The sequence below is a fragment of the Apis cerana genome, linkage group LG2 (assembly GCF_029169275.1).
Source record: "Apis cerana isolate GH-2021 linkage group LG2, AcerK_1.0, whole genome shotgun sequence".
NCBI lineage: Eukaryota > Metazoa > Arthropoda > Insecta > Hymenoptera > Apidae > Apis > Apis cerana.
In genome coordinates, this window is record NC_083853.1 from 2,910,522 (window position 1) to 3,386,988 (window position 476,467).

The 476,467-nt window shown below is 30.2% G+C and overlaps 4 protein-coding genes across 12 annotated transcripts; 2 read left to right on the forward strand and 2 right to left on the reverse strand.

Annotated features, from left to right (window-relative positions):
- The first annotated feature begins 6,747 nt into the window (after nucleotides 1-6,747).
- Nucleotides 6,748-14,767, forward strand: LOC107995211 (dTTP/UTP pyrophosphatase). 5 transcript variants are annotated; one of them, XM_062072146.1, is made up of 4 exons: nucleotides 6,748-6,771; nucleotides 13,986-14,224; nucleotides 14,290-14,436; nucleotides 14,523-14,767. In XM_062072146.1, exons 2-4 carry the CDS (start codon nucleotides 14,013-14,015, stop codon nucleotides 14,659-14,661), a joined length of 498 nt encoding a protein of 165 aa, XP_061928130.1. In that variant the 5' UTR covers nucleotides 6,748-6,771; nucleotides 13,986-14,012; the 3' UTR covers nucleotides 14,662-14,767. The 5 variants fall into 5 exon arrangements, with proteins under 5 accessions (XP_061928130.1, XP_016908059.1, XP_016908058.1 ...); XM_017052570.3 differs by lacking the exon at nucleotides 6,748-6,771 and adding an exon at nucleotides 7,869-8,489; XM_017052569.3 differs by lacking the exon at nucleotides 6,748-6,771 and adding an exon at nucleotides 12,263-13,679.
- A 436-nt stretch (nucleotides 14,768-15,203) lies between these two features.
- On the forward strand, nucleotides 15,204-18,150 carry LOC107995201 (mitochondrial fission 1 protein). The gene is made up of 4 exons (XM_017052558.3): nucleotides 15,204-15,465; nucleotides 15,921-16,130; nucleotides 16,260-16,365; nucleotides 17,445-18,150. Exons 1-4 carry the CDS (start codon nucleotides 15,421-15,423, stop codon nucleotides 17,534-17,536), a joined length of 453 nt encoding a protein of 150 aa, XP_016908047.1. The 5' UTR covers nucleotides 15,204-15,420; the 3' UTR covers nucleotides 17,537-18,150.
- A 256-nt stretch (nucleotides 18,151-18,406) lies between these two features.
- LOC133665752 (uncharacterized) lies at nucleotides 18,407-31,231 on the reverse strand. Its single transcript, XM_062072153.1, has one exon. The coding sequence runs from the start codon at nucleotides 31,229-31,231 to the stop codon at nucleotides 30,722-30,724; it is 510 nt and encodes a 169-aa protein (XP_061928137.1). The 3' UTR covers nucleotides 18,407-30,721.
- On the reverse strand, nucleotides 18,407-457,727 carry LOC107992647 (insulin-like growth factor-binding protein complex acid labile subunit). 5 transcript variants are annotated; one of them, XM_062072148.1, is made up of 6 exons: nucleotides 457,028-457,727; nucleotides 351,998-352,060; nucleotides 169,549-169,632; nucleotides 145,727-145,810; nucleotides 90,744-90,809; nucleotides 18,407-33,007 (listed from the first exon to the last, which is right to left on the reverse strand). In XM_062072148.1, the coding sequence occupies exons 1-6, from the start codon at nucleotides 457,118-457,120 to the stop codon at nucleotides 31,343-31,345; spliced, it is 2,055 nt and encodes a 684-aa protein (XP_061928132.1). In that variant the 5' UTR covers nucleotides 457,121-457,727; the 3' UTR covers nucleotides 18,407-31,342. The 5 variants fall into 5 exon arrangements, with proteins under 5 accessions (XP_061928132.1, XP_061928135.1, XP_061928133.1 ...); XM_062072151.1 differs by lacking the exons at nucleotides 351,998-352,060; nucleotides 457,028-457,727 and adding exons at nucleotides 191,097-191,140; nucleotides 237,597-239,365; XM_062072149.1 differs by lacking the exon at nucleotides 169,549-169,632 and having other exon boundaries at nucleotides 457,028-457,724.
- Between the last annotated feature and the right edge of the window lie 18,740 nt (nucleotides 457,728-476,467).

The window sequence follows — 476,467 nt, forward strand, 5'->3', positions numbered from 1 at the left end:
ATATACCTTTTTTGATTACAAATTATTTCAATTAATTATATTCGTAAATAACGTCAATGTGAATTAATGTGCATGAACAATTTTTAAAAAGATCTAGAAAAAATTAATTTATCAAAGTATTTTGTTATTTTTTTACAATTGATATTTAACATTTCCTCTTGAAACATTTCGAGCAAGCGGTATCGATATCAAATTCCCAAAGCACAAAGCGGTCAATGCCATCGAAATCGAATTTTGGGAGAAACTTAAGCAAATTTGCCAGGATTTTCCATGATATTGGAATATTAGCGTTCTAATGCATTGATGTTCTGCTTAACCCTGACATTTCCGATGTAAGTTGCAATCGGCGATAATGCATCAACGACTATTTACACGTAATTTTCATAAATTCACCAATAATTTTCTTTCTTACCTCATCGGGTAAATGTAAAAATGATTAGAAATAATTATGATAATTTATGATAACTGTTCTTATAAATTACCACATTACCACATTTTTATTGTTTTTATTGCAAGTTTAAATATATAAAAATAAAAGTTATATTAATCTTCTAATTTTATGAAAAAAAATCGAATTATATCATCGTTCATCTAAAAAGATATTAAAAATGAATGAATCAATTAGAAAAAAATTAGATTAAAATTAAATGAAGAAAGTTCTATGAAGATAAAAGTTCTAAAAGTCGTGTAGGAATTATCAAGTTATCTTAAATCGAAATCCTCGCACGTTATCGAGAGAAGTAGTAATTTCGCATATCTCGTGCATCGATTTCATTCTTCTCTTATTCCATCCGTTTACAGCCTTGAACAAAGCGGGTAATCTGCAAAACGCTTCTTCGGTTTCTCGTTACGTGATGGATTTGATCTCGTAATGATCAACCGTTGCAGAATCAACTGTAAGACGAATCCAACGCAAAAAGGTGTAACAGATTTTTCTTTTCTTTCTTTTTTTTTTTTTTATTACTCTTCGTTTCCTGCGAGCGAATATTGGCGAATAGCTGGATGCCGAGAGAAAGGTATATTGTTCCTCGTGGACATGGAAATTAATGGTTCGACCATCGATTCACCACTTAATTATTGGAATTTGCACGAATCCGGGCATAATGAATAGAATTGTTGGATACACGTGTCTGACATGAATTTCGGCTGCGAAATGAACCGAATTCTTAACGAGAAATTCGTTTCGAAGGCGTATGCTTTTTCGTTTGTGCAATTGTTTACTTTATTTGCATAGAAATGAAACGTGGGACGGAACATGAAGAATGATGTAAATGTACGTGTTCAAAGTTGTTTAATAATATTATGCGTATAGTTCTTAAGGATACCTGTACAAAACTGGGACATGGCATTACTTTCGTAATTATAATTTCGAGTGTATATATACGTGTGTGTGTGTGTGTGTGTGTATGTGCATCGATTCGTTCAATAAAAAATTCATCGCAAGATGCACACGATTATTAAATTTATGTCGATTTTTATATAATTTTTTCGAAAAGCATGATTAAATTTTCGATTATTTCGAAGAAATGCCAAAATTATCATCGGCATATGTATTTTTCAGCGATGAATTGTATTATTCGTCACTCTATTAAAACGTTAATTAATTGAGAGAGATATTTTATTTTATTATTATTATTAATAACTTTTTATATAGTATTTAAAAAAAAATTACAAATTTGGTTACGGTATTATAAGTAGCCATTGATATTATATCTACTATATCAAATTGTGTGTTAAGACAAAAGATTTCCTTGCGAGAAGATCAGAACCGCGAAGAAAAGAATAATAAAATTAAAAGACAATAAAAATAATAGTGATGATGAAAGTAATAATAATAGAAATAATACAAATATTCATGTTTATTACCAAGATTTTATGTTGCATCCAAATTAAACAAAAGATGAGGTACAATGCTTTAAGTGGATTCGCGTGGATTATACTAGTTAGGAATCTGAAGAATTGGATTCTATTGTTATAAATGTTAGAGCCTATACCAGCTATAGTCGAAACATATTTAAAATTACTATTTAATAAAAAGACTCTTTTTATAAATTCTAATTTCCTTTTTTTTTTATTTTATTAATTCTCATACTAATACGATGTAGGTTAAATCTAATACAAATATATTCTTTTTCAATGTATTTTGTATTTTTTTTTTTAGAAAATTTTTTACTTTTCACGATCAATAGATTTTGTTTAAATTAAATCAGAAGAAGATCACTTGTAATAGATAATAATATTTAATTAAAATATTGATTATTAAAATAATTAAAATAATTAAAATTGATAAACAATTGATTTTATTTTATATTATTCCAATCACGTTACTTAATCTAGAAATTCACTAGAAATTCAGGGAGGAGTAAAATTTTATTTTGATTATAGCATTTTGATTATATTGGCGATCAATTGCAGTGGAAAGGATATATTCTGATACGAGATTAATTAACTTCTCTATTGTGTCGTTAATAATCATTGACAATTATTGTACACCATGAATCATTGTTCATTGTCAATGATTAGAGAATCGATTCTCGCGACAAATGCACGGTTCATTTCTCTCTGATTCTGATATCTCTTCTCTCGATGTGTAAAACGTTTTATCTCTGTACAGGTAAAGCATCTCTGTACGAGTAACGTTAAACGTATCCAGACATCGTCAACAATTGCAATATATGAAAAATATTGTAATACGCATTTTCAAAATTCTTCGAGTATAGTGTGAAAGACTTTGCTAAGACTTTAGCAAATATGTATCTTTAGCAATTACTTTTGCCAACTCTTGTTACTCTTTGTACATCAATTACCGTTTTATAATATTTATACAGCGTATAACTTTATCATATTTACTTTACTACTACCGTTACTATATTATATATTATAAAATATAATCAAGTTTTATTAATATATAAAGTTAAAAGACAAACTTGGAGAAAGCTATAAAATAATGATATTTATTATATATGCTAATTTAAGTATTTATTAATTATTTTTTTAATCCTTCCCACGAAAAGATTTAAAGAAATCTACAAAGATATCGAAACTTAAAAGATCAATAGGATCCTTCAGATTGATTTTTTAAAATTTGATATTGTAAAAAAAAAAGTTACAACGAAATATTCAATTTTATCAAACTCAACTTATCTAAGAATTAATATTTCCATAATGACAAAGTTCATTTCTTTGTTTTTTGTGAATTAATTACAAATCTTTTATAAACTGTAGACATATCAAACCTCTCAAATTTTTTTTTTTAATTTTCAAATAATTTTCAAATTTTCTTTAAAAATAAAATTCACACACACACATACACACAGCATTATTTAAAATCGATGACGAAATGAATAATATTTTTCATTCTTCTTCGCTTTTTAAAAGAAATGTTATAATTATTATCGTATTTTGATTACAATTAAGACAACAATCACTTTCATTTATTGTCAAATACATAGATGTAAAATAGATGTAAAATATAGATGTACGTTTCACCGATATTTCACACACTTGTTTTCGTTGCATAGGTTTATTCTTTTAAATGAAAATTCTACGATCATTGCATGAGATCGAAATGGGAGCATCGAATATATAAATGAAATCGATCAATTCGTCATCGAAATATTCGTATGAAATCATCGGGAGATGTTTTCGGTGAAACTCATTCGTGACATTATTGCGAATATATCCTATATCCTACTATTAATCTTTGACTTCGAGTATTCTCAGCCTTTCTCGCAGTATTCCACGGTCATACCGACATTTACACCGTGTCATTCATGTGACGGGACATCTACGCCATGGAATAGATGCACGATCCCTCGGAAGACAATCCATGCTTCCACGAATCAAGGAAAATGCATGTGTTTATAATAAATGTAACAAGTTCAAAACTATTCAAACGATGCCAGACTATTAAATCATATTATAACTACGTTTTTTCGTGTGAAAATTATGAGAAGAGGAGACTAGAAAGAATTTATAGATAATATAGGTATAGATATTATAATGAAAAATAAGTGTTAGATTATAAATAATCTAATTTTTTGGTATATATACATTATAAATAAGTATAAAGGAGTGATTGTTAGTAATTTTCATATTTTTTAAACATTTTTACATTGTATTATATATACGTTAAGTTTTATTTTCTATATACATAGTTATTTATTAAATTATTTCTTAAATCTTAAGCGATTTAATTATTGCACTAGAAAAGCTTATAAGTAAGAAAATCGTGCAATTGCAGTATCGTTTCAATGTTCTTTGATTAATGTTCTTTCGATGTTCTTTGATTGATCTAGTGCAAAAATTTGAAATACAATATCAGAAACGTGAATGTATCCTTTAATAATTTATAAAAGATTATATTTTAAATATTTTAAATAGTCTCGTTTCATCAAGTACAAATTTAAATTTCTTATAATTTAATAAATAATTCCATTTTTAAAATTTTTGTTATATATCAATGTTTACATTTGTTTTGATATCTAAAATTGATTCTCTAAAAATCATTTAATATACAAAGATGTCCTATCAATGATACAATCGATTAGAAAATAATTTTAAAAAAAATTTATTTGTTTTAACCTTCGTTTTCGAGTAAATTGAAATTTAAAAATTTTTCAAATACATGCGAAATTGGCTAATTCTCGATTGGATTCAAATAGAAGATTATTTTACATGAAAAGTGTATAATCAAATTTCATTTTAAGGCTCTATTTTTTAAAAAATCGAGATTGAATATATCCATATAGAGAATATATCAATGAATTTTTAAACTCGATTTTTTTAAAAATTAATTTTTAAATTAAAAAAATCTTCTATATTTTTTGCTTATTTTCACACACAGAATAATCTATCAATAATTATATCAATAATTCTTCTATATTCAATTAGGAATTAATCAATTTTATATATATTTAAAATATTTACTTGAAATTTATTTTGAAATGAAAAAGCCTTAAATGAAAAAAATTTGTATTTTTCTTTTTAATTTATTTTTACATATAAAATAATTTTTTGATTGATCATTAGTTATATAATATCTAATATATTAAATTATTTCTTTTAATCATTATCTATTTTATTTTATTACTGTTTACATTAATTTTATAAATTAACGCTAAAATCAAATATAATAATTTTATTCTATTTATTCTATAATTTTTCTTGAAAAAAATTTTATAAATATTAAACAATCTTTTAATCCTTAAATAAAATATATTTCATTTATTTCAAAATACGAAAATAATTTAAATTCATTTTAAAATAAAAGTTTCTTCATTCGAATGATCTTTTTATCTTAATAAAATATGTTCAATTATTCAAAAATATATTAATTATTGACACTGTTCATCTCTAAGTGAAATTTATCATACAGCGATCTAATACTTAACATTATATTTTCTATTTTCCATTTCATTATCGTGTCGGTATTCCATTGTATTCAAGTATGACTCACAGAAAAACCGCATTACCTATGGGGTGACCTAATAGAATCGTAGGACATTTTTCTTGGATGGTTAGAAGGAATGAATGGGAACGAGGGGTAGGCAGTGTATCTCTTTCTCTTTGAAGATTGAAATGTCAGTGTTTTCAGTCGTTTGCGGTGGTCGGCCGCTGCTTTGAAACTAGTCGAACCGCAATTCCGTTTCGCGTCAGCCGAGCTTCTTCTTTCTTTTTAATGACAACTGAAAGGTCAGAAAAATGTTCGTTATTGCGACAGAAGGTGTGTCAAGTAGATACTCGAATGCACCTCCAGTGTTCGAACTATCTATCAAAAACATCAGCAGCGAGAATTACTTTGTTTGTCTCTTTAATTTTTACATTTTATGAGGAGATGTTATACATGAGAAGGTATAATATGAAATTAATCATGAAGATAATGAAATTAGTGAGAAAATATTAGAAAAAAAATAAAGAGATAAAAAAGAGGAAAAAGAAAATAGAATATCACCGATGATGAAACTCAGCTAGAAAGAAGAAGAAGAAGAAGAAGAAAAAGCTATTAACATGGATAAATGTAAATACATAAATGAGAAAAGATTCCTTTATCTAACAAACCTGGAAAGATTAAGTTACCGAATATGATGAAAAACTGGCTGATGAGATATATTGCATAGAAGAAGAAACGGTGACAAATTTATATATGTTTATATAAGTAATTTTGAATATTTTTGCTTTTTTTCAATAATTCTTATTGCTTCAACAATAACAACAGATTATTGCAAATTGAATAAATTAAAGTTGCCTGACTTCGATCATCATCAATCTACTTAGTCTCTTCCGTCAGAGTTGGATTCTAACAATTAAAGTTTCCAGTGAATAACATCTAATTGAAAGTCATAATATCTTTCCTCATGTTGCATCATTTAAAAAGAGAGAAGTAAATTAATTTAATACATTTCATATAATAAGATTATGAAATGCATATAAAAATATTCCATATATGTGTAAATACAAATTTCTGAATAAAAATTCAAATTTTTTTTTACGTTTCAAATTAACTTTATGCTATTTCGTAAATATTTTTTGATATTACATTATATACATCATTAGAGTTATAAAATTAGAAAACTACTATTCACATGGTGACTGCATCGCATCCATTACTTCGAGATATTTTAATCAATCTCTTATATTCGAAAAGTGTAATTTACATTCCATTTCCATTTCAAAGTATCGATCAGACGCAATTGCTTGGCTGAGACTGTACACGCAAGTATGGATCATGCAACTCGTCCGTGAAGTCAGCTGTGGTGATGAGACGATCAGGTAAGTTACATAGAAATAGATATATCATATAAATTATCTATTATTACAAATATTGATATATTGAAAAGAGTTAATAATGAAAAATAATTACGTACTTCTCTTGAATAAAAATTAAAAGTTAATAAAACTAGTTAAAAAAATTTAATATATTAAAAAATTGAAATGAAAAATAATAGATAATTGTATAATTGTTTTTATGAAAAATTTTTTGTTTCATAATAAATTTAATTTCATATTTTACTTTATACATTATATTTGATAAAATCAAAAGATTAATTTATTTGAATTTATTATATATTTTTTATTTTTAAAAAAAAGTATGAAATAATCATTATATCACTTATTTATATTATTTAATAATCAATTGAGTTGAAATCAATAATTAAACTAAATAAAATTTATTTATAATCACATTATATATATAATATTTATAATTTAATTTAGTTCATTATTATTATTTAAAGAAAAAAAAAGGAGAGAACTATTAATAATTTTAAATGCACAATGAAATATAACTTATATTAATATATAATATATATATATAATAATACATAAACACATATAATAATAAATATTGTATATAAGTATTATTATATATATATATATATATATTAATTAATTAATATAATAATATAATATAAAGATATTACATAAATTTTAATCTATAGCTTATACTTTGCAGAGTACTTGAAGTGTTGAAGTAATTTTTTTCATTTTTGATATTTTGTGAAAATTTTCCTTAAAGATTAATATGCAGATTTCTATTTTTCTACGCATATTTTAAAGATGATATACAAAATTTTAGTCTACAAATTTTCATACTCTATAAAACTATTTAATATTTACAGAAAAAATTTTTTTTAAAACATTGTTTTTAACAATTTAATTGCATATTTATTCAGAATACAAACAATTATCAAATTTTTATTCTAATAATTTTTGTATATACATAAATTTAAAATATTATAACAAAATTAAAAAAATAAATAAAACACTTTGTCAATCATTCTAAATAGATATTATCGAAATTTCTTTTATTAAAGGAACTATAACTTACAATTAAAAACTAAAAAACTAAAAATATAATATATCTTATACAATATAACTTAGAATCTATAATTTCAATTTGAAATCGGATATGAAAACAAAAGAGAATACAATTGCATCTATTCTAGCGATAAGATTTCATTATCCGTAAAGAAAAAAGAAAGAAAAAGAAAAAAAAGAAAAAGATTACTATATTCCGGGATCAAGTTCCGTTTGAGTACGCCCCTGTTCAACGTATTAGTTGTAATGCTAAACGCAGACACCTCGAGGCATGATGTTAGCGCCCTCTAGAAACGACTACGTGCTATAGTGTCATAATGCGCGTCCTTTGAAGCCACTTTTCGAGTTGCGTAATCACATTTAATAACGACAGCTTGGCGATTACTGCTCGCCTCTCGGCTCGCCGGCCACGATTTTACTTGATTTTACCATACAAAGCCTTAAGGGATGCCGACGAGGTGTATTTTCACGACTTTAACGTCGAATTATTGCAAATTCCTGCGAGAAAGCACATTGCAAAACGTGCTCTGATCAATGATAATAATTCAAGGACGGGATGAACACCGAACAAATTCACAGTGGCGATTAAATGGAGATACAATTACGATTTTTCCATCCTGTTCTTACGCCATGGAATGACCGATGAAATTTTGATGAAACTTTCTTTTGAGGTAACGATTAAGTTTCTTTTTTTTCTTCTTCTTTTATATAATATAATCAGCTTTGTCCATTGGTATTATGATGGTCTTCATGGTTTGTTATTTATTTCCATTATTATTATTTGTTTGTTAATTACGATTATGATGATCTTCATGGTTTGTTATTTATTTCCATTATTATTATTTATTTGTTAATTACGATATTTTATTTTTGCGAAAATTATTTCGAGCTCTCTCTTGCTCAATTGAATTGATGTTACTAGCACAATTTTACAAGTCACAGTTTTACACAGTTTTACAAGTCACAGTTTCACAGTGTTACAAGTTAACAGTGTTAATAAAGTCTCTTGCATAACGATAACAAGTTCGGTAATAAACCGAATAAAGTTCTAGAAATGAAATTTACAAATTATAACTGATTATTCTGTTCATTTGAAAACTGTTTATGCAATGAAAGTATAAGGTATAATTTATTATACTTGTCAATTTGTTAATATTAGTAAATTGAATTCAAGATTTTCATTTTATCGAAGTCGGAGAAAGATTATTTGATTATTTATTTATTATATCATGTTATATCATTATCTAATATAAATAATATATCTATATTGATAAAATTTGGTATAAGCAGATACTGAATGACTAGTAATTTATATTAAATAAAATTATTATCTTAATTTGAAGTTCAAACAGTATCAATGTCAGTTCAACAGTAAATGTTTTTAATAAATTAAAAATAGATAAATTAAAAATAGTAAGAAAGATCGATTCAATATACAACTTGGATTTACATTAAATTATTATGAAAAATATATTTAAGAATTAAAATAAATAATTATATAATAAATATATGAATCAAAGTCTTAAAATAATATTATTATTTAATAATAAATATTATTTAATAAATTATAAAAATAAATAAACGAACAAAATACATTAGATTTCATAGTCTCACCATCGATAATTTATTTTATCTTTTAATTTTTTCAAGATTAATATAAATATAATTTTTAGAAGATAAAATTATTACAATTTTTGATTGATTTATTATGATATAAAATCTTATTAGAAATGGGATTAGAAATCCTATATACTTTTTATACCATTATAATACTTATGCTTTCATTACTGAAAGAAAAATGTATTTCGAAAGTGTTAAGGAAGTCTTTTGAAGATAAATCTTTCAATAACTTTACAATATAAATAAATGAAACTGTCTAAACGTGAATAAATAAAATTAAAAAAAGGCAATAAAACCACGTAATGTTGCAATAGATGTGTCTAATTTTGCGAAAAACCACATTTATAGTCATTACATATATTAAATTTGTATCACAATTAACAGCATTCGACAGTCAATACATAATATTGTTATGTAATGTCCAATGCAGAAGCAAAGTGCAACATCCTTAATTACTCAACATGTTTGGTCACTTGCATCATTTTTATGATATCCACTTAACGTTTCATCGCATACATAGAAATAGAAGTTGACCTATACCATTCATTTTACTTATTAGTTAATTCACCAATTTCACCACATTTAATACACTTTGCAAATAAGAATTAAAGAATTGCAAGAATTTCTCGTTTTTTTTTCAATTGTTAATTTTCAAAGATCACGTTAATTTATATATCTATTTAATTAATTTTTTATCCCAAGATTCTTATCAAAAAATTTGAATTATTTTCTTTTATTGAATTAATTTTCTTTTAACCTTGATGTACGATAAAAATCACGATATGGATAAAAAAAATTCAAATTCATGAGAGATAAGAAATATATGTCAAATCAATGAAAATAGATAGATGAAGTAATAAGATGTATCGTATTTATTAATATAATTTATGTCTTTCTTCGCGATCATTATTTTTGTAATGCTTAATATTTATAATATTTTACAATAATATAGAAATTGTACAATATATAATATATTATTATACAATAATAATAGAAATATAAGAATATGAAAAATTTGTATTATAGTTTCTTATTTTTTCTGTCCTTTTTTTTTCAAATAATATTTTATTTTTTATTATTAATTTTTTATTCTATTTTTCTTTTTTCTTCTTTGAATGTTTCATACTTGATTAATTATAACTATTTTTAACATGGAAGAAAATAAATAATTTGCACTAAATCTTACAAGATTATACGAAGATTGCATTTTTTTTCTTTTTTTTTTTTTGGAAGAATGCTTTCTGCACACTCAAGATCTTTGTTTCCATTTATGATTCCGTAAAAGCATGAAGTAACAATAGCATACATCATCATACCTTTATCCTGGCATTCTGTCTATGAATATTCTTTAATAACTAGTTTTTAATATCCTGCTCGTCATAGCCTTTGATTATGTAGATTTTCAGATAACCCGTGTTATTTTCATGAAATCATCTTCGAGAATTCCGGGTAATTTGCATTTTCAACTGTAACCAATATATTTCCAATTCTTTTGAACTATTATTAACACAACCTTTAATACAATAAAATAAAATAATTTTGTCATTCGAATCTTATATACATATGTTTTATTCTTTTCAGAAAATAAATCATATTCAATTAATTTATATTGTTTAATTATAATTTAATAGCAATTCTAAATAAAATTATCTACGTTTATATAATTTATTTGTATAATATTATTTACAGTATGTAATAGAAACTATAATATTTTATATTACTATTTCAAATATAATTAATTAAATTATATTTAATAAAATATAATAAACAAATAAAATGAAAAACTAGATGTTTATAATTAATAAAACAATGAAATTGATTTTACATAGATGAATAAGTATAAAATAATTAATTGCAAATATATTAAAGAGTTTTATTGATTATTGATTCTTACTGATTATTAAAAATATTTAGATTGTAAACAAATAATATTAAAATATGTATTTAAAATTATACATTTTAAAATTATAAGTAAAAATAAAAATTTTTATTTAATAAATTTAATGATAAAAATATGAATTTTAAAAATAATATTTTATTTATAATTTTTAATTTAATGTAGCATTTTTAGACATCAGAATCTTATTTTACTAAAAACATATTATATGTAATAATCAATTTCATAAAATTTTTAACATATCAATAATATAAATGATATATTAATAATTTATATTCATCAATATAATTAATGAAAGTAAATTCTAATTAATTATTAAACGGATGATTAATAAACTCTAAAAATCATATAAAGTGAATCATTAATATATATAAATAATATCATTCTGTTATTTCATTTTATTTCTAACATAAATCTAAAAAATGAAGATATATTATTATCATAAGTTTTTTATAAAATTATTTATTATTATATTTAATATAATACTTTTTGAATATATAACTTTTAAATAAAACAAGCAAACAAATAAAAAATATATTTAAATTTTAAATTTTATTTATTTTAAAATTTTATATTTTTTATATTTTTTGTATCTATTTAAATAATCAAATAAAACATTATTTGTTATAAAATAATAACAATAGTAATTTGTCAAAAGAAATATTAATATTATTTTTAATTATTTTTTAATGAATTCAATATCTTAAATATATTAACTAGAGGTTTGTTTTTTTAACAATATCAAAGATTATTTTCAATGATATCAAATATCATTATCATTTTTGACGATATCAATCAAGAAAAAAAAGATTTTTTTTAATATTAATTATTATTATTTATTAATTATTATAATTAAATTATTTTTTGGAATAAACAAAGTTTATAAAAAATACATCATTATCAAGGATTCATTTCTCTTTATACAGATTATACAAAGAAACAAGATCATCATAAGCCTCATATTGTATTTTACCTCCACTTGAGAAATCGTTTTAAATTAATTAATGAAATTGATAAGATGTTGCATCATAAAACAATGCGAAATATGACGAAAAAATGCAGCGAAATCTTTGTTCAGTTGGAAGGCTACAGCGTAAAGATGGGTCAACCTTTCGCCTTACGATTATGTAAGATCTCGGACTGACTGACCTTTAGGTTCGTTCATGGCATGCGGCATTTACGTAATTTACCGATTACGATGTATTAGAATCTTCTGTGCCTAGAAAATAGTTCTCCTCCCCGCTCTAATATTTTTAAGCTACGTTATATATTTGTCCTATCTCCCTTTTACTTATTTTTTTCTTCGAATCATTTTTTTTGTCATCTTTCAATTATTTATCTTAACTTCTTAATGAATCTATTAATATAAAAATTATTTCAATCGTTCAAAAATTTTTTCAAAAATTTTATTGATAGTAGAAATCTAATTTACAAATTGGATAAATAATTTTTAAAGTATGTTTCATAATAGTAAAATGTAAGAATGATGTAAATTATCGATAAATACTTTACACGTGTTATCATAATTAACTTTTAAACATTTTTAATCGATATTAATTTAGAAATAGCAATTCAAAATAATTGTGAAAATATGTGTTAGATATCGCATTGTTTGTATTAATAAAATGATTTCAATTTTATATAATATATATTCAATTTTTTATGCATATTTATTTATTCATTTAAATGTATATTTGGCTAAAAATATTTTTATTTAATTTTTACTAATAGAAATTTAAGTTTTCAATTGCAAGATATAATTTGTATAATTTTTTATATGGATAACCTATTTAGAAAAATATACTTTCCTTTTTTTTTAATATATGTATTTCTTTGGAGATTATTTAATGAAAAGATAAAATAATTAAAATTGTTCTATTATAATAATAAGTAAAATATTTTTTTAATTAAAAACATAAAAACTCTCTTATTATATTCCACTTATTCATATTTCTTTAACAGAAGATCTCATAACTGGCGACATCTGGAAATATTGGATTTAGTATGTAATAATAACGTAACATGTTACTTACGTATTTTCTTCTCTTTTCATCTCCTTGATAATAATAATATAATTTATTTTTTTTCTTGAAAATATAAGGGAATTAAAAGATATAATATAAATTAAAAATTTATATTATTAAATTAAAGATTTATATATAAATTGTAGATTTATATATAAATTTAATACTAAATTCTTTTAAACTTTTTATATTTTTAATTATTTTATTAATATATTTTAGAAAAAAAAATAATGTTAGAACAAACAATACAAGCTTTAACAACAAGTAGAGTTATATTAGCTAGTGCATCTCCTAGACGATATGAAATAATGAAACAATTGGTAATTTTTTTATAATATTCAGAAATATATTATATAAATTTAGATAAAATTTTTATACACATAAAAAATGAAAAGTGAAATAATAACCTATACAAAAAATAAATTGTTCAAAAGCTTTTATTTATTAAAATAATGTAGCTAATTCATGATATATGATTTATTATAATGATATATTTTATATAAATTTTGTTTATATAATAATGTTAACTTGAAATACTATATTTAAATAATATTATATATTCTAATTTTTCATACATAATAATAGATTTTGAATGAAAATTTATTTTATGTTTATTTATATAATAGGGTATAAATGTAGAAATAGTGCCATCAATGTACGATGAAAATTTAGATAGATCAATATATAAAAATTATGGAGAATATGTACAAGATTTAGCAAAATATAAAGTACAAGATGTATATAATAGATTACAAGATGTTATACCACCTTTTTTAATAATTGGTGCTGATACTATAGTAACAATGGGTAATATTATTTATGGAAAACCAAAGAACAAACATCATGCTTTTGAAATATTATCGAGGTGAAATAATTATTTTAGATAGAAATAATTTTAATATTAGTTTGATTTAATTGAGAAAATTTTAGTTTAGCAAATAAAGAACACATAGTTTATACTGGAGTATGTTTAAAAACATCAAAAAAAGAAGTAAATTTTTATGAATCTACAAAAGTAAAATTTGGTGATATATCAGAAGAACAAATATGGACATATATAAAATCAGGAGAACCTCTGTGAGTATAAAATATTTGATTTTTTTGATTCTAAGTATAATAACTTTTTAAAATATGAAAATATTTAAAGATGTTTTTTATTAAAGAGATAAAGCTGGAGGATACGGTGTACAAGGTCTTGGTGGTTGTTTAATTGAAAAAATAGATGGTGATTTTTATACAGTAATGGGCATGCCATTATATTCATTGACAAAACAGTTGAATGAAATGTTCAATAATAATTAACCAATAATTAATAAGCAAAATATAGTTAAATAAATTAAAACTTAACTTATTTTGTAAATAAATTTATTTGTAAATAAATTAAGAAAATAAAAGATAATTTATAATTTATATCCCTTTTCATATATATATATATATATATATATATATATATATATAAAACATATAAAACATATATATATATATATATGTTAATTTATACAAAATTTTTTTAAATTTATATGTAAATTATATTTTTATTTATTTTTGTGTTTCATGTAACTAATAGAATATAGAAAATAAAATTAATTAAAATTTATATATATTAAAATATCTTTATTATCAATATATATATATGTGTAATTAAACTTTTTCTTTATTATATTTATTTTGTTTTATTTTAAAATCAAATATATATTTGATTATTTCGATTATTAAGCAAAGAATTATATTTTAAAATATAGAGATAATGAAATGATTTTGATTTATATTAGTTATATTTTCAAATTTTCTTTTAATTAAAAAAAATAAATTTATACATATGCTAACGTAAGGTCATTTAAATCATATATATATAATGGCGCGATATTGTTCTTACCAGTAAATAGCGAATGGAAGTAGAAGCATTACATACCTATGTGCACTTACTTGTTTCTTTACCTTTGACAGCTCGATTGCCGGAACGAAGTTGGTAGTTTTGTAATGAGTTCTTTGCTTTCAAGGTAGAATTTAGGAAAGGATAAATTATTTTTTCGTAGTATTCTTGAGAATTTATATTAAAAGATGGAGGACGTTCTCGAAGAGGTTGTTTCTTCTGATGATTTAAAGGTATTTTTTTTTTTTTTTATAAAAAATCATTCTTATTCATTAGGTTATTAGCACTTTATTTATATATATTAAGCATGCGAATAATAAATATTTTATATACAATATTAAATATTTTTTGATAGCAAGTTTTGTACTTTGGAAATAAAGATTTTATTACTTTTTGTATTGAATAGGTTCAAAATATTTTAGAGGTTATGTAGTTTAATTTGTTTTTTGTACCGGTTGTTATTTTTCTTTTGATATATATTTTTTTAATTATAATAGGCTATTTAAGAAAATTTTCGAATTAAAATATAATTTTAATGTAAATATTTTTTTGCGAAGTTTATAATAAGTTTATATTTTAAATTCTGATTGAAAATGATGACATAATTCAGAGGTTAATTACTATTGCATTTGTAGAAATGTTGCATCATATGTTGTTATATTAAATATGGATTATTTATTTGTTTCAGAAATTTGAACGTATATATAATGAGCAATTACGTTCATCAGTAATAACACAAAAAGCTCAATTTGAATATGCATGGTGTCTTGTTAGAAGCAAATATCCTGCAGATATCAGAAAAGGAATAATGTTATTGGAAGATTTATATTGCAATCATAGTGATAGCGAAAAACGGGATTGTCTTTATTATTTAGCTATTGGAAATGCTAGAATAAAGGTATAGATTTTAGAACCTATTGAATTAAAAATAAATATAGCATCACATTTTAATTTATCTACTTTAATATTACATTATTATTTACTTAATATTATATTACACCTAATTTAGTATTTTTTTTATTTATAGGAATATACAAAAGCTTTAGCGTATGTCAGATCGTTTCTTCAGGTTGAACCTGGAAATCAACAAGTACAGCATCTGGAAACATTGATCAAGAAAAAAATGGAAAAAGGTTCTTTTTTTATAAATTATTTTTTATTGATTTAAATAATAAATTTTTTATTTTTTTATTTTTAAGGCTTTTTACAATTAACATTTAGTTATTTAATCTTATTGAATATTAAGTAATGTAATATATATATAATAAGTATGTGCTATAAATTATTATTTTAATTAATAATATAAATATTATAAATAATGATATAATATTATAAAGCTCTTATAATATTATAAAGTCTGAAATAAATATAATCATTGTATTAAATTTAATATTAAAAAATATTTGCACATACATATATATTACATAATATAAGAATTATATTTTATCCATTTTTTATCTAAATATTAACTATTATTTTAATATTATTTCTTATAATTATGAGTTTTTATATATGAACAAATTTTAAATAACATTAAATATTAAATATTTTATATCTAAAAATTGTAAATATTTTTTCATAGATATTAATATGAAACAATTTTTTTTATACAATTTTATTGTTTATCAAAATTATTCTTTTGTTTTTTTTTATATTAATATAATTACATAAATATTATATTTTTATGTAATATTTTTATGAAATATAATATTTTAAAAGTTTATTTCATGAACTAAAAGTTGTTATAAGTTGGTTGAAACTTATTTATTATAACTAACTTAAATTTGTGTTAGATGAAATGAAGCAGAAATACAATAAGATGTATATTTTACACTATTCTATTTTATCTCTATTTCATTTTATCTCCATATATAATATAAACTAAATTGTTTATAATTTAGTAAATAAATCTTAATTTTTTTATAGAGCAATTTTTGTGTTTATTTTGGTTTCGAAAATTGATTTTCCAGAAATATCTCACGAATATATAAATAATCTATATAATCAAATTATATTTTTTATTTTGTGTATATTTTACTTGCTTAATAAAAATATTATTATAAAACAAATTTTTTCAATGCCTTTATAGTATTACATTTATATTTTTTTTTATTTCGATTTTATTCGTATTTTATAACACAAATTTAATAACTTAAAAAGATAAAAAAGTTCTTCTGATTAATTTGAAAATTATATTTTTTTTTTTTTACAGAAGGACTTTATGGTATGGCCATTGCAGGAGGAGTTATTATTGGTCTTGCAAGTATTCTCGGCCTCAGCATTGCTATGGTCAAAAGAAACTAATTATTTCATGTGAAAAAATCTGTAACTATTGTGTGATGTGAAATAGTTGCTTTGTACAACGTGTTATATATAATTTATTGATTGAAATATCCAAAGATTTCATTAAAAAAAGAAAAAAAAAGAAAAAGAAAAAAAAGAAATAGTCATTTTGTGAAAATTAAGTAAACCGCGATGCGATTCGTAATGTAGAATCTCAAATTTGTTTTTACAAGAAAGATAAACAAGTCATACGTACTAAATATCATTTTTGTCGATATGTGTATTATTTTCCAGATTTTCGTAAAATCATTTGTACTTGTGTATTATAAAATCATATGTAATCTTTTTTTAAAGTGTGAAAAATAATTTTTTAATAATAATATGTTACATTAATTTTTGAAAGACATTCCGAATGTTTCGTGTTTTGCTATTTAGTTGTTTGCATTATAGTGCTTCGAATTTTTATATAAATCTGCATATATTTTAAAACATATATTTATTCCAAAACCTCAGTGCACATAAACATAACTTTTGTATATAAAAGTAAAACTATTGTATTATTATATTTATGTCTATTGTTACTTAAATCTTTCGTGAAATAAATATCAGTATTACGATTACTGATTTGTATTCCATAACATTATTTGAATGCGTTTGCCACTTGTTACTTTATAAAATGTTACATTTTTTTGTAAAAAAAAATGTAACAATAATTTAATATATCCCTCTTCTATTCATTATATATTTATGGATATAAACAAAAAAATATTATAAATTTATCATCAATCAATTTAATTTCTTAAATATATTTTATTAATTCAACATATCAAAATTATTTGAGGACACAAGTAGAAGGAAAAATTTATTCGAGATAAAAAAATACATTGCTCGTCTTTTTGTATATAGATTTATTGATGATTTCTTAATATCCGTTGATAAAGTTGTTTATGTACAAAATAACGCTGGAATATTCCTATATTATTATTATAATTAGTGACCTATGTTATGGCCCAGGGACTCGCTAAAACCACTGTTTCCCTGCTCGGTTTCACGAGTCTGCGCGTTCGCTTAGCCTTTACGCCAAAATACGGAGCGCCGCTACTATTTTTTTCGAATATTTTCATGTTTCCCTCGGTTTCCTCGCTGTTTTATTTCTTTCCATATATATATTTACATACTCGATTCATCGGTAAATCGACATTGTTGTTTTCAATCTACCACAAAAGTATTGAAGAGGAAGCCGCTGGAATCGGATATTCGTTCACGTTTTTTATTATACATTTTAATAGAGATTTAATAAGTGGGAGAAAATTGTATCGTATAGGCTTTGAATAATTTTTCATACGTACTATTTTCGGAAGTGTATTTACATACGGAGTCGAGAGGACTCTGGTTGCCGCCCACGGTAGAACGTTAATTCCTTGAATACATATAAATGTGTATACAGAAGTTCAATTATAATCAGGACATTAAATAAATTATATAACATTCTATATGGAAAACATTGTTTTGTTAATCATTAAATATGTTGTCAGTTTCCATTTAGAATTTTTACATTATTATTTAATTATTTATGTAGCGAAAAACATAATTCTGAGATTTATATGTTTGAAACGTTAATTTTAATTTTCTAACTAAAAAAAGAAATAATGTAATTTATTTTTTTTTTACTAAAAAAAATATATATATTATTATATTATATTGTAACAACGATATGTAACGTTGTCTAATTTTGAATATATTTGAATCAAAATATCAATTTACAAAATTTTAACCCTACTATGATCCTTAAATCGTTATACCTTGTTTTTAAAAAAGAGATTTTTTAATGTTTTAATATTTTTAAACACTTTAATATAAAATTCAATCGAGAAATCCTTCATATAATAACAATTTTTTTTTATCCTTCTTATACTTCAGATATTTTTTAAAAAATACATGTTTTTTGAAAGTACAATTTGATCGAAAATAATCTAAAAACGTAATAGAATTACATAAACAAATAGTATTTTTTTTAAATAAATGTTATATATATAGATGGGTTACAAGTGGCAGTGTATAAACGATCAAGATGATCAATTGCGAACGAGTGAAATATACATGCGTCAAGTGAGAACACATAAAGATTAAACGTGCTATCCGTGGGTTACATTAATGGTATATACTCGAAACGTAGCCTTCGATCAATTTCGATAAGGAAACTGTCGAAGACAAGCGTTATATTTCGAGGGCGCCTCGATGCTCGTTTACTTAGCATAGGAATTAATTATTCGAGTAAAATTAGCAGCTTGAAAATACTTTTAAGCAATTTTTTTTTAAGGATGCATATTGCTTTCTCAATAAGGCTCCGCTATGCTTTACACGAATGTACAGTGTGTCCGCGTGTGTCTCGTTTGTCGGCTGATCCTCTGACTTAAAATACTTTTTCTCGCCTCTTCCTTCCCACGCTGACAGCTTCGTGAAGCCTCGTGAGTCCTTTTAGTCATTTTTTTTTCTTTTTTTTTTCTATTTTTGTTTTTAAATTGCAAACGATTTAGAGTGTACGAGGTCGAAGAATTGGGATGGACACCGAAGTCAGCCGCTACTGCATAGAAAGACTAGCGAGAGTTCTTCCTTGTTTCGTTAAATATAAAATTAACGAATATATTCGAAAATTATTTATCAATGTTTACTCAAAATAAATATATAAATATATATAAATAAATATCATCGAAATTTATCGTTTCATTTATTTAAAAGTTAAGAAAAGAATTTAGAATTTAGATCGATTAATCTTCTAATAATGGTTAATATAAAAGATACCAAAGATGGATACTTCAAAATTTCTAATTCATTTGGAAATTGCTTAGATCAATCTTAAGTTATACATAGAATTGAAAATTAGTAACAATTCTCAATATGAAGGATTAAAATTCAATTCTATTACATTTAAACCATAAATTATAACGCAAATGTGATTCAATATCAGAATCCAAGGATTAAAGAACCAGTTAGAACTCGAGCTTGTCTCTCATACGCGAAAGGAACGTGAATGAATCGTGTGCATAGATACAAGTTTTCGCGCCATGCGATTCGACGCGACAGTAATGGATACGTCGTACGATATAAACATAAATTGATCTGGTAAAAATAAAACGATAGGCCTTATAATCTATCTGCATTAAATTTTGTACAATAATTTTAATATTTGTAACACGATTAATTTACTTGATCTCTTTTACTGTCCGCATACATCATCCCCCCATCGAATCGTCATTTTTTCGTGTTTTTATTGTTTTTTTTTCTTCTTTTTTTCGATAAATATCGATCGATAATACAACACGATGCAATTTAGGTTTACGTAAATTTTTTTCTCTTTTTCACTCAGTACGACATCGTTATATCGTAAAATATACAATTTTATTCGCCCATCTCATAATGATAGAATAGTAATATACTATTTTTTTTTTCCTTCATTTTTCTTCGAACTATCTATGAGACACTTGATCCGACATATACAATATTATTTAATTACAATCGGACATTCTACATAGAGTTCCTTCACCGCATTCATAGATTCGTGGAAAGCACAAGTGAACACAGTGTCACTGGGGAATTAGACGCTGATTCCTTGTGTTTTCTTTTTACACTTTCTCTTATTTCTTTACGCCTGCAAACTTTTACATCGCTTAAAAAATAATATCTGATATTATAGCGCTAGCTTATCGCTACATTAATTTCTGAATTATTCGGATTCGATCCCGAGTATCTCGTCGGATTACATAGGATATAAGCAGTTCTTCCATACGGTACAAACGTTAGGGACATTTTTATCGTTTCTTCTAACGCGTGTTGAATAAGTGTGCGGAATCTAGAAATTCGAACTGAAAAAAATTTGGTTTTTCAAATGTTTGGGATCATAAGACTCGATTTAGATTAGAAGATTAGATTAAAGTATGAATCGGGAATAATCGGATTTGATCGATTAAAAGTTATAATAATAGGATCTCGAAATTTCGAAGATCCCGCGCAATACGAGACTATTATGGATCCCACTCGATCTTAGCCGAAGTTTACCGATCTGTCCCGAGCTTAAAATCTCAGGATCTCGTACAAATTATCTTTGTTGTGAAAAAAAATTTCGTGAATTTTCATTGGTGAATTTTTAGTATAATCGATTATAATATTATCCATTTAATCGATACAATAAAATTATATTGATCATTCTTGTATTTCAATATACATAGAAGGAAATATTAAAGGATTAATATCAGTATATATTGTAAATATGAGATAATGAACTCGATATGCAAAGAAGTATAAATATTATTCTTTTAAAATGATAGAAACATGTTTAATATTAATTATAAAAAGATACAAATATACGTTCACTATTTATGATTCGGATTCAAATTGTCATACAATTTTTTATAATATTCAAATGCATTTAAAGGCACAAATTAAAAATTACAAAACAAATTTTGAAAAATCTCTTTCATGATACATGTAAAATACCTATATAATATAATATAGAATTATAATATAGAAATAGATTTTGTACGAAAACTATCAGATAATCAAGAAAATTCTCTTTTTTGATAGTTTCGTTCTTTTAATGGTAAAAATATATCGTTATATGATAATGTTTGGAATGGTTATATCACATTCTTTTATAAAACAGCAAATAATCATTAAAAATTAAAAAATAATGAATTTAGAATTATTTAGAATTATATGTGTATTGTAAAAAGTCTAAACAAGATTGATGTATAACATTTTTTTAAATTTTTTTGTTCAATTTTTTATTCTTTTGATTTTTATTTTTAGATTATTATATAAGTACATTTATCAAATTTAAACGATTATCTTTCATGTTGAAAATAAATTTTTATTTCTTGTGGTATTTATTTTCTAATTAAATAAAATAGAAATAGAATTATTTTTCTTACATTTTTTACATATATTTCTTTTCTTGATTATCCCATATTTTCTCGCAAATAATATTAGTAATGTCGATTTTAGTACCAAACTACGTTATCATTTTTCAATTTCAGCCTTTGAGCAGCAACTCAAAAATTTGTGCGAGTACTTTGAAAAGCGTTCAATATTTAACAATATTTAACAATATTAAATACACTGTATGCTTATGATAAATCGCTTTCTATACATTAACATGTTACATTTATTAACGTCTTCACGAAGCGATTCTTTTGTCGATTCGAATGCAAATTACTTTCGATTGCCTATTTTTTATATTCAATTTTTTTGTTATCTAAGCGATAACGAATGAGAAACATCTCGAATTTCTGATTTTGTAAAAAGTCGCATACTTTTGTTGAACTACACGCAGACAGTGATTTGATTTCGCGAATTCTTAAAGTATTTTTAAAACGCTGCGAAACGATTAATATAAATATTCTTGTGAACACAGAAGGTGTCGATATATTTTAATCGTGTCAAAATGGAAACCACTTAGCAGTATATATAATTCTATGTTTCAATTTATAAGAAGACATTGTTAAGTGATAGTCAAATAAGATCAAAGATAAATTAAATATTTGTTCTATTGCATAAGAAATCAATCATATAAATAATATTTATTTAAAAATTGAATCTTGAATATTTTATTATCATAGAAAATTCTAGAATATTAATTATTTTAAAATAAATAAGAGATTCTGTATAATAATTATATATCTCATGACTATAATAATAAAATAAAGAATATCCTTATATTTATTTTTAGAAATAAAATGATTTAATTGAAACATTATGTTTAGTACTGAGTCAATATTCAAGAAAAATTTATTTATTTGACAATAGACTTTAAAAGTAAAAAAAAAAAAAAAAAAAAGTAAAATAAAATAAAATTTTGGAAATATTCAAAAATATCAACACTATTATATTTCATACTCAAATTTTCAAAAAAAAGTTAATGTATTTTCTTAAAATTAAATCTATTGTGTTGTAGGAAAAATACTGTTTTTCATTAAAGTTTAATGAAAAAATAAACTTTGCAGAATTCTCTAAATTTAAGTATTATCTTTTTTTCGAAAATAAATTTTAATCTTTTTTTTTTCTACCGCTATAACAATGTCTACTTTTTGTGTATATGAAAAGACGATCTCGATTCGTATAGAATTCATTATGCGTATTTATTTATATTAAATGTTCAGAAATGTAACATTCTCAACGCGAATTGCATATAAATTCAAAAAAAAAAAAAGAATTCTTTCAAAATATCGTTTGCATAATAGATATCTGCTAATAATTTATTATACGTATTAGTGGATATCGCTAGATGCATTTTGTTGTACAAACTATTTTGCAGCTTGGATTATTTTGTTTTTAATTAATTTAAATCATTTCTTGGTATATTGCATGATAATTTTCCTTATAATAATAACAATCGTTATATTTTTTAAGATGTAATAATATTTGATCACTGTCAAATTGAAGTAAGATATATTCTTTAAATACATTTGATTAAATACATTTTAAAAATTTAAATAAACGTTAATAGCTTATGTAATAATATTTAAAAGAAAAAGTTTAAAAATGCTAATTAATATTATAACAATGAAAATTCAGATTAAAAATAAATAAAAGGATACATAAAAGAAAATATAGATAAAATGAAAGATCTTCAGCCAGAATATATTTTGTAAAATTTTAATTTTTTCTCTCTTTCTTTTAATTTTATTTATTGCAATGTAAAATGAAATGTATGTAAATTTTATAAACTATAAAATTTATTTTATATTATTTATTTTTGTATTATTTTTAAATAATAGAAAATATTCGTAATATATTTAATAAAATTTATATTGATATAAAAAATTGTTTAATTAATTTTGCAATTTTGTTAAAAGTCAAAATAAATAAATACTACGTATAATTAAACAAAATGTATATTTAAATTAATAAATAACACATATATTATTTTTCTCTTGAAGAGAACTGAAAATTCTAACTCATTTATTATTTTTTTAAAAATAATATTTTCAAAGAGGAAAAGAATATATCAAATGTGTTAATTTAACTATTATTAAAAATATTATTGAAACTTTAATAAATATTCCACTGACATATTTATGAAAAATATTAATTTTTCAAATTTAATTGTATCTTGAAAATTGAAAGATCTTATGAAAATGCTTGAATAGAGTGAAATTTTTTTTCACAAAATCATTTATTTAGCTTGCACATTTTTAAAAAAAAATTGATATTTTTAGTATAAGTGATGGAAAAAAAAAATTTTTTTACGCTTTAATAATGTTTAATAATTATTTTTAAGAATATTTATTTTTGGAAATCGAAAAAAAAATCATAATTAATTGTTAATTCTTTAATTTTATTATTATTTATCTTTTATTTAATCAAAAATTCAATTGTTTATTAAATTAATATAATTTAGAAATATTTTGTTTAAAGAACAATTTTAATCATAAAGTTTATAATTTTGACATAATGATAAATAACATAATATATAGATTTTTATAGTAAATATGCATTGCAATAAATATTATTTAAAAAAGGAAGAAAGAAAATAGATAATTTTAAATAATGATTAAAGATATATTGAATTTCTGTCATGAATGTTTTAATTTTTCTACTTGCACATCTTAATACCCTAATAATTCTTTATAAATTTGCTTACATCATAAGAAAAAGAAAAAAATATTTATTTTACAGAGCATATTATTTCTTTTATAATATGAAATGAAATAATAAAAATAAAGATACTACCTAAAAATCACATATAATCAAATATCAAAGAAATCACAATGCATTATAGTAAATTTCAAGGAAAAAATGGGAAAACCATAATTTTTAGAGTAATCCAAACAAGACATAATCCATTTAGAATCAGAATTCTCCAATTCTATACTGAGAAACGAAAATTTTCCCATTTTTTTTTCTTTTTTCAAAATAATAATTTTAAAACTTATTTAGAATCGAAACTCATCTAGAAACCTGGGCTGGAAATTCATCTTTTCCATGCTCAGAATCAGCATACGGATAAATCGAATCAAGATATAATCAACCGGGGTGACCATGGAATTCCATAGAGTACATTCAGATGGAAAATTAATCTCGTCAACAATCTTATTATCTATTCTATTTTATATTATTTTAAGAATCAAAAATTGAATATCGATTTTCAAATATAATAATAATAATAAGAATTATTGATTTGAACTTTTTGAAACAAATTATTTAAATATTTTAAACAATTCAAATATTCAAATGTATCAAATAAATTGAATTTCTTTAAATTCATTGAAAAAGATACATATCATATATCTATTTTAATTCCTTTTACGTGCGTAAAATAAATATATGTATAAAAATTCGCATAAAATCCACAATCATCAATTTTATCGTTTCATAGTTTGTAACCTTTCTTCTCTCGATATCCTGTATAACAATTGAATGAGAAAAAAATTTTTTGGAAACTTGAGCTGCAAAAAAGAATATCGAGTATCGTGAAGCCATTGTCCATACCGTTGGCCAGTCGATCGAAAGAGAGATATTGTTCCCGTTGGTTGAAACAGGATTTTTATGGGTATCGAGAAACGAATTTAAGGCGTCTCACTGTTATTTTTTTATAACGAGCTACCAGAGCTATGAATCCGCTTTTTCTCTTTTTCCAACGTTGATTCTGAAGATCGAAAGTATCTCTGATGCTGTTCTATAGGGATATTGATAGATAAAACTATTTTTATCGTATATCGTTACAGTCGTATAATCTCTAATAATTAATGAATATCGAAACGGCGATGAACTCGAGGCGAGGCAATACCCGTAAATTTGGTTACCCGAATAGTTTTCTTACTTCTTGAGGAGATACATATGTATCTAGAAAGTTCAGAAGTTAATCAGTGTAAATCGTATTCTATTGAAAAAATGATTTATATAATTCAAAAATCTTTTTATTGTTCAAATTTTCGATTAACAAATCAATTCAAGAATTTCAACATCGATTTAATCGATTTAATTGATTCGCCAAGCGAAGATTTAAAGAAATTTTTGAATCGTAAGCTTTCAAACAACATGATTTTACATTGATTGGCTTCTGAACCTTTCATCTAACTTTTCGATCGCGTGAAAAATATATATACACATCTTACAATCAAGGGAATCGTAAGCAATATAAACGTTATTTACAATCTCGAGATATAAGTCCAAAAAGTTCTTTTCGTTTTTTTTCTCTCTCTCTCTATATAGATCTTTATTTTTCTAGAATTTTTCTAGAATTAAGATGGATCGTATTTATATATTTCAATGATATTTCGTCATTTATAAAATTTTATACATAGACGTTTTATTTCAAACATTTATATACAAATTGTATCAAAGTTCCATCTTTCTGGATTATATTCTACTTTTCCAAAATGATTTTTGATTTATTTATATTTGCGCTTTTAATGTCATTCAACACATTCGATCGAATGAACAGTATAATGGGAAAAAATAAAATCCAAAATAGTTGTATATGATGGAAAATATGGAATATTCTTCGCCTCAACCGCCATAAAATAGAAAATCTGTACATGATACGTTGCGTCATCGGTCTCGAATGTACCAAAAATTTTTGTTACGGATTTTTGTTAAGGATCATCAAATATCATACATAATAAGATATTTATAAATATCTTTATAAGATACTTATAAAGATATTTTTTTTAAAAATCAGAAGGAATCTGACTTAAAATATCAATGAAAAATCATGTTTCTCGACTCGCCAAAATCATATATGCAACGAAAAGAACTTTTGAGACAATCCAACATGTCACGGATATTTTTTTTCAACCCGCAAAAATAGCGAGTTCTGGATTCTGGAACGAGTGAACGAGAGCAGAAAGTCTGAGAAGAAAGTCGAAGAATTCTATTTACATCGAGTATCTTACAATCGTTTTTCGATTCCTGCGGCCTCGTCTCATCGCGGTCCATCATTGTTCCATATGCGTGGAACCAATAATTTTGCATCGAGATACAGAGTACTCGGATCTACGCCCGAATGGGAGGGATGAAAACGACCACCAAAACCTTTACATCTCGAAACGTACACTCTGATGAATAATAACAGAAATCTCGAACTCGAAGCTCGACCGGTATCGAATTCGTATTTGGTGCGAAACGATCGTGTACGTAAATCGTAATATATGTTTCAATGGTTTGATAAGTTTTTGCTTCTAGTCGTTTAACAGTGCGGCCTCGATGTCGTGCAATCGTGTTGAATGATATTTTTATGATTATTATCATTTTTCGCAATTTTGAGATATTTTTCCCTTTTTCTATTTCTTTGATAAAATATCGCGGCAAACTTGAAGAGCAGAAATTTGATACAGAGAAGGAGGGAGGGATTACTATCGTGGTTTTTTGATTTTGATTTGCGAAAGAAATTCGAAGGATAAATAATTTCGATTTTATGGATATTGACATTGGAAAAGATATGCACCGACGAGATACTATATAAATTTATTCCTAATTTATGATCGATTGTGATATTGTGCGAATTATTATGTCATGCGTTCGTATATTAATTTTCAAAATGAAATTTCTAAAATCGATTGTTTAGAATATATATATGTATATGAGTGTAACTCTATGTTAGATGAGACCACGTTATGATACGTATTTCGCTTTTCATAAACAAAAGCGATTTTATAGTTCGATTTTTTTTTTTAAATGCATCATCGTCTGATGCCTGGAAAACGAAGAATATTTCGGTAAACGCTCGATCACATTTATTTTACCTCTCAACTAGAAGATTGATCCTTTGTTAATTTATTCAATTGATTATAAATTGCAAATTTTATCGATTTATTTATTTTTTTTATTTCTTTGGCGATCCAATTTTTCATATTTTTCGGTCAAAATTATGTCAGCGAAAAAACAAAATTAAAGTTATGAAATTATAATTTAATTTAATAATTAAATTGATATGTTATAAAAGAAAACGTATTATTTATTTGAATAAAAAATAAAATAAAAAAGAAGGGATTTTAATTTATAATGAAATAATTTGCTACTTAAAAAAAAATAATATAAGTATTTGAAAATAATACTTAACAAAATACTAAATACTCATTTTATATAAACAAGCTTGAACGAATGAATACGAATGAAAAGCATATCTTAAATATTTAAATAAAAAATTGTATTGAGCGATGTTTTAAATATAATGAAGAACGATTTGAAAGAGAACGATATAATGTGTTGTCACCTTGAATAGTTGAAATTTAAGTTCACGATCAAATTCTAGTTTCACGGAAGTTCCTCTCCGGTCGAAGAAAGTTCGTTACACGTTTATGTTCCAGATTCCAGTGAATATTCAATTGGACGATTATTTTCGAGTTTATAAATTCCTTCGATTTTATCACGTAGATTATCGTGTAACTACACGCTATCGAACTTGAGATCGTCTTTTTTTCTTTCTTTCTTTTTTTTTTTTAAGTAATTTATTCAATGGTTTAGGTATAATTAAATGATCGACTTAATATAACGTTACACATCGTGAAGGTTCATGTGAGCATTCATTTATTATGAATCGTACTCAGAAAATAGGTGTCTCGTTACAAATTTGTAATTCCATTTTTACTCCCCTCCCTCCCATTTTTATACGATTAAATTTTAGAAAATATCTATACAATAATTTACAATTACTCGTTTACATTACTCGATCTTCTTTCGAGACAAAGAATTTATTTATCCCCAAGGGAATAAAGCATTCGATATAATTTTCCTTTAAATAATATAGAAAATACAAAGGTATTACGGATACAAATACAAAGTTTTCTAATATCACGCCAATAAATACATATACATAATAAACGTTGGGAATAAAATGACGCAACGAATCATTGAAATTCCCAATAGAGTATTCTGAATACGATTTTTTCACATCCTCAAGATTACTCGCATAAGGCGCTTGAAAATTCACCGTAATTGCAATAATAATACCCACAAACGTTCATTGTGGATCGTTCGTGAACGATAGCAATGGCGGTGGAAGCGTGTGATCGACGATCGATATTGCTCCATCTTTCTTTAAAAATGATCTTTACAAACGACATGCAAGTCCGTATAATCCGTGTAATCGAGACATAAGCTTCGCTCGAAACTTTGATCTTTCTTCCCTTTTGCCTTCTTTCCTCTTCCGGGTTTCGTCTTTCAACGATCTTCAAAGTCACCGATGTCTCTCGAACACACGATGGAAACGATCATTCCATAGCTGTCGCACGTAAAAATCGTTAGTGGAGCAACGAACACAGTTCTTATTTCCATCGGTCTTTTGACTCTTCTCCCCCCCCCCCCCCCCTCAATCCGTTCAATCCGATTCATCTTGCTTTGCGAATCTCGTTTCTTTTTCACGGTACTGCCCTTTAGTCCGCGCATTGCGCTATTGTGAAACGGATGCCCATGTCCGACGAAACGTATCGATACCTTCTCACAATTCTCATAATAATCAGAGATTTTATCCATTTCGACGGATTTCCTTCAAAGCATCATTGATCCTTAACGTTTGATCCGTATGCACGACTTGTATTCCTTATTACGTTTTCTTATTCCCATCGGGCATATTGAATCTTTGCTTTCATTAAAATAACTTCGATGTGTCTTTCTATTTATTTATTTATATATATATATATATTTATATATGTATATTTCTTCCTGTTGATCCGTAATTTCCATCGGCACGATTTTAAGTAAAGTAAACATGGAGATTTCCCATTGTGAACACCATATACATGAGGCGTATACACGACGTAATCAGAGAAATTCCTATCAATCAAAAAAAGGTTATAATTTGATTCGAAATTTGCGTGGTCGCCGATTCCAACGAAGACTGGCAGACAGATGATTGGAATGTACCAATGTTATCATCATTAACTTACTCTCGAGTTATTACAGTTCACCGTACGCCCGTCGTAATCAGTCTTCAGTTTGATTTAGCTGCGAGTTCGCCAATTCCATTCGCGATTGCACCGGCGATTGTTCATCAAATGCTTCGCACAATGCATCTTTCCCTCCTCCACCATGTCTCATTTACGCAAGCTCGCCACGAGAGAGTCGGACGTAGACGCGTGAACCGCGTCAGAGTTTCTTCTCCCCACCTCATCTTATTCGATTATTTCAGTCTTCGATTCAATTCACTCGGCCGCCGATTCGCATTATCGAAACCTTAGTTCACCTTGTCACCCGCATACATACACTTCCTTACGCCCGATACGTGCCTATCTCCATGTCCATCCCGTCGCGCATCTCCATCTCCATCTGAAGTTCTCGGTGCTTCTCGGACCGATGAGGGACGGATTGTACATCTCGATCGCGACTCCTCTCACGAGCCGACGATCTGTCCTTCTCGCGCGGAAAGTGATGGTACTGATGGGCCGCGTGGCCGTTCATGGGCAGGGTGGGGTAGGAGGATTGGCCGCAGGACGACTGGTGTCTCGAGGGTAGCGGAGGTGGCGCGTGATGGTGTCCAGGTATGCCGTTCTGAAGCCTCGAGTCGTTCTGCGTCCGTTCCGAGGTGTTGTCCGGGTCGCGGGGGGGCAGATGCGGGGGCTGGGGCGTACGGCGCAGAGAATGATTCGAATAATGCAGTCTACCACCGCCTGTGGAGGAGCAGTTATCCCCTGGGACAGTCAATGGCGCTGAGCCGTCCTCGATAGCGGCTGGACGATGGCCGGACGTCCCGGAGTTGGGCAGCGTTCCCGGGCGGCGCATTTGGCGCGCCGTCTCCCCGTCGATGTAGGTGAAGCCTTCGGCGAGAGTAGTGCTGCCATGGGGCAAGAACCAAACACCGCCGGTTCCAGGGCTCGCCGCCCGAAGTTCTAGCTACAGTTCCGTCACTGGTATAGGCTTGATACCAGCCGCTATCTGAGAGTGTTGTTGTTGTTGCTGTTGTTGCTGCTGTTGTTGTTGCAATTGTTGCTGTTGAAGATGGTGATGATGATGGTGAGGCGGGATTTGTTGCGGTTGAGCTTGATGGTGATGGTGATGGTGATGAGTGTGGGCGGATCTGACGATATACTCGTCGTCGTTCGAGAAGGTCTTTTGATACTCGTGCTCTTTGCGGGAGATGCCGCGGTTTTTCCATTTGTAGTCTTTCAACGCGTCCCCAAAGCGTCTGCGACATCTGTAGTAGCCGATCAGACATACGGCGCAGAAGAAGGCGACGCCAGCCGTGCTGAGGGTGGCCAGCAGAGCTTGCTTCCTGGGGTCGGAGAAAGCGCAACCTAATTCGTCGGGTGTCATGCCCTTTATAGGTTTTCCTTTCGATTCGGCTGGCTCCAGGCACAACACCGGGCTGGAGTTTCTTGGGACAAGAACCTCGGATAACCAGAGCAGGCTGCAATCGCAGACCAAAGGATTTTCGCTCAAGTCAAGTCGGCGAAGCTCGTTCCAGGCTACTAGAGATTCCGAGAATCCGGTGAATGCGTTGTCGCGCAGCATCAAGTGCCTTAAGTTGGGCAACCCGGCCAGGGAACCATCCTCCATTGTAGTCAGCCGTTTGTTACTATTCAACACGAGTGTTTCTAGATTTGCGTTGTCCGAGAACGCTCCTCGTTCAACGGTGGTTAATAACTTTGCCGCGGATATGTCCAGTTTCTTCAACTTGGACAGGCCTTGGAAGGCACCCGATCTCAGAATCGTGAAGAAATTTTGACCCAGAGTGAGCTCCTCGAGTCGAGGTAGAACGGCCAATTGTCTAGTCGGCACTTCTCGCAATTTGTTCCCATCCAATTCCAACGTTCGCAAAGCGTTCAAACCGCGAAAAGCGCTGTCGCTTATGTTGTCCAAACCGGCACCGGTAATATCAAGCACAGTCAATTGTTCCAATCCCCTGAACGCGTCATCTGGAAGTGACGAAAATGCGTTCCAACCTATATGCAATTCGGCTAAAGCATTTAACGGAGCCAGAGCCGGAGATGGAATAGTCTTCAATTGATTGTCATCGAGGTGTAATACTCGGAGCGTGCCCAACTTTTGAAAAGCACCCGGCTCCACTTTTGATATGCGATTTTTTCCCAAGTCCAACTCTTCCAACTTCGATAACGAGGCAAACAGGCCATTCTTCAGGTTTTCCAAGTAGTTGTCACGCAAATTGAGCACCGTCAAAGATTTCAAACCTTGGAACGTTTTCTCGGTCAATGCCGAGATCTTGTTGTGTCTTAGATGAAGTTCCACCAGTTGCTTCTGAGCATCGAAGCTCCCATTGGGAATGGTAAACAGGTGATTGCTCGACAAATCGACGTTCTTTAAGTCCCCGTAGAATTGGAATGCGGCTGCGTCGACTATTTTTATTCGATTTTCCTTTAACACTATTCGCTGGATACTTGGATTCAGGGCAATCGGTATGACATCCAAATTTGCTCCTATACAGGATACCACGAGGTTGTCGTCGTCACAGATGCAACCGTTTGGACAGATTGCGGCCGTGCCAAGAGTGAACAAACCAACCAGTATTAATAGAAACAACGTCACACCGCGTCTTCGTGCCTGAAAATAATATAAACAGCGGAATTATTAAATGAATTTTTCAATTATAGCTTTATCAAAAAAACGATAGATTATTCTGTTCTAATTAGGATATATAATTTTATTTGGTATGCAAAGAGAAAATAGGGAGGACAATTCAATAATAGAAATTTAATTTAATAGTTCAATAATCTCAAGAAATAAAATTGAAATAAAAAAAAATTGTGTCAATCAATCAATAAATTAATTCCATTATCTGAGAATTAAAAAGATAATTAAATTTTATACAATAACTTATTATATTTATATTAATTTAAATAAAATTTAATACTTATTATAAATACATAATTAAAATTATAATATTGATTTCATTCTATTACTGTTATATATATATTAACTAATTTTATTTATAATATTTAAATTTTATTTCTTATATTACAATTAAAATCTATATTTATAATATAAATCTTACCCTACTATAATTATATATATATCTATAATAAATATATACATATTTAATTGCTACTAGGTTACACGTTCACACTATAGAAACAATACAATAGCAATTCAAAGATATTTATTTAAGCGGCTTCGATTATCATTATGGACTTCCTAATTCGCAAGATCTTTTGCTTGCTTAACTTAATAGTTATACTTTATAGTATAGAAAATACTAATGAGAATCGCGATGACACTTGAAGCCGCTTAGCGGCGGTTATTATTATTAGAAGATTGATCATAATATGGTTATGATCGCAACCACCTAGTAGCGAATAGACTATAGACTATGATTAGAGACTATTCGCAATGTGTGACATGTTAGATGTAAAAATAAACAAGAAATAATTAAAAAAATTTGATTTAAGCTCCAGTAAAGCGATCGTTTCGAATATTCATATTGTTTTATAGTTATTTTTCTCTACAGAAAATTTATATAATACATAATTTTCAAAAATGTATGTCTTTGGAATAACATTTTTTTATTTTATATATTTCTGATATTTACCATTCATATTAAAGCTAAGAAATATTTTATACAATATTAAATATTACGCGAATAAATAAATATTTATTTTTATAAATCATCAATTGACAATTTATAATAATATATATAATATATTTCAGTATTTCGATGATTCAGTTTGTATAGAATATATTGAAATTGTTGCAAATTGTATAGAATTTGAACAATTTTAAATGTTAAAGGAACATTTTTGAATAACAATGTGCAATGTATGTTTACGTTGAAATCATTTTATCAATCTTTTACAAATAAAATATATAAAAATATAAAATCTACATAATAATCTTGCAATCGATCTAAAAATTTAAAGAAATTCATTTTATTGAAGAATAGCGAATTTCCAATCGTATAAATCATAAATTATCTAATTTGGAGCAGTGTCACGTAATACTTGCGTAAAACGGAAATTCGTTTCAGAAAATGGTTCTCTTCAAGAGGATGACGCGTGATAGAAACGAGTCCCAGAAGATTCATTCGAAAGCTACCTCGATTCAGTTTGCAATGAATGTTCCGTGAAATTAGGCTCGCTGTTCTATAGAGTGTTCTATTTTAATTTAATATAATATAGCTTTGAAATAAAAAAAATATTTTGAACGAAAATTTTGAAATTCAGATTGGCAAATTTTATATTTTTTTTTCTTGATATTTTTATTCTAATAAAGTTATTCTTTTATATTTCAGCCTAAAGTTCCTTTGAAAACAAGATATTTTGATAACATTAATTCAGAATAATATAACAGTAGCTTTGAAAACTTTTTATGAAACAATTTTCAAAATTGTTTTTGAGAACGAGTAAAACATTTTATAATTTTTCAAAGAAAATAAAAAAATAATTAAATACGTAGTAATTTTATCATAACAAATTTACAAATTTTATTATTCTATATAGATAAAATTATTAAAATATCGATAATATATCTCAAAAAAATTTACATTCAAAGAATATAATCCATATAATAAATCTAATATAAATTTGACACTGGATATAATAAAACTAATAATCAAATTAAAATTAATATTTTTTTAATTAAAATTTCATGTTCAATTTCGTATAATAAATAAAATATTATTATAAATACGTATAACATTTATATGCATATAAATATATGCATATATATCTTAGAAATCAAACTTCTTTTTGTACAAAGAATAAAGTATTATTTTTTATTATTAATAAAGTATTAATATATTCGTAAGAACCTTTGGAAATTAATTCTAAAAGCTAAATCAAACACAAAAGTTATACAAAGTTACACAAAAATGTTGGTTGAACCTTATTTATTAAATTATAAGCAATCTAAGTTTGCGTTTGGCGAAGTGAAACTCTAAATAAAGTAAGATAGCTCTGTCTCCGTCATTTCCTTCTGTCTCCACCTCGTTTCATCTAACGAAAACTTTAAATTGCTTATAACTCAATAACCAAGCCTCAACCAACATTTTCGCATACCAACTTTTGTGTTTGTTCTGGCTTCTAGAATCGATTCTCCAAAGAATGTTCCACGAATATATCGACACCCTGTATATCGTGAAACCTCCCCCTTCCACTTCACTTTTGCTCGGTCAAACTGTACAACTGTATATTAATCCGCAATCCACAAAAAAAAACGTGGAAAACGCGAAAATGGGCTGCTTGCTCCTAACTACATGAGGCACGATTGCAACGTGTCAGCGTATTAAAGCAAAAAAACGGGCACATCATTAGAAAAGGATTATACATTCGCGGGGTCACCGGTACACTTGACTCCATTATTCATTTCCCATTTCAACTGTATCACGAGATTCGGCCTCCGTTTAATGAATCAAGGCCCTCGAACGTGTTTCTGATATCATTTATTCGAGCATTTCTGCATATTTGCCGGCGGCACGCACGTGTTTCGTGTGCAAATCTTTGTATGGTGAATAAATTGGCGGCACGCTCTCAGATACCAAGCGTGATTAGACGACATTTTCGTGAAAATATCGCGAAGACTCTTTATGTTTGTTATCGTTGGTAACATCAAAGATATATGGTTCGCTCGTTATTTTGTTTTTGTTATTTCAATCGATGATTGATATACTAGTTATTTTTTATGGTAATTCTTATCTTTAGGAGGGGCATTACAATTTTAATCAATTTTTTGGTATCGTGAGATCTGTGTAAAACGTTAAAATAGCGAAGAGAATAAATTTCAAAAGCGATAAGACTATAATAATATTATGTGATATGTAATAAATATTCGAATAAATGAATTGATAATTAATAATTTATTTTGTTATTATAATTAAATATATTACCACTATATATCATGTTACAAAATATTTTTATAATATAAATAAATAATAAATAATAAATAATATAATAAATAAATAAATAATATTGAAGATTTTTTAATATTGAATTTTCTCTAAAAACCATATTTACCATAAAATGCTTTCAATATTTACAATTTACAATTTAATTATGTGTCATTTTCATTTGTATGTTATTCACTATTCAAAGGCTATTCAATGGTTGAGGCTGAATTCAATGATCCAACAGTAATACAATGAAACTTGTGTTGCAAATTTAATATCATATTTATCGTTATAACTTATCGAATATAATACAAAAGATATAAATATATATATAAAATAAAATATAAGAACATTTTAAATCAATTAATTTCAATATTCTATGCTTTAAAAACATGTTTTATACAATGAGGTCTGAAAAATTTGTACAATGGCTATGATATAAGAGGAACTCATTAATTTGAAATCTTTCTTCACTTAAAAACATAAAAATTTTTTAAAATATTACCCGAGTTATTATTGCATCTGTTCGCTATTAAATAGTGGCAAAATGAATTGATTCTTAAAAAAGTTCTTTCAACGATCGACTTTTCGCGTATTCTAATACAATTGACAGTTGGACGATGTTAAAGATCGAATTTAGGGATCGAAAATGGATACAAGTTTTGATTACTTTAAGACCGGTTAGCAGCTTTCTTTCTCGGCGTTAAATTCGATTTCTGCTTTACTCGGATGGTAAGGAAGAAGCCACATCGATAATGCAGCAGAGAGGTCGATACAATTATATAAACTCGAAAACGAACAAGAATGGAAAACGATATTACGCGGTGTGCACGAAAGAAACGAAAGCATTTCGAGCTTTATAAAAACTTATTGTCTAACTTATCAAACTCACGGACTTTATTTCAATCGTGTCAATTATTAAGAAAGTCGCATTACCGAAGTTGGTAATGCTAATGCGACATAGAGGTTAGGTTTAACTGCGTGAACAATGTGTTAATCAATCATAGCGACGTAATCGTAATAATGCTGACGTTTAATAGCGATAATAAGGAGGGGGCTTTTATTGCGGCTAGAAATGGGGCAATAAAAATGTACAAGGGGGCGAAACAGGGCGAGACCCTTTGCTAAAAACGGCTTTGCAGTCTGACCTAATACGAATTATAATAGGATTAGCCAGAGATAACGGTACAGTTACTCGGTATTGCGTGAGTTCACAAGCATATAATTATGATTGCGTTGAGATGCTAATGGTGTATTGTTTCGGTCAACGGAAACAACGGGTTACGTTATTATTCCAACCGTGTTTGGTTAAATTATCTTATGTTAATCCAATGAAATCATGTTTAGGGACGATTTCAATTCAGGAATTATGTCTGTCGACGATCTTCCGACGTGGATGAGGGAAAATGTCATTTCTGCCGATAGTTTAACGCTTGAAATACGGAATATCAACTATGAACGGGTTGTAAGTGACCTAATAGATTCAAAATTAATCTATTGGATCAAAAATAAAGGAAAATCGCAAGGGTTAAGCGAAACATATAATAATTATTTTATTATTTAATTTCTTGTGTTATTTTTGAATAGATATAAAAAATTTTTCAAATTTTTTGATACAAGAATAAAAGAAAAATCTTATATATGTTATTATTTAATTTAATATAAATAAAAATTTTCAATCTTTTGAAATTAAGTTGCTTTTTCAATAATGAAATAAATTTTTTTATATATATAGAATATTAATATATTACCGAAATATTTTTAATGATCGAATTATTTATTTATTTACTTATTTACTTACTTATTTATTAACTTATTTTTATTAAGTTATTAAATATAAATTATTTTGTCTTATTTTAATAATAAAAAAACCTTAATAGATATTTTTATATATCAACTTTTATATTTATTTTAATTTAAGAATTTTTAGATTCTCAAAAAATGTTTCACAAATATAATATTAACAATAAAATAAATATATTTTAACAGAAATATTATTTTTGATAAAAATAACTTTTATTCTCTAGAAAAGTTATGAATAATAAAATACACTAAAATTCCTTTTACATGATTCACACACAATAAGAGCTCATATTAAGGATTCATATTCAGATTCATATTTAAACATTCCATGAAATATTTTATGTGTATGTATGTATACATCTTAGATATTCATATACTGCGAATACAAATAAAACAATGCTTGATAATAATTCATATAACAACAATTCGGTATCTAAATTTTAAATAACTAAACATTACAAAAATTACGATCATACAAATGAAATTAACAAAATTCTGATCTAATTTTATCTTTGTGTCTTGTTTTTGTTGAAAATACTTCAACTAATTCAATCCATTAGCAATTTATGATCTTTACGGGTATACGTGTATTTGTATGATTACACATATGCTCCTAATAATATAAAATCATATAGTTAATATAATCGATAAATTATTAGAGATAACAGATCGGTAATTAATCAGAATAAAAATAATAAGTGGGAGAGAGATTGTACAAACTTGGATTGCTTATGTTACAAACAATAACAGTATTAATCCCATTGGGCGAAATTACCATAAATACAATATCGGAGTGTCATCGAGATTTTATCCTATCATCATTGTTTTTATATATATATAGATACTTTTAATCGCGCATTTCATGCAATTTATCGTCTCCGCGAGATTTATGATGCACGCTTTTATCACAGTCAGAAGTTAATGAAAAGAGCGATAAAATTTTAAAGATAATTAAGAAGTTTCCAGTGTGATTGCACTTTGGAAAGCAACGGTATACTTCATAAAATAACAATTTCTATTTAATAAAATAAAATTTACGAGAAGCATTAATTTATACAGTTTTTAACAATCTAATCTTAAAGAGAAAATATATAATTGTTAATTGTTTAAAATTTTTAAAACGATTAGTATTAGTATCGAGTAATTATATAATTAGATTTATATATATTATTACATTATGGGCAAATAGATACGTTAAATATTTAGTAAGTTTTTAATGATTTACGTGAATGATAAACGAGCACAATTTAATAATAACTTACTATTGTGATGTATCATTATCATACATTAATTTTACTTTAATTCAAATATTAATATGAGATTAATGTAATATTATTACAATTTTTAAATATCTTGTTTTTTTGTTTATTTATTTTTTTGTATTATATTTTATTTGAGTGTTTAATAAATTAGCTTTTTATTTTGTATTACATCTTTTATATATTTTATGATTATTAATCCTCATTTATTTATTATGATATTATTTATTTAGAATCTAATTTATTGTATATATCAGTTAGATTAATGTATTTGTTTATAGAGAAAAAAAAATTCCAAAAATCAAAATTATTTCAAATAAAATATCAAGTATAAAGTATATCCTACAAGAGGAACAAAAAGTTTCCAATTCATCTCTAAAATTCCAAATTTATTCAAAAAAGAAAAAAGAGATTATTACGACGACTTATCTATAAACGCAACGATTTCAATCAGATCAAAATTTCTCGAACCAATCAATTACTAATTACACTGTACTCCAAATCATTTCCGCACATCGATCACCGATCATAACACCGCCAACGACGTAATGCTGACTAATCGAGCAAATGATCCAGATCCAACAAGGAATCCAAATCCACCGTCAACTGCTCTGAGAATAAAATACCCTTGATAAACAGAAACGAAAAATCTCAGAAACACGTAACAATAATTTAAAATAATTTAAACCCAATCGTCAAGAGACAAACAAAGGAAAGGCCTGAAGCATTCCCTTTTCTTGGCGCTCGAATCGACAGGTTCTCGTCTTAATCGCGAGCCGTTATGAGCGACTAATTGCGGTCAGATAACAACCGCCGAGAACACGTCAGGCGTCTCGACTTATCGCTCGCACTAATCATACCAGAAGTGGGAGAGGAGGAGGAGGTGAAAGGGTTGGACCGAAGGGTTGGCTGCGAGCTCGGGAGAGGGATAATGTCACGCGTACCGCCGCTTTCGGGGCGAACACGTCAGATTTAACTGGATGTAATTAGCGATTACAAATTACCCTTTTGTCCATTAGCGCGGCCGCGATACGTGCGCCAGATTTGCGCTGCCGCCCCTGCAAATGGATATGCACACGGAGGTTCCTGTAACTGTTTCTCTTTCTATTTTGCATACAGACTGCACTCGTGCAACATTTTGAAGAATCGATTATATAGGAATCTAAAAATATCAGAAAAATATCATTGGTTCAAGCTCATCATCATTGGATTGTAAGGAATTTGTATCAATTTTTGTTTTAACCTCTCTTAAAATCGATAAAAGGTATTCTTATGAATATATCGATATATAGAAAGATAAAGTAGGTAAAGAGATTGAAAATGGTTTAATGGAGATGGAATGTCTTACTTTTTTAGGAAGTTTAAAATTAAATCGTTATTAAAGAAGAAAAATAAGCTTCATTTCCAAATTACATTTGATTTGTGAAATGAAATCAAAACTCGGGGCACAGTTGTTGTAAAAGGTAAGAAGATAAGTTACTACGTGGATTTCATGCAACGTAAACGTTCTCCTTCTCCTTGTAATGGGGGTAAAGTTATCTCGAAGACGCTTGTTTTCACATGGAACGGAAGTCGGAATTTCATCAAATTTAAACTTCTCGGCTTCGATATTTCAAAAGATTGCACGTGTATAAAATATCATCCATCTGCCCACATTCAAGGTCCTATCCGCCTTCAACTGTATTGCAATAAAGAGGAATTGAAACACATGTTCGCTGCTCTTTCAGCTTTTACTCGCGCGTTCTGTCCTACTTTTAAACTATTTCGCGAACGCGTTAAATGGTCACAGTTTACGGATGAGTTCGTTCGGTTTTCCCAATTTTCTGTTCATCTTTCCTGAAGGAAAAATGAACAAAAAGGAAAAAGAGAAGTATCGGATTTTAGAACAGCGGATTTTGCCTACACTCTAGTTTCTAATAAAAGTGTAGCGTGAATGTGTATTTTGCGAGTAAAAATTCTTGCTCTAAACTATTTCTTGTAACTACATTGACAGTGATTTTAATTATGTAAATTTTTATTTTTTTAAGGATGCAAGTTTAAGGATTGCTCTAGAATTATATTTATATTTTTTATTAATTTTTACAATAAGATGAAATTTCATACATTATATATATATATATATATAACATAAATGAAATCAATCATCGACAATATTTAACGATTACGATTAACTATTAAAGATTCGTGATCAAGAATTTTAAAAATTTTAATTCGATCGATGTACGATCTCAATTGAAGTGGGCACTTAATCGACGATTGGATTAACGAGTAAATTAATTACGCAATCGTCAATTGAACGTAACGATTAACCGTTAAAATTCTCTTTGTCGTGAAATTAATATTGGAGGCTGCCTTTACATCTATACCGTATCATCGATCAGCTTTAGATTTTGATCGGTATTCATTTAATAAAATACGCATCGAATAGGATCTTGATTAAAAACTCACTCGATCGATATTTTTGATCACTCACGATTAAGATTAATGTTTACGCGATAATTACTAATTGGCAATTAATTCATAAAAATATATATCCTGTTATCTCTTGAAAAAGGAAATTCTTGGAATGCGAGGAATCAAAGATTCGAAAAATAACTCGGGTTTTTTTGATATTTCGATTGGTTGAATGTAAAAAATACGTGTATCGGATATCGTCGGTTTTTTTTTTTTTAAAGATACTCCTTACAAACGAATTCCGCCAGTTTTGTTTGCATTTCATTTTTTTTCTTTTTTTTTTTGTTTTTTTCCCTCTTTCAAATTTCCCGTCCGACCGTTTAAAGCATTCTATAACATCCGGGGTATTTGCCGTGACAAGAGAAATGTCATCGAATCGACGATTTCCCGGGCATGGGATAAAAGTTTTTCAGAAAATCGGTTTATCGGGACAATTCGTTGCTATTTGTAGGTTTCCAACATCGAGTCGTGGCAGAAAACTTTCGGATATCAGCACATCAGAGTGTTTCATTGGCTTTAAGTAGGAATTGACGCGCAATGTTTCGATTCATTCATTCGATGTATGATACGATATCACACATACGATGTACAACGATGTATCTTAAATTATATTTATATTTTAATTAAAGGGAATAAAAATTTACGGATGTCAAAATTTTGAAAGAATTCGCATTATTCGATTTTCCTTGACGAAAAATGAGAATATTAAATGAACGTAGGATGTTTAAATTTTTTGGTAAAAGGGGATTTCTTTAAGTTATACCTGTAATGTAAAAGATAGATAAGATTTGAATATTGTGTATATAAATACATGTAAATTTGTAACATGTAATTTTGTATTATATACATTTTATTATAAAGAACGAAGTATATAAAGCTTCTTTTATAAAGAAATTACTGTATCGTCATTCTTGTTTTTTAGAATTTCACAGTTCACGGAGAATAACATAAGTTATGAATTTTTGATAAGATTTTCCCTGAAGACCGAAATTTCCATTTCCATTTCTTTTCTTTTGTTTTAATTTAGAACAGTATATTAATCTTTTAAGCACGGAAGATTTTTTTACTAATTATTTTTTCATTAAGTTTATCATTTAATGAATCATTTTAATGAATAATTTATAAGTTCATAAACAGTTTTTGGCTTTTTTTGAAAAAAAAACTTTTTCTTTTTTATTGGTTGTTTTAGATTTGAAATATGTGATGATATCGTTCCGTTATAGGAATGTACTAATTTTTATCGAGAGCGGATATATCTTCTTTGTCTCTCCACTTAAAGGATTAATTTAATTTAATAAAAAAGAAAAAAAATAGAATGATAGAAGCATTATATCGATTGAATCAGCCGATATTCATTGATGAATATCGGATAAGATTTTTATAACTGGATAAAAATTAATTTTCGTACAAAGATTTTGTACGTGGAATTCGTTTTTCGTTTGTTAAATCTCTTTTGTTAAAAAACTTTAGTATGACAAAAGTTTTATAACATATCAATTCTACCCTTGAAATTCGAATAATAGAATAATGTAATTAATTCAATTTTATTGTTCAAATTGATTTTTGACATCTGTATCAAATCATCCACTATAAACAATGTCCACATATTTTTAAACTTACATTTCTTTTTAAAAAAATAATTAAATAAATCTTTGATAAATTATAACTACAAATATATTACTATATATAATTATCACACTTTGATCATTCTAAACAACATTTTTTCAATATTACCATTCAATGTTCAAACTATATTCTCATCATCAATACCACGTCAACGCAATTCATCTGCCTATTTCAATTTTATCGTCACGCTTGTTCATCTTTCGTGGCTGTTCCACCTGGTTTTATTCGTTTGGAAATTAGAGTGAACAGCCCGTATCATCCGAGTTAAATAAAAATCAACGAGGATTCGCGATATAGTCGTATTACGTTTCGCCAGGCCGGTATTCATTTACACGACCGGTTTTAATAATTCGCAATCGTCTTCCTTTCACCAGAGATTTGCAAATCCTGTACACTGCAGTGGCCAGTATTTGCAATATGCAGATTTAACCCTTTAAGCCGGAAGATCGGATAGATCTGCTGCAGCAAGGTAATTGTATGATAAATCAGGCAAATGTATGCTACCATGATTGAAGTGTATCAAGTTTAACAATTCAATTTGAGTATTTATATTCTACGTATTTTTTTTTTTTTTTTGTATTTTTCGCTTTTTAATCTTTTCATAATATGCACACTGTTGAAAGTGAAATTCAAAAATTGCAGTATTGCTATATATCATATACATCATATATAACAGTTTATAATATCTTTTGATATTTTCTTAAAAAATATATTAGAAATATTATAGTATCTATTTAAAATAATTAAATAGTTAGTTAAATTAAAATATTATAGTCTCTATTTAAAATAATTTATTAATGTTATTGAATATAATATTGAAAATAAATTTATAGAAAAGACTCTTATTCAATTTTATTTCAATATTTTTTTTATAATCTAGTTAAATATATATCACGATGAATAATATTGGACAATTACTTTTTAGATCTTTGATAATATTTATAAAAATTATTTATTTTAATTACCGTGGAAAATATATCAGAAATGTTGAATTTTTTTACTGAAAATGTTAAATAAATATACAATATTTTCTTTATATTCGATTTTAAAAATTGTTGAGAAATTGTTAACAAATTTAAAGAATGTGAAAATAAAGTTTTTATTTCTTTTCTACTTTTTATAAGAACTCAGTAAATAATTTAGAGAACATAAATCTAGTTTTTATATTTTAAATTAAAACTCTTTTTCCGGAAAAATTCGTTAAACAATTTAGAGAACGTGTAATTTTACCATAAGAGAACATGTTTGATCGACCATTTTTTAAATAAAAAATTTTGAAATAAAAAATTGTTACATAATTTATATTTAATACGAATGAAAGAATAATTTATATATAATTATAAACTATATTTATGATAAAAGAAAAAAGATAAATTGATCATTACTATTTTCTTTTTAAATTAATTCAACAAAAATTGAAACATATCATCTTTAAAGAAAAATCTATGAAAAAAATATAGTTTGTATCGTTCAATACTTTTGGATGTTCATCACTGCACTGTTTCGTTTTATTTCAATTATTCAATCAAAAATATCACCAGATCGCGTTTCTAGTTTTTGGATTCATTCTTCCTAGAAGCGTAGAAACAGCTGGAATTTCATTCCTCTCATAACAACATCATGCAACATTGCACTTCTTTTTTGAATTTTATATATGAAGTTTTCAATTTCGTTCCATGACAACTTTCGAATTTGCGATTGTTACTCAACACATCACTACATAAATCATCAAATTGTAATTGATAATATCAAAATTATTAAATTTTTAACGAGATTTTTATACAGTTTTCATATGTTTTCATATGTTATATTTAAAAATTTAAAAATGATTTTTCAAGACAAATAATAACAATATTATTAATTAACAATACATATTATCGCAGTAAAAAAGAAAATTATATTAAAATTTAAAGTCTACGTTTAAAAGTAATATCGATTCATTACTATTCAGATAATGAGCTATTAAATAAGGATAAGTCTTTACATACATTATATCGCGACAAAATATTAAAAATCAAACTTTGACTTTTTATGCAAAAAACATGAGAAGAAATTAAAAATTTTGTCATTTGAAAACTCATTCAAGGAATAGTGGAAACCATGCCAATGAAGCAACTTTTTGATTTATCCCGATATCTCAATTCGTTATCGAGATATAAGGATAAGTTTTCATGGCGCGTTTAACGTAGAAATTATGAATGGTTCAATGACCTACATTTTTTCCTAGAAATATGTACTACGTTCTTCCAGGAATCGCGTCTGTCACTTGTCTGAAATTTGAGATAGATTAGTGAGACGGGATGAGAGCGAAAGGTCTAAGTAAGAAACAAGGACAGAAATATTAAATGAACAAAAATTATACTTTTCTTCACACGACGATATCTCGGGAACCGAAAGTCGTATCGGGATAAATAAAGAGGCGTTTTAAAGCTCAAAGTTCAACGTTTCTAAGGCTCGTTCATTGATTAACCGGAAGATACTATCTTCGGAGTTATAGTAGTTCTTCAAAGTTTTTTTAATTTTAATAGGGTTTAATCGAGTTTAAGATAAATGAATAAAAATTACATTTTCTTTATACGATGATATTTTGATAATCAGAAGTCATATCGAGATAAATGAAAAAGCATTTTAAAGAGCAAGGTTCCATATTTCTTATGATCGTTCATCGGTTAATCGAAAGTTACTATCTTCGGAGTTATAGCACTTTAAATTTTTTAAAATTTTAATAGGGTTTAATTGAATTTAAGATAAATGAGTAATAATTACAATTGCTTTATATAATTATATTTTGAGATTTGGAAGTCGTATATATACGATAAACGAAAAAACGTTTTAAAGGGCAAGATTCCACGTTTCCGTTTATTTTTTGATTGGAAATTATTACCTTCCGAATTATAACAGTTTAAAGTTTTTAATGGAGTTACATGAAGTTTCAAGATAAATTTTGTGATAGACACGATATAATAGATATAATAGATAAAAGAAAGTTTTCAGATTTATGTTTATGTGATCTTTCTTCATTTTTAGCTATCTTTGAAGTGTCTTCTATGTATTTCGATTACAGATTATTCGTAGTCTTGAAAAATGGATAATGTGAATTGCAATCAATCCGATGAACAATATCTTTATTTTATTTCTTAGGACAATTACTTTTCTTTCTTTCTTTTTTAAGTTTTCCGTATTTAAGTTTCAATAAAATTTCACTTTTTGAATAAAAATCATTATCTTTGAAATTATATATTAATATAATTATATAAATTATATAAAACAATTAAATTATAAAATCAAATTATTCATATAGTAAAAATTGATCTAATTCTTCCAGTTATGATTTTTCATTTAGAATTTCATATTTACACATGAAAGAATTTTTAAATAAATAAATATGTAATAATGATAAAATAATCCGTTAATAAATTTTGCAAGCATTACAATTACTTTTTGCTAAACAAATTGATTCGGTATTTATTTTGTTATTTATCTTGTATCAAAGGTACAAAGATATATATTTTTATTTATAATATATTATATAAACATATTTATATAATTGTAGCAATATTTGGTAGTAATTCGGATAATTAAACACTATTCAAATTTCGTTTGTACAAATGCAGTTCACATAAACGGTCTTTCACTGCTCTCTTGTACTCTTGAATTCTTACATATATATATATAAACAATAGAAACAATATTGCCGAATCTCTATGTTGCAAAAATTTTCAGTTTTACTTGGTTCGAATAGTTAAAAATTTCCAAAAAATATTCGAAAGAGTTAGAAATATCTGACCGTAGGAGATTACGAACAAAACGTATTTAACTTTGAAAATAAATCTGAAATCAGTTTCAGAGAGACCTGTGACATTTTCTTCTTTCGAGATATTCTTGAAAAGTTGCTAGGAGAAACAGGAGCGTGAAAATGTCAATAAAGGCTTTCGGGAGCGGTTCCTGAATTTTGTATACGCCCTGCATAAGCCTGCTGCACAGTCGTGGAATGTATACAATGCAGAAACGTTGCTCATACTCTTGACTTGGGAAACTGGCCAACAATCCCACAATTCTTGTACGAACTTCTTGCGAGCTCACGATATGTAAATTGTTGTATAAAATCAAGAGATTTCATATTCCTCGAAATTTTCGATACTATTTCATATTTTTTAATATTTCGTAAATCTTGATATATAAACCAAGAAAGTAATAATTTCTTGTTTAAAATTAAAATCAAGAATGTTTCGAGTTATCGATATGATAGTCATTTCGTAAATGTAAAAAAAAAAAGAAAAAAATTATAAATCTTAAAAATTTAATAAAGATTTAAAATGAATCATTCGAGAAAGACGTTATTTTACAAAAAATATATATCTAATCAAATTACATTCTACTCAATAAACGTGATAAATATCGCGGACATTTTAATAGATACTGTAATTAACAGTGCCATGCAATATAATTGCTAATGAAGTGTTAACCTAACCGGGTCACGAATGATATTAATACTTAAATAGATCGTGATGTAGCAATGTACTGTTAAATGATCATAACTGCTGTATGACTGTTATAATACCATTAATGCATTTTCAGTAGTTACGAACGCCTCCCTCCAATACTATTATATTAATCACTGCGCATTAATCGGACAGAAAATTTATAATTCGTGCTCAATAGAACGAAAATAATTAGTCGGTATTAATTATTGTTTCCATTGCCCAAAGAAATAACTTCATTTAAATGTATGATAATATCTTCCAATTATTAAAATACGTGATTTATTAAATTTCTATTGAATTGCTAAAACAAGAAATTGTTTGTTGAATCATTTTCGAAAATTTCAATAAAATACGAACGAATTTTAACGTAATTAATAATTTTCGGATAATTAGGAAAAATTTTAAAATAATGTAAGTTGTGATATCGTGGATAAATAATTCAAATTGAACAATAATTCATTTAATTTCATAAAAATTATTTAATTGTTACTTGAAGCAATGTTTCTTTCAAGCTAAAGATCACGATTCAATATCAAGCCGCGTTAAATTTTTATAAACCATCAAGAATTGCTCGAATTGCTTAACTAACTCCAAAGTGTTCAAACAAATCCGAGTTTAATATAATTTTACTTACTTACATAATAAATAAATACATATATACATCTATATATATTTATTTTGATTGTTTTTATATGTGATGTAATTTTAACTGTAATTTATAATTTGTAATTTACAATTTATGTGTTGTAATTTTAAGTGTTTGTTAATAACAATAGTATTTTAAATAAACAACTTACAGAATTGTATCATAAAATATAAAAGGAACGGTTATAATAATAATTCATAAAATTCTTCTATGAGTTTCAAATCAGTGAAACTTTTATTTTCATATTTAATCTTTCATTATTTTTAAATTTTGAAAGGATTTGGGGAAAAATCCTAAATTGTTTATAAAAATAAATATAATATTCAAAAAATGTTAAAAAATTTACATTTGGATTGATTTTCAAATAAGATTTTCGAAAAAAAAAAAAGAAAAAATCAATACAACTTTTTCACTCTGCAAGCACCATTTTCAATAGAAATTGGCCTAGCAAATTTAATCTAATAATCTCGTTTAGGGACACGTTCACTTTCAGCATTTATGCATAAAAGAAGGCGGTGAAACGGAGAAGAGTGATGGAAGGAATAAGCGTCCGCCACGAGGTTTCTTTAATTCAAACGGAAAACATCCGGATGAAAGCGTGTAATTCGGAAACACGGCGAACCGAGGGTGGCCACTGAATAAGCTACTGCAAATACATATAAGCTTGGATATCCGTTTTCACGCCGAAATGTGGGAGAAGATTAATGGCTCGCTAGTTTTTTGCTTAATTTTAAAACGCGATTCACCATCCTTATAAAACCGACAAAAATAATTAACTGGCGACAATTGTGACTCGTGGCTATCCACGAATGCGATTTATTTAAAAATTTTTATAAAGTTTATTCGACCTATTTCCATTTTTCTATTTTTTTTCTTCTTTTAAGATATTTTGTGATATATCGGATAATTCTTATAAAGATTATTATATAAATTTATTAATGTTTTGATAATTTTTCTTGTTGCAATTTATTCTATAAACATTTGATCTAACGTCTAAAATTTACTTGTTAAATCAAATTTTACTAATATTCTATGAATCAATTCAAGATTAATGAACTCGTTTTTTTTCGTCATCAGATATAGTGTTATGAAATAAAAAATATATTACGCTATTTAAAACATATTGGTTTTTTTTTTATAAAAAAAAACTTTTTTGGAGATTTTTAATTGATTCAAAATTGATTAATATTTGTTAGAAACATGTTTTTCTTATATAATTGGAAGTGTTTCAAAAAACATGCACATCATTTCGTCGAACATTCAAATATAAATATTATTATATATTTTTTATACAAGTACGAATATTGAGATTATTTTCATTGTTATATTTTTTGTCAATTAATTAAGAATTTATTTTAAAATAAAAAAATATACTGCATTGTTATTTTCATTTAATGTTATTATCTGTAATAATAAAAAATATTTATATAAAAACTGAATTTTTTTGAAAGAAAAAAAAATATATTTTTTCATATCTGTAAGGAATATTTAGAAATTCAATTTCTTTTTTTTAATAAAATTGAAATTAGCTATCAATATAAAATATTAAGTATTAAAATAATTATATCAAAAAATTATAGTTTACTAATTATATTTTGAGTTTTATTTCTATTTAAAATTTGATAATTTATAATTATTTATTGAAAGAATTATTTGATTTCAATATAATATAATATATTAACAAAATACAGTAATACCTCAAATATAATGATAAATAAATAAAAAAAAATTTCAAAGTATGCAAACATATCCTTATTTTTATTCTTTATATCTTTGTACTATCTTTTTTTAATTATATGAATGTAACGATATTTTTTTTTGAAGATTATGTAAAAAATAAATTAATTTGTATCTTTTATATAATTAGTCTCGTTACAAAATAATTGATCATGGAAAAGTTATGTTTTGTAATTATTTTATGGAAAAGTTATGTTTTGTAATTATTTTTATTTCGAAATAATAATAAGAAAGGCAATAGATGCATTACTCAATCACCCTCCGAGCATTCAAATTAAGTGATAATATTTGTTTTAATATATTGTTCGCTATTCTGTTTACCCTTTAAAATTTCTTTATTGAAACACATATAAAAAGAAAAATGAAATAGTTATCAGGTTTATTAATTTGTTATTCAAATCATTAAATCGATGTATAATATATGCATCGATAACAAGTGTGATAAAATACTTTTATAAAAATATAAAATTTTATAAAAAGATTTAATTATCATTAGTAACAATCGTCTCAATATAAGTATATACGTATTACGATCTTATTCTCATTAAAAAGAAATATCCTCCTCTTAAACAACACAATCGAAATTAATCCACTCGATACAATGTCAATCCAATTGTATTCCAAGCAAGCAAGAACCAATTAAAAGTTACCTGAAGGCAGTTCACTAAAAACAAAAGTCCCTAGAAAGAAACCAAACCCAATCGGTGACGATCGGTCGACGGATGGTACGTTGATTCTTTAACGATCACACACACATACACACACAGCGGATCGAGGGACAGACTCGAAATGGCGAAACGGTGTACGTGCCTTCATTTTCGTACCGCGCACGAGAATCATTACGTAATCAAAGAGCGGCTCGTGCTCGGTTAAGAGGTGGCTGTCCGTCCAGCAATCGTCGCGTTCAATCATGCACAGACTGTTATTCGCCTCTCCTCTCTCGACAATGATACAGCCGAGTTGCTCCTCGGTCACCTCCCGCCCGATTGGATAATGATATCCCAGTCTGCTTCGGAAATCAGTCGTCGGCTGATGGCATTTCGCTGTTCCCTCGTCTCCTTTTCCCGTAATGAGGTTATGAGGAATCGAAAAATAACGTATATGAGTGCTCGTCTCCGGATTTCGAAGTGAACAGTTTTTTTTTTTTAATCGTTGCCTGGTGTTCGTTTCAAAATGAATATTGGTCGGTGCTAATCGATTTTTTTTATTTATTTATTTTGTTCATTTTTGTTCTTATTGTATAGTGTAATTTATATAAAATGATACATTAGTACAAATAATGAGAAAAGGAGAGTAGGATTTACAATAGGAAATACTCCAAATACAATGGAATAATTTTTTAAATTAAAAATTTCGTATTAGAAAAATTTGGAAAGTAAAATTTGAAAATAAAAATGTGCATTATAATATGCGATGATGTTATATTTCAATTTAAATTTTCTACTTCTATAAAAATATTATAACTCACTTGGATAATATTTTTAAAAATTTTAAAAATTTTCATATTTTCATATTTCTATATGAGAACTATTTGTTTCATTCAGAGAAATGCACATTGTGAATTCTCTTTTGAATATATATATATATATTCTCATTTAATGCTTTAAACAGGTCGAGTACATTAAATTAATTCTGTACACATATATTTTGATAATTTGTTTTATTGTGTTCAAAGAAAAATAATATTAAGCCTGCTGCTATTTTCTAATAAGAAAATAAATATTAATTCATTGCATTTTAATGAAATTATTCATAATTTAATTATGGTAATGAAAAAAATAGAGCTTACTTTCTTGTTAGATCAAGTAATATGTCTGATTGTATTTTCAGCTTAATTTTTAAAATCTACAACGTAAAAACTAATTTATGTGTAATGAACTATATAGTATATATAGTTTATATTTAATCGTAAAATCATCGTGGAAGAGATAGAACATGAAAATTAATAATACGAATAAACGAATAAAATTGTTTTTTAAGTATTTAATAAATATAAATGCAGAAGAATTAAAGATTAATATAAAAAGGATTCCAAATAAGATGATAATTTCAAAGATATACAATCTCTTACGTAATTATTTTATTTTTATTAAGTAATACTCATACTAACTAGAGACACGTATCTTTCATGAATATCATTTAATTATCGATATCATATTCATCAAAAAATAAATAATATTTAATTTTCAAATTTTTCCTTTGCAAAAACATCGAGAAATTATTATTTTCTCGATATATGTAAATCAAAACCTAATCAGGATTAATTCGCAATATATCGGCCAAATATATCTATCTAAAAATTATTTAATTTTAAACGATATTCCATATTTCGATATATAATATTTCACCAAACGAATACTACGAGAATTCACGCATGTAGTAATAGCGCATAATGGGACACAAGTTAAACACATTAACTCGATTCTAATCCAAACTATAGTGATAGTACACGATTCGACAATACCAATCGAGGATTAAAGGCGGAGCGGAACTTGCTCGTTTCGTGTCGAGCAACAATCACACAACACCGTCATCTCGTGGACAATGTGTTAGGAGAATCCTTGAATTATTTCCGATTCTCTCTTCACTCGATTACTCATCGATATCCTCTCGCTAGCCAAGAAAATCGATGGTATCCGTTGTTTGCCCTTGTGCCCATTCGAGTTGAGATTCGAGTGGAGGAGGTGGACGAAAAATAATAAACAGGGGTGAAACAACAGGAACAACAACCACTCGAATCGAGTATCTGCTGTTAATCGGTCGACGGAATTCCCTCGTTAACGAGAATTATCGTTATTCGACGATTATGATAACACGCCTACTTGCGCGCCACGGTCCGTCTGTTTTCGATACTCTTTTGGTTCATTGGTTAACAATACCTCTCGTCCGGAAATCGGCCTCCATTTAATGGTATTTCCTTGTTGTTGCCCGTTTACCTTTTTTTCTTTTTACAAACGTCGAATCGATTGAAACGAACCGAATTTATGGAAATCGGTTAGCGATATGTTTAATTACGTAGGGAAACAGAGGGAAAGAGGTTAATTTATATTTTCCTACAGTCTGTTATCCTTTGAGAGATATATTGGAATGTTATTGGCCATCTCGTTTGAATAAAAAAATATTTTTTTGATGAAATGATTTTTTCTTTTTTTTCTGAAAGAAAAATATGAGGAAATGTGGAAAAAATATAAAATTAAAGTAATTGTTTTTATCCTTTGTCGTCTTAAAAAAAAAAGAATGATAAATGTAAAGATAATGATAAGATATTAGTTTTATAAAGATCACGATTTTGGAAAATGAAAATCTTTTAATTTGATGATTAATCAAGGTTTAGAATATTGCATTATATTATATATAATAATTTGGAAATAATTTTTTAAATTATTATATATTTTTTATGAATATATTTTTTTGAAAATAAATATGATTTTTAAGAAAATGATATTTTAAATTTAAATATAATATTTATTTTAATATTAAGATCTATATATTGAAGATTTATTGTTGTTGATTTTTCCTTGAAAATTATATATTATTTTTAATATAATTTTTGTTTTAATACAAAATATATTAGTAAACATTGTTTTAGAATGTTTAAAAAATTGTTTTTGTATTTCAAGATATATATTTAATTTTTATTTTAATATATCTTTTACATTTTGTAATGTTATTATATTTACTAATCAACTTAATTTGATATTAAAAAAGCTTATTTTATATAAATAGACAAAATATATTGATCTTTTAGAAATTTATTATTGTTAAAATTAGAAGTATCATTGTATATTTCATTTATTTCTTTTTAAAAAATTATGTAAATACATATTTAAAATATAATGATTGTTTTTAAAAAAAGAAAGAAAATGTGTAGAAGTAAATGTGATGCTTCTGTTATATTTCTAAAATTCTTTTGCAGCATGCATTTTATGTGTACATTTCAACTTGAAGCTGAATTTAAAAGATACAAGTCGAAATAAGAATCACAATGAGAAATGTATGTTTTTAAATATATATAGAGTTTATTTGGACAATTGTGAAGGTAAATATTCAAAAAAGGAAGTTAAAACAGAAATATATATTTCATTGTAAATGTATATGAAATGTGTTCTTCTTTAGTTGTCATAACAAGATAATGAAGTTTATTTTTCTCGTGTTTTTCTTCTCTTTAAAACATATTGAATATTTTGTATTATTCAATGCAATATTCAAGCACTTTAAAAATGAATAATATAATATATAAATACGTAAAAAATATATAAATAAATTGAAAATACAGAAATAATATAAATTGTGAAAAAACGGTGATATGTAAATCTGTGTGATAGTAGTATTTAACCTGATAAAAGTAATAAAAACGATATTCCCATAAATTTGGAATTTCAAAGTAAATGAAAATCACTTTGGATAAAACGGACCGTAAAATTGAAGCTCGTAATATTTCAAATTGAAGACGAAATGAAAAATAAAATTCAACGAATTACATTCCATTACCTAATATCTTAAGCATATTATCCTGTTATGGTTTAAGAGAAATATTTGTGTTATAATATGTAATAATTATATTAAAAAATATATTTCCTATTATCTACATTGTATAATTTTAGAATTCCATCTATTTAAAAATTCTTTGTTCAAATTATCATTTAATAACGTTTAAATTTATTTTTAATTTCAACAAAAAGAATTAGAAGTATCTAGAATATTAAGTTCATCAAAGATATAATATTTATTGCAAATAAAAATTAGTTTATTGTTAAAAGTTTGATAATAAATGATAATAATTTTTCTTGCTTGAATAAAAAATAAAAAAATTAAATATTCTAGTTCAAAACTTTTTAATATAACAGTTGTAATGTTTCGTGAGTAAAGAAATTAAAAATTTAAATTAGAATTATTGCAAGATTTTAAATGAAAAATAACAAATAATCAATGAGAAGATTCATAAAAAATTGATCAGTTTATAGATAAAATATTATATTAATTTTTTGTTAATTTCTCTTTATTGCATAAAAAAAAAGTTTCTAATGAAACACCAATAACTGAAAAATATTCAAGAAATAATTTCATAATTCAAATTGTCATTCGTGAACATATTTTCAAATTTTAATAATTTATAATTTTTTATTTTCTTGAGTAAAAAAAAAGTTTGTTATCAATTCTTGAAATTCAATCTGATATAATCAAATTAAATATGATATGATGAATAAATAAATAGAATAATCAAATATAATTGATATAATACATGTATCAAATTTTTCTTAAAATTGTCACTTATATCTTAGTAATTGTCTCTATATTAATTAAATTATTTTTAATTATTTAACAAATATTTCTTATCCGATTCATAAAAATATGTATAACTATCTTCGTAAAATAAAAAAAATAATAAATACTCGTTAAAATATTCATCGAAGAGAGCGAAGAATACTTCGAAGAGATTAAAGAGTACATGTTCCAATAAATATGCATAATAAATAATGCACGAGTATATTGTTTTTATTTCCATCTATGTATTCGTACGGATATTGAAAATCTGGATGAATCTACATGCTTCGATTCTCTTATGAACGATTGTAGAAAGAGAAAAAAAGAATCGGTAGATTAGGCGAAATCTATGGCACTCATCGAATATTTTTTGGTCGGATGACAGTTTCATTTCCCAACGATTCTTGTTTTTCAATTTCGTCATTTATATTCATCGACGATTATCATCATCAGATATCGATTTTCAGTGAGATAAAACTGCATTCCCGAACTATATTTAAATTTTCTTGTCTTCATTTCGTCGTGAGATTTAAAATTTTTCCACCACATATATTTACTATCGATTATAAAAAATTTCAAAGAATAAAGTAAAAATTAAAAATAAAAAAATAACGAGACTGCTTTATTAACAATTAAAATGAAAATATTCCTCGATAAAAGCAAATTTTCTTATATAAATAAATATAGTGAAAAAAAAAAAATTCTCAAAATTCAATCGCATAGCAATTAAATTTTACAATTAAATTTTATATAATTAATAGAAAAGAAATCTATGATATTGAAGGGCAAAATTTGAAAAAGATACTGATTTAATTACCTGTTTAAACATGAAATTAAATAAATTGAAATTCGTATATGTATCACAATAGATCACAAAATCACTTTTCATGCAAAAAACATAAGAAGAAACTAAAAATTTTGTCATCAAAACTCACTCAACAAATAGAGGAAATCATGTGAATAAACCCACTTTTTGATTTATCCTGATATCTCAATCCATTGTCAAGATATAAGGATTCAAAAGTGCGTTTAATATAGCACAGAGATTATGAATGGATCAATGACCTACATTTTTTCCTAGAAATGCGTACTACGTTCTTCCAGGAATCGCGTCTATCACTTGTCTGAAATTTGAGATAGGTTAGTGAGACAGGATGTGAATGAGAGGTCTAAGTAAGAGATAAGGACGGAAATATTAAATGAACAAAAATTATACTTTTCTTTATGCGACGATATCTCGGGAACCGAAAGTCGTATCGGGATAAATGAAGAAGCGTTTTAAAGCTTAAGGTTTCACGCCTCTAATGATCGTTTATTGATTAATCGAAAGTCACTATCTTCGGAGTTATAGCAGTTCAAAGTTTTCTTAATTTTAATAGGGTTTAATTGAATTTAAAATAAATGTAAAAATTACATTTTCTTTATATGATTATATAAAGAAATGGAAATCGTATCAGGATAAATAAAAAGCGTTTTAAAAGACAAATTCCATTCTTTTAATGATCATTCATTTTTTGATTGGAAATCATTATCTTCGGAATTATAATAGTTTAAAGTTTTTAATGGAATTACGTAAAGTTTTTGTGAGATGGATATAAGAAAGTTTTTAGATTTATGTTTATGTTATAATCTTTGTTTATTTTTTGGAACAATAGAAAAGTTTGGCTATCTATTTCTACAGCATCTTGTACATATATCGATTATATATTATTCGTAGTCTTGAACAATGGACATGTGAATTGCAATCAGTTCGACGAACAATATCTCTATTTCTCTTTTTTCTTTATTTAAGTTTCAATAAAATCGTCATATTACTTCTTGATTGCGTTATTTCTTCGACATCGAGGAATCACATTTTTCGCAGAACTTCGCAGATATTGTTCGTTATTTTAATACCAGTAATAATGTGAATTGAGGATTTGTAAATTAAATAGTGTTTATTCATGTAACATGAGTTACGAACGATGCTATAAAGAAGACAATTCACGATAAAATTTGATAAATGTGTCTGTAATTATTGCTTCAAAACAATCCTGTTAGAAAGATTATATTAAAGATAAATATCGCGAAATAAATTTTTTATTGCAAATATTTTAGAATTTGTTAGATCTTAAAAAAAAATTTTTTTAAAAATTGAATAAACGAACCTTTTAAATTTTTATTAATTTTTGAGTATATTCTGAGGAGATATATTTATCCTGAAATTCTAAGAAAGACAAATTCAAAAAAATAAAATATCTTGAAAGATATTTGAATTTTCAATATTTTTCTATTTATTTTTTATTTATTTAGAATAATTTGAAATAATTTTTTCACGAAAAATAATATAATTTTGCTTAAAAAAAGGAATAATTAGAAAATATAAATTTTATTTTTATAATTTCACTTAAATATGAAAACGGTAAATAGATAAAAATAGATAAAACATTTCAATTAATCTTATATAATTTTATTTTTTATTGCAATTTAATTATCGATTTTTAATGATTTTAATGCATTTTATACAATAAAATGAGAGATAAATTGTATCATGTCAATGATTGTTTGCTCATTGATACTGTGTAATTTAACGCTAATTACACTAATCTAATGGAAGCATAAGATGTTAACTGATTAGCTGGAGATTGTTCGAAGCCTGGTTACTGCTAATGAGGCTGGATACACCTCGTTCGAGTTACTGATTTAGCACAAATTTAGTACATGGTTAATGTACAATACGTTTAATATATATTACGCATAAGTGTGAAGCTCTTTATTTAAATTATTTTAATATAAGAAGATTCTATTTGTATTTAATGTATTTTAAAAATAAAAATATATTTTTTAAAAATAAAATTCAATAACAATAATAATAATCTTATATAATTATTTATATAAAAAAATTTCATTCATATTTTTTAATTAATATTAATAATTTACATGATAATTAAATAATATAATAATTGATAACTATTAAAGAAATGAAATTTAAAATTGATTTTTGAAAAAAATTAATTTTTATCAATTTAATACAAAGAATATAATATAAAATTGTATAAAAAATTCTATATATTTAATATATTTATAATAATGATAAATAAATTATATCATAATTAAAATTAAATTGAAACTTTTTTATTACAATAAAAATTAAATTACACTATTTAAATTTCATTTAATATTTAAATATTTAAATATTAATTATGATAATTATAATAAAATATGAATTTTTTTTGAAATATCATATTAATAAATTTTTTATGAAATAAATAAAAAAAATAAGGATAACTAAATAATTTACTATTTATATTATTCATTACTTTCGTCTCATAATTCAAATTTTAACTTTTAATTCAACTAATGATATGAAGAGAAGATGCAGAGTTATTTGCGAAATTTTTAATGGTACATCCATGCATTTACATTACTCCACTCTTCTCTAACAATGTGCAAAGTTTCTTCAGCTGACATACATTCTTCTCCATATATACCTGACTACTGGAAGTTGTTCGTGTAAATAATTTTATCCGATTACTAATTGCCAACCTACCTTCTAATTAGCTTTCGATCTTTTCCAAAGGACCATGAACGTTTCTTGTATCACATCTACGGCGTAATTTTCTCGAGAAGGGAGCAGCACTCTCGCTCGTGTTCAACTTAGAAGTTAAGCAAAAAGTTTCTTCCAGACTTGAGGCTCACCGTCAAACGCATCGATTCCAACAACTGTTAAAAAGTAATTTTTATTTTACCCCGCGGAGACTATCGACTTTATGATACGTCTGTTGGCTATAAAGGCGAAAATTCGAAACTTTGAAGGATAAATCTTGCCTTTTGTCGTCGGCAAGTTACTCAAATTCCATCAAACATTCATATTGATAATAAACGAAAAATAGTAGCTACGAGTTTTCTGGAAATCAATTGCTCGTTTCCGATGACATAATGTTTCAAGAATTTATTTATGATTTAAAGATTTATTACAAATATATTTATTTGAAAGAAATTAAGAAAATTTATTTATACCAGTAACAGAGACAGTTTTATTCTATCACTTTAAAAATGTGATTTCTTTTAATTCATAATTATGAATTTTGATTTTTTAATTTATGTAAATTCAAAATTTTTATAATATCAAAATAAATGACGTTCTTTTTCTTAAAATTAATTGAATATTAATTTAGTAAAAATTATTTATTATTTTACACGATATTATGAATGGCAATATCAAAATATAGAATCAAAATATATCAAAAACATTTATTCTATATATTCAAAATTATCTTCTATTATGACAAAGATATATTTAAAAAAACGAAAAAGATATTTCGTTACTAAAAATATTACTTCATATATAATGAAATTTGTTAAGTTATTGTTAAATTTTTTAATTTATCCAATTTTCCTTATATAAAAAAACTTCTGCAGCTGTCTGCGTTCTTTTTTTACTCCGGTGAACAAATCAATATCTTAGAACGTTAAAAAAGCTTTGCATTTACAGTGGTAACAATCGACTGACGAATCGTAACAACTTTGACCTATTTTCCCCAACTATTTACCCTCCTAGTATACCGTCTGAAACATTAATGCATCTGTTGATTGAAAACCGCGCGTCGATAGCTCGGCTCGGATTTTCGGTTTTACCGGAAGCATTCGGGTGTAATAGTTCCGGGAGCACGTGTAATTTCGCGAGATCGCCGAATTTGCTGACGTCTTTCCATAAAGCGTGATCTGAACACGATGTAACTGCTTGCGAAGAATAAAAAGGAATTTAATTTCTCGTAATAATCGAACTGGGTTTATTTCATCACTGATTTAATCAATCACTTGAGGAATATATATACATATATATACGTTTAATTTTTCTTTTTGAAATTAAAATTATTCTAAATAAAAAAAAAAGGATTAAAATTTGTTAAAGAATTCTTCACTATAAAATCTTTTAATAATTAACGAAGCACTAATAATATTTTATTTTACTTGATAATTGATAATTGTATTATATTGATATTTTATTGTATAAAAGTAAATGATTAATTGCTAATAATAGAAATATTAATGAGGTTGACGAAAAAAAAAAGTTAAAAAAAATTTTTGGATTATGAAATTCGTACGATATCATAATTTCATTACATAAATTAATTATTAATTGTAATGGATATTAATTGTAATGTATTAACGATATATATTTTATTAAGAATAAAAATTTTTTAAGACTTTTGAAAATATAAATAATTCTTCTAAAATATTGATTGAATGGATATCTAGAAGAAAAAATATATATTACATTTTATAAAATGTATATAAGAGAATAATAAAAATAATTCATTGTTAGCTGTAGCAATTAAAAGAAACAGCTGGTGTAATATAATTGAAAAATATTTTTCAAAATAGAAGAAAAACGTATATATATATATATATATGTTACACCAACTGCTTCTCTAATTGCTGTAGTAAGTAATGAATTGTTTTTACATTTTAAAAGTTAAATAAGATTATATTTCATTTTTATTTTTGCTAATATTCTATAAAAAATTAAACAATACTTTTGACACTCCTTCAAAAAAACGAACGAAATAGCAGATTAGATTAGAAAGAAAAAAATTAAATTAATAGATTAGGTATATTATTCAATCTATTGCTTCAGTAATACAAGTTTGTTTCGTTGATAGTTGTGAAAACAATAAATCAAGGAATATGGATCGAAGAAAGGGATTAAGAAACTTGGAATTCATAGTTATGGAATTGGTAAGAAAACTCGATGAGAAATATGTGAAATAAATTGTGCATATAGATTCCAGATACAAGATCTACAAATAAATTCTAAGTGATTTCAATGTTATGAAGATAGTAAGATTATACACATATAATGTGCATTACATAGATGGAGAGATAATGTCATAGAGAATAAATTAAAACGAGCTGACTTAGATATTTTATTTTTCCTAATTTGAGACTAATTTTAATGAATGATAACTTAATTTTTCGTAAGATTTATCATAATTTATGAATAAATTGAGTAAGAATTTTTACATTATTTCAGTTTATTATAATTTTTCAAAAAATTTTTTAAATTTATAAAAAAAATTAGACAAACAAAATTGCTTAATAAAGCAAATAGATAAAAAATATTACAGTGATCTTATATAATATCATTAGGCTAGATTTTGTCATATATTTACTCACATATTTAATCACATGAGATTAAGTTAGCATGAAATATAGGTTATTGCAATCCACGTAACAAAAGATGGTAAAATTGTATTATGTCTGCAGAAATTATAAACTACATTTCTATATTTATTTTGTAAAATATTATACTAAGAATACTAAGAATACTAAATACTAAGAATAATATACCAGATTATGAACAATTAAAAATTTTTATTAAATCTTCAAATATTATTTTATATATTATCAAGAATATAAAAAAAGATTCCTTATAAGAGGACATACATTATAAAAGATGTTGATGTTTGTATATATATTGTTAATGTTTATATTCGTGTTATATTTATATTTTAAATAAAACAATATATACTTAAAAATATTTTAATTTTACATTGTATAAAAAGATTGGAAAAAAATTTTTATCATAAAATTATTGATTGAAATAAAAGTAAACATTTTTCTATTTGTACAATAAATGTTATAATTAAAACTGATTATTGAATGATTTGAATTTTAGTTTTGTAATTATTGAAAATGTGTAATATGTATATTAATATATGCAAAATTATTCATTTAAGAAACATTACAAACTGGTAGTTTTACTTTCAAAATTATGATACAGTTTATAATTTATCATCATTCAAAATATTTTAGAAAACCTAACAAACATTGAATGAGAAAAACTTGCAATTAGTCAACAACTAATGATAAAACGACAAATTCCGAAAACTACGTATCCTGGTGTCCTAAATAAAAGTTGTGTACAGATTCAAGGGGATAACTTTATTTTTCAGAGCTTTCACAAAAAAATCACTCCTTTTGACTAGAGTTTAATTAACCTAATTTGCAACTTATTTCCAGGTTGCGAGGAACGCAAAGTTGTTGAAACCTTCGCAATCTCGTATAAACTTTTTGTGCAAACTGTAGATCTCGATTCTCAAAAAGAGTGAAAAAAATTTTTTTTTCTATTGGTTTTCTATTTCCCCTGTTTTTTAATTAATCGATCAAATCACGAACAATTATTTGTTACGTCGAATCAATCTGTCAAATGCACAGATGGAAAGGATCTTTTGAAACCTCGAGTTTCGAGAATTATTCGTGATCAAACATGAAATAAAGTTAAAAAAAGAAAGATATATAGAGAAACGACATGCTTTTTTTTGTATATACAAGGTGAACAAAATAATTTTGGAAAATATACAGGTATTTCGATATCATCATAAGAAAGATCTTTTTTCTTCTTGAAAGATATTTTTAATAAGAATTATCAAATTGGTAATAAAATTGCAAGATCTATGAAACTACGCATAATACGATAAATTTTAACAATTTAATTTTCCCTCGTATTAAATAATACGTACAAAAAAAAACCGATAAATGATTTATTTTCCTGAATATCATTTCATGGAAAATAACCTATTTCCATAAGTGCATTAAAAATTCCATTAAAAAAAAAAAAAAAGAATTACCTTCATCCTCATATCCGCGAAAAAATAAATGACAAAATGTATGGGAAACCATTTAATCTTTATCTAAAACGCCTTTTTTTTATTATCATTTAAAGAGAAGTGGAATGAGATATTCCAGATGATCGTGTTATTTCGTCCCTGTACCGCGATAAAAAAGAGAAATGGAAGGAGAAGCGAAGGAGGTATGCGTGCGTGCGCGCGCGCGCATATGTGTATATACACGAGTACCGGTATTTTTATAGCAATATCGTCGGCCCGTTTGTATTCTGACTGTCAGGCAACAGTCTATCGACATTTGGCCGATAGTCGAGCCAAGCGGCCGGATATGGATTCGAGGGAAATGGCACGTTGCTTCTTTTCCGATGAGAATGAAAAACAACGTCGCGAATCCGTTTTGTGCCCGCTAAAAAGCGATACATCCAACCCCTTCTCTCCTTCACCATCACTCGTTGGATCGTGGCCCGTTGTTCCAACCAATCTGGACTTCCGATTTTTTCCTTTTCCTTCCTTTTTCTCCTTTCTTCTCCGTCGCCCCTCAATTTCCTCCGTTTTATTATAATCGCGATCAAAGGGGGCGCAATTGTATTCGAATACACGCGGGCCCCGACGCAATATTCGGGACCCTTGTCACGAATCTATTGATATTCATTTATTAAAACTTTATTTTTGCTAATATTTTATATAAAAATTAAACAATACTTTTGACATTCCTTCAAAAAAAGAAAACAAACGAAATAGCAGATTAAATTAGAAAGAAAGAAATTAACAGATTAGGTATATTATTCAATCTATTGCTTCAGTAATAAGAATTTATTTCGTGTAATTCCTCTAAAGAGGAAAGGAGGATTATATTCGCTATTTTATTTTCAATAATTTGAATAAAGAAATAAATGAAATTTGTATTTTTCTTGGGGGCAGCTTTTATTAGAGAATGAAAAAAGAAAATTAAAGAGATTTAAAGAGACACTAGATATTATTCTTAGAAACAATCTTAATATTTTGATTATATTCCGAATTATCTGAATATATATAAAGATTTTGTCTAATGTGAAGTTTTCTGGTTTCAGGTTATTATATACGTGTGAGTATATTCATATAAGGCTATCAAGATTCGACAAGCTAGATATTTATATGTTCATTATACGTTGATTTCAGTTAATAAACATGTAATTAAAAATGACTCCGATTTTATACAGCTTTTGATTAAAACAAGATTAAAGGCTAATCGATTGTACCGTAAAGCTTTCTGCACTTAAGCTGGGCACTTAATGCCTTCAAAAAAGTAATCCAAAATATTTTTTCAATCAAAACAAGATCTAATACCTTCTATCTCTGTGGATTTCGAAAAAAAAGGGAGGACAAAGTTCAACTAAAATTAAATCCATTTCTCTTGTTTCAGATGACCGATTTGTTATTCAATTAAAATTTAATCTTTCTATATTTATTAAATATAAAAAGAAAATTTTTAATCTTGTTTAAATTTTAACACAAATTTTTTAAAGAATTTATATTAAATATACAATCTTGCAAATTATAAATATTCATAATTTATAAAGAAAGTTAAATAAATGTTGAATTATAAATTATGAAAATGAATGATCGATAAATAGAATGTTATGTACTTGAAAAATTTAATATCGAAAGGAAAAATGAAATGGAAGTATCTGACAAACGATTTTGAAAATGAGAACGAATAAAAAGTAAAGAAAGTAGTTATTGATTACAATCAATGAAATATCTCATTTGTAACAACTCGTTTGTAACAAACTCAACTTCGTTTTTTCAATGATTAGATGAATTTGTTAAAATCGAAATTTTATTATAATTTAGAGATTAATATTGCAATACTTACATTTCAAAGTAATTTGGAATTTGTACAAGTTCCACAAAATTTTTTCTTTCCAAAAATCAAAAACCACTAGAATCATCATTTTGAATATCTAACAATATCCAAGAAATTTTAACCAACTGGAAGGAGTTATAATAAAAGTACAACACTGTCACCAAGACTGGGAATTAATCTATCACCATAGTTTCCCAAAAGACCTATTTCGAAAGAGATAATACATACTTTTCAGAAAGAAAAATATCTACATTTTTATAGTCTCGCTAACTTTTTACACACATACACATACCTTATACAAATCGCTCTATTTACCTTTTCTAATAATAACAATTCCATGCTATTTTTACTAATCGTTTAAAAAAATATTTCCTTGTTTAAAAAAATTAGAATCGCCCACAATTTCCTATTTATCATCCATCTTAAAACGTATCGTTGATTGTCCAACGAGACGAAGTTCATACCACCGTCCAAGATCAAGCAAAATAACGCTCGAAAAAAAATTGTTGGAGGAGTTTAGTAAGGAGTAAGGATTTTTGGAGCGAAGGAAGTATCGAAAATCGGTCGGATAAGAGAGTATCGGTGGCTCACGTCGAACGAAATATGCGACGACACACGTCGCAACCCCCACTTGCTTCCGTCCTGAGGAAACGGAAGACAATAAACCGAGGAAATCCATTCCGGTTGCTTCGATCCGCGTACATAAATATCGGCGAACCGTGACTCGGGACGAAATTAAATTTCGCTTTCGTGGAAGTTGAATCACTTCGGTGGCCAGGTTGGATACACATCAATTAATCCACACTGATACTCGATATAATTCAAACTGGAATCGAGTCGTCCCAAATATCTGTCTCTCTACGACTGAATTCCGTGTATTATCAGATCCAAACATGTTTAGAATATTATTGAGATTCTTTTTCTCACTGCATTGTCAGTGTTTTCCATTCTTTTTTGTAGTATGATATCCTTTGTACAGAATAGAATTTGTTTTGTTTTCTAGATGCATAAAATGAAATACAAGTTTTAAGGGGAGAATTTTATGAAAAAAATTGTTTGATATGAGGAAATATATTATGAAATATTATACAATAATTATTCAAGATATTATGCATATTAATTCTGTAATATATAAAGATTGTGAAGATATGTGAAAATGAATTTTAATTCTTTTTAATGAAATGATATAATTTTTAAAGATATGTACGAAACTTATCAAATAATACTTTTATAATTTTATATATAAAAGAGAAAAATTAAATACGAATATTATTTATTATATTGTGCTATATTCTTTTCAATATAATAAAATACACTTTTTTAACAAATATATATTTATAAAATATAAAATAATTATATTAGTTGATCATTATTGTATTTATCTTTTTACTATATTCATTCAATTGATCAAAACAAGAATAGTATCTTAATTTTAATAATTGTATTTGTTAATAACTTATCTTTTCGCAATTTCAAAGAAAACACGATAAATATCCTATGACTTTTGAATACCATACGCGACGGTAACACGAGCTATTAAAAATAGAGAAGAGAGAGAGAGAGAGAGAGAGAGAGAGAGAGAGAGAGAGAGAGAGAGAGAGAGAGAGAGAGAGAGAGAAGGGAAAACACGATGAACACGAAAAATTCGTTAAACAAGCTAACGAGACGCCACCAAAATGATCAAATCCAGTCAACACAAACAAAGTAATTAACAAACTGAAGGGGGAAAAAGGGGATGGATAATTTCTGAAACGAACCACGAAGCTATCCCAAATATTTCTTCTCGAACTTCGTATTTTTTTCCCTCCTCGGCTTTTCTCGTTATCCTCACACTCCCTTTTTCCTTCAGCTGACAGAATGGAGGGCACTTCGCGAGAACTTGTCTCTTTGTATCTTATTATGACAAGTCGGTGCCATGCGCAAAACTCGTGTTTCTCGTCTTCCATCCATCCACCAATTTTTCTCTTGTTCTTCTTCTCTTGCAACTTTTCTTTCCTTGCTTATTACCGACTATTTTCAACGATTAAAGCTTGATTCGCAGTTGTAATCCAGAATTTGATAAGAAAAATTCTGACGTAGTTTTTTTTTTATTCATTCATTCAGAGAAGAAACAGTAACTAAAAGTTAATTTGCAATTATTGGACAAAAGATTAGAATCACTTACAATATTTTCAATATTTCGATGTTTTCAGCGAAATTTAAAAGCCTGAATACAATTTAATCGCAAATTTTACATTGATTATTAATATATTTCATATATTATGTACATAATATATAATAATTTATAATATATTATTAATACATAATATGTTATTAGTTTTACTTATATTCCGGGCAAATATCTTCATGATACGAATTATTGAACAATCGAAAATGTTTGAAGTTTACTTAAAATATTTGTCTATAAATCACCAGTTGATTGAAAGAAAAAAAACAAATTCTAAATATTTAAAAATAAAGAATATAATAAAAAGAGGCACGCTGGAGAGTATATATCAAAGCAAGGGAAGGAAACACAAATTAATCTGTGTATACAAATAATAATTAATAAAAATAATACTTTAATAGAATTTAATAGTAAAAGCTTATATACGTTTTTATAATATACACATAGGAGCGATTAATTTGTTACTAACTTAATTGCTTAGACCATTATATTATAGAATGAAGTTCTCTGATTCACAGATAAGTATACCTTTTCTATTTCCGGTTTAGTCTTTTTCAATTTTCCACATCGATGATTTTCTCCTTCCTTTGTAATCCTGGACAACGCTTAAAGGATGAAAAAGTTTTTATGTTCATTTGGTTACAACATTTCCTCGTTCCACTATTAATAAAGGGATGTAATTACGACGACAAACGCGATGACATAGTATCGACAGGCAGCATTGTTGGTCATTGTATTTATTATGCAATTAAGCTACCGAACTAGATTTATAAGTGGGACGTGGCACGATAGTGTGACGGAATTATTAGCCATGCGACTGTAATTACGATTGCTGAATAATTGTTCCAATCAGTTTTGTAATTTGATAATTTTTGAAAAAAATTCATTGAGAAAAAAATTTTTTTTTTATTGAAGTGGCTCAATGAAAGATGTAATACTATGTAGAGAAATTAAATAATTTTATCTGAAAATTTTTCAAGATGTTGTAAAGCATTTAAAAATTATTAATTTCATTACAAAATAATATTGTATGAAGATAATTTTAAATGAAAAAATATAGATAGGAATATTTCTATATAGATAGAAATATACTTTGAAATATTCAAGATATTAAATCAATATTTGATTTGTGTAATTTTATTTGAATAACATATTTTTTTTCGATGTGCAAGTGTTTAATGATTTAAATGGTATATCGATCGTGTGTATCTTCTGTAATGAAATATACGATATCTGTTAATTAGTGAATTTGAAGAATATATAAACAAGAATCATATAAAATGTGATGAATAATTGGATATCGAAAAGGATTCATAGAGAAGAAAAAGAAGAAACGTGTGAAAATAGCTTAAGGATTATTAGTTTTTATTAATAATTTTATTTGATCATATAATAAAATAAGTTTCAATTAGTAACTTTCAAAGGAAATTAAAATATAAATCTCATCGAATATGAACAATTTATAAATATATAAATATTAATATATAAATATTCACAAATTTTTTAAATCGATAAGATGTGTTAATATTCTGAATGTTTTTGATCTTTATAAGTGTGTGTTTAAAGATTATGAATAATTCATAAATAAAAATAAAGAGATATGATATTTGACCAATTATATCGTATTTTAATCTTTCTCATCGAATTTTTTGATACGTTTTAAAAAATGTGTACTACGAATGATACAGATATTAATTACGAATCATAAATTCGAATCGTTAAAAAAACGTTTAATAGTTCAATTGCGACGAAATATTCATTGAATGAAACGAAAGATGATTGAAGGATCAAAGAAAATAAGTATTCATAAATCACAGATATGGAATTTTTTCCCAATTTATCCATAGATACATATTTTAAAAGAATGGATATTTCGTTTATATATTAAATTATTAACAAACTTTTTTATTCTCAATGTTTATATTTGTCAGATTAAATTTTCGCACAATAAAAGATTGTTCGTTCATTTAATATAAAATTTTTAAAAACTTTAATAATGACATATATGCAGTTTTTATACATATAAATACTTATAAATTTATATGTAATATGTAAAACCTTGTTTAAAAAATGGAATTCCAAAGTAAAAGTATGAATTAAAGATGAAATTGATAATGAATAAGAAAAGTACCAGAGAATCGAATTTAACTTCAGAATAACTCGGAACAATATTCTATAATTCATGCATAATCTTAAAGTTTGTTCTGGAAACTATACCATTCGTAATATCACTTTGTTAAATTGGTCCCAGGATCTTCTCCTACGATAATTTAATTATTAATAATATTAATGAATCGTTCTTAAACATCTCTCTAGAATAATCGAATAACATAAAATTTACAATAAAATTTACCTTATTTGTTTCTCTAAATTATACAAATTATGAAAATTACACAAAATAAAAAGAATTTTATTTTATATTGTTAATTTTTATTGTTTTAATCTAAGTGTCCTATGATATGTTTAATGCTACTCTCTAGCGATTACTATCACATGTAGATTTTCTTTCCTTTTTCTTCTGTTTCATTCTTTTTTATTTCTGAAGAAATAGTTAATATTCTTTTTTTCGTATTTGCTTACATATTGCTAATTTTCAATATATATTTACACGATATTTATAATTATAATTAATGTAAAATAAATGTGATTATATATAATTTAGAAAGATTATTATTCAATATTATGCAATTAGAAAATAATATTTTTCATACTGATGATTTTACTGATGACTCATATAAGTTTTTTAATACAATAATAATAGAACGTCGATCACTCGAAATTTGATCATTTAAATGATATTCGAAATATAAAATAAATATTTAAATTAGTTTATTTAAGATTAATTTACTTTTTATCTATAATAAATTTCTTTCAAATACATTCTTTTAACAAATATCTATGTATAAAAATTATTCGTTTATTAATTAATTCATGATGATTATGAAATTACATTCGACGAATTTAATTTAATTCCCTCGATTATTTAATTATATATGTATAATAATAATTGAGTACTGTCTGCCACTGTCTAATATTCATTGAATTAAGAAACTATTTTATCAATTATATATCTGTAGAAAGTAGGGCGCAAGAGGTCAGAAATATAAAATGGCAGCCTGTTATTTCACGATTTGCAATTTTGTTTAATCTCTTGACCGCGATACTCGTATCTCATATTCCGGGCGTTCATTTCTCGGTCCACGTTGGTAACGTCACGCACAGAAATATATTTTCGCTTCGCTTCGGTGAAACGAGTTAACGAATCGAGAAAATGAAACTGGCCGAATATAGTGTAAGCGTTAATCGCCTGGATATTTTCGCAAAACGCATCCCCGTGTTCCGTGTTCTTTTTAGTGGGCACAATGTGCGGCAAATTAAGATATGCTCATCCACCAAAACATTTGTATGAAATTTGTAATTGTGTGACAAAGTAATATATTCTTTTGTAATGTTATAAGCACGTTAAAAATACTCTTTTCATATTTTTGCCTAAAAACGCAGCGTTCTAAATTTTAGATTAAAGTAGAATTCGGTGGTAAATAAGTTTTCTTTTTGAGATTTCTTTCTTTCTTTCTTTCTTTTTTTTTTTTTTTTTGAAAAAAAGCACGATAAGTATAACGAAATTTAATACTTATATTTTCATTTTCATCGTTAGTAATAAACATATAATTCAAAAATCTTGGGATATATTTTATCCGTAATACATGTGATTTTAATAATTATTATATACAGGTGTATTTAATTTTCGAACAAATATAATATAATTAATATTCCATTAATTTTGAATAAATGTGTATGTATAGTTGATGCGATGATTAAAAATGATTAATAAGAAAAAAGAAATAAAAAATATTATTTAGTATCCCGTTTGTGATTTTATCGTATAAAAAAATGCGCAAAAGTAGTAAGGAGGAAACGATGAATAAACGTGGTGATAAATTTTCGGGTGAAAAGGGCGGGAAGTTTGAAAGGAAGCAAAGAAACGAGAAGTGGGTGAAAAGAAAACTAGAAGATAGGTTATCGACAACTCGTCACACTCGAGGACCAAGGGGAGAACGATGATAAAACAAATGACGGGGCTCTGTAACTTCGCAGAGCGAAATATCGTTTCAACAGGCAACGAGAGGCTGTTCAATATTTCGGGAAGTTTCGTCAAGAAAGAGGAAAAATTTGGCAGATCGTCTTCACCAAAATAGTATACAGGATATCTCAAGGAGAAGTAACTTTTTTTTTTGAACAAATATATATATCTTTCGAAAAATTTTATTAAAATTGATTTAATTGTAAATTTAGAAATCATTTATATTTTAAAAATTTTAAATAATTTTTAATATATTTCTTTTACAAAGTATTATTAAAAAATAAAAAAAAATTATTACATATTAAAAATCTGATTCAAAGTTAGTTTTGAAAAATATTTAAAAAATATTTTGAAACAATATTTTTTAAAAAGATAATCATTAAAATTTGAAGCTAAAATTTAATATATATTTTGTGTTAAAATTGTTTAAAAAATATTACACGTATGATTGGATTTTTTTTATGAATCACATATTTACTACTTTTTTAAAAATAATATTAGAAAGATTTAGAAATTTTGTATCATATGTTTTATATTTAAAAACTTTACTATAATAAATCAGAAATTATACATTTAATGTACAATATTACATTATATATAAAAAGTACATACACGTTTTTAATTACAAAATAAAATTATTCAAATTGTAATAACTTTTCGGATTTTCAATATTAAGTAATAAATCAAGTAGAAATTAATAAATAAAAAAAGAATTAATAACAAATATTTATGAATAAGTATATTAATTCTATTTACAAATTATACATTAATAATTATACATTAATAACTAGGAATATTTGTACAATAAATCATATATCTCACATTAATCGATTCAAATAAATTTTTCATAGACTATCTTTAATTATTTACATAAAACAAATTATTTTTAACAATATTAAAAATCATCATTTCTTCATCTTTGATGAAAAGATAATCTGATAAAAAACTGATAATGAATTGCAACGTGCTTTGAAACATCCTCTATATCACGGTTCGCCTCTTACCAGCCGCTTGTCAAAGTGTGACAGAATATGTGACAGCAGGATTGCATTTCGCAGAGCATCTCATGGAAAGCGGAAAAACAAGAAGGAAGGAACGCTCTGTCGACGAATAGAGAATGTACATACGTTGTTTCGTGACGTCAACCAAAGCGCATGAACACTGTTTCCCTTTTTTCCCAGTTTAAAAACTTAGAGTTATTTTTTTCTTTCTTTTTTTTCACTTTTACGTTATTTATAAATATTTTATATATGTTTAACATCAAATCAGAGCTATCTAAACTCATAATTTCATGTATCAACGTTCGTTCCATTTCTCAAATCATGACCGAATTCTACTAGTTTATTAATGAAAAGTTGTCACGATAAACAAGATTGTCCGGTCTGTATGATATTTATCAAATATATTTATTCAATCCATATGATATTTAATATTTTATAAGTTATTTCTTGGTAGTTTTTTTTAAACTATTTTTGAGTCAAACGAATTATTATTTAATTATCTGAATATAAGATGAATATGTATTTAATGTATTAACATATTTGAAAAGATTAATTCTTTTTTCTATATATTGTATTTCTTTTATGAAGTGTTTTTATTATCACGTAATAAATGTTTATATTCGAAAATTATTCAATATTTTAATTATCTCTTAATTAATTACATATAATTTTGTTGCAATAAAAAAGATAAAGAAAAGAAAATAGATTTTATTTACAATTTTCTTTTTTTACAATATTTTATTTCATATTGCGAAAATTATATGAAAAATATTTTTAAAAAAGTAAATTTTTCGTGATTATATAATAAATAAAGTTCGAATTTCGTTATGCAATTTTTTTATAAAAGAATAATTTCTTCACGCATGTCTGCAACGAGATATAAATATATTATATATAAAAAATATTTTTATATATAAAAAAATTATATAATTACATAATTACATTATATTATACATAAAAATATATAAATTTTTTTAAAGGGAATTTTCGTGTACGAGATGTGTCAAAAAAAAAATATCATTAATATTAAAAACAAATTTTTTCATACAGTGACAAAAGTTATAATTATATATCTAACTATATTTAATTATCTATTATTTTATTATCTAACCAACATATTCGAGGAATATTTCAAATCCTAATTTAAACTATTTTTCATATATATATATATATATATATATATTGTTATTCAAATTATAAATGAATTTTAAACATCTTTTAATTTAACATAAAACTTATAGTTTTAAATTAAATTGAATTAAATTAATTAAATTAATTAAGTTACTAAGTTGTTAAAAAAAAAAAATAACGAAAACTGTTCAACAGAAGACTATTTAACGCATCGACTAATTATCTATACTTCACACTATAAAATCAATGAAACCAATTTCTCTCGAGGATCTAATTAAATTCCTCAATCAATCCGAAAAACATATTACGCTCCTTCCACCGAATAGTTGTTTTTTCCTCTGGCAGGAAACGTTTCAATCAACCTAAGAAGGATTACTTCCTCGATTCGAAGAGAGAAAGAGAGGAGAGGAGAGAGAGAAAAAAAGGGAGAGAAAGAAAGAGAGAGAGAGAGAGAGAGAGAAAGGGGGGGAGAGAGAGAGAGAGAGAAAGGGAAAGAGAGAAAAAGTGAAAGCTCGTATCTTTTCGCCTGTGACGAAAAAGTAGCCAGATACGGCCATAAACGGGGATACTATATCTTGATACAAGTCCTCGGAGTTGTATCAACGACCGAGAAGGATGGGGGATAAGTTATTCTCGCAACATTGGTAAAAGATACCTATCGAGGATAATAAAAATAGTAGACACTTCCCGTCTATCTAAGAAATCCCGATAAAGAATGCTCGCAACTTGTCAGACAGTCGAAATCTATCTTTCGCCTTCTTTTTTCATAGCCTATCTTTCCATTGTACTTCTTTGTTTCTTCACGCGAAATCAACATCATAACATATTCCATTGCAATTTGATAAATCTGCAAGGTTGAAAGAAGTAAGCTACTTCCAAACATTAGAGGTGGCCCAATTCCCCTCCAACGAATTTCTACAGGAGGAGAATACGTGACGTCACATTATCCCCACTGCTACTACTAGGTTAGACAAAGATATGTCACGTGACATGGGTTAATTCAGTAGTGGGGATAATATGACGTCACTTGTTCTTCTTCTATAAAAATTCATTGGAGGAGAATTGGACTACTTTTAGTGATACTGTATCTATCCTTTGATCCTTCTGTTAACTTTTTTCTCTCGTCTACAATTATAGATGATGGAAATTAACACATTAGAGTGTTAAGATAGTATTAATTGTGAAGAATTGTTAAAAAGACTATTATAAAATTCTAAAAATGTAATATGTTTAAAATTAATCAAATATATGATAATTAAAGACAATTTTTTTCAAGATTATATGAAAATCATTTAATATTTTTTAATTATTAATATTTTTTAATATATTCCATTTGTGGCAAAAATGTGTGAAAGGCAAAAAAAAAAGAATTCAAAATACAAGGAAATATAACTTGAAATAATTCATAGTTGTGAAAAAGAACATTTTATTCAAGTGGACGAGGATGGATTTCTTGTTTTTCAGGAATTTTAATTTTATTTTCTTTGAAATTTATAATAATAAAATTTAAAATAGATGAAATTGAAAAGTAGCATGAGAAAACAAAGTTTCCATAATTAACTAAACAGAGAGTAATTGCACTATTTAACAGTTAATGTAATTAGCTGAAAACTCGTGCATGCAAGCTACACGAAATTATAATTGTGCGTAACTTGTACATTATTATAATCATTGTAACATTTAGTCGGTATCAAAATTATTTTCATGAAACATATATACAGTGGAATTAATAATATTAGTAATTAAATAAAACAAAAGAAATTATTCAATTATTCAACAATAATTTCCTCTACTATTATTACAAATAACTTGTTATAATTATTATAATCATACTTCAAACATGATAAATTACATATATCAAAATCAGTTACCCCAAAATATTTTTTAAAAAATATTTTATATATTTCCAAAATATATAATAAAACTAATACTTTTATAATTATATTAAATGGATAAATAAAATTCAAATTATTATTATCATTCACTATTCGTTTATTCATTAAACAAAAAAAAATTAAATTTTCTTTATGCTAAAAAAATAATTTCTAATAATGAAAGAAGAGAATTTCATAGTAGAAAATTAAATCTCACTCTATCACTTTTTTTTATTGCGTGTATCTATATCACGTTATACATATCACTATTACGTTCATTCATTAAAAGAACTCAATCTCAAAAAAGAAATAAAGTACAAAGAGAGGGGGGGGGGAGAGAGAGAGAGAGAGAGAGAGAGAGAGAGAGAGAGAGAGAGAGAGAGAGAGAGAGAAAGAATTACATTTTTACCACCAACGATCGTCACGAAACCACGATAAAGGAAAAAGTTGAACGAGAACAAGAGAATTTTTCAAATTTCCACCGATTTCCTCACCCATCCTATTTCCGTTTGCGGGGGAAAATTCCGGCGAAGTGGAATCGTAGCGGCGTGCAAAGATCCACCCTTCGTAGCACCTTCGACAAAGCGTTTGACGAATTTCAACCGAGATTGAAACGCGCTTTATTCCTTCGATTCATCGATGCGCCATTTGGTTTATCGGCGCAGGAGTAGCGAAACGTATCAAAGGTATCGCCGCTTTGGGAGGAGCTTGACGTTTCACAGAGGAGGGAATTCGTGCCATCGAGAAGTCGGATGTTCTCTCCGTTTGATTCGCCCCCGTTTTATTCGCGTCTCTCGCGATCGATTGAAAATTAACCCTCGCGTAAGTTTCGAGGGTGGATCACGGGCCAGGGTTTGAATATCGACTTTCAATCGGTTCTCAAAGGGTCTCTTCGAGAATTAGTATTCTCGAAGAATTATTTATTAGAAAGATTTATTCGTTTGTTTGCTTATTTATTTATTTATCGACGGGAAAGATTGACGCGACGACAATATGCAAATATGCAAATAAAAGAAAGGTAATATAAATGATACGCAATATAGGTATATTACGTAAATACATATTTTATAAAATGAGTGTATAAATGGAAGAAAATGATTGATGTAGATATAATTTATGATTAGAATGTGTACAATATACATCGAAAGAAAAAAAATTAGATTTAATTACATAGATAAGTGCTGCCACGTGTAATTCTATATGTAAATTATATGTAAACTATACGTAATATTTATACTGATTATAAGTATTAATATATTTTTAAATAGACTTAGAAATTAAAACATAAAAGTTGATCGAGACTCGATTATTAAATTATTAAATTGAAATTTGTATTTTTTTTTAGATAAAATGAAAGATGATATAGAATAAAATTTTTTCATTTAAAGACTAATTTTTAAGAAAATCAAATATAAAAATTCATCGATTATGTTATTACGCAATTACTTCTTGATTGTATATATTCAATATCAATTTTATAATACCCTTTTCATTTATTTTCACCTGTGTAATAATCTCTTATCGATACTCTATTCGTATTCAATCAATTACCCAATTCCATTTATGTATTTGGAACATTTTCAAATTTCATTTACATTTGGAAACGAAGTCATGAAGCCGAGATTATGAGATAATTTTCCACATTTTTATTTCCAGCAAAATGACAAAAGATATAATATCATATGATAATATTTAAAGTAAATATAAACATTTTAATATTTATAGGATAAAATAAATTGCTATATAAAAACTCGCCGATGTTATTCTAATTCGTAATAAGTTTTATAAGAATCGCTATCTGTTTGAATATCAGCTTTCAATCGACTCTTAAAATCCCTCTTTCTTTTCGAAGATTAATAAGATAATAAAATTAAAATTACCTTTTAAAATTAAATTAAAATAAAATATACGTTAAATTCTAATTATATAATATTCAGTTCTTAGTAATAAAATATTTTTCTTTATTCCTATATTTAAGTCTATAATTTATAATTTATAATTTTTACAAAAAGTAAAAAATATTTTAAGAATCAGAATCGAGAAAATATTCAAAGATTAAAGTAAGATTTATAGTCAATGAAAAATTGTACACAAAAATTGATGATATTCAGAAAAATCTCATGATAAATAAATTAATCTAGAGAATAATTACGTTTAGATCGATGTCAAAGAGGATGAAAAATTATGAATTCTTCATTTCGAAAACTGAAATTTAATAATGAAATTGTATATAAGAATCGATAATATTTCTTGTAATAAATTGTATGAAATTTCGCGATAAATATATTAACTTGAGAATAATTTCATAGATTTTAAGGAGAAATAAAAAATCATAGAGATTATCAAAAATAATTTTCTTTATTCTTTTCCAAGAATCGAAATTAGTGATCGAGAAAAAATTCTACACAGGAATCGATAATATTGATCGAAATTTCGCGATAAATAAATTGACTTGGAACTAATTTCGTAGATCGACGACCTCGAAGAGGAAGGTGGAAAATCCTGAAATCGTCGCGACGACCAGAACTTTCAGTCGTAAGAAATCGCATCAAAGCTTTTTGCCGACCGGTTACATCGAGATTTCACTCGGAACAAATTCGTCGACTTCGGAATCTTGCGTATTCGAGTCGAAGTTCTCGGTTAAGAGCGTTAATTCCGACAGAGGGGGCGGTTCTGGATTGTTACGAGAAATAAAGACGAGGAAGTGAAAGGAGAGCGGAAGTTTTTCGTGAAAAGGCGAAAAAGTCGAGCGAGTGTCAACTCGATCGAGACGACCACGCTAAATTTAAGAGTCCCTTCTGCGAGACGGAAGATGCTTTGATAAAAACTCGACGACGACGGCGAAAGTTCGCTCCGTCGATAAAAGAGGGAGGACCCGTATTAAAATAATGTATAATTAAAACGAAGTTTCCCAGCTCGATGCTTATCCGCGACTTAAACTGAATTTAAACAGGGCGCTTGTCAAATTAAAAAAGAAAAGAAAAGAAAAGAAAAACGTCTCAATGGAACATCCCAAGGATCCTATCTCTTTTCAATTTAAAGATCTGTTGGTAAAAAAGGGCGAATGTCGAGGCGATTTATATAAACTGAAAACTGAATTTTTTTCTGGTACGGAAGATGGTCCATTTAGGTAGAATTTAAATTGATTTCGCGCTATTCTGGAGTTCTACAATAGGTTGGTCTAAGGGAAAATTGTATTTCTACTTTTAAGTGCTTGGGTGTTATTCTCATAGTTATTGGATTGGAAGGAATGTATTCGCTTTTACTGTGCGCATTTTTCGAATATTTGGAAGTAATAATAGAATAACTTTTAGTTTTGGTATTTTTAGAGAATAATTAATTATTTTTTAATTCTTCATAATGAAATTTTGGGTAGGGAAATTATTTCTGAAATATATATAATTACTGATCAGCTAGTTTAATTAAAAATGATACCTTTAATAGTTTTTTTTTATGCATAATATATTTTTTATATTATTTGCAATTTTCTATTAACAAATTTTTTGAAGATAGTATGAAAATTTATATTATATTATATTATTAATTATTATAATAATATTCACATTTTCTAGATTATTTTTTGGCAGAATGTTGAATATGATGTCAATAAATAAATGTTTGTAATCTCAATAGAATATATAATTCTTATCTCGATAATTCTTTCGATGAAATTAAAAAAAAAAATTTATTCAAAATAAAAATATGATGGTGAGTTTGAATTTTATAATATACAATAATTCTTTTTTTTCGGAATTTCTACATTTCGAAAATATTATATTCCAAAATTCAAACAGGTACAATCAGATATCGTCTGATATAAATTTAAAATATTATACCATTACACAAAAATTATGGTGGAAATAAATTGAATTCCCGTTTTATTATAATAAAATTCAATGAAATATATTTAATGTAATTGCAAACGAAATATACTGAAATTCAGCAGAAGATTCGAAAGTGACGACAAATCCACTTGACACGGATACATTGATTAAATATTCACGCGCATAGAGGATTGTGTATAAAGCGTTTAATTGATTTTGATGTTTCATAGGGGAAATGAATATATGTATATACGTATCATACACACTTGGCAGTCGATGTTACTGCGAGGACATGTGAAAAACAATGAATGCGGTTAAAAAGTTATTAATATCGTATGAAATTGGCAAAAAAAAATATATAATAGCCCCTAGAATGAGAGAAAAATAAAGAGAAGAGAGAAATAAATCACATCATTCAAAATAAATTCATTTACAATAGTTAATCAAAAAATTAGATCAAAAAATTTACAATTTTTAATATTTTTTGTAGTTTCAGTATAGCGTGCTATAAATCACGCTATATATTAATGTATTAATAAATTTTATTTCCTTCCTTTACTTAATTACAATATATGTATATTTTCCAGTCTGTATTGTTTTATCATATTTTTTATTTTTCAATAATTTTATCAAAACATTCAAAATCTCGTTTTTCAAATCAATCAACAATGATCAATCAATGACTAATGAAATGAATATATATTTAAGTGTTTTAAATAAATTTTAAACGTATTATAATATATAAATTTTTATTAATATGTGATAATTTTATTAATAATGAAAATAATGATTGCATGCTTTTTACAATTTTTATTAATATAAGATAACATATATTCAGAATATGTTTACATATATAAAAGGATACAGCATGTGAATTTTATTCAACATGAATTTTTCTCCATTTTTATAGTTGTTGTTTGAAAGTTTTTTGATCTTCTTTATAAATGCCCTAAGTTTTAGAAAAATTGAAAATAAGTCTGTCAAATTCGACACTGTGTAGAATCACAAATTCAAGAGATCTGGGCTTCTGAGTTACAAGATTCGGACATTTACCAAGTTTCATAGTGGTGGAGTTTAGCAAGTTGAGGTAGCAAAGTTCAAAACGCATCTGGCTCTAAAAACTGATCTAAAACTGTGCCTAAGTTCGAAGTATTTCCCCCAAGATATTCTTGAAGGGTTGTCGCTAAAGATAGAAGCGCGAAGAATGTCGATCGTGGATTTGCTGGTTTATTTTGTATTTTGCATGCACCATGTGCAAGCGTTCGCGCAAAAAATATATCGCAAAATCCTTCGATTTCTGAATTATAACTCAAAATTATGATATTAAAATTTCTTATTTTATTTTACTCTTTTTAAATAATTAAAAAATAAAAATAAATTTATAATATTATTCTACTTTTATTGATTATTTTAAAATAAAAATATATAAAATATACAAATATAAAAACCTTATAACTAATTTTACTTTTTTTTTAAAAAAAAAGGATTATTTTATTCGTTTAAAAATTATAATGTATTCTTTATTTTTAATAATGAATAGCTTCAATCTTTTTCATTCTCGAGTTAAATTATGTTAAATTTCGATAATGCTCAAATTAAATTATTAATTTTTAAATCTAATTCTCATAATTTTAAAGATAAATAGATATTAAATTATCTCTTTTATCCGATTTCCGTTAATATGTTATAATCGTACAGAGAGAGGGAGAAAGGAGAAGAGAGAGACATAGTTATATCAAAGAGATAAAAGAACTTTTTTTTTAAAATGCATTGAAGGAGAAAGATTGAATTTTGTATGTAAATACAGATAGATATAACAAAAATATATCGTAGGAACAATCGCATGAAAAATCAAATAATGTTAAAAAATGCACTCGAACGATATATTAAAAATATCTAAATATCTAATTTCATTTAATTTTATGCAATGAGCTTATCATACAATTTTCAATTGCAAAATATAAACAAAACATAATTTTTTCACTTTTATTTTTTTTTTTTATTCCAACCATTAAATTTTGGTAATCAAATAAACGATAGTTACGTAATACAAAAGTTTCACTTCAAAGCAAAAAACCCAATTCGAAATATATACATATATCATTTTTTTTTCTATCTCAACTCACACCTGTCAACCATTCTCAATACACGTACACGCACGCGCGCGAGAATTGGAAATTTTTCATTCATTTCCATTCATGCATCGTTAAATTCATTAATTCTCGAAAAATGAAATGGAATAAATTCATCCCATAATTTTAGAACGTGTCAGCAAGATGCGTTGCCACGAATCGATACCTCGCCCGCGGAAGAATAGAAAAAAGATAAATTTAATCGTTGGAAGATTCGAATAAGAAATCGACCGGCTCCCTTCGTTTCATTCCTTCTGCTCTCGACAGTTTCGAAAATACAATAGCGTTTCACATCTAGCCTCGTGGAAATCACGGTTTGACAGCTGTCACGTGATCCGGTGAATATTATACACGTAATATTTTTCTGCAAGAGAACACATCGATTCGTCGCGGTTTCATCGATCCATGCCGTTTCCATTACCAAAGTAATACACGTTTATTCGCAGGCGTCGTTTACGCGCACAACACCATTACCGTGTAAATTTACGACATACTTGGAGCCCTTCAATCGATATATCCTTTTGTTCTACCTCCATACTATAATAACAAATGGTCGCATTGGTGGCACATGGTTTTAACAGCGCTGCGAAATGAAGTATTGGTTTAATGGCGAGGGGTGCATATACGAGGTAAGGAATTCGCGAGGAATTGGCATTTTTTTATCTGAGAATATGCCGCAAAAGGTTGTGAAAATTGTCAAATGTAAAGATGAGATTAAAACGAGTTTGTTGTTTCTTGAATGTAAGCGTATAATTTAATTTTTTCTTTTCTTTTCTTTTTTTCCTTTTCGAAATATTCGCTATTGAAATTCCTTTTATTGCTTTTTAATGTGTGTTATATACGCGATAGTTCATGTAATGCAAAAAGTTGTAGAAAACAGCGTGAATTATATGTGTAAGTTGGGTGTATTAATTTATGATTGAGTTAAAAAGTTCGTGGATTTTGAAATAGAAACGAGACTGACTGATTGTTTAATACAAGTAAAAGTAAGTTTACGTTTCAATTCACAATTAAATATTTTACGAATTTTAGATTTTCATGGAAATTATATCTTTATTGTGAATTGTTCAAATTTTTCTAAATTATTTTTGGATTAAATTTTTTTATACTTTTTGATTAGCATTTTTAAATAAATTTATATGTCAAAATATTATTATTTATATAAATATCAAATATTTTCAATAATAAATTAATATTCAAACATTTTTTAATTTTTGTTCTAATTTAAAATTAAAAAAAAAAAAGAAAAATACTGTACTTTTGAATTTGTTTTGAATTCGAATTAAAAATTTTTCTTTTTATTACTTACTATTAAAAATTGATTATTTTGTATCAATTAAAAAAATAATAATAATAATTTAAAAGTTTATATAAATTCAGAAAATATCAATTAAAAGAAATACTAATTAAATGAATTATTTTGCATATTCGTGAAAAATCTATTTGTGTTTGATGAACGAACAACAATCGAGTTGCATAATATGTTTCAATATCGTAACGAAAGTTTTCACAGTGTGCTATGTATTCCTTATTCGTTAGTAACGCAAGATTAAATTACGATGTGATATGGATATTACTGGAAACCAACGTAACGCTAAAAACATTAAACCCGTACGATCCTCAGGAGTATATGATGCGAAAACAAGTTTGAACGTTGTCGTACACCCTTGGGAGTGACTACGTTGCAGAGCAATGAACTGAATACCATCTCGGCCCTTTGATGTTGTAATGGGAGAAAAGTAAATTTTCTAAATCGTTGATGAACAATAACAATAAATGGATGCGAAAAAGATTTGAGAATAGTAAAAGTATTAATTTCTCAAAATGCATTTTTAAATAAATTTTCAATAAATTTTAAAAATATTTTAAAAATATTCTATTTTCATGATTCTAAATTAATTTCAATTTTATGATTTCGAAAATAATAAATTTATAACAATGTAAACATCTTTTCTTCATCACTGATGGATATATTATGTTTATAATTAATGTCGACTATTGAAAAATATATGCATATTTTAAAATTGTTGAGAATGGCATAAATATATAATATTGGGAAATTCATTAGCAAAATGCGTATTCTTTTATACATAAAAAAAGTTTGAGCAATTTAACAATTCTCTAAAAAAAAGGATTTCTTTAATTAATAAATTATTATTTAAGCGCATTATTTTCCTCAAATATATATATACAATAATTCATCTGAGAAAATTCTATATATTTCTGTTATCCATACAATTTCGTCTCTCTATTAATTTTGATAATAATTTGATTTTATCGTGTAACCATATATATTCTATACATAATCGCAAAATTTTATTAAAATCAAAATCTCTTTTATGATTGATTGTAAAAATGTTACCGGTTATTGGATACAATTTTAAAAAAATAATTCGAATGTATTAAAAAAAAATAAATAAATAAATATACGATGAAAAAATATTATTCACGAATTAACTGGTTGGGAAATGAATTAACAAAAAATTCAATAAACATTCTCACACATGTTTGCGCAAATTATTTTTTATCATCCGCAGAAATTCGCATGTGAAATATCGTGCACGCTACAATTATTGCAACACGAATTGTATAATTTATACATGCCGTGTAATCGTTACAACTGTTGCAGTGCAATTGTTATAAATGTTACGTATTACTCAAGAGTTTATTGGCATTAACTCGGCCGGCCACTTGTTTACACGGCTTTATATTATTAAATATATTTATTTACCGCTTGGAAACGGTAAATTTTACTTGGATGTATAATCTGTCAAATTATATTATTTGCGAAGAGAATTTAATTACTCGTGACATCGCTTCGTGCAAATAACGACGCGTGTAACCGACGATGTATTTTCAGTGAAATATCACGTACAATAAAGCTGAGAATTATTTTTAGAATTTCCTCCAAGTGGAGGCGAATGAAACGATAGAGTATAAATTATTTAGACAAATATCGTTAATTAACACATTCTTTTTTTGTTAACACGATTCGATATAATTTGATTGGATGATTCAACTTTTTCATTATTTGAATAATTATTATTTTGAATAATTATTAATCGGTTAATAAATAATAAATATTATTAAATGAATGATTCGTAATAAAAATATTTGTTCGCTTCTACCTTCGTTTTGGATTGATGAAAAATAAATTTCTTTTTTTTCAATAAAAAATTCGTTGTACACGCTATCATACAATTGCAATAGATATTAATATAAATATCTTCCGGATTAATTAATCTTTAATCAAATGATATTGTAAAGCTAATAATTGAAATTAATTAATAATTTATTTCATTAATTTTTATTATGAATTTCAAATAAGTAATAATAAATAAACAGTATTAACAGAGAATTAATCATTCTTTTTAAATATTTCGTTTAGTGTTATCAAAAAGTTTTACAAATTTGAAGAATATTGTAAATTATTGAATTGCAAATTAATCAATAATATATACAAGTTGATTATTTTGTTCTACGTTATGATTCACGTGTTTTTATACGTTGTTTCGCAAACCCTCGTGTATTGTAAAATGTATTAAATCTCGTAAATTCCAAAGTTTCAGAGTAGCAAGTTTGAAAATTGCAGAGTTCAGAAGTTGCAAGTTCCAGAATGTTAAGTTCAAATTGCACAGGTTCGTGAAAAGCAAATTCAAAAAATTGATTAATTCAGGAAGAATTGAAGTGCTATATTTTTATCTAAAAAAATTGACGTTCGGAAATTTAGGATAGAATTTAGTGATTCTATGGAGAATTTTTTTCGATTCTCTCTCTCTCTCTTTGTGTTTCCATTTTTATGCTTTTGTGAAATGCAATCCCGCTCATATGAGGCGACCACGCTTTGACAAGCCGCAGATACTAGAAAAGTGTGAAATTTTTTAACAATACTGCCTGTCGTCGTTTACTCGTGTCAATGTTACCTTATAATGCACGATGAAGCTACGAAAAGGTGTCAATGTTGCACACGTCATAGCAATGAGAAGGAAAATTCTGTTTACTCGATAAATATTGGACAAGATGGATTGGACAACAAGATTGAAAAATTAAAAATTGAATTTGTAAATTGAATTGACATTATTCTTACATTATTTACGATTATTTAATCTAAATATATGATGGAATTATAAAAAGTTTGATTAAATTTTTGTTAAATCAGAATTAAAAAATTAATTTATAAATATAGTAATAGATCGAAAAAAAGATTAATTAAAATTCTCTACGTTTCTTTTTCTGTTAAGCGATCAGTTTATAATCGCTTTTCTTTCGAACGAATTTCACCACATATATCGAATTATTATTTTAAGATGAAGAGAATTATTTTATCGATTGGCTTGCAACGATGTTAAATGAAGTGGTACAGAATTGGACCACAATGGTACGTTTGCGAATATCGAAAAAAAAGCATGTGCGAGATTTCACGTTATTACAAATTTTCATGATTATTCATGGAAAAATGTAAAATGTAACGAAACGTAAATATAAAATGAGAAATGCCCGAAACAAAGCGAAATTTCAATTGAGAATTTTTGAAAATAATAACTGATTGCATCTGTGATAATGGAATGTGATAATACGACAAAAAAATAAATAAAATCATTGCTATTACAATTTTGTAATTTTGAAAATAACAACATATTTGATAATATATTTTATAATTTTTTTACATTCAATGAATTTACCAGCATTTACGTGGATAAAAACGTATTACGATTATTACACAAAAATAAAAATGATACATAAAAATATAATTTAATTTTTAATATAATTTTTAAATAAATTCTTATATAATAATAATATTTATATGTATAGCTGTATCATTTTTAAGAAAAATAATGATACACATCAGAAACAGAACAGAATGCATTATAATTAAATTTTAAACAAGGATTTCTCTTTCACATTATTAGAATATGATAAAAGATGTATCATTTAAACAAATGAATATAAATGTTATGATAAACTTATTCATATATTTATAAAATGCAATAATTGGTTTATATTATATTGTTATAAGAAAACATTTAAATAATTCATTTTTATGCAAAATAATAAATACAAAAATAATATAGTTTCCAAATATTAATGAGAGTAATTGTGTAACTCTATTTAATTTGGATAAGACTTATATCGAGATTATTATTCAAACTTTTAAAACAATTTGTAACACGAATAAAAATATTTAATCTTCAAAAGTTAAAAATCCAACTAATCCCATTCTACCTTTATTTAAATAATCGCGTCTCTTTGTTAATCCAAATGGAAATTATGCGGTAATACTATATATTTAAATACATATAAGCTCTTCTAGTAAATGAAAAAGATTTTTCCTAATCGTATTATTTCCTTTCCATTTTAATTATATTTTAGTATTATGTTACTAAAAAGTTATTTTTTTACGTAACGTAAAACCATATGCAAAATTGTTAAACATATATTTATTAGTAGATACGAAATTAAAATTAATAGAATATACAATCTTTTTGTAATGTAGAATTTATGAATATATTTTACAATTTAAAAACAACGAAATAAATTAATTTTAAAATACTTTTGAACTAATAAATGTGATTTTAGAATTATTTCGATCACAAATCGAATAATTTTTCAATAAAATAAATTACACTAAAACTTATCATTATATTAATCATTTATACAGATGAATATTTAATATTGATTAACTGAATTCATATATTGTTACTTCATTTAATATAATATATATATATATAAATCTCTTATTTACTGTAATAACAATGATTATAAATTTATTATTTTAAAGAAAACGATTCTTAACGTTTCGAGTCGTGATGAGAAATATAACAATTTATTCTACGATTCTGCAATAATAGAAAATATGAATATTCAGAAAAAAAAATATATAAAGCAGTGACTTCGTTATAGAAAAAATCGAAGAGCAAAAAGAGAAAGAAAGAGGTCGATTGAAAAGTTAACTGACAAAGACTTTCAAAGATTTTTGTCACGATAAAAGTATCAAAAAATTATGCCTTTTTTCTCAAAATATATTCGTATAATATATAATAAAAAAAAAGAAAGCATACAAATATAAAAAATAAATGCTCTAAGAAAATTCTACGTACACCGAGTATAAGTTCTCGCAGATTCTTTAATCCAAAACGAGCAAACAAACTAAGAACCGCAGCTGTTCTGAATTTATCCAGAGCTAAAAAACGCCCCTCGTTATTCTATGTCGGTCCTAACAAGCACGCAAAGGAACATTAAAATGTAAAAAAACCTACCAGAAACGTAACTGTAATTCGTGACAATCAAAGCACCTTATTTCGCAAATCTTTTATGAGAAAAACACCGCTCGAATCACCTCTGTTTTCTTTGCCCAAGTTTCTAATATGTAATGGTGGCAACGAAATAATCAGATTGAATATTTGTGCACATTTACACTTAACGAAATCAATTTATTAGACCGATTTATAATATATATATATAAAATAAGAATTGAAAAAATATTGAAAAGAATTTTTTAATTCTAGTTATTAAGTTTGAAAAATAAAATAATTGTAAAAATAAATTATTTTTAAAATAATTTAAAATATTGTATTAATATTATATTATATTGTATTATATGTATTATATATATTATATTACATTGTATTACTTTTATTTGCTATTCACTACAGATAAAGTTTGATTAATAATTATAAATAATAGTATACATATTCTATATAATAAGCAAAAGATTATCTTTAATTAATAAAAAAAACAAATTATTATTATCCTTATTTTTTTTCATAAACTTGATATAAATAAATTTTGAATAACTTTTTCCTACTACACACGGTCACAAACAGTAAGAAAACCGTGTATATACGTAATAGAATGAACACCCCGTATAGCAAGAGATTCCACTATCTACAATTGTTCTTCCTCCATATCCAAATAAAAAGACCGATGAAAAACGTCTTCCATTTTACATATGCCGAAAACGAAATTACTTCCCCGCCAACCTAATATTTCAAAGGTTTTTCTGCTCATGACTTCGACGAGTTCCTCGAGAATATCCACATCTATCCGAGCGATTTCGTATCTACTGTACCTATTGCCACCCTACTTTGATGAATTTCCAGAAGAACGAGGGTGAGTAGAAAAAAGATCGAGAGGGAGAGAAAGAAAGAAATATATTATCCATCTATTTATGTATATTCACTTATGTACATTTGTTGTGCCTACTGCTATATCGTGTTTTGAAATTTTCGAATAATAATAGAGGAAATAAAAGAGGCAATCGAAGAGAGAGAGAGAAAGAGAGAGAGAGAAAGAGAGAGAGAGAGAAAGAGAGAGAGAGAGAGAGAGAGAGAGAGAGAGAAATCGAAATATGTTATATTTTTTAAGCGATGACAAGGCTCACCGCAGTCTTCGGATGGGTAGAGGCCGGTTTTCGTGAGAGACAGCCTGTACACCATCCGGAAAATCGGATTACGTGCAAACGTTAGCGCCGTGCCGGGTTAAAGCCTCGTAAGGGATGAATCGGCGCCGCTTCAAAGTAACGTCTATAACTAATTACGAGGTCTTATCTATAGGTCGCTTAAAAGGCGTTGATTAAACGTAGATTCGTTGCCCGTTTCACGAGAAAGATTCGATTAAATGTCTAGGTGTTCTTTTTCCCTTTTTCTTTTTTATCTGTTCGAAAGGATCTGGCCGCAATCCGGGAGGAAAAATATCTTTCAAACGAGCCGATTCTTTGAAGAGGAAGAGTTGCTGTGTGTTGAAATTTGAAAATACGCGAGATTACGTGTTTATGTCTGTTAACATTCGTGGTCGAGATGGAAAATCCGTTGGAATTTGTAAAATTTACACATTGAGAAAAAGGATTTGAAAATACATTTCGGAGGAAATATAAATTTCAAAGATATTTATCAAAGAAAAATTAAATAATAAATTGAATTAATTAAAATTAAAATACAATACAAATTCTTGGTTTTGTAATTGTAAAAAAATGTTGGCATTCTTGGAAAAATTAATAATGATTTTTGTTGAGAAACATTTGATCATGTATATTTAAATACATATTATAAGTCAATTTTAGTTAAATTTATTGCCTGTAATAAAACATTAGGAATCTTTAACTTTAATGATTTTTGTGTATTAATGCTATTTATAAAATTTGGAAAAAATTTATTGATCTATTCAAATATTTATTTTCATGTTATATAATCGTCTGTTCAAAAAAAAATTAAAAGATATTTTTATATTTATATATCTACAATAAATGAGTATTCTATTGGAATGACAAAAAATTCTAATATAATATTGCAGGATTAACTTAAATAACGATAACAATTTATTTTTACATAATTTCAATTAAAAATTTTGAGTATCCTCGTTTTTATAAAGTGATTCTCTCAATTTTCTCTTTTGATAAGAATAAAAAATTTTTAAAAAATCTCAAATATAACAAAATATAAATGTTCGTATCGTAAATCTGAAAATCGATGGAAATGGCAATATTTTTAGGAGGAGATAACTGATTTTATCTTCTATGTATGGAGCAAAGGTTAATTTCCTGTCGATGAATTGAAATTTAACTGTTGACATAGTAATTAGATTGCGGATATGCGAAACCAAGTAATGGGGTTATGAGCATATGGGTACACGTTGCACGTGTTTTTAGTGGTAACCAAGAGAACTAGTGAAAGTTTGCACATGATATATTAAATCCGGAACAGGAGGTAAATTCGATAAATTTTAATTGTTATTTGTTTAACGCTATTGCGCATATGGATGTTGTATTAGATAGATGTAATTATCATCTCGTTGAAAGCTATTTTAATTAGATTACAATGCTAATAACCTTTCTGCAATTAATTATTCTGTTAAAGTTAAACTATTAAAATTAATTGTGATTCTGAATTTGCTGTTTTTGTTATATATAGAATATTAATATATTTGTGCATAATTAATGTATACGTCTTTGAATTTTAGAGGCAAAAACAAACATAAAAATTGGTATACAAAAATATCTGTTGAGGCTTATTAAGTTAATTATTAAGTTTGTGTTGGATAAAGCGAGATGGAGATTGAATAAGACTACGATGTGACGGAGATAGAGTAATTTCGTTTCTTTTGCTAACTTCAATTGTTTATAACTTAATAAATAAATTTTGATTTTTGTATATCACCTTTTGTGTTCGTTTTAATCTTTTGAATCTTTCATGAATTTCACGAATATATTAACACTCTATTATTATAATTACAATTCAATATAAGATCTATTATAATTATATTAGATGTAAATTGTATATGTATTAAAATTAAACAATTGTTACTAATTCATGTTTAAGAAAAAAATTTTTGAAAATATATTTAAATAAATATATTTTAGAAATTTGTGCTTTTTATAATTAATAATAAAAGTAAATAAAACATATATTTATTTTCTTGCAATAAAAAGGTTTAAAATACAAAAACAAAAAATATTTTGCAAAAATTTTCTTTCTATGTTTATCTAACAGCAATTAAATGCAAATCAAAATATAAATATTTTACCTGTAAATGAATGTTCCACGATCTGATTGGTCGCTTATCATCATTAGGCATCGTATTGTCTGATATCTGAAATATAATGCAAAAGATATCTCATAAATAATAAAATTCTGAATTTAGTACGAATTATTATTATAATATCATTATGTATTATAATATAATTATTATATTATAAGTATTTTTCTTAATCATAGAATAATAATCATAGAAATAAATTGTACTTTATAAAAAAATAAATAACAATTACATCCAGATCAATGTATCATATTATGTTTATTTTTAGAATAAATTTAAATTACATGTAATATATATATTTTCTCGATAAAACTACAATTTAAACAATAATAAATGTAACAATTGCTTAAAACTTTTTCTGCATGTATCATATTTATTTTAATTTTAAATAAATTACTTTCACTTATTTTTATTTATTATATTTTGATTATGAATATTTTTTTATTCCATCCTGTGAAAATATGAAAAAAATATCTCATAAATAATTACAATAATAAAAATTTACATTTTAAAAATGTTAAATTTAAGAATTATAATATTTACATTATCGTTTTAATACTGTATCAAAATCTTTTCATAAAAGATGCTTAAGATATTATCCTTTAAAGTTTTACAACTCTGATAATTCTTAACTTAGTACATAATTCTTTGAATTAATTTACATTTTAATTCGAAGATAATACGTGTTTTTCTTGTATGTTCTACATTGTACTTAAGACAGTGATGAACAAGATGTATTTGAAATTGAAATAAGAATATTAAAGGGAACTAATATATCGATTATTTTTCCATGACAAAGAACAAAAAAAATTTAATTTATTTCAACATCAAACACTATAATCTTAATATTTGATTTTATTTGAAAATAAAATCTTTTAAAGTTGATAATTAAACATATTAGAATAATTATAACATAACCTCTGTTTAATTATTTTCTTTAAGAATTATTATTTTTTATTATTAATTAATTATTTTCAAAATTATTTCTTACATTTACATTTTACATCATTCTACTATTTATCTTCTTTCAATAAAATTCAAATATCGACAGAAATAGATGAAATATAATTAACAGATAATTTCAAACTAATTACTATTGTTTATATAATCAAATATGCGTGATTAATAATGGTTAATATAATTTTGTAAAATGCATGAGAAATGAACGCCCTTCGTGATCATAATTACAATTTATGGATCACGTAATGGGAGATCTAAAATCATAAACAATTATTTACATAAAATATTCAAATAGAATAGATATATTATTCGAACAATAAAATTTCCATTAATTGTTTAAATAGTATATCTATCATATAAATAAAAATAGATTTTTGTACAAAAAGAATATAAAATTTATACAAAGAATATAAAAATCAAAATTATTACTTGAATCATTAATATAAAATATAATAATAAAAATTATTCATCTTTTCCAATCCAAAATACAATTTATTTAAAATCTAATAAATATATATGGATTTATAAAATTTTTTGCTTTCTTTTTCAATATTAAATTGCTATTTGCTTCAATATTAAACTGTCACAGTTTAATATATTTTTAGAGATTAATAAAATTGATCAAAACATTTCTTGATATTATGTTTCGATTTCAATATGTCTTTCTCTGCTTAAACGATAGTATTTACAATTTAAATGTGAGTCAAAAATGATCCGGACACATTTTGATTGACAATAATTAAAATATAAAAAAATCTGAATAGAAAAATAAAATTTTTATTGCAAAATAAGCGCATCAACAATTGATTACACAAATTCAAGTGATTATAAATGAAACCGAGTAGCAAACACAATATGTTATATTTTCAAAGAAACATCACACTTGACATAGTTGATTATCACGAGTTTAATTGCGTTACGGTCGTTTGCCACGAAAAGTGACAATAAGTCAAGCGTCCTTAAATTGGTGGCTAGCGGGGGTTGTAAAATTACGTGCCGTAATTTCGTGCTCGCCTAAAGTGTTTATTCGCAAACGGCTTGAAGGATTTCTATGTAGAAAATACGGCGATGCATCGACGATTTACTCCGCAAAGCGACTGTAAACGAGAACGCAGCTTTCAAACTGAAACAGGCTTCCCTCCGTTGCTATGTGGGTTAATCGGTTTCCATGCAACAACACTTGTACTATCTAAAAACGATTCCGCGATAAAGCATCTACGACATGCTTAAGAAAATATTTGAAAACACTATCGAGAGCACGAGAGATTAATTTTGCTACTTTCGAAATTGGCGCATATCGAGATTTATAATATATGTAAAGAGATGATGAGAAAAGATTAATAATCGAAACAATTAATCTTATTATAACAATAATTAATTGGTTATTATATATAGATAATTGAAATTTGAGTAATATTATAATACAGCATTATGACTGATGATGCGACACTAATGTCACGTGACTATTAACTATTAATATATCCAATATATCCAATATAGTGTTCTATATTTTGATTTAAACATTATTGCTTATTAAATATAAAAATATAAAAAAATATATATAAAAATAAATATAAAATTATAAGAAATTAAATATAAAAATCTCTGAGAAATAAGAATAGGATTTTCTTTTAAGATATTTTGTATTAATTTTTATAACTTTTTAAATAGATTAGATAAAAACAGAAAGCTAATTATTTCCTTTTTAAAACAGAATAATAAATTTTAACATATTTTATATAAGAAAAATAATTGGATTTTATATATTAATAAAAAGAAAAATGAAGAACAACGTCAAACATTGACAGAAGGAAGCCTACTCTTTTATTAAAAGTTTGCGATGATCACGATGCCATCGAGGGGACTTATAGTCGACAATTTCAAAGCCTAAAAACTCATTTCTTTCATCCCTTAGTCCAGTGGTCTAAGAAACATTATAAAGGAAGTTCTGAAGGAAAACCGTGGAAATAGCGAGTAGAAGAGGCTCAAAGCGATCTAGAGCGAAGCCAAGCCGGGCGAAAATCCCTCACTGTTGCCGAAATTCCACACGTCAACTATGAAGCATTAGGAGGAGACTTGTGGAACGATTGATGACTGGTCAACGCCCTCGAAGAGAAAATCCACCAATCGTGATCGCAAAAACCAACAACAGATGCAAATTTCAACGTAGATTAGTCAAGTTTCGAGGGTAAAATTGATTAATAGTTGGTCTCAACATTGCAAGTTTTTCATATCGAGGACACAGTGGAGGAATTGAAGAGATTTCTAGTAGATTGATTCATGAATCAATTTATAGCTAATATACATTATTTATTAACCAGGAGGATGGAAATTTAAAATCAAATTTTACAATGAAAAATGTCAAAGATAATTTTTATAAAAAAATACATACATTATAAAATAGTGAAAAATGCAATCTATATAATTATAACAATTTATGCTGAAGAAAAAGTCAAATGTAAATCTCCATCTTTCATCTTTCATATTTCTTAAAAAAATTTACCATAAAATAAGAAATCACTACTCTTTCATCATCGACTTTAATTAATAACTCGAATTAACACTATTTCAAAATAATCTTTCGCGAGATATATTCTCTATTCGTGGAAAAAAACGGAATTTTCGTCACAGGATTGTCACGTTTCGGCAGAGGAATCCGGAAATCGTTTGTTTCGATTGTTCCACGTTAACTGCGGACGGAAAATCGCAAAACAGAATAAGAAAAAAAAAAAAGAGGGCCAAGAGGAGCCGTGTAGCCATGGCGAGGCAATTCGGCGCCTGGCGCGGAACGGAACAGGCATCCGTGTAATCTGGAGAAACGAAAAAAAAGAGAGAGACAGAGAGAGAGGGAGGGAGAAAGAGGAAAAAAAGTTCAATTTGGCGAACACACCTCGAGACTTGGCGAGGAATCACTGGCTTGGCCTATCGAGGACGGTCTTAAAAATCTGAAACAGCGTCAGAATCGAAGGTGCGTGGAAATTAAAAGTGTCAAGTCGAACGAGTTGGTAAATTGGATCGGCTCTCTCTCCTCCTTGAACTTGAGGAGAGGTGTTGAGAACCGGCTGTTTTCTTTTAGCTAAATGAGAAAAAGGAAACGAAGGAAAAATTAGGAAAAAGGAAGAGGGAGAAAGAGAGAGAAAGAGAGAGGAAACGTATCTGCAGATATTGAAAGTATTAGCATGTTAAGGAGTTTTAAAAGAGGAGATCACGGAATCACGATCGTTCCATGCCGAAGGATAATGAAAATCTCTTCCTCTTCCCTGCTTTTTTCAATTTGTCCAAATTGATGCTTAAAGTCGTTTCACCGGTGTCGTTTCTACGAATCGAAGTGGGAAAATCGGATTAAAAGGAATGGACGAACCGGAACGAAATTTGACGTCGTTGCGATCGTGGATGTACGTAATTTGCCTTGTGAATGATACTATGTTGATACGCTTTACAACGTGGAATAATGACGATTATAATGCGCCGTGAAGAATTATATTATTGGAGAAGTGGGTTTCTAGAGATCTAAGCATTTTAAGTAAAATGACATTATGTAATAACGAAAAATTATATAAAAGGATTCAACAAAATTATACAAATACCTTAGTAACTGCATGTTTTATGAAATTAGAAGATAAGACACACTGTATATTTTTCTGTATGGTCGGCAATTGAAAAAATTCAAATGAAAATATGGGTAATGCATTTTGTTTATGAATGATAAATTGCACGTGTTATATGTATGGGAAAAATATTGTATATTAATTAGAATTATAATATGAAAATTTAATATGAAATTACAAAAACTTTAAAATTGAAATGATGAAATGAATTCGTTGAGAAAAATTATTAAAACGATATCGAGATAATTTGATCTAAATTCCTAAAATAAGTATCCAAATTTCTTTTTAAACATCATTTTCATGAAATGAAATGGCATATATGATATGTCTGGTAAACAATTTTTTAAAAATTATATAAGAATCGATAAAAATTAAAGAATTTTTCTTAAATGGAATTATTATAATACATATTTCTCTATTCCTTATTTGATTTTTCATATTTTATTTTGTATAATATAAAAATATATATAAAATCTTTATTGCATAGAATAATTTAAAAATCATGAATATTATAAACAAAAATATTCTCCTTGTATTCTATTGTGTTTCATTCTAATACGTATGTATTTCAACCTTACTCAATTATTATGTAAAGCAAAACTCGGTTGAAAAATATCGTTAAACCCTCGACGAGGGCATTTCGCAAGGGTCTTCAACGCGTAACGCAAACCTATATTTCCTCCCTTTTTAGAAACACCGGTTACGCAACGTTAATAGGGGTAGCCGGAAGTACATCAAAAGCAAGCACAAAAAGGGAGGAATGTAAGCGAAAAGATAGGGGGAAGATTAAACAGAAACGGACAAATGTGCAGATCTTCACACAAATTAAATATAGATTAAATTCTATCAGAGTTATGTATAAAGATGGATCTTTAATAATTTATAACATGGCAAGAAAATTTATTTCTGCAAATGCCATCATCTTTTGTTGCAATCTTTAGTTATTGAATTAAAACTATGTACATATTTACAAAAATTTCACTTTTTTGAAAATAATTTATATAGTTAAAAAATTTCTTTAATTGTTTAAACTTTTGGTTGACAAATCAATTAAGCTTATCTTATAATTTAAACATTGGATCAAAAAATATTATTAATTTCGTTTAAAATTTCTTATATACAAATCAATGAAAATATTGAAAATAATCATCGATATTTTAAAATATGATAAAATTTATGATATAAATAATTTTCAAAATTTATGTAACATTTTTATTACTAGAAATCTAAGATGTATTGCAGATATTCTTACAAGACAAGGAATAAAAATAATTTCTTTAACACCTGACAAAAATGTTTGAATTGCAAATAAGACAATTTTTCTTTTTCCTTAATCTTCCACGTGCAATCAACTTATTACAAACAAATATAACTTCTCCAAAAATTATCTCCTTGAAAAATTCCTCAACCCCTTTCAAAGTTGGAAATCCATATTCCAGACGAGGATATCACAACGAACAAGGAAAAAGGAGGGAAAAATCGTTGATGGTATAAGGGAGTGGGGAGAATAAGATCGAACATTGCCCCACTGTCGATTAATGGCTTCCATTCGAGGCGCGGGATTCGATTATTCCGCGACGTCCGCTGTCAAGCAGAAAATCGGATTACAGGCTGGTGACGGACGGGGCCGGGTTTAGAAGAGCGAAGACAACTAATTACGGCTAATTACTCGCCTTATCCCAGCTGAAATGCCGGTTAAAAGGCTATCCTGTTGTCGGGGTGTTGATCGAGGGAACCGTTGTTCGATCGGCCGTGTTTTGGTGGGGCATTTTCAGGGGAGGAGAAACGGGGTCACGGAGGATGGAAGACACGCGTGTGGAAGGAGGTTTCTCGGCGTGACCGATAAGCAATCCCGAGAGAAACGACCGAGACATATTTCTTTCTTGGCGCACGAACGGCCATCGATTGAAGAGGATCGAGCGAAAAAATCAAATTTTCAAGCGATTGAAGCGGCAAGATTGATAAGACCGGAATTCGCACGATTTTCTTGAGATATAGGGGAGAGAGTGGAGCGTACGGATTGTCTACATTTTCGCTACGTGACGTCATACCGTCGTTTGGGAGGAAGGGGATACAGCAGAAAAAAAAATAGCTAGAGAAAGAGAAATACGAGGCGATTGCTATATTAAAGTAGATTTTAAGAAGACTAAATGTTACGATGTTACGCGACATGATAATGGAATGACAATGAAAGTTTTGAACATGAAATAAATGAAAAGTACATGATAGAGTATGATACCATTTACTAGAAATCTAGTGAGTTTGTTTGGACTAGAAGATTAGAGATATTGATGATAAGATTTTCTTTTTATGTAGTTAAATGGTGTTTAAATATTCGAATTGAATTAATATTCAAAATATCGTTTTAGAAAAAAATTTGTCTAATTTTGACATTAATGAAAATTTATATAATAGATATTAATAGATTATAATTCTTGAAATTATCGAAATTTTTTGATCGACCAATAAAAGACAATACAAAAAATCAATTTCGTCTAATTGTAATAATTATTTGTCGAATACTTTTAAAAAATTAACAAAAAATAAGATATCTCGTTTCTTTAATTAAACTATATATAATTTTTACCAATTAATCCAACTCTCTATTTTAGATAAGCAATAATATGCACATATTTAAACACGTAACAAGTCGATAATTTACTCCAATTACAGAACGATCAGAACGATCTCCATTTCAATTTTCATTAATTTTCTTAACTTTTAAACAACTTTTCAACGTATCTCCCTAACAGGAAGAGGACGTTAACGGCTATTTCCACGTGACCAGGTGACAAAATCTCGTCACAGTGTCGTTAATCCATCGGCAAAAGTCATGACATTCCACTGTAAGCTCTTCCATTGGAGAAGGGAAGAGAGAGAGAAAGAGAGAGAGAAACGTATCTGGGCGTATATGTTTTTATTTTCTCGACAGAAACGTTTCAACTCGACATTCGACCGATAATGCATCCCAACACGTTCCGCCATTGTTACCAATCCCCTCTCCACCTCAACCTTTCCCTCGATGAAGCGTTCTAACGGAGGGTACTAACCCCCCTCCCCCCTTCCTCCACGTCAACCAACGAGTTAATCTTCCGGAATTTGACGAAAGGAAGATCAACGCTTCGATTCTGACCTACTTGCCATCCATTGGTTTTTCATATTGATGGAACATCGAGCTCGATCGACCTGCTTTTCCTCTTTCCCGCGTTCCGGGAGAAGTGTTCCAGGTTACCGGTATTATTATCGAGACGTTATTTCAACTTCAGAAATGACCAGAAAGAAGGACGAGGATTTTTAATTAGCGGAAAAGAGGGAAACAAACAAAAACGTTTTTACAATTTATTGGTTTCGAGTTGATTTATTAATATCGTTGATCGAAAGATTCACTTCATCGGCCATCCGAGAAATTAATTCTGATAGATGGTTGAAAATATATTTTGAAGAGAATAATATTTGACGATTCGAAATTGGCATAAGCAAGATGCGAGATGCTATGAAAGTTCTTTGTGCGTGCGTGTGTGTTTTATACTCGAATGATACATCTCGATGAATATCGGAGATAAATTAAATATGTTTTTGACCTGATTTCGCTTCCAAGTCATGGAAATTTTCATCAAGATGATAATTTTTCGTTTCAACGGTTTTAAAGTGCGTTCCTTTGCTTCGAGCTCTTTTATGTTTTATGTTCGGATGCGTTCTTTGTTGAATGAGATTTGTATTTGCCTTTTAATTATATTCGATGGAAACAGATGTAATTTTATAGAATGATTTATGAGAGTTTATTATAATATAACATTGTTTACTTTGTTAATTAATATAATGTTATTGAAATAAAAATATCGGATGTGTAAAAAATAATAATGAAACAAATATGAAAAATAATTTCACGATCTTTATATTTAAAATTTTTATTATTACATTATTATTATTATATATCTGTTTTATTATTACGATTATTTACCAACTACTTAATCTTGAAATCTGAATTACAAATATTAAATATCATTTAGAAATATGAATTAAAAGTGACCAACTTGGTTACATAAAGAACGAAATTTGATAAAAATGGATTTAAATCACGTACTTTATATATTCAGAAATCATAAACGATAAAGGAATAATTTGCCAATTTTTTAATTCTTCGTCAAAGCTGAATATAATAGCTAAGGGAAAATTAATCTCTCATGCTCCGGAAACTGAATTAGTAACGGGATCGCATACGATCACAAAACTCGCTTACTTCCACACTTACAATTTCCATATATCGAAATATCAACCCTCGGTTTCGTGTTTGACAGCTACTCGATTCGAATCATTATTTCCTGGTGATACGTTCCTCCTGTCGGTGGACAATTCGAAACCGCGGAAACTTAATTACGACTTTATCGCGTTTCAACAACGGAAAACCGATGAAAGTTTATTACAAATTTTAAGACAGATATACAGATTTGTGATTAAACGAATATCCGTTTCTTTTAACTTAACGTGCGACTTTCCATCTTCATTTCTCGGCCATTGATTTCGTAGACTCGTTTCTCTGCTTCTTGCTCCGCGAAATGAGAAACCGCATGGTCACCGTGAAACCTTGTGGTGAAACCGGTCATCGTAAGCAATAAAGGTAACAAACAAATATTTATCTTGAACGAAATGCAACTATTCGATTTTCGGTACTAGGATTGGAAATAAATTTCGTCTCTAACAATTTCGAACCGTTTGAAAGTTCGCGTAGAACACGATGGAAGAAAGTATTCGACTATTGAATGTTTGTGGTTTTATTTCTGGCTGATTTCGAAAAATTGGGATCTCTCAATTTTCGTGTTTTCTTTTTTCTTTTTTTAATATGAAGATAATAATTTTTATTAACTATTATTAAATTTTATTAAATGTTATTTTTATTAATTATGCACACAGATATTGCTCAGATATTAGAATCATTTATTATTTATAACGAAAAATATTTCTAATGTAAGTTGAAATGTAAAGTTGAATAATTTTAAAAAAGACATGTTCTAAGTAGGATCAAATACAAAAAAGTATCAATATTTATATTCAAAAATCATTAATTTTTTTTAAAGTTATTTTGTTGTTGTTGTATCATATTGAAGTTATATCATATGAAAGATAAGAAAAGTAAAATATCATTTCGTTTTATAAAGAAATATTATTTATTCTATCCTATTTTCATAAATACAATAAAAATTTCGATATTTGAATAAAAAAACCATTCATTTCATTCATTATGAATGTAACAAAAAGGGAAAAATTAAATCGACAATAATTTATGTTAGAAACAACAACAAATCGAGAAAATCGTATGCAATTAAACGATTACTACTAAGCTTCCTACCGAATGAAATTCTCGGAATTCTGTTAAAATCGCTCGTTCAAAACATGGAGTGTAATGCTGAGATCAAATGGTAATTGCACAAGGAACTATCGTTAAAAGGATAAGGAAATTAATTGTGGCCTTTGTAATGTTTAAAAGTGTATAGTTTCAAGTAATTGACATTAAAGATCCTAATTTATACAATAATTTATACAAATTTTTTAAATATTTATTTTACTGATAAATAATGAATAATAATGGATATAATCAATTTTAAATTTGTTGCAACTTATGGTTGAATTTTAAATTATAAAATATTCATAATTTAGCGTTTGTAATAAAAAAAATTCCAAAAAATTGTATTTAAAATATAAAAACTTTCATTGAAACTAAAATTTTTACATTAGACGAATATTTTTTCGAATCACTATTACACATGTTTCACAAAATTTTAATAAAAACATTGTTTTACACGATGGAAAAATTGTCTGCAAAAATAACACCAAAGAAATCTTATCTATTTCTATATCCGATTTCACATTTCACATCAGCTTGAAAAAAGAGATAAAAAAAGCTTCTTAAAATAATCTACTATCAAAGGAAATCTTTTTACCTGTGAAACGTCTCTTACACGCGCTCTAATAAAAGTTTTATTCTGATCTCTCGCCATGTATCGCGGTATTGAGAAAGTTTCATTTTTATTCTTTTCCGATCGCCGAAAAATCGTATTCCCTTTAAACGTTTTCAGAAGTTGATGAAGGGATTCCGTGATTCTTGTTTAAATGGAAATTTGTCGCGAATTTTATAAAGTAGTTTTCCAATGAGGACGGTTTCTTCTCGAATAAAGGGTTATTGAATAAGAAATTGGGTTCCATGGATGAAGTTCACGGATTGAAGTTCGAAGAGATTTATCCATTTTATCCTTTATATTCTTATGTTCTTATTCGGAATTCTTCGATATACATAGTTCTTTGAATCTTTTAGGGAATAATTAATTTCATCGTATATTAGAATTTACATTTAGCGTTATATTTAAAGGGGAAAAGGTATGATAGAGTTATAATGTATAATATAAGAAGCAAAAAAAGGACAAAGGACAATAAAAAATAACACTTTATATTATTGTTTCGATTATTGTTTCGATATAATTAAAAAGAAAATAAAAATATTTTTACGCAATAGATAGCTTCAGAAAAATATCAAAAAAAAAGGAAATTGATTATTTCGCGACAACGAATCTTGTTGCAATTTTTGAAAAAAAATGTAAATATCGTTTAGCAAAAATTTTAAAACCAATTTAATATTTAAAAATTATAAAATGCTCAAAGGTGTCACGTGTATTAATATTTATGTATCAACATTTAATTTTAACCGAAAAGGACGAATATATTTTAATTTTTGTTTACAACAAATTATATCGGTACAAAAAACATAAAAAATATAAATTTGACGAAGTTGATATCATAAAATTTGCAATTAATTTTGTATGGCAAATGTCAGATTATTGATATACATTTAATTTCCTATGAAAAAGATGATATTAAGAAAAAGCAGAAACTAATTTAACTTTATGGAAGCTTTCAGTTGGAATTACTTGAAAACTAATTTACGAGGTTGCATAAGACTCGTACTTGGATAAGGGATATGTATTCACCTAAAACAAAAATATATTTTAATATTTGTTAAATAAATATGTTTTTTAAAAAATATAATTAATTATTTGTGTAAATTTATTTCAATTTATTTTGTTTCTGAAAAAATTTGCAATAAAATTTTGGTAAAGCTTTAATATAATCTTTATTTGCTAATATTTTTAAACATTAATCGGCAGATATTTATTAGAAACAATTGACGTAATATTCGCAAAATTGATTGAAAAGTTTTATTAAAAACTAGCATCAATAGTTTTTTAGAAAAATGCAATATTTTCAATAATAATTACATTACATTTTTAATTTTTTAGGCTGCATCGATATATTGAACTCTGATAAATCGGTAACTAATGAATGACTAACTAATGAATTTTAATTATTAAACTTTTAAAAAAATATTGAATAAATTTGTAATTATTGAATTTGAAAAAAAAACATTAAATAATTTCTCCTTATATATCTCTACATTATAATATGTAAAAAATATTATTTTTGTGGGAAAAGAACATTTTAATATCGAAACCTCCATTTAAATAGAAATAAATAACAGCGAAGAATTAAGAATTAAGAGATGTTTTAGATGTGCCGTACTAAATATATTCATGAAATCTCTTTGAAGAGTCAATTCTAGAAGCCAAAACAAACATAAAAGGAATACGAAAATATCTTATTTATTAAGTTACAAGCAATTAAAGTTTGTTTAAACAAATTTAATTTAACAAATAAACCTCAATTCGAAATCGAACTTTTTGTATAACAACTTCTGTATTTATTTTAATCTCTAAAAATATTCCATGAATATATTAACATTCTACTGTAGATAAAAAAACAAATATTTTTACAATTTTTTTAAACAATTGTTATTTGGCTCTGACAAAGGAATTTCTTTTCTTTGGTGAGTAATGAGCAACGAGCAACGAAGAAGCGTGGATTTATAATCGTTGCTCTCCCGGAGGATGTAAAGCGTTACAGTGTGATGTAATCCCGGAAACGAGGGGAGGATAACGGAGCCTTCTATACCCTCGTATTTTCCCATTTACGGCTTTAAATTTGTCTCGATCTGCGACGGCTAAGTCGGATTACAAAACGTTGTGTGTATTTGATTCGAGCGGGGATTTCGTCACAAGCGCGATAAATAATAATTATACGTAATTATGCGTTTCGTGTTTTTCCATGAATTTTCGTTTTAGCTGAAAATAATTTTCGTTCTGTTGCGTCAAAAGAGAATGAGAAGATATATATATCTTATAATTTATTTTTTAATATATTGCAATTTTATTTAAAGAATGAAAGAAGAAATTTATTAGTTAAAAAAAGTATATAAGTAAAGAGAAATATTTTCTAAAAAGTAAATAAGTTCTGATAAATTTGAGAAAAATTCTGAAATTTCATGGTAATAACTATTACATAGATATATACTATATATATACACTATATATAAAATAATTGTTATAAAATAATTTAAATTTTCTGAAAAAAAAGAAGAAGATTTGCAGGTTTGTAGTAAAAATTCTTATAAATTAGTATAATTATTGCATAAAGTAATACAATAACAAGGCACAAATTAATCATGATAATATTTCATATAAGAAATGAGAAAGAAAATGTAAGTGAAAATATAAAGCTATAAGCAGACGTAAGTAGATAACTATTTGATTGTCAAAAAAAAAAATAGAAAATTTTACATTGTATATATATCATTTATTTCGTGTTTTCTCTTTTCTTTTTTTTTAAATAAGAAATAAAAATTATATTTATAATCTGTATTTGATATATCTCTTTTATAAATATTTTTCTACTATTGTAGTAATATATTACACACTACATTTCTCCAGACAGAAATTATTTGATTTTATTCATTTATTTCGAGTTATTGCTCAATTTCACAGAGAGTATTTTCAAGAACACTACAAAAGGTTATAAAGCAACGAAATTTAAACCCTCGCAGAATCACGAAGACTATAAATCCGTAAAGGTTGGTTCAGTATTTCGTGATAAGTGAAATATGACCTCCAAGGAGAAAGTGTCTGAATTTGTCAGATAGATACATCAAGAAATGAATTTTTCTCACAGACGTTTGAAAATTATTTTTTCGTCTAAAAACGAAATATGATCGTGAAAAATATTGCAGGTTATTGGCAATTCTATTAAACACGTTCATGTAAAAGTCTGCAGTAGACAATATTCGACAAACTGTTGAAGTAAATTTTACACGGCCAAAGTATATTTAACACTTTATTATTGACATATTATAAAATAAATTATATAACAAAGAAATCAGTTTTGCTTTATATTTAACTTATTTGAACAAAAAGAAAAAATTATAAAAAGATAAATTTTGTTTCATTTATTCTTATATATATTGTTTATATATTGTTTTATATATATATTAATTAAATAATAATAGTTTGATAATAATTGGAAAATTATGAAAATAATTAAAATTACAATTAATAATAATTTTTTTAAATGAATAATTTAACAAAGATGATAAACTAATATTGTTATAAAATATATCATACTTATAAAAATGTTGAAGAAGGATATTTACTAATCCTTTAATCTATCTAAAAAGAAAACTCAGCTTAAAAAATAAGCTCAAGTATAGCTTGATTACATAATATGTAGATAACAGACAAAGTTATTTGCATAATAGGATACTCTTTTTTAATAGGGTTATATGTTATGATGAAACTATACCGATTATTGTTGCTTGTAAATCATTATAATGAAAACATGCATATGTTTATACATTTATGAATATCACAATTTTAAGAAAAATTGTATCAATAATATTTTCTTATTATACATTATATTTTGGTGATCTTAAAATTCTGAAGGCTATATAAAAAAATTGTATTTTCGTATTTACCACATTATGTCATATAAATATCAAATCATTCTTGATCTCCATATCGAATTATTATCGAATACAATTATAACAATTAATTTATTAACTGCCACTGAAGCATTTTATTTTTATTAATTAATAGATCAAATAAATATTCAATCAATCTGAATAAATTTCAAGTAAATTAATATTAGAACAATCGACCAAATCATCAAAATATGTCAAATAATTGTACAATTCATTTTCAACCCTTCAATTTCAATCCTTATATTCTCTCCTGTCAGAAATCGCAAATAGCAAACAAAAATTTTATTCCTCGAGCTTTTCTTTCGAACTAATAATACATACAAATAGATAACGATCTCTCCACAGACCAATTCCACTGCGAGAAAATCCAATTCGATCGAATATTTCCAATAAGTAATCTCTCGAGACTATAAAAGCTTAGAACGATTCGAGATACAATCACAAAGGATCGTCCCACCGATTAATCATTTCGATTCGTGGCAGTAACGGCAAAGAATCGAAGGGGAGGGGGAAACGTAGCCATTGCCGCGGGAAACATGAATATTCTAACGGAGAGCGAGACGAGAAAGGCGCGGGAGGGGTGGGAAAGGGGAAGGGAAAGGCGCTTTCGTAAATTTCAAAGCGCTATCGAACGTTTCGCATCATTGAAAATAGGCGAAACTTACCGATCGATCCCCCCCTCTCCCTCCATTCGTCGATAGTAGTAGCTTTTCTCTAAAAAAAAAAGAAAAAAAAGAAAAAAAAAAAGTAAAAATCATTCGGACCAACTGGTGGCACCGACACGCCACCAAGGAAAAGAGTTTTCCAACGATGCGAGGTGAAACGAGGAAGCCCGGTTTATGGAAGCGTCGTAGCCATAAAGCGGCACCGATAAATATTTACGAGACTTTCGAGGAATCGAACAACGGCGCGCAGCTCGCCAATATCGGTTTAATTAATTAATCCTCAGACTGAGCGCCGCGTGGCGCGCCATTCGATCACCAGCCGCGCACCAGTTCTTTGAATCGTGCCGATTTAATTTATTTCGTCCTCCTTTTCCCTTCGCTCGCCGTCCTCCTTCCCTCCTTTGCTGCACCGCCCACCTCTTTATACCCATTATGGGAGTTTGTAGGCGAACTTCTCTATATCCGTTTGCTTTTCCGTATTTCTCCATTGAAACGGCACGGTGCCGCCATCTGGAGATGTTCGCGCCCGTTCCCGCGCGATTGCGATCGGTCTAATTAATGTCGTAATAATGGCACAATGTTTGATCAACGTCGACGTATTCATAGCTATCGCTCATTTAACACGTTTTACTACCATCAAACAAATGTTAAGAAATACAACATCTATTTCTAATATTGTAGATTAATTACGAAGACTTGGACGTTTAATAATGATGAACTTCCGGTAAAGTGATATGATATTAAAATACGTTCGCTGAATATTCGTTTGAATCAATCTTTCAAATTTAATACATTAAAGATTATAATAAATAATGCAACCTTTATTTATCACAAAAATATTTATATTATTATTTATATAACTTTTATAAATTATTGGAAAAAATAATACAAATGTAATAAATTGATATATGATATTAAGTTAATTTAAATAAAGAATCGTAGATAAATAATTATTATCTTCTGTACATAATTTTAAAATCTAAAATAATGTTTTTAATATTTAAAATAATATAAATCTTTTGAGATGTTCATGTACGTATAGTGTTTAATCTGTTGGAACGAATAAAGTGTAGGATAAGATCGATTTGAACGAAGAAGAGATATGAATAAGATCTTTATATAATATGAATTATGCAATTGGGACAGATAATATCAATATCATTCCTTTTTTGGATACAAATAGAAGAAGAAGAACAGAGGAAAAAGTTGAATTTTCAAAAAATGGATCCTTAAAAAACTTTTCATAGTGATATACATACGTATAGACACAATTCTAATGAAAATACGAACTCTTTTGCATAAATCGATATTTCATACTGTATCAAATAATTGCTCAGAAATTAGAACTTATTTTTAGAGATTTTCTTATTTTTTTTTTTTTTTAAATCTTGAAAATTTCCACAGAAATAAACAGTATTAAATTGCTCTTAAAAGTTACTTTGCATGACAATAAGGATCTTTTGTAGGAAATGAAATTCCGATTCCTTCTTACAAAATTCAAAATTATTTTATTCGTTGATGGAAAAAGTTTGAAAAGGATTCTGTATGAAATCATTTACCATATTTAATTCAATTATTTACATATTTAATTTATAGAATCATTGATTATTTTCAAATAGTAAGTTAAATAACTTTTAAGAAAAATTTTGTAGAAATAGAATTGAAATAATATGTCAAATGTTTAATAATGTTATAAGAATTTTCATATAATTCTACATTCATTCGATTCAAAATATTAAATTTTACAAATGAAAAATAAAAGTATGAAGAGAAATGATAGAAATTTAATCTCTGGATGATTCAATTTGAATTGAATTTCGAATAAAAAGAGATAATCATTAGAATTTTTAACAGACAATTTAAAATTTATCATGTAGTAATTACTGTTATATATAGATGATCATAAATAATACTAATATAATTTGTAATAAACTTTATTTAAATTAAAATTAAAAATAAATAAAAAAATTAAAAATTTAATTAATTTTTTTAATTAAAAATAAATGAATTAAAAAAAATATATAAAAATATAAATAAAAACATATTAAAATAAATAAAATAAATTAAGTTGAAGAAAAATATAAACAGAAAACATTTAAAATAATTTTAGAAATTTATATGTATGATAAATTTTAAAACATACTACTAACATAAACATACACAATTCTCATAACAGTATTTCATTTTTTTTCTTATTTCAATTAATTTATTTTCTGCAATCTTTTTGCAGTTTTATTACTCAATAAAATCATTTTCATCAAAAAATTAATTCTTAATATTTTATTCCAAATATATAGTCACAGTATGTAATGACTATTATTATAACATTTAGAATCCTTGAAATAACTTCATACATCATTTAAGTATCTTTTCTCATTTCATTAAAAATTTTATGTCAAATATTTGAAACAATGAGATAATAGTGTAACATAGATCCACATTTCTTATGAACTTGGTCACGAAGAAAAACACGCATGACTCTCACACAAGATAGGAATTAATGAAAATTGTGTTAACTCTTTCGCATCCATATACGTGAGATATCACGTGATATAACATCGTTTGTACAATGAAACATTTCACATGTGGATTATATTTAATATTTATAATCGAGTGCTATTTCATGTGGAAAAAGAATAAAAAAGTTCTTTTTCTATACAATATACAAACTGTTCATATTTCGTTCTAATTTATTATTTTTCAAATATTTTTAATGACGTGATAAAATGTAATGAAATATTTTTCTTTTCTTTATAAAAGTCAATATAACTTGTTGGCTCCATATTAAAGTTTCTTGAATATTTAGATTTTTAAATCTAATTTGAATATCATAATATTAATATCAACTATATTATAAAATTAAAAATATATTATGTTTATTTAAAAGTCAAAATCCTGCTATTTTATTGAAAAAAATATTTTCTGAAGACATTAAATATTACAATTTCTAGCTGATTAATTTTTTTATTTTTAATTTTTTATTCAGTGTAGTTAATTTTGTTTCATTGAGAAAATTGATTTTGATGTATCTAAATCTTTGGAAGATATATGATATTATTCGTTAATAGGAATAATAGAGTTAGAGAAGGTTAATAATTACTAATTTACATTATAATTATTATTATAATTAATATACCGTGACATTTTATTTCATTAGCATAACATTATTATCAATTATTGAAATTATGCGTAATTTATTATTATAATTATATGATTATTATTTTTGTTGCATTATTATTAGTTATACATTAATAAATCTATCTTTTCTATTGTTGAGCTCAATCAAAAGTATATAAATTTTTAAATGTTAATATAACATTTTAATTTTCTGCTCACATCGTTTAATATTTTCTTTTAATATTTTACTTATGTATTTACAAATATGTTTCGAAAAATCACGAGGACAATATTCAAATTTATGCAAATGTAAATAAGAATAAATTAAATTGGAAAGTTACAAAACATTCTTTATATTCAATTAATCCATTATCATATCAGATAATTATTGGACAAAAAGATCAATACAAAACATATTATAAAAAAAAAATTATCATAGTTGCTTCGATTGTTATAATATCTATTGACAATGTTTTTCATAAATATAATGAACAAACAAACTTTCAAGCTCAACCTCATTCCCAGAAAAAACTGTATAAAAGATACCAAGGATAAACAAATACACTCGCAATTCATCCTGCAAAACTGTATAATCTCGATAAGATACACACGCAAAAAAATATCATAGCGACAACTAGCTCAACACATCAGTCTCCGCCGATATACATACGATTTAACTCTGTACATCAAACAAAGCGTACACCAGAAAATAAGCCACGAGCTTTCCTGACTCTTAAACGAGACCAGCGGAACAAAGAGAGGCGAAGAAAAAACGAATTTAAAAAGAAATGGAAGAAAAAAGATATATAAACATATATATATAAAGAACAAGAGAGAGAGAAAGAGAGTTGCAACGAAAAAGAAAAGGGGCCCACGAGATTGAAAACACGAGAGAGCGCGGTTTTCCATTTTCTCTCCCTCCTCTCGTCTCTATTTGCGGGCCAGCTCCACACGAAAACCTTTCATTAATTCCACAAAAGCCCCCTACTTGACCTGTTACCGCCACGATCTGCGCGTTTCCGACTAGGAGAGAATCCGGATCCGCAAATTGCCACGTTCATTCGACTCATTAAACGAGTTATAAAAGAATAATGCGAGTCGAACGTTACAACATTTTTGATAATTCGATGCTGAGCGTTTGCTTTAAGGATACAGACTCTTACGAAATATAGAGTGGTTCTCATGATGGAGGTGAGTAACATTATCAAAAAATATTTTGATGATCAGAAATGTTGATTTGATATGAGTTATTTTTTCGAATCATTGCTGATGAAGTTTTTTATTGACACTAAGAACTAGACTAGTTCTGATAATTGTTATCTTAAACTTGTTATGTAATTATTGTTTTGATCGTTTGGGGAAGAATTATTTAATTAAAAAATTATTTTTGAAAAGTGAAATATTGGGTTAATGTTGATTAATATTCAAATATATACGAGGAATATGAGAAATTAATTAACCTTTTCGCAATGCAATGTCGTTGGTGAGATATCCCGTCTATAACATCTCATGAAAATAATATTATAATAATAATGATGATAATAACAACAAGAATAATGATAATAATAATATCAAAATGAAATTCGTTCATATAATTATATTTACTGCTAATACTTGTTAAAATTCTATTAATTATATGATTCTATTTTTGATTCCTACTATTATTTAAAAAATCAGACAGAGAATTAATATTTTCTCTTTAATTTAAATTTCTTTTATTATTAATAATTTTAGTTTAATCACAATTTTTTTGTACAATATAGCAGTTATCAAGACAGTGTATATGTTATTTTGACTGTCAAATCACGTTATAAGAAAATATTCAAATTCTAATTAATTATTTTAAAAGAAAAGTATATATGTAGTGTCAATAAAATAAATTATTGATTCAAATCGTATTGATGAAAATAATCGATAATGACTCGAAGATAATCTAATAAATATTTATGCACACATTGAAATATCATAATTTCAAGTATTTGTTATTCCTTATAAAGTTTCTAAGAAGAGAATTATCCTGTAGATTTTCCTCTGTAAGTAGACACTATCACGAAAGAATCGCGTGAAAGGTCCAGGAGAGGAACAAACGTGCAAATACAAACATGCAAAGAGCAAATATACATCTCATATATGCAGTGGCTGTTTCCATAGGTTTGTCCCGACTCGAGAATTGAGTTGACGCCGAGATTAGTCGATTTACGATGTTTCCCTGTGATGCATGGTTATGTTTGTTGTCAAAATCGTAAATATTTCGCAATAATTCCGCGTGCATCGCGACCCGCTCGTGGTTACCCGCGTTTACGTGTAATGGAAGTTTATGCAGCTTTTACACGAGGTGTTATGGTCATCGTGTTTCCCGATGCGAGAATCCAAAAACATATAAATCTTTGGAATATTTTTGAAATATTTTACACGTATTTCGTTTCTTTATTTGATATTGCGTTTGATAATTGACAGAATAGTTTTTCTGAAATTATCGTTACAAATGTTTTTATTCTTTATTATAATATTCTTTTTTTAAATAGTGCAATTATTAAATTTTTATTATGAAAGTTAAAAAGTTTCTTTTGAATTAAACAGAATTTAATATAGAATTTTTATTTTAATTCGAACGGAGAAAATTTTTAAAAATAATGGTAAATGTCTTTAGTTATTATGATAATATAAACATATATTGAAAAATCTTTAAAGCGTATAACTACAAGATATTGCATTAATTGAATACAAATTCCATTGATAATTTTTAATTTTTAATATCTCTATGCTTTTATAATTTTTTTCATTCACTTTATTAACAATTTTTTTTAATTTCACTTTATTAACAAAAAAATTTTTTATTATATATTTAATTATTTATTCATAATATTTATTCATCATTTTTCTCAAATTAAAATATTCTGTTAATTATATATTTTTCTTTTTTAAATTTTTTATAAATTCTAGATGAAGAATCTGAAGCTTCCACGTAAATATTTTATATGTAACGATCTAATATCTCAAATATTTATAATCAATTTTAAATGAAAGAAGCTACTTGCTTAAATATAAAAGTGAAAAGTTATGGAGCAACATAAAATCATAGTAAATTGCCCTTCATGTTCGATATTCTACATTCTATTGAACATTGTCGGTGTATTCTTCCTGCGTTGCACTTTTGGATTTCCACTTATTTTGATGAATAAAACGCGGCTGGTTCGAAAAAAAATATTTCAAAATGCGAAAGAGATCCGAAAGTGGGTCGATGACTCTAAAACCCTTTCAAACGGAAAATCACTTTATCGTTGTAAAATTCAAATGCCCGAAAAATGATGGAAAATAGCACATAACGAGGCGCAATATATATATTACTTAGTTGATACCACAATTTTTCAATATATCAGATAAAATATTTTACAATAGGAATGACCATTACTTTTATATTCACTTACAATACTATATTGATTAAATATTATAATTGTATATTTTTTTCTCTTGTGAGAAATATAGTGAAATAAAGTAATATTTAAGATTTTTTTGTAATTTTTAATAAATTCTTTTTTAATAAATATCTTTGTTAATATTCTTAAATCCATTTTTATTTCAAGATGTTAAATTTTTTTTATAATAATAAAAATATCTTTCAAAGCTATAATATTATAATTATTCATAGAGTTCAATGACAAAACTAAATTAAATAGCAAATGTATTTATCACATTCATGAATCAAAAATTAAACTAAGAAATTTATTATTAAAAGATTTTTTAATAATATTTAATGGAAATAACAATTAAGATATTTTAAAATGAAATTTCATTCATGTTTCAAATACAAGAACAATGTATGAAGACTTAAACTATAAGTTTCTAGATTTTTTTTAACAAAAAATGTATAATATTTTTTTATAAAATAAATATTAACGAATTAGTGTAAAGCATGAATAATATAACTATTAATATAAATTATTCTGAATTTAATTTAATTTAATAATATAATTTAATAGAATATAATTTAATAATATTATTTATATATTATTTATGTTATATTCGTATATACAAATAGTATAAAGTAATATTATATATATTAACGAATTAAAATAATATTCCATAATGAATATATTGATATATTATAATAATAGTAATGAATTAATATTGATAAAATGTTTTAAAATATTACATTTATTGTTTATTATTTTTATTTACTCGAAATAAACTCTGTTTAGTATTATTTATTTTTCCTAATATCTATATACAATAAATAGATAGTAACTAAATAGTTTTATTTATCATATTATTTAAATAATGAAATATTTTTTTTCCATTTTATTCTACACATTTTTTCGTCGAAATGAAAGAAGATGAAATTGTGAATTGATTAATGTTTTAAAAGAAAAATCGTTTCGTTATCATTCATTCACTGATTTAAATATAACCTGTATGGAATTTCAGTTTTTGATAGTATGGTATAGTTATATACTGTATATATTATTTAAAATGAATTTAATATTTAATATAAAAGAAACTGAAAAATCTTTATATTTTCTATAATTTTCATGGCGAGAACTATCAACTATTCAATTTCATTTTATTCTTTAAAAATATAATTTCCTCCATGCTTATAATAAATAAGAAAATTATTTTATCTTTTTTAATGTTAATGAATTTTTTTAATAAAAATTTATCAATATTATATATCTTTATTTATTCTCATCCCTTTTTAATTTTTATAATAAATATATAGTTAAGATATTATACATATTATGTGAACGTGTCCAATATCAATTTTAAATTAAATTTTATTTTAATTGTAATGATAAAGAAAAGCACGTATATGAGAGATAGTTCAGATAACAATAATAGAATTTTCAAATATTAGTAATAAATCTTTTACATTACATTGCAAAAAAGTTAGATAAAACTAAATTTTTCGTCTCATATATTTTATAATTGAACATTGAATTGTATGTAGTCTAAATAAAAGTGTGGAAAAATTAATTAATTTCCTATTACAAATTCAAGACAGTTTTAACAATAAATAATTGAAAAGAAAAAAACACGAATACAATATAAACGAAAGGAAAACTTCTTATTCCTTTTCTTTCGACTGATTTATATTTCTGCAACAGTCTGTTTCATACACTTATACGATATATATCTTCGAGAATAAGCAGTATTTTAAAGAAAGTCATCCTTTCGTGTGATTCGGTTGTATTCGGTCTGATATTACAGGAAATTCTTTGCTACTTCTTTGTCGGAGGCAATCCATTAAAGTCAACGTAACATCTTTATAATGTACACAACTAGGTACGTATTTATTTATGAACTTCGCGTGTTTTATATTTTACACGAAACACTTGATGCATAAGAGTGAGTATTATTTTCTATCCATAAATAGGAGAGAATATTCTTAATGTATTCGTATAATGAACGGATTAATTCGAAAGTTAGGAAATATTTTATATAACAGATAAAAATTGAAAAATAATTATACGGAGAATATAAAAATTACAATTATTTTTTAATTTGTTACTTATAGGAGATGGATTTTCTGTTATATAGAAAATAGATATTTTATAAATTTATTTTCTTTGTATTTATATTATATTATATATATTTTTATAACAACATTTTTTATATATACTTTATTAGAAAAAATAACTTTTGAAATCTATTTTATGTATATTTTATGCATATATATATATTGTTATATAAATAATTATTATATATTTATGAATTAATATCTGTTTATATTATACCATCTATTTATAAAAAAATATCTAGTCCTTTATATGCATTCTTTTTAAAAAAAATATTTGTAATATATTTATAACAAATAACAAATATACATTATTAAAGAAATGTTTTATTGTAGTTGACAGAATGATTCACGTAATTTTTGTTCAATTTTTAAAATATTTGGTTAGATTTGTTAATAAGAAAAATCGAAATCATATATAAATATTTTTATCTTATAATTAACACTTTTCTCCTGGTGAATGTAACAGAAATTATTCCAAATCATTTTACATACGTATAATTTGCAATGAAATATACTAATCGTGATAAGAAATAATTTAAACGAGATATATCGTAAATAATGGATGTGACATAATAAATATACCGTTTAATGCACCGTTTTCAACTACGAGTTATTAATGCTTTAGGTTATACATGAAAGTTGAGACTTGAATTTACGACACAATTTTATAGCGGCATTGATTTACCGCATTCATTACCATAAAACTATGATTACATTGGCTTTACCGAAATTTTTAATGCTGCAGCTTCCAACATTTCTGAATTCGATAATATCATATTCTCATATATGTTTCATTCTCAATAATTTATTTATAACAATAAATATTCATCGTTTGCACATTGGCAAAAGACTGAAAGGATTATCATATAAAGGATCGTAAAGTGATCTACATAATACGATTTCAAAAAAATAAATTTGTTTTTCAACAATTATTTCAAAGATAAAAAATTACTTTTTCAAATCTGAATTCATTTATATTTTTGAAATTCTTTTCTAAGATTGCAATAGAATATTTATTATCTAAATATCAATTATTCGAATGTCAATTATTCCACAATCCAACATAAGAATATATTTAAATATTATATATAACTGATTAATTTATCTTTCATAATGCATTTATTTCATGAGATATATTTTCTCTTATCTAATAAATGTCCATTGAAAATTATTTAATTTAATTTTAATAATTAAATTTAATATCTGATTATCTGAAAGAATGTATTTCCCAATGATTTCGAATAATCAACATTCTATAATTATTTATATCAACTTGCTAAAAAATTAGAAAAATATTAAAGTTTTCAAACAAATAGTTCAAAGAAAAGTATCCTCCTTTTTTCTTTTATTACGAACAATTGGATAAATTTAGGAAATAGACATAAATAATCTTTTTATTTAAAAAAAAATGAAAAATACGAGTACAAAAAATATATAAATCTATTAAATTTATTCAAAAACTTGCTAGCTTAAAGGATTGATTAATACAGTTATACATATCTAAAATTTTCCTAAACACGTTACACTTTTCTAATGAAACTGCGATGTTTGCGCGGTTTAGGAGCTGCGTTTACTGATACAGAGTTTAGGGTAATGGGTTTAATCGGTTCGGTGACAGTGGGATTCCTAGAACGTGCAGTAACGCGAAGATAAAGCGAAAATGCAGTATGAAAGCGGTCATCCGATTCATCGTCGAATTACACGGAGTTCAAACCCGCTTGCGCAATTATTGACTTTCGATCGAAAGTTTAGCGAATTCGGTTGAGCGAAATTGCCTCCTCCTCCTCCTCCTCCTCCTCTTCCTCCCCCCTCCCCTCCCTCCTTGTTCCGCGGCAGAGAAATTGATAGTAGATGCGTGTAAACGAGACGCGCAACGTTTCATTATTTGGAAATTAGAGGGGCCGTTGACAAAGGGTTTTTTTGAAGAACAGAATCCATTGTTTGCGCGTGACGTTCTTTTGTTACGGATAAAGAACAGACAACACTCGTCACTGAACACTCGTTCTCCCTTCTTTTAAGTATTCTTCGCACGAGGGTGTTGCGATATTTAAAGAGATCTCGATGATAGTGATAGATAATTATATACTGTGATAATTGGGCTTTGTAAACATTTCTATTAGATAGATTTATCTATGAATTAATAACGCTATATAAAAGTTTCCTCGTGATTGATAAATTGATATTCTCTGTCTGAAAAAATTGAGCCGCTAAAGAAATTCTACAAGACATTGTGTAATATACTGTTCCAATATTATATTGGATATCTCCTCCTGCTGTTTCTGCAGATAAACTATCCAGGCTTTTTTCCAGCAGTGTTGCAACCAGACGTTTTATTCAGAATATTATGAAATATTACGGTTATAGCTATATATAATATTCAATTATCATATAAATAAAACTGTATAACGTTAGAAGAGAAATATATAACGATACATTTGGTAAATGATGAAAGAGAATTAAAATTTCTTACTCTTAAATATAGAAATATTAACCAAGACTATTATTAGATATTTTATTGCAACATACTTATACTTTTATAAATATAAAGTCTAATTTAAAGAAAGAAACGAATAAATATAAATCTTAATTATGGATTTATATAGATAATCAAAATAGTTATTAAAAAGAGGAGAAATAATAATGATATATTTGACAAATGATGAAAGAGAATTAAAATTTCTGTTATTTTTAAGTATAGAAATATTAAAGAATTAACTGTTTATATCAAGATTATATTACTCTTAGTGCAACATATTTATATTTTTACAAATATAAAGAATTGATTTAAAGAAAGACACGAATAAGTTTAAAATGATCAAAATATTTATTAACAAAAGATATATGACTCTTGTCATGATGAAAATTGATCACTACCATTATAAGATTTGTTTTACGTAAATACAAGCTATAATAAACGGTTCATATCATACGCATGTCATAAGCACAAACAAAGTATCAATTTAAACAATCTTTCTACTTTATTACAAAGTTAGAAATTCAAAGATAAAACATTGTGCAAATATTAACACGAGCAATTGTATATTACGATTCGATTATCGAACGTAATATACATAGCCGGTTAGTTGTTTCAACCTACTTTCGATTCTTTTCTCGAAACATGTAGGAATGAAAAGTTTCCGTGATCCGTGAACGTTTTAGTTCTAGCTTTATAGACGTGCACAACGCGAAAACGTGAGAATGTAAACTAAACAAAAGCGTGGAACGTGGAGCGAATGGGATCGAAATTGAAAGTTTATTATACATCTGTGTTAAGTATGGATTTAATTCATCAGGAATCAGGAATGTTACGTATCGAATATTTGGTTTGTGTTTGATAAATTTGAAATTTTTAAAAGGAATGCCATAATGTTGATGATACAATGTTAGAAACTTTTGCATTTTATAGGTTAAACTTCGCTTGGACAAAGAAAAATGTGACAATTAATTGAAAAAAAATATACGTATAAATTAATAAAAATTGTTATGCGACAAAAATGAATAATTTGGTTAAATATATTTTGTTATAACAATATGTTTGATATATTTATATTAAAAATTGATATTGTGTGGTTTTTTTATCTTCCCAATATTTATCTTAAGGAAATAATAAATTGTTTACTTCGTATTTAATCACGAATGATACAAAAACAAATATTTTTAAATTATGTTATGTAATAATTAACGATAGAGTACACAAATAATAAAGAATGATAAATGTGATACACGACGTGATACTAATTCGTAATTTTTTATATTTGCCAACAAGAAATACGTCAAAAGAGATAAATCCAGATTACTGAAAGATGCTTCATTATTTATCACTATCACGCGAATATATTTTTACATCGATGAACAATATAAATTATTTTGTATACCGAAAAATAATAAATACGATATCAAAAACATGATAAATCCTACATGCATAAACACATTTCTTTTAATCTGCATATCCTGATCGATTTGGTTTTATATACTTTTTACAAATGAATTTTATTTTTTTTATAAAAGCAAATAAATCACTTTGCAATTTACCGACCATTCATTGCAAACATCAAAATAATCGGTTGGGAGATTTTTCATTTTCATTCATCATTGCGTGCAATCATCCGAATAATAACGTTTGTTGAGAGGGATTATAATTAAATATTGTCACTTTGAAGAGAATGTTTTTTTATAAATTACATTTTATCTGGAAAATATGAATAATTCAAAGAAAATACGACTCTTCGGTCGTATGTGTATTGTAACATATGCTGCATAATTTTGAAATATGATAAAAGTACGATTTCGAATTGTACTTCAATAATGTTTAATAAGAAAGATTTTATCACACGATAAAAATATTAATAAAATAAAGTATGAGAATAAAACAAATATAAATATAATACGATGTTTAAATTCAAATATTATATACAGCACGTAATTATGATAATCATAATTAACATAATCTCAATCGCTGTTTGAATAGAAAAAAAAATTTTTGATTACAAAAAATAAATTTCATTAGATTGCATGTAGCACCGATATAATAAACAAGAATAATCTTCGAAATTAAAATACATCTTATCAACACATATCTAATATATCCTTGTGTACTTATTTAACATATTTACGTTCAATAATCCATCTAAAGTATTTCAATTTTATTACACAAAAACGAACGATTAATTCCTCTCTTATTCAATATTCAACAAAACAGAGAACTCGAATACTTTCTTATACGAAAAAAAAAAAAAAAGAAAAAAGAAAAAAGAAAAGAGAAAAAAAATCAGAAAAAACTTTCTCGATTTCAAAGGTATCTAATAAGAGGAGATAGTTATGCGAATCCATCAAGAATTCGCTTGATCCTCAAACAAAAAGGCGTAATCACGTCCCGACAAAGTTCTCTTCAATCGCTCATAATAAACTGAATAGAATCATCAGTGAATTACCATTCACTTAGCGGCAAAAAAACGATTTCTTTTCGAGATAACCTGTCGTTTCATGGACGTGACACGGCAAAAATGGGGGAGGGGGAGGGGGGTTACGTACACCGAGGGCCGCGGGAATTGTTCCCCGAACCCAGGGGTCTTCGTTATCGAGCTCTTTCTTCGGGACGTTCTGATATATGCTTCTGAAAAGTCTCGAAGTCGGTCAAGCAAGAAAGGAGGGCCGTAAAAAGCCCCGGTTCATTTACTCGGGTTCATCTCTGTCCGTAATTTTTCCACCGGCGAAGATCGACCAGTTTGCTTTCGTCGTCGACGTTCAACTCCTCCCCCCTCCCCCGCTTCTTGATACTTTTTCGAAACTTTCGACTGTGATGCACTTTCCCTCTCTCTCTCTTTTTCTCCGTGTTTTTTCTCTCCGTTGCTCCTTTCCTCTTTTTTTTCGAAAGGGGAGGGGGTGAAAAAAAAAAGGAAAGAAAAAAAGCGCCTCGAAACGATTTCGAAACTATTCCAGGATCATCGGTCCGCTCCTCACGTAAACCCTCCAACTTCTCTTCCCCAGGTTCTTTTTGTTTCGAGCACAAGGGCTATCGACCCGGCCTCCTTAAGCGCTTGATTTACGAAGCGAAATGATAATGCTATCCTTATCGTCCCGGAAGCTCAGATTTAATTGTAGCTCAGTTGGAAAGTATTTTGAGCCTTTCGATTGGGGATTGTTTCTTATTTTATTTAATAGGGTTTCTTATTGGTGTAGGATGCTTGTTTCGGGGATAGTTGTCTCTTAAGTGATATAAGATGGAATGAAACTTTTTCTTTATCGATGATAGGATTAAATGGTGATTTAAAATTGATTTACTTATCTTTGTGAAAAATTTGATTTGATGTATAAATACCTTTAAATATCTTTATATTTAATATATCCCATTTTTCTTCTTTTCTAAATATTTTATTTAAATTGATATTGTTTTAAATCATGCAAGACAAGATTTTTTTTAACAGTAGTATAACAATATAATTGAATTATGCATAATATTATTAATTAAATTTATTGATAAACTGTAATAAAATAAACTTATCTCAACAGCAGCAAAAAAATCATTAATATCTCTATCAACTAATTTATCGCTTTATATTTTATGTATGTCATTCAATCGATTGAAGTTTAAATAAGATTTTATCTATTTATTAGACTAATCAAAATCTTTTTAATTCCAACTATATATTACACTTAGACCATATTAAAATTGAGAACTAATTTAAAAATTAATCCAATATCACTATCATACAATGAAATAGAATGCGTGTATCAATTTCATAATTTTTATAAATAAATTATCATTATTTAAAAATTTAAAAATTGGAGAAAAAAAATAATTAATTCGAATCCACAAATAAACGATGTCGTCCAATACTAAAATTAATCGATCAACCTTTCCATTCATCCAATACTATTCCTCTTAACTCGACACGCTTTGATTCATGCGGAACGAGCAGCAAGAACTAACGGTAAGCGGATCGAGGCTCGTCAAAATCGTATTAGTCTCGCCTTAAATAATGCTAAAACAGGCTTGTGCCACACCGCTTCATCATTCATAAACGGGCAACAAGATTAATTCCAATAAAGCACACTCGGCGCAGATTCTCATCAGGATCGAGGAGGTGGAAGAGGGGGGTTAAGCTAGTCGCGTTCTGGAGAACAAAGAGGCGAGGAAACGTGTTCCCTGTGACTATATAAAACCGCATCGATTACAATTGGACGAAGGTGATAAGATTATCGGCAAACATTTGTCAATCGTATCGATCGATCGTTATTGCCATCGTTTAGATTAATCGTTTAGATTAGTTTTACTCGTGATTTAAGTAAAGACAGTGGATGCAACCGCTTTCGTTGCATTTAATTGATCTTCGTATTATATCTTCATGATATTCGCGACCAAAGTTTTATTCGAAAGTTTTATTATCGAAATTTTATTCTACTTCAAAAATTAAATTTTAAACGATTAAAATTTTAAAATTGTAAAAGTATCCTATAAATGATGATGATACAATCACGGATAATATGATTATACGATACGATTGAATTCCGCATGGGAAATTTTTAAATCTCTTTAAACTTCAAAGTCTTAAATCTGAAAAGTGTGAAAATGATATATCAATTGAAAAATTGATCGAAAAAGAAAGATATGTTTTTAATTCGTGTTTGAATAAGAGACATGATTTTTAATAGTTAACAAAACATTATTTATAACTATTATATAAACAGCATGTAATTAAATATATATACAGTTATTTAATGTTAATCTTTCTTTTCAATTCGTATGCTTTAAGTAAAAAATTTTACACGACGCATATTGCATGTGATGTGTTATAGTAATAATTCTATTAATATTTCAAGAATTACCTGCTTCTTTTCGAAATTATAAAGCAAAATATTTTTGTCATTTAAACATTTGATAGTTTTAAATTGTAAATTATATATTAGTTTATGTACATCTCTATTGATACGTTATTATTAGAATATTACAAAAATCATTGACAATTATTGTCTCACTACGTATAGTTAATTGATATAATCATCCAATCAATGCTAATCAATTCTAAGAATTCGTTATTAAATATATTATTACGTGATTTATTGAAACTGAATGACAATTAAAGGAAAGTGATCCACTTACAATCTCAGGGGAATAAAAGGCGTTCTTCAATAACATTTGACGCTTGAATTGCGTTCACCAAATCATCAAAATCGTTCCGAAAACATAACCACGTGCGGTCGTATCATGAAAGATGAGTTTAAAGGATGGAAAGTTCGTAGCCAAAAAAAAAAAAGAAAAAAAACACCACGGCTGTTCAACAAGAGTGGTGAAAGGTGCGTGCGTAATAATCACAGAAACGTCTCGTTTCAAAGGTTCGAAATCACGCGAACGTACACAAAGCTGAACACCGATCAAAAGACCGGGGAGAGATCGATCGGTCTCCGTGAAAACCGGCTCAAACGACTCTTTTGCATCTACTCCGAGCATCTAAAACGGCAAAGCCCTCTCAACGAAGGCTGTTTCATCCTTGAGTATACATTATGTAAGTAAAGGTCTATGAATGTTTGATTAAAGCGGTAGAAATAGTTCTTCGTTTGCGAAAACGCTTTTGCCTACTTATAATGGAATGGCTCTGTATTATCTATCGCGATTCGTGAATGAATAAAATTGAAATGAATAATAAGAATCACGATTCGTTGATTCGTGTGATTTTTAGATTATGTTGAGAATAATTGAAATATTTATTATATATAACATGTATACATATATGTTATAATAATGTTATAATATTTGTTATAATAACGGGATAATTTATTTTTGTTGTACCGTGTTACAAAATTGTTGCAAAAATGAAGTTTAAGAGATATATAATGCGTGCCAAATTTAAAATCTTGACCTAATCATTTGAAAAATAATATAACATTGCAAAATCTTAATATCTACATTTTGATCGACTTGTCTTTGTATTTTTTTTAGCATAATAGATATAAATTTGATATAATTAATAAAACAAGAAGAATTTTTGGTAAACATTTTAATATACTATCTCTTTGTGAATTTGAATATAGTGTATATACAAAATATAACAAGTAAGAAAAAAAAAACAAATAAAAATAAAAAAAAAAGGTGTTTGAATAAATCTAAGAAAATAAGTATGTTACATGGTAACGTAATGCAAGTAAAGATAATATTTAATATATTATTATTAATCCTATATATATCCTAACTCAAGCTAATTTTTTTTCATACATTTTTTTCGAGAAAATTGTCGAATTTCATTATTTTTTTTATTGATTAGATAGCTTGATTAATTGGTAAAATTTTTTTGCTTTATACGAATTTTCACGAAAGTTCGTTCCAAAATTTCTCTATTAATTTTTCCTTGCACATTGGAAATGATATCATGTACATATTGTAAAATCAGATTCGAATCAGATTTGAAACGTATGCAGCGAACGTGTTAAGTATAAGATATCTTCGCTATTAAATTTTCAAAGGAGGTATAATAAATTCACGAGGTCATTTAAGATTAAACAACATTATGTGAATTATATCGTAATCCCTCTTTTTCGTTTTACTCGCCAGTGGTATAACTTTGATTTTCGTTCATAAAGAATTCAATTCAATATCTTCTACTTGTATTAATATGAATAATTTAATTAAATGAGTAAAAAAATTGAATATATTATTTCAAAGTATAAAAAAAATATATAATTCTTATAATATTTTCTCTCTTAAATCTATATTAATAATTATTTGCTGCAAATATTGTATCTTCACTAATAACAAGTATAATGAATGATTAAACAAATTTGTTATCTGCATTGTTGACAAAAAGAATGTTCCATTATGAATTTTTTCACATTATCATAAGATTAATAACAAATATTATCATAAGATTAATAATAAAAATGAATAATTTAATTCCGTTCAATTAAATCTTCAAACATATAACAAGAAATAAGCATATATAAAATGGCGAAAGCTCATAGAAAAAAATAATGCGTACATAAATTGATCAGATGTATATAAAACTGTCACAATATTTTTTTAAAAACGAAACAAATTTTTAGCAAAATTTATCAATTATTTCATAATGGTTTTCCAATTTTTTTTTAAATCAACAAGTATCTATTACGAAAATTAAAAATTTGAATCGATTTATGTTCAACTACGTTCTCATACTTTCGAAAGAGGTAAATATATTTTACATGTGTGCCATCTGTTACAGACAAATGTCACTTCACAGATTTTGAAGAAATCTGTATGTATTGCCAGCTGTTCGTGTAAACGCGTATTTGATCTTCTTTCCATGAATCACAACAGATTTGCAGATTCGATATCACTTTTGATAAGTTATATATCAGTACAATCGATGTTTCAAATCGGGACAGTGTTCCAATAATTTAATACCTATAAATCAATATAAGAGAATTGGAAACTGATGATTCGCTTTATATAAAATGGAAATTGATAGCACTTGATGTGAACATAAAAAAAAAACTCGAGAATAAAAATTCAACAAACTATTATTACACCTGTATGAATTTTCTTTACGTAATTTAAAGATATTCATCTTTAAATCTTCCTTTTAAAAAAAGTAATATTTCGTGTATTTTAAATAACACTTTTAACGTTAATTAAATGTTCCTTTTTAAAATGTTGTTCAATCAATTTCATCCGTGAATAAGAACGGAAAATAAAACGATAATTTATATAAACTTGTGTTTTATAAATTTGAAGTTGTTTTATACATATTCATGAAATATAATTTTTATAATTTATTTATTTATAAAACTTTGAATTTCATTCTGTCGAGATGTAAGATCTTTTCCTTCGTTTATAAAAATACAGAAATTTTTCTTCAATTACTGTTTTTAAACTTCAAGCTTTCGCACATTATATGGATTCTTTACATTCGTATCATTTACTCGTGTTTTCTTTTGCAATGTTAATTCATGATATAAAAAGCACATCTTTCATATTTGCATAAAAAGAAAATGCGCAGAAATAATTGGAAATATTTTCATCTTTTAAAATTAATGCATATAAATATTTGAATGAATATTTCTGTGAATATCTGTACACTGTCGCTCAGTATCAAAGCTATTCTTTTTTTTTTTTTTTGTTAAATTTTCAATATTTCAACATTATTATATTCGTATATTTAATATTTTCTCATATTATACGAGTACATAATTATGTACATAATTAAAATTAAGAAATTATCTATACATCTGTATTATGTGATTTTTTTGTATAATCAATGACAAAATTTATTATTTTATGCATAAAAATTCATTTAATCTGAGAATTTCTAATTTTAATTTGAAAATTTGAATATATATATACCAGCATAATGGATAATATCTGAAGCAATTTTATTTCAATAAAAATTTTTTTGAGCAGATGAAATTAAAGTATTTGTATTTTAAATATAATTTCAACTGAAAATATTTTTTACAAACCGTCAAAATCTGGACATTTTACAATTAAAAATGTTGCTTTGTTACAATATTACAACATTATATTTAAAATAAATTAAGAGCAAATGTTATTTTCATCCTTTCAAAATAACTTTGCTTCATGTAATACCTACATATCTACATATACACATATTCATATATAATTTATAGATATATATTTTCATTATAAAATTTAAAAATAATTTCTATTTCCATTTTAATACATTAAATTTACTAGTTGAAGCCTTATGAGACGTACAAATATTTTTATGATTGACTCTATATTTCAATCTGCTCGAAATTTCTTAACAAACAGATATCCCATTATTTTTGAGCGACAGTGTAAATCCGAATATTTCTACGAGTACATTTTTCACGCGAAAATTCTCGGAAACGAACACATTGTTATCGAGTGGCCGATCGATAAATCACAAGCGTTTTCATCGTCAGTAGTTTGTCTTTGTACTTTCGAGGATCGAAGTTTAATCGTTCCAACATTGACCATTCTGGCCATTCTGCAGAAATGTAATTGCAAAGAATCACAAATCGGCATACTAAAAGAACGAATAATCTCTCGCGGGTAATACGAATTAATTCTATAACTGTGGAATAAAGTTTGAAAAAAAAAGACAAAAAAAAAAAAAAAGAAAGAACGTTTTTAATCATAATCCGAAAGGCTTGAATAATAACTTTCGTTTCTTCGTATAAAATTGATACTCTTTATTCTTAGAAATATAAAATATTGGAAAAGAATTAATATTAATAAAATGTAGAATATACGATATATTATTTGTGAATAATGAATATAAAAATTTAACCTTTACTTGTTAAATAAAAAAAATTTTCGATCAATCAGTTCCATTCTCGATGATTTTACAATCAATAAGCTTAAAAATTAAAAAATTTTAATTTCTTCCTTCAATAGACATTATATCAATTTAACACTAGAAAAAAAACAAAAGTTTCTTTTTTTTATAATTTAAATCAAGGCAATAACTTTCACTATACTATTTTCAATAATTTCCCCAAAATTATTATATGCACCCCTCCTCTCTCTCCAAATCCATTCCTCGGATATGAGCGAAATTAAGACAATATATCGAAAGAGTGACGTCGATCGACCCGTTTCGATTCGAATTTGCATCCAGCCCGGTCACCACTAACTCTCGACATCTCTGGGGTACACTTTCCGCGTGAAACATTCGTGGAACGATGGATCTCTTGGTCCCAGAGTGACACTTCCGCGTTATATCGTGTACTTGCCGCGGAACGAGCTGGTGAATGGTCGCGGAACGGAGGAATAAAGAGAGGGGTGAAAAAGCTGACCGAGAGGAAGGAGGAAGGAAGGAAGGACAAGAAACAAAGGCAAAGATGGAGAACGAACTGTGGCGTATTCGCGCGGTTGAGGATGCGCCCTCTGCGTCGACGTCGAGACGCATTTTTCTCTTCAGACTTACGGCGGGGACCTGCTAGCCACAATAACAATCACAATCGTATATAGGGTGTTCCGTGATAATTGGAATTACGATTCGAATGATGGAAGGTGACGCGAAATCGATCGTCGAGCGAATAACAAATATTACTCGCGTGAAAGCCAGATTTAAATAATGGTTTTGAGAATCAGAAAATAAAGTTGAGTCTTATAACTTCAATTAAATAAACCTTAATTCGATATTCTCATATATCTATTTTCATGTTTGTTTCGATTTTCACTCACAAATGTGTACTCGTGTAACACCTTGTAACGATTGATTATTTATATGAGAGAGAAAAAAATTCGTTTGGACAAGTGGGTAATCGGGCAGAAATGATCAAATAATTTTAACGATTTAAACGAATGTGGATTGCGTGCACATTTAATCACAAGCAATGATCATCGGACCTTGAAAAATTACATTTTCTTACTCTAAAGTGGAAATACAATTGAATATTCGAATAACTGTCATGCGCAACTGTCATCGACACAAATATATCCTTTCTCACTTTCGTGTATATTATAAATTTATCTCTGAATCAAAATACCCCTATACGGGCCACCCTGTATACGTGTCAATTTAGTTGCCATGGGAGATGCCATCGAGATAGAAGGCGGCGCCAAGACCAAGGACATCCTCGGCTCCGTCACCGGCAGAGGCTTTGAATTTTCCCGGATGGGAGGCACGGATGGCAAGTGACTGGTGCAGGCGCGATTCCGTAGGCGATCCCTGGCCACTGTTATCCCGATGAAGCGCGGCCACCAAGGGGATATAATGCGTTGAAGCTCCAGGAGGCAGTCGAGTGGAAGCACAGCGAAAACACGGACCTTTTTTCTTGGCGAATGAAATCGTTTCATTCGTTTGTCGGGTAATTATACACTTACTATTTCTTTTTTAGGCGAGGTGAACTAGAAATAACACGAAAAGACAGAAAATAGTCACGAGAATCTGCATTTACGTTTTAATTTTCGAGCATCTAAACACTGCGCCATCGCCAGGTGGAATGTTACAAATGTTTAAATCAGAACAATAAATAAGATGATTTAATATGAAAAACAAATTAATATAATATATAGAAATTAACGTAATCTATTACATTAATTTTAATTAAAAATTATTTATTACAAGTTTTTGATTACAAATATTTTTCCACGATGTAACATTTATAAGTTAACGAGACAAATAAGATTAAGATTAAGATCGAAAATTTTTTTTTTTTCGTGAAGGAGATTAGAAAAAATTATGGAGGCTGTACAAGTAGGCTTCCGCCAAGTGTTCCTTTTGTACTTGGGAGTGGGAATGTTACTACCGGGGGGTGTCTCGAAAATGTAAGACTGGAATTGAAGGGATGAGCCGGGTAAATCGTGACGTGGGTAAAAATGTGTTCATCGTTGGCTGCCTGGCTGTACAAACTCGCCGTTGTATGAATTGAAATAATCTGGATCCTCGTATGATGTAATCTTGTGTGGTTAGCAGAGGGAAAATATATATCTACATATACAGTGTGTTGGTTTCGGGATCTTAGAATGTTTATACAGTGTAATTGTTACTTGTTTATTTTCTTCCAAAGATTTATTCCGGATATGCTATCTCCTAGGGACGAATTATTCCATACAATGTTTAGTAAGATAGTAATAATTATAAGTTATTCATTGAGTAATTTTATAAAAAAGGAAATTGTTAACATTTTATGTGAAAATTATTTATTATAAAAATGAGAGAGTAAAATAAATTTTTCCTTCGAAAAAATTCAATATATCTAAAAGTATATACGGTGTTGAAATTTCATCTAAGAGATTTTTAGTCAATGGAAAGGAATATTAAAGTTAATAAAATATGTTATCATTAATAGAATTTTACTATAAAAATTGATCATTTAATAAATTATAAAATGTATCTTTAAGAGTTTGTTTAGATAAATTGCGAGAGGTAATTAATTAAAAATAGTTCATTAAATTATATTCTCTATCTTTTTAAGACATTTATATTACATTATACGTATAATATATACTTTTAGCGAATCTGATAATTTTCGTATTTTCTAAAAAGATATATAAGATTCCAAAGAGCATTAATTCTATAATTAATTCTATAATCAATTATTTGGAATAAAACTTAAACTGTTTTATACTTTTTATATTCTTAGTAAAAATTCGAGTTATAAGAAAAATTTTATTTTGAGCTTAATATCAAGAAGAGTAAGTATCAATCTGAATAACTATCGAATATTATAGTTACATGGAATGTGTATCGTAGCGTAGCTTCAGTCTTCGTACAGTTAATAATGAAATACCGTATAGTTCGATCTTAAGCAAGTTTGATCTCTCTGGCTAGTCATCTTCTAAGATCTATGATCTAATTATATTTTAACTTCCTGACAATTTCGTCATGCCTTTAATAGACCTCTCCATCCCTTTCGATGAAGTATAAGTAAACGTAATGGGTTTCCTTATACATTTCGATAATATAATTGCATTGCATTAATTAAGAATATCTTTAGAGTTTTGTGAAATTCTTTAAGCAATTGAAAATTATACTGGAGATAAAACAAATATTTAAAAATTCATTGCTATGTATATGATTCTAAAATAAAATTTTAATTTTAAGATATTCGTTAAATGCTTGTAAAAGAATTAAAATTTACTATATAGATCATTATTATAGTGTTGCAAATTTTTATTTATATATTTAACATATTTAGACAAAATTAGAAATATCTAATCCAAACATTCTTTTACTGTCAAATTAAATAAAATTGTAAGATAAAGTGCAACAAGAATTTTTAAATTAATACAATTAACAATTCTCACAAATTTAAAATAATAAAATTGTTCATTGAAACAAAAAGAATCGTGTAGAAATACGCACATATTTTAAAGAGTCTATATTTACTAAAACATTATACGTTTCACGAAAACTTCCTCTTTTTTCATAATCTTCGTCAGTTAAATAAATTCTTCGATTTTAAAAACGCGAACAACTTTTATCGATAATGAAACGACGAAATCAAGTTTATTGCAAATTGCCTCCACAACGATTTTGCAGGCTTGTTACATGGGGAGCATCAGTTCGATATACACGATAATTACAGAAAGCAGCGTGTAAATATAAATTTTAATATCCGAGAATCGACGAGTAATGCTTTTTGGATAACGGCGATTCCGTAGCGAAATCGGCCCATCTCAATTTCTCCAATTCCCCTATCAAAATTTCTCCTAACCCTTATATCAATGGCGTACAATCACACGTGTGAATAGGTTTCATATCTGGCCTCGCGTGTATATCGTACGTGCGTTTGATTGGAATTGATCCATGTACATGCACAGAGGTATGAAATGAAAGAACGCGAAATCGTTAATTATTCGTAACGTTATCCGGTTTTTGATTAATTTTGGTGGGCGAAAGGATATGAAGATATTTCACGCCTCACGATTGACGAATTTCGTGTACAGTTCAATTATATATTATCAAATATTTTTATCGAAGTTTTATCGTTTTCTTTTTATTTTTTTATAATAATTATTCTGGAATTGAAAATAAATAAAATAAATCGAATTTTATTTTGTTGCTATAAATTCTCTTACGATTTCATTATATATTATTTTCACTTTGATATATAAACTAGTAATTTTCAAATAATTGGATCGGAAGAGAATCGTTTCTTTTATTGTTAGGGAATTAAAGATTATTAAAAACAAATTAATTTTTAGTTAGATCGATTTCATTTCAGATTGTTGTTTTAAATGAATATATGACGTAATTGATGAAATAATGAAATAAGAAAAGGAAGACAAATACATAATGTGTAAAATTATTTTTCTCATCGATCAAAGTCATGTATATGAGCAATGTGCAAATTTCGTGTCCGGTGGAATTCTTCGCTTTATTTCAGTTATAAGGAACGATAGAAAAAAAATAAATATGTTTTGTTTAATGACTTTATGTTGAAATTCTTGCTTTTTTCAATATAAAAATATTGTAAAGAAAATTTATTAATTGTAAATATTTAGATTAACAAAAATTGAAATCACAAAATTAATATTTTACAAACTTTTTTTTTGACAATACAAAAACATATTAATATTATTTACATGATCAAATGTAAAATGGAAACAAGCTTTTATCTTCATCAAGATCGTGAAATAAAATTTCTTTAAATAAATTAATTAATTCGATTATTATCAACCAATTGGGTTAATCCATATATTGGATAAAATAAAAGAATGAATTTTAATATTTAATCATGCAATATGCATCTATATTGCAATGAAATTTTATGAATGAGAAATAATAGCATTACTGTCTTCCATTACTTATCGTTCAAAAGTTGACAAATACTACCTTTAACCGATCCTGGTTCGCACAATCAATTTTCAAATTTATTAATTGGTCACTAAAAGTTGTCACAAGCGTTGGATGACCAACTTTCCATAGACGTTAACTCATCTAACGATCTAATCATAAGACAAATTGCTCTGCCAATACTAAAATAAATCACTCACTGTCACTCCCATTTCTAAGAGCTGAAATATATTGCACTTTAAAGACAAAAAAAGAAAAAAAGAAAGAAAAAACAGAAAAATTATACTAAATAAAATAATAAGACATAATATTTATAAAAAATTTTGTATAAATATCATCCACTTTATGCAAGAGACAGAAATATGTTATTTCTTTTTTTTATTTTTTTGTTTGAAGTAAATACATTTTAAAATCATTTTTTCTATGTCGTTTTATAAATATGTATCTTTTTGCATGTAAATTCATTTCTCTGATAAAAAGAGAACGAATAAATCAAATAAAATCAAAATAAAAATTTTTTCCATTTAGAATAATAAATATAAATTGCGAATTCTTTTATTTATTATAATAAAATTTAAAACACGTACAATATAAAAAAATATATAAAAATTCACCAATATAAAGAACTCGTTATAATATTTAACGAATGAAACGAATCTTCATTTTTCCTTTTAAATTCACGAAAATATGTATTATATTTCATTTGTATACTTCATTTATCACAATAAAAAATATTCCAAAAATATTTGATTCTTGAATTGAATTCGATAATATTCTCTTTTGCAAAAGAATTCCACATTTCATCAAATTTAAAGCAAAATTAAAATTCTCAATTTCGCTATGAATTTCCCAATGAAATTTAGATTCATCAAAGAAGACGATTCGAAAGAAGAAGCTTCCTCCTTCATCTTGATCTACCTTTAATCTTCCTAAACGTTCTCGCGATCGGGAGAGGGGGAACATTTTTTAAGAATCGCGTTGGCGGGGGAACAACAACAATCGAAACAAACCGGCAAACAACTGGCAAGCTCGCGCTCAACCAGATCGCAGGTGGAATATACGTTTCAATTTGCGAGGGGCGGAATAGTAAGGGAGGTTTCGTTTCGAAGAAAATTACGTTCGTTAAAACGACAACGGGTGGAGAAACAACAACGACTCTACGTCCAAGATACAGGCGTAAGATTAATTGAGAATACAGCTTTGAGACTGCAAAATTGACTCGACGATCCGCGCCCAAGTTGCAGCTAATACGGAAAGCAGACTTTGAAGGACCGCCGGGTTTACAGGATCCTTCAGGGAAATAGAATCTCAAGGATAGGGCGCGAATAACGGCTAACGAGTAGGATGTATTAGATTGTCAAAAGCTCGTGTCAATTGTTCCTTGTTATGTTTACAGTGATTCCAGAGATATAGACGAACGGTTGAAACGTGTTTCTCTCGCAAGAAAGGATGATTATTCTTTAGTTTTATTATTAGTATCTTTTTTAACGTAATAGTGAAATGTCTGTGATACATAAAGATTAGTTGTTTCAACATTAATAAAAGAGGAAATATATTTTATATTCAAAGATATAAATATCATTTTATTTTATTAGATATATTTGTTTGTTCTATATTAAGTTTTTGTATAATATTTAAAATATATTATTTTGGTCATTGGTTAACTTAATTTTTTCTTCTAATACAGTAAAACTTTTAATATCTGAAAGTCTTTATTTAACATTAAAAAATATGTTTCTTTATCTTATACTTTGGAATCGTGGCGATTTAAGAAACAAAAGAATAACGTGTATTCAATTAAACGATATTAAACGATTATACGATAAATAAATATTAAATTTCAAATATAATTGTAAATATATTCGTTGCGTTAGATATATTTTTTCATACTATTTTTCTTTGGATATATTTACGGTCAAATCTTTTATTCAAAGCATCTTTCTTTTTAAAAAAATACAGTAAAACATGAAGCAGTATTATAATATTCGGAAAATATAACAGGTAGGATGATATTTTCCATACGAAATCAATAATCCCTTTCTCTATATTTTGTGAATTCTGTAGTTTTGTATTGTTGTTATGAAAAGTCACTTCGTTCCGATTCAAGAGTCCTGGATGTTTCATTGTTATCGTTTCTCTGAATTTTTCCGACTGAGTGTGCTATTGATATAATGGTTTGGATTTTCGATTATGATTCAAAATATGAGTTGCATGCGTATGTTTGATAATCCGATCAAACACAGAGAATAGCTATCTCTGCGAATCATTTCGTAAAGTCCACTTTTCACGTCCAAATACTCTAACGTTTATTCACGATTATGCATGTTTTCAGACGATCAAAACGATTTCATTGCAAAATCTCGTATAATATTCAGATTCCTTTTTTTAAAAATATTAAGGATTGATTTCGATATGTTTAATCATTTAATCATTTAATAAATATGAATTTAAATAAAATTTAAATATGAATTTTTACATTGCTACATTATTTTATTATTTTATTATCTTCTTTTTTTAAACGATTTAGTACGAAAAATTTTCTATAAATAATTCAAAAAATAATTACTAGACACTTGTATAAGGAAAAATTTCCTCAAAATGTTTTTAACAACATATTTTGATTTCCTATTGAGGCTCTATGATATGAACCATATCTAAAAGGAATTAGTATGTTACCGATATTGCAATTAATTTCTTTGAGAATTAAAAGAATCTTTTTATACACGTTAATAAATATTAATCCTGGTGCTGCCACTTATCATTTTTAATTCATCAATTGGTCAATTAAAAAGTATACATGGCGGCACCAGGATTACTCTATTTAATGATTACTCTATTTAACTATATATATATATATATATCATATTATTGTCAGTAAATATTCTAACATCCTGAATAAATTAGCTAATTAAGTAATGTTGAGATATTTGAACAAGTATAGAATATTATAGAAATCCAGATCGTGAGATCCTCAAAAAAAGTCAACATAATTTGAAATCATTAAAATTAATTTCTTGAGCCCTCGCTCAAATTAATGCTTCGAATTGATTAGTTTAAAATTTTTCATTCCAAACATCCGTGTATTTTACACACACAGGAAAAATCCAGGGAATAGAAAAATCGAATATATCCCACACCAGATATTCCAGAACAGCGTTAATAAACGACAAACGAGCAAACCCCCCAGAGAGATATTTCTCCGCTTCTTAAATAGGATCGAATCAGAGTGATTAAAAAACGCCGGATATCTCTCTTATTCATTCCACTCCTCTCGCTCTAGCATCTCCACCCTCCCCGCCCTCTCCCTTCCGTTTCGTTAATGGAAACGAGAAAGATGGAGATCGAGATCCTCCGTAATTTTCGACCCGTATTTTCGATAATACATACACGCGATTTTAATAAATTACCCGAAAAGGGGATAGAATGGGAAATTACATCGCGCACACCGTCACCCCCGGATTTACGAGCCGCATTTAATTTACAAATTTAATTTCAGAACGGGAGGGACGGCGCCTTGGAAAGAAAAAAATAGGGGTAAAAAAAAAAAAAAAAAAGGAAAGGAAAGGAAAAAAAAAAGAAGCGATACAACAGGCGGACAAGATATTGCTGACGATGGAGTAGCATTCCAGCGATAAATCTGAACCCACCGCCAACTATGGAAATTAAACTCTTTCAAGTAGGAAGGGAACGTTTCAATTATTTCAATCTTCGAAAGGAGAAACAGTGGTTAAACTGTTGGGTCGTAACGAGCTTGTCAAAGATTATGGCAGTAGGGAAATATCAGAGAGAATAACATATATATATATGTATATAAAATATTATACAGTTATTTTAATTCTAGGTATTTATCGTTAATCTAAAAGTTTACAATAGTTTAGAACAGTTTTGTAATATCCAAATATTTATTTCACATGTAAATGATTGTAATTAAAGGGATGTTATGAATATAAGTAGGTATTTCAATATTTAATTTTGTCGAAAACATTTTCATGTTCTTAATAAAACAAAAAAATGTGGAATCATTTGGGCTTCTTTTTTAATTGTAAATGTTTTAGAATATTGTAAGTCAAGTTTATTTAACTGCAAGACAAAATAATTTGTTTCATGTAAACGATGAAAATAAATTCCATTTAAATCAAAAAATTATACGTTATATAAGCAATATATAGTTGGACAACAATATTTGTTCCGGCAAATTTTTTTCTATCGCTAATTACAGATTCTTAGTCAAGTTCTTTATCTGTATAAATTTCATATTTGATTATATTAAGATTAGATTTAATATTATTTAATTTTCATTTTTTAAATGTTCAAAAATATACATATATAAATTTATCTTTTAACGTCAATGATTTCTCGGCTTTGCTTATTTCTTAATGAAAGATCTCATTAGTCTTAAATTCAACAAATCAAGTTTTTACCCAAGTCCAAGTTTTTAACCCAACATTTGCATAAATGTCTCCCGATATTTACAACAGCTCGCGACATACATTTTCCAAGTTTAAATTTATAAATAAAATACAATATCTTCACGTTCCATGACGTCAAATAATGAAATTTTAATATTTTTTCAATGTTTCCAGTGATATATTTATTGAATATCGAAGAAATAAAATTAGAGAAAAACGATATTTCATGTGTATCAATTAAAAAATAAAAAAAAAATCTCTCAGGAATTATCATTTTAATTAAAACTATGGCAAATATTTCTTTTATATAATGGAATAAATTAAATCTTGGATGAATAAACTATCAATTGGAAATAAATTAGTTAATTTGAACAACTTAAATTGTTAACGAATTTTTGTCACATTTTTAAACAAATTTCATTGTTTTTTAGCAAGATCAAAAGCAATTTTATTCGTTGATTGTTGACATGACAGAAAACAATTAAAAAGAATATTTTATAAATGAGAATAAAATTGAAATTTATTCGAAGTATAAAATTATATTAGGTGCATGAGAATATTTTAGATTTATATTCTGTTTTATGATTTCCAATCTATATAAAGTGACCTACTTCTATAGATACAATTATTTTTTGAACTGTTCGTTACACAAACAACAAATTTCAAATTTGTACATATTTTGTTTTAAAATAATTTTTTGACAATCCATAAAAAAATGGAATTTCACTTCATTTAATATAAATTTCAATTACTTGTACATATAAATAAAATTTAATATTTCTAACTTTTGTGTTTATTTTGACCTTTAGACTCTGTTGAATTGTCCCACAAATTACGTGCATCAATTCTGTATATATTATTCATCAAATATTGTTAGAAGCTACATTCCTGATAATTACTATTAAATATTAATTTCCGTAAAATTTAAATCTACAAAAATCTAGAATGTTATATTTAAAGATTAAAGAATAAAAGAAATCTTTAATTTCGTTCCTTTAATCACGTTCATAAAAATTTTATCTTGCACAAACATTTGCAATCTATATTATATTATAAATTGTGCATAATTTTAAGAAAATAAATGTATCCTATTTTTATTCTCTTATATAAATAAATCTACGAATATAACTTTTTTTTCGTTATTTCTCTACTTAATACATAACTTGTAAATTAAACTTTATTAAACAAATGATTACAGAAAAGCTGGCAGTTTAGAATTTTAAAAACTTTCACGTTCGTTCTAATCCTTACATTTTTCCCTCTCATCAACTTTTACCATCATCGAATGTCGTCGAAAGTTTCCTACTACTCTTTCGAGAGTAACACTTTCGAACACAGAAAGGAACTCCCGATTCGAGATCAACCACGCAAAATATTCAACGTTCCACGCCAGCTTCCCGTTCTTTCATCGTTGCACATCAAGCTCCCATCCCAACCGAGCTCGACAGCCTCGAAGATGATTAATTAGAAATTTAAGAGTTTCATGCGATGTTCCTACCAGTCTGGAGGCATTATTGAATCACAGCAAGTAGTCTTTGAAGCACTTGCAAGAGGATACATTCCCAAGAGGAATGAGCACCACGCCCCCGCCGCGGGCTAACCAGAATAAACGTGGGTAGATTCTGCGTGGAACACTGCCTTAACCGTATATTGGAATCCGTGATGAAATTGCCCGATGAAAGAAAGTATCAAATGGGATCGAGGATATGATGTCCCTGCTATTGTCGTCTTACTTATTCGATTCGACATTGTTTCTTAAATGATTTTCCCCTAATTAATGTCCATTTAGAAAGATGTGAAAAACAATTGTCAAGTATATTGGAGAGAAATTCATAAATTGCATAAATATAAATAAATAAAAATAAACGAGACGAATTTCAATATATTTTTGTGTTTTGGATATTTTGTCCTAAGAATTTTTTTGCAACGGAATGATAAAATTTATTAAAATCTGGACATAATTTAAAATTTTGTATTTGGCTATAGAGTTATAGGTATACTTTGAGCGTTGATTTATTTTTTAAAGTAATATTCGATAAAAGAAATTGCTTCATACATTTTACGTATTCACAAATCTTCGTTAAAAATAAAGAAATTGGTAATAAATTAAGAGATGAAATATTTGCTGTCGTTGTTAAAAATCAAGAGTATTAATTTCACTTTATATAAGTTTCATTTCTAATTAAATTTCTAAATTTTAATATCTAAATTTTAATTTAATAAATAAACTTAAACCAACCATTTGGTTGTATGCTTTTAACTTTTATTAACTTTAGAATTGGAAAAATATTTTCAAAGATAATACGAATATAAGAAAATTATCAGATAATATCAGATAATATCAGAAGATTATGTAATATGGAATAAATCATTACTATCAATTGTTATTGCCATTCACGCGTTTCGTTCGATCGATTTTGCAAATATAAGACAAGAAATTTAAGATTAGGGATATAATATTCGTGAATGTTTGGAGTTTTCGAGGATCTGGCTTGACTGAATTTCGTTCGGTCAATAATGTGTTAATATTATCGGTAGAAAGAAGGTATTACGTCGGTGAAAAAGCACATTTCAGGAAAAGTGATGAGCAAAGTTGGCCAAGTCAAATAGAAGCAGGCAGAAGATTGCGTCTACCTCGAACTTTCTTCAAATCGTAAAGATTAAGGATTGCCTCTGATCCATGGAAACGCTGCGTAAAAACATTTGATCACGTGAGTTGTCGTGAAACGCGTAATTTCGTTAAGTTATCCTTGAAATATACGCGGAAAATGAAGGGAGAAAAAAAGATGGAGAAATATGCTTTACACACGTTGATATTTCTTGTTTTCATGTCTCATGTCTCTTACAATTATGTATCAACCCTTTCATAAGTGGAGAGATGTTTACGAAGAAACATTTTTTAAATATATTTTTTTATTTAAATTTATGTGTTTGTTCTTTATGTTAAAAAATAGAACGTTTCAACTAATAAATCATCAAAACCAATGATAATTCTATTTTATATGAAACATTATGATGATTTGTATATAGAACAATTTCTTTACTAATATCAAATCCTTTTAAACTGTAAAAATATTCAAGTTTCAATGCTTTTAAATCAACAAATATTTCCAAGCGAAATTTGTGTAAAACAATGGCAAAAAAAAAAAAAGAAATTTTTGATAATCGATTTTAAAAAGATTTTTCGTCGAAGAAAAGAATAAATAAATTGCCAATTACAACTTCTATTTGCGCTCTACTTTTGCGAATTTCCTTAGTAAGACAGCGGCATGAAAATTTTTACCACCATTTTCTACCACCAATTCTCTACAAGAAAAGAGAGAGTATCTCTTATTGGTCAGATATCATAGCGCGGGAGACTCGAAAAAGCAACGAAGTGGACGGCCGGGCAACGTGGTTTAATTTCTTCCTACCTACGATATCGTTCTTAAGAAATTCACCAGCATTTGCATTATTAAATTCTCACGGTTCGTGCGCCGCGTTTTCGAGCCACGTTTTACATTCACAACCGAGCTGGCTGGGGGAAAGAATTAATTGATAAACTTGGGACCTTGTAAGCAGGAAGATATTATTATTAGATAGCCCCGTAAGTCGCGAATACACTTTGAAGGACCTGCGCAACCTACAATTCCCCCGAGGCAATGGGGAGGGAGTGCTGCGAGAGTAGCATGGCGGAGAAGTCGAACTGAAATAAACGAGGGAGACCTCCTCCTTCCCTCTCCTCTCCCAACGACATGGGTTAGGGGAGAACAAGGTTCAGTTGCTTGGGATATCTGTGGTGAGACGTACAGAACGAAGCGTATTACCGTCTCTCGAAATTCCTAGTGACCTCTATTATTACGTAACTCTGTATTCTCGCAAATTGCAACGTGTATTTTGATGTAGTCTATCCGATCCGTGTTGACAGAGACTATATTCCTTAACAATCCCTTAATCCATTTAATACTATCGCTATTAGATTATATTGTTGAACAATATTATCGCGAAATGATGTATCTTCTTTTTTTTTTTTTTTTTTTTTTTAGAAGTATCAAAGATTGTTTCTTTTTAAATAATCACTCACAATTAATCCATATTAAGAAATCATTAGATATTTAACGATAAAATATTTCTTTTCGATTAAAAAGACTTTATCTTCCATCATTTATTTAACATTTTTTAAACAGCTTTCTTCAAGCCTCTCTAATTTTTTCGTTACCACAAAGAAAAAAAAAATATATCCTCGGTATCCCGCCGAGCATTTCATCCCCACTTTCACCATTTCACCGCGCAAACGCGATGCATTAATTGCACATTATGTTCCATAAAGCCGAGAATCGTTTTAGATCAGAGAGGGGGAGGAAAAAAAAAGAGGGAAGAAAGGAAGAAAAAAGAAGGGGGAAGGAAAAAAACGAGCAACGATGGGGTGGTTAGCACTTTTACCGACCGAGGCGAAATTTTCCTCGCTTCTAAAAGCGGTTTCCGAGGCGAGAGGAGACTCGGCGGAATTTTCATATTTAGAAGAGGGCTATAATTAATTTCATTCCAGTTGTCGATCAATAGTCGTGGCCGTAATTAAAAGCGGTAATGAGAGACTGAAAAACCGAGTGACACGGTAACTCCGTTATCGCATTATCCACGGTTTATCACAGCATGGAGGGGCGAATTTAAGGTGGCCGAAAAAGTAATTATCGATTGCCATTAGCGGCGTAGTAACGTTAGATTCTTTCGACACGCTTTCACTTTGTCGCCGTTATCGAGAAGATAATGGCGAAGAAAAAACGACATTGTGGAAGAAAAAGGGGGGAGGGGACAGAATGGGGAGGAAAACCCGTGGTGATGCGGGTTGGGAAAAAGAAGAAAAGAAATTATGAAAAGAAAAAAGAGAGAATTTTGATACCGAAAATATCTTTCCTGTAGTAATGATGCTCTACGATGAACATATTGATTTCTGTACAAGTTTCTATCATTTTATAATTTAAAATTTTAATCTATGGAAAATATATAATTGAGAGTTTTATGCTACAGTGCCATCTTCTTAAAGTGACATTTCAATAAAGAAAAATTACTTTATATATGTATATTAACGTTTCATTACGAAATAAACAAGTGTTTAAACAGTTTTTCGATTTTCTATATGTATTAAAAATTAATAGAGCACAATTAAAATCGTATTATTTACGGTGAATAATGAAAACATTTAATTGGCATGATAGAATATAATTCATTGAAAAAGTGCACAATGAACTGTGATTTATTGAGACAAATTACATTTACACTATACGTATATTCATCTACATATAAATCATTCAACGATATATAAACAAATTGCACAAAATCTTCCCCACATGATAATTTATAGATTCTATTAAAAGAGATAAATTATAAACTGTACACGCGTTATATATATAAATTTTTCCTTAAATTTATATAAATTACTCTAACTCTATGTAATATACTGCTAATAAATACAATTTCAATAAATCAACAATACAAATTCACCTCAAATTCATTCGAACGCTCTCATTCCATCTCTATATGACAAAAATAAATTTCGAAAAGAATTTGCGATTCGAAACGATCAAGCAACACTTTGACATCTATGTGTGCGCTAGCAGTAGTAGTCGAAGTAGAGTAGCGTGGCATTTGTCAGGCGTAGGGTGGAATTCGAGACTTCCGCCCTATGCAGTGACCGAAAAGCACAGAAGCTCGAGTAACGTCCACAGATTAGCATAAACAGTATTGTCTTTGGAGGATCAAGTAACGGGGGCGCAGAGACTCGCAAAGGGCTCGATAGGATTCGATCGAAATAAGCAAACAAGCTTCGATCCAACCGTGTGGAAACAGGGTTAGGCAAAGGTTTGTCGGACGTACGATGAATCGCGGTAAAACAACACCAGACGGATCTCCGACCATATATCTAACCGCTATATTTTACCTCAAACGTCTCTTGGCTTTTGCTTTGGGGAACGAAGTTTTGATTAATAAGGAAGGGATATATATATAAATATTGTCGATTTCCATACAAGTTTCTTTCGTAATCCTGAGAATAAACATGTTTGTATCCTATTTCCACGAATGATTATTACAATTGGATGTTATCGTGTGTAAGGATTTATGATTTTGTGGGGAAGAGATAATATACTGTTCAAGTCAAAATATTTTCTAAACCAATGGATTTTCGGAACAAATTGTATAATTTTATTTGAAAAGAATGAAATGACTTTGAAATCTTATCCATTCTAAGGAAATGAACAATATTTGTTAAAATATTTTTTTTTGATAATTTTGATAATTTAATTTCTTGTATATCAATTTGAATTGAAAGTTTTAATATGCACGACGAAATAATTGAATACTAATGGAAATTTAATCTAATTAAATTTATTACAACGTAAAATATTTTCATTTTAATAATGGCAAAATTGGTTAATTAATAATGATTGGAAGAAGAATGAAGCTTGATTTATCTGAAACTTAAATAATAATAAATTAATAAATTTGAGAATTGTTGCTATAAATTATGTGCATATCTATTTAATAATTTTTGTCGCCAAAGAGAATTTACTCACAATAAAGTATTGCAGTGAAAAAAGTGAAATGAAATTTTTGCAATACAACGAATCAAGATAATCAATATCGTGTTCTTATATTAATATAACCATTATTCAACACTTTAATGGCATCAAGTAAATTTGCTCAGTCATCTTATTATTGAATACTACGTCCGTACATTAAAATACGATATTTCTTCGTGGCTAATTAGACTCTTGTTGATAACGTGACATCGTGATGACAGTGATCAATCAAAGATAAAAAAACGAGAATGGAATTCAGATGAAGATAATTCCGATAAATAAAATATAAAATTGATTTTTAAAAAAAATAGAAAGTGGTTGATAGATGTATAGAGTTAGAAGAACGAAAACTTCATAAATGATATTTCTTCCGATTTATTTAAAAATAAATTCGAAACTTTTGAAATGATTAGAAATATATAATAAATAGAAATAACCGAGAGATAAGATAATCGATAACAATCTAAAAAAGAGAAAGAAAAAAAGAAGAATAAATAAGTTAGAAAATTGACCTTGACCTTGAAATACAAGGCCAACATTTTTCCATTCCATTCCATCGTGCTCTATTCACTGAAAGGATAACGAATTGTAGGGAGCCACTACATGGTGGGCTTAGAATTCAGAATTTGTAGAGAAAGGTCACAGCATAAATCAGCCCTTTCAAGTTTGTGCCAAACCATCACCCTCCACAATAGGACTCTTTACGAACCACTAGTTTACCCATTGTACATTGCCTTCAATTTCGTCATTGCTTCTTTTATCACTTCGAAAAACCTGACCAATCACATCATTCAATGTGCAGTGATTCATTCCTTTGACGACTTTTTTCTTTGTTATTCAATTTCTTTTCTTTTATCCTAATATTCTTTTTTTATTTATTTCAAATTTTTCATGTTTTAACTAATTTACATGCATTTTTACAATAATAATAAATTAATTATATATATGTTTAATAATTTTTTCTTTATTATACACAGATGAAAATTTTAATTAAAATTAATAATAACGGAATTTATAGACAGAAATAAATAATTTATATATATATATATGAGTTTATAATTATAGTTTATAAATTTATAATTTAACAAAACTTTAACAAAAATATGAAATTTACAAATCATTACTTTTATCGTTATTTTCTAACCGATGGATCTCGTTTCAGGAATTTCTCAAAAAACGAAAGTAATACAGTCAACGTGGAAAGAAGTGGAAAACTGTTAACAACGATCCTTAATAGTCTTATAAAGTCTCACGAAGTCTCACGGAGCACGACAGCATCGAAAGTGCATGCTTTCGAGAAGGATACTATCTACTTCGACGTCCACATACAGATGTTGCTTGTTGTAATCCAATAGTTCGAATTCTGAATGACGTATATAGCATATAAAACCTATGATGCGAACGGAATATGGGTTCGAGACATACTAAGAGATCTCTGGGAATTCAGAGATTTATATATAGCTTTCACACCGTCCTGTCTCCATCGTTTCGCTCTTTTTGCATCAAAAATATTGCATCAAGTATCGTGAAATATTTCATGGCAAGCTGAGATAAACTGGATTAATACCATCTCTTTCTCTAAAAAAAAAAGAAGAAAAAAAAAATTTGAATGAATAGAAAAATGATCTCTCGTTGCCAAAGATTAATATGCCAGATCGATTAAATTTAGTTTTTTGAATTAAAGTGAAGATACGTGTTTTTACTCTCTAAAATATTATTACCATTTATTCGTAATATAATTAGATACGTGTATGATTATTTTTATTAATAATTTTGAAATAACACGCAATAATATACACGTATCATTTTATTCGTATTCAGTTTACGTTTAAAAATTCACATAAGATGTATTATTTCAAGTCAAAGGAGAGGACAACACTTGTTGAAACTCGAAAGTATATTTCGAGTCAATTTATTCGACCTTACCTCGACCGTACAAAGGAAATATTTATTTCACAAATTCCATCGTTTATTCACCAAAAAAGAACTGCGGGTTAGGTTTTCCCATAAAATATTCCACCCACGAATACTTTATTCTCGGTCGAAAATTTCGAGGGCAAAGATATCGGTCGAAGAATTTTCTTTTCCTCCTTTCTTTCTTTCTTTTTTCAGGCAAAAAAAAAAAAAGAAAAAAGAAAAAGAAAAAAAGAAAATTATCATGGCACAGGATAAAAGCTTTGAGGACCTACAAACAGCCACGGCTCCCGAGGGAGGCGCGGACGCCACGGGATCCTGCGTGTCTGGAAAGTTGAACGAAAATAAACGAGAGAGCCTCGATGTAGGTTGAGGGAATGAGGTTAAGTTCTAGGATACCGGAATCCACGGTTGTGGTACAGGACGAATACAGACTTGGAGGACGAAATTTATGCACCAGACTTCGAAGTAAATTTATACCATGAGACCTTGATGAAATTCACCCTTCGAACGGGACAACGTTTCGACGTTCTTGGAACGGCCGATTGAAAAGTAATGCATTTCTAAGGAAAGTTTTTAATATTATCCTCGGATTGCTTGTCATTGAACGTATTTTTTTTTTTCGATAGTCGCTTTCGAGGATCAATGGCTGAGCGAAAATCTTAAAGAGGGTGAATTATTCGTCAGAAGGCAATAGGAATATGTTAGATCGGTTTGTACAAGGAATCTTGATGAAAGTTTTAAAAATAGTGTTTATTCGAAGTTTGATTTCATGGATCTTTGGTTCGTTGATATTGACACTATTATTTTTATATTATTATAACTTATTAGTATATATAGTATAAGTATTAAGATTGGTTAAGATGAATAGATATCGAATCTGTCATACTAAATAATTTAATTCAAAACTTGATAAAATATTTAATTAAAATATTTAATTCTCATACATTTTGGCTATAAGTAATTTTATGTAAAATGTATGTATGTATTTTATGTAATTAAATAAAAATACTAATAGGAATTTATTATTATATTTTTTTCGATGAGCAGAGCATGTACTTTTAAGAGTTCTCGTTTTTCTCAACACTTTGTATATTAAGAAGATATCATCTTATATTTTCAAAAAAAAAGCATGCATATCCACTATGCATGCTAATACACATACGCGTTATATATGGTAAGTAAGTATGATGGTAAATATGTAAAAATAAAGCGATGCGTCGTTTCGTAGTCAAAAAAGTATTACTCCATTTTACGAAGCTTATATCATAAAATGTGTGCACTTTTCTTCTGAAAGCGCAATGTTAGAAACGATGCACAAAGTCATTGTTTATCACCGAAGCTTCGTAATGCGTGAATAGCATTTGGCAAAGTGCGAGCTGCAATTTCTATTTTTCTTTTCTTTTTTTATTTTCTTAGTTGATGCACTTTTTCGAAACGATTATCGATCGAGAATTAAAAATTTAAAAATTAACTGTAAAAAATTGAGCAACATAAAATAATTTTTTGATTCTTAACCAATCATTATCCAATTATTTAACACTCCTAATATTTAATTTTAATTTTAAATTTGTAATTTGTAATTTAAATATCGAAATATATAAATACTTGTTTACAAATATTTATATAACAATAATACTTTTAAAAAATTTTAATTTAAAACTTACCCATGAATGCAGCGAAGTTAATATTGTGAGAAACCTTGCCACAGTTTGCAAACTTTTTCTGAATCGTGATACAGTGATTGGTAACTGGAAAAAAAAAATAGAAATAGACCAATAATTATATACATTTTTTTCATGCGTTTTAAAAAAAACTTGCTCAAATTAACAATTCTCTAAAAAAATATAAGACTTCTAATTTTTAATTAATAATAATTTCTATACCATTGTCTTAATTTTGTCAGAATGTTTCATTCAAAATATCCAACTTCTCAAACATTCTAAAATCTCATTGTATCGAATCATTTTTGAAGATCAACTGAGCTCATATACCTTCTGATTGTTAATCGTTTAAGACAGACTCCTTCAACGCATCGCATTTAATAAATAATTCGTGCACGAATCTCTTCGCGATGCTCGTTAAAAACTTTCGAGGAATATTAACGAACTTAACGACCTATTTCTCCCTACATTTCTATTTTATTAAACAGATTTCTCCGAGGTTAAAGTAAACAGAATAGTTATATAAGCTCACGCATGCTCCTCTCCTCCCCTCCGCTTCCCTCCCTTCCGCTTCATTCACGAACGAAGTGGAGAAAGTGGAGCAAACACCGATTACCGATTAATCCGAACTTTCGTGGCTGCGAACTGAAAGAACTTGACGCAGAATCCTGATCCAGACTCGGTCAAAAATTACATCGAGCCAAGTACCATAGAATTTTTCAAAGTTGGTAATTGACCAGGTTGAAAGGATTTGTCGAGGAAGTCGACATATGAAACTTTTAACATTTTTAATCCTAGAAATAGCTCAATTCGTTCGAGCTAAAACTTATACAAAGGGAAAATATTGCTGAATTCTTCCTGAATCAAATCTCTCGAAGTAATGAATTTCGTGTTGCCTGTTTTATCACTGTATTCATCATCGAGAACATAAAGATGCATTCATCCGGAAATATAATTACACGTATCTACTTATTTTATCGCGATATCGTTAGACGTGTCGATAAGCAATATTTTTGGGAAAGATATAATTTTCTCGATCATTTATAATATTGATTCATACGTAACACAAGCAAGCTTATTATTCGGTCGTTGGACGACGATCGCCTCTTCCTCGAAATTTTTCCCCTCGGAGGAGAGACATTTTCGGAGGGTTGATGCGCGTTATCGGATTAGAGGGTGGGCAAGGCGCAGAGCGCATCGCGCCGACACGGACATGTCACGGCGAATATATACGTATTATCTGGGAAAAGTGCAGCGGTCGAGTCGGCAGGCTGGAAACTAGACGAGAATAAACTGGAGAGCCGTGAAATGGATCGCGGCAACAGGGTCAAGTTTTCGCCTGTATCGGAATCCGACGATGAGATGGGATCGAAAGGGGCGTGCACCCCCGCGCCACGATATTTTTAGAATGGTTGAAAGAAATTGGACAACTGGAAGTAACGTGTGACGCGTTCGGATAATGATGTTTACCGTTTATTTGTTTATTCGTTTTGTGATGAAGGGTGGAAAGGAAGTGAGAATAAAATTTTTTATATTTATACATATATATATTATTCTCGATATCGATGATGAATTTTTACTTTATACGTTTGAGTGAGGAGGAGGAATAATTTCCACGAGACTTATGAACTAAATTATCGATAGCATTAAATAGAAAAATTAATTTCAATATACTAACAAAAATTAAATTTATAATAATAAAATACTAATTGCTAATTTCATACATATTTATAAGCTGTATCAAATTTTACAAATTGTAACTTTTTAATCGTATATAAAACTAGAGTAATATTGAATGTTAAAAAAAATTCAAAAAAATACCATTCCATCGTGACATTAAAAAGAATAGAATATATATAATCCTTTCCATTCTTGCTTAATCCAGTACAACTTCATTAACGCGAAACTGTTTTAATTTTAAAAAACGAGAATTCCAATATATCCAGATCTAAACTGTCTTTGTCTCACACGCCCATTATCCCGCCACAAAATCGATTTTTCCACTCTGTATGTGTACGCTCACATCGAAAGCATTAATCTGGCAAACGAAGCACGATTAAACACAATCGCGTGTCGTGCATCGTGGACACGTATAGTGTATAGATATAAGCATTTTCCTATAAAAAACTAAAAAAGTAAAAGCAGCCAAGGAAAATTTTAGATTACAATATTCTCTTAGTGACGTCTTACTTTATTATATGACGCCACTACCATTGCTACATCAAGTCACGTGGCTTATCTCTGCCTAATCCAGCAATGGATGTAATATAACGTCACGTGTTATTGAACCAATACCATATCTCCATCCTGCTACTCATGATTGCCAGAAGAGATTATAGATTTTCAGTATGTGACGTCATATTCTTATTTGGCAAAAAGGAAAAAGATACTGAGCTAAATATCATAATGATTTCAAGTTATAACATTGAATTTGTCGACTTGATGTATACATGTGGATGGCGCAGCGACCATATCGCCTTAATCTATTTCCAATAAAATATCGTTTCCCCTCTACTCGTAAGCAGTGAGAGCGTGAAAAAATCTAGAGTCTGGCAACTGAGAATGAAAATCACTGGTGGTGGTATCGTGAGGCCAGGCGGGGATAAACTCGGGGAAAAGGGACGTGTATAGAGACATGGAAAGAAGTTCCCTTTGAAACGGAGCTGCGGGCGTGGGGTTAAGTACTGAGATAGGCGGGCACGTTGATAGAAAAGAACATCGTTTGAATACAAGATGGGTCGAAAAAATTGAGCTGAAATCGTGCATATTGAAACGCGCATTTAACATTCAAATCTTACAAATGTATAGGATAAATCTGTACGATGCTCGGTGTTGATTTTCGACAGGTGGATAAATAAATGAACGGATAAATAACGTTCGTCGTTGTATTTGTATTTGCCGAATTGATTATTTTATTTTAGTGTAATGTAAATAAAGTGGGAAATTGGAAATTTAGATGAAAATATTTGTGACAGTTTTGCAAACGTATCGTTTATTGGAAATATATTCTGTAGATAAATATTTTTATTCTTATTATTGGATTAGATTATTATTATTATTATCTATAAATAATAATAATTTATTTTAGTTTGGAACGATATATAATATTTGGAAATGATAGCATTTTTTTTATCTGCACAGATATATTCAAATACTACTTGTATCTGAAAACGGAAGATTTCGTGAAAAACAAGAAAAAACCTAAAAGAATAGGAAGGAACAGTATTTTTTAAAAATATTTTCCATTTTCTCTTCGCAATTATGACTCGACTCACTCATATAGGACGCTCTATGCAAGGTCGAGGAAAACAAATTTCCCTGATTCATAAATTTCGTTGGACGAGGTGCGAGATGGATAGCAATTAAATTAAAATTTCGCTTAATTGCCACGATTAACATTTGAATCTCAAAACTTTTCTGAAATTTATGCAGATTTGCAAAGAACCTTTTCGAACGCAAAAGTGTGGATCGTTGAAAGGCGGCGGAAGAAGCGGCAAATCAAGAAAGTTGCGCAAAGAAGGATGACCAAATATGCAAATTAATTTAATAATAAATTCCATCGATTCCATAATTTACTTCCACAACGAATTCTTCTTTCGGATATAGGGCATACCTCCTATAAAATCGGTATCCATCCTTTTTTTCTTTTCTTTTCCTTCTTTTTTTCTTTTTTTTTCAATGATTGGCTCTCTCGTGGCAAGTTTTAACGCGCGTACCGTGATATTGAGATTTTGGAGCGGATTCAAGGAACGTGATTTGCTCGATTGCACCGCTCTTTTTTCCTTGGTGCAAATATTGCGGGGCAAGAGTAAGTGTAACACCGCCCTACAATAACGCGACTTTTGGAACTTAATGCCGGCCAAAACTGCTCTTTCGCTCCTTAAAAAGATACGACGAGCAATTAAGGCGCCATTACACTTCGATGATTTACGAATTAAGAAACGAAGAGTTTTGTTTATTCAACGGATCTTTAAATATCTTTAAATTGGAGATTATGTATTAAAAAAAATGATAGTGTTTGGTTGAATAATAAATTGGTATCATTTTGGTCGAGGAGTCGAGTATAAGTAAAATTCATTTATATTATGTTTTTGTTATTAAACTATGAATAATTATGCATTTAAGTAGCGTTATAGATATAAAATTATTCCAATCTATAATTGTATCAAAATTATGTTTATGATTTTATTAATAATCAATGCGATTCGAAAATTTAAATTAAAAGAAAAAAAAAGAAAATTTTATTTGAGAAATAAAGCAAATCTCTAATTTAAGCTCCATTTCTTTAATACATTCATTTGATTTTATATAAAAAAAATCTACAGGCTATTTATTAAATATATCGTATTTATCATTGATATATATAAGAATTACTTGATAAAATATTAAATGATGTATATTTGATGTACATTTCTTTAACTGCAATAATTCTAGATTTTACGTTTCGTTGCAAATTTCAATTAATCTCACCAATTTTCAAATATTCAATAATACCTATTCAACGCATATTCTGAAATGTAAATATTGTCCCGAAATGTAAACGCAGTTTAAATATGCGATACCGTGCACCGATTATCGATCTTTTGGACAACTGATGTTGCGGTTAAGTGACGTTCGAGTAATGGACATTCCACTGTGCTACAATAAAAAAGACTGACACTGTTTGACACTGAAAGGATTCGTTTCGAACACGAATAATATTTTCTCGATATTTCAACAAATAACAAATACTACAATACTCCAGAAAAAATTATGTATTTTTCTTTTTTAGTTATATACCATTATTGTATTAATTATTATTACTAATTATTTTTTATTATTATTATTTTTCTTTTTTTATGAAAATAAAATAATATCGTAATCTCTGAGAGAAAAATTATCTGTGAATCTGGAAATTGCGATCTCTAAGATTTACCAAATTTTATTAAGAACTTTTAAAAATTGTTTTCCTTTGAATTCTCTCCTCCGATTCTAGCAATATTTAACCCGAGATTCATGAATATTTATTGGATCTCATCGATTCACTCATACTCAAATTCTAAATTTTACATCAATTTTAACTCTTTAATTATATTCAAGTGAAGATTCGAGTGAAATGTTTGCTTTGATGATTACTTGTTTTTTTTTTAAATATTCGACATTTTAAAAGCTTACATTATATCGTATATTTCAGTGATACAAAAAAATGATGTTAAAAGTCTAGAATGAAAGACCATGATTTATGATTTCTCTCGTTTATAATATTTTTTGCGCTAAAAACTAAAAATGCAAAGAATCGATGCAAAGAAGTGATTAATGCATTATGAATTAACGTTGATTCAATCTATTTTCCTTAATCATTTTATTTAGATCATATTTTTTAATCTATTCACATTACATTTATATCATATTAACATTACAAACACGAAATATTTAATAATTATAAGATAATTCGATATTCTTTCTCGTTATTATTGAAATAATTGGCAAAGACAAATTTTCTCCATTTTCCTAATCCACTATACCACTATCACCAAAGTTTCCAATAAAAATTACTTCTTCTATCTCTGATAGAATAGAATATCGCCTGAACAAAAAAAAGAAGAAAAAAAGAGAAAAAGAAAATAGAAATACATTTCCTCGATCCCCTCGATTTTTAGAAACTATCTCACCAAAGTTTCCATCAAGTTTCCATCTTTCCTTAATTTTCCCCCACCCTACCACTCGATCATCCAATTTTTCCCGAATCCACAGACTATAATAATCGCAGAAGAATCTTAAACAGATGCTTAAAGTGTTCTCGAACAAGAGCGCGAAGACAAAGACATCGGGCGCAATTCTATTATCCCGCCGTGAACACAACCGAGTACGAGAAGCTCGCTAGCAACACAACCGGTCGAAAACCATAAGATAGCGAATAAACAAGCGACGAACTGAGAGGTTAGACAGCAACGGGAAAAGGAGAAAGAGAGAGAGAGAGAGAGAGACGGATCGATAGAACGATAACGATGTAAGGAATTCTCGACAGGGATTTTTGGTTAAGTTCATGCTCGAAGCGAATACGTTTCCAAAGGATGGAGCTGCGCGCGGTCGCGAATATCGGAATTCACAATACACGTATAGAGACCGGTGAACCAAAGTAACCGCGAGAGTGCTTTGAAATGGGTTGCGGGAACAAGGTTCAGTTCTAGGATATCAGAATATACGGCCGAATAACGGTGCAAAGTACGTGGCACGATGAAATTTATGATACGAACGGAAAGAGCTCTCCCTCCCCTCCTCCCTCCTTTTCCTTCTTCCTCTTTTGCCCTCCAACGCGGTGGAACAAAATTTTTCGGTCTTTCTCTCTTTCTCTCTCTCTCCCCTCTCCTCTCTCTCGTGCGAAATCTAGGATCTTTACACGCCACGATCGTAACTTCTTCGTCGTCGACGAGTATAAATTCCTCTTTCTCTCCCTCCCCTCTCCCTCGATCGAAACGAGAAAAATCTCGATGTCTCTCCTCTGCGCTGTACCCTTGCCGAGCGAGAGTATCGGGCGATCAACGGGGACGATCTTCGGAATTATTCACTCTATCGCGTGGAATTATATCTGTAAAAATGTGAACGGTATCGCGGGAGGAAGAATGATCCTTTCACGGGAGAGATTTCTGTATTCGTCATCGAGGGGGAGGGGGAGAGGAGAGGATATCCGCACAAAGACGAAATTCTGAGGTGTTTATCTAACCTGTTTTCGCGAATATGTGATGAATAGAAGCGTGGTTGACAGTTCCATTATTGTTGAAATTTTCTTTTTCTTTTTTCGTTGATATTAAAAATGTTAATAGGTAAGGATGAAATTAGGAGAATCAAATATCACTTAATTCGAATTATCAATGAATATATATTTCAAACAGTATCTCTACGAATCCAAGAATTTAGAATTTAAAGATTTCTTTTTAACATATATAATAGGAAATAATCAATCATTGAAACTCAATTTTTCTGTATTTATTCCCAAAATCACAATAAAATTACAAAATTACAATAATTTATTAAATTAGCTTGGAACGAAAAAAATTCTATTCCACGCTCGCGACTTTTAATACAGAATAATACAGAATCATCCACGATTCCACGACGATTATACAACGCGTATAATTACACAGAGAACATTACGTCTCCCCCCTCCTTCCCCCCCTGAATGCGCACGTACGTTCTCTCATTCCTCTTATTTTAAGAGAGACATTTATCGACGAGACGAGACGAACGAAGGGAACGAAGTCCCGTGGGAAACAATGGGCAACTTGCGCCAGACAGGTTTTCGGAAGTTCTCCAATAACAGCCAAGTATTCGGTATAAATATTTGACGAACGCCTCGTTCGTTATACAGGGCAAGTTCTATTTAAACTCGAACGCGACACGTTCCGTCTTCTCCGTATCCGGGGACCGAGAGAGCCCGCCACGGCAATTTCCATTTGAGGATATCACGGTTCTTATTACATATTTGAGTATTTGAGCAGACACAGAGACTGGCTCGAGACTTTTCGAGCAATGTTTGATCCGACGACGACGATGGAATATTTTCCTGTCGGCCAGTGTTCCGATGCCGAATTAAAGAGAACGAATTAGCAACTCGATGGCCAATGAGACGAAGGTGGGTCGAAAGAATTTGTAATCGTTCGCGCTTCTTTCTTCCTTTCCCTTCGATTCAATCCCTGTTTTTCTTTTGATTAATAGGGTTATCATGGGTCTGAGTATTTTATCACACAAGATTATTTTTCTTTTGTTCGAAGAATTACTGTTTAAATTTTTGTAAGTTTGTAGTTGTGCAATATTAATTAATTTTTATATAAATTGACAAATTGTAATATTAATTTTTCTTAAATAGAAATATATTGTTTCTTGTATAAAAAAGAAAAAAATTATTACCAAGCTTTACGTCGAAAAATCTTTAGTTTAAGAGATATTGTAAACTCGAACTTCATAAAACTTTCTCTCCTTCATATGGTTTTATGATCTCCAAGTTATATCTCTTAAAGATTTTTCGATATAAATAGTTTAGTACTTTTTTTTTTTATAGGAATATATATATACGATCCAAAAGTAATATTTTTAAAAGATATTTTCTTCTACTCCTTCCTCTATCATTTGTAAAAAATATACGTACTTAAAAAATCGTTAATTCTAAAGGGAGACTTGAAACGAAGAAATTTTATTTTCTATTCACCTTTCTCTTTCTTTCTTTTAATTAAAAGCTAAAATTATCGAAAATATCGTGGATCTTGCATATCTCGAGGAAGGCGAGGATTTCCAAGAGATATTTTACAGGAGGAAAAGTTCCAAAATCATCAGTGAGAAGGAAAGCCTGCGAACACTTTGTACACGCAGTTTTATCTTCACGCTCGATTACTCACTCGAACGAGGGTATATACACTAGACAATTTCACCAGGGCGCCACAGTTTTCGTAATTTCAACCCGGCATAAAATATCCGTGTAATCGTGACTCTGAGAGAAGACGGGTATTCCCGCCACGGGCGGGCAATTATAATTATTTTTACAAGAATTACCTTCGCTCCGTTGGTTGGACCGTGCCGTTCGACCGTTCGCGGGCGGATATTAAAACGGCTTTTATTTCTCGTGGACGCGTTAAAATTGTTCGCGTGACACGCGTTAAAAGGAAAAATTTACGATTATGTTTGTATTCTTTTTTTTTCCCCCCGCTACGTTTACGGACGTGCATAGTGGCGATGATAAAACGTTAGTCGTTCGAATGGGGGGTAACGGAGTTTGAACGGCAGTTCCAGAGAAGAAAGCTTGAAACTGATTCCGATCCACCGCAACCCGATTCCCCGTTGAAACGCGCCCAAACTTGCAACTATTCGAAAGTATCGATCAACATCTATCAATGGATAGCCGAGTACCATTTTGCAGCCTCTACTTACACGATTCCTCGATTATTCAAACAGTAGGCTACCGCAGTACTCGCGTGCAAAATCCAAACTTTGATGAAAAGTTTCGAGTAAAAATAGAAGACAAAGGAAATTACTGTTACCGAGTCGTCGAATCGGTGAATAAAATTTTCTTCTAATTTTTTCTAAAACTTAATTTTAATTAGGCAAATTTTGTCGAAATCTTGAGGATTTGAAATTTGATCAAATGATTTAGTCAAATGATCGGGATGGATATTATTTTCGATAAACCGTTGCATCGTTTCTTTTGGAATTTATTTCAATATTTTCATTTATAGACAACTCGTTGATTATTACGAACAGATTGTTAAAGATCATTTGGTAAAAGTAACAAAATTTTAATGAAAACTAGTATAACGGAAGAGAATAAGGTTAAAGCAATTTATTTCAGCCCATTTTAATTTAAACAAGCGTTATGGTTTTTAATATCATCCGCTTTCGACGAAACGTTTCTTCCAGTACACGAAATAGCGCCAAAACGTGATTCCACCGGATACAAAATTACACGCTGCGTTTCAAATAACACATTTCAAATAGCAATAAAAAGTCTATTTTATGTGATTCCTGCTTCTACACGGATGTTTCTCGTTGGAAACAATTTTTTTAAATAAAACTGAACGTGTTTAAAGCAAAAATTGTAGACACGAGTTTCTGCTAATTATAAAATATTCTTTAGATCTTAATTGACATCGTCTACCTATTTGATTTCTTCTTTTAGATTTAAATATAAATTAATTAATGAATAATGAAATCATAGATTCTTAAAATAATCTTTCCTGTATTCTTGTATGTGAATACGTCAAAAACATCTTATTTTTGATAATATCAATCAATCTTTAATCAAATTTTATTTTATCAGTCTAAAAAAATAAAAGTATATAATATAATATTTTACATTATGTTTAATCAAATTTGAATACCGTTTTTGCAACATATTTAAAATCATTTATTTATTTTTATTTATTTAGTTATTTAAAAAATTATAATACTTTAATACAACATAATCTTTTCAAAAATTTTCTACAACAAATTTCATTAAATTTTCCAACGTAATACCTAAAATCCACAAATAAATATCGCTTCAAACCGAATCGAAACACGAGTCGAAGAAGCAAATCTGAGCCAAAAGAGATTTTTACAAGCGTTCGTTATCCGAATCGGGGCAAACAATGGAGGATCGTCATCGATCCATGTCGATCCTTTCTACACACGCGTTGTAGGACAACAACGTTTCCTCCGACTCTTTGCACGGCGCAACAAGAAGATTGCCGTAAATTGCCGTAACGATCGTCCTTGCGATGGCTGGCCGTTCCGAAGAGGTTTCGAACGAATTGGCTCCGGTTCAAGTTGAAACTCGAAACCGACGTGGCGAAAAATGCACGTGAGGGCGACGTCGAAACCGTTTGATAAACGCTTTGACCGCGCACGAGGATAGGAAGCACGATTCCTCCCCCTCCTGGATTTCTTTTGCCCCTTTTTCCGTCTGCCCGCCTCGAGACGGATAATCTTGGTAATTATTTTCACGAATATCGGATTTTTCACTTTTTATTATATTTTTATTAATCCCTTAAAAGGGATGCTAGGAAAAAGTTGGTTCCATAAGGAGATGTATTTTTTGGGGATGAAAGAAGCGTGTCGACTAATTTTAACTTTATTTTCTAATTATGAAATTGTAAAATACACTCTTGCAGCTTATTATTATTTACAATTTATAAAGATATAATGTTACTGTTTATAAGTTAGAATTAATTAAGTTAAGATATATAAATGGCTTAATATAATTTTTTGTTTAAATGTATAGGCAAAATTTACTACAAAAAATTGAATTCAAAATTGTTGTTTTTGAGAAACTGTAATCAATATATATTGACTAAAATTTCTTTAATAGTTTTAGAAATGATATCTGAAACCGATAGATTTTATGCAAAGTGTACCATTTTCCACGAAATGGTTAAATGTTGCACATTTCGATAAAAGAAATATAACGTATAATGATTACAGTTTGAAAATTTTGTTCTCGATAGCGGGAAAATATGTCAGAAATCCAATACTTGGGGGAGCAAGTGCAAGCAAGGGAGCAAAGCAAATTAGTTTTTAATGATTGTTGGAATCGATATGCCCGGCACAGTACTGGGAAACTGAAGTTCCACGTCGTTATCAAAGTTTCGTCACCACCAAACTAAGGACAAGTACTTCCTATTGCGATGCTTCCTTGGAGAAATGCACGATAAGGGCACGATTACAGATAGAATATCGATGGAACGAAGAATCAATTCGATCAGCAATCAAATCGAACGATTAGTTATCAATCAAGATCGGAATTGAATCCATCAAGATCATCAAACTGTTTTACCAGTTATTGAATCAAATCTGCGATGAATAATTTTTTGAAGAATTTATTTTTAACGTGTAATTATTATAAACTAAAAGATGAGAAATATATAAATATTCATTTGCCATAAAATTGAATTTCATTCCGATGATATTGTTCTCTTTGATAATTTAAATATATAAACATTCGCTGATCGTTAAAATTAAATATTTTTATTTCAAACAAACGGAACTATTTACTCCCCATTACCGAAACAATATGATTGCCATTTATTTCCTTATGGCGCTCGTCAATACAATCAATATATTTACAAGATATATATAACGCATCGTTGAAATAACGATGGGAGGAAATCAGAGTTGAGAATATCAAATATTCTCGAGAACGAAGCAAAAGGCAGTGATTCTTCGAGACAATAACTAGGATGGCAATAATTCACTTGGCGGTATTGAAAAAAGCCACTTCACTTACCAACTGGTAGCTATCGATTTTTTCTTTTCCTTTTTCTTTTTTTTTTTTCTCGCTTCCGGATTGAAATATCCTTCGAGAAGAATTGTGTTCTTCTCGAGGTAACTCTCGACGAAATCGTAAATTCTCGCATTTCGCACGGAAATAAGGAGGGCAGGGCGAAAAAAAGAGCTTAACTCATTCGAACCTCGGAATCGGACAACTTCAGACTTTAGGGAGAAAGTTTTCCATTATGGACCTATAATTTCGACTTTATCGGTATTCGGAAACGAGGCGCAACTCCGCCTGAACTGAAAGTGGAATCAAAACCCTAATTTTTCTCCGCAATAAGCTTTATCTTAATCGTGAATTTTCATGGAGAATCAAGAAAACCACTTTACGCCGAACCAATTTCGAACCACGTGTACATATATACACGTGGCTCGTCAACCGCCGTTATCTTGTACATATTATACATTGGAGCGAAGTAGGAGAACTTTTAAAAATTGGAAGATGGATAAAATAATTCAAATTTTTGTTTAGAATCGTATATTATTATTATTATATATCAGATACTTCGTTTTTAAACATAGTTAATAATTTTCTCGCGAGACTTATTTCTGATTAATTCGAATACGTGTGCATGATTAAATGTAAAAGTTAGTTGCAACAATTTTTGCGAAAGTTTCTGTACGATCTTTGGACACTATGTTTTTCTCTTTCAGTTTTCTTCTTTTTTTGAAAATTTTCAATAACTGTTGAGGTCATATTGCATCGTAATATTACTTCTGCCAGAGACTGTGCAAATATAAAAAAAGGGTATAACTTTTTTCATTTCGAATATTTCTATATTTCCATCATATTCTTATTGGTGTACGTGTTGTAAATTTCAAAAGAAACAGAGAATAGAAATTATACGTCGATGAAAATTTTGGGGAATATTTCGTGACGAAGTGTAATGAGAAATTGCGTAAAAAAAATTTTTCCGAATAGAAGAATTAGAGTTTCAAGGTTGTCTACAAGAAACATACATGATATTTTTTCGTCACGGAATGATAAAGCGCGAGGATACACGTTTTAACCGCGCCTCACTATGCACGAGCTTCTTGAAAAATTGACAAGATAAACAACTTGTCACGTCCCCGTTTATTATTCCACTGAAAAATAATATTACCTCCGCCGTTTTTAAAATAACGTTGGCGATCTTGAGGTGAGCTTAAAACTGTCATCTAGCAAACTTTCATTTACATACTTTAATACGTTCCATAAATCTATTTAATCTGGTGGAAGCTCCACCAACTCCCCTTCCTTTTTTTAATTTCACGAAGATTATGAAACACCCATTCGTATACATACGTACGCAACGGATAACAAGTGGAACAATGGCATGCGTTAATGTAATACATTTCAAAATGGTTGGTATTTAATATTTTTTTCGTAAAATAAAATTAATTTTCTTTTTTTTTAACGCGCCATATTTCATTTATTTGAAATTGTAGAAATATTTATCGAACGATATTTCATTCTTTATCAGATACTGCCAAAATCTAAGATAAAATCGATAGAAAAATATAATAATATACATTTATTATCCTATTATGGAATTATATAATATATTAATTTAATTAAATATGTAATATTATTAAAATTTTCAAAAAATTATAAATTTTTCCTCTTACATTTATTAACGTACATTACCAATATCTTTTTTACAAAAATCGAACAAAATCTTTAATTCTTCAAAATCTAAAAATCGAAATAAAGAAAAAAATAAAAGAAACCGTTTTCTGAAAGATAAATATTCCATTTCACCCAGTTTCATCATAGCGAAAAAAAAGAAAAAAGATTTTTCTCGTTACCTTTAATAACCACTGAGAGAAAACAACTCACAAATGCGACACAGTGTGCACCGACAACAACGTTATTCTCTACGAGCTCGCGTTTCATTTCGGTTCACAGCTGCTCCATGTACCGTTCCAAAAAAGCTCGACCATTTACTCGCACGTCCACGATTACAAAAAAAAAAAAAAAAAAAAAGAAAGAAAAAGAAAAAAATTGATCACCCATCCGTTCGAAGTTGTCGTCCTTGATCCTTTGAATCGACGACAGAATAAGTAAAATAAAAAGATTATTCCTTTGAGAATTGACGAGTTTATATTTGCCCCTGGAATTAACCAAATACCCATTATTCAGAAAATCGATTATACTGAAATCGATTCTCTGATTATCGATTATTAGGGCATGTAAATTGGAATTCCAAATTATCACCGAGCAATAACGATAGCTAGCTTTTGGTTGTTGGAATGCATCAGAAACGGAATTTTGTTATTACCTAAATACTTTAGATCTGATTGGTTAATTAAATGCTCGCCAATCTACTTTTCCGTTGATTGGAATCGTGCCTCAATTTGTGGAGAGGTGTTATAATTAATAGTTACGATAATCGTGTACTATAATTATTACTTTTTAGCAAACCTTGAACATTGATATCTTATTAATTAATATTATCTTCATTTTAATTAGTGAACCGAAAATTTTGTTCGTCATTCCTTTTTCTTCTTCTTTAAGTCATTTTCAATTTTTTTATACATATAATTTTTCATATTACAATAAATATATAATTATAATTTTATCATTGCATATTATATAAGAAACGAAAGAAAAAAAATTATTTTAATATTCAAGTTCGATTTTTAACACTCAAAAAAAGATCAAAAAAAAAAAAAAAATGGGAATGTGGTAGCGTTTTCGGTCACTGAATTGTCTATTTTCCTCGGATACCGGTAATTGACTGTGACGCGAGGAATTGGCTCAGTAATACGAGTTGATTGACAGAGTAATGATATTCTTGTGTCGTCGAAAAATTTCATTCTGACAACAAAATTTCATCCCCGCGATGAAACGAGAAGCGCGGTTATCATTTTATTAGAAACTACGATTCGTACAGCAACGCAGATACGCGTATCACGTTAAGAAAATATTAATGTTACGTTATCGTTAAAAAAGAAACATTCGTTGTTTAACTTGTAACCGATGAAATGGATCTGATAGAATCTAGCAATTTTTATTTTTACGAAAATTTGAGAAATACTTGTCGTTGATCTTTTTAGCGCGGAGAAGAATTTTAAAAATGCGATCGATTATGGATAAATTATGAATAAAATGTATAGATGTAAAGTTTAAATATATTTTTAATTTTTAATTTTTTTTATCTACGTACGTGTCGAAATGATTACTAATATTTATCATGTAATAGTTACTAGTTAAATATTTACACACTTTGCTCTTTCGTTTCGTAACGCCATTTTTTCCTATTTATCTTCAAATTTTTACTTTCTACCGTGGTTTTTGTATTCATCTACGTGATGATTATCGTAGAAATAACGAATTATTTAATAGGTTATGTATATATACTTTGCTCTTTTCATCCAAAGAAAAATATACAAAAATTATCGCGAAACTAATAGACGAATAATTCAAAAAACAAAAAAAAAATGATATATACGATTTCTTTTTAACTTCCATTTAAAAAAAATACTACACTTAATATCTCTCAAAAAGTATATCGCTGCTAAAGAATCTAGGAATAATTTATCGATTAATACGCGGTGTTCGAATAACAATGTATTAATCGGTAAAAATTAAAGATAGTTCAGTGAATCTTAACGAGCGAAGATTAAACACACCGATGGAAATTTGCGTGATGCGGGCGAGCGTGAGTGTGCAAATAATCGTCTAATTATCGGCCCGATATATTCTGTTTCACGGACCGCGTAAATTTGTACGGGAAAACGTTAATAAAACAAGTAATGCGATTAATCAAACGCGCGTAGACCATGCTGCCATCGACCTAATTTCAACTGCTCCTTTTTTCCCTTCAAATTTCCAGATCATGCTCCGCTGGTGTTATTTAGCATTATCGAGAGATTACGTCGGTCGCTTGTAAGTTGTATAAATACTTTAACGCTCATTGAAATAATTTTTTTTTCAAGTCAATCGAAATGAGATTTATTATAAATTAAATGATCTATTTTCATTGTTTGGAAAGAATTTGATATCAGATAAATATGAATAATAAGATTTAGAAGAGTGATAATATTTAATGATTTTAAAAAGATATATCGATATTTGGCTGAAATCATAGATAAAAGTAATATTTTCGAATTTAAAGTGAATCGTTGGAACAGAGTGAAATAATGTATTTGCAGGAAAATAAGAATATATTGTTTTAATTTTAAATATTGATTTTGCAATTCTGCATTACAATTGCAATTACAAAATTGTAAAATACATTCCATTTTATGTTTAAAATGTTTAATTTTTTAATATTTATACTATTATCATGTGAATAATCTTTAAAGTGTATTATTTATAATAAATCTTTTGTATCTGGATCTGTCTCAATTATTATTCATACGATTCTTCAATTTTATTCTCAACTTTGAATAAATGATAATTAAATATAATTGATTATCTGCTTTATAAATTTCTATTTTTTTTCGATAAGTTTCTTATTCTTTCAATTATGTATAACATTCTATAATATGTATAAAATTTGTTTAATTTCTGTGATCTTTTTTGCAATCAAATCAAATATGTAAGTGATAATTCTTCGAAAAATGTTGTGAATTTAATACATTGTCGCAAATATTTAATCGCCACGATCGATCTTCCAATATATTTTAACTTTCAGGAGGAACAAAATTCACATAAAATATAAACACAGAATAGCTTATTTATACAATTTACAATCGAGAACTCAGTCTACGATCTAATATAAATAACGAAAGGATTGTATGAAAATTTTACGATAAAATGTTGTTGGTTCGTATTGAACTAGTGGAACTTCCTAAAGATAGATATGTCTCGAGTGACGAATGTCCGGTGTGCTCACTGACGTAATCGGTGACACATGTTCTACAAATATCACTTTGGAAATCATTCTCGTTTTCTCGTTTTCTCTTTTTTTTTATCCTCTTTGTCTTTTTTTTTTTCCTTTTAACTTGGCACCAATATCGTGACATGACACGTGTGCGATATTTTTTTTTTTTTCATTTTCTACGTATTGTGGCAATAGCAATTTCGATCAATAGACGATCAATTTTATGTCATGTGGAATTTTAGGATAAGATATATAACCAATAATTGAAAACAATATATTTTGTCATGTCTAATAATTGTAGTTTCAATAATTGTATATTGTGCAAATAAGTTATAATTATCGATTAATAAATTAATAGTATGATAATTTTTAAAAAGAAAATCATAATATTTAATATCTATTATATAATAAAAATTTATAAAGATATATATTTATAGATTCTCTTTTTTATTTAATAATATATTTTTTTATTTTTGTCATAAAATATACTTATATATCTTTATTTTTAATATTAAGAATTTTAAGAAAAAAAAAGAAGTTTAAAAATTCTATGATATAAAAAAAGTAAATGGCTCAAATTTAATCCTTTCAATCTTATTCTTTTTAAATTCAAAATGTTTTAAATTCTTGAAACTTCAAATTTTCTATATTTTTATTTGCTTTTGTTTCGTTGAATAAGCTTGAATTCGAAAAATTTTAGATATCAAAATTTGTTATGATTTTTATTCTTGACAAAACTCTTTTGAGAAAAACTTCGAATTTCGAAAGTTTCGTGATCTAAAAATCAAAACTTATCTACTATATATTTCTCATAACATAGCAAAAAATTTATTGATCTATTCGAATTTAACATACTATCTTTTCCTTTTTATTAAACCTTCTAATTCTTAATTTGTTCTATTTTATTTTAATAACAATCAAAATGCTATTTTATTTTTTTAAATATATTGAGACAAACATAATTCGTGTAATTTTTAATATTTTTGCTTTAAAAAAATACTTTGTATATTTTAAATACGTGTGCCAAAATCGATATAAAAATTTTTCAAGCGTTTTGAAAACAAAAAAATCCTCAAAACGCCAAAGAAATTTCATTCCAAATATTTCTTTAAGAAAAAACTAATAAAACACAAAAATTATTTATCCTCATCTAATCATCTCTAAAATAAAGTAAGTCTTTTCATAAAGACTTATAGCATAAAATAACGATACGATAAAATAATAAACTCAACATTTATCCCTAATATTTAATTCTGTTGGACTTATTATATTTTTTTTCGATACGTTTACATTATAAAAGCTTCTATATCAAGAAAAAAAAAAGAAATCTTTCAAATCTTTCATCTTTCTTTTATTTTCCAGTAGCCTCTCTCTCAGTTGAAACACAGAAATTGAAATACCACGGCGAGAAGGGGCATTAGCGAAATTAATTGGTATCCTGGTTGACACGGTTCGTTTCTTCGCGAAAACGAAACCATGAAGTTAATATGTAGTTACAGGGCACAGATTGGCACGCGTTCAACTTGAAACTCAAACGACTTCGTGAAAACGCGTATCCTCGTTCGGGGATACACCGTGAATTCATTAGGAAGCATTTCTTTTTCCTTCCAAAAAACATTTTCCAACGCGCCAAATTTCTCCCATTTCCTCCGCCTACATTCAATGAGCCGCGTTAACCCTTTCTCGCCTATGGATATCTCACGATGTGGTTGGTACACGTCGAATTATATATCCATTCTGATAGGAGTAATGCCATCAATGTTAAATTTCTATTGTTATTAGAACTGTTTCTTGATCCGTGAAATCGAAAATACATTGGTAATTTTTAACTATCTGACTAGCATTTAAACGAGAAACGAAAGTTTCGATAAGTTGCTTAAATCTATTTGAAATGGAATTAAAAAAATATAGAAGTTGAGGAGAAATCATGAAATTATGAGGAAATTAGATTTAGATCCAGAACTTCGATCCAGAAAAAATCCAAAATTCATCTTTAAAGTCAAATTTTAACAAACTCGTTGCGAATACATGATTGCGTAGCACAACATAATAACTTGAAACCCCGTAACATTTGCTTAAACACTTTTTCTCTCGTTCCTCAAAAAACAAAGCAAACTTCCTTCCAACAAAAATTTTTCAAATAACAAACGGCAAAAAAGAAAGAAAAAAAGAGGAACAAAAAATAAAGAAGAAATATATTTACGGGTCAATAATTCCACAACGAGCGAAGAATCTTTTTTTCGTGCTTTAATCAAGCAATTAAACAAATCAATCACAAGAGCTGCGACAAACGAAAATCGTAGCGCGGAGATATCTCATCCGTGGGGGCGCCAAAGGATTGGACGCACGAGTGCCTGTAATTTTTCGCGAATGGGTACCGTTTATACGAAAAATATGTACGACCAATTTCCCACCGCTTTGGGGGAAAAAGCGTTAAAAATCCCCTTTCCCTCCGTTCTTTTCTTCCCATCCCCTAGCCAAGCGCATTGTTAATTAATTTGATACGAGAGAATGTTGAAATCGAGGTTTAATTTTCCATTGTGGCGCATCGTTAATCGAGCCGAGTCGGTTCGGCGGCCAACGTGCCACCATCCACGCGACACGTGAGCGCAATATCGTTTTTTTTCTCGCCGACAGAATAACAGAATTATTAACGTTCGCGAATTATTATTCGTAAAATTTGATTTCGAATCTGTATCTCCTGCGTCGATTTATGTTAATATTTTCCCCCGTATGATATAATAACCCGAATATTTTTCGTTCCCATTCATCGATCGACTAATTATTACACAGACATCGTGTCGCGTTTAATTAACAAGCTCCTCCCCCGAATCGAGGAGATTTGAGATTTTTCCCGAAAATTCACTGGGATATCGTGTTATTAGTAAATATGGTGGTATTGCGGTTCAATCGGCATGGCTCATTTGCCTCATAAAGGCGGAACTAGCAGCTGACGTGCAGTTACATATATACCGCAAATTGGCTCGCGTTCAAGGCAGGAACTCGAAACGATATGCCTGGGAACATGCCACGCGAGATCATTCGACGACGTGATTAACTTGCCGCGTGTTCACGCCATTGATCGTTCCGCAAAGTCGAAAGCATATTATCGTGCAAAAATTAATTATAAATCGTACGTTTCTTTTTCTTTCTTTTCTTTTCGTTTTTTTTTGTTGTACAGGCTGATTTCTGTTATCGTTCGCATTTGAATTGGTTGCAAATTGTTTTCCATGTGGAAAAATGTTTTAACCCGTGCGTCGATACTGCTAAGTTAAAATGTTTTTGTATTTAATGTAAAATTTGAAAACTTTTGTTTGTTTATTTCTTTTTTAATTTTTCTAAGCTGGTTGATATTATTTATTATTTATATTTAGAATTTTGTCGTCAAAAGATTTATTAAAATTATGAATTTAATAACATGGAAAATATTGATACGTTGTATAAAGTAGAAGTCTTTTATTTTAATTTTCTTAATTTGTGTCTTTTGATTAATTATGCACTCATGTTGACTAGAATGGATAATGACATTTTACAAAATATTTTGTTAATATTTTGATTCATTAATAATTTTTATTATTTTGCTACTAAAAAACTTAAGGTAAATATAAAAAATCAAAAAGTTATTTTTAATTTGTTGCTTTCCTTCGTACATATTTTTTGAAGCATTTTTGTATAATAAATATTTTACAAATAAATTAGATAACAATGTTAGAACAATTACTATGGATATTTATTAAATGTAAAATTAAGTAAATCATTAATCATATAAGTGAATAAATATTGCACTCTTTACACGATATTTTAATGTGTAACGCGATCGTTTATATAACGCTTAAGGATAAATATTTAATGTCTAGTAAATTACCTTCCGTAGTAAAACGAGGTATTTAAGTATGGGGTAAAATGAGATGCCATCACGTTTATGCCGAGGAGGTTGACAACATCTTCATTTGTAATTTTGCTTTTCAAGTAGATTAAAATAAATTAAAACAAGGTGTTTTAAAATGAGTTGAAATAAATTAAATTAAATTGGAATTAAGTAAAAGTAAACGAAATCAGTTTATATGTGTAACAAAGAATAAAGATTTTTGCGCGAAAATCTCTCTCTTTTTCTCATGATATGTCATAAATTTGAGAAGATTTAAATAGAAACATATTTAAAATTGAAAACTTTGCTATTGTTGACAATTTTTTTCTTTAACATTAAATAATTTGAAAAGAGTGATTTTCAAATTTGTAATTGCTGTTTTAATTTAAGATAAGTATCTTGCAATTTAGTCTCTTGTGTTCACTATCGTTTAGATTTTTCTTTTTTTTCTTTTCTTTTCTTTGTATTGCATACATATAGTTTTGAATATTTTAAAAATTAATACATTTAGAAAAATCTTAAATTTTAAAATTTAAAGGTCTTGCATCAAAATTATTTAAACATTATTATTATGAATTATCCAAATTGTATACCTTCTTTTATAAATTTAAATATAAACTTGTAAAGTTTAGTTGTAAAGTTCAAGCATGTTCAAGTATAAATTTAATATTTCAAGAAACTCATATAAAGCTTATAATAACCCATTGATTTTTATCTTTTGTTGTAGCTTCGAACAAATAATTTTTCATTGGAGGGAATTTTTCATTGAAGGAAAAATTGAAAGAAAAGAGCCATAAAATACTGTAAACGATAACGATTTAAGAAAATATATCGAAAATAATCTAGGAGAAACAATGGAAGGAAGACGTAATATTTTCAATAAAACAATGCCATTCTACGTTTATTCGTCATTTCATGTAGATGAAAGTAAAAAAGATGGATAAATATGAAGCCAAGAATGAATGCAGAGAGCCACTTCGTTATTTCAAACAAATAAACAGAATAGATCCTCTTGTATTTACGGTTCATCATTTTTCCAAACAACCAGACAGTCTTTCTTTGAATAAGCTATTTCAAAATGGAGAAACTTTTAAATGTATTCAAAGAATTTTTTAAATCTCAAACACATTCTTTTTATAAAAATTTTATATATTATATATAAATATAATACACGCTAACCTAAATAATTAAATATTTTATTAAAAAATATTTGTAAAATTGCACATATTAATTATTCTAGTCCCAAAATTAAACAATAATTTATCAGTAGAGAAATTCATAAATTGATCGTGAGTTTCGTTAAGAAATATATATCTTGCAAATAATTTCACCCTTCTTTCTGTTTTTTTAATCATCATGAAACTCCCAAATATTCAATATTATTCTCGTTCCAATTTCTTAAATACATATTCCTGATTTCGTTTGAACAATAACACATTAGTGTACATACGATACGAACGTCCATAATTCCAAATTAAATTTCATTTTCATTCGAATAATAGAGATACCGAAAAAAATATATAAAATCAAGCGATCAATAGTGCTCGAAATCAAAACTCCGCCAATCCGCGAAGAAAAAGAAAAATAAAATAAATAATAAAGAAACGATTTGTCAAACGAAAGTTGCGTTATAATAAATTGCTCTCGGCTAATTGGATCTCCGACTTTCGTCAACGAGGAGACACGATTGATTAGAAGGAAGCGTTGGAACGTTTCTTTTCGAGGCGTGTTTTACGCGCGCGCGAGGAAGTCGTCTTCGTTAATTAAATCCCGCGCGCGGGAAATACAATTGCGAAAATTAATTAAAAGCCACTTGCCCCAATAGGGCCCATTATTTTCGTCAAAATTTTAACCCCCTATAAATGTTAATTAAGTTAATTGGGAAACGGCCGGCGGTGCCGTTTTTATCGCCGCGTTTATTATTGCGAAAATCATGGCGATTCCCGTGGCTCGTAAATTAGATCGGCATCTCCTTGGAAGATACAACTTGGTAGCCGCTCTTTCGTTTAATTTCTAATTAAATCACCGCTTCCGTCCATCGATGGAAATAATAATTCGACGCCACGCCGCGAAGCGAGGAAGGGAGGGGGGAGGAGGGATGTTGTTCGATGTTGTGAACGTTTGCAGCCTGAAAACCGGGAAACTGAAATTGCCGACAATTTCCACGAGTTTTCCATTGTTCCACGCGTCTTCTGTTTATACCGGCGGCGGCAAACTCGTTTACGGAAATGGCGACGCCGGTGAATTAACCCGGCCAGATTTGCGATAACTCGACGAAAATCCTTTCGCGCAGTTGTAAATTTTCTTTTTCTTCGCGATCGAGAAGAGAAACTTATGGCGGTAAATATAGAAGATTTCGAAAACGATAGGGAGCGCCATTGCAGGGTGTTTCCTTTAACGAAACGATTTAAATCTCAATGGCGTGGAATTCGATAATTCTCGCCCCTCTATGAATATCATGAATACGATAAACGGGAGGTGTATAAGTCAAGTCACGTGTAAAGGATGAAACTCGTGGCCGGTTTTATATTGTATTAAGGATATCGTTACAATGGATATGTCGTGTAACTTTTGCTCTTTGCTGGAACTTTAATCCGTGGAACTGGGGAAGAAGGAGGAGAATTGTTTCTTGGCGTTGGAAGTGCGGAATAAGATATAAATTTAAAATTTGAGAGGAAGATAGGATTGAATAACGATCGTTCAAGATAATTTTTATAAATTGTAAATTATCGTGAAAATAATGAATAATTTTTTTTATGCATTTATAAAATTGTCAATTAACATGTATATGTTATGCATAGAAAATTAATATAGTTTTTTTCAAATCTGTAATTATATTCCAATTATAATAAAATGAAATTCTTATTCTTTTCGCTATTAAAAATTTTGAAATGAAGTTGCACTAACTTTACGTGAGTAAGTTAAAAAGATGAATATAACTTAAAATTTACCCGTAAAATTTCAATAAATCAATATGAAATTTGAATATTTTTTAAACATTACAAACATCGAGAACATTTTCGATTAATTATTTGCACGATATGTATTCTTAACAAGAGTCATTTGATTATTAAAAAGAAATTCACTACGAAAAAAAAATAAGAAAGAACGGCAGTAAATAAGGGACATAAAATTGTATAAAATACTGACTTCAACCGTTTCCTTTTTTTCTTTCTTTCTCTCCTTCTTTTTTTTTTCAGAACACACTACTGCAAAAGAAGATCACGTTTCTCGCGCCGTAACTGAAATATTTATAATATTCCAGCGTTTTCTATTCACGTCGGTAAAGAGACAATCCTCTGTAAATGCGATAAAACGTTGTAAAAGACTCTTTGAAAGCGCGATACAACATTCTGAGCTCGTCTTACCCTTTCTCGACACAGTCGAAGAAATCCTTTCATCCCTGTTACCTCGGTTCGACTCTCTGTGTTTATTCTGCAGAATGCGGGCATCTGAAACAAAAAAAAAGGGGGTTGAGAAACTGTTAGCTTCTGTCTTCCACACAGTGTGCCGCGTATCACGTGGCAACAACGATAAATAACGCAATTCCTATCGTTTACCTCGCTCGTAAAGACCGGTAACAACAAAGACAATGATATTCAAATTTTATGTTATTCTCGTTTCCCACCCCACCCCACCGCGAAAACATCGAAGCAAATCTCTTTATCCTCGCCGCTCCTCGATGCTTCCTACTGTTCTTATAACAGCGTTTCTCAACCTTTTTTGCCACACGATCCAACATATTTCCATACAGCGTTATTATATATTCGATTTCCAAGGATTCCATTCGATTCGAATGGAGATTAAAATAAACGCGAAAAAAATTGGTGTAAATGAAAACTCGATCGAGGTTTGTTAAATCACAAGTAGTTTAAATTAAGTGAGATGGATAGAATGATTCTTTCACCCCGCAAATTGATAATTTAAAAAATAAGCTTCGAATCGATCCTCTAAAGGTGATTAACTGTATATCAGTTGTAATATATGTAACGAGACGAAAATATCAGATCATAAAATATTTGAAACAGTTTCGATATCATTATTAATTGCAAGATATATCTCGAAACAAGTTCTAATTAAAAGATATTTAACGATAATTAATATATTTCTATTCAAAGTTTCTCATAAATGAACGATTCTGCATCTGTCGAATGGTACCATTTTCTTTTTTAAATTTCATCAACTTCGAAAAAATTTAACGATGAAGGATCGGCTAAGGATATAAAATGGAAATTGCAGAATTTCGTATTATTTGAATCGTTCTGTAAGCATAAATATATATAATTCCATTGTGTGTGAATCATGAAACGCGAGAGGTCATAGATTGAGATGCACTGTCTCATGGTATTCATCCTCTGGAACGTTTCCGTTAAAGAGCAAACGCGACACTAAGCCTTATTTCATTCAAATCGCAAAGGGGAACGTATATCCGTGATATTTGTTATCGAACGCTTGTCAGACCAGCGTTTTATCTTTATTCGACTCTCTCTTTCTCTCTCTTTCTTTCTCTCTCTCTCTCTCTCTCTCTCTCTCTCTCTGTGACCCGAAATAAAATATACGCTTTTAATGTTTTTCTCTCCGTGCGTTATTTTCTTCATACACTTTGAGGAATCGGAACGATCAAAGTTGAAAAATATAATTTTACAATTTGGAAAATGTTGTTCTGACTCTTAAGAAATTAATTTCTTAAGAAATTAAAGAGGATTAAAAGTTTAGTAGATACGTGATATATCTGATGTGGAAACACGATGAAAACGGCAGTCGAGTTTTGGATTCAACTCTCTCGGCTCCCGTTTTAATTGTATCACATTTAACGAGACATGATTGTGTTACGCTCAAGTTCGCACGAAAAATTATACACAATGCGACAAACATTTCGAGGAACGTGTATTTTTGCGAGGACGTGTACGACGTGGATTAAAAATATTAACGTAAGATCGTGTTGTAATTAAAATACGAGGATGAGAAAAGAAGGACAGGAATCCTGGTTTTATATCTACTTTAAAATTATTAATTGGTATCTCTGTCGAGTTAAATTAATTAATCAATTATTTTAATACGTTTATTCCGGTTCGTGGAATATTTTTTAATTTTTAATAAAATTCGATGGAGCAAATTTCTTTATTTATTTATTTTCTTTTTTAAATATTCCATTTTTAATCTTTAAAGAAAAAGTAATAAAATCCCTAATTTTAGACCCTAATTGCGAATAAAAATATTTTCTAAGAAGTTAAAATATTTCAATTTTTATTCTTCTCATATTGTCCTTCAAAAATTATACGTAAAATAATTGATTACACATTCCATACATTTTATCCAACTAAAAACTAAAATCAATTCCTTCGCCGAAACCAATGAAAACCGCCATTTAACGTTGATATCCCTTGAAAATGTGCATAAAATCAAGAAAATCGTACGCGGTTGAAATAAACCATTACCCAATATCGGAATTACTACAAAAAAATATATACAATTTATTATTCCAACCAAATAAAATAAACGAGTGAAATAGAATAAAAGAATCGAAATATCACGATGCATCCGAAGGCGCATTAAAATTAATCACCCAAAAATAATTATAGCCACGCTAGGCGTACGAGGGAAGCACGGTGCTGCGCGTGCAACATTTAGCCCACCGTTTAATGACTATTTATACAACGATTAAGGTACAAAGTATCCTCCTAACCTAACCGCTATCACGACGTCTCCGAACGTACCAACGAACTCTGGCCGCGGAAACAACGACTATATTCAAATTTCATCCACCAACCTTCCTTACCTACTCCACCCCGCCCGCCACACTCCGCAAACCTCCAAAACAAATCCTTTTATCCTTCCTCCTTTCCCCCGACACCGCGAACCACCCTGAACACCCATCCTCCTGGAAGTAAAAGGAGTGTGCTCGGGTAAAAGGAAGCGGTGCAATTCCACGCCGAGAGAACACTTCATCAACCGCTTCGAGGAAACGTACATATGTATGCCGCGCAACAACGCGGTAGATATATACATATATATATACATACATATATATATATATATATGTACATATATATATCCGTGTGTATCTCACGTACTACGCTTCAAGTTGCGCGACCCAGAGAGCAAAAGGACGAGGCCAAAGTAGAAACGGAATACGGCGTGTGTAAGGTTATTCTGACGGTTCTTCCGGCAAATGGCTTACAAACTGCTTGTTATTATTTCATCGAACGCGGTCGGTGCGAATGGTTCAACAGGTACGTTTCCTCGCGGAACGATACGTTGTGTTTCGAGACGGGAGAAGAGGGGGAGGGGTGGAATTAAGCAAGGAGAATTAAAAGAAGGAATTTTCGTTGCCAAAGAAAAGAAGAGGGAAGGGGTTACTTGGTATCGAAGTGCGCGCACGCTCATTGACCATCTCTCCTCGTTCTATTCGCCATCTTTTTCCTCCGCGACGAAACAAGGAAGGAAGGAAGAGCCACATCGTCGAGAGCCTTGAGCGAAACTGGCCCCAGGCCAAGGCATTATTTTCGAGGGAATGGGAATGAAGAGGAGGTGCAGGGGGAAGCAGGGGGAGGGCGTGTGACAGACTGGGAAGAGAGGAGAAAGAGAGAAAGAGAGGAGGAGAGGAGACCGGGTTGGTAGTCCAAATGAATATTTAATTTCTGCATATCTCACCCCCGGCTAAAGTTTAAAGTACGGCGAGGCAGCCTATCCCAAGGGGGCGAAAGGAAGCTCCCTTATCCCTTGTGATACAGGGTAAAGTCCTCCGCGGAAGTCGTATGCCCTTCGTTTCGGTTCAGGAACATACCTCCTCCTCCTTCTCCTCCCCCACGCTATTGTCTATTTTTCTTTATCGCTTGTTTACTTGCTTTTGCCTCTCTCCTTTGTTCCCTGCACTCAGGATTTCGCTGTCCCAGTTTACATTTTTTAACCACCTTTTAACCCACCGTGCTCGTCCTTTGTCACATCCTCACCCTTTTCTTTGCTTTTTTCACCCGATACATTCTTCCCGTTTTTACGATTCCTTCTCCACCGACTTCTTGCCTCCTTCTCCGTTACTCTTTTATGGACGCAGTTTCGAGTTTCTTTAATTCTTCATTCTCGTCGCTGCTCACGTACTTTCTCGATTTTTTACCCCTTACCTTCCTCCCCACTTCACTTCTCTTTTTCGCACATAATTTCTCTTGTCCCATATTTCTCTCTTCACCCTCTCTCGAAGTTGGCCATTTTCTCTGCTTCTTCTTTCTTTCTCTGGTTACTCTCTCTTTTTCTTTCTCTTTCTCTTCTCTTTTTCTTTTTTTTCTCGAGCGCTCCGCGAGATTTCTTCTTCCTTTTTCCATTTCCCTGTCCCCTTTCCAGCTCAGCTTTTAGTTCTCTGTTTCTCCATTTTTCTCCCTCCCGCACATCCCCTTTCCCCCTCCCGCGTTTCTCCATTTCTCTATTTCAAACTCTCCTTATTTTTCCCTACTTTTCCCCCGCCAACACGAACTTCTTTTTGCACCCCTTTCTTTATACCCGTTCTCATTTGTCCACACAGCCCTACTTTCCCTCCTTTTCTTCTCCTTTCCTAATTACAGTTTGTTGTTGCTCCACTTTTTTCTCTCTACTTTCTCCCTCCGTTTTTTCGAAAACCCCTCTCGTGTCTTCCGACCGACCACTGTATCCACGAGACCATGTTCCTTTCCTCATCGATGCAAATCATTGCTTCCACCTATCTCACTTTTCCTCTCTCCTTCCTTTCTTCTTCTATCCATCATCCACTCTCCACAATTTCTTTCGTGGCTATCCTCCACGTATTTCTTTCCACTCGCTCCCTAAACTTCTTCACCCAATTTTGTTTCCTCTTCCTCCCCCTTGCCTCCTCGAGCGAGCTTCTTTGACTCCTTACTCTTTCACGCTCTTTCTTCGACTTGGCTTGGTCCAAGGGCCAATTACGGGGGATGGAACATGGCGATGTCGAGGACGGAAGAGCGCGATATGAGGGGGAGGAGAAGATTCAGGAGATGGGTCGCAGGTTTGGCAAAAAAAAAAAAAAAAATACAGTATAATTGCGAGAGAGCGAGTGGAGAGTGGAGGGTGGTTGAAGGTGTGGAAGGGCGTAGTGGCTCACTGAGATCCGTGGTCCCAGACTTATAGTATATAGGTAAGGAGTTAAGCTTCGGCTTAGGAAACTTGAAACTGGACTTGAAGCTCTGTCTTCGTTATCGTGATATAGGAATAGATGTTGCTAAGGCAAAGATGATTGCTTCCCGCGCCATGGACTAATGGTCCAATTAAAGAGAATTATTCTTGTATTATATTTATGTATTGTGTATCTTATGATTGTTATATTTGCAACAATATTAATTTATAAAGTTAAAATTATATTGGTAAGATTGGTCACGTAAAATTTACTTAGTTAATATAATAATTTATTTAGTTAATATAAATATTTCTAATTGAATTTCCCTCGTTTCTTTTATAGCAATCCTTTTTGGTCGCACAAACTATTTTAATATTTCAAACTGGTCGATAAATAAGCATGAAAAAGCCGTTACATAAATACTTTCTTATACCTTTTCCTTGCAATATTTATTCATTTTGTAAATATTATAAAATATTCTTTGATTCGAAGTTATCAAAACAAATTACAAATCTGAATATAAAGGCTATTTTAAAAAACGGCAACATGAAAGGATTTTCTTAATAAGATAGCACAAAAAAAAGAACACATGGATACGTATACGTACACGCATACGTGTTCAGAATCGAAAAAAATGGAGGAAAGATTAAAGCTGTGAACAAATGCGTAAATATGACAGGATTGAAATACGAAATATTCTTTGTCCAATCCCCTTATATGTATTCGCACAGAGATTAAACAAAGATGGAGAGGTGATGAGAATAACAGAGAGAGGTCAGAGCGAATACGGAATAGGATAGAATTAAAAAGTTCAAAGAACAAAATACGGGGAAGGAAGGAAAGATAAGGGCGGATGAATGGACATACAGGGAATTCTTTTACGTGTCTCGTGTAGAGAATAACAAAAGTCGGGCATGAAATGGAAAGGGATGATAACGACTATGATCCGGGACAGTGGAGGAGAGCTATGAAAAATAAATGAAAAAAATACGTGCTTAGAGATAAATGTGGAAACATTAAAATGGAATAAAAAAATAAATATAAAAAAGCATTGAAATATATTTTTTTAAATAAGAATTGAAATAAATAAAATCCATTTAAAAAATGTACGCATTGAAGATAAAAAGATAATGAAAATTTGTATATAAGATTAATATATAATATATAATATACAAATGTTGATGAATAAGCAAATACGAAAAATAAAATACATAAATGATCATAATTTTAATTTAAAATTAAACAAATTTAAGTTAGTTATTCAATAATAAAAATAATAAGTAAATTTTTAATATTTATGTAAAGATAAGTTTTACAATAGAAATGAAAATAAAAACATTTCATTCTATTAAATTAATTAAAATACAAGTTATTTAAAATTTATTGAAAATTGAATTCGTGTTTTATAAGAAGATGAAAATGTAGCTAGTGAAAAGGAAGAAAAGAATCGTAGGATGCCGGTGAAAGGAGGAAAGAGAAAGGAGAAACCACGTGGTTGGTAATCCGGATTTAGTCGTCCATTCACTCGAATCCAAGATGACATTAACGACAAGCCGCATATATTGGTTTTTATCGTGGTCTACATTAATCATCCGAGTTATTGTATTAAAAGTTCCATAATTCCTTCACGTTTCGTTGTATAAGGCAAACTTTTAACGCGACAATAGAAACATGGACTAGTTGAAAAAAAATTAAAATGATATATTTTTTGTCCAAAATTGTTACGAAGAAATTAATAAAATATTTATCGAAATATTATTAATTATTATATAAGAAATAATCTTTGTAAATTTGTAAAACATTGTATAATATAATCATTAAATATCCAACTGAATCTAAATTTATCATAATATTAAATTAATATAGTTTAATAATATATTTTATATGAATGTTCTATTACAAAACATACTTAAATATTGCAACTACCATAACTATCATCCGACTAAATAAAATTTCTTCTACACAAAAATATTTCAAATCACACTTGAAAATATCAAAAGCTGAATCGCGATCTAATGTAGGTAACAAGAATCGGTACAAATTTCCTATTCGAGAGAGAGATCCTCTATGAAAAGCGATAAGCAAAATGCGCAAAGTAAAAAAGAAGAACAAGAGTAAACTGACATATTAGCGCGTAAATATCGCCGATCCATAAATCATTCTTTCAAAAATGCAGGGCAGCCGATACTAGAACGGTGCGGATCTTGCTCCGGATGCGGCGAACCACGATATTATATGTGAATACATTAAACGCATAAATATGTTACACAACGTGTATGTAAGCAAATCGCGAAAGGATTGGTTAGACGAGATTCAAGCAAGAACTAATAACGGCCAAAATGGAATTTCGATGGAAGAGAAAGGCGAAGAGATGGCGGAGAAAGTAAGGGGAAAAAGGAGGAATACTGACCGGTTTAATTCAAGATATCGGTGGAATTTAACGTGACCATTGTAATCCAATGTAAGCAGAGACTCGAGGAGGAAGCGACATGGATATAATCTGAACATCGGTATCCACGCGTCTACCCTCGATCTTACTTATAAATACCATTGCACAGTATCTCCCTTTCGGTAACGTAGTCCAACGGTTCCGGTGAATGTTTTCAGAACACCTGCTCCCCCGAGATAAGACGGGGACGGAGATGGGGGGGGAGGAGGGGTTGTATTCAAAAAGTAAGAGAAAGAGGTAAGTGTTGGTAAGATTGGCGATATGGATGAGATGGAATCGTATATTTGAAAAGAGGACAAGGGAAGAGGTGTATGATAACGCAAAGGAAAGAGTCTAATAAAAATACCTACTTTAAAAAAAAAGAAAAAGAAAAAGAAAAGATAGAACTATCCGACCGAATTACTTTGTAAAGCAAAACTAGTGCAATAAGATTAGTGAAGGAGTTAGAACTCTCTAAGAAAGAGAATGAATCTTTAAATAAAACTGTCTAACCGAATTACATCAGGTAAATATTTCGTGATCCAGATATTCTAATATCTAACTGTAAATCCAATTATAAAAATAACGTAACTGTTCAAAGAATTCGCTGTATAACAGCGAAAAGAGACTTCTAAATGGAAACCAACTTTAAGAAGAAGAAGAAGAAGAAAAAGGAGAAGAAAAAAGTAATAAAGAATAAGAAATAAAAAAAAATGAGAGAAGGATGAGAGAAGAAAGTGGAGTCTAGTAATTCGGAGCGAAGCGAACCATCTACTTTGAATCCTAGCCTAGTACCGAAACCGGGCTACTATCTACGAGGAACCATTCTTGTGCTTCTTCGTCCTTTCATCACGATATGCCAGTGGCACGTCTCCTTTCCCCTCCCGACGTCGCCCTCCCAAGTGCCTCTCCCTGGCTCCCATGAGAAGCCCCCGGAAATTGGAATCTTAAATCGATCTAAATCTTCTTTATCGGCGGAGGAGTCACCGGCCGATCACAGACGAATTTTCCACAGTTCGGTATGGTGTGAGGAGAAAGAGAAGGGGTGGAGGATTGGTTATATCGTCGCCTGCTATTCCACGCGTAAATTTAACGCCGATCTTTTTATTAGATCTTTTATTAGAGGGCCTAAACGATTCCTCGCCCGTTTTGTTCACGATTTAAAAATCAAAATTGGTGATTATAATTCAATTTTCTCGGGGAATTCGATTTCCACCATTTGGCTTCGTTGTTCATTGATCGGTTCGACGAATTCGATTCAATGTAATCGTTCTAAAATCTTGTAAATATAAATTTTTGACGCGCAAAGTGGGTTGAATCGCGCTCGAACGCAGCGCTCGCGATTTGCAGAGTTAATTCGATCGATCCCGATTGCACTATTCTCGGTATTTTGATATTGGAATATCACTTTAGGATATTCTCACATTTGCGTGTTTGACGGATTGATCCAGAAATTATTAGGAGATAATCGTAATAGGCTTAAATATAATCGTCCGGCTTAGCTGAATTTTCGCTTTAAAATTTGATCCAACAATAGGATCGAATTCTTTAATTTAGATAAATGTATAAGAAAATTGTTCTTTTTAATATACTTTTTAATATAATTAATTTTAAGAACTTTATATCTTTCTTCAAGTGAAGCTTTCAGAATCTTTTTTTAATTTTGTTTAAAGCCTACAATTCTTTTTGTCTATGAATTATCAAGTATCAAAATTAAAAAATTGAAAAATAGTTATAAGATTTTTTGAAAACGTTTAATTGCAATGCAAGAGAAATTGATTTAACACTAAAATCAAAATGGTCCTATTGTATTAATCTACTACGTATTCGTCAATTGAATTAAAAATAAGTTAAAGACGAAATATACAAGATTTCCTCCGTTTTCATTCACAAATTAATATCAATATTTCATCTTACACACTCCATTTTACGACATTACTCCATCCATTTGCCTTGTTACGGTTCTGGTAACCCTAGTGTCTACCACGTCTTTCACGTATTTCCTCGTTCCTTTAGCAAGTAAAATCATTGCGACAGAAGTGCAATATACTGCATCAAAATACGAAACTGGATTATGTGATTCGATTTCGCAACGTCAAGATACTTGCCTTTCCTGAAACAAGCGTATTGGAAATCTAATCAAAGTTTTCGTATTCTGTTTTTTTTGGACAATTCGTCAACACGTCGAATGGCGAGGTCATTTTATCCGACAAGAAAAGATTATAATCTTTTTGAATAGAGATTTCAAACTTTTTAAACTAGTTAGCTTAACTTAAATTTTGAAGTATTAGCTGTAAATTCTAAAATTGTGTAAAAAGTTAACTTTTCTTCTGATGTATGATATATACCGAAGAAGTTTCAAAAAATTAAACGAATTATTGATGATGATTCGTATTAAAATATTGTATAAACAAATGAATTGAAAGTATCTACTGTTAAGTCTAATTATTTCTTTTTTTCTTGTATTTAAAAAGTTATTATATTTCGATTAAAAATATTAAAAATGATTTTTCAAGTTAAAATAAATTATATAGGATGGTTTATGTAACAAGAGAACATAATTCTTAACTCTCCAATATTTAAATATATCTATTTAAAGTGATTTATCTTAAAACTCAATTAAATCCTATTAAAATTAGAAAAATTTTAAACCGCTATCTGAAAGTTTAAAATGCTTTTTCGTTTATTTTGATACGATTTTCGGTTCGCAAGTTATCGTATAAAGAAAAGAATGATATTTAATCATTTACTTTGAACCTGATTAAATTTTATTAAAATTAGAAAAACTTGAATTTCGAAATTAATAATTTCCGACCACCGAGTGAACGATCATTGGAAGCGTGAAACTTTACTTTTTAAAACGTATTTTTATTTGTCTCGATACGATACTTCCGATTTCCGAGATATCGTCATGTAAAGAAAAAGGTAATTTTTAATCATTCACTCGGACTTCTCACTCGTCCCAAATGACTTATCCCAAACTTCGGACAAACGACAAACACGATTCTTAGAAAAATGTAGTTCTAAAAAGTAAAGATCATTGACTTATTCATAATCTCTCCATGCTACGTTAAGTGCCATGAAAACTTTGAGTCCTTATATCTCGGCAATCGATCGAAATATCGAAATGAAACAAAAAGCCATTTCAATGGCATAGTTTTCTTTATTTTCTGAATAGGTTTTGATGGCGAAATTTAGCTTTTTTCATGCTTTTTACGTGAAAAATCGAACTTTTATTTGAAACTGCGCGTAATTGCAATGGTATTTCAGGAATCTCTTGCTTATTTCTCTTAACTTTGCTTCTATATCACTTATATTATATTATGGTGATTCTTTTACACTTGCCCACAAAGGAAATATATCTACCACAAATATTCGTGTAATTTTTGATCTATTTAATTTATTTAAAGCATAAGTTTTAAACTAGTCAATCCAGCAAATTTATCAGAGCATTCTTTTAATTATCGTCGATGATAAATAACATTTATTTCATTTTGAAAATTCTTTACATAAATTTTTCCCAAATGAATAAAATCAATCAATACTCGTTACAGCATGTCTTTAATATTTTTTACATAGAGGAGAATACTTATTATTTTTTATACAAATATAAATAAATAATTGATTTCTTTCGTTTTTCTTATCATTAGTAATAATAAGAAGAAAAAACAAGAAAAATAAGGAAAAACTATCATAATTCTCTAAAAAAATTATACTCATCTTCATTATATTATTATATTCTTTACGATTAATACTTCAATTTTATATCTTTTTATAATCTTTTTATATCTTTTTATAATATATCTATTTATAATCTCGATTAACGATAACTGAAAGGGAACATCATTTCATTTATACTTTCTTTGTGATTCTCATACGATGAACGTGTTAATATTGTACGATACATAATTACTTACATTTGCAGAGGTGTAATTATGTTTAACGATAATAGAAGAGCACAAAGTATGTCGCATAATATATTTTGCGCGTTCATATATTTGTACTATAAATCTCTGGTTATATACTTCATTGTTCGTTGTAATGTAGAATCTAATTAGCGTGAATGAAAAGTGAGCTGAAATACGACCAGCGGTGAATGTGTTGGACATTTTAATATGAATTAAAATCAGATTTAATACAGTTTACAGACGGGTCATATTCATCTTGATAACATAAAGTAATTTTATTTGCATGTATTTAACACATACGATCATTATCTCGTGTTTACAAACATATAGCGCAATGTGATTCTTAATCTTTAATTAATATCGTTGAAAAATATTTAAATTATATTTATTAAATTATTTAATTTTCTTTGTAAGATAATACTTTCTTTCTGTTCTCTTTATTTTTCTCGTGCAAGTATTATTTTTCGTGTTAATAATTATAAATAATTCTATTCACATTTCTATTTATACAAAAATTTCTTTGTATTTCTTTATAAATGAAAGACTATTATATTATTGTTAATAATTCTTTTATTATATATATATTAAACGTTTCAAAAATAAATGTTATAAATTTAAATATAAAATAGCACATATAATAGACATTTTTGAGCAGCGATGCTCGAATAAAAATTAATATCCATTGTCAAATAATTACAATAAAAATGTTCACTCATACCACTGCGAATAAATAACCTAAACAATGATTCGATCCGCCTTCTCCTCTAAATATTTCCGAATATTGTACATATTTTTCCCAATTGCTAAATTTAAACATCAAAATCTAGCTTAAACTCCATCCACAAACTCATTAATCCAACACATATTCAAAATCACGATGACCCACATTATTACAATATCCCATATTCCTCTCCAACGCTATTATACATTTAATACCGCAAATCGATCAAATATACCATATACATACCAATACAATCGTGTGTATATGTACACGCATATATAATAATGCGCATTACATACCCGATGTAACCCAATTTTCAATCCTCGATACATCCATCTTCCCGCAATACCTCTGTTTCCCCTTCCCTTCAGATACATTTTCGCGTATAACGCAATCATTACCCTCTTAAATCGGGGAATACTATACACGTGAAGTCACAACAAAGTTGTGAACGCGGGTTGGAGAGAAGCAACCTAACGTGAATGTATCCACGTGTCTCGCGTCGCGCTCGAAATTTCGAGTGTCGCTATCGACATGTCCGCATACCTTGAACATCGATAATGTAATAGATTTGCCGATTGGGAGGCGAGGTTCGAGCGTATCGCGGGCGTGCAGGCACCGGTACAATACCGATCGATTACTCGTTCTTAAGGACAGGCGTCTCGTCGTTAGAATTGCTTGCCATTCATACCGAAACCGGTATCGCGATTTAGAAATCGTTGCATTTGGAGCTGTTCGTTTAATCGACATTGTCCCCTCTCCTTTGTCTTCTTTTATAGGTTAATCTGTGCGATTACATTTTTGTATTAAGCCTTTGATCGAAGATTTTAATGGTTAATTTAAGAGGATTTGAAATTATATAAATTGTAAGGAATATAAGAGTTTTGAATATATCCTTTTTATCTTGGTTAATCTTTGTTCGTTTTACAATAATCTTTGATTGTTTTATAAATTATTAAGATATAAGTAATTCTCATTGTATCGTTTTTCTTCTTTCTTTTTCTTTGTATGTCTAGTTTGAATGAATTTTAAATAACAAAAACTGAAAGGAATACATATAAATATCTATCGAATATTTTTCTTTATTTTTTTAATTCTATGAAGAAATTATAAGACATGGTATATTATTTTTTCATTCAATGTACATACTGGATGCATTTCAGTCTTCGAGTTTGAAAGAATCATATGAGGATGAATAAATACATTTATTAATTAAGAATCTATTGAAAGATGAAACATTTGTTATATTTTTACCTTTTTTTCAATTTTGAATCATTTATACATTATTATTTATTATTAAAAAATATTATTTGAGCAAATAAAATGTTTTTTATTAAAGGACATTTACATACAATAGAAACTCGTATTATTTACTTGGTCAACCATAATATTAGTTGTCTACTTCTGTTTAATTTCGACGAATTAATTAAAATCTCACTATAAAAAGTACCTCACATTTTTTCTGACAAAATTTTGTTAGTATGATATAAAAGAGATAAAAACATTATATAAATATGAATCGTTTGAAGTTTTATCAATCATTATTCAATATTTTTCTAAAACATACGTAAAAATTTATAATTATCTGTAATTTTTTATTTTTATTTAATACAATACAATATATACATTTTATCTTTAATACATTAATCAAATATATATTATTAATATAAGTTTATTTATCTTTTAAATCAAAAAATTATTTAAAAAAAAGTAGAAGAGAAATGATAACTATCTTTTAATTATTATGATACAAATACAAGATAAAAATATACTGGCAAAGTATTTAATGTAAATGCTAACATCTTTTGATTCTGTCAATAGATATAAGATTGATAGAATAGAAAATTAAATTTATCATTTAATGAAGTTCTATTTCGTTTTATTCTATTTCATCAATTTACTTTATTAATTACATTGATACGTTTAAAATTCTGTTTTAATATTTTCTTCTACATATTAGGAGATAATTGTGTAATTTTTAAGATTAAAGAATTTCTTTCTTTGTAATATAAATAATGTATCTATAATATCTAATATAAATAATTATTTTAATTCTCTTATAACAATTTTATTACATGTATTTTATAATCTTCTTTTTTTCCTTTATATCTCTAAATATAAAACAACAAACAAGATATAAGAGGAAAAAATTGAACGTAATACATAAAATTATTGGCAAAAACTTTCTTGCTTTTCAATTAATTTATTTGATGATTTATCACACGACATAAACAAACAGGATTACTGTAATCACATTTAAAAGAGCTACTAATTAGAGATACAAGAAGTGAACGATGAATTGATTAATCGTTGATTAACACGATTAAAGCGTTTGCTGTTCTAGAAGCATTCATTTTAATTGGATTCAATTAATAAATAAAAGAGTTTCATGCTTATCGAAGCTTTGTAAATCGATTTAACGATAATTCATCTCTAAAAAAAAGCCATAATAGTTAATTTATTATAAAAAAAAAAGATTAAAAGAAGAAAAGATTTTTTTATTACATTTTCATACACAAATGATTCATTAATCTTTTTTTTATAAAAATCGAAAATTTAACACCAAATATTTTTTGTTTTTGTCCCTCGATGTATTTTTTTACAATTTTTATTAAACATATATGTAAATAAATTAAACGAGACAATTTAAATGACATTTAAAAGTTATACTTTAGTATATTTCTCTTCATTCATTTCATTTATAATTTATAAATGAAACAACTAAGTAGCTAGCTTATCAAACTCTTTTCCATTCTTTTGTATCAAAAATAAACACATAATGAATAATAAAGAAACTATATAGTGATAAAAGTATCGAAAAATTAATATAATTATATCGAAAAAATATAATAAAAATTTCCGACGAATTCTATTTCTTTCTTTTTTTTTTAAAGAATTTAGAGAATCGATTATTTTAATTTCTCAGAAATCAAACGATTAACATCAAAATTAAGGATGATTGATTCGCGTGGCTCGTTTAATCCACTCCCTGATCCGAGATACCTCACGAATTTTCTATTATTTCGCCCCGGCTATTTTACCAACGTAAATAAGCTTTGCGCGCGCGGTCTCTCGAGGGACAGGGATTTCCATACAGTTTGGGCGCAAATATCGCCAGAAATCGTTCGGTTACAGAGTTGCTGCTTCTCCCTTCACGGCGTTTCACGATTAAATGAAACGTGAATCAACTCCGCGCGGCAAAGTTAAACTGGAAGTGACGCGAATGAAAAAGATAAAGCGAAATACGCGAGAGCCCGGCTGTCCACGCGAGTTTATATAATTGAATATTTCAATCGGTGATCCGTTGAAACGTATACGCCGATATATCGTTCGCCAGAAGCATTGCATTGAGAATCGAAAAGGGAGGACGGAGGGAATGCAGTCATTTTTCCAATTTTTGTATCTTGAGATACAATGTAAGAAAGGAAGAAAGATTGTTCGCGAAAGTAAATTGAAAACGTGGAATAATCATTTGGTATAAATCTTCGATAAATTGCATCAACGATTTTTGATGAGATTCTCAATGTGATTACGATTTTCAGTACATATTTTTTTATATAACAGACAAATGCAATGAAGAGTTTTCTTAAATAAATTATTCTACATTTTGAGAAAAATAATACGCTTATTTAAAACAATATTAAGATAATGATATAAAAAGAACGATCCAATATTTTTTTAGGGACATTTTCCACTTCTATTCTTCAATCTCAATATTATACATTTTTACCCAATTCTGTAATACACACTCTTGACGTGTCCAATTGCAAATTAAATTTTATTTCTATCCTGGTAACGAAAAGACGTTACCATTTATATTGTCGAAAGTAATATATACAATAACAATAATTTCGAATAATTAGAATAACGGAATAGAATATTCATAATTAAAATTTCGAAACGAGTTTCCTTCGTCGCTTGAAAAAATGTCTTTTTTCGATGGATCGAATAATCTCTCTACGACGTACAATTCCAATACAACACTGTCGAGCGAAAAAAGTGTTGATCGAAACGTGAATCGAACCGGAACGTAATAGAACAAACGATCGAGAGCAATAAGTGTAATAACAATCGACGGGATGTTTGGGTATATAACTGGGTGATGGAATCAGGGCAATCGGGTATGATGCAAGGTGTCGAAGTAGATGCCAGTCGTGTCTAACATCGCGTGTCGTGTTGTAAGCGACGTGGATCACGATCGACGCGTCAAGCATCTTGAAAGCTGACAGTGTTCCGAGAGAGGGTAAACACACGGTCGAGTTTCAATACTGTGATACCCATACTAAGCATCTAGTAATGTCTTAAAGATTATTTTCGATTGGCAAATTAATTGTGATAATTGAAAATTTGTTTGTTGAGTCCATGCGAGTTCATTCATTTTCGAAAAATATGATTGATTTCTGAATCTCTATATAATAATAATCATCTCATTGAAGAGTATTATTTGCTCGAAAACGTATAAAACGCGATTATTCCTTGTGGAGAGAGAGAGAGAGAGAGAAAGAGAGAGAAAGAGGAAGAGAGAGATCGGTTTATCGCTGTTTGTCACTGAATATATTTTTTCGTGAAATCGTGCGAATATTTTTTGCTATCGATACATTCGCGTTCATCACACGGACACCTATGTATTTTTATTCAAAAAAATATCCATTTCGATCGGAAATCGTGCATCAACGTTTATGTTCAAACATTGCGAGCCAATTTCAGGAGAAATCAGGTGAATTGTTTCCTTCCAATATATCGTATATATCGGTGTTGAAAAATTTTTAAAGATTAATTCTTTTTTTTATTATTATTAATTTATCAATTGATTAAACAGAAAAAGAAATCGTATGAATACACTCAATTATTTATTATAAATTCAAATGTATAGAAAGACTGGTATATGACCAGTCGAATTAATTAGTCAATATTTTCGATCTTGACGGATCACATACGATCCGATGAATATTTTTGATCTTATTTATCATTCGTAATACGCGATTTATATTTTGTCTCATATATCTGACTATACATCTACTAATATTATTTATTGTAACAACACGAGTTGGATAATCTTTATTGAAACAAGCGTATGTCGTTGCAAATCTCCTATTTATAATTGGATCGTTATAACGTGTATTCACGTATTCGCGTATTAAATAAACATTTATCGTATATAGAATATAAATGAAAATTAAATATTCGACGATTGTCTAATTTCAAAATTTCTAATTCAAATTGTTACGGATTAACCTTAAACAAAGATTAAATATGCAATGATAACGGTATTTAAAATATCTTATCTCCCTTATATGTAACACGCTACGAAACTTTAACTTTTAATCAATTTTTCTTTAACTTTTAATTAATTTATTACGAATTACTCGTTACAATTTCTCGTTGTTCGAGATTTCAAAATTATAGAAGGTACAAAATGTTTTGATCGAACATCTAATTTAATAGAATGGAAACACCTCCGCAATGCCCACGCCTTTGAAACTCGATGAAACCTCGTTCATCGAAGCAACAAGAATGAATCCGCATGACAACTTCCATAATCGAATTTCCTGTTGCGGGAAGCTTTTCTTCCTTCGAACCGATTCGATCGATTGAAAACACCTTGCCCTCGTGATTAATTACAGGAAATAACAGAACTATAAATTCCACCAGATGAACCAGAGATATTTCTTTTTATATTATCTTTGTAAACGACCTAATTCGCCATCATTCTAAATCGTCACACCTAAATCGTTATGTCTTATCGATCGATCGACGAGATTCGATTAAGCTTTATCACAGGTTTTCTTCTAAAAACACATTCTATATTTTTGTTCCGAGTAATCGAAACCCAGCAGTTTTTTCTACTCGAACACGTGGGAGAAGCAATCGCGTAATCGGATCGAAACGATCGCATATGATCGACTCACGATTCAATGGTTAATATTCGTTCTTTCGAATATTTATTTTCGAAAAGAAAAAATAATAATAATAATAATAATAATAATGAAATAACTGTACACAAGTATTATATGATAATTCTATAGGAAACAGGTCGATCGATCGTCGATCGATTTTTAAAAGAACGATATTGGCAACACGATCACGTATTATCGCAATATTTTTGTAAAACTACAGATATACACTTGTATTATTCATAATATTAGTAAATTGATAAATTGATCTACATAAATTTGTTATGAAGTGAAATGTTTATTATCATTCGTAAAATTCCATTAACAATATGTAAAGCCTTATTTATCATTTCCTGGGAAATTAACATATTATCTTTTTGTAAAAAAAAAAAAAAAATATTTTTAAAAACATAAACGAACGAATACAAAACAATTATCACGAATATTTATCACGTTATGAAATTCTCAAAATCATTATTTAATTTATTAAATCTTAACTGCTAAAACTCAAGCTCATCGAAACAGATTAAATTTTTCAATAAAGAAATCCTAAAATCAAATATATCGAAACGACATGGCATCAATCTAAAGTACAAAGTTTTAAATGAAGTAATGCGACAAGAGCCAAGAGTCATTTTTCATACGCGGCGAAGAATTGGCTTTGTCTTAATCCAAGTACAACTTAGACCAAATTCTTCTTTGTGTGGCGTGGACGAGCGATTTCATATACCCGTCGTGTTATCGCGCGCGTGTTACGTTCTCCAAACCGGATTTAATAAATTAGTCCGCTCCGCCCACGCCCCTTCCTCGTATTGGCCCCATCAATTCCGATGCCAAGTTTTATGCACCGGATATGTGCATACACGCCTTGGCAATATCTAATAGTCCGTGTTAAGACGGCATAAATTGTAGGGTCTTGAAGAAAAAATTTAAGACGATTGCCTTAGTTTTCTTGCGAATCGATGCCAATCCGTACCAATGGAGTTTATATTTGATTGTTAGACACAAATTAATACCATGAATATTTATTTAAAATATGTTCAAGGAAAAAAGTAACGAATGTCGATAATTAAGATAATTTTTAATAACAAAATTAGTTTTTCTTAGGACAGCTTCTGTTTGTTAGAAATATTATAGAAGATAGAAAATATTATACAGAGAAAAATTATTATAAATCAAGTTGTTCAAGTTGTCCATTACATAGAGAATTCATTAAATTTAAAGTTATCCATTAAAGTTGGAAGCAATTTATAGAAAGAATCGTTTAAATCGAGAGGAAAATCTGATCTTTTTAGACTCGTGTTTATCTAATTTTATCCATTATCAGATTTCAAATATAAGCTAAACATGACAAAATATATAAATATTTTTTTGAATTTCACTTCAACTACGAAATTTAGTACATAAATTACGCACATCTTCATTAAAATTTACCATTATTACGATTTTCATTACATTTTTAAACGATGAAAACATATAATACGACATGCCACAAATGTGGCTCTTATCAAACAAAATTAGTTCAGAATGAATCGCATAAATTTCCCTTAATTCTTTTATTTATTATATTGCTTAAGTATACAATTTCAATCGAATTAAGGAATTAAGAAATTTATCCGGAAATTCTTGTTTCAATTGTTGTTTCGCAATATTCAATATCACGCGTCGTTACTCGAATCAAGAAGGAAATTTTGATAAAATCACTCGCGCCATCGCCTTGGCAGTTAACGAACCAATCAGGAGTCTCGTTGAATGATTCGGCCCCTAGTTGTCGAACAAAATATTCTCTCCTCAAACCACAACAATTTTCGCCAGCTACACCCCCTTGCGGCGGATTTTTATTCCTGAGAACGAATCTCGCGTTAAACGAGATCCACGCGGCATTGAAAATCGCGTGCTGAAAACCCGCCAAACTACTTAACTAATTTCCACCGAAATTGCGAGTTAACGAGCTTTTCCTGCGTAACGGCAGGATCTCCTTTTAGAGTCTACCGTGAAATAATAAATTAACATTCCTAAGCGACATTCTTGCGATTTGTATTGCCTTGATGGTGGGAAAATTTAACATTTCGCACTTTAATGTTAAAATTTGTTTAATTTTCTATTTTAATTTCCCGATGCTGGTATTTTTTAATTTAAGAATATCACCATTTAATAATCATGTTTAATGATTAAATACTCTTTTAACGTAAATAAATTGTTAATTTTAGCGTTTATGAATAATAACTTGTTATTAATATTTATTAATTTGAAATTTTAATTATTGTGAGTTTTAATTTTTTGATATTTTTTAATTTAGTAATTTTGGTAATTATAATTTTTCTGATGAATATTAAAACGTTAGGATTCTTTGTAAGATATTAATTAATTAATAATGAAAATAATGTATATTTCGTAAGACAAATATTTTGAGATATTATAATTTTTTAATCAAGAGATATCAGTAAAAATAAATAAATGATTGAATAGCAAGTATTCATTGTCGAAGCATCGATAGGTTAAATGGAATTTTTAATTGATACAAAAGCTGATATCTTTTACATAATTTTTTTTAATTCTTGCAATATAAGAAATATTTTTAATTTTAGATTGCTAAATTAATTTTTATTTATTTTAACATATATGTCATTACAAAATACATCCTTGTCCATCAAAAAACAAATTTTTATTAATAATTGATTCGATTTAATTTTTATGTCAAATTATATTCGCCATTTAAATTTTTCATCAATAATAAATTTTATTTGTTTTTTTAATTATAAATATTTTGAAAGTTATATCAACGTTATCAATAATTTTATATGTAATTTCGTACATGTCATGTCAGTACAATTAAACACAAAATATAATTGATGAAAGATTATTTAAAGATTATATAAGTTCAATTATTTCAATTTTTAGTTATTTAACTTGCATTTAATTATATTAAAATTTATTATGAAGTAATATTATTCCAAAAGAATCTAATTATTTCAAATCTTATTTATACAATTTAACAGAATGATATTAAAATGTTTCTGTATAGTGTATCATGTTCTTTACCAAAGTCATTTCAGTAAGATTCATGAAGTCACTGTTAAATACTTGTATTTAAATTAAATGTTCCGTTTTCTTTGAAGCAAACGCCCTTTGCTCTTGGATATAATAAGTTTTTTTCCGCAATGAAGATTTACTACCAGGAATAATTGTTTGCAAACTGTTTAATTTTCTTTCGCAGACAGACAAATACCATTTATCAAAGTATTTGCCCTTTGCCAATTTAATAATATAAAGCGAGAAAATACAATTAGATTATGGAATTGTTTTACGAATTTAATATTGCATGTAAGAAAGTTATATCTCAAAATATTTTTTAATTTAGAAAAAATAACAAATCTTTGATGCAGAAAAAACTTATTACTTTAAATATAATCAAAATTACATATAAAGATAGAATGAAAATTATAAAAAATATTAAATTATTGTTTAATGAAAATCTTTTAAGTTTTTTTTAAATTTTTATATCATTTCTATACTATTATACCAATCCTTAATTCTTAATTAATTCCAATTTTAATTTTAAATTTAATTTATTCGTTAGAACATCTGAAAACACACAAAGAGTTAAATCAACACTTGCTTCTCCTTAGCTGTAACCATTATAAGCACTGTTCCTTTGTTATAAGCATGTTGCATGGCTCTCTTCCGTTTCAACTATGTACTCTCTTTGCATTATGCACACGTTAACCATAATTATTAAATATATATCACATTAAATGAGTTTGTTAAATGTATGAATCTAAACTAATATAAACTCGTCCAAAAGTTTTAATTCTATTTAAATATATCTTAAAATATTTTCAAAGTTTATAAGTTATTACTTACACATGTGCTCTTCAGAAGAATAATTGCTGATATATATCACTTACCTAAAACAGAGGGAAAAAATTATTAGTAAATTATATAAATGACAACGAATAACATAGAAATTAATAATTTTAATTAACGAAATTAAACATCTGATATAGTGAATTACAAATAAATAATAATTGTTATTTTGGAGAGTAATATTTTTGCCATTTAATATTGTAATGATTAATTATTATATCGCAAAACAATAAACTTTACACAACAGAATTTTACTCAAAATGAGGTATACATCATAATATTTTCCTTTAAAAGATAATTAAATTAAATTGAATCATCGTTACCTGTATTTAATATCGATTTCACAATCTCTAGAATTCCATCATCCAACAACTTGAACGATAATAAAATAAAAAAAAAATAAAAAAACAACTTTTCCTTTAATAGTTTAAAAATTACTATTTACAAAACATTACTCTAAAACATCTCACCGCGACGAAACCATGATTCTGTCCAAGTATTCAAAGTAAAACCTTGTTCGATCCACGAAACCTTATCGCCAGGCCAATAAAACTCTCCCCTCGCGTATCCAAAGTGAATCGCTTATTTCGCATACCTACATACGCAATTCTCGTATGTAACAAAGAATCCCTTTGATACGGAGGAGACACCCGTTTTCCCGTCATTTCCGACGTTTCAGCATCGGCCGTTTAAAAAAAAAGGAAAAAAGAAAAAAAAAAGAAAAAACTCGAAAATGTTTCAAGCGTGAATCACGGGCCGACGACATACGCGATGACAGCCTCGGTCGGTAATCGTAGAGCGCATAACACGCGCGAAGAGGGACGAGGCGAGCGAGTGAGCGAGCGCGAGAAAGAGAGGGAAAGCGGTGTAACAGAATAGGAATTTGGGGTGGCAACCGAGTGCTCGATACGCGGACACAGAGACCGGCCGTGTACATTCACCACAGAGGATTTACTGCCAGATAGTCGATTACATGCTTCGCTTGCTTATTGCGCTTTGAACGGGCGAACCTTGCCGTCTACGCGCATAAATGCCGTCTCCGCCTTCCCCTTCATACTGCCACAACTAAAAGATTCCGCGACTTTTCCGAAAAGGGGGAAAAGCTGTGCACGAATTTCAACCGTTTCGATACCCTTCCGTGTCTGCCGTATCTCCATTGTATCTCCGCCTTCTTTTGATTCTTCGTGATTCCCTGTACAGTTATACGGGAGAAAACTCGAATTTTTCTTTTGTTCTTGATTTCCTGCCATTTTCTTTCTTCTTTCTTTTTAGCTTTTAATGCAAGAGTGCAACGAGAATGGTAACAGTATCGAAGCTATTGTAGGTTTCACGTTTATTGGAACTGATCAAGAATTAGTTAAGTAAAAGATTAATTGGATTTATATTAGGAACAAGATTTCGATGAAGGATTTGAGCGAAGGAAATTTTGGTTTTTGTGCTTATCGTGTGTAAATTATGTGTGTATTTATTTCATCTTACGGAATTTGAATTTAATCGATATAGTAGAATCCTTTTTTTTTTAATTCAATTTTAATTTTAAAATTTTATTTCTGTTTCTTCGTACATAATACAAAATGCATTATGTATTTATAGAATATAAAATTTTTATAGAATATAAAATATTTATAGAATATAAAATTTCTTATAAGCTTTCAAATATGTATAAATTAAGAACCATTTCCTATTTACATATATTCTATTTAACACTAGAACTATCAGAGATGGACATATACCTATTTTTACCGATACCAGTTAAAATGACTGCGATTCATATTAAAGAAAAAGTGGAAGCCACAATATTTAATACTTGTAAAAGTCATTTTATTTTTCAGGCAAAAAAGTATTTTAAAAAAAAATTTCTAAAAGAACAATAAAACCAGTCATTTTGACTGATCCAATAGTGTTAATATGAAACAAATGTAAATTGTCGATATAATTTTTTTAAACTTTCCTAATAATTTTGACACTACTATAATTCTTTCCTCAATTCGAATCTAAACTATCTACAACTCGAACAAACCTGAATCAACATTTTTGCTTTTGTTTATTTTTAGTCTCCATGATCGATTCTCCAAGAATATCCCACGAATATGTATTAAAATATCCTTTACATCTATATGATAAAGATAATTTGCGCAAAAATATTTATCTCTCTAACAGACTCAAGATCCTGCTATAACTTAATACATCAACGTAATATAAATGCTAATACAAATGTAAATATAATCAATCGCGAAATAGTCCTATTCCATTGTTTGATTTTTCTCTTTCTTCAACGTAAGAATCCCGTTTTGGCGAGAGCGTAATCATTTTCTTCCGTGCAGCAGATTCGGTATCAGGCCACAATCTGGTTGAAATCGCGAATTAAGGACGGGTTAACGAGCTAATGCGCCTTCACTGAAAAGTTCAAGTGAAAGAAACGAAAGGATATACGCTCGGCTCTGTGCCGGACAGCTTTCATGGGCGGAGTGGAAAAGTCTCGCGTTCAAAGTAAATTTTAATTGCGTGGATAAACCTCGGTTAAAAAGAGGCTGAATAATTTGCAGTGTACGAAACGAGTGGAAAAGAGTTTTCTACCATTAGATCCCGCGCGCAAATATCAACGTATAAATAAATAAGGGAATTGAAGCAACAAGCAATATCATTCGAAGCGCGAAACCACTATCAAATCTCTTGTGTTCGTGCAAAAGTGACTGTAAAAGTTTTTTTTTTTTTTCGTTAACGGGTAATCGAAAGCGATATAGGTAAAGAGAATGTTTTTGTTTGATATTCTTCTTTTTCTTTTTTTTTTATCGAGTATACTTTGAAGATAAAAGAAATGGCAGTTGAACGTTATTTCTTCTTTTAGAATATTGTAGATAGAAATTCTAGTTTCAAATCTCGATTTCGAGGATATTGCTAAAAATATATATATATATTTGTACTTTTTTCAAATCAGGTTAAAAAATTATTTATTATATCAAGAAGTTTAATAATTCGAACTTAGAAAATATAACTGATAAATAACAATAATTGTTTTTATTCTTACATGAAGATTTATTTTATAATCAATTTTATTCAAAGTAGATTTTAATAGATCTTCATAAGTGGAGAGAATAATAATTTCGATAAAAAGAATTCTCTAAAATTAATTAGACCGTGCAAAAAACATAGGATTTATGATGGATGGAACAATGTTCAGCTAATTTAAAAATTAATATGGGAAAATATATATGTAGAAATTTTTTCATGAAAAATGAAAATTGTGAATATTTAATATAATGTTTGGGGATATGTTTTAAACAAAAAATTTATTACGACATATAAAAATAAAAATAGTAAAAATTGTCGATAGATTATAACATACAAAAATTATTAAACACAAATTATTTTCAGAAAGAGGTAAATGTTTTAAATTCATCAGTTTAATCTCTAAATTAAACATTTATGAAAGTACCAAAATAGCAAAGGTCGAAAAAAATCAGAAAGATGGAACGTATAAAATCGATTGAACAAATAAAATGAATGAATAAAACTTCGTCTGACTTTATTTTGGTATTAATAGGCTCTATCCCTTATTTTTATTAAAAGATATCAATACATACAGATATATAAATTAATATATAAACATTGTTTTAATTTTTATTCTAATTTTTAATAATGAATAAATTTCTTCAATAAAAAAAGTTACTAGATTATTAATTCGAACATATTACTATTATGAAATTAAAAACTTAATAAGCAAATAATTATTTATTTATTCAATTATATAGCGATTTAAATAGATTTTTGAAATATTTTTTGTTGGAATTACCAGAATATTTTTCATATACTTCAATCGCTATTTTTGTAGCAATACTTATCGCTTAAAAATTTAATTTTTGTACATTCATTTTCAATTATACATAATAAATATTATTTATGTAAAATACAGCAATGAATATATAATTCGTTTCTACGTCGGCTATTTCAAAAACATTCAATTTATCCAAGGAATTAATTAGTCCTTTTAAAATTCCTCTATCTCTATAATACGTAACACGTAAATTTGAAAGAAAGGAAAACTAGAGAAATTCAAGCTAGCTTCATTTCCAAGAAAGAATAAATTAAAAGAGTCCTTTGAGCCTCTGTAAAAATCAGTACTCTTAGCAATCAGGAATCCTCTTCAAGAGTCGGCCATAAAAATTCTCTTCTCTCCAAAAAAAAATGAAAAAAAAAGAAAGAAAATGAACAGAAAAAAAAGAAAAGAAAAAGAAACGATATTATCTATTATCCTTAGATTACTACAATAACTTCGCAGGTGGCCACTGTGGCTCCAACATTGTGCACTTACTGCAATTCCAAGGAATGAAAAGATGGCCTGGTATAAGAAGATATGCAAATTGCGGAGGCGGTTAAACGTTCGTGCATTTTAAACGTAATAGGATTTCATCGATTGCCCTTCGTCTACCCGTGTGTGTGCCCTTCTTCTATGCATCCCCATTTGCAGCACGAGAAAAAAAAAGGAATAGAGGGGATGCATCCCAACAGGACACGATTGTAATAAAGTTCGCATGCGTCTGGCAACCCTAACTGATTTCAAATGCAAGTGTAACGGCAAATTTACGGCCGATGGGAGGAGCAGAGGCAATCAGAATTTTCGGGCGTCGTTTTAAAAATTGTATCAACACTGGCTGATCTTATCCCCGGCTTTTGTTCGAAATTCGGAGCGGCGCTCGAAATTGCCTAAAATTGATAATTGAAACGTCGTGGAAAATGGTGGCCGCGTATTTCGCCGCGGATACATTCAAATTGAAAACAAAAATTGTGCAACGATAAAAAAAAAAGGAAAAAAAAAAAAGAGTTGCCGAAAGAGCAACGATTCGCGAAATTTATTAATATACGTGCGCGCTCACTTTTTAGCATCGATCGAACCCGTTTGTGATACGGGATATTTCGAAAAAATTTTGGATACGACTGAATAAGAGACGCAGTGTTTGGAGAAAAAGAAAAGAAATTTCACGTTGTAGCGTGGATCAATTTTGATGTGTTATGCAAAATATCTAGAGGCGATAATGTAAATATTTTCGAGAGCTTTTTCAAAGTATCTTTAATTTCTACGTGCAACAGTGAAATGTTATAATTTTTTCGAGTACAAAAGATAAATATCGTGTATTAGAAAAGATAATAAAAAAAAAATATTAATTAATGGATATTGATACATTTTATACTAGTCACATGTAGAAAATAAATTCTATTTTCGTTTACTAATCTTGTACAATCAAGAACAGTAGATATTTTGATAGAATTAACAGAATTATTTTTGCATAAACAATATCTTATAATATCGCAATAACTATATATACATTTTATTCTTATTAAAGAGAATTAACTTATATCTTGCAGAATATATTAAAATCTGGAACAATTTATACACCGAAATTATATTTTTGAAATTATTGACAGAATCTATTCCATTTACAAGATTTCCATTCATTCCTTTTAATCATACTTTCCAATAATGGTCACAACACCTAAGGCCAAGATTAATCCTCGTTATTTCCTGTCGAAACATCCGACAGAGGGCACGAGGATCGCGCTTAAGTTTCGTAGAGGTCCTCCACTAGCCTCGAAATAGAGGGAGGGGACAAATAGTTTTCACGTTGCACGGCCGGTAATCCTGTTTACAATAGCTGATTGCAATAAAATTTACATGCACCCGTCCGCTTTGCCCCCTCCACCTCCACGCAGACATGGTACGCGCCTCTCAAAATTTACATGCTACCTCTCCCCTCTTTCCCCTCCCTCTATCCCGATTAAATTCATGCGCCTCCGATCCTCCACGATTTACATTCGCCATACGCGGTTGCGAATTTTATGCCGCGCGTTACGTTCACACGTGCTTTATTTTCCCCGCTTCTGGCCCCTGGTTCAACGCATTTTTACCCCTATCCCCCCTCCTGTTCGCACTTTCGACCCGATATCCGGATAACGCGCATACGCATACGAGCCTAAATGAAACAAAAAAAAAAAAAAGAAGGAAGAAAAATAGGTTTCGAATCGGGATGGAAACAATTCGCGATGTATATATATATATATATATATATACAAACGATAGGAGGGAGGAACGTGACACAGCGATGTCGTGGACGATTCGTTTTGCGTTTCATCAACAATGACGTTTATTACTCTTTTTTTTTTTTTTTTTAAGAGGGGAGAGGATCGTTTGAGCGGTGTACGCTTAATGGATACGCAATTAAATCGATACCTCGTATTTCGATGCTATTTTAACGCGAGATGTTTGCGTATATATTTTTTTTCTTTTTTTAATTTGCTCCCTTCGTTCTTTACTCACCGAGCGTAACCGTGTACAGGAGCGAGATGAAGGCGTGGGTAGCGATTGGGTGATATGTTAATTCAAGGGGGAAAAAAAAAAAGAAAAAACGACTCCGCTTTTACGACGAGATTCCAGGTAGAAATGACGATGGAAAATGTTTGCCCCGCGTTTTGTTTACTTGACATAAACGCATTTAAATTTCGACCGTAATAAAAAATGGTGCAGGTGCGCAGAATGAAAATTTCGAACGGGCTTTATAATTTTTCTGGCTGGTGTACGACTATCAAGGGGAAAGGGTAGAAGTGGAAAATTAAATGTGGAAAATAAAATTATATTTATTCATTATCGAACATTAGGCTAACCGCTCTAACTTTTGTAAAATATTATCCTCCATGAGGGAAGGATAATTTGAGAAAAATTTGTGATAAACGATTAATAGACAAAAAACAAAATTATTCAATTATTCTTATAACTTTTTTATTCTTATAATTTACATCAATAATTATATATATTAATAAATGTAAATATAAAAATCATTAAGATGAATCTTTATAGCAAAAAGAATGTCATTCTGATTATTTCTTAACGATACATGTAATTATTTTTTAAATTTAACATTTATTTGAATCTTTTTATTTGTTCTAAGTATTTAAAGGCTAATGAAAATATTATTCCCGAATAAAAAATATGCATAACTATTATTCATATAAAAGTATAAATACTATTCTCTATTTAATTAAAAAAAAAATATTTAGACACATAATATTACAATAGTATTTTTTGAGAAATTTGAATTTAAAATTGAATACCGAGAATTCTATTAGAACTAGGCACAATGGCGAAATGTAACGAAAGAAAAGGAAACGTCAGTTTTTGCAAAAAGAAATTTTTCAAACGTCTTATAATTACAACCAACACTAAGGAAAGATACGTACAAAAGATTGCGTTCTATGAAACTTGAATATAAGAACCATGCTCGAGTCGTATAAATTCAACCTTCGATTCATTCTGCACGCCACAAGGAATCTTTTTCCATTGTAGAATCATAAATCACAAGTAACAGTCTTTCCTCTAGTAGCTCCTTTCAATTATTTTCAACGAATCATCTCGGGCTATTCTTACGCGATCGCGTTGCCGCTTCCTTAAGAATACATCCTTTCATTCGTGACGTAGATATGACCGATTTCCACGTTAAAAGAAAAATTTTATTATTTCCATTATAAATTTTATCTGTCAAAACGTATAAAATGAGAATTAGTGAACCGAGTTCTATTCTGTTGTTAAAAATTTTGATCTTTTGGCTGTTAGAGTAATCGTGACACTATTCATCGTGACACTAGTCTATAGAAAAAATTTGTATTACTATCGATACGATTTCATTTATTAGGATAACTATTTGTTGATTTTAATCTCTAAACTAAATTAAATTTAGAAGTCAAATTTATCTTGAAAATAATTTGAGTTGTTCAAGAATTTCTTTGTTGTTAAAACTTTTGTTATTATTTTTATTATTGTTGTTCAATTTATTTATTATGTGTGTATAATATAATAGATTTTGGAAAAATCATTAAATACATACACAAATTATTTCATTAATTGTAAATTCAAATAAATAGATTGTCACGTATTGCTGAAGTGGCAAAAATTCAAAGATTCAAAAAGAAAATGGTAAAAATTTGAATATTAAAATGAATTACAAATATTTTCACATGGCTTTTAAATGGCAATTCAATTTTATTTTTCTTGTAATAATATAAATAAAATTGAATATTTATGAAAAGTTATCATTTTTAATAATGAAGTAATGATCGATTAAAAGAAATTTGTTCAAATATTCTGTCATACTTATATTTTTTCATTAACGTAACATTTTTCATTATGTAACATTAATTACCTAATTTATCTCATTCTCTCTTTAAAATTAAAAGGGAACCCGAAAAAAATGTAAAATTCCTCTTAAAATAGAATTACATTAAATAATTATTTTCTTTCCATTTTTATAATTAACGTAAAAAAATATTTCAACGATATTTCGTTAAAATATTTCATTATTATTCTTACGAAAATAAAATTGTGCATTCATTTCTATTTTCATGTATCTAATTAAAATATATATATATATAGCATATTTTTACGCATCTCGTTTTCAATAGTGATGTCCATTCTTTAAATTATTTTTCTACAAATTAATCGACAATTAAATAATAAAAAAATAACTGTTTAACATCGTAACGAAAGAACTGTCCGATTTTGTTTTCCTCAAAAAGGTAATATTTCACTTAATTTATTTCAAATGTCAAAAACATGTCCCTTTTGAAAAAAAAAAGAGATTTTTATCATCGTTTCATCCCGAAATCTCTCTTAATCATCCAACAAATTCAGCAAATTTATCATTATTTGCATAAATCACAATCACGGATAATCCGGAATATGAATACAAAAAATACGTATTCCCCCGTGATAAAAATCAACGATGATTCGAATTGGTATATAGAATTGGAAAAACACCGTGATAGTCAAAAATTTGTACGAAAAAATTGATTGATCGCTAACGAAAGCAACGTAATTGTTTACCGAGGGTGTTCGTTTTAATTAAATTTTCATTCTAATTAAAACGCAAACGGGACTGATGCACGAAATCTTCGTCCAAGGTTTTCGCGTGGAACAAACGATCGACGGTTAATTTCTGTGCTTCTCCCTTCCGTGTGAATAAATCAAGGGATACACGATTTGAAACAATTGGAAAATTTAGCGAGGAGGAGGTATAATACTATAATATAGCGAATGAAAAATAAGAACCCGAAGGGGATTAAACAGAGATCGAAACAACGTTTCCGGAATGGAAACACCTTTTTAATATGTAAATTCCGTTTAATTGTCCTGGATACAGAGATCCAAACGAGTAACAATTGTACGTGGCCTGATGGAACATTGCGATTCAATGTTCTACCAGATATTGATTCTCTCTCTCGTGAAATCATACACACACATATATATACACACACACATTATATACATATATATATATTTGCGTTTAAAAATAACAATTTTCAGAAAAATATGAAAAGAATCTTTTCAATATTATCAGGCTATGAAATTCAGAATAGTATTGCATTAATATGTTGAGAAATAAAGCATGGGATAATTTCTCATGAAAAGATAAATGAAGAATATAAAATGGAATTTTTTATTGAAAAATTTGATTTCGAATCATCTTTCGCATTTGTTTTTATACGATATAAATTTTTTAATTAATCTTTTAAATGCATGTTATATATCTATTTTTTTAATTTTACATTTTCTTCTTTTCTTTTTTATATATATAATTTTATTACTATTACATATATATATTATTCTTTCATATTCTCTTCTTCAAATTATTATGATTCAATTTTGAAGTGGTTGAACAATTCTTAATAGAAAAAAAAAATTTTAAAATAAATATTATGTGTATAGATCTAACAGAGGTTAATCAAGTTCCTGTTGCGTGATCTGTACATTAAAGTCTATTAAGATTTTACTTGTGATGACGTTTAAAATTCGTATAGAATGCTTATTGCAAACGTGAAGTATTGCATTACAAATGCATGACGACATCTGTAGACATGCCTTGAAACGCAAGGTATAGTCATTTTGAATATATTTTATGTGAATAATCACATATCAAACGATAGAACACAAAACCTCATAAACAATATAAAATAAATCTAAATAATATCATATTGCTAGTATTAATTAAATTTATAACAAGAAAATTTTATCATTATTGTAAAAATAAATGTATAAGTACAAGCTATTTATCAATATATAAAAGGATAAATTAACTTAGTAAGTTTATTTATAAGTTACTTATTTTCATCTTATTTTGAATTATAGAATCTCTGAATTGCATTGTCATACAAAAAAAAATATTATCTTTGTTATTATATAAAATATCAATTGAATATAATTACTATAATTTATCTATAATTTTATCTTATTAATTTTTATATCTTCTTTAACCATAATTTTTCTAAAAAAAGTTTTCTGATTTCAATATTTAAAAAAAAAATCTAATAATTTTTTATTCTATCAAGATTTTTAATATGAGATTTTAAGTGCGCACAATGAAATCTTTGAAATTTGACTTTCTTAAAAAAAAAGTATACGAAAAAAATAAATTCGTTTTACAAATTTTTCATAATCAAATATACTTCAAATATCGAACAGCAAAATTCTTTGAATACGCATGCATAATACGCATACTCTTTTTAGATTAAACACAGAAGTTTTGCAGCGTTAAGAAGAGGATTAAATTGCTTCGTATAAAAAGTTAATTGAAATTGAGGAATACAAAGGCGGGTATATATATGCAGCATTGCAAAACATGCAAAGAAGAAAAGACATAGAACAATCGTACGAAACGCTGGAAAGGTGTTTTTTTTCATTTTTTTTTTTTTTTTTCGTCTCTTTTCATCACACGCCAAATTAATATTACGCGAGTACTTTTAATGCTAACCAGAAAGACACGTTCATATTTGTAATGAGAGCAGCACGCGAGAAATTACCCCTTTGGTGGAAATTTATTTGATGTGTAACCGAGTTAATTTGAAGGCTAGAGAAGTAAATTGCTTGTTGAGAATTAAAATGTAACCGACTCGAAAGAAATTAATTTATCTAAAATGTAAAAATACAATTAATTCTGTGAAAAGGAGAAAAAAAAACACAAAATTTCAAAGCTAGTGTTACACAGATCTAAAAGCGTTTCATACGTTATTCACAAATTTTCTCCGCGCGAAGCACGAGGATTTCTAACATTTAACTAGAAATTAAATATAATTGACTGCTGCCTAGTTAAAACAACTAACAACGTAACCAACATGCAAGTACGAAAAATGTTTACAACAAATTTTCTTTGATAATTAAATTTTTTTTAATAACTAAACTTTATTTCTTTAACAAACAGGATATTAAAGAAATAGAATTACGAATCTATTTAAAAAAAAACACATAATACCGACACTTTCGAGCTTTTCATTTCAACTAAAAAAGTATGCTACATAATTCTACCGAATCCTATTTTTCTAAAATTTGCCATTATTAATCACTCTAACGACTAATAAATACGAAAAGTCTACCTTCAACCCTAACACAACTAATAACAAAGTTATCACTGAGATATCCAAATATCGACGCAAAATCAAAACTGATCTAGACAATTCATTTTCATAATCGAATGAAAATTTACAATGTGAACAAAAAATTCAATATACCACAATATACCTTCTAGACTGTAAAACGCGAAGAACTCATAATACATCAATTCCTTCGAAAAATCAATCATCCTCGATCTCTTTACTTTACGTCCTCTACGTTTGTTATAAAAGTTGGTGAAACGGATTAGGAGAAACAAAGGGACAAGCGTGTCACTCGACTTGCTCAAACACCGATTCGGTATAGCGTTGCAAGCGATAGAGAGGGCGCCAGTGAAGAAGCGAGGCGAAACAAAATAGCTCGTGGAGAAAATGGAAACGCTTTGGAGACCGATCCTACTGCTAACTGCTCTTACTAATAGGTAGCTACTGCTGACGATTAAGTTTCGTCCACAACCCCCTCTCCCTATTTACTCGAAGGATTAAAAGTAACGCGCGGAAGGGAGCGGGGTGGGGAGTAAAGCATCAACAAACCCTCCTCTCTCCCTCCTCGTTCTTTCGTCTTTCGCTTGGATGTAAACAGGTGGACATGCGCAAGAACTAGGAAGAGGGAAGAGGGAACAGGGAATGGCGGGGAATCCGCCGGTGTGTTTACCCGCGGGTCACGGACACACGATGAACAAGAGCGCGATACAGGATGCGAATCCTATATTACGAGCAGGCAGGCTGTTGCCTCCGCTTCTTGCGCAACGTGCATAGAAGCATAATGGGCGCATAGTGGTTGGCTGACTGTTACATTATTAAGTAGTTGAGTGCACGTTGGCCGCGAAGTGCTGTCAGCCTCCATTCAGATGGGAGCCAAGCAAAACCAGTAATTTTGCGCCGTTCGTGGGTGGAGCTTTTTCCAGCCGGACGAGTTATGACACGTGATCATCATTCTGGCCAATTTTTAAATAGATTATTGTTCAGTGAAAAGATAGCATCCTTGATTTTTTTATTTTTAATTCATCATCAGGATTATCGGTGGAGGTGAAGTTTTGAGGTGAAGATTTTATTTTTACGAGAACTATTTTTTTGAAACAGTTTGGATTAGTAATTAAGTAGATCGGGTTTTAATCAGGTTTATCGGTTAATAATAGTCAATTTTCCATTTGAGGTAAAATTGGAATTCGGACAAATTAATTGATATCATCGGGCAAAAATTTATTTAATTTCTGGCTTCGTGGTTTATATTGGATTCAGGTTAGTCGCGTTTTTAATGAACAATATCCGCCAAATCTTCGCTATTCGATGCGATGAATATCAAAAAATATTCTATCTATATATCCTCATCTCGTTCAATTTCAAAGAGATACGAGATATTAACGATCGTGGAACGAGACAAACGGTGTTTCGTATTATAATATGCGTAATGCGGCTTGCTACTTTCTCTGGGTTGCACCGTCTCGCGTTATCTATCCCAAGATTGGATCACGGGAGGAAAAACGTTTATTGGATTTACGACGGATTGAAGAGGAGGAGTACGAATTCCGGGCATTGACAACAACGACTCGTTGAAGGATAATGGTGTTTGGTCGTTGTTGATCGATTCGCAGGTGACTCACTTTCCTTGAAGTGGTGAGGTGAGGATAGGCGAGAGCTAGGATAGACGTGGTAGGTGTTGGAAATTGAATGGATGTACGGATTTTTTATTGGTTGTAGAGCGGATCAAAAATTCAAGGGAAAACACGTTCGGGTGATGGGAAAGTCGGGGGTGAAAAGAGGAGCAGAATAAACTATTAGAGAGAAGTGTACTGGGGATTTTAGGGAAATTACTTTGTTGAAGGATATTTGGAATTTAAGATCTGGATTTATGTATTTGTATCACGGTTGTATCACGTGATTAATCGATGATCGCGATATATTCGTAACAAGGAAATTTTGACAAAATTTTATTTATCACGATATTTTTTGAGAATTTGAGAAGAGATAAGAAGACAATTGAAAAAACTTAAATAAGAATGATATTTATATAATACATTTTAATAGTTTTATATCAAACGTAATTTATTTATTGCTAAATCTTTTAAAATAAACGAATAAAATAATTTTAATTTTATTTTTTTATAACAAATATCGCGTAAAAAATCAAGCAAAATTTTAAACAAATTAGTTTTTATAATATTTCTTATTCTTTTTTTTGAAGGAAAGTCTATTAAACACTGTTTCAAGTAAAATACACGAACGTTTCCGTATAGTTCATAAACGTGCAAAACCATTGAAGTTAAAAAATAGCCGTAACTTCGTTGTTGCAACAAATTTTAATAAAAAAGTCTTAGAGGAATGCTCTAAAAAAAACATACCATACTCTCGCGTGAAAGCTTTGAAAAATCAATTTCTCTTTATATATATATATATATATCGCATGTATCGTCCTATCAACTTGCTTCGTTTTAGATTCAAAGTTAGAGAATTCCCTGACAAAGTTTCTCTTTATTGCTTTCGTTCTACATGGTTGACGGCAGGCGAGTGAAACCAAGTGGCGATGTCTTCCAATTAAGAAAATTATGTCTCCACTTCGACATAATTATTCGCTTCGTACTTGGATAAACACGATGAAAGAGTGCCAATCACATTCCACGAGATATTTTGTTACGTTTCGTTGAAGATAGAAGAGAGAAGAGAGAAGAGAAATTCGAATATTTCAACGCGTGAAATATTCTTGATAAACTAAGATTAAAACTTTGAATTATGTAAAGCAACGTTTTTTGGATAGAAAAATGTAAAAAAAAAAAAAAAAAAAAAAAAGAAAGAAAATTGATAAATTTAACAGATGCGTTAAAAAAAGTCTTTTTTTTTTATTGAAAATTCGAGAAAAAAAGGAAAGTCTATTAATAATCTGATGCTGGTAAAGGACAGAGTATTCGCAGAGAAAAAACAAAACCTTGGCTTTTATTAAGCTTCATGAGTGGTATTGGAGAGCCTTTAATCGTCTTTATGCGTTCGTGAATTTTTAGTTTAAAAGCAGAGTTTGATGAATATCGCTTTTTCAATAGATTCTATATGTGAATTAATAATGTGAATGTGGCATGAAATATGTGCAAAAAAAATGTTTCGAATGATAATTTAAAGAACAGATGTGAATCATCAGTTTATTAAGGAGAAAATAATAAATACAAATATTATGATTGAATAAATGAAAAGTATTTAAAAGAAATTATATTATTAAATTGATAATTTTGTAATTTATTTGTTATGATACAAAATACTATTAAAAATATTATTAAAAAATATTAAACAAACGCGTGAAAATTGAATGTCTTTTATCACGTTAAATAAATTTGTTGAAAATTTATATGTATAAATATAAATATGAATAATTATCTTATGCGAATATTATAAATTTTTACATTCAAAAAAATATTTATTTTATTATCTAAACATAAATTTGAAGAATAATAAAACGAATGATAAAAACTAATAAACTAATAAAGATACTTATTTATCGTATAAAATAAAATCGATATTTAAAATCATAATTCTTTTAATAAATCTCAATCTAATTTTTATTATCAAATCAAAAAAACGTTAAATTTTCGTTTACTTTAAACTTGAATAGCTTGATGAAAACGAATCGAAAAACAAGTTTCAGGAAATCTTTGTAAATAGAGGAGACTTCAATTTTCTTCAAATCTATCGTGGATTCAGTCGAGAAAAGAAATTATTCAAATATCTTTACAATCGATCGAATTATTGAAATTTTTGAAAAGAAAAGTATCAAAAAAAAAAACCAAGAACAGAAAGTAAAGCTTTCACGAGTTCAGCTTAATTTTAATTTTGATTGATTTATTTTTTCTTTTTTTTAAATTGTCACAATTTAAAATAGCGAATAAAACTTTTCATCGAATATGGATTACACTTATACCGCACGTGTAAAATACTTTCAATTATTCGAGGGTGCGAACGTTTCAAAACGATCGACACGATGATTCACGTGAAACAATCTCGTTGTACCTTATTAAATCCTAATTATCGGTGTCTCTCTCTCTCTTTCTCTCTCTCCCATTATGAAAAGGGAACGAGACGCGAAATGAAAGGAAACATCGACATTCCGGCAATCTTATTAAAGGAATTCACGGCAATGAAAGCACGGATAATGGAACATGGGAGGGGCGATGTCGTTCGGGACAATTGCGGGGAGCAATTAATCCTGTCCACGACTCGGATAACTTGAATGCAACTTCTGCCCTGCCACCTGTCTGTTTCTCGACCTGTCTCCTTTTTACACAACTTGGAACGTGATAATCCCTTTGTAGAAATACGTGTATGCGTATAATGGGGGGAGATAAAACAGGAATCTTGTGGAAAAAAAAAAGAAAATCTTCTTTCATCGATGAAATAAAAAGAAAATCGAGATTGGAATTTATTGGAAGAATATCTTTGACAAATAAAAAAATATTCGTTTCCAAAATTTTGGAAAATGAAAAAAACTGAAATTTTATCGATTTTCTCTCTCCCCCCTCTCTCTAGCTTTCTAGATTTGTTTTATACAATATAAAAAATGGAACGAGTAAAGTAATAATTTTAGTGAAAGATAAAAGTTGAATATAAAGATAATTTCGAATGAGAAATAAAAATAAACACAATTTAATTAATTTTCTTGAAACAAATCAACAAATGTCACATCATAATTATAATAAATACGATTACTAGCAGTGAATATATACACAACACACATTTTTAAATAGTATTACAATTCTTATTTATCGAAATAACGATTCATACCAAGATACACAATTTCATCAGAGTCGAAATTGGAATGCAAAAATCTATATATTTTAAAGAAACTTACTTTTTACCAACACGTAACATCAAGCTTATCTTTACCTTTTATATACCAGCCAAAACCAGCATTGTATATTCCTATATATTATCCCTCTAGTACGTCGCATTAAAGTTCACCATTTCCGCCATTTTGTCGCACGTCTCTTCTTCCTCTTCTTCTTCTTCTTCTTCTTGAACGAGTTCTCTTCGTGTCTCGTCATCGTACAAGTGGATACGCCGCAACAGCGTCTGAGAATCTTGGTCGAACGAGGGAATCGCAACTTTTTTTCAAAGTGCGTTCCACGACGGGTATTTAAGTGACACGCTCTATCCACGAGGAGGAGAGGGAGAGATTCCTTCTGGTTTAACGCAGGGAATCCAAGCGCATCGGGAGAAATCGCGCTGCACCGAGCGCGCTTTCCAATGGAAATTCAATCCCCCGAGCACCAGCTGGGGAATAGTTCCCCGGCACAGAGTTTTTGCCTTTTAAACCGTCATTCTTGAGACGCTAGGATTAATCCTTTTGCTACTCCGCGCTGCCATTCAACCGTAATTTTCATTCCAGATTATAAGCAATGTTTGAAATTTATGCTTGCGTAGAATGGAGCTCTTAAAGTCACGTTTAAATTATCACGATTTCTTTGGAATCCGCTAAAAGGAACAGTTATTTTTATTTGATAAATGACTGACCAATTATCAAATATATATGTTTAGAGATTGTATATTATACAATATTGTACGTTATTCGGTTTATATAAAAATCGATATGCATCCGATATAAAATCCTCTAAGCGATGTAATTATATAGTTTTAGCGTTTATTTACTGCTCTAATTAAATTCTCAGAAGAAATATATCATTTCAATATCATTATTTTACGAATATTTTATTACTAAAGTATAGTAATAAACCTATGTTTCTTGTTCTTGAGAAAATGTTTATTACATCCTTGTAAAATATATATATACACATCTCCAGTTTCATAGAAATACGTCACGATATTCCTTCACCTATATTCACAATGATAAATATATATTACAGAAATATGATAGAAATTTTTCTCAAAATTTTCGATGTGGAAAACAAGCAAGGGTAAACAATAAACAAAAAACAAAAACGCAGATTTTCACTAGACCCAGAAGAGAAACATACATGGCAAATTGTAAAACATCCGAAACATGTTCGAGAAAAAAATGATTTAAAAATTTGATTTAAAAAAAAAAATAAACATGAAGAATTCATTAAAAGTAAATATTGTTTTGTGAACGAGAAAGAAATGGGCAGGAAAGTAGAGAATAATTAACGATCGATCACATCGAAATTTGTCGATAACCCGTGTTCCTGTAGTTGATTGAACGAAAACCATCAGGAACGCCTAAATGTTTCTATTTCCTTGCCGAGGTTAAATTGTTGTGCACGAGGCGGTTTCTATGTCGCGTTGAATCATACCGCGCGCTAAAATTAGATGCGGTTCGAGCGGTTTAACTGCGGTTCGCGCTGTGGATGGAAAATATGTCTCACCTGAACGAGCAGTTGGCGTGGTTAAGATGTTAATACGGTTCGATTAGGTAAAAATAATCTCCTCCCTTAGAAGAGATGGAATATTCTTATGAAAGAATATTTTTAAAGATGAATAATAATAAATTTCGATAAAGAATCGATTCCTCTTTTTATTTTTAATGTCTATGGAATTTTGCTTCTGCAGTTCACTATTCAAAATATGCAATTTATATATTTCTTTTAATTCATATTTTTTTTTTTAGATACTTATTATTTAAATGTTTAAAAAAATAATAAACATTTAATTTTTTTATTAAAAAAATACTAATAATAAGGTAAAAAATAAATATAATAATATGAATTAAATAAAAATTAAAAACTTTCATGAAACAAATATACTGACCATTTTGCAAATCATAAAGATATTACATGAAATCAGAAATCTGTACATAAATATACAATTATACAATAAAAGGATGCTAAATTATGTATTAAAACAAGACGTTAAGATAAGATTCATTACTTATATGACATATGATGTTTATATACTCGTAAGATATTTTTAAAGAATCAATTCTAGAAGCCAAAATAATAGAGAAATTAATAAAATTTAATTTTATAGAAGTAGATTTCTCTCATATATCTGATTCCATTTCATCTAAATTTAACTAAATTTAAATTATTTACAACTGAATAACAATCTTTCTGTTTATTTATTTACAAGATATTTTTCTTCAAAAGATATCTCACAAACACATCAATCATCCAATACCTAATACATTTTATTCAAAATCTGATCTATTAGAAATCTGTTACATTCCCTCCTCTAGCATACATTCCTTGTGTACTATAATTAAAAATACCACTCGTGAAATAACGTGAACGTTTCGAGAAAGATCCAAATTGAAAGCCACGTAATATGAGAAAATAATAATGTCTTTGAACTATCTCGTACAAGGCGAGGAGGCATCGACATCCCCCAAAGAAGCATGGTCATCGGGGAACAAAGAAATCTTTCCAAGGGCAAAGAAAAGAGGCTCCTTCCTTAAATTCCATTCCGATCGATTGGCCACAATTACAACGAGGCAAACGATCGAAGGGGCCAGGGGCCAACCAAACTCAAACCGATATTTATCATGGTCGACAAACGAATAATATCACGAGCAAGCAGCATAGAAAACGACTGGACTGGAGCCTCGTTGCATCAATTACGGATATCCATTAGCTTAATTAAGCTCCGTGACACCCGTGTAGAGAGGTACAGTCAAAGCGAAGAGAAACGATGGAAAAAGGATGATGACCGCTAAAAAGGGGTAAAGGAAAATGCATTTTCGATTATCGCATTCGCAACAGTAAGAGACGATTCAACGCCACTTTAAGGAATGTTCTAGACGAAACACGTAAATAAAATATTTGCTTCTTAAATGTTTTTGCCTATTTTTTTCTAATATATTCGCGTACGATTTAATATTTTGATTGGTAAATATAAATTATTTTTCGATATTAAAAATACTTAAAAATACGATGAAAATAAGAAAGAAATTAATGACTCGGTTTCAAAATACTGTGTATCGTTAAGTTGTACATTGTATCATCCTGTTTCTTCAATTAACAATATTTTTATTTAAAAGTGTCTTATTCTTGAAATTCTGAAGTTTGTTGAATTTTTTCACAATATACACGACGAAAAATTTTAAAAATTATTCTCGAAATTTCGAACGAATTAATAATCGAAATTTACTCCAATTTTATAATTTATCGTGCGAATGATCGATACAAATATCTTACGTTGGACGAGAAAGACAGCCTCGAAAAAACTTTTGACAAAAGCAAAGTACAAGCTCTCTCGGTCGGTCTTATGGGAAATTACACGATGAGCTTTGCGGATTACGGTAACCTCGTCTCGGTAACCCATCTCCGTTCCCGGGGCTTCCTCGCCCTTCAGCGCGTGAAACTCCTTCCCTTTATCTCCTCCCACCCACACACCCCTTCACTATCCATCCAGTTCTATCATCTCTTAACGCCTGCCACGATTTCGTGTTAAGCGTATTCGAAAGGTATTGATGCGACGTTTAAGCAAACGTGATCATGATAGAAAGAGAGACAAAGAGAGAGAGAGAGGGAGAAGAGAGAGAATGGGAAATGATAAATTTGAAGATCAAGTCGAGACGATAGCTATCTCAAATTGGTTATCTAATACGAGGCAGGGTTTGGTTTCAACTATAATCGTCGAAGGATGAAATATTTCTTTTATCTGGAAAAAATTGGATAATAAAACAGAGTTCCAAGTTCATATATATATGTATATATGTACATGTAGCAATGCTTATGATAATTTTGTTCTCTATATCTTTTTTTCTTAAATGATGATCTGTGACATGATATAAAGAAATAATTGTTATTATCCTATTATTATTGCTGTAAAAATATGTAGATGTAAATTTAAAAATATCTATATCTAACCTCTTTATCACGAAAATAAGTGGAAAATTTTAAAAAATCTTTTCAAATTATATTTTTCTATTCTCTCGCCTATTTACATCATATAAGATCAGATATAAAAATCAGAAACGAATGTCGTCAACACATTATATTTAAAACGTTTAAAACATACAATATTTGCGAACAAATTAAGATTTATCGATAAATTAATTTCTTTTTTTTTCAAAAAATTATCAAAATGTACGAAAGATATAATAATTACAACAGTATCATTAGCACAGATACATATAATACATTATAAATTCTAATTAGTTAATTAATTAATTTTCGACGTGTAGAAAGTACAATCAATTTCCACGCCAGATATCGGCGAAATTCTATTTTCTCATAGCGAATCTTCAAGCGATGGCACTTGATTAAACGTACTTTCTGCTCGGAAACGAAGTCGAGTCGAGTAGTTTGAACATCTCCGATGCTTAACCTCAGTCATTTCAAGCATCCTGCATCCTAGTAGCATTGTCCTCGTAGAGTCTCGATCGATGAGATTCGGTCAGCACAACATACATTTTGAGAGTTGGATGTTTGATCGAGGTAAATGCACCACTTTGCCAACACCGAAATCAAAATATCGAGGGAAGCGATTTGGCCCTCGCAGTTTCCACGAATAATTGTTGCAATTTTAAAACGCGAATGATAATATTGGCGGATAATCTCGATAATAGAAAAATACTCGTTTCTGTCGATCGATCGAACGATCGAGGAAGACTTCGATTTCATTCGATGAAAATATGTTCGATATTTTCGTATGAAATGAAGTTAATAAATAATAAATACGAAATTATAAATAAAATTAAACAAAATTCTATACATACGAATTTAATTCATCCTAAAAAATTTTTATTTATGATATAAAATATTCGACAATTTAAAGAGCAAAATATTTATAATATGAAAAAACAAATAATTTAAATATACTACGTGTAACAAATTATATATAAAACAAATTATATACAATACCGATTAAACCGAAGAACTAAAGAAATTTAAATGGAATAATTTTAACATCGTAACCATAACTCCTCGAAAGAACGAAAAAGATTTCCAATTTTTACAATATCAATCTCATTATTTTCCCAGAAGCAAAATCAAATAAAATCACATTCTCTTGGAAATCTTCAAATATTAATAGAAATTCAATTGTAATTAATTCTAAACTAAACAACGACAGTAATATTCCTGCAAATACGATACTCGTACGTAGAAATTGGGACGAAAATCAAACGATAAACCAGCTGATCCCCCCAAAAAACGATGATGTCCCCGCGTCGACGCGTCAATCGGAAGAGATCATCCCTTTCAAAGGCAATTACAACCGATGGTACACGATGGCGTAGTACAGCCCCCTCCACGATGAAACTTACCACGAAATGATCCTCCACTAAACCTTCTTTCGCACCGATTCCCGACTATCCTCGATATTTAACCCTGCCCAGTCCCAAACCAGCCGCCCTGCACACGGAGGAGGGTGTTTTCGCGATCTAGGGCGTGGCGGGGGTCGAGAAGAAACGGGAGAGCAAAATAGAAAAGAAGAAACGGGAAAAACAAATAGAGAAGGGGGAGGGAGAGAAGGTGGAGGAGGAAAAAGGAGAAGGCAGAGCGTGTTGGATATAGGGTCCTCGCTCCTTCCTCGAATTCGATCTGTGGTCTAAGCCCTTAATACCTGCTTATTCGCTCGTCTGGAAGAGGATCCCGAAGAGGTATCTAAACTTTTCGAATGTTCCTCCTGAAGAGAGCTAAACGGCGAACGATTTCGTAGCTGCGAAGGCGGAGGGAATACTTCTTTTGATCCATTGACTAAGTCACGGCAATCGTCCGAGAGTCGATGGTACATTTTTCCCGGGGATTCTAGGGAGGGGTGGGGACGACTACTGTATATTGGCGTTCCTGTTTGAAGTGCGCACCCGGCTGAAAACGTAAGTAAAGTGGATCCTTGTTTGACCGAATTTCGAAGACTGGAAGGAACTAATTCGGAATGATCCCCGCCCGATTTTATCGTATTTCGAGGCGGATTTTAAAGGGATGGGGTTATGGAAATAAACGAGAGGTGAGTACAAGATCTTGAAATAATTTTTTCTTATTCTTTCGTTATTTGTTTATATTATATTTTCAAGATGAAATTATTTTAGAGGCAAAGAGAAAAAGTTCTTGCTCGTCGATTATTCGTTATTCGATAATGATCATTGTTATAGGGATACGTTTTTTTCGAGAATTGAAAAAAATATATTTATCATAGTCATTTGACGATTACATGTACGCGCGACATCGAGTGTGAAAGGATTAAATAAATGTTTGCACAGTTAGTTTAATGTTTTTATTCGTACCTATTCTTTCCAGGTAAAAGAAAGAGTAGATCTCATATTTCTATTACTTTTTCTTTTACAAAGTATCCCAAAAATAAGAGATCAAGAAAGTTTAATTGCAGATTCGTGAGGCAATTTCAACTTTTTGCTTTGCAAAAATATTCGTTTTATAACGAGTTATTAACAAAAAAGCATCAAGTGTTGAGTATGAATCAACGAATATATCGAATATTTAAACAAAATTGTATCAAATTATATCTCATGGATAAACTTACTATCCATGTATGAATAAATTTACGAATTTACTCGTTATTTAAATGATAAATAAATTGTGATTCAAACGTTCATTCCAACAAGGATAAATACAAAAAAATAATCTCTCTTTTCTATCCATTTTTTTTTATCCTCGATATCAATTATTCTCGAAACACGAACGTGTTTCGTCGAAAACAATTTTCGCAATTTTTAAGCAACGTATATTCGAAATGACGTATTCCAAACACTGTTCAAACTTCGACACACGCGCGCAAACAAGAATTACGCTTTTCGAAGATCGGGACGGAATGCTAGTTCCGCTTTGTTTGCCGATCATTACGTAGCGACAGATCAAATTTGACACGATATCCATCCCATATAAATGTCAAAATAATGCATACGTAAGCTGATTACGCTCGAAAAGAAGATTACAGTTTGTCTGTTTATTTGTACTAACATTCATTCTTCCTCTACAATTTTCCGTTGACGCGACATAACTGTTTTTATCTCGCTTTTTTTTTACAATCGTGCACCGCAACACTCGCGGATTTTTCATTACAACGAAGGTTAAAAATGTTAAAAAACGTTCTATGATGCACAACGAGCTCACGAGCGTATTCGTTTATCTACTGTCACGATAATGCGACCATAACATTAAGCGATGTTACATGTTGAGGGAAAAAAAAATAAAATATTTCACCAGTATTTAACGCCATACATTTCGTCCGATGAAACAAATAAAATTACGTTTATTTTCGTTTGATGAAAATGACAATAATAATAATAATAATAATAATAATAATAATAATAATAAATAATTAACAAATAATAATGAATCTTTTAATTAAATACGAATGTCTTTGGCCATCAATTATTTGTTATTATAGTAAATTTTTGTTTAAAATTGCTTTCGAAATTGTAATTTTCCATATCCACAGTTTCAAAAAGAAAGATTGGCAATTGAATATTTTGGATATAATTCTGGGATTTATTTTTATTTTTTTAAAAGTCTAATTTAATATTTATTGATCTAGATGTAAAATATCTTTCAGGCAATTCGTTTCTCTAATATTATCCGTTTCAATTAAACGTAAGTTAAAACAATATAATAATACCCTACAATACCTTATAATATCTTAAAATAATATAAAAAAAATAATCGCCTTTCGGGCTCGATCAAAATTCATCCCTTAAGAGGATTAGACTCAAAAAGGTTAACGGGCACGTTTAAAACCAACACATCAAATTCATTCGAACGAATTCGAATTTATCCCATCACAGAGGACAGAGAATGAACGAACGAAGAAGGACGCGAATTTATGGTCTTCGACATAGTTCGAATACCCGAACGAAAATTATCGTTATCTTCGACTCACAGCGACGATCGCTCATCCTCCCCCTCCTCCTTCCCAAAACTCTCCAACTGCTATCAAAACCTTATCACGTTAATTAAGACGAAACAATCAACATCCCCTTAGACCTTGACTCATCCCTAATCGTTACACGCATCCACCGTCTCTAACCGCGATCAGGATACCAAAAACGACCACTTGTGAGCACAAGAAAAGACTTCTCCGTAGTCGCGCTCCTACAACCCCCATACCGCCCGAAACGACACGTCGATTGCCGTTTCCCTTCCCATTTTTCCTTTTTTCCTTTCTTTTTTTTTTGTTATCCAAGGCACACCGGTGGTCCATCCACCCACACACACAGCCACGCTTTGACGTTCGACCGGACACGCTTATCGATCGCGGAATTTATTTCTTTTCGTATCTCTCCAGTCATTGTCCTCCTCTATCTCACCTTTTCAGCTTTTTCCACTCCCTCCCTCCCTTTAACCTCGACATCCGTTCACCGTTCTCTCGCTTCCTCCTTCTCAAAACACGCTCCCCCCTCTCCGTTTCTCTCCGTGGAACGACCTCTTCATCCACCCACTATCACCGATCCCCGCCGCTCTTTATCCCCGAATCCAAGAGGGAGAGGCGCGGCCGCTCGTTTCCCCATTTTGTTTCCCTTTTCTCTTCCGCGCGGTTGTACAGATAGTTGCGAGATTAAGCCCCGCGCAATGACGCCGCCGCGGTTATCAGGAGATTGCATTTTAGCATAATAGGGGCGAGGCCGCATTGTAACCTGTTTCGAGCGACGCGCGTCGCGGGAGTGATGCGCGTCGGGCATTTATCATCATGGTCAGAGGTATTCCGCAACTCTCTTTCTCCTCTTCTCCTTCCCCCTTATCAGGGGATGCCGGAGCGCGGAAGGGGGACGCCAGACGCATTCATCCCCGATGCACGGTTGCTGCTGCTACTCGCCGTATTCGATGCATTTTGAGGGCATAATACCTGATGGAACACGGCCTTATTTATGCAAATCGACCGTGGTCGACGCTAGAGCGAATCCTGTGAGGGGATAGTGGTTTCTTGTGGAATTTGTGCGAGTATCGCTTGTTTTTTTTTTTTGGAAAGGATTCGGTTTTAATATGATGATCGAAATTTCGTTATCGCGGTTTATTTACGAATTTTGATTGGTTGGTGGTTTATTTGGTTTTTTTTTCTTCCTGGGGCAAGAAGAATTTTTATATCGGAATTAATAAAGTTGGGTATTTTGAAGAGGATATCGTGATTGCACTTTGCGTGCTATGATATTTATTTAATTTATGGCGAAAGACGTGGAATTTCATAATTCTTCCTTTGAAGAAAAACCTTTTAAGCAATTGGAGTGAATACAGTCGAAGCCTTTTGTTACTCGAAATTCGAGGAGAGAAGATGAAATCTCTGAATTATGGATGTTTCTTATCAAAGTAAGAGGGAATCGACGTGCAAGCGTTAATTTCTTTACAATTGTAACGAGTCAAAGAAAGAGAAAGAGGTAAGTAAGAATCTCCATTGCTCGAATATCTTATAATCCGAATATTTTCGAGTTGTTCGAATAATGTACGTTATCAATAATGTAAACGGACGTCTTTTTTTTACGTAGTATGCAATATATTAATTATTGAAAAGAAATTGGAAAGAAGACAAAATTGGCAAAAGCATATAATATTGAGAAATCCATAATCACTGATGTTAAAAAAATATAGAATTCTCAATTTTATAATAGAAATCGTTTTGTATTATAATTTTCTTATAAATAAATCATTTAAGAAAATATTATTTGTCTTATTCAGTTCAAATAATGGAAATTCTCTCCTTTTTTTTTTACCAGTAAATGATCAATTAATAAAAAGGAAAGAGATATTATATTTTTTTTATTAATCCGTATTTTATTATCTTCAAAACACTATTTTGAAAATATATCGAAATGAATGAAACATATTTTATCCATTACAGTTGAATATATTATTAACAAATATTTATCAATTGTAAAATCAATTTTTCGTTTTAAGCGAGAGGAAATAAACAAATACGAATTATAGAACAAAATTTTATAATATTCACGATATTATTTTAAATTTCGTGCGTTGTTTTGATTTATTCAATCCTATCACGATTAATTACATTCACTGTGTCATTGGAACGATGCAATTTTCATACTTTAAAAGCCAGTATAGCTGCTTAATGAGATGATGATATATATATAAATAAATTATACGAAACATTTTAATCTATTTACATTTCTATAATATTCATACGTGTATTATTAATTGACAAATGATTCTCTTTTTCTTTTATATTGAACATAGAATATTTCTATATAGAATATCGTGTTTTATTAATAAAACGAAATAAATCGAATTCTGCAAATTTCATATTTCATCTAAATTGCGAATATTAAAGTTCACATGGATAAATTATTGCATTCTAAAATTATACGGGAAGATGACAAAGAATAATAACATCGTTCTTTCATTATTTTCACGCTTGTATACAAGATGGGCAAAATAATTTAATCACCTATCCAAATTTTTCAGATAAAAAGTGAATGGCGCAAAGGGAAACATGAGTTAAAGTTAATAAATTTTTCACAAATGAAACTTGCTAAAACATATTATATCGAGTAACATATAAACATTAACTTTGTCTTTTTAAACGAAATGGAAATTTTAAATTAATTTTTAATAATGTATGTTGCTTCTTGTGTGAAAAGAAAAAAGTGATAATCTAATAAAAATTATAATTAATATTTTATCTTGAATTTATCTTACAACAGAAACTTAGTACTTGATTATTTGTACAATTTATTTTCATAAATACATCAATTAATATATTAACTACATAATTTCATTTAAAAAAAAAGGCTTTCATATATATATATACATCCAATAAAAAAAGAAATTATTAACAAGTTACACCACCCTCCATGTTCATTAAACATTCTTTCCTGTCACCAAAACGAAACGAAATATTCAAGGTGATCAAGTTATCTCGTTCACCCTGCATCATTCATCGCTGAAAAAAAAAAGGAATTCATTATCGACGTGTATATATCCAAGGCTAATTAACTCGGGTACACACGTTATGCTAGTGAGTACTGGCATTTTTTCTCTTTTTTTTTTTTTTTTTTTCACTAAGGACATAATAAATTCCTTTCTTTATTCCCCTGCAAACAGACAGGGAACAAGAAGCTTGGCACAGTCACGAATATAACATGACGAAACAAGAGTGGCGCCCGACCGGTTACCTTTGTCTAGTTAAAGTGTGCACACTCTCGTTTCCAGGGCTCCTCCAACGAGAATTTCGCTTTAGCGGGTGGGAACAGCCGTGTTTCATCGTTACGTAAGCTTAACTTGGATTAATATTTCTTCCTTTTAAAGAGCCCTGAGTCGAGCTCGGTGAATTCTCGGGGCCATCAGGGGGCTACGTGACGGCGATGTCTTTCGTGCTCCCTCCTCATCTTGATTCTCGAAAAGCACTCGTATCCGCATCCGTATCGCGACGACTTCCCCCATTCACCTTGCTTCCCACCAATTTCTTCTCCCTTCCCCGCGATACACCTTTATTAGCCGGGGAGAAACTGACACGTTCGTGACCCGACTTTTTTTCACGCCCACTTATCGATATTTTTTCGGGAACGATAAATGTGTTCCTTTCCTCCGTGAAAATATTCGAGCAAGTGGTTCTCATATTCTTGGGAATTATTAATTTGTTAATTTGTCGCACTATCGATGAAATCAAACGGGTAAGTTTTATTCCTCCTCGTCTTTGGTGAGGGTAATATCGTTTGTCGTTGGTTCGAACATTCTTTTCTATGTTTGGAATTGTATTGGATTGATCTTTTTTACATTTGTGAAAATGTTTATTCATAATACAGAGTTTATTATTCGAATGATATACTGATCAAACATTATTCGTAAATAAAAGATTTTTAGAGTAGTCGAAATGGAATTTAATTTGAAATTCATGTAATAATGTAGAAACGTAAATATATTATTGATAAAAAATTGGCAAAAGTATGTGATAATGGGAAATCTATAATCATTATTAAAAAACAGAAGAATAAAGAAAATTTTGTTTTCTTTGTTAATTCGAATAACGAAGATTCTACTATACTATTATATTTGGTAAAAATAAAATTCATAAATTTTTGAGATGTTAAATTTATGATATATTAAAATATATTTCACTTCAAAAATTCGATATTTTTAAAAATTTTATTTTTGCCAGATATACTGTATGTCAATTGTCAAGCAAAAGAATAAGATTTGCTGTTAAACGAGATTTATAATACAATTAGAAATGATTTTATATATTATTTTTAACACTTGAAATTTCAAATCAAAAGTATGAGACAAGAAATAAGTCTTAAAATATCTGGGAATGTTGTAACCTAACTTGAAATAACTGGTTTCTGATTAAGAATGAATGGCTGTTATTTTTGGCAGAAAAATGAAAGAAAATAAATTTTTGATACATTAGACGTCTGAATCTTCAATATTCAAATAATATGCATTTTCACGATTCGAACGTATCTTGATCTCAAATGACTAATTTGTGATTTAATTTCAAAAAGATTATAAAAATAAGTAATCAGTTTTAACCGTATAAATCTGTTCCTTTAAATTTCTTAATAAATAGAAATAGAAATACATATTCAGAAATATATTCTAATTACAACCCATATCCATTTATTTATAGATTATCGATCGTGACACAAAATATCAAAACTAAATTTACAATTAACAGATAAAGCATTTTATAGTCAAATTAATATTATTATATCATCAGTAAACAATTTTTATTATTATTATATACTTTTCACTTATACTACATGGCATATATCTTATCTACATTAATTAATCTTAATTTACTACTTACTCGATCAAATTTACTTCCACCCCAAAAAATAAAATCATCCATAACCATTCAATCTCATATTCGTGCACTCGCTCTCAATTCGTTATTTGAAAAATTTTATCTACTTCCTTTGAATACATACGTACACACACACATACACAAAAGAAAGAAAAGAAAAAGAAGCACTAAACCGCGCGCCTTCAGCGAATTCACCCTCCCTTTTCGAATTAAATTTACAACACGACTCTATCTTTCATGTTAATGAACCGCGTTATTATTGCTCTCCCGGAGACCATAATTATCGCTCGACTCGTCACTTCTATCTCAAAAACGGTCAACGCACAATGGCCGTAAAAAGCTATTGAAATCAACGGAGGTATATCAACGGCACAGCGTTCCGTTTATCCGAGTTCGACGTCTGCCGAGTGTTTTTCGCGACGGTCGCAATAATCTGCTTAATTGCCGGCGGCTGTTAATCATCCCGGCCCGACTTAACCCAGATCTCGAAGCGGGTTCACTCGGTCTCGAGTGGCGTGGCTCGATCATTTCCCCGCTCCATTTAACGATAACGGCTAATAAATACCGGTGAAACGGATTCGAGTTGAATTAAGCACGCGTTGGAAGGGAAGGAAAGAAGTTGTAACAAGTCCTTACTGCTAATCACGAATATGAAGGTGAAACGAGATTTTCGAAAATCGAGATAAGAAAAACGGAACTCGATTAACCGCGTAACCGGTCCTACTTATTATCTCGAGGAATCACGTTTCCTCGTCGTGGCTCGTCTGTATACAATTTCCGATCTCGAAAGAGTCGTGAATGTTGTCTTATTATAATCGAAGAAAGGTATAAGTTTACTCCTTTCTCTTTATCGAAACAATTTCTTTATTTGGAAATTTAAGATTGATTCTAGGTTGATGAAACTTGAGTTGAAATATGTAAATAGGGAACTTAAGATTGAGAGATTAATTTTTCAAGTTTTTCTAACGGTCGACGTGGGAAAAAAATGTATTTTTGAAGAAGATACGATAGAGATATATTAATTTATTTGATGATTAATGCGGAAGGAAGGAATCAATTTAACGACGATTTTAATTTTACTAAATGCCATGACGATTACGATATCTAGAAGCGATGATGGAATAATAAATGACGAAATTGGAAATTTTCTGGAAAGAAAAAAAGAAAAAAAATACTCTTGACAGAAATTGGATTGGAATTCTAATTTTGCGGATAATGAGTTTTCGAAAACTAAGAATATCGATCGGGGCTTGGCAAATCATGACTGACAAACGTGCCTCGAAATATAGACTGGATTTACCTCGTATATAAGCGTTAATTATACGTTTCGAAGAGGATGTGAATTTTAAACAACGATGGAAATTCGAACGAACGTACGATATTCTCTTTTCTGCCCTCCTTTTCCTCCCTCTGTTCCAGAGGTAAAGGAAACGATGGTAAAATATTAAAATCTCGCGACAATAAAGTTTTATGGGGATTGGCTTATATCCTTAATCTTCGCGGCTCATTACCGCTTTCATTAACTCCCGGGATTAATTTCCGTTCCAAGTTTTTTTCCGTAAGATTTTTCGGAAGAATTCGAGCAAACGAAAAAAGAAAAACGAGAAAAAAAAAAACTTTAAATCCACTTACTCCGAAAAATTAAATTTTACGACCGATATCGTCTCCTAATTGCGAGAAATTTAATCAGATGCACGAAATTTTTATGTAATTTGGTAAATAAGAGAAACGGAGCGATAAGCATTCGTAATCGTTGATTAAAATATTTACACGTTTTATATGAAATATATAATATATAAATTATGATAATTTACTTTTAATTTAATCTTCCTAATATGTCAAGATCTCTCTTGACATTAAATATTCCCAAACTTTCCTTTTAATCGTTATTAAACGTATATGTAAATATATTGGATAAAATGATAAATATAGATCTATCTATCTGTTCATATTCTAATCACAAATTTAAAAGGATTTTTAAAATTAATTACATTATACGCTAATTTTATGATTTTTCATTTTTATTCTTTGCAAAGAAATATTCTTCAGGCTTAAACTTCTTCACATTTAAACATGTAATAGATAAATAAATATTTTCTTCGATTAATCTGTATTTCTTTACTTATTTTATATAAGTGAAATTTCAAAAAAATTTACAGAAAAAAAGATAATCGAAAAATATCTTTTGAACGAAATCAGAAACCATTACTGTTCCTCGTAGAGATCTAAAAACGTTCTGATTATTTATTCCAACAAGAAAGACGCAAAAAGAAAATGATAAATTTTCAATTTCATCGAATTCCGCAAACATAACGCTTTAACTTTAAGCAAGACAGAATATATATATAGACTTAAATTAAAATCTTTTATTCAATTATCGAAATATCTAAATATGCCGCGCCCCTACTGATTAAATTGCAACGAATACCAGACGCGGGAAACTTTCAATCAGTAGACATTCGTTCGTGGAAAGAATAACCGGATAACCATTCGTTACGCCCGTTTCATAACAATATTTACCCTATCAGACGTGTTCCATTTCCGCGGCGAAGTTTCAAACAATATCAAATATTCGTTAACCGATTCGAAACCTTGATGAACGCTAAATATCTTATTCGGCGAGAGACGTGAGGCGTGCCCCAAAAGGGAAGCAAGCGCGACGGCAAACATAATAAACTAATTACCGCAGGATCCCGTCGAATTCAGTATCGAAATTAATCCGAATGTCCCGGTCGGTAAAGTCAGATATCATCGATAATTACCGGACACGCATTATTCGTTGACATCCTAATTACAACAAACACAGAAGCGTGTTATAAGCGGCACGTTCCGACGAATGCGCCCTGATTGGCCGAAACCAATTACCGCCGAATGTGCGCGCGCGACGTTAATCGTCATTGCGTGTATACGGTGTCCCGTAATGTTAAATAAATAACGAGAAATCTACTTCTGTAACCTGTCGCTGAAAGCACGTGGACAAATGAGAGGATTAAATTTCGGAGTGCTAAGGTTGGTATAGTGGAAGTGGTCGAACATCAAAGATCTTCGAAGGAGGAGAAGAAATGGTTTTTTTGTTTTTTTGTTTTTGAATTGGAATTAATGGCGGAAAATGGCAGAAAGATTTCTGAAATTGGAAGATATAAAAATATTGTTAAATATAAACGTCGCATTTGATTTATTAGGTAGAGCTCAAAATAATGGTAAAAAATAAAATTGGATCACTATGATTCGATGTGGAAGAACGCCAACCCCAGAGATGGTCTGAGATGATATATTCGGAATGGTCTCGTAAATTCATTGAACAAGAGATATATGGGTCATACAAATTTCTGTGTGTATTTAATGTCGATCGAATCGTAAAAAAAAAAAAAAAAATTTGAAAAATATTTGGAACGCAAGAAATATTATAGACGTATGTTTATCGGTTGTCTCAAAATATGAGAAGGAAAGAAATATAATATTCGAAAAAAAAAATAAAATTATTTTACAACTTTTTAGAATCATAAATTTTCTTAAATCCAGCTGCAATGCAATAATAGCATATAAATCGTCTGTTGCTCATAATGTGTACATTATAATAATATAAATATCGTAACGTGCAATGAATGACAAAATATTCAAATATTTATTACATTTATGAATATTAATAGCTCAAATAAATCTCCATTACTTTATTACTCAATTATAATAATATCTATTTTTGGATATTTCTCTTTGCACATCGTGTGCATTCTGTAACTTTTTATAATTCAAGTTTTGCATAAATGTAAAAATATTCACATAAATAAATAAAATGTAAACGAACAAATTCCATTTCGCTTCATTTAATGAAAACTTTAATTTTATATAGATATATTTACATTTATACAAAATTTGAATATATAAAAATAAAATGTACATATACTCATTATTATTATATCTGAGGGAATGAAATCAACTCTTACTTACATTCTTTTTCTTCCTAACAATCAATCTTCCTATAATAACGTCCCTCGAATACACCAAACATCCCATGTAACCTCGTAACAGTTCCCTTATCCCAAATAAATCATTGAATCGTCGCGTAAAAATTTACAAACAACTTATTATCATCATCATCCTCCCCCGTATCAAAATACAGGGGCATCCCACCCTTCGCCATTCTCGAGACATTCGAACAAATAAATAATTCAGAGAAGAAAAAAAAAAGAAAGAAATTAAGAGCACGGTATTTCACCCTTCACGCCGTAAGAGGAAACCGCCAAACGGTCTCCTCTCCTAGACGTCGCTCGGGGCATTCCTGGCTGGGGTGTGTGCAGGAAGTCTGTAAATTTGATTCAACCCATCTTTCTCCGTTTCGTCGAAGGGGGTAAAGCTTTCCTTTTCGTCTGGTCTCTTTGCTACACCGCCGTATATATATATATATATATATATCGTCGTATCCTGCGAAGTTACGGTTGCGTGGTTCTCTCCTGGTTATAACGAATTCGCCGGACGAGGGAGGGATTGTGGACGGACGAGAGAAAAAGAGGGGGAGGCGATGGGGGAAGAACGATGATTCGGGGATATAATATGCCTGGACGGAGTTGAAAACGATTCGCACGAACGGCGGAAATTAATCGGCGGAAATCTCTTCTTTTTCCCTGGCAAACTCTCCTGGGATTTATATTTTGTTCTCGAAGATAGTTTTCGAGGGCCTTTGGCGGCGGAGGTTTGGTTGGAGGACGCGGCATTTCGATATTTGAAATTGTGGGAATCGTGGAGGGGGGGCGACTTGGACGATCTCGATCGAATGATGCATAATGCACTTCGACGAAAGCGATTTCGAACGATGAAGCCCATTTATGGGGAGCGTGTGTATTTTAGAATGTAGTACGTGTTTTATTAACGACGCCTCTTACCTTTTAGCTAATTCCTTTAAAGACTGAGAGAGAATTTGCCATGGGCTAATAGCTTTTTCTTGTTTCTTTTTTTAAAGAAAGGAAAATTTGTTTAAAGTTTAGTTGAATGTGAAAAATGAATATAAATAAATGGATACCTTTTGAGTGTGTTTTATTTAGTTTTTTCAGTGGTGAGAAATATTTTATATAAAAATTGAAAAATATGAAGGGACGTTATTAATTTTTTTGCAATTGGACAAAAATTATTTTTCGATACGTTGCTTCCTATTAAATAAAAAAGTATTATTTTATTTTTCAACAAAAGTTAGGTATTAGGTTTCAAATCTTCGATTCAACAATGCTATGCGTTAATAAAAATAAGAATCTTTATAAATTTTTAATTTTTTAATAAAAGAAATTACTCGATACTCGAAGATTTTATTTTCATTCACAAACAAATTGTATTTAAAATACATATTTATATATAAATATATTTCAATCTACAAGAAGTTACATTTTAAAATTTCATAAATTTTCAAAATATAAATTGAAAATGAGATAAAAATTAAGATAATTTAAGAAAAACATTTTGTTTTAAAAGTACTATTAATACGTATTATTAATATTTGTTCTTTTTGAAACAACATGTTTTAACCATGTTTTATAAAAATACTTTACTACAAAGAAGTTAGGACCAGATGGATACGAGAAACATAAAATTGTTTAATGTTTACGAACATAACTCGAATGCAGCGTATAAATTGTTCGTTACTCGATACGATTATTTCTTTTCAAGGAAGTTTCGAAGTTCTATATCAAACTCAGGGATCTGGAACTCAGTGTGCATTAATAACTTATGAAGAGCTAAACAAACAATCCTCTGGATGCTGGATCGAACGAGGTGCAGACATTCGATGAGTTTCTCGTTCGCCGGATCAAATACGAAACTTTCCTCTATCAGGTGTCATAAAACTAAAACTCTTCTTTACGACGAAGTCGAAAATGTATTATCGAGGTTGCATTAAAATTGCATGCGACGTTATTTATACGAAGAAATAAATGACTCCATTTATAAAGCGAAAGAGAAACTATGTCGCGCGAAACATCCTTTTGACAATGATTTGAAAATATAAAACGATATATATCGTTATATCGAATGTTAACATTAAACGGTCTATAGAATGAAAGAAACGTTCTTCTTAAATGAATTTAATTCATATTTTATATCTTGAAATAAGTGAGTCGACAAGTTAAATTGATCTTCATTAATTTTAAAATATACGATTAATATTCTAATTTTTTGAAATCAAATAAGTCTTAAATAAATTAGTTTAATTTCTACTTTATTAAAATTTTACTTTTCAATCTTTCTACCACGTTTTTTATTCAATTCTGTTCTTCTCTATTATTAAACTACTTCTAAAATTATTATCAATGTACTTGATTTCTCACTTAAATTTTCTTAAAAAATCTTTTTATTTCTTGAAACGAGAGAATTTTCAAAATATAAAAATATTAGCAGGCTAAATAATTTAATCCTTTAAGTCCTGAATTACGATGCAGTTATTTTATGCATACAATGGAATGTTCATGTTCCACGAAGCTAAACATGGTATATCTCTGTGTGCTAGAATCACATTGTAGCATACCAGAAGAGTTCAAGCAAGTATAATAATTCGTACAACTTGTATTATTCAAATACTAAGAACATTTAATTCGTGCATTTCACAAGCTTGTAATAAATAAGTCATGCAACAAAAGAATTGATCCAATCATATAATCAAATTCAATTTCTTAAATTCAAAACAATCAACAAAACATTTATCGCATAAGATCGAATAAAATTTCAAAAACGAAAAAAAGAGAAAAAGAAACACTTCGTTCTGAAACAAGAAACACTGAATTCTTGTTTTTCAAGAAATAATTCCCAAAAACTTTATCGACAAAGTGGATTAAAAAAATCGATCAAAAAATTAATATCTCATCGAATCCTTTCCCAATCGATGAACGATTAAAACCCGAGAAAAAAGAGGGTGAACGATGAAAATTACATCGTCCACCACCCAGAAGGAAAGAGAGGAAACAGCTTTAAATATCCGATCACCGGGGGGTCCCGTTAATAAAGAGCCCCGAATGATTTAATATCAGAGCGGGTAGATCGAGACAAAACGCAATAGCGCTAGGATATAACACGGTTGAACGGCCACGAAAACAGGCGTGCACGATTCCCAACGAACGGTGGACGAAAGAGAAACGGAAATTAATCGACGCGGCAACTTCTCTTTTCTTTCTTTCTTTCTTTCTTTTTTTCTCCGTCCGGCAACCCTCGCCATTTCGCCCTCGCGCTCGGAAGAGAAATCGTTTGAAGAACGGCCACGATGACTAGAAAATGTGTAACCATATGGCGGAGAGAGGAATCGTGATGTGGAATCTACGAATTTTGTCCCCAAAGGGGAAACGGGGACGTGAAATCGCTTACCATCGACGAGGCGACGCTCGATTTTCCAAGCCGGAGGAAATCACGCGCCTCTCGAAACTCGTCCGCCAAAGAGAGAGAGAGAGAGAGAGATTACACGGCACGCGCGATATTCGAAACGCGGCTCGGATTAATTACGAATCAATTAACGCGAAACTTTCTGCCCTTCGACGATAGTCGAATTCGAAACCGTTCGAGCCCGTGGAGAAAAACAGGTTCGATTGGATCGAGAGAGAGAGAGGGTAAGAGAGATGCAGAGCGTTTTTCCTTTCCAGTTTTTCCCACGATTTTTAAAATTGTGTCGTTGAATTTCTGATTATAAATCGAAAGGGATATAAGAACGACGCAGTTGAATTCGAGAATTTTTTAAAGGGAAGGTAATAAATTTTTTCGTTAAGTTGAAAGATATTTATGAATTTGGATATTTATAAAAGGATTAGGTGAAAGAAGTTTAATCTTCGTTTGTCGATTAGTAATTAATATCGTGGAATGTAATATCGAGTGAATTCGTTTCTATAAAATATTTTATTTATTAAAACGCACTGTTGAAATATAATGAGTTATTATGATTGGAGCAACACGACAATCGATTAATATTTTTATAACAAAGTATTTCAGAATTGGCATTTTCTTATACTTAATTCACGTGTTTTTGTTGGGATCGAGGAGACTTTTTTATTGTACGATAATCCTCTTCCTGTATTCCATCCTGGAAAATAGAGATCATTCGAGGAATGTTCTTCGAATAGGATAGATATATATTTGCATGATCGAATGGTGTACGATACGTTGACATTGGACTGCATATTTGATCGCAAAAGACGCGTGGAATTCGTTTGCGGATTGATGTAATGATGCTACGTGAATGTTTGTTCAATTGTACAAAGGAACGGATGTATCGATTTGCAATCGATATTGGAGGTTTATTTTTGTATTCGTAATACGCATGAAGATATTGTTTCAACATATAAAAATAAATTGTATTTTTATATCAGTGATAACTGAGAAAAAACATACAAAAGATCAGTCACAAAAATAGTTGACTTTTTTTTTGTGTACAACCATTGATCTTTTCATAGTTAAAAAAAAATAGAACTGATAATTACATTTTGATATATAAAATACACTCTACTTTATTTAACAATTTCTTAATATCTTTATTAAATCCATCTATATCAAAAATAAAGACAATTTTTTTCTTTCAAACATGCTTTGACAATTCCAATCAAAACAATCTCCTTCAAAATTGACCAAGATATAAAATGTCTTAATTCATTATAATATTGCACAAACGTTTGCAATACATATATCTCAAGAATATCTCTCTCTATTTGCTTGAACGAATAATAATACAAACCAACCCTTACAACGAACGAGCAACGAGAGAAGAGAAAAAAAACAATAGGCAAAAATCCTTTTTTTTTTATTTTCGCGGCCTTAATATAATTATCGTAATAAAATTCTGTCGAGATAAAAATGATCGGAGATGATGAGTCTCGATGGGTAACGATGAGGATGGCGCGCGCAGCACCACGTGACATGTGCACACACGTCGAGGGTAAATGGCCGACGACGAAGTGGCGGGTCTCCGCCACTAGCGAGCATAAATTACATTTGCATCTTGTACCGTATTTTCTATCTAGGGATAGCCTCGCCAAGGGGTATGCAGATCAGAGGGTATGAATAATATATTATATTCCGAAATTAAGCGGATCGCGCCTAATCCAGCGACTTTTGTAATTCAGATGTGCGTGGGTGGATGGCGCGATGGGTCACGTTTAACTTGTGACAACGATTATTTCACGGTTGGCCGAGTGTTACGATTATTCGTATGGTGAAATTCTTCATCCAATTATATTCGTCGAATGATTATTTCGTCTGGTTTTATTGAATCGGCGATCGGCTTCGACGATGACGGGAGGAGGAGAGGAGGAAGGAGGGATTTAATTCGAACATTAAACGAATAATTCCCGCGCTATTCGTATTACAATTCGAGCGCAATTGAATTTGCCCTTTATTATACCCGGCTCGCCGCTCGATCCGGTTTCGGGGATACGAATTTTACGAAGTCGAAAATTTGGTTATTTCAAAATTTTGTCTCTGTTTTCTGTTGATATTATTTGAATATGCGTTTGATTGGAAGAAAATATGGAATTTGAAAGATTGAATTGAACAAATATAAACTACTATTTATTTAATAGTAATAATAGATGCAACGTGAATTCGTATTATTTAGATTATCCTCGAATCTAGTTATAGAAAAATATGAAATTTTTCTCGGATCGAGGAAATGTTGGAATAAATATTCAGAATTTAAATTTTTAAATTGAACGAAACGTAATTTTTAATAGTTGTTTATACAATTAAAACACACTTTGTAAAATTCTTTCTTGAAACGAAAGAGAATGTTCAGATAATTAGAAATACGAACAAATATAAAAATTGTGAATAAAATTAATGTTGAATCGTTATTTAACGAGCTACGATTGTAAGAATAATAAACGCAGCGTGAATCCCTACACGAATGATTTAAAACATTAACGCCAATGTAACAATTTAAAGCACACAAAAGAGCAATCCAGAGCAATTATGTGTCAAGAGAACGCTGCGCGACGACGAACGCGAAAATGGAGGCGAATTTAACGAGAATAGGAGACGATAGAGCAGCGAAAATTAATCCCTGGGGAACTCCGTTCCATCGAGCTTCGACATTTTCTATCGAGAGATAAAAGTCACAGAGTAAGGGATTACGGAGGCTTTTCGATGAAGACTATGGCGAATAAATTAGACAATCTTGAAACGTATAACGATCCACGACAAATACAACACGATTTTACGCGTAAAAATTTCTATAATTTGTTGCAATTTATTATTAATTATAACATTTTACAATACTCAAATGATTATTTCTAAATTCTCGATAATAAGAACGTTTATAACATTGCGAAAATTGTACGAAAATACAAATGGAATCATATAAAACAAACTACTTTAATTCACGAAAGTTGAAAACTTTAAATTTCCTTATAACTCTATAAATAATATCAGAAATTAAATTATATCTACATACCTATATTTTCTTTAAAAATACTTGCCGCAAAGTAACTAATAAACGTACATTAAAATCGTACTGTAGTTAATTAACCATCTACCCGCCTATAAAGGAAAAAATGTCGTCCAATTATAACTTCACAATTATAACATCGTGCGAAGGAGTGAAGGAACGGTTTAAAAGCTGAAAAAGAAAAAAAAAAAAAGTCGAAGAGGGACGATGTTAAGTAATATAGCACGAACTTACTTATCGTAAAAAAAAAAAAAAAAAGATGCAATATCCCAGAAAATCAGGTTTCGTAAATTTTTCATCATCGAATACCTTTGAAGACTCACCGCGATATAATATAAATGTAAATACGTGCGCGGAGTAAGTTCGACCCTGCTTATCATTACTATATACCCAACCGAGACTATTATTCGCGAATTACTCATGATTGCGTGATAAAAATTCGCAAGGCGAAGGAGAAGACCGTGTGAACGAATAAATCATATTACATGATTCAAGTATATAGGTAGTGTACTTATAAATAATTAATAACTTATAATGCGTAATACAGGGGAGATGAAGGAGTAGTGACGGGTTCAAGTTCAAATGTGTACTAAATCAAATCTGGTAAAAAAGATTCATTTTATAAGATTCGAATATTAAGTAATATGTTCTATTAGCAATGCTATTTACTAACAACATAAGATTCTGTAGAAGTATATAAAGCAGAATCATTTATATTTAAGCAAGTAGCAATAAAATCGTGAATATTACACAGTTGTGCAAGAATAATATTCAAAAAATTGTAGATTTTGTATAATTGTTGGCAAAGTACTTGTAATAATAAAAATAATCTACTCGATGTTCTTTGATTCTATTTTTTTTTTTTTTTCATTTTTGAAGATTCAAATCTATTTGAAAGTATAAAACATATTTTATTCTGTCAAAGTTCAAAATCTCGCGACGAACTCGATCCCATCACTGCCGAAGGAGCGTTCGAAGAGAGGGAAAATGATGCGACCGAGGATATAATACGGCTCGAAAGGATTCAAAAGGAGGAGTTCGCGTACAACAGGCAAAAGAAACGAAGATTAATCGACGAGAATCGTTGTTTCTTCCTTTTTTTCTCTCTCTCCACCTCTTGTTCTTTCTTTCTTCCCCTCCTCCCCCTCTCCCACTCATTCTTAAGCGCGCTTTTTCGCTCGCAGAATAGGAGCATTCGAGAATCCGACCATAAAGTAGCAAACCTTTACCAGGAAAATTTATCGAGATATCGAGGAAATCTGGCGTCGCGGAAACGGTCGGTCGGCTTGGGTAAAAAGCTTCGTTGGGAAAAAAGGGAAGTGGAGAGACGAGGGTAAGAAACTTTCCGTGGGAGGTGAGTGGATATTCGGAAAGGAAAAAATTAATCGACGATATGGAAAGTGAAAAATATGGTCGACGAGCATTGAAAAAGCGTCGATAGGTTTGGAAAAAGTTTGGACTCTAACCCATTCGACTTGATATAAAGTATCGCGTTATTTTATTCTTTCGTTATATCCATTTTCAACCCTCTTTAATATTAGATTGTTAGATTCATACGCTTTTTATCTCGAGAATAATTAAAGTCAGAAAAAGATTGAACGATTTTGTGTACGAATCATTGCGAAAACTGTGATTTTTTTTTAGTTATTATGTTAAAGTTTATTTATATGTATTTCTCTTTTTTTCTTCGTTTACATTTAAAATTGTGCTAAATTCATATAATAAATCATTAATATTCAGCTCGATATCTTTTTTAAAATCAAGATCTTCACTTTCTAATCGTAATATACTACTTTCTTCGTCTTTCATCAATATCAGATGTTACAAAAATTAAACTCGTTTAAATAAATAAATTTTCACAAAAAGAATTAATTATCGATTCTTTTTTTTCATTAAATATAAATTAAATTATATTTAACTTTCACAAAATGTTACGAATCTTTAAACTAACGCTCGTTACACTCTCATACATATACGATTTAACGATTAAAGGTATCGAAATTAAATTTTAAACCTAGTAATATTACACGTCTTATGGTATCCCTTTTCCCCAACGATGTTTAAAATTATCGCAGGGCGATATACCGCAGCGGTGTCTCTCCCCGTATCGAATGGTCAGAATCAACTTTGACCATCAGATTTTACAGCTTGAAATAAAGTTTGGAAGTTCGAGTAAAGGAGAAACTTTCGTGGAAACGTTTCGAGAACGTTAGACGGGATCTCACGTCCACGACGTTAAATTGATCCGCGCGTGCAACCCCTCGCCGACCAACTCGTATTTTTCCCCTCCCGTGTTTGTAAATCGCTTTATTTCTCAAAGTTAAGTCCAAGATATCGAACTTGAAACATGGAAGAAAGTGAAAGGAAGTTGGAGCAAAGATGTTGAATAAACGGTCAGCTTTTACTTTACCTGGAGATACGTTTAAAAGTATTACCTGTATTTTCTCAGGTAGTTGGCAGGAATGGTAAGCTGTATTTACGGATAGGATAAACCTTGGACGTCGTTTGAACAGGTGTTACTCCTATCAAACACCGATGATTCGCACTGATTTACGGCACGCTATAATGTGTCATATTTCACTTGAAATTAGATAAAATTATGCGTGTTGCGTAGGAAAAATATATTGTGAAAGTTACGAAGAAAGCTTATATTCTGGAAATAAAATTAAATAAATTAAGGAATACTGTGCTCAATTAAAATTTTAGGTTCTTTACTTAACAAGTTTTAGTATTGAGTTAATAATTACTCGATTTGATCAGTAATGAAATATAGAATAATTAATTTTCATATTAAAATTTATGGAATAACATTTTTAAAGTAGTTTTAAAATTGTGCAAAATTATTTTTTCTAATTTAAGATAATTTTTAATCTTTTGTTCATTTAAAAAAAAATTATGCAACTTTTATATCAGTGAGATTTATTTTTGATGCATATTAAAATAAAATATGATAATATTTTATGAAATTAAATAATTTCACTCGTAAAATTTTTTTTTTAGAAAAAATCTAATCTAAAAATAAAATTACATGAAAAATTTTACAATTATAGGTTCCACAGTATATTTATTTATCATAAATTTACATAATAAAAAAAATTCATTTGTTATAAAATATGTCTACATTTTAATTTTATACTTATGAGATCTGAACGAAAATGAAATTATAAACGAAAAATATTTGCGAAACGTTTCTTAAGAGAAGTTTTTATATTTTCCATTTTTTTTTTTTTTTTTGCTTCCCTTTCATAAAAATGTACTGGTACGCTATGTTTCGAAATTATACGCTTCATGCAGAAACTAAGAGGCGTTAAAAAATTAATGGGAAATAAAACACGAAATAACGCAAGCTATAAACGCAAAATAACAAGTGCACGAAATAGAAACCTATCTATGTGCTTCGATTTTCCGTAAAAAATTCATGCAATTTTGTTACTGCTCTTAACGAGAAATATTCCATTGATAAAACTCTTACAATCTTTTCTTTTTTTTTTTTAATCCTCAATATATAACGTTATACGAAATTATTTAAGACTTTTTAAGATTTTTACTTTAAAATTTTAGATTTTTCTAAGATTTGTCGAGACAAAGGTTAGATCTCAGACTAAAGAAAAGAAATTCGATCACGGGTTAAATAGCACAATTGTTAGAATCATCTATCCTATCCGAGTTCACATTTCTATCTAGTTACTACGGATCAGTCGATCCTTTTTACTTATATACTTTTCGCAAATGACATTGGCTATCGTGTCTATGTTCGGTTCTTTTCACAGAAAGCAACGTACTCGTCACTTTTATTCTTCTACCTCACTCGTCTTTCTATCATGATTTGTCTGTATCTTTCGATTAGTTAACTTCCTATCATCCTTTGCTTTTTTATTTTCCATCCTTTTTCAAAAATGATTAACTAATTTTATTATTCTATGTTTATAAAAATCAGAATTTAAATTTTATTTTTCAAATGAATAATTTATTCATTATATAAATTATCTCAATAGAATATAATTCTGATTATATTGATCTATTATTATATTATAATATTATTATTATTAGAAATGTGATATTAATATTCGAAGAATTCTTTCTACTTTATATAATGTAATTAATAATAATTGATGAAACAATAATTAATATTTAACAGATAATACAAATTTTCAATTTTCTCACGAATTTTTATTACATTTTATATTTACTTATATCACCTTTCGTTTAAAACATATTTTATAACCCCTCCATTCACCAGATAAATCAAGTTGTAAACGATATTTCGAATACCAAAGATAGAAAAAGGAACGACACTACGGTTGTATATTTCAAATGGTAGGAACAGTTGTTCGACAAAAATCCTAGTGTGAGTTGAAACCAACAATTCGAATATAAAGATTTTTTTTGTCCCATAAAAGAACTTCACAGTGGGTATCAATTTTTCGCCTCACCTTTGCCTAGAATTCTATTGGGCAGAATAGAGAACGCATCAGGCCCAACGTTTCGGAATGAAATATTTCATTCATTATGGTTGACTCTAGAAAGACGTCTAGGAAACTATTTTAAAATGACTTTTTCTAAGAAATACAAGATGCATCCAATCTCTCAAAAATTTAAGAAGAAACGGAAGGAACTTGGATTTTTTAATTAAAGGAATTAAAATAAACTGATACTTAAAATTTGAAATAATTAATTACATACGTGAAAATCAATTACGTGAAAATTTAGATTATGGGTATTTAATATCTTAACTATTTTATTTTTCTTGATATAATATTTTTAAATCCAAAATCTGATATTTGCAATTAATCATACCAAATTGATTTCACGCCGAATCAATCATTTTTGGCATCGATATAAGCGTTTCTTTACAAATTGAAATACGATGTAACACGCACGTGAAATTAAAAAGTATTTTTACTTTAAACTTGTTTAAGAAATATCGCTTTGAAATTTATAATTCTATTTACGAAATTTTATATCGAAAATTTATCAAATGGTCGCTAAAAAGTAATCGATTTGGCATAGAATGATTCGTAGATTTAATATATTAAAAATTAAAATGTTTGTTAATAAAGCTTAATAATTTTGATATTTGCAATATTAAAAACAGCCAAGTTTATATATGGTATTATTAGTATCACTAATATCACTTCATTTTTCTAGGAAATCATTGCAAAATAAGATCAAGATTCGTACTTTCTTATATCACGAATTTCTGTTCCGAATTTTCAATCCATCAACGTTGCAAAATAAATTTACATTTCGCAGAAGTAATTAGAATCAGGACACGAAGAGATCATAACTTTAATATTTGATTTTAATAATTGCAAATATCAATTCACCGCCAGCAGAATCGAAACTGTTAATTCGTAGCGATAAAAATTTCATATTTTGACGAATTCATAATGGATGTGCCGCAAAAGGTATTACATCCCGTGTACATCGCGTGTATAAAATTTCAAATAAAATGGAAAATGATACGTCGAGAATAATAGGTTAGGAATAAAATCTTAATAAAAGGATATCGTTACTAATAAAAAAAACCACGATACATAATAGAGAAACGTGTAACGAGTTCACTGGGTTCTCGATAAAAAGTCAATAAATTCACCGATAGGCGAACGTAAAGTTACAAAGCGACATCTGTCTCCGTTTGCGGAGCCGCACGGATCTACGCGTCCGAATGACAAGCAAAGAACGAGAGGAAAAATAGGATTGGAATAACTGTACCACGGGATCCAATTCTGCTCTTGTTGATTATTCCTTTTCGCGTGTGTATTTTTTCGATCTCTTGCGAGCCCTCGTGCACGTTTATCCGATAAATTTCGAAACAGACTCCGGCTTCCTCTCTTACTGATCGTGAAATTCTATCCCGTGACGATGATACTCTCGGTCCGCTCTGTGCTCCGTCGGTATAACTTCTTTACCCTGTTTCGTGCTTTTTAAAAGGACCGATACACGGTGGCGATGGGGGAGGGACGTCACAGGTAAGAGGTCTCGACGAAAACTCTACACTCTCGTCAAGCCGCGCGGCGAGGAACGAAGTTTGATTCGGTTAGCAATAAAAAGAAATTGAAAAATCAAGCAACCCTTGACACGGAAATTGAATTTCGCGAAATCCACGCTAGCAATTTTTATAGACTGACAGAAATTGGACATTTACTACAAATACACATGCGAGAAGATGGGGAGCGTGTTTGACTTGAACAATCTGGCCGAAATTTCAATTTTTTTTTTCACCTCGATCCGAAACAAAAACTAATTTTATTATCATGTAGATACTAAAATTTCTCTCTATTATATGTACTATTAATATTATTCATTATAATAGTACGTATAATTATATATACTATTAATATTGATATATTATTTTATCATTAAGTAATCACAAACATGTATGTATGGTCACTAATAATCGAAAGGTGAATATGATCTTAAATAAATAAACAAAATTTAATATAGTACTTACTAGTACGAATACTATGAATATAATTGTAAAAGATAAAAGTTTTATTAATATTAAAATGTATAAATTAAAACAAAAAAAAAAGACTATTTTGCTCCATTACTTTACATTACTTTTGTTATTTAAATTATTCCTTGCATAAATCGCAATGTTTTTGTATAATTTAGATTCTTACTTTACATTTCTATTCAATCCTTTCTATCTTCTCTTGTTTATGCATACAGCTTTATAATAAACGACTTTTTTCGATCAAATAACCAAAAATATAAAAAGAATCAGTAAAAAAAATCAATAGAGATAAAAGAATCTGAGTTATGCATATTTGATATATTACTATTAAAGTAATTTTTAAAATTCGCGATAAAATTCCATCTTACACATACACATTGTATATACATATACAATTTTCAAATTAAGAATCTCGATATAAAACGATAAAGATATAATAAAGCGAATTAATATTATTTCTAAATGTATGAATCAAACTTCACGTAAATATTGTAAATTGATTTAGAATTTCTATCATCAATTATTTTAAAAACGTGCTAAATCGTGTTAAATATATGTATACGTATATTGTATAGTTTTTAATAACATAATAAGATATACTAACATGCGTATCTTTCGATAATCGATGAACATCAAGGATTGCAGGTCGAACCACGAATTCAACGATTTCACTACATTCATTATCCGTATTCACTTTGAAAAGCAACTTAACATCGTACGAAAAACACCTCTCGAAGTATTTTTTACACTTCGAAACACAAGAGCCGAATGTCACCGTCTGTCAGCGTCTGAATTTGAGTTCCAATTAACGAGGCTTGTCCACAAAAGATCCGTTCTATAATACGCACAAACAAAGGAACCACAAACGGCGAACGCGGATCGTCGACATAAAATAGAAAACCACGACTAAAGTCCGGTAAAACGAACGGTTTATTAGAGGTAAACAAGCGTAGACTTCTGCAACCGCGTTCCAAGTAACGGTCCATGGCGGCGTACATCGATGCAATGCGATCGTTAGACGCCAGAGCCATCTATCGATGCGAGAGATCGACCCTGATCGACGCATCTCGAGCGTCGCGTCGGACTGTGCGCAAACAAAGGCGAACGAAAGCCATATCGGCATATCCTACCGCTATCCTTGATCGCTCGGTGAATTTCTATAGTTGAAGATCGCTTAAATACGTTGAACGCTGCCCGTTCCGCGAACCTTTCCGTTCGATAGCATCGAAACAACCATATCGCAGATAACCATTGACGTCACCATTCAGATATTCGACTCCGCGGATATCCGGGTACTCGAAGCCTCACCAAAGTACCGCTCTAGATGATCCGTTACTATTCCCGCTGGCTCGCGAACGGCAGACAAAAGCGAAGCGGAAGTTAATCGACGAGAATCCCTTTTTATCCGCTCCCAGCGTTTTGCTCGGCGAGATAAAATCATTTAAAGAACGATGCTCTGGATTCACAGTTATCGATGGAATTTCGTTTTCTCCTCGAAAAACGTTTGAGGAATCGAACGGCCATTCGTAGAGACGGAATAGAACAGAGGACGCGGCAATCGTGACTCGAAAGAGAAGGATAGAGCGATGCATGGTGTAGTGGGGGGGCTAGAGAGAGCGCAGGCAGATGAGGGTAAGAGAAGGCTACATACGTCGGGTTTAAAAGAGAAAAGCCAGGAAAATGGAAGGACCATAGAGATCGATGGGTGCCAGAAAAATGTGCACACGAAATTTATATAACGAGGAATTCCATTATGCCAGCCTCGATACCCCTTGGAGCTAGTGATGATGGCGATGTAGTGTTAGTATCGGAATATCGAACGGCGTGCTTCATCGACCGAGATAAGATCCGTTTACATTTCAAATCCCCTCCAGCGATCAACCGCTTCCTCCATCGTCGTGCATGAATCACGACACTGTCGTAATTTAACTGAAAACCAATTTTTCGTTTCACCAATGTCCCCCGACATCCCACAAGCGGATGTTCGTAGTTGTTGCCCCTGGGTGGGCCAGACGATTCCACCGAATAATAGAGGGTGGTCAAGGTAGAACAATGGCTAATGCCGAGAGCTGATTCGTCTGATGCGACGCGACATGGAGAACATTTAGAAGCCGATTTCGGATGAAGAAGAATAGCGAAACATGTTGGGCTCCTTGTTTTGTACACGATAAATGGTGGACAATGGCACTTGGTCGGAAATGTACAGTCTACGGGATGCTGATGAAAATCTCCACAACTGAAGGGGGAGAAAGGAAGGGTTATAGTGGTGTGTATTTGAGATTACAATATGAAGAGTCTAAGTAATCGGATAATTACCGGTTTATTTGAATTAAATGTTGCACTCAATTTCTAGATATATAGTAATAATTTTTAAAATAAAATTATTCGATCATTTAATAATGAGAATATATATTTTTTACAATTTAATTGGTAATATTTATTTTAAAATATAAAAATATATTTTTTTATTTCCGTTTTATTATTCATCGTATTATTCATCATTAATTCGCAATTGCATCCGCAATCGTAATCATATTTGATGAATGTTCAATTAAATCTTGAATTTTAATCAAAAATAAGTTCTTCGATTGAAAGAATTGTACGTTAATTTTTATTTTATTTTTATTTTTTATTTATTTTTTTTTTTCACGTAGAATGATTCTCTCTCACGTGTCACATGTTCAATATTATTCTTCTCGTTCACAAAGCTAAATTACTCGTGAATCTTTGTAAACGAAACTTGAAAGTTATAAAATATATCACGAGTTTAAATTACACACGAGAAAAATGAAACAAAAAGACATTATATAGAACTCGTACTTGAAACGGATATTTATAGTAAAGTGGACGTGAATAGATTAATCTAGAATTAAACGGCGTTAATCCGGACAACTGAAAAATAATTGTTGATAGAAAGAGCAATTTGGATAAATGAACGTCATTGTACAGATCGCGAGGCATTTTATAACGAAACAATTAAAATACTATCGAGGCAGAAATAGCACAAGCATCCGTACATATTATTTAAAAAGACTAAACAATCTAAACATATCGATGACAAGTATTTAATTAAATTCGTTTAACGTTACGAGCGTGGAATTTATTAAATTTTGAATAATACACGAAATATTTGAAAATTCTTTCGAAATTTCGTCATCGCAAAGTTGTCGGTACGGTTCGACAGATGCATCGTGAGCACAGAGAGAGAAAGAGAAAGAGAGAGAGAGAGAGAGAGGCGTCAGATTGAATTTTAACTCGAATCGTCTGGCTGTCGTGAACAGTTTTCCCTCTCCCATCGTTGGAACCAGTTTTCCAGTTCGAAGACGAGCGAGCCTAAGTCACTTTTAATTAGAAACGATCATCGAGGCTGCACTTTCGTCCGTCCTTCACGCGTTTGTTCCGCTCCAGGTGGCGGAGGTTTCCGTCGATAAATTTTCGAGGAGAGTCCCGCAAGCTTTTGGGAATGCTTGAAAATAAAACAACGACAACTCCGGGATAAAATTCAACCATCCAAATATTGAACGTTTGCCCGGAAAACAATGCGGTCGAGCGGTTTAGTTTTCATTTCCTTTTCTGTTTTTTTTTTTTCTTTCTTTCTCCTCCTCCTTCTCAACTAACTGTTCTCCTCTTTTCTGTTTTGTTCTTTTTTCTTTTCGCCGTCAATAATTCGACAACGGATCAACAACCGCGAAATATAATTTCAATCCGTCGAATTGCGTTGTTCCACGGCTCGTGGCCGTCGCTATTTCCTCCCTCCACCCCTTCATTAATCCCGCGTCTATAATTAACAACTTTACGAATACAATGCTTAAGTCATATTTAACCGGAACTGAATTTTCGATCGGCAGACCCGTTAATATTCAACGTGTTTAAATTCATATTACGATAATACCCTGTCGTATATAATTTTCGTTTGCGCACGCGACTCTCCATTCCCCCCTTCCCGGCCAGGCTAATTTATTCGGCTGCGGCAGATTCAACCGATTTCAATCAAAAGAGGAATACTTAATCCAGTATTAACCCTATGAGCTGTTATAATATCGTGGCCGCGTATATTTTCTATGGGTTTGCAAGCGTCAGCGTCATATCGATCATCACAGTTTAAATGTAACGATAGTAATATGCTCGTATGTGTAAATGCTCGTATGGTTTGCGCACGCATGGCGTTACGAGAATATATTTGGTGGCGAATTCGTAATTCGTCTGGGATAGTTTGATGGACCGAGATAATTGACGAAACATTGTTTTAAACGTCCGATTATTCTAGATTATTTTTCCGATAGAGATATTTCGATCGAGATATTTATGAAATAATTTTAAAGGTTGGTTTTGATATAGAGAATTTAATTCTAGAATCTTTAAATTTATTTATATGTATCGGATTACTATTTCTTCGAAATTGAAAATATTTATTTTAATTCAGATAGAAATGTATTTGTACAATGATTGAAACAATGTTTATTTTCGATTTGAGAAATTTTGTTAATAGAAGAGATTTCTTATAAATCTACGGTTGAAGAAATATCTATGCACTGATCTATCTATTTTATATTTTTATACATGTAGTAAAAAAAAAAAAAAATATTAGAAAACGTCATCACGATAGAAGCGCTACGATATTTGAAAACTTAATTTTTATTTCAATCTAAACAGAATATGAATCAAATAAATTAAATTTATCAAGTACGAAATATTTCAACTTCCAATATTTTTAATGCATATATCATTCTTATTCGAATAAATTTTACTTGTTTTTTCAACAACTGTATATAACATTGACATTATATCAATATCCAATATCTTGTAATATTGTTTGCCAACTATATTGTGAGAAATGTAAATATATTGCGAAGATAAGTTGTTGACTGTGTCCTTTCACAACTGTGTCGTAAAAGTAAGTTGTAAATTTTCCAAGTCAATAATTCATTGCAAACTTTTTTGCATACAATATGAAAACGCAAGACCTTGTTTTTAAAATAATATTATACAACTTTAAACACATCTCTAATACATCCTTTCTTCGTTTTAATACCATTATAAACTTACATTTTATATTCAAACTCTGACCATCAAAATAAGATCAGATGCGAACACGAACAAAATTTTAACAGCATTTTTTATTAATTATCAAGAAATAAATACGCTTGCATGTTAATAATTTTTTTTCTTTTCACAAAATAACAAAAATTTTTTATTATATCTTCCTTTTATAATATTTTCGCTTCAATTTACTTGACATACTGATTGGAATAATTGAAATATTAACGATACCTAAAAATTATCTTTGAGATAATTGATAATCAGTAAGAATAAAATATTCCAAAATTATATATTAAATGATAAAAGCCTTCAAATTAATGCAAGCATCGACGCTAAAAATTTATATTAAGGATTAAAAAATTAAAAATGCTCACGCAGAAAAATTATAACTATTACCTTCAAAGATTAGTCATTATGAAATATAAAAAAATCTTTTATTAATACACTTCAAAAGATACGATTTTCCGCGCGAAAACGATCGAGATAATTTACTTTATTAAAATTTAAAAGCTGCGAAACAATTCTAAAATTTCAAAAAACCGCGTTCTCACCAAATCAACGATCTTCTCGATAGAATTTTCCTTCGCGTGTTCAACGATCATGGGCATACGCGTTGATTGCGTACAGTGATCGATGAATAGCCAGTTCCTACGGACGTTCGCATTGGTACGGTTCATCAAGCATTCCACTCGATGCCAATAAATTTTATAAACGACGACCGACATATAATAGAAATTTCTCCTCTCCGTGAAACGATTCGATTCGATATTTAACTTTCTGCTAACCCTCCATTCTACGTGGATCATCACGTTTTTTACCTTCTAAAACTCATACCTTCTATTTTAATATTTAGAAAAAATCATAATTCTCTGATAGAAAGAGATCTAAAATTTAAAATACAAAAAGAAAAAAAATACTTTATTTTAATAAATCCTCTCAAAGATCCTTACGAAAATTTCAAATAACTCGAATGGAAAGTTCATCATGAATCATGTACTGTTTACGCGCAGTACGAATTGTTTCAAAAAATACCTTCAAAGGAGAGGCACGAATTAATTGCATATACTTTGATCAATTTCCTATATGCACTTTTCTGGACAATAATTCAATATTAAACGGATGGAAAAGAATAAAAAGAAGGAGAACATTCGCATCTTTTATCTCTTTATTGAATCGATAGGTTAATCGTGATGCTTCAATCGGAAGCATGAGTTAAAATGTCTCGATCTCGGCGTTCAAGTTTCCCCAAAATGCAAAATTTCGCACTCGATCGTACTTGCAATGAATTCGACCTGGCGAAAGAGGGGAGAGCAAATGAAAGGAGAACGAATCGAGCGTTAAAGCAACCACTCGTGGGCCAAGGCGTTAGGTTGTGTTTTAACGCGAATCGATATTTAACGAACCTGGACCAGCCGATTTTTCCTTCCTTTCCATGCCCACAAATGTAGATTTTTTCATTGTGCATTCGAGGCAGTTCGTTGCTTCGTCTCTCTCTCTCTCTCTCTCTCTCTCTCTCTCTCTCTCTCTCTCTCTCTCTCACTATTTTTGGTATCGAGTGGCCTAGATGAAGATTTTCGAGCGCGCGTCCTACATTTTCATTTCCGTGTCCATGAGTGTCGAGTCAAACTTGTTTGGTTCGGGAGGAAAATGAAAGGGAAGATGAAGCATGAAAGGAGGGGGAAAAAGGGAGAGAGGGGAGGAAAAAGAAGAAAGAAAAAAGAAAAAAAAGGAGCGGAATCGGTATTTTATTAAATTTAATTGAAGCATGAATATTGTTCCGTATCACGTTGAATCGAATGAGATTTAATTTAGGCGATCGGTCCAGATTTTATGATTGAATTTCGTAGAGTTGGATCGCGCTGCTCGAGTATTTGGATTTAATGGAATACGCGTTGGCCTTCTTTTTTTTTTTTTCCCCGTTTTTGCGTCCAAAAAGGAAAAGAAAATTCGCGTTCGTAGATTAAAAAGAAAAGAAAGGAAGATATTATAAGCGATAGCTTTAATATTTACATATTTAAATGAATACATCGATGCTTGAAAGCTTGACACGAGCACAATTTGTTCCATGTACTTTTGAAAGGATGGCGAAGTAACTAGTTGTCTATTGTTGTATAAAATAATAAAAGATAATAAAGGCTATTGTGCAAAGTAAACAAAATAATATTATCATTATTTCATTAAAAATTTCGATAGATACTGTCAGGTAAACAAATTAATTAGCCTCTTCATCTATGCTTAAGTACTTAATTTCATCGCAATTTACCGTGAATTCGGTTTATGTAAGACCTCTCTAACATTTATCTTATTGTCGGACAACACTGTTCGATGCGATTATGCCGTGATTAATAGGCAATGTAATGGAAAGTTAGAAACACCGTTCAAATATTTTACGTCGAAGCATTATACGATTATTTAATTTTTTTTATGTTTTCCATTCAATGGAATCCTTTCGAAGAATGAAAGAAATCTGTTTGCTCGGTTTAACCGAAAAGAGAATGACAAATTGTCTCGAAAAATATTAAGATATAATTTTCATATTTAATCATTCGTTATTCTGATTTAAATGTACAATTTAATGAGACGTGAAGGGAATAAGTACTACATCTTGTTCCGATCTTCAAATTATCGCTATCATCTTAAATTGATTGATGAATTCGAGAAAAAACATAGATAAACATAGATAAACTTTTAAAGTTTTCTAAAGAGACACAAAAAATTCTTTGATTTGTTGATATACGTATCGAAGATGTTCATTGAGAATAATTGAAAATTGTAAGATATGAAATAATTACATATATTAATAAATAGTTATTCATATCGAGATAATTCTGAAAAATATTGGATTTCTAGTATAAAAATTCAATCTAATATTTATATAAGCTATATAAAAACTATATAAATTTATATTTAATTCTTTATTCTAAATTTCATTTTAATAATAAAATAATGATGGAAGGAAATATCGCAGAATTATTTGCTTGAATCAAATTTTATTTTTTTCGGAATAGCAATGAAATTATATTACATTAAATGAACAATGCAAAGAAATAGAACATAAAACGAATGTTTAAATTATTATTTAATTTGTTCTTCCTTTGCTCATCGCAATAAAACTTTTATAATTTCCTAACTTGATAGACTTTAAAACAATGTATTGTAATAATTACAAATTCATAATTGCTCGAATTTCTTCGTGGGGATAAATGTGAATCACGAATTCTTACTTTTTCAAATAATATCTTAAACGAAGAATGCTACACTTAATAGAAAAGATGACTCGATCCAACGAGATGAAGTATGAAAAACAAGTGGAACTCGAGCAGGCATTCCTTAATCCTTCTAAAATTTCCAAGCGAAAGGAACAAATTTTCCAAGAGATCCGCTAATATTTCAAACACGTGAAGAAAAAAGATTCTCGGGAAATGGCAAACGCTATTCAAAGAATGTTGCGCAGAGAATTTAACGCTTCATTATGGCGGAGTGTTTCTCAAAGAACCGGTGATATTTCGAAAATGAGTTCTACTCGTCGACGTCGTAACGACGACAAATAAAAAAAAAAAGGAAAAAAACAATAAAAGAAGAAAAAAAACGGCCTCGTGCGAACGTCGCTGCGGAAGCACTTCCGTTCCAAGCTGAAGAACTTTATATTTCTGAAAAAATGGAGGAAAAGAGAGAGAGAGAGAGAGAGAGAGAGAGAGAGAGAGAGAGAGAGAGAGAGAGAGAGAGAGAGAGAGAGAGAGAGAGAGAGAGAAATTACACTTCTCAGCTAATTAGTAGGCGCACAAACGTGACTTTGTCAACCCCGTTTCCGGAATGATTTTTTAATTTCGTTCGTTTACTACTTCCACCGACAAGCGTTCCTCTCTGAATCTTTTGAAAAAGGCACATGCGATTATAAATATGCTGTATTACTTGCGATGAATTTTCTTAGCAAATAAGGATTAATAATCGTTCGAAATAGGAGATGAATTAATAATTGTATAGACTCGTGTATATGCATAAATACGAATAAATTATCTGTTTTATCAATGAATTGTATATTCTATATATTTTAATTACAGTTTATTTTAATATTTCGCTATATTATATATAATTCGTAAGAAATAATGAATTAAATAAAATAGTAAATTTTAATTTGTGCATTTACTTTAATTTTACATAATGAAAGATAAAGAAAAATACGATATAGGTAAAGTTAAAATTTTCTAAGCGGATAGATTTTAATACATTTACGTAACTTAATAAAAAAATTAATAACCAACGTAATAAAAATTATATATTTCACTTGAAAAAAACAGTATGTCAGCTTCATATATTCACTACACGTTCATTTACAAAAGGATTTATTACACCATTATATTTTCCACTTCAAAAGTTTTCTTTTTTAAAATTTCACACAATAAATAATTTACGAAAAATACGTCAAAATACGTTCTGCTTCCTATTCCAATTTTTCACATAAAATAATTTTTCCACGCATCCTTCAACTTTCAATTCTAAAAAAAAAAAAATAATTAATTTCACGTATATATATTATACATTTTATAAATACATATATTATACATTCCATCGATAATCAACAATCAAGAACCAAGACTTAACTTCGAAATAAACCGTTTCATCCAACCAATCCATCAAATTCACGCGATCAATCTTGTAACCCCACGCCATAAGAAGAATCCACCATAGAATCAAAACATATTTTTCACACCCAACGACATTCCCTTCGACCAGCAGTCTCCAACAGCGTTTGAAAATTAATGTTTCCTCAACGATCAATCCGAAAAATCCATCCCCCCAGATCCATCCCGCCGTTCCTTCCAACGAGAGACTGCCCTGACCACTCGACGCGGACAACGTCGACGAGGATTGCACACGTGGAACACGGAGGATGGTGGAAGTGGTTGGTGGAGGTCGGTGGATCGAGTGCCGTGTCCACGGTATGGCACCATACTCTGCGCACGACACGACAAGTCTGAAGGGGTGCAACGGCACAGCACATGGAAAGTGTAAGGCGATAATAACGCGCTTTAGAGCTCGATCAATCGGATTAGCCGACATATATACGCCATACCCGGCTATTATTACGGCTCTCGTACCTCGAAACGCTGTCACGCTTCGTTTTATAGAAAGGTATTTCGCGTGGCGGTGGATGTGCACACGTGCGACGCAGGCCACGCGTGTATATATATATATATATACATATATATATATCGTCTATCGCCACTCTACGACTATTTCGACTCTGTCGATTTTATTGTCCGCCCGTGGAAAAGCGCAACCTGGCCGATTACATCGATCTGATAAAATGGATCACGGGGGAATTGGCACGATCATACGGTGGCTGGGCCCAGAGAAATTTCTTCGTGCTTCGATTTTGGAATTCGATCAAGATGAGTCGTAATTTTTTTTAAGAAATTACGATAGATACGAGGGGATACGTCAAAGATACGTACGTATTTTTGAGATTGCGAAATTTTTCGTTTCAATTCAATTACGACGGATTTGAGATTTGATGAAAATGGATTGTAATCTTTGAAGAAAATCATCGAGTTTACTCGCGCGGAGATTTTGCTTGCGCTTTCATAAGATTTTGAGAAAAATGCAAAATGAGAAATCGTGGTAAAAGATAGATACGTTTAACTCTTTGAATGTTGTTCTTGTGCTTTATTATTTGGTTTTTGGATGATCTGTAATTTTTTAACAAATCATCGATTTTATTCCTTTGTTTCATTTTTGTATATTTTCGCTTCGTTAGGATCAAATAAAATCGTAACGATAAATGATTGATCAGACATTGAGCAAACATAATTTTTCAGTAAATTATCGATTTTATTTCTAACTCGTGTTGCATCTTGATTTAAGATTGAATAAAATGCAGAAAAAAGATGAAAGATAAATAATCTTAAATTGATATAATTCGTCATAATAATAGCAATTTTTAATTATTATTAAATTATATTATTATTCTTCTATTTTCGTTATATTCCCATATTTTGATCGCATTGTATCATATTTTTCATTTTTCATTAATTTTTGAAATATCTTGTATTTAAATAATAAAATAATTTCACGATTCGAATATATTTCCGATATAATCCTCAAAATTATTTCATTTTCATGATTATTTTATTTCTTGTGTTAGAATTTTGTATACAAATATATAAATATATATGATGTAAATCGCTTAAAGGTTCAATTTCATTGAGTTTTATTACCACTATAAATTTGTATATCCTTTATAAATTTGCTTTAAATTTTAAATTTAACCTTCGCTTTTCCGTTTCGTTTATAAGCTGCCACTTCTAACAAAATTATTAAATACAGAAAACATCTTTCATTTGCACGTTGTAATAAAGGATTAAGTACAATGATTAAAGGAAATAAAAAAAACGATTGATTTTCCGATAATATAAATTTCGAAATACAATTTAAAACAAAAACTGAATTAAATATCAATAACATATACGCATAACATATAAACTCGATTGATACCAATGAAAAAAAAGGATACAATAAATTATATTTAATTAGATTAATACAAATTTAATCAGATTCGTACATACGATTAGAAAAATCGAAAAAAAAACACGAGAAACTTTATAAATTATTGAAAACACATTTTATTATTAAATCGAGAATTAAACCGAAACGAAATTCAACGATGGGAAACGCGTGTTGCCCGGATTAATTTCAATAAAAGAGTATCACGAGTGGTGAAAATTTAATAGTACTTATCGTGCCTCGAGAAGGGAATAGAGTGGGGATTTAACAGTACCGTTTAACCGATGAAGAAGAGTATAAACTTTATAAAAAAAAAAAAAAAAAAAAAATGCTCCACCACCACCAGCACGCAGTAGGAAGAATAGAAACGCGAAATATCCAACGATTTGAAAAAGCCAAGCGCGTGTTTATCGTTGAAGCGCGAATAAACTGCGCGAAGGAACGGGTGTGTATAGATTTTTACAGAGTTAACACGGTTTCAATTTTCCGGACGATCCCTGTGGGAACGGGCAAATTTTGTTTTCATACGCGCTCTCCGTGCTTGCACTTCCTCCCTTGTGACATAAAGAGAAGCATCACGTCGCGTGCTTTGAATATTATAGCGACAAAGGGAACGTATCTATATACGTTGGAAATGTCGACGGAAATGGGAGGAGAAAAGAAGAAAAAAAAAAAAAAAAAAAGAAAAATATAAAAAAAGGCCAGAAATAAAATGGTCCCGCGCGTGGATGAACCGTAAGCAATCGTTGCAACGGAACTTCCGTTTAGTTTATGGTATAATCCAGTCGAATTTCTCTCTCTTGTTGTACCGACATGGGCGCGGAGAATTGAATTCGTTCATTCCACGAGTAGCCGTGGATTTATCTTTTTTTTTTCTGGATGAGGAGGAGGGTTGAAGGGGGTGGAGAGGACGGTAACAGAGCAATTGCGAGAGTCGAGAATTTTAACGATCGGTGGTCGATTATCGTCGAAAAAACCGCTTGGGCGTTTTTTGGAAACCGCAAACTGCTTCGACATTCCTGAAATTTTTTTCCTTTTTTTTTTTTTTTTTTGGAGAGCGCGAGACCCGCTAACGAATCCTTGTTTATCGGAACAATGTGCACTCGATCGGGAGAATTGTTATCATTGATTTCGTATTTCATACCCGTTTCGACATTGAAAAAACGGGAAACGTGTGAAATAGTTCTTTGCATAACGATTCAGGAACAACGATATCGCGCGCGTGTTAATGGGGAAAAGCTGTTTCGCGTGAATCGCATTTATCGTGAAAGTGATCCACCTTCGAAAAAGATTGAGTTACAATCGTTTGGATTTTTATAAATTTCGTATTCAATTGTACATTTCGATTAATTAAAAATATTATTAAAAGAAGGAATTAATATTTTTTCTTTCTTGATTAAATATTGAGTAAATTAAACGAGTAAAATTTTTAAAATCAGATTCTCAATGTGATACGAAAACTTAGGAATTTGATAAAAGAAGATATATAATAATATATCTATATAATATCTAAAAAAGAATCAAATTAAAAGTAACAATTGCTTTACAATTAATTATTAAGTGTCAGATATTAGAAATAAATGGATTCATGTACTATTATATTATGATTATTCGTAAAGGAAAATTTTGCGAAATTAAAAAAAAAAAAAAAAGAAATATAAAATTACAGTAATTGAAAAAATTATATTACATTAATAAGATAAAAAATAAAATTCTTTTTTTTTTCGTCCACGCTAAAAAAAGAAACTTTTGATAATAACAAATTTTTTTTATTAATACTTTTATTATTGCTATTAATCCGTAATTAATTCAACTTTCTTTTTTAAACAAATTATTTCGACCAAAGAATTTATTTATCCCAAGATATTAAAACTGAATCAATTAAATATTCCCTAATAATAAACAATCTAATAATCGAAACATCTTTTTACAATTTTCCAACAGAAAAAATTTAACGAAATCCCCTTAAAATTTACATACACGTATCCACAAATCGTTTCATTCGAACCGAAAACGGGGAAGAAAAATGGTCGAAATATACCATCGCCTATCCCGCCCATTATCCTACTCCCAGGACGATTTTCTCTGAATATCCTGTTCCTACAAGTTCCGTGAACTCACCCTCTCAACGGTAATCCCCGCCGTTTCCACGTGGTCCCCATTCACCGTTCGCAAACCATCCTCCGTTTACGAGCAGATTGGCCTGTGCGTCGGTATAACAATCTCGGTCATATTTCGATAGTAACGACCCGTTATCCATCATACGATCGCGAGTCAATAAATTAATCACGCGCTCTCACCCCTTCACACACGCAACACAAACACTTATTCACACACACACACATATCAGAATCCCCTTATATCCGCGAGATTCGCCGCGGGTTCACCGGCTGATTTTCCGTAATTGCCACGAACGAGTGAAATAGTTTCTCTTCTCGCCTCTCCCTCCCCCCCTCCCCCGCGCATCCTCCGCAGGCTTCAATCCCTTTCCCCCCCCCCCCCTCCCCGTCCTGTCCGATTGAAATCGAGTTACCTGGCGGCGTCGATCGAAGTGTACCCCATCGACGATTGTGTGTCCCTAGCCTTACCTAGCCGTTTAATGCCGCCAATGAAATTCCAGCGGCGTAATTGCCGCTGGTAATTAGATAATTGCGCGCCAGACTTTACGATCGCTCGAATTCGTAACGAAATAATCGCTCTATAAAAGCCATCCCCTCTCCTCCCACCCCCCTCTGGTAAACGCGTTTACCAGAGCCGCGAACCGAAGGGGAGGAGGGCGAGTTTCAGCTGGTCGTCGATCGGGTTCTTACATTGTTCTCTTCTCCTCTCCCCTTACTGGCGCCCTGTTTGAAACCGAGAATGAGCAAACCGTTGTGTACAATCTTTGTGTACGTATATATGTGCGTGTATGTGTGTAGTAAGGAGCGGATGATTGAATTTGCTTGGTGGAACGTGGTTGGGCCCCGCCAATTTCCGGCCTGTTGTTTTTATTAAGTTGCCGCTCGTGTCGGTTCAAGCGTTGGCACGCGCTTATGTTCATTCAATGGTTCGGTTATGCATATGGGCGAATTTTGCGCTCGAGGGATCGATCGATTAGCGCTTGTATTAGCGTCTATTGGAATTATTTTTGTTCGAGGAGGCGGGATTTTTCTCCATTTGGAATAATAATAATAATGATAATGAAAGACAATAAGTGAATCGAAGTTTAATTTCTTTTTTTTTTTTGGAATTTTAATGGGGTTCGAAGTGAAATTGATGTACGTGTGACGTTTTGTTTGTTGTGATTTTGGTTACGTGTTTAATTCGTATTCGTTTTATATGATTATTATTTGGTAAGTTGAAAATGATTCTGTTATTCCACATATGTCTTTCTTTTTAACAATATTTGTACGATAGTACAATTTTAAATAAATATATTGTATTTTCATATTACATATCCGTGTATATATCCGTTATATCTCATACGCTTTTCATTGAATAAATGTACTTTACATTTGAATTGGAACAACAGATTGTTCTGTATATATTTACAAGCTAAATCTACAATCTCACCGAGAGCTCTTTTATTCAGTATCGTCAGCCTATCTGACTACGATATTTGGAAACCGTTTCCCAATTCGTCGACGTGCACTTTTCTCAAAGACGTGATTTTTACATATCTCATTTGTTTTGCGAATAATTTCGTTCCACGTCAATTCCTTCGTTTTTGAAAATTAAAAATCTCGTGTTCGAAGTACGAAACAATTTTTAATTCCATCCACGTCTATTCGTGATTTTTTGTTAGAATAATATTTCATTAATTATATTTGTCTTAGATATTTAATAAAATAATAAGTAAATATTTTGATTATTATGATTCACATTAATAAAAGATACTTTTTTTCATTATATTTATGCAAATGAAAACGTGATATTCATATGGCGAATCACACTTTTACAGTATGTGATAATTCCATCGCCACGGGAAAATAAGCTATCCGCGAGAGGATAAATAAGCGAAAGAAGTAATAAGATTCTCTTCTTCTTTGAAAGAATTACTTTCTCGCCAACCTAATAAGCTGGGAATAAGTAAAAATGGAATTCTAATTATTCAAGGGAAGGGGTTCGAGAAAAACGAAATTATTCCCAACTAATTACATCGGGCTCCTTCCAATCCCTCTTTTTCTTGCATCTACCTTCCTTCGGCTTTCCTTCTTCTTTTCCGATCCATTCCTAATGAAAGGTCCTTTTTATTAACTCGAGCGAAGTGAGCGAACTAACTCCATACGGTTGAAAAAAACCGCAGGATTCAGGAAATATTCTCGCGAATTTTGTCGAAGATTAACAAAGAAACTTTTGTTTTATTTAAACAATTTTATTATTATTATTATTTTTCGAGCAATTATGAAAGCGAACGAGATAATGAAATATAAAGATAATGAATATAAGTTAAACAACGTTACTTTTCATTAATATCGTGTAAATTGTTTTTAAAAAAGGAAAAGAATCATTCTTAAATAGAAAAATCTAAATTCTTTTTGCATATCCATTAGACATTAGAAGAAATTTTAATCAATTGGCGAGGTTATAAGATTATAAATATACGTCAAATTGTGAGCTGAAAAATTTAAAATTTAATCGATACGTAAATTTGTTTTTTGTTAACATAATCATACATCTTAATAATCCATTAATTAACTATATTTAAGATTTTATCGATTTTTAATAATCTCATTGACATTAAGATAGATAGCTTATTATATACTTCTCATCCTTCGTTTTAATTGCAAAAGTAATTGTTGTTGAAACTAATCAGTCCAAATTTGATCAATCTCAAATTGTTTCCACGATAATTTCCTGATAATTTCACGATAATTATTAATTATAAATTCATAGTTCTTCGAATAAAATTTCATAAAAGGTTTCACCAATGCTCACTTGCCTTTTTTATTGAATAATTTATCCGCATATTTATATTCTCTTTCAGAAGAAATCGTTCCCCAATTTCCCCTCCCCTTAACTCGCGCCACGGTTCCTTCGATATTTTTGCCAAGTGAATTTCGATCAAAGGGAAAAATTTTAAACAGATTCGATACATAGATCGACTAGTCCGACCGTTTGAGAAACGGATATTCGATTATTCGTATGATTTATTCCGTCGTTGCCTCGCTACGTACGTACGTACATCACGTCCAATGGAAAGGAACAACTAATTCCTCCGGGGGGGAAATGTGCTTTTGATAGTTGAAGCGTGTACTTCTTGCGAGGGAGAGGGAGGGCGGAGGGAAAAAAATGAATTTTGATTTGTTGGCTAACAGTGGAAATGCAACGGTAGGGAGATATTAAACTACGGCTCCTGTATAATAGTATTGCGCTCGATCAAAAGGGGGTCGCGGTCTCGGTATTGTTTTGGATAAGAGATATCTGGGGGTACAGGGCCTCCTCCTCCTCCATGTGGATTTTTATAAGAAGATTTTTGTTCGCCGTTTGTTTCTTCTTCGTTTCTACTTCGTTTCTTTAAGGTGTCTTCCACGCTTCGAATAAACAAAAGAAATTGAAATAGAGGGTGATTTCCATATCGTGTGTTATTAGAGATATTTTTCCCGTGGAATCTCGTGGAAGATGAAATTTTAACGTGGATATGGATAATCCTTTATGACCTCATGTGGTATTCATGGATTGATTGAGAAAATATTTTTTTTTTAATCATTATTATGCGATAAATGATACGATTTCTGACTTCGATTTCTTCTTTCATTTATCCTTTATTATCTTTGACAGAAGAAAATGTTAATTCGTTCAACGGATAGTGGAGATAATTGAACGGAGATAATCGAAGTAATCACGTTAATAGTAAATTCTATTTAATATGTTTTGAAAATTCGTAACTATTTCGCGATCACTTTTTGATGGTTTAAAGGATAAATTATTATAGAAAGCATAAAATAGACGAGGATTGTAATGCAAGAAATTTTAATCTCGCATAACTCGAATACATGATTCAATTGAAATGCTCAATGGAGAAGGAGCATTTAGTTCAATCAATTAGTTCCTGCAATCTAATATCTAGTCTAATATCTACTCCTAATACTATAATCTAGTCTAATATCACGTGCATGTTATCTGCTACTATATATATATATATATATCTGGTATAATATCACGTACGTTTTATTGATTAGAATCACATTAAAGTTAGTCGACATTAAAATCTAATATCCAGTTGGGAAAAAAGGGATTAATATGACTATTTGATCTCTTCACAGCCTATTTCCTCTCTATTACTTCATAACATCTCTTCTTATTCATTGATCATCGAATCAAAAAAAAGAAAAAAAAAAAAAATAGAAAAATAGAAATATCTGATTTTTTTATCGAATTTCAATTTATTTCAACGCGCAATTGTTACTTCTTAAAGGAAAAAAATCCTTATCCTCTATCGCACAAAATATCCTCCCTTGATCCTTCACCGTGGAATAATCTGTTCGGTTTACAAACAACACCCCCTCCTCCCAACATATTTACACCACGATCACCACGCCAATTAAGGATTACCGTGTCACGAAGTATTACATCATACAACTAAATCTAAAGCCGCGTCGAAGGATTGGCCACGCTCGACAAAGAGCTTCGATCAAAATTCTTCGATCGTTGTTCCAACGCTATTCCTCGCCCCGGCCATTAATCACCCCGAAGCGAGCACGCGGCTCGTAGGAAGGGGGTGTAAATACGAAGAGGTAATTAACGTGTCTAGACACCGTCTCATAATATCGTGTCAACGAATTTTCGAAGATCATTCAGGACGCGGCCTGGTGGGGGAGGGGGGGAGGGGGGGGGGGACAATGGGCGTACTACGGAGGAAGAGCGCAAACTCGCGATCCAAACTGTTCGAGGATCAATACGAGCGACCAACGGTTCAACATTTTCCCGCTAACGAAATATGTTTCTCGTGCGGTTGCATCCTTCTTGATGATCTTTCGTCTGGATCCTGACGGTGAAAAATTACCTTGCCCTGCCACGTTCTTCTATATATATATATATGATGCAAGTACGAAATTTTTACGCGATCATTTGTGTAAAAATAAAAATATGGTTATTGTTATTGCGAGGGAGAGGTGAAAGGAAAGAGATTGGACGCAAGTATTTGCATCGATTCGAACGTGAGATGTGGCAAATTCTTAGGCAGAAAATTAGGATCGGTTGCAATGTTTGGAATGGAATGAAATTTAATTGGAAATTTTGTTAGTTTTTAATTTATATTTGATCCAATTGGGAATGTCTGAAGATTATTTAAAATATTTGTATATAAATTATATTATTTACTGGTTTAAAAAAATTCTGGATTTGATAAAATGACCGAAAAAATAAAGGATCTAAAGGAAGAGTACACAAATTATTAATACATATATATGTGTACAATTATTTCAATCAAAATTATTATTAAATATTGTTCAAGATATTAAATTTTATTATTAAATAGAAAGAAAATTGAAAATTGGATTCTCTCTTGACCATAGAAGCTACAAAGAAATTTACATTATTATATATTTACATTATCAATAGAAAGTATAAACAAAAAGATCAAATCAAAATCTTATAAAAATTTATGTCTTTTAAAGATATTTCGACAAAGATATTTTAAAGATATTTATCACGTATACATAATACATAAAAATTTATTCAAAAATGCTTTACTAAAAAAAAACTAAAAAAAATGTTCAATGCAAATGACAAAATTTAGATGATGCAATGCTCGAATGCATTTTATTGCGAGAAGCTTGTCTGAAACTTTTTCTCCGAAAGACTTCTAAAAATCTAAGTAATTCTGCTTCGAAAATGTGATCCTTATCTTAATTAGAACGAAGGATAAAAATTTCGATGTGTATTCTCCATTTAGATTGGTTTAGATAAATTAACCTAAGGAGGTAAAACGTTTTCTAATAAAAAAAAAAAAAAAAAAAAAAAGGTAAATTACCGAGAAAACCGCGTATAATAACGATAGAAATTTTTTGAAATGGAAAACCTGACAAATGTTTATCTCGTGCCTGCTCGTGTAGAAATTCAATGGTTTTAATAAGTCTACAGTGAATAACCGTTTCAACATGCCGACACACTCGAAATGTTTTTTTCAAATACGATTTTCACGTTTCTTTAATTCATATAACAATGCACACGTATCATGATTTTAAATTGTTGTTTAAACGTTAAACCATTGGATATTTATCGAAACGATTAAATATTTTTTAATGCTACGTTTATCAGCAGTTTCATAAAAATTGAAACGTTTGACTTTATTCTTTTTCCTTTATACTATATTTAATTTTTATTTTATTTTATTTTATTTTATAACGAAATTGCATTAAATCTTTCCAATTCGAAATATAGGTATATAAATAAGACGACATTTTAAAATATTTCAAACCATCTCAATACACTTTACAATATAATAATATTGTAACATAAAAGAATAATAATGTATAAATTTAATATTCAACGTAATATTCTCATCATTAACATCAAACGTAGTTAAAATTTAATCAATACTTTTAAATCAAACATTACAATATCGCAATTAATATTGTATTTTATTCTCGTTCACGTGTGCAGATAGATTATTTTTAGACAACGAGGATCAAATCTAATGGTTTATCGATTTTCTAATAAATGAATTACATTCGTATTTAAATTATCTTTAGAAACATTTAACGCTCGATGATGCAAAAAAAAATTAGGGCCAAATCCAGTTACGAGTAACGACGAGCCACCGCATGAAATATTATACTAATATTCTATGCACACGGAATATTAATACAAAATCGACGTGAGGTAATCGATGAAACGATAAATCATGATAATTTACGATCCATCGTATCATCGTAAAACGAGGGACTGCATTTCAATAATGTCAAATCAGATATAAATGCACATTAATCTTTTTTCATAGTATTCGAATAAAATAATATCGATACGAGTTAAACGAGAGCATCAAATTTACAATCTTTAGAAACCTTAAAATCCAATAATCTTTATTCATTAATTAATTTGCATATCGATGGTTTAATTTTCTCGAAGATTTATATTTTTCGCCGTGATTTAAAAAGGATAGAGGGGAATCCGTATATACGATTCTATTTGATTTTTCCACGCGTTACACGCAAGAATATATCTCGATCGAGGGGTGTCAAAATGGTAGAAAAACCATCCTTGATCTATTTCCTTGTCTTCGATTCGCTCTCCGCCTATCTGTGTCTCTCCTATCTTTTTCGACCACCATTACACGTATCTCTTCCTTTTCTCGAGATATTCTACTTATATGGCTTGTCGTTCCTTACACAGCTAGATAGGATTGAATTTTTTCGATCTTTTTTTACGATATCGATAATTACTCCATCGATCAAGCGAGAAGGAAACGTATTTGAAGCAGGTTTTTGCAATTTTTATAATAAAAATAATGAAACGCAGATATTTTTATATCTTTTGGAAAATATACGTATACGTTCTTCTTTTCTTCGGGTTCGGGAAAAAAGCGAGTCAAAGGATTAAGTTTGCATAGAAATTTCCTTTAATTTTAATTTCAGATAAACGTAATGAGAGAGGATAAAAAGAAGAGTGGAAGTGGTTTCCAATAACCCGGCCAATTCCATCTCCGTTTCGTATAAATATAGATATCATCGATGAGAGTATTACTTCGAATTAAATAAAAATGTACTTGTAATTCTCTTTAAGAATTTTAACGAGTCTTAAAAAGTTGAGATAATTGATAACTTTTTAAGCGATTACGTCACTTACATAAATGCAATGTAATTAAATTAATTTATCAGAAATAATATTAATTATATATAAATAAGATTATAATAGATAATATAATAATATATTAAAATAATATAATGATGAAAAGTGAAAAATATTCATACCATTGTGAAGTGCATTTTCAATAATGATATCATAATGAAAATATGTATGAGATGCAAATGCGGTTGATCCATAAGGAATTACGGATGTCAACTTTTCGCATAATCGAGAACCCGCACTTTTATCTTTTAAAATTTTAACTGCAGAATAATCTAACTAATTACATTTTATACATTTATTACAAATTTAAGAAGAATAATTAAAAAAAAAAAATAGTAGAAAAAGAACGTATAATATATTCATTCCTGCATAAAATAATCTTAACATTGTACGAAATTTTATTTATCACTTATAGATCACTTATGATTCCAAAATTGCCAAAAAAAAAAAAATTCTAAAATCTTATTAAACGAGATAAGCTGTTAAAATTGTGCGTCAAAGATTGAATGTCAAAAACTACAAATGGAGTTAAAGCGGTTAACAGAGTGTAAGGTAGTACGGTAGATTGACCCAAAACTGCGCCCTCGATTCGTTGAGCGTGCATTTCCGAATTAACAGATGTTCGTTCCCTGTAATGATCGCACACGTGTCTTCTTTGTGTTTGATCCGAGATGTACGCGTCAGACGTAGAGGGCCATCCAACGTTTAACTTACCAGCATCGCGATTGCCCGTATCGCTCACGGCTCTTGTTCACCTAACAGTGAAAACAAACTGAAATATCACGGCCACCCTGTATACACGAGGCTCAACCTCTTTTCCAACTGTTTCCTCGCTTCGTTGCACATTAGCATGCTTCTTTTTTGGTTCCCTGCTACTCTTGAACTCTTGTCTTTTCTCGACTCTCTTTCTCTGCACTGTTTTAAGTCCACTTCAGTCCCCTCCTCCTTTCTCTCCAACTCGCTCTCACTCTTTCCTTCCGAATCGTTCCACCATATTTATTCCACGTTCCTTTCCATGGTTTCTCCCCGTATTATTTTAATCCACATTCATCCTTTTCAATCCCTCCTTCTTTCTCTCTCTCTCTATCTCTCTCTCTCTTTCTCTCCCTCCTTTCCATTTTGTTTATCGCACTCCGTTACCATTTCAACATCCCTCCCCAAAATCTCGTCTTCCACCCAAAACTCTTCTTTCCCTCTTTTTATTATTTTTTACACCATATTAAACCCGCGAATTTCCCTCGATCTCCTCTCATAACCATTCACTACGAATCTTCCTTCATGACGAATCCCTTCTTGTTATCTCTCTCGCCCTCCTTTTCCTCCAATTTCACGTCTCCTTTCGCAGCCACCCTTCGAGTAACCGAAAAAAAGTAAAAAAACAGCGTTTCTCGTTGTCACTGGGAGGAGGGGGGGGCTTTCAACATCCACGAAACCATCAGTTACAGAAAGAGAGAGAGAAAGAGAAAGAGAGAGACGGAAAAGAGCGATTTTTAGGGGAGCGTCTCTTTCATCCTTTGCGCAAGCATTCGTATCTATCGAGGTATAAACGTACCCAACCCCCTGTTTCGCGAGTGTTGCACCATCAGAGAGTCGTCGAGTGTGTCGAGCATTAACGTCGAATGCATCGCGCGGGCAGCAAGCGTGTAGGGGTGGCGCGCGCGCGGAAGAGTGACGGACAAGGGGTGAGATGAGTGCGTGCAGGGGAGGACAGATGCGTAGACCGGTAATGCACCACGTCCGTGTACGCGATTGCATTTATGCGCAGTTGATAAGGGGATAGGAGAGAGGCAGAGGAGGAGAAGGGCGAAAGCGCATCATTCCCCTTCGTCCAACATCCATTTCGAGGGAGTCCTATCATTCCCCTTCCCTCCCCTCTCTTCCTTCTCCCAGTTGGTGATAAATCGTTTAATTATCGGCCATTTTCTCGAGAAAACCGCGTCCCTTTAACCGCAATTTATTAGGCGATTCGTGCAAAATTTCGAATTCGATTGAGGATTGCTTTGGAAAGCACTGTCTCTGAAAACACTGTTCCTTTTTTATGTTTCCTTGTTAAATAATCTCTTCGACAGATTTTCATTTCCTCAAAAGTTCGAATGGCGATCGTTTATCGCTTCTAAAAAAAATCCGAATCTTGTTCGAGACTTCTGATAGAGATCTTTCATCGGGATCACGTATGCGCTCCCCAATGAAAGATCCAATATTTTCCAATCTCCTTTGAGCTCGTGGTGTTTCGTGGTCCGACGAAAACGCCTCGATAAAATCGATTCGCGGCTAGTATCAATGAGGAGAGTTTTATCAAAGGACGGGTACAAATGGGGGTATACGGCGGGTAGCAACTGACGCGTGATTTTCGGGTATAAACGGATTATGAACCGGTGGATCGATCGGCTCATTGAAAGCTAGCACGGTATAACCGTGAAGTCGCCATTAGAACGCGTGCGATTCGATTAATAACATGCCGGCCGGCTCGTGTAAATTTAGATGAAAGTTTCAAGGATTAGTGGAATGGGTTAATTGAAAACAGGAGGATAATCGAATCGCGCGAAATAATACGTTAAATGAGAGAGGGATGAGTCGAACGATTTTTTTTTCTTCGCGCGACGACTCGCTTGGTTATTTGATGACGTTGAGAGAAGGGGGAGGAAGGCAAGGATCGAATCGAAACCTGGCAGATCTACCTGTCCAATACTTCGTTCCAGGGTTCGGGATGTTTATTTTCAAGAGAGACACGCTAATGGAGCCACTCTTCCAAGACGTGCCTCCTCCTCCCTCCTCCACCTCGCGTTCATGAAATTACGCGGCGGGCTTATACAAAGAAACGAAGGGCATTTCCATTTGTCTTCGAGGAAGACGACGACCTATAAAGAGCTTTGGTTAGCGGCTGAAATCCCAAGAGCCGAGCCCGGCTGCATTTACTTCCCTCCACGAGAAAAACCTTTCGACGTGCCTTCCTTCTACTTTTTTTTCTCTCTCTTTCTCTCTCTCTCTTTTTGTCATCGACATGATAATGCTCGACCCCGGATATTAGAACGTGAACGATATATCTCGTACGATTATATACAACGAAATATAACGATGCAATTATGTTTGAAATATTATAAATGTGGATATTTAGATAAGGATTTATATCGTATGAATACAATTGACGAGTTTAAATTTGAATATATTATATTTTCGAATATTTCGAATATAATTTCGATTTTTAAAGTTTTGTAATGTAATTAGGATAGAATGATACATTTGTATATTTTTTATCGTATAAATGGGTTAATGTATACGTGATTTATATTAGAAATATAATTTATTTTTAAAAAGATTTTGTTATAGTAATAACAATAAATTAATGCATATAATTTTGATAATGATACCAAATTTGTATTTCAAAAGAAAAGTTATTTTCTTCAATAAATTTGATAAACAAATCCAAGAGGTTTCTTTTGGAAATATCAGTTTCAAAATTCATATAATAATTTTATGATTAATGTTGCCATTGATTTCGTGCATAATTCCTCTCGAATTTGCATTCGAAATAAAGATATGATATGATATATCGGAAAATATGTATATTTCGTATCTATGTTGAAATATTCGATTTTGTATTATCGGAAATACGAAATTTCTTCGACATTTCTCTTCGAAATACAAAATATTTGATATATATATATATATATATGAAATGTCCTATTTTAATCTTCATTCTAATCTCAAAAAACATAAAAGATATAAAAAATATTTCAAACAAAAATTATCATTTATTTGAGATGTCCTTGAATAAATCTGCAAAGCTGAATGTCGATTATTTCGATATAAATCGAAACTTATATTTTTAACTAGAAATATTTTCAAAATATTATATCAATCCATGAGTAATTGAAAATGCAAACAATTATTTATTACGTTTAAAATAAATCATTATGATGATAATTTAAAATGAAAAATTAAAAATAATAAATAATTAATCATGCATAATCATGAAAATATAAAAAAATTATTACCTATTTTTTTTTTATAAAATTTTTCCAATGGAAAAAGAAAAGAAAAGAAATTTATTGAAAAAGGAATTAAAAAATTGTTTCAATCATAAGAAATGATAATCGATTAAAAATTTGTATAAGTAAATATTACTTTTCTATCGAAATTATTCTCAAAGTAACATTAAAAAGATGATTCGATATCATTTAGAGTTTTCTTTAGCATAAATGCTTAAAATTGATATATCATCTACGTTGGTTATCCAATGTATGCCGGAAGGAAGTTATACAATCGGATTTTACATATTATAGCGATTTAAGAAATAGCAGTTATATCGTTGATAAAAATCTTATGATAGTGTACATTCAAATTCTCAGTTGCTCACTTCGATGCACAAGTTTTCACCTTTGAAAAGATCTGTAATATTGTTGCCGATATATTCTGACACGCTTCAATAATTCTACAATTTATTTCTTCGAATCCAACGTCGTTGGTCCAACTTGGAAGAAATTATTTTTTAAATGGCACCACATGAAAGAATTCTACGATTTATTCCCTCGAATGTCGCTGCTTCAACTTGGAAGAAACTATTTTTTAAGCAATATCACATAGAACGAGTCTAAAGATATTAAGTTTGGAAATATCTCGATGCCAATTTATAATGCAACATATATAAAAATTATTGATTTCAATAAAAAAATTCGAAATGTTAATTCAAAATTTTACAAAATATTGCAAGATCAAATAAATCGATTCGTTCCTCTTGATAATATTTTTCTGAAAAAATTTTCCATCTTTTTTTATTCTGAATTTACTTATTTTATTTACCATACTGAATTATTCTTTTAATCTAATTATCTCTGAAAAGAATGAGTCACAAATTAATGATTCGTTATATGGAATATAAACATAAAATTATTAAATTGAAAATACGATATCCTGTATGTATACACTTGTATAATGTATGATTTCAACGATTGTTAAATTATAATTATTATTAATTCAACATCTTTTCGCAAGAGAATCTTTCTCCTCTCCAAAAAACAATTTCTGTATGTGGGTTAATAGCATAAATCAACGAATCATTTAGGCCACCAGTCTACCCTTGACCGATTAATCGATGGAAAGACCGATATAGGAATTGAAAACACGTCGAAAGAGATCAATTATTGATTGACTTCCATTCGTGTCTATTATGAGTGACTGACCATTGAAATCACAGAACTACCGATTCCTGGCTGAAAAATTAAGATTATTCATCAATTCATTCCTCGTGTTTCAATTGCAAATTTTTGTTAATATATTATCTATAACAATTTAAAAAATTCTCAATTTGGCAAGAATCAATCGGATAATAATATCATTCATAAATTAAAAGATATGCTAAAACAAATGCACTAATGAAAAGAAATTATTAATACGTACATATATATACGATAATTTAACTGAAAAGTATCGAACACTTTACGATCCTATGATTTTTTAACCAAGAGTTATAATAACCAAGGGACGAAATCTTTCTGATACCAATAAATAATACGATTTTTCGTACAAAGATAAAATACGTCCATGCATATTGCTCAAGATATATAAATAATTTCTTCATCTCTGCCGCTACACTCGGTTACACACGAATAAAATCACACGATAGATATCGCTGACGCGTTTTCTCTTTCCTCTCGAGTTTCTGACGCTTTCATACACTTCGTGTCCGATCTGCTGCGTCGTAGATTCGAATAAAATACACAAACTCGCGCGTATCACGTCGGGAAAGATTGTGTCCGATTATTGGAATTATTTGGCGTTGCTTCATATATATATTCATATATTCATATATATATATATAAAAAAACGAAGAAAGATCGGCGATGGATAATTACTCGCGAGAAGTATTTGCTCATTAAGAAAAGATATTCCTTCATTTCGCATCTAATATCGATCTCTCGCCCATCTCTCATCATTATACATTCCTTTCGCCTAGGTAACGAGAAACGTATTCACAAGCGGACGAAAGAACTGCTGACTCCTTCCGCGTAAATTACGTTGCGTTTCCGCTCGAATCTTCCTCCTCCTATGTCCGAGTATATGCAGCATGTCTTAGAAATTTTATTCCCGAATGTAAAATTCCTGTATGTAAAATTGAAAATTTTTGTATATATATATTTGTTTTATTTATTTTTATTTATTTTTCATTTAGCTTGACTAATTACATTATTCCTATATTTGTATTAGCAGATTTTTTTATATTGTAAATATATTATTATATTTTATAATATTGTTTTATATTGTATTATATTATATTTTTTATATTATATTATATACCCTTCAAAAATAGCAAGAAATTAGTTTTAATAATTTATTTATTTATTTTAGAAAATGGTTTCTTTAACATCGTAGATAAAGTTTGAATTAAAGACACATTAGGCGACGATAATTTATTCAAATTTTTCATTTTTTGAAACGATAAATTATTAATTATATTAACCATATATCTATGACAATCAATTTTCAGATTTGATTTTCTCGAAAAACATGAAAAAAAAAATTATTTTTCAATCATTCTTATTATTATCAATCTTCTTTTCGATTATTTCAAAAGACACTCTCTACATATTTTCAACATGGATAGAGTAAATCGTTCATCCTGACTTGAATGACGAATTTTTTCAGGCTCGATTCCCAGAAACGAATCGAGTTGTTACCCATTCGAAGAAAGATACCAAGGTCTCCATCGACCATTAGACCGTATCTCCTCTCTCGTGAAATACAGCCTGATACCCATCACCTTATGTTACCCCAGATTTAGGTGAATAAGCACAACGTAGCACAACGTACACGATCCATTGTACACGCGTGCACGAGGATCGAAGGGTTGTGCTGGATCGGTTTGCAGATCTCATCGGTTCCATGTCATTTTTTATTTGCCCAATTGGTTCAATACTTTCCATTGCTGTCACAAATCAAGTTTCGACGTTGATAAATTATTGGGATGTAAACCCATTATTAATATCTGGTTTTTTTGTTGCATATCGATATTTAAGTTGGATGACATGAAAATTGTATTTATATGAAAAATTAGAAGATGTTAGAGTTGAAAAAAATTCTTTGTATCATCTAATATCTATTTGAACTAAGACTTCTGATATTTTTTATGCATTTTTTGATCGATATTGAATTTTTGAAAATATAAATCCTGTGATTTTATATTTATTATTATTTGTGTTTATATAATTTTTTTGAAAGCTGCTGCGCGAATTTAATTTTGTTCAAATAGAAAAAATGTATAGTATTAGTTATTAATCATAATTATCATAATTAATTTAAAAATTTTGATAATTATTTAATAACTTCTTCCTATCTTATGTTCATAGAAATATATATATAAAATATATATATTTTATATATCTATGAGATATCAAATTTCATTTTGTTTTAAATTATTTAAATATATTATTTATATATTTAAATCATTTTCAAAAATGTACTTTGCTTTAATATCCTAATGATCGAAAAATTAAATAATTAATATTTAATTTTTGTATTAAATTAATATAATAACTAAAAAACAAAAATTGATGAATCCATATGATGAATCTGAATAAAATAGAAAAGGAAAAGTAAAATACAATTGTATAATACGTGCGAAATATTCTGGGTCGTTAAAAGATAAGTGGTAAACCATTTCTATGTTATTTCTATAATGCTGTAGAAGTTTAATAACGATTTCAATTAGATTTTTTTATTAAGTATAAAACAATAGGTAGACACATAAAGTGAATGATGTGAACTGTATGTAAAATATCACCAACTTAAAAGTTTTAATGAATGGAGGAGCGAGTTACTTAGTTATCTGAATTGTACGTCATATATCGAATTGACAGAATGGATGGTACACTAGTTTAATTTAAAATTTACGTATTTATTTCTCTGATAGATTTATCAATTCGTCAATTATTATAATAATTTAATTTGAAATAGGGATATTTGGTATGTAGGCTTATAATAAAATATTTCCGACTTTTTATAAAATTAAACTCTTCAAACGTTGATCTTTTATATTCAAAAATTGTAATTCTTGACAAATTGTAATTTCGATATCTTATATTTAATACATATTTAAAAAATTATACACTATAAATATTTATTATTATATTTAAAATTCAAAAAAAAAAACACCGATGAAAAATTCTATAAACAAAATAATCTAAAATTTACTTATCAATTATTTTCACTTTCATAATTTTCTATTTCTTTTATTGATGACACTTCCACATATTAACTAATTCCACAAATAAAATAACGTAATAGTCTCTTATTTAAAATAACCTTCACGATTTCCCACTTTCTATTAAAATTAAATAGTTCAACGATTAAACCATGCATTCATCGACGAGTGCATTATTCAAATTTTATCGCTTCAATACGTCATCTTCCCGAGAACAGACATCTCCATTCATTCAAGACAATCGACTGCACACCTCTTTCAAGGCACAACGAAACAGCTTCGTTAGCCGAACGGAATGGCGCAATTATCCCTTGTACACGTTAAGCAGGCTACAGAAACATATTGCGATGCCACGCATTGGTCCAAGTGATGGGTTTAAGCCAATAGTTCACACAACACTGGAACACATATTGTACTATTCATATAATCTTTTAAATCTATCGTTCGATGCATGTGCACGTAGTAACACGTTTCGATGCCTAGAGGTCGCTTTAGAAGCCCCGAAATGTTCCAGAGGGCAGCACTGTTCTCCCTTGCACGTGCACTCGCCGTTGTTCACGGTGCTGAGAAATCTACAATAACGTAGCACGCCCAATTCTGCCCGTGACGTGATATATTCACGTTTAATATGGGAACTAGTGCACGTGGACCACGTTTGTTCCGATTCCAACGATACCGAACGACACAGAGGGTGCGATTTTGATTAATGGTCCTTCGTTTACGCGATTCCCTGCGAACACTGAGACTTCGAACCTCTTCTCTCATTTTTCCCTCCCTTTATCTACTTTCCTCTCGTTCGACGCGCGTGTTGTGTATAACCACCTACGGTGAACCATCTAACACGACCATCTCGATTATTAGATCGTTCTATGGTATTCTTTGATCGTTGAATTAAGATTAAAATTTTATTATATACGAGATTGTTAATAAATACAATAGCGATGAATGTTAAAATATGTTAATTATAAGTAACTTCATTTTTAATGAATGAAAGAATTTTTTTTTTTATTTCAACAATGGAATGGTTTTAAATGAAGATTTTATTTAATCGCAGTATTTTTTAATAAAATATAGACTATTTATGGTCTCCTTTCTTTATAAATATAATCTTAGATACAATAGATCCATCTTAAAACTTAAAAAGCTTAAACTTAAACTTAAAAAAATAAACAGAAGAAATCATCTCATTTATCATGACAAATAAAATATTTCTCTTAACTTAAAGTATTCATCTCGGGTAATCCATCCTACGCGTTCATATTCCACTTTCTTTCCTACTATTTTTCCTTTTCTTCAACCATCCACAGATTATGTTACAATCCTTGTAATGTCAAGTATGAAACATTATACCGTCTCCGACCAAGTCGAAGGGAAACAGGCGAGACTGTGCGCTTCCGGTCGAGGTTATTGTCTAGGAAACTCGTGTTTCCACACGGCCCTTTCTTCTTTATGCGGTTCTTGTGAAATTAGGGTAGAGAAATTTCCATTGAATTCGATCGAGAAGACGACCAAGAAGGTTGTCTCGGGTCCGAGAATTAATTTCCGCCACTTTGTTCTTACGGTTCAACGATTTTTCAAAGCCTTCAATGCGTAACACGCTTTGTAAGAAAATGGCCGCGCCACGTTTCTTTGTAAGACACTGCGTGCACTTTTATGTTGTCTTGAAAGGAATCGTTCTCATTCGTGTTTCTTTGGATTTTCACTTTGACACTTTCTTATTTATTTATTTTTTTATTTTATTCTCTGTATATCGAAATGCAAACTAAAAAATAGCCTCTCCTTCTTCTTCTTCTTCGATAAAGCAAGAAAGAGATTCTTGTGCAAAATTAAATTGAAAACGCGGAATAAAACTTTTTCATAAAACGTTTCATTTTTATTTAAGTTTTCTTTCTTCTTTTTTCTTTTTTTTTTCTTTTTTTGCTCTTTTCATTCCTTTACTGACAATATTGAAGTTGGAAGCTAGAGAAATCGAGCAAAGGCGAATTTTATTAAGTCTTCAATCTAAACTTTTATTTTTATTTTTTTCCTTATCCTTATAAATATTGAGAGAATTATTATTTCTTCATTTTAATGAATATGCAACAGCTGTGTTAAATATTAATTGAAAAATGTGAAAATTATATGGCAAAAATTACACATAACAATTATAATTTTCGTTCAATCAGGAACAATATTATTTTAATTTGAAAAAGGAAAATTAAAATTTGCAAAACAATATTCTTTATTGATCGAATATCAACCTATTTATTTAACGAAATCGAAATAAAAAATTTAACTTGATATAAAAAATGTTATATCGTATTTTCTTTTTTAAATTTTTACACGTAAATTTTGAATCAATCTAGAATATTCGAAAATAATTCGGATAAATATACTTTTAAATCTTCAAATATATAATAATGAAATTAAATAAAATAAGCAAACAAAAAGATATAAGCCTTAAAGTATTAGTATTAAGCAGCAAGAAAATACGATTTAATCCAAGACAACTTGACATTTCAGTTAAATTGCCATTTTGAAGTAATACCCACTCGCCTTTAAACAAACTTTACTTTGCGGAAAGATGAAAACCTTTTACCGTTTTGTTTCACGTTCAAGCAATTAATTTCAGGAATTAGTTATTTCCCCGATAATTTATTCAACCAATAATTCCCGATTCAAAGATAACTAACCCACCAGCTTTCGATAAAACGACAAAACTTAACTAATTCCATTTTTGTTCGAGCTTTCACGCCACACTCGTTTGTTTTCCATTAATTCGACCGAACGAAACGCTTTTATTATTATTACAGGATTTATTATTATATTTGGATTATCGATTCCCTCATAATTCGTACGATAAATAATATACGTTTGTATCCAATTTCCAATTAAAGTCCAAATCATATACAAATGATACGAAAAAGTATATGATCGATCCAGAAATAGAAACTGTTAAATATAAAAAATACGTATATAGATTTAAGTATTAATAAGCACTAGATTTAAATTCCAAAGGAATTGTTGTAATTACTATACGTATTGTTCGAAATTTTTTTATCAGGATTCTCATCTCTAAATTTTTAAAACTTCAACTACTTTTTTCATTTTTAAAATAAATTGAGTAAACAGTGTTATGGAATCTCAGAGGCTCTTCCATAATAATTCGATTTTATTAAGTTAATTAAACTGAATTTATTTCCAATATAAATTGATATTGGAAATATTTTTATTACATATATATTAAGGAAATATATCTTATTCAAAAATGTTAACAAAAATTATTATGTGATTCTCATAGTTAATGAATTTTTATTAACATCTAAATATTGTATCAAACAAATAAATCTTCTATATTCCACGACATTGATTACAAATTATATATATAAAATATTAGATTACTTTGTTAAGCTAATACACAAATAATTATTGGCACATTTAGATAAACCATTTTAACAGTTTCAACATTCATTTACTTTTTTTTACATTATTATTTACGTCCAAGGAAAGGGAAAAACGAATAAAAATTATTTCATCTTATGCTTCCGTACACGGTTAACTTAAAACGATTTCAAATATACAGTTGGTATCGATATACATATGTATACTGCATTTAACCTCGTTCACCATTGCGATCAATGTTCGTTAGAAGTTGATTGTTCGAACAATCTAACAAATCAGTAACCTGCAATTGACAGAATCAAAAACAGAGAAAATTGTATCGTTTCATTCCGCGCTGAAATTAATTTACTTCGTGATTTCGTTCAACCTGTTAATCAGGAAAAGCAAAATTAATTGATCGCATGGATTGTGTGATATCTTTGTTGCACAAATTAGTATATCGTTTATTAAATAATCCTCCATTGTTTAGGGCGTTTCATTTCTATTTGGAATAAATTATATTAGTCTCAAGTTTGATTGGATTTCATTTAATTGAAATTGATTTGATTTTTTTTTTTCGATCGAGTGAAAAGTTAAGAGGTCGAATTAGAGGTGCAAATAATAATTTACAGAGACTATTATATTTTGTGTTGAAAGTAAATCTTATGGAGAAATTAATACGATTCTGTCATATTATTATTTAAGATTAGAAATTGCAATATATTACATTTTTCGATAAACAATATTTAATATACCTAATTTATAATAGCACGATTCATCACGTGTAATAAACTAGATTTCAATATGATGTATTACACGAAAGAGAAAATTGAGTCCTCAATTTCTTACATCGTACATCATACGTGTACTTAAATATGCGAAATTTGAATCGCTTTCAAATAATAAGTAAGCGGCATTAAAAATAATATAAGATAAAATACCTTTCTACCGTCAAAAATGACGATACATCGATCAAAAGGAAAGGAAAAGAACAAACAAATTTCCCCGTATCCACGAATCAAATTCAGCTTGCATAACTCGGAGAGGGCAAAAGCAAAGTTAAACGTTATATTAAAAATCGTATTACCGTGCAATACGCGGACAGAAATCTTCGAAACGATCGTCCCACCCCGCACCGATAGAGGCCGAACGGTGAAAGCAGAAAAGCTTTCCGTACGAAATCTCGTTTCACGGACCGAGCCCCGTATTTCTATCGGTGGACAAAAAGTACAGAGCTCGCGGCCATCCGATAAATCAATGTTTGTCATAGGCCAGAGTGTCATCGCGTGAGATTCCGTTAAAATCAATACCGTGCAACGACCACCACGAGTTTTGAATGACGAATTTATGCACATCGGAATGTAAATATCGGCTGATGAATTTATGATCGCGTGCAACCGGCCCATTTGCGCCGGCTCGTCTAAGCCAACGAGCGCTTGTTATCGGCTGCTTTTCAAAATTAACGCCCTTCATGCGACCGGACGTTCGAATTTTCTACCGCCGCCCACCCCTATGTGCAGGGTGGAGGGGGAGGGAAGAAGGTGGGGTGCAAACCGCGAAATCGCGCGCGTGTCCTCGATAAGCCGGTCACTGACACCTCGATTCCGTTCCGCAACGATAATCTTATCGAGAGAAAGGGGGGAGGGAAAGAACGAGGCGAGTTTCCACGACCCGGTCGCGACGTTAGATAATGCTCGTATCGATGACCAACCGAGTCAACAAAAGTCATGGGAAACAAAACGCCTGTGCCGCGAAACAAACTCGACTATGTATGCGTGTGTGCGTGTGTGCGGTTTGGGTCTTTGTGCTTGTTTTATCATTTATCTTGGAAAATTCGCGAGAGAAAGGTGAATTTTTGCAGGGGTACGGATGTAAAGTTGATAAGAAGAGGGTGTGTCGAGAGTATTATGGTATTAGATAGATGTCTGGTGGATTTCTGGTGAATTGTTTAATTAAAATGTCACACGAGATGTTATGGGAGCTAGTAAATTTTATTGTATTTTACAGAAGGATATCGACAATCCCGAATTATATTTTCATCTCCTTTTACAATTTTATTTTGATTAATCGGTTCGTGGGATTTTTAACGGAATTAATAAAATTTTTATTTCCCGATTTTCAACGTCTCTCGATTAAATCGAGTTAGTTGAATTAAGTTTAGTATAGGTTAATAAAAATTAGATGTTAAATTGAACGAATAATTAAATAAGTAATAAAAGAATAACGTTCTTTGTAATTATTTAATTTAAAAGAAGTAGCTTTATTTTAAATTACTTTTTCGTAATTCTTATCACGATTGTTACAAAGAAGAAATACTTTCTTACTGTATTTTAAACTGCATTTTAAATATTTTTTCAGATCTTTCCTTTCCATTTTATCGTTTAAATTTTAATCTTTAAAGTATAGTTACTTTAACAGAAAACAATATATTTATTATTATCCACTCTCAATTTTTTAATAATATCTTTTTTAAACGATTTTAGATTAATTAAATGGAACGTTATCGTTTAGATATTTTTGAATTTTAATTTAATATCAAAATTATAAATAAATTTACGCCAACGGTCCAACGGTACTAAAACTGATTGTTAAACGTCCAAAGTAAACTTTTATGGAAACAGTTTGCCGCAAACAATAATATTCCGCAATTTGTTTACATGCTTTCTCTCTGCGAGTTAATCCCTATAGAAGCTCAACTAATTAAAAATATAAATTATAATGATGATTGTAACGAAGAGGCAGGAAATGGTTTTTAATTTAATTAATGTTGGGGAGAGAGAGAGAGAGTATAATGCCTAACATTATTAAATAAATATGTCAAAATCAACGAATGTGGGGCACATCATTTTAAGAAAGGACCGCATAATAAAGTAGCAGGTGTACATAAATGCATGTTCTTTGTTCATTAGAGTTTATTTTTGAATTACATATGGTAACACCTGCGAATGTAAGAGTAAAATACGATATGTTATTCGTATTTAAATGCAAGTGTAATAGATAAGAATCGAATATATTCTAATGTAATCGTGAATTTAAACGAAACGACATAAATTATAAAAATCCTAAGAAATATCTCGAATTTGATAAGATTTTTGCATTGGAAAATATTATATTTCGTTATTTAACTTAAGAATTGAAAACTAAAAATCTATCATTAGAATTTTCTTTTATAAGAGAAAAAAAAATCTGAATGATAGGAAATATAAATAAAAATTATGAATAAAAATGAAAGATAAATTTATGCATGTTAAAATAAAATTAATAATACATCTAAAGCATAAAGCGTATCTTATCGATGAAAACATTGTTCAATTATATCTTCTGTAATTTTCATTTTTATCTAAATATTAAATTTACATTCATAAGTAAATTTCACGTTTATTTTATTGTGCGAATATTAACTTCTTCGTTAATTAATTTTTATCATATTTATATGTTTCATTATTCGTAAATATTTGATTTGATTCATGAACATGAACTATAATTATTGAAAATTATTTATAAAACACTTGAGATAGCCTCATAGTCTTATCAAGATGAAAATTTATTCTAATTAATTTTATCTATATAGTTACTTTCAACGATATACAAGAATATTGTATACATATACATATATCTCATTGAACTTCGAAGTCGTCGAAATAGCTAAGATAATTATTCTATAAAAAATCAAAATTTTAAATTCTTTTATTTATCTTGTTCTATTTTCATTCTATTTCTATCTTAAAATTACTTCAAACGTCATAAATAGATATCAAATATTTATTTTTCCAAATCTATATTTCCTGAAATCAAATTATACGCACGAATCGATAAAATTATCAGGACAATGACCTTGATAACATATCCCAAGGCTGTTCAGAAATCAATAAGGTCAATGACTTGTAAATAATCACCAAACCATTTACAAATTTTATCTCTACAAATTTCCCAATTAATATTAAATACATCATAATCTTAAATATTTCCTCAAGTATCTCTATTTAAAAATAAAAATAAATACAAAAACGCAAAATTATGCTTCGTACTATCATCATATACCTTTATCCTTTTTCCTCTCGAATAGTCAACCCATTTCTAATTTTCTTCCACGGATTGCTCCACCGAAAAGAACATAACAGATATCTTACCGAGTTAATTTCTGATATATCGATGACATATCGTTAATAAGATATCATTTACAAAAAATTACTACATTTTTTACCTTTTCATACTCGATTATTAAACCACGTAAAACTGTAATTCGTAATTGCTTGAAATAAAAATTATATTATACAATAGACTACTTCTATTACCTTCGTATTTTGACTTACATTATACTTTATAATGTTAACAACATTATAATAACAAGAAGAAAAATTTCTAATTCCAATTGTAAACCAATTGTATATATGTATATATATATATGGATAAACGTATCAATATTATCGATTGTCACAAGTCTGGCACAAGAATGAATCCGCCGAAAAAGCGTTTATTCTACGCGAGTGGCGTGCACGAGTAAATCACATTATCACGGAACAATAGCGTAGCGAACAACTGTTATCAATCGCGGCATGTGTCACGCGCATTAGCGAGCATCGAATGAATTAATACAACCGACAGAGGAGACAAACGCCTCGGTTAATCGGATCCTGTAGCAGTCGCTACGGGGTAAAGGGATATATTTAATTATTATTACGTTGTGCAACATGTTTCACCTGGATTATCTCGGACGCGCAGTTTTTAACCCCGACCATCGTTCCAGTGGAATTGCTTTGAGAGGACAAGTCTACATATCAGATCCCGGAACGAGAAAATTACATTCGGATATTGTTTCGTTGTCTCGTTGGTGTTTAACAATAATAAAGTGTATAGTTATATCGAATTTTTGAAATTGTTGGAATTTTTTTCGGAGATAATTTTAACAGCTTTTAATTAAAAGTGTATATTTTAAAATGTTTTTTTATATGTACAATGCATATAATGATGTACTTTTGTTTAGCAAATATAATAAATTTCTCTCCAAATTATCTTAAAATAACAATTTTTTGTTTTTATTATTGTAATAGATTATTTTATCATTTATGTAACTTGATTTTGTATATTTTGATAGTATTCGAAAGAAAGAATATTGGTAAATTTTTATAACAAGATTTTAGGGTAATTCTTTTAAAGTAATAAGCTGTTTTATGAAAATTGTTAAAAAGAATTAGTGTGTTATAAATTAAATATCTAATATTTTCAATTAATTACTTACATATATGGCTGTTTGGAAAAATAATGGTTGACATCTGTCACTTACCTGAAACAGAAAAAGAATTAAAAGGTTAGAAAATTATACGCATGTAAGCAAATATAAATAAAATATAAAGTTTACATTATCGATGAAACTAAACGCCTGGTAAATAAATTTTAAACGAATTACTCGTCGAATAAAAAATACATAAAAAAATTTTTCAATTTAATTTAATGTTTACCATCATAAAAAAATGATATAACACAGGTATATGTTCGTATATTTTCGTTGTAACTTAAATAGTCGAGCGAATGTAAAAATTGCGGTTAGAGATAAAAGCAGTCGAAATAAAATTTTTCGCTGATAAACAGGTAAAAAAAAAAAAAAAAAAAAAAAAAAAACTTCTTTTATTCATTGTATAAACATCCTTTGTTAGAAAGAAGGAAAAACAATAAAAAAAGACAAAATAATATAATAAAGAAAAGAAGAAACAATGTTTACTTCAAAAGCATTCGCTTCGATTTTAATATAAAATCAGTTTGCTGCTTCCATGAAATTTTATTGCGAGATTAAAATAATTGAAATAAGCAAACGTTGAAGAAATCGATTAGGATCAATATAAGATCATTTATATCTAATAATTATTTATTTATTTTTTCAAAGATCGAAAAGAAAGCTGAAAGAAAATTAAAAAAATCTGTTTTTTCCTCCATTTCTGCACGATTATATTTAAAGCAATATCTAAAGTTATTATCTAACTGAATTTATCTTCTGAATCTTGTTCTGAACATCTAATTAGGAAACAGTGCATATACATTATAAATAAACGAAACTCATAAAACCCGACTTCGATTAATTAACATAATTAAATCTTATAGCGATTAAACGAAGATTCAACTTGTTTAAAGTCTTCAACGTGCCATTAATAAAATCGTTATAAGCAATATTTTTCCAGAAATAAACATATTCAATCATTTATCTTAATACTCGATTAAACTCAATTAAAATTAATAAAACTTTAAATCGTTATAACTCCGAAGATAATGATTTTCAATCAGTGAATGAAAGATCATTAGAAGCGCAGAACTTTACCTTTTAAAAAGCTTTTTCATTTATTCCGATACGACTTCCGGTTCCCGAGATATTGTCGTGTAAACAAAAGAGTGATATTTAATCATTTACCTTAAATCTGATTAAACCCTATTAAAATTATGAAAACTTTGAACTTTTATAAGTCCGAAAATAATAACTTCCGGTCAATGAGTGAACGATCATTAGAAGCGCGGAACTTTATCCTTTAAAACTTTTTTTTTATTTTCCTCGATACGACTTCCGGTTCCCGAGATATCGTCGTGTAAAGAAAAGCGTAATTTTTAATCGTTTACAATTTTCATCCTTGTCGCTTATTCGGATCTCTCGCTCGCGCCTTGTCTCACTGATCTATCCCAAACTCCAGACAAGCGATAGACGCGATTCCTGGAAAAACGTAGTACGCATTTCCAAGAAAATATATAGGTCGCTGGGTCGCGCACTAATTCATAATTTCTGCACAGTCTTGAATATTTTGAGTGCTTATATCTCGGTAACCAATTGAGATATCGGGATAAAATAAAAAGGAGGTCCAATGGCATTGTCTTTTCTATTTTCTAAATGAGTTTTGATGATAAATATTTAATTCTTTCTCAGGTTTTTTATTACATGTTGTCTTCCATTGATTATGGTAGGTATAAAAGTTGAATTTAATAGCACAACTATAGGGCAATAAACTAATATCAATTATAAATTCTTTCTATGACTTCGATCAAGATATATGTTATTATTCGTATTTTATATTTGAAAATCGACGTTTCCCATTATTCGATTATTATTTTTTTTTTTTGTTTATATGTTTAAGAATTGTATTGAGGAATATTTTTGTCAATTTTTTAATTAATTTATCAACAAATGCGTTTATTTTATTCTCGATTTTATTCGTCTTATTTTGATCAATCGTTTCAATTTCTGAACACTCTGTAATCAATATAATCACTGAAAAGGTTAAACGAGAAACAAATATCGCTCGATATCAATTGCTCGTGAAATATTCGAGAGCACGTTTCGGTGTTTCTTACATTTTAGTTTCCGGACAATAATAACAAACCGCGTTTCAAAACGATTTCCGTAGATGCGCATTGGTGTGCATGGGAGATAAAACCGATTAATTTCCGTGCGCTCGTAGATATTTGATAAACCGATACCGTTGTAAATTCAATGTTTGACATCGTTGCGCGATCTACAGTTCCCTTAAATTGAAACTGTTTGCGTTTTCAACGGAAAATATATATGGCATTAAGCATTCGAGAAATTACATTCCATGTTAATCGAGGAATGCAAAGCAGATTAATTTAATTGGCTATTTCACCGTTCCAAAATCCATTAAGATTTATTCTAATCCGATTAATATTGTTTCATTTCACGCAATCGTTTGATTAAACTTCCACGATCTGATGATCGGCTCCGCGGTTACACGTCACCCTTCCCTCCTTCCCCCGGGCTGCGAATTAAAAACCGCGAGCAAATTTAAATTTCATTCGCCGGGGAGAAAATCTCCGCAGCTTGATCACACCCGGTTCTTCACTTCTGTAGATTTTACCCGACCCATCTTCGCACCCGCACGTCCCACTTTGTAATTGCCCAACGTGTAATTTTAAGATCGCCGAGTTTCTCGTTCTCTTTCCAACGAAGCTGATATTACACCGTTTTTTAAAAAAAAAAAGAAATTAATTTAAATCCCCCTTTGAAATTATCGCGATGTTTGTGTTACGTGTTCTTTTAACGATTAACAGGTTGAATGTTGGAATATTTCCTTATTATTAACTTTTCATTTACGTTGGAATGGGCCATACGTTGATATCCATCGTGTTACGATTTCTCTGTAAGTTTTTAATTGGTTACGAAGCATTTTATTTTCAATTTTTTCTTGTGCAAAATAATGGCTTTCTAAATAAGTACAATGTATTAAATGCAGATGATTTGAGAACGTTTATGAGATGCAGATGTTAAAATTTTATAGGGAAATTTGTGACTTTTTGATTCTTTTCATAATAAATTGATGAAAAGACAACTTTCGAACGGAATAAAAGAAGTTGTATTTCGTTCCGTTCTAATGCACACGTTTCTTTCATTAAAATTACAACATCCACTTTGTGGAAAAATATAACCGTTTAATTCTAATATTATTCTTTCCGCGAATGTTTTATTTATACAATGAAACGTAAAGTATTTTTGTTAAAGGTTTTTCTTCTTCGGTTAAGGGGCTAATGATATTAGGTTGGAATATATAGGTTGATTTTATGCCTCGTGCTCTTCAAAGATAGTAGATAGATCTGAAGCACTGAACGTGTATGTACTCGAAGCTAAGGCTGAAATTATCGATAAATATTGGTATTACTTTATTAAGAGGATAATGTTAATTATTGTTAATGATATTGACTTTATCGATGAATTTACTAATAAATGAGAAATTGATAGACTACAATAAATTTTTGTGCTTTTACTACGAATTCTTATACAATAAATTCGTCATAAATATTTGGATAAATTATTTAACGTTATAAATAAACATTCGTTATTAATAATTCGATATACTTTCTCCGTTTAAGTTTATTTTTATCAATAATTCAGTATATCCATGCATGGATTAATGTAAATAGAAAAATCTCTTTCGATTTCAACGATACGTTGTTATTTCATAATTACGCTTCTCTTTGAAAGGCGTTCAAATTTCATGCAAAATATTTTATACAATCCAAAACAATTTCAATTTCACTCCCAATTTCAACCCAGTTCCGATTCCAACATTTTACACACAGACAATTATATGTCGCGTACACGTCCTCCCCAAAATATTTTACACACCCAATTAACAATACCCAAAATATTTCAATTCCTAGCTCCAAACCATTTCCTAACTCGCTATCTACATTTGCACATTACACGTCTCGTACACACATTTCCACAAGCATCCATATTCTGTTTATTATCTCGTCGCCCAACGACTGAAAACTATGCGTTCTCCTCACTCCCCCTCAGCCCTCCTCAAACTCAAACTAATTCCCCCATACCATGGAGCGCAACTCTATATCCCGAGACGTCTTTCGTTCCCAGGAAACCGCGATATCCGACACGATGATCCGCCACGTGGCCGTCCATCGATCGTCCACGAAACGTGAAAATCGTGAGGCGGTCGGGGATTTCAGGTCGGCGCAACAAGTTTCAGAGAATTCACCGACACCCGAGAGAGAGTTGGCAAGATAATGTTGCGAAACACGCGACCCACCGCGACTCCCACCGGCCAACTGTGACGATAAGAGAGGGTCTGCATGCCCCTTGCAACGAGGGAGGAGGAGGAGGAATGCGAATTGTCGCGGAAATGGAGCGTTGCACGCGAATGGCCGCGCGTCGACGAGGTGGCCAAGTTTGCGGCTCACTTCGGCCGCCATCTTGTTTTGCCGGAACGTTACACGCGTGTTGCGATAATCCGTGATCCGGGATTCAGACGTTCGCTCGGTCGACAAGCCGCAAAACAACGTTCCCCCTTGTATCGTGGAATATGATGGTATTCGTCCGTGGCGGTACGCTTGGGAGCGTGAAGTGAACTTTCGCTAAACTTGCCCGGAAAGCCGATAAAACGGTGCGGTAACATTCGTAAGGTTAATGATGGATATGATAATGCTTGATTTTGCACGCGAGAACAACGTGTTCTTTGGATATGACTGGATGCTTTTCGTCTGATATATATTCCGTTCCGTAATATATTCGTGAGATATATTTATTTTTTTTTTAAATTCTATAAACGTACAGTGTATTTATTATATACGTAATTTTTAATTTAAATAATTCGTTCAAAGATATAACTTTAAATTATGTCAATTGCTGACACGATTGATGATGAAATTTTTAATTTGTTAGTGTGCAAAGTGATTTTTATATTATCTTGTATATTATAAAAATTAATATATTAAGTAAGAAAAGTGGAATATTGCAATATTTCCATGATTAAATAAGTAAATGATAATCTTCTTAATGAAACTTTTTTTTTTTAAATAGTTTAAGTTGTTGAAAATAATAATATATATTATTGAGAAATATCATTGATGAATGGATTTTAGAAAAAAATTTATCTATAATGCATTTATTGACATATCTCGATACAATAATACTTATCGCGCAAAGCATGCAAGTACTTCAATAAGTAATATTCACGATCAACAAGATTATACTCATGGCAAACAAATTCGAGTCAATGTTTTCCTAAACACAATTATCTCGTTGAACAAATATTCTATGATATTTAACTTGTGTTGGCGTCGAAGAACTCTGGAGACAATCAATAACTACGTAATAATACATACATAATAATAATACACATAGTTAACAGTTGCAGGTATTGTTTTCTAAATAAATTGGCAGACTTACTTTCCCATATTTTGTCAACTATTATTCGCAATTATGTCTTGTTTAATCCTTTCGTGATTATAATTCTTACGTTTGAAATTTTCAATTAAATAATTAATTTTTCTAAATATTTTCCGTTGATATTAATATAGATTTTTACGAAATTACATTCATAGTTTAAAATGTAAATTTATAAAAATAAATATTTATTAAAAAGAGTTGATAAATATAAAAAAGAAGATAATAAAAACTTTAAAATATCTGAATTATCAAATTTTGATTACAAAATATCATTTTAAATATTTATATTTAAATTTATGATGTTCAAAAATTATATTTATATTGTCTTCATCGATTATACATTTAAATGAATTTGGATTCCCAGTATTTTAAGCCTTATTTTCAGTTTATTAATTTTTCTCGAAAAACAATTAATCGTACTTAATGATAAAATAACTTCTACGAAAATTCTACGAAGGTCCATTACCTTTGTAACTTATCATTATTGTACCTTTTTTCGTTAATCAATTAAAAAATCTTAAACAATTCTTTAGAATTGCATTTTTTTACGATCTGATTTTCAAATAATAAATATTTTTTTTCCCACAAAAGGATGTAAATTTATAGATATACATGCGAAATTTTTTCGTTCCATGTATATAGCTTGCTTTGTACCAAACACGCGATAAAATCAGATTGCGAGTGGGGCAAATCGATTTTGCGAGGGTGCTTTTTTCTCTCGCAGAAGCGTGTTCTCTGCAAATTCGATTCGTCCTTGAATCTCGATGGTAAATGATTTTAAGCATGGAGCATTAGTCGTGGAAATTTCGAAGTGTTCATTCGTCCCAGATAAAACAGTCGTTAACAATTGTGCTAACAAGTGTACTATGTATGGTAAAATAAATACGAAATTGTTTCCCCTGTTGACCCAATTTGATACGCGTCTCCGTTTAACATGTTTTTAAATTGCCAAATTTCGCATTAAAACTGCATTTTCGAAAATACGGAAATATTAATTTTCTGTATTCCCCTTTTTTTTTTTCTTCTTTTTATCGTCCATGGTTCGACGATGGCTTAATTATTATAGATTATAGAAACAGATATAAATCTTATGATTCGCCGCATTCTGACCGAAATTTTTCTTGGAATCGATACTTTTTTTATTATTTATTATTTTATTATTTTATTATTTTGTGAAATTAATTATTTAAAATAATGAATATTTCTGATAAAAATAAATTGTATAAATTGCTTATTATTTTTATTTTTACAAAAATATAAATATATTCTATCTTATATGACGTTCAAAAATGATTAAATAAGAAAGAATTTTTTTTTTAAATTTAAATTCTCGATTATTTAATTTCATGTTAAAATCAAAATATTTTTTCGTTCATAAAGGTAACCTCGAGCGCAATATTGTTTTCGTTCAAACTATCGTAAATTTGGACATGCATTTATTGTTTTTGTTGATATGCAATTTTAGGGGATGAAAAATTCAAAGTTTGCAGAATCTATAAGTAATTGAAAGCTGTCTATTACAACGAAAAATATTTTCGCTTGATTTTAAATTTTGAACAATCTTAAACAATTTTTTTTAAATAATGTAATATTTAATTAATTATTCAAAAATTAATTAAATGTTAATTTTAAAAAATAATCATTAGATATAAGAATAACATAAATTGTTGCATTACATGAAATTTCTTTATTGAAAAATAATTATTTTTTTTTTCTAAAAAAAATAATATAATATGTAAAAAATTCCTACTCGAAAATTTAATGTATCCACGGTTTATTAAATTTTTTATATTTCTCATGGTTATGGAGATATGATAATGTCTACTTCATGTTCATTCTGTCAGTAACTTATCATCTTTCATTATTATTAGAACTGGCTTCAATAATAATAGAAGTGGATTTCAGGTTTACACAGTACAAGATAAATAAATCGTAGACCCTTGATGGGTGATGAGACATTTGATTGCTGATCATTCACTGTAATCGTATATCAATCATCTCACCACCCTTACTCAATGTTTCTTATTCTATCTTATAACCAGTTTAGAAGTGAGGGAGATGGAGAAAGAAAATAATCAATAATTTCTAAAATATCACTCCAAAAAACAATATAAATAATATTGAACTGTACATTAATATTAAACTGAAATTATTTTAATTTAAATCAGACATAACGAGAATTTTTTCTTAATATTTCACGTTACAAAATAAAAATATTGCCATTATTGTTAATAATAAAATTATTTTTGAAACATGAAATTGAATTGTGTAAATCAATCTGATTTATCTTTGATAGCTGAAAAAACGAAAATGAAAATAACAAAAAAAAAAAAAAAGAATTTCATCACACAATCTGATAAAACGTTTCGATCTACAAACCAGAGAGATCTTCAAGTTGAAAACCCATTAAAAATAGATTCTCGTATCGAAATACTTTCCTCATTCCATGAACATTCGAGTCGCAACTCGACTCAAGATATTATTACGAAATTTCATTTCGCCAAGCTTGCTTCCCCTCGATTCCTCAACGACACCTTTAACTATATCGAGACATCGTCTCCGTAATTCGCTTTTTATGATCCACTTGGACACGGCCATCCACGAAAGATTCATTACCGTGCCGTTCTAATAAAGCCGCGCGCCCATTCCGCCTCGTTTCCATTCTCCTCGCTCGTTCTTTTTTTCCCGGCTACTGGCCGCGAAGAGCGCCATACTTCCGGCGTGACATAAATTGAGCAACGTCGTCGTCGTCGAGGCTCGCCAGAGGCGCAGGGTGTCTTGCGGAGGGAGGAAGGAGGACGAAGAGCGAAGGGAAATAAGTGGGACGTTCCATGCCAAATCGATCAGCCATTCTGATCAAAGTGAAGGGCTTTGAATGTAAGCCGGGCGCTCGGCCGGGATTGCCAAGGAAAAATCTAATTTGAAACTTAAATGGAGGAATTTGTATCCCGTTGCTCTTATGACGACTCTTTACGCGTAGGAAATGAAAATCACCGGAGGGGCGGTGGAATTCTTTTGATTCTATCGCGATTTCCGGAGAGCAGCGCGCGCCTTTCCTCGTATCCGAAACTTTTAGGTATTTTATCCTTTATTATCATTGATTGTAAAACTCGAAGCGGCGCAAAGTTGTTGAAATATTGTATCTTTTTCTCGTATCTTTTTGAAATCTTTTGTGTTTTACTGTTTTACGTTACTTTAACGTTGTGGTTCTTCTTCTGCGATTCTATCGCGATTTCTGCTCTTGAAATTCCATACTGTAATTTCTCTGTTGATCTAAATCTGTAGTGTAGTTTATTATTGGTATCATTGATTATAAATTTAAAGTGAAAGAGTTGTAAATTGATACTTTTTTTCACTGTCTCGCTTTCTTTTCTTTCGTTCTATGATCAGGCGGAAAATTGACATTAAACGATTAAGATCCATCTTTCTTCAAAATATTTAAAAGATTTATGTTAATATATGTATGTTATTTTTGAAACATCTTGTAATTTGAACAAAACTTCAGAATTTGAATTATATAGTATTTCATATAATATTTTATAAAATATTAGAGTAACACTTTTAATCGAATGTAAACACTGTTACAATTTTTGATGTTTAATGTTCGATATTTTTTCTTCACCACTAATTAAATCTACAATAAAAATAAATATTCTATACATCTTTGAAAAGCTGAATACATCGATATACGATATCATATTTGTTCGAAACGTGGATAATACAAAAGCAAGCGTAACACATCGACTAAATAAATTGAAAAGGAACGAAGCTTTAAAATTACTTTCTTACGACTCTCCTCTCTCATCACATCCAACAGCTTTTAATTTCCCGTTACTTTATACGGATATATCGATCGTCGTTGGCGAAGTTCGAACGACGAAGGACAGGGTGTAGGTATTTTTAATTTACAAAATTGAAAAGTTTCTCCTGAGAGAAGGACGGCGTCCATTTTAAGGCATGCAAAGAGGAGCCGTGAAATATCGTTATTGCTTTCCTCGTTTAGAGGGAGGCCACGCTGTGATCATCCTTACGTTAAGAGTTTAAAAAACCAAGATAAAAAGTTCCACCCCCCTCCACAGGACGAGAATAAGGAGCAAGGCCCGTATAATTATTTGTTGATGATACAACGAGACGCGATTATTTTCCGGATACGGAGCGAGTGAGCAATGGTGGAAAACGAGCTCCTGGGGGGAGGAGAAGGAAGGAGGGGGGAGGGCAAAACTTCTCCACGGCACGGTGTAGATTGGTAAGAAACCAGCGGAGCGTATGGCGCCAAGTTTGCGTGACAGATGGCGGACCAAAGTCTGGAATTTACAGCAAACGTCAGCTGATGTTGCAATTATTTCTGCCATCCAGTTTTGCTGCAACTTGGGCCGGGACCGGCTTGATTGTGAATCGTGTTGCAATTGATAATGTAATTTCGATTATACGATTTCGGGCGTTCCGCTCCGTTTCCGCCCCTCATCCGAATCCCTCCACCCCTCATTAGGATGAAGCGATGATGCATATTCGGAATTACTTCTATCATTAATCCTTTGCGCCCCGGGGACGCTTTAACACTAACTTCGATAAATTCTGTAATTAGGGAAGGGAATTTGGTGGAAGGAAAGTTTACGAGTTTGTTTAATGCGGATGAGAATTTGATTATCCGTTTGGATTAATCTTATTTATTCTTGTTTCGTTGAATTGTTGCATCAGATGAAATATGGATTTTTTATCAGGTATGATCGTTTATCCTTGCGCGTTGTTTATCGTTTCTAATTTATCTCAGAAAAAAAGGAATAAATATCGTTGAGAATTATTTTTCTACCCTTTTGAAGAAACACGAAATTGAAACAAATGAAAATATATTTATTTAATGGCCGCGTCTATTCAAGTCTCACAAATACTTCATGCGGGTGCAGCTGCTTGATTTAATTCGATGCCGAGGTTTTGTACGCGGGTGAAATAATAGAATATCCCTTTCGTCGCGAAACACGTGTTTGATTTATATCTTTACGCCTTCACCCTTCGTTTCCCTTAATTTTCAATGTGAATCAACATCCATCGTCTTTTACCCGAACTACTCTTAATAACCATTTTAGTCTCCCCTCTCCTTTCCCCCAAAAAAGGGAGAAAGAGAGGAAAAGAAAAAGTGAGGCAACGTGATATAATTTATTACACAAAATTCCCCCTTCTAATTTTTTTAATTCTCCATTTAAACGAGACTCATTGGAAATCGTTTCAAAATTACTTCTCGAATTACTTCACCACCCGCGAAGCGAGACGAGCTTTTCAATCTTCCCTCGGTTCAGCACACCGATGTGTAAGTAGTTTGCGGCAATTACATCGGATGATTTATAACTCGTTATCAACCTCTTATTAAAAGGAATCGTACGCGTGCATAACTGTCTATCGGTTACCATAATTTATCCGGACCTCGTGTTACACAATACGATATCAACGTCGGCGAGGTCGACTTCTATTCATTTTATCGGCGAAATCCAGCGTACGTGGCGCCATAGTTACGGAACAATTATCATAGCAACCACTGTCATTGAGCCGTTGATTTATTACTCATCCTCGTGGAATACGTGTCGTTAACTCAACGTTACGTAAAATCGATCGAAGAGAATGTAAGTAAGTTGTTTCACAGTTGAAGCAACTATAACAAGTGTAACGCTCATAAGTAACGTAATGTAACTTATTAATATTAATCTTTGCATAAAATTCGATATTAACTTTTCGAATCTTTAGATAATCCTCTTCCATTAAATACAAAGAATTTACAATAATATTACAATTTTTATATATGTCTTCAACGTAATCATCTCTACATTCCATTATCCGAAGAGAGTTATGAAGGGCAAAGGAAAATCCTCGAACGACCAAGGATCAAGCCCGGCCAGCTCCATGCCAGGATTAGAAGAAATATCAGGGTCGACACTCGACCTCGAGCTCCATCCCAAAATGATCCTTACCGTGATTAGAATTACGGCCCAGAGAAGGGAAACAAAGAGAGGGGGAGGGGGGAAAATACGAGGAGACCTTCTGCTGATGTTATGTCTACTATTTTGGTGCTTGAAGGGGGAAGGGGGAGGAAGGGTGTTAGGGTTGAACGGGGATCATAACGGTCTGGCGGGGATAATTCGTAGAAAGGGGGATTCGACTGGTAGGATTGAGCGTGGTAGGGGCGTGAAAATTTAGGGTGACGCTGGTCACTTTATTCATTGAAATGTCGAGCGACACGCGTAGCAGCCGGCTGACAGTTTGACCGAACCGCGTGTAAATATCGATTACGGGTACGGCCGCGATTGAACGAGCTGGCAAACGCATCGAATAGAGTGCCGCGAGCCCCCGCGTTGATTGATTCTCCCGAAATAATGGAATGACCTCCACCAGTGTCGTAATTTACCTCGTTTTTGCGAGAGAGTTGGATCACTGTGGCGTATGCTCCTCTTGAGCATTGATAGAAAAGCTTTTGGAGAGGGGAAATTTCGATAAATTCATTAAATTTTGAAATTAAAAATTGTTTAGTAATTAGTAGATTTTTTTCTGATGATTCATGAATTTTTATTTCAATTTTTGATGAATTTTATTACTTCTAATTTACACCAAAAAAATTTGATTAAAAGTAAGGAATAGAGTATATTTACTGATTTCTGTCAGATGGAAAATGGGGATATGTTTTTGAAATTTGATATTTTTATTGAAATGAGAGAACTTTGAAATCCGTGGAAAATCTTTTTTTTTTTTATACTATTGAATTATTAAGTATACTTTTGAATATGTAACAATTTAAAAATTGTTAAAAATGAATAGCTCTCTCTTCCTCTTACTGTGAAAAAAATTACGAAAGAAACTGTACATGATGTAAAAAATTTCAGTAATGTTGTAATTTTTTCATTGTTTCTTATGTAAGATTTTTTCCTTTATTAATAAATGTATCTTTTCCATATTATTAATTAATAAAATAGTTAACGTTTAATAATTAACTAATTCATAATTAATAAAAAATATTTTTATACAATTGTTATATTATTAATGTTTTTTATCTATATATAATATTTTAATAATAGAAGAAATTTTTATTTATCAATAAATAAAGCTTTAATTAAGAAATGATTTTATATTCATTGATTTTTCTTGTTCTTGTAAATAATAATATGCAATAGCGAAATTGTTTGTATTTATATTTTATTTCTATTTTTTAATAATAGCAGACAATTTTATTATTCTTAAAAGATTTGAAAAATTATAGATTTGTCTTTATTTTGTAATTAATTATCATATTATATAACACATTTTTAATTATTCTTTTTATTAAAATGATAATGAAAATATTTATTAAATTTATACACTGCCCCAAACATTACTTTCAAAGTTATCATTTCTAAAAAAAAGTAGAACACGAACAGTCCACACAAGTTATTTATTAAAAAGTTTGAAACTTTTAATAAGCTTCAAACTTCTGAACTAAAATTATGCTATTTTATTATTAGAAATTCAATACATTATCCAGAAAATTATGTTGATAATTGTCAAAAGAGCATATTGTTACGAAATATCTGATGCTTTATACGAAAATATAATTTTATTTATTTGAATAATTATACATATTATTGTTTGGTTGGCACTATAACGTTCTTAATGCGTTTTTATTTACAATTTTCACAATAGTCACAACAATTAATTAATTTATAATTATTTACACAAAACAAATTGATTTAATTAATAATATAATATTCTTACGAGGAACGGAAAGCAACACGTCCGTTCTGCTCCGTGTCCGGAAAACGACTAACGTTAAATCAATATTTTGGGTATCAATGATAAATCTATGTTGTCATTTCTTGTACTGCGGTTTATATTAATTTTTCATTATGATTTTTCACATTTATCAATAATATATTTTTATACAATTAACAATTTAATTAATTAATAATCTTTTTTAATTTTATAAATAATTATAATTATAATTAAAAATATAAAATCTCTTTATTTGTCTTATTTCTGATATTTATTTTATTATTTTTAAATTAATTTCTTATTGATTTCAAAGTAAATAATTTAGTTTATATAATTTAACATTTTTTTTATTTTTATGCTTTGAAATGAAATAAATTTATTCCATAAAGTATCCATTTTTATTAATGATATAAGTTTATATTCACGCATAAATATTTAAAATGAAACTATCATTATTTTTTCCATTATGTATATTTCTAATATATATTTTTCAAGAATTTTTATTATTATTCTTTATATTATATATATTTTTTGAAATTATTTTTAATCAGAGAATACAATAATAAAATTTATATGAAAGCATATACGATTTATATTTTTAAAATAATAAAAATGATGTTTATTAAATTTTTATTTTAAATAAAAAAATTTCAAATAGAATATTATTCATAAAATATTTAAATAATTTTACATATAAAAGAAGAAATATATAACAAATATAAAGAATTAGTAAATAATTAAAATTAGTAAATATAATATGGTTTCTCAAGAGAGCAAAAGTGGTGTTGAAATTCGAAAATGGATATGTTTTACTCGAAGACAATAAATGCTCTGGCAATGCAATCGAACAACGAATTTATTGAAGCAATTGATTCTCAAATGGGAGCAAAAATGGTAGAGAGAGATTTGGAGTTCACAAGACAACTGACCTAGGAAATATTCATTGCCTTGAAATGGTCCCCTAAGTTATGCGTATAGGTTCCGCATAAGTTGATCGCTGAAACTTACCGAGTTCTGATATCGCTTCTTGTCATTCTCGATGTACTTGTAGATTACTGATAAATTAATATTACGTTTATTAAATTATTAAATTAATATTTGTTAATTATTTGAATTAATAAATTTTAATTCGATAATTAATGAGAATTATTATAGATACGAAATGGCTTTTTAAAAATTGAGCATAATAATTTTATATAATATTTTCTCCACAAAGAATATTATCTATAATTATTAATTTAAATTTATAACATTGCTACTAAAAATTCAAATCAAATTTTTATCAATATAGTATAGTATAATACAATATAGTAACTATAAAAATATAATTAATAAATTGTTTGTTCATCAAAAAAATATTTATAATAATTATAAATTATTACATTAATTAATATATTTACAATTATAAAAATTTTCCTAGCTCAGAAAAAAATGCACGAAATAATTCTTTTTCACGATGAAAAATCTTTTCGAGGATATTCCATCATTTTTTCATTTTTATCATTTTTATTTTAAATACAATTTCTTGATAATTGGATGATAGAAAAACTAAAATTTTTATGTATTTAAAATTTTGTTCTAAATTTTGTACCACTACGAAGTTATATTTAAAAAAATAAACGAAGAAAAAATCGATACATTTAATACCATGAAAATCTCATAAAAAAACTTTGTCGAAAAATAAAAATGTATAAATACAAATACATTTGCAGTTATTATCCACAATATACAATAATACTTGTATAAACTATTTGAAAAAATAAAACAAAGTTTTATCATAAATAATATAATCGAGCAATAAAAATTTAGATTTTTCTTCCAATTATAAAATTCTATAAAAATTAACTGAATAAATACTTCCTGCACAATTGCAAAACAATCACAAAACAACCCTCTTCTAACACCAAATATTCATTACTATTATCAACAAATAGATCGAATAGATTGAAAACAAACAAAGCAATAAAGAAGATCACCCAAACAAGATTTCTTTTCATAACACGTAGGAAGATGACAATTATCGATCCAATGTTTATTAAAACATTGCTTCGTAAATCGTTATTAATCACCTCTCACCCCTGAGAGGAAGATCGACGAGCTCGTCGAGAAAGAGAGAAGAAGACACGATAGCTGGATAACGACGTGTATCCAACTCGACCAACGCTTGGCGGTCTTTCAATTTCCTCCTCCTCCTCTCCTCCCCCCTCTCTTGATGAAACGAGTAAAATTTCCATATTCATCTAACGCCGGTACACGTAGATACCTACCCACTATTTCGAAGATTCGCACGTTACAAGACTCATCCCTATCCATCCCTGTTCGACCACGACAATTTCGACTGTTGATGATCGGTTGATCATTCTCCCTCCTCTTGTAATTCTATATGTAATCGCTCCGTCTTTATCGATTGCCCGCACTCCCGATCGAATCGATTAAGCAAACACTCGTTTCAGCTATTTGTCCGGACGCAAAGAGCCGAAAGCTCGCTCCTATGAGCGTTGTCCCGCAATCGAACGAGCGGACAAACGCGTTCCATTTCAAAGCGATGATGATCAAGATCGCATTAGCCTAGCCCATGTTCCAAGGGCATAACGATATTCCCAGGCCAATAACGAAAGAGGTGGTTGGGCAGAGAATGGATGAAGAGAGAAAGAGAGAGGGATATGGAGAGCGAAAAGAGGAGAGGGTAGAGAACGAGAGAACAATTTCCACGTCATTCAGCGGTCAGAAAATGATCAATTAAATGTCTGGGCATCGAGTGATGCTGCCATTTCTCCTCTTTATGCAAAAATCTCTAGGAGAATTTCCGCGGCGGCCGAATTCGTCAAGCGAGAAAATTCAATTTCCGTAACCGTGCGAGCAAAGTCGTCGGTTTATCCGGAATCTGGTTGTCGGAACCGCATCGAACATCAATAATTCCGCCGGCCGAACAGCATAATTGGCCCAACCCTGTGGACTCGATTTATTGTTTACACGCAGCTGGCCTGCACGCGTGTTCGGTTCTGTGATTGGTCCTTGTTCGACGCGTTTGGCCTTTTTACCCTCTTGCTTTGATTGATTTTTTTTTGGTCTCTTTTTCTTTTTTTCTTACGTTTCTTTTTCTGATATATATATATATATATATATATATAATAAATAAAATTATTGCTTTATTGTTAATTTCATATTGTAAACAGCTTTGTAATTGCTTTTAGGAAATTGTGTACTGATATCCAATATTTTATATATTCTTTTCAGAAGTGTCATTAAAAATTATCACTAGATAGGGAAAATATTTTGATTTGTTTCATTAGTCAAAGTTTTTAAAAGAAAAGTGTTTTGAGGGGGGAAAGGATAGACTGAAAAATAGTGTATAATATATTAATATGTAATTTCCCAAGGAAAGCATTTCGTGGATGACAACAATGATATTCAATGATGAAATATTTTATATATTTATTTTTCAAAAATTAAAATAAATAAATACTAATAGATATAATGATAGTAATTCATTTATACATTTTGAATATGATTATACAAACACTTTCTTTGTATAAGTATACTATTCTTGTGTACTATTTTTTTGTAGAAAAAAAAAAAGAAAAAAAAAGTTCAAAATATCATAAAAACCATCAAAATCAGAAATCGAATAGCCTTTTTGCTAAACTTCCTTTTCATCCTATTATTTCCTTTTTTCTTTCTTTTTCTTTCTTTCTCTTCTTTTTCTTTTTAATTACGCATGTATTTTTATTATATCGCGATTTCGTAGCGGAAGGCCACGAAATAGCTGAACGAGCATCATCCCGACAATGCGCGAGCGTTATTTGCGATTAACTCGCGAGAATTTCCGCGAAAACGGTCTTTCGTCTGGAATCTCCCCTGGAATTTCGTTCCAGGTCGCGGAACATCGATTTTCCGGGATGGGGAAGACAGAGAGAGGCATATATAAAGCAGGGAACCAACCGCGCCCGTTTGACGAAACACTCTCTCCTCCCTCAACCCCTTCTCTCCCTCCAACCACTTTTCCGCAACCTTTTTGCCATCTTCGATTCCGCTCGCATCGTTTTCTCATGGATCCTCCCCTCTTTGATTCCCGCCAGTTCTCTTAATTCTTCCCACTCTTTCCCCTCTTAACACCGTTTTTTATTACATCGTCTCCTCTAACCCTTTATGCACCCCTTATTTACGGCTTCTCTTTATGGCTCGAATCTGTGCGGATTGCTGCTCAGTTTCTTCATTCATCTTCTTTAATTTTACACGCCTCGTGTACGCACATGTGCGAGGCTTTTATTATCGAAGTTCCGAAGAAAAATATTGCGGCCACGGAATGCGACGAAGAAATAGAAACGATCGCGTTCGGAATGAGAATTCTTATGGTGGTCCCTATATTTCGAAATATATATTTAATAGGTATTAGAATATTATAACGATTTGAACGTATCTCTTCATTATTCGAAAGAAAAATGTACTCATCTATCTAAGAAGAAAAATTCGAAAAAAGAAAAGTTTTGCTCCATTCCTATATATTCCTATTCTATCGATTATTTCTATTAATTAAATACTGTTTCACTGTGCACAATTTGTTCTGAACCGGACAAATCACGATTTGTTTAGAACGTGTATCTAAAAATCTTAAACCGACGATTTGAATAATTTTCGACTATTTTTTCCTATTTGCCCTAATTAAAGAAAAATCGTCCGTTACTTGTTAGTTATGACGCGTGTCACTGACCGCTTGATATTCCACGCCTTTCTCTCTCTCTCTCTCTCTCGAAGAGAATCAACCAGTTCCGGATCTTCCATCTCGCTCAGTCGACGTCGTGCGGCGAAATAATTTAAACTTTCGATAAACCACTTCTGTAACTGAGAGCGGAGCAAGGCCTCTCCCGGCTAGGGGAATCCAATAAGAGTCGTGGTCGGTCCGTTGCACTAAGAGAGAGAGAACGGTGGAAATGAATTTCCGTCTGGTGCAGTCCCGTCGTCGCGTGTTTAAGCGAAATACAAAATTAATAGCCGACTAAAGCGTTGCCCCTGTGTCTTTGCTCCTTTCTGTCCTCTCTGTTTGCATCCTCTCTTTCTCTTTCCCTTTCTCTTTTGTTCTCCTCCTCTTTCTCCTCTCCTCTTTCTCGCCCTTCCTCCTTTCCGCGTATTCTTTCCCCGTTCCAGCTAGCTGCACAAAAGGTTGGATACGTAACACGTGTGACAGATCTATATAGCGAGAGCCTCGTTAGAAAGTGCAGCAAGTGTCAAATCTCCTTTTTACGCAAGTCATGGGAAACAAGAGGCATTGGCTGGAAAGAGTTAATAACGACATATCGTTGTTGAAAAAAAGAACAAGATCAAAGAGCAATTTTCATCCACAAAAGTGGACAAAAGTATCGTTAATGTCAGGACAATGTATTTACGATCGAAAATAGGATCTCTTCTTGCGAACGATTATTTCATGAGAATATCGATAAAATGTACTTTTTAAATAAATTCCTTTCTCAATAAATGAAATTGGAGAATAATTTGATCCTCGATTAAGAGACAAAATATGATATTTTCGATGCTAGAAGCCGAAACGAATAAGAAAATTGGTTGATTCGTTTATTATGAGAGATCGAAGTTTAGAAAAAGAAGAACGAAACAAAAGTTGATAAATAATTTGTTTGAGATTTACGATTTACGAAATCTAAATTTATTGTAGACATATTAACATGTGTTTTCTTTGATATAGAAAAATATGACTGAAGATCATTTTAACACGAATGTCAAAATAGAATTTGAATTATTTGAAGAAATATGTAAATTATACATAAATTGTTCTTTTTTTGTTTTTTCCTCACCGATGTGTTAAAGAACATCAAATATTGATAAAGTCATATATCAAAGATTCATTTTTAAAATTTAAAATCAAAAAAATTCAAGATATCACGGGAACTATTTGAAAAAATATGGTTTCGAATAAATTGCATTTGAAGTTTCTCATTCTACCAATCTGGACACCATACTTTTTCAACATCCACAATTTCGTTCCACAATTTCCAATTCAACAAAATTCTTTGACGAAAAAAAGAATTTTTAAAAAGATTTCTATTTTATTAAAAAGTGACGGACAAAATTAATGATTTTTATTGAATGAATATAAGTCTGTTTATATGAATCCTAAGTTGTACGGTAAATAAAATAAAGAGAAGATTAAAAACTGTGCAGGCAAGATTTTATTGGATGTAGTAAAGAAATAAGATGGGAGATTTTTCAGTAATAAAATGTACAGACGTTCCTTGACCATCTTTGATCTATTCATCAGCCATCATACCCTTCCAAGACCCCATACTACTATCCCATTTTCACCCCAATATCTACAACCGTCTCCCTGTTTCATCCTCAAAACAAGATTTCCGTGATCAATCGTCCATTTATCGCGTCGAATTTCTTTTTTCTCCCCTCCCCTGTTTCATACATCTGTTCCGGTACAAATCATGAAACCGGAATCAACGTTATAAATTCAAAAAGATTAGCGTAACAAAAAATATTATAATATTAAATATTTTTTCTGCATTAAACTTTTATTTTTATATGAGATATTTTAATAGAAAATTAATCTAGAATAATATAGATCTGATAAAATTAAACATGAGATATATCTTTTAAAATTAATCTTTTCATCTAAAATTTATTATATGTAGATATGTAATCAAAAATATGGATAGGAGATATAATTTCATTAAAAAAAAAGTAAAATTTGAAATTTTTAAAACGTCTTTATTATTTTTAGATTGGACACTACTTGAAACAATTTAATCTAGCCCAATGGAATGCTCTATAGACCATTTTAAACTTATAATCCATGATCCGGTTGCACGAAATATCCCTGTACCCAATTTCACCCAGCAGTTTTCCTCAAAATTGACACGAGCTTTAATTAAACCAGAGTTTATTGGCGTCGTAGAAATAAAATTGGTCAGTTTCGATCGGTTTCGATGGCCATTTATTTCCAATCGAACGGAAAGGGAAGAACATTAAAAGGGAGGAAATCTTGTCGATCGACAAATAAAGTAGAAACCGATTACGACAAATGGCGAAGAATTTTTAAATAGATTTCGGAGTCTTGCCCGTGGAAACGTGAAATTAATAATCTAAAGAGCCACTCCCCTCAAAAGTGCTTTCACCCCTTTCCGACCGAATTAGCCCCGGTAAAAAGCCCACTTCGTCTTCCTCGAAATTAAAGGAGAGCGCCTCCACTTCCCTTTCATCCCTCTCCTACCTCGCTCGATCCTCGACGAACAAAGAATCATTACGGATTCGTCGCGCGACAGGATCACCGAAATATAATCGTGGACGATTTTTAATCAGCGGCCGAACGACACCGAAAGTCAAATACAACCCTCCTCCCCCGTATTAAACGCCGTTTAACTTGCACTCCCCGCGTATTCGAACGTGTCTAATTAAGCGCAAAGAAGCGAACGAGGGATGGAGAGGGATGCAGAGTACACAACAATTAACTCGATTAATTCACGTGGCGTTCCAGTCGAAGACGTTGGCTTAAATTCACGGGTAACTTCGCATCCCCCTTCTTGTCTATTACCCCGTTTTGAGTTTCATCCATCTTCATCTACTTCACTTCGGTCTCTCACGTTTGCCGATTCCCTTCTTCCCTTCGGCATATATACAATCCTGAATAAGTATGCGAGCGTGTATCGCCATTTCTAGTACAGAGAGAAAGAGAGAAAGAGAGAAAGAGACAGAGAGAGAAGGGAGAAAGAGGAGGCAGCCCTCACACGAACGAGCAGGCTGCACTCCATCCAACCTAGTTAAGAGAGAGACCCAGTTTCTAGCTCTGCAACTAAGAACGACGTGGAGTTCGCTTGCGACGACAAGAAGCAACGAGTACAATTAGCTTTCACGGGGAAAGAGACAGCGTCGGAATCCGTGGACTATTCTGACGGAGACGAGCGCGGAGAATTACTCGGGAAAACAAGACTTCGGGGAAACAGGCTGAGGAGAACAGGCGAGAGAAGAGGAGGAAAAAGAAGAAAAAAGACAGATACGCGAAACGAAGAGGAAGCTGGATGAAGAGGTGGGGATAGTGGAGGGTACGGTAAGAGGGATGGTAAAGAGGTGGAAGATGAAGAAAGAAGCGAAAAACAAGGCGGGAGGAACGAAAGGAGAGTTGTCGGTTTAGTTGAAAAGAGAGAGGAGAGCAGGGAGAAAAAGACGCGAGAACAGGAAACGCGAAAGTGCACGAAGATGGGGGGATGGGGGTGTGGAGAAGAGAAAACGGCAACGAGACATTTTTCCGTGGGAGCCGATAAATAAAAAAGTTGGCCAGATTCGAGCATTATATAGCCGGAAGACGCGAAAGAAGAAGGGCAAGGGAGAGGACAACAAGCGATGACAACGATCTGGAGGACACGTCGCGTCGTCTGGAGAGTAGATATATATATATAGGGTGGATGCATCCAAGTTCCACGAGTTATAGTATCGATAACTCGTATGTCGGCCGGGACAACTTGACTATATATTCGTTTTGTGCCAACCCATTCGCAGTCCGCTCGAACACCGTCTCTTTTCTTTATTCCGCCTTACTTTCCGCTCCTCCACCCTTCTCGCCAAGGGCACGGGGGGCGTACGTGTTCCCATATTTACAGAAGCGCGCGCGCTCTCTCGAAACGCCGCGAGCGGATCCTCGCGTTTGGCTTTTTTCTTACGCTTCACCGCCCTTACCGTATTCGCTTTTCCACTTGTGCCGAGAGTAACGGGTGTTACATCGAAGATATGTGATTCGAATAGGATTTATTTTGGATGCTAAAATTTGGGATAAGGAAACGAAGGTTGTAAATGAGGTTGTAAAAGATAAATAGGTATGAAAGTTGTATGTTTATTTTTATAAAATTAATTGAAATGATAAAGAAATGACAAATGCTTAGTGTAAACTTAAAAAAAAAAATAAGTATAAAGTAGATAAGCATAATATCGCAAAAAATTTATGTCTTATCATCTTTTTTAGAATCACTACTTCCTTGAAATAGAAAATTGGAATAAAAATTTTTTGCTATAGGAGGTGGTATATTCATCTGTTGCTAATGTAATTTTTTCTTAATTCTAAATCTATTTATTTATTGCATATTTATCTGTTAATATATAGTATAAGGAAAAATATTATTCAAAAATTTTATTAACATTAATAATTCAAATTGTTTCAGAATTTCTTGATCGCGCAATTCTTCAATTTCCTTCTTTTGTTCTGTACTAGAGATTAGCATCTTTCTATTTGTTAACGTCGTAAATTAGATGCGACATTTAATTTCCATCGACGGCTAATTTTAAGGAAGTTCGTCATAAATTAATGTCCTTTCCCGTGGCTAACAGCACCCTGCCTAACTCTTCCTTCCGTTTAAACTAATTTCACGAGATAATAACGGAGACGATGAGCTTTGAAAATGAACGATGGCGGATAATCGATACGAAGCGGCTGAATATTATTTAGTTAGTCACCGATTTTCTGATCGTGCACATCGCGCGTTTAACAAAGTGAGCATCGAAATCACCAATTTCGCTCGTATATCGGTTCCTCTACATCCTCCAACAAGAAACTTCCCTCGCTTCGAGCATCTCTGTATTCAATCGTTATTTTTATCCCGCCACTTTTTCTCTCGTTTCAAACTAATTCCAATGAAACTGTATTCTCTATCATGTCGGTACGATAACCTCTCTCAATTGATTCTCCACACTTTCGCGCGGAACGTGCACAGAGCACATATTAAACGATCCACAGTGTTTTTTCGCTTCGGCAGGATCAATATACTCGATAAAGGTTATTAATTTTAAAGACTTTCGCACGAGATTTCGAAGTTATAGATTCAAGAGATTTAAGATTTCGATACCAAGATAAATATTTCGAAATCTAATTTAAACCTAAGCTCAAACTTTCGGATTCAGGAGACAAGTATGAATGGTCTAATTTCGGTTCGACTTCGGTATTAATCGGACACGATCGGCGAGAGTTCGAGAGTTCTCGGCTGTGAGATCTTTATATCCGATCGAATCCGATTACTGCCGAGTCGAACCGAAGTTGGACTATTCATATCTCGTGTTACGAATTGAAGTTAGGTTAGATTTTGCGATACTTTGGAATATTCTAATATTCTAATCAGAATGTTAAAAATACGAAGATATTTTTATTCATTGCTAAATATTCAAGATTATTGCCAATTATTATTAAATATCTAAGTTAAACAAGCTTCGTATTTCATTTGTAAGAATTTTAAAAAATATAAATATTCGAATCGTATCATAATATTAATTTTTCGCATGCAAGCAAAGAAAAAATAAATAATTGATAATCAGTTACAAAATTACTCGGATAATGATCAAATACTTTATTTATAAATATCGTATTATTTAAGCACATATATGACAAACCACACGCACGAATCACATGTCTTTAGAACAATTTTTAAAATAATGTTTTTCTCTAGTTGTAAATATATCAGTACCTGCAGTGCATTTTATAAATCTTATTTCTGAAGATTGGAATTGCGAAAGAATGCGCAAACAGGGAGACAGATGTATACCCAGTAAGAAGGATGAGCGAGGAATGCTTACACTGCAACTTTTTTTGAAAAAAGGTGAAAAAGAAGATGATTAAGCATTTCCTCGATGTTTCGATTTTAAACGAACATACACTCTAGAAATGAAGCGATATTGGCAGTTATCTGTAACAAATATGCATTATATACTTTTAAAAAAAAGGATATATATCTCCATTAGTAGCAGATTGTGATTAAAAAGAAGGTGTATATTTGTAAAAATAATTATTTTAACGATAGCTCAAATATTAAGATTATTAGATGTAATAAAATAGTACGATTCTATTATGTACAATGGAAAGAAAATTTGTATTAATCCTTTTAATTTAATACTTCTTTAACACATAACTTTTCAGGAAAAAGATTATATCTTATAATTCTTTTTCGATCGATTAAAAATGTTCGTAAAAGTTCATCGCAAAAATATAAGACACAACTCACGTTCATATCTCTTTATCATCAGTACAAATTAATTTCCACCACGTCACGTACTTACAAGCAAACTTCAATGCAATTTGAAAATACCGCAATACGGAGGATTGCCAATCAATTCCAGACATAAAAAAAAAAAATGGGAAGAAGGTTGACAGAGTTGACTTTAATAAACCATAAACGCAAATACTTATCAAAACACACTCTGCCACCATAACGCCCTCCTGTTACGATGTACACAATGCTCTGGAAGCGTGCCATAAGTCGCACACAATTTTCTCCCCTTAATTTTCTCCGACCATCTCTCCCATCACGCGTCATTCCATCTTGGTCACTCTAACCATCCTACCCTCTCTATCTTCCCTTCTATTTATCCTCTCATCCATCTTTCTCCCCCATCCCATTCTTCTTTCCATCCCTATCCCGCTTCCTCTGCCAAGATGCCAAACGAAACACGAACAATCCACGGTTGTGCACACCGTGAGACAACTTCCATATTATCACAGTCAATTTTGCAAAACGTGAATTCTAACAGGATTATTCGTACAGCGAATGCAAAGCGAAACCAAATATATTTGAAACAATTATAGATAACGTGGCACATATTTCTTGTTAATTGTCCTTTTCTCATTGGAAACTAATAAATCCGAAAATCACTGGACTTCATTGGACCAACGAATCAAAAAAAATTCTCTCCTCTTTTCCAATCCAATCCAACCTATCAAAAAAAAGAAACCTATCATAGAAAATATATTCGAAAAAAGAGAAGAGGAAAATAAGGGAAACGAACCGTGTGGCGGATTAAGATTGGAACGAGGCGGGACGAGCGAGAGGATAAATAGAAAGAGATTCGGAGAAATGGAACGGTCTGTGATGCGGACGTGGCCTTCGGGCGTTTAATCGCGGCTTTTGCACGGACATTTCGCGTTTACCGAAAACGAGGGGAGCGACGGAAATACCCTTTAACACGTTCCAATGTGCTTAAACCATTCCACCGCTTATCCGCGCTGTTTACGATTTTTTAATCGGGACCTACTTTACGGCCACGATCGGCCAGGCATTAGCGGATATTTGCTCAACGTTGGAACGGGGTTGTTCCGTGGCAGGCCGCGTTTCGGCATAATTAACACCGTTTCCACGTGGATTACGCGCATTGGCTAGCTATGCGTGCCATATCCCGGGATACAACCGTTCTCGCCTATCGGAAGAGATTTCTGCCAACGATTAATACGGAAACTGGCGCACACCGTTCCAATTGATTCCGTGCAGCGATTTTATGCGCGATTGACCGTTCGCGTCGCGTGCCACAACGGGCAACGGGCAACGCTCGTGGCTCGTTTCAAAACTATAAAAATATTGACTCGATATGGAATGGACGCGAAATCTTTTTCGGTTTGACGGGTTTATTGTTGATGAAACAAACTGGAAGTTCCAGTTTGTAGATATTTCTTTCTCACTATTTTGCTTCGTTACGCTGTCTCCAATTGGGAGATTAGTTTAGAATATATTAAATATATTGTCGAGAGAATGTGAATTTGAAATACTTATTTCTGATTTTATTTAGTAATTGGTAATGCTTTCTTTTGAAATGAATTTTTATAAAATTTATTTTATAATATTTTATTTTTAAAAAATACATAAAAGAATCTAAATTTGGAATTTTATCAATAATTGTATAAATCAATCAATAATCGATCAAGAATCTTTTATTCGTTAAATTTCATGATACAGTTAATTAATAATTAAATTTGAGTTGTTTCTCTTTCAAACTTTTTTCAATTATTCAATCTTAATTTTTAATTCTATTTCATTATTTTGTTTCAAGATGACATGGCCATTTATAAAATTTATAATTAATATAATAAATATCGAAAATGATGATTTCTATATGAAAAAAAAAAAACATAAAATGAAAATTTTCGAATAAAATTCTTTCAAAAATTGCAATTACGTATTTTTTCCTACATGAGGATCGTTTATGACTTTGCAATTAATTCAAGACACCTGTTTGTTTCTTTAGAAACGATTGCCTGTGAATGTGAATGAGCTAACTTAATTAAAACGAAATGCATAATTGACCTTCGAGTGAATTAATTATATCTCGACATAATAGATTTTACTGAAGATCAATATCTTTAATTACATATGATTCGTATATATTTTTTTACTAATTAATGGAGAATAAACATGATAAAAACAAAATTCTCTGAAACAGAATATATAATAAATTTTTATAGCAATATTTTTGAAATTGTTGAATCGAACACACAAATCTGTTCTTTGTATTTTTTTACTTATTATTATTTAGTTTTTCAAAAATGAAAAGTTCTTTGAAAATTGTTGGAATAAATAACATTTTTTATGATTTTAACGATTTTTTTTATCGTAAAACTCACATAATTTTTTAACTATTTAATTATTTCAAGATAAATTTCGATACAATATAATTATTTTCTTAAATTTTAAGGAAAGTAAAAATTATATTAAAATGATAAAAAATATATTATGTGAATTTTGTTCAAAAAATATATTATTATTATATTTTAATTTTTAAAGTCAATTATGCTAATTACACTGTTAAATTTGCCAAATTCTTGAAATTCGTTCGTTCAACATAAAAAAATATGAATTATTGATTCCAATAATTTATTTATACGACACTCTTACACAAGTTTTATTATAATCGATTAAGTGTGAAAGATCGATCGATTGCTTTTTACTGAGAAATGAAGACATTCTGTTAAAAACGATTTGGATGTTTTGATGGTTAATGAGAAGCTTCAAGCCACTTAACCATGAAATGAATGACTGTATTTACTGTACGCGTAAAACGAGATGTTTAATTAAATGTTTCGGTTTAAAATTAGATACTTTGTTATTGATATTGCAAATTTAAATGAAAATGTTTTGTGAGAATCTTATGAAAGTTAAATATTTTATAACTATTCAGGATATAAATTGATGGATCGTATATTTGAATAATTTTATATTATTTTAAACATTTTTTGTTTTTTTTTTAATATTCAAAATTTTTTAATTTTATTAATATATTTTAAAAAAATTGTTTTAATATTGTTTTGATATTCCACGCCAAATAAGCATAAAGCAATGCAATCAGAAAAACCGTAAAAATTTTCTTCTTTTATACAAAGAATATCAATTTTTATTTCCATTTTCAAATTAAATATTCACGAATAATATTTTAGTATTATAGTTATTCAAAAATATTAAAAGAAGCATAAAACACATGTTATATTAAAACACAAATTACATTTTCGTTTTAATCCAAAAGATAGAGTAAGATAAATCATACAGGATACTTGCGATATTCAATGATGATTCATTTAATATCATAGCATAAAACACGTGCAGTAGCGATAAATTCGAAAAATATAGAAATATAAGTTCGCTTTCCAGTTTCTTTTCATAACTGTGCCACGAGCTCCCAAGCAAGTTGTAAACCAATCGAATAGTAGAAAGACGAATGCCGACAAGTATATTTACGATCCTCGTGCTGTTTCATCGGATCCACAAAAATATCACATCGAAAACTCTCAATTACGCGAAAAGCGCAATTTCGTAACAAAATCATAATTCGAGTTTTTTTCATACAAGAAAAATACTTAAAGGCATCCGGATATGATCGATAATATCGATGATACGAAAATATTTGTGATAAAATTTTATTATATTATATATTTTGTTATTATTATATATATTAAGTATATTGACAATAGAACTTTGATTATATACGTGAACTAATTCGATAAATTTGTTCGAAATTCTTTAAGTAATTGATCATGAAGCAATTAAAAATGAGACAATTTGCAAATATGGATATACGTTTATTATATAAGAAAAATTTGTTACAAAAAAATAAATTGTTTTTAAATGCGCTAATATAAATACATATTCATCTATGTTCCAATAATCGATCATTTGAATAATTAAATTTCGAATAATCAACGTTTGAATAATCAATGTTCTATTGCATTATATCCACAAATATTGGTAATATATTATAATATGTTATCTATTGACAATATAATAATAATAATAATTCAATAAGTATCGATATAATATTATATCGAATATAATATTGTTAATCATGTGTGGATTTTTCATCTTAACAGATAAAATGTGCATATTAAATATTTTGAAGTTTGGATTTTTTATGATTTTTCTACATTAATAATTTTTTTGTATTAATATCGAAAAAATTATTATGATTTGGCATATTTTATGAATTTCTTATCATCTTATCGTTACATTAATCATGTTTCACGACTAAATTAAATTTTTCTTAACATTTGTCGAATTAAAAATTATTTTTTGTTAATTTTTTATTATTATTTTAGCTTTCATAACATTGAAATGAAATTGAAAATCTAGATGTCTACTTTGGTAAAATTTATATTTAAATATTTTACATTCGTTTCAATTGTAACTGATAATCCACGAATCCTGGAACTTTCTTTAACAGATAGAATATTTCCCAGAATTTTCTCGTAATCCAAAGATAATAAGAAGTTATTTATATGTCATCACAACGTGTTGTCTAGTGAAATAAGAAAATAATATTCTCCGTTTAAAGATTTCTGTAAGATTTACCTTTACCTTCCTTTTTCTTTAAATTAAAAAGTACAGTTTTCTTATTAAGTATAAGAGATATTATAAGGAATACAATCGTATGTTTTTGTAATGAAGTTCCTCTGATTCTTAGAAGAAAAATTAAAATAATAATTGTATAAAAGCTTTTAGTAATTTCAGCTTTATGTAAGAAAATGTATAATGGAATCTTTTTTATTTCTACAAAGAATTATTTAAAAAAATATATGTATTATGATTAGAATAGAAATTCACGTAAATCATTATAATTTATGAATTCATATCAATCAAGTATAATTAACAAAGAAATTAATATTATAATAAAAATTTATAATAAAAAAAATGTATTTCTTTAAGAAATTTCTCTAAGAATACATTATTAATTCAAAAAATCTATAGCACTTATATTTTAATGAATTAATCATTATACTCATAATAAATGTTTATTAGTTTATTTAATAATTGTTAATTGATGAAAATGAATGATCTTGAAGAATCAATGTATATTATAAAATTATAAAAGTAAAAATCTGAATATAACATTCGAAATTTTCGAGTTCTTTATAATGAATGAATAACATAGAAAACTATATAAAGATATGAAATTTATTATGTTTGCAACGTTCATAAGTTATAAATGAAAGTTTTGTAAAAATTAGAAACATTATTTTCTGATTCAGATCTGTCTACAATATAAATTCCTTCAAATAAATTTTATATGTAATATATGTATTATAATATAATATATATTTACAATTCAAAATACATGATAATTAAGTATATCAATATGAATATTAATTTATAAATTTATGAAATATAATGAAATGAAATATTTATAATAACGTGAAATACAATAAATTAATTAAAAGATTGACTCTGAATCCCTATAAAATTAAATTAATAATCTCACTTTTAATAAAACACTCTTATCACTTCTACTGCAAAAATTCTAACAATTCTAAAATTATTTTTAGATGTATAACAACGAGCAGATATAAATATTTCAACTTGCCAATAGATATATTTTAAAGAACTTTATCCTTTTGCAGATACAGATTCCGGTGACGTAGCCATAGACTAGCCATTTTTACGTTCTTCCCATATATCGGGAACGTTGCACTGTTCCTAAAATTCCCCGTTAACCCGTGATACTCTGATCCGTTTTTTATCTCTTATTTCTTCAAAAAGAGAGAAAAATTGCCGGACAAGAGATTCTCCAATGACTCGAGCCAGCAACTTGGCTAAATTTTTTTCTTTGGCTTGCAAGCAGTTAACAAATTACCATGATTAAAATAGAAGTTAGATTATCTAACGAAGTAGAGTCTATTGCGACTTCTTCGAATTTAATCCCTTTAAAAGCAAAAAAATGCGCCAACTCATCACTGCGAAACGACTAGCTCCCAACTCGTGCTTGAAGTTTAATAATCACGTTTCTTCAGAAGCTATTCAGGCATCCTGTATCTCCCCCCTCCCCCCTTTTTTTACATCGGCAATATATATTATTAGTACTTTCGCAGAGATGCAACTGTAGCTTTGTTTGTTAACTTTCACGGTGTAATATAATTTTATAATTGTATTTTTTCAAAGTTTTTTCTCAGCTGGTTTTTTCTCAGCTGGTTTTTGCGTCTGGAGTTTAGCTTTTTTTTACTTATGGAAGAAAGTTTATTTATTACATCCATTTTTATTTACTACAATTTTCACAATAAGTCAGAATAATTAATTAATTTTTAACTATTATTTGCACAAAAATTAATCAATTTATTAAACGGTACGATATTTTTGCGAGGAGCGGAGAGGAATACGTCCGTTCTGCTTCGTGTCTGGAAAACGACTACGTTAAATCGATATTTTGAATATCAATGACAACCGATATTCCGTGCCGCGATTCATGTTTACAGCGACTGTGAGGTTTCACGTTGTGATTGTTAAAGCTTATAGCGGTATAAAGAGTTAACTAGTGTCAATGTAAATATTACTGATGAGCAATTGTAAAATTTAATTAAAAAATTTAAAAAATTTAATTTTTTTTTGCAGTATAAAACGAATAATTCGAATTTCGGCAATTATTATAAAACATAAATAGGAAAATTTAAATAATTAAAATAATATTCTTTATCGAATTAAATTCAATTATTTGATTTTTAAAATTACTGGAGATAAAAAAAGTATATTAATTATCCTTCAAAGCGATGAAAATTTATACATTTGTCTTTCTATCTTATCTGATAATATAATAATGGAATTATAATAAATAAAATATCACGTATTAAAATATAATGTACTGCAACATCTTACAAAAATAGTTGCAGTAATTCAATTAAATCCGATATCCTCTATATTCTCATTCATCATACACACACACATATACACACATTACAAATCATTCTTAACTCAAGTGACTAATAACCTCCCCTATCGCTCGTTCCATTCGTCCATACTAAACTACCCTGCCCCCGCAATACGATCCCCGATAAATAAAACTCTGCCGTCATATTTAACGTTTCCTTCAATCCTTGGATACCCAATCGCAAAGTATTTAAGCAGGATATCCAAGCACGCGACCAGATGCACGTTCTCACGTTGATGGATTCGCAGCGGCAACAAACATCGAGTTGCACGAGCCTCGCGTTTAAAACCGCGCCGATGAAACTCGTGGCCAGAGAAGTTCAACCCTCCTCCCCTCTTCCCACGCATCCCACTGGCCAAAAGTGTACAGCTTAATCCCTTTCTTTTCGTAAAACGATTACGCTTTAATTCCTGCCGCGATACCCTTTTCATATCTAACCGCGTTATTCATCCCCCCTCCCCCTCTTCCTCCTCCTCCCCCGTACGCGCATCGCCAACCCCTTTTCCACCGAGCACGCCAAACAACGATGGAACACACAAGAGTCCAACAAAAGCGCCCTGTGTACGTGGTCCCCGTGAAAAATTATCCGCCGGAACAATTAAACGTTTTCCACCCCCGCGGAGAAGATATTTCTCGCCGCTTTTTTCCGCGCTCGCGTGAGTTCCACAGCGTGTATCAAACGCAGACGGGGTTATCTCGTGACGCAATTTCGCTCATGCGACGATTTAAACGAGATTCATCGCGGTTTTAGTTTTCAATATGTACAATGGAATGTTTTTTTCTTTTTCTTTTCTTTTTTTTTTTTTTTTGAAGAGGAAAGAGGAAACGTTTTCAAGAATGTAAAGAGCTTAGTTGCTTAATGTTTAAAATATTTTTTTTTTGAGGATGTAGTTTGGAGAGATGGTTTTAATTTGGTTGTTGATTTTTGATTCTTGGAATTAGGAAATTTTTAAATTAACAATGTAATGATTTTAAATAATGTAATTATTAATGTATAATTGTATGATGTATTGAATAATAGTATGATGTATTGAAGAATAAGATTCTGTGTACTTAGCTACTCTTTTACTTATGTTCGAGTATAAAATTAAGAATAAATTTCTAAATTCAATCGCATCATTATTTGGTATATATATTTGCTATGTATATTTCGATTGTTTATTCTATGTATATTCATATTATATTATTTTCAGGCTTGAAATTTTATTTAGAAAATTATTTAAAGCAGAAATTGAATGATGTTGAAAATATTTATTGGTTATTGGCATGGCTTTAAATTATATATAAATGATCAGAGATTTTTGAAAAGGAATATTTATTATAAAAACCATTAATTATTTTGACTAAAAAAGTTGTTTAAATTTAACAAATTTCTTATTACTTTAAAAATGTATGATGAATTAAAAAAGTTAATTTGCATAATTTCTTAGAAATTTCGAAAAATTGTTATATCAGAAAAATCGATAACAAGCGCATTATATCGAACTTTATCATGTTTATATTTTTCTGATTTTAATTTTTTTTTAATTAATTTAATTAATAAAATCAATATTGATATTAGCGATAGTTCAATCGATTATCGATTGCATTTTTATAATCTACTGATATTTGAGCTTTGTAAAATTAATTTTTACTGTATTATCTATACAATTAATCATTGTAATATTAGTTTATACCATGTTGTATACGCATATAATATAATCCATTGAAAATTTCTGTCGAAAGTTCTTAATTAACAATTTTTTAGATAAAGAAAGATAATTTGTTTGCTGATCAAGAAATTTCTTTGTGGAATCTAAATTTCATACACGATAGAAGAAAAAAAATTACAAAATTAATGTATACAAATTGAACAAAATAATTTGATCATTTAAATTTCGCTTACTTGTAATAAATAATATTGAAAAATATTTCAGAAAAATGATCCAGAAAAGATTTTTTATACGATTAAAATGACATATAATATTTTCAAATATTATATAATATTTAATTATTATTATTAATTATTATTTATTATTACATAATATTTCTGAAACAAAAATAATATCAATTCTACATTTATTTGTAAGGGAATTATTAAAATCAAGTTATATCTTTCTACATATTATTATTGAAATCTTTTTCCTATCACTGAAACTAAATGAAATATTTCAAGTAATCCAGTTATTTCTATATGAAAAGGAATAATGTAAAGAAACACGAGAGAAAGAAATTATATATATTCAAATTAACAGAATGAAATATTGTACAACGAAGACAATGCGTGTTAAATAGCTTAAGTAGCAATAACAAGATATTAATAACAAAGGAAAATAAGGGAAATATAGAAATTATTTTACATCGAAATAAATATATATAATTATATAATTAATACAGGCAATGATTAAAAGGAACAGACATGGCATTGTTATTTATTTGAATTACTGCAAATATTCCATCGTAATTTCGAGCACAAATTATAAACCTTCGCTACAATTAAACTCATTTAACTATTGAAATTACGAATAAAAGATTCGTGAGATCATTGCTAGATTTCTATGAAGAATACATTTTTATATAGTTATTCGAACAGTGTTTTTAATTCTGAAATAAACTCAATAAATTTGATGAAAATTATTTGAATTAATTAATATTTATACTTTACTTATACTTTATTTTAAAATTCTTCGATTATTATATGATTTCATTTGAAATTATTAATTTATTTAGAATTTATAATTCATTGCTGAAGATATAATATAAAATTGTATTTATATTCCTTGTCATTAAATGAAAACAATTTCTAATATAATTTCTGTTATTTATGATTATTCGTGTTATTCGTTGATTCATTTCGAAATTTAGAATTTTTAATTAATTAAAGAATTATACATAGTTTTTGCAATAATAAAACAAATTGTTAAAATTATTAATAATTTCTATCTAGAGGTAAGTGAAAAATATATCTTAATTTTAATGAAAGTGACACATCAGATTTTTTTTCATCTTCATACAGAAACATATTTACTACCACAGATTTTTGATATTTCTCTACATCTTCCATGATTTAAGATTCTTCATATAAAACAAAACATCATACAACGTCAATACACATATACTTTCTTCATATGATTTGCAATTTAATTATCATAAAATAAAATTACTTCTATCATTAAACCTAGATAATAATCGTAACCCAAACAATCTTCTCTCCTTTTTTCCAGATAAAAAAAAAATCTCGACACAACAACAGAAAGTCCACAACATATTAACACAAGCATACTCGTTCAATCCCAACGATACAAAAAGTCGCCGAAAAACTAAACCCTTTGAACCCGTTAAACAGCTGTCATTTTTTCCACCCCTGAAACGAGCAATTATCACCGAAGGGGCGGCGCATACACGCGCAGCATTGAAAACTTGATTGCACGTATGTTTGCGTACGCGGGTGGGTGTAATGCGTATAAATACCAAACTTGCCACGCTTGTCCACGCTCGGGACGAATCGAATGAATCCATAACGGATATGACAGAAGGGTTACCGTTTTTCCCATTACTCTGTCCCCGTGTATCAGGATCCGGAAATTACCTGCCGTGCGTTATTATCATACGAGGGGTCAAATCGAGATACTCGTGTGTCGCGCCCCTCTAGGGTCGATGTCGACCCCTCGCCGCGCTTTTTCCATCTTCGTCCGGTTTATAGTCTTGGACGGTGCACACACATACACACACACACACAACACACACACACACACATACCGCGAGATACGAGCTCGTCGTTCGCCAATCAATAGCCTACGTGCCCTGCAGTCCGAATTTTCGACGCTGTTGCCGGAATGAAACTGGCCCGGAATGTATCCGCTTGCGGTTAAAATATCTGCCCATCTGCTCTGAACCGTTCGGAAGATTCCCTTTCCCGCGGGCCGGGCCAATGGCGGCCGAGGCTCGAACGTTTTGTCGAACGTTTCATGGAAAATTAGTCGAGGCCTCGGATCGCTTTCGAATATAATGAGACTTTCTTCTTTTTTTTTTAGGAGGGACGATTCGATAATCTTCTTGTAGGTTTTGTTTTATGAAAAGTTGCGGGGAACATTGGAGATGATGATGGATGACGATGAAGATTTTTGATAAAGATGTATTTAGGAATTATTATTATATGGTAATTAAAAGGTACAAGAGGCACGTTATTATTTTTAGGAAAGGATTTCATGGTTTGTGAATTGTCTTTTTTGTTTTTGAGAAAATATGGTGAAATTGAAGGGTGAATTTGATGCTGTAGATATGTTTTTGTTAATGGATAAAAGGATTTTTAATATATATATTTAATGAGTAATAATAACGATAATTGAAAAATATATGTTTTAACTATTATTTTTGAGAAGATAATTTTTTATTTTCAAGAAAATATGATTTAAAAATGGATGTATTTGGTAGCTTTGTTCGACTGTGGACAAAATTTTTAAGATAGAATCATATTTAATAATAATAATTATAATATAAATTTTAAAAGACATAATTCTTACTAATTCTACTTCTGCAACATTCATGTCTCTTTATTTTGATGTATCTTTTAATTATATAAAGCACTTTGAAATAATTGATATAATTTTTAAATGTCTTTTAACTTTGTGTGGAAGTGAAAATTTTATAGAGCGAATAAAATAGTATTTCGGTACAAAGAGATAGAGATGCAACTGACGAGTATTTCAGAGAATATTTAATTTAGAGGCGTGAAAGTTTTTTTTAACTCTATAGTTTGACACTTGCAATATAATATTCGTCAAAAACACAATTTTTATAAAAAGTTAATGATGAAAACTATATATAAAATTCTTGATTATTATGAAAAATGCTACAAATGAATATTTACGAGATATATTTCAGTTATTAATTTATTTCTTCAAATAAGATAAATTTTCTTTAACGTCATCAAAATATTATTGGAATTATACAGGATTTTATTGAATGAACGAAATATATTTGCCGCCAAAGAGATAAATGTGCGAATGATTAATATTTATAATTAAAGAAAGTAAATAATCATAATTAAAAATTAAAAGTTAAGAAATTATAACCTGTCCATAACATTTCCAACATTTCCTATATTTTTATTACCAGATGTTAATTTCCTCTATATTAATACACGTATAGATCAATTTCATCAATTTCCAAACTCGATTAATTTAAACAATTTCATTTTTACTCCCGCCATCACCATCACTCTAAAGCCTCGATCGCTCTTAATTAATTATTAATTAATAAATTTTATCAATCCCGACAATTCCATTTTCATGGCTTCCACCATCAAAGTCGTACACCGGTCACGCTCTTTCCACGATTAAATCCTGAAAAGAACTTTTTAAACGTTAACCCTCGACCATCCTCCCCCCTATGATGGCCGCAAAGTTCACGGAAACACGTACAGCAATACGTTCTATCACGGTAATAAAAGAACGCGGTAAAACGCGTTCCACATATAACCTGGAAACGCAGTGGTTTTATAACCGCGTCCGACGCCAACCCGGGTCAAGGAAATTTCTCGGCTTCTGTATTGTAAAAATCGCGATTTTTCAACGATCAAAATTTTGGTGGTAAACCAAATATTACTTCTCTCTCAACGCGGCAGTCCATTTGCAAATACGTACGCATAATTCTTAAGCTAATAGTTTTGCGATAGCTATCTTCGAGATTATCTTCAAATTGTTTACTCGAGAACGATCTTCGAAATTTTTATCGAGATAGAAACTCTCAGAATCGTATTCATTTGAGAGCGATGTAGAAAATTCTCATTCTTGGATAGTCATCCCCAACGTGATGTCCATTTACGAGAAATATACTCGAGGGCAATTCGAAATAGTTTCATTCTCAACTGGGCGTGTATCTTTAGAATACAAACTACGGAAATTGCTACTTTTAATGGACACTGTCTTGAGAATTACTGTCGGGCGATAACTCTCCTAACGTGGTATCTACCAGCGCAGAAAAATAATTCTACAGGATTTTTACGTTCTAGCAAGTTTGAGATAAGAGTCCAAATATTTTCCCCAAATTGACACTTGGTCAACGATAATTGGTTAAAAAGTAACGAATTCATTTCAGATCTACCCCGATATCTTTTATACACACTTCATTGAGATAATAATCTGGTAATTCTCACTCTCAATACAGTATCTATGTTTACAAAAAAATATTCTTATAATAGTCTCTCAAATTAATTCATAATCCTATTTATTCTCATCTTTCATACTTGTAACTTTAATTAACAAAATACGTGCATCTCAGTAATTCCTCAAAATAAATACATCGAAATAAATCTTTCGAAATTTACACCGTTACACACCGATTATTCCGGAAGTTCTTCCATACAACTAAATTGTCGGGATTCGAACGATGCCGCTCGTAAAGATAGTTTCCGCTTTAAAATACACGATGGTAAATATTTTACTATCCCGTGTCGGAAGAAACGGCTAAGCGAACGCGTTCTTGGGAGAGGGAGAGAGAGAGAGAGAGAGCACGAGCTGGTTGAATGGCGTTTATGGCTTGGTCGTGAAACATTTATCGAGATCCACGAATGCTCGCCACTCGTATTAGCGGCTCTCAACAATTACGCGTCGTTACTATTTGATTATGGCCCCGGTTCTATGTTAAATGACGATTCTCCTAGGGGGTTTAGGAAGCTGGTTCTTCCATTAAACGTGGAATGAAGAGGCTCTCCTCGAGCGTCCGCCATTACTCAATCGGAGGTAAAGAGTTTGGTCGATCGACCCAATTCCTTCTTTTTTCCCGTGGCGCCGTGATTTGCTTTGCGCGCTTTTATCCGCGCGCAGGAGAGATCCGCCTCTCTATTCACGGATTAGCGTGGCTTATCGATGTAATTTGTTTGAGGAGAACAGGTAATCAGTTCGAGGTGGACCCCACACTTCTCGAGCCCGGCCTCTTTAATGGTCCTTAGTCGGGTCTGCTATTCCCGTGTAACGCACGCCCGATTCTAATCTATGTGTGTACGCTTTTAATTCTCCCTATACTCGAGTGTGTTTCCGTGTCGACGGAGGTGAAACGGATCGCTTGATACGAATTGCGGTCTCGGTTTTTAATGAATGGATTTTGAAAAACAGAGATTTTTCTTTCCTCTTGAGAAATCGAAGTGATTAGGGATATTTGTGGTATTTCTGTGTAGTCGATTTATTTTTTTCGTATGGGATAAGTGGTTTTTGAAATATAAAGCTCTGTTCGTTCTGATTATATTATTTCTTTTTATCAGGAAATTTCAAATTTTCGATTTGCGATTCGATTGTGATTTTTTTTTAAGTATATTATTTATAAAGTGTATTTAATATCTTAATTTTTTTTAATCCAGTAATTAGAATATTAATATTGCTGTTACTGTATCGCATAATATCTATCTAAATAATTAAACTTTTTGTCATGAATTTTTTGTAAAAAGAAATAATCAAATTTTTGGAAAATATATGATAGTTTTTTCTATTTACAATTTATATAAAAAATATTATGAATTTCTTTTTTTTTTATATTATTTTATCGATGAATTAACAAAATGATGAACGATCTTTTTTAATAATTTTAATAATAGATAAAATATTCATATGAATTGTTTTTCATTAATTGTCTTCCTTATTAAAATCATATGTGTTTATAAAATATTGTTTTTTTCAAAGCTTCAATTAACGAAATGAATTATTAAATTTTATTCTTCATCGTTTATTATTATACGTATAATAACCTCGCTATTTATCATTATAAATGATGAATATTCATAAAACATGTATGCATATGTTTAATATTGGGAAAAAAACAGTGAAGAAAGTTGTAGAAAACATAAATTTAATTAAAATAGTGCGACATACATAACACTGGTAATTTTTAATTAAAATATGAAGAAAGAAAATATGAATATATATTTATAGAAGATAGAAAATTCCATCAATAGTAATGCCTTGTTGTAAAATCGAATTCAAAAGACTTGTTAATTTTATTATTGATTGAACATTTAAATTTATAATTAAAAAATCGTCTTAGAAATTTTCATTTTTAAACAATATATAAAAATAATTTTAAATTTTATAATTTTTCTTATAATTTTAATTCTATAATTTCAATCAAAGATCCACAGAACCAATAAAATACTTCAATCCTTGCAAATAACAATTAATCGATTAAAATATTATCATTTTTCTATGAAAATTATACTTTTAAAATGACATTTATGATTTAATACGATCTATTGTCCACTACTTCGTTCATATAATAATTATGCAAAAAATATTCACAACACACGTTTCATCGAAGCATCGACTTCCGTTTTAATTTGCATACAGCGTTCACGTGGAAAGTTTAAGTAATTACACGATAGTTTACCTTTGTTCCAGACATGGCATGGTCTTTCAAGTGTGGCGGCCGCAATAATTATTTAAACGGTCCGCGAATTCCGCCCCATCTCAGGGTGGTTAACGATCTTCCGGTGGAAACTGTTTCCTCGCTACTTTCCAACCAAGTATCGAGCAATTTTTCTTCCCTCTCGACGAGCGCCTTTTTATCGACACGAGGGATCGAAGGAATATTGTAAAAATTTCGATAGCTTCGAAAATATTCGTGCTATCTTTATGGAATCGCTGTCAAACGTTCTGACAAACGATCCACGCTCATTTTGTTAATAGTTAATTAGAGCAAATATTATCTGGCTTCTGATATTTCGTGGGACGGAAAGATAATCAATTTTCAGCTGCTCTATTTTATTTATAATTTAAGCAGAGAGATATGTTTCTTTTCAAAAAAATTTTATGAATCGATGGGCTTTAATTATTAGTTAATTATGTTATTAATTAATGTAATCTGATCAATTATTAATGATAACATATTTATTATAAATTAATTGTCGTATTAATAATATCTTTATGAAGACATAGTTAGATATTTATACTTCCAATTTATATATTAAGTTTGTCTTTGTAGAAGAAATATTCTTAAAACTATTTTACTTTTATAATATATTTATTATTAGTATTATTAATGTATATAATTGTTCAAATATTTTGCAATAGATAAAAATATGTATATTATATTTTTAACATTATTCATTTTCTTATCTAATAAATCTATTATTCATCTTATTAATATACAATAGTTCATTTGGAAATTAAAATTTTAATTTTAGTAGATAGACTCTTTTTACATTTCTATATTTATTCAGTTTCTCTTCCATATTATTCTTTATTCTTCCTCTCTTATTTTTCATTTCAAGGCATACTAGTTTTCAAGAGAAAAAAATCAAATTTCAATATCATGAATATTAAAATAGAACCATAAATGATGCAATTTATTTTCCGAATGAAAAGATATTAATAGTATTATATTACAATAATTCTTTGTGCACGGTAAACTACATTGAACGTATACAATTACCGAGGTACATACCATATATACATAGTTTAATATATAAGTGAAAGTGTAAACTGATAGGTATATTGTTCATTACAGCTAGAAAGTGTTGTATATAGTATTACTAGCAAACTACGCTGGTTGACGCACTTTAGCGAAGGCATACTAGTTAATTAGCAACCTCATTATGATACAAATTCCATTAGAGATATAAACAGTTTTATTAGCAAATGATTCCCGCTAATCTGTTTGCAAAATATATGATTATTCGAATCATTTTATCTTTGATAAAAATAAAAAATTCATGAATTCAATTCGTATCCAAGTCAATTAAGAAGAATAATTAACATTTCCAATAAGAATTTCATAGAAACACTATGAAATTCAATTATCCTTAAAATGAATTATTTCCTGTATTTACAATTTCTTTAGATTCTATAAGATGATTTCGAATTTTTGAAACATTTTAAGCTTCGAGAATTAACTTGTAATTATTATTTAATATTTGAAGAAATGGAATAATTCGGCATTACAAATGTAATACTAAATCTCTGTATAAAACACAAGGAACTATATGTATATTATAGCTATTATACATTCTGATTTCACTAAAGTTCAATAGAGTAGAACTCCATTAATCTGAACCATTCCAGAGACAATTCTGGTTCATAGAACTATGTACAATATGATACAGATAGTATAATAGGAGTTTACTTATGCTCTTCAATATCTATACCTTCGTCCACATTTGGATTTAATCGACAAGAGTTTGTTTAATCAACTACAATTTATTCCAACGATCCCTATTATTTTGCAAATAAAAAATTACATCATAAACGATATTCATCCAATTACATAGAATAATTACTTCCTAATTATACAAATTATTCATTTTATACAAATTTATCCAATCTTATGCTGATTATATAAATCTTTCAAATTTATTATGTCTTTCACATGGATTTTAAATTAAATACATTAATTATTGTTTAACACATTGTTAATAATAACTTCTTAATGTTTCACGAGCTTTCCTTCTTAATAAAAAATATTCTTAAGCCTATTCTTTAATGTAATAATTAAATCTAATCGAAAGAAAATTATACTATTATACTTTATATTTTTAACAATATAGAATAACGAAAAATAAATATGCTCGGCTATATAAAATACCTATATCAGTGAACTGTCACAAGATTTTAAAATTTAGTAACGTGTTTAACTTAATTCTTACTTATTATCCATCTCATCCAACGAAATATCTAAAAATGCTCGAAATACTTGTTCTTTAACAAGATTAATTTTATTAAAGAAAAAAGTATTTATCTCTCTTGGTAACGGTAACATTCTACCGGAATTCGGGCTCATGCGAAAATTCCTGGTGCAACGAATTTATCGCGGAAACACGTAATATCAATAGTTTAATCGTTCTGGTGTCAGCCCCACTCGGGCCAACGATATTCCACTTACAATTTCGTTCGGCAGGCGTCGCCTTATCGGAAACAATTTATCAACCGTCCGGGACAATGCGATCGCCCCTGGCCCCCGCCGTGAAATCGGCATAATTCAACCGGTTATTTTACCATTTGCACGATACGTATTAGATTCTCTCAAAAATTCTTCTCGTTTATTCACTGTCCAATTGCGGAGGAAGAGAACAAGTAATTGGAATTTTTATATCTTTAGAAACGAGATATATGTATTTCAGGATATGTGTTAGATTGTCTGAAAAATTTTTCTCCGTTTATTTATTGAACCAATTGTGGAGGAAGATAAATAATTGGAAAGAAAAAAAAAAATAATAAATCGAGTTTTTTTTTTATATTCTTTAAATAGCTTTTAAGTTAAACAATAATGAGTAATGATTTTATTAGAAAAGATTGATATACTTGTTACCTTAGATATAACAAATATAAATTGGAAAAATTGTAACTATATTATGAAATATGTTTTTTTTTAAATGTTAATGGCTAAAGTTATAAAACTATATCAATTTTCAAAAAATGAATTTTTCAATAGATATTGCTTTTTTTTAAATATAATTGAGCTATCTCAGATATCTTATATTTTTCTAGAACTTTTAGAATTTTTCCAGCAAATAACGAAAAGAATATTTGAAACAATCTAACGCACGAGCTAATCTAATTTTCCTGCCAAATTTTAGGGATATAATCCATGAATGATAATAAAAAAAATATTATTTATATAAATTCAATTTATAAAAAATACATGAAATGATATTTGTACGTCCACGCTTTTATTTTTAAATTAATAACTTTTTAAATATCTCTGTTCATCCACCTACAAAAATTCTAATAAAATACTACCCCAAAATATCTCTCAAAATCATTCGATATAATAAAACATGACAATATATCAAAATTTTTCTTCTCATTTTCATTTCCAATTTATGACACTGCACTATTTAACCGGAAAAATACTATTACACCTTCCACTGATACAATTAATACGCGTTGCATTATCCTGTGGATGATTTATCGAGGGAACAGGTAGTCGCGAGACGGATTCGGTCTCAGTCAGTCATCGGCCTTCTTCTTCTTCTTCTTCTTCTCCCCGGGACAATCAATTTTGATCGGGATCTAGCGCGGCCGCTCGTCCATCCTTGTCAGACGGTAATTAACGTAAGCAAAGATCGTTATCTCCTTTGAAGTCGGCCTTCTTCTCCACCTCCGTCTCGCCACCCTCGCACTCCCTTCGCCTCGCCACCCTGCCGCTTCTTTTCACCCTCTTGCATACGTATACATCCAGCCCCCTCTTTCCTGGTCCCCCTGTGCCTTTGCTCCCTAGTCGGCCGACACTCGTCGGCCCTTTTAGCCACCCTCTTGCATCGGTGTACCTCGCACAGTCATCGCCTCTAGACCGTCTCCCGTCTTCCCAATCCGTCTCTCGATTCCTACGTGTCTTCGATTCGACTAGCGCCCTCTCGTTCTCTGCTTTTTATTCCCTTTTTTCTCTCTCTTTCTGTGGATGGTGGAGTAATAGTATTGATCGATATCGGTACACATTTGCGATTTGCAACGAATTTAGTAGAAGTGCATTAATTATTGTCCACAAGTAAAATATTTGAGATTTCTATACGAAATATATATGCTGTGTTATATGGAATTATTTAGATCCAAATATTTATGGAAATTTTTATAATTAAGTAAGTACAGTGGAGGGTAAAATAATATGAGAAATAAATACTTGATAATATTTATATTAATATCACAAATATATCAATATCTCATTAATAATTAGCAAATTTCATTTTTACTTGGAAAACGATTTTCAAATTTAATTCTCTCGAAAAAAACAAAATCTCCGAAAAATTGTACTGTATATTATTTCCTTGCCTTTTTATAAGAAACTATTATATATATATATGTTTCAACATTTTAACTATTCTACGTTTGCTCCATATCTCCTTATCTCCCTTCAATTCCTTTTTCTTCATCTTTCAACTTCTCTCTCCTTTTGCCCTTTCCCCTTAAAACTTTCCCATAGGTCTGTTCGATTACCATCAAATTTTCGTCAAATTCGCGGACGAATGGCTCAATCCTTTACCTCCGTAATGCCATATCCGGATGGATAGAGAGGATTCGAATTCACCGTGCAATGTGATTTTCATCGGACCGCAACAAACGCCGCGTGCCGTGCGGTTCGTCGACGCGCGTGTGTATTAGTGCGTGTGCGCGAAGATGGGCGCAAGTATGCAGCCGCTTGATCGAACGAGGAGGGGAATGAAGGAGAGGGGAGGGGGGAGATGCTTTGGAAATTTCTATGCACGCGTTTCGAGCTTCATTTCAGCGGCGCCGACCATTGAAAAATTAGCCGTGGTCGCCGCTGTGTGAAAACCGTGGACCCGGCTCGAATGGATCCTTCGTTTGCGGCCGTTGCGGCTATCCCCACCGATCTGCCAAACAGATCTGCCTGTCATCTCTGACGCGTTGAATCACACGTTGGTCGGCCGATTTTGAAGAAGTGTCGAAAGATGTCCGTTCCTCTCCTTTAATGTAATTTTTCATTTATACGTTGAAGATAAAAGGGAATTTTAACGTTTAAAATTTTCCTTTGGAATTATTCCAATATTTAAATTCGACTTTTGTTGATGCACGAAATATTTTTAAGATTACTTGATTTCTAATTTCATTTTACCAGGTAAGAATATAAGTCGATATGTTAAATAATAATGTTTTTCCAGTAAGATTGAAAATTTGTTGAAGGAGAGAAATTTTTAATTTTATATTATTTGAAAAATTAATAAACAAGAAAATAAATTAGTCTTAATTTCAATATAATTGGTACATTAGATGAAAATTTATTAACTTACAACAACTCTTAAATTTTATTCTAATCTTTTGTTAGAAAAAAATATAAGACATGATTCGTTACAAATATTAAAAATTTTTAAGAAATCAAATATATTTCGGACGATTTATTTTTGTAACAATATTTTTTTTACTATTTCACAATTTAAATATTAATGATTATTTAGAAAAAGCAATATTTTATATTTCTTAATTTTATTCAAAAGAAGCAAAATCATCATTTCACTACGAACTGAAATAGATTCGTTTAGAATTCATCGTCTGATTCTGTTAATATTAAACCAAGCATTGGCCATCTGCTCGACAAACCGCGATGTATATACTTGAAACAGTCATTTCACCGAGGACCGCAGAAGCCGCCATTTTATGTCGCGCATTTTTTGAAATGTACCAACTGCACATAAACCTCGACGTTTGTTATTCTTTACTACTTTTCGAGGTCGATCTGGAAAGCCCTCCATAAAATCCACTGACAATCAAGCTTTACGAGTTAATTCATTGTTCTATAGACCTGTATCTATTCTATGTTATATAAATGTGATAAAAATGGATAAAATTTTCTATCGAGAATTACATATATATATATATATTTTTGAAATTGTTTTTAAGTTTTTTTAAGTTAATTTTTGTAGATTCGTAAACAAAAACTATATTATAATCTTATAATAGGAATATAATATCGAAATATAAATTGTAAGGACACTTTTAAATGGAGAAGATAAATTTTAAATAAAGATAAGATAGATTAAGATAAATAATAGTATTATTAGTAGTAGTATTAAAATAATAATAGATTAAATAAAGATAAGATAAATTAAAATAAATTTATGAATTGATATATAAAAATATCGATTGAGATTTATTTATTAAATTATAAACAATTTAAAGTTTTCATGAAAAAAGATACACAATGAGATAATTATTATTTTTTATATTTTCATTGTCTCTTTCTATCTCATATCAATTAATATAAATTTAAATTGCTTATAAGTTAATAAATAAGCTTCAAACCTTGTAATTATTTTTGGCTTCTAGAATTGACTCTTTGAATAATCTATAAATATATTAACACCCTGTAAATTAACCCCTTTTAATGTTCTATTTTAGTTTTTTACAGTACATTTGAATCTATTTTATTTATCCTAATTCTTTTCTAATATTCTAGTTACTCAAAAGTTCTAAACAAATTTAACTTTTTTTAACTTTTTTAAACTTTTTTAACTTTTTTAAAAATTTTTTAATTAAAAATTCAAAATGAAATAAATTTCGATGCGCTAATGAATATTAGTTAATTAAAAAACAAATAGGATGATAAACTTTCTTAAAAATTTACGTTTCACATTAAAAAGGATTTAAACAAAAGATTTAAGATTCTAATTCTATGGTAATTCCCTGGCGCAATCTCATCTTGTCTCGTTCTTAGGTACATAATATCACGTTCCTTAACCGTCTTAAATTTTTCGAGACCCGCTACACGACAGCTAACCAGAGCAATTCACTCTTTCGTGTAACGTTTCTACCTTAAAACGAGACTCGTCCCTCAAAGGATTAAAGGAAAGCAAGCTCTATTATTCCAAAGTCTACAATTTACTTCGTTTGAGGTCTGCAATTATCCCTAGTCGCATTTATTTACTGTTTACCGAAAATTTAAATTGCAATCGTTGCATCCGCAACCTTTGTCACACTGAAAACTCCTTTCAAACGGAGTCTAGATTAATTTCTATTGAAATTCATCCGTTTCTTCCTATTCTCCTGTTTCACGGTTGCCATATAAACACGCAACCATCGCTATTCCTACTCCGTACTATAAAACTCAGCCAAAGAGAAAACCATAAAAGCCAGTGTGTTAATCCAGAGCCACAAAAAGAGAGGAGAAAAAAAACTGAAAAGAAAGAAGAAAAAGAAGACGAAAGAAAATAGAAGAAAAAAATTCACAGTGTACAATTCCTGCTCAAGAAATTAAGGCCGGTTATAATTTTCAACATTTTTCATGTTTTTCTTTTTTTAAAATTTAAAAGTCTAAATACTATTTGGTAATAATTTTTATCAATTATTATGTTTTATTGATTTATTTTTTATTAAAGTACACACATGCATTAATAATTTGATTTTTTCTTTCTTTAGTTTTACAGCTCATATTCTTTTTCTCAATATATTGTGTTATTTTTACAAATATCTAGAATTTTTTTTTAAATCAGTTAATCTAACGATTGGTGATGTGTATACAAATATTTTATAAATATTTAAACACTTGATATACAACATATATATAACAAAAGATAAAAGGTACTATTTACAATAATATATAAATTATTAATATATATACAATGAAATATATAAATATTCAATTAAATTTCGTCCTTTGTATCTGATCAAAAGGATAAAAAATATTGAAGAAAAGCTCGAATGATCCTAATTTTTTAATCGAAATAACTATACTATGTATACTAATGAACCAAAGGAATCACGTTTTCGTCAAAAAGGCTGAATTTTTTCCCTTCTTTCTTCGATGCGGATCGTCACGATGTAAAAAAACAGATAAAAAAAACATCGGACATGGAATTTCTCCTATATGATCCCCAACTTCTCTCTTCCTCGCCCTTTGTCCGTTTCCTCCGCGTTCGCGGCCGTAAGAACGGCAAACAAAGGCGAACCATGAAACTCCATGCACGAACAACTCGTTTCTGACTACCCCCAATCTATGTCGGATCTCGAAAGAGAGGGAACCGGCGGCGGAAGTGTGACGTCAGGGATCAGTCGCGGAGATTCGGCTCAGAAAATAGGCGTGGAGCACGACCACGCACACAATTACCTCGCCCCTCGAGGAGAAAAGTGGCTCTGAGGGTTTTTGCTTAACGATATACACCGGCGGGGTGTTTACCAGCCCTCGTGTATTTACGCTAGGATTTTGAACACGGTGGTGTCGAACTGGAGGAATGGCAAATGTATATTTCTTCTTCTGCTTTCGACCATGGATGAATCGATTTCCTTTGGTTTAGGGCGACGTGGAGCAGAGTCGACGTGGATTTTGCTCGAGGGTGTGTGTATGTTTTTTCTAGGACTCGAGGGATGAAAATTGTGACGTAACGAGAGAAAGTGGAATTTTGAGCGAGAAAAAGTGTAATTAGAGAAATAATGGCGAAACTGTAAATTTTTATAAATTTGCGATTATTTCTAATGGAATATTTCTAATTAATAAAAATTTATTTCTTTTAAAAAATCTTTGAGATGCGGTAAAAACGTGTATGATATTATTAATCTTTAAATAATTAAATTAGTAATTTCTTTTATAATTATTAAAAGGTATAAATAGCACGAGAAAAAATTTCATCTTATTTTATTTTACATTAATATCGAATTAAATTCAAATGAATTTTTTTTTTATTATCTTTCTCTTATTTTTTCTATTCTTCATTCTAAAATTATTATATAATAAATGATTTTTCAACATCGTGTAAAAGTCAATATGAATGATATATATATATATTGCTTCTTAAACATGTTCTACTTTCTGAACTTCCACTGTAAATTTTCAAAGTACACGCACTGTTCTCCATTGAGAACACACCCCATATCTACTTACACACATTTACATATGTGCATGTTCTTGCAGCAGGTATGTAACCTTTCTTTCGCAAATATTAGCATTAACTGAACTTAAATTAAGTGTTAACTTAACACTTCAAAAACTTTCAGTTTCTTTGTAAAGCACTGACACAGATGTTTCTTTTCATTAAATATCAACATTGTGTACATAACACCATTTTGGAAAAAGGAAAAAAAAGAGATAATGATATGAAACAGAAACATTTTCTACGAGAGTTCAATTTACAATTTTAATTATGATATAGACGAGATTAAATGGAGAAAATATTCACATAAAATAATATTGACTATGTAAAAATAATTGACCATCTTTAAAATAAGTTATATATAATTATATTTTATAAAATTATACAAAAATATAATAAACGATATCGATTTCATCATATATATACATTAAAAATGTAGAATATCTCATCCTATAAAAGTTTCATTAGTAACTCGAAAATCAAATCCCCATTATGACTATCACAATCACTATTACACTTAATAATTCTAATTCTTCGAATTAATCCTTACGAAAATATAAGAATCGAAATGGTAGGATTTTCCCTGCAGATTTTATTAAAATTTAATATTTTCCAACATAATAGAAGAAAAAGAATAAAATTTTTCAAATAAATGAAAACTATTCAAATATAAATTGGTTAATTCCTCATTGAATGAGTGAATTATTGAGAAGGTTATTCTATTTGTCTATCTATCTATAACAAATTTTTTCATTTAAAAACTAATTTTCGAAAAAATTAAATTGATGTTTTCATTTTTGAGAAATGAATTAAATGAAAAAATTTCATTCCATACTTTTCACATAATAGAATAACTTTCTATCAATAATTCATCCGTATCCAATCGGGAATTAATAAATTTCACTTGTAAATATTTGAAAAATTTCAAATATTACACGATTTATTCCAAAATAAAAATTTGTAAAAAAATTTTTATTTCTTTTCTTTCTTATTTTTAGATATAGATGTCACTCCTTATCCATTTGTCACTAGATCAGTTACTAGACATTCTACGTTCGCAGTTCATAAAAAATTTGGCACGATTATTTATTCCGTATATACCACAAGGTTGCTCGTCGTCATGCATTCGTGAAATGATTCCACGATTCGCCACGTTTTTGTCATCATCCATCTCCCTAAGCATCTGTCACAGATGGGGAAAACGGAATTGGGGACAATCTCGGTCAACTAGGGACATTTGGTGAGCATGATTACTATCCTGATGAGGAAGATATTAGGAGGGTATAATTACAAATACGCGATAACCCTCGCTGCTATAGAGGTAATGATCGACTCCAACCCTATGATTAATGGCCACTGAGGACACGATAAGGGTAAATATGAACTGCACTGTATTTTCCACTCCATGGAATGCCTCTAAGCTGTAATTACGTTCTTTATATTTACTGAAACATTACCATAATTGGATTCTAATTCCGACTTTATTTAACGCATGTTCTGTGATCTATAATCTTTATGTATTCGTAATAAATTATTGATGTCCACGCGTGGATTGGTTTGCAAAAATAATGCTGGAGAGAGCATAGAGCGGAGAAATGAGCTCGATTTATTAGAATTATTGATTTTATCTAATTTCTATTTAGTTATTTACCATTTTACCAATTTTTTTAATTCTAGTATACAGTGCATAGTGTACAAGTGAAAATAATAAAAATATAATTGTCTAGAAAAAAAAATCTTATAATTACCCAATAATCATTAAAAAAAAAAAATCTTAAATGAAATTTGTCTATAAACATTTCGATGAAACTTATAAATAAATATTAATACGTTATATTTATATCATTATATAAATATTATATATAATAATAAATATATTATATTAATATTGTTATACAAATATTGTCTGTAAACACTTCGATGCGTCTAAAAGTTATAAGCAGAACGTATGTGTTAGCAATAAATTCTGCAATACAAAATACGATATATTTTGAAATGACAATTTAAGCATTTTAACCAATCCTCATAAATTAAAATATTATGTAATAATAATAAAATATAAACGTATTATTTGTATTCTTTAATTCTTGAATCATTAGCTAGCTTAAATTCTGATATATTAAATATGTAGCGATAATTTTTTTACGTTCAAAACAAGATATTATTCCTCAAAAAAAAAATAAATAAATAAATAAAATAAAAAATAATTTAAAAAAATTAAAAAAAATTCATATAGATATGTTATTATTTATATTATTAAATATTTTACTGACATTCCATTTTTATTATAATAAATTTTTTTTTTTATACTTAATAAATATAATATTATCGATAGTAATAAATGAGACAATATTTAATATATAATTTAATATCAAAACGTTAATGGAAAATTTCACAACAATTTTTTCTTACTTTCACTTCCAAGTTATCCTCGCCCAGTTTGAAAAGCACGAAACACCCTGTATATGTCATCATAAGTTCTTTGCTTGTAATAACATTAATTCTATCGTAGTTACGTCAATTGCTCGTGTTTACAATAGCTCTGATAGATTACCGGCACTCAACTGTTAATTAAACGATATTATATTCGTTGAATATACGTTAACCGACCCGATAATAAATATTACGCACGAATGATCGTTACACGATCGATACGTGTTCATGCGTTGTCGGCACGGTTTCTGCAATATCCCCTAAGAGAGTAATTGCCTAAACCGTAACTGGCGATGCAGCAGTTTATTAAAACGGCGTAGTCTATCGAGGCTGCGAGAATTATTCTCGATCTTCGATAATGTCAAATAAATAATCCCAAAATCGAACGTAAAAAATTTTTGACAAATCGATCGAGTTAAACGTATCGTGAATTTCAAATCGAAGATAATTTTTTAAATGAGCAACTTTATTACGTCAAATTATTGTTAAATGTGAGAGTAAAAATTTTTCGATTGTTTACTTTTTTTTCGGCTGCATTGTAACGAGCTAAATAAAAAAAATATCTACGTGGCGCAAAATCAGGAAGAAAAATATTGTATCTGTTAATGAAATTGATAAAAATTTTCATTCGAAGTTAAATATCTGATGAACGTACGGCGAGACGAGGTTTTTGCGTGTTTTTGACCATCAGAGCTTGAAAATAATACTATTTTACTCGTTTAATGGAAATTAAATTTGATAAAATTCCATTCAGTTAATAGGATTTTTATTTGAATTATTATCACGTGTCAAGATCATGTTGATATAATGGTCTTCCTTCCTTTCTTTCTTTTTTTTATAAAAGCAAATTTTTCTCTTGCAATCTATTCTCTTGAATTCATGGAATGGCTATAATAAATCATTTCGAACTACGTATGTGCATTTATCCATACAGATATATCTACACGTAAATACAAAAGCTCTGAATTAGAAGATCTTAAAATTTTTCAAACAATCGAACAAAGCAACTGGGAAAGAAACTAAAGAACTAAAGAAATCTCGCAATTCAAACTCAAAATAATTTGAAACGATTTATCTAAAAATCTCAATGACTAGAATTTTCTTTTATTAAATAACAATGTAGTTTAAGCATTGATATATTATGATGGAAAGATATTTTTCAGACTATTTAATTTCAAACAATAATCTTTGCGCCATTTTAGAATATATATAATAATGTATAATATAAGTCTTTCTTTCCAAATATTTTTAAAAATATTTTTGGTTTGTAAAATCAATATAATATAAATATAATATAAATATGCTTGTAAATAATCATTTAATATTTAATAATTTTAATTAATAAGAATTGTTAATAAGATTTTTATTCTTCTTCTTTTCTAATTTTACATATTTAACAAAAAATATTAATTAAAGTTTCAAATAAAAGTGATTAAAAGTTTAAAAAACTTTTTGCATTTTCTTCTTAGAAATATTATATAAAATTTATATTTCAAAATTTATTATTTTACTAAGCACAATAAGAAATTTTATTCAATTTATTGTAAATTCAAACAATCTATTTTTCATCACTAAGAAATATTACTATGAAATATTTTTTAATATAATATTTTACATAAAAACTATTTATTTCAAATTTGCAAATATAATATTTTAAAAGATGAACATGTCAAGGAAGAAAATATAAGAAAAATGAATTTAACAAATCTTTCAATTAATATTTTTACATTCTAAATAATTATTATTCATCAACACTTTTTCAAATATATAACGAGAAAAAAAATGTCTTTTTAAAAGAATTATAAATTGAATCTTTTTCACCCTTGTACATCCACACGTAATAATTAACTTTCAGGATGTTGTACGTTACAGCCTAATAGAAAACAGATGTTCCAGTCACCGTAATAATATTCATAACTGTGTAATCTGACGATGATTATGATTCAGAGGACCATCCGTATACAACGTCTGTTGTATTAAATTTGTTTTCTACATTACTTATGACATCGCGTTGATAAAGACGTATCACCCCATTTAAAAAAGAAAAATGTCTAACCTTGTGTGGGCAGCAGCCATTCGGATATTAGACGTGGAGGGAAAGAATTCATCTGACCAGCTCAATTGAGCAAAGCAGTCATCCGACAGGGGAAAGCCTTCAATTTGGTTCCTTTTAACGAGACAAAAACTTCAGTTCTCACGATTAAACTCGTTCTTGCAATTTCTGACATGGAACATACATACATTGATGGCAAAATGTTTGGAAACAAGAATATTTAAATAATTCATTCTATAAAGATACCTTATTGAGTTTTACATGATGTTTACTTTTTATTATTATTATTGTAAAAGCTTTCCAGATCTCAAATCTGTCTTCTATTAAACATTTGTGACATTTTTTAAAATAGAAGCTAAAAATTTTCAATCCACGGTGTATAGCTTTCACAATATTTACAAGATGCTTAGACATAAATTTCGAAAGATTATTCAGAGAAATTATTAAATAATATATTGAAAATTTACAAAATAGTTAGATTATTAATGACTTTCTATTTTTCGACGAAATTGTGACAATTATATTATATATAATAAATATTATTTTTCATTCAATACTACTCTTCTATAATATTTTTCTAATAATTAAAATTATTTAATTATTTTTTAAAAAAATTTAATTCGAAACTTTTTGGCGATAATATACTTTTCAAAACAAAAATTAATGTGATACAGAATGATATCTTGTTTTACTCTTGATGCTCTCTATGGAATGATACACGAGATTCTGTCACGTTTGTAATATTTCTTTTTTATGAAGCACTGTCTCCGTTTTTTTTTATATCTGAATAACTCTTACACACGTATACACATGTACGTATAATTTGTATTCTATTTTCGAATATCGCTTTTATAGTTGAAGTCAAAAAAGGCTTTATAGCTAATAATAATCTCAGCTTCTAAGATTCCATCACGTGCGACAGATTTTGTTATGCGAATATCACATACCCAGATAAGACGAGGTTTTTCTATTCTTATTCGTCTCATTCATCTTTCTTCCACATTCATATATGTAACTTCTTTTCATTTGAAACTCTCTGGTCTCGTTGAGATATTACGGTTCCTTTCCTTGTCAAATTCTTGCAAGATCCAATGAAAAGATGAGGTACAACATAAAGTTGTAAGTAAATTATATCGTGGAATAAATGATTTACTATATTTTTATATAATTTTCGTTATTCAAGATATTCATTACAGAATAATCATTTTCGTTATTGTATTGCAAAATTGTATAATTTTGTTTCAAATATTTAATTATTATTTAATTACAGAGTATTTCAGAATAAGTTACTATAATAAGAAATTTAAAAACTCTTTCTTTTATTTTAAAAGAGAAGTTTTGAGACTTATCTTTATATAACTTTTTAATTTTAGAAATAATATGAAGAATTTCGTGTATTATTTCATAAAATATGACACGAAAGTTTGACTATTTATAAAATACTTTATATAGTATTTATCATATGTAGTATTTAAAATATTATATAATTATACGTAGTATTTAAAAATGGATATTTAAAAATAAGTATAGCAATAAATTTTTTAAAAATCTTTCATATAATAGATTGTAAATTGATATAATATAATAGATTGTAAAAAAAAAAGAGAGAGAGAAAAAGAAAAAATATGTCAAATACGAAAAGCTCCAATGTGTTATTTAATTGAAAAAATAATATGCCATTGAAGGATTAAAGTCTATTTGAAAATTATGTGAGATTAAATTTGGTTAATTTTTGTTTAGCCTTTGCATATTTATAAGCTCATTTGGCTATTGGCAATTTTCAGAGAAGATAATTAAAATGTGCATTTTTTATGAAATATATTAATATGTAGATCAAGAATAATTTCAGCAGAGTCTAGACTTTTACACAAGTACTGATACCATTAGTTAATGTTATTATCTGTTATCGTACTGTTATTATCGTTATTAAAAGAATGAAGAAATTTCGATAAATTTCTTGCTTTTATTTTCTACTAGATTATTTAAAAATAATTTTATTTTAATCAAAGTCAAATAGCTTATTTTTGTTTAAATATAAAAATAATTTGAAATTCTAAACATTATTATAATTAGATTGCGGGTATTTATGAATTTATTGGAAATTTAAACGTGCAAATTTCATACAACATACTATACATATTATACATACGATAATATAATATACAAATAATAACACCAAGAATCCAATAAAATACTACTAATATTTTGAGGATGAAGAAGAAATAAAAGATTAATTATCTTCATGGAAATATAAATTTACATAAACATTCGCAATCTAATTACGATCTTGTATACGTAAAATATTCTGAAAAAGAAAAAAAATAAAACAAAATATATATTTAATTATTTTCTCGGGTACTTTCATAAATCTCTAAATTCTAAAAAACTATCTTTCATCCTCTGATCTAAAGCCTCGAAAAACAACCGCCAGAGGGGGCGAAATAATCAATTAATCGTCGAATTAATCAGCCTGGAAGGAAACAATCCCTCCGTCGAACGTTCGATCGCGCCACGAAAGGGAGGGTGAAACAGGGGTTATATTCGGGATGCTCGTGGTGAACTAGAGCCAACCCTTCACGTGTACATATGTCGCACAGGTGCGTATACTGATTGCCGGCGTACATTTCCTTCACGTGCACGTTCCAGCCAGGGCTAAGGTATCGCGATGATTATCGGGGTGAGTTTGGGGTGGACAATAAAATCTACCACCTAATGGCATGGCGCGTCGGTTATCAACGCCACAGAATTACCAACGAGCACGCACTGACAGTGACACTGGCGTGACCGCCAGTCCAGGCCCTTAATAATGGCCACTCTTCCAAATGACGCACGCCGCGCTGACTTCGGTCGCATTAATTATAATTACGGGCCGTGAAAGCGTCACGTAATACACCGATAAAGTAATAAACTCGAGAGGAGCGTAACCAAGCGGACTTTTCGTACTCGAGCACGGGTTATTACTGTTGTTTCCGCGATAAGCCACGATGACAACGCTGCTAATGATAAACAAAAGCTTTCGAAACATCGAATCCAGTAATGCAGCCTATTACGGCGTAGATTTCATGATTACGTGGTACTTACGTTTGAAATTTATTACAAAGCTGGAATTGGAACATCATTGGGCAAGTACAGATGAGCAAATTGGAAAAGCAAGGTGAATGAAATGTTATAATAGAAAAAATATTTACGTGTTTCGAATAATTAAACTTTTGGAATATATGTATAATTATTTATTATACTGTTTATTAATTCTCTCGTTATACATAAATCGGATAGGAAATTTAATACTTTTTTTTTTAATTATAATTTTGAATCATCATTGAAAATTAATGATAGAATATTCTATTTACTTGAATTTTCTCTATATACGAAATTTTCGTCAATATTTGATTAAATTTGTATTATCTTTATTAGAAAGAAATACTATACTAGCTAATGCATTATATATTACATGATAGATATATTACAATTTGAAAAAAAAAATAGTATATCATTGAATATATTTATTTAAACTGGATTCTAATTTAAATGAAAAGTTGAAAATCAATAGACTCATATTATATGAAAAACTTACTTAAGAGTTCATATAAACGGAATTCTGCTTTTATTAAATGCTTTTATTAATTTCAAGCAAATCGTTCATTTATAATATAATTTATTTTTCCGAACTTAATATTTATCGAAACATTAGGTAAAGCAATCTTCAATTAATCAATGTGCATACTGCGTATTATTAAGACTATGCCTCATAATTTAACGACACTTATTCATAATTTAGTTATTACTACGAAATTAATCGTAAAAAATGATATATATCATCCACATAGTCGTGTTAATTATGTTCTTTGATGAGTTACTTTATTATTTTCGTTACGATATAAAAAGTCACAAAACTTTAAAATATGGAGATCAAATTATTTCCTTGTCAGAAGCAATAGATTTAAGAAAGAAATATCGAAATAAAAATTATATTCTATATTATTTTTTCATATAAATCACCTCCTCCATAATTGTGCCCATCATCGTCTATAAGACACTTTCTATATTCCGTGCATAATGAAAAAAGAGTGTAACGATACTTATAGAAAAACTTTCTTGTGTCTATCGCATGATGAAAAATTAATATCCCACACTAGGTGATATTCCAATTGTACACAAAGCCACGCGAAATTATTAAACTTTGTCTCACGTGGTCTGAACGCGCGCATACTTTTATCGAACGGTTTATTCAGGTAAATAACCTTACGATAGCTCGAGCAGGGGTCTCAATAATCGTACAGGTCGTGTACACATCGAGCTGAATCGGCGGAATGGAACGAGATATGCTAATCACATTATACATTTCGAAATGAACGTTTTTGTCGATATTTTGGCCTTCATAGAAGAGACCACTGGTCCCTGATTTGGCTATCGTTTTTTTTTCTTTCTATTCTTTTCTTTTTCTTCCTTTTTTTTCTGCTTTTGTTCGTTTTAGTTCCGAAACGATGAATTTCAGCCTCGCTCGAGCAAAGCAAGCAAGAGTCACCGATGTCACACTGATACACCGCAAAGGCTGCTCTGCTCGCCGGGAAAATCACATTAGTGATGTTTCGGTAATCGCTTTTATATCCGCCGCCCGTGATTGACAGTGTCGGCACAATCAGTTTTTCAGTCGCGCACAGGGAAAAATTGGTCCACGTTGCTGAATCGACTTGTCAGCTAATGACTCGACGGCGAAGGCGAAACTTGTGATACCCCCCCGTTGACTCGATTTATCTCGAAATGCGTGTGGATAATCGTGAATTACGGCCATATGGATTTGATAAGTGCATGTGCACTTCAACCGTGCAACTTTAGATGATTGGTAGGAATGTTTTTTGTTGTTTCTTTCATGACAGAGAAATGTATATGTGGTAAAATAAAGAATTATTTAAGACTTGTATTATTCTAGAAATGATTATAAAAATCGAAAGTCAAAATTTGATTTGTGAATTCAACTTAAAATTGCGTGTATTTACGTGTTAATGAATCTGTTCATGAAAAATCTATTATAATGATTCTCGAGATGATTTCAAGCAACTTTGTAAAAATTTTCACATTCGATTTTATTAATTTTGGCAAATTATTAATCAACTTGACAATTATTAACGAAATCATTGACAAAAATATTGGTCAAACATATGGATTGTTATATCATTGTAATAGTAATGATGAGTATGTGCTGCTCTCGAGGTTGAACAAATAGTTGAAATAATATAATATGAATAATATACGTAGCTTGGCATATATTCAATACTATCATCGACAACATAGATTTATATGATCTGTGATTGGATAATATTTTTCGTTAATTTCTTGATGAAACCGAAATTAAAATTTTTACAAAAGATTATTTCTATGGAATACTTCAATAATTATTTTATTTGAAATTATCTTAAGAATTACTAGTTGAACTTTTGAGTTAATTGATTTCTGAAATATTCCATTGAAATATTTAATTTTTTCAGTTACGTTCTATGTGCTTTTTAATTTGTTTAAAATCAAATAATTTATTCTTCCTAAAAAACATTTCATAAATAATAAAAATTTTTACATCGAAATATTATATTCGGAAGTATATTCATATTATCTCATATTGTTTCTTGATTATTATTGAGGGGGAAAAAATTGTTCGTCAACGAGTTAAATTTGTTTTACGCGCTTCTACATTTTAGAAATAATTTTCAGGCGGATATATACCTATAGAAATACATAGATTTTAAGGCAGCACCATATTTCCGGGCAACACAACTTTATTCCAGAAAGCAAATTCTATCTTCACGAGCTTACGGAAATTATTAGCGTGGAGGAGTTAACTCGTTCCTCTGCCTATCAATTTTGCGCAAAATTATTTGGGTGGCCTATTTCTGAAAACGGAAAACGGAAACTCTGCTTGATGAAGAAGTCTCATTAAAATTTAATTACATTGTATATGATATCCGCCATGTATTAATGCGTCATGATGTAGAAATTTAAAAAAGACAAAGAAAAAAGAGACAATAAATCACATTAACGCGAATGTTGTAAAAAAAAAAAAAAAAACAATAACGGAGAAAGGAAGACGAATTGTGTTTTTAAAATTTTTGAAATAAACTTGTACATTACATATTAAGATATTAATAAATTACATAATATTTTTATGGTAATCATTATATTAATTATTTACTTTGAGATTTTAATCATTTAAATCATTTTAATTATTATTTTCTGTAATTATTTTTCCTCGCTTTATATTATTATTAACTTATTTAGTTATATTAGTATTAATATTATATTGTTTCAATATTGAAACAATAATTCTGTATTAGAATAGAAAACCTACTTGAAGTGCGAATATTTAAATCAATAAAACAAAATTAATAGATTTCATTTGTGTTCATTATTATAAATATATCATTATATCATTATAAATATATCATTATAAATAATACAATACAAATATTGTTTTCATTAATTATTACTGTAAGCTTTTAATACATTCAAATAACGTCCGCAATTACGTTTGCTGTAATTAATTCCTATATTTTTTATCCTTATTATATACATCATTACATAATTTATATTGTTATAAATATTTTTAAGAACTCTCTGCTTTAAATAAATATTCTTTTTAAAACAAGTGTAAAAAGATATAACTTATTATTAGCCGTGCATTGATATAAAAATTAATATATTTCAAACAATAATTTTTATACTAATAAATTCATAATATATATTCATAATTCATACTACTCATTTATTTCTTATTAATTGAGATATTAAATTTTCAATTCATTTTAATATTATTTATATTTTATCTTACGTATTCGTTTGATACAGATATACTTTTTCAATCGAATCATCATTATTTCCTATCGAATCTCATCTCAAATTTAGAATTTCCTCGATCAGAAGATCATTAAAATAAAAAATTTAATGTAATAAGAATTAAACAACAACAATAATAACTACATTTCTAATTTTCAATCATAACAACATTTAATTTCCACTCATTCGTTTCAAATTTCCCGCCATCTATTCTCACGCAACTTTCCCATCAATTACATCCTTCCGCTCGAGCGAATCGATCCGGCAATTTTCACCGCCGCGTCGCCGCCAAAGAAAGAACAACAGAACAAGCTGATCAAAATCAATTTTCCAACCCAAGTTGACATTTCGCGCTACGAGATCGACACGTCTCGCCGCGAAAAGGGCAATATGTATTTAATTCAACATCGTTATCGTATCAAAGCTGGGAAAGAAAATGTATGAATATGTATGTGTATTTAATACATGTCTTCTCATTTTTCCACTTTTTCCTACGCTTAGCTCAGAGATACTCGGCCGAGAATGGCGAACGAGGTCGGTTGTCTTTTCCTCGCGATAAGCGCCCTCTATTAACTCTTTTAAAACATTGCCTTCATTGGCGCGTAATTGAAATGCAGATGATAGACGGCGGTATCGTTCAAATTATTACGTTAGCCGTAAGTTTCAACAATCGCATCCGATCCCCTGGTGTCGTGATTGAAGATATGAATGGAATTATTTCTATATCGTTTCGCCTACATACACTGCTCGAAAAACTCAGTAATATATCGATTAACGTGGAATCGTTGCGCGATCGGTAAAGTCGGAATTATATATTTGTAATTATAATTGTAATTCGATATTTTGAATAGCTCTAGTTAATACTAGACATTATTAACTAGTAAAGTATTGACTAATGAGAAAATCAAAGTTTTCAATCGATCGTAATAATTTATCATAATTTAATGAAATAAACTAGTGTATGCAATCTTAAAATATATTTTATGACATATTATAAAGTAAAATTATTAAACTTATCAATATGAAACTTAACAATATTATTCAGGATATGATAAATTTTATCCAAGTGATATTAAGTTATAATTTCTACGAAAATGTTAAACGATAAAAATTGTTATACTTCTTTAATATCTTTCATTTTTAATATTATTTAAAAGCATTTTATTTTACAGTTTAAACGTTACTCGAGTGAATTTTTCAAATAAAACTGTTAGATAAATTCCTCACACGACAAGCAAGAACGAGTTAACGTGAGAAAGACGCGGTATTAAATTCCAACTTGGCTGAATATTGTAGGTGTGTACGAATTAACGTGAGTGCTGGGTGTGACTGGAACGTTTTAACAGGTACGAGGATCGCGTAATGTGAATATTTCAAATTGCACTAATTAGTCTTGGCCAAGAGTGGTCGTTCTTGGGATCTGCGTAAAAGATGATAGATAGTGAAATAGAATCGAAATAAACAGTGAAATTGAAATACATTCGATATAATTACAAAATATTTTTTCTCTTTTTTATCGCATTATTTTAAATATTACTTTAAATACTTTAAAATATATTTAATTAAAATATTTCAATCTTTAAAAGATTATATAACAATTTTAAACGAATTTTTCTTTTTTTTGTTTTAGATAATGATTTGATTTATAATAAATATTAATATATATATGTAAAAAAATTAAATATATTTAAATATAGACATTATTATATAGACATTTATTGATTACGATTATATTTTTGAAATTATATTTTATCAATTATTTATTGGAATTTATTATAAATACGAATTTCGACGAAAATTTAATAATATTAATATAATATAATTAATTCAAACTTGGAAATAAAGCTGTTCTAATGATAACTGTAATGTAAATAAAGCATTTGGAGAAAATACCGTTAACGAAAGAAAAATATGCCGATGGTTTGTAATATTCTGTTCTGGGGATCTCTCTGCAAAACAAGCTGCACGATAAACATAATAATTGAGTACATAACGATGCTTTAATACCACTAGTAGAAAATGATCTTCATCAAACACGAAAAGAGATCGCTATAAAAATGGATATTCAACAATAATATGTTATCTTTCTTCAATTGATTATGTCAAAAACTTGATGAATGGACTTGTAACTCAAAAAAAAATCGATATAAGCTACGTTATTATTAAATCATTGTAAATGAAATCCATCTCTTGTTGAAATGAAATAAGATCTATATGAAAATTTTGGATACGAAAAAAGTGATAAAACATTATAAAAAACTCAATTTCTTTTAATTAAATATTAATATTATATTATTAATATTATTTAACAATTTATTTTTTATAGAATTGAATCACTGAATTTCGAAATTTTTTCATGTCTTTCAATAAACTTTTTTTCATAAAATAGAAAAGCGTACTATTTATAATATTTAAAAGACATGTAATATAAAAAAAAATATTAACAATAAAATGAAAATAATTTTATACGAATTACATTCAAATTTTAAATAGTGATTCTTATTTATCATTAAAAAATAATATGAATATAACTATTCTTTTCTTATTATAAGAATCTTCTTATCATAACAATCTGTTTTTTACTTACTATTTCTTTTTCGTTTCATTTCTCATTTTCAACGATTAATAATTATAAAAATTATTTTCTCGTTTTAATATAAATTCTTCGCAATAAATCCGTCATAATTAACCGTATTTACGATCGTTATAAAATTCCTTGTTTGTAAAAAGATTAATTTATACCAAGCTGTTTAATACAGTTACTTATTTATCCCTTGTGTATCACTGGATTTCTTTTAATTAAAGCGGACATTTCATTCTGAATGATCGCGTTAATTCACCCTTTTTCTTCGTTTCATTTTAAATAGAATATAAACAACGACGAGCTCGTAACGTTACCATCACTATAATTTTTTTATTTGCATAAATTCTCTTTCAAATTCGTAAACCACCAGCAACGTGTTATTATATGAAAATCATTCATAGACAATTAAAACGAATAAATTATTTTGAAGAATATAACGAATTATATAATTAACAAATACAGATTCATCAGTACGAAACAATCACGACGGAATATCAATATGGTTATCGCTTTATGTCATCATTTCCACATATCGTGGAAATTCATTTATCGCTGTGACACAAAACATGAATCTTGTGTATCCACGAATCTCGTACGTTTGATTAATGGATTTACGTTGCTTTTCAAATTTCAGATATTTATAGCATCGGCTGTAACAAATCGTAGATACGTTTGACGAAGATTGCTCGTGGAAATAAAATAATAATAATAATAATAATAAAATATTGATCGACTTTCTTTCGTTTTTTTCGATAGTTAACCTTTTCGCCACGGCTAACGACTAGTTGTAACGTATACATACAACCGTGCAGGTCGTTAGCATTACGCCTGTGAACGATAAAACTGGAGCAATACAAGGTGTCCCGGCGCAACAAGGCAGGAAGTGATTTTACGAGGAAAGATAAGATGAAAGAGGGAATAAATTTTGCTCGTTTGAGTCTTCATTTTCAAAAGAAGAATTTATGAAAGTTATATATCGAGCTAAATAAATTGTCGAAAGGATAGCACGAGATAGCAAAATTATTAATTTACAAATTACTTTTGTCATTTGCATAATCTTCATTCAGATTTTTTCTTAACAATTTGTTACATTTAAGTTACATATAACATTATTTATAATACGTATTTAAAAAATATTGTATAATACTGTATAATAATACAGTATCATCTAACGTTAAAAATCATTATTATATTCTATCAAGTACTATTCACAAGCAGGAAATATAATCCCAAAAGAAAAATAAAAGAATCGTCGAAAAACACTAATTCAACTTTTCCTTAAAGTAAACGATATTATCCAATTTCCCGCGTACGAAATCAATTCTATTCATCGATTTAATCCAAAAACTTTCACAACGAAGGAAAATAACACGGTGAATTCCCTTCAAACTTTCCCCTTTAAATTTACTCTTAATTAGTAACCTCTAGTCAAACCTAGTAACAAATCATCCCTCGATTATCGATCACTTGTTGAACGCGAGTATCAATTTGTAGAGGCGGCAAATTTCTATAAACCGGGTAATAATAATAATTTTCGTCCAACGGCCGCGTGTAAATAATAATCGTTCCTCCGCCGATTCGACACACATCTGAAACCAACTAATGCACGGTGGTGTAGCAGGCGTTCGAGCAAACGGCAGGAAAATCGCATTAGCCAAGTTTCGATAATCGGTTTTATATATCCGCCACCGGTGATTTACGGCATCGTGGCGGAATCAGCTTTCACACTTCTTCGTCTCGGGGCGTTTCCGGCCTGTGAGAACGAAAAGTCGGTCATGAGGAGCACGGGGTGTCTCAGGAAGGGTGGTACAAGATAGAGGATGACCGTACATGTAAGAATAAGTCGAGAAAAAGGAATGGAAATTATAGCTAGTTTTTTATCATGATAAATTATCGATAAGAGATTATAAAATAAAATTTTGTTATTTAAATTCTCATCTTGGAAATTGAAAATATACAGTCAAGCAATTAGATTATATTTGAATTTGAAAATTCAGTTTCCTTAAACACCAAATTCTCAAATGCAAAAATTTGATTTATATTCTATTATGTATTTTCATGTGCAGAATAATATATTAATAATACTATATTTAACTAATTTTTTTTAAGAAATTTTTTAAATGAAACCACAATCCAAAAAGCGTTATTCTTTTTTTGTTCTTTTTTTTCGCTTGTATTACTCATCTTAACACATTCTGTATAGAAAATAGATCGTGCATCGATCGCGATTGCAAACGATTTAAGCTTGGAGGAACAAGTGCTGTGTTTCGTCTATAACGATACGACTAGAGCCACGGTGACATCGAGGAAAACATGTGGCGTTATCGTTTCGGGTAGGTTATTACATCCTGACATTGATTCGGTCGATCCATGGATTATATTCGATGTCAAAAATACAGCTGATCTTTGGATAACACAAATTTAAACTAAAATGGTTTCAATTGCGGAGATTTTTTTTTTTAATTTTGGAACGGTTGCGGACTTATTTTGAGTTGGTTTATTTAAATTGTTATCGAGGTTAAATGATAAAATAGGATTATTGCAAAAATAGTTGATCTTTTATCATTTGAAGAATGAAGAAATAATATATATTTCAAAAAAATATTATACAAATTACAAATTTAATATTATTAATATTAAATAAGAAACTTTTATTTAATTGTAAAAAATTGATTATTTATTATGTTTAATATTTTTTTAAAATCAAATATTTTTAATTTGTTTTATTCTTCATAATATCTATCCAAACAATAATTGCTGTTAGAAGTTTTGATAAATTTTTAAATTTTATCATTCTTATCTTAAATAATGTTTTCTTCTAAAACATTTAAATAAATTTAATTAAAAATATTTGCATTATGATTTTATATATTTTTAATATTTTTAATGTTTCTTATGTGACAACAGATAAAATAGATATTTTTAGATACAAAATGTGAAAGATATAGGAAGAAAATCGTTGTGAATTATAGTTCTATTGCAAGAGGTACAAACAAAAGTATACAGTGCAGCTAGGCAAAAATAAATCTGTAGAAAACTTTCCACGATCAGAGAAAGGCCACGTAATACCTACTATAGTTCGAGATCGATTAACAGTAAAGGAAGTAAACAAAACCCCTTTATTTCTTGGAAGCAATTGAAAGCTGAATTACCCTCTAGAAATACAGATTCGAATTGCGTATTTAGAAAAGCTGATTTGCATGGCCGAATAGTTGGAAACGTATTAATGAAACGAATGCACATAAGAACAACTGTTTTCGAGTAAAAGATGTGTAAACAATGCTTTTTTCTTGCTTTCTAATTTTTTAAAAATTTCATTTGCATGAAAATATATTCGAAGAAAATAAAGAACGAGAGATATTTTAAAATAAACCGAAATTATATCTCATCTTGAAACATATGTAGCGAATATACAGAAATAATTTATAGAATATTCCATTTTATGATGAATTTTTAATGGAAGATAAATATATTAATATTCAAGGAAAATTTATACTAATGTATTCAAATGTTTGGATAAGAATAATTGTGTATTTTATAATAATAATTGGAAGCATACTTCCAAAAGACTGTAAAAGGAATATTTCGAAATCGATAATATTTAAAAGACTCGATAATTAATTATATTAGTTTATTAATATCCAAATATTTCTTTTAAATGAAATTATATAATTTTTAATATTTTGATCGATTATTATTAGAAAAGAGATATCCTATTTATGCCAGAAAAATTATTCATTTAAAAGATATTTTCACTTTAATACCAAAGTTGTAAATATTACAAATATATTAATTATATTATTATATTGTATTAATTAATCGATATAAATATATAATGTAATCATCACAAATTATAAAAACTAGACGGTTGCATTATATAATTAAAAAATTAATTAAAAAATTGAAATTAAAAGGAAGAGAAGATAATTTTTACATATATTTTATATATTCATTACCAACAAATTATCTTTTCTCTACATTATTCACATTATATTTACATCTTTTCATACAATAAGTCATTTTCGAATAATTTTAAATCATAAAGTAAAACAAAACATTTTGAATATTTATTTCATTGCATTTTTAATTTATTTTTCGCATGCATAACGATAAATCGTGGCTTGACAACAACTTCTTTAAAATGATATTTATTACCAACTTTTGAACTATGTTGCCTCACTTTGAACAAGAAAAACCGTGTTTTCGAGCAGTGTCAACTTATTTTCCACGGCAAATGTACTTCACCGATATTCAAAAAATTCAGCGTCACTTTCCGGAACGTCCGACAAAAATATAATGATCGTTGACACATTTACGTGAAAAATAACATTAAAAAATGCAACAAAATTGAATGTATTTATAAAATATTCGAAATTGGAAATAAATAAATCGAAGATAAATGGATATTCTTTTTCGTTTCCTGTTTGAAAGAGTGCTATTAATAGCGGATAATGAAAAATCGAAAATTTGCTGAAATTTATCGTCAACTTGTTGAATCAATAATGATACGACATGTATAATCATTGTATTTAGCAATAATTTATAAGGGAAAACAGATTCCACTTTTAAAGAAAAATCAATAAAATGAATATAAAGTTCGAATAGATATTCGAATAGATATTTCTCTGCAACTAAATAAAGGGAAATATCCCGATAAATATAGATCGCTATTTTATATTTTTTAAATGAAACATTATAAAGTTTTAAATAAAATTAACAAATAATAAGAATAAAAATAAAATAAAATTACTATATTGTTATATCTCTTTTTACATAATTTCAAAATTTATATAAATGCAAAGACTAATATAAGTTGTATTTAGTTTTTTGTAAATATAATCAAATTGGACAAATATCAAAAAAATATAATTTATAACAACGAGCAATATAATCTTGAGGAAAAACGTGTTATAAAACAATGATTGGATACGAAATACTCCGCCATAAATTTGGTAACAAAATAATAATGGAAAATTTGGACAAGAACGACCTACAAAAGTTTTATCTCACAAGAAATAGTGACTTGAAAAATTGAATTTCTTCTGAATGCATTACAAATCATTCAAAAGATAAAGAATTTCTATATTTCCCTACGAAATCTAATAATCCTATTTGCTATTTGGTTTATAAATAATTGAATAATAATTAAATTTATCATTTTCATTAATAAATAGCTATTTATTAAATTATGCTAAATACTAAAATAATAATAATAATGTTTTATTAATAACAGTGTATTATTCAATTTTCCTTTATCGAAAAATTTATGTGAGTAAGCATTTATTAAATGTAATATTAAATATAATTATTATTATTATTAGAATATAAACATTACTATTATTAGTAGATAAAGATATAATGATAATATAATGACAGGTAATTTTCATGCTGAACATATAATTTATTATTATGCAAATAATAATTTTGAGTAAAGTTATTAATATTTCACTCGTGTTAAATTTAATTCTATAAAACCGATGATGTTGAAATTCAGTCAGCAATATGTACTTATAATAATAATGCTAATCATCTTATAAAACATATGCCAATTAATCATGTTATTGTATTGTATTATTAAGCCTATTATAATTTGTCGTATTGTAATAATTCAGATAATTTCATTATGATAATAAATAATCTTTTTGAAATTTTTGTTCATTTTAAAATTAATTAAACGCTTAAAGTTAAAGATTGAACTAATTCTTTAAATTTTCAAATGTATGTTCAATCGATATATATAATTTTATTGAAAAAAATCAAAACTTGAATGAAAATAAATTTCATAAATGGCTCGAATTATTTAATTGCAATCTATATTACATAAATGAATTGCAACGAAAATTATTATGTATATTATTATTATTATATATATTATTATTTCTTCATTTTTTTTTAAATACAAAATTTAAAAAACAATTAATTTTTTTCTTTCCACTTGACACGATTCTTTTATTTTAGATTGATACTATTATAATCGATAAAATTGATCAAAAAATTATCTCATTTTTTTTTATATTAATAATCCTTTTATTCTAATTTAATACTATTTTAACATAAGAATAATTTTCTCTTAGACGTAATAATCTTTTTTATTTCACTTTCACATTACTTTAGTCGATGCAAGATTTGAGTATTTCTTTTTTATTTCGTATTAATCCTACATTCAACATTCATTTTAATCCCGATGATGACTGGAAGAACGAGTTCTTACGAATTTTTACCTGGAAAATCGTGACTAATAAGATTAACACTTCCTACAAACTTTCCTTACGTTATCTTTGGCAGAGAATCGAAAGAGACCAGATTCTCCTGTCGATAGGTATGATTTACCAGCAACACGGGTATAATCGATTCCTCTGTTGAACCGGTTATATTTAGTTTTAAGCTATGGAAACCACAGATGCGAGATATTATTGTATCGATGGAAATATTTACGTCAAATTCGGTTTGATCATTGTTCGAAAATCATTATTGTTCGAAACATTTATCGAGAATTATAGTGGTTATTTCTGAAATAAAATTCGTTCAAAAATACATATAAAATATATAATTATTAAATAATTTTGGCAAATATAATATATTATTTATTAGAAAATAGCGAGCTACAGAGATCGTGAAGAATCTATATATTTTTAAATGAGAATAAATTTCAGAATAAATATATATTTATTGCATTGAATTGTAATTCAATCGAAATAATATTGAATAATATTTTCAAAAATGTTCTTTCATTTTTAAAAATGAGTAAAAACAATGATATTCTTAGTTAAAATAATTACTAAAATACAATTATTGAAAATATTTATTTAAAATAATTATATTTTATCAATTTGCATTTAAATTATCAACATAATAAAATTACCAAAGGCGTATGTGAAAATATAAGAATATATTTACTTGAAAAATAATAGGAATATAAAGAATTTTTTAAAAATACATATTTATTATGTATAATACATGCGTATAGATTAATTTCAAACTCAATATCAAAAATATATTATGATTAAAATATCTACATATGATACATTCATAAAATTAATATTTCAAATAATAATTCAATTAATTAAAACATATAATGTTATTACAAAGAAATATATGCAGGATAAAATATATGAACATCGGAAATTTTATTATCAATTAGATAATCAAACAATTTTTACCACGGAGAAAAGAAGTAATATTCGTATTCTATATTACAAAAATTTAACATTTTCAATTCTTTTATTTTTAAAAGTTTTATTCTCAATAAAACTTTGTGAATATGTATACCATAATGGATTACATATATTCTAAGTTTCAGTAAGTTTCATGACATGAGATAGAACAAAATTTTAAATTACAAAATGTTTTTAATGCTCTATTATTCTGTTATGAAAAATATCTTTAAACCTGAAATTATTTTTAAAATTGTTAAAACTTTTTGAAATTTAATTTCATTCTCTCAAAGAGATTTCCTGTCGACATAAACTTTCACGTAAAATCAAAATTTTCATATAAGATGAATTTCCTTGAAATAGAATAGGAATATTTCTGACTATGTATGTAATATATGAATCAACTGTTTCATTTAATCATTTATACAAATTAGAGAACAAAATTTTCCTAAATCAATAAATTAATTTATATTTTTATTATCTTCTCATATACGAATGAAATATGATACATGCAAATTTGCATTCATCATTCGTTCAACAAAATGATTCACGAATAGAAACGAGAAAAGAGAAAAATTTTGTGTCAAGAAAGCGAAATCCGAACGTATCATCGCTGTGTCGATCGATCCTCGTTTGACTCGTCATGAAAAATGTACATCTTTTAACACAAATGATAAATGACCTTACCCGATTGGCGGCTCCCGTAATTTATTCACGTGTAATCCATTGTTTCCACGGGTGTATTAATATTCATTGCTCTAGGTCGCAAATAAAAAGATGAAAGATTAATCGCGACGTTCTATTTTTCTCGACGACGATTGAACGTAAAACTAGAAATTGATATTGGAACACTATTGCTAAATTATCTCAATATTATTATTATTTTCTTTAATTTCTATTTCATATTTATTCGTGGAATAATGAGTACCTTTAATCTCTCGTAATTGTCTTACTCATTTAGAATTCTCAATTTAGAATTTCAATACATGAAAGCATGCAGAGTATAAATTTAATAGCTAATTCAATCCTTTAAAGTCTGAATTACGTCGAAATCTTCTTTTTATCACAATTTGCATACGATAAAACGTTCTTCTTACGAAGCTAAATATGATGCCAATAAATTCTCTGACTATTCATATAATACTGAAACATACTAAAAAAGAAACACGAATTTATACTTCAAAAAAATAACATGTATTTAATTCAAGACGGCATTTTAATTTAAGTGATACTAGAAGATACTATCGTTAGACGATGAAAAATTAAAAGGAGAATGAAAATAAATCAATAAATGAAAATACAAATAGAGAAAATCAGAATATAATATAAAATAAAAATATCGAGATAGTTTTATTTAAATAAGTTTTACGCGGCATCCTCTGACTTATATCTTATAAAATTCCTATTTTTCCATGAAAAATTCGCAAATAGTTATTGTGATCGAATGTCAATAACGATACCTCAACGGTGATACGAATATTCATTCGATATCTCGCGCAGTAAAGCGAGTAGAGAGACTTGACGTGATACCTGACGCGTTTAATAAGACCATGCACTTTATTGCTCCCTGATCCACACGTATTCGCAAGGATGACAGCGCTCGGTTTAAACTCTTTAACCGTTTCAACTGCTGACATACAAAGTGTCTCAGTAATTATAACAAAAAAAAAAAAAAAAGAAAAATAACTTCACGTGAAATAAAATGTGTTTATTTGAGAAGATTTCATTTTTGAATAAATTAGATTTGAAAACTTATCGAATATACGTCAATTTGATTAATTTTTCATTAGTTATGAAAGTAAATAATCGATAGAAGAATATTTTATGTATAATGATAGGTATGAATTGTAGAAAATATTTGAATTTTTGAAACAAAATCGAGTATACTCAATTTTTAGATATTAAATGTATATTTCAAATTTTATTTCTTCAACGTGATTCTTAAAATGAAAAAATTGTTTTCTATATTTTTTGACGTATTTTCAGATGTAAAATAATTTTCAATTGATTTTATTCATTTGTATATAGAGTTTTTCATTTTTAAAATTTTTATTCGAATTAATTAAAAAATATTTAAAAAATACAAAGTGTCAAGATAACATTCCTCTCTATATCAATTCTTCTTTTCATTTTACATTAGAAAATAATCAAATTTAATTTTATTATTTATATATTTATATATTTCATACATTTTCAAATGATTTCGATTTTTTTAAAAACGAATCTTTTCATCACTTCTTCTCTGAGAATACCGAGACACTCTATGCAATAATAGGGCAAGAAATAAATGGAAGAAATTTGAGCTTTTTACGAATATCATCTAGCCACACGCGAAATACTATTGATCCCTTCACAGGTGGCGCAGACTTAAGCTTTTCATTCGATCTATCACCAATCCTGAAAGACGTGCGCTCTTTTAATGCATCATCCCCTATCTTCTCCACCACCACACATGAATCAATATGAAAATTTAAATTGGAATATTTCTGCTCTCTGAACTATATTTTTGCTTTATTTTCTTTGTTTCGAAAGTGAAACAGATTGTGCCTATTCATAGAAAGCATTCATAAGTTTGTTTTGCATGCAAGATGGTTAAACGACATTTCGTTTGTACTCTCTTTTGAGTATCTTGTAACAGATTGTACTGGATGATCGATGCATTCGGTAATTTTATAAATATCGCGCTTCTGACAAGAATTCATTTGAATTCATGGCCATTATTTCGCAATTCAAAGGTAACCGAGACGTTTGCTGCTTTATTAATATTTACATTTTAATATTTCTTTGTTCGAATGTTTTCTTTGAACGCGAGTTACAGACAGGGATTCAAACACGTCGAGTTGAACGAAAGAATTTTAAATAAATTTTATCAATGAAAGGTTTCGTCAATGAAGAATTTCAATGGATATACATGCTTTCTGAACATGTATTATATTATTTTAAGTCGATAATTTTAAGGTCTGTCAGACTTAAAGAATTGTATCTTTTGGACATGTATTGTTATTTAAAATGAGAAATGAATGAACGTTTGGGATTGTGTAAAGATAATTAAACTTATTAATAGAAAGATAGATAAGAACTTGAAAATAATATTATTAATAAAAATTTTTCAAATCATACAAGATACTACCATACAATTTCTCAAATATATTATTATAATCAGTTTAATAAATTATTCTTCATTTATAATATATTTATATACATTTATTATTATAGTACACGAATATTCTTTATATTTTAAACTGATACATACTAAATAAATATACTGATATATACTGATAAATAAAAAATTAAATAATTTCTCGTAGATATATTTATATCTCGTAGATATATTAAACATAATAAACCTCGGTCGATCATTTTATAACACAAAGACTAGAGTGAACAAACGCGTTGCAATTTCCAGTTCGTATTACGACACTCTACTTCGTCGACCATAATCATATCGGACAAGAGAACCAGTTTGCCGGGCATTTTTAATAAGCCGCTGTCGCGCGTAATGAAGTCTCCACGACTGGTACATATTTCATGAAATTTATTCGTTGGCCACAATTCGAGTCAAAAATGCTTCAAATTCGAGATATGAAATTTCTTTTCTATCGAGCAATAACATCAGTTTCGATTGTTAAGAACGATCAATCGTGACTCGAATGTTGTTTCGAAACCGATTTTTTTTAATCTGAAGTCACCAGCAAAATATAAATTGATAAAAAATGATTCAAGAATGGAAGAAGAAGGACAGATCGCAGTGATGAAAGTTCAATTGAATTTTATTAGATTGATGAATATGAATTGTTGCTTTTTTTAAAGTTAAACGATTAATATCATTCATTAGATTTTATCTTATTATCAATTTTTATCAATGTCTAAAATAATTGATCTGCTTTTTAAATTTTTTAACAATAAGAAGAAAATATTGCTTATCTTTAAGAATACTTGCAACTTGATAACAATAATTTTTTTGTAAGATATAAAAATATAGAGAGATAGAGAGACCAATTCTGTTTTTTATTTATTTTTTATTTATTTTAATAGGAAAACAATTAATAATAATAAATGCTAGAATCTCTACGAATTTTATGAATAATTAAAATATTTAGTAATTTTTTATATTATATAATAAATTTAAATTTAAAAAAATTGTTACAGAAGTTGCTAAATATAAATTTATTAAATAAAATAGAAAGAAAAAAGAAACATTTATTATTCGTCGTCAATGAATTATTTTAAAAAGAAGTCTATAAGAAATATATGCAAAAATCCTTCAAATTTTACAAATTTTACAAATTTTCAATATAAATAATATTATTTATTTACTAAAGATATATAATGACATAACTCAAAATCTAGTTTTTTCTCACTAGAAAATAGAAAAAAATATAGAAAAAAAAAATCATCTTTGCTCGTATTTTACATTAATAAATTTCTCTAATTGAATTCAAAAATACAAAACTTCCAATTTGAATTTTTAATGCGACGCTCTCATATATTTTTACACCGATTGAAAACATTTCAAGCTTAAAACCACATATTTTTGTCATTATTACAACAACTAAGTTATAATTATTTTAATTTCACTTCGAGAAATAGACTATGCATTATGCACCCTGATACAAAGATACATTCGCGTGGTTGCATCTCGTTTCCTGAAGCTATCGCGGATCTCGTACGAATTGACAGGCAACCCTTTGCAATAATTAGATACCTGCGAGGCCGCGTCTGTAATTCGAATCACCATCTACGTCTTTGAGGAAGACACTCGGCCCAAGGCGTAGCTAGTAAATTTCGTGCAACGTCCCTGTGTCTCGTCCAATCGAAGCCGAGATAAGATAAAGCAAGGGTCGAGGCGACTTGCACGCCCTGTATCTCCGTGAAAATTAGCCGATTTCTCCGTTAACAGAGTGTCTCACTCCCCCCCTTTCCGTCGATTCGAAAAGTTCGACCTTAACCTTCGCCCTGCCCGTAACCCCAATCTGACTTCCCCCCTCAAGATTAACGACGCGTTCCTTTGAATACAAGCCGCGATAAGTCTGATAACACGGGCAAAAAAGTTATTTAACTTTTGCCGGACGAAGGGGGTGGCTTTCACGGACTATCGGCCGTCGACACGATGACAAACGAGAGGGATACTCGTCTCGATAAGTAGCCTGGAAACTAGCCCAGATTAGATTAAAAATGAGAGGGTATCACGATTATTTTTTGGTGGATCATCTTCGTTGTCTCTTCGAAGACGCGCTAAACTGGGTGTTGAGATATTGATGAAGAGGGAGACATTGACAATTATAATTGGTGTGTGGATTCTTAGTTAAGATGTGAATATTTTTAATATTTTTAATTGAAATATAAATGAATAAGTTTTTTATTTTTTATATCGCAAAGAGATATAATCTAAATCATTAATTTAATGTTTTTAATTACATTGAGAAACTAAATAATATATGAATAAATTAACCAAAACAATATGTATAGAAATAAGAAAAAAATATATTGAAAAATTCATTATTTCGAAAAAGTTGAAACGAAAAAAAATTAGAATTTAAATAGGTCATATTTTTTTTTATTTCATATTTTAGATCTTTTAAATTTTGCATAAACATCCGCAATCTATTTATTACTACTCCGTTATTAATCTCAGAGATTAAAAAAAGAAAACGCTACAAATAAATGTTTCAATTTCACCATCATTGGACAAAATATTACAAAAACTTTCCAATATCCCGCCATCTTTTCATCTTATCTCCCCATCATCGAGATAAGAGATGGAGCTCGCGGTGGGGCGCATCCTTCGATAACAGACGAAGCCGCGATCCTTATAAACGGTAGCCGAACGTGCATCCACTGATACAGGGATCTTTGAGGCGCGTGGGGAATAAAATTGGCCGGAACATCCCTGAGATAGAAACACAGAGAGAGAGAAAAAGGAAGGAAGGGGCGGAGGTGCAACGAGGATGTTAGCAACGTTGTGGATCTCCCTCACGGAATCCAAGGAAGAAACTGGAAATCCAGTGTTGGGTGGTCGGGGTGGGGTGGAAAGGAGGCGAGATAAATCTGTTTCCAGGCGAAGATCATCGAAATTCCGGGGACGTAGGAGGGTGGTGCACGTAAGGGGTGGCGAAACCGAAAGCAGATGGGGATTGATTGGCTCGTGTCTCTCCGCCGCCTCGTAAAGGCAGCTCTCGGTCGAATCCAGTGCACACAAAGGGTCTTATGCACGCGTGCACGCAATCACGCACACGTCGAACATCGCGCGACTTCCACCCAGGGCGCCACGGTTGCCCTGTAGGGGTAGCTCTGGTAAACACGCGCGTATCGCGTCATTGCACCCCGCGTGTACGCCTGGGTCACGCGCATCCTAATATACATAATTCACGCACTGTGTAACGAGTACACTGTACACCACCGGTTGGAATATTTACTCTGCGTGGAATAATTTCGTGAAACTATTGTTATACTTTGTTAGGAATTTTTGACGAATTTCATCTTTTGATTCGTTCAATATTTCGAAAGGTATTGTAAACTTAATTTTTAAACACATTTCTCTATTTCTTAATTGTTATTTTTATCACGTTGTCGATCATAATTTTATTTTAGTCTTGTAATACAAATTCACACTGTTATTTCAAAACGAATACGATATTTAATATTTCAAGTATAGATAATGCTATTTGAATAATAATAATAATTAAATACTAAATATATTTAAATACTCTCTGAAAACGGCCAAGAAATTATTCACGACTTTAAAAATATCACTTATTCCACCCCTTTATTATTTCATTATCTTAAAAATTAACAATCCTTCTTAATCACCCACACGCACGACTCACACAACATCTTTTAGACACGCACAAAAGTACGCTTGCTCGTTCGCTTCGACTCACGCACACGCGAGTCTCTATGCGGTCAAACGGAGGCGCATAGATCACAGGGACGCACGTACATACCCAGCGATAAACACGCGTTAAGAACACGAGCGCACGGGTTTATGAACAGAGGGCACAAGTGCGAGGAGAACGAGGTGTGTGGAGCAACGGCTATTGTTACGGGTATTATTTGCAGCTAATCGGAATGGCAAAGCGGTTGATGAGAGGAGGGAGGAGGGGGTAAGGCTTGCCGGTGGTGAATGCGTACGGCGAAGTGAATGAGCGAGCGACGGACGACCGAGCGTTGGGGGGAGGGAGGGGGGAGGGGGGAGAGGAAGTTCGTGGCATGCCAGGTCAACCTGATTGCGGGCCGGCTCGCCACCACGCCCTGACCCACGAGATTTTCAAGATATCCGACACACGAGAGGGTCGACAGGCGCAGGGGTCAACCAACTCGAACCCCTCGCCTTCGTCATCGCGACGTCGTGTGTCGTCCCCTTTCGCCTCGATGCGAAACTTTCCTACAGGCCTGACGTGTACTTTAAATAACCGGAGGTGTAGCGTAAGAGTAGAAGGAGAAGATCGGGAATAGAAACTCACCCGTGTCGAGAGTAGTCGTGAATCGGAGGAACGGTTCGCCGATGACTCGAGCTGGTGATTCATCTGAAACAAAACCACGGTTGCTTGTTAGATTGATATTCTGCCTGGGGGGGTTTCGAGGAATTGGGGAGGATAAAGTGGTACCAGTCAAGAGATGGAGTTATGACTGATTCTAAGTTAATTAAGTAAATTTTTCTTTCTTTTTTACTTTTTTTTTTTTAAGTTTTTCATGATTAATACTTGCATTGGTTAATATAATTCTTATCTATATATTATCTAATGTAATTATCTACATGTATTTTCTAATTTAAATTATATTTCTTATCATATTGATAAGAGATATAACTCGTCGTGTATCAAAGCAATTTCCTGTTTGTCGAAATATATAAAGTAATCGATGCATTAAAAACTATTTTATGATAATGAAACTTTTGATGAAATTAATACTCTTATGAATATTCAAAAATCGAAATTATGAAATAAAACTAAAAAACAAATCAAAGTTTACTTAAGCACTTAGTTAAATATAATAAAAAAATTGTTTCATCTAAAATAAATTAAATCATAATATGCTTAGATATGTATTCAATATAATTTTAACGTCACAAGTAAATACGTGAAATAATAAAATAATAAAAATTTCTAATCGTATCAAAGTAGCTAGCTTTTTGTTTTAAAAGATCAAAAGCAACGTGGCATTCGCAGCAAACATTATTTCGTTCATGCACAAATTGCCAATTTAGTTTTCAAATGATATATACAATACGGTTACTGCAATTATTATTGTTTTCGGGGGAATAATAGTTACAAAATCGTCGTAACCATTCACGTGCAACATTTATTGATGTGCAACGATTGAACCTGTGCAATTAATTAGTCTGCTATATTAAATTCACGTTTCAGTTAATGAAAAATCTGTCAATCGCTCCCCCGCATACCTGCATTATAAATAGACATCGCATTACACGCAATAATACCTTCAATATGGTGATATTTTCAAATTGATATCACGGATACGCCATATTACATTCCGTGCGCATGAATTCGAATTCTAATCATAACACAAGTGTTTCAAAACAATTTTTAACTATCATGAATGTACGGAAACGAGGAAAATATTTAAGTCGTAGAGATACACGTATTAACGATGAAAAAATAAATTCGTAGTAAATGTCTTTCATGAGATTCAATGCACGTATGTTAGCTTCTTGACTTAGATTACTAAACTCGTTAGATAAGATGGGGATTATATTATGATATTATCTTCATCTACGTTAATATTATTATAAAGAAAAGGGGATTAAAATAACGAAAAAAAAAATTTTTCCTAGATGAATTATGATATATTTTATTTTAATTGATTAATTGTTTTGTAGTTGTTTCTAGGAAAAATATCATTACAAATTAATAAATGCAATTAAATCAACATCATTAACAATTATTCACAAAATTAATAAAGTAGCTAATGATTATTATATTTACGATAAATGTAATTTATTATAAATATCGTATCAAAAGATATTATATTCGATGGTATTTATATTAGGTAATATAAAATTTAGTGATATATATTCTTAATATAATATAAACTTCTTGATATCATTTTTTATTTATCGATAAAATTAATATTATTCAAAGAGTTATAATTGCTTTTTCCCACTAGAATTTCGTCAATGATGTTAATGATGTTATTAAGAAAAAAATGAGATGCTCCTCCATCTAAAAGAAAATTTTGTAAAATCCTTTTTTCTTTACAATAAGAATTCGCAAAAATAATAATAATTGATCGAATGTAAAATGTATTGAAATTAAGTTAAATTACATTTATCGATAAAAAATGAACCGAAACTCTGTTCCGATACATAAAACATTACATTTCTTAAAATATCCTAAATAATATTAATTTCATTGCAGAATATATTACCGCGAGATGTTCTTACGTATTCATTTCCTTTAAAAGTTGAATTCATTCCAGAAACAACCAACAAATCGAATAACCATTGCACAAAGGTACAGAGAAATATTCATTTATTAACGCGTCTTTTATTCGACCAAGTGACGACGAGGATCAGCGAGACGAGAAACGATGCAGAAAAAACTGCACTGTAAAAACTCTGTGTAAAAACAAATTTGCACAACGTGGATCAAGAAGTTCATCGAGGGCCACAGAGACTGTCCAGAAGAAATTGTTAACGATTTAATATCGCCGCAGCAAGAAAGTTTAGTAAACGCGACTACTTTCCCCTCAGAGTTGAATGCGAAATCATCACGATGCATAAAACATTGTCGGCCGACAATTATTCTTATTACACGCTATCTCTCCAGCGATATCGTCGTTTCTTGCTCGTCCAGTTCCCTGCTGGCATCGTCGAATTTCCGCGCAAAGAATTTCGCGGATCTCTAATCGCCGGAAGTCATCCTCAGTCGCGGAATTTAGAATAATTTGTTCGAAACTACGAAAGAAGAAAGAAAGAAAGAAAAAAAGAAAGAAAGAATACGGAGAGGAAGAGATTGAAAAAGCATCCACTACGTTGAAAAACTTGAATTCGTAGCTTCGTTTATTTATTGTTTCGAACTGGAGATGGGGGTGGAAAGGTGAAAAGTTGCTCGAACTCGTTGAAACATCTGTAACGAACGAAGATCGCGTTTCAATGGCCGGTTTCAAGAGGAATTTCTTTTTTTTAACCTTGTGGAAAAAGGAAGAATTAAGTGAGTAGAGATGGATAGAAGTGATCGATAAGACTTTTTCTTTTTTTTCCCCCCCCCTCTTGAGAACGAAGGAAATATATCGTACACTGAAATGAATAAGAATAAAAAATAGTCGCTTGCTTCACGATATATCGTGATCGAACGAAATTTGTTACAATTAGAAATGATCAAGTTCGCGTTATTCATTGTTAAAAATAAAGAAAGATTAGGGGTAGGATATATTGTAAAATGATTACATTACTTAAGAAAATTTTGAAAAGTTCTTAAACTTTTTGTATTTTTGATGAAAAATTTCCCTTAACTTCTTCTATTAAAAAACATACCCTTGGAGAATACATATTTTAACATTCTTGCAAATAATTTTCAATTTCAGCGATTATGGATTATATTATATTCTTTTGCTGTAACACTTATAACATCGTTTTCTACTTTCTTAAGTATTTCCATTCCAATAATTAACACATTGTAGATTCCATGCAAACGTATTCAATATCAATTTCAAATTAAATTCTATTTCCACCGTTGTGATTGATGTTTACATTGACGCAAGTAGACATAGTCGAGCAACTCGAATAATAGAATGTTCAATTAGTAGTTTGAATATTAGAATATTGGAATAATAGAGTGAGAGTAGGAAGAAAGTATGATATTTTTACCTCGGCTACTAATAAAAACAAATAATCCTAATTAGCACAATGAAACGTATATTTTCCAATATCATTTCTACGCGATATCAATCGTATTGAAATACATACAACCATCTATACGAAATCTATCTTCAAAATGCATATACCATCTCAAGAATACGAATATATATATATAATATTGCATTCACAATTGCACCAGCAGAATCGCAAATCCCAGTCCGCAAGTCATCGTTCATTGTGCATCGAGATTCCGCGCTGGAATTCGGTCGCGAAGAAAGCTTGCAGCGGGGGGAAAGTGGTTGGAGGGGGGGATGGAGAGCCGATCTAATCCGTCGTTCCCTGTTCGAGTGTTCGAAATAGTTGGGGAAGAAAGCTGCAAAACTGACACCGCCGCAGGTATGTAGAAACCGACAACTGAAGGTGTCTAACACAGTGAGAGGCCACAGGTCTCACCGTAAGCTTGTACACAGCCGTTTAATTTCAATAGCTCCGTCACAGACGTCAAGAATGTTCCGCAATTCTATTCGAAGCATTCCGTGTATATGTGGAGGATCGTTTCCTAGGAGCTCGATCTAAGGATTTTTGTTGCGGGCATCGACGTGTCGGTGACTGGCATCCGATCGATTCCGATTTCCAACTGAATTTACCGAAACCACCCTGACTATTAGTGTCTATTCGTTGACGGAAGAGCGATCGAACAGCGGAAGGAGGTGGCTCGTCGATGCTTATTTCGTTTCGAGAAAGCGTTCGCGGAACTTGTTTTGAAATTACGATTCGATTCTTCTGTTTCTATAGGATGTCGGTGTGGTGATTCATTGAGATGATATCCGGATGCTGGATTAATAATCGAGGTCGAATGTTTCATAGGAGGTTAGAAATAAAAGGGTTATAGGCTTTGACGATTTTTAAAAGTTGATGATATTAGATTATTAGATATTTATGCGAAATTTGAACAAGGAATAAGGCAAATGTTTGTTTAAGCCTCGTTTCTTTTAGTCGTGTTTACAAATTTTGTATTATTGAATTTTAATAGAATTTATTTTGATATTTTGACCCGATAAAAAAAATTCGTGCAATATTATATTTTATAAACGAAGAAAATATGAGAAAATTATTATTCTTTTATATAACATGAAACATTGCAAAATACGTGTATATTATCTTATATATTATAGTTATTATTTAACATAATCAGTTTTCATTTCGTGTTGCATTTAATTTTAATTAATTAAAACGTAACATCAATTATTCTTTATTTTAATTAAATTTATCATTAAAAATGTCAAACACGTTAAAATGATATGTCTCAGACTTTTTTCATTCTCCCAATTAATAAAAACACACATGCACACGCTTTCAAACAAAATTAACATCGACTTTAATTGAAATAGAAATGCAATTATATGCACTTATTTATTTTCATTATTCCAATTATAATTATTCAAATGTGTGTGATAGTTGTAACGACAAATAATTATCTCCATTTTATCATCATCAGTTTAAAATCATTCATAAAATAATATAAATATTTATCTCTTTCACACAAGTAATAATTCATCTTCGAAAATGACATATAAATTGCTGTTCGTCCATTGAAACATCTATAGGGAATATATTAATCGCTCGTTTAAATTATACAATAAAACATCCGGAATCAACGGTTCCAAGAAAATACAATCGATAACAACCGCTTTCCATATATAATTGACAAAATAAAATTTCACGAATTGTGAATTTCACTCAAATTATAGGAACTGACACGAATTATAATTAAAAGTCTGTGATTGTGAACATGATATCTGTATCTCGTTATTCGAAACGTTACAAATAATCTATTATGAATGATTTGCAACGTAATAATAAACAGATAAATTATTAATCGATTCATTAAAAACGTATAAATCATCGATTCGTGAAAAATTTGTGATAAATGATAACACCGAAAGTTCAATAATATTTACGTACATAGTATTACACACGAAGAGTGTGGGAAGATAATCAAAGAACGGGAATGAAAACATTCAAGTTCACGAGATTCCGTAAGTCGTATGTTTTCTCGTTGTAATTCGAGCAAGAGGGTGGAATGTAATAAGAATCTCTTTCTCTCCTGCGTGTCGTTACACGTAAGGTTTCCAGGGTAATCTGCCATCGTAGGATTACATAGTAATAACGAGTGTCTTCTGTTTTCAAACATGTGACAATTGTTTCTTAAACGATTATACTCGTACAATTTAAGTAATCAATGTTAACGAACATTAATTGAAATGTTTAATATGAATAAAAGAGAATTAATGTAATTTAAGTATTATGATTATTGAATTGATATTTGATAAATATTCTCTTTTCCAGAAAAGCTTATTTCTAAAAAAAAATTTTAGATTATTTTTATTCCTTTTCTAACATTTTTTTTTAATATTTCCTCAATCTCGATGATTTATTTCGATCGTTTGTATTTTTTGCGAATCAGTGATAATTTCCAACGAAATAATATACAAATGAATCAAACAATTCAACTCAATTGTATCGCATAATATTTTATCATTTGTTCGTATCATCGCTTTTCATAAAATAAAATTCATTGAAACATAAATATTATTGATAATGAATATATCAATGGAAAATATTTCAGAAATTAATCTTTACTTATTTTCATTTAAATCATTTGGGAACATTTTCCAAATTTATATTAACAAATAATTTCATTATTGATTTATCATTTCAAAACGTATATAATAACAAATTAAAACTTTGTTTTAATATTTTATAATTTATAAAAGCTTTCCCTGTAGAAAAATATGTTACCATCAAAGTGCAATAATTAAATCGATACTATATAAAACGCTATATTTCGTAATTAACTCTTAATCAGCGAGAAACACTTTCACGTATAAAGTTTCTTTTTAATTCAAAAAATATAATGACACACATATACATACGAATACATGTGGTATAATTAAACTTCCGATAATCCGAAGAAAATGTTTCGAACAAAATCTATTTTTCTCTTTTTAATACGCTATGAATAGCAATATAAAAATTCCTTAAAAAAATATTCTTTTCAGTCACATTAAATTTTTTATACAACATTGTACATTTCGTATCGTTATAATTAATATCCAGACCAAATTTAACAACTTTTCAAAGATCTTTATGATTTTGAGATGATTATGTATTTAAAAAAACGTATAATCAATAAAAATATAAAAAAGTAATCTATAATGCTATAAATTATTTGCATCAAATCATCTATTCAAAAATTATAAGTATTTTTAGCAAATACATAGGTTTTGAGCAAAAAATTTATGCTTAAAATTCCTACCTTTTCTCGAGCAACATATGATTTAATATATTTATATAAAAAATATAATTATATAAGTATATATCAGAATATATACATAAATATAAAAAAAAATTAAAGTAATTAATTTGGATGACAATATCCATTTCATTTCAAGAATCCATTTCTTCTTAAATATAAACTACACGCGATTACATTGATATCTCATTGTCAATAATGTTTACACACAATTAAACGCAATCACAACTTACAAATTCAGATTTAAATTCAATTACTATGCTTTCATTTTACCATTAAGAAGGAGTCGAGATGCGTAATTCGAAAAAGCATTACCGCAGTTCTAGTCGTGGAATAGTACCAGTTAACGGGACAGTTTCGTGAAATAGTCTGGTGAAGAAGCACAATTACTCCCTTGAAGAAATCCTCGCGACGTAACAATGCCTCTCGCCGTGGAAATCCATTGATAATAGTTCAGAACAAGTTGCGACCCGCCGATATAACATTTAGTCAGCGTCTACCTTCGAACTCGGGTTTAACTGAACTTAACCCAGTTTACCGCTGTAAATTTCATGGCTTCCACTTTGCTCTCTCTCTCTCTCTCTCTCTCTCTCTCTCTCTCTCTCTCTCTCTCTCTCTCTCTCTCTCTCTCTCTCTCTCTCTCTCTCTCTCTCTCTCGCCCCTCTGCAACGAAATACCTCGTAAACAAGCAAGATCGAAAGAACGCAACGGTTGCCCTCGAACGAGAAATTCCGCGAGTCGTAGACGAGTTGTAACACGAGTCTGAAACTTAAAGGATAACGCCACCCTCGCGATCCACCTCCCCTTCACTGTTGTGTAATTCGATACGTCTGAACGAGGACCTATAGAGTCGACGGACAATTACTTTGTTTCCAACCGTGTGTCTATGCCGAGCAAACTAAGGTAATCGTAATAAGATTAAATTCAATGGAACTTCCTATTCTCCCCAAGGTTGGATTCGACCCAACCCAGCCCGCTTTGAAACTACCACGATGAAACTACGTACGGTGTGAGTTACTCGCAGCGTTACGAGGGTGGGTTGGTGGTGATCCCGTTTCGATCATTCCAACTTGGAAGAATTTACAAGTGGCGAGGAATACGATAATGCTCGGTTAACTATCGTTATACAGGAGTTGAAACGTGTCAGTTATTTCGGATAGAGTTAAATGGTTCGAGAATTTATTTCTTCTTCTTTTTTCGATAAGAATTTTTTTTTAAAAGAATAAAATAAAATTAAACATGAACTCTTTTTTTAATTTATTGATGTTATTGGTTGGTAAATTATTGCGTAAAAGTATATATTATTTTCGAGAAAGAAAAGTAAGAATAATCAATTATAATTTTCGAATAAATCAATAAGAAGAAAATTGTTCACGAATGAAATGTAAAAATATAATAAAAATTTATTGTAAATTAAAAACCAAATATCTAAATAATTTTAATAAAACATATCAATTTATTATTATTATTAATTTGAAACGATGAAGGTATTATTCTTGCCTATAAAAAATGAACAAACTCTGATGAAAATATCAGATTTTATTGTCATTTTTAGATTCAATTGTCAATCTTTGATTCACGACCTTTGATATTTAATTTTTTGTAGATACTTTTAAAATCCATAATAGTTCTGAAGTCACTTTTCAAAAATAGAAATTTACCCGGCTACGTTATAAATCATAAAAACGAAATATAAGAACTAACATAAAAAACTTAATACACTTTCTTTTCGAGTATATTTTCTTTTGTAATTAGTTTTGAAATTATATAGCATAAACGATGATGAAAGAGAACAGTACCGATGAAGAATCGTAAAATCTGAAATGGTAACGATATTTTTTTTAATTTTTAACAAAACCTTAAACTCTCTTTTAAAATATATGGTTCAGGAATCGTGTATGGTTGAAAAACATTACTTCCCATTTATGGTTTCTGGGTAAATGGGTTTATAGATTTATGCCGGGTCATAAACTTTTTGTTAATGCTTCGTTACCTGTTCAGCTATTAACTCTCATCTTCCATTTCGCAACTAAAATATTATTAAAACTGGGGCAATAGCTAATAATCAGATATTTTATTAACTTATTTTCTGTATTTTATTAACTATGTTTCCGTTTCTTTTCACATACATGTCTATATTGAATGCTGAAGATAAAGCTGCATTGTGCAAAATCTTTCACAAGAAAAATTTTAATAACGACTTATAATACGTATAAACATACATACGAAGAATCATAATTATGGAAATTATTTCTAAAAAATTAAAAAAAAAGATTTAAAAAAAAAATAAGCTTCTTCGTATATTTTTTTTATATTCTCTGATTTCAATATTTAGTTTCAATTTGTAAATAATACATTGAAATACTTATATCAGTTAACTTAAAATGATGCAAAACACAGTAAAGTTTTATTTTCTATCGGTTGGATTTACACCATTGCGGATGACAACGCGAATTTCAATTGTATCACAATTCATAAAATACCTCATGAAGAAATCACGTTTGTTTAAGCTCACCACGCTGGAGAAAAGAACGTTTCTTCTTGTGGCACGCCATCACAACGAACTACGTACTTTGTACTTTTTTTTTTCCTCTTTTTTTTTATTTATGACAGTATCCTTTCCGATGTTCGATATATCACCGACAGACTTTCCCCGCAACAAATCTACGGCCATAAATCCACCGAGAACAACTGTTTTGCACTTTGCCATAAATTCCACCAAGAAAACAAGCCTCATGCACCCTAATGGGATAGAAAATAGGAGGCGCAATTTCAATTCTTTCCCTCCCATAATTACACAAAAGTTTCATATTCATAACAAATATAGAAGCTTATGATTCTGTTATTCGAGCAGAATGATTAAAAAGAAGGTAAGAAAATAAAGATGAACGAATTTACGATCTTGATTTGTGATCGAAAGGGATCGTTTGTTTCCGAATTTCGATGTCAAAAAAAGAAACGTGCATTGCGATTCATGCAATCGACTCAAGCGATGGGTTTAAGTCAATAGCTCACATTGATATAGCGATGTTCTCGTGTGAATTATTGATTTAAATCCATCATTCTAGTCGATGCAACATGTTTCAATGTTTACAAACGCCTTAAATTCTGTTTCGCGCAACAATTTATAAAACGAAATTTATAGTATGAATTCCGATTTCATGTATCCTCGGATGATCATTCGCCTGTAACTTTCTTATAAATCGAGAAAACTGAAGAAACGTAAAAGCAAATGATAGCATTGAAATAACAACTATAAAAATTTATTTATTTAAGATAGATTGAACAAGAAAATTAAGAAATGAAATATTGCATTGGATGAATGATTTTACAATCGGACGTATGAACATATGACGTTAATACATATTCCTAGAAAAATTGCTCAATAAATAAGCTTTAATCAACATTTTTGTGTCAATCAAATTTTTCATTTATTTCAATCCATAGAAAATCATCTTCACTCCCCAAATACGTCTCACAAATTTATTAACACGTTGTATACATCAGAAGAACAATCGAGGGTAAATGAATCGTGTACAAAAGAAAGAAAGTAAAACTGTTTCGCGATTGGCGAAATAACGTTGAAGAACAAAAGCTTCTGCCGAGAAGAAAAGATCAGGGGGATTCCAGTTTCGCGGGAATTCCCGGATTCCGTCAACCCTTCGTAACACGAGGCACGAGGAGAAATAGAGGGTAACACGGGACCCACCGTTCCTTCCGCGTGTATTTCGATACGTTACCATTTCGAGAATAACCTATAGCCATGGGGTCGAGGCAGGAGACGATTGCTTTGCACTTCTGTGCACGCCCCCGGGGCAATCGTAAGTTGAGATACCTACTGAGAGACTATCTCCCTCCTTTCCTTCCTTTCCCTCTCGCTCCACTTCTCCTCCCCACTTCCTTCCTCACCGCCCCTGCTTCTTTACCACCCTCCTCTTGCCCCTCTTTCTCGCCCTTCACCCCTTATCCGGGGTGGTAACCGGCCTCTCTCTTTCCATTTCAGCTCCCTTATCCTCTTCCAGAGGCAGGTTGTGCCTCTCTCTCTCCCGGCGACGTTGAAGTCTGGAGACCCCGAATGCAACCGGCACCGCGAGCTGAAGGGGCTGGTGTTGGTGTAAGACTCGCTAAGAGGGTGGGCCAGACCGAGAGATCGATCGCTCGAACGTGCTTTCGGCATCTTCGAATATTACCCTCCACCTATAACCGACCTATATCGGTTGGCGCATGTAATACCGTTGGCTGCGTGTGCATTACCTACATATGTATTTACGTATAGGCCCGAATATTGGACATATTGATGCTTATATGCGCGAGCTTATACGTGTATGAATGTATGCACGCGTGTTTGTATACAGGTTATATATATTATATTGTGTGAGCTTGTGTAACATTATGTATGTATAAATAGGTTAGTATGTTAATGCATGTATATATATATATAAAGATATAAATGGAGTTTAGGGACGCGGATGGACGTGGAAGGCTATTGAAGCTGATGAAAGATCGGCACGAACGGAATGGATTCTCGAAAGTGTTTGTCGTTTCTACGTTTGAAGTTATTGGAATGACATGTGTTTAACGAAATTAATTATTTTGACAGTTAGACAAAGTTATGTAATAATATATTACGATATTAATATATTATGATATTTTTATGTTTGAAGATGTTGGAATAATAAGAGTTTCTTAACGTTCAAATTTCTTAAATTGGATTTAAAAAGTAAAATTTAATTCTGTGTAATTTTTTTAATCTGTTTGATTAAGATTATTACTGATTATTAGACTCTACGAAAAAGAATTCAATTATTTAAGAATTTTTATAATGATTTAAATAAATAAATAAATATAGTACATCTCATATAAATTTCCTATTATGTAATTATTGAAATAAAATAAACATATTATTATCATGTGTAATTGATAAATTTTCTTTTATATTCAACCTTAATGATACGATAAAGAATCGACAAATTATTCCACTTATTTAATAATTTGAAACTTAACGAAGTTACGTGATAATAAGAGACGCTAATGAGTTGTAAATTTAGATGAAAAGTACCTTATCACAAATATATCAGTACTTTAATTAACATAATCAGCAAAAAAATACATAACTGGTTTAATAGTAAAAAGAGTTTTGAACGTGACACTTCTATATTAACGTATCAATCATATTTCCTAGCAAGTTATTAATTGAAAACGCACAAATAACTTGATTTAATTCAGTGCTACTGAAATTATACTCCATATCAGCGAATAAGTTCTTTTCACCATGTCCATAAAAAAGATTGCAATGCATAAAATTTTATTTTCCATCATGTAAGATATTTAACACGATTTAGCGATAATTTTGAGAATAGGAAATAGCAATGAAAATAGAAAAAATATTCTTCTGAGATAAAATTACTTATATATGTAAATCATAAGAAATATATAATATTAAAATAACAATGATATAAAAAATAAACATTTTGTATATCAAGATAAAACGATGCCATTAACGATATTAAAAAGTTACATCATCAATCGAAGATTGCACCTACAACACATTTGTTAATGATACGTTTGTAAAAGAATAAAAACGAATTCCGATACAATATCGAAGCAAATTTAAATATTAACCATTCCATTATATCTTACAATGTATATTTTTCAATCTATAAATTAAAATTCTTTTCAAATAAACAATAAAAATTTATCAGAAAACAATAATACGTATATCATATTACGATTCATCCTACATATAATTTATACAATGCGACATATTTGAACATAACTGCATAAAATTATTCCTTCGAATTATAATTTAATAAAAACTCGAACAGAATATCTCCAAACAAACAATATCTATACAACAATCAACCCTAATCTCCGTATTATGCAATGCATAAACTGATCCATAATTTCTATTGTTAGATCTACGCATCTACATATGCATGCAATCACTCATATGTATATAATCACGCAGGGATGAAATGTATGTGCACGTGCATGTAAAATATTTGCACTAGTTCCAATATGGCAGTTGGTACACGATACGTGTAACGCATTCCTCGAGGAATGAGGAAAATGGCATAAGAAGTGACGAAGAGAATGATTTGATATCGTCGAGAAGTGACAGATACGATTCGCGGACCATCTGTCCTTCGATGGAAACGAAAATTGCGCGGAAAATCGAAAGCGATATTCGAAAAGGGAAGGGAGGGGTTGGCATCTGGCGCATTACGTCCACCAGGTGTGTTATCGTGAATGCAACTCCCCGATATCGTGGACTCGAACTTAGGGAAAAGAATTTTCGTTTAGCGCGGGAAGAGAAAGCTTTTGCCGGTAGAATCGAGCGGAAAATTGGAAAATGGTTTATCGCGAGTTTCGCGCGCGAGATTCGATGCATTTTTGCAACCGTCAGATTTTGTTGGCCGGGCTTCTCGATACCGGGTTCTATCTCCATACCAGATTTTTAATAAAATTCCCGCCTAGTTTCGATTATGGACCGATGCCGCAGGCCCGCTGAAAATTTCATCGAAATGTTACGATATTTATTACTGTATGATAAACATTCTTTGTTAAATTGATTCTATAATAGATATCCGTCTGATCTTTCTTTGCTTCGTTTCTTAATATAAGTTTCGCGAAAACTTATTTACGTGTATAAAAAATGAGTCGAAGATCGAATTCTTGGATATATCGTATCGTATAATATTAAATTAGGAAAATATTTACAATGCGAAATAAATTAAATAATAATTAAATAATATAACATCCAATTAATGATTATAAAAATTAATTTAAAATAATTATTTCGTATTCTTGATCACATAAATTAATTGAATAAAATAATAACTTCGTCTATTCGATATAAAAAATAACTAGCATTGGTAAAAATTTTCAAGGAAATTATCTTAGCCAGTTTCACACCGAGCTCCAAGCAATTATAGGTTAGAAAGAGCAAATTATACGTAGATAAGAGGGTGGTGTTTAATTTTCATGAAGATTCGTAATGCTTTAGTATCATATCCAGGCAGAAAGCGCATTCGGTCCATTTTTTCGCTGATAACCTACTTATTTCCACGAAAATGATTTCATATTCGGCAAGGATCGCTTTTGCAACTCCTATGCAATTTCTAGGCTACACTCGATTCAGCTAACCTGGCAAGCTTCTACCAGACGAAGCAGTAACTGGGATTGCAACGATAATTGACTTTTTCAACTCGTCCTGGTTTTTTGTCATTTCACTTCTCGCCAACCGAGAAACGCTAACCGTCGACCGCTTCTTTCTTCTTTCACTTCCTCCCATTTCTTACGTCTCCATCACCAATACTATCCACTTCTTCCTCCCCCTTTTCTTTTTCTTAGTACGCCTCACTATCCCGCCAGAACTTTATTTTCCCTTCGCATTGGCTCAAGGATCCCTGGCGCCGCGTTTTTAAAGTAAATAAAACTTTCCGCCAACTCGTCCCTCTTTCTATTTGAATCCCTGAGTACCGATGACAGACGCCGTGAATACGGGAGAACCCCCTATGAACAAACGTCCAACGCCTCTTGCACGCGAATGTGTAAGAATCGAGGAGGGAGAGGGGAGGAAAAAAAGGCGAAATGACTCGTATCCCACTCGACTTTCGCGTAACCTGTTCCACGATTGCACAAAAAAAAAACGTTGGTTTGATGATTCTTTGTCGTCGAGTTATCGTGGAAAAATATCGATCGAATAACGGTTACGATTTTTCTCTCCTGCGCGATAATAATTTTAAAGTGTTAAAAAGTGTTAAAAAGGGATTATTATTAGTTTATGAGTTATATATGTATACTAATATTTGTTTATAAACTAAAATAAAAAAAAATATTGGTATACAAAAATATAGATTTGTCAAGTTATTGAGAATTTGAAAGTTTATATTAGATGAAACAGATTAGATAGATTTGAAGATGAAAGATTAATTAGATTAATTTAATAAATGTCTCAAATTAATATATCAACTTTTTGTGTTTATATTGAAACAACAGAAAAATGTAAATTAAACAAATAAAAATAAAAATAAGATAGTACATTAAATTATTGTATTTGTAATATTCTGTGATTTGTTTGCATTGATTCAAAATTAGTATTGTGATATAATTTAGCATATGCATTAGTGAAATTTCAATCATTCGATTATCTGATATATCTGTCGTAACTAGGTCGTATTATTGATTCCCTAATCGAATATACATAATTATAATTAAAATGATATATAAAATAAATGTAATTATATATTTTTTTATCTTTTAATCGTATTTGATATGTAGTATTAAATCGATATTTCAATTATAATATGATAAAGAAGAGATTTCGCTATTCAATATATCATACATGCACTTATATTAATAAATCATTATAACAGACTTTAGTAAACATAACGTATAAACGATCAAATACAATTAACTGTTGTGGATGAAGACAATTCCCATACATCAAGTGAACTATTGTCGAAGTCAGTAATTGTTCATGATGCTACAAAGCATTAAAGGAGATCATTGGATCGCCATGATAATGAACAGATATGAGATATGAGAAATAACTTTTTAATAAGAATTAACTTTTTTTTAAGAAAACGATTATTACTATGAAATATGAAGTTAATATATGTACTACATTTTCTAATTAATATTACTATTAAAACTATGATACATATTGTATTAAAAGGGATATAAGACACGAAGATTAAAACTATAATTAATTTAAAACTTTTTATTTTAACGTAAAATTTAGTCATTATTATAAAAACTACAAATAATGATTGCATATGCATATTGTATAAATATAATACCTTATAGATTACGTTCCATTAATTTAATTAAAAAAAGAAAGATGCCAAACAAACATATAAAAACAATATTTCTTCACTTCAATCGTTCCCAATTCACTTTTCCCTTTCCTAAAAAAAAAAAAAAAAAATCTAAATCCTCACAATCCACACCATTAAATCCAGAATATCCACGCTCGTTCAATCTGTCGACCGATACGTTATTTGAAACAGAATTCGTTCCAAGAATGATCTAATGATTCGTGAAACGAGGTTGCACATTGTCGGGGAAAGTACTTGCTCTCCTGTATAATAGCTTCGTGACGGAACAATGGCTGATCGAAGATAAGCCTTGTTGTTATTGGGACAACATGATGATGGAACAAAAGAAAACTGCAACTCGAATAAAAATCAATCGTCCGGCGAAAATACCTCTCTCTGTTCAGGATACATAAAAATTAAAAGCTCCCCAAGGGGAACGTTATCCGAGAAAAGTGGCTCAATGTACGTCGGTTAATACGCTTAAAAGCGTAAGGGAAAACAGAAATTATTTAAGTATTCCATTACGAAGTCAAAATGAGAGAGAAAGAGAGAGAAAAAGAGAGAGAGAAGATATGCGAGTGATAAAATATCGATTATTAAACCTGATACGTATTCGTCCTCACGATTCTTATTCTTTTATGATATTCGATAGATAGGTGTATGTTTGTTCTCCAAGTAGAAAAAATAAAATGTAATTTGCGTAATTTATCATCTATCTTGGATGTAGTTACGGGAATAAAATTTGATTTAATTGATGTGAATTTTAAATTTTCTATAATTTTTCATCTTCCATTTTCTTTTTCTTTCGTTTTTTAAAATAGAGTAATTGATATCCGTGTGATTGCTGTAATAGTATGTACTCTCGAATAATGGGCGTAAATTGAGCTTGAATTTTTTAATTCTTTGTAACGAGAGTAATCAGTCTCTTTATTGCTGTCGTGGTATTTGCTTCTTGGTAATTTGGTTTTGTTCATAGAAAAGAAAAAAAGATAATAATTGATCACAATTTTAATTGTTACGAATTATGAAATAATTCATGACTGAACAAATAAGATAGGGATTGAAAAATACTGTTGCAAGATATTTGATGAAATTAAATAAAAATTTATATTTTTTTAATTTTAATAATTTGTTTAAAAATTAAATTATGAGTAAATATTTTATACGAGAGATATAAATTTTCTTTTCTATAAAAATGAATCAATCTACTTCTACAATATTGTATTACATTATTTATAAAAATTATTAAATTATCTTTTCTCGTTTTTATAGAAAATCAATTGCAAAATCAAACTACTTTTATATACGTTTATTTATTAAATTTTTTATTAAAAATGGACTTATCAACTCTTCAATTGTTTTACTATTCGATCAAGAAAAACAATTAGAACTATTCTTACTATAACTATTTTTATATTTAGTAGTTAAATTATATTTTAAAATCTACAATAAAATTATTCTATCTGAGAAAGTTACATCAAAATCGGTTTTAAAGATTCAATATTGATTCAAAATTAGTAACAAGTTATAAGTTACTTCAGGAAATGCAAACAAAGGATCTACAAGGATTATTGACTACAAACTCTGCAGAGTCATCTTATGAGCTTGCAAGGCAGTTAGAGATTGATCTTTCAGCAATAGTTCTATGGTTTAAATGGTACAAGAAAAATGCAAGAAAAGAAGCAGCAAAATTACATAGCGTTTCATTATTTGCTCTTTGGTAAAAAAAAGAAAAAAAAAAAAGAAAATTTCCTGCTAAACATTATTACTAAGAATGAAAAATGACAACGTTCAGAGACAAGGATCATGGTGAATATGAACGGTGAAACGGAATATTCACGAGAACAAAGTCCATTTGTATATCTGGTGGAATTAGAATGGAATTGGCACACGAACTTGCAAACCAAATTAGATTGTTAATGAGAACTGATACAGTAATCAATTAGTCTGTTTAAACACAAACAGAAGTGGAAAGAAAAAAGCTTCAATGCTAATGGACATTGTCCTGTTGTCTTACTGTAATAACAGAGAACTATGTGCAGCCGGTGTATAACGGAACGTATGATAATGGAGTTTGGATGTGAAATTCTACTAAACTTGTTGTATTCCCTAGCCACACATATATTTATTATTGTCCATAAGTGTTTTATATACTTTTATTTTATCGAAAATATACTTAGAAAATATGATAGTAATAGTTGTTATTATTTATAATATTATCCAACATAAAATTATCAGAAAACTAGGAATGATTTAAATTGTCTAATCAAGAAATTGTAAAATAAAATGAACAAAAGATAAGAATGAAGATATAGGTTTGTTATAATTAGATTGCGAATATGTATGCAAATTTGAATTTTGATTAATACAGACAATCAGAAACATGGAATTTAAATAAAGATCTATTTTATTCTTTAAATATTATGAATCACACTTTGGATATTTTATATTTTTCTGTAAATATTTTAATCATAAGATTTACAATTTTGATTAATCAAATGATAGTTAAATAAAGTGTTACAAATTGTTTTTTTAAAATATCAATAAATATATATTAATATTATTTTAATTAATATTAATATTATTTATTAGCATTATTTTTATTGAAAAATTTTTTTAGCATGTAAATTTCTTAGAGATTATCAAGAGAGAAAAAATTGTATTTTATATATTTTATAATTTAATAAAACACTTATGGACAATAAAATTGAAATTTTTTTATCTAGAGTTGACATTTGAAACACCAGAAATGGTCAGAAATGAATTATCGATTTTTACCTTCAAAACCAAATAATATATTGTTTTAACGTGATATTCATAAAAAAGATGAAAAAAAAAATACTAAAAAAGAAATACAAATATAAAATGGAAAATATTAAATAAATATATGAATAATAATAAATAAATATTGATAAATAAATATACAGAGATAAAATATTAAATTATTTATATATTGATCTAATATTTTCAGAATGTAAATATGCTTTGATTAAAACGATAATAATCATTTTAAATATATATATAATAATATATAATTGCATTCTTCGAATAAATACAACATTACGTATAATAAAATGTTATACGTATCTCTAAAAGATTAAAATGAACGATAAAATGCAATTATTCAAAATGAAACGTTTTTTCCTAATATTACTGCCCATTAAATTTTCTATCTCAGCGATTCTTTGAGGATTCGTGCTGGAACAGCATCCTAATCTCTATGGGATATCTCGTGGTAAATCAAGGAAAGCTATTAATCGATTTTGCTTTAACCTTCTTAAGAAATACATGATCGAGAATTTTTTTAACGATTTTGTACTAATATTCATTTATTATACATTTTATATAAATATAATATTTTTTTAATATAATTTAAAAATATTTAATTTTAAAATAAAATTAAGAAGAATATGAAATCTAAAATCGAATTAATTACAAAGTTCATGGATATAACTTACTAATTACACATTTATTTCGAGTAATATATTTCAACTACATTTTATAATGTAATAAAGTCTTTACATGAATTTAAATGATATGGACAGAAAGTTAAATTAAATAAAATTTTTGATTTCAATTTATCAATATTTCGTTATTTATTTTGGTTCTACGAATGTAATAGAAATGCAGTCTATATCTCTCATTTATATATATATAACTTGCATAAACCCTTTGCTGTAATTGGAGCATGAAGTTAATCGTACTCTGAAAAGTTATAATTAAACCATAGAATAATATCTAAACTAATAGAGTATAACATTATCATTTTAATATTTACTTAAACTCATGATCATGTATCACAAATTATAAATATGGGCAAAATAATAAACCTATATTACAATTATAAAATAGCAAAAAAAAAAAAAAATAATAAAAATAAAATCAATTTTATTTACAGATTAATTTTCATTACTTATAATTTCTTGTTTCCAATTAACAAAAAGACACGAAAAGTATTTCTCTCTATTAAAAGTCAAAATTGATAGTCGTACAAATGATTGAATCTTTAAAAATCAATGAATATATTTCCAGAATATCCGTTCAAAAAAATATAAAACATCTTAAAAATATAATAATTGATTCAAGATTTCATGAGAAAAAATAAAAAAAATAAATAAATTTTATCAACAACAATTTTAATTTCGTATGAATACACTCTCTAACGCAAATTTCAATTGCTTAATAAATAAATCTCGACCAATCAACTGTATTTCTTTTGATTCCTTTAGAATCGACATAATGTATTAAAGTAGAAGAAATCGTTATTCAGCTTTTCGACGAACTCGTTTCAAATAAAGAATCTTAAATGGGCCTTGAAAGAGATTAAGCAACACGGAGGGGGCGGTAAAATCTAAACGACGGTGCATCCTGAAATCACGGTTGGCGGTTTTCAAGGGTCTCCAAAGTGTTAATTCAATTTAAGCGGATGGATGCACTGTTCGTAACGTTGGCCGAGCAACGAGCACATGCACCATCTCCCCGGAAACTTCAACATCGGCCCCTGCTTTGCCCGATTTAAATGCGAGCAAACGAGCCTGGTAACCGTCGTTCAAGCTACTTCGACCATCTCGACCAACAGCTATTTCGTGGATTGCTCCTTGGGGAACATAATCGAAGACTAACTCGCTGAATCCGCCAGTAGAGATATCAAGAGCTTGTGTTTTCAAACTGCATCAAACGCAGGATGTGCGATCTTTGTTTGTAACTAAAGAGGATGCTTATATTGAAAACAAGGAGAATAAAAGTAAAAGATTTTTATAAGCATCAGAACATGAGTTTAATAATTTTGTCCAAGTGTTTTTGTGAAACTTTTTGAGTTTTTGTTAAAATAAATATTTCTGTCTGTGTTATTTCTATTTATTAAAAGTATAATTCAATATATTTTATTATTAAAAAAGAAATTTTTATTTAAATAAATGAAATGTTGAAATGTTGATTCTAAATAATCTTAATAAAAATAGGAAAAAATTTATATTTTTGCAAATGTGTATAGTAATATCGTGATTTTATTTTAGCAATTAAGTACAAATCAATCAATTTCTATCCATTATTTTTTTTACATAATACGCAATAAAGAATACATTTTAAAATAAAGAAAGTTTCAATAATTTTCTTGAAATCGGCCCTTTCAATCAGCATATCACCTTAAATAAACCGTTGGGGACGATGAAAGTAACGATGAATCGTTGAATGTTTAATCGTCACGATTTTTTCCCATGTATACGCGTGCCAACTTTCCCGATTTTATCGATCAACTTCACTTATTCTATAATAAATGCATGGCTTTTTATCCTATTCGTCGAATGATTCGTCGCCACCAGCCCATAAAATTTGTAAACTTCTCAACGCAGATTTGGCAAAACACCGCGATAGAAATCGCGATTCAAACTCTACAAACATTTCCTAATGATGCACGATGATATTATAATTCGAATGATCGCATCGCGCGAGCTAAAATTAAGCTTTACTTCCAGGCAAAAACGATTAAAACGTTTAAAGTATGGATTAACGTTCGAGAATTAGCACGTGCAATGATTAAAAGCATCCTCGACGAACAAAAAACAGAGGGAGAGAGAGAGCGAGAGAGAAAGAGAGAGAGAAAGAGAGAATAAAAATAAAATATTCCCAAAGGAGAATAAAATAAAAAAAGGAACATGCAACGATGCGAGCGCAATCCTGAAGTTTGTTCGACTAATTGGGCGATGACCTAGAACTGTCGTTCGAAAATTGCCCACCGCCTAAATCTCGCCAAACGAACAACCCCCAAAAAAATAGGATAACGCAGAATGCTCGAAAACCATGACCAACCACTCTGCACGAGTGAAATCCAAATCTGACAAATAGAAAAATCACTGCGCTCATACGAGCGACTCGAGTTGTCGAGCAATTTGATGGTATCAAAGATTCAACGACAATCGGTTGGCCATGATTGGCGAATGATATATGCGACGTTCGCCACCATGGAGGGATGTTTACTGGCCGCCAGCATGAAATTGTCAAAACGCGAAAGGATGTATCGTTGCGGATAAAGCGATAGGATGCGAAATCTGGGATCGTTTGCGTAGCGCGAAATGATTCAGGAAATGATGAGAATATAAAATTAACCCCTTTTGTTACGAAGAACGATCGTTGGAACATCGATCGTTGAATGAAAATTTTATTCGCTGCATTTTGATAACACGTGGCTGCGGATAAACAAATGATAATCTGCACTATCGTAATCTCGACGTTGTATAATATGAATCTATGGATTGTACGTTTCGTTATTTTGTTACACGATGCTTGCGTGCATTTTCAACCCAGTTTCGTGCTACAAGTTCTATTGTACACTATGAGTGATTATAAACATTTGATATTTGATATTTATTAACTTGTGCAATAACTGATTTAAATATAATTTATTGTGAATAATTTTTATTTATAGAATTATTATATATTTAATTTATAGAATTGTAAATGAAATTTAACATTCTTTTATTACTTTAAGAATGCCAAAAATAAAGATTTATGGATTTAAATTAAGATTATTTTTAGAAAATAGAAATAATTAGAGCAATTTTTTTTTTATCAAAATATCACTTTAAGAAAATGAAATTAATATTTAAAACACTTTTCGTAATTCTATAAAATTTAAAATTACAAAAAACGAAAATTTTATAGATTGATTTCAAAAAAATTTTTCATTGACAAATAAATTGCTCGACACATAACTCATTATGCTTTATATACATATACATATGTTTCATCAAAATCAGAATTTTCGAATTAGATGAATTTCCCTGTAATTAAATAACATACTCAAACACTTTCGTGAACCGTGTACGTGAATCGCGATTCTCGAATTTCGTGTGAAAGAGAGCAAATAGGATTAATCCGTATCGCAGCAACTATGACATTGAAGACCGATCGGATGATTGACTCCACGTCACATCAACTTGGGATCCTCGATTCAAAAACGACAATATCGAATGTCGCGCACAATAAACAATAATTAAAGTACAAAAAAAATAATACAGACCATATAATAAAAAAGAGACGCGATACGCGCGTATAAATTCACCAGGAATATGTGTATTATTGCCGGTCCACGCGTTGAAGTTTGTTAAATTCGTCATGATTTATCGTCACGCTGGGGAATAAAACACAGTGCGACTCTCTTTTTCTCTCTCTTTCTCTCGTCGTTGGACACGAAAAACATTACGCGTTACGAGTACAGGTTGAGTAACGACGATTACGTTTTTTCTCTCCACGTTTCTCTCGTTTTTTTTCGTTCAAATTTTTCGACTCTGTTTCAATCGACCGAACCGGATTTGCACTCGCGTGAATCAGCTTGGGAGAATCTCTCGCGAGTTCTTGGCATTGATTCATCTTCTACCCGGCTAAAGACACTTTAAGCTTCGTTTCGAGTGGACAGTGAAGTGACCATCCACGTCACAGGAAATACAATACTGATGATATTAGCTCGTTGGCTCGATGTCACCGATGCTGATTCCATGCTTTCTACATCTTGTGGATGAACACCGAGAGTTATTAAATGTTTTTTTTTTATTTTTATAACGATTTTAATCATTGAGCTCTTTCTGGTGAATATTCGATTGAAGTGAACTGTGTTTGTTGTGATTATTATTATTCTCTCCTTTAATATTACATATTTTACCTCTCTTCGACTTTTCTATAAATCCACAATATATCTACACACTTTTAACATCATTCCTATTTCCCAATAATTATCGCGCCATAGTTAATTAGAGAAGAAAAAGAGAACAATATTATCTTTCGAGGATTCTCCAATGTTCCTGATCCCACTAATCGTCACTCGATTTTCCCCATTCCATCACAAGCAAAGCAATGCTCCCCTGTGTGTAACCAAGGATCAGAGCTCAAGGAGGAACGCACGTCGGCCGGAATTCGACTTTCCATGCCGGTACCATCGTTAATGGGTCAAGCATGGTACGAAGTAATTGCGATCCAAGCGTGCTCGATCCCAGTCGATTCCGATCCGAACAATAGAGCGGGCCGCCGAGGTCATTTGCTTAGACGCTGTGAAAGCACCTTTATTCCCTCTCGCCGACATTCCGACGAATCCATTGGAGAGGACGCATCCATCTCTCTCCTCCATCCGGACGAGAAGAGTCATCAACGACAGTGGCAAGAACAGGTTTCAGAATTTCGGGAAGGAGAGAAGGTACGGGGCTCGACGTGGCTCGACGCGATAAGCAACAACGCCTCCAAGATGTGTGTACACACTGGCTAGGTGGAACCACACATCCAGATTGTATAGAGCGATTCATAAATGCATGTTCACATTTTAGATGGTGAATCTACGCGGATGTGACGATAAAGCACGGTAAAATTTCTTGCGTGCGTACTTCATTGGTGAATTATGCATTAATGTCAATGTCTTTCGCTCATCTTCCAAAATAATTTTGGAAACGGTTTTGTGGGATGATTTTCAAACCTGCCATAATGTTGCTCTTGATGTTGTTGAGATAGAATTTTTTTTCAAGAGAATTTTTACCTGGTTATTTATGCTTGAAACATTATCTTATTTGCTTAATTCTTCTATAATAATAATAATAATAATAAGTTGTTTCTAAAGATAAAGGAAATATTGAAAAGAAAGCATTTTGATATTAATCATATGGAAAAATATTTCTATAAGTGTATTTTATAAGTTTATTTCCAAAATTTTGAAATGATGAAGAAGATATTGATATTTTTCAAGAGAGAGAATTCTTTCCTCAGAATTCATATTTAATAATGTAACGTAATGTAATAATCATATAAAAGATTCTTAAAAATTTGCTTTCACGAGTAAATTATCAAACATAGTTTCTAATAAGCTTATAACAAAATAAAGATATCTCTTTTCGTTTCTTTATTAATCTCATTTTAAGATCTTCTGATTTTAGATCCACTCTTGCAAATTTCGATCTCGATCTATGGTCAGAATGCAAACCATTACTGCATGCAAGGCATATCATCGTTCTCCTCATGCCAAAGACACGAATATGCAAATTCTCTCTATTAAGCAAGAACATAGGATAAATTTCACATCATTTTTTCATTTGTAATTTCAGATTAACACGATAAAGAAAAATTTACTACTGAAATCTCAATGGTTATATTATATTCTTATTATATTTTAGTCCTTTATCCGTTTAATTTTTACAGACAGATAAAATATTATTCATTATTATATTTGTTTACAAAATTATTAAATATATTTATATATGAATTATATATGCAGATATATATTTGCATATGATATATATAAATAAATACGGATATATGTATTCTGATCAAGATTTAAATTACTCTAATATCCGATTCTCTAAAGGCTGAAATATTAATTTTCCATAAGTTATCGATAAATTGCGAATACTCATACATTCATACGAAATTTGAATATACAATATCATAAAATATATATCCATTACTTCAATCACAAAAATTCTTTCACAATCCAATTGTATGTCTAACGCGAATATTACAACATATTTAACGAATTTATTTCACTGGATATTCACAGTTTCGAGACGTACACCATATATTTATGAATCACCCTGTATATCGCGATTCCACAACTCTCGCAGAAATCTCACGTGCGAGTACAATGCCTCTTTTGTCACTTGGGAATGGCTCGCGCCAGTTACTCGCGGGGGTACTTTGCAACGGCAGACGTCTTTTCTTACGACTTTAAGGAATTTTCTTACCGGTCGGAGGGCCCCCTTTTCCGATATTCCACGCTCTTTGTCGACGATACAATGAGACCGCTTCTTTCCAGCCTGCTCGAGAGAGATGTTTTGAAACTGGCATCGTCGTTAGACTGACGTATTACGCTGTTCTTCTTCGGGGGTTGTGATTGCCACGAGGGGAGCAAGCGGTCGAAATGTTTCCGTATAGCCTTAGAGGGACCACCCTCTTTCGTTCGGCTTTTGTTCGTTTTGTTCGTCGATGAAGAGAGAGTTTCCCCGTTTTATATTCGGATATTATAACGAGGTATTTTTTGGTAAGGTTTTTAAATTCTGCGGAGTAAAGTTTTATATCAATATTAGAGATCGATGAATTTTTTTGTACATTTGATCTTCGATTTATTGAATTTGGATTTTTTAAATTAATGAAGTTTTTGTATTTTTATTTTCTGCCAAATTAGTCAATATCGAAAATAAAAATGAAGATTGACGATTAATTTTTATAGAAAATAGACTATAAAGTAGGCTGAAAAACAATCTATGAAAATTTCAATATAATCACGGAATTATACGTATCCTTTAATTTTTTGTGTTTAAAAATTAAACTGACTAGATTAATTTCAAAAATGTACATACATTCCTATGAATTTAAAGAGTTTAATGCTATTAAACTTCAAACAAAAATTAATTTATTGTTCCTATTACACATCATTACAAACATAACATATTACATATCATAAAAAATATAACTTTATAATAGTCTCTATTATACTCAAATTTTAACAATTTATCTCAAATAATCGAACAATTGTTTATAATTAATAAATCACATACTGTTTAAAAAAGTATAATTTAAAAGTGAAAATTTACATACTTCAAAACTAACTAAAATCTAACTAAATACACATACAGAGAATATTTCTGAATAAACCAGAATAAATTTTATTAAATTGGGTAAATATAAAGTTAAAAAAAAAAACAGATTATATAAATACACACACTTGAAAAAACTTTTTTTACCAACTCGTTACGTTTCAAACAGCAATAAATCTCACGCAAATAACATCATACACTTCGATCCAACGATAATAAACACTAGTTAATTAAGTACACTCGTAAAAATGCGATTTTATCTTCGGTTACGCGATACCTATTCATTACAATTAGCGCAATTGGTTCTGCGAGTTACGTGTTAATTCTTAAGCTTCCACATCCAAATGATATCATCATTGGGTGTAAATTCTTTCATGCTGAAACATAGGGAAAATCTCATAGGCGAAAAGGAAATCACGAATTAAAAATAAACAGATCGTCGTCGTAACGATGCCATTTCGAAAATGGCAAAAGAAACTTGGTCGCAATTTTTATCTTTTATTCGCAATTTATCCCGCTTGTTAAATAGCTAGCGAGGGATGTTTAACATTTCCACGTGTTTTCAACGTTTTTACGAGTGGTGCACGGCTGCTTCTTTCGGGCGCAGCCTTTAAAAATATAACGCGGTTGTTTATATCTTTTTAATCCCATAATAATCCGAATTTCTGCCTCTTTCACTTCCTCGAGTTCACCGTTCCGCGAATAAAAACGAGTACCCTAGTTATCGGAGCAATTTCCACCACCAAAGAAGGTATATCCAACCCCTTTTTCTTTCAAATACAATTTCCTCCAATAAGGAGAGGAGAGCGTGGTTTCGATCCCGTGTACTGTGTAATTTTGGGTCATCCTTGCATTTTAATCCTTTCACGAAGAAATGAAAGAGTTAATTCTAGATAACCTGTTCTTCTTGATGAACACTTGATCTGGTTTTTTTTTTTATTTCTTTTACAAAGAAGAAAAGAGAAATTAAAAAGGGAAGAAAGAGAAATTCTATTCTTCGAGTATTTCAGATTTGAATTTTGCAAATTTAATCAAAGTGACTAAAATAAGATCACTTTTGACCTATATATCGAATTGTAGGTACTAAACATCGTTGAATAATTTGAATAGATTGGCAGAAATATGGATTAAAATTAGCCAATTTGGTTAAAAATTAAATTTCAATAAATCTTTTTGATATTTAATTTTAAAAAGATTTTTCGAAATTATATTTCATTTCATACATTAATTCTGGAAAAATTATTGCTGAAACTAGTGAATATCAAACTTAAATATGCATGCGACAATGAATAATCTAAAAAAAATTTTCTAATAGAAATAAAATAATTTTAATTCAAAGAATTTTTGGATTCGAAGAACTTTAACAGTTTTAAGATTAATTAATGAAATACAATTCATCGATGTTTATAAAAAAAAGAGAAAGATATGATATAAAAAAAAAAGAATTGATATAATATAATTCACATTGATTGAACACAGAGTTACCTAACAAATGATAAAAATCTATAATAAAAGAGATGCTTGTATATGTAGGTACATTACCGTCTAAATTTTTAATCGTATATTTAATCATATTTGACAAAGTTGCGAATGACGTAAAATTTTCAATGGAACAAAGTGGTTGTTAAGAGGGATTAAAAGATAAATATTCTGAACGAACATTTTATATTTTAATTAAGCTTTCGAGACAGTTTTCAAAAAATAACGATAATATAAATTATTTTTTGAGTAGTTCGTAGAATGGATAGAAATAATTAGCATTTTTTTTCGATTGTAAAAGATATGAAAAAATACGAATTAATTGAAAATATATGAATTATTTTAATATGGCTGACGAACGACGATTATTGTTATTTATAATTGTGTTACTTATTGTTATTTATAAATTGATAGTTTTATTTTATAATTTCAATAATAGTGATAAAATATCAATTGAAAATCTCGCGGAATAAAATATTTAAACGTTTATTTTGATAAAATTTTGTATAATTTGCAATTATCATTAATCTTCACTTTAATTCATTTGAGAATTACACGAAATTGATTGAACGATCGACACACAATTTATAACACCTGGAAATAGTTAAATATATGTGGCGTAATTAATAACTAATAAGAGTTAAATATTTGAAAGATAGGTAATAAATTAATTGTTATGTACATATATATATATATATATGATTTTAATATTTACTAATTATTCGCACAACCTGTTTATATAGTCAGAATCGATTTGATAACAGCGATTTTTAATATAATTGCCTCGAATGTACATTGCTATCTATAATGATATCTAACTTGTTAAAAATCTAAGCTTGTTAATACATATAATTTTATAAAAAAACAAAAAATATCTATAACACTATGATAAAATATATTTTTTTTTTAAATTTATGAATAAACTATCTTTCATATATTTTTTGTACCTTAATATATGAATTACCCCAATTATTTCATATTAAAATAATAGTATAATAATAAAACATTATTTCCTAACAATTAATCAATATCAATATCACATTGCAATTATAATACAATGTGAATTATATTTTTGAATAATTATTATTATTGTTTAATACTTAATCATATTAATGATAAATTAATAATTTGTTCTTTTATAAATACAAATATTAAGAACTAAAAAAAAAACTGTTTTACCCTTTACAAAATATAATTTACTTTGATGTTATTATATTTTATCTTCCGATATATTATATAAATTCTTCTACATATTTTTCCGCATATTTCTCAATTTTCATTCGCTCATATTCTAAAATAATATGTTCTTAAGTATACAACAACTCGTACATATGTACAATTGGTGCAAATATATATGTATAAATAATACTATCATACCGTTATATACACCATTTACCCTATATTATAGGGTGAAATTCTACTTCTCGAATTCCGTGATGGTCAGCAAGAACGCAAAGATACTTATTCCGTATCGAGACTTATGAGCGAACGTGTTCGAGCTTCAGAAACGACGACAGACACTGGGAGAGTTTCAGAATTTCTTTCCCCCTCGTAGTTCGTACACGTACGTCAACCCAATCGACACGGTGTTTGTGAGCCCGAAGCAAATGTCACGAATATCGACAAGTATTTTCCGAGGGTGAACCAGTGATCGGTAACGAGTGGGTTTTTCGAGTAACATTTTTTTTTTATCGAGGACCTTTATGACCCCGCTTAGGATCCTCAATTTGCTCCCTGAACGTAACTCGATGCTTTTTCTTTCCACGATAAAACTCGATCGACGCAAATTACAAGGCGCAAAGTAATTTTAAAGGGGAGAAGGCCAGTGGGAAGATAGTCATTACACCTTCTATTTGAAAAAAGAACTTGATATGCATTTGTCTTGATCTCCTTGATTTTTGAACGTAATTTTCAGATTTTTTGTCGAGAGTCTGTGATTTTGAATTTCATTATCTGATATACACAAGAATTATAGATAAGATAGATAATATTAATACTATCTATAACTTATAAATCTTATTAAATATGCACTTACTATTTTTCTGAAATGAATAAATTGAAATTAAAAAAGGATATAAGAAAGTAATAGTCTATACATCGATAAATTTCTTAATTTTTATTAATGTACATGATATTTACAAATCTATCGCAAATTTCTTTTTTCTTATAATATAGAATTATTTATAAATGGCATTAAACCATCAAATTCAAAAGTGATAATATACACGTGAATTAATTAAAATAATATTAACATGTATGTAATACATATTTTTCTCAAAATCTCTATTAATTTGAACTCGATATTATTATACTTCTCAATCAAAGGCAACAAAATCTAATCAAACTATCCTACCAATAATCGATCATCATTCGAAAACAAGGACGTAAGGAAATGAATCAAGCTAACTTCGGATAGAGTAGAGGACACAAAGCGCACCGCGGAGGAAAGCCAATTTCGAATTGTCCCCAAATATTTGGGGAAACTTTAATGAGACACGTGCACCTTAATACGAGATACCCGATGCGTCCTTTGTGCAAATATATGACATAACGATGCAGGACGTGCTCGAATAGTTAGCTCGTATCTGTCTAGCCTCGGCCTTTATTTGCACGCAACTATTTCCAATCCAAGAGGCGAATAGAATTAGAAGCAACGTCAAGAGGAACGTGCATATTCCCAATGTCCCCGAGATAATCCTCCAGTTCGTTTACTTACGAGTACGATTACACCCTCGCAAAAGGGTTGCAAAAGAAATATAATGAACGAACAAAAGACTATTTTGCATTCGCGCAGCGGTAAGAAGGCAAAAAAAAAAAAAAATGAAAAAAAGGAAAGGAAAAAAGAAAGAGAGAGGAAGAAGGAGGAGAGAAGTGCTGGTGCACTTTAATGTTTACCACGTTGTTCATTAACGAACCTCCTCTGTTTTGCGTGCAAATGCGTTTCCAGTTCCCGCCGAGTTAAACGTGTTCGCGCCGAGATTTAGTTACTTCGCGGATGTTTCTGTTTTCTGCAACAATCAACTTCTAGTGAACACATAGATGATGGTACGCGATGTTTACGCGGGACAATAACCGACCCGACTCGAATCGTTGTTGCGTATCAATTCTAATTAACGAGAAAGATGAATATTATGAAGAATTTTGTTTCTTTAGAGATTTTCGAAATAAATATTTTTAATAATAAATAGCGTTTTTAGACAGTTAAAAATAAGATATCCCTGAAGGATTCTATATATTTTTTTCGATAATTAAGATTCTTTTCAATGTTAAATATTTTATAGCTATACTACAAACAGAAAGTCACCACGTGAACTTAGACATGTGAAAGTGTCAATCGATTCCAAGAAACCAATACGAAATTCTCAGCAAGTTCTTATACAACTTTACTCCCTCTCCCCGGGAAACGCGTCCAAAGTCATCCCGTGGTGTTTACCAGAAGATGGCAGTGGGGACGAAGAACAGGAAGAAACAGAAAGCACGGCCATTAAACTGTACACAGTATCGTTTCCTTTCCGTTAAAGTCGTCCGACACTTTACTCGACTCTCTAATTAATCGATACGATCTCGCAGGAAGCCGTCGGTATCCTCCATCAGTGGAGGCGGACGAGAAAACCAGCAGAAGAGAGGAGGAAAGAGGGAAAAAAAAGAAGGAAAAAGGAGCAGGGAACGATAAACCAGCTCCCGCATGCAAGCGTCACTGATGCAACCTCCGTCAAATATCTTCCCGCAGACCCATAATTCAGGGGAAAAGAAGAGGAGAGATCGTAATTAGGTAGCTGTCGCTTCTCGTGAGCAAGTCAAAAGATGGGGATATATGTTGTATTAGAACCAAGACGTCGTTTCTTAAGAGAGAGAAAGAGAGGGAGAGAATAGGAGAACCTTCTATTGCCTGTCGCGTGGTACTCCAATTAGTCGATAAGATCTTTTGCTGGGGTAGCCAAACCCTAGCCCGCCATCCGGAATCGTAGCTTTTTCAACGAGAATGGCCGACCGTCTCTTTACGAACACCCTCTGTGTATGCTATGCGGGGATTACGGCGCTCGAAGGAGTTTCTGATAGACGAGAAAATGGGTGAAGATCTTCTTCCTGTTCGAGTCGGGATGATTATTAGAGCTCAGGTATCTCGTATCATCTTGCGTTTCGATTATTCGGAGAAATAGTTATTGTTCGAATCATGCTCTTTAGGAAAGTATATAGAATAGAAGTTCGTAGAATTGGAATTTGGAATAATTTGTTTTATGAAGATTGATGGTATTTTAACGAGAAAATTAATTAATGTTTATTGAGATACTTTTGATTTTTTCGATGAGTATTGTTCTTCAACGATATTTTATAATATCAGAGATAATCAATTCTTTTATATATAAAAATAAAATTTCTAATTATTCGATATTATCATTTCATTTATATATGCGCATAAAAAATAATACATATTCTTATATTAATTCTTTTTCCAAATCCATCGCGTTATTCCAATCAAATAGAAATACGAATACAATGTACGATACACATTTTAACAAAACAACGTTTGTTAATTTTGCCAGATGTCGAGAATCGGAATTAGTCTCATTACTTTTTAGACACAGGTCGCATTATTATTTTATTGCGTTACAATGGTTTTCTTGAAACGAGCTTATTTCAAAAGAAGTCGAGACGTTCTAACAACACGGCCGTTTAGGCCTTGAAAAAACACGTTAGTACGAGAGAAGTTTGTTTATCATGGAACAGAGAAAGAACAGAGCATGATTTTCCGCTTGAATTTTAAATGCCGACAGATCCGCGAGGATTTAAAATGCAATGGCCCTTTTCAACGGAAATAGGTTGCGCGCAGGCGGATACGCTCTGCACAGCAACATCGTTCTCGAGAAATAGGTTAAGATCAATATAAATATTTAAACGAGCTCGTGAAAGCGCGGCCAACGATTATGTCCTTTGAAAATGTCGTGTTACGCATACGTAATATACCTTGTTATCTCTCTTTGAGAAGAATCTCTGTACCTGATATGATGCGTTTAATAGTCGCATCAATTCGACTCGTTCATCGACCAATTTCAATGCTAAAGAAAAGTGAATCCACTTTGATACCGGTTACCGCACTTTAATCTCCCTTGATTCGGCGTCGATAATGCTTTTAAGAGAAATGTAAACTTTGAGGTTATGTACACTGTAGTAATTCGAGTTTAAGGAGCGAGATGCAATAAGATGAAAATAAAGAATCGTTAAACGTGATGAATTAATTTTTGATCTTTTATTTATATATTGTCCGCTCGAAAATTTTGGAAAATATTGTAATTCACACAATAAATTTTATCAAACGATGCGAGTGAAATTTCATGATTTTTAAATAAATGTGTACAGAATTCGATACTTGTTAAGACGAAAACACGAAAATTTTAAAATTACTAAAATTTTTGCTAAAAACTAATTAATGTTTCATATATATAATCTTAAAGCATTCATTTTATGATAATATGAAAATTAATAGATCAAAACTGTGTGCTTTTTCACGTACACACTATAAGCATTATCAAAATTAGATCAGCATAAGCTTGCATTAGATCATAACACAATTATTATTTCCAATATTAAACTCTCATAGATAATCTAATACAAACTCATTTCACTTAGATTATCAAAATATTATCTATATTATAGAATTAATCGTGTTTTCTCTATAATATATTCCTATTATAGCTGTTTGTTCATCTCAAAAAACTATACGTAATTATACGTATATTTGCAAATAAACTTAAAAATATTTGCTAAAATATTTGCTAACTCAAAAGAAAGGACACGGCATATTATTTCCAAATCAAAGAAAAGTTGAAAGAATCTCAATTTGCGAGAAGAAACTTCCTAAAAACGATATTTAAGTCAAACAACAGGTTCACATTAATAAAGTAATTTCAAGTTACATACTACTAATACAAACTTACTAAACTAGCTAATTGATGGCTGGATGGTTCTTAACAAATTTATACTCAAATAACAGATTCACACCGGTAAAATTGGATTTAAAGCACGTCTAATAGAAAAGCGTGGAAAGGATACTTTCAAGTCGAATAAATAACAAGCTGGTATTGCTAAAATACGTTCGAGTTACACGACATCGAGTCCAGAGAACAAAGTTGCGGCGATGTATCGAAGAACGGCACCCTATTCCAACGCTTAATATCCTCCATCCGGAACGAGATAACTCATCAGATAAGTATAAGTCGCATGCAAACGAGGCAACCTCGCTCGTAGACGCGAAAGCGTCCCAGGAATGCCGTAACGGCATCGTTTTGACATATGGCAGTGTCTCGTTGCAGCCGGCTACCGAGCGGAGTATCGTCTGCGAGCCTCGAATTACGTATTTCCATCGTGACTCGCTTCGCACACATCTTGCCAAGAATAGTAGTAGTAGTAGTAGTAGCAGTAGTAGTAATAATAGAAGAAGAAGAAGAAGACGTCGAGAGAGTCGCACTTGACGGCGATCGGGTCGCCATCTGCCATAAACGTGCATAAGGAGAGCGAAACACGATGGTGTGCACGTGCCTACACGCGAGCTTTCGCACCAGCTGTTGTTGGCCATGGCCCACGAAACGAAGCCACAGCTGTTGCTGAACCTGCGACGATCGATCCGTCCAATTTTTATCGCGGGCACATTGGGCGGAAAAGTGGAGGGGAAATGGGGGAGGGGATGGCGAGAAAGAGAAAGAGGGATGATTATCCGCGTTGTTGCGCGCATAATGCCAATCTCCACCCGTGTGATCTGAGCTGTGAATTCGAGGCGACGAAACGCGCAGTCTGGTGTCGAATGGTCGAGGAATCGTACGAGGAGGCAACCGACCGTGACATTTACTCGATTCGAAAACTCGAGGGGAGGTCGTTTTTGTTAACGTTCTTGAAACGATAGAGAGAGAGAGAGAGAGAGAGAGAGAGAGAGAGAGAGAGAGAGAGAGAGAGAGAGAGAGAGAGAGAGAGAGAGAGAAAACAGGTTACACTTTCGATGTCGAAACTGTTTTCAAGGATGAGATTTTGCGGGATGAATAAATTTGTCGATTCGGGTGGAAAAGAAATTGGAATGTTCGATACTTATTGGGAGGGATATAAATATGTCGAAATACACATGTAGAATATAAGGTATAAATTTAAACATTGATTATCCTTTTCGTATAAATTTTGTATTCAAATTTGGCATTGAGGAAAATTGTTTGAATATGAAAATTGTACGACTACGGAATTATCGCGACGAGATATTTTCGAACGATAATTTACAATTCTTTAAAAATTATATCAATGAAATTGCATATAGTTGAATTAGATTTTAAATTATGTAAATTTATATACAAAAAAAATATTAAAAAATTTTACATATATATAAAAAATCGAGATAGTCTCATAATTAATTTTTTAAAAATTTATAATTACAAAATTATCTCAATGGATTTAGCAACATTTTCCAATCGTAAGTTTATACGAACCCTTTAATATCGTAAGATGTTTGAAGAATTTAAAACAAAATATTATCGTCTCGTAATGTAAGAAGCAAAACACTATTTCACATTCCTGAACATAAAACCAAATGACTCATATGATTTTATAACTCGTATTTTACTACTTTATAATACCAATGATGAAATTTTCTCAAAATCGTTTTATTCATCTAATAAACAATTGCGACGAATCTTCGTATAACAATATTTTTCTTAATTAATTATTTAATTGTATTTATTATAATTTATTTTTTATATTAACTATGCAAAATAAATGTATAGATAATATCATGTATTATCATTACTAATAATGTTGTATTTATTTTAGTAAAGCTTTAACATCTTAGGGAAGTATTGCTAGATTAACATTAAATTTTATACAAATATTAATACAAATCGATCGCGTACTGCATTATTTATTAACGTTATACAACTAGTAATCATCAATTCATTATTTCATCGATTCATTATTCATTCAACTTATCCTTTCGGTAATTTACGCATGTTTCTTCCATATTTTGTTCTGTGTACTTTCAATTTTCAAAGATTAATGAAAAAATCTATAAATTCGTCAAAATCAATTGATATAATATAAATCTATTTCTTATAAAAAATGTCATGTAGAATTAAAACTTTCTTGTGTATTCTATTATGATAATAGTAGTGATAAAAGTATTCTATTTATGATAATATTTCATAATCTTCAGAAATAAGAAATAAAAATTATAATGAATTTTGCATTACAAAATAATTATATTTACTTTATTTACACTTGGATAATGTCAAGTACAAATTCATTCATTGGAAAAACAATTTTCCTATTCGAAAATACTTTATGCATCTTATTATATCTTTATTTAATTATCATTCACAATAAAATATCCTATTTTTTGTGGTGTTTGATTAAAAAATTTTTAATTTTTTAATAATTATATTTTTTCATATCGGCGATATCCGAAGAAAATCAATATATTAACGTGATACAAACAAGAAAAAATATATATTTTTAATTCCATTCCAGGTCTCGATAAAAATCAACATCAATTTCGTTGGAAAACATGTTTCCACCGCTCAAAGAAATATAAAAAAAAAAAAAAAATGTAAAATTCGTCATTCTGACAGATTTCGAATAAAATTCGATCAACATTTTGTAATGCGATAAATCGTTTCAAAACAAAACTTCGCGTAACATTTTCCCTCCTGTTTTCACTCGCGTGGATTTATGTTTCAACCTTCAGACCAGGAGAACGTGAAACGCTCATACATATTATACCGAGCAGAATTTAACGAACGTTGTAAAGTCGAGAGAAAACAACGACGTCATACTCTTCTTCGAAATTAAGGATGAGAGCATAGCTGCGTTGCACAACGTGATATATACATATATTCGAGTTTCGAACGCGAGCTTTCATCCAGCTGTTATCCTGGATACAGGAGCAGCTGTTCCTAAACTCGCAACGACCCGATCCTTGGCATTCCCTTCGATATCCAGCTACGGAATGACGCGGAGGAACGTGGATATCAAATTCTGGACGAACAAGCGTCACCCACTTCGGCCAGGTGACACGTCCCCCCCTCAAGATCAAATTAAAACGCCATTGTGCATCGAGAAAGGAACCACGAGGGATCGTTAACACGGTGGATTAACGCGCTTAACGAGACGTTTAATTAGCCGGGACAAAAATCGGAGCAAAGGAGCAATTGAGTTTCATTGAACGGCGAAACAGGTAATTTGATCTTTAATTGGTATTGTTTGGTCATAGGTAAACCGCAAGGATTAAATTCGTATTTGGTATTGTTCATTTTGATAATGTCAATTGCAATTTAAATGGGATACGAGTTAACTTTGAAACTTTCATATTTTGAAATGGATCGTGTTTTGACAAAGGAAAAGATTTACAGTAATAGTTGAATCTTCTGAAAAATTTAAATATGATCTTTATAAGAATCTGTAATATATATACCTTTTGATATTTTTATTATTATTATTAAATTATTATTTAAAACTTTTTTTACGTTTTTAATGGTAAATATTGCTAAATAATAAGAAAAAACTATGAAATTATATATTTGAATAAATAGATTGCATATATTTGTATTTCAAAAGTCTTAAAATTAATTCAAAATTAATTAATTAAATCAATAAAAAATTAACCGAATTAAAAATAAAAATTATAGAAGAAATCGGTCTAATCGTTGTTATCTATCACTTTATCATTCAACGATCGATTCTAAAAAGATTTCTTTTTTAAATATTTCAATAACAACAATATTCCGCAAAATAATTTCTACATTTTCATGTTATGTGTAATCAGAGTATCACATCATACGTCTTACTTCGAAACGTAATTTTCCTAGGAATTGAAACCTTGAAATTCACATCGTGCCATCGTGACCACCTATAATCCAACGAATTACCAGTTGAGGGTTAACAGTTGTAAGCACGGAGCGAGGAACGATCGCACTTCCGACAATCGATCTTCCGCGCTATCATCGAAATCCAAAGGAGAACGAGCAGCACTGTTGCTCGCGTGTACGACATTGTGCGCGGCATATCGTCCCACTTGGCACGCGGGCAATGTTTTAATCTTTCCTCTTGATCGTAAACAGAGAGCAGATTTATACGAATCAAGCCCTACACCGAAACCTCGAAAACAATTCCATGGCTAGGCAAATAGATACGTTGCTGATAAAAGAACTCCGTAAATGTTCGTATATTCTAACTTAAAAAGAAAAATAAACTTTGGAACCATGAATTGTTTCCAATAAAACAGTTCGATTGTCGAGATAACATTTAATTATATTAATAAATAATGATTGTGCGATATAAACAACGATAAATAATTTAAGACGACCATATATGATTACAGAATAAAATCAACAGATTTTAACGAGGAATATATTATTTGTAAAATCGATTTAATTTAGTTTTTCATTTCCATAAAATTAATATGCTTTTTAGTATTTTCTTATCAATTGCAAAATAATTTCGAGATTAATTTTTTTCTTGGAAGAATTTCTACCCGTAAATAAATAATTGGAATCTCAAAATTTTATTATGGAAAATAGAATAATTAGCATGATAATAATTCACATTAAATTTACAAATTGTTAATCGTACCTATATTAATAACTTAGATAATGATATATAAAGCAAAATTTACATATTCGTGATATTAATAAATTCTTTAAATCTCGAAATAATTCAAATACACGTACGATCTAAATTTCATTATTCCAGTTTTAACATTCGATAAAATTGTTATACTTACACGATCTCGTAAAGCCACAAATCATCTCGTCGCTATACAACAATTCAAGCCATACACGCATTAAATCGTATTTACGACAGACGCATTGTTTCCAATTAATCGAATAGATATAAAATAAATAGAAAGTTAACGACGCAAGCTTCGATTAATAGTTTGATCGAAAACATCGTGTGCAGAGTTCGAAACAGTTTGCTAGTGACACTCGAAATTCGACGTGCTTTATCGAACAGCTTGTTCTCGATTCATCAACGAGAAAAAAAAATGAATTTCCAGCTACGAATTTCCTCCTTGCTTAATTTTCCCGAGATCGCCGTGTGAAATTGAAAAAGGGTGGAAAAAAGCCTTTACCTTTTCCTTTTTTTTTTCACAACGAGCATATTACATTAACGTGGATCGTAAGATTTCGCGTGCGGTTGATTTTGCTTAGCATTCGGGAAGAAAACTCGGAGGATTCAAAGGAGAGCGTGGAACAGCCGATGGACAAGAAAGAGATACTATAAGGGGAGTGGGGCAAAGAGAACGGAAGGGTTGAACAACGACGCCAGAGGTGCAAGTGAAAATTATTCTCAGAGAATTTCACTCGAGCACCGATGCGATGCCCACGAAAGAAGAAAAAGAGGAGAAAGAAAAAGAGGAGGAAGACGAGAAAAGGAAGTAGCGAGGAAGAAGCAGCAGTTCTTTCCTTTCTTTTTTCCTACCTTCCCTGCTCCCCCTCCCGGGAGCCTCGACCGCTTCCTCTTTTTGTTTTCACGCTAGGCGTCCCGAGGGGGATGCGTTAAAGCCCGGCTGTAATCCAGGCGATGCAATCAAGTAGATGAGACGGGACTGTAACCTTCTCTCTGTCTCCTCCTCCTCCCTCTCTCTCTCTTTCTCTTCACCTTTTACTTCTCGCTCTCACCCTGCCTCCTTATCCTCTTCTCCCCCTTCATGTCACCTTTCTCCACTAACTCTCTATCAGCCCTCTTCCTCCCCCGTTCCTCCCAAGTTTAAAACCGTCAGATCTCTCTTTTATCGCACACGCTCGTTCACCGATCTTCCCTCTCCCTTTCGAACTTTCGCCAACCTTCGAGCCTCGGAGGTATTGGTCGTGTCTCATCCTTCGACTTTTCTCTTCCACAGCCTCTTGTGCAGCCTCCCATCAAGTTCCCTCGCCCTTCCTTCCTGCCGCGAAACTCGCGCGTAGACGAGTCACCGGGGTGGTAACGAAGCTTAAGGCTTACCCTCACAAATCATTCGTTTTACTCGGGTGTCCGGGGAGGGGAAACATTAGTACGTGACACGTTTGCCCTCTCCTCGACTGGCTCGTGTGCACAGAAGCGCGCACAGGAGGAAATAAGGGGAAATACAAATAGGTATGGGGAGAGAGGGGAAAGGATATCATTGGCAGAATCCATTCGAGGAAATCGCATCCATACGAGCAAGCCGTGAAAGAAGACGCGTAATGGTTGTCTGGAGTGCAGCCACGATAAGACGAGACGTCGTCAAACTCGGCGCGCGGGAGACATTCCATCTTCTCCCTTAGTTGGCAGACAGACGACGAGGTGGGGGTGGAGGAACGAAGTCTGGTGAATTGCCCTCTCGTTCTTTGAGTGCTCATTGGCGCATAACCAATGAACGCGCGTTTAAAGAAATTTTTTGCACGTTCCTCCTTCGTTCGACGAAGGCGAAGGGAGGAGGGTGGAAAGTGGGGATGCGTTGGACAGAGGAGACGAGCGGAGGGATGATAGCGGCGAGAGAGGGGAGGAAAGGGGGTGTCGTAATTGTGTCGGGCGGAGGAAAGACGGTGAAGGAACAGGGCTTCGGGTAAATCGAGCGATGTCATAGTTTATGAAACACCCGTATTGTAGCTGCCGACACTGATTTAAGCCAGTTCTAATTAGAGGCGGTGTTTGTTAATTGCTTCGTTTACGAGGCGAAAAGTATTCTTTTCCTCGTTTCCGTGATCCCGTTTGAGGACGAGCCGTTCGAACGAGCGCTTGCCCGATGACAAAGAAAACCGAGGGGAACTTGGTATCCTTTGAAGTCGGACCTGCGATTCTCTGGGACGCGAAGTTACGCCCGTAATTGTATTTTTTTTTTTTTTTTAGCTCCACGTTCGGGTATTAGGATCGATGAAAGAATGTATTAATGGAACTTGTTGAATGAGATTAAACGAGCAATTTTGTTGCGGTGTGAAATTATCGAAAAATCGTTATGAAGCTTTTAAAAGCAATCTTTGGGTAAATTGATTAATGGAATAGCGAGGACTGATCGTTCAAGGAGAATCTTGATATGCATTTTGTAGGTATAAATTTAAATCTCATTTGTATAAAAGTGGAACGTAATGTGATCGTATTTTAATTAAAAAATTATGATTCTATAATTTGCTTCGTTGCTATGCAATGTGATTTATATTTGAATATATCGATCGATTTGTATATTTAACGAAAATAAAGTTTTTATAACTTCTTATACACGATGTTTTAATTCTTAGTATTTAAGATGGAACTTGTTAAGTACGTGAAATTTGATTCTACCCACGTCTCGGGGATGAAAGAATTCTCCTTCATTTTCCTCAAATAATACGAAGGACTTGAAGAAGCGTCTGAATTTTAAATTAGTCCTGTTATAAAAAAATGGCCAAATTTGTTCGAGCCAATTCAATCCAATTTTATTTATACCATAATCATGGATAAACTTAAAAAGTCTAAATCGTGAGAAACGAAATCAAGGACAACGCGTCCCGAATGTGCGTCAGAGCGTCGCATTCATTAAAAACAATTGAATATACTTCAATAATTAATTATTAAGTCCGTGCGTAACAACGAATCCGCGGATAAAAACATTTGTTTGTTAGCTAAACGCTAACAATTCAACGCGCAAATTATAACTGAGAACGAAAAACGAAAAAGCAACCGGGGTAATGTTTCAGAGAATGATTGTTCATCGAACAATAAACACGTTCCTAAACGCGATGAAGGGAGAAAAAAGCGTTCTGAATTTAAACAAAGGGCAGACCGATCGTAAAAAGATTTCTATTATTGTCTCCTGTCCTGTATCCTCCATTCGGACGAGCGGGTTATTATTACGGGGAATGGCTCGTTGTTTAGAATAATCTCTGTACGTGTTTCCAGGTAATCGAATTAGATTGTTATCGAACGATGACCACCCCTATTTGTATATACTAGGAATGGGTATATTTGCGGTTAAATAGACTTTTGCCCGATCGAGGCTAGTCGAATCGAAAATTTTGAAGAGGAAATTTACGAGCGAACAAACGTGGCAAAATCGTACGATTTTGACGAGCAGGAAGAAGAGTAACGGGATGACTCGACAGAATAATATTGTCGAGCACGGTACGGTATGGCGACAAACGCAGCTGACGATGGAGCGTCGAATGCGGTTTGGGAAATCGGGGCAACGCAACTATCCCGCAAATAATTATTGCCTGGGCCGACACGAGCCCACGTTTAATCGTCCGTACGACTGCATATTAATAATAGAGAGGCATTCGATGTACGTCCATGCAGGCATGGGCTGCAGTTACTCGCAACGAATGCATATTTTTGCCGAGATTCGATCGATATACTCGGCCATTTTACGGGTATTCTCGATCCCGATTGTTCAGCCTTTCGATGCAACGTGTGTGTTTTTGTTATTAGATTGGTTTATATGAAATATTGTTTTAATCGTTTGTGGTTTTTGAAAATGGATAATTTTAAATATGTTAGGTGAAATGTATTGTTTATAGTCAATACGTGTTAATATAAGTGTCAGGTTCAATTATCTATTGCAATTTTTTTTTAAATTTTCATAGTATTCATATTTTTATGTCGCTATTTTCCGTGTAATAAATTAATGCGTGTTTTTGAAAATTGCAAAAAGCTTTTTAAATCGTTCTTTTTAAATTTATGACAAGCCATAAATTTTCTATATGTATATATGAATATACATGTTATTGTTTTATATAAACTTTATTATATAAATATTAATATCCTTCAAGATCATATTATTCATGTATTCTTATAAATTATATTGTATTTATTTTTTTAATTTTTATCAAAAATCTAATGTTGCTATATTTATGAAAAGATGAGTACAATATACATCATGCTTTATCACATGAATATAATGTACGATCTTTCCATTTCGTTTTCATAAAACAATGAAATTCACTCGGATATAAAGTCGACTTTTGTTTAATAATCACGCGTAATCATCGTATCTTTATCTAATAATATAATTGAAATTTAATAACGGAAAATTAGAGAATATAATGAATTTATCATATGAAATCTTAAACCAATATTGATTATTTTTAATTATTTGAAGTTTAATTAACCTCAAATTAAGATAATTACATTTTTTTCATTTCCTGTAAAATTTGCATATTTTTTTTTATCAAAAGGCTATGTAATTAATTGATAAGAAGTCGTACGTACAAAATAATACAAACGATAAAAAATAAAAATGAATAAGGAAAAAAATTAAACGTGCGTAGAAACACGTGTATAATCTAATTTCACACCTATTTCTAAATGTGTTCACATAATTATTAATTTCAATTAAAATTTCCAATATAATATAATATAATATAATATAATACAATATAATTTTCATCGACAATATCAACAAAGTATTATAATCAAAAAATCGAATTCTAATTTGATTATCAAATCTCCGTTCAACCCCGATCAAAACTCTTTCTATCTGTTCCGAACGCTCGAACAGATTCGGCTCCCTTCCAAAGAGGCAAAGAGAAATTTAATCATTTAAAAAACCTTTATTTTTTTAAATTGTTCGACATCTATCAACATCGCATTTCCACTTCATTTTACCTTAGCCATGCGCGCAAAAATCGTGTTTCCAAACGAACGATTATTGCGGGCATACGCGCCACGATACCAGATACTTCACCGTATACCGAGATGTCAAGCCTATATATAAGCCTGGAACAATTTGTCCGTCGCGAAAGATAACGAAATTTATACAGAGAAACAGCGTAAACAAGCGGAGCGGAACTCTTGTGTCTCGTGCAAATTAAAAACCAGGCGAAACGATAAGGGGGGTCGGGGTCGCGGAGGCGTGGCACGAGGGACGATAAAACGGTAAATTAAAAACGAGCAAGATTTCGAGAGCATATTCATACATCGGGGTTTCAACAACGGGGAATACGCGGAGCATAACCTGCTCGACGAAAATCCAGCTAGATAAACCGTACGAGGGGGGGAGGAGACAGTGTGGAATGTGTGTGTGGAGGACCGTATATATACGTATATACGTACGTCAACCGTCCGTTATGCTACACGGGGATCCTCGTAAAAGGGAATAAAAGATCCACACGTGGACGCCTAACGTTTTCGGAACAAAAGCCACCGGCACAGATAGAAACGCGGATATGCCGCTATCAAGAAACAAAAGGATTCTAAATACGAAGGGGGTGGAGCTGTCGCGCGAAATGGAAGAATCGCGGCATGGTTAAGAATATCTCGTATCGCGAGATTTGTCGATGGTATTGGCGATGTTGTTGTTAAATGAGGCGATTTATTTTTTTAAATAATAAATTGCAAATCTAATGAATTTTAAAATTAGACTGTATAATTGCTTGTTAATTTTCGCGAATTCAACAAATTGTTATGCATATTAAAAAGAAGTGATTAATTATATTTAGTCGTTATAACTTTACTAGATTAATATAATTAAAATGTTTCTCTTTAAATGGAGGTGAAAACGTGTTAATTTAATAATTTCTTGAATTTATGAATGGAACAAATTAAATGAAAAATGAATTGTAATATCTGATAATGATAAAATATTTAATTTTGAATTAATTATAGCAATATAATAATCGAATTTTTTTTGTAATAACTCTTTTCGATAAAACATATCTTGTAATAAGCAAATAACGTGTAGCGCTCAATAATTTATTCTCATTGTTATTTGAAACTTTTTAAACATTTCAAACAATTTTAAACTTCACTTGGAATATACTTGAGAAGCAAAAAACATTTATTCTAACAAAAATTCTGAAAAATAGATTGTGATAGAAACACTTTAAATGGATATACACACGAGCAACATCATCCTGGCGTTTTCCAGCAAGTAACGACTAAATGTGAACGTTATATCTGAAGAATCGGAGGAAACCGAGTGGCGGAATGCGAAAGCTGAACATAATCGGCTTATACGGGCGAGTTGGATGTCGAGGGTTGATATCAGAATCCATATAAAGATGAGTCTCGCTTTTTTTTATGTCTTTTTCTATTGCATTTAAAGGCTATCGTAAAGAGGCGTAAATATGGTGAGATGTGCACACGTCGTCGGTGCAGAGAATCGATTCTTCCGCGTTCTTCACCGATTCGACTCGCGCTTTCGCGCTATGCGATCCGTAAGAATTAGCGGAAATGCGATTTTTATGGACGATGAATTCCGCGCGGCCACCCTCGATGGAATCGCCGCCCGATTGGATTTAATTCGATCGGCACCGAGGAGGACGAAGGGTGAATGTGGCCTCGGTTGAAGACGGTGCTTGAACAGTACTCTTGATCATTGGACCAGTTCGAGCTGGAAAATCGAATTGCTCGATTCATATCGAAGACTGATCAATTGCCGATCGGTAGTTCACGTTTAATTAAACGTGATCCAGATACAGTTAAATAGGAGAAGATCGCAACTGATAGATTCGTTTCTTCGAATAAAAAATCTCGTCTTGCTACGAGCATGGAAGATAAAAAGATTTATTAATTGGAAAAAAGAAAAAGAAAAAAAAAAAAAAGAAAGAATATGAAGAAAAATGCCAAGATAATAGCTCAGTAAGGGGAGGATTCTACGGCGGTGAAACTAAATTAAACGAAGTCAGAGAGCATTTCCTTGGGCACGCGAAAATAACGAGGATATCTCCTTTTCTCTAATTTCTCGCAAATGATACTCCACGCATCTTCTCTGTAAAAACTGAATCCGCGGACAGGAATTGTCTGGATCCTTTCCAAAGCTTCGTTTTACAAGATCCCGAAACTGTTATCCCACCACTCATCGCCATTCATGCCATCCTCGACTTCGCCCTTCCCCCTCCACCGCCACGCCTTGACGGCCTCTGCCACCTTCCCCTCTCCGCAACAGTAGCAATAGCGATAGCAATATCCCATCTTCCCCAGCTTTACAGCTTTCCACACAGAGAAGGAGCTTCGTGCATGTGTGGTTTTTTTCACTGCGTTGTATTCACCGTTGCTCGCTTAATGCAAACCCAACTGCGTGCGGGGATAATAGCACGGGGAGTATATCCCCTTCACCCCCCATTTAATCCCATAGACGGCACAACACCGAGACTTAGAGCTTTGCATTAAAATTTAAGGACTTTTCAAACGGCTGTACGACGCCCTTTATACCAGCAGCACGGCCACGTGTACTAACACGCTCGAGAGAAATCCACGCGAGTGGCCGCCATCCTCCGCCATCCACGCAACGCGTGTGTGTCTCGCGCTTCCGGACCAGCCCGACAGGAAACGCACTGAGTGCTCTTGCTTTATATCCAATCTATTTCTCTCTCTTTGAATGTACTACGTATGTATGTGTGGGTGCGCGTGTGTATACATGCGCACCATATATCTGCCCATCGTCGATCCCTTTTGCTCTCGTCGCCTAGCCGCTAGTCGTCTGAAAGCCGCCATCGTATGATGTTTTAGGGTAACTAAGGGACGGCGGATCCAGTTCTCGCGGTTTCAGGCACGCCCCAATGGATCCAACCAAAGCATTGACTTTCTCTCGTCTCCTCTCTCTCTCTCTCTCTCTCTCTCTCTCTCTCTCTCTCTCTCTCTCTCTCTCTCTCTCTCTCTCTCTTTATCTCTATCTCTCTTTATCTCTACTCTCTTGTGCATCGAGCTTTTGTAACGGTGGTTGGAGAATTTCGCTCGCGGCTAAATCGGCTCTTTATGCGGCACTTTTTCCGAACTAACGTCTTTCCACCGCGGGGGAGGGTTGAAGGATGGGGGAGAGAGAAAAGTAATTACCCGAATCCATTAAGCTCGATTCCGCTCTCCACGTAAGTTCGAGTCGCTCTCTCAGTTCGGGGAGGGGGAGGGGGAGGGGGACGTCCGGCGAATACGAGCGTAGGAAAAGCTTTTCGATTCTTTATGATTGCCAGCTGCACAAGGATCGATGCAAAAGGAATTCTCCCCGATCCTATCTGCGCCTCTGTTTAAAGTAACCGCGCCGGTCCTCTGTTCCGAGAATAAACCGACAGGAAACGTACAGAGTGCTTTCAGTTTAACTAACGACCTCTCTCAGGGATCCTGGTTATTCTTCGGTTTCATCCATGTACTCGATATTTTGCGAGAACAAGTTTCATCCTTCCACGATGATATTTTCTTTTAATTGAAGAATTTTTCTCCCTTTTTCGCGTATTTCACTATTCGTATAAAAACGTTTGTTTCGCAAAAAAAGAAGAAAAAAAAAATCGAGCCCGTGTAAATGGTGTTTTCAGTGAACAGCCATCTGTTTTCCAGGCGAACTGAAATAAATGTACGCCAGGAGGGGGGGAAAAAAGAGGGAAAAGGAAGGAAAAAAGCAGTCAACAGCTTCCAGGCTGATCGTAAATAACGAAAAAAGCGACCTACATTCGAGAAAACGACTGTTGATTTTTTTGCCAATGAACATTCGGCCGTATCCTTCGTGGTCTTACGTCTTAGAGGTTGAACTTGACTTTGTATTCCAAAGCAGTCGTTTCAGCGTAAATTATACGCGGACGGTTAATATACGTCAAAAGGAAAGTTTTTTCTTTTTTCTTTTTGCTGTAGCACTTTGTTGAAAAATACTTTTGTGTCTGCGGTTTAAGGCAAACGTGACCCTCACCCCCTTCGTTCTCTTCGTGGACCTTGACGGACCCACAGACGGATCTGTTATTGGATTTTCGTTCACATTTACCGCTGATATGTGACCTTTGTTTTCTTTCTTCGATACATTTCTTCCATATATCTTTTATGCTTTTGTACGTGGTTATATATAGATTGACCATCTATAACGTGATCTGACTTGAAAATTACATATTTTCACGAAACACATATATATGTATTTTTGGAATTTCATTTTATTCTCTTATGTTAGTATATTTACTGTTATGTATTTTATCTGTATTTTAATTATATATATATATATATATATATATATATATATATATATATATATATAAAATGCGTTGTGGTATTGCGTATTAAAAAACCGGAAATAGTCTGTATTATTCTCACATATATAAATATACATTTTGATGATTAAGTTAGAAAGAATATACAAATACAGGATCAATGAAATATTGAACATTAATTATATATATATATATATATATATATATATATATATATATATATATATATATATAATGCGTTGTGGTATTGCGTATTAAAAAACCGGAAATAGTCTGTATTATTCTCACATATATAAATATACATTTTGATGATTAAGTTAGAAAGAATATACAAATACAGGATCAATGAAATATTGAACATTTTTTAAATTATGTATTATAGACTGAAAAATATCCTTGGACTAATATCATTCGTTAAATCTTTTTCTTTTCAGTTATTATTAATTGCATTAAAGAAGAAAAAATTATTATAGATACGAAAAAAATTAATTTATTCAATAAGATTAATAATATGTCAGAATAAGTGTCAGAATAATTGGAACATTTTCTTTTGAAAAAGTGAAGTAAAAATGATTGAAAACATAAATCTAGCAAAAGTAGGTTAAGCTAACAAGAATCATTTTTTAATGAATAATTGTTCCGAGAGAAATTTTAAAAATTACATTCCAAACTTTTTCAAATTCCTTTTTCTCTTCATTCTTAAAAATTTCAAATATTCAACTACTCAACGCAATATTCTTAAAAATTTCGTCAAAAAAATCACGCAAAAGTCATTTCCATCGAATCATTTATCAAAAAAAAAAAAAAAAAAAGAATCGATATACGTTAATCACGATGAATATATCTTATATTTCCACCCATCTCAATAAATCGGACATTTGAAACGCGCGATATTTTCCTCTCGAACCTAATAAATTCCATGGTTAACGTTCAATCCACGCGCATCGAGCGGCATTTCGTCCTCTTCCTCCCGTACATTTTAATCGATTGAAACCACGAACGGTTATCCCCTTTTCTCACCTATCCTCGAGGAGAATCGTTCCGGTTATCGGGGCAACGTGTTCGCGATATCTCACGGCAGTAACACTCGAGAGCGATATTTCACCACCCTATTACGGAATCGCGTCTGGGAACTCGTCAGGGATCCGACTCACCCTTATTTTATTCGGGAAACTGGCTCGCGACGATAACTCTGGCCGGATCGTAACACGCCAAGGAGGTTGAAAACTTGCGAACTTTTTCCTTTTTTTTTTTATCGCCACCAGAATCCCGACTATCACGCCAGAAATGATTATTCCCCGCTTCACAGCTTTCTTGCAACTCGGTGAGAAGGTGGATGCTCCCTTTAACACACGGATTGGACCGCGAGAGCAGAGAGAGGTGGCAGGGGTACACACACGCGCATCCACCCATCCCCCTCGTTACATCTCCCACAGGCGCACTAGTCTCTACGTGAATTGCATTAGGAATTCGGAATATCCGGCGAACTTCCTACGCGCTGATCACTTGAGAATTTCAGCAAAGCGCACGTCGATTCGAAGGAGCTTACACCATAAATTTCGTCGTACGTGTGTAACGCCCACTTCGGAAGTAACGTCGCATTAGAGATGCAAAAGAGGAACACACGAACACCCCCACCGTTCCACGATGTCGAGGAGTGTACACTCTCGCGGTGGCTATTTTTGCGCAAATCGTTTCTCGAACGTTATTGACCTCTTCTTTGAACTTATAATCGAAATGTGGGATAATTAGAGATGCTTGATGGATTATTTGAGGAATGGTTTGAGGGAAAATAGGGTGTTTATAAAGCGTAGGAGAGAAAGATTGTATGAAGATTTAATGAAGATTTGGTATGGATGGAAAAATATTTCTTATTCGTTTTTGAATCTTGCAACGTAAAAGTTTACAATTGTAGAATGTATAATATTTTCTTGAGTGTAATAGATATTTCAGAGAAACGGTCGAATGATCTTTTATTCAGTCCGCATATTTATTCTCCTTCTAGTAATCTTTAAAAAAGTGATTCCTTTTTTTCATTTTCCTTTTCTGATTCGTTGGGATCCTGATTCCTAACAATGAATTTATATGTATTTTGTAAGATTTAGGTCAAGTCTATTTATTGAGGTATTTTCGATAAATTTAATATTAATGAACAGTTCGGTAAATAAATATTTATGGACGAATATTTAGAAATCTTACTAATTATTCGTAAATTGTATGCTAATATGAAAAAACGCTTTCCAAAAATATTGATTGCTATTGAGAGATCGCATATTAATCTTGAATATCATTAATGAAAACCGAATTTAAAATATTATAAATTCGTTATTTTAAAGAATTTTAATATGAATTCGAATATTTTAGATAAATGATATTTTTCATTGAAATAATTTTTAGAGTATTAAATCTTAAAATTTATATCTTTTATATTAACTAACACAAATCAAAAATAAGTAACGAAATCTGAAAATTTGCAGAAATGTAATGAAATCATTTCTTTCTTCAAAGAAAAAAATAATAAAAGCATTTATAAAAGATTTCTTATTGAAAATGAAAACAGAAGAAAATTAAAGTTATTATTTTTTTAAAAAAAAAAAAAAAATGATTTCATTATTAATATCATTTGCACTAGTAAATTATCTAATCTTAAAAAAATTTCGAATTTTTAAAAAATATTCAATGTTTTTATTGTAATTAATATATTTAAAAAAGATTTATTATTGAATATTGTTTATTATTTAATAATAAATATATATAAATGGCTTTTTTAGTTAAAAAAATAATTCTTTTTTCAGATTAATAACATATTATACATTAATTTTGATGAAATTGTATAGATAAATAAAAAACGTAAAAGCGCAATAAATAATTCGTAGTATAAAGATGCTTGATCGATTATTAAAACGAGTTTAGTCTCTTTTTTCTGAAAAGATAATAGCTTACTGACAGCGGTCGCAGATTTATAATCGTACAGTTTCAGCTCCAGTCAAGATATACCTTTTATTTCTCTTCAGATTCCAATTTCCTTCTTTAGAAGTAGAACTGTCTAAGAAAGATTAATTAGAATTCACTTATCCAGGTTTTCCTTGAAAAATGCATTTTCATATAGTGGTAAAGAAGATGAAATGTCGTTTTAATTTTAATTTTGATTGTTGGAATATTACTAAAGTTAATTTTGCTTTTCTTCTTAATATACTCTTTCTATCTTTGTTCAAGATATGTTTAAGATTCTCTTTATTTATTATAGAAATGATCTTATAATATATATTATATTCTCTATTTTATTAAAAATAAAATATATTATTGGAAAATATAGCAATTTATAATAAATGCAATTAAATTCAGACGATATCAAATCAAACAATAATATCAATTCATTAACATATAATTGTTGATTAAAATTATCATTCTAATATAAAAGGATATATCAATTGCTTATAAATAGACTTCTTTTAAAATAACTAAAGTTTTATATGAATATATACCATATAATTATTTATACGGTATTATTTTGCTTATTTTGAAATTCGAAAAATTAGAAATATCTCTCAAATTTTGCATTCAGAAAACATATGATATGTAAAGAAAATAAATCGAGAAAATGAAATAAAATTTATTTTAAAAAATTAAAAATTATAAAAACTTTCAATTTTCAATTGGATAAAAATGAATAAACATTACTTTATGTATGAAAATAAGATAAAAATGTGGAAAGAATTTGTTTGTTAAAATGTTTATATATATATCTATATATATTTTTTGAAATTTTGCGTTTATTCAATCATTAAATATTTCATTATAAAACACGTTTAACCCTTTCAAAAAATTTCTAACTCTCGCTAAATCATTTTTATCTTTCGACACCACATCCCGTCACATGTCGACTTCGTGACTGCTTTTCAACCTCCGACATTTCCGATTTCCCACGACAAAAATTTCCTTTCCAGACGTCATTCTCCTCGAAGTTTCGTTCAATTTCTTCTCAGCCACTTCCTCGTTCGGATCGAACGATGACTGAAAAATCAGATCGAAATATCTCCACGCGACCAATGAAGACGAAGACTTCTCCATAAACGTTTCTCAAGATCCCAAAGCACTTAAAACTACGTACAAAAATACAATACAATCGCTGAAAATATTGCATATTAAAATCAATTGACTATTATCATCTTTAATATTTCAGCGATTCGATGATGACAAATAACAGTATGATACATTCAATTAGAATATATTGATTGGTCAATTATTATAAATCTACCATTAATAAGATCGTTGTAAACAATATTTTTCTAAAAATAAACGTAATTTATCGCATATTTAATATCATAAGATACTATTAAATCCTATTAAAATGAAGAAAAATTTAAACCGCTGTAAGTTCAAAAATAATGATTTTTGATTAATGAATAAGAGATCACTAAAAACATAGAATCTTTCCTTTTAAAATCCTTTTACTTATCTTGATACGACTTCCCGTTTCTGAAATATCGTCGTGTAAAAAGAAAATAATTTTTAATCATTCACCGTAAATCCGATTAAACCCTATTAAAATTAGAAAAACTTTGAACCGCTGTAACTCCGAAGATAATGATTTCCGGTCAATGGATAAAAGACCAATAGAAGCACGAAACTTTCCCCTTTAAAACGCTTCTTCATCTTTTCGAATACGATTTCTGGTCTCCGAGATATCGTCGTATAAAGAAAAGGATAATTTTTAACTATTTACTATCTTTATTCTTGTCATTTATTCGGATTTCACTCGCACCTTGTCTCTCTGACCTACCCTAAATTGCAGACAAGTGACAAATGCGATTCCTGAAAAAACATAGTACACATTTCCAGAAAAAAATGTAGGTCGCGGTACCATTCATAATCTACGTTAAACTCTATGGAAATTTTGAGCCTTTATATCTCGACAGCCAATAGAGATATCGGAATAAAAAAGTGACTTTAATGGTATGGTTTTTGCTATTTCTTGAATAGATTTCGATGATAAAAATTTTTACTGTTTTCATGTTTTTAAACCGAAGTTTCATTCGTAGTTTTGCGTGAATACAATGGTTTATTGTTGTAATATAAAATTGTGTGATATATATATTTATATATTTAGCATATATATTTCATGCGATATTTTCATTTTATTATCATTAATCGAATAGCATGACTTTCTTTTATTCTAAAAAATCTATTTCATGCACTTTAGTTTCATGTTTCCAAATTGTCAGAATAAAAGATTTTAATGTTTGTCCTCTAATCTATACACAACTTTACATCTGTCCTGATATACCACGGAAAATACACTGTTACAGATTGTTCCACGCCTCCATTGGTCCGTTCGAAATTCCCTCATACAACAGCCGCTTCGCTTCGTTACTTCGATACACCCTCGTCCGCCATTAGACAGAATAAATTATTATCAACAACGCACAACGGATAAAGCTTCGAACAGAGAGAGGGAGAGAGAGAGAGAGAGGGAGTTAGTCAGAATGGTGGATAGATGAAAAAGGAACTTTAATGGCATAAATTGAAGCTTCTAGCCGGTCGCTAATAAACGCGCGAGCACGTTGCAGAATAACCCGGTCGGTGGTACTCGCTTTATCGGGCGCAACGCTTGTCCTGTGTTGCGCGTGTTAATGATTCCGCTCTCTCTCTCTCTCCCTCTCTCTTTCTCTCTCTCTGTATACGCGGCATGCCTGGCCACGAGTGACACGCGTCCGTAGAAAATTCTCATTTGAATTGCAGAAGCTGCAGTTGCGCGCGACTGCAGTCGACTGATTGATTCATCAAAGCAGCACGAGCAATTACGTCACGGGACAGGGTGAGAGCCAGGTGCAACAGACCAAAAGATTCCCCCACCATCCTCGCGGATCTGCCACACCTTCAGCTTCGTCCGGGTTCACCAATTATACGTATGGCGTGTACCTCGTGCACATGGCGAGAGTGTACAACATCCTCGTAGACACCTCGAAAGTAGTTAGTCGCAGTTCCTGTTCGCCACAGGATGGCGCAGAACGGGATCAAGACGAGGAAGGTGTGCGTGTATGCAGAATAGCATGTGTGCATTCCGAGATTCACAATCGGAATTGTGAGTTACAGCGCTTCTTGCCGGGGTTAAAGGCTATTCTGGACATGTATGTTGGAAGGTATATAGTAAATCGTTGGAAAAGAGGACTACTTATGATGGATTTGATTTAGAGATGGATCGAAATGAAACTGAGGAATGTTATTAAATTAAGGGCGCGAGGTGAAGTTTCTTGAGAGAATTGGGTTATGATGTGATAATATTATCCTGTTTATGTTTATGTAATGATATATAGATGCTGGTCTAATTTCATAGCATCAAGAAATGCTATTTACTGATACAACAAAGTATTGTTATTAAAATTAGTAAATAAAAAGAAAAAGAAAAATAATTTTAAATTTTCGGATATTAATATATTTGAAGAAAGGAAAGAATAATTAATTTCTTTCTTTGTTCTTTTTTATGCATTTTTAAATACATCATCATTTTCGAACATAAATCACGATTAATTTGCGCGCTAAAAATTATAAAATATCTAATAATTTACGATTAGTAATTTTGTTTAAACATTGCAAGTAATACGTTCAATTATTTGCTTAATAATGTTTAATACTTTGTGAGATATAAACCCTTGTTTATACGCATTATCTGTTATAATTTTGTATAAAATGAGATAATTGATCCAAATTGTTAAAGAAACAATTAATCGATAAATTTTGTATCTATGTAAAATAATGATTCAACAGACACAACCAAACTTTAGAAATAGAAATTATTTTCAAGAGTTACGAGAATATAATGAATTAATTAATTCGTATAAGTGAAATAATTATATGTTCGCATGAATTATACGAATAAAAGATTTTGAGAAGTTGTTCAAAAATCAGAAAAAATAGCAGAAAATCGATTACATGTTCACACGAATTATAAGAATAAAAGATTTTAAAAAGTTGTCCAAAAATCAGAAAAAATAGCAGAAAATCGATTTTGATATTAAAAAATGTGATATGTATATATATTAAAAAAAATATTCTATTATACTAGTGAATACATAAATTTTTTACACGAAAAAAAAGAAAAGTGTTAAATAATTTTTTAATTATTCTTTTTCAATTTTATCTCATTTTTTGTTAATAAATCTAATTGTAAATCTAAAATGTAAAACGCTCGTTAACGAGAATCTCAAATCCTCGTTTTATATTTTTTCATAAAGTATTCATTAATCAGAAATTAATGACAGTTTAACAAAATCGCATCTAGAAACTTGAAATACGTATTGAAAATTTCTATTTCGAAAATAATGAAACTCTCATTCATCCAGATCGATGCGTTAAAGTTTCGCGACTTTAAACAAGAAAGCGAATTCTTCACTGAAATCGTGTTCGAAATTTCAGGCTGTATAATATTTCATCGTTTCAGTCTTCACCTTTATGGAAAAATTTTGCATAAAATGTAACGATCAACCATTTTACGTGTCGCCGAATTCAGGGGAACAGGGAGTACAAACTACCTTCATATTTTACAAGCTGTTAACGTCGTGTTAAAAGCGTTAGGTCAATAGATAATAATGACAATAAATCGCCATTATGAACGCTAAATTGTCGTAAATCGATTTAACCAAAAAATACAAAATAATAAATCGAAATCTCGGAATGAATTCGAGCCTGAGCTTTGAATAGGGGCACGAAATGAAATTTATCAGGGGATGAATTTCTCCTTTCCTAGCTACTCTTCGTTATGTCGCTTAAATACCGTTAATTCAGTTTCCAAGTTTAAATGAGTACGGATCGATCGATCAAAATTGACGGTTTAATCGACTACGCTCACCTGTCACTTTGTATTAACTAGCAGGAGATTAAACCGTTAAACGTGTTATGTCACGCACGTACTTAAGTTGAAGTATGCCCGACGTGTGCGCACCTGGAATCTTGCAACTTACGACACGTTGTGGATTTCCTCTTTTTTCAGCGAATGATTTCCTTTCACGTTTGAAGCAAAGAAATAAGAATCTTTGGTGAAAGCTTACAATTTCTTAGTATAGAAATTTTTTCTACTAATATGTTATATATTTTGCTGCGATGAATTAATACTAAGAATAAAATTATATTAGTGATGTTGTACATTTTCCCAGATGTATTTATTATATATATTAATTAACATTATTATTGTATTCATGAAAGATTATTATTATATTGATATCGTATTATTATTATTATTTCCGCGTATCATATTAGTAAATTTAATGAAAATTTAATTCGTGCGTTTTAAAATATGTAGATATTATAATAGATTATATGTATAAATTTATTAGTTTAAAACTTTTTTATTTATTCGAGCATTTTGGATTTATTCTCCTTTTATTTTAAGATGATATGAATATATTGAAAATTATTTTATAATGATTAATTAATTAATAATACAATAAATAACGAATTAATTTTTGACATTTAAAATATCTTTTTATTATATTATTTTAATCATAAATTAACGGTATATTTATAAAATTATTATATTGTTTATAATAATTATAAAAATATTATGTGGATATCAAAGATTTAAAAATAAAACATTATTATCATAAATAAATTGAAATAATATTTCTTTAATTTTAAAAATATTTTTAAAAAATTAAAAAAATTCTACCGAAGATTTCTATATTTAAAACTTATATATTTAACTTATATTGTTACGTTCCAACGTTTGTTTTAAATTTGAATTTGAAAAAATCTGTGATCTTAATATCCATTGAATAGCAGTATGACGTTTTTGCAGAGTATTTTCGCAAATTGAGTCGCAAAGTAGAAAAAGACGAAAAAAGAAAAAGAAAAAAGAAATATAACAAAAATTTGATCTGTGTTTTTTTAAACGAAAAAAATACTCTTGAAGCATGCACGTAGCATTATATCGGGTAAATTTTTACCGATCATAAAAGTTGAATTGTTGTTCGAGTGCATCGCGTTATAGGTTTACGACAAATTTTAAAAAGCATTCAGGCGTTTCAGACGACTGTTACGAATCGAAAAATGCTGTTAAAGTTGTAATGGAAATGTTGCAGTTGAAACTATTTGGCGCGACGTGTCGCGTTCGCCGTTGGATCTTTTATGGAACGCATCGAGCGGGAAATGAATTTTAACGACCGCGACTTATTTAGCGAGACTTTGCCGATTTTACAACTACTACGATATTGCAAAACTGCGAGAACAGTGAACTAGCCTTGGTGTAAAAAACGATGTTGGCGGTTGACAGGAAAGAAACTGAATATGTATGAATTTTTAAATAAAGGCGGATATACAATTCTCCGCTAGATTAATTGTTCCGTAAAACAAACGATGAAATAAACCTCTTTTAATCTATTGATTTTTTCCACGGTTTTCGAAACATTTGTACATACGTATTCGTGTAAATTTCTCCCGTAAAAAACACGCCACTGTTGCTTTGTTTTAAACATTAAATTTTTAGAACACTTAAAAGAATTTTTAGTATCAAAATGTCGCCGTTTAATATTGTTGTAATGAATAATGCGATTTATATCGTATTACATATTATTATTGTGAGAGAATTTTTCATTACGCAGAATTTATAGATTATTATATAAGAAGGTACAAAATATGATTCGAATTAAAAATATGTCTCTCTAATCTACGTAATATACGTAAGTAAAAATAAAAAATTCTATAATATTAACATAGAGTTTAAACGATTTGAAAGTTGGATATATAACTTACGTTACTTCCACTCTCGCAAAGCCGACATTACTTTTCCCCCCAATACTAAAAATTCGATCAGCAGCGATCATGTAAGGAACCGGTGGCCCAGATAAGCGCAAGCTCGAGAAATTGGCGCAAAGTAAAGTGGCGATCGCGCGCCGTATCAATGGATATTGTTATCGCGCTAAACGGGCCCGACTTCCTCCTCGGAACCTATTAGAGGCGAAATAGAAAGGAAGTTGGCGCAGTAACCCGGAAACTTTTCGCCCCCTCCTGCTCCTCGCTCTTTGACGTCCCCCGATTACACACAAATCCCCGAGTCCCATTTAACCCTTCCTGGCTCGTATATCTTCGATTGAAGAAACAGTTACCCTTGATACATTACTTTCCAATGGGCTGGGCAGAGAGATGCGGCCTGTGCCTCGAACAGTTGGGTCGTCATTGGCAATAACTCTAAGAAACGGCCGCGCATTGAAAGGGCTAAAAGTCATTACCAGAGAAGGTCGGCGCGCGGCATCCCACCGGGGATGTGTACGCGAATGGACGAACGAGCCAGTTTATCTTGACCAAGGGTGAGAGGGAGAGAAGTCGCGTTTAACGTACGATCCCCCTCGTCGAAAGAACAGGAATATTTCTCTCGTTTAAATATTTCTCTTGTAACCCGTCCCTCCGGCTCCAGCCTGTACCATGGTGTACAGAATGGAGTTAAGGTACTTTGGTGAAGGGCGTAACTTTACGACGGCCCCCGCCAGTGGCCGTGTAGACGTCGAGGAAATATCGGTTCGAAAATGTAGCGTTATCCAAAGGGTGTGTTTGGTCGTCTCGGTGAAATCGATGAGCTACGGAGCTATATGGTAAGTGCACGTGGTAAATCGGTGGTGTATGATGAAAAAATTATGGATTTTTTTGGTGGTAACTTGATCGATTACGAATCGCGAGTGATTAATCTTTGAATTAAGTTGATATTCTATCTTTGAGATATGAATGATGACGAATTATTAAAATTATGCATGAAATGTTAAATTGGAAAGTTATTTATTATCAAGAAAAGTTTTGTGAATATGTAAAATGAGATAAAAATTGTAAGGAAGAATATCATTCTTTCTATAATATTTTCTATAATTGTGTGTAAATATCTATGTTATATGATATGCAATATATATAGAATAAATAAATTATAAAAATTCTTATTTCTATAAAATTAAATTAGAATTTTATAACAAAATATATTTATAACTGTTGTTATGCTAAAATTATGCTAAAATATATCAAGGCATCATATCACAAAGGATTTTAAAATATTCAAAGCATAATATCTTATTCTGATACGCTTGAATTACAAAGTGAACTCCTATGACTAGAAGTTTGGTGTCATAATAACGGAATGATTTAATATCAAAGAGCAACACATAGTCAAGTTTCTACATACTATGTACAAGGTCTCGATCCCTTGTAAACTAAACAATGTAACTTTATCTACTGTCAATATTATTCACAACCTTGGTTACTTTATTGGTTTTCAGTCCAGTTTTAACGTTATAAATAGATATGTGAACACAACCTTCGTTTCCTTTAAACAATTCGATCTTTGAAAATCTTAAATATATATATTATTTGAAATTCTTACTTGTAAATAACACGCATTAATGTACCATTAAACGATTATAGCATAATATAATACAATTATAATATAAAATATATAAAAAATAAAGTTAATATGAATATATAAAAAAAAAATCGATGAATATCTAATTTTTTATTACTGTCAGTTATGAATATTAGTATTTTAAAGCATTTATAATTTTCTATTATTTAAATTTTAATTAGTTTTTATTAAAGTTAATACATTGATAGATATTAAAATATAATAGCAGATTTATTCTTTAGCAAATAAGTTGAATTTATCGAAATATTTTTCTTATTATATTTTATTATTTTCATTGATTTTTATAAATAAATAAAAAACTATTTAACTATGCAAATAAAAATTTATTAAATAATTATTATTTTTTATTGAAAAATAAATATTTAAATTTTTGAGAAAATATTATATCTTTGTGCAATAAAACAAATTTGATATTTTGAAGAATAATAAACTATGAAATACATATTCAGACGTATACTTAGAACCCAATTTAAAAATGTTTTTGAAAAAATCACTATGTAAGAGCAATTCATAAAATTATAATTACTACTCTATTCATTTTACAATTACTGTGTACCATGTACAATATATATTTGAATGCATGTTTTAGTAATTTTAGTATTAATATTCCCAAATTTTAATCACAACGTCAAATTCATCCATTGTTTAATATCACATCTATCGTAATTCATTCGTCCACATAAAATATCCATTAACTCAATTCAACATGCAGCAACACCATAAATTATTTCACTATCAGGATAAACAAGTAAACGAAAAATTGTCACGTACAATATTTATCTCAATGGTGCAAAAATTTTCCACTTGATCTACGACCAAAATGTCCACAATATTATGAAAAAAAAACATACACACAAATCTTACACTCCAACTTCCGCTTTCGATTCACGCCACTTTTTTTTTTTTTTTTATATTCGTTCACGCATATAAATCATCGAACGGGGTAAATAAAACATGCAAACAATACCGCGAAAAATACAAACAAGAACGAAAATGCTTCGAGATCGTAAACGCGTTCCGCGGCTATTTCAATCCAACCGCGCAACGATCGCTTTATTTCCCCTGTGCAATATTCGAACGCGGGATTTTCGCGGGCCAAAGTAATATCCGTTCACTGTGTGGCCACAGTGTAATCCTTTCTCACCGCTTCAACCCCGAAACGGCCAGTATTAGACGGAAACCGGCGTTCAGCTTAATATTTGCGGCTCGTTTTTCTTCGTCAGGTTGGAAGGGGGGAGGGGAAGGGCGAGGAAGTTGCGGGGTGACGTCACCAAGCATTCGATGTAAGCGTTGGCGCGCGTAATTTACGACTCGAGTTTTCAAAGTCCTTAAACCTCGACTTGCCCCACGTTTAATTACTCTGCCATTCCATCTCTTCACGTGTTTTCAACTGGACAGATGAAAAATCAACGAGCAATCGGATCATCTGATGCGAATCTGTGGATTAATTCTATGATTTAAGAGGAACGGTGTTTCTGAGAAGAAAAAGTAGGGAAAGTTTTTGTAGGGATTGGATGCTATGGGAATGAAATTTAATCGAGATGTATCTGATTTCTTAAAAAAATTTTAATTTTGCGAAAATTTTAAAAAAGATAGAAACTTTAAGATATTTGGCAGAAATAAAATAAAAATTTACGTGTGATTAGTTTGATAATGTATTACTTCTTTGTAAATTTGAAATAAAATATGAAAAAAATAAAAAAAATAGTTTTAATCGATGCTCAACTCCTATTTATTTTGAAAAGATAATAAAAGAAAATTAATTTGCGCTAAGATAGTCGGCTGCTTAATGAATTTAAGTTGGGTTAGATAATAATTTCCGGTTACCGTGAAACAGCCAGCTACGCCAACGCAAACTAATTTTCTTTAATTTTTTCAAGGTCATTAAGATGCAACTGCTATTTTTTTTTATTTTTTTTATTATGTATTTCCATTATATCACAACAGGATGATTGTAAAAATTCCTTCAAAAGAGATAAAGAGATAACTTTTCGATAAATATTTGAATATTTTCCAAACATTTTATTATGATATAATATTTACATTTAATATTATATTTTTCAATACTTCTTTGAATGATTTCTTCTTTCCATGATAAAATAAAGTTTTTAAAGAATTATGTCCAATATTCTTATATAAGTATATACTTAAAGTGAAATCTCCTTTATTGAAAGAAATATTATTCCTCTAGAAATTGCTTCGAAATTTATTATAGAAGATTAAATAGAAATAGAAAGGATCTATGGTTCAAAATAAAAACTAAAGAATAACAAAATTGTATTTGAGTAATTTTTGAAAAATTCAATTCGAAAATTTATCAAATATATGAACTTAATTTACTAATTTATTAATTAATTTTCTCTCATAATTGATAAAAGATTATTCTATATGTAAAAATAAGTAAAAAAAACATAGAATAAAACTTTATTCAAGATCCTCTTTTTAAGAAAATCATGAAAAGAATTTAAAAGTTTGTCAGATTCTTTATTTCATATCAATCGTTTTTATGTTATAATGCCCTCATTAATAACGATTGAAACTAGGTCGCGAACATTAGAATATTGATAAAATTTTTCACTTTCGTTAATTTTTTACACAGAGAATGAAATTTATATTCAGTTTTTCTTGATTTCAGATCTCTACGTATTCAATATTTATTATTTTAATGCTGATAAGTTGCGTTATTAAATCGCAAACGATACTAAATCAACGGTATAAAGTCACACTGATGCAAATAAAGAACAGTAACGCAAAATAGTAGCTTGTCATAAATATGCATTTTACAGAATGATGAAATAGTGTTGTCGACACATCAAAATATGAATAAATTGTCTATCTGTGTATCAACATGGAAAAAATAAACGAATAAATAAAATATTTTACTATTATCGAAATCAATAACGAAAATAAGAAATACGTATCTTTTTTCCTCAATCATAATAATTTTATTATACAATGTAATGTGCATTTTTTAATTACTACTATTTTACTATTTTACTTTACTTACTATCTAATTAACCTACTTCACCTTAATTTTAAAATTATAAAGCTGATAAATTAAATAAAAATGGAATTAGAAAGCAATTATAAAAATTATAAAGAATCATTTTTCAAATTATAAAGCTGATAAATTAAATAAAAATGGAATTAGAAAGCAATTATAAAAATTATAAAGAATCATACAAAATAATAGCAAATATTATTATGGATTGAAATACAAAAATTATTTGTAAAATACAGAACATTTTATAAATTAGAACAAAAAAAAGGACTTGAATTTCTAAAATAAGAAATATATGAAACATTGATAGAAATGGATTAAGAAAAGTGGCTTAATTTCTCAAATAGAAATGGAAAGCACATTTCAAGAAGTCAATTTCGAGAAATAAGATACTAATTGTGAAATTTAATAAGGTTCAGATAATTTATCGATGAATTAATTATAACAAAATTAATTAACGTAACAAGATTTCACTTTAATTAGAAGTAAATTATTTCATTGACAAGTATAATTAAAAGTAAATTATACTGTAAGCATTTTAAATTCTGTTATTTATAATAGTAAAAGCGCTGTTTTCTCATTTTTTCGATATTCTGTAATGAAATAATTGTTTGTAACAACTTGAAAATGAAAGGAAAGACGGAAATAAAAATGATTGATAGCGAAATTTTTAAATTTATATAATCAATGCGCATGTTCATTTGATTTTTATTATTTTTTCATAGTAAAAGTATTACAGGAAGGAAAAGTAATATATTTATTTTTTTATTTCGATGAGAAATCATTTTTATTATAAAATTCTATTTTATTAAATAAAATATCCTTCTTCCTTTAGAAGTTTATTAAAGAATAAGCATAGAAATAGCTCATAGATATTTATAACAAACGCAAGTTCGCAATATATCTTTATGAGTATGTTATAAAATGGAAAATTCTGAGGCGAAAAATTCTATTGCCGAGTGGGCGGAATCTAATCATATATTCTACGATAATTACAGTTGTCTCACATTACAATAGAATTGCAGAGTTATTATTTAATGTCCTTGAATACAAGCTATTTTTATTTCGATAAAATTTTTACTTCTCAAATTTTTTCACGTATTTAAACAATATTGTGACTACATTTTTTATCACAATTTAATATTAAAATATTGTAAATTTCAAAAGAAAAGCAAATATATCATACACTATATATACATATCATACAACTATTTTTTATTAATCTTAAATTTCTTTCTCTTACATAACGAACAATAACATTTTTCAACAAAAAACCGCATTATATCAAACTCGTATCAAAATTCCATCGCACAGAAATCACGATTACAAAATTAACCATTTATCGATATTTGCTTCTATCCTTTGACCTTAGTAATCGATCCCTTCGGAAAACCATAATCACCACAGAGATCGGATTTTCATCTCGAGGGACTGCGGTATGATATGGAAACTTAAATTAAAACATATTACGGGTCTGGATTAGAATCGCGGGGAACGACAATAAGGGATAAGATTAGAAGTTAGGGAGAATAGGTTGTTCCGCGAGATTAGAAACGTGGAGTAGCACGATAAGGGTTCTTTGGTTACGATACGTCTAGCCGAAGCCTGTTGGAGCGTTATTAGCACTCGAATCGAGGCGGAGAAAACGAAGAGAGCCAAGACTCGGTCGGAAAATGATAAGTTATCCAGACTGGTTGAAATTTACGGGGGAGAAATTAAGATTCTATTGGACCTTTGATATATCGCCGCGACGAAGAATATATTTCAACCGGGATGAAGGGAATAAAAATTCTCGTGTCTCGAATAAAGATGTTTCGTAATCTTTTGCAGAGCTAATATTTATGCAAGAGTAAATGCAATGTTTCTAGCGTGTAAGCCAATTAATTTTTAATTCGTCGTCGAACTGTATGAAGAAGAAATTGGTCACCGCAGCTACGATTAATCTTCGTTTTCGAAGTTTGTTATCTTTCAATGAATTAATACTGAAAGTGGAGAATTGAACAAATATGAATTTATGTTATATGGTATAGAGATACAGGGGTATAAAGGGATATATAGTGTAACGGGATTAAGTAGTATAAGTGATTATTCTACGTTCAAAAACAAATTGAAAATGTAGAATGAAATTTTTAAAAATTTTAATTTCAAGGCTTGTTCTTGGGATAATTGAATTTTGGAATTTATTAGGTATTCAAACTCAAGCACTTTTTACATATATAAAATAAAGTATGTCATATTTATATTATATTATATATATTACGAATGCTCCCTGATTCAATCCATTTCTAATTTTCATATCAATTTTTGTATGATTATGTTAATTGATCTGTTCTAGTAGAAACGTAGTAATTAATTGAGATATTAATTGAAATTATAAATCAAATCAATTTCTTCATTACTTACTATTGAAATTATTTTTTAATCTAAATTAATTCTAATCTATAAGAAAATTTTATATCTTAGCTAATTAAATACAGCGCAAATTAGAAAAAAATTAGAAAATTTGTCGAAAAATCGATACAGAGAAATTAAAGTAAATTATCGAATCATAATCGTATGTCATAATTTTATCGATGGACACGTTCAATTTGTACAAAGTAACTGAATTTCTGCAAAACAAACAAATAAAATTCATATGAGTTTACATAACTACGATTTATCAATAGCACGCTTATTGGGATATTTTCTATACCACTCCTATTAAACGAAAGTATAATTTTTACAGCTTTTTCAAGTCGAATAATTTTTTAATAAATTACAGTTAAATAATGATTAATTAATAACTTATTATATTGAATATTATAATATTCTCATTGAGAATTTTATTTTTTTTATTTTATAATCTTTCTTTTCTCTCTTCTCAAATTATACATTATACATACTCGAATTTACATGTGATTATTTTTTTTAAATTATTAACGTAGTATGTATCATTTAATTATATAATTATCAATTATATACATGTATTATATACATATTTGCATCAATTATCTGTCAATAGAAAATAATTCATCTCCAGTTAAAAAAATACGAATATGAATTTACTACTTCCTAGAACATCTATAAATACACTCTTGACATAAAGAAGAAATAATTTACAAATAATATCTTTTAAAAATTAATGATAGATTTCTAGACACTATTTTAAGTTTATTTCCCCTATTACATAATTCATGGTGAAATTATCTCCAGTCGTATCTTTTTATATTTGGCTAAATATAGATATGATAATTGCACGATAGTAGGTCCAGACTGTAATGCGAGATATACATTACTATTGTTTCTACTAATTTACGCAACAGCTTCTGTGTCATAACTGTAGGATGTGGTCTCTTTCACGACACTCATTATTAATATCTTTACATCAATTTTAATGTTTTGTGTCACTAGATTGATTCACAACTTTAACTTTTGAATACACATATAAATATTAATTCTTTATGAATTGAAAATATCTTGTTAATACCTCAAACATTCATTCAAATATATTTCCTTTACATTATTTTTCTTCATATAAGTTAATAATATCAAATTGTAAATATTAATTATTAAAACTTATTGACCAATGGTAGATGGAATATATTTTTTCTTTTTCCGAAATTAAGAATGTCACAAGTTTTAATACAACACAAAAACAATCATTTTCTGAATCGCCTGAATCCTACATAAATCACAATTTTATCAAACAATGAAAAGAACTAATCAATTTTGAGCAAGTCCGAAAAAATAATTACATCAACTTCTCCAAAGAATTCACGCAACTAACACTATTATTCCTCAAAAGTTTCCCAATCAAAGAAAGGTAAAATCGTCTGGTCGCGGTTTTCAATCTCCTGGCCATAAATTTTAACTCGATCGTGACCTTTCCCTCTTATGAAAGATTCAAGCGGTCGTTACGCAAGAACGCGGCTGGATGCAAACACGTCTCGATTAGAAACGCAACACGTCGCTCGTGAATATCATCTCTACCGAGTCACCGCGGTAAACCTCTCTCAGTCAGAAGTATGCGAATCCTATGCGAAGGCTCGTTAATCGTAACACGAACGTTTCGCAAGAAAGAAGCGGAAAACTTGCTCACGTTGCGCGTCACCGATCTCCTTCCCTTATTTAGCGGGCGTACAAGGTTTAATTGATCGATTCCTCGGGAGACAGTGATGGATCTCGTTCGTCTGGATTTCGCGGAAACGATCGCGGCGTCCTTTAAATCGCGTTAATGACTCGCATGCCAATTGCATTACCCAGCCACGGGTCTTCGCGTGGTTGATAGACGCGGATAATTGTAATTACTTGCCGCGACAGCAACGATACACTTCTATCCAAGTTTACCTCGACGCGTGATAAAGCCTTAATCACATTGTGCCAAGGAATGGATGATGTTGGTAGGCGAAGTCGATTCGAACGAGTAAGTCGCTCGAGGAGAATTAATGAGAGGCGCGAATGAGACTGGCGTGCATTGGAACGTTGTAATTGAATGGGTGTCTGGAAGAAGGTATGTTACGTTTCATCGGGTTTGCGTGAGGTAAATGTGAAAACAATTCGTTGCTCACGATTGTTAACAAAAAAATGATTATCGAATAGGAAGTTTAACATGAATTCGAGTTTTAAGAATTTAATAGAAATTAAAATTCTAGTTCGTTTTATGCATTGCAATTTACGATGCGTATTATGATTATAGTAACACGTACGAGGAAATGAATTTGTTCGCGCATTAATTTTTAATGTCTTTACGTAAGAATCGGTTTTCTTATATTCTTGTACAATTTCACTTTATTGTGAAATACGTGGTTCGAATTAAGATATCGATTTTGATTTTAATTTTTATTATATATCCATTATCTGAATGGGTTCATGAACATTTGACACGTGTTTCATATTTGCTTTCAGATTTTGTTTAATATTCATATACATGCATATGCATGTTATGTTTCGTTTTATTTTTAAAATTTTACTTTCACATTTTTTTGAAATTCATTTAAATATCAGGAATATGAAATGTACGAACGTGAAACGTGCCGAAATATTATTTCGCGTACAGAAAATTGGTTTATTTTTGTAATATTACTATTGTTGAATGATGATATTAATATTTCCGATCGATTAATTCACGTACACATTTAGAGAAAAAAGCCACGAGATTTTCTAATTAAGAAATAATTTGCAAAAATTTCGAACATTGTAAGTTTAATTTAAATATGTATTTTTGTACATCGCATGAATAGCAATTAAAACGACTACTTCTTTCCAAGAATTTTCAAGATTTGCCTGGAATTTCAAATTAATCCAATTAGTTTAGAAATCAGCATAAAAAGTAGATGAAAATAACTAAGAATATAAGATGTTGTATTAAGTTACGGTTTATCTTATATCTTCAATTTATTATTATTTATATAAACATTTTAACTTTTAACATTTGTATAATATATTTATAAATATTATACTTTCGTTTTATTAAAAATTGTCTTTTTTATTTTTTTATATCCTATCCTTTTTATCCTTTTATATTGAAAACACAAAATTATTAACATATGTAAAGATATTAGATATAACGCACAGTCAAAGGAACGATTCTGCTTAAAAATATTTGACCACTTTTATCCATTGATTGAAAAAAATACGAGTATTGAGATGTTAAAAACTTATTAACATATTTCTTTCAATACAATAAACAAAGCTACGAAAGAAAAATTTATACTTCGTTAATTGAATATCAATTACGACCAAGTATTCTCGTTTTCTTAGAGAGAAAAATGCATCGCGCTGTCCTTGAGGCAACGTAGAATACTACTTGGAAAGCCTTGGAGTTGCAATGATACGTTTCATAACACTGTCAATAACAGAGACGATAAGCGGCGTAATCCAATAAAACTTCTCAGAAATGCCATTCCCGTGAAATCTTCGTTCGCGTTAGTATCTCGAATACCGACTCCATTCATCGTGTAGTATTGAAAATTACGAAATAGATTCCCGTATTTATATTTATTTAAAAAACAAAGAATATAAAATATTTGTATGAAATTATCTCTTCGAATTGTCCTAATTACATAATCGTGTATAGATAAAATGATATATCCAATATACTAAAAAAAAAAACTTTAATGTTACCAAAGACAGTGGAATTTTGTATTAAAAAAAATATATTTGATTACAAATAAGAATAGATATAATAAAATAATAAAATAAAAATTTATTTAAAACCATATATATATATATAAACCTTCACTCGTATAATTGCATTATAATAGGAATTGATCTCAGCCTAACGTCATATCCTGAATGTATTTCTTCACTTAAAATAATTAAGTTGATATATTAATTTTCTCAAAACCAAAGTCTCACAAATAATGAATTCTATTCTACATTTTAGACTCCTTATTTATAATAAAAAAAATCATTCCTTCCCCGATTGCATAATTTCGAAAATACACATATCTATTTCCACCAAGATTATAGCAAGATAGCGATACGGTCGGGTGTGCGCGTGAAAATTAACATTCTGGTTGGTCAGGGAAGGGAAAAAAATCAGCGAGTAGAAAGAATAGAAGAAGAAAAAAAGGAAAGCCGGTGAAAATGCTTGCATGGAAGTAACAACGGTCTCGTCAAAAGCATCGTTTCGCCGGCGCACAGACTAATATTATTCGTATGTATTATGTATACAGTGTGCACAATGACGAAGCAGCAGGGCCGTGGGCTGTTTCGATTCGACGACGTTATTTTTTTACTCTTTTCTCCTTTTCCTTCTTTACCCACCCCCTCCTGCTCCCATTCCCCTTGCACCACGGAACGAACGAATGCGTTTGCATACTGACTAGAGAGCGAAAGTCGCGCGCGCGCGAGAGAGAGGGATGTGGATAAAGGTGCACGCAAACCGATGTAACGAATGCGCAAACAAGCGCGCAAGTGTACCCGCGACGGCCTATAATGAAGTTAGGAAAAGTACACCGTGAAGCCTGCTTGAAAAGCGCGATTCGAAGACTCGAAAGAACACGGCTGGTGTTGGTGTATCCATCGGTGTGTAGGTGTAACGGGGGTGTAGTGGCGTCCGTGTTCCGCAGCGGTACATGTTTGCACGATAAGAGGGGGCATTGGTATCTGCATCTCGAGGGTAAATACGGGGGAAACCGAGCATCACGTCGCGTACAACTATCGCGCGATCTATTCGATACAAGGGCATCCCTAATTATCGGGTGAACGAGAATTATCAAATTTTGTTTTCCACGCCTTCCGGCATTTGGCGTTAATTTAAACAGGTGATAACGTGAAAGGAATGTTTATGAGAGGCTGAAACGAAGAGTTTAAGATGTAAAAAAAGGGAATATTCGTTAGTTATATGATGACGTAATTGATGGTTTTGTAAGTAGATAAACAGGGAGAGAAATGATTGAGAAATTTGATGATATTTAAAGATCTGTTTATAGGAAAAACTTTATTGATAGAGATAATGATTAAGAATAATAAGTGAGAAATGAAATTTAAGCTTTCAGCAATGAACGACGTGTTGTGTCTACAAAGCGCGATTGCTTCATGCGTTATCATCTGATATTTATCATACTTGTATAAACTGTGATAATCGAGCCGGTAATGGATTATGAATATTCAAGAATAATTACAATATTGATTAAAATTGAACAATCAAAATTTCTACTGATGGTAAATTATAAAGAAATAACGAATATTTTGACTTAAATTTTTCTCGTGAAAAGAAAAAAATGAGAAATTCTACTGATATAAATTCTACCGAAAAAAATATTAAATTTTATATATAATAAAAAAAATTTTAATATTAAAATTACAATAATTATAAAACGTAATATATTGTGAACATATTTTTTTATTTTATTCGAACATTCATTTTTTAGAAACTTTTTTAGAAAAAATATATTAAACAATTCTTATCTTTACAATTATCTCTTTCAATTCTTCCATTTACACAGAGTGTTCGTTGATAAAATTGTTTTATTATTAAAATATTAAATTTGGACCATCAATTATTTATACTAATCCACGGAGCATGAACAAAATTTTCATTAATTTCATGAAATATTCCGATATAACAAAGCTTTCTGGTTTTCACAAATAAAGCAACGCGCGCAAATATCGAGTTATAAACACAAGTTAACGTTAAACAATGATAATTAAAAATTCAATTTCATCTTCAATTTAGATAATAAGATAATTAACCAGGTTACCGATGACATTTACAAGAAAGAAAAAGAAAATGGAATAGGAATATTACGCGGTTTCGTCTGTCCATTAAAAGGATGAAGATAATCGCGTTCCAACTGAACTCAGGATTTCTCATTTTCGCAAGTTAAACGGAAAATGAGATTACAAGGGAGCAGAGAAACGCGTATATTGGCACAAAAACACACAAATAAGGGAGAGGAGGTCCCTGCTTAGGGTGGTATAATGAAGTTAGGAAAAGTACACCTTGCCGCTGAGGCTTGCTTTCTCGGGGTGACTCAAAGACTTGTGTCGGAGTCTGTACTTGTCTACACGACGATGCATGTTTACACAGGCATATCTGCATCTCAACTGTAAATACGACAGAAACTCGAATTCGCACCGAGCATAGTTTCCGAATTTTGCCTCTTGTAACTTTCCATAGACTTCTTTATTACATGTATTTAAATAATTTTCGAAACAAACGTTGCAACGTTGAACGTCAACAAATTAGAAATTTTAATTTTTGATATGAAGGGTATTAAAGGTATTGGTGAAAAATGTAAATGAATTTATGGATAAAATGAAAAAATAAAAAGGAAATGATATTTCCTTCCTCTTCACATTGTTACTATTAAATATTATATAAAAAACATTATTTCTTTCAGAATAATTAAATATCTTTTGACTTGTATAAGCAATGAATATACGAATTTGATGAAAAAAATTAACTAATATCAATATAAGGAATTATAATAAATCTTTGATAAACTTTTTCTTACGAAAGTTCTTTACACAGTTTCGAACTATAATTGAGAATTCCCTTTTATTACTTTATATTTTTTACATTTTTTTAAATTGAGCATATCATTTAAGAAAAATAAGCGATTGAAAAAGTATTTAACGTTAAACACTCAATCATGAATTAATTATCGACACTCACCAATAATCAAAATATTAAATTTCGATCATGGAATGAATATAATTCGGTCAAAGCTAAGAAAACGAGATCCAACGATCTTTTCTTTGAAGAGAGCGCGCAATCAAGAGGAATGGGGGTAGATCAAAAACCTAGGAACTATGTAATCAGCAAGAAGAAGCTGCGTATACACCAATGCAAGGGGATAACGAAGTTAGGAAAAGTACACCATAGGGGCTAGTCACCAACCTAGTAATTCGAAGTCTAGCGCATGTGTGCCTGTCCCTGTTTACAGGTTCTGCGTGTTTGCATACGGGTATCTGCATCTCGATGGCAAATACTCCGAGAGAACCCGATACGATGCAGTTTGTAACTTGTTTCCCAAGTACCTTATGTGTCCCTCTAAATTGCACGCCCTCGAATACCGTTCTGTATCATATCGTTATATCGTCGAATAAATAGACACTGTGCCCTCCAAGCAATCGCAAATAATAGCCAATACGTTTAAACAACTTCCGACTACGTTTATTCCCGAGTAAATATAACGCTCAAATAGATACACAATTCTTTTTTGCGTCGAGGAGACGGTAAACGATGATACCTGTCTACCTTGTCTGTGTGTATTAAGGATAATTTACGTGAAAAGAATCGACATCGCATTCTCGAATATTTATCCTTCGAGTAGTAATGACTGTGATTTTTTTTTTTTATATATCATTTCTGTATTTGTGATTTTTGATTTCGTAAAAATATTTCGACAATGACCGGATTGCGGATGTTTATGCAAATTTAAATTTTTATGAACACAATTACAAAAAAATACAAGAGGAATAAAAATCCCGTTTCACTTTTGAAATATCGCAATATGTACATTGAATATTTTATCCCATGTATTTCCGTAGATTCTTGCATATTTAAATCTCTCATAAATGCATAAACATCTAGTACATTTTAAATCATTTTACACAACAAATATATCACATAACGATAAATCTGTTGGATTTTTACGCGAGGAAGAAAAATTTTAATTCTATAGTAAATAAAAAAAATATATCCGAAAATTAGCATAAAGATTGGAGGAAGAAATACGAAGAAACGAATTTTCCAAGTGAGAAAAAGATCGAGTTAAGAAAAATACGCCTTAGGGATGAACTTTCGACGTATTTCAAATATCTATCTGTATATGTTTTCTATGTACCTAACTTCCTAAGTGCAACCACGTGTGCAAGTCACTTCCGTATCCTCCAAGGTAGCTCGTGTCATACACGACTTTCGACTCACGTCTTCCAAGTATATTTTTTCCTCCCGATCCAACACCGGCACAGATATCATATCGTTTTCGGACACTTTGACTGAACACCATCCCAGAAAAGCTCGATGCTCCTTTACTTTCGCGCTTATCTCCAAACTTCGCTTAGTTCACTGTCTAACTCTTGCTCAACTCTATTTCACCGAAATATCGTTACCTCCATCGATTCCTCGTCTCGATCTCTGATTTACACGCAGGATAAACAATCACGCGTGTCTATATTTTCTATTTAATTCAAATTACGCGATATACGCAGAGATATCGAGAGAATCGGGGGCCAAAGCTAAGAATACATCGAAATGGATTCCGATTTTCACGGAGTACCACCGGTATATATTTGCTCGTACACGGGTCTGTGTATCCCCGTGTATGCGCGACTGATGTATGTTTGCTCGTGAATATCTGCATCTCCATGGTAAATACGACGAGTTATGCCGTACATGATTTTCAACTCACGTCTTGCCTACGTCTCCTTGCTCCAGACTCGCTCCTTTTCCAGATATCTATCGCTTGGAACCGCAACCCTGGCCCTTCATCCACCACGACGACAACGAGAATGGCGTAGACGAAAAAGATTTGCTGGTATCTAGATAACAACCTTGGTAACTACTACTTGGGCGATAACAATTCGCATTCAAGTGCCAGTGACTCGTGTCGTGGCTACCTTACACCTATGTGGCTACCTTACGCTTATGTGGCTACATAGTTTCAGCCAATTCTTGTCGACTGGAAAGTGTTATCGCCAAAATGTCACCGTTCTATCGATTTTTGTTTTCTTTTTTTCGGTCTGATTATATACGTATTTTATTTTATCGTTTCTTCTCTCATTGTCAGAAGATTACTTCGCTTATTTTTGTCGCAACGAGATGAGACAAAAATTGTGAGTTTAAGAAAAACAAGTGTTTTCGAGAAAATTTGTAAGGATATTATATGAAAATAGTAAATCGATCCTAATAAATGTGAAATTTTTATCCATGTGTGTTTGCTTTAATGAGATAATATTATATATCAAGATTATTGGAAATAAACAATTAAACTTGCGTTCCTTTCATGTATCTTCTCACTACGTGTAAAGCAGTGTGCTTATACAATAGCTACAAAGCTAAATGCATTCACGTTTACTGTAACGCGTAAAGGTATCTGTATATGCAAATTACTTCAAGTAATAGGCTATCGACACGTGTTCGCGAAATGATGAAACACGTCGATGGCAGCGTGGTTTCCGATCGGAATTCAATCAAGAGATTTGGATGCGACACAACGAAAATTCCAATATTGCAATTCCAAGAATGGGGAATTTTTGATGAGATAACAAGAATTCTTTCAATTAATAATATGCTATTTTATTTATTGAATTGTTCACAAATTAAGATATGTATTCCTTAAAAAATAATCACAATAATTTGTGCAAAATTAATCGTCATTTCTCAATAAGAAAAATTAATACAGAATTATAGAATGATTTCTGTCAATATAGATTGAGAAACAAAACGTATTAGTACTTAGCTTTAATTGGAAATCTAAAATAATTTCAAGCAAATTTTTTCGAATTTAATAAAAAAGCACTGGCTTCATTAATATCCATAATATCCATAATCTCGCTCTGAATTCGCCTATCATTAATTTAAAAGAAAAAAAAAATATTACAATCTCTCAAGAGCTGCAACATCCGTTTGGCATTACTGGAAGAATCAGAACGCGAAATTATCAGTATCAGAGCATCACGCTTAGTCGACGGAAACTTGAATTTCTACCGCAGACAGTTTTCGATTTCCCACTCGCGTCGTAGTTTCACCTTTGTTGTAGTTTTGGCACGACTGTATCGTTCTCGACTGATTCGCCGCACAACGAAGAGGGCCTTCTATCCGTCAGTTCCTCGAAACCGTACTTGTTAGCATCGAAGAGACTGAATTAATTAACGGCGCATCGTTAAATCGAACAAACGAAGTACCGCTGTCGACCTTCCGGCCTTTGATCAGACACAAGCTCCACGTCCGTCGAGATATATCATTCTGTACATTTGTCCGCTTGTCCCCTACACGAAAGCCGCGTGATTCGAGAGGCAATAAGCTGATCACGAGTACCAGGGATTTGTCTGAATTAGCACCGGTTTAACCTCCTTAATCGTATTTATGCGCACGAAACGCAAAGTCTTATCGTGATAATAGCGCGTTAATGGTTAAATAAACTGGTTATTAAATGCTCGTTCCATTGTTAATTTCATTGATTATTTAAAAGCGTGTTTTAATTTCGTTTCAATGTTACGTAATGTAAAGAGGAAAAATTACGAATTGTACTTGGAAGAAATTTAAAAAAATTTTTCGACGATTAGATTAATTATTTATCATTTGAATTGTCTTAATTTTATGAAATTTATCAAATTTGTGATCAAAGAAATCTAAAGATTTCAAGTATCATAATTTTAATATATAGATACTGTCTACTTTTATATTTTAATTATGATTTAAAAACATTTCCTTTCTTACTTATTGCGAGATCAAATGTTAAAATCGTTATCTGAAGAAATATTAACACAAGCATTATATCTAATTAAGTAACATAAACAATATAAAAAACTTTATATTCTTTATTTCTCTGCGATAAACTTTATTTTATCATAAAATAATATCTTCTTCTAGGAAAAACGTATTCCATTAATTCGATTAATATATTAAAAATTATATTCAATCCCATTTGAAAAAAAGAAGAATGATCATCATATGATCTTTATATCCACTTATATACGAAGAAGCAATTAAGATCAAGTATATTCGATAAATTTTTATCTTAAATATATTTTTCTCCTCGATATTAAACGAAATGTTCAAGGCAATCGAGTTATTTTCTTCAAATATTATTTCGATTTATATATAAAAATCCTTCATTCCAATTACTTTTAAATAAATATCAATCATATCTCGGCACTTTTAACATCGATAAATACCATTGAACACCGGTGACTTCCATGCAATACGCTCCGCTTACAAAGCATCCGATAAATGTAATCAAACGCTTGCAGAGTATTCGATAAATGTTATGAAACGGCTGAAAAGCATTTGATACACCGTCCCTATCAACGAAATCGATCAACGCACGAATGAAACGTACTTCTGGCACACATATCCACGTCTTCAACCGCCTATTGTCTTTCTAATAGAATAAAATTGGCGAAAGTAGAGCTTAAAAGACTGGTAATCTTTGGATTACGTATCTTTGCACGCGTATTTGTATTCATATATTGTGCAAATGCGGAATTCAACGTCGCGCCTCGTCGACGTCATCGTTGTCGTCGTCGTCGTTGTGACCGTGCAAAAGCAGCCATCCTCGGCGAACAGGCAGCTGCGACTACTTGCAACCCTGATGAAAATACGGTTGCACCCTCAAACTTTGCATTTGGTTGTCCTACGGAAACGTGTAAATGTTACGAAGCAAGATTTCCCCGTTAATGAATTGGGAATGAAGCGCATTTCATTCAGTAAGAGAGGCCTGATACGACAATAGCGGTCGTCTCGTTGCGTGATTCCGTGCTCTGCTTAACGAGGAAGCGCATTCGGCCGCACCTAGATCACTAGCGAACTCATTTTTACATCATTCGATCCGCTTGTGCCATTTAATAATAATTAAGGTTTGATAAAATTCTTTTTCTCCAGAAGAACGGAGAAATCTTCGATTTTTCTTGAATAGATTAAAATTGTCTCTTTTTTGCAAAATATTTGTATATAATGATACATAAAGAAATGTAAATTATATGTGTAATATTGCGAATGAACTATATCTAATCAAACGAAAAATGAAGTTATGATTGAGAACTCTAATAATGCTTATCACGAAATATCTTACTCGATTGAATGAAGATATTAATTTTTTTTATAGATTATAAATAGACGATAAAAAATAGTTCATTCATAATTTTGATCGATTGATAATAATTAATAAAGAATTATTTTTATCGAAAAAATAAAGATAAAATTTTCTCTTTGAATAAAAATTCATATTATATTTTAATTGTAATATTTTAAAATAAAATCTAAAATAATATCAATTTAAGAATATACTAATTCTAAATTATGCACACGAAAATTAACGTTAACTTTAACGTTAATATATATGTTAATTTGAGATCATATTGCAAAATATAAAAATTTAAATTAAATTTAATCTACTTGAAATGTAATCTAAGATTCTTCGAATTCTAATTTAATTATATTTTAAAGTAAACTCAAATTTAACCATAATTAGAATTTGATCTGACGTATGTATTGAATATTTATAATTACTGTTTAATTATACAAGTTATGAAACACATAAAATTTTAAATAGCACTATAATTATAAAAATACAATAAGCTTTCAAGCTCCTCTATATTAATACATTACTCATTTTAATAAATAAAACAAAGTTCTTAAGAATTGGAAATTCATTAAACTAGAAAACAATTAATCGATAATCAATATAACTTTCACAACGAAAGGTATTAAAATGAAAATTTTAAAGTAAATAAAATCAACGTACTTATAATAAAATCTATATCAATTTAAGGATAAAATTAATTTATCTCTCTATGTACTATTACCGCAAGTAATCCTGCTCATGTACGAGAATAGTAGATACATAGTTATATACCTATTATAGTTTCTCCATTAAATTTCTCGTGCATATTTCAAACGCTTGCCACAGTTTAATACCATTAACCAGTGGTGGACTTTAGTGCTGCTAATCAACAAGGTTCAAGCTTTTCCCGTGGCGCGCATGACATATCCCAAAATACGTCTTCCTATATACGATGCGGTGTCGTAACATTGCTTTTATCGCGTGCAACGTGTTACAATTCGTCATTCATGATGTACTCGAAATGAACCGTGGCTATATATCGGGACGATGTTTACGGATTCACGGAATAAAATTAATTTCCACGACGGTCGCGTGCAACAGAGAATTAATACTTCATATGCAAACAAGTTCGCATAATCAAAGTTCTAATAAAGCTAATTTCAATTTCTCGTGTCATTTGCCTTTGATAACACGACGGTACGTAGTCGACCAACTCGCTAATATCGCGTGAAGAAAGCGAACGTTTCTACTCGTTTGATGATTTAAATTGTGATTCTCTCGACCAAATTTATCTTGATGTAATTACATTTTAAGAACCGGCCAATCTAATTGCGATACTTATGCTTTAATTATTTTTGGAACGATGAGAAATTTAGAAATTTTATAACGTAACACGCGAAGCTTTTCATCTCGCATGCATATAATTCACATCATCGATCCAACGAATTATTTCCTTCGAATATTTTATTACACGTAAGTTCGAAGTCATTACCATTTTTTATCACGATTTGGTTGGTAGTATATTCGTTTAATCTCGTTTTTAGAAATGATTTATCAAGAAAGAAATGTAGATTTGCATACTTCCAAGTAGTAATTAAGTTCTGGAAACGTACTTACATATTCTATTAATCATATATTCTTTTCAATGATGAATAATAAATTATAATTATTCGATTCATGCATATAATCTATGTCAATTAACGAGTAATCTTTCTTCGAGATATAATTAAAATTATAAATTGCATTGCGTGATTTTAAATTTACAAGCGTACGTTTATATGTTAAAAATAATACTTATTATCATTATGAATTATATTATGAATACGAATCAAAGTCTTTCTTTAAACTCTTGTTTATATTAAAAAAATAAAGTATGAATTTATAACGACAATTAATATTATTTCTTAACAAATTTAACAAAAGATGCAATTGCAATGCTATGCGATTTTATTTAATGTGTTTTATTTTTCTTTTACAAAAGCATTCATATTTCCTTTTTCAATAGTTAAAATTCCATTGACAAAGCAACAATTTCCATTGACAAACAAAAATTCCACGCAATATTTTCCCAGAAACAAAAAAGAAAAAGAAACTGCCTTTATCCCAACCAATCGTATGCAACAATCAATTTTCTAATTGAGAAAAAGGTTCTAACATTGTACTTTATACATCAACAAAAAATTTTTCTATTTTCACGGCTCACCATTTTCCCCATTTTATCTACATAGTTATAGAAATCTTCGCACATCATGCTCAATAAAAAAGTTTATTTTATTATTAAAAACAATAAAAATTTTATGAATATACAAAAAATAATGAGTTATATGTGCAGCAATTTTGAATATTTTAAAGAGGTGTAATCAAGTATTTTAGTGTTTTTTGTTCCCTTAAATAATATTTTAATGGCACGAGATAAAGCAAAATTTTAAACATATAAAATGTGTGTTTCACGACCCCGTTGTAGAAAATATTTCGAGACGAAATTATACTCAAAGCACAAGAATGTCGAAACTTTGAGGATTCCACCCTCTCAAAGAGATTTTTCGCCAAAAACGATTCTATATATAGACAAACTTTCGTTGAAATCATAATTTTTGGATTAAATGAATTTTCTCAAATAAAATAATATTCGAATACTTTCTATTAAACTGCATTTTCACAATTTTCAAATAACGATATAAATATCTCCTAATCCAACGTACAAAGTCTTTTCAATTTGATACACCACACTACATATTTGCATATTTACCCATATCTTTCAACCCAGAAATTTGTTCATTAGCAACTTGAAAGTCTCTCGTATCGAAAGAAACTCGATAATTTATCTGCAACTGCCAGAAACGTAAAAACCTGCGGAGATATAGTCGGTTACAATAAAACGTACACCTTCGACCGGCTCCAAAAAGATGGTGGGTCGCAATGGGGGTGGAAACGAAAACAAACAAACGAACCTCCATCCTCTCGGTCCCTGACTGTCGTCGTGGTAGTGGCCGACGTCGTCGTCGCGATGGCACGGCGCGATACAATGCGATAAAAACGCAACCGTGGAAACTCACGGAAATATCCGGCAAGGGAGTAGTCAAGGTAACGGTGGTTTATTTCGTGCCACGGGTAAATTACTGGCGCTAAAGGGGAGAACCTTTGGACGGAAGGGATCAGAGACGCGTGGAACGTGGAAAGAAAAAGAAAAGAGGATAAAAATCCCCGTGCTTCGGAGGAGGAAAGATATGCGTCGACCATCACACCCCCCTTTCAACCCCGAGTATTAATACACCGTGTCCACACTGTGTACACACAATCTGGCGCAAATGTTAATTGTTGGAATAGAAAGCTTACAAACTATTCAACTTTCGACGACACGGTGTGCGCATCGCGTCATGTCGAGTTTTGTCTACCGAGTAATTAATGTTATTTCCGCCGAACCGACGACGGCGGTTAAAAGTTTCGACGTGTGTCTCGTGCCGGCGCGACGTGTAAACGAGACGGCCGACAAACTTCGATCGAAACTGGAGGGTGAAGAAGAGATCGAGGAAATAGAGTCGTTGTTTACGTTATGAGTTATTGCTGGATTGATGTGTACACGTGTATTTTCGATTTTTATCTCTTGTTTATTTTTCTTTCTTTTGTTTTTTTTTTCGTTTTAATTAAGATTGATTTTAATACTTTTTACTCGTACTTTTTGTTTACACTACCAGATGTAAATGCAGTAGTTGATTCTTCCAATAGAATGTATAAATATTATGAAAGAGCATTGCTAGTATTTCTTTCTTTCTTTCTTTCTTTTTTTTTTTCATATGAATGTGTTTTTGTGGTCTAAATGTAAAGTGCGTTAAAAGGCTCTTGTTCGATTTTATCTATCAAACAATGAAATTAATTTTATCGAGAGTGATATAATTTTATACCAATATGCAAACATACACCGTTTACGAACGTGTTAAAGAAAGAATTAATGAATGAATTTTTTTTTAAGATTTGGAGAGAAATTCGAGTTGCACAAATAGAATGGAATTCGATCGTTTGGTTAATTGTTAATAATTTAAACACGCATTATATTTGATATAACATTGACTTTTATTTCTGCGATAATCCATGATATAAACGTTGAAAAAGAAATATTGGTTTTTTAATACGTTTTGATTTCATTGGAAAATGTGAAACACGCATTGTAATATCAAACGAAAAAAAAAATAAAAAATAAAAAAAAAAAGAAACAAGGGAAATGCTCGTATGATATTCCCATTAAATTTAATCGAGGAAAGTATCATTGCAGATAAAAGTATACTACAAAAATGCAATTTCTCGTGTACTAGGTACCGATAATATGGATCGAAAAATATTTATAAAAGAGACGAATGAATAATTCAAAATTTGGAGAGCTTCAAATGGAATATATGAACAGCTGCGAATATATGGAAATATATATGGCATGTATTTAATCATACTTTTAATTACAGTTTGGAAAGTGGAAAGATAAATTGTAATCAAAAAGTAAAATGATATTTGTTCGTATACTGATATAAATTAAAATATAAAAAAATATGTGTGAATTAATTTAGAAGTTTGAACTTTTAAATCAATTTAATTTATATCGTGCTTGTATATCAATATATTACAGGGTATTTAACATAATTGAACTAAACTAATTTTAAAATAGTAAAGGATGAATGAAAATTTCATGAGAATGATTTTGAATTATGAATTAAACGAAATATCTACTCATAAAGAATTATTTCTCATAGATCACATGCATACATATTTTTCTATTTTCTATTAAACACTATTAATTTATTTATGTAAATTTTTTTAAAATAAACTTTACGAAATTAAATAATAATTTCGGATTAAAATATAAAAAAATTTATCGTTGAAATACACGTATATCTATATTTAACGAAAAATTAAATCTTTGAAACACATCCACTTCTAAATTAAGCACATGTACAAATCGAACATTTAATTTTACCTCGTAAAATCTTTATTTATCTCTCTAAAATTATGTAGCCAGTTACCAAAATATCTTATAGGAGCAACGTGCAAAAAATTGATAATACACCGAAAATATTTATTACTACCAATTGCACAAGATATAGCTTCAAAAAAATGAATCCGTTCATAACAGTCTCGCATAAAATAACAGATAAAATAACATGCACACGTGTTAACGATAAAAACCAGAATTCGTTTTAAATTTTTCCTCTCAAATACGAACTTTTTGCAATCGAACGTATAATTTGGACGAGCATTACATCGAGTGAAAAAAAAAAAAGAAAGAAAGAAAGAAAGAAAAAAAAAAAGAAGCAAAACAGGCAAGAAAAAAGAGGTAAGCGTACGAATGGAAGTTACAATTGAAAACAACCAGTAAGTCTTCGTCTCTTCGAGTTTCCCGTTTCTTATTGATTTCGCGCTACCGCGCAAATTACTCGAGCGCACTGTGCCGAGAAACGTGGCAGAATACGCTAAGAAGAAACCGATACAGTCTCTGCGTGGAAACTTCTTTCTTTTTTTTCTTGGTCGCCTATCGGTATTATCATCGTGTTCCACGGTATTACGTAACTTTCACTCATAAAAAACATTAATATGCATTACACCGAGAGAGAAATTAATGCGACACGCGATCAATCTCTTAAACTGCAATTTTCATTAATTTCTCTGTAATTCCTATTTATTTCCCTCCCGTAACGTCGGAAATAGTACTTTGAAATAAAACAATGGAAAATCTAAATAATATAGATAGATGATAAAAGATGATGAATCGTTAAAGGGTTGAATTAATGTATTTTAGATTAAGTAGATAATAATGTTATTTCATTTATAAATCCTCGTTTTCGAGCAAATGGAATTCGCAAATGGAAAAATAAACATATCAAGTATATCTATCGATTGCAGAATAAATTTTATTGTTATTTAAGAATTCGAGATTCGTAGAAAAACAAAATTCGAATATTGAATTTCGATTTCGATTAGCTCGAAAATAAAACTTCGAGAATAAAAATATTCTATTCTATTTCATTTTTTTTTTTAATTTTTACAATTCAAATAAACTTTTTATTAATTCCAATTCATCAAATTTACGCATATTCGATGAATTATCAATCCGATTTTCTCGCAAATTTTTGGTTGCTTCGAACAAATTTTATTCTACTTTTTCAACTTATCTTTTCACGTGAAACCACTCTTTTCCTCGCTGTAACACGAATATCTACCGAGATATCCTATATATGATAAAATTATACGATTTTTCCGTCATTACAATTTTATACCATTCCACAAAATATCTCTCTCTCCCTCTTTTCACTTCGGCCGTATCATCGCGTATTACTTTCAAACTTCTATCGGTGAATTTCACGGAAATTATCACACCGCCAGCTATACAAAATACCTATTTAATCTTTTCCACGCGAATCTAAATGCTCATTTTACATACGAGAAGAACTCGGTAACTTGCATATACTGATATAAGAAAAGTTTATTCACTCGGATGCTATATTTCATACGGGAAATATCATTTCACGTTGTCACCGAAAATACGCAAACATATTATTCTAACTGTAATCTGTGTCTGCACAGTAATTTATATTCATGCAGAGAAAGCAGCCAAGAGGAGTCTTTTGAGCTATTCGGTGATTTACTACAGTCTTTAGAGCCACTGCTGATGTTTGTTCTTACGCGATTTTACAAAGCGCATGAACTATTTACTTCGCCGTGTTACTTTCCAACTGCGCGGCCTCCTCCGCGACCACCTAATTCCAGCTTTTAATGCCAGAATGTTTCTAACTACATTTCATCCCTCCATCCCACCCCATCTCAGAGATTCCTATTCTTACGTAACTCATGAATATTTATACGAACTAATAACTTTCTGTTTTCTTTCAACACGATGTATAAGAACTTTGTTTCCCGCGAGTATTGTTCCGCAAAGCAACCATCCTCCCACCAAGCAAACAAGGCTTCGAGCTAACCGTTCAATTGAATTACATACTCGAGGCCTTTGATTATCGTTGTCTCTGTATCTTATCTTTCAATCGAAAATTGCGTTATTCTATGTGGTCAATTTTTATGTAATTTATTTTAAATCGGAAAGAGAAACCAATTTTCCGTCCATGTTAAATACTTTGCTTTTAAATTTATTCGCTTTTCAAAGATAAATCGTTATGATGATATATTAATTATTAAATTTATATTTAATTATTTAATTATTAAATTTAATATTATATCGATAAAAGTCATTTATTTTAAATATATTTTAAAGTATTAAATAATTACGCGATGAATTAAATATATTAAGCATTATTATGAAATTTTTCAGTTTGAGTTAAACTCATCATTGTCAATATTAATTGACTGAATAATTTTATTTAAATTAGAATTAAGTGTAAAATCTAAAACAAAATACCTAAACATACAACAATCATACTAAAATTAAATTAAAATCAAGAAACTCATTATCTGATATAAAAAAAAAAGATACAGAATTGGATTTAAATGGTATCTAATAAATCGAAATAACAGAGTAAATAATTCTATATCCTATTGTTAGAGACTTAAACCACTATAATCAAATCACCTATGCTATTATCATGCCATTGCAATACCTCATAAAACTCACTCACAACCCATGCTATTTTCTTAGAACGTAAGCAATTGTCACGCTAAAAACGAGCTAATTTCATACACAAAGGGAGGAAAACGCAAGGATTCCAACAATCTCCACGAAGAATTGTAATTCCCGAGCGAAAGAAGGAACGCGAGTCCGATACAAGGCACGCGTACGAATGTTCGTTTTTATCGCGAGTATACATAGAAACGAGGTTCGTTGCTTTAGTATTTCCATCGAGTTTGCAGCCGAACGTGCATTTCCCACTCATACAGGCCTTAAGAATCCGTGCAACTCCGTGGACCAAGAGAATTCCGCTTTTCGTCGCTTCGAGATCGTCGCAGTTTCTTGTGTTTCGTTTCGACGGAACAGTCAAAGAGACGGTTACAACACGAGGACGGTTTATATCCCGGTACGAGCAAATTACGGGAATGCAGTGGCGCGCATAAAAGAACAAGGACGAGTAATAGGAGGAAAGTGCATTTCGGAGGGAGAGGAACAGCTCTAACAGCGCCTCCTCCTCGTACACCTTCCTTTTTTTTCCCCTCTCCATTTTCCACCCTTATGTACCGGAGCCAGACACCGTTGACTTTACACTTAGGCCTTTTTTTCCACGCGAGTTCAAAGCGACTCGCCGACACGTGTTCCCCGTGGCGCGATATCGTCGCATAATAAGAAGCAAAACTCCCCCTAGTACAAGCCTTCTATTATTAGATAACAGCGCGTGTGTAACGTTTTTCCACCGAAAAAGTACAGGGGAAAATATTAAAACTCTGTGTTTCGACGAGGAGTAAATATTTCATTAATTTAAAAGGAACGCTTAAACGTCGCTGATACGAGGGCACCTAAGAGAGAACGACCAAGACTAAGGTTCTTCCAGACTCGCGTCCCATTGTCCTTCCTTACCAACAAAGGAGCACTCAAAGAGACAACCAGCCGCCGTTTTGTTTCGCGTCGTCAAATTATTACGGTGCAACGAAGCGAACGGTGGAAAAGGAAAACGTAAACGAACGCAAGCATCGTATTTCGAAAAAAAAAGAGAAGGAAGAAAGAAAAAGAAAAAAAGGAAAGGAAAAAAAAAGAAAGCTTGGAAGTTGAACGCGGCAACTTGCAACAACCCCTTCCATCGTTTGCACCCTTTACGTTTCTCTGTACTCGCCGACGGTTTTGCGTATATACGTGGTTACGTGTCGTTAATTGCTGGCACAGAAAGTACCAACTTTTGGATATCTACACGCGCAATGGACTTTCGTCTGCGAGGGCATCGTGAGGGTCGTAATTAATGTCGCTTTCCCACAAAGAACGTACGATAGAGAGAAAGATGGAAAGAGGCGGTGGAAAAGTCAGAGAAAGTTGAAAGAAAGAAGAACAGGTGAACTCAAGGAGCGGTGACGCGACGAAAGGGAAAATTAAAAATGCAAAGAGAGATACCGGTGGGAAGGTGACGCGGAGAAAGAGAGAAAGGGAGAAGGAATGAAATCGGTAAGTAATGAGCAAAAGCTAGGCAAAGTGATTGAGGTTAGAGAGGTGACAAAAAAGGGAGTCGGAGCTTTCAAGTTTGTCGACGATCTGTGCGGATATGTTAACGAGCTTCGAAAATTCGCTAGCAAATTCAAGTGAAACGAGTGACAGTTTTATTGGTGATTTATCTAAGTATGTAATATGAATCATGTTTAATTATATCTAAATTGTGTAAAATATTTTAAAAACTATAATAAATAATAACGTTTATTAAAAAACGTATTGATAAATGAGAAATAATAAAGAAAAAGAAACAATGTTAAAGTATCTTTGATATATATTTTTCTACTGAATCATGATATTGATCTATTTCGAATCGTGCACTTAAACATTCTCTTTCGGTCAAAAGTTTTTTACTTAGTGTTCGACTACGTGTTTCAATTGAAGTGAGTCTTAACAAATGAGGAAATGAATAATGAATAAGAGAATGAAATAGTAAAGAACAAAGATCAAAGTTGACAAGTAGTGTGATTCCCTGATTTTTTTATGACCTTTTCGAGTATATAATTCACGATACTGAACCATATTTCGAACCATGCACTTTAAAATTCCCTTTATATCAAAAGTTTACGATTTCTATATATAAAGTTTCTATTCAGTTGAATCTATAAGAGCGGGTTAAGGTTAGATATGGTCAACGTTATACTTATTGAAAAATGTTTTATAAACTTGCAATTATTTTTAAGATTACTATTTTCTTATAGAACCATAGAATTGTTATTTCATCAATATAACTTTTATGAATTGTATATTTCCTATAATAATCAATGGAAAAGAATATGAATCTCACAATACTGATATTAATACTAATCTATCTATTACATACATTTAATTGCAATAAATTTAAAATTTTCCAGTATATGTATAAATATTTATTCGTTAATTCATTTAATTTCTTTTTTGAAAACATTCACAAAAGAAAAAACTATTTTACGAATTGTTTATCAAATATTCAACATTTCTGAGCATTGAACATTTACTAATGAGTAACCGCCTTTTTGTTACTTGAATGACCAAAAAATTCTGCCTCTTTTATTCGCATACGAATTGTATCTCTGGAATACAAAGATTCAAATTTCAATTGATTGCAAGAAATAAAACGATTTTTAGATTCTCTCTTTGCATTATGCGATTTCTTCGTATTCACCACAGGTTTCCTGATCATGAAAAGTTTTCCATGAATGCGTTTTTTCCAGACGATTTACTATCTTGCTAATATTTTCTGGAAGGGTAGGATAGACTAGAATATGGTAGGATTTTTCGAACTATATCTCTTGATTTCTCTCTGTAGACATTTGCAATATTTTATAAATGACAAATCTTCACGACAATTAATAATTAATTCTTATTATAAGTAATATTTCAAACACAATTTATATTTTATATACGATAGCATAAATAAATAATTTTTATATTATTATTATGTTTTATTTTGAAAGATGAAAGTTTTTCGTGAGAATAAAGTTCTTTATGAATTTCAACTTTTACTTATTCTGATAAAATCCAAATACAATAGAGAATACTTCACTATTAGATTTTACAAGAAGTATTTTAAAAAACAAAAGTACTTTTTAAATAAACGAGATTCGATGAGTATCTACTTATAAAAGAGCACTTTAGGAAACGAAATCAATACTTTCAAGTAGAATTTATCAATCGAGTCATGTTTAAACGAGTTGTATTTTTATACACAATTTTAAAACGACCCTGAAAGAATTTTGAAGAATTCCAAATCAATTAATAAATATCTATTGATCGAATATGTTGTTAATAACGAACATTTACAATTACACGAATAATATTTATACTCATATTAAAATAAAATTCAAAATCAAAATTCATTTCGATATATATAAATACATTAAAATTCGAATAATCATAATTGTTACAAACATCGTTTGTAAAAAAGCGCATTCTTAACCATGATCGTTTTTTTACGATGCAAAATCTCACAACTATACACATCGAATACGCACAATTATTCAGAGCATTCACGGAAATGTTTCTTTTCATTTAAACGAACGTAAATCTAGAAAAAGGATAAATCGAAGAACGTCAACATATTTTCCTCGACCGGTGTATAAACCTTGAAACAAGAAGTTCGTAAAGGTGTAACAGCATACGTAAATGCAATACAATGGGAGCAGGTATTACCTTTGCCGGAATACGAAAGCTAGCAACGCTTGCTAACAATGTTAGCCACTTCTGCCTTCATTCTCGCGTTTCCTTTTTGCAGTTGGAAATGAAATATAAAAGCGTCGCGATGCCCGCACCACGTCGAGAGAGGAAGGCGCGATAGGCATGGCTGGTCCATCGCGCGGATGCATTCTCCACTCCGTTTTCGCACCTCCATAAAATTTCGTTTCCATCGCGATTAATTCTCAGGAATGTCTCTCAAAGCGTGGAGAAACGTTTCTTCGCGCGAAAATTGCGTCGGAGTCATTACAGCTGAAGGCTCTCGCGAAAATTTGCGACTACATTTTGTTATAAAACGCTGAATCGGTGGAATAGACGTCGAGTTACATGAAAAGTCAAATGCTCTCACTTTATTGTACTTCATTGAATATTGTTAGTTGGTTTATCCGCTTTTTTAACTTTTTCTCTCTATTGTTAATTAAATTTCTATGGATATTGTGAGTGGATAAGAGTGTAAATATTATATAAATATTATGAAATATTAATATTAGTAAACAGGATAACAATTGAATATAAAGGTAATATTTTTTATATGAAATTTTAACGAACAAATTCTCTTTAATCTGAATATTTTGTTATTTCAATGAAAGGTACTATTATTTAAAATTAAAATTAATGCGATTTTTAATTGATTCTTTAATATTTAAAGAAATTTAGGATAGTATAGCGCACGTTGGAATGAAATACAGATAATTTAAAAAGGAATAAAAAATTTGCTATTAAAACTTGGAAAAGTTTAATGGAATACAGAAATGAAACTTTAAATATTATTTTCATTCGTGAAAACTTGCAGAATATAATAAAATAAGTTAAAAAAAAAAAAAAAATACTGAAAAATCCTCGTCTATCTACGCAATACTTAAACTAGAAACTTTAATTTCATAAATTAAAATTATTATTAAAAGATTTTGATTCTCAAATTGTTTGAAATACGTATATAATATTATATAAAAAATGTAAATATAAAAATGTTTCAAAACAATCTAGATTTCAATTTCAATGTTTTATAAAATGAGACTAAAAATTTTTTGATTATTAATATTCATAAAGCTAAAAACCGATTAATGGAAAAAAAACAACAAAAAATTAGTCCTTTTATTTTTGCTTTTATTATATTTTTATGTACACATATTAACGTTTAAATTGAAAGTAATATTTCTCTTTCACTAACAGACTGTTGGATTATATTTTATACAGCAAATTTGAACGCATATATTTTTCTTTAATTATCGAAATTTTATCTGGATTGTGCTTTTTACTTTTTATTTTTTATTTTAAACATTATGAAATAAGATATAAAAGACATTCTGAATTTATAAACGTACAATAATTATTTCCCCGTAATGAATTAAAAATATATTCTTTAAATTTTTCACATAAATATTGCATAATGAAGGAAAGTACGTTCCACTTAGTATTTCTTTTAAATTATTATTTATTAGATTAATAATTTTACTGTTTTTAATGATACTTGAAAATCCTTGAAAAATAATATGAATAAATTCAAGCAAGGAATTAATATTCGTTTTAATAGATGATTTGCACGACATTCTAATTCTAAAAATTAATCCTATTTTTTGACGATAATATTTTAATTTGAATATATTTAAATACGTTTATGTATCGCTTTTAAATCATTCCAAATAATACAAAAATAATAAAATTTACATTATTATCATAATATGCAAACGATTATTGCGAAAAAATAATGAATTTTTTTTATACTTGTTTATACATTCGAATAATACTCCGAATCAAGTTAAAGATTTTTTCCTTACGATAAATTTATATTAATATCCTCCCCCCTTGCTTCAAAAAGAGAAAAGATAGAAGCAAAGAAAGGAAAAGAAAAATTTAAATGGAAGATTAATGCAGTACTCCAATGATTCGTTTTCACATGAAAGTAAAAAATCCGCGTCAAGTAATTTCTCATGGAAGGCGAATAAGATTCTTCGTGGGAGGAAAAACCGATCAAATCGTCGTCGAGATATCTCGAGCTTGTTAAGAGTAATGTCGCGAATATTTTCTTGCGCAGTGTGGCCGAGCGATGGAGTCGTTACGCTGGAACAATGCCAATGTCTAATTTCGCACAGTTTCGGCGGAGGTTAGCGACACGATAACGGCGAATGCCATTCCTAGAAAACAAGAGGCACTGACCTACTATATAAGCACTATGTGTTACATACATCGCGCATACGAAAGCGAGAGAGTATCAGAAGATAAACCGGGAATCAGTTTCATCAAGTCATGCAGTAACTTTATATTGATGGATTAACGACCGTTATATATCTACCGAGTTATCAGAAGTCGAGAGAAAGGAAAAATTTGTAATGAAACAACCAGAGAGAGTATAGGAAACGATATCATATTTTTTTATCATCGAAGAACAATAAGAATTTCATTTTATTTAAATTAAAATTAAATTAAAATAGGCATGATATTAGATTATAAGAGTTTGAATTCGTAAAAAATGCAATAAAAGATAATGAAAAAAAGATTATAACTATACTTTTGAAAATTTTTATTAAAGTATTGAAATTTATATATTTTGTATCTTTGATTATATAATATTAGATGATCACATTTATTATCTTCTTTTTTTTTTTACTATTTTTTAAAATCTTATTTTTCAATCCTATTTTATTTCGAAACATCATAGCCATGAATTAAGTCAAGGGAAACGATGTATATATGATTTCGAAATTAAACATTTGTCTTCGAATCGATCAGCGTGAGAAGCACGTTCAATACTTCTCATTCTAAAATTACGTAAACACGGATTGAGAGTCACGTCTGCGAGAATACGCGCATGAAATATGCAATCGCGAAAACTTCTCACTTCCACCTTCTCCAAGTTTGCTCATCTCGTCGAGCACCTCCTCAAGAAACTAGATTTTAACGTGTTTTCCGGCATGCGTCCACAGGCACGAATAATTTCTTTAATTTCATCCGATAATATCATTCGATCCCCTATTCCCCGCACTGATTTTCAATTCAACCTCCCACCTCGTCGAGGACCCGTTCCATTTTTCTCATCTTCCTCTTACGAGAATAGTTTGTTTCACGCAATTTTCCTAGGGAAACGTTTAATTTAGTTTATTAGGTCGACGAGAAAAGCGAGGCGGAGGAAACGTCGGTGTTATAGGTGGGGCCCGAGGCTCGCGAGGGATCATTAAACAAAATTACTCCGTGGTGAAATTCCCTCCGAACGGTCGAGTTGAAAACGTACGACTTATTCGTTGTCCGGGTCGTCGGCAGAAGTCGACTAACGTCTCAAAGTTTTAACTAAATTCAACTCCGAACGGAGGGGGAGTAAAAACTTCTTTGCGAAGGGGGAGAGAGGGGAGGGAGCGGAGAGGGTGTTCGCATCCTTATGGAAAATAACTCGGGTGGTATCAACGCGCGGGAATGCACGGACGTGACGGTTTCGAGTCACATTATCCGCGGGGGCAATGCATGAATCACTGGAAACTTTATCCGGCTGGAGACTGCGGTAAAACCTGTCGACGCAGGTTCTATTTAATTTCGCTTTACAACGACCCATTGGATCCCAGTTTCGTTAAAAAAAAAACTGCCGGGGGAAACGATAAAACGATTAAGAGCCAACCATCGCTCCATTGTTCCGCTTAACTAATTTATAACGCGATCGCGAAGATAACACTTGGCCGTTGAATGCAGTTGAATTTCGATAGGCTAGAAATACATCCGCCAACTACAATGCCGAAGACAGGTGTTGAAACAACAGAGATATTGCAGACACGCTCCAATTATCTTATCGGCTTACATTTGCCGCCGATTCTGATTAATCAAACCGTGAACTGCTCCACGCCAGGCACGAAGAAACAATGATCGGATTCGATCGATTCGATTGCGAGGCTCGAATATATACGAGCGACATTTTACGATCCCGTATGTCTTTCCTTGTTCTTCGAATTCGGAACAATGAAGATAGATGTACAATTGCGCGAAAAATCGCTCGTGCACTACGTTTAAGGATTTTTTAAGTGATAAATGTATTTCTTTAGTGAAAATTTATTACGATTGATGCACATGATATTGACAAGTATTGTTAATTTTCATTCATCTTTATACGAATATTGTAAAAATTTATCTATCCGATTTTGAAAATCTTTTTTTGAAAAAATACAAAAATTTTAAATAGTACTTAAAATATAATATTTGATATCTAATATTACATCGTTACAATTTTATTGCTGATTCATTCGATTTATCAGTTACAAACCTTAATATATGATAACGAACTAATGGAATTCAAATAGATGATGACTTTTTTTATTCTGAGAAATCAAGAATTTTCATTGAATCATGTTTCAATGAAATTAATTTCAAAACTTTTATTTGTTGATGAATATTGACAAATATTTTAACGAAATCGATATAGTTTAAAAGTGATACTATTATCATAACGAATTTTTCGATTTTATAGCTACAAACATGTGTTAATTTATAATAATCAAAAGTTAATTTACGAATTAATTACTTTTAATATTTTTAAAGACAAAATGGAATAATTTATTTTTAACAGAAAACATACAATACGTAAAAAAAAAAAAAAAAATAAGTTTGATTACAAAAAATCAAAAGAGAAAAACTCGTATAAGTCACATTTTCCAATTAGACTTTTCTATAATAAAAAAAAATCATATCTTAAAACCTGTCAAGTTTTTCATCGACGAAAGTGAATGCATCAAGTATTTATTATCGCGTGAAACAACACAATTTTCGAAAATATACAATTTCGAGACAGACCCACTTCAATTCCCGCACGCCAACAACCGGTTCAATTAGAAAGCCCATAACCGACAAATATTCTTTTCATAACCGTTCGCCATCCAGACTTTTCCTCCGCTATAAACCGAAAAACGTCGAGCGCAACCGCGAAAGCGTTAATAACTCTGTTCAAACATGTTCCTCACGTAGCGGCCGATATCGTGCAGAAACAACACATGAAATTACTCGAAACATCGCCGGCCACCTCGTAAACACCGGAAATATATATCAAACGTTTTTATTGTCGGCTCGAATCGAGAAACTTGGGCAGACGTCGGGTGGTGCAACAGTAGGCGAATGAAACGAAACGAAACGAGCGAATGAAAGGGGGCGAGCAAACGAAAAGGGAGCCGCTGGACACGAGGAGGGCCGCCTCCAGGGAGTCGTGCCAAAATTGTTAACAGCCTAGACAGCCGTGTTATAGGTGGCATGTGCTTCCAATCAATCGTCGAATAAGCGAGAAAAGAGAAAGCATGAACGAGAGAAAGAGAGGTGGAGACAGGTGGTCGCCATCCCTGAGATACCGGTCACGGAACCGAAGCCGTTTTATTGAACTCGCACCCGAAGAGAGAAATGCATGGACGACGCCCAATGTCCCGGCCATTCGATGATATCGCGGATGCGCCTCGCTATTCCTTCGATATTTTCTATCTCTCGGCACGCGGAAATTATCCAACTTCTTAATATCCGCTTGTTTTCGAACCCGGATATTCGTGTCCGTCGCGAATACCGCGTTTCGAATAGGTTCCAACTATGTACATCCGCGCGATGCATGATACGTTTCGAATGTACGAATTTAATAGTTAATAAATATAGATCTAAGGATACAAATAATGATTCTGTATGTGACGAGAGAAAAAAAAAAAAGAAAAAGAAATAAAATCTGGTCGTTTGAAATCAAGTTTAAAAAATTTTCAAATACGCGTGAATTTGATTTCTAACTGAATGTTACCGAGAAAATAATATATACGGAAATAAGCAAAGAAAATAAAATTGTTTATGAAACTAAGAATTGAAACATATTAAATAGAATCGATAAACTCGCGTGCATTTAACAACAAGTCCGTAAACCTGATTTTCTTGAAAACACAGCTTCAAACGAAAAAATATCGTTTTTTTCCTGTGAACTCATTTTCAACCTTAGAAACATACCCTCGATTCTCACATATGATTCTTCATTATATATACATGCATACATAATGGATCGTCGTAACTAAGATCGCTATACACGTAGCACAGCAAGTTATACCACCAATTTCGAACTGCATATACGTACATCACTTTTGATTAGAACTCGCGAAACCGATACCAACGCTCGATGATCGGCGAGCACGCAACGAGAGAGCGACCACGTTCGATCACGAGAATTTATGCTATCTTTTTTCCCTGAGAAATAATCACTGTTGCACACAGGAGCCGATGGAAACGGTTGAATCGTCGCGATCAACGAAAACGGGGGCGTTTAAAGCTCTTCGTATCTGGCGACAGGGAACGTCGTTAAGCGAAAAATCGATACGATAACGCTGCTGTACGAGCTACTCGAATAACCGGATTACGCGCGCATTGTTATTCCTCTGTGGAGGGAGAATATATCCAGATACGGGGAGCACACGTTTTCACCGGTTTTATTTTCGGTGTATCGATGGAAACCGGAGCGGCGAGAACGATTTCTTTTCAGACGATCTGCGGTTTGGCAGTTTGCAACCACGAGACGGAGCAAAGGAACGAGAAGACGGGACACAACTACGCTGCGGGACATCTGCGGTCGTTCAAGATCGAAATACGAGATACCTCTCGCCAGTTGCGCCGCATAAAGCGGAAAGGGGGCGGATTACAAAACGAGAGACGCACAAGTCGGGGTTTGTGACGTTGCTTCGACGAGATATTCGAGAAATTCGTTTGTGTATCCCGAATAAACGCCACTTGGCGGATACCTGGCGAGATACAATTGTGTTCGAGGATGCACGCGCGTGCATCTCCCTCTCCATCCTGTCGAACTTTAATATCGTGGCCACGAGCCCTGGAAAAATTTGCTTCCCCTGGAATTCTGCTCGTATTTCCATAACGCGTTACGCGAAACACGTTGCCTCCCATCGCGCCTCGCGCAACCTCGTCCAGAGATTGCATTACAAATGACGCGGAAAATGCATCAAATACCATCCGATCGTAAAACTCCATTTCAATTACCGAAAAGAACGCGTCTGACGTACCCTATATATCGATCACATTATACGTATATACGAGGCATGTATGTTTCTCATATAAGTTTTCCCTTTAATCCATTTGGATTAACCATTATTTGGATTAATTTTCGACGAGAATTATAAACGATTTTGATAGAAGATTAACTTCAGTTACAAATAATCTATTATGTATATGGATAACGTTTCTTCAATCTATGAACGCATTCGATAATAATGTTTTTCTAAACTGAATGATTAGAGATGATTAGATAAATACGCGGTTATCATGCTTGCTAAATTTTGAAATTTTTAAAATATCATAAATAGATTTTAAGATCACGATGGATTCTTCGATAATGCTCCAAAGTGGACTCGTTAGAGGAGTATGATATTAAAGGATCACTGATTCCTCATGATTTCGTTTCAGAATGATTATAACGTAATTTTATGAAGCATTTTTTCAAGGCTTCGACGAAAAATGAGAACTTTTCAATAGCTATATTTTATATTAATAATCTTTTTATTTGTCTATTATTCTAAATATTTCACTATATCTACATTATGATATTTCAAAATGATTGTTTAATGTTGTTGCAGGACAAATACATTTACAGGAGATAAAAGCAACATGGAATCTTAATTGTGGAATAATTTTTCCACGATATTAAGGTTTGCAAAATCTGCTTGCAAATCTCCATGGAACAAAAGAGAAACCGTATCATCAGCAAAAGTGTATGTATACTCATATTGTCTCTATTCCCATATGAATAGAAAGAAACTTACGTCTCAGCGACAAATCCTGTAACAGTACAGTGTCGCGAATGATAACGAGACACAGCTTAATTAAGGAAGCAACATCGGTCATTAGTATTTTCAGAAGACTCTACTCTTTCATTGCGTACGAGGCGCATGGAGTCCGAGGGCAGCAGCAAGTCTAGTGTCCTTCAGAGATTTCAGACGTGCTTTTACCTTTTCTCCCCTGGCTCCACTTGCTCGCGCTTTGCTTTTTCGTCTGTATAGTCGTTTTTTAAAAGGTCAAAGGGGCCACATCCCCATCTTGAAAACATTAATGAGCTCCCAGAACGACGTGCACGCACTGTACTGTTACGTACGTGCACTTGCATGCACTATGTCCCGGAAAAAAAAAAGAACGAAGGAAGGCAAGGCAAGGATGACATGCCTGAAAGGGATGCTACATTGAAGGACGCGTCGAGACGAGACACAGGTTGATGCTCTGGCTAATCTTAGCAAGACTTATCTCTCGATTTCCTTTCCTTTGAAAGTTCAAGGATTTAATCTACAGATTTAAATTTTCTCGCGTTATTTAACTGGTATTATTAATAGAGAGTCACAAGTTTCGAATGTTAATAAATATGCATAAATAATTGAAATAAAATAAAATTTTTATGTGTATGTATTTTCTTATTATACGTATATTTTTAATGGAAATGGAAAAAGAATTTTTATTTTAATGAAAAATATTTTACGAAGCGTAGATTCATATTGTTTATCATAAAATCGTAAAATAATCACTAAATCAGTTACGGCTCAAAAATTAAGAGAATAATGAAAAGATTTTCTATAGTGAAAAATCACGTAAGTTCGTTCATTCTTAATCGATAAACTATCGTATAAAAAGATCGAAAAAACGAGATTCTGTATTCTGAAACTCTGTTCATTATTTTCTTCCTCTTTTTTTTGTCCATTTACAAAAATATAATTAATACGCTAATACAATGATACATAACATCGATCGATACAAATACAGAATCTGCAACATTTGATGTTCGGCCATTCTCAATTTTTCTACTGGATTATTCCAAAGAGTCATAAATACGTTGCGTTTAAATCCGCGGAAGGATAGAGAATTGGCATAAATAGGGAAATATTCGCCGGTATAACGTCCGAAGTGAATACTCTTCATGATGTCGTGAATGGGATTGTCGAGAGAGAGGTTGAGGGGTTCGAAATTTATGTCTTCGCGCGGCATGTATACGGCCGTGTTATCGAATATCGCGGAAAATCTATAATAACTGTTCCGGCTTATAGGGTGAAATTTATTTTCCAGACAGCGCTGCCAAAGCTCGATAAACGGGGGAAAATCGAAAAATTAATCGACTTAGAGACATCGTCGAGCGTCAATTTGAACGATTCATCCAACTTTTCCCCCTCCCCGAAAAAAAGAAAAAAGAAAAAGAAGGGAAAGAAAGACGTTAGATTACCGCGAGGGTAGTAATTAAAACGCCTCCGAGTTAGAAACCCATCGTTTGATGTTGAGCGAACGAAAGTTTGCCATTGAAGGGCTCGCGTCTGCCCGGCCGACAAAACCATACTTAAACGCGGTGAAGCGCGAGGGGAAAAAGTGAACCGATAAAAGGGAAGAAAAGGAAGGAATTTCCTTTATCGTGGAATTGTTCCAGATTTATGAGCGCCAGGAGTTCAGCCATTCAAATTTTTCAACTGCTCTTTCTTGCCTACCCACTATAAGACCGCAGCTCTTAGACGAACGAGCTGCGAAAGGGCGGGGAGAGAAACCAATATAGAAATGGATGGAAGTAAAGTCTTTACACAGACGAACGGATTCGATATCGATGAAGTCTAATAACTTCCATTTGAAAATTTTCAATTTCTTCTCTCTCTTTTTCTCTTTTTTTTCTTTTTTTTTTTTGACCAGCCAACGTCATATCGAACTACTTTTTGTATATACGATTAACGCAAGACAATAGTTATTCGCTGGCGATTAATTTTTATTCAATATTGACTTCTCCATTAACGAAGTTTATCGTAATTGGTTCTAATTATAAAAAATATAAATTCTTTGAAAGTATTAAACAATTTATAAAGTATGTTTCCCAATGAGATGAATACCAGACAGAAATTAATTATTGGTTCGTTTTTATTAATCAAATAATACTATGAAACACTTATTTTCGCCATAATTTTATAATTCTTTATTATCTCGATAATATATCAGAAGAAATCTGATTTTTAAATTCATAAAAAGTTTAATTCAAATAATATATATAAGTAAAATGAATATATATAATATATATAAGTGAAATAATAATATAAATTTCAAATAATCGAATTAAGAGGATTTTGAATAGAGATTTTGAAAATCAGATATTCGAATAAAAAGAAATTCGAGATATCGAGATATATTCTATTTTGAATGTGAAATATATTTATTGAGATAACTTAATATAAAATTTGCCTAAATAATTCTCTTAAAATATTTTTATACATTCCTTCCCTCTTTCTCTCTTTCAATTTCAAAGTTAAAAATTTAATAAATTTTAATGATAAAAATTTGAAGCTATATTTCCTTAAATAAAAAAATAAAAATAAGATCCCCCTCACTAAAACAAAAGATTCCTACTATAATTCCATATTAAATCTCATCGATCTTAGCTTTCATCCAATTTGAATTGCGCAAAGTTAAGAAGTCGTCGCGTGTAAGGTAACGACGAAATTCCTCCATTTCCAGTCGAATGGAATTGCTAATCTATCTCGACAACGGTACGTACGATAACTCAAGTTACAGATTAAAGCGGTGCCGATCCGATTGCTCGTTCTTAATCGCGTAAAAAAAGTAAAGCACGTTCCAAGAGATGCTTCAATAGCTGCAATCTCGGCCTCCAGAGCCGATTCAAGATTGTACACGTTACAACTCGTTTATCGAATTCGTTCAACGATTGGATATGCGCGTATTAATGTATTTCATCGATGCGAGCCTTAACTTTTCGTATCATCAACACGCCATACACATTTATCGATCGAGTACGTATAAGAGTTCGTGAATATAATCTGTATTGATGCTTCAATTTCACGTTTGATTATACTGTGTATTTTTCACAGCATACGAATGTTATTATCCGAATTTAATTCGGTTTCCAAGAATAACAACCTCATGCGTATAATTTAAATAATTTTTATATCAATTCGATTACAAAAATCATTTCGAATTTTTTTATTATTGAAATGAAATTTTTGTTATCCGATTTACGTATGATAAAATATACTCTAAACGATACTCTACTTATTTGTTGAAGTTGTATAAAGAATAAACCCGATAAAAAAATTCTGCGTTTACTTCCAATTTCGTCAATCACAAGCTCGTCACCGTGTCGGTTATCGTTTAACTTTGTGTCAATTCTCTTATCGGGACTGTGTGACCCAGAGACGTTATCATGGCCCAAAATAAAAAGCGAACTCTCGAGTTCTAGAAACATAACGTCGAATTCGAATCGCGTTCACATGGAACATCGAGATATCATCTTATTGATACCGTAGTAGATGGCGGTAAAATTTCAAGACCGCCTGCATCCTTAACGCCGGCATGCCCTGAATACGGGGTCAAAGATGATACGTTTAAAGTCGATAAGACGAAGTGCGCACGCGAAACACTTTCCTCGACGGAACAACGATATCGGCTGCGCGTGCATCCAAGTGCATCCGAGATATCGAAGTCATAACTGAATCGTCATCGTTTCGCGATAATTATTATGCCCTCGAGTTACACGAGTCACGATAGAAAGCAGCGCGCGATCTTCTGCACATTGCACGAGCACACCTTTGAAAAAGAGACCAGGTAGGCAGAAGAAAGAATGGTCGAGTATTTCTGCTTCGAGCCTGTGTACGTATGTATGTGTGTCTGCGCGCGTGTATGCGAGGCTGTGCGCTCACGGAAGAGAAAGAAGAGAAGGAGAGAAGGGGAGAAAAAGCGGTAGTACCGGTCTAGCTTGTCCTCGGCGAGTACTTCGTAGGCAGGCAAGACTGTCTTATGCCATAGTTATGTTAGTGGCGCGGATACTAAAAGTATTCTCTACTTTGCTATTTTCGTCTAATTTACGACAAGTAAATCCGAAATGAAAAGTTGAGCCTTCCTCTACCGGGATTCATTTCGGGATTGTACCCTATAATTTCATCCCCTTTTGTGCGAGCGATCTCTTAAGAGCGTAACTTTTAAAATCATCACGTAGTTTCATTAATATTATACGTTAATGAGTTTTTATTATCTTTCGGGCTATGAATGTGAGAAGAGTAGTTTCCACCCGTGACCTTACGATATTTAGCATAATGTGAAACTTTCATTATGAGGGTTAAATGTATTTTTCAACGATCGAATAAAAAGAATGTAACTATAAAAAGCTTAACGTAGTAGTATTGCTTTTTTTTATAAGAGGATATAATAATTTGATAGATTTTTCAGATTTCCTGAAAAACTTTTATATAACTTTTTCATATGAGTTTAATTATGTATATATCTAACAAATGATAAAATCAATAGTAGTATAATTATTCCATTTTTATATTCTTTTTTTAATTATATTTATCTAACTATCTCTAATTTTAAAAAAAGATCAAATAAAATTAATTTTATGAAACTATTTTTTATTAAATTGAATAATATTTTTCTTACAAATATATTTGTATTTTAGGGTCAAATTCTAATAGAATCATATTTTCTAAATTTTGCAAGACGAAAACTCAAAATTGCTAAAATTGTTCATTTATAAATATACTATAAAGCGAATAAAAATATATAATTTCATTATTTGAAAATGAAAATTATACAAACATGCAAAAATTATTAATCTACTTTATCGAAAATTATATAAAGATCTTTTTATTATCGAAGAAATGAAATATTTTAGAAAAAAACATGAAATATAAATTAAAGAATAAATGATTTCATATAGTTCGCATAAGATGTATAACTGATCATCTGATTAAAACGCTTAGAACATTCTATTCAATCTAATGTGCAATTAGCCACGTGTATGTTAATTATTTTTAATCGATAATTCGATTACACTAATTGCTAATCAACACTCTATAACATACACGAACACAAGTCTTTCGCCTGCAGAGTTTCCATGACAAATGATCGCGAACCTATCAAATATCAATTTGTATATCCACATTATCAACGTGTCCATAATACTATTACAAACTATGCAAATAATATCACACAACACAACATCGTTACATAAACGTCAATCCCATCCGTTATTCAAATCTTCGCGACAAAAATAATTCTCCATACGTTAATTTCTTTTGATTCCTTTAACAGCAGGGTGTAAATGTGTCAAGCCAGGGAAGGTTATTAATTACGCATTATTAACGACTGTGACGCGACACAAAAGCGGTGCAAGGGACGCAATCACAAGAGCGCCATGTGCGGTCTTAAACACACCACCTCCTATGCGGAAAGCTTATAAGTGACATATGCGAGCTCCCCTAGCTTCTCGTAGTGTGCCATTGGATGCGTTAATGCAAGATAATGCTCCATCATTTCGTTCCATTTCATTTCTATTTACCCCTAAGGTTCAGGTGTAATTTTTCCCTACCAGGAAGGAAAAAAGAAGGGAACCGGGGCTCGAGGATCTCTTTTCCCCCCTGTTAATTCAATTATCGTTAAGTTAGCGAGCGAAGGAACAAAAATTAGTTCCAAGTTAAGCTAATTCACGGTTAAGTGCGAGTCGACTCCCCGATAAGAAAAGTCTGAAAACATAAAAGAGACTTGGGTCGCGTTATCTTAGCTTCAAAAATCATAGAAACGTAATACGACTTATTCTTTATTAACTCGTTATCTCTTTGCAATGTATACACCGATATATTTACGAGATTGGTATTTATCACTAAAGAATTTCATTTTTTTCAAAAAACAAAGAAATATCTGACTGATACGCGACAAGTTAAATCAAAATAATTTTATTGGACCAATCTAAAGATTTTGCTGCTTTTCGTTCTTCGTGATTTTTTTTTATTTTAAGAAAGAAATCGGCTTTTCGTCCGCTTTTTATTTGAACGATAATAGAGATAAAAGTTTCTTTAAATATAATTGAAAATACTTTTACAAGTATAATAATAAATTTTATATATTTAAAATATTATTCTAGTATCATTAAAAAGTTGTATTATAAAAATGGAAATTTCAAGAATTGATTTCACCTCTTCAAAATGATATTTCTCACTAAAGAAAGAAGTTACTCCATTTCCATATAATTGATTATATGAAATCTACACGCACAATATCATTGAAAACACAATTTTCGTTAATTTTGATAGCACAACTAGTTAATTAGTTAAAGCTCATAAAGCAACCAACGAATATTATGTATACATAAATCATATGTAATATATCACTTCGTTTTACGATTCGATATAAACATTCCGTCGAATTGCGTAAACATACAAGTCGAATATTTGCCTATTAATTCGCGTGCAAAAGTCGACTATGCATACACATTCGTATGTAGGCCAATTTGCTGTGTTGCTCGTATAAAAATGATTACCCAATCTGACGTCACACATGCATATCGCGAATAAAAGAACGAAAGAAAAATACCCGTATGTAGAAATTTCAGAAGGGATATTACACGTGTATAATTCTCACGATAATTACCCCTTTTTAAACCGAGAAAAGGGGGGAGGTGTAGCACTACACTTGAATCTTCGGATCCAAAGTGAAATTCTCCAAGGTGCCGATAACACGTTGATGAGGCAATTAATATTGATGTAACAGGAGGCGAATCCCCCGCTATTGTTACCCGAATACCGAACACCGTCCGGATTAATATTTAATCTGCACGATCACGGAGTTTCCGAGAGAGCCCGGGGCGGACGTTGTTCATGCTCGTCGAATTTTTGACGATCGTGTCGCGGAATTCTGAATAAGGCCTGGTCGAATATTCAACGAGCTCGTTTCCACCGACGTAATAAACTTCTCGAAAGCCTCGTGCCTCTGTATACGACAACACAATAATTATTATGCGCCGTTAAGAAACTAGCTCCGCTACCTCCACTTTCGAGTCCCTGTTTCTATCCGTGTTCGGTTCCTTGCCTTACTTTCCATGAAACTTACGAGAGGAACGAAGTACAGCAATTCGAAAACGCAATCGTAAGCCTCGAATAACTCGGGCTACTCGAGATAGTTTGCATGCCTTCTCGCAATCTCGGATCGCTCAGTGGAAACTATTATGCTTTCTTACGCTACGGATACTTATCGTTTTTATTCCCGATGTCACGAATATCCATGATGGAAAAGAAAATGACTCGAGAAAGAGAGAGAAATTCGTTGTGTAATTAACAGCTACGAACGGAAAAAGTAGATGTAAATGATAATGGTGAAGGAGAACGCGAATTTTATTTTCTCAAATGGATTGGCAGCAAAAAAGTTTGTACTCAACGTTTCGTGATATTTTTTTATCGTTTAATACATCGATTGATTGTTATGCGAATATAAAATGTACGAGAGAGAAAAGAAACGAAAGGGATGAATTTTAAATGTGATATTTTTCTCATTTTTGATTAATTAAACCTTCGATCGAAATATCAAATTGTTTTCATTAATCATTAATGTAATAAAATCATACACGTTTTGGAAGCTAATTAAATTTTGATTTAAAAAGATTGGATAATAAGAAAGAAATCTCTTACATTTCTATCGTATGGAAACACCTATATTTATTATGTATTTAAAAAATTATATAATAAAATATAATAAAATAGTATTTTATAAAATAAAATATAAAATCATAAGAAAAAATTACTTTGAAACTTCAGATGATCGATGATACTTTATTAATAATATCAAATTCTATAAAATTAATAAATAATTCAAATTATAATTTTAATAATATTAAATGAAACAAAAAATTAATTTAATTAGACAATACCTTAAAACTATTCTTGAAATTTATTGTATTATTTTATCCATTGCTTTTATTTTATTTTTCTTTTTTTTGTTATTTTACATTAATCAAAGAAATTTTCGAAAAATAAACAAGCAAATCTCGATCTTATTTCAACAACTGGATTAATTCTTGAATAAAGCAAATAATACTTTTACAAATGAAAATTTCTAATATCAAAATTAAAAAAAAAAATTAATATTAAGATTTTTAGATGAAAATCTAATATATAATTTGCTAATTGTTAATTTAACGAGATATCTTTGATTCAAAAAAACAAATAATTTAAGTTTGATGATTTTATTATTCAATTTTTTATTATCTAATCTTTGAAAAGAACAAGTATGAAATATAAACTATATACTGATTATTTTAGAGATCAATTGCATATTTACAAAACCACAATGCTCTGTTTATTTCTCTTATTTTCAAAAAAGAAAATAAATCTATTTTGATTTCTGAATCTGTTTATTAAGATTAAACGTCCAATTAAACATCAGGAATAAAATAAGCATTACGACTAACAAAAGATACTATATGTATATTTTGTTCTTGAGACGTTTAATTAACAGTTTACAAAAGTTTTTAAAACTATTCAATTTAAAATAATCTTTTAAAAAAATGATTATAAATAATCTTTTTACTTTGTCTCATTTTATTATTATTTATTATTACATTATATTTTATTTTTTTAATTGAAAAAACATTTAATAATTGCTATATGATGACGATATATACAGAATATAATATATATAATATATAATAAAATTATATATTATAAATTAACTATTTATCCTATTATTGCATAATTTCTATCATGCAAATTTTAACGTAATAACATTTCAAATATAGAAGTTAATTAATGTTATGTGTACAAAAAAAAGAATACATAATAATATAATAATAAAAAGAAAACGAAAGCTAACGAAGTTACGAATCATTCCGAGAAATTTTTGTTACAACACGCAAAGATAATCAAATAAAAAACTACTTTATTTATAGATAGATATTACATCTACGTGTACGATGATGTCGGTATTCTACAGCTTGTTGTAATATGAACGTATACAAACACATAATGCAGCGTCTGTTATATATGTTGGTAAATATAGTTATGATGTCATACAGCAACATAGAAAGAACAAATTTTTAATACCAAACTGACGGATTTCCAGTTTCTTTCATCAACGATAAATTCATCAACGATAAATTCATCAACGAAGAACATTAATCGATTAAGAAACGTATTGAATTCCGATCCGATTAGAAAAGTCAAATAGAGAGTTATTTCGATGATCGATGATGAACCGTCTCAGATTTCTCGAGCACCGTTCTCCCACCAGCTGAGTTTGACACTTTCGATCCGTCTTTACCCAAGGTTCTATCCCTTGGTTGCGATTGACAGTTCGATCGCGCCAAAAAGACGATCCACCTTCAATCGTCGCACGCGCGCTCCGACTTTAATCTTTCATCCGCGTACGTGATTCAATGCCTGGCACAAAGCGGCCTCTCGTCGAGTGTAATAATCTAAACGCGCTAGGCGTGCACATTTCGATTCGTCGAACTTCGAGGCGTCACCTTGCTCCGAACGGTGAAAAAGAAAGAAAGAAAGGGGGAAAAAAAAAGAACACGATGAGAGAACGACGCCGAGTTCTCGAACCAGTCAAGAACGGAGCAAGGAGAACGGAACGTGACAGAGACGAAGAGAAAGCGCGCGTACGGATCGGAGGAGGATAGAGCAAGAGAGAGAAAGAAAACGTGCACAAATCGGAGCAGGAGTATTCGAAGAAAAAGGATCGAGAGACCACAATAGCCATTTTCTCTCTTTTTCTCTTTTGATACTTCATCTCGACCCCTAGCAATGGTCTTTTTTTCTCGCCTCCGGCTGTGATACCATCCTTAATTTTCCGAGATCGAAACAGAACAAAGCGGAGGAGAACACGAGGCCGCGTTAATAAACGAAGGAATGACAAACACGGAGTATCGCAAGAGAAACTAACGAGAAGATAAGTCGAGCAGACTTACCCTTGCGGGTGGCGTGGTCAGGTCGATTTTTCTTCTGTCCGCGGGTGTATCCTTCACGAGCAGGTCACTAACTAGCGTGTACACATCACCCATGACTCTCGTGGTGCGACGAACCGGAGTAAACAAACAAAACTAAACTTTTTCCTCTCCTTTGCTCTTTCCCTTTCGATTTAAAACACTTTGATTTTCTTTCACACCGAACACACTAATCAGATAACGGATAAGAGGCGATAAAAAAATCCACGCGTGATGTAGTCAAGGTGGGAATAATAAACACCTGGAAGATATCATCGCGTCGTATCGCGACTCGTCAAAGCGTCGTGTGACCGCAAACGATCATGTGGGGTCATTCCTCGAATCGTTGCCGGTTCTACTTGCGTCTTCTTTCCTCGTCCACTTTGCACCAATTATTTTTCTCTTCATGTGTCGAGTTCGTACGCGTGCGAACAATTTTATCCCGTGTAACCGTGATACGAAACCGTTAATGTCACTTTTTCTCACACGATACCGCTCCGAAAACGTGTGTAACGTCACCACGCGAACGATCGAAATTACACCCGCCCCGTCCAGGCACACAGGGCAAACTGTCGTCTGGCTACACGGCCCGCAGCGACGTACCGAGAACGACGAAAAGCGAAACTCGATGGCGCTACGGCTGTACGGAGTCTGTGCTGTGAGTGCGCTCGGCCACGAGCGTGGCGCCACTGCCGACCGATCTTCGTACTATGCCGCCGCCACACATTCGAATTTCTCACCAACACGAACGCTGCCACTTATTCAGTAGCGTATACGCGAAAGCACTCGACTTACTACCTCGACCGAACTCGTGGCGATGCATGCATGTATACGCGATCTCGCGAAGTTGCGTTGAACGTGTGTATGTGTGTGTGTGTGTGTGTGTGTGTTTCGTGGTTGAAGTGTAGCGGGGGGAGAGAGTAGGGTGAGTTGGTAGTTACCCCCCACACGAAGAGTGTTCCAGGGCCGGCGCAACCGCAATTCGTCGATTGCAACGACTGATTGTGAGCGCGATTTAACGGAAGTCGAGCGAGCTGTCTACTTTTAAAACGCGGCTGATACGACGGAGTTATGTATAGCCGCCGCCTAAATTGCTTTGTCCGAACGATTTACATTCTTTTCATGCAAATCAGTTTACGCGATTCGTTCACCTCCGTGGATGCGTCTATACGGTCGCGCTTTATAACGTTACGTTCCGCGTTTCCTTTTTTTATCCTCCCCGGTTGAAATTGCTAGAATTGCCGGGCGCAAAGAACGATACATACAACAGCGATCCAATAAAGGAGACGAGTTTATTTGGTTTCTTAGAAGGAGAGGATATAAAATTCGACTTAAGTCGAACCTGGTGTTAAAAACACATTTGGGAAGCGTCAGTTATCCCTTTCTCCTCGACACCCGAAGTAGCATATGCAGAGAATTAATTAATAGTGGCATTTAAGACTGTAATCAGGATAAAACGGAGAAAGGAGGATCGAACGTGGGACGGTTGAAATTAGCGCGAACGTCGGGTCACAGTTTGAGCCCGTAACGAAGAAAAAGCCGGAACGGTGGTGTCCGATCCGTGGCTCATCAAAATTCAAAGCAGCCTCGTTACAACTTCCGAAATTACGAATGCACCTTTGTCCTAGAAAAGTTGCAAAATCAGCCCTCTGTTAAGCACTCTAGGCGAGAACGGACGCGTGTACACTCCTCTACGACTGTCATTGCGATTAGTAACAACATTCCCGTTTATACATTAATAGCACGTGCACGCAAAGAGAGAGAATATCCACCAGTAACAGATGGAGAAAGAGAATGAAAGAAAGAGAAAGAGAGAGAGAGAGGAGGGGAAATAGAGAGAGGGAGAAAGGCGATACGCGCGAGTAAGAGAAAAACGAAAGTGCAGTTAAAAGTGAACGAGGAGCGAAGTAACGTTGGAAAGGCCGAGTTTTCCGGCCGCCTAACGATCACACGGATGGACAGATTTTTAAATTCCAGTTTACACCGTTCCATGATATCACTGACGAAGCATAAAAGAAAGTTACGGGGTCGAGATTTATGATACCGTATGACCCGGGCAGTTATGACCGAAGACGAGGAGAATTGTAAAATACTATAGTTATTTCTGGAAGCGTACATTTCCGCACGATTTTTGCCTCCAGCCCTCTTCTCTCTCTTCTATACGATTCTTTTTCACGAAGCCCTTAAAGGCGGAGGGGCTATACGTCTGCCGACGATAGCACGGGATCGGTTCTGCCGGCAACTCTCGACCGCTTCTCCGCCCTCCAGCGTATCTCGGCCCTTTCCTCTTTCGTCTTGACCCTCCTGCCGTCCCTCCTCTCGCTACACACAGCCCCCAGTCATCCAACACCAGGCTGGGAGGCCGCTATCCAAGGCCAGCCACGCTTGCCTAGCTAAGTCGCCAAAAGCTCGGACTCCCCGTGGAATTCAGCTTCCGTCATGCCAAAGACCGGCGTATTGCGTGGCATCCCCTCTGGTGTAGGCGATGCACTTCGATCCGCTGGGATCGAGCCTCGTAAAATTGGATTTGCGCAGACAGTATGGTACTTCAGCGTAACGCGTACCCTTTAGCAAAGAACCGGCCAACCTACATACTCATTACAGGATCGTTCTGTCGTTACGGTTTCCCTCCCGCCGTGACGTAATTCTCTGCTTGGTTTGCTCTTTTCAATTTTCGATTCGGTTATGATCTTTCAAAGGAACGCATCGATCGTAGCAGTTTGTGAAACGTAATGTTGGAATATTGGAATTATTTGAACTTGTGACTTCACGTTGACATATTCGTGTGTTGAACCATTTTTTTGCAATTGAAATGGGATTAATGAAATCGATACCTGATACTTGGATTCTAAAGTAAATTAGAGTTTTAATTTTTTTGTAGCAACTTTTTGTAGCAGGATAGACTTTATAGAAGTTTATAGACAATAGGTAATAGGAATAAATACAATTATTTAATGAGAATTTTTAATAATAACACGAGCTAACTGAAATAATTAATTTTTGTTATAAAATAGCAATTGTTATTTTATATTGAACAAGTATATTTATATATAATGAGAATATCGAGCAATTCTTTTTAATTAAATCATATGAAATAAATCACTATCGCAAATTAAATTCAATATTCTAAAAATATCCTATAAATTAAAACCAATATTTCATATCGTTGCTATAATAGGATATCATGAGTATATACCTCTTTCCATCGAAATAAAATTGATGAAAATATTTAATATCTAATTTAGTATCTAAATTCTTGCGATAAATTGTAATTTTATTTTTTACAACTATTTCATTATACTCTCTAGTAATTTAATTATTTACCGTATCAATATTCGTAACAATAACTCAATCTATACATCTGCTACTCTATTTTTGCACAATAATTCACTCTCCTCGTTTAATTCCACGATATTTTTCCTTTGGCTATGATTAGAAATGTTATGAAAAAGAGGCATTCTAGTCGTGTGACGCGTACATTTTTTCCCCTCCGCATAAATCTGGCGTATGTTCCGCGAGTATATATATCGCGGCGGTTTAATGAAAACGCACGGCATGTTTTAATTAAAATTGCTCTGGCCTCCGAAAATAGCGCACACAGATGAGATAGTTCTGATTAGCGATTTGCAGCAAACAGGGCAGAGCAATATCCTCTCGATCTCTAGTCTTCATGTTTATATACGCGTCTTTAATTTTGACTCCACGTTATTCGTTATTGCGGCAGAGAGAGTTTCGGCGTTACTTTCTGTTTACTGTGACTTGCAAGAGGCGAGGTGGTGTCCAATCGATTCTCCATCGTCGAAAAAGCGCACGTTTCTCTCTCTCTCTTTGTCACTCTTGCCCCCTTACCATGTATGCACACGGCTGAATTTCGCGTTAAATCTCTGCTCGGTTGCACAAAAGTACGCGTCTCTTTGCGTGCAACCGTAACAACCAGTTCTTTCCCGCGTTTTATTTTGTCATCTTAAATCGTGTAAAAATTACCTCTCCGCGAGGAATATATCCCTTAAGAGGATTTCGAAAGTGCGGTAAACGAATTTCAAGAATCTCAAACTTCAGTATTCCCTTACTTGTGTCGCGCTTTTCCGTGAAAAGGAAAAAAATAACAAAGATTTTTCTCATTTTTCAATCGTTTCGAGAATACGAATATTAAGAGATTTTATTTTTTGATGTAAGCTCCATAGTAATAAATGAAACGATTACAAAATTTTGAGAAATAGAATATCATGGATCATACAGAATTTTTTATTTTTCTTTTAAATAGGCAAGGCAAACTCAAATTAATATACACGATCGTACAACAATTGCTTGCGAAAAAATCATTTGTCATGAATATTCTTAACATCCATATCTCTTTTCTATCATATTCTTATACTTTCCCCTATTAAATCCCAAACTACCTAATAGATATTTAAATACATTAGAAATTGAAAATGATCGATTCAAACACGAGTTTACACGAGTATTTTAATCAAAGACAAACCTTCTTTTCTCTCCCCACCTTATCCTCCCTATTTTCTTGCCCTTCGAGCCAATCCAGGGAATAAGGCGAGGAAGGGAAATCCAGATTGCAATGGCGAAATGGAAAAACAATTACGCAATCAACGATTGAATAGCGAGTTCAGTTCCCAGTCAATTCCGCGGAAGCCACGGACAATAAGCAATGTGGATAATAGCTTAGCGGTACCTTATCTCTCGCCCCAATCCGGGGTGAAACGTTTGTTGGGATGATAGAAAGTATTTCGCGTGGCGGGGAAGGGATGGAGGGAGGGAAACTCGCAGAGGGAAAGAGAAGTTTTTTGCGATACCACGAAGAACCGTATCAGATTTCCTGAGAAGCTGAGGGCGAAAGAGATTCTCTCTCCCCTCCCCCTCCTCCCTCCTGTCGCAACTCGAGGCTCAATCCTACCCGCTTTTAAAGCACGGTTATACTTCGTACTTAGTTTTCGCGGCAAGGGAAACTTACTCTAACAGATACGAGTCGTTGGTCACGATATGGAATCCGTGGAGCGTGGAAGTCGTCGTTCCGCCTTTTCCCGGTGATGGACAAATCGTCCCAAGGACAGAAATTGAATGTCGAACTAGTTTCTAACTACTTCACCACCCCGACGAAATAGTTTCGCTAAGTTCACTTTCCGCGAAATCGGCCGCGACGTGTTTTTTCCTACCCACTTTCCTCGATTTCGATCAACGATCCGATTTCTTGGATCCTGCCACTTGGAACTTGGCAAAAATGATACTAATTCGAAAGAAAGAGAGAAATTCGAGAGGAAAAGGATTTTCATATTACGGATTTTTTGGCTGTTTCTTACGAGAGTGTCTGTCGTATACGTGAAATTGAATTTAAGAAAGGAAAGGTTAAAGTTGAAGATTTTTTTTTTTCTTATATCGTGCGATTCCTTCTCGTATTTCGATAATATGAATGATAAAGAATATAGGTTAATAGCTATTTCAAGATTTTTATAGGTAATCGAGTAAGGAATGAACGATTATTGAAATATAATGACTGTGAATTTGCAGTTATGCATTTGAAAAGCGATTGATTTAAATGGCTTGATATATGGTTTATCTGTACTAAAATTTATTACTTGTTTTTAATAGATGTTATGGATATGTAGTGTTTTTGTACTTTGAGATAGATATTACAATACATTTCGAAATACATTGCCGGATTTTTATCTGAATCAGTATCAAAATATTGGAAAATAGCGTCCTACATTTTAGATCTTCTTTCATTTAGCATATATTATGTAATAATTATATATATGAGAAAAATAAGGATAATGAGTTTAATAAAATATTTCAAAATTTAAAACTGATTATATAAATAATTATCATTAAAGTTTAATATCAATTGCTAAGTATTCATTACTCACTATCTAAATCTTACTGCAAATCTTCTTTAAATTTATCTTTTCTATTCTATGTGAAAATTTAAAATATAATACGTGAAATATTTTATATATATTTCTGAAAATAAAGCCAAACGAATAATTTATATGCTATGTATATGTATTATGTATTAGCTTATATATTCGAATAAAATTATTCGAGCATACGTCGAAGCTATTAAAATTAGCCAGGCTATTAATGCTTTGCGAATAATTAGGCATTTATGAATTAAACGATATATTCTACGAATAAATGTAGAAAGGTATTGGACAAATAAGACTGATAAATGTTTTATTGAAAAATTATGATAAAAAATTGGAACGAATTAATTTTTCATAATGTAAAGCTTTGAAACGATAAATGTAATAACAAATAAATATTATTTTTAATAATAAATACAATCAAGAATCAATATCACCAAATATCAGGCCATTAAATACTTATTTGCCGGAAATATTAAATGCAAAAATTAATATCAAAATTTGTATTAAAATTTGTATTAAAACGTTTATTAAAAAAAAAAAGAAATTAAAAAAAATCAATTAAAAATTTGATTTTGTAATTCATTTATAACAATTCTTTGAAATAAAATTAAAATAAATATCGTTGAAGTTTTGCTTCTACATTCTATATTTAAATAACGAATAAAATAATGAATAATACGCTCGTTAGTTTTTATTTTCTTTATAATATTTTAATCAAATATTCACGAACATGTATTTGTATCTATAATATTTTATTTTTATTCGTAGAACATATTTTTTGACACGAAAATCGTTAGATATGTGTATGTATATTATATATGCAAAGAACACGGTAAAGTATTACTTAGATCACTCTTTTATTTGTTTTCATTGCAAGTTTTTGTCGATTTATATCAGATTGAAGAATGTATTTATGTCTAGCTGAAATACACGTGATTTGTTATAAATAAATATCTAGCGAACGAAATTAAATTTATCGTATTTATGAATTTTCTTATGCTAATTTATTTTTTCAAAATCAATTTTATTATTTTAAATGAAATATCATATCTTTCATTTGACACTTATGCAAGATATATAAGCACGAATACAATTTATTATTCAATTTCAAAGAATTTTGATAGGCAATAATTCAATATTGGTAACAATCGCCTTTAATATTTAAATGGCCTAATTAATTTCTAGACATTTATACACATAAATGTAAGTACAACACATGTACAATGCAAAAATAGATCATCGCTTGAAAATGAATCTTTATGCATTATCGCCTTAATCATTTATGATATTTTTTTTATTCATAAATTTTTTGCAAATGATGTATTGCTAATTAAAATATTTTAGAATACGTAAGATATTTTATCGAAATTAGGAAAAAAAGAATAAAGATCTCCTATATTTTATAAAGAAGAAAGTAAAACACTATTTTTGTTAAAATTAATTTATATAATCATTTTTATCTAAATTGAATTATAATGAAATTTAAATAATCATGTATCTTATATAAAATTATATTATAAATTGTGTGATTCAGTGCACATACACACATACCCATGACCGATTATACGTAACAAATTATGAAATCAAAGTCAACATCTATATGAAAATTATTCATAGAATACCGAGAAAAATTATAAAAACATTGAATTATCTATCTAGCATGAATCTACAAAAAAGTATAAAAACATTTTATACTTTTTAATAACGTTTTAATTTTAAAATATCGACTCTTGCAGAATATTAATTTCAGTGTCAATATCCAATATTTACATTATATTCGGTCACACTAAAGTCTATCAGAACGGAAATAAAAAATGATTTTACAGCGCAATATACGTTTTAATGTTCGATTTTCTTTTTATTTACCGAAAAAATTAATCAATCCAATCATTTAACATAAAACAACTAAACCATTTATTTAAATTATATACTTCTTCTTTTATGATTATTAAGAAATTAAAAATATTTTTAACAAAATTAATATTGTATTTTATTGATAGAAATATCTACTTATATCTATTCTAACGTTGAACTTTTAACCTGATTTCGATTACTAAAGTGATTCGTTCGTACACAATAGTTAATTTATTTATCAGATCAATTTGATTCTGACAATAATAAACGAAATAATTATCCTTTCGTGCAGAACTCGCTACATTTATTCAATGATCGAGCCGAGTCCTTTGAATTTCACTCCGATGACTAATGTTCATAAACGTGCTCTAATTTCAATGCTTATGATGGGGTTTATGACACAGTTTATGTTCTATGCGAGTTTCATGTTAATAAGTTCGACTATTCTTACCGACCTCACCACCACGCACATCGTACTAGGACATACGTCATTTAGATATAAAGCTTCGATACGGTGATAAATTATTCTAAAATTGCTTCTATCGAGCATTTGAAAACTACCATTATTTCCAATCTAATTTAATTTACAATACAATCTTTCTTTAAAAAAAACAATGTAATGTTCTCGTTCTGACATCATAAAACATTCAACCCTCATGTAATGTAATGCACACATGCGACCCAAATTGTATCCTTGAATCAATGTAACCTTAATGTAAAATTAACCTGATTCAAAACTTCCTTGTACAATTACAAATTATTAGTGCTATTTTATAAACCAACGTAAGGAACAAAATTTATTAATTAATCTCATGTGTTTTGTGAATAAATTTCCAAAAACATATAATCATTGTTGCTCATAAATCTTTACGAATCTAATATGGAATGTCATAAAATATATTTCATATCTCCATATACTGTGTGTATATATATATATAATATACACCTTAAATCGAGCATATTTTTCTCTCTTTTTTTCTCTCCTCGAAAAGACACAAAAACAGGATTAATTAATTTACCTCGTCCTCGTTTACTTTTCATTTACAAGATCGTGCAATTCGATGTATCATTACCTGAATGTTGGCTACGCTCGTATCCCGCCGTTTTCACGTATGCCATCGCGAAACAATCGTATTCCCCTTACGGCCATAACCAGATACGCGGTAAGGGAAGTACGTCTTCTGCTTCCGCGGCGAGTTTCGGAGGGTTTGTCCTCCCAGGAGGAATGTTCCTTCTAATTTATGAAACGCAACGAACGTTATACCGTTTACGAAGGCGACTAGGTTAGAACGAGATGGCACGTGAAGAGAAAACTTTGCAGGTAAGCTTCGATATGTGAATGTGGTCTCTATATTCCTGTTGTACACCATGATCTCTATATCGTTAATATTCCAGGATGTGCAGGACGATACATCACCTCGTTTTATATATATAAATTTTTGATGTCAAAATATTTTTCGGATAGAATCAATGATTGAATGGTTACATATTCTGATAGACGACGCGTGAAGCTTATTAACGTTTGATATTAATCTACTTGGATTAAAAAAATCACTGGTTCAGGAGATATTCTAAATTCATAAAACGAATTCATATAAAAGCGTTATCGTTCGTGTTACGTTTCAAATTGTATACAACAACAATAGGAATAAAAAATATACGATCCCATTTAAAAAATCGTTAATGATCCTCGCGTTTCTTCTTTCGAAACAAACTACAAAACTGGTAACATCACAGAACGTATCCTTTCCAAAACTATTCTATGTAAAATATTTTTTTGCTAACGACGGTGATAAAAATCGAGGCGGTGATACCATCAGGCCGGTGAGCCATCCTGTATACAGGGACCATTGAAACAAAGAGGGACAACGAGGAGAAGAAACGAGGAGCAGTTTCAGCTAAATAAGTATCCCACGCACAGAGACACGTTTCTGTACTCGCCCTACTTGCTGCTTCATCGCTGCAATCCTGCGTCGTAGTCTCGCCTCTTATTCTTCTTTCTCGCTACCCCCTCTCACGCTCCTCCTCAATCACCCTTTTTTCTTCCTTTTCTTCTTAGACGTCTTCTTCTTCTTCCTCTTCTTCTTCTGCTTTCTCTTTCTTCCAACTTCTTCCCCTCTCTCCTCTTCTGCGCCGGTGAACTCGTTTTGTGCAAGAGCGACGAGAAAGAAACGCGAACTCTCTTAACGAATGCTTTTCTTCGTCACTTGGCGTCATTCAGTATACCGACCGGTCGCCGAGTCGCCTAGAAATATGGACTGTCTTAGCCTACCGTGCTTCTTGCAATCAACGAAATTAATGAAGCGTTTATGTTGCTCGAAATACATTCAGCGCGGTTTAATTAGTGCCGGCGAACTGGAACGCGGCGGAATACACCGGTAAGAAAGGATTATGCATAATTACGAGCCGCCACGGAGAAAGATCGTTAAGGTGGATACATGGGCGGACAACTTTTCGAGTTCGTTGCTCGAGCCGCGAGTAATCTTTACCGAGAATTGCTTCGCGGTTCTCTTCTGTGTGTGCAGGGCACCAGATTTTTTATTGTTTCTTTTTTTTTTTTCAAATAATCGTCGTATCGATCGAAACAAGTTTCCATTCGGATGTTTTTAATCAACAAGCTTTCCTTCGCGTCTCACTTGACGAGAAAATCTCAATCAGCATATACGTGTTCCGCAATTTTATGCCCGTTTAATGGAACAGAAATTGGCCTCGCGTTTCATACCTCCCTCCCTCCCTCGCACACCTGTTCCCGATGCTACGATTCGTACTAATATCCCAATCCGAGGGAAAATTGTTTTCACTTCCTGTGGCCCGGGAAAAATTCAATCTGGAAAATGCAGGAACACTTTTGAGAGGATCTTTACAGCGAATATATATAGTGGCTCGGTCAAAGGAGGATCGTTTTATTACATTTTTATATCGACACGTGTTCTCGTAGAGAGAAGATGGATACACAACGCAATCAGAGATCGCGTGATCTATCGCGTGAAACGTGTCAATCGGCAGCGAGAAATTTTTAAAGAGATCAAGCTCGCGAATTGAACGATCCAAATAGACATTTCCACTGTCCAATATTTGACCGAGGCTTTCTGATTCGACCAATCAAATCCGACCAATTTCATGCATCTCCCCTCTCTTCGATATTATCGAGCAATATAACATGATCTCTTCTCCTCGTGAATAAACGTACGAACGATCTTTGATAAAATGAATTCGTATTCTTTGGTATACGTTTCGACTATGTAAGAATTCCCTTGGCAATTCTGATTTTGAGTATTAAGAATAATTAACCGAGAGAATACAACTATTGCAAATAATTCGATAACTTCTCAGTTTATCAAATGAACTGTGGAAATGAGTATTGTTATGTTATAAATACATTAATCATTCTGTATATTTATTATTTATTATGTCATTGTAATCCTTAATATAATATGATAATAGTGATAAAAAGAAAGAGTAATCTCAAATAATAACGAAAATTTATCGAAAAAGTAACTGGAGAAACGATTCGATATACTGGAAATCGTGACACCCGGTGCTATTCCCAAGTCAGTATTAAACTCCAATGAGGGATGGAAGGGAAATGGCAGTCGAGCCTTCATCGACAACACGTCGATTTCGAAGCGTAAAAATGCGCTTTTTCGAAATCACACAATGATCACAATCATGTTCGAATACCTGAGAATACCACAATAGAAACGAACTAGAATGGCAAGGGACACCGATTTCCCCACAATTTCTGTTATTTTGGCTATGAGCGCGGGATTATATTGTAAAAAGAAACGAACGGCTGTAAGAAATGGACGAGTGGATAGGCAGAAGAGCCTGCGAGGCGTGAGTTTAGGACGCCAGGTGCAACCTTCTCCTCATATACCTGCTGCTCTCTGGACGAGACTTCTAATATATTTTTGTAGCCTCGAAGATTTCAATTTTATAAGACATATTATGCAGATGGTGATATTCATAAGCTGATGAATCGATAGATTTATTTTTTTTAATTTGAATGATTGAAGATAAGTCGTTTAACTTTGGTGCAATTATTAATTTATAATCGAGAAACGATAAAGATACATTTTATGAAATGAGTAAAATATTTATTATATTATTCTCTTCGTTTAATATTTTTAATTCAATTTTTTTATTTTAATATTTTTGTTAATTATAAATATTTTTTACTTGTTTATTTATTAAAATATAATTAATATAAATATAAATATAATTAATCGTGTATTGAAATATCACATTTTTTAATTTTGATATATTTGACTTAATTTGATTGTATTTCATTGCCCATTCGTTTGTTCTCATGTATTGTTTTTTTGTCCGTCGCATGAATATTCTGCATGCATTATGAAAAAAAGATACTTTTACACGGAACGAGTGTAAAAGTTATTTGCATTTAGAAAATGTTCAGTTGTCTACAAACATCGTATCCTATTTTTTAATATGTATTTACATAAAAATCGTAATATTAACATATTTTATCAAGTTTCTCAAAAAATTTTACATTTGGAGAGTTGTGCAGCAAATGTGACAAAAAAATATTCAAGAATAATATAAAAAAAATGGATATATATTTCTTGATTATAAATAATAATTCTCATATACTATTTATGAAATATTAAATTATTATAAATATCAATGTTGCATTAGATTATTTTTTTTTATAGTAAATCTTTTTTTACTTTTATTTTTATATTTTATTTTATTTAAATTCATTAAATCTTTCGTTATTAAAAATTTACACATTACTATTATATAAATTTTAAATTAAAGCGAATTTTATAACTTCTTTTCAATAAAATTTATAAAATTATTACAAAACGTTAATTATTTTTGCTTTTGTCATACTATTTTGTCATTTAATAAATGCAAGATTAATAAAATTTACTATGACAATCTTAATCATTTATAAAAATTAGATTTCTAGTTATATTAATTCACGAGATTGATTATAATAATTATAAAAATGTCTAGATAAAATCATATATTATTTCATGTATACTCATATATAATTTTACAATATGTTAAGTGGCGAAAAAGATGCTAAATTATTATCGAACGAATAACACATTAATACAATAGATTTCTTTATCAAGTATAAAATACAGGACATGATATGATTCTAAATTATATATAAATTTACTATCCCTACCATTTAATGTTTACAATTTTCATTATTTCACATAAAAATAAAAAAATATTTATTTATTATTTATTTTTTTAATTTACTGACCATTCTTGAGTTATTTTGAATTATTTATCTTTTTATTTTAAATGAAAAAATTATTTATATCAATTTCATTATCTATGAATTTAATTCATAAATTAAGCCAAAGATTAACATATAATTAAATTTTGATGAATGTAAACTTGTTTCTAATAATAACAAAATGAATAAATTATTCTTCAAAAAATATAATATATGAAATTGTATAATTAAAAAATTATGGAAAATAAAAAGAAATAAAATAATAACTCCATAAATACCAATCATAACATCAATATAACAGTAAATTTACAAAATTACATTTACTATATCTATTACAACGAACAAAATCACAAAGGATAGAATAAATATAACAATTCATTTTCTTATACGACACATTATTTATAACATATAATATTAAACAGAACAAAATTTCAATAAAATGAAATCAATTAGAAAATCAGCACGATATTTAAATACAAGAATATTTACAATAAATATACAAAGAAAATAAACACAAGAAAAAGTACGTAAATAAATTAAAAATTGAATAATTGGTACAAACAGAATAAGGAAAAAATAAGGAAAAGAAACTACTCTAGATAAAGAGAATTAGCAATAAAAAAAGGAAAAGATAAAGAAAGGAAACAAATACAGAAGAAAACCGAATGGTGGTGCCACCTATTAAACTGCAAAGAAACTAACATTTTAATGCATATGGGATAAAAGTACAGAAAACTGAACGGTGCCGCCATCTGTAATGCCGCAAAAAGAACTAATGTAGATAAGGAAAAAAAACAAAAGAAGGACGGATATACAGTAAAACCGAACGGTGGCACCATCTGTGCAAAGGCAAAGGAACTACATAGATAAGAAAGGCCAATCATAAAAGAAGGATGGATATACTGTAAAACCGAACGGTGGCACCATCTGTGCAATGGCAAAGAAACTAACGCAGACAAAAACAGCAAATAAAAGAAAAAGGATAAAATCATACCGAAACGAATAGGTAGTGCCATCTGTTGATTGTACGAAACATCTTCACTTCAAACATACAAAAGAGATGGTGCAACAATTCACTTTCCTTCCTATTATAAGATTACTAAATTACACACAACACACAGAAACTAAATTTCAAAAAATTAAATTATATCAATTAATCTGATTGTCCAATAAGTCTGTACGAGACACATGTATTATTTTGTACACACATATTTCAATATTTTAAAATATTCATATTCAAAAGTATGAAATATTTTACTAATAATAATTTAATTAAGTAATAGATAATTTATTTAGTTATTTACTTCTAAAAGTAAATTATTTACTTTAAAAATATATTTCAATAATTTAAATTTTCATTATCAATACAATCATTAACTATATATGTCTTTTAATAATAACTATATATCTATTAATTCAATATCACTTACTCATACATCTATTTAAAGCAATAATAATTATGCTATTCTACAAATCTATTTGTTCCAAAACGTTACTTAAAAATACTTTATAAATTCCTAAATTATAATAATAATTAACCCTAACATAGGGAGATGATTTAGAGAGAGGATTTGAAGAGATGATATTACTCGTAATTTATAAAAACTTTGCACATATTACACTTAAAAATACTGTTTTTCATCATTAAACACTTCATCTTAATGGATTGTTGGAATAAACTTTAACTCAGAAAAATTTGTTTTACATATAATTCATTGTAATTCCTGTCTGCAATACAATCCTAAACGTTTTTTATATTCATCTAATAAAAATTTAAATTTTTTTTCTATTTCCTATCTAATCTAAAGATATAATCTAGCTACATAAAAATTTTAAGATTTATTTTGGACCCCTACTTATGCAAAAGTAGTCTGATTATGACCAAAGAAAAGAGATGTTGTAGAAAATAAGAGTATTCTCTGAAACAAATTTAAAAAAGAATTAGTAATATTTTATACAATTACCTTTTAATTGATGATGGACTTATGTTGCTTTTGAATCTGAAATAAATACATTCATTATTGGATTAATACTTATAAAGGAAAACAACTGATAAATAAAAAAAAGTCAAAGAAGTAAAAAATTCAATGAATTATTATTGCTTGAATTAAACAAGAAAAATTATATTTTTTATTATCTGAATCAAAATTTTGAAAATCAAAAATCTTTAATAGTCAAATAAATAAATTAGAAATTGAAAACTTATTTCAAATATCAAGATGAAAAGAAATTAATTGAAATTACATGATTTATACTTCTTTAACTTTGATGTATACAACCTTCTTTTGCATCGATAATAAATGCAGTGTACTGTTATGCGCTGAAAAAGAAATTATTTAGTAGCCAGAAGAGCCACTAAAAGACAAATATTTTTCACTCAATATGAAACCGAGCAAACCGTGAGTGGAATATACATTTTGCATTGCAATACTAATAAACTAATATTATTTATATGATAAAAAATCAACCGCGATGAGTGTTTTATTATATTCTATACATTATATTATATATATATATATATATTTGCAATACTAATTAAATTATAAAAAAAACAAATAAAGAGAAAAAAAGAAATTGGAAGAATCTCGATAAACAATTAACGCAAAACTAATAAATAAGTGCTCTTTTATGGAATTTTAAATATGCAACACTAGTAACGAAAAATTTAATGTGGTCTTCATTATGTTATCGTCGTACAATCATCCGTGTAACATTTTGAACTACAACAAATGATACAGGAACAAACGTTTCCACAATCCCAGTGGAAGAAGAAGTTTGGGCATATAATATTCGCAACACTACTTGATCAAACGCGATTATACATTAACGCAACATTACTTGAATAAACGCGATTACATATTAACGCAACGATTTAAAACAAATTCGATAAAAATAATCGCAAAAAATAATTTCAAAAAATTACGAATTTGATAATCTTTATAAAACATTATAGAAATTTGTAAAAAAAATGCGATATTTTGTAATTCGCAATAATGAAGAAACGCGAGAGTAATAATGCAACTCTAAATCCGTTATTCGATCAATCTAATAATAAGATCGCGATGCCCATGATGATTGGATCCAAATGATGGGCCAGCATGCAAATTGGCCAGACAACACACAACAACAAAAACTACGTATTACTAAAACGAGCAACAGTGACAAAATAATAACAATGATGATTTCCCATCCTTTGGATTCAAAAAAAATCCAAAAGATGAGAAACCATTCGTTGCAGCCCTTCTTCTGGCAGTTTGCCGGGCCTCTTCGTCTTCTTTTTTCGAGCGCAATGCTCGCTGAAACTTAAGACTAGACTCGAGATTCGCTAATCGTCAAGCAAAAAATAAAAAAAAAAAATTTATAAAAATCGCGGAAGCTAAGTACACATGGACGATCAATGATCATAATGATCGTTGTCCGTACATGTGCAGAATCTCGAGCGCAACGTTCGTTTCGAAATTTATTTCGCGACCGCGACCGCGAAATTCGAAAAATTGATAAGCGAAGCCAGAAACAAATGACATTATTCATTCGTCTCAGCTTTATCTTCGATTTTTCAAATTTTATTTCCTGAAACAGATTGTCACGCGAAAACGCGCCTACCCGATCAGAGACTGTGACAACCTGCCCGGCCCTACCTACTTATAATTAACAGGCACACCAGAAGTACACTACCTATCCTACCTAGCCCTATATTTAAAAAATAGCAAAACAAGTATACCAACACATTCATTCCACGATTCTCACTCATAATACTCGGGCGCAAAAGCCTACACTAGGGAAAACGTCCCGGGACGCCTCCGACACCCGAGCTTGGCACACTACTCGCACACTCTAACTTTACGTACCATTTTTCTGAAATCGATTGACGATAATTAGCGACCATTGCGTGAAACTCGATAAAAACATATCTTAAATATAAATATTTATAATCGAAAAGATATATCTTTGAATTTCATTTTATTAAAATGATAAGTATGGAAATATGATATTAATTGATATCACATGTAAATTATTGCAAAATGTTGCAATGATATTAATAATTGTCTATATTTTTAATATTTCAAGTTATATTTGAAATACGTAGGGTATGATAGACGAAACGACGCAATTCCACAGCCTAATCACACATACATAATGTGGAAAATACGTCGTACACGATACACTAATAAATCGTCAGTCGCTAAAAAATTATTATAAGCTTATAAACTACAATCATCATACCCATCGCCTTTTTCTCACCCAAGTAACACCTGGGCACGTGAGTGAGATCTTGGCAATGGATACGGAAAGGATTAATCTGAAAATCCTGAGCTAAAAAAAAATATTAATGTATCTTTCAAATAACGGACTAATTCTTGTTGATTTAATATTTATTTATTTTAGTTCAAACTTGAACAATCATCTATTTTACAAAATAAATTATCAGTATAAGATACTAATATTAATATTGAATGTAGATAAAAATCAAAAAATTGTAAGCAAAGAATTTATTTATACAAATTAATAATAAAAAATAATTGACTCTACATGAAATATCAATGAAAAAAAATCTCAGGCGATCTTTTCATCAAAGCATATTTTTGAAAATACAAAAACAAGGTTTAAAATTTTTGCTCTGATTCAAACATCTACCTGTCGCGGAATGTCTTTTTGCACATAATTTAATATTTTATACGAAGAAAATAGAATTAATTTATATTTCAAACCATATTTAAATTTATAATAAAGAATCAAATAATCAAATCAATACATTATATATTATACATTATATACTATTATCGTTATATGTATATCAATATTGTTATTAATGTATAATAATTAAAATTTTTACTGTAATGAAGTCGGAGGACATCCGACTTCTTTACTAAAATATACTCAATAATAAACATTTCAATATTATTTATTCGAATATTTACTTTTATTCATAATACATAATAGACATGTTCATACAATGAATATACTTTGATTTAATAATATATGAATTCAATCACACATGCTTCAATTAGTTATTAACCTTATATTATTCATTTTGTATCTGAATTATTGATATTACGTTAAAGTTATATTAATACAAATACAAATACAAAATATCAATATCATTTTGCTGAAAACGCGACGTGCAAAAAAAACCTATCCTAATCTAATAAATAAGATATATAAAATAGAAATGTTATTATTCACGGATATAATAAATATCCGCGGTCACTGTGCTCGTATAAAAAAAAGCTACGTATACAACCAGTCACCCGTGTCGATTTGGACCTTTCATCCTACGACATGATTGAGTGACCGGAGGAACATAAATGCATGCGACTCACCAATAGATGCGAAGTATCTGCCATGATCCATGAAATACCATCTTGATGAAATAGTTATCAATTATGAGAAAGTGGAAACTGTAACAAAACGTCATAATTTAAATACAATACTAATTATTTGAAAAAATTGAAATAAGCGGAAAATATGTAAGAATAATTACTTTTTTGCATGATGATCGCATTTATTGTCTTCAGAAACACTGATTCTATCTTTTATCGAAAAACAAATATTTAAAAAATAAAAAAATAAAAATAAAAAACTATTATTAACATCTAATTTACAATCGGTAAACGAGCACTGATTCTAATTTCACGAAATAATAAAATATAAAAAATACATTTAATTAGAACTATTGCACTTTAAAATATTAAAAAACTTTTACGCAGCAAACACTGACTCTACAGACCGCATTGCGCGCGATCAAAAAAATTCTCTGAAAATAAAGCTGCATTAATAATAAAAAGAATTAATATACCTTTCATTATTCTTTCCGTATTCTTTCTATCGAACAATTATTTCAGAAAATATCCTTTTTTAAAATTACGAACTAATTATTACCAATTTTTTATAAATAAAAAATTTATATATATATATATATATTTAAAATGTATATTTTCGAATTATTATTTGAAACAAAATATTCATATTTAGTGAATGTTCATTATAAAAATATAAATATACTTTGAAATAATAAAATAAAAGTGATCGAATAATAAAATACAAATAAAATAAATTCATACGGTACACCGTAATATTTCTCTTTGAGAATCTCTCGAGGTAGTGGCATCCATATTGGAATTTTTCCCGCCTTGAAGCTGGATCAGTAATTAGATATAACAATCTATACAAAAAAAAAAAAGAATAACAATTTTCAAATAAATACATAAAATATATATAATTAATCTATTATAGTAAAATAAAACAATATTCAAGCAAATTTTATCTTAAATAATTATAATACGAGCTAGTTGGAAACCCTAACCGTCAAATAAATGAATATAGGAAAAGGAATAATTCAATCTTCTAAAAATTGTCAATTATAATAACAAATGTGTTCAATTGAATAGTATTAATAAAAATAATAAATATATAATTATGGAAGAAAATACATACGTATTAGGTAGCAAATAAATCGCACACGTCAAGAAAGAATGAAAT

What these genes read in the sequence shown, in the direction of transcription:
- LOC133665752 (XM_062072153.1), bottom strand. Translation starts at nt 31,231, where the DNA reads ATGCGCCGCCCGGGAACGCTGCCCAACTCCGGGACGTCCGGCCATCGT.
- LOC107995201 (XM_017052558.3), top strand. Translation starts at nt 15,421, where the DNA reads ATGGAGGACGTTCTCGAAGAGGTTGTTTCTTCTGATGATTTAAAG. An exon ending in TTTCTTCTGATGATTTAAAG is followed by an intron (nt 15,466 to 15,920) that starts GTATTTTTTTTT and finishes TATTTGTTTCAG; the next exon opens with AAATTTGAACGTATATATAA. An exon ending in CAAGAAAAAAATGGAAAAAG is followed by an intron (nt 16,366 to 17,444) that starts GTTCTTTTTTTA and finishes TTTTTTTTACAG; the next exon opens with AAGGACTTTATGGTATGGCC.
- LOC107992647 (XM_062072148.1), bottom strand. Translation starts at nt 457,120, where the DNA reads ATGGGTGATGTGTACACGCTAGTTAGTGACCTGCTCGTGAAGGATACA. An exon ending in CACGACTACTCTCGACACGG is followed by an intron (nt 169,633 to 351,997) that starts GTGAGTTTCTAT and finishes TTTTTGTTTCAG; the next exon opens with ATGCCCGCATTCTGCAGAAT. An exon ending in TAACTTCGCTGCATTCATGG is followed by an intron (nt 90,810 to 145,726) that starts GTAAGTTTTAAA and finishes ATTATATTTCAG; the next exon opens with ATATCAGACAATACGATGCC.
- LOC107995211 (XM_017052569.3), top strand. Translation starts at nt 13,590, where the DNA reads ATGTTAGAACAAACAATACAAGCTTTAACAACAAGTAGAGTTATATTA. An exon ending in GCTTTTGAAATATTATCGAG is followed by an intron (nt 14,225 to 14,289) that starts GTGAAATAATTA and finishes AGAAAATTTTAG; the next exon opens with TTTAGCAAATAAAGAACACA. An exon ending in ATAAAATCAGGAGAACCTCT is followed by an intron (nt 14,437 to 14,522) that starts GTGAGTATAAAA and finishes TTTTTATTAAAG; the next exon opens with AGATAAAGCTGGAGGATACG.